Source organism: Zootoca vivipara, chromosome 12 (genome assembly GCF_963506605.1).
Source record: "Zootoca vivipara chromosome 12, rZooViv1.1, whole genome shotgun sequence".
NCBI classification, from domain to species: Eukaryota; Metazoa; Chordata; class Lepidosauria; order Squamata; family Lacertidae; genus Zootoca; species Zootoca vivipara.
The window spans coordinates 32521174-33091344 of NC_083287.1; the positions used below are offsets into that span (position 1 = coordinate 32521174).

Sequence of the window (570171 nt, forward strand, 5' to 3'; positions counted from 1 at the left end):
GGGTTCAACAACTGCTCCAGATGTCCAAGAACTTGCAAATGAAAACTCAGAAGGGCCACCCACCTACTTCAGCAATGCACAGTACATTTATTTTGAACTCAGAGGCAATGTCCAGAAGCTGCTTCAAAACATAGTTGCAAACACCATCCTTCCTTGACCTCTCTGTCTACATCTCAAGAGTTTGTGCAGATGGAACCACCTGTGTGTATTACATTTCGGTGCATCCACATCTTTGAATCAGAACCCCCCTTTCTATGATTTGACAACATGAATTTCATTTCTTGACTGTGCTGTTGCCCGTTAGTGCGCTGTTAACTCTTATGATGGTGGTCTTCATAATGAAGCCTTGATGGACATCATTAATAGGTAGAATATAATTACTGAATCACCCACCCAGATGGTTACAGGTGTTTATAGCATTCTATATATAATATGTAGGGACCCAGGTGGCGCTGTGGTTAAACCACTGAGCCTAGGGCTTGCTGACCAGAAGGTCGGCGGTTCGAATCCCTGTGACAGGGTGAGCTCCTGTTGCTTGGTCCCAGCTCCTGCCAACCTAGCAGTTCGAAAGCACGTCAAAATGCAAGTAGATAAATAGGAACCGCTACAGCGGGAAGGTAAACGGCGTTTCCATGTGCTGCTCTGGTTTGCCAGAAGCGGCTTTGTCATGCTGGCCACGTGACCTGGAAGCTATACGCCGGCTCCCTCGGCCAATAATGCGAGATGAGCGCGCAACCCCAGAGTCGGTCACGACTGGACCTAATGGTCAGGGGTTCCTTTACCTTTATATATAATATGCAATTTATTTTTGTACTTCGAATGCCTTTACAATTAGTTCCTGCATTCTCATTGCTTTTTCCATTGATTCAGTTTTCACATATCTGCATTGCATTTACTAGATGGATTAAAAGGTATTAAAGAAAAGCCTTAAGGGATGTATTATTATCTCCATGCAAGGGAAAGTCGGCTGGTGTTAATGGGAGTTAGATGTCTATTACCCCATACAGGATGACAGTATACTCGCTGGAATGCAGATGGAAGACTTTACACATGGAAAACACACCTTCCTGTGCTCACAATGAACCTCTTTTTGTTTGGCAACTTGGCCAAAAGATTCTTAACTACTATTATTAAATAGGATTTAAGTCACGGGGACTTCCGAGAGCATTGCCTGCTGTTGACATGCTGGTTTGATTTAGAAGCATAATGCTACAAAACAGTTTATAGTTAGAGTACAGTAACACACTATTTAAAAATAAATAAATTTAAGAGTATTCAGTAAATTACCCTTATAGACAAATATTAAATTGAGAAGTGGGGTGGGGGTTGATTGTGGGACATGGAAGGCTATAATAAAAGAGACACATGGCAGAAGATTCCTTGCTACCTAGTGAAGTGTAGTGTTGAGCTGTGAGGTTTATACAGAACAGTGCAGTGAAAATGAATTTTAAAAATTATGTGTGTGGTGCATACAGGACTGGAAATCATGTTTATGCAAGGAATGTGCTATGCATCTATGGTTGCGTTATGCAACAATTTGGGGATTAACTAAGGAAGCTACTATACTGAGTTAGATCACTGGTTTATGAAGCTCAGTACTGTTTGTAATGACTGGCAATAAACTTCCAGGATTTCAAACAGGAGTCTTACCCAACCCTTCCCAGTGATGCAGGGGGGTTGAAACAGGGATATTCTGTAGCAAAGCAGGTGCTCTACAACTTCGCCCAAACGATGCCCCTAGACCTATCTAGACCTTGCAAGAACATGAAAACGGTCATGCTGGATCCATTCTTTATCTTGTTTAGTATTTAAAAGATCCATCTAGTCTAAAATTTCAAAGCATTCCAGTGTTGTGGTTGTGTGCAAGGACCTCTCCCTCCCAGCTGCAGCAAGCACACACACACACCCCACACACACTCCAAAGCTGGACTTTCCCCAGAGCATCACCGAATGGAACATGTCAAGGGAAATATCCCTGCGCATGTATGGAAGAAGCGCTTTCTGCTTGAGCACAGAGGTGGATTCCAGCCTCTTGTTTCCTCTGCCACTAGCCAAAGATGCCTCCGGGAGCTTATAAGCAACAACTGAAGGTTATAGTTGGGGCATCTGTTATCCAGTTAATTGCCTCCTCAAGGTGATTTTCCATAAATGAATTGCAAACATCATTTACTGAGTTAGGAACCTAGGTAGCTGCCTTATCCATCAGTCAAGCATTGTCTACATGGAGAGGGGAAGCTGCCATGTATGCCATCTTGAACACCTTGGAGGAAATGCGAGACATAAAAGCAAAAATAAGTAAATAATAATAATAATATACTAATGATAATTTATTATTTATACCCCATCCATCTGACTGGGCTTCCCCAGCCACTCTGGGTGGCTTCCAACAAAATATTAAAATACAGTAATCCATCAAACATTAAAAGCTTCCCTAAAAAGGGCTGCCTTCAGATGTCTTCTAAAAGTCTGGTAGTTGTTTTCTTTGACATCAGGTGGGAGGGCGTCCCACAGGGTGGGCTTCACTACTGAGAAGGCCCTCTACCTGGTTCCCTGTAACTTGGCTTCTTGCCTTCTTACCTGGTTCCCTTGTAACTTGGCTTCTCAGTGTCCAGGCAGAATGATGGGGGTGGATTCGCTCCTTCAGATATACTGGACCAAGGCCGTTTAGGGCTTTAAAGGTCAGCACCAACACTTAGAACTGTGCTCGGAAACGTACTGGAAGCCAATGTAGGTCTTTCAAGAACGGTGTTATGTGGTCTCGGCGACCGCTCCCAATCACCAGTCTAGCTGCCTCATTCTGGATTAGTTGTAGTTTCCGGGTCACCTTCAATGGTAGCCCCACATAGAGCGCATTGCAGTAGTCTAAGCAAGAGATAACCAGAGCATGCATCACTCTGGTGAGACAGTCCGCGGGCAGATAGGGTCTCAGCCTGCATACCAGATGGAGCTAGTAAACAGCTGCCCTGGACACAGAATTGATCTGCGCCTCCATGGACAGCTGTGAGTCCAAAATGACCCCCAGGCTGCACACCTGGTCCTTCAGGGGCACATTTACCCCATTCAATACCAGGGAGTCCTCCACACCTGCCTACCTCCTGTCCCCCCAAAACAGTCAGGATTCAACCTCAATCTGTTAGCCGCCATCCATCCTCCAACCGCCTCCAGACACTCACACAGGGCCTTCACTGCCTTCACTGGTTCTGATTTGAAAGAGAGGTAGAGCTGGGTATAATCTGCATATTGATGGACACCCAGCCCAAATCCCACCACCACATGATCTCTCCCAGCGGCTGCATGTAGATATTGAAAAGCATGGGGGAGAGGACAGAACCCTGAGGCACCCCACAAGTGAGAGCCCAGGGGTCTGAACACTCATCCCCCCCCCACCACTTTCTGAACACGGCCCAGGAGGAAGGAGCGGAACCACTGTATGATAGTGCCCCCAGCTCCCAGCCCCTCTAGACAGTCCAGAAGGATGTTATGGTCGATGGTCTCAAAAGCCGCTGAGAAATCCAGCAGAACTAGGAAAAAGCTCTCACCTTTGTCCCTAGCCCGCCGGAGATCATTGAACCAAGGCAGTTTCAGTCCCATGATGAGGCCTGAATCCCAACTGGAAGGGATCCAAATGGTCCTCGTCTTCTAGGCTACCTGGTCCTTCTAACCAAAAATACCAAGGATTGAACTTGGGACCTTCCACATATAAAGTATATTCTCTTCCAATAAACCATGGTCGTTCTCAGGGGTCAGAACTGTAGTTTCAGAAATCTTTGGGGCATCAGTGTCGTTACACATTCAAAGCTCGCTTTATTATGCCTTAACAAGCAGCATAATTTTGCAAGAGCATCAGTCTATTTTTATGAGGTGTTTGTTTGTTTGTTTAAATAAAACTACTGAAGTAGTTTTTAATGTGTCACAGTTGGATATCTTGGATTATTATCCTATAAATATTCAGATATAATTTTTTTGCTGTACATTAATAACAACTTTAATATAATATCACCACCTCTGTCATTCAAAATGTTTATTTCTGGTTTTAAGAACTTGGCAAATTTCTTAAACCCTGGCAAACATTAGGGTTAGAGAAGGTGATGTTATTCAGATGTTGTTGGACTCAACCTCTCAGCAGCAGCAGCAGCAGCAGCAGCAGCAGCAGCAGCAGCAGCAGCAGCAGCAGCAGCAGCAGCAGCAACAACAACAACATAATAGTAGTAGTAGTATTTATATGCTCCCCATCTGACTGGGTTGCCCCAGCCAATTGTCAGGGGTGGTAGCAGTTGGAATCCAATAGCTTATGATGGCCAGAGTTTCCTCATCCTTGTCTTAGCTACTATTTTGTACTTGGCTCTGGATGATGGCCCTTCGGGTTCTACCACCACCAACATATATCCCACAATGCTTCAAAAATGATTTAAAAAACTTTAGCACATGATTGTTTATTTTTGACATAATTTTAGGACATGTATTATGTTTTAGTGTCCTTTATCTCTCTTCTAGCCTCTGCAATAAATAACTTCCGTGGCATTCTACAGCCACCTTAAGCCACACAGGACAATTTTCCTACATGGGGAAATACATTACGTATATATTGTAACATGAAAAAGTGCACATGACTCTATTTGTTCTCATGTTGCAGCACTAAAACATTGCACACTGGCACATGGTTTAAGTGCAGTTTTCCTGCATGGAACTTTATCTCTGTTTTTGCAACTCTCCAAAGAAGTTACATTAATTTCTTGGTTCCACAAAGTATTTTGGGAGAATCAGAAATGTTTGTATCGGCAGTCCAGAGCCTATTCTAATACCGAAATCCATGTTTATTCTTTTTTATTCTTGTTATTACGTGGTGAAAGACAGCAGGCAGAAGTATTTCATTTGCTTGCAAATTGTTGCTTCAAGAAACAAATTTCCTTCCTTTCCCCTTGCATGAACAAGCTGGCCATGAAAGAGTTCCTATTCCCCAGAATAGGAATATAAAGACTACCTACCTTGTCCATTATTCACTTGGGAAGAAAATATTTTCCAGATTGTAGCCACACAATATTGGGATTTACTCTTAAGTAAGTCTACAGGATTGCAACTATACAGCATGAGCCTATACGTGTTTACTCAGAAGAAAGTGCTACTGAGGTCATTAGGGCTTGTTCTTTCTTTCTATGTCCCCCCAAATGGTAATTGTTGTGGTTACTATCAATATCATTAGAATACACTGGAGGCTGATTTATGGGGTGGATTATGTGCATCCGCAATAAAGAAAAAAAATGAAATGCATTCATAGAGCTTCTACATACATTATTTCAGAAATCCTTACAACAGCCGTACATAGGTCAATATTAATTATCCCCATATTGCAGATTGGTGGAAACTGGGGCACGTAATGAGTTAATATCTGAGGTGAGATGTGAGTTGAGCCTGAAAGTCCCTGCTTCATAATAGCAAACTATTTTCACAGCAACCATGACCATCAAATTAATACTAAAGGTACCAAATTAATACTAGTGATGATTATAATATATGCTAACCATGATAGCAACAACATTCCCCCCTTTTTTCTTTGCATTTGTACCACACAGAGCACTCCGGAGCAGTAATGATAATAATTGTACAGCGCTGAGCACTTGGTAGCAATTATAATAAATGAATAGTAATATTTTCACATTTGCGCAGCATCAAGCTCCCACAAGCAATGATGATAATAAAAAAAATATGTTTGCATTTGTACAGCCCTGAGCACTGGGGACTAATAATACTAAAAGCATCAATATTTGCACTGAAGCAGCAACAGTAATATTGTTTGTGCTGTACAAGGTACTTTGAAATAATAATAATAATAATAATAATAATAAATATTTTGTCAGTTGTACAGCACTGAACACCCTGTAGTAGTATTATTAATAATATAGCAGTAATGGCATGATTGCGCCTGTACAGCACCGAGCACCAGGGAATAATAATGACAATAAATAACTTTTTTTGCATTTGCGCAGCCCCGAGCACAGCGAGCAGCGCAAGCGTGTCGGGCTAACGCCGCCCGCGCTCCTCCCCCCAGCGGAGGGCTGCCTGCCTCCTCCCCCCCCCCCCGGGCTGCCCCTGCCCCGGGGCGCCTGCTCCTGGCCGTTGCACTCGCTGCTGCGACCCTTGCGGTATGTGACTGCTTTTGGCAGCGAGCACATGAAGGATTTCATTGAGTGTGAAGACAGAGAGCAGAGACAGAAAGCAGAAGGAGGCGGCCGCTGCCTTTGTAGTCGGGGAGGAATGCGGAAATGTTGAAGCACTATGTCAAACTTTTTTGAAATGGGGTCAAGTCACATTCAGCCAGCGTGGGAAACGGAGGGGGAAAAAAAGTGGAGGCGAGGTGGGGGGAAACTCTTCTACTCCTGCTGCTGCTACTCCCAGACTGAGGACAGACTGAGCACAGGAGGAGAGAGAGAGAGAGAGAGAGAGAGAGAGAGAGAGAGAGAGAGAGAAGCGGCGGCAGGAAAAGAGTGGCAGCAGGCAGGCAGCGTGGAGAGCTGGTGTAAGAGCCCCGCACTCTCCGGAGACTGATCGCTGCAAGGCTTTGATCAGCCCCAGAATAGTTAGCACAAGCCTCTCTCTCTCTCTCTCCTTCTTCTTCTCCCCCCCCCCAAGGAGGGGGGAGGAGGCGAGATCCTCTGTGCATTAAGGTGCAGCCTGCCCTACCGCTTGCCGGAAGATGCGAACTCAGGGCAGAGGCAGAGCCCCAGAGGAGACGCTGCGACTACCTGTGTGGCCCCGCCACGGTGCCTGCTGAGACCTGAGCCTGCAACCTCAGCCACCATCACCATGTGAACGCTTCGAATCCGGTTCGGTGCTGCTGCTTGGACCCATCATTCTTATGAGATGCTGATTATTTAAGAAAAAAAACGAGGGGGGGAACCTCTCCCCCATCTTTTCTTGTTTTGTTTTCTTTTTCATTCTTTCACCCCCTACCTTTTTCATATTTTTTTAAACCCCAGCTCTCCTGGAGATCACTTTAGGTGGGAGTTTTCCTCTGAAGACCGAGGCAGTTCCAGAGCAATATCAGGTACTTTGGAAAGTGCCCATGTGCTCTCCTGTGTAGACCCTGTAACTGAATGCTCCACTAATTTCCTATTTGGGGGTGGGGGTGGAGAGAAAAGTGGGTGGGAACAGGAATCTTTTCCTTTCCCCCCCCCCGCCCCAAGACCTCGCTCTCCGCCTTTCAGACATGCCTTATTAATTTGTAGATTGTGCCGGATCGATCCCAACCCACCCATCCCGGAGGAAAACAACTTATTCTGCCTTTCTCCCATCGCGTGCATGCTGTAAAAGGGAGCTGCTTTGGGGTGGTCCTCGAGCACGTTTTCTATGAAATGCCACGAAGGACGGGTGTGTGTGCATGCATGCATGGATGTGGGTGGGTGAAAGAGGACTCATGCGGGCATTCTGGAGAGTCTTGACCCTGGTCTGAGTATTTTGGGGGTGGGGGCTGCCCGCCCGCCCGGGGAGGCGTTGTTCTTGTGGAAATCGCTTACCATGCATACTCGGCCACCCCCACCCTTCCCGACCCCCCCCCCCCGTTAGGGGAAATGCAATGCGAAATGTTTAGGGAAGGGGCTCGCCCGCCTTTGCCGAGCAGTTGCAAGGCGGCCGGGCGAGCACGCAGGGCACCAGGCTCGCGCATGCATTCTTCGTGTGACTTGGGAGGGGGGCAAGTTGCGATGTTAACAGAGCTCTAAAAGGAGCTCGGGGGGAGGAAATTAACAACAACACCCCCCCCCGCGCACCAGGATGTGCGTTTCTTATAAGAGACCGGTAACTTTCCACTGCCAACCGGCCAGTTTGCAGCCTCCGGTAGCGGCTCCTCGTGCAGCGAGTCTTCTCCGGGGCTGCGGGCTCTATCGCCTCAGGCAGGCAGGCAGGCAGGCGCGGCGGTGTAGCCGCAGGCCCCGCCCCTTGGCGACCCCCCACACGCAGTCGTCCCCCCCGCGCTCTCCCCGCGCGCCCCGCGTTCCCGACCTCACACAGACACGCAGGCAGAGGCCGCCTGGTCGGTTGGGGGCGACCTCCATCCCAGAGGCACCCAGCGGCCCCGCCTTCCCCCGGCCCGTTCTCTCTTTCTATTGGCTGACAATGCGCTTCCCTCAGAGGATCCTCTTCTTCGCTCGCTCGGGGGCACGTGGAGCTTTTTTCTTCCCCTCCCCACCGGCCGCCTCTGCAGTCGCCACTTTTCGCTTTGCTGAGCACGCGGCGCTTTTCGTTTTGTCCACCTCAGGTTTTTTGTTTTCTGTTTATAAATGGTATATATCTATATATCTATATGTGTGTGTGTCTGTACGTGTCAGAATGCCAGGACCTCAATTTCAAGCCCAGCAGGGCATGGTGTGAAGGTAAACGAGGCAGCAGCCAACCTTGCTTGGAAGCTAAAGGGGTGTCCTCGATTGGAGGCAGCATGGAAAGTTCCGTGGTGGGAGGAAAAGTGGGATATAAATATAAATAAATAACCTGGGAATAACAGAGAGAGAGATAGGGAGAGGCGTTTAACATGCACATGGGTACCTGTGCCTCACTATAAAATAGCCACAATAGGCCAAAGGTTTATGGGATGGTTTGTCAAAATGTTACTGCTCAACAGGCTTTTTTACTTTCTTTGGCCTTCCCATCTGAAAATGGCGCAGGTGGTCATAGCAGTTACTTCCATAACTTGGGGTGGGTGGGTGGGAATAATGTAAGCAGCCACTTTGCTAGATGGTACCTTGTTCACACGACTGGACTTATTTCTGTGGGCAGAAATAACTAACTAATAATTATTAATTAATTAATTAATTAATTGTAATTACTAACTGGTTAGCTGGCCGCTATAATGCTCGCTCAAGGAAGGCATAATGTGAAGTGTACACCTACCATTTCAAATTTAAGCTCTGCTGCTGACAGTACTCAGTTTTTCGTTGTTTCTGGCATATTTCCGGGTGCTTTAAAAATAATTTTCATATCTAAGTCTTGAGTTGGGGTTTTTTTGTTTTGTTTTTTGTTTCTTGCACGTGTGATGCAGATGTAAAGTGTACTTTGGCAAGAATGTGCATTCAGGTTGAAAAAGGCTTCTGTTTTGCATCCACCTTAGAAACATGGATGCATTTAGACAAATAGCAAAATATAGGCTCAAAGGTGCTTTTACACATGCCACATGTGAGATTGCGCTAAGGCTACCATAGAGCAGTTACTCTAGAATAACTTGTCATTGTTACTCAGATGTTTCCAAAGCTCGGGTAATAGAACTAAGCCAGAGGTCATACATATATGCGCACACACAGTTACATCATCTTCGAATGTCATATAATGGAATATGTTACTAAAAATGAAAATATTGTAAACCTCACACGTGAAATGCAAGAAAACTATTTTCACAGAGGACCATAGCCCAGTGGTAGTGCACATGCTATTTATGTGGAAAGTCCCAGATTCAACCTCTGGCATCTCAAGTTTTAAAAAGAGGTAGCAGGTGATGGGAAAGACTTCTGCTTGAGACTCTGGAATGCTGCTGCCTGCCAAAGTAGACAATATTGGGCTAGTTGTCATAAGGCAGCTTTGTATTCCCCAAATAGAAGTGATAATGTAGGGCTAAAATAATATGTCAAAATAAGAACTGTATCACATAATTGAAGGTTTTAAAAAATTATGTCAAATAATTGCATTTCAGAACAGAAATACAGTGTCTATAGTTACCACAGAAAAGTCTCAATTTTGTATTGATCTGTTGTGGTCACCTGTGAAGACTAAAATTAGCATGCCATCCTCTTTACCACTATTTAAGCATTCCAAAGACCAGTTTTCAGAATAATACAGTTTTGTTCCCAACACAATTTAAATCATCCTTGACTTCACTGCCAAGATGATGAGGAATACAATTTATTTAATGTATGAATTGCTTTGCAAAGCAATTTACAAAATAATGGAAATTTATATGAAACAGATACATATATAAAAAGTTAAAACAATTGCAAGTATGAAATCACATATACATTTTAAAACAACAGCAGAACAAACATAAAATCAATTCAGTACAGGTACCAACTAGGATAAAAATCTCAGTTATTTCAATAAATGCATTTATATTGTGTGCTGGTTCTCATCCATGTGTGAGAATTGGTGAGTAAATGTGAATATGATTTTTCTAATAAATGCGATTGTCTTAGTTTGGGGGGGAAAGTTGGTGAAAAGTGATTACGTAGTAATTTTCTACTAAGTGAGCTTTTGAAATATAGAGTATACCTTCTTATGCTGTCGCTAAAAGGTAAATAACATATAGATGAGGTATTAGCCATGCTCCAGACAGAACTATTACTACTCATCAATATTGTACTGGGAAGAGAGAAGGAAAATGTTGAGGCAAACACCTAAACATGCGGGTCTTTTATGGTAATCGTCCTGTCTTGCTTGTGTTTTTGTTCACATTGTGTTTTTGTTCACATTGATCTTTATGTTTATTACTAGACAGCAATTGGTAGTTGTTACTTATCTATTGTCTTTTTCATATGGCATCTTCCTTGCTGCTGAGTGGTCACAGCCATTTGGGTATAAGACTTTCAGACACTGACACCACTAACGTTATCACAAACATTCGTAAGCAAAATATGTGAGCACCAGAAAGAAACAATGTGGTTTCTCCGGAGATAATAGTTATCCCTACCACAAACCAATATGTGAACAAGTCTAAAATGTGGGCACTGATAAGTGGCAACTGCCGTGCTATTAGTGCAATGGGAGAACTACCCAATAATATGGTTCATTCAGTTGAGTTCTCTCATGAGAGTATATGTCCATTCTTCAACACGTTAAACCATTGTTACATACATTTTGTGCCTTACTGCAGTTGCATAAGGAGTCCTGAACAGCTGGTTACTTCAGGGCTCTATAACACACCATGATAAGATATAAATAAGATATCCATCTTGATATGTTCTCTACTCATTTCACAGTGTGTAGCATCTACCCAGTTCTTAGAACTGTTTGCACCTTCATCTAGCTTCATATCAGTTAACATTATTGTAGTTCTAGTAGGAGTCAACGGCTACTAGCCATGATGGCTATGTTCTGCATCCTCTGTCAGAGGCATCTTGCCTCTCAATACCAGTTGAGAATGGAAGGTGGGCTGAGTGCTGAGAATGGAAGATGGGCTGAGTGCTATTGCACTCATGTCTTATTTGCAGGCTTCCCACAGGCATCTGATTGGCCATTGTGAGAACAAAAAGCTGGACTAGATAAGCCTTTGTCTTTGTCTAGCTGGCTCTTATTATGTTCTTATTCTTAACCTTCCTTCACTTCACCAAGTTCCCTTTCATCTCATGGTACAGATGGATGTTTCATACAATTTGCAAAATGCTCTTAGCGTGGCTTTGTGAAAATTTAACATATGCCTCACCCTGTTCTGGAATATATTTTGAAAAAGCAGTTGAACTGGACATGGAAGAGTTCCTCTTCTATGTTTCTGTCCTTGCCCAGTTTGAAACACTTGCAGCCCAATTCTATGCATGTTTACCCAGAAGTATCCCACTATTTTCATTAGGGTTAATTCTTAGATAAGGATATGTAGAATCACAGTTCTAGTTTTTCTCTTCCCCTTCTAGCACACTGATGACATCTCTGTAGAACAAGGTATGACAAGGCATATCCACGTTATAAACTTGATCATTCTTATTTCCAAGAATTCTGGGAATTTTAGTTCAGTGAAGCCTAAAGAACTGTAATCAAGATCCTCAGAAGCTCATAAAATTTAAATTCCCAGAATTGTTTTTGGTGGAACATGTGGCATTTATACAGCAGTCGTCTACATATCAACAAATGGAGGGTGGCAGGAGCCCCATATCATCAAAATAGGAAGGAATAATTAAACATTCTCTTTTCTGTTGATTAAAATAGAAGTGCCATGAATTTACTTGAAGCTAAGTTCGGGACGCGGGTGGCGCTATGGGTTAAACCACAGAGCCTAGGGCTTGCCGATCAGAAGGTCGGCAGTTTGAATCCCCGCGACGGGGTGAGCTCCCGTTGCTCAGTCCCTGCTCCTGCCAACCTAGCAGTTCGAACGCACATCAAAATGCAAGTACAGTAGATAAATAGGTACCGCTACAGCGGGAAGGTAAACAGCATTTCCGTGCGCTGCTCTGGTTCACCAGAAGCGGCTTTGTCATGCTGGCCACATGACCTGGAAGCTGTACGCCGGCTCCCTCAGCCAATAACGCGAGATGAGCGCCGCAACCCCAGAGTCGGTCACAACTGGACCTAATGGTCAGGGGTCCCTTTACCTTTAAGTTCAGGACAGAGATATTTCTTTGAGATAAAATTGAGTGTTTTACCTAAAGTTCCAAAGAAGGCACACTTGATTTTAACTTGATACTGTACTCCTAATGAGCTAAAATGTGCCATTTAGCTATTGGATAAGCTGCTGTGATGTCATGGACTCTTCATAAACCTTTGAATTGTTCAAGAAGTTGTCGGCCACAAAGTGCTGTTAGTTGAGCTTAAAATATGGGAAATGAAAGCCTTCATTGGGGGGAAGGAAGACAGCATCCATTACATGGAGGCAGTATCTTTTGGCAACTCATGGGTGCTAGGAAGGGAAGGTGAAAGGTGGGAAGGAAACAAAGTGAGAAGAGAACCAATGATATAAGAAGGCAAAAAGTCAGAGAGCCCAGAAGTAGGGTAGACTAGATGGAGGATGCAGAAGGTTGAGGGAAGGAGAAACTTGTGTGAAATACAGACTTGCAAAGATGCACAATACTTAAAAAGAAAGCTGTGTATTTTAGCACAAATGACAAAGGCAAGCAGCTGTATGGAGAAAAGAGTGAAAACAAGATTAGAGGAAAAGTAGCTAAGGACAAGGGACACACCAGTTAGTAGATCCAGAAGCAGAGAATTCTGGTAGGGAGGTGAAAGGCAGGGCCAGTGTTGGGAAAAACCAGGGGGAAAGCTTAGCCAGAGTTTTAAACACTGGTGGGTTCTAAGAGCCCAGGAGCAAAAGGGGAGAGGCAGATATACCCTTGATGGAAAAACTCAGCTGCATAACCCAAGAATATTGGAAATATAGGCCTAATGCTAAAGTCTTGCTGTATATATTTTTCTAAGTTGTTGTTTTATTGCCATCATTAGCTTTGTCTAATTTGTCTTCCAAACCTGACTGCTTTGATTTCTGTTTTTTAATTTATTTTAAAATGTTGGCCATTTTAATTTGTTGCCAACACTCAGAATTGTTACATTAAAAATGAATGCTAATAATTGTTTTTCAAAATGGCTCCTTCATGCATAGCTGCCAAGTTTTCCCTTTTCTCACAAGGAAGCCTATTCAGCATAAGGGAAAATCCCTTTAAAAAAGGGATAACTTGGCAGCTATGCCTTCATGATAAGATTAAGATTGGCTATTATGAATAGTATTTGATACTTGGTTATGCTTTGGTTAATCATTAGTATTTGAAAATAAAGGAAAGTTGTGATCTGTATGTAAACAAATTTGTTGCTATTCATTACTTGAAAGATGGATTTGCTGTAGCCAGTCATAATTAAGCATTGATCTTGCACAACAACTCTTAAGTTAAGAGATAGGGACTTGGCCTGCTGTTGCCACAGCTTTGCTTGATTACTTTGGTCAAGCAAAGTGACCTCTAGGTTTTCATTTTTCCTTAATTCCTCAATCTTAATTTGGTTGTGGCACCAAAAAGAACAAAAATCTATCTATCTGTACTACTATCTGGATTCCATAAGTTTATCATATTTTTTTCATTTAGAAATGATCCAGTCCTCATCCAAATATGCATTAACAAGTTTTGAAATGTATTTGTATTTAAAAAAAATACCACTTACTATATAAAAAAATCTCTGAATGGTTTACATAAAAACAATTTTTTTTACATGAATCCAGAGGAGGATACAAAAAGGATTGCTGAATGTTTATCATAATAGGGCAAGATACAGCATTAAAAGTCTTGTAGGCTGCAGTGGGAATGTTAAACACTCTGCCATGATTAAATTTCTCCCACTTAAAGTAGTAAGATTTAACAGTGCTTAACGTTGCTTGGATTGTGCTCCATTTTTAGCCACAAATGATAAAATTAACACAATATTATATTCAGTTTTCAATCCAATAAATGGAACTACAGCAATTAGGTAAAGGTAAAGGGGCCTCTGACCATCAGGTCTAGTCGTGTCCGACTCTGGGGTTGCGGCGCTCATCTTGCTCTATAGGCCTAGGAGCCAGCGTTTGTCCGCAGACAACTTCCGGGTCATGTGGCCAGCATGACAAAGCTGCTTCTGGCGAACCAGAGCAGCGCATGGAAACGCTGTTTACCTTCCCGCCGGAGCGGTCCCTATTTATCTACTTGCACTTTGATGTGCTTTTGAACTGCTAGGTGGGCAGGAGCTGGGACCGAGCAACGGGAGCTCACCCCATTGCAGGGATTCGAACCACTGACCTTCTGATCAGCAAGCGCTAGGCTCAGTGGTTTAACCCACAGCGCCACCTGGGTATAACAGCAATTATATATTACCTAATCTGAAAGAGCATAATATTAATGTAAAATTCATGCTTTACTGGTACAGCTTTTTGTGAGTAGCTCACAAAATGGGATAAGGATTATATAATCAATGAAAAATCAATTGCATGATTCAGAAAATGAAACTTTATATCTGGCTAGCTAATAATGCATGTTCAGAATTTAAGTACTCATGGTCATTGTGAGCCATGTGTCCTAAAATTTTTGTCAAGTACTGCCAGTTGTACAAGCAGTTGCTGAAATGGTCTTAGACTAAATCCAAGCCCAACTCCTTTGTATTTGGTCTGAGTACATGTTGGTGGATCTGGACACTTGTCATGCATGTTATACTGACTTGCTGATTAGATTACATGGGTCTACCCTTGAGGATGTTTCAGAAACTTTAGCTGGCATGAGGCACTAGGCAGCTACCAATTTGTTTCTTAGCCCAATTTAAGGTGATGGTTTTGCCCTATAAAGCCCTAAAACACAGTATTCTGATTATCCCAGGAAGTGTCTTATTCCATGTATTGTCCCTTGAGAATTGAAACCTGCAGATGAAGCCATCCAGGTTCTGTCCATTCTGGATGGTAGGTTGTATTTCTCAAGAAACAGGTTTGTTTTCTTTTTTCTGTAGTGACCCTGGACCTGAATTCCAAGAGGTCTTTCTCTTTGTTTGTTAAAGGCTAGGTGGACTTTTTAAAAAAATTATTTCATCAAACCTTTGGGGTTTGGGGTTTTAAGGGTACAGCTTGTGCTGTTGTTTTTCCTAGTGTATTAAATATATTTTTGTATATTTATTGCTGATTTGTGTTTGTGACTTGGCTTAGATGTAGCAGGAAACCCACATTTTGGTTTCAACTTCCAGGCAAATACTAGGCAAACCATGGTTTAGTGGTGCTTGTCTGCTTAATTTTCTATCTGGTCGGGACTTGGGAGGTGTCCATTGGGAAAGACAGCAACACAGGTTGGTTGTTGCAGCACCACGGATAGCTCCAGTGAGCAACTCGCTCCAACAATGGTTGGAAGCAGCAGTTCACTCCATCTTAGCTAAGGGCGTATCAACACTTAAAATTTTGCCCCACACTTTCCAGGTACAGGCCCATGCTTTAAAGCTCTGTGTCTAAGTACCCCTTTTTTCACCCCAGAGCTTTCCCTGAAAAAATCTACTTGGACATGGAGAGTGTGGATAAAAGGTAATTATCCCCTTGTGGAAAACAGAGTCTCTTAAAGGGCCAACTCTAGCATGAAGACAGACACTTCTCCTGCTTTCTATGGCCTCCCACTTGACATGTTTCTAAATATAAGAATGTTTTTGAACCACCAAAAATATATTGCACCATTGTTCTGGTGTGATAGTGGGGGGCACTTGGTTCCTCAGACCAGGTGAAGATGCTTTTGGGAGCTCTTTCAATGGGCACCTGTTTGCTAGGTTTAATGATCTGATCACCAACATCTGGCTTAGTCCCAGGAACTTTGTCTGGCTCCTTAGCTGGTAACACTGTATCCCCTGACTTAGTGTTCTGGTCATTGCTGGACAGTCCCCTTGAGGCAGAGCAGTGACCCTAACTGTGCTTTGTTGGTTGTCTGTGAATTCAGTTATAACAGCAAACCTCAGTTAGCCTTGAACTTGTACATCATCACTCCCCATCTAGATTTAGCTGTGTGGAGGAGGTTAGAAACATTTGCTTCCATTTTCAGCTAACCATGGTTTATCTTTATGGAACCAGGAACTACTGCTTATCCAGTCAAGCATGTTTAATTGCCTCCTAGCCATGCAATACTTTCTGTGCCATTCAGCCAACCCACAGGTTTAGGGCAAGGATGGGAATTTCTCTCTAGCATAGCATTGTACAACATGGAAAAACTTTTTAAAAAACTTACTTGCAAGAGAACAATTTGTTAACAGGCAGTTGCATCTGCTGAAGCACAGAAATATGTCTAGGATTCTTTAGGTCTTCTATTACCAGTTGAAGACCTAATGAGACACACATACCTCCCCACACCTGCCTAACACTACCCGTTCTTTTAAATACCATGCCAGTTTCTTACTTGAGATCAGACAAGCAGGCATTCCTGACATGGTGTTTTAATTGGTGCACCGAGACTGTGGAATAAACTCCTATGGAGATCTGTCAGGCTAACTCTCTTTTCTTTTCTTTTTTTGCTATCTATGGAATACTTGTTTGTTTCAATGTGCCTTTGATTTGTGAGTTTTCTGCCATTTTGCTGTGCTTGTTTTTTAATCTGCTGCTGCTTTACCCGCCATGTTTTTAATGATGGTTGTTTATTTCTGGAACCAGACTAAATTATTCTGAATGAACTGCAGAATGCACATTTCTTAATTTTTATAAAAAGTCCAAGTGTAACATTTAACTTAATTCAGTTCACAGAACACAAATATTCTGTCCCCTTGATCTGCATCCCATTGCCTCTTGTAATTGCACTGCTTAAAGGGCTCATTTCACTTAAATGTGTGCAAGCCAGCTGTATTACATATGCCAACTAAATGTGCAGACGAAGTGTTTAACGGCAATATTCTATGATGGAAGCCGGTGGAGAGATACTCCTAATACTAATTATGTTCTCTTTGGTGGTTGTTTTTTTGTCCCTTAGATCTCATTAGCTTTACAAAGATAATGATTCCAAAGACTACCAGATAATTGCCACTGGCTAAGCAAGAAGGCTCACGTGGGCATTACTACAGTTCTGGAAGGGTGCAAGAACCATCCTGCAGGCTGGTCCATCTGTCAAAATATCTGGACACCCTGTTCCAATATCAACTAAGGGCTGATTTGCACATAGGGAACGAGGGCAACAGCCACAGCACCTGAAACACCACAGAAAGGAACTGGGGAAGAAGGAAAGCGGTGTCACCATGGAGAAGGACAGCATGACTCTAGCTGATCAACAATATGAATGTGTAGCTGAGATTGGTGAAGGAGCCTATGGGAAGGTGTTCAAGGCCCGGGACCTGAAGAATGGTGGACGTTTTGTAGCACTGAAGAGGGTGCGGGTGCAGACAAGTGAAGAGGGGATGCCACTTTCCACCATACGTGAGGTGGCTGTATTGAAGCATCTGGAAACATTTGAGCATCCCAACGTGGTCAGGTGAGGAAGGTGCGGGGGGCGGTGGCAAGGCATATGGCCAACTGTATCCCAGTTATACATTTTGGGTGTTCTGAGCATCATGTTTGGGGTATGTGGCTTGGTTGAGCACTAGAATAGCTGTCTGGAATGAATTTGAAGTTTGTTCAAGTGTATATATTGCCAACCTGCCTAACCCACCTTTTCTTGAGCTCTGCCTCCCACGCATTCAAACATCCATCTCCAGAGGCATAGGTGTGTGACTTAAGTATTTGAGTGGATGGGCATGGAGCCACATGTAAGCTGTGATCTTTTTGAGCACAAAAAAGGAAGAATAGAGAGAGAGAAGCTCTTTTGTCCTGGGTATTAGTTGTGCCTAGTAAAAGCTGGTGCTATTCTAGCGCTACTAAACACTGCCTATGTGGTAATAAGAATCTTTTATACTAGGCAGGACAATTCTGCAGTTATAGAAAACTCAGAATTTGTTCTTGGTTAAGTAGCTTTCTAATGCTTAAAATGTTAAAAGTAATATGTAAAATTCAAAATGAACATGTAAATAAAAATATTAAAGGTTGAAATCTTGCTCAGCTGCAACCTTAACTCAGGCCACCAAAATCTCTGCCTGATTTAAAAACAACATTTCCAAAAGATGCTCAGACTTGCCCTTCATGTCTCAGTGTGCCTAAGGATCGGTCTAAAGCATACCTTAAAATCATGGTTGGTCATGGGATAGGTGGTGGTCTGGCAAATGTGTTGGACACAAGCCATCTAGTGAAACAGAACCTCTATTGATTGGCAGATGGTATAGAATTCAGTTGTATGTGGCCTGGAAGTACATTACTTTTTAATTTTTAAAATAAATTCATACTCCGTCCTTCCTCCCAAAGGAGCCATTACTTGTTAGTCCACTATGGTAGACCCATTTCTGTCAGCAATTCTTGTCCTTCATCACTCTGAAGTTGGGTGATTGTGGGAGAAGTCAGAAAATAGAACTGACTTATTTTCATTATTGCTGCTCTGATATATGACAACTTTAGTTTTGTTTTGTTCAAAACAGTGCAAGGCTGCCTGTCAGCAACCAGACAGCCTTGTGTGTTCAAATCTACATTATTTTCATTGTGTTCTTGCTGGTAATTGTGATAGCTGGAGAAGAGGACTCGTTGACCACTTTCATGGGTGTAGTCTCAGTACGTTTAATCATACATTTCTTCAGATGAGTAACATGTTAGATATGTGATAATGTGAGGTTCAAGTTTGAATGGTGATTAATCATAGAAAATCATGCCCGTACATACCAAGAATCATGATAGAATTTGGAAAGAATCAGGCTTGGGAGTTTTTGTGACATCTAAGCAATTCTCAAGTATATAATTAATCCATAATAAATCTTCACATTGAGTGTGTTATTTTGGAATCCATTAAGATAAACAGTAACATTTGTGTTTACAAAGTAATTTTATATGTGCAAAGTCAAGTAGGTTTGAAAACCCTTTTTTTCTGCCTTTTTTAGATTCAGTGAAAGCTCTGTCTTGTCATTAGGAAGACTGGGTAAATGTACTTTGTTTAAGATGGTGGATGGGATTATTTTGTGCAAAAAATAATTTAATCCCACCCAGTACTGCTGCTGATCAAACTCCATTGATTTCAGTAGAGTACAAATCTATTTAAAACCTGTTAATTATTACTCTCTGAGTTCAGTTTTCAACTAACTGTTCATCTACCTTATACTCATATATATCAAGCTTTTGTAGGAAGTTAAAAGTCTTGCTGAAATCCAAATACGATTAGCATCTTTCTTTTCTACCAAGCCACTTCTTTAGAAGGCCCATCATCTTAAAACTAATTGATTATGTGAGGAAGTATCTCAGGGTTGTAGCATTAATCTTCAATAATAATAAAATAAAGAAGAGAAAACATATTGCAACAACTTATGTCATTCTCTATTACCCTCTTTCTTCCATATCTTTAGATCAGGGTTTCCCAAACTTGGGTCTCCAGTTGTTATTTTGTACTACAGGTCCCATCATTTATGGCCACTGGTCATGCTAGCTAGGCATGATGGGAGTTGTAGTAAAAAAAAAAAAATCTGCTGGAGACCCAAGTTTGGGCAACCCTGTTTGGATCATATAGCGTAGTATCCAACTAAGTTTTGGGTGTTCTCTTATTTTAGGTAACTTTATAATCCTCTTATTTTGTTATATATCTTTTAGATTTTAGCCATTTACTTAAATACCAGATTGCCCTTTCAAATAATCAAATGAGGCCTGAGTATCCATCTTGCCATAATCCTCAATCTGATGGCCCTGATGGGGTGAAAGTGCTGGATCCCCAGGTCCCTGTGCACATCATGGAGCTTTGGACTACAAATGTTAACTACATCAACAAGATCACTTCACCAAGATAAGGCACAGAACGAACTCCCACGTTTTAATTCCTGGAAGAACCTCAGGTAGCAGGACTAATAAAGCTCTCTGCATAGGATCTTGAAGAAATGTTCTCTGCAAGTGTGGCAGTAGTTGACTAGTAGTTGGCATCAGCTACCAACAGGCCTTTCACATTACCTACTACTTGATTTTCATAAATGGAAGTAACAGGGATTAAATATGGGACCTTCTGCATGTAAACCAAGTGTTCTTTCAGTGATCTATGGGGCTTTCATATAGCTTTCCCAAATACCAAACTCTATCGCCTAGGTACGTGCAGAACATAAGCAGCCTTATGTAATCAGTCTGACCCTAGAAACATTCGAAACAGAATCTGCAGTTTAGAGCATTATGAGCTCCCTTGGAAAGAATTGTCCGGGTGTAAATGTTCTGTGTTTCACCTTTCCTCTACATAGAAAACCAATCAGTCTTTTGTCTAAATGTCTGTTTGGCATACCATGGACATAAGCACATCTTACTGTGTTTTGTTTTTTAAGAATCTTGACATTTCAAATGTATTTAGTAAGATAAACTTAGTGTATCCAGCCCAGAGTTCAAATGAGAAGATGAAATGCTTAATTAGCCTTTATTGTGCACAGTAGATAAATCTGGCACAAATATGTCCACTAGTTATGTAAGTTACTGCTGCTCTGCTTGCGGAAAACATGGAAGTATACGTAGACAAAGGAGAGACTTTGCCAGGAATAAATGACATATTGGATTCAGGAAATTCCTGTGTGTAAAATTAAGAGTATTTCCTGCTGTAATGCATCTGTAAGAATTCTTCTGATTATACTTGTTGCATTCAGCTCCATTAGCTTGCATATACTAGAATCTGCATTTATAGAATATGACTCAGAACTGGGATATTTTCAGCTAAATTGCTACATTTTCAATAGAGAATTTACTTGTTTGGACCATAGGTCATAACAAAAATTGTACTGTAATTTGTATTTCAATTAAACGTAGTCACTGAAAGTTTAAAGCGTTCAGTGTCTTCAAGTTCTATAGGCAGAACCTACGCAAAAATGTTTGTAGTTCCCCCTCCACCTGATTCTTGGAACTTAGTTTTCTCCTAGAAATATCGTGTTAAATGTTTTGAGGAGTTATTCTCTCAGCTTTGGGTACACAAAAAAGCCATACTAGAATGTAGTAATATGAGCTCTGTGCTTGTTTCTTAGGAAGCAGCTCAAAACACTGGTATATGTAGCTATTTCCAGTAAAATTAGCTATGTGTGATGGAAGCAGTGATTTCTAAACTCACAAAACACTTGGTGCACAATTTCTTTTTTGGGAAAACAACCTATCTTTTTTCCCTTTTTTGTTAACTCCCAAGGCACCAACTTCGGAAAATCAGCTTCAGCTCCAAAATCATGAATCAGACTGCATGAGATATTGCACTACTAATGATGTCTCCTAAAACATGGGAGTACAACCTCTAGGGAGGCCAAAAAGTATTGCTCCTATTCTTTGTGTAACTTTCAAAAAAAATGCCACAGGAGCTGAAGAAAATGGTTTTATAGAGCTCTTGCGAACCATATTGTTTCCTGTCAAGTGTGCCAGCAATATGGTTGGACCTTTCCCATCCAGTGATGGCCTCTCACTATCATCACCAATCACTTCCCACGTGGTGTGATGACCATACAGAAGCTTTCACAACCTGAAGCTGAAGGGAGTTGCAATCTAAACCATTTGGAGGGTGCCAGGTTGACAAAGCTGCCTTGCGGTGTGGCTTTGTCTGAATGATGACACAACTTCTCTCACTGTTCCTGTCAAGCCACACCAGACTTCTGAAACAGGTGGGCAGTTCTTGGCATACATACTGGTTAAAGTTTTGCTTTGAGGTTGGGTGTTGCTGGTGCCTGATAGGTTAATGTGCCAAACCCCTCAGGACTCAATAAGTACCATTCGTTTCTGTTTTAGATACATGGAATGATAACACACACCAAAAAAATTACCCAAAAAAGGGACTGTTCAGAAGGGGCACTCAAAAGTGATGACCCTTGTGATGTAGATTGGCAGGGATTCTTGAAGACCCTCATTTGATCCTTAGAGGATGTTCTGTGAAGAATCAAAGAAAATTGCATAAAGCATAATCGAAAGAGCATGGAAGACATGAAGATAAGTGTTTTCTCTGCCTCCCAAATATGTGTGTTTGTTTGTGTGTGTTATTTATATATTTATGGAGAGCTAGAGAGAGATTTTCCTAAGTGCTCAAAGTATTTCACATATAATTTTCGCAACAACTCTGTACAGTCACCATAATTATTCCCTTACTGTATACCGTCTGAGGCTAAGTCTAAGAGACAGCAGCTGAGCTGACATTTGCACTAGGGACTTCCAAGCTCATCACTTACATTCCTAACCAATATTTGACATCCCTTTTTAGATGGTGGTTAGCACCCTTGCTGTATGGGGAAGAAGCTGACAGTATTTCTTCTTTCTGCCTGGAGCCTTGATCAGAATATCTTGAATGGCATATATAGCTGCTGTGGAAGTCTAGTTAGTCGAACAGTGTAAATAAAGAAACAGAATAACATTATTGACCTTTTAAAATTTGCCATGGTGGCTCCTTCTGGGATTGCCTTTTGTCTTTTAACATTAGGAGAAATACATTTGTTGTAAGCATCTTAAGTGGCATGGCTGTTTTTTGTCTGTCCCTTTAATTATCTTCTAACTAATGTCTGCATTTTGTGGTTTTCTCTTTTTTGAAGTTAATTGTTACTGTGGTAGGTTTTCCTACCCCTGCCTGCACAGCTGTTGAACTTTGAATTCCTTATGGTTGCTGTTGTAGCACACGTGGACTGATTTTTATGCCAATTCAGTGTTGTTCATAAGACCCCATAGCAAGGTTTCACTGTCATCTTGGATCCAAAGCAGTTCTTTCATGTGATCTTGTGCCTTTTGAAGACAACTGCTTTCATACAGTCAACCTTTCTTCCACATGTTAAATGGACAGCAATGAGCATGGGCATTTATATTATAATGATAATTCAATTGGGTTGTATCTAATGTAGCAGTAGGTAAATTGTTCCATTAGTGCAAGGATTTATGCTTGCGCAAATAAACTTTCTCCCCTCCCACAAGGATAGATGTTGTGTACTGCACACATGCAATTGCAGATGCCTGAAGACGTAGCTAGTTAACCATATACTCCCTAAATAAGTTGCAACAAGGCAACGAGCCTCTTGGGCTTTCCCAAGGCTGTGGTTCGAATCCACACGACGGGGTCGGGGTAAGCTCCCGTTGCTCTGTCCCAGCTTCTGTCAACTTAGCAGTTCAAAAGCATGCCAGTGGATAAATAGGTACCGCTGTGGCAGGAAGGTAAATGGCATTTCCGTGCTCTCAGGCTTCTGTCACTGTGTCCCGTTGCATAGCTGCCAAGTTATCCCTTTTTTAAAGGGATTTTCCCTTATGCTGAATAGGCTTCCTCGCGAGAAAAGGGAAAACTTGGCAGCTATGGTCCCGTTGGGACCAGAAGAGGTTTAGTCATGCTGGCCACAAGACCCAGAAAGCTGTCTGTGGACAAACGCCAGCTCCCTCGGCCTGAAAGCGAGATGAGCGCTGTACCCCATAGTTGCTTTTGACTGCACTTAACTGTCCAGGGGTCCTTTACCTTTACCTTTTGCCTGTTTGACATTCCCATAATATATACAGGCAGTCCAGGACAGTAAATTCCTTGACATAGTCCAAGAAAGAGTAGCAAATCAGAGCCTTTTATCTTTTTTGGTTTAAGGGTATTTAGGATTGTCATTTACAGTAAAAGAAATTTGACGCTGCTGAGTGCAGGAACATCTGTCTGTATCACTATAGGACGGTAGTGCCTCCCAAATGGCTAGCAAGCTTTCTTAGAATTAAGAAGAATCATTACTCTTGATGCATTTTTTAAAACTCCATTTGTCAGCAAAACATATGTGTGCTTTACTTTGTGTTCTCTACGTAAACTCCACACATTTTGATGCAATGATGAACAAGTGGTTTTAAAATATTATACATATGGGCTTAGAAAGGCACAGGAGTCATATGTAATTAATATATAGAGTTTTCCTGAACCGAAAGAAGACATTCCTTTGCTTAGATAAATTATTCAATAAATATGTTCCATATTATAATAGCAATAATGTTGTAATGAAATAAGCATTGGTAACATTTTGAAGTGCTATACATTTGAGCTGAAAAGTACTTGCTATTTATAGGGAGAAAATGTTTTGTCAGTTTCCATGGAGAATGGTGTAGTGTGGTTTTAAGTTTTCCTATGAGAAAAAGGTTTTAAAAGGAAATCTTCATATGGCCAAAACTCAAATTGCTTCTCAATTAACTGCCATAGTTCCTGACTTACAATAGGTTTTTCATAAAAGTGGTAGACTGACATATTAGCTGCATACAAATAAATATAAATAACTACATTGATATTAAGATCATTTCTGCTATACAGCTTTTAGCACTAAAGTGAATTAGTGCCAGTGACTTCAGGGGTCCAGTTTGCATGTCATGGTAAACCATAGCTAATTGTTATTTGCTGTTATTTGTTGTTAACACACCTTTTAAGGCTGCTTTGTCTTCTCTTTGCTAGTGTGCAGAGGAAACAAAATACAATCCCTTGCTTAGCATTACAACCGAACCAGAGATTGTGGTTTGTTTTGCTCTAACAAACCATGATTAGTAAGGCAAGAGCAAACCTTGGCTATAGATCCTGGTTCTTTGGGAGTAAAAGCAACCAGAAGCCTGGTTCAGACATAATGTTAAGCCCAAGGGTCATGGTTTATTTTCTCTGAGCATGAGCATAGTATAATAGAAATGTAGAGTTGGAAGGCATCCAAAGGTCATCTTGTCCAACTCCCCGAAATACAAGAATTTCAGCTAGACCATATATGAAAGATGGCCACCCAGCCTCTGTTTATAAACCTCAAAGCAAAGAGAGTCCACCACCTCTTGTGGGAGTCTGTTCCACAGTCGAGCAGTAGGATGCAACCAAGTGACCAAGAGCTAGCTATTAACTATGGTTTACCATTATATAAGAGCAAGGCCAGTGAGATTTTTACATATATTAGTGTACTTGGCAACACACACATATTTTCCTGATTTTAGAAGAGATAAATATATATTTTCCAAATTATCATACACCATCTTATGTTGGACTGCCAGATCTATGCCAAGTAACAGAAGGGCACAGAATCCCATTTTTATCATGCCACAGAAAGTATTATTTTCTGACAATTTCCAGGGACAGGATTTATCACGAGCCCTCTGCATGATAGTAAATGAACACAACCAGCTTGATATGGGCTGGGAGTTGGACTTTAGGGGATCGGTCCTAAACTGGAAGGGACCTAATCTCAGTAGCAGAGCAGAAGCTTTGCATGCAGAAGTTACCAGGATCAATACCTGGCTTACTCAGATGCAGTAATAAGGTAGCAGGTGATGGGGAAGAGATATCTGAGACCTCTGGGACCCCAAAGAGCTGCTCTGAGTGGACAGTGGATTGGGTTTTTTTTTTTTACAATGAAGTGGTATATAATTTTTAATAAATAAATAAACCTACACTTGTTGTGTCATTGTCAGTGAAGTTACCACAACAGAAGTCATTTCTAATAAAAGTTAAAGGGCACACGTAGACCTTTAATTCTTGTAAACTCTTTTTGTTGATCCTGGGGTTTCCACTGAAAAACTGAGTCAACTAATTTGGGAAGGAACCTGACTAATATAACCAAGTGTGCATGTAGGTTATGATCAGAAAGTCACACAGTTTTAAAAAGTCATTTTTAGCTTTATAATACAATTCTACAATTCCTATAGAAGGTGGGGCTGCTGAACAGAGAACAATAGGAAAAGAAAACAGATTTTGGTGTGCCCATGTTGTTGTAGGCATCCCCCATGTTTGTTTATGTAAGATATAAAATGAGTCGTCATCATTTCATTTGAATCTTGTTAATCTAACCTCAGCAGAATGAAAAGACTTGCTTTAAAATGGGGCATATTTTATTTATTGCCATGAAGCATTGGGTAGTCTTAACATATGTAGATGAAACTCTACAGATGAAACTTGCTTGGGTAATGACTCAGAGTATCTGTTGCTGTTTAATATTTCTGAGGAATTTCCCCTCTCAGAATTATCATGACATATACTGGCCGTGTCAGCTTTAATGTTTCCCAGACTAGCACATTTCTTCTCCCAAGTGTTGTGTGAATGCATTTCCCTGTGCATGGGTTTTGTTTCTCTCAATCTTTCAAGCTAGACTTATAGTGTAAATGGGAGTTGTGGAAAGAGGGGGGAGGATTTTGCATCTTTATTTCCCCCCCCTCCACATTTGATCTGGTAGTTTGCATACAGCTGCTGAGTAGACAGTTACCTTTGAAAGGAACATTTGGCTGGTTTAATTTGATTAGAGCAAGCCACCTCAATCATTTCTTAACTAATAGTGCTTTCATTTTTGCCTGGCAGTAGGAGTTGGGAAAGTACTTACTGGTAATAAGATATTGGGGGAAATTACAGAAAGTGACACAAATGAACTAAATGATATAACAGTTTAAGTGGAGTTTTTATTTTATTTTAAGTCTACACTAAACCCTGCTTAAAAAAAAACTTTCAGAAAGCAGATTAAGTTAACAAATGTACTTTCTCTAGGGCAGGAGGGGAACCCCAGCAAATTAAGATCAGTATGAAAAAGTTTCAACAAGAGCAGAGATATTTTGTAATGCTTCATTTCAAAATTTGAAATTAAAAATTGTGGGAAGATGTGTACACAACACACAGTAAATTCACACTCTTTCCTACCTTTTTGTTGGATAGCCCAGTTGTCAAAGCATCTCACTTCAAATTTTACTTTTAAAAAACAAGATTAAAAGGCAGTTTATTTTATTTTATCTCCATAAATATGATTAACTATCAGAGTTATCAGAGAGAAGTTCCCTGATTTTATTTCCAAATGAAATGAACTTAATGAACTGGAGGAGGAAGAGTTTGAGATTAAAGAAATGAATTATGGGAAATTAGGAAGCGCTATTAAAAAAACAGTCAACAAAAGATGGAGAGGGTGGACATACTGCACATATGTGATTAAAAAGGTTTATAATGTAGAAGTGATTTAAATACGTTTCAGAAAATGATCACAATAGTAAAAAAAAGTAATTCTGTATTTGATGGCAAGGTTACAAAGTTGGGAGGGCAGCATTATTTCTGCTGTAGCCTTGATAGAGACTTTGAGTTATTAATTTATTGGATCTTTGGTCCACCCAGGGCAGTATAAATATGCAATATTAAAATCAGTTAAAACAATTTACAATTTGGATAACAGGGTGTTTCCTAAAAATCTGCCAAGTGTTAAAGGACAGGGTAAAGGACAGAGTTGCTTCTTCAGCATATTCAGAACGACACATTCATCATTGGAAGTTTCCTTATTTGACTCTATTTTATAAATTAAGTACATGTATTATCCTTTCTGTAGATCACTGCTTTCATAAGAAAAACAAATTATTTCATCAGTTAACAATGGAAAATAAATTTTATTCCTTTCACATTCTTCCAAGCAATGCTAGTGATTCTGTGCAAAAGTTGTATTTTGATTACAGTACATAATCAAAAGCTGCCATAGAATTTAATTTTTCTTGTGCATTAATAATGCTTCTGCGACTGGATATTCACTCATTAGCAGCCATGGTTTTGCTCCTACCCTTTGAGTCAACATTTCATCACTTCACTAAGCCATGGCTTTTTGAAACAAGCTGCAAATTAAGCTCTCACTTAAGATACAATAAAACTTCCTTCCCACTGTCAATCTTAAATAGGATGTAATGTTTATTGATATCAATTGAAGTGCCCTCCAAGTATGGAGGCTTTGCCTAGCAGCCTTATGGATGGTTGTGCCAGCCATAACTCATCTGTGAGTATCAAAAGCCCTTCAGTGCATATCTTGCCCCATTTTCTTCATTCTTCCAACTCTACCCCCCTCAGTTACCTAAAGGTCTGCTGCCTCACAGTTCAGTGAGACATGTCTACTCAGAAGTACGTCCAGTTCCTGGTAAGTGTGTATAGGACCGTAGTCTTAAATGACCCCGCCCACTGTTCTTTGCAGGGGCTTATGCCTGGTTCTCAGAATTTCCCTGTAATACCAACTCTTTGTCCTCAAAACTCATCTTTCTTAAAGAAGGGGTGAGGAATCGCAGTCCGGGCAGGAGGGCTTCTCATTCTGCCCTTGAGACTCTCCCCAGTGAACTCAGCTGGACTTACTTTTGAGTTGACAAATACAGAATTGCGCTGTGAATTCATCTTATCCCAAGCTCATATTTAAATATGTATGTACTGTATACTTTCTCTCAAAATTAGTATTTAAATGTGTATTTTTATTAGTTTATAACTGCTGATAACATTTGGAGATGTATGAAATATTTAGGATTTCTGATCCATGCATTAACTGGGAAGCGTGGGTTGAGTCATTTCATATAAGAATTTGCAAAGAATGAATTCCTCAGACATCCCGCAATTCACAGTTTGTGCCCGGTCAATCAATTGAAGAAGACATCTGAGCAGAAAAGTAGATGCATGCTGTAATTATTATTGTTCATTGAATAGGTCCAGCTGCCTCCTAGGATAAAGTATTGGCTATAGTGACATCTCACTAGGCATGCTTCTCCTTAAACTATTAAAAAGAAAGAAAGAAATATACCTCCAGACAAAATATTGGGCGCTGTTTCCTTGATGCCTAACAATGAGACCTTTTACAGGGCTCTTGACATGGTGTGTTAATGAGGCACTGGCCTTTATAACTCTTGGGCACAAGCTGTGGAAGTGAAAATTAGTTTGGTGGTTTCAGCCTAGTCCCTACCAGACATTTGTCTCCATCCCCAAACCACGGTAGAATTTGGCAGTCAGGACAATGACACCTCAAAAAAAAGTCTAGGGCTAGAGGAATCAGTACTGTGGAGATGCCCAAAGGCAAAACTGTATACTGAAAGATTGCCCAGGCTGACCTTACTGAGTTGGCCTTGATCCTGAGCTGTTTACTTCATTTTCAAAATAACTCGCTTGTGTGCACGCTTGACATAGGAATAAAACAATCTGTCCAGACCTCATCCTATGAACTCTCTGCTGCCCAATAAGATGCAATATAACAACTTCCTCGCTGGTGCAGTGCCATAACCTGTATATTGCATTGTTCACACCTCCATGCGTAGGCTACCTATTGTGTTCTCATCATTTGATTACTCAGCAGTTGATGACTAGCAGTTGAATGTGTGAACGTGACACCACTGGGATATGTTGACACTGGATGGTCTGAAACTCCTGTGTGGTAAATAGACTGTGATGGGTTATTCATGGGTGCAAGTCATTTCTTGGTTCTGCAGGTAGGGTGATGAACATACATGTGAGAATTGGCTCAGAGCTGTTCTGCACATTACCAAGTTTCTGATACTGTTCTGTGTCAAGTGAGGTACTGCGTGTTTAAATGGTCCACTAAATCAACATCTTGCTGGCCATGCAAAATTAGCTCTACCCCATACTTCCTCCTGATTTGCTTATATTCCATATGCAGAAAGATTGGGGTTTTGTTTTTTTGTTTAAACATAGGGGGTATTTAGACAAGCAGTCCCTCATCTACAGTCTGAAGAAGTGCAGTCTCAAAACCACTGTATAATGTGACAGTACCCAGGATGTACAGATCAGTTTCCCCAGAATATTGTTTTAGCTCAGTGGCATGCAAATAGTTTTGTCTCAAAAACAGCCACCAGTGCCAAATGAAGTTTAGAAACAAGAAAGAGGAGGCCAGAAGCATGTGGTCAGATGGGATGAAGCTGGTATGCTAGTTTCCTGGCAGGTAGATTGCTACTGCTTAATGGGAGGAAGAGGGGCAAGAAAGGTCAGCCTAGTGCAGACACACTGGCAGGAGTGCCAGACTGACTCCGCCAATGCATTTGCACCGCACCAACGGGCCCCTACCTCTATCCCTCCCTGTAAGCAGCAGCTGCCCACCTGCTAGGAAGTTACCACAACTCTGCCTTACTGCCTGATGAATTGTTTCTAGAACAGACTGGGTGGATTTTTGCATAGAGCCTTTCTTTCCCTCCAGAGATCTTTAGACTCCGAAAAACCTGAGGCCACAGGTGATGCCTTATTGGTAATGCTGATAATTCCTTGCCACTGCCAAGGAAATGGCAAAGGGGCAGGTAGAAAGGGAGAGAGGAAGAGGGACTACAGCTGGGAACCCGATATTTCTCCTTGATGTTTTTTTTTGCCTTTCTTAATTTTAAATCATTGTAAAGAATGAAAACATACAATAGGTTGTATTTATGGCATTCAATAGGCAAATCTTGTATTAATTTGGATGCATTTCGCTTTCTTATACCTGCACATAATGTAGCCTTTTGAAATAAGTTTTTCACATGTTCTGGCTTGTTACAAAGTTATAACAAGCAGAAAATGGGTGGGTAGGAGGGGGAACCCAGAAGTACTTTTGAGTAACTCATTATTCTTAACATAGTAGGCAACTGTTATGGAAACACATCTGTATGATTTTCACAGTCATAGCTGCCAAGTTTTACCTTTTCTCGCGAGGAAGCCTATTCAGCATAAGGGAAAATCCCTTTAAAAAAGGGATAACTTGGCAGCTATGTTCACAGTGGATATAAAAAGGATACAGTTTGTAATAAAAAAATTCTTATCCCAAGCAAGAGGGTGTTTCTCATGGTGTTGTATGCTTCTTCCAGAAATATTTGGCAGAGACATTGCTAGAAATTGTTTTGTAGCATTAAGGCCTAATACATGTTCTACTTAAAGGTGCTTAGTTTAGATAGCATTTGTGGCTGCAGTTGTAGATAGTTATTTATGCTCAATTAGGGACAGAAGGGTAAAGGGTACTTGTTCAGTTTACTGTCTTCAAAATATTTCAAGATCTTCAGAATGTTCTTCCCACAATTGTTAATTTAGAGGTGCTGACACAGGGGTATACCTACTACAGTTTTAAACCAGTTTTAAACCTGGTGCCTCCCAGAGAATCCTAGCAAGTGTACTTTGGACAGAGTGTTGTGCTAAAAGATCTCTAGAACTATAGTTCCCTTGGGAGAGGGCATTCATGTTAATATAGCTAAATCCACAATATAGATAGAGTCTTAGAATTGTACACACATAGCTTCTTTGCACACAAATTGTATACAATGGCTGCACACACAGGTTGGCACTCCCATGGATAACCATATTGTGTGAACTGGTTAACCATGAATATTGGCATGTAACAACTCCCACTAATGCAGCTGCTAGAAGTGCTTCTATGTCTATGGAAACAGTTGCTGGCTATATTTGTGATTGGCTAATCCACACCATATATTTGTGCTAGTGAATTAATGCCTGGGAGAAAGACTGATGTGTTCCTAAAATGTGTTTTGTGAAGGAGCCAAACTTCAGAGTTCGTGTACACGTTGCCCTGTTGCTGTATGTAGAACCAACAACTCCATTTGTAATTAGGTAGCTACACACTTATTTCTAAGTAGAGGCTTGAAGTAACTGAGATAACTCCATTTTGCTGTGGACAGATGCCGATGGCTAGTACTCTGGAGTAAATGAGAACAAAGGCCTAATGTGTGTATAATTCCAAAATGACAACACCAAGCTTTAATTGTTTTACCTTCCAATCTACATCCTGGTTGGGATTAAGTACTTTGATTTAAATGAACTTGTTGAATTCTATGAGACTAACAACCTGATGCACATTGCTCTCCATTGACCCACAGTGTATTGCTGAGAAAGTGGGCATAGTGTTGCAGCTTAAACTGTATTAAAACAAATTATATAATTTTATCTTGGCTGTGGAACACTAGGTAGCCCTACTGAGAGTCTTTGAGCTCCACATAAACCCTTTGTCAGGAAAAAAGATATTCAGAAGATCTGCAGGTGTGCATTCCTTTGTCTTGAACAAAGGGAGTTAGGATTTTAAATATGTTACAATATCGTACACTGGTTGCATGCACTTGGGAAGTGGAGTCACACCTGCTACCCCTCCCCTCCCCTCCCCATTCAGCATCACTATTAAAAGAGCCTATTCATGTACAAACAAACTATACCTCCATAGGCTCTGTATATATGCAATTAGAAACCATGCTTTAGATATGTATATAAAGTCTTCTAGATGTTGTTCTGAATGTATGTAGAGAACACATGTAGGTACATATACAGAGGCATTATGACTCTGAATACCAGTTGGTGGGAATCACAGGTGGGCAGAGTGCTCTTACACTCATGTCTAGTTTGCAGACTTCCCACAGGCATCTGGTCAGCCACTGTGAGAACAGGATGCTGGCCTAAGTGGGCTGTTGACCTGATCAAGCAGAACCTTATGTTCTTTGGTTCTTAAAACATGTTTATTGGGCACCAGTGGAAATGATCCTGCTCTCTCTCCCCACCCCCAACACCTAGATTCAATGTACAGTCGTACCTCAGAAGTCGAACGGAATCCATTCCGGAAGTCCGTTTGACTACCAAAACATTCGAAAATCAAATTGTGGCTTCTGATTAGCTGCAGGAAGCTCGTGTAGCCAATCAGAAGCTGCAGAAGCCCTGTTGGGTGTTTGGGTTCCAAAAGAATGTTTGCAAACCAGAACAATCACTTCCATATTTGTGATGTTTGAGAGCCAAAATGTCCGAAGTTCCAGGAAGTTCAGGATCCAAGGTTCGACTGTTCACAATTATAACAGTCCTCCTGTACTCAGAACCTGACAGTTTGAATTGACAAACTTGTTCCAACAGATTCACATGTGGGTAGCTTTAAATGGCATTCCTGCCGGTAAGGCATGGCATTGAATTATTTGGATTTCAAAATATCAAGGCAGATACCCACATTTTGTTAAAAAAATATACAGTTCAGTTTAAAAAAAAAAAAGCAAATAGCTGTAATGGGAAGTTTTTATTGTTTGATGTTTTACTGTGGTTTTATACTTCGTTGGAAGCCACCCAGAGTGGCTGGGGCAACCCAGTCAGATGGGCTGCATATAAGTAGTAGTAGTAGTAGTAGTAGTCAGCTGGGCTGCATATAAATAGTAGTAGTAGTAGTAGTAGTAGTAGTAGTAGTTGTTGTTGTTGTTGTTGTTGTCAAAAATCCCTGGATACCAATTGCTTGATATAATGAAAGGCCCTTGCATAATTATTGATATGTATAATATTTGTGCTTTCAAAGTGTCTCATATGATTTATGAACAAATTGCGGTTGCCATCATTCCGCAACCTGGTAGCATGACCTGTCTGGTGGTGACTTTCTCCAGGACCAGGGCAGTTTTGGAATCCCAGTCATGAATTCCCTCCCCACTGAATTGTGGCTGCTGCCACCTGCCCCCAATCACATTCTTTCCATGGACAGTGAAAAACATTTATTTCTCTGAGACTTTGGGGAAAGTGGCCCATTATTTATTGATGAATTGTGTATAGCATGGATTTAAAATGTAACAAAACAAATAAATTAAAAGTCCCTCCTCACACTTTCCAGAAAGTAAAATAGATATTTGGATTTCAAGTAAGCTTTGGAACAACTCTTGAGTTCTGCTCCATATTTGTTTGCTATGTGATACAAATATACCGGGGAATTATGTAATGCAAATCTCATTGAAGTCCTTTCCCTAGCAGTGCTCTTCTGGTGGATTGTGCCCTTGGATTTTTAGCCTGTCCTACGCACTCAAATTCTGCAGTGAGTACTCAAAATACTCAGTTTGACAGGGAGGTTGATCAGTCACTAAAAGAACCCAGCCACAGAAACTTGGCCAGAACAAATCATCCTCCACTTGCTTGCCATGCACATGGGTAGAATAATAATATCAAGCCAAGTAACTTGGGCAAGATGTTAAAACATATTGTAGTTTAATGTTACTTATTAAACTTATACCACTTTTCCAGTTATGTATTTCCCAAGATAGTTCATCATGACAACATTATGTGATTAAACAGAATGCACAACAAAAATAAATGAATGAAAACAGTAACAATGCCACCAACCCCAAAATCACTAGCAATATACAGTCAGAAGCCAGAGGTGTAAAATCCTTTACAGCCAAGGGATCTGGCAGCCGTAAGCATTTGATTGACCTCTAGAAGAAATGTGCAGAATATTGATGGTGTTCACATTCTACACAGTGGAATCTTTTTAAAAATACTGCATTAGGTGAAAGTGTAGCTTTGCCAATGTATTAAATACTTGGCAAAAAAGGTGTTTAAAAATTAAGTAAATGTTGTTTAACAGAAACATACAGTTGGAAATATTTTCCAGTGTTTATGTTCGGATCTCATACCTGCCTGGCTCCTCTATGTTTGTTTACTGTGATAGATGATTTATATAAATATATTGCAAATTATTAACCCCTGTCAAATATCAGGAAATTTAAATTTAACTAGTGGCTTCAGCACACAGTGGTCCTGCTATGCAAAGGCACTCCATCCATGTTCCTTACCTAATTGAATCTAAGAAGATCTATGCAGGATCAGACAAAAGGCATGAGCACAGAGCCTCTTGCTCACGAACCCCAGCAAATAGTGTTCAGAGACATACTGCCTCTGATACCAGACATTGCACATAGCCATCATGACTCAAAGTCCTTTTTTTCCTCCATAATTTGCCTGTTCTTATTTTGATCCTTGAAAACGGGCGGTTTTACCTATGTAGGAAAACACCGCCACAAGGACACAACTGGAACCTGTCCTTGTGTCTGAGGAAGGTTTTTGTTGCATGAAAGACTGATAAAGAAATAACTTACATTGGCATATTTATACTACAGGCAAGGAACACAAGATTTTAAACTGTTTTAGGCCACTTAGAATTTGTATAGATGTACAGAGCCTAGGGCTTGCCGATCAGAAGGTCAGCGGTTTGAATCCCCATGTTGGGGTGAGCTCTCATTGCTCGGTCCCAGCTCCTGCCCACCTAGCAGTTCGAAAGCATGTCAAAGTGTAAATAGATAAATAGGTACTGCTCCGGTGGGAAGGTAAACGGCGTTTCCGTGCGCTGCTGTGGTTCGCCAGAAGCGGCTTAGTCATGCTGGTGGCCACATGGCCCGGAAGCTGTACGCCAACTCCCTCAGCCAATAAAGTGAGATGAGTGCCGCAACCCCAGAGTCGTCCATGACTGGACCTACCGGTCAGGGGTCCTTTTACCTTTAATGGTCACTGAGTCATATAAACAGTATCATGCTGGAAGGGAGAGTTCATGCATGGATTGTTTCTCCTCCATCATAATTCCACGAGTCCCCTCCTCCAAAACTACAGTGAATTCACTAGTAGGCATTTTGTGTGAGCAGCTACATTCACAGGTAATCTAGCTACTGCTACATCTAGACAGACACACGGACAAACCCAGCATAATTACAAACCATTATTCTATACCAGTTCTTTTTCTGTACTTTTTAAATATATGTAATGCAACTATGTTCCTGTCATTCATCAAGTTACCTGAGTTAGCTTCTCTGAAGACTAGTATCTCTCACTGGATTTGCTAATTTTCCTTTAACTTGAAAATGAATTTGGCTGAAGCTTGTAAGCTAGTGCAAGCCCCATTCAGCTCTGGGTTAATTGGGGCTTCTCTGCTTAGCCCAGGTAATCTCTGAAATGGCAGATCAGAATCTTAACTGAAAGATTACTGTGCTTCCACTTACAGGTTGGTTCTGCTCTTTGTTCTTTGGGATATTAATGCTTACCCAATTTGCAAACTTCCTTTGATATCTGAAGATGAAAAAAGTTCTAGACAAAGGCAAAGCATTTTTCTTAACTATATTTTTCTTAACTGCATTGTGACCTGTCTGGTATTATAGAATACACAACTTACTTAGAAGGGGCAGATGGTATCTTCAAGAGAGAAATTAAAGTTGGTAGGAAGCAGTTGAAAGTGGAGCCTAGAAAGAGTGCATGTCTAGGGCAGATTCAGCTGTGTAGTATGTACCGAGTTTGGAAAAGTAATTTACTACTTTCACTGGATCTTCCCTTTCTCCATAGTTTATGTTTCTTGGAAAGGGTGATGATGGGGGCAAACTGCTTGATACACCTCCCTTCCCCTTTGAACATACCAATAGCTGTACAGAGAAGAGCAAGCAAAGTGCAAGGACGTGGAACAACAAATCCCCTATGAGGAAAACCTACAATATTTGAATGGGAGGAGAAATTAGTAAAGTGGGACATGATGTGGATAAAGTGGATGGATATAAATTTTTCTCCTCTTATAATACTATTATGTGGGGTCATCCAATGAAACTGAATATTGGAAGATTCAGAACACACAAAAGTACTTCTTTACATAGCAGACAGTTAAACTGTGTACCGTAATTGTCTCCTACAATATGTAGTGATGGCTGTTGCCTTGGATGGGGTTAAAAGGGGATTAAACAAATTCAGGGAGGATAAGACTCAGTGGCTGCTAGTCGAAATGGCTGTATTCGTCCAACTCCATTATTTTCATTGCCATGATCCTACACTTTTCAAAGGGAAACTTCACACCAGAGTAGAAATCATATATCGAACAGATGGAAAGCTCTTTAATCTGAGTAGGCTGAGAGCAAAGAGTAAGGTTACCATAACTTCCATCATACAGCTTCAGTATGCTGATGACAATGTAGTGTGTGTGCACACTCAGAGGATGATCTCCAGGAGATGACCTGTGTAAGCTTTCACAGATGCTTACGAAAAGCTTGGCCTATCACTCAACATCCAAAACACCAAAATGCTGCACCAACAAACACAAAACAACCCCTCTGCAGCGCCACAAATCCAACTCAATGTAGTAACGTTGGAAAGTGGCAATCACTTCTCCTACCTGGGCAGTTATCTTTCCACAACGGCCAACATTGATGCTGAAATCCAGCATCGCCTGAGCTCTGCGAGTGCGGCTTTCTCCCAATTGAAGTGCAGAATGTTTGAGGACCAGAATATTCGCAGGGAAACTAAAATGCTTGTTTACAAAGTTTTGTACTACCAAGCTTACTGTATGCTTGTGAAACATAAACCACTTATAAACACCATCTTCAACTCCTTGAAAGAGTCCAGCAATGGTGTCTCCGAAAAAAATTACATATAACTTGGGAATACCGGGGAACTTGCCTGATTATCGTCTTCCAAAGCAACTACTCTATTCTGAACTTAAAAATGGAAAGCATAATGCAGGTGGTCAACAAAAGAGGTTTAAAGACTTTCAAGGCAAATCTAAAAAAATGGAACACCAACAATTGGGAAGCACTTATCCAAAAGTGCTCCAATTAAAGAACAGCCTTTACCAAAGGTATTGTGGACTTCAAAGATGCTCAAACTCAGGACGAAAGGAAGAAATGAGCTAAGAGGAAGGCACATTTGGCAAACCCTCACCATGATCAACTCCTGTCCGGAAACCTATGTCCCCACTGTGGAAGGACATGTAGATCCAGAATTGGCCTCCACAGTCACTTACAGACTCACTGTTAAGACCGTGTTGATGGAAGACAATCTTACTCGGCTACGAGTGACCACCAAAGAAGAAGATTCTGCTTCCAGAATCAGTGGCCGTATATCTCAGAATACCTCTTGCTAGATATCTGTGTGTTTGATTCCCACATTCAGCAGGATCTTTCTGCATGTCGTGTTTCATAATAAATGAAAGTTATTTCAAAGGACTCCTTTGCCGTGTTTGAAACTCCCATTGTTCTAGGCTCATTTTGTGACAGGGAATATCATTAGTGTGAGCAGCTTCAGAGCTCTGGGCGCAGTACTGTGGCTAATATTTCATATTAAAACTGCAGAGTTGAATGATGGGAGGACCTTTTTCTGCATTCCTACTTCCAGCTGCACCGAAGATTGGAGAAGAGACCCTCTTAAGAATATTAGGGGGTGGGCAGGGGAAGGACAAGACAATGTGAAAAATGAACATAATATTTTAGCTGCAGTTCTTTCATTTTCAGCTTTGTATTATAAAAAAAATGCTTAGTGTGCCCATAATCTAGGTTTAAGGTGCCATTTAGATCCTAGCTTTCATATCTCAGTTTCTAACACTGCTCTTTTGCTGGTTTCCACCCATTTAATTAGCATTTATGTGTTTTTCTCCTTTCTTAGGTTGTTCGATGTATGCACAGCATCCCGAACAGACAGAGAGACGAAACTAACACTGGTGTTTGAACATGTTGATCAAGACTTGACAACTTATTTGAATAAAGTTCCAGAGCCTGGTGTGCCTAGCGAAACTATAAAGGTATCAAAGAAGGGTAGGGGAGGTTTGTACATAATTTTATGGAATAATATGCTAAAGACAAACATACAGCGGAAGCGTTTTCAGGAAGACTTCTATCTGATTTAGAGGAGATTAAATTACCTCTGTCTCGGATTCAGAGGCATTGGTTGTTTTTAAAATAATTTATAATTAATTATAAAAAATGCTCTTCATCATAGTTTCAGCTCCTGGGTTGAGAACAAATGGTTTGAATAAACCATTTGCAGTGTTCAGCTAAAATAACAAACTACAGTTTGTTGTAAATCAGAATCAGAAGCTTCTAGTCATCCCCCTTGTATCTAAAGGCTGGGTACATATGGGGAAAGGGGAGAAAAGTGTTTATGAGCCTGAGGCTTCCCATTGCTTGTGCTTGTACCAACAAACCATGGTTCACATCTGAACTGGGCCTCTGTATTTATTTATTTTTTTAAAATATATTTATTGAAGATTTTCAAAAAATACATTTATAAAACATTCAATTATCCTATATAATAAAGTCCAAGTGTCTCTGCATCCAGTCCCTGTGTCCCTGGGTTTGCGCTACGGCGCATGTGCCCCACGGACACAGGGACTGGACACAGAGACTGGGCGCACACACATGCGCACTCCCTCCCCCGGCCTCCCGTTTCCCTGCGGTCGCCAACCGCCGCTCCCGGCCGGACAGCGCCTCACTGCGCTTGCGGTAAAGTGCGAGGAGGAGGAGGCTGCTTTCTTTTCCTCCCCCCTTACGCTCCTCCCGCTATTCGCCATTGGCTGGTTCTAAACGGGGTTTACCGCAGGGGCGGGAGCTCCACAAACAGGCGCACTCCATAAGCAGCGGCGCCACTACTACATGGGCCCCCGGCCGCGCTTCCATTCTACTCTGGCGCGCAGGTGCTTCTTCCCTTCCGCCGGCAGCACACGTGGGAAGGGAGGAGCGGCCTTGGCATTTGGGCTCCCGAGGCGGAGCTTCTGCACTGACGGGGAAGGGAGGGAGCCAATGCGTCGCAAAGAGGAAGAGGCTTTGGGTGGCGTGTGATGCGGGGATCGTGAGCACCAGAATCGGGGCAGCGGGGAAACCCCTAGCCTCCGGATCAGGCCCCAAAGATGCCTCTACGAATGTCCCCGAGGTTGCTAGAGCAACAGTTCTGCTCTAGCACCCGTTATTTTAACGGGCTTCAAGATACTAGTTATTATATAACTGCCCAAATCCATATAAAAAAGAAAAGCACTAACAAAATAAGAAAAATACAAAAAGCAAAACAAAAACATTTTTTATCAGCCTCTAGTCAAGTACCACAGCTCGGCAGTAGAGCTCATGTTTTGTAGCCAGAAGCCCAATGGCATCTCAGGTAGGTCCCGAAAGAGCAGGGAAAGAGCTGCCAGTTGATTGGGGTAGCCAAAGTGCTATCTTTCAACTGTTGTTGGTGTGCACATCTTTCGCCATACCAGATATTTGGTCATGGTTGCAGAGGATGATAGGAATTGTAGTTCAGCGATATCCAGAGAGTACAATGTTAGCTAATCCTATTGTACCCAGTAATCAACTATATGGAGCAATGGTCTGACTCCACGTCAAACAGCTTCATATATTTATATGATTTTGTTATTTATTTGCTATTCAGAATATTCCTATACTGTATTTTAGTGCATTCCACTATCATGTATCCTATGACTCGTGTTTATGTGTTTTTGATAGTCTATTAGATAGCTGGAAGGCAGAAAGAGCCTGTCCAGTTTTGTCCAGTATAAGAGGCAGATAGTAATAATACCTTAAATTTATTATATTATTTATACCCCACCCATCTGGCTGGGTATAAAGGCTTGATGCTATCACTTGGGCAGGCATGTTTTTAAAAATTGATTCATATATTTTAATTATTTTGATCTTTCCTTTCTGCAAAATGCTCATGGTAGCTTGCAGTTAATATAAGAAATACACTAAAACTATGAATATACAAGAGCTGCCAGCAACAAATTATCATTTCCTTAACCAAAAGCTTGAGAGAATAAACAGGCTTCACCCAATGTCTAAATGATAAAAAGTAGTCACTAGGCAAATATTTCTTCAGGGGGGCTCTCCAAAAGAGGGGGTGCCACTACTAAAAATGCCCTGCCCCAGGTACAACTCAGCCTCTGAAGATAGGAATGTCCAGGGTAGGACTTGAGATCTTAAAGAATTGGCATGTTCATATAGAAGAGGACATCCTTCAGACACTGATTATAGGTTACTTAGAACTTCATAAGTCAAAGCCCAGGACCTTGAATTGTATCTAGAAACAAATCCACTAGATATGGCCATTACATATACATCTTCTATAAAAAAGTAAAGCCAGCATGCCGTTTGAACAATAGGTGCTATCTTTAATGATACACTCAGTGGTGGATCCTGTGCTCCACTATAACTGTGCAATAGGGCATGGGGCCAGGCTGCTAGTTATTGCCAGCTCTAAAGAATGCTTGCCATATTTTACCCCATTTCGGCAGCTGTCCATTTTGAGGTTTGCACAGTCTAAGTGGAATGGACTGCGCGTCTGTTGCCCATTCTGTATGCTTTGCATTTTCCCTTCTGTCCATAAAACAGGCAACGCATGACATCATTGCATGACAAAGAATCAATTACTGTGAAGATCTGGCTTCTCTGAGAATGTCAGTTTTCAGTGTTGAGGCAAGAGCCATTTGCCATCTGTCACTGATGCTCATAATCAGTTGATCATATTTGAGTATTGGCACAACGCACAAGGTGAAAAACTCCAGGACATGTATATATAAATAACAGTGAAATAAACAAAAGCGGGGCAACCCCAGAATTTTAAAATCATGAGCCTACTTATAGGCTTAATTGGAAGTGAATTTTACTTAAGTTAATGAGATCAAATTGTCACCAACCTTCTCCAAGATAAGAGCCTGCACCAAACAGCCTTGCATAATTTAACCCACATAGTTGTAGCGATCATATGGTAATTTGAAAATACCTTTCACCTCCTGTCTGCAGGGGGTGCATGGGAAATCTCCACTTATTTTCCGTAGGTTTGTCAAATCAAAATTTCAGAATCAAGCACAATACATCATTAAGGACCTGTGATAGCTATTTGCAGATTAGTAAGGAGCTATAGGATTCTGAAATCAAGGATACCATATTATGTAACTCATTTTTTGTGTCTTCGCAAAAACCTTTAATGATCAGTCAGGAATAATGCGATTTCCATATGTGAGAAAAATGAAATCGTTGCACTTACAAAAAGAATAGCAATATCCTGGGACAGTTATTGTTTCTTTTCAAATCCATGCAAGCTCTTTTGGGGGCTATTGGGAAGAGACTAAGAAAACCCAAGCAAACATATTTTCCAGTTATGAATTTCATCATTGCCCCTCCCCTCAGTATATAAACAGTTAAGTAAAGAATATACTTTACTCCCCTATTGAAATCAGACAGATGTGGAGGTGCTTAACTTTGGTGCTCACTCTTTGAAGATGACAACACCAAAGAACCACATATACAGAACAGAGATTCTCCACTTTGTTTCTTCCTACATTTGTACACATTTACACAACTTTTCCCTCTCTCTTCATCACCGTTTCTGATAACCAGCGTGTCAGTTCAGTTTCTGGTTCCTCAGGTTTCAATCCAGTATACATAGAACTGCCTTTATTTTGAGAATTTTCCCCATTTTTAAAATAAACTCAAACAAAGCACACATTATGGGAAAGTTAGTGTTGTTGCCAGCAAACAGAAAATTATGAATGAAGACATGAGTGAAATAACAGAGATGCACTGTTTGGGTGCTTAATCCTTTAGATACTTACCTGATAAGATTATTTTCACTTCAGTAAAGTGGATCAGTAAAGAATCTAAGAGATACCCACACATTTGGACGAGGGGAGCATATAGTATAGCCCTCCTGGAATTGCATTACTCCAGAAGGCAGGAGGAAGGTCAGAGGTTAAATACCTGAATGCTTCCCCTATATATTTAAACTCCGTACCAGAGGCATCCAAAGGTTTTTTGCTCCCTATGTCAAAGGACAAGATAGAATCCCTCCCTAATTCCACATGCAGTGTACAGAAGGCAACCAGACTGGCTGACAGTTCTGACATTAACACTGGCAACACTGTCAATAGGACAATATTCATACTGCCTCTGAGGGCCGTGAGCCAATTTAGGGAAACCACACCGCTCTGCACACCTTACTGCCACTTCCCGTCCCAACACCTGTCATCTGAGATAGCTTCTTCATTCTGCCTAATGATAGGGCCAGCTCTCCAGACTACACACAGAGTCTTTCTTGTCATAATACTATTACATTGCAGGGGGTTGGACTAGATGTCTATGATTCTATGAATATTTCAGGGGCAGGGATTTTTAATCAAACGTGCACTTGTCACATCTACCCTCTAAAGTGCTTTACTCTCAGGACTGTAGAATCAAATGATTTTTCTGGAGATACAGTACTGATCTGCTGTTAGGGTTTTTTTTTTTTGGGGGGGGGGTAGTGACAATGGATCAAGATCATTGTGATTTAAAATAAACTCTGGTTTGTTAAGCATGCCAGCTTCATAACCCATGATTTGAAGTTGGGTTGTTTTGCAACTAAATGGAGTTTATTGTAAACTGCGATTCCTGATTTATACATGACGAAAGTGAAACTGAATATTGTGGAAGGAAGAGGCTTTGCTCAGTCTCATACAGGCTTCTGCACATAATGCTAAATCATTGTTTAGCATTAAAGGCATCTCCCTACTTACACAGACGTTACGTTCTCAGGCTCTGTGCATATATGGAAAATCGCATAAAGTGGGAAGGGCACTGTTGAGAGCGGCTAGGAAGCGTTTCTCTCTCGGCAGATCCCACCCATCCCACTTGCATTCCCCGGCTGGTGATGCATCCTTGCACATGTGCACCTGCCTGCCTCCAGTGATCAGAAAGTTGAATGGTGGGTCAGTGGCTCCCAGTGCCTATCACCACTGTGGAGCCTCTTGGTGCTCTCCCTGTTAGTCTTGGAAGTTTCTGGAGACAGTTCCCTTTATCTAGTTTCTCCCCCATCCCCAAGAAATAACGTGGCTGCGTGCTTGTGGGGTGGCAAGGAAGAGGAACAAAACGGCCACAAGTGAGGGAAGAATGGGCATGGAGCCCCCCTCCCCTGCTCTCCATATTGGCAAGAAGAAGAAAAGCCAAGGAGGATGAGTGAGTGGGGATGGCAAGACACTTGGAGCAGCCACGCAAGCTGTTTCCCTCCAGTTCTCTCTTGCTCTTTTCGTGGCTCTCTTGGCACCATTTCCTGGTTCAAAAAAAAATTATGCATTTGGCAGCAGCACACGTAAATGTTGTTGCACACAAGTGGAATGCACACAAGTGGAGTGTTTGTGTGCCTGTATGTGCAATCCAGGCCAACATGTATTGAGCTGAGATTTCAATACAGCCAAACGGCATGTCAACTTTGCCTTAGTTAAATTGCATCAGAAACGCAGTGCCCCCACTGTAAGCAGCACAAAAATGCTTAGCTTTGTTAGCACTGTAACACACACACCCAAAAAAGATATTGGATTGGTGTTAAATGGACATTTTGATATTATGCTTGCATAAATGCATAGAATCAAGAATATTGTTAATATGTTCCAAGTATTTTATTTCACTTACTCCTGAAAATTTGCTCTTATTCCTTTTCACCTGTAATGTGCCCTAGATTTACATTTTGACTAGCACTGAATGCCATTTTGACCAACATAGCTGATGCTATATGTAATCCATCTCAGCATACTTGGTGCAGTAAATTCGGCAGACAAAATACATACCATTTGTTTTGCAGTAGGACAGTTCTGCTGTGCAGCTGCAATTTAGAAATCTCAAAAGGCTTCAGAATGTTATGTTACAGCCATTAATGGAGATTTCGATGAGTTTTCCATCCATTTTTATTGCAGGAGGGAGGTATGTGGGGGTCAGAGAGCTGTTGGAATGAGAGGGTGTGTGGGCTGATGTATGAATCCACATAAAATATTATTTCGTTTGAAATTAACCCAATACATCCCTATTTGGATAAGCAAAGAATATATTGTGTTGTGTGTGTGTGTAAGAGAGAGATGGAGATCTATTCTAATAGCATTCCTCCTTCTGTGATACAAAGGAAATAGCTGCCGCCCAAGCCTGGACTTCACAGTTCAATAGAAAACATTCCAAAAGAATGCATAGGATGTTATAAATATAAAAAGGAGTTTAATGAAAGAGCATACAGATGTCTTTCATGTATTTTAAATTGGAAAGACTAATTCTGAAACTATAAGAAAAACAACAGTGAGCTACAAGGCATATGCTTCAGATTACTGAAGTATGACTTACACAGGCCTGTCATTCAATGAGAAGCAACACAGACTAAAACAGAGGAGATGTTGAAAGAAAAAAAAGACTTGTGGGAAGTCAAACCATCTCTAAATATGTGTTTTATTATCTTCGGGTGTTCTTTGCTGAGTTACCACCATGATTAAAACCAATGCCCTGGCACCAGGAGGATGGGATTCTTTTAAGTTCCTCTTCCTTCCCCACATATCAAGGAAGGTACATAGCAGACTTGACGGCATAGTGGTGCAGTTTCAGCCAAAGTGGAGCAGCAAATACAGAGGCAGCTTTGCAGCCAGCAATGCCACATCCACATTTGAACTCATACTTTTGCAAGGGTGTTAAAGATTGATTTGATACCAAGATTCTGCAAGGTGCTGTGCAAGGAACAGAAATCACATAGTTGTGGCCAAGGGGGCTTTCCGTCAGCACTGAAGGGAAGATATTTGCAAGGAAGATCGGAATTGTCAATGAGGAACAAGGGCAAGAACATCAAAAGCAGTACAAACACAGTAAGACCCTGTTCATATATTACCATCTGAGGCACGGCTGCTCTCATGCTGCCCTGGTAACACTGGGGCCTTCTGCACAGGTCTTCCATGGTGTAGGGCTAATGTGAAAACAACGTAGCAGGGCTGTAGTGTGAAAAGAGCTAGTGGAAGTGGGTCATGGTGATAGGGCTAGGCACATGAATAATCCCCACACCAGTTTTGCTGGCCTTCAGGGGCGTGGCCCCTGTCCACATGACACACTTTATACATTACTAAGGTGGTATAGGTGGAGTCACACTGCTTTGGCTCTCTACCAGTGATGTCAAGATATGAATTGGGTCATAGGTTATAGTTGATCAGGGAAATCTAAAGCACAACATTATTTGAGAATCTTTTGAACCTTGAAACTTAGTTAAAAGGTGGGTGTTCCTCCTCTGCTCTGTTTTTTACACACATCCAGCATTCCATGACCACTAAGCATGATCAGTCTCCATTGGCCTCTTTTGGGTTTGGTTTCTTTTCTTTTTTAAAAAGAGGATTCGTTGTACTTCTGCAAAACTTGGGGTTCCTGCAAGTCTGTACTGGGTTACCCCAACCACTCTGGGCAGCTTCCAGCAAATGAAAACATCTATCACAACAAAGCATCCAACATTAAAAACTCCCCTAGACAGGGCTGCCTTTAGATGTCTTCTAAAAGTCAGATAGTTGTTTATTTCCTTGACATCTGACAGTAGGGCGTTCCACAGGGCAGGCGCGACTACAGAGAAGGCCCTCTGCCTGGTTCCCTGTAACCTCACTTTTCACATTGAGGAAACCAGAAAGCCCTCAGAGCTGGATCTTCAGTGTCTGGTCATAGGTGGTGCCATTTTGGTTACATAAGTATCAGCACTCAGTACCTAACAATTGGAAAGAAAGAGAACAATGATTTACATGCAAGGTGCCCCAGGTCCAAGCTCAGCATCTCCATTAAAAGAAACCTCAAGGCATAGGACTGGAAAGGAGTTCAGGCCAGTTGAGCTAGAGGTCCCAAAGTTTGGATGCACAAATGTTCCAAACTTGACCTGTAAACGTGTAATCCTCCATCTCCGCCTGAGTCTCATGAGGCAGGTGGAGAGCAACTTGCTGTATGCCATCTTCTCAAATTTGTTAATCAGCCAGGGTGGACTTGCGCATCTTCCAGTTTATCTTGCAGCCTGAGAAAGCTTCAGGGAGCACAATGCCCTGAGAATTCCCTTGGGAAAGGCTATTCCTGAGTAGCTTAGTTATGCAGACAACCAGCTCCAAATCAGACATGTTATTGGATATAGTCCTCAACACACATATATAGTGCAGAGTATTAGCCTGGAGGAAGATGGTTTGGCTGGGCTGATTTCCAAAGCTCTGAAACTGCTGTGCAAGGCATTTATGCATTAATCCACAATGGCCAGTGCAGCTCAATTCATGTGTAAGTTCTGGTTCCAAAGTTCTCAAATCTGTTGGTATGAGCTTGCAAGGCAGCAGAGGAGATCAGGGGCAGAGGGCAGGGCCAAAAAGGCAAGACTCAGACCTCTCCTATCTCCAAAACCAGCCCACTCATATTGTCGCATTCACAGTGGGCTGGGTGATTACTACAGCTGTGTTGTAGTAATCCCTTCCAAAGCACACAAAGCAGTAAATTACATTTTTGGATTATGATCCAAAGTTCTCCAGGCGAAGCAGTGCCAATTTTGGCCTGCAGTGGTGAATTGCATGTATTTTGCAAACTGGACTCATTTTTTTCTGTACAATCATGGAACTTTTACTGATTTGAGGCCATAATGTACCTCTAGAAAAGCAAAGACGTCCTGTTGGCTGCAATAAACCAAAACTGCAAAGGGTAGCGTATTTCCTGGGAAGGTTGTAACAAAAGCAAACCCACAGTCACTTTCTGGGGGCATCCAAAAAATATCTGAACAGTCAGAAAGAAATTGTTAGTTCATGAGAACAGGTGGCAATTGTATTTTTAGTATTTCATCATTGGCTAACCCGCTTTCCTATCATGCGTTTGCTTTGTCCTTACCCACGTCAATACTTGTGCTTCTACTTTTAAGTTAATGGAAAGACTGTCGGTCAGTAGTAGAGCATCTGCTTTGCATTCAAAAGTTTCCAGGTTCAACCTCTGGCTGGGAAAGTCTGCTGCATGAAATCCTGGAGCGCCACTGCCAGTTATTGTAGGCAGTACTGAGCTAAGTGGACAATGAATATAATAACCCTGCTGGGTCAGACTAGTGGCCCATCTAGTCCAGCATCTTGTTCTCACAGTGGCCAGTCAGATGCCTGTAGGAAACCCACAAGCAGGACCTGAGCACAACAGCACATTTCCCCCTGCCCTGTGACTTCCAGCCACTGACATTCAGAAGCATCACTGTCTCAGATGCAGAGGCAGAGCACAGCCATCATGGCTAGTAGCTGTTGATAGACTTATCCTCCATGAATTTGTCCAAAGCCATCCAAGCTGGTAGCCATGACTGCTTCCTGTGGGAGCGAGTTCCAACGTTAGCTGAGCGCTGCCTGAATAAGTGCTTCCTTTCCTCTGTCCTAACTCTTCCAACTTCAAGATTCTTTGGGTGCCCAGGAGTTCTAGTCATATTGACTCTTCCTCGCCTTTTCTCTAAAATGAAAAGCCTCAGATGCAGAAACCTTTCCAAATAGGGAAGTTTCTCCATCCCCTTGATCATTTTGAGTACCTTTTTTATTTTCAGTTCTTGCATAATGATTCCTAGCATGGAATTTGCTTTATCCACTGCTGCTGCACAATGGGTTGGCATCTTCATTGAGCTATCCACTACAATCTAAGTCTTGGTCCCGGCCAGTCACTGCCAATTCAGACCCCATGAACAAGCAAGCCACCATTTCACGCAGGGGTTCTGTTTCCGGCCCCCACAGAGTGCGCATAAGCGTGCCCTGTTTCATCCCCATTCTGCATAGCTGCCAAGTCTCCTGCTGAAAAATGTGGGATCAGCAGCGGCACGGCACCGGAAGTCACTTCTATGCATGTCTGGACATGCGTAGAAGCAACTTCCGGTGCCGGCACCGCCCAATTTCCGGTGCCCAGACATGGGTAGCGTGGCACCAGAAGTCGCTTATACGCATGTCCGGACATGCGTAGACCCAACTTCCGGTGCCGCTCTGCCCGATTTCCGGTGCCCAGGCATGGGCGGAGCGGCACCGGATGTCACTTATACGCATGTCCGGAGCCTCCCTGGCAGGTAGGAAATCCAGGGGATTTACGGGATTTTTTCCAATCCGGGCTGCCAGCGGGAAACGGTTTAAAATACAGGGGTTTCCCACGAAAAACGGGAGACTTGGCAGCTATACCATTCTGTCGTCTTCCGGATCCAAAAGGACCCATGAATTCCGGATCAATTGGACTTACCTAAATGATTACCAACTATGTGTGAAATAAAGTTATTTTGCCCCTTCATGCATCAGTTTATACTTGTTCACATTTTCCTTCTTCAGAGCTAGCAAACTGCATTTTTATTTTTGTTTTAAAGGAGGAGAGATAAAATTATTCAGGATGGTGAATTTTACCACTTGTGAGGCAGTACAATTGCAAAAGCACAGGTCCACATAGTCCCTGAATATGAGCTGTGGTGAGGTTTCTCAGCACAGAGACAGCTTGAGAAAAACTTGAAGCCGCAAGCCTGCAGTCAAAATGAAGTAAGTGGACCCTCATGCAACAAACCGGAGGCCTTAAATTTTATGGGTCCTCCCCACACACGAAACTGATGAAGGTGACCCTGATGAGCTATTTAGTGAAGTCATTCTGCATTGTGAACAGCAAACCAAGAGCATTTCTCCAGCAAGAACAAGAAAGACCCACCCCACAGTGATTGATGAGAATGTTATAAAAGTGCAATGAGCTGGAAAGTCATCATCTTGTCTTTTCCTTTTGCCACCGGAACGGCATAGCAGAGAGATCTCTTTTCTTCTGGTCCTGCATAAGGAGAGGTTACATGGCATGGAAATGTGTTACACCCAGCTGCTCACTAGTTTGCAGGGCACACAGTAAATAATACTGTTTAGTATATCTAAGGCACAAAAGAGAGCAGCATTCATTTGATGTTGATTCATAGCCTCTCTCATTTGCTTTCCAGTTTGCTTCCAATTCATTGAGTGGCATTTTGTAACAGTGCATACTTTAGCGTGGTGGGTTCTCTGATTGGTGGGTTGTTGTTGGGTTCCCCCCCCCTTAATTGGCATGAGTAAATGAAAGGTTACTTAGGCCCTGGTATAGCAGAGGCACTTCAGTTTGTTTAAAGTTGTTTGCTGAACTGAGCAATATCTAAATTAACCCTCTGAATTCATTCTGCATGAGCTTCATTCATAGTGGGAGAAAGCCCCAATTGCTTGCCATCATCAAGATTTCTTTGGCACAGTGGTATTTTATTTTGAAAATAATATATAGTTTGGAAATTTGCTTTTTTCATCTTTTAAGGTTTCATTCTATTGATCAGTTCCTAGGCCAAGCTCAAATTATTTTGCGCTTTTTTCATCTGAATTTGAAAGTTGTGTTGAAAGTTGGTACAGTATAATGACCTTAACACTTACTCTATGTCTGGAAATGTATTATTTATTTAATAAATTTAATACATTTCTATACAGCCCTTCATCTGAAGATCACAGGGCAGTTTATATTTGCCACAACTTCCTCCTCACTCAAAGAAAACTTGCTAGTTGGATTCCTGTTCCTCTTACCAAGCTTACCCTTGATCAATTTAGCCTCTGTATTTCTTGGGGAGGTCTCACAGTTCAGTGGTGCGGCATGCAGAAGATCCCATATGCATTCCTAGTGAAATTGGCAGAGCTGTGAAAACTCTCTCAGATTTTTGATACAGTGAATATATCAACGTCATACAAAGTCAACTGCCTTATACCAAGTCAGACCATTGGTCCAGCTAGCTCAGTATTGTCAACTCTACACTGACTGGCAGTGGCTCTTCTGGATTTAAGACAGGTATGTTTAAGCCCTACCTAGAGATGCCGGATATTGAACCTGGAACCTTCTGCATGAAAAGCAAGTGTTCTCCACTGAGCTCCACAAAGTATTCCAATGTGGCAAACTCCCTCTTCCCCATTATGATGTTTCTGCCCCCATACTTTCCAAGGAGTGGATCCACAGAAAGAATTAGCTTTGCTCCTGCTTTCTGGCCCGCCTGTTTTCCTCTCGTAATGGGAAGGGCAGAGGAAGAACAGAGAATTCTTCCTCTGATCCATACATTGGAAGATATGTGTTGTGCCAAGGAGGAAAAAGTTTGCAGAACGCATCTGTGGACAAAGGTTAATCTTCACCCCTCCATCATGTGGCTTTAATATGGACTCATGGGAAGTAGGTGTGGTTTTGTAGAAACAGTGGTTACTTAACTTCTCCCAGTCAGCTCTATATTACTTTATTCAGGGACAGTGAAGAACAAGCTGTTTTATTGCATGACCTTTGTCAGTTTCCCAGGAACCTAATCCCTGAAAAAAATAAGTTCATCCCAAGCTCAAGGGACTGCCTCCCACCGTTATGGCCACAAATGTGTACTTACCCATAACAACCTATCTTGAATGTAACTGTCATAATAGTAGGGCAGCCCTAAGCAGATTCTTCTAGGTCTTAGATTGCAGAGTTTGAGAACCTCTGGTCTGAGCAAGTTAGACCAGGTGTTCCATATAAGAAGGTTGTAATGTTTGCACATGGGTAAGTATACTGCAACTATGATCAGTCCACAAGTCGATATTTTCATAATTCAAATGCCTTGTTGAATTTCTGCCGGAGTTGTCTTACGAAATTTGTGTCACCCTAGTCAACCTTAATATGCAGAGTAAGGAGGTGGTGAAACATTCATATGCTCTTATTTGAGTAAACTTGATCTCCTGATCTGAAGCTGCTTGCAAATGTTTTTTTCCCTCCCCCCTTGGTGCATTGTTTCAGCTTCCTAATCACTGACCAGCTGTCTTGTTAGTGAATAGAGATGTGGGCCCCTTGCCATGTTTCATGTGAGGTCTTGGCTGGGTGGCCAAGCAGGCAGCCTGCAGCCACTGTCAAAGCAATTCAAGAGGTATTGGCACAGCAGTGCCACCATTAATTTCTGCTTGTCACATGCTGTCATGCAAGTTACACCAGAGAGGAAATGACCGTTGAAAAAAGTGTGCTTGTGGCACTTTGTCCCCTCTAGACATTATCCCTGAGGTTAAACAAGTGGATACAATTAGCTGCTGTCCACAAACAGCTGTTAGGAAAGAGAAACCCAGATCTGGGCCCCATAGCCATGTGTCTTTCCTGTTGGTGAGGAGAGCCTGCTATCAACATCTGCCATACTTTAACCCTTCATTGAGGTGTTAATTTCGGCTGTATAGAGCCAAATCAATGACTGACGGCAATCCTATGTGTATGTGTTCTGAACTAGTCCCATTAGTTCAGTGTGACTTACTCCTAGGTAAGTGTACTTAGGAGTGCAGCCTGTGAGCTGTAGTTCTGAATCAGTAGACATATCAATGCAAGATACAGAATACTGAGTAGGTTAGCTCGAGATGCACGGCCAATAAAAGCACACTACTCTGTATTTCATCCCCTAGAAATGTGCCTGTTTGCAGTACTACTTAGTTCAGGAGCTTTAATAAATGTATAGTTCTCATGATCACATTTGCTGGTTTAAAACAAACATTTATTATTCAGAAGGACCTCTGGAAATGATAAGTAGATAGGAGATTCCTAAATTTCCTTTCAGCAGGCTTAAGAAAGATTCACTAAAATATTTTGGGGGATGGCCTGGTAGTCATCTGGCAGGATGAAGATAGTATGTCATATCATGCCCGATGCTCACATTCAATTTTGGCATGGTAAGATCGTCACCATGTTCTCCTTTTTTTATCTCATCAGTTTGGAGTGGCCAGTATATTTTCCTGGAAACAGCATCAAGGGTAAAGCTTGAGAACTAGCTCTTTAGCATACCCTGCCAACTGTCAAAAGTGCATTCATAAGAATTTTTCACTGTGTGAGATTGGTGAGCTTATATCACCATGCCCAGAACAATTCGTGTGGAAATAGAATATGTAGAAATTACTATTCAGAATGACCTTGGCATAGTTAACCTTTTGTCTCGTACAGCTAGCACTCCAAGCTCTCATCTGGGAGCTTTCCTTTCTTCTCCCAGTCTCCTATCCTGGGGTATCTTCCTTTCTCTGCCTCTCACACAGGGTCTTTCACCTGTCAACCATCACATTTTTAATGTTATGAAAAGAAACTAAAATGCAGAATTGTAGGTGGAGACTTGTGGAATGGTACAGGTGACAAAACAGGTGCACCCCCCCCATTTGTATGCATTGAACTTGCAAAAGACAGAAGCAGTAAGCATGATCACCAAATATCTGTGAATATTCTCTGTTGCTTTGGTTCAGATTTTAATATTTATTGGTCTTTATACTGATCTGATTCATTTTTTTAAAAAATGCTACAAAACTCAACCCTTCGATTGAGCAATTGAATGTCTCGTGTGTAAATTATCATGTTGGATTAAAGCAGATGTGGGAATCCTGTGACTCTCCAGATGCTGGACTCCAACTCCCATCAGCCCCAGCCGGCATGCTCAATGGCCAGGGATGATTGGAGTTCTACTGCAACAGCATCTGAAAGACCTCAGGTTCTACACTCTTGGATTAGATAATGCATTTTGAATGTGAAATTGATTAAGGAGGCTCAAAAGCCTTGAGAGCTTGCAGGTCAAAGCTCTTGTGACTGTGCCAAACACCCCTGTTACCCTTGCATTTAAGTCTTGTGAACTCTGCAGGTGTGAATACAGGAGATGGCACCTTTTCAAGGCACTGCTTTCAAGAAATTTGCATCAGGTTTTTAATAAATCTTTTTGGTTTTATGATTCCTCATGTTAAAAAAACTGTTCTGGGTGCTTTGTGAGTAGAACAATGGTGTATAAATAATATATTATTTACTAACTATATGCTTTTAATTGTCAAATGTTAATAGCCTATTTTTGTTGTGCAAATTCTAATAACATAGACACTTACGTTATCAGCTTGTACATAATCCACCCTATATGAAAAGTTAGTCTCACTAATGTAATTCCTATTGATTTAAATGCGACCTAAGTGCAGCTAGCTTAGGGTGGATCCAACCTAATATAAACACATCTCTTCATGATAGCTCAGATTTTCTACCTATTGACAGAAATCCTCTTCAGGCCCAAAGAGGGAACATAGGTAGAGTGGGACTGCAGGAGAGGAGGGGGAGCCCCTGGAGCTGCATGAGTCCTCTGGCCACTTCATGTGTTTACAGCAAATTTCTGCAGCAGGAAGCTTTGTGTATCTAGATGCTTCCCATATGAATGGGACTCTTGATCTTCCAAGGTCTTTATTCCCATGGAAAGCCTCTATGAATACACAAGGCTCCCCATTGCAGCATTTTCCTGTAAATATATAATAATAATAATTTAATAATAATAATTTATTATTTATACCCCACCCATCTGGCTGGGTTTCCCCAGCCACTCTGGGAGGCTCTCAACAGAATTGATGATGATGGTGATGATGATGATAATAATTTTTAAAAAAACATGCAAAAGGACCAGAGGAATCACATGGAGCAAGGCAAGAGGAACTCCAAATAACTGTACTGTATATGCCCTGCTTTACCCATGTTCCCTCTTCAGGCAAATGTGCATTAAGAGGGCTAAAGCGTGTGTATACCTGTTTGTGTATCTAGGTACACAGGCATAAGTACACTTATCAGAACCATGTGCATGTTTACTCGGAAGTAAGTCTCACTACCTTAAATGGGGCTTACTTCGTCCTAAGTGTATATAGGGTGCTCTGTCTATATATTTAAGCTGTGCAAAAATGACGTACTTTGTTTCTCATCAAAGCTCTCAATTGCTTACCCCTAGGACATGATGTTTCAACTCCTACGAGGGCTTGATTTTCTGCATTCGCACAGAGTGGTCCACCGTGATCTGAAACCGCAAAACATCCTAGTCACCAGCAATGGGCAGATAAAATTAGCCGACTTTGGCCTTGCAAGGATCTACAGTTTTCAAATGGCTCTTACATCTGTGGTAAGTTTCAACGTGTTCCTTCTTTAAATCTAATTTCAGGATTTGGTTTTGCATAGATGTTGTTTGGTTGTTATTTTAGAACAACTAAATAAAGCAAAAGATAGCTGTTACTATTTGAGAAGTGTTACAGTTGAACTTTATCTAAAGCAATTGCAATTACTGCAGAGGGTGGTAAATTATTCCTACAAATTGCTGAATCTGACTGCTCAGTCCTGTACTTGTTTCCGTGGAAGTAAGTTCATGAAAAGTCCAGTGTACAAAGAATCAAAGCCTGATTGACATTCCAAGACGATATACAAAGGTGCACTTCCCTGAATATTATGCTTTTGCATCTTTTCCTACTTCATTAAACTGTTTTAATATGCAGCGACTGCACATTACACAGGAGGTATAGTACAGTTGGCATTTTCCCTCCCCTTCTGAATCACATCTTGATACTGCTTAGAAGGAGGCCTGCAAGTTTCTTAAAAGATAATGTAGCAGTTACTGCTTTGCTCAGCAGGCGATGTGAGTAGAGTGCACAAGAGGGAGAAAAATAAAATATAGCGTCATGGGCTCGTTTACATGACTACATGTAACCTGGTTGTGCATCAATCAATTGCTATTTGTTTATGGCATTGGAGTAGGAAAAATGTGAGATTATCAGATATTATTTCCTTGGTCTTGTGGTGATATTTGGATCATCATATTAGTCAAACAAGAATTTAAAAATATAAACAGGGTCCACTATGTGTCCCACTTTCAGTTTTTTAAAAAAGATTGTGCTCTCTAAGCATGAGCAAAAACCCCCGCCTGCCTCTCAAGCAAACCTTACAGTTCTAAAATGTGGGAAGTGCAAGAGAATTTGTGGCAGATCTGAAGCTTAAGCTTCCTAGTAATCTTAAAGGGCAGCTCCTGAGACAGAAAGGAACATATGAAAGCTACCTTATACTGAGTCACACCATTAGCCCTTCTAACTCAGTGGCAGTGGCTGTCCTGGATTTCAGACAGGGGGTTTCTCCTCGCCTTACCTCATGCATGCAAAGGAGATGCTTCATCACGGAGCTGCATTCCTTCCTGGACATCCCATATGACAGCATCTTATTACAGAAGTGGCCTTAACACTATATGCAAATGATAAAGAATACCCCTAGCTTATAGCTACAGACTGCTTCTTAAATAAACAATGTCAGGTCCAGGTATATATGTTGGCATGTGGAGTTTGTCTGCTGCAGCAGAAGTTGACTTTAGTTAAATGAACCCTTGCTTGGAGCATACCTTTAGTTGAAAGGTATTCAGATTAAGGCTTTGGTATAAAATAAGAAAGCTTATGTTTATTAAAGGAAGTACATTCTTGATAGGAAAGCATTCTGTAGTCCTAGCTGACTATCTGGCTGGAGAAATGAAGAAAGCTATGCTTGTCCCATTATTCTCAGAAGACAAATCCAAACTGACCGCTTGCCTCAAGGTCCAGAGAAAGTGTGTGAGGAAGAGCAGGAAATTGTAAACAGGATGCAACCTAAGACTTACTGGTCATCAAAGAGCCAAAGTGCTCTGCATAGAGATAAAGGTACAGAGATAGGAAGCTGGGAATCTTATCTCTCTTAACCCATGCAAACCTCTCTCAGCCAGCTGACTTGCATCCAGACTTCCAACAGCATTTGGGAACAATGATATAGTTACACTGCTGACACTGCTCCGAACCTTACGAGGACTCCTGTGTGCCACATGGATCCTGTGGTTTAGTTGCACATTGACACATCTGATGCATACAATCTCCATTCGTAGTATAGTACAGTGTTTCCCAACCTTGGGCCTGCAGCTTTTGGGGGGGACTACAATCCCCATCATCCCTGACCACTTGCTAGCTAGGGATGATGGGAGTTGTAGTCCAAAAGCAGCTGGAGACCCAAGTTTGGGAAACACTGATATAATAAAACACTAGGCAGCACCTAATAGGTCATCTAGTCCAACCTCCTGCTCTAAATCATCATCATTTCCCAGCTAATGGTTCCCTTGCAGATATCTGTCCAAACTGTCCAAAGAAAGTGATTTCACATTGCTGAGCTTATCTAAATCATCAGGAAGCTCTTCCTAATGTTTAACCTAAACTCTTCTCCCCAGAGTTTAGAGTCTTCACTTCTGTTCTTCACCTTGAGAGTGAACAATTTGTGAGTCACTTAGCAGATGTTTCTATACAGGACTGAGTACCTCATGTTCTAGGAGCTGTGCACTTAATGAAGTTATAGGAAGTCCCCTGTCTGGGCTATCATTATGATCAGTCGACATGTGAACTCTCTGTCATTTCCTACAGCGGTGCAGTATGTTGAGGCCAGATAAAGAATTATTTCTTGAAGTATCAGTTCTTTCCCAAGATACATCCTCATTCTCTGACTACAAAGGAACTCCTCTAGTGGAACAGAAAGAGCCATGAAAGTAAGGCAGCATAAAGAACTGATCCAGCCTAGTTGACTGGGTGCTGCAAACTGATAACTTCAAAGTATTTTAGCTGCAATGGTTACTTCCCAAATAGTAAAGCATTCTTTTGGCAGGTAAACCTTCTGGGCATATTTCTGTCATTTGCAATCCCTTGATGCTTCCTCTGATAAATGAATGAAAGCCTCAGAATAAATCGACACATGTTTATGTAGAGAATACCAGTCCCGGAGCTAGGAAATCTGAGCAATTGATAGTCCTATGTTGAACATCTGGGCTTGTTCAGTACAATGGAGACAAGTATTCAGTGTCATGTGGAGTTAAACTGTTCTGCAAGTGTTGGTGCTGGCTCTTGGGAAAGCTTTGATTAGAAGAGACGGGAACTGTCCGAATCTTTGGAGAGTTTCTGCCAATTGGATTTGATTGTGCTACACAGGATAGACCGATGGTTTGACCTGATATGGTACAAATGGACATGATAGGTTGCTTCATTCGGGGGTTATACTAATAATGACACCAAAAATTGCAATGAATGCAGTGAAGTAAGTAATTTATTTATTGGGGGGGGGGTGGAGGATAAGGTACAGCCCAGTTTACCCAGTTTATCTAAAGCCACAATGTTGATATAATCAGACATTTGTTTCAATGACAGTTTGGTTTACATGCTATTTTACTCCAAGAATGGGGAGCCTTTGGCACTCCTGATATTGTTGGACTACAACTCACATCAGCACCAGTCAGCCTGTCATGGAACAAGTACCCTGCCAATAAAAGGGTCACCAACATAATTAAAGGGATATCCTTTTATTTATTCATTTTTATACATTCATATGATGCCTTTCGGTTGGGGTGTATGTGGTTCCTAGGTGCTTAACCTGACCGAGTACTGACCAGCCCTGTCTTGCATAGCTTCAACAAGGTGGTGGCCTCACGTGCCTTCAGGCCATATGCTGAACCATCTACAAATTTTGCAAGTTTACTCTTATTAGTAAATCAGAGAAGCTATGGCCCTCCAGATGTTGCTGGACTAAAACTATTTATCATCCCTGATCAACGGCCATGCTGGCTGGGACAGCTGGGTGTTGGAGTCTAGTTATATTGGAGGCTTCACAGATTCCTAAGATCAGCAGTATACAATCAGGGTCATATAATCAGCAGTATAGTTCATATATTAACATATATAGTTAATATATGTCTATTCAGCTGCATTTTTCATCTCATGTGTGATTTCACTCTCCTTTACTCAAGATATACCATTTGCTGTATTTGTATGGCACTGCTATGGTTAACGAATACCCAATCTGAAACTTCAATGCAACAAAGGCATGGATAGTTTTAAACAATTTGTTTCATTACAAGCTATCTTTACCTTATGTAATTCGAACGGTAGAAATTTTAAATAAGTAGAGTCCCATCCATCGTATCAGTTCTTGTGGGAAAATATGCTTCAGTGACTTACTGGCACTGGCTATGGAATGTGGCATTTAAAAGTACCTTTTTACAGTGGGAAAGAATTTGGTCGAGAATAAACAGTCTGACCTTGTTAAATGGACCAAAGTCTGTACAGATCCTAGTTCCAGAAAGCTAGTTTCTACTAGACTGTGAAAGAAAGCTCAGTTTGCAATTAATGCCATTAGGAATGGGAAGGCTTTGGAGAGTCCTGTGCACTGTGTAAAGCTAAATGTTTCACATCAAAACTGTGGAATTAAAAAGCCATATATAGCATTATTGTCTTGATGTAATCACATTTGAGAGATGTGATTTATATTTAAATTTGGAAATAGAAATAGAAAATTATTATTATTATTATTATTATTATTATTATTATTATTAATATCCACCCTCTTTTGTGGAATGCTCTCCCCAGGGAGGTTCAGCTGGCCTTCATTATACACCTTTAGGCGCCAGGCAAAAACGTTCCTCTTTAACCAGGTCTTCAGCTGATTGACATCCAATGCCCTTTTAAATGTGCTGTGGAAGGGGGATTATTGGTTTGTTTCTGTTCTTTTTTTTATTATGTATTTTGTGTTTTTTTATATTGTAATTTTATGTTGTGAACCGCCCTGAGGTCTATGTGTATAGGGCAGTATGAAAATGTAATAAATAAATAAAAATATGAGAATCCGGACCATAGGAAGCAGCCTTATTTCAAGTCAGACCACAGCTCTGTAGAGGTGATTCAGGCAGGAGTCTTCCCCAGCCCTAGCTAAAGATACAAGGGATTGAACCTGCAAAATGTATGCTCTCTCACTGAAGCTGTGGTATACAGAAGTTCTTAGAAAAATACAGATCTACTTAGTTTTGCAGCACTAGCAACAGAACTCTGAGACATCCCAAAGCTGTATAGATTAGGAGTCATATGATGCAAGAATCAGCAGAAATTAATTTGCTGTTTCAGACAATTATCCTGAAGGGATCTCCCTAAGTAAATATTCTGAATATCAAAACAGTGAGAAAATAAAATATATACTGAGTACTTTGATAAATAGTTATTTCCCCTAATGAATATGTTAATTCACATTAAACTTCCACCCTACACCTTCTACAGTGAAGACAGACACAAAGGACTCATTCAGTTTCTCTTCAGTCTCCTTTTCCTCCTTTTGGACACCTTTGACTCCCTTGTTGTCCAAAGGGCCAACTGCCTCCCTTAGCCGGTTTCCTGTTCCTAATATATTTAAAGTTTTTTTTTCATTGTTGGTCTTTTAGTTTTAGTCAAGAAAGCGAACTGTGGTATTTTAACATAGGATGGTTTCAGCTCGGTACAAGTCAAGAGTTAGGGTAGAGTTTACCTTTGGCCAAGTTTAAAGGCCATATTAAAAACAAAACAAAACAGAAACAGCAGCAAAGAATGCTTCTTTTGAATCTGTGCATTGTTTCCAGATTTTTATTACCAGTGTAAACATTACCTGAACTTTGTCTGAGCTTCCTGAATTGCCTTTCATTTTGTAACACCAGCATTTACCATACAAAGGTTGACATACCGGTAGTTGCCAAAAGCAAGCAAACCTGCCTCACTAAGCAAGCTTAGCATTGAACAGATTGTATATTTGCAACCATTCTCAATGCAGTATCTTTCTGGAAGCTACAAGCACAGTAGAAGACTTGCAAACCAATAGCTGTTCCTGCCATTCCCATGCTTTCTAAATGTGATTTGGGTTATAGTTGGACAACCATAGTCATTTGACTTAGACTGGATATGGGCATCTTACCTCAATTCCCCAATGCGTTCAGATCCCAGCGACTAGAGTGCTTTCCCCTACAAGGCCCTTTTCTATTTCTGATTTAAACTAATCAGATTGTAGAATCATCTTTCTACATAGGAATATCACCAGCTGGATTGAGACCTAGGAAAGGTCCCACTGATTTTTGTTGTTGAAATCACTACAAATGACATTTACATATGCATAGCCTGACTTCCATAACTGTGCCAGTGCTTAGGCATAGATTTGAATTTACAGAACATTGACCTCTCAGAAGTAGGGTTGCCAGACTCAATAGAGGACAGGACTTCTGTGCCTTTAATTGCCCTGCTCTCCTTTGAGTCTGGAAACCTTAAAGAGAAACCATCAGACCCTTTGTTTAATTTCCAAGCAAAGGGTCCTGGTTTCTCTTTAAGGTTCCCAGACTCAAAAGAGAGCAGGGCAATTAAAGGCACAGAAGTCCTGTCCTCTATTGAGTCTGGCAACCCTACTCAGAAGAGAGGAGGAAGTGGTGCAGTTTTAAAATGAAAACTTTAACAATCACAGGCACGAGAGGAGAAGGAATGGAGTATTGATTTGCCATGGTAGCCCTAAATTTAAATGTTTTGTCTCCTTAGATCTCTCTTTGGCATCCAGGTTCCTTTAGCCTAGGTGTGGAGTGTGTGTGTGTGTGTGTGTGTGTGTGTGTATTCAGTTTCCTAATTGATCATAAGGCATTCGATTTTCTTTTTATATCCCTGCTGCTTGGTTTACTGCATAGCTGAAATTCTTTCCCAGTGAATATGTGAAATATTATAGCCTGGATTAGCAATTAATGTCACAGATGACATACCTTTGTTCTACGCATTACTGAAGGTAGGTGTCCAACAAGGAACTTTTCCATTTCAATGATTTTTTTTAAGCCAACCACAAGACATTCCTAATAGGTAAAGACAAGTGGGAACCCGTGAAAAAATTTCCATTGTTTGTGCACTTTGCTCCTGTCTTTTACATTGATGTTGCTGCATTCCCATCCCCTTTCCGTGCATGTGTAAAATATGGGGTCTTCTTTTAGCTCTGGGATTTAGATTTCAAATTTCTGTTCATTGCATGAACAATTATGGTGCTTTTGATCCATCTGAAATATATAACTACATAAGCTGGCACAGACGGTGGGAAGGGCTGTAGCTCAGTGGTAGAGTGTTTGCCTTGCATGCAAAAGGTTTCAGGTTCAATCCCTGGCATCTCCAGGTAGGGCAGGGAGAGACAAAAGCAAAATAGGACTAATAAAATAATACTAATTACTCTGACCTGGTTTGCATGTCACATTAAAGCATAGTTAAAATAAACCATGGGTTAATGTGAGCAAGCAGTGGGCTGGTGGTGGATGTTACTGAAATATTGGACTACCACTGCTCCTTCTGTTACTGGGAAATGTGTAATGGTCTGGCTTGTCACGTTGCCTAAACCTAGGCTTGTGATTTGTTTCCCTCAAACTAACCACATTCAGTAAGCCAAGAACAAACCTTATACATATATTTTGTAGTAATACTACTAGTGTTATGCCCATATTGCATGGCCTTAACAGTTAAGTGGGGGATCTGGAAACTACGGCAATTGCTCAAGTGTCCAGAAAACGGCTTGGGATTGTCATACTAACTGGTTTTGCACATCGGTCATAGCTTAGTAGCAAGTGAAGTGAATTAAGAGTGAGCCTGGTTTGTTGTTGGATCCTGGGGGAGAGGGAATGGCTGTATGCATCAGTAGATTAGCCGGCTGATTAAGAAGAGGAAGTATATGTTGTAATTGCATGTTGATGAAAAGAGTTTTTAATCTCCCATTGCTATTATATCTGGAGCAAGGGGGGAAAACAATAGGGGGGAGGGGTGGGGAATCTATTAAAAATACCAGACTAATTAATACATTCAAGAGAATGTTACAGACATACTTATAAGCCCTGGAATTTCCCCTACTGTTTAACTCTGCTTACAACCATGCATAATGGTAATCTGTGGTCCATTCCATATCCCAAAGAGCAAGCGGATGGAGGTGCAGGGTGGGGAAGGGTGCAGAGAGAACCCCCTCAGTCCCCTCCCCTCTGGTCGTTTGCTGCTGGTGCTCCCCCCCCCCCCCCCCGTGGCTTTTCATGTCAAGACTTCCATAATTAAAGGGAGGAAAGTAAATTAATTACATGAATATTAAAAGGTTACTCATCCGTTTTAACATTTGGTCACTAGTTGGCTAATGAAAAGGAACTCGGGGGGCTGGAGGCCTGCCATGCTGCTTCTCCTCTTTCTTTAGTAGGCCACATGCTGAAGCAGTGATTGTGCGTGACAGATTCTGGAAACAAAGAGTCTGCGCGCAGCTCATCCAGACGGAGCATGCTTTGCTAAATTGCACCAATAGCAGGGTGGCCTACAGGCAAACAAAATGGTTAAACAATACATAATAAAAGTTTTTATTTGGTATTTCCTGTGAGGCTGTGCCAGTTGCCAAGGGGTGTTCCCTATTTCCACCTCTCTACACCCCCACACCCCCCACCCAAAAAAAAACTTTGGTTGTATTAATTGTTGACCACAGCTGGCAAAGAACCAAACTAGCAGGGACAGATAAGGAAGGAGGGGAGGGGTGGGGTAATGGCATCTGGACATTGAAGAGCAAGGGGGGAAGCACAAAAAATTACAGCATATATCTGGAATTTTCCAGCTAACGATGTGCGGATGTGGTAGTGCTAGAGAAAAAGAGCCAAACTGAGACTGCTTTGTTCGGTAAGAGAGAGGCCCCCTGTAACATTCCTTTTAGCTGTGTATATTTTGGCTTCAGTTGTACAGTGTTAACTATATGCTGTGTATGGAGCACATCAGTTGTTAGCTGCATGTATATATAGAGATAGATAGATTTTGTTGCAATTGATAAAAGACCGTCTATGGCACATGAAAAATTTGGTAAAGGGACACCTGGAGCTGCTTGGGGTGTTTTGATATTTGTATAATATTAAGGGTTGGGGGCAGATGCAGAAAATGCAAGACTTCACAGCAACAGCTGCCTTTAGGGGACACACAGATGCAATGAATGCTGCCTTTTAAAAACCCATCAATGAAGTGAAAGAATTTAGAGCTAGCTGATGTAATGAAAAGACCAGTGACTTAACATAGTTGCTTGGGATAAAAATAGGAAGTGAAGAAACTGATATAACCTTTTCTGTTCTGTTCTTTATTCCTAATCATTAAGCAATTGACTCTTTGTTAAATAGGGAAGTTTTACAGTATGCTGAGTGATTACTCACAATAGCCCCATCACCACCACCCCTGGCAGTAATCATAGCAAGAAAATCGGGAGCCAAAATGATCTGCTGTTGTTGTGGGGAAGACTCTGAAGGAAACCACAACAACTAATTTGAAATACGCTGTTAAACTGCAAAAACAACAACAGAGAAATTGAAAGAACAGAAACAAAAGGTTAAGAGACTTAAGGGTACCATATAAAATGCGTAGGCGTAAAGACGTCACCGACCTACGCCTCGGACTGCATGTTAAAGTTGCCAACTTTAGTAGCCTCCAGGAGTATCCGGCCCTCAGAAACCAGGCTAGGATCCAAGGAGCTGCTTTAGGCATTGCCAAGGAGCTTCAGCATCCCTGTATAATTGTTGTAAACTCCACCCTTTGAATGGGAGATTCCCATATTGTAACACATTCTGCTTGCCATGCTGCGTAGGGGGCTGCCTTTTGAGAACTACTGTTGGAGAATGTTCGTAGCTCAGTGGTGGAGCACCTGCCTTGCATTTAGAAAGTCCTAGGTTACAGCATCTACCAGGTAAAAGTGGGAGAGATTCCTGTCTGAAACCCTGGAGATTAGCTGCCGTTCCATGTAGATAATACTGAACAGGGATGGATCTAATGGTCTGACTCTTCTTACATTCCTACATTTCTTGAGTGCCTGTAGTTTTCTGTTTCCATCATAGTAGCAGTGAAAACCTACGCAGATTTGATCACAAGTAAGTCTTTCTATGGGACACGGGTGGCACTGTGGGTTAAACCACAGAGCCTAGGGCTTGCCGATCAGAAGGTCGGTGGTTCGAATCCCCGCGACGGGTTGAGCTCCCGTTGCTTGGTCCCTGCTCCTGCCAACCTAGCAGTTTGAAAGCACGTCAAAGTGCAAGTAGATAAATAGGTACCACTCCTGCGGAAAGGTAAACGGTGTTTCCGTGCTCTGCTCTGGTTCGCCAGAAGCGGCTTAGTCATGCTGGCCCCATGACCCGGAAGCTGTACGCCGGCTCCCTCGGCCAATAACGCGAGATGAGCGCTGCAACCCCAAAATCGGTCATGACTGGACCTAATGGTCAGGGGTCCCTTTATCTTTACCTTAAGTCTTTCTATATTGAGAGGGGCTTACTGCATAGGATTGCTCTGCCAGCCTTCTCTGGTCTACGGCACCCAGTTCAGACACCTTAGGTGATGGTTTGCCCAAATCAGAGCTGCCAGATCTTCTGATTATTTTCTCTCTCAGGATTGTAGGTATTTTCCTAAACCATAATTGTAACATGTTAAAAAAAATTCCTTCAGTAGCACCTTAAAGACCAACTAACGGCTACCTACCTGTAACTGTAAAATGTTAAAATGCTTAACATTGCAGCGTACATAAAATTTAGAGAAAAGTAAAGGAAAAAAAGATAGAATTACTTACAGTCCAAAAGACTTGTACAAAATAAAGCAGGGAGAAGGAAGAGAAAACAGGAACGTGATATGCAAAGATGAGGTCAGCTCATTGTCCTCTCTGTGAAACGCTTCCGATGCTCCTGAGTCATTTCTGGTTATTTTGTTTATTATTATATTAATAGTCCACATTTCCTCCAGGGAGCTTAAGGTGGAATGTAGGGTTCTCCTCCACCCCTCCATTTTATCCTCACAGCAACCCTTTGGGGTAGGTTAATCTGAGAGACTGTGACAGGCCCGGGACTACCCAGTGAGCTTCATGGTTGAGCGGAGATTTGAAGTCTGGTCTCCCAGGTCCTAGTCCACACTCTGACCTCTACACCTCACTGGCTCTCTTTCCATGTCTGCTCCCACTGAAGAAACATCAGCCACCTGAGCATTTAGCCAGCAACCTCCATAACAAAACTCTGGCTGTCACCAAGGAAAAGTAATGGGCAAAACATTTTGGAAAAGTAGGCTTCATGATTATGAGATGTTACTTACTGGGTGGTTGTAATCACAAAACAAGTATCACAAGGTGTTGGTCCTGTCCCGTCTAGATTGCTGCAAGGAACGGCTAGTTTTTTGCAAGTGCTTGACTGCTAAGCCTGACTGCCTTTCATTTCATTTCATTTCATTCATTTATTCCTTTCATACTCCTATGCTACCTTTGAGTGATGAAGCCCTGTTGGGAAAGTGTGCGGTAGAAGTTGGGAAGGGGGAAGAGCCAATCAGGGGTAAAGACTGCCAGTCTATTCCTTGCAGGGCTTCAAATATCTTTAAGAGCAGCCTGACAGGCAGGCATCTAACAGGTGAAGCTTTAGCTGGCTTGAAAGTTTAAATTATGGGGAAACTCACTGCAGCCAAACATTGGCAACCCTTGCAGCCATACATGCAGGGGGATTGTAGGGGCTGAGCAGGTGTGGGAGGAAGCCACAGCATGGAGGCTGTAGAAGTTAGATTGCTTTATAAATTAATGTGCCCATCAGGTTTTGTAGTTGGGAAAGGTTGCAGAACATGCAGCAAGTTTGGTTAGCAAGTAAAATTTTGTAAACGTTTGAGGAAAGCAATCAGCAGATGGTAAGACAAACTGGAAATAGAAGGGTGACTTGTTTGCTCTGCTTTGCTTATCCAAAAAAGGAGAAACTGAAATCTCTGAGGTGCACCTAACTCCTCTCTGCGTTGAATCCTCCCTTTTTGCTTCAGTCTGTCTTTAATTTCAAGACCAATTCCTTTAGTGAGAATATGCCAGGAGGAGGAATCACCACCACCAGTTCCAGCAGTGCTCATTGGCTAGGCAGGAAGAAAGCATTTCTTCCTAAATTGGATGCTTCCTTCTCTCCTGCAGACTCAATATGATGTTTCACAACCCTGTAATCTAAAGTCCATTGTTTGCTCTTGGGAGAACCTTCACGCTTTGTGGCAAACGGGGGGGGGGGGGGAGTGTGTTGCGTGTCTACCTCTGGCTCAAGTGACCTTTTGGGAGGAGAGAAAGGGAGCTCTCTCCTGTGACCCTGGGAGTCTGCTGTTATCCCAGCATTCCACGGCTGCCACAGCCTGAAAGGTTTATGCCCGGAAGGGGGCAACTGTGCTTCCACGGGAAGGCATTTCCTTCCTAAAGCTCTTGTGCCCACAGTCTCCAAAGGGTTAACAAGGGAGCTACTTTGAAAACAGAGGCAGAAGGTCATTGGCGGCAACAGCAAAGGCTTGTGGAGCCTGCCATCAAGAGCCTTTGACCCTGCATTTCCCACCCAGGGGATTGTAAACATTGGCTTGCAGCCAGGGCGCTCTAAAGAACTCCTCTGTCCTGCCAGCATACATGGTTACAGGTTTTAGTGGAAACTGCAACACACCAGAGTTATTTCTGCATGTCCAGAGAACACTTCTGTTCCAGGGGAAGAGATGGGGGTGTGGGGGAAAGGGAGAGAAATGTGCCATCGCTATGCTGGAATTTGAAAACACAGAGATAGGCTTGTTTCGTGGTGCTTCGCATGTAACATAGCTGCCTTTCTCGAAAACTTCCTTAACTTGGAGGAATGTGTAGAATGCTGTCACTTTATCAGTAGCCATAAGAGCCCTTTTTATCTGGTGTTTGTTAGTAACTAGCAATATCATTCTTATCTTGCTGCCCTTTAGCTGGATGTAATGCTCTCGGACATGAGAACTAGAAACATGAAAGCACTTATTACCTTGAACATTCTTTGGCATTGCCTTTTTGTCATTGAACCTTCAGCATGTGAAGAGAAGGTGCTTTTCCAAAATGCATAATAAACAACCCTGCTCCGGACGTAGCTAAACAGGTTTTAATTTCAAGTGCAATGGTTGCAACTTGAATTTTAGACATATCATAAGCTGTGGTGGGAAACTTCTTCAGGATTTTAATTAAAAGGGAGGCCAGATGTGGCTTGGCCCCTTACTTTTTGTGATGGCCCCTGTTACTGTTTCTACTTTTTTGCCAATTAATTTTTGTTCATTTTCCAAATGTATAGCACATCAATGCCAAATTAAATCTAATTTAATCCAATTTTTGTCTGTTACTGTTTTAAAAAACTAGAGGGAAGCTATGATTTGACTAAAATTTGGGGAGTCAGGAAGTAAAGCTTGTGGGTTTTTAAATTTTAGGAGTCCAACTTTTCCCTCATAATTTGTTCATTGTCTGTTGATCTGCTACTTTTAAAACTTTTGTTTGTTTGTAAATGAATAGTGTGATTTGATAGTTTATATGGCTGTGCATGACTCCTCAATTGTGCTTCTCAATCTTGGGAACCATTCTGCTAAATTTCGCAACTGTTGGTTCAGTTTGGAACTTTTAGGTCTATCATCTTGATTCAAAATGGTGTTAAACAGTATTCAAACATAGGCAAAAACCAACTCCTCCATCTTGGGAACTGTCATGCTACATGTGCTGATGATATCTCAAGAGGCATCTGGATGGTCCACAGACAGACAAACCACTTTCCAAAATACTTAGAAGATCAACCAATAAGGTCTCTAAGCCATGCTTGGAATTAGTATGTGGTATCTAACAGTTGGCTGTGGGTGTTACAGCTTCAGATAGGCTTGACAGCGGACCAGAAATAAATGTGTTGGCCTGCTTCTGTGGCTTTAGATAGAATGCATTATCATCTACCAATGTCTGTAGATCAGTCTACTGTTAAAGCACAAAGGTGTGGGTTTTTTAAAAAAGAAAAGAAGGAAATTCTAGCTGAAGATGCAGAAGGTGGTGATTAAATTTGATTAGATTTATATCCTGCCTTTCCTTCCAAAGGAACACATGGCATCAAACACACAAGCGATAAAACATCTAACAACAATTTCAATACAGATGCAGACTTGGAATATAGTGGTACCTCGGTTTGCCACCACAATCCGTTCTGCGGAGCCGGTCGCACCCCGAATCAGTCGCACCCCGATGCATGCTTCTACGCGTGCGCAAAGCACCGATAGAGCGCTTCTGCACGCACACAGGCTGCGCAGATCGCTTCTTCACATCTGAGCGCCGCGGAACCCAGATGTAAACACTTCCAGAAGCGGTCACATGGAGGCGGTCGCAAACCGAGGTTTGACTGTATGTCTATTTTAAAAGTCCTGTCTTCAGTATGTGCTGAAAAGGCAACAGAGATGGCATCCCTCACAAATGAAGCTTGTGTGGTCAAGAATAAACTCGAGGAAGTGAGGCCTAGCTGTGCTTTGGCCAACCAGTGTACTTGATCCTCTCTGCTTGCTCGCTCTTGGTTCTAGCAATAGAAATCTTTGGTGACCAGTGCCATGTGGGCTTTAGGGTGGCCAGATGCAAAAAAGAGCAGGGCACCTGCCCCTTGGCTTCTTGTGTAAAATAGGGGAATGCCATCTCCTGTTTTGCATCTGGCCACCCTAACTTCACTATATTGTGACCTGCCCCAGTCCACCATCTAGATGAAGTCAGTATTACTAACCTAATACTATCCATTGCACCGCATACCACTGATTGCAAGGACTGCCAAGGTAAATATACTTGCCTCATGCAGAGTAAACTGTGAAAGCTGTTTGAATGCATGCTTCTCCCATCAAATTTCCCGTAGGGTGACCTTTCTCATGAAGACCTCAATAAGTAACCTCTCTGCTAGGAAGAGTTATCATGGCAATTCCACACTACAGAAAAGAAAGAAATGTGAATGAACCCAGAAGCGGCTTTGTCATGCTGGCCACATGACCTGGAAGCTGTACACCGGCTCCCTCGGCCAATAACGCGAGATGAGCGCCTCAACCCCAGAGTCAGTCACGACTGGACCTAATGGTCAGGGGTCCCTTTACCTTTAATGGGCTTTCTTATTTTTTTATTTAAAAAATCCATTCCTATTAAAAAATTTTAGATTTTCTAGAAATGAGTGCAGTACAATCTTTGAAATATAGGGGTAGTCTTACTTATGTAATCAGGGCTTGGTTAGAAAACATTGAGAACGGATATACCTAGAAATACCGGTACTTTAAAACGGCACCAACATTCTAGGGATGTGGTTCTTCCTAGAAATATAGCATAAAGTTCTGATTAGTGTTTTGGTTAAACCATCAAAGGAAACAAATAGTTCTTCTATTTGAGTTAACTCTCATACAGTAGCTGTTCAATTTTTCTTTTCTTTTCAAGATTCAGGTGTTCTAATGCAACACATAAAGCTGTGCTTATTGAATTGGAAGTGCTGTGGAAGACAATAAGAAAAGACAGTTGAAAAAATAATTTTCACACACTGAACCTTAAAAGTAATTTATGCCCCATAGAATCAAAAGTAGTGTTGGGGGTGGGATTGCCTTCACAAACTAATAATTAGAAAATATGGTTTCCTTTCTGATAACATTGTTTGGAGTGAAAGATACCAAGTTCAGAAACAATTATTTTAGTTTTGTTAAAAAGTCCTAGAACTTAGTTGTTGTGGTGAAGATGGCGCAAGGAACAGTCAGGGAAATATAAAGGTTTTCCATATTCCAGAGAGGTGAGAAAAGCAAACTGTCAAGTATAGTAATCTTAGTCTCATTAGTGAAAATCTGAACATGGTTGTTCAGATAAATACTTCTGAGTTTAATGATACTTTCCGCCTAGTATTAGGATTGCTGTTTTACAAACCCTTGCAAATTATCTTTTCTTAAGTAGAAGTATAATTGAACTTGAGATTAGCAAGATGCCAGGTATCTATTGATGCTGATGTGCGCCCACCTGCAATTATCATTGACCATTGGGCATACTGACTAGGCTGATGAGACCTTTAATCCTACAACATCTGAAGAGCCACAGGTTCCCTGCAGGCACAGCATTGGACTAGAGTCTAGTTTATGTACAAGGCTATCTTTATGAATGAATTCATTTTTCAAAGAGCCCCGAACCATATAGACTAACTGCATGAATGCACTATCCTCCCTAAAGGTCAAGAGCAGCTGACAAGACACAAAATGTTCCTTTTGAGTGTACAAAGTCTTACAGTGCTGGCTATCTTCTCATAACATGAAAGCAGGTACAGCATTAACAAACACATCAGTAAAGGAAGAAGTGTAAACCAAGAAAGAATCCACGCCTCTGTTCTTTGTTTTGGTCTTATTCTTTGTATAGAGCCCTTTCATTTGTTTAAAAAAAACAGCAAGATAAATGCATCATAGAGGAATCATAGAGAATTATAGAATTGCAGAGTTGGAAGGGACACTGAGGATCATCTAGTCCAAACCTCTGCAAGGCAGGAATATGCAACTGTCCCGTACAGGATGAAACCTGCAACCTTGGTGTTATCAGCACCATGACCATGGTTTGGTAGATCAGTTGTCGATTAGCAGTTGTGGAACAACTGGATAAATGTATGTGGGAATCCTTTTGATTTGCTTATATTTTTTATGTATGTGATATATGAAATAGCTGTACATTAAATGGAGGTATTCCCCAAATACTCCTCTCAGTGCCAAATGCCTGGTGTCATACTTTTGCGTTGTTTTCTCTAATTTAACCATGAAGTTAAATGGAATCATGTGGTGAATTAAACATGCTAATGAGGTATGTCAACACTCTGTTTTGGGTAATGTTAAACCCTAAAGCTTTGGGTTTATGATGCAATGCAAATGCAAATTTGTACCACAGAGAGAAGGCACAGAAAAAGAATTGATTAACCAGCTGAGATCCTAAGAAGCTACTAAGAGAGTTTCCACTGACTCCAGCAGAACTAGATTGCAACTTTAGGCTTGCCGATCAGAAGGTCGGCGGTTCGAATCCCAGCGACGGGGTGAGCTCCCGTTGCTCGGTCCCAGCTCCTGCCAACCTAGCAGTTCGAAAGCACATCAAAGTGCAAGTAGATAAATACAGTAGGTACCGCTCCGGTGGGAAGGTAAACGGCGTTTCCGTGCGCTGCTCTGGTTCGCCAGAAGCGGCTTTGTCATGCTGGCCACATGACCTGGAAGCTGTATGCTGGCTCCCTCGGCCAATAACGCGAGATGAGCACTGCAACCCCAGAGTCGGTCACGACTGGACCTAATGGTCAGGGGTCCCTTTACCTTTACCTTACTAAACACCCATACTTAGGGAATAAGCTCTATTAAGCATCTAGGTATAGGATTGTGCTATTGTCACACTTGCCATTTGGCTCTGCCTTACCTATATAGTTAAATCTGTACAGTCATACCTTGGAAGTTGAACGAAATCCGTTCCGGAAGTCCGTTCCACTTCCAAAATGTTCAAAAACCAAAGTGCAGCTTTTGATTGGCTGCAGGAAGCTCCTGCAGCCAATTGGAAGCCACGGAAGCCACATCGGATGTTCGGCTTCCAAAAATCATTCGAAAATTGGAACACTCACTTCCGGGTTTTGATCGTTGGGGAGCCGATTTGTTCAGGAGCCAAGGCGTTTGAGATCCAAGGTACAACTGTAAAAGATCTTATTCTTAGGAGGGCATCTGGTTTGTCCTTCCTTCAGCGTGTCCTAGCACTCAGGGGCACTTCTACATACCCATAATGATGCAATGCCATTGTTTTCTTTTGGAGATGAAACATCCCCCTTTTCTGGCTTACCTAAGCAAACACTTTTGTAATTGAAAAATAGAAATAAAACCAATGCAGAAGAGGAAGTTCTGCTCTGGTGTTGAGCTCACCATATCCTGCCTTCAGAATAATTTCCATTTCTGCTTATCTGTTTCTGTGAATGGAATGTCCACAAATATTTATTTGGTTTCTCTGGTGAAAAAGGGATGAGGCAGAGGGAAATGGTCTTCATGAATCAGTCACTGCAGATTCATTGCACCACTCTGAGTTGTTTGGGGTTTGTGTTTTTTTAAGTGAGAAAAATATCCTGTGGTTATTCTTTGCATGCAAGTTCCTTGAAGGCAAGCGGAAACATTTTGCCATTCTTAACATACAGATTACACACCCTGAGAGACCCCTCCACACTGAAAAATTACACTGAAACACTGCAATCTGATGATTGAAATGCAACCTGCTCTTTCCCTGTAAAAATTGTGTGCAATTTCCAAATGAATAATTTTTGCCTCTCCACTTCTCTAATCCATTACCCACCTTATAACATGTATTTAAATATATAAAATACAAGGAAGAGCAAGCTTGCAATGCAAGGCCTTTCCAGGGTTTTATCTCTTTTGAGGTAATGCTTCTAAAAGAAAGGAAATTACATATCCTGACATTTAAATTACAGCACTGCTTTCTGGGAAATGCTCCCCCCCCCCAAAAAAGTTTCATGCTGGCAACAGGAATTTCTGTGTGGAATTTCTGTGTGGAATGTGCAAATGTCTTTGACATCTTAGGGCTGGTGCCCATGAGATCATTGGTGACAAACTCCACCAACTTCTCCGTTCATATCCCATTTTGTGAACTGTTTTAAAATTATCACAGTTCAAGGATGCATTTCATCCAGCCAGAACTGAGGATGTGAAACAGAACCAGTGAGTGGTGCATTCTGGGAATATGGCCTGAGGAGGTAGAGGGGAGGTGCCTAGGTAGAGCCTCTTTAGCTCTCAGGAATCTACCTAGTCTGCTAGAGAGCCACACTTAGCTTGTGGACCTGAGGGCCCCCAACCTTGCTTTTGAGTGTTTTTCTTCTTCAGTACAGTACAGTGGAACCTCGGTTTATGAACACCTCGGTTTACGAATTTTCGGTTTGCGAACGCCACGGACCCATCTGGAACGGATTAATTCACTTTCCATTACTTTCAATGGGAAAGTTCGCTTCAGTTTATGAACGCTTCAGTTTATGAACAGACTTCCGGAACCAATTGTGTTCATAAACCGAGGTACCACTGTACTGTGAACATTATAATGGCTGCTCTCTGCAGCAAGACACCCCCCCCCCTCCCATGGAACTGTTTGCATAGATGGAATACGATACAACTGCGACTTAATTGTAGCTCACATGGGTGTTGTGACAATAACGTGGGAAGATTGTAGAAACAGAAATCACAGCTGCACCTTTCCCCCTTTTCTTAAAAAAACACATTCAAAAATACATACAGTGATACCTTGGTTTTAGAACAGAATGCGCTCCAGAAGTCAGTTCGATTTCCAAAACGTTCAGAAACCAAGGTGCGGCTTCCAATGGGCTCCCAGTTGCGCAGGTGTGCCGGAAACAATAGCGGAAGCCGCATCAGACGTTCGGCTTTCCAAAGAATGTTCAAAAAACGGAACGCTCACTTCTGGGTTTCGATCGTTTAGGAGCCGAAACATATGAGTACCAAGGCATTCGACAACCAAGGTATGACTGTATGTGCTAACAAGAAGAAAGTAGTCAAAGTGTAGCTCCTTACTGTGGCTTTCCTCCCAAAGAAAAGGGGTGCAGCATGACTGTCACAAAAGTTTGTGATACATCAGCTAGGATAACATTCATTCATATTGTCCCGTTCGTGAAGAAAGGGACACAATTTTTTCTGCTTCTTCCCTGAAAACAATAAGGGGAATAAGCAAACCATAAGGGGATAAGCAAATCTGTCAGTTTTGGTTCCTCCCAGTTTCTTGTTTTTCCAGCCTGAAGTTCAATTCTCCAAATTTCCACATCAGTTTGTGATTTCTTTTAAGCAAAATTCCTCTTGGAACTTCAGCATTTCAGTGTTTTCTCCCCTAATACACATTTTAATGCAATTTTGCTAATATAATGTATTTTTGTATTTTGTATTTCATGAATATATGCATTTTTATGTACAATTTACATAAAAGCTGGAGAAGTGCATTGCAAAATTTGGAGAAGTGTGAATTTTGAAATGGCTGCCTTTTGGTTTGCATATTGTTTGAGGGAGGTAAATTGGGTAGGTGTGCATTTAAAAGTGAACTGTGCTGAATTTCTCTCCCATCCCTAGTGTGAACCAGTTATGGGCACAGGCACCGCTCCAGTGTGTAACACCACTTCAGTCATGTGACAAAAGCTGAATGCTGTGGATCAGTAGCAGTGTGCCTGCTCAGAGGGCTAACACATGTTTTCCAAGGAGCCTTGTGCATGAAAGCATAGCTGCCAAGTTTTCAGCATAAGGGAATTTCCCTTTTTTAAAGGGAAATTCCCTTATGCTGAATAGGCTTCCTCGCGAGAAAAGGGAAAACTTGGCAGCTATGCATGAAAGAGTCATTTGAATCATCCTAAAGAATCACTAATTTAACACCTTCCAAGCTCAGAAAGCGAATGGGATTATAGTTACACCATCCTGCTGTTGCAACACCAGTTTAGATGGTCATTTATGTCAAAAGTTCAACAGTCTCAGCTTTCTTTTGCCCTTAATTTATTGAATTGTTCCTAAAACAGATGTTGTAAGATCAAAGTGCTGAAAGGGCTTTTAACCAATTTGACCACTTGTGTAAATATCCATGAACTCCCCTCATTTATCCCTTTAACATGTCCATTTTATATATGTTCTTTATGCTTATTCTGATTTCAGGTGGGTCTGGCCAGCAAAGTAAGCTGATGTGGGTGAGAGAAGGAGTCTTCCAGGAAGCTCATGTCATTATTATAATAATAAGGCTGCTTTTAGCAATTCATTTCTAAATCTTAGCAGTACAATCTCTAAAGCTCCGATAATGGTTTTCTTTTCACCCTAGTAGCTTTAAGTGTTGGTATATCTCACAACTATAACACACTTTATTTCCAAGTTCTTCCATTTATAAATTTATAACAATGTTGTTTTAATTTTAACTGCCCAGAAAACTAAAAACATATCTGTTCACCCAAAGTCTGTCCTCACCAATACTGGTTACAGGTAGGTAGCCGTGTTGGTCTGGGTCGAAGTAAAAAATAAAAATAAAAATCCTTCAGTAGCACCTTAAAGACCAACTAAGTTTTTATTTTGGTATGAGCTTTCGTGTGCATGCACACTTCTTCAACTTGTCTGTCATGTGGCAGTATCGCTTGAGATGGTATTTTCATTTAAATTTTGTAATTACTGTTTAGTTTAGTTTTGCTGGTTTTGTATGTTTTTATCTTTGTAAATGGCTTTGGATACATGCAATATAAAGCAGTATATAAATGTTTTTTGAAATATATAAAATAAATAAACAGCACCTAGAACCCAGCACTTATAAAAATGAAAGAGCTACAAGCCACTGAAAGTCTCCAGTCCAGCAATGCATTTTTGTTTTAGCCAGTAGCCCAGCACTGTAAAGCAAAGGAGTCTTTTCCTTCTCCTAGTGATTATCACACATATTCTTTCAGATACATTCATTTTGCTGAATCCCACTCTGCTTTTTGTTTTGCAGGTTGTCACTCTATGGTACAGAGCTCCTGAAGTTTTGCTTCAATCCAGTTATGCAACGCCAGTCGATCTTTGGAGCGTTGGCTGTATATTTGCAGAAATGTTCCGTCGAAAGTAAGAAATGATTTAATTTTTTTAATGGTGGTGGGACAAATGCAAAGGATTTGTCACAGCTGTTGCTGGCATCCCCCCATTTAAAAATCTTTACATTTGTAAAGGCCCAGTGCTGTAAAGAGATGTGCTGGGTTAGGCTGCTACGGCCATGTCTGTCTTCCTCATATTCAATGCCTGTGGGCCCCAAACCTGACAAGCACATGTTGGGAATAAAGAAGATGGTGGTGAATGCAGCCATGACTGCAGCTATATAAAAGGTGGGCTCAGGGTTTCAGGCAGTGGACTAGCTTAACTCATGATGCTTGGCCAGTTCTCATTATTGCTGCTCTCCGCCCACCCGCTCATTGAGGCTCCATGCCTTGCTTTAGTGTCTATAAAGGAGGTCTAAATGGTGTTTTATCAGAGTGAGGCATTCTGGGTGAGGTGGTCAGGAGAGTGCCTGTGCCTCCGCAGTGGTTTGCCGCAGTGGCTAGAAAGGTTGTTAGAGCTAAGCTTTTTCTAATCTTAAACATTTCTAGCCTCGACAACAGCACAGAAACTCTGCAAGCTGCCTCACCCAGGATACCTGCAAGGCAGGGACGAGGGAGAGAAAACACCATTGCAGCTGACACAAATATGGCAGCAAAACAACGTGGGGAAGGTGAAGAGGGGGGGAGGAGGCAAGACGTGCGGTAGTGGCAGGGGGAATAGGTGGAACAGTGGGCAGTGGCAGCAGCAAAGCGGTGGGCCCATTGCCCTATCAAACCTGGTTCTAGCCTAGAGTTTTGAAGATCTGTTTTAAAGTTTTCGTTCTGTTATAGCATTGTTCCTACCCATTGTTTTGTTATTGGTATATGTAAATCTAGATTGCTGAGATGTACAGCTCTAGAAAGAATATTGAAGGTATCACAACTGGCTTTAGGAGATCGTTTTTCTCAGCATAGAACAATTTTTTTAATTCTGTATTTTGAAAAAAATGGCAGGGCTCTCTTTTGATTGGAAACACCAACTTTTGATTAGGCAATATTCCCTTTTTTAAAAAAAATATATAGTGGCTTTTTAATTACTTTGTAGTAGAAGAAATACACTCTACACCTGCTTGGGAAAACTTTCATCCGTTCTTACTACGAATCTACTAGGGTTAAGCCTACTGAAAACAACTGCCAGCCAAGTCTGAGCACAGTGCAATCTAGCACAAGTAAAGTCCTTTCCACAAATGCTACATTACACCTCACAGGTGATAGTGATCATTGACCATATATTGCATGTGAATAAAACTGTAATTTTTTGGGGAGGAATCCTCTTGTTATTGTTTGCTGCATCAGGTACCATCTTAAAGGGAGCATTCACTCATTTGAGTGAGAGGAGGATAAATGTTTCTTGGTTGTTGCTATCTGTACTTTTTAAAAGCTTTATATTAAAAATAATGATCATTTTTTTAAAAAAAATGTTATCTGATTAATCTTTAGTTGAACAAAATATTTTTGCTGAATCAATCTGATTAACTCAATACTGTAATTGATTCAACATTTGTAAGGTTAATTTAGGAATAGTCTGCTTTCCTTTTTAAAAAAGAAAGAAAGAAAAACTCTGATTTCTGATTTCAGAATAGGCTTGAGTGCAAATGTTTTTATGTGAAACAGAGTTAGATAAAAATAGGCTGTCTTCTGGAGCTTCTTGGAGTTTTATAATCCTGGTCTTAAAACCAAGGAGAAAATGGTTGAAATAAAGAGAAGTGCAGTTGACCGGGCAGCTACCAACCACGTTCATACCCTGGTAATCTACAACGTCATTGTTAACTATTTGATATACAGACATTGTCACAGTACTGCATTGAATATTTTCAACTCGGATTGTTGTATTTATATAGTTTTGCAATAGCTATGGCCTAAGATGCATTATTTCTCTAAAGGCACTGAAATATACTCTGAGTCCTGTAGTGACTTCATGCTCTTTATTGCAGCTTGTAAAACAGTGAATGAAATGCCCCCCAAACCTCAGCCTTTTATATACATTATTTACACAATGAGTCTCATCTGGTGGGCTGATTCTGCTTCTCTCCTGGGGCCTAATTGGTCTTTTCCTGCAGGCCAATCAGTTGTTGCATTCTACGATCCTACTTGCCTACCATATTGTTCTAGGATAGGCATCCCCAAACTGTGCCCCCCCAGATGTTTTGGCCTACATCTCCCATGATCCCTAGCTAACAGGACCAGTAGTCAGGGATGATGGGAATTGTAGTCCAAAACATCTGGAGGGCCGAAGTTTGGGGATGCCTGTTCTAGGATCTAAGCTTAGTACATAACAGGCACGTTGCAAGAAAACAAAAACGAAAAACTGGCAATATTATAGTCTTAGTACCAATAAACTGTGAAGTTTTGCAAACACCCATGGATTGTTTCTGAAGTGGCTATTTAAATGCAACTCTTACTTCTGTTAGCTTTACTGTGAACTGCTTTTGACTAGTTATTTTAGGATGGAAGTTTGACTGTTGGGTCAACATTGTAACAAACCGAATTTGTTTGTTTTATTATCATGGTGACTTATACTTCCTTTTTCTCGTCTCCTCATTGTTCACATTATTTAAAGGATTTCAGGCGTGGCTTTGTTCTTCTGTACTTTCCCACTGTTTGGTGTGCTGCTATTGAAGCCATTTTGGTGGGATAAGAATTTCTGTAGAACTGCCAACGCATGAGGGGCTTTGCTGTTTTGCCACCTTTTGCAAGCCATTTTAATGTTTCCTTAATGCTAAGTTGTCAAACTCCAGAACTGCATTGTGTCCATCTCAGGCAAAAAAAGATCACTTTTTTTTTAAAAAAAAAAAGGTCTAGGGGAGGTGTGGGGAACCTTTTACAGACCGGGGGCTGCATTTCCATCTGGGTAACCTTCTGGAGGTCACATGTCTGGTGGGCGGAGCCTGAGGCAAAAGTGGGTAAAGCAACAAATAACTCTAGCCAGACAGGCATAAACACACAAGGAAGGTGTGAAGTATACCTGGTGACTGGTGTATCTGAGGAGAGGGTGTGGCCTGGGACAGTCCTGAGGGCCACCAGGCCAGAGGCACCACACCCCTGGTTTTAGGGAATATAGGGCCAATAAGGAGAGAGAACTGGCAGAGCTGAAAAGCAGGTTGCCAAGAAGGCAATCCAGAAGCAGGAATGGGAACGAAGCAAAGAGAAGCTTGATATGAGAAGAGACAGAATGGGAGGAGAAGGCAAAGGTATGCAGGGAGAATTAGAAACTGGAGAAAGAAATACAGTCATACCTCATGTTGCGTCCACTTCAGGTTACGTCTTTTCAAGCTGCGCCCCACGGCAACCCGGAAGTACCGGAACAGGTTACTTCTGGGTTCGCCACACACGCAGGCACAGAAGCGCTAATCACACATGCACAGAAGCGCTAAATCGTGCCACGCACATGCTCAGACGCAGCACTTCTGGATGCGAACGCTTCAAGTTGCGGACGTGCCTCCGGGATGGATTACATCCACAACTCAAGGTTCCACTGTACTCCATTGACCAGGCATTTAACAAAAGGTCAGGGTCTTGGTATTTATGCCTTGCTCAGCCAATCAGGAAGGCCCATGCTGCTTTTCTTTACTGAGATGACTACCACGTGAACTGAAAGAATGCATAAGAAGGTGGTGTGGCCTCACCCCACAACTGGCACATGTTGCTGATGTGCCCCCCAACCTGTCAGCATATCTGTAGAGCTCCTCCAGGTGAAGCCTTACACATAGATGGGCTGCTGTGTATGTTACTTTCGGCATACACCACGACAGAAATACTCTAGCATAGCAATTTTGCGCTACCAATTTCTCAGAGCCTAATTTCCCAGAGTAGTTTATCTACCATAACTCTAAAAGTTTTGGGAATAGTAGGAGCTTGGTGACTGGCTGAGAGTAATCAATGTCATAGCAATAACAAAGGAACCTCATATATGCTTTTATATCAAGCCCACGCTATTTTGATATATTGGATGCTAACGGACAAATATAAGCTATCCAGAAAACATTAAATTTCTGCTGCATTCAAATTATATTTCTGAAGTGGAGACACCTTGCTTTTAGCTCTGTTTGTGTATCCTGGGGCAAAGACTTGGAATAAAAAATATTGCTTTTCAGCAGACCTGTATGCCTTGCTGCCCTTTTGTCTGGCAGGGAAGCATGATTCAAGCTGTCATTGTTATTCTGTTACATTGAGAGGTCACTGGGTTAAATTAGAGGCCTGTGTTCATTCAGCCTTGATGGTATGAGTCCAAGACTCCAGAAGAAAAGCTGAAATAAGCAATCTAATAGGCTGGCCACCTGTCCAATGATGAATTAAAATCCAGACCAGGACTAGCTTGAAAGTACTAGAAGCCTCCAGTGTATCTATATGCCCATGAAGGATAGAACAAAGGGTTGGGGGATGAGCTTAAATGGAGAAAAAATAGAATCTAGATGTTTCTCGGGAGAAGGGTTGCTCTTCTAGTGTAGATAATCTATACTGTAAGTGAACGTTTAGAAACATCTCTTGTTTATTTTTTTCTTTTATTAAAATAGTTTTGAAAATGGATAGCACCAGGTCCAACTCAGTTACAAGGGATTTGGGGTCAGTAGTAGCAAAATGAGATCTGAAGTCAGTATAGATACTGATTTAGAATATTAAAATGGCCACTTTTTCTCTGACTTAATAGGAAAATGGTGGGTCCCCTTGTATTTACATTTTTCTGCTATACATATTTTACAAAAACTGACCAGATAAATTGGGACATGATGTTTGTTTGTTTTTCTTAGCTCCAGGAATGATAATGATAATATTTTATTATTTATATGCCACACAACTGACTGGGTTGCCCCAGCCACTCTGGGCAGCTCCCAACAAAAAAGAGTAAAAACACAGTACAACTTTTGAGTTTCACTACAAAAATTACACCTCACACCTGAGTGCATTTAACTTACGGTAGGTTAAATTGATGCTTTCTTTGTGGGGCTACGCATAAGGTTGTCCCAGAAACTGCAGCTAGTACAAAATGCAGTGGCTCATCTACTCACTGGGGCAGAATGTCACCATCAGGCTGTGCCATTGCTGAAAAACTTGAAATGCCTGTCAATTAGCTACCAAGCTAAATTCACCCTTATGCAGCTTGGATCCAGGATACCTAAAATACTGTCCTATCCCTTCTATATCAAATCAATTCCTGTTACCATCTCATCATGAAGGCCATTCCATAAAATGTTGGAACTAGACTTTTAGTGTGGCAGCACCTATCCTTTAGACCAGGGGTCAGCAAACTTTTTCAGCAGGGGGCCAGTCCACTGTCCCTCAGACCTTGTGTGGGGCCGGACTATATTTTGAAAGAAAATATGAACAAATTCCTATGCCCCACAAATAACCCAGAGGTGCATTTTAAATAAAAGGACACATTCTACTCATGTAAAAACATGCTGATTCCCGGACCGTCCGCGGGCCGGATTTAGAAGGTGATTGGGCCGCATCTGGCCCCCCGGCCTTAGTTTGGGGACCCCTGCTTTAGACCTTCCTCACACCGTATACCAGAGGGACACTGTCTTTGTTTTTATTTTTTATTTTTTGGCTGCCTGTTGAAGACCATTCTCTTTCAATGGGGGATTGTCTTGTTTAAGTGAAGATCTTTTAGCCTGCTCTTTAATCTGCAGTTGCCTACAAACTGTATTTTCATATGTTTCACTGTTGATTATTTTATTGTTAAATTACTTCAGGTTGGTTTATGGGAAGTGCTTCATAAATGAAATAGATAAATACATAAACTTAAGTAAGCTGCAGTGAAATCATTGGGATGAAGGGGCAGCTTCAGCTGAAAGGTTTGGTGTTGGCTGAGGTGGTGAAGGCACCATGAGAGTTGTGTCTCAGTATCGGGTCAGGTTTACTTTTCATGTGAATACTCTGGCACAGCACATGGCTGAGCTTTAGTTCACCACCTCATAGAACGTGGGGTGGTGAACCAACAGGTGGCAAACTGCAGTCTTGTCATATGACTGTGATGGGTCAAACAGTCATCTTCCCAAATAAATCATCCCATGGGGCTTAATCTCTTCAACTGTTTGTTTGAATCTGTCCTATTTCCATTTGAGCATGTTTGGGAAAAGTGTGCCCTTTTGTCGTTTCGTTATTTTTGCTTCAACTCATTGGTCTACTCTTGTTCTTCCTTCAGAATTGCACATCTGATATGTCTGTAGGATATGCTTTTATTCATAGCAATAAACATTTAAATACAATCAGATTGTATTATGATTGTTGCTGTCTTGGTGTTAAACTGGTGCTTCCCTCAGCAAATCTGTGGACAATGTTACCTTCTAAACAGCTTAGTTCAACAAGGTTTCTTAGATGCAGGTGAAAGGGTGATTAAAGATACGTGTACACATATATATGTTGTCCACGTTTTATGCATTTGCAGGAAACACTAACACTTCCTATAGCTGAGGAACCAGATCCATTCGGTGAAACACTTAGGAGTTAGAAAAGAGTTCCATGAGGCTAATAATTCCATTTCATTGTATAAACAACTGAAAAATATTTCATATTCATTTCCTTCTTCCTTCTGTTTTTTGGCTTGTTATCTTCCCAAGGGCCTACAGTTGAGCTGATTGATAACCGTTAGTCAAATCCAGTAACTGTATCTGTCTGTGGTTGGAGAGGGGTGTTGAAGTGGATGCCAGGCTTATTCATTTGTGGTTTTTTCTTCAAGCTCCCGATCATGCCAGGCTTTGTCACAATAGTAGATATGATGGGCAAAGGAAACCGTTGATAAACCATAGAAACCGAAAACTGTTACTTGCCCTAACAAAAGCAAAGAGGGGAGGGGGAACGCCAGCTTGACAGACAGGATATATTTTTTTGATATATATATATATATATATATATATATATATATATATATATATAAAACAAACGCAAAGCAATGACAGAATTCAGTTGTGTTGCTAAGCACAAATGCAACATTTGCAAGAGATGATGCAGCATCAAAATATTTGTGAGAGCAGGAGAGCTGTAACATGCATACATACATACATGTGTTTGCTGGAAGTGGTGAGCAGAGCGGGGTTATTCATTTGTTTTGTTTTTGGTCTTGTTATTTTTATGTATTTTGTTAATTTTAGCTTGTATTTTTATGTTGTGAACTACCCTGAGATCTGTGGATGAAGGGCAGTATACAAACTTAATGAATAAACAAACAAACAAAATCCACAACTGATAGCCTTGATCTTTGTAAATAAGAGTTTTGTTTTCAAAGCTCCAATTGGTTGTTTGTTAAGTATAAATTTAACGCAATCCACTAGGAAGTTACTCTGCACAAATTCTGTTGGAATTAATGGCAGCTTCATGGGAGAATGGCCATTTCACCCATTGAGTTCAGTATGTGGCTGCAATCTTATACCCACTTACCTGGTAGTGCGTCCCAAGGAATTCAGTGGAACTTACATTTGGGTAAATGTGTGTAGGATTGCACTGTTAGATTCTATTAAGATCTTTTGAGAAAGCCTACCTCTCCAAAGATCAGTGGGAGATAAATTTGTTGTGTACATTAAGAGCTGTTGTTTAGTTGAAGGAACTTATATTGAAAATAGCAAATGAAAATAAGTCTGCAGTCTTAACTACACTTGCTCAGAATCTGTAAATTTCACTAAAATCAATGAGGCTTACTTCCATGTGAATGGGCTTAGGTTTGGAGTAAAATCTAACCCACTGACAAAGATAAAGCTTTGTATATTTTGGCACTTTGTATGTCATGCTGACATCTGAGACTGTTTGAAGATGAAATCTAAAAGGTCAGAGACCCAGCTCTTAGGGAAATAATTTCATTCACCATATCTATATCTATATAGATCTACATCTATATGCTAGTTTGAGCTGATTAAGAAACATCTTACTTTATCCAGTATTGTAATGAAAATTTGTATATGGTTCTCCAGTTTACAAGAAGCTGCCAACAAAATAGTTTCAAATTCCAGATAGGAGTGCAGAATATTGTTCCCACTTTGGGATCATTTAATTCAAACTGAAGATATTTGAAAATGCACCTTTGTGTTTAGTTTTTCTAAACAAAAAAGTTTACATAGGTTAAAGGAGGTAATTTTATATTTATATGTATAAATCTATTTACTAGTTTGCCCCCTTTGATCAGATTCATCGTAGCAACTCCCTCTGTGCTCATCAAGGCTTTTTGTTTTATTCATTTTTAAATTATTTTAAAGCATAAGGTTGATAGACATTCAGGCAAGTGGAAAATCAAATAGATATCTGAAAAAAGATAGGACAGCGGGACATTGACAGCTGAGGCAAAAACATAACACAACTCTGAAATATTTTGCCATCTTGTACCAAGTAATTACAATCCTGAGCCAGATTTGCTCAAAGGGAATGAGAGGGAGCACAGTGTGGGATCTGATGCTGTTTAGACATTTAAAGAATTATATATTTTTCCAGTTCATAAGCACATCACAGCTCCTTTGATACTGGCTACCTCTTTCAGCCAGAGGGACTGTGAGAACATTTTATAGCCCGTAGATCAGTATTATTGCGGACCCTTTTGCAGAATCTAGGAGTAACACACAATATTCCAAAGCAGCTGGGGGCAGGTGGTGAGGAAAAGAGGACTGAAATGAAATGTTTCAGAAGAGTGACATAGGAAGCTCCCTTTTACTGAGTCAAACTATTGATCCACCTATCACAGTACAGTGGTACCTCAGGTTACAGACACCTCGGGTTACAGACACTTCAGGTTACAGACTTCGCTAACCTGGAAGTAGTACCTCGGGTTAAGAACTTAACCTCAGGATGAGAACGAAAATTGTGCGGTGGCGGCAGCAGGAGGCCCCATTAGCTAAAGTGGTGACTAAGGTTAAGAACAGTTTCAGGTTAAGAACGGACCTCCAGAATGAATTAAGTTCTTAACCCGAGGTACCACTGTATTGTCTACACTTGCTGGCAGTGTTTCTCCACGGGATCAGGCATAGAGACTGTTCCAGGCCTACTTGGAAATGCGAGTTATTTACATGTGTTCTGCTATTGAGCTATAACCTTTCCCCATAGGGCATATGTTTTGTTCTCTGCTGATCCATAGTTCATGACCAGATCTGTGGACTTAAGTTCATCATTCTATGGGCTTAGGTTACTAGCCATTATTGCTGTGTTCTGCCTCTGAATGCCAGTGGCTGGCAATCGCAAGTTGGGAGCGTGCCGTTGCACTCACGTCCTGCTTCTGGGCTTCCGTAGACATTGGGTTGGCCACTATGAGAGCAGGACTAGATGGGCCATTGGCCTAATCCAGAGGACTCATTTATCCTTCTTAGAGGGTAGATTGGTTGAACCTTAGGAGAAATTTATTGATGGCAAGAGCAGTTCAAGAATGGAATTGGGGATTCTCTGGCTCATAATTTCTTGCATTGACCAATTATCTTAGCACGGTGTGCTTGAGCTCCATGATAATAGACTATTATGCAGACATAGTTGTCTGTAGCAGTTTTTTTCCTTTTCCCATGACAGCAAGCTGGTCATCATGACCAGGTCAGAATGTATGTTAATGCTCAGTGACGAGCTATTCTTATCTTGCTGTGCGTCTCTCAAATAAAACTGCCTATATATTGAGATCATCATTAAGCATTACTTTCAGAGTGCCTGACACATTAGTTAACACTCATAACAATGCCTTGTGCTCAGGCTTAAAAGAAAAGCAACAGCCAGCAGATCAAAGGCATATGGAAAAGAGAATGGGAAGGATGAAGTAGCATCTTGAAAACAGGTGACTCCTATTTAGCCCTTAGATGAAAATCACTTGGTTTTTCAAATACATACTGTATGTTGTTTAGTCATTTAGTCATGTCCATCATCCCATCATCCCTGACCACTGGTCCTCTTAGCTAGGGATCATGGGAGTTGTAGGCCAAAACATCTGGAGGGCCACAGTTTGGGGATGCCTGAGTTATTCCATCTCCAGTTCTAACTGTAGCTTCTTGTCCCACATGGAGATTTCTCAGGAGACAGATGATACATATAGAGGCATGTAAAAAACTTATCATTCTTTCCCCCCTTTAACTCATTATTTCTTGAGGCACTTCAGGTATAAAGGATATATATCTAAGGAGTATTTTTAAAAGCACGTACAGGCGACAGTGACCATTTTGCAAGGGGGTTCCATTCCTGCCCCCCCCTCTCGCCCCCGGTCGATGGAGCATGCACAAGCCTGCCCTGTTCTGCCCCCTTCTGGGTCCCACAGGATGTGTGCAAAATTGCCACTACCTATATGCATGTTTCAATATAAGACAAGATCAAAGTACTTCATAATTTTGATGTGAAATCAGACTCCATGTGATTTTGTCAAACAAACTGATTTAGTTAAATCAGAGCAGCCAAACTGGATGAACTCAACACATTTGCCTAGTCCTTCCTGCTGAATAATGTATGTTGTATTGTTTTGAGCTCAAATCACTATGGTATATACTATGAACAAAATATCAATTTTCTGTCTGCTGTCACAAGAGCTCTTAATTTCTTCTGCACGTGTTTAGTAAGCTTTGGTAAGGCAAAGCAGCTGCTCCAAATTATATATTTTACCTCATCTTGCTTTCATGGCTTTTATGCCAAAACCCAGGCAGCTGGTTTTAAAGTTGAAATTTCACCTTGTGCTGCATAATAGCATGGTATTTAGTGTTGTAACGGTTTCCGATGCCTTTATTGTTTTGAAAGTCTAACCTTCTTCTGAAGCACTTTGCTAATCGCCCATGTTCCATTACATATAATTTCAAACATTTGCTTTATCTGGTTTTTAACTATAAGTGCAGGCCACACTGTGAGCCATTAGTTCTCGCTTAATTTAAGCCACAGAGGTGGTACCAAGTATACCTTGATCAACAAGCTGGGCAAATTAAAAATGTACATCAGTGGAAAACCAAATGCTGCATTCATGCTGTTTACTCAAGCTATGCCTGTTTAAATTAGGTTACATTATTTTTGTTTCATAGCAAAATTCATATATTTTTTAAAGGAAGTGGTAGAGAATAAGGAAAGATCAGTGGTGTTGATCGAGGATGCTACCCCATTACCAGCATACATTTGAGATTCTGTGGCCAGACCAGTTGGATTCTGTGTGTTTCAGGCAGCAAAAGGGCATTCTCAACCCCCTTAATAAAAAAGTACAGTTGACAAACCCAAGAGACCATTTTGTTTTTCTTAAGGGTTACATGGGCAACATCTCCCTTTAAAGGGGAAGGACCATAGCTCAGTGGTAGAGCATCTGCTTTTCATGCAGAAGGTCCCAGGTTCAATCCCAGGCATCTCTGAGTAGGGCTGGGAATGCCCTGGGGAGTTTGAAACCTTTCCCCAAAGATTCTGTGTTGTATTGTCCCAGCATGCATGGCTTAACCCAGGCCTCCCCAAACTGCGGCCCTCCAGATGTTTTGGCCTACAACTCCCATGATCCCTAGCTAACAGGACCAGTGGTCGGGGAAGATGGGAATTGTAGTCCAAAACATCTGGAGGTCCGAAGTTTGGGGATGCCTGGCTTAATCCATGATTCATTGCTGCTTATAAAGCATTTAGCACAGTTTTTAATTCTATTTTTCAAACACCGGTGTTTTAGTGATAGAAACGGAAGATGGTGTTAATTGTTCTTCTACAAGGTACCTGTAACATTTGAGGTAACCAATAAGTTGACTGCTTTTTTTTCTTTTTTTTATATTTGCTTTTTGCTCTGGTGTTAGAAAGGCCTCAAGTAGGTAAGAGTTAACTTCCTTCATGCTTTCATTCATGTGTGCAAAGGCTTTCAGCTGATACAAGTAGGAGTATGTTTGGTTAAGCAAAGTTTATTCCATGAGAAACTGACCTACTGGCATTAAACATTTGCTGTTCAAAGGTTTCCCATCATAGCAGTCTGATTAGAAATATTTTCAGTTGGTGAGGCCCAAAGCAAATATGTCTCAAACTTGGAAAGTAGAACTACTGGTAGGTGTTTTTAAATAAAAAACATTCTAGCATGTTAGAAAGGAATGGCCTTAATATACAACTGGTGGGACTATACATCACTCCGACACCCTCCTATTCAACTACAACTCCATAGTAAGTTGGCAACCCCTCTTTTGCTGTTACAAGTATGTTTTGATCAGTGAACTGATCAGTGGTTGAAGACTTAAATTTATGAAATGGTCATTCCAGATCCCTGTCCACAAATGGCCATTCGGATAACCTGAATGCTGTCCCATTGCCAGTTTTGAAATAACATTGGCCTTTGCTCATGGAAGAGGGGGCACCTTCATGCCCTTTGCATTATGTAGCAAAATGTCTTGGACTTGCCCTGTTTTCAAAAGAAGCAGTTCACATGGTTATCTGAGAATCATTGGGTGATGTACAGCACATTTTCCAAGTGAAAGAGGAAAACAGCTGTCATCATATTCACTTAATGCTGAAGTTAAGTGGTCCTTACCCATGGTTTTCTCAGTAGTGATGTATGGAAGTGAGAGCTGGACCATAAAGAAGGCTGATCGCCGAAGAATTGATGCTTTTGAATTATGGTGCTGGAGGAGACTCTTGAGAGTCCAGTGGACTGCAAGAAGATCAAACCTATCCATCCCGAAGGAAATCAGCCCTGAGTGCTCACTGGAAGGACAGATCCTGAAATTGAGGCTCCAATACTTTGGCCACCTCATGAGAAGAGAAGACTCCCTGGAAAAGACCCTGATGTTGGGGAAAATTGAGGGCACAAGGAGAAGGGGACAACAGAGGATGAGATGGTTGGATAGTGTTCTCGAAGCCACCAACATGAGTCTGACCAAACTGTGGGAGGCAGTGGAAGACAGGAGTGCCTGGTGTGCTCTGGTCCATGGGGTCACAAAGAGTCGGACACGACTGAACGACTAAACAACAACACCCATGATCAGATTGCAAGTGAAATAGGAAAACCCAAATACTGTATAAGATAGTAGTTTCTTGGGCTAACACGAGTTATAGTCCACAACATCTGGTGAGTAGCCACATTGGCTAACATATTGAATTAGAATGGAGGTCATACTTTGATCATCTGTAGAATTTTACATTACGTTTCATTTCTGAATTGTTTCTGTTTTAATTCTGCTTCTTTTTCCTCTAACCATCCAAAAGGAACCTCTAATGTTGTTTTTGTTGTTGTTGTTGTTTCCAGCTAATTCTTAGAATTCTGGACTTCTCTGCCCAGCCAGGGTTTGTGGAGTGTCAGCTGGTAAAAGAAGCACTACATAGTAAAGTGAAGTGCTTCTTTGTGAAAAGTTCCAAACCTGTAAAATTTTGCTCATCTCTATAAGGCCAAAAGAACAAACAGTTCTAATGGCTGTAGGGATTAACACAGTTTGGCACAAATTGCTCATCAAGACTCTTAGATGCTTTGCTATGACAGAGTAGCACAGTTAAGCTCTCTGGAATTATTCACTCTGTGACTGGGATGGGGGACCTGCGGTCTTCCACATGTTGTTGGAGTCCAGCCAGTAGGCCCCATGGTCATGGATGATAGGAGCTGGGGTTCAACAACATCCAGAGAGCCACATGTTCCCCATCCCTTCCCAATGAGGTCGTAATGCAGCAGAGTCATTGCATACTTGTAAGGGAACCACAGGTGTAGCTAGAGCCTTCTTTTCCATATTACCTGGTGAAAAAGGCAAACAAGATTTGAAAACCGAATCACAGCTTTTTGCATCGGCCTCTAGGAGCTGCACCAGTAAAACTACAAAGCAAGTTTCAGCTTTACAAGATTTCTTATCGCGCATGTAAATAGCTCATTTGGATAATGGCCAAGGTGTGTAATCTCACTCTTTGATTATTATTATTTTTTAAGTTTTTCCCCCTTAGAAGGGAAGCGGAATCTAAGCAGACTTGACTATAATCTTCATGGATTCCTTATCTTGTTTCAAGGTTCATTACCTACTGAAAGGGTTGACATAAAAATACAGTGTCTGTATTCTTTGTCACCTCCCAGCTTCCCACACTGATCTCTCTAGAACAAATCATATGACCCTTTGCAAATGGCAGAATGAGGGCTAAGAACCCCAATGTTTCCTTATAAAATGGATGCCTGGTAAAGCCGCCGTTTGATTGCTGCATAAGCTTCTCCACTTAACAGTCAGCATGCAGTGAGGTTTGTACATTTTCTAGTACACCACAGTATAAATTGAACTAAGAACAAGCCCAACAAAACACTGGAGTGACCCAGTGAGACGGATTTGATTCACATCTGACCATGTGAATCAACCTTTCTGTCTGTCTTTTTTTATAAGCCACTTTTTTCAACAGCTCAGTGCTCAAGAAAGAATACAAACTATATGCATGAGAACAGTATAAATCAAAAAGCAAAACTAAAATTAAATAGAACACAGCTGAGCCAGAATAGCCACTAACAATCACAGTCAGTCGCTTGTCTGTTGACATAAAAATGTATTGCACCGTTTCCAAAATCTTGCTAAAAACGGGCTTTCTTACCTCAATGCATTCCAGGGTCTGACACTCCCCATAGAAAAAGCCTTTGTACAGTTGTAATGATCAGACAGTGCTCAGGGCTGCCACCCCCATCTTAATAGATGTCTGGCCTCATATGGAGCATGTGTGGCACGACAGTCCTTTGAGTATGTGGGTCTCATGAAGAGGTTTAATCTTGAAACCAGGGCCTTTGCAGATCTGCAGCTTTTTATGTAGTAAAATTAGATGTCCAGATGTAACTAGGGGCTCATCTACACCCACAATTGTCCCACCATTTTCCCCAGAAAAAAACTGTGGTTTAGTGCTGAATTGAAACAAACTATAATTGAGTTTTCAGCAGATTGCCGTTGGTTCCGATTTAGCCCTAAAGAGCATGTTTCTTGGGGGAAAGCAGTGGGGGAAGGGAACAACCACTTGGAACCATGCCTAGAAAGCACGGGACAAGTGGTTCTAGGCACAAGACAAGCAGAAGCATGGACAAGTTCTAACATGGTGCCCTCCAGAGGCTATGGAACTCCACCTCTCATCAGCTCCAGCCAGCATAGTTCATCCCTGATTTGGAATGTATCTTCCAACCACCTCCCATTATTAAATGGCTCCATTTTCTGTTTTTCTATGGAAATAACTCAGTAATAACTCCGCTTTGCACCCTAGTGAGTCTTGTATTTCTTGAGCTTGAAGCCATTCTGCAGGTGTCTCTTGAAGAAACTCACAGAGAAGAATCAATAATCCCATTGGATACAACCAGACGTATTTACATATGGCTGAGGTAGCTTTCTGGACTATGTGCTATGTTGTTACTATTTATAAATCATGCTTCTGAAAGAGATTGTGCATGTATGCATCATGTGTGTGTATCAACATTCACTTTATTCTGGATAATAGTATCTCAGACAACTCATTCCTGTTCCAGCAACAGCTCATCTGGCTATAAACTCTACTTCCGCTTATACATGTATATGTTGGGGGGAAAGGCAAACATAAAGTGTATATCTTAACAGTGAATTTTTTAAACGTTTGCAGTAACGTGGAGGCTGTAGCCAATCACAAAGGAAGGCTGACAATTGTTCATGCATCTGTTGAATGTCCAAAAATGCAGACCTACACTAGGCTATATTGAGTCCATAATTTCAGACATTCTCCAGATACAAATGGGATCATAGACAGTTTCTGCTGTTGGGACATTTATCTGTAACAGATATACAATACTTCATTTGTGGGTGATAACATAATGTTCCACAATCTATAAGAAGGGTCCTGGCATTGAGAAGGTTGTTTTGGCTGTTTACCTATACTTTTATGCCTTATAGCCAGGGTTGTGCCAATAGCCATATCTGCCAAGGAAATTTACCTACTGGGATTTGGTTAGTAGAGCTTGTTCATTTGACTTTTGGAATCACATCACTGAAAACATAACCACCACCAAAACCAAAAATCTTTAAAGACGTTAGAAGCAAGAAACCAGCTTGGGAGGTGTTGGAGTGGTGAAGTTCATTAGTGGTTTTTAAACAGAGGTTGAATGACCACCTGCCAGGGATTCTTCAGCTGTGGTTCCTGCATTGCAAGGGGTTGTATCCTTCTAACCGTAATTCTATTATTCTTTCCAGCTTTGTGCCCTACTTGATTGGACTTGGTTACATTGAGCTCAGGTGCGAACTTAACACTACCAGGTTGCTGTTGTGATTCCTGCCATTTCAGTGTGCTGAATGTTGTCGTAATTTTTTGTGCCATTTCAGATTAAACTCATATTGACACCTTCAAAATGGCAGGCCTGTTTCTAGAAGTAAGCACACATTCAGTAGAAGTTTTCCCCCATCTAGCTGTGGCCGAGTCATCCTTTTTTATTTTTGGTAAGGAAATAACGTTTGCTTGTAATCATGCTTAATAGCGACATTCAGATGAACTTCCTCCTGCACTGTGTCTCACATCCACTTGCACAGACATAGTAACTGAAAGGAAAGAAGAGGAAGAAGTATCTGACCACACTGAAAAGTTTCATGCTCGCAGAGGGAGAGCTAGGAGCCAAGCAGAGCTCATTGCAGGAGTTTGCATTTGACTAGAAGTAACTCAAAGTGGGTCCAAATCATGCAGTGCTGCCAGCTGTGGCTTGTGAAAATTTTTCCCATGGTTGGTTTAGACAGGAGGCTATATCTCAAGATGCTGAAAATATTGAGGATTTTATTTTCAAAACAGTCCCTCACATTTCAGCCAATTATTGTTTACAGATATTCTTCAGGGTGCTTTCCAATTTTTTCACTTTTTGCATTTTTGTGTACAGCACAAAAACAGAACTGAGGAGAGCCCAAGCAACATTAGAGAGGGATTTTGTGAGATTATCTCACTTTGGGGCTGTGACATCTGATAGTTCCTTGTCTGCCATTTGGACTCCCTGGAGTCATAACACAAATACCTTCTACTGGAAAGCAAACTAGGGTATTTGACATTGTGCTGTCATTATTTAATTTTGTGGAAGATCCAGACACCTCTTTCTCCTCCCCCCACAGTCAGTAAGCGTGTCTGTTCTAGGGAAATCGCATGTTCCCTGGATATAAGCTGTAGTTTGCTGGGGAAATATGATTTCCCCTTGTCTGGTACATCTGTTTCTGCTTGGTGGTTCCTCCCCATAATGGGAGGTTTCAGTTTTAAATATTCAATTTTAACACTGTTTTTATGGAGGCTAGCCGCTAGACGAATCCAGTAGAGAGGGGCCATAGCTCAATGGTAGAGCCCATGCTTTGCATGCAGAATGTCCCCGGTTCAATTCCCAGCATTACCAGGTTAAGGTCAGGTAGCAGCTGATCCCAAAGATGTCTTCCTCAGAGCTAGTTAAGAAAACTTTGTTTTGTTTTATTTCAGTTGTCATATTACCATCATTCCTCATTGTGTTGCTGTTGCTTTCCACAATTCAGGAAGGTTGAGCTTGGAGCTGTTGCTTCAGTAATAAACCTGTTCAGACTGAGAGCTTATCAGAGGAGCTGGAGGTTCCACCCCTTCCTGGTTCTCTGTCAGGACTTGACGTACACATGCTTCTCCCACCTCTCAAGTAGCTAGTTGAGCACTTTGCTGGTGGCATTGAAGCTCCTGCCTAGAGTGTCACCTGTGGCCCTGGGGAGTGATTGGCAGGGTGTCTGACGGTGGGGTGGGAACCAAGGCAAGCAGGATTGAGACCTCTGGTTCTGGGGTGAGAATGTCCAGATCAGACAGCTAGCTGTTCATTGAGGGAGGGGGAAATAAAAAAGAGAAAAGCCAACCCCACTGCTGCCTGTCTAATTCACCCTCTTAGTAACATGTTGTTGTTGTTTTCAGACCACAGAATAGAACCACACACATCTTGGCAAATAAAAGCAGCTGCTCCTCAATTTAAAATGTTGTTATAAATTCTTCCATCTTACAATTCTGTAGTGAGTTGCTTACATAGTCATTGGACTGTGGTGAGGTTTTTTTTAAAAAAAAATATTGCTGTTATGGAGTTTCTGTCATTTCCTTGAAGGTGACAAAAATATTGGAAGGTTGACGACCACAAGCAGACATTTTAATCGGGTGATAGTGGTATGAGTGAATTTGCAACGCTCTTTCGAAAACATTTGATGCTGGATTGTGGAGAAAGTAAGAACATCACGAGAGGCAGCTACCATCTTAGTTGGCTATACTGTACTAACAATGACAGAATCCAGATATTTGTGTTTGGAAGTTATTTCTCTTGGTTTTCATCTCTGGCTTCCAGCCCAGAATTTGAGGCTGCTGTATTGGCAGTTCTAGAGGGTCCCACGTGGCTCTCCGTAGTGTATTTGGATTAGAAATGGGAGGTCTTGTTTTTCTCCTAAACACTAGTTTCCCTTTCCTATTGTACATACTTGGTGGATTTTGTCATGCTGTGAGGTGGTTTCCAATGAGTTAATCTGTTGAAAATGCTTTGATACTCATGCCTGGCTCAGGATGAGTCATTCTTAAGGAACTAAGTATAATGCTTGCAAAAATAGGCTTTCTACCTTTAATGCATGTGGCTTCCTTGTTGCAGAAGACATAAATAGGTTCCTCATATTTACAATTAATTTTGTTTCTGTTGTTTGGATAAGGAATAGCCCTGACGTTGTCTTGTACATGGAATGTAGCTCTACTCATTTCAAATGCACAACTTATGGAGTTGCTGTCAATGGCACTATTAAACCCAAAGCATTTGTTTTAGTCTTAAGAGACAAGCATAGAGCTTCTTTTTAAAAAGACTTTTCAGCTCTCACTTGGGAGAAAAATATTATGTTGGAAACGGTTTGGGAAGAGTGGATTCTAACAACCAGCTTTTTCTCTCTCAGTGAGCATTGATTTTTACAGTCTCCAATGGTGGGAAGCAACTGAACTGTCTGAAGGTTCCAACAAACCCCGCAGCTAGCATATGTTGGATGGATTTCAAAATGTATTCTTTTGGTTGGTCAGACACTGAAGAAGCTAAAGCAGCCAAGACTGGGAAACACATAGGAAAGCTAGATGAAGGATGTTTTTAAAAATTACTTTAATTACAGAATGTGTTTGTGTTTTCCTTTTCAGGGCACTTTTTCGTGGAAACTCGGATGTTGATCAGCTAGGAAAAATCTTTGAGTAAGTAATAGCTTCCTGCATTTTTTCTTCACATAATTAATTTTTAGTGCAATAAGTGCACAAGAATCATTCATCTGTTACCGAGTCCAGATACTGCCCTTCTAAATAAAACTTCTGTCTTACTTTCCAAGCACTAGATATGCCATATTTTATAGGAGGGGCAAATCCCTTTCTTCAGATTGACTGCTCTACAGAGTGTCATTACAGGAATGTCACCTGCGTCTGTTGGCTATTGTTTTTAATGATGTTGGTGACAGCAATGCAAATCCCCCTCCCCACTTAGTGAAATTCTGTTATTTCATTATTATTATTATTTTAAGAACAAACATGTTAGCAGTCTCTTCCATGTCTGTGTTCCATGAGAACTACCACAGTTCTGGAATCAAGTGTTCATCCTACAATTGTATTGAGTCTTCCTGCTTTTTAAATTCAGAAAGTGGCAAGGCTTCCCCCTAGTGCCTTACAATTTCAGGAATTTTTGTACACTGTATTTCTTTTCTAGGTGTGCCCTAACCTGCTATGCAGAAGCAGCACTGGGTCACCCATCCAATCGCTTTGCTTTTGTTTCATACTATGACATAGCTGTGATGTGGGTCTCCTTTCTCTTCCTTTCCCATCCATTCTCCTGACCTTGTGTTCCTTGCCTTTTTAGATTGTAAACCTAAAGGCAATTCCCCCGTCTCCGCTCTTAAATTGATGTGAGCCAATTTGCCTGCAAAGATGGGTAGATGGGTGGCTACATACTGGCTAGTCCTTCATCCCTTGTAGCCAGGCCGTCTCCTGTGCATACATTATGTAAGGGATGAGAAACTTCTGGCCATCCAGAAGTTGCTGGACTCCAGTTCCTATCAGTCCTAGCCAGCCTGACTGGTAGTCAGGGGTTAGGAAAGTGAAGAGTCCGAGAACATCTGGAAGGCCACAGGTTCCCCATCACTGCTTTATGTGCAGATAATATTTTGTACCACTACAGCAGCTGGCACTGGAGTACCCGGTCTTGAGACGGTTTATGGAGGATTGCTCCTATTGAAGTATCTGAAGAAGTGTGCATGCACACGAAAGCTCATACCAAAATAAAAACTTAGTTGGTCTTTAAGGTGCTACTGGGCTCCTTTGGGAGAAAGGGCAGGATACAATTTTAATAATTAAATTAAATTAATCACTTTTGGCGCTGCAGTGGTCCGCTGCTTGATACCATTGTAATCGAAATGGGACTTTATTTTATGGTACATATTTTAAAATCCTAATTCTATTTGTTTCCCCTAGTTAAGTCAGTATAGTGTTTTAAAAATTGGGATTGAGTGGCAAGTAGCTTCTCTGCTCTAGTCCACTACTTAGAGTTCTGCGTTGTTTGGCACAACAACCTGCACAAATGAAAAGAAAGACTTCCCGATGCCTTTTTAACACACTTTTTAGGAAACCCTTTCTTCAGCTGTGGAAGAATGACCAAGCTATGGATAGCATAGGTCATCAGTCTGGAAGAGCGCCTGCATGCATGAACTGCAGACATGAATGGTAGAGAAGTGATGCTTGGCAAACTCAGGGTGGAGAATAAAAACAAATACTGTATTAGTAGGGAGCTTAAGCTGCTGCTAGGCATTAGTGTGCAAGCCTCTAAGCATTGACTTTTACTTCTTCTTTCTCTCCTTTCCGTTTCTTATGCTCATTTTTATGTAGTCTTTCTTACTAGAATGTGCCACCAGCCCAGGCAACATGACCAATGGTTGTTTTTGACCATCAAGCAAGGAAGCCTAGGTTGTTGGGGATTTGTTTGTTTGTTATTAAATTTATTTCCCACTTTTCCTCCCAAAAGAGCCCAGGGTGGCAATATATCACCGGAAATCTTTAAAAGTAAAAAGAGTGGCCCATACATAGGATATTTTAAAAGTTAAAACATAAATGCTCCAGATCCACACATGTAGCAGACTTCTACAGCATGCGTCAGATGGGTAGATGCCCACTGAATGCATTGAAGAAAGAGGGTGAAAGAGAGAAAAAGCTCCTGTTCTTACTGTGCTCATATTCTTCCCAACCTCAGTTTCACATTTTTATTTCTTACTGTTGACAGTTTAGGAACATTTTTATTTAAGCGACATTCTGTATATTCTGTCAGCAATATTCCAGTATGTTGAGAAGGCTACAGTATGTTGGGGCGCTTTAGTTTAGAGAAAGGTAAGTATAGGGGGACATAATAGGACATATCTGAATTTACTGATTATTTATTTAGCATAAAACAATGCATGGTGTTGAGGAATTGGATAGAGAGCTCATAATAGTAGAACCTGGGGTCTATTCAACGAAGCTGAACGTTAGAACATTCAAGACAGATAAAAGGACATTCCTTTCATCTAGTACATGGCTAAACTATGGAAAGCAGCTGCTGCAAGATATAGTGACAGTAACCGGTTTGAATGGCTTCAGATTTGCAGGGGGGTAAGGCTACCAATGGACGCAGGTGGTGTTGTGGTCTAAACCACAGAGCCTAGGGCTTGTTGATCGGAAGGTTGGCAGTTCACATCCCTACGATGGGGGTGAGCTCCCATTGTTCGGTCCCTGCTCCTGCCCACCTAGCAGTTCGAAAGCACGTCAAGTGCAAGTAGATAAATAGGTACCGCACCGGCGGAAGGGTAAACAGCGTTTCCATGCGCTGCTCTGGTTCTCCAGAAGCGGCTTAGTCATGCTGGCCACATGACCCAGAAGCTGTCTGCGGACGAACACCAGCTCCCTTGGCCTATAGAACGAGATGAGCACGCAACTCCAGAGTCGTCCACGACTGGACCTAACGGTCAGGGGTACCTTTACCTTTTAAGGCTGATGGCTAGCTTTTACCTCCAGCACCATAGGTAGCATGCTTCTGGATGCTTGTTCCTGGAGTATACAAATGGAAGGGTGCTAGGGCACTTATAGCCTTTTGTTGTTGGCTTTTTGGCTTCGCATGGGCATATGGTTGGGCAGCTGAACTACAACTCCCGTCAGCCCTAAGCAAGCATGGCCAATAGCCAGGGGTTCAGAAACATCTAGTGAGCCAAAAGTTCCCTACACCTTTGGAAGATCATGGCAAGGAAAGGAAATCTTATTTTCTTCAGACCAATTTATTCAGTTCTGAAAAGCCACTTTTTCAAATAGCTTTTTAGAAAAGAGTCAAACAGTGCTTTTGCCAAACTTATCACTGTCCAATTTTAAAACTGTATCATATCTGTTCCTGGAGATTTTTATTTTGGACATGATTTCAATAACTGCTTTTTGTCTTTACCAAGTTGGCTTCCATTTCCTGTGTGCTCTGCCCCACTGTATATGACTCATCAGCATGGTTAATTTGTCATGCCCCTGAATAGCTTTTCCTGCGCAGTCTAGAAAAAGTCAGCCCTCAGTGGTTTGGTCTTTTTGGCGCTGGGAATGATCCCTTCAGTTCATTTATATATGGCTTTACTAGATAAAGAATGCTTTGATATGTGCACTGTGCGTTTTTTCATGGCGTAAGAAGCATGGCTGCAATCTTTTTTAAAAAAATAAAAAAGAATACAAATTATTTATGACATTTCTGGTGGGGAAAATGAGCCAGGACATGGCTGAGCAGCCAGAAAACAGCCTTTTCTATTTGTTTCTAGTGGGTGCAATTACCTGTGTGGAAAAGAATTTCCCCATGAATCTGAAAGAGAAAATGCCAACTTGAGCAGCCACAAGACATTCATTATTGCAAGTCTTCTTGCAGCAGCAGGGAAATGGCCAAGTCTCTGTTCCAGCTGTACTTTACTATTTCTAGCATTTCTCTTGCTTCAAAATAAGCTTAGTAGCACTTTTCTGTTTCCACAACTGGCAGCCCCAAAAAACTAATTGCTAGCACAACGATGCTGCTTGCATCTCCGAGTAGGCACATATGTCACAATTTGTTTTCTGCAGACTGGAGTAGGACCAGGAATGGGTAGAAGATAGATCAGGCTCTAAGTGGTAGATCTCTGGGTGCTTTGAAGTATATTGACAAGGGTTCCTGAATCGGAACTGTTTAACAAATATTGATGTTGATGTTTTAATGTTATATTGATTTATATAACCTAGGTTTGATTATGCATTCCTTTTATATTGTACCTCACTCTGTGATCATTTTAATCAAGGGCAGAGCAGAAACCTTTTAAATAAATAAGTAAATAGTAATGGCGACAACAAAATTAGTTCTCCCCGCTTTCTAAAGAGAGGGGGCAGGAATAGAATTCTGTACAGAAGGACTGTGCCCTTGGTTCAGTTCTGGTGCTCAAAACAAATTTCTGGACTCCAAATAATTTAATTGTAAGTGCTTTTTGCACTCGAGTCTGGTTGGGATTCTAGGGTTGGGGGGGAGAGTAGATCCTGCAAGTCTAAAGCCTGTCCAGCCCTGGAGTATGTTATCCATGGGAATAGGTGCAATGCATAAAAAGAGATAAAGCAAAGCATAAGGTAAGAAGCAGCTCCTTTCTCTTTGCAATGGGATATGTGAGAGGAAACAGAGTTTCCACTTTGGTTGTATATGTCCACCCTCTCGAGACAAAATGTTGTGTAATGCTTTCTGTGCTGTTTCAACTCCTTGTCCTACAGTTTCCTGCAACGTTTTAAGCGAGAGCCATTTCTGCCTCGCCTCTCATTGCTCTTTTTGTGATGTTGCTTATAGAACCAAGGGAAGTGCACCAAGTAGTTAAAGAGGTAACAAGTAATTCCCAGGGTAATTGTAAAGTTCATTTGGGATTATAGAATCCTAGGGCTGGGCTGGACCAAAAGGCTATCTGACCCAACTTCCTGCTGTGATGAAGGACCGTCCCTCCATCCATCTGCTGCTCTCCCATACCTTTTGTTTATTTTTCTCATACATAGGCAGAAGGGCAGCTGAACAACCAAATGTGTTGAGCACCTAGGAAAAGTGTTGTAAAAAATACCCGGACTGCGGTCCTGAACACATTCGAGTGGAAGCAATTTCTATTGCAATCAGTGTTGCCATCATCAGTGATGTTGGTTTTCTGGGAAAATTTGAGTGGGAAATTAGAATGCACATTAGGATAATTTGTATAGGGAAATTTGCATCTGAAAATATTCAGTTTCCATCAGAAAAATTTATCAGATCCCCAAGAGAGTATTCTGATTTAGCATGTTGACGTTACTTGCATTTAGTAAGCATAGCAAAATAATTAGAATTGGCCAACCTCAGTTTAGACTGTATTTGCATTTGACAGCCATTCATTGTGACTAATGAACTTATGAAACATGGCATTTTTCTGTGGATAAATAAGCGCTGGAAAGGTGTCCTGCCCACATCACTGGTCATCACTATTTACTGCTATATTTTTTATTTGTTTGTAACTAGTTCTCAAAGTGTTGATTAATATATATTTACATGAATTGCAGTTAGGTCATGAGTTTTTGTATCTGTAAGAAACTTTACAGCATGCTATCTATATGTTGACTGCATATCTTGCATTGCACCACACCATTGCACTACATGCATGATGGCATGCATGTAGCTGCCATCATGTATGTCAGTCCTGGGAATTTGATAATGAAAAACAGCAGTTGTGGGAAGCTGAAGTAACTCACTGTCAGTCACCTAAAAAAATACATTATGTTATGATGAATAAATGCTAATAATAATAAGTATTCTTATTATTAGGCACTTACAGAGTGTCTATGTGTATGTGTGAGTGTGAGTGAGTGAGTGAGTGAATGAATGTGTGTGAATGAATGAAAAAAGATAGGACAGTCCCCATCCAAAAACTCAAATAGGAATGTGAAACATAATACAAAAGGAGAGAAGAATGGAGAGGGAAGAAGAAAACAAATAATAAATAATGAATCACTAGGCATCCACAGTTAATGTATATGCAAATACTTAAGCCTTTATATGCTAAACCTGCTCAACTTCTACTGAAAAATAAAATAATAAACTGATAAAGTATTAGGGTTGTATTCATCTAAGTTTTATTCAGAGAATAATTTTTTCCTGTAAACCGCCCTGAGACCTGCGGGTATAGGGTGGTATATAAATTCAATAAATAAAATAATGAAATAAAATTAATGATATACCTACTGGAATTAATGACCCTAAGTTAGCTGTGCCTATGGATTTTAAAGGATCTACTATGAGTAGGGCCATTGCAAACTATTTGTGACATTTCTAGTGGGGAAAAAGCATTGAATACAACCTTTCCTCTCTCATTAATTGTGGTTATAGTTTTGTTTCATTTCATATTGATTTCATTTTTAGTTATTTTCACTTATATCCTGTTCAAAACCTCCCAGCAGTTAACCTGGCCTCCCAGGCTGCCTCTCTCATCCGGGCTGGGCTTTAATAAGATACCAGCATCTAGTGTGTTTTGTATCCTCTGGTTTTTACCTATTCTTCTTTTGCCTCTCGTCTAATCCTGTTATAAGGCCATTCAGTTGATGTTATGTGCCATCCCAGGGTGTTTTTATATTACATTGTGGAGCAATTTTAAATATCACAGGGGAAATTCTGCATTAGTGTAGGTTTTGATTTTTTTAAAAACTGACATAAATAAAGCCGCTATGATAAAGACAGTTGCAACAAAGGAAGTTGAAAGCTATATTTATGTACAGTGGGACCTCGGCTTACGAATTTAATCCGTTCCGAATGCACACTCGTAGGTCGAAAACTTCGTAAGTCGAGTTTCCCATAGGAAAAGCGGTTTCCCATAGGAATGCATTGGAAACGGAAAAATACGTAAGTCGAGGAAACCGCATCTAAAAACTCGTAAGTCGAGGAAACCGCTTCTAGCCACGAACGGGTTTTCCGTTCGGATGTCGAAAAAAATTGTAAGTGCACGACCACTTTTCCCGCTCATTAATCAAAAACTTTGGATGTTGAGGAGCTCGTAAGTCGAGTTCCCACTGTACTTCTGACTGTACGTTTAATTTGCTAGTAAACCATGCATGCAAGACTCATGAGTTTGCACAATGGTCACAACAAAATCAACCTGCTTAAGGGTGGTCTTCAGCACTAGGAGGAATCTGCAAGGTTATCCTATGCCTTGTGGTTATTGGGTAGCCCAAATCAGCATTTCTGACACCTGCAGAATCCTCCACCTTGAGGTAAAGTCACAGCTTCACTAGACATGCTCACTAATAGTTCCTGGGAAACTGGAGCAGTGCTGCCGCCTTGTGGCGCAACACAAACATTTCCTTTTTGTTTCCCGGCCTTCCACGTGGCTTTGTGCCTCAAAGGAATACTAAATGCCAGTTTTGCTTATAATCTGGTATGAAATGATAGCTAAATATCTCAGTGAGGCATCCATCAGGGACCCCTGCTTCCCTTGCTTTCTACCCGCAGCCCTGTTTTTTAAACCTTCTGGCTTGTCCACTTAATTCCCAGCTGCAATCAAACTTTTAGGTACAGGCAGGGATCTCCCATTCTTCTCTCTCTCAATTGTTTTTCAACATGGTCTGTTTTAGATTCTAATCTCTTTGGGTACAGACACCTGTATGTTTCCCCTTATGTGGCCATAAGCTGCAATGCGAGGGAAAAATAAGAACTGTAATAATAAGTAAACTCTGATATATCCTGATACATTGAGGTTTTTCTGGCTGCAGTCCTAACCCACTAGGCTTGGAGTGATCCCCATTGAATTCTAATTGGCTTTTGCTTTTTTAACTTTGGGAATGGAGGGGTGGAGGATTTTGGGGAGCACAGCTGGCTCAGCTTCTAGGCAGACTGAATCAGCTGCTTCAGGCAGCAGAAGCCCCCAAGGCGACAGCCCTGCGGACACCCCACCTGTGCCAGAGCAGAAGCGGTGCCGGTGTCGGCTGAAATCGTGTGAGGTCTTGCTGAGTGTGCAAGATCACACACAATTGGCACTGGCGGTAGCAGGTATGGCAGTGGCAGGGCAAGGCAGCACTTTCCATTTCACCACAAGAGTTTTAGTAGACTAGAAACATCTGGAGGGCACCAGTTTGGGGGAAGTGTGCTTTAGAGGGATGGTGCCAGGGTGTGGAACAAAGTGCATTTTTCAAATGGGTGAGATATGTCATCAGATAGTGAAAAAGAAGTGCAGGGATGCGAATGAAGCAGTAAAGTAGTGGTGCTTTTCTTGGAGTTAAATGCCTGCTTCTTCCTTCCTTTCTTCCTTGCACAGTGCAATTGGGCTTCCCAAAGAAGAGGACTGGCCCAGTGACGTTGCCCTCCCAAGGAATGCTTTTCCTGCTAGAGATCCGCAGCCCATTGAGCTTTTCGTAACGGATATTGATGAACTAGGCAAAGACTTGCTGCTTGTAAGTGTCTGCTCCACTGAAGCTTTAGAAGCAAGCTGCTGCCAGTATCATGTGGCCCAAACAAAAAGCAATATGTTTTATATATAAGATTAATAAGACTAGTGATGATGGGTACAAATGTCAGAACCTCTGATTATATCTTTTAAAAAATATCTGTAAATGAAGTGTGTTAAAATCTTTTCTGCTCATTTTGGATATTAATAATTGTAGTGTTTTTTCTCTCTCTCATGGTGAATTGCGGCTGGGTTGGAAGCAAGGACACAAAACCGCAGTTTTCCCATTATTTTCCTTTAATAAATGAACTGCTGCCATTATTTGCTAAGCTTCTAAGGGACAGTATCATAAGATGAGCCGTCCTGTTGTCTCAGACTCCACAGTGCCTTCTAATTTGTAATTGTCTCATTTTCCCTACATACAGAAATGTTTGGCATTCAACCCCACAAAGAGAATATCAGCTTACGATGCCTTATCTCACCCTTATTTTCATGATCTGGAGAAATGCAAGGAGAATACGGACTCTGATTTGTCATCCCTTCAAAACTCCACTGAGATGACTACACCATAAGGCTGCTTGAGGTCCAACTTACAGATGAACAAAATGTAGATGATAAGGTCACTGTTGAGGGTAAAAGAACCCATAGCTGTCTGACTGAAGGTTATTCCCCAGAGGCTTTACGCGTTGTCTGAGTGCTTCTTCGGGATGATGGCCTGTTGCTCCTCGGAAAACGACCAAGTTGCCTTCATCAAAGCAAATGCAAGTTGCCTTCATCAAAGGCTTCCAATGACTCCCTCTGCAGCTTGACGTTTGTTTAGTTTACCTGAGGATCACCAGGTGAAGAGAAGCTGCTGACCAGTTTTGCTGCCGTTTTCTTCTTCCTAACATTGAATGGTGCCGCTGTGAATTATAGAAACCCAGTCGCGCAATCAAAACCTGACTTAACCTCAGTGTCTAGGTGCTGAAGTCTGATTCAGTACTCCTTTGGAGTTAACGGTGATAGTCTGTTTGCTTTGCTTAAAAAAAATGATTTCAGAAAATTACTTCCATAAAAGCAATATTTTTAAAAAATGACATTGAAAATACTAAACCTGTATACAGCCTGCAGTTAAGAGAAATGTGTACAAACACATCTGGCTATTGTAATCACACAGGAATGTCCTTCCCTGATAGGAAACAGGAGATTATAATTACAGCATTTTGTTGCTACTCATAATAACTTGTGTCTCTAGCTTAATGCACAAGGGTATTATTAACAAGATTGTGCACATATGGAAAAGGGGGGGGGGAGAATGTAAGGATCACTTCTCTAGTCTGCTGTTATTATGTCAGTCATCGCAAAGTTACCTTTTTTATTCATCCTTTCATGATACTGCTGTACATATTCAGCAGTGATACATTTCAGACATCTATCATGCCCAGCTAACGTGTTTAAATGGGTATGCAAAAAACCAAGTGTTCCTTTAGTATTACCTCCAGATTATTTTCAGTGAAACAATGAAAAGCACATGCTGAAATGTTTTTCCTGTCTTTGGAGAACAAATCTGACTTCACAATCCTATTGTCACTTACCTGGAAGTAAGATTCATTGAACTCAGTGGGACTTACTTTTGAACTGACAGGTATAGGGTTATAGTGCAAGGATGCAATCCTGTGTGCTTTTCCCTGGAAGTAAGCTACATTGAGCACAATGGGACTGACTTCCGAGGAAGCATGCATAGGATTGTGTTGTTAGGAGGCAAGTGCTCGCTACAGCATTGCTTAACATAGAAACACTGAACACCCCACCCACAATAAACCTCAGGCACTGGAGTGCACGAATTGTCCCTGCATATCAACCTCAGATCCTTGACATTTCATGTAATTTAGGATATTTTATTTTTCTACACAGTGAAGCAGGAGGAGCCCTTCTGAATCACTGTTTAGATTGATCGTTTTGCTCTGCTTTCTCTGTCAAACATGCCAGCCAGCTTTATTCAGTAATTCACCTAGCTGCCTTATCACAAATACTTTAAATGTTACATTAAATTTTGTATATATTTTAGTTTTAAGGGTTTTTGTTTAAATAGAATTTTAAAAAGAAAAATTTATTTTTGTAGTATGGTTTTGATGAAATATTTTTAATCCGCGAGAGAAAGATGTACTCCTAGCCTGGTTCTACTGTAGGGATCCAGATGTAACTCTAGGGAAATACTGCGCAAATATGTTACAGCTGTAACAACAGCAACAACCAGAGGGATAGGTGCTGTTGGAAATAACTGATGGCTAGTACTGTTAACACACACAATAATTATTGCTGTGCTAACCCATCCTTTGTTTTTGTTGTTTCAATTTACTAGGGCCTGAACTCTATGGGACAATTGGGTGGTTCTGCCTTTGGGTGCAATTTTATCCCAGGGGACAGGCTGACCAGTATTAGACCCCTAGCATGGGGACAGGTGGCTTTAACCCTTTGCATTACCAATCTGGATTGGGGCTCCCCCCCAAAAAATATCTGTTTAAATGGGACCTTTCTTTGCAATGCAAATTACAAGTGCTGGGAAGCCAGATCCAGATCAGAATGAGAGCACATAGGGTTAAAGCCCACTAGCCCCATGCTTGGTTGCCAATCAGAATAGGGAGGCCAGCAGTGGAAATGAGAACCTATACTCAAGGGCAGAACTATGCTGGTAAGGTCACTTGTAATTTGGCCCTGAACTGTATCAGCCATTCTCTTTTGTCCTTGCATGTCCACTGGTAGGAGATTCCTCCAACATTTTCTGGTGCATTCTCCATGCAGCAGCAGGGAAATGGAAGGATATTGGTGTGCAAAAGTTCTGCAACACAGTGGACTTTCCCCCAAGGTGCTGCTGCTCATCCTTTGCCCTAAAGCCTCAAATGAAGCGTAGAGAAAGCTTTCTTTTGGATGTGCCCTGAGCATCACATAGCACAAAAGGTTTGCTTTAGGTTCAGTGTGTTGCTTCACTTTGCATGCTTAATTTACTAACACCAACATCCCATGGTGTGATCCTGACTAAAATCCCCCCCCCCGGGCCCCGTTGCTTTTTCGGGCACAAGGGAAGGTGCTGTTGGCACAAACAGAAACTGTGTGGTTGGGTTTTGATTTGACTCAATGTCACATTCCAAGAGTAAAGGGGTTAAAAAAACTCCCCACTGTAGGCCTGATCACTCCCTGCCCCATACAGATGGCATTCAGAACGATAAAAAAATTAAGCTCACAGGACCAAACTATGCTTTAATATGCCCCACTGATGCAATTGGTGAAGTGTGACATTATTCTGAGTGCTGCCACTAGGTGGTGCACATTTCCAGAATTTTGAAGGAAGCATCCTTTTTTGTTGTTGTTCCTATATAAGCCAAAGGTCTATGATAAAAACACCTTTTACAAAAAATCAATCTATGCATGTAGCCATCAGTGCCACTATCTCTATGATACTGTTTTTCTTATCTCTGAAAAAAACGTTATCTGCATACAGCCCAAATTAGCACTTTCTAGGACCTGTAATTTTTCCATAATCAAAGTACACCTGCATCTGGGAAGGGCTATTGGGGGTGCACTGTAAAAAAAGAAAAATAATGCTATGCTATGGAAGTTTCCTGCCACTTAAAAACACATCTAAAAGTTAATTTCCAGAAGCTGAAATCACCCATTTTTCATAGTATCCATAACAGCATGTCACTAAAACTTAACCTGCTGATAGTTGATTTATGGTAGTCACAGGGCATAGCGATGTCATGACTTTAGGTCATGCCAAGTCCCATCATCTCATAGTTCATAGATGCAAAAGCACCTTGTGTGACCAGTCACCAACCTCAGTCTCCTTCAAGACTACCCAAATTGCTGCCATGTTTGAGGTGTAACCAAGCTGCCTGAGAGAGGATTGGGGAGACACCATAGCTCAGGGACAGAGTGTGAGCTTTCCGTGTGGAAAGTCTCTAGTTCAGTCTCTGGCAACTCTGGAGAGCCCTGCCAGCCAACGTAGATGGAATCCAGTTAAATAGACAAATAGCCTGACCTGGTTTAAAGCTGTTTCCTGGGTCCCTGATTAGAGAAGGAACCTTTCGTTTGACTACCCCCCTTAAAAGTGTGTGTGTTGCCCCCCCCCTCCGCACCAGGTGCCACAAAATATAAGTTATGGACCTCTGTAAGCTTTAGGATATGTAACTTTGTGCCTATCTGTTCATTCAGCACAGGAATGGAACTATAAATGCTTAGGGCACCTCTGCATAGGAAGCTCTCCTGCCTCCAGTTAAAACCTTTGGCCCCAATCCAGAGAGCCCCTCTAGAACGCACAAGGGCTTGGGGTGACCAATGAGGCCCCTTGCTTTTTCCACTTCTGGCAGCAGTTCCTTATGCTGCATTGGAAGGTTCCCCGGTGTCTAAGGATCAGTTTTTCAGGCAGTTGTGATGAGATAGATGGAAAGGAATCAGTCCTTGCTGTACACGCCAAGCCCACCAAACACAGCTCTCTGGATTGGGATCTAGAGCACCAAACTGGGTGTTCAGGAGGAGTCTTCTGTGGGAAAAGAAAAATACCTTGCAGGATAGGACATCCCTGTGGACCCAAACTGTTCAATGAATTTTGTGGGATATTGCATCAGCTACATGGCTCTTGCCATTTGCCATGCAGGTGGGATAGGTCAACACAGACTCCGACTACTTAAGCATGTGCAGTGTGCAGTCCGAGGCATAAAGCCCTAGGATATGTTGTACTGTACACCAACATCCTCTGCCCCACTGGAAGGTAATAACCCTGAAGCTCTCACATCATTTAGTTCAGCTGCTTGGGTTAGCAGAAGTCATAGACTGGCCCTTTGCTTTGTTTGGTATCATAGACCAGCCTTGTTTGGATTGTCCACCTGCATTTTCATTTGCCAAAATCTATTGTCATGTTGCCTAATGTATTGTGCTCCGTTTCTATATTTATATGAGATACTCATTTTAGAATAATGTTTTATTCGTACAAAGGACAAATCTCTTGGCTGCTAGAAACAATGCCTACGGTATTTTAAAAAGTAGAATAATTAGATATGCTGTGATAGTCTTCTAGTTAAAAGGTAACGTCTCCCTACAAACTTACAAACATTATCAGGACTTCTATATAGATAGTTATACCAGTCATAAAATGCACATTATGCTTTAAAGGGTCAGGCATTTTAACTGTGTTTTCTGTGTTAAATGAAAGTGAATACAGAAGCATGCAATGCTTTTGCAGTGTCTGCTATGTGAAATTTCTAATTAGTATTGTTCTGTTTGAACTGAAGTTTCGATGAGATTCGCTAGTACAATATGTGGATTAGAAATTCTCTACCAGTACTTTCTGTCAGATGTTCTCGCATATTCTGCTTTTGGACAGGGTGTTAACTAGTTCCATCCCACCCCACTATATTTAATTGACTGGTATTGGGACATAATTTCAGGTATTCTATATCTGTAGAGATACAATGCTGAGACCAGAGCTTTGGAAGGCAGTGGACATTGTCCACAGTATGTATACCTAGAGAATGGGTGGCTAGCTTGGACTTTGGTCACCATCAAGCCTGGCCATTGGACAGGGATGATGGGACTTGTAGCTGAGCAGCATATGGAAGGCTACAGGTTAGCCACGCTTGACCTAGAGAACCTACAAAATTAATAAGATTTTAGCACATAACTCTGTGCTTGTGCTGCTCGTTTCCTCTGCATTCTGCCCAATGTTGCCAACTTCCTTTGTTCATAATATTGTTCAGCATATTGCCACAAATGCTTGCAAATGTGTGGTTCAGTGAGAACCAGCAGTTCATTGAGGTTCAGCAGTTTCCTAGCATATAACATTCCAAACTCTCATTGTCAGCAAAAGGCTCTTCGCAAAATGGCTACTTCTGTCCAACCCATTTTTATCAAAATGTAGGGGAAAGACTATTCTTGGGGCACCCTCTGATTACAGGTTCTAGTCCATGAACGCTTAAGTTGCAAATTCCCAGCAATGTACCTTTTTTGTCATTTTTACTCATTTGCTCTGAACCGATGGTGTTAAGACAATTGCAAAGGTCCTCTTTTATGAATCAATGAAAACTGCTGGCTTTGTGACGACTTCAGGAGAGGTAAATCCTCACATTTTTTTGATATTTTGCTCTGTAGGGGTCACTTGCTGTTCCTGCTGCTGAATTTGGTCAAGCACTTTAATCCTAAGCACAACTACAACCCACTGAAACCCCTCCAAGTACTGTGCTTAGTATCAGGGTGTTTCAAAAAATGTTCCTCACACTAGCACGAAGCCACGCCTCTTAGTATTTATATTGTGAACAACGTAATGTAGAAAAGTGCATGGAGGTCGTGCAGGGAAATTAAATAACCTGTTTATGCAAAAACAGTATTGTGCATGTCCTGTTAGTACTGAGCTATGGGTAGGCAAGCATGTGGGCAAATGAAAGTAGAAGTCCCATCATGACCGAGGCTAGAGTTGTGATGGAGCACCGGGGCAAATCCCATAGGAGGGCCTAGGCAGAATGTAGAAAGCAAGAGCCCTAGAAATGTAGCACAGCAGAGGTATAGTTAAGCATAGATTGGGAAACAGTCCACCTGAAGAAGAGTGGGCAAGATTGGGTAGGAGCAACAAGTAAAAAGAAAGGCAGGCAGACGAGGAAGCTAGAAGACTGGCAGGCAGAGAGACCCAAGAATAGTGACAAAAATTGCCTTAGGAGAGCTACAAAGCCACATAGCAGAACCAAAATTGGGCTGCTGTCAAATCAAAGAGAGCCCTGACCAGGAAGCAACTGAAAGCAATGAGGATCAGACTCAGGAGGAACTGATGGGCTGCCTGCAAGGACCCATGCTGGAGCCTTGGAAGAGAAAAAATGGTTCACCACAAGAGCAAGCAAAGGAGGGTTGCTAGCATGGACAGCTGCCTTATACTGAGTCAGACCATTGGTGCATCCTGCTCTGTATTGCCTTCACTGACTCAGCAGTGGCTTTTCTGCATTTCAGACAACTGGTCTGTTCCAGCCATCCTTGGGAGATGCTGGGGATTGGAACAAAGCAGAGGCTCCACCACTGAGCTATAGCCCTTCCCCAAGTACAATAATGAGAAACACACAAGGTATTGTGCAGACAAGCTGCATTTATTACTTAATCACTTGTTCCCAATGCATTTGGGTTGCTTTTCCTTGAGGGGATTTATCCAGATGTTAGCTAGATACATACAGCATCTCTTGCATGCAGAGGGGTGTACTGTTGTGTCTCCAAACATGATTTCTATCACTTCCAATGGGTCGCCACAAGGGGCACCAATGCACACTTTGGGAAATTACATACCGTAGTTCAGTTAAAGGTAAAGGTAAAGGGACCCCTGAGTTCAGTTAATTCTTGACAATTAGCTGAAGAGGTAAAGTAGGAGAGAGGGGAGCCATGCATGCCCAAGCAAGCATACAAGAACTTCCGGATCATGGCCATTGACCTAGATGTAAATATAACTTCGGAGGAACTCATTTATAAAAACTTAAAAGTAGCCAAGTAAGCAAAAACCTTGGGTAAACCTTCTTGATGATTTATTAGGGTAGAGCAGGATTTTATTAAGTTTTGAAAGCTAATGATTAACGGGTGCTAAGGCTATGGGAAATTATGGTGCTAAGAAAAAAAGACTATATTTCTAAGGCAATAAATGCAAAAACCGTATGGTAAAAAGACTGAATCCATGGGCATGACTTGTTCAGACTATTTTATATATATATATAAGCTCTGGATTTAGTAACAAAAGCAATTCCATAGTAATTTACCTTTCTTGCGGGCTGTGACATGATAACTTTAAAAGTATTTCACAACATGGAATCAAAACCCAGGGACACTTCCATATTAATACAATTTGTGTGTTGGAACTTTCATACAGAGGGGTTTCGTTTTTCCTGGCTGTAAAAGCATAATAGCATCCTAGATTAAGGTTGCAGTCCTAACCCTCCCTCATCTGGGAGTAAGCCCCACAGAGTTCAGTAGGACTTACTTCTGAGTAGAAGTCTCACCTGTAGGTTATGTTTTTAAACCTACTTTTACTGTGTATAGCACAATGTATAAGTTAATGGAAGGTACCAATGAATAGTATTGACTGGTGCTGTTCAGCATTTCAAGCGTTTTCATAAGGCACTCTAGAATGAGCTTGTCCAAAGCCATTTCAGGTCCAACCTGAAACGCATAAGGTGTTCAGTTCTCTCATTAACCTGGTTTTTGCATTTGCAGGAGGAAATCCTGTTTTCCCTGGAGCAAGGGAAAGGAACTTGTCACCCTCCAGATGTTGCTTCCCTAACTATTAACCATGTTGGCTGGAACTGATAGGAGTTCAAGTGCAACAATATCTGGAGGGCCACAGGCTCCCACTCCTCCGCTCCTCATTCAGAGCCCAGATGCTAACAGTATATCCTGGTAGGTTCTGATATACAGCAAAATGAGTATTGGTGCAGCAGTAGAGGCAACACGTTGGATGCAGAAGGTCCCAAATTCAGTCTCGGGTATCTTCATTTGGAAGAATCATAGGTGGTTGAACAATGAAAGAGTCCGCCTAAGAACCTGCAGAGCAGCTGCCTGCCAGAGTAGACCATCCTGGGCTAGATGGGCTAATGGTCTGAAGCAGAATAAGGCACCTTTGTAAGTTCCTAACAAATTGTTCTCCTAGCTAAAAAGGAAAGCACTTAAAGCCCTGCCTAAGAAGCCTTGGAGGGCCACTTTAACGGTGGTGTCAGTAGCAGAAGCCAGGGCTCTGACTCGCCACCCTGCAAAATGGCCTCCTTACAAATCCTGTTGCCACTGACTAGTAATCCCATAGTACTATTCAGGAGGGCTGGATTTATACGGGGTGGGGCTTGAATTTTTAAATAATAATGATTTGTCCCATGCTCTTTAGATCCACTGGGACAGGGGTTGCTCTCCAGATGTTGTCAGGCTCCAACTCGCATTTGTCCAGCAACATGTGGAAGGTCACAGTTTCTCCACTTTTTATTCTTCTGATCCAGTACTGCTCTTCTATTTTTGAATGATGTGTTCACCTTAGCAAGATCAAATACCAACTGAGGTCCCCATTTTCTCCACATATTTGGTGTGTCCTTCCTGAAGAGCCATTGGTAATAATCTCTTCTCCTTGACTCTGCATCTCATGCTGTGTCCCTCAACGCCATATTGTAGTGGCCTACCTAAAATGCCTTCCCCTTCAGCCATTACACCTTTGCTTCTGCCACGTATTGATGACAGAATAGCGTATAAGGTGGGGAACACCTGCATTCCACCTCGGCCGCCTGCTGTTTAGACCCTGTTATAATATCCCCCTCCTGCTAAAGGGAGTTGTGTGAAAGGCTGTGTGACTGTGGGTTCGCTGAGTAAACACAGAAGGTTGGTGCCTGGGGCAGAATTTGCCCTCCCGAGAACTCGCTTCAAAGACCTGTTTTATAACTTGAAATCCAGAATGTGGGGAATATGGTGCATTCTCTTAGAATCAAAACATGTTTTCATTTGTACATGTGCCATTAAGTAGTTTGTTTGTTTTTAATTATATAGTCATGTATTTTTATTTCCTCACCAGTTAATATTCCTTCAGTCCTAGGGCCTGAACATGCAAATATACAAGAGCAGTATAATTTGTAGCCTGCAATTAAGCTAAATGCTTCAGTTGGTTTCAGCTGTGGTCCCAAATACAGCTCCATTGTAATCAGTGGGATTTAACTTCTATGCAGCAGCCTTAATCCAATGGTTCTAATGGAAGTCTGGAACTTCATGGTCATAGAGTTTCACATCTAAGCACAAGGAGATCACTCTGTACGGGACAAGAATCTCCTGTCCATGCATGGATCCCTTCATGGAAGAGAATGGGAAGGTTCTGCACACACAGGTCTTTAGATTATGGACCGTGTCCCCTGGTTCTAAACTCTGGGTGTTCAGATGTGTAAGCAGAGCTCCCATGTAAATGGGTCTCCCCATTCACTTGAATAGATGGGAGCAGCACCGGGCTATCCTATTAAGGCGAACGGATAAGAGTCTCTGTGTGCATGTAGAGTTCCCATGCTTCAGTTAGACCAATGGAGTGATCCTAAAACTTGCTGTCCCAAATAAACGTTGATTGAGCATCCCAAATACCATGATACAAAATGCAGCTGTATCCATTTTTGCAGACAGATATGCCAGTGCAAATATTGGTGACGGGGCTACAAATCATCCTACTAAAAGTCAATTCCTCTGGCTCAGCTGGCTTGGGCTGTTACAGGAATAGAATAAAATCTCAATCCTCAACCCATTTATCCCCGAGTAGTTTCATTTCCATTTCTTGAAGTCAACTGACTTTTCTACAGGATCATTGCAGTGCAAGTCATTTCAAGACGACGGTTTCAGGGTCTCGGTCCTAAGCATAGTTGCTCTTCAACATCTTCCACTGAAACCAATGAGATTTACTTGGGAATAAGTGTGTTTACAATTGCAAGAGAGTGTTTGCAGTCTCAGGTTCCTGGTTCATAACTGACTGATGCAGTGAGGACACATGGTTAGGAACAGCACTTGGACCCAATTGTTGGGGTCAACATTTGTTGAAAAGATGGACATTTATATCCAAGTTATTTTATCTGCAATGTAAATGATTTCTATTTTACTTGATGTGTGTTTTTCTTTACTAAAATGGATACTACTATTGGCTTCTCAGAGTTAAAAACAAGTGTAGTATATTACTAGCCTTTTTAGGGAACATGTCAGTAGCTGCAAGTGTAGAAGGTCTGTGCTTTTACAATATAGGTTGCCTTAAAATGTTTTAGATACCGGTATGCAAGCTGCTAATCTGATTGTAGGGACTAAATGTTAGACAGAATATAAAGTACATAATCTGAATGAGCCGCATATTATAATATTTGCATTTTGCAACTGAAGAGAGAAAGCTTATTGGACGTAGTATTTTTAGGTCTCATTTTGTTTGTTTTGTTTTTTAAAATGTATGTAAACTTGAAAGTTTTGGTAAAGTGAAATGTACATGTAGAACAGTAGAGTGGGAAAGGATCGTGCTGGAAATTAAAATTAGAAGAAAAGAGCTTGATTTATTTTCTGTATTTTGGTTTGACGTTGTCACTAGAAACTAGTCAGTGATGGATACCTAAAGCCGTTTCACTGATTTCTTGTCATTAGAGTAAGCCTTAGGTATCATTGTACATAAAGGTTTTTGTAACAGAAGGAGAGAGGGCTGTTGTGCTTGGATAATGCTTGCAGGCTTCCCACAGGCATCTGTGAGAAAAGGATGCTGTACTAAATGGGCCACTGGCCTGATCCATCAGGCTCTTGTTATGTTCTCTTAACTATGATTTACAAAGTAGTCTGTGTTTATTGATAAGATTTCCACAAAAGCTTTGACTAGCCTGCTCCCGTTTCTTTATTAGTGGCATGATTTGCTGAAATCAGCAAATGACCCCTTTCTCAGCACTGAGATGAACATTATCACTGGCTATTGCTTGTAGATCAAGCCGCTGATTAAAATGTTGGCAACGTAATTGTTGAACCATAAATGAAAGCCAGAGAGTTAGAAGTAAATATTGGCATCTGGATATAAAAGTCTGTATTTCAAAAGTACCATTTTTGAAATGGTTTAGGCCCAGTTGCAAGAGTTCATGCCTACCAAAATATTGATTCATTATGTGTATCCTTATATAGGCGAATGGTTGGGGCAACATATTATGGTGAGATTTGTTAAATGGTTTTATCTTTATTTTTGTGATAGTCTTTACCCAGATACTAATCATTATAAATGAAAGGCAGGGATGTTAAACTAGCAAGTGTCAAAATGGGAGTTTTGGGTCATTCTCAAACAAATATGAAGTGTACTTTGAACTTGATGCCCAGAATAATTTCCTGTAACTCTGCAATGCAGCAGAGTTTTTGTAAGGGATTGCTGTTTTAAAATCTGAAATACCTGTGAATTTATAAAAGCCTTGGTGTACAATGTTATGGTGTTAAAAAAAACAACAGATTAACATCACCTGGTTCCTGTGATTTATTATTATTGTTATTTTTCACTAGTAGATGCTCCCTATCAACTTTAGTGCAATCTGTCTAAACTAAAAGCAATGTTAATATAAATGTGGTCTTCAACATGGTTTCTCTTAAAATAAATCAGAGAAATTATCTGACAGCTGGAGAAAAAATACTAGAATCTAGATGCAAGTATGGTGAATTTGCTGGACTCCAACTCCCATCCGCCTCAGCCAGCATGTCAGGTGGTATGGGGTGATGGGAGCCATAGTCCAGTAACATAGAACCATAGAATTGTAGAGTTGGAAGTGCCCCAGAGGATCATCTAGTCCTTCTCCTGAAATGCAGGAATCTCAGCTGAAGCATCCATGACAGATGGCCATCCTACCTCTGCTTGAAAACATCTGGAGAAACACAGGTTCCCTGGCCCTCACCTAGATAATTTTAGAATATTATCTGAACATCGTTCTGCCCGGACACTGAGGTCCAGCACCGAGGGCTCCCTCACTGCGAGAAGCAAAACTACAGGGAACCAGGCAGAGGGCCTTCTTGGTAGTGGCACCCGCCCTGTGGAATGCCCTCCCATCAGATGTCAAAGAGATAAACTACCTGACATTTAGAAAACATCTGAAGGCAGCACTGTTTAGGGAAGTTTTTAATGTGTGACATTTTAATGTATTTTAATCTTTGTTGGAAGCCACCCAGAGTGGCTGGGGAGGCCCAGCCGGATGGGCGGGGTACAAATAATATATTATTATTATTATTATTATTATTATTATTATTATTATTATTATTATTATAGGAGAGCGCAAAATATGGTCTGAAGCTCAACATCAAAAAAACCAAGATCATGGCCACTGGTCCCATCACCTCCTGGCAAATAGAAGGGGAAGAAATGGAGGCAGTGAGAGATTTTACTTTCTTGGGCTCCTTGATCACTGCAGATGGTGACAGCAGTCACGAAATTAAAAGACGCCTGCTTCTTGGGAGAAAAGCAATGATAAACCTAGACAGCATCTTAAAAAGCAGAGACATCACCTTACCGACAAAGGTCCGAATAGTTAAAGCTATGGTTTTCCCAGTAGTGATGTATGGAAGTGAAAGCTGGACCATAAAGAAGGCTGATCGCCGAAGAATTGATGCTTTTGAATTATGGTGCTGGAGGAGACTCTTGAGAGTCCCATGGACTGCAAGAAGATCAAACCTATCCATTCTGAAGGAAATCAGCCCTGAGTGCTCACTGGAAGGACAGATTGTGAAGCTGAGGCTGCAATACTTTGGCCACCTCATGAGAAGAGAAGACTCCCTGGAAAAGACCCTGATGTTGGGAAAGATTGAGGGCACTAGGAGAAGGGGACGACAGAGGACGAGATGGTTGGACAGTGTTCTTGAAGCTACGAACATGAGTCTGACCAAACTGCGGGAGGCAGTGGAAGACAGGAGTGCCTGGCGTGGTCTGGTCCATGGCGTCATGAAGAGTCAGACACGACTAAACGACTAAACAACAACAACAAATTATTATTATTATTATAACAAGGGTGAGCACCAGTTTAAAAATTGTGAGCCTGGTGCTCATCTTGTGTAAACAAATGAAATGAGTGACCCTATGAGCCTCTGCACTAATTCAGTGCATGGGGTGCAATGGGGAGATCACAGAGCCGGCATGTGTCTCCTTGTGAGAGTTATTCACAGCCTCCTGAGAAAAATCTTAAAGATGGAAAGGTTAAACTTGAGATTGTCGGTGCAACCTGTGGAGAAATAATTGCCAACTAATGCTTTTCAATCGCAAGCAGGCAGAGCCTGACAGTTGTTTTCATGTGGCTTATTTCATGTGCAACACCTCACCTCTCTGTGCTGCTGCAGCTAATGCAAACCATTAGATATGAGTCAGTGGAATTGTAGCAATTGACACGAATAACTAGACTATCCTAGCCAAGGCACTGTATGTAAAACTCCCATGTACGATTTCATCCCACACAGTTAAATGTTTTAACTACTGGTAACTGAAAGCTGCGTGACTTGCACCAGGAGGGAGCCTTTTTCAGCCTGAGGCCTGCATCCCTCATAAGCAACTTTCTGGAGGCCGCATTCCAGTGGAAGGAAAGGCCAGAGACGAAAAATGGGTACAGCAGTGGATAAGGGTCTTTCCTTTGTACAGTAGACTGTACTGTTCCTTTGTACAGTTCCATCCCTGTAAAGGCTAGACTGAGGTTTGAGCACCCACACACACCCCTTCACCTTCCATTTAGGAAAGCAATATGTATTATCACATTTTAAGGACACGTTCCAGGCTGACAAAAGCATTCAAGGAGGGCCAGCAATGGACATGACCTGAAGAAAGGAGAGCCAGTTGGAAAGGTTTCCTTTGTGCTTGACATGCCCCACTCCTGACCTAGCAACATAATATGAGCTCACTGTTCATACTTAGTACTTCAGTAACATCTTTTTTTAAAATCAATTTCCCTAGACACTCTCAAGCCTACCTGGACTACAGTTTTCTTTTCAAAAATGTGTGAATTCCATGTGCTTACTCACTGCTGGTTAAAATGGTTTGTGCTTCTCACTGAGCTTGTTCTGATCTTCTTTGGGTCATTGCACATACACTGAAAAACATCATCATGATATATCTCATACTCTTTTTACCGTTATATGTTCTGGTTTTCCAATACCTAGTTACATCAAAGAGTTACAAACAGTAACACAGTGGGGTATACATAATACACTATGGACTCCTCCAGACCACCTGTTTGTTCAGCATACTCCCCAATTTGAGTGCAAAAAGCTTTCACAGTGTTTATACTACACCCAGTGTTTACTGAGCATTCATTCTGATTTGTTTATGGAAGGAATGCAGTGCTTTTTTCTGGGGGTACTCAAGGGTACACAGTACCAGCACTTTTTTCCCCCTAGAAGAAAAGCACTGGTTACATTGCAATGGGCATTCATACTGATTTGGACAGCCAATATAAAATGGTGGTGAGCAGGCACACACACCCCATACATTTTAAATCTATCTGACACCACTTTAAACAGCCATGGATTCCTCTCAAACATTTCTGGGAGCTGTAGTTTTTTAAGGGTATTGAGAGTTGTTAAGAGACAACTATTCCCCTCACAGATCCAATTCACAGGGAACTCAGAGAACTGTAGTCTGTGGGGGAACTGGGGACTCCCAACAACTCTCAGCACCCTTAAGAACATACAGAATTACTTGGGGGAAGCCCTGACTATTTAAAGTGGTATCACAGAGATTTAAATGTATGGTGTGAATGTGCCCAAGGGGATTGTGGCCTACTGTAGGTGCCATAAGCTAGCCTGCTGTCCTCAGAGAGGCAATGGAAAAACACTTCTGTTGTCAGTTTCGAAGTAAGATTCAAACTGCCAATCTGATCAGGGTTTTGTTTTTTTTCATATGGGGGGGGCGGAGGGGCATCATCTTTTCATTTGCCTTTGATGGGCCCTGCTTGTTTCACTCTTGTCTCTGCAGACATTCTTGTCCCCTGCCAATTTGCACTTTGCAGCTTCCAAATCATTCCTCTGGCTGTACTTTTTACTCCATGCATACAGTATTGCTAGGCTTTCCCAGCTTGCGGCCTCCAGAGCGGGGTACGACTGACAGAGCCTCTAGCCCATGTGTAGGCAAACTAAGGCCCAGGGGCCATATCCGGCCCAATCGCCTTCTAAATCCGGCCCGCGGGCGGTCCAGGAATCAGCGTGTTTTTACATGAGTAGAATGTGTGCTTTTATTTAAAATGCATCTCTGGGTTATTTGTGCGGCATATTTATTTCCCCCAAAAAAATATAGTCCAGCCCTCCACAAGGTCTGAGGGACAGTGGACCGGCCCCCTGCTGATAAAGTTTGCTGACCCCTGCAGTCTAGCCTAAAACATGGGGAGAGCAGCAGGTTGGGAGAAGGCTGGCCTATGTAGCCTGGGACCCTCTTAAGGGAAGACCCCGCTGGCTTGCTCTGCAGTCGCTGCAGGCCCTCTGAACCTCTTCTCCCCCAGACGCTGCAGCAAGGAGTTTGTTTTTCCAAGACCTGCGAGATGTACCCTGACGGCAGCACCCAGTTTTCCCCATATTGGGGCAATGGTGGACACAATCACGTGCATGAGGCGCAAGCGAGGGGGCTGCAATGTGGAAATACCTGAAGCGGATAGGGAGGAGAGTGTTTCCTCCTCTCCCTTTAAGCAGTTGCATTATTCCGTATTTCCCCCCTGCGTGCTCCCTTTCTCCCACGCCCGCCCCCCATCCCCTCCCTTGCAATTAGTCCTTCCTGACGAAAGGTAAATGCACCGCATAAAAGTGACGCGGCCTGACCCTGCCTAAATCTGAGGCTCTTTTTATGCACCTTTACAGACACCCCTTTTCAAACCAGACTTCTGCTTTCGCTTGCAGAATCAGTCTTTGCTCAAGTGCAAGCGGGCGAGCAATTCCTGCCGCGGCACGACCCGCAAGTCCTCCCAAGTCCCTCATTCAGATGCGCCGAACTCGTCCACCAATTCCCAGCAGCGCGCTTTTGCAACCCGACTCCCGAGTGTGGGCAAGGAAGGAAGGGCACGGGCGCTTCGAGGCCTGCCACTGAGCATGCTCGGGTGCCACTGGGCATGCTCGGTAGCGTTTCGATGGTTTGAAGAGAAAAAACTTGACGGGTAGCGGAGAAGGGGATCTCAGCTAGGCCGGTGCGGTTCTGACCGAGCGCCGGGCGCCTCAGGGTTTGCCGCACGCCATGGGCAAAAGGGATAACCGGGTGGTGAGTAAGCCGTGCCGCGCTCGAGGGGAGGCCTCTTGGGGGCGGCGAGGCTTTGGAAGGAGGCCCCACGGCGGCTCCTCCTGGACTGGGTGGGGATGCTGGACCCGGGAGTGAAAGACTGGGGGTGCAGGGCAGAGGGGGGGCCTTATGTTGGGATGGACTGTGCCTGACATGCACACGGCAGGTCTTTCTTTCTCCACCCCCGGTTGGGGAATCCGGGATGGTGAGGCGGTCATTAGATATACAGTATGTATATCTATATACCCCCCTAACCCTGATGGGGATCGTGAGACCTTTCTGCCCCCATTGGACTTGGAGTGTCTCTGAAGTACGTAGGTTAAAAAAACAAAACAAAAAACAACAACATACGATTTCCCCCGGCAAGTAGCAGGTGGCAGCAGCCAGGGGAATCTGTTGGGCGTGCAGATCTAATTGCAATGTGGCAGGAACTTCACCTTACGGGGCATTTTGCGACTTTGCGTAAGGATTGCGACCCCGTTTCTTATACTCCCTCTGGTGTTTTCACTTCCACTTTGGTGATCCTGTTTGAATACGTAATTCCGGTGCTTTCTTTGGTGTGCTTTTTCACCATATAGGTATGGGATTTTGATGTTTTGAGGCTGGCCACGTAAACCTAAAGGCAAAGCAGGAGTGACTAAATGATATCTGCAGCTGTCCCAGGCAAAAACATAATAATTGTATTACTTCAAGTTGTACCAAGGCCGTTCATTGCTATTAGCACAGATTGGAAATGTGAATGGTCACACTTTGTGCATTATCATAGAAATGTTCTGATGTGCCTGGGGGGGGGGGGAGGAAGTTTTAGTGATCTCTGCTGAATAGAATTCCTTTGTTGGGTAAAGGCAGATACCTGTAAGCAATCTCAGGTTTCTTTCAGAGATTTGATGCTGAAAGGCCCCCTCCAGGTTTTTTTTTTTTTTGGCAGGTGTACAGTATTCTGAAACCTGTCATTGACACAATCAGGTGTATTGGTGGGGGGGTTTATACAAGACCGTCAGCACATCATTCCACTTCATTAGCTGCTTGGAAATGCTTCCCCACTATTATTGCTTTATTGCCATCTGGAGAGGCACTCTTGCACTATAGTGCAACAAAAACAGGTAACAAACACACTGGAACACTTGTGGTATAAAAAAATTACAGGACTTCAACAGGAAGCTATGGGAGGTGCACTATTTGGAAATGAAGCATTATGTCCACCCCAAAGCTGTTGCATATGCAAACAATGTTGAAATAGGGTATCATCATGAGCACAAATAATAAAAAATGCACAGTAAAGAAGATGTCTGGAGGGGGCCTTACTTGTACAGACCTCTAGAAGTTGTTAGATACAAATAACTAAGGTCCCCTCCAGACATCCTCTTTACTGTGCATTTTTTATTATTTGTGCTCATGGTGATATTTTTTATTATTATTATTATTATTTTATCCCTTATGGGCTTGTGTTAAAGCTATATCTCCTGCCAACCTAGCAGTTCGAAAGCACGTCAAAATGTAAGTAGATAAATAGGAACCACTAAAGCGGGAAGTTAAACAGCGTTTCCGTGTGCTGCTCTGGTTCGCCAGAAGCGGCTTTGTCATGCTGGCCACATGACCTGGAAGCTGTACGCTGGCTCCCTCGGCCAATAATGCGAGATGAGCGCGCAACCCCAGAGTCGGTCACGACTGGACCTAATGGTAAGGGGTCCCTTTACCTTTACTAAAGCTATATATGTGATTTGGGGCATTAGTAAGAACATGGCAAGGGTGGTGCTGTGGTCTAAACCACAGAGCCTAGGGCTTGCCGATCAGAAGGTCGGCGGTTCAAATCCCTGTGACGGGGTGAGCTCCCGTTGTTTGGTCCCAGCTCCTGCCCACCTAGCAGTTCGAAAGCACGTCAAAGTGCAAGTAGAGAAATAGGAACCACTCCGGAAGGAAGATCAACGGCGTTTCTGTGCGCTGCTCTGGTTCGCCAGAAGTGGCTTAGTCATGCTGGCCACATGACCTGGAAGCTGTCTGCGGACAAACGTCAGCTCCCTCGGCCAGTAAAGCGAGATGCGCGCGCAACCCCAGAGTCATCCGTGACTGGACCAGGGGTACCTTTAAGAACATGGCAATCTCAATTGATTTCTAATTTTGTACAAGTTAGCCACTGTCCAAATGCAAAACCTCTGTTTGATTAAGGGCTTGTCCATGCAGTAGTCTGCCTTATGGTCATTTGAGGCTGTAAAACTTAAACCAGAAAATGGTGAAAAAGAAATACCTGCTGCTGAGGTAACTCAAAATTATATTGCTGAAATAAAGAAAGTTTCAGGGTTATTTTTGTTCTGATACTCAAGATCAATTCTTGGGCTGGCTCAGAATTCTTTAATTCTTAGTGTAAGGTCTTTTGCACCAGGATCCAGTTGGTGGCACTTGAGGGGCTAACAAAAAATGAGGTAGGAATCCTAGGAAGCTGTGTTATTCCAATTCAGACCTTTGGTCCATGTAGCTCAGTCTTGCCTACACTGATCGGCAGTGACTCTCCAGGTTTCAGACAGGCGTCTCTGCCCAGCCTGGAGATGCCAGGGATTAAACATGGGACCTTTTGCGTGCAGATGTTCTGTTGTTGAGGCATGATCCAGTAGATCCTGCAGGCTTGAAACCTGCCCATTCTTGTAGTAAACCAAACTCAGAATTAGCTTTGTGTCAGAACACTTCCTCATCCCTTCTCCTTCTCTTTTGCACCATAATTAAATACTTACAGGGTTCCTTCAATCACAGTTTTTTTGGTTTGGATGTAATGTGAAACTGTGGTTTTAAAAGTCCTTCTAGTATTGAATTATGGGGCAAGAGTGAAAGGAGAAGGGAAGGGAAGGGGAGAGGAGAATGGAACATTGCAGGGGGCAGAGAATAAAACTAGGTTATGTCTGAACCAAGCCACTCTGTCCTTCAGTAGCCTAAGCAAGTTAGAACCTTTCTATGATGAGAATAATAAAACCTATATTACAGCCTGTTGTGAGGATAAATAAGAGACTTCTGTGGGCCAAATGTTCAGTGCTACTGAGTTGGATGGTGCTTTCAAAATTTGCCCAGGCTATAAATATTATCACTAATTTCTACAGCCTTGGTTGTATGTCAGTGTTTCTTGAACAGAATGATTTCCAGAGGCTGAGTGTACACAGCTTGTGCCAGAAAATGATACTAGAGAGAGAAAAGGCAAAATGAATGACTATTTAGTGCTTGTTATGTGTTCCATTTAAAAATCAACACTCTGATAGTCAGAGAGCAACTGGCCTTGGAAAAATAAAGCAATGGTTCCCCCCCCCCCCCTCAGACGTTTGTCACATCCACAGCATATATTTAAAGTAAATTTAAAGCACATGTCTGCCCCCCACCCCAAGAATCCTGGGCACTGTAGTTTGTTAAGTAAATTGTAGCTCTGTGAGAGTAAATTACAGTTCCCAGGATTCTTTGGGGGAAGTTATGTGCTTTAAATATGCTTCAAATGTATGGTGCAGTTGTCACCTTTAAATAATTATTTATTTTATTTCCATAAAACTTATACACCGCTTGGTTGTAAAACAACAACAACAATCCTGTAAGTGGTTTACAAAAGATAAAACAGCAAAATCAACCCATAAGGAAGTCTGCACTTGTCTTCTAAGAATCTGCTAGGGGCCTGAAGAATAATAATTATAATAATATTTTATTATTTATACCCTGCCCATCTGGCTGCGTTTCCCCAGCCATTCTGGGTGGCTTCCAACAGAAGTATTAAAATGTACAATAATCTATTAAACATTAAAAGCTTCCCTAAACAGGGCTGCCTTCAGATGTCCTCTGGAAAGTCTGGTAGTTGAATAATAATAATAAGACTGTTGTTTGTTTTTTAATTTAAAAATGTTTTCATTTCTCTCTAGAAATAGGAGGTTGGGGTTGCTATTTTAATGTCAGCAAAGTGGAATGGCTTTGAATTTATCGCTTTGTAATCTTTTAGGCTTATATGAATCCCATAGCAATGGCTAGATCACGAGGTCCTGCTCCATCTTCAGGACCTACCATACAAGACTACTTGAACAGACCAAGACCAACATGGTATGTATGGCCATAAGGACTTCCCTCCTTTTCCAGAGTCCTTGTGTTATGAAGGAGAATGGGACTTCAGTTCCAAAGGCCATCACGTGGTTTGCATGCAACTCTTAACCATAGCCAAGTCTTATGTTGGTTTTAACTATGGTTTATCCAACAATTCAAGTATGTTAACTACAAAAGTGACTTTTTCAGACAGACTAAAGTTTACTCTAAACTTCACAGTTTGTTTTGGTTCAGACATAACAACAGACTACAGTTAGTTGAAGGTAGAAGCAATAACTAGGGTCCAAGCCTGTTGTATCAGACATGGTGAATTTACAACTGGCTGCCTTGAAGATTTTCATAAATCAAGGCTTTATATTGTTTTGTTTGCATTAAAGGGAAGAAGTAAAAGAACAACTAGAAAAGAAGAAGAAGGGTTCCAAAGCCTTAGCAGAATTTGAAGAAAGGATGAATGAGGTTTGTTATTGGTTTAACTTTATGTAGATAGATTCCCCCCCCCTCGTGCTCTACTCTCAGAAGCATAATGAAATTGTCTTGTTATTCCATCCCAGCCATCTGCCTGCCCTTTTACTGTATTACAAGTACTTTAAAACTGTAGCAGAGTGATAGAAACTGTTGCTTATCTCGCCCCTTGCCAATCCAATATTATTGCTAAATGCTGTTTCCCCCTCCCCAGGAAATGATAACATCTAATTTGTAAGGCCTCCATTTTGCAGGCTTCCACTGTGAAAACTGCAGATTGTTCTGCTCAGCAAGAGCTAAAATGAAAAGCTCTGTCAGACCTTGAAATACCTTTGAAATGTATTCAGATAACTCTGACAAAGCTATTAGGAGCCATTGTGCTATGGAAACATAGTGACCACGAAGGAGCGATCACTTCCAGCAAACATAAACTTCTTGCCAGAAGCCTTAAAAACTGAGGAGAAAGGGAAGAGCAAAGGAAGGTTAACAGACATAGCACTTATAGGTACGCATTCCCTTTTGGAGAATAATACTTATTAGTGACACCAAGGGATTTAGACGTTCAGCATTTCTTAGGGTCTGTGGAACGCTTTGTAACTTTCTCCAAGTTCTTAATAATATACAGTAGCTTTAAAAGTTTGTGAGAGCAACTTTTTAAGAAAAATGTTCAGGAGAGAGAAAGGCTGAATATGCTCCAGACTGCTATTTCTGCCCCAAACCCCTTATATAATGCTAGTATTGTTCTAGTTATAGGTAGGTAGCCATGTTGGTCTGCCATAGTCGAAACAAAATTTAAAAAAATCCTTCCAGTAGCACCTTGGAGACCAACTAAGTTTGTCATTGGTATGAGCTTTCGTGTACATGCACACTTCTTCAGATACCTCTAGTATTGTTGATATTGTTAGGAGAAAATGCTGGTTATTTTTGTTGCTTTATGGTTAGTTAGTTTTTCTTAAGGTTTTACTATTTTGTTGTGCTTCTTTTTTATCATATTTGTGGGTTTTTTAAAAAAAAAAATCAAGGCCTGACATACCATACCATTTTAAATGACAAAGACTCCTGTGGCATCTCAAAGACTTAAGAGTGCAATTCTGCGCACATCTACTCAAGCATAAGTCCTGTTGAGTTCATTAGGACTTCCACTCAGGTATGTAGCTACCCTATACCTGTAAGTCCCATTGAACTAAAGATGAGACTTACTCCTGAACAGATGTGTCTGAGATTGCACCTTACCAGATGTAATGTGGCCTATGCTTTCATGGACTCGAGACCACTTCATCTAACAGACCCTGCTCCATGAAAGCTTGAACCACAATAAATGTCCCAGAGGATTCTGTGCAGTTCTTCCAGCAACAGTCTTAACACAGCTTTCATTGGAAATTCTCCATCAATAGCCTTCGCGTATCCATGGCTTTGAGTAGACGCTTATTTGTTGAAGGGAGAAACTGACCGCTTGCTCTGTGTGAAATTACTTCCAACCTTTTCTTTCAGAACTGGAAAAAAGAACTCGAAAAACACCGGGAGAAATTGTTAAGTGGAAGTGAGAGCACTTCAAGGAAGAAAGAGGTAAAACATCCTTAGCATATTTATGCAAGGGCAATGGGGTCTGGATCTTTGGGTAGCCTTTGCTGTTTGGCAGTGCGGCAATGCAAGTCCTACCAAAGAACACACCACTGAATGTAGAACCCTAACTTCATCAGTGACACACACACATGGACATACTAATTCTAGATTCATTTATTTCCTTTTAGAAGAAGAAAAAGGAGAAGAAGAAATCCAGTAGGGTGAGCAAAGATTTCAGGGTGTTTTCCCCCAATGTACAAGTTGATACACATTTTAACTTAAGGGAGTTAAGTATATATGTGCAAGGCATTCTTCTCCAACCTGGGGTGCCCAGGTGTTTTTAGGTCATATACCTATCTCATCATCCCTGACAATTAGCTTCAATGGCTGGGGATTATGGGCATTTGTCCAACAGTATCTGGAGTCCCAGTGTACAGGAAAACTGGTTTAAGGAGAAAAAAATTGTTTTTGAAGGCTGTTTTATGTGTTGTTAATACCTAATCTTGGCTTTAAACCCAAATGACGCATGTTTAGTTAAAGAATGAATCCCACTATCAGTTTTCGGCAGTCAGGAGAGTAATTATAGGGGGCCATCTTCTTGGGCTGTTCATTTTTGCATTTATCTAACAAATTCTGCATCTCACAAATTTACGTTTTGTTGTCTTTGGTCAAGTTGTCTTCCTCTTCCTCATCAAGCTCTGATTCTTCCAGTAGTTCTTCTGATTTTGAAGACGAGGTAAGAATGCTGTCAACTGAAACTGTCCCTTTCTGTGAAATTGTGCCAGTTCTTCCTTTTCATCTCGATGTTTTGATATGTTTGCATTCGGATGTAGGGGAAATAAAAACTCCACTGTGTGTCATTTTGATCTGGAGGAAGGCATCCTTGTCAGGAACAGTTTTTTCAAGTCTTCTACACCCTCATCCTAAATACATTGGCTTGGATTGAGTTCTTGTGCATGGGATACTGCATATGAGATGCACAAGTGGCTGGGTGGTGGAAGGATTTCTGACCATTTCTCCTGCAGCCCCCAGACCATCTGGAACTGCATTGGAGGAATGGGGGTGGGGGCTGCAGTGGAAAGGAGAAAATCGATAATTTTGCCTCTTTTCCTTCCCCTCCCTCAAGCAGAAGCCTATGCTAGATTGCAGGTCCTTGCACATTTGAATAGAGGAAAGAAAATGTGGTCCAATCTGTTAATGAAAACCTACAGATAACCATATCCATAGGAAAGGAGTTAGTCAGGATACTTAACAGGCTTCTGAATTTCAGGGTGCATGAAAGGCTGCTGTTAGGAGGGAAAGGCTCAGTTGTTGCCATGCATAGGTTGTGGGCTCCCAGCCATTATTCAGAAGTAGATCTCATCTATTTCATCTATGTAAAGGCTCATATTTGGGGACAGTCTTCTATTGACTCTGCCAAGTCCTTCCATAGTCTTCTCCAAGCTCATCTCAACTAAATAACATGGTAGAGGCTTTGCAAATTCGCCCATCAGAGGTGAGGAGAGGGAGCTACAGCTCAATAAAGTCAGTAAAAAGCCTGTGGCGCTCCTTCAAAGGGAATGACTATTGTGTTTAGCATGTGGGTGTAAGAGACTTCTTGCTTTTTTTTCAGTTCAAAACTACTTAGTTATTTTTACATGGAAGAGCAGAAACAGGCTGTTAAATAAACAGCCAGCAAAAATGAACATTCTGTGTGTGGAAGAGATGAAAATGTTACCTCGAGGCAGTGCACTGATTAAGTTGTTGAGGGCCCTTAAAGTATTGGTGTGCCTAAATGTAATGAGCTCTGAGCATCATTGCAAGATTAAATGTTTAGCATGCATTGTTCTTCTGAAGATGGCAAGATGGAGTGCTGCAAAAGCTTAAAAGGCTATGTTCTTATTAACACTGTGCAGGCCAAAACTCTGTATTAGGCAGCTATCTCATGTATTAAAGCCCCAGTGACTGCTTCTTTTCAAAGTGGCATCAGGTGGGGTAATTTGCAGAAGAGAAGGCAATTACTGGAGTGGGTGTTTACCTTTCTGCACCTGCTGTTTGTCTCCTGCAACCTGCTTTTCCCCCTAACCTAGGTTCCAGTCCTGTATAAGATAGAAATGTGGGTATCGCTACCCAGCTGTATGAAAAGTAGGTTAGCTTCTTCGTTGCAGATCACTTCCTCATGCTCCCTGGCAGAAAATAACTGGTTGTTGAGCTCTTCAGTACACAAGATGGCCATGCAAAGTGTAGTTCTGGCCTCAGTTTGGCTTGTCACTGAGTAGAATTGTGATGTATAAAGTGAGCCCTTGGCCAAAACAATGCTTCCAGTGTTATTGTTCAACAAAGAGAAATGCAAAAAGGCATCAATGGAGTTTTAAAAGCTTAAGCACTCTGAATGGAAACTGAGACCAATCCACTCCATGGTTTCCAGACACAAGTGATCCAACAAAATATAAAAAAACAGCAGCCAGGACAACAATAAAATGATTAGCCATTAGTAGACAAAACATCAAATCACTGTGCTGGGGGAAAGTATCTGGTGAGGGTTCCAGCAAAAGGTTTTGCAAAGTAAGAAAAACAGGATCCAAACTAGCTTAGCTAGCAATAATTAGTACAGTAATGGTTCAAGTTAGTCTGAGCTGAATATGTATCTTTTTGTACTGATACTGTAGCTACAATATTATAGCCACTTATATGGGAGCAAATCCCCATTGAACTTAATGGTACTTTAGACATGTATGGACTTTTAAACAGGTGCTTATGCAGCTATCGGTGTACTTTTATGGGCTGCATCTGTCCTTTTAATCTTTCACTGAAAAATTATGCTGATGACCTTCTGGATGTTTAAACTTGATTCAACGAGGCAAGAACTATAGTGTTTGGTTGGACAAAGAAAACTGATGGATTTAATCTTGATGACTAAAAATCATGTTGCCTTGTGTCAGCCATCGTTGTGTAGCATTGTTGTATATGCCAAAATGTTCCAAGCTCAATGCTTAGATAATGATTTTCAGTGAACAAAACCAAACCATTTTCTTAAAACCTTTGTGGCTAGGATAAGAAACAAGGGAAAAGGAGAAGGAAGAAGAAGCACCGCTCCTCACGGAAATCATCTGAAAACTCTAGTTCAGATTCTGACTCGGACGGCAAGGTAACGTGTCCTACTGTATTAGTCATCTTGACATTTTCCTAAGATACCCAGTAGCGGTGTGAGGAGTGGAACAGAGCCGCCCACCCAACGCTTGGTGGTGTTGCTACTGTTAACCTGGATGGTGCTGGGGTGGAGTAGCAGTGAAGATGGTGCCACATGGTGGCACTGGCGAGAGAACCAGATTGGTGGGAGATCCTTCTGCCCCACCATACACATTGCTACTGAAGATACCGGTACCTTAAAACTTCGTAGAATCTCATGGCACCTTAAAGGCAAATAGTTCATAATGGCAAAATAATAATAATTGTGGAATTGAGTCCACTTCATCAGATGCAGTATCTTAACATCCCTGGTTTTTGTTTTCCATAGACTGAAATTTCCAAGATCAGTTAGAAGTGGGTGGGTGGCGCGTCGTGGGTGTGTGATAGCATGTCACAGGGAGTGTGCTGTTCTGTCCTTTTGTCTAGATTCACCTGTTGGCAAATGTAGTTGCTGACCAACTAAGAGCAGCCTTACCCTGTACTGTAAGAATAATACAGCAGCTGTTTCTGCATGACTGGAAGCTTTGTTATGAGCATCCATCTTCCAGAGTACCAATAAATTGTTAACTGTGCAATAGGCATATTTCTCATCATAGGAAATGTTTAGACAGGTAGCATTGATTTTATAATCACTGACAGCACAAGGGCTATCTTTTATACTGTAACTACTTTTCATTTCTTTATTTAGGACAGCTTAAAAAATAAAAGGGCAAAGGAAGACCATGAAAGAGAAAAGGTAAAACACTTTAATAAATTGTAAAACATCAACTACCTCAAGACTTAGGATTCATGTAGAAGCTCAGTGTCTTTATTCAGAGCACTTGTCAGCTGGAATTTGATTATCCAGATTTTCATAAATGCTTCTTTCACTGTTGGAAACAAGACTTTGAAAAACAGGGCAAACTTTTCTGAACTGTGAATGTCAATGAGCATCCTAATGGGCTGGGCTGTTTGTGAAAATTGTGATGCAATTCTCGCTTCTCATCAGTGAATTTCTGCCATTGCTTATCAAAATGGCTAGTTATTATGCACCTTTATTTGTATAAAGCAACTTTCAGGTTTCTTATACCGCCTAGCATCTATCTGTCTCAGGAGACAACAGAAGAATGTGCCAAGCTGTTGGAAGGTTGCAGCGCCTCCTGGGGCTGTAGACCGATATGGGAGAGACATGTTTTGTTGCAGCTGGGGCAGACAAAGGCGTCCAGTTGTGCTACTACAGATGCACCATGGCGCTTCTTCTCTCTGCGCTCCTCTTAGCAATCATTTCTCCTCTGCTCACTGCTATGAATACATGAATGCATTGTGTCCTCTCAGGTTTTAACTTTTAATTTTTAGCTTGAAGTCTCATTGCCCTTGAATAAATGTTCAAATGCAAACACTGGTGCAGAAATTTTAAGCCACTTGTTCGTGTAATATATTCCTCTGATAGTTCAGTACAAAAAATGTAGCTTTTATCTTTCATAGGATACCAAAAGCCTTGAAAGGAAAAGGAAAAAAGCAGATCGTGGGGATGGCATGTTATCGACAGAGTCCTCATCAGAATCAGAACACACAGAGGAGGTTTGTATGCCTATAAAGCCAAAAGCTAATGTAGAAACAAATGAATTCAGCAAATAAACGTCCTGTTCACTTGTACCTTCAGAGATATGGGAGCCATCTTGCCACATGTGCCATTCCAGGTGAATGTGAATGAATAAATCATGAGTAGGACAGTCACATTATTCCCACCTGGATGTTCCTGGTCTGTGCCTCCGTGGTTGCTTTTTAATTGCCACACACACCCCATACCTGAAAAAAAATGTAATAACTGTGAAGCTGTGTACAGGATAGCAGACTTTATAGTTGGGAAAATGAAGATATCTGCATATTTGAGAGAACAGGAAATGTTATTTCTCCACAGCAATACTAGACAATATAAGTATTTTGCTGTTGTATGTGTATTTCAGCATCTTTGAAAATACTGTTCTGCTCCTCTCCACATAGGTACCAGCAAAAAAGAAGAAAACCAGTGAAGAAAAAGAGAAAAATGTAAGCATTATCCTGCTTATCAAAGAACTTCCAACAAAAACTGATTTTAAATTTAAGACTGGCATAAATATGTGTGGGCACAAACTCCTTCCTCTTACCATTTCAAAGTCTCCTCAAGTTTCCCTGACTTCAGCATTTTGGCATAAATGAGAGCAGAATTTTATTTATTGATTTATCAAATTTATATCCTTCCCCTTTCTCCCAAAGGAGCTCAGGGTGGCAGTTGCCTGACTGGCTGCATTGCTTTATACCCTACTTATCCTGACTTTGTATATGGCACAGAAATAAGGACCTAAACAATGAATTTGCATTGAATCAGATCATTAAAGACGGTGGTGCCAACTGTGCTTGCTTGGCAAAGGGTTTCCAAACAACATCGCCTGTATTTTTAGCTAGATTTCTCTCAAACCTATTTGACATGCCTGGGTTTGACACTGGGGGTTCAAACACAGTTTTGCTTAGTAGGTGTTACTCTCTATTTGGATTAATTTAATTTCAGAATAGCTTTGGTTAATCCTTCCTTTGAAAACACATATGCTTAGTCATGGTGAATCGACTGCAATATCCTGAGATCGTTCATAATATTTTTCATTTTCTTAAAGGATAAAACAAAAAAACGGAAGAAGCACAAGAAACATGGCAAAAAGAAAAAAAAGAAGACGGCCAGCTCAAGCTCTTACTCAGAATAACTTCAGTCAAGACTCTCTTCCCCCCAACACCTTCTTATCAAAAGTGCAATGAGACTAGAGAGAACTGCAACTGTGAAAATTACGACAAAACTTTACCAAACTGCATGAGTTCTCCTGTGTATTAACAATATTCTAAACTTTCAGCTTGCCCAGTGCAGTTGGGCTGGAAATAGCCATTGTTGTTGCCTGATGCTTAAATATATGTAGTACTTCCCCCTCCCCTCGGCCCCGGTGACTGGCGTTCAATGTTTTGAAAGAAGCCCTGCACATGGTTTAATGATTTAACAGCAGTGCAAAATTGGGTTGGTACAAGAAAAGGTTTTGCCTATTCCAGGGTCTTTGTATGTGCACCCTGCACCCATGGGTCCCCCTGCATTTTAATGGAAGGCCCCAATTCACACACGTAAACAACTGTGCATGTAGATCAGCCGTTTACTATAATGACTGGGGCAGCCCTTATGGACAGACACCCTACCCTGCCTGTGCACCTATTCCCATAAAGCAAACAATGAATTTGGGCGTTTTTATTTTTGAACGTGTGATTAAATTTAAATTTTCATTATATTTTTTTTACAAATATGCAACTCCTGCGACATTTCATTACTACTGATGCCATTTTTTTGAAACAGGAATATGTCAGTAACCTGTACAAATGTCAGTTTGTGTGTATGTGTCATAATTTTGCTCTCTCTTTTTTTAAAGTGGGGGTGGGGTGGGGGCATGGATTTTTGTGTTCTCTTGGATCAGACGGCTTATTTTGAATCCTTGCAAGCAGCACCAGTCTTTGCTGATGCTGTTGCTGTGCTTCCAAGGGTACTTTAAGCAGCCATTTTTCTTTCTGAATACGGGGTAGATTCCACCGAGAAGACCTTTCCCCATGAAAAGTAAATAGGACCTGCAGAAGAGCGGTTGTGTTGATGACTGGTTACGGAAAAGCTAGATGCGATTGGGGACATGGCTACCCCATTCACGTGTAATGTTGTGGAGTGTCTAATTTTGATAACAAAAAGCACATGTGACTGAGGAGAGCTGAAATGTGGCAGCCTTCTCAGTTGTGCTTCATTGCTTCCCCCTAGTCTGGCTCACTTCTGGTATTGGAGCTGAGCCAGGGGAACCATGCATAGAGCAACAAAACCTGGAGAGGTGACACAGGGGGGGTGGGGCGGTGGGAAGAGAGGCTACCCCCAACTTTTGCTGTTTAAAAAAGACCCTACCCTCATCTCCCTGCCACTTTATGCATGAACAGGCACATGAACAACAAAAGTGATTTGTCTGTTCCCATCTAGTCTGGTCCTTGGTTTATTCGGAACCTGTAGCACATGCTGCTGGGATAAGCAAGAAAACGCCAGCCTAATGTGGCATAGCTGGCGCCCCCAAAATGAGGATTTTACCCCTGTTGAATCAAAATAATACTGAGTACTGGCTACTAATAAGCATTAACATTATTTGAGGTGGCATTGAGTTAATTGATTTCCTCCCCCCAACCCCCAGCAAACACTGTTGCATTTATTATTATTATTATTATTATTATTATTATTATTATTATTATTTGTGTTGTCATTAAGGTATTTAGAATTAATGTTCTGCATGATTTTGTCCCATTTTTAAATTAACCAATAGAGAAATACAATTGTAATCGGTGGGATTTTAAAAATTTTTTAATTATGTTTCACATGCAGCATTACTTATAGATTTTTATTGCATCCATGCCTATGTTTAAAATGCACACTTGCTGAAGATATTTAGCATGTAAAAAGCTGAGGGGGTGATATCAAACAGCTTCATATTGAAGCTGATTTTACTCTACACAAGTTCCGTGGCAGACCTGTTATGCAACTATGTCTTGGTATTTAAAATGACTGCCAGACACTTAGTAAAGATAATGTTTGAAAAAATTATTCATTTCTGCATTGTCTCTCTGTGTGTCAGACAGGTGGACCAGAAAGAGGGAGAGAAAGAGTGTGGCGAAACAACTGTATTTCCCCCCCAAAATAAAGTGTAGCACCATATGCCTGCTATGGAGGAATAGCCACAATGAGCTACAGTATATAAATTTACCGGTACCTCTCCATAGGGAGCAGCCCTGAGATTGAGTAATGCTTGCTTCTTCAGCTTCCTGTTAAGCAGATGAGCAGAACAATATTAATTTGGGTCACTGCAAAGGTAGAAAGTAAATTGTTACTATTGTTCTCAGCATAGCTGTCAAGTTCTCCCTTTTTTAAAGGGAAATTCCCTTATGCTGAATAGGCTTCCTTGCGAGAAAAGGGAAAACTTGACATCTATGGTTCTCAGAAAGCCTGTTTTGTTAGCATTTTCAAATTATTGTGGCAGAACACAGGGAGAAAAAGCAGTGGGTCTCAAGGTTGGATACGTCCTCCCACTAGCTTCTTGTGCAGAAGTTTTTTTTTAAGCAAATTGCTGTCAAGATGGCATCCAGTACTATGGTGGGATGTACTATCTTGTGGGCAATCCTATGTTCTTTTTGATGTAAAGTGATCTTGGGCTGTCTAAAACTGGTGTAGGCTATGCACAGATTACTTTTCAGATTACTACCGATATGTGGAGCATGAGGATTACTTGCAAGTTTATCAGTGAATTCTTTGAAGATAACTGTGATACTGCACAGCTTTCTTGAAAAACAGTGTTTGCTTACAATTTCAAGCCACAGGGCAGGATGAACAGAGATTCTAGACCATGCCCCACCTAAGCATCTCTAAAATCCTGATGCACCCCCCCCCACTTTATTCAAAAAGTGAACTCCTATTCACATAGAGGAAGCCTAAAAGGCAATTCACTCTTAATAATTCTCGCACTGCACCCCTTTAAAATCAAATTGCCGCCCTGTGGGGCGTGTGCCCCCCGTTGGGAACCACACGGCTCTAGACCCTATACTGTAAGGTGCATTTCGAGAACCTGCAAACTAAAAACAAGAGCCCAACACATCTGGCCAACGGAAAGCGAATTGTTCCAGGTGAGAATTTGGTCCTGGGGATCACTGCACGTGCCAGCATCATTGAAACATGCAGGTTTTTATCAGCAGCCGAGTAGAAAAAATGGTGGGAGGAGATGGCTCCAAGGACAAAGTTCTTTGCCCTCCCTTTAAATTACAGCTTAATCCTAGCCCCATGCAAATCAGTGGGTCTGGGGCGGGGATATCGGTCTGGCGTCGTCCCATATATTCTCCCTCCTCCAGTTTCTCTTATTATTATTATTATTATTATTATTATTATTATTATTATTATTATTATCCATGGCTCTCACGGTAACCAAACCAGCCAATGAGCCCGCCTTCCGCCCTGAGTTTCCTTCCCTCGGGCTGTTCCTCCTGGGTTCACTTCGGACCCTAAAAACGCCATAAACAAAGAGCAGAGTGACGGTGAGGGAAGGGGGAGCCCCAGGGCGGCAAACGTTGCCAGCCTAAAGAGAGCCTTCAAAGGGTCGGGGGCGCCCGCCGCCTTCCATTGCGCCTCCCGCGTCGGGAGCGGCCGGCCGGGCGGAGCCTCCGTTGCCACGGCCACCGCGTGGCGGCTTGTGGCGTCCGAGGAGCCCCGAGATGAACAGGAAGAAGCAGCAGAAGCTCGCCGAGTCGCTGTGCAGAACCGCGAGGCACTGTGAGTGGCAGGCTGGCGGGCCTTCCCTTTCCCACTCCCGCCAAAAAACTAAATGGCTGTACCCGCAATTATTTGCCCTTACGCTTTTTACGCGCGCGGTCAGTCGTTCAGGGCGTCGGAGCGAGGCCACCAAGGAGCCCCGGGTTGACACGCGTGTTCGTGGGTGCGCCCTGTGAGGTAGCTCGCTCGCATGACCTAACCTACCCCACAGGGGTGTTGTTGAGCGGATAAAGCAGGGAGGGGGAGCCATGTATAAGAGCCCCGCTGAGCTCCACAGAGGAAGGCAGCGTAGAAATGCAATAATGAAAGGTCCACACATAGTTTTAGCTGCGTAGAATATGGCCCTCAACTTTGGCTGGGAACCCAGTTTCAGCGGCTCCTAAGAAAGGCAGCAACCCCAAAATTTATTTTTCAGGTTGCAATCCTACCTTGGGTGTTTTCCCCATTGATGACTTCTGAGCAGACATGCACAGGATTCCACCATCGAGCTAGAAATCCAGTGTATTCCTTTGGTTGTTTTCCAATGCCCATTGTGTGCTGTTGTTTTTTAATTTGTCCCCATATCAACACGGGTCTCCTCCCAGGTGAATGTGCTCTCTTGCTTTTTGAGGTGCTGTTATGTACTGAGCTGAATCCTAGAACAATAGGATTCAGAATCAGCGGGAGCTACCCAATCCAACTCCAGGTGGAAGTGAATCCGCAACCTGAATTCACTTCCACCTGGAGTTGGATTGGGTAGCTCCCGCTGATTCTGAATCCTATTGTTCTAGGATTCAGCTCAGTACATAACAGGTGCGTTTGGAGACAACACAGTGCCCTGTAGGCAGAATGTCCTGTCTTGCAAGGTTAGATCCTATTTCTCTTTTAGCTCTATTCCACTGGTGTCTGGAGCCTCTTCTTTTAAAACAAGCTTTCGGTTTTATGGCTTTTTTAAATCTTTTGGCTCTGAGATCCCTATTTTTAACCCCTATTTGTAATGCTTTTCCCCCCTCTTGGATTGTGTTTGGTATATATTTAGTGTTTTGTGGGGGTTTGTGGGGGTTAGTTGGTGTATTGTGGGGTTTTTGTTATATTTTGTTAGCTGCTTTCAATATCTCCTTTGGGAGGGAAAGGGGGGTAGAGTTGTTTGTGTGTGTGTGTGTGTGTGTGTATAGAAAAGTGTTAGTCTGCCACATTGCAACTACCCAAGAGATGTAACTAAATTTCAAAACCATGCTAAAGACCAGGTTGTGACTGAACCCCTTACAATAAAGATACTATTGTTATGAAGATATACAGCACAATCCTAGACATGCCTACTCAGAAAGATCTGCAACGTCAAAGAGGCCTGAGCAAATAAAAAGGTCTATAACTGATGCCAAAAGGATTCCACCCTGGACAAGACTTCCTGGGGACATACCAGAACAGGCTATAAATATTGTGGATATTTTTTACCACTCTCTTATTGCCGTAACTTCTATTTTATTTCATAGTCAATAAATTTGAAGTGGAATGTCTCATAAAGCTTTTCAACAACTTGGGGGTTGAACCCAGTGACCGGCATGGTGCTGTTGGTTTGGATCGTAACTCATTTCGAAATATCCTGCATGTCACATTTGGTATGACAGATGACATGATTATGGACAGAGGTGAGATTACATAAATTCTTGCAAAACTGTGATATATGTAAAACATCTATTAAAATAGCATCTTGCATAGTTTTGGAAACATTTCTATTCCAGTACCCTCTAGTTATTCACAACAACGATAGGACACATGGTAATATATTGTTCTGGTATTGCATTAAATGCTTTACTGTTTGTTACTAATAACAGCCCATGAATATGCACGAGTACGTGGTAGGTACTGGGAGTACTGTTTGTGTTTGCCATTTATAATATGGTTTTTGATCAACTCAAAAATGGCACCAATACAAGTATTGCTATACAAGTTGCTATGTAGCTCGGGGTCCACCATCCTTTTTGGGACAGTGGGGGAACCTTTAGGAGTCTGAGAAGCTACTGCGGGCACAATGTACACATTCTCAGCATGTTCAGAGACATATATGCTGGCCTGGTCATGTCCACAGATTGGAAGATGGCAGGATCCCAAAGGACGTGCTCTACGGGGAGCTGGTTTCAGGCACCATGCCTGTTGACAGACCAACTGTATGTTACAAAGATGTCTGCAAATGTAACGTGAAGGCTGGCAGCGTCAACCCTGCTGTGTGGGAATCCTTTGCAGATGAACACAGTGCCTGGAGACAGAGAGTCACGTGATGCATCCCTAGCAATTACCAGATGAGGAATGGCCGCTGAGAGAAGAACAGAGAGAAGATACACCATGGTGCGTCTGCAGCAGCACAACCAGACACCTTCATCTGTCCCGGCTGCAACAAAACATGTCTCTCCCGTAATGGTCTCTACAGCCACAGCAGGCACTGTAACCTTCCAATAGTTTGACTTTACCTCCAAAGGCACACTCCTCCATTGTCTCCTGAGACAGATGGATGCCAACAGAATAAGGCATTTATACCCTGCCCTTTAGCCAACAAAACCATAAGAGCTATTTAAAAGAAATCGGTACTAAGCCAAGCCTCACAATTCAAAAAGATATGGCACACAAAGAAAAAAAAATGGGAGGAGGGAAATGCAAGCTCAAGATTAAGAACAATCGCTTCGAGTTATAGTTTTTAACTGTTCCTCCAAACATTAACTTGCAATAATTCAGCTTTTTCTAGTTTGCTAAAAATGTCTGTTCAAAGTAGCAGTCTTCCCCCAATATCAGTTTATTGGCATAGAATGGAGGAGACACCTGCATTAGACACATTATACTAACTCATTCTGAGCAGTAGTCAGTGTATGTCTAAGTCCTTGCACTGTGCTGCATTGTGTAGCATGACAAGTATATTTCTGTTGCTCTAATGAGTCAATTTAGATGAGTAGCAGTTAAAGTGTAAAGTACACTCGAGCTGTTAAAATGTCATCAGAAGCTATGGTTACTAAATTACATAACTGTGTTTTTAAAACTCCCACTTGGTGACACATAATTGTTCCAGCATTATGACTTGGATCCAAATGCTACTTTAGGTTTACAAAGAGGTCACAGGCCCTGCAGGATTTGTTTTTCTTTTGAACAAAAGACCTCCTCCCCTCCCCTCCTATGTATGCCACATCAGAAGCTGCTTTGAAAAACCCCTCCGTTTCAAATACAATTAGCTATATGAAAGGGGAAGCTGTTTTTTTGAGAGCTACAAATCTAAAGTTCCTCTGGGCTCCAATGAACTTGTGGATGAAGAATTGTTTTTAAATTTCTAAAGGAATTATTGTGTATTTGAACCATATAGTTTGTAAGCCATTGGGTGAGTGATTACTTTGCTGCAAATAATTAATTTTGAAATACACCATAACTTTTTTTCTCCTTTCAGTGTTCCGTGCTTTTGATAAAGACAATGACAGTTGTGTCAGTGTAACAGAATGGGTAGAAGGTTTATCAATATTTCTTCGGGGGACACTGGAAGAAAAAATAAAATGTAAGGTTTCTGTACCATTAGCAGGTTTTTGCGCTAGTCTTAAAATCTAAGACAATTTAAATGGCAAGTGTATCGCTAAAGTATGCGAGCGATTTACTTTTAAAAACAGGAATGTTTCATCACTCAGTTTACTTCATTTTGATCCCGCCTTTCTTTCAAAGTGCTCAGAGGTGGCAAACGTGGCTCATCAGTCTTCTGCTTTTATCCTGTTGAAAACCCTGTAAGATGTTGTTTAGTCATTTAGTCGTGACCAACTCTTTGTGACCCCATGGACCAGATGGGGGGAAATAATACATCAAGACATTTTGTTTTTGAATAGGGACTTGAACCCATATCTTCTCTTGTTTAATTCCAACACTACAAAATTCCCTGACTGTGAACCCAGATCTTATGAACCATCCTAGTTTGTAGTTTAGGTCCTTTAGATAAGAATGAGAAGGCCTCTCTTATAGCCACACCTTCTGTAGCTGTTTTTACCAAGTACTTGTTGTCATGTATTGTATCACAAACTATACTGCCTGCACTACTATAGAGTATATATCATTTTGGGAATGGCCAGTCTAATACTGAGTTTGTTTTCAAATAATTTGCTTTCCAACATCTGGTATTTGGTCTGAATATATAAGGCACATAGATAACATGTTTCCTGTTATTAGTCTTAGGATTCACTTCATATTCACACACACACACATACATATATTTCACAAAAGGTAGGTGGTCCTGCAGGAAATGCAAAAGAAAAGTAAATGTATGAATAAACAGGAAGTAAGTGTCTAGCTTGGGGATGTATACAGTTAGGTTGATTTAACGCCAATATATGATATTTGACTATAAATATGCAGCAGCTTATTTGGGGGACCGGGGAATTCCATAAAATGTCTAAAAATTGGCTTCAACAGAGCAGTTTTTGGTTTACTTACTTTAAATATAATTTAGTGTCAGCTAAGTTCTCTCATTATGCAAAAGTGCTATATTTTATATGTATGCCTGCTTTACATTAAATCATTTGTCCCTTCCAAAGATTGTTTTGAGGTCTATGACATGAACAGTGATGGATATATTTCACGGGAGGAAATGTTTCATATGCTGAAGAACAGCCTGCTAAAGCAGCCATCGGAAGAAGATCCTGATGAAGGGATTAAAGATTTAGTAGAAATAACTTTGAAGAAAATGGCAAGTATTGTAACGTAAATATATAGTTTCTCATGCTTTTGTAGCTTTTGTGCTCGTATCTATAATGTGGTCATATGAACTATTTGTTTATGGTAAGAGAAGATGTGCACCCACATTTTTACAGATGAAAAAGAAGCACAAATTGATTCAATCTCTCCAAGAATACCTAAAAAGATAATTCAGCAGACCATCTCCTGAGTATACTAATAGGCAATACCAGGTTAAAGTGCTTGCAAGAAGAGGAGCAAAATATTTTTAAAGGCATCAGCAAGGCAGAGAAATATATACGAAAGCAGCCAAAAGCATTTCATTCTACTCTGCTAGCAAGCTGACAGGGCATTTGTATCTCTACTCAAAGTAAGCCCATTGGGTTCAATGAGGCTTACTCACAGTTAAATGTGTGTGCATCCTAATTGCAACTGAAGTAACTAAAAAACACCTGCTTTTGCAGGACTATGACCATGATGGCAAACTCTCTTATGCGGATTTTGAAAAAGCTGTGAGAGATGAAAACCTCCTTTTAGAAGCATTTGGGCCATGCTTACCTGATATGAAGGTATTTATGAAATCTATAAATGCCATAGTTGATACAATCAGAGGCAGGTGAAGCTTGTGGGATGCCTAGTCATGTTGTTATGGATACCTTTCAGCTTGTGCAATATGTTGACACAATCTGCTTGCAGAAACAATGTTTACTAAGCACTTGCTTGATTGTTGCCTTTCCTGGTTATTGAGATCTGTCAGACCTGTGCTGGGTGTGTAGAGGTAGTGAATGTCTCCTTGAGATGTCCTGCTGCCCTTCAAGAGGCACTAGTAGGATCCCCTTTTAAATAGCCAATATTCTTGGGAGAACTAGCACCTTGTTTTAAATATTCTATTCTTGGGCAAGGTGGTGGTGCATGTGACAGCTGGACAACTTCAGGCAGTATTGGATAACGCTGATTATTTGGATCCATTCCAGGCAGTTTTTTCTTCCTGGTTTTGGGAAGAACAGCCTTCGTTCTTCTGGATATAGGAGGGGGGGGGGACACAGCTTTATCGGTTCTCTGCAACCTCAGAGGCTTGCAGTATCGTAAACCATAGTGTCATGGTGGGTGGTTTGGCTGACCAGGTTTGACATAGGTGGAATGCAGGCTGTGGTGACAAATGATTCTCAGAGGTGTTGAGGGTGGGACACTAACCACCATGGATGGAAGTTTGCACTCCCCCCAAAGAACCAAGTTTGCAGTTTGGGACTATTGCTGGCCTCTGGGCAAAATGATTCAAAAGAAACACAAATGCCTCCAATTCCCCCACCCCCCAAAAAACACCACACTGTACTTAGATAAAAACTTAATAAATGCTGTCCCAGAGGAAGTTGTATGGAGCCTGAAGAACATGTTCACATTTCTACAAACTGTTAAACAGTTTGCAAACACTGTTAACACCTTTCTGTTTAGGTGCCTTGGAGGCCATACTTGGCCATGGCATAGGGCTACATATCAAAATACAGTGTTTTTTAAAAAGTGAGAAAAATCAGGATAGAAAGAAGTTGCGTATGGGTGTTTTGAGAAACACAAGACCAGAAACTCCCAAGTAACATGAAAAAAATGTTTTTAAGGGAGCCTCAAGAACATGGGTAGGCAAACTAAGGTTTGGGGGCCGGATGCGGCCCAATCGCCTTCTCAATCCGGCCCGCGGATGGTCTGGGAATCAGCGTGTTTTTACATGAGCAGAATGTGTCCTTTTATTTAAAATGCATCTCTGGGTTATTTGTGGGGCCTGGCTGGTGTTTTTATGTGAGTAGAATGTGTGCTTTTATTTAAAATGCATCTCTGGGTTGTTTGTGGGGCATAGGAATTTGTTCTCCCCCCCCCCCAAAAAATAGTCCGTCCCCCCACAAGGTCTGAGGGACAGTGGACCAGCCCCCTGCTGAAAAAGTTTGGTCACCCTTGCTCAAGAACAAGTGATATGACATGGGGCATGCACAAGCCCTTGGACATGGGCCATAATAAGGATTCCTTGATATAGGAGGAAAGTATTGAAAATATCACACGCTAGCAAGGTTATGCTTAAAATTCTACAAGGCAGGCTTAGGCAGTATGTGGACCGAGAAATCCCAGAAGTGCAAGCTGGATTTCGAAGGGGCAGAGGAACCAGAGACCAAATAGCAAACATGCACTGGATTATGGAGAAAGCTAGAGTTCCAGAAAAACGTCTACTTCTGCTTCACTGACTATGCAAAAGCCTTTGACTGTGTCGACCACAGCAAACTATGGCAAGTTCTTAAAGAAATGGGAGTGCCTGATCACCTCATCTGTCTCCTGAGAAATCTTTATGTGGGACAAGAAGCTACAGTTAGAACTGGATATGGAACAACTGATTGGTTCAAAATTGGGAAAGGAGTACGACAAGTTGTATATTGTCTCCCTGCTTATTTAACTTATATGCAGAATTCATCATGCGAAAGGCTGGACTAGATGAATCCCAGGCCGGAATTAAGATTGCCGGAAGAAATATCAACAACCTCAGATATGCAGATGACACAACCTTGATGGCAGAAAGTGAGGAGGAATTAAAGAACCTTTTAATGAGGGTGAAAGAGGAGAGCGCAAAATATGGTCTGAAGTTCAACATCAAAAAAACCAAGATCATGGCCACTGGTCCCATCACCTCCTGGCAAATAGAAGGGGAAGAAATGGAGGCAGTGAGAGATTTTACTTTCTTGGGCTCCTTGATCACTGCAGATGGTGACAGCAGTCATGAAATTAAAAGACGCCTGCTTCTTGTCATCTTTCCGCAGGGCCTGCAAGACAGAGCTGTTCCGCCTGGCTTTTGGGTTAGACTCAGCCTGACCCCTGTGTTTTCCTCCCTCATGGCTTGGATTTATGGCCTACTTGAAATGAGGCTGCATTTTAAATTTTAATACTGTATTTTAATCTGTATTTTAATTAATTGTTTTTATGTTTTATTGTAATTCTGTTGGTGTCAGCCGCCCTGAGCCCGGTTTTTGACTGGGGAGGGCGGGGTATAAATAAAATTTTATTATTATTATTATTATTATTGGGAGAAAAGCAATGACAAACCTAGACAGCATCTTAAAAAGCAGAGACATCACCTTGCCTACAAAGGTCCGTATAGTTAAAGCTATGGTTTTCCCAGTAGTGATGTATGGAAGTGAGAGCTGGACCATAAAGAAGGCTGATCGCCGAAGAATTGATGCTTTTGAATTATGGTACTGGAGGAGACTCTTGAGAGTCCCATGGACTGCAAGAAGATCAAACCTATCCATTCTTCAGGAATCAGCCCTGAGTGCTCACTGGAAGGACAGATCGTGAAGCTGAGGCTCCAATACTTTGGCCACCTCATGAGAAGAATCCTTGGAAAAGACCCTGATGTTGGGAAAGATTGAGGGCACTAGGAGAAGGGGACGACAGAGGACGAGATGGTTGGACAGTGTTCTTGAAGCTACGAACATGAGTTTGACCAAACTGCGGGAGGCAGTGCAAGCAGGAGTGCCTGGCGTGCTATGGTCCATGGGGTCACGAAGAGTCGGAAATGACTTAACAACAACAATTGAAAATTTACTGTTAAAGTATGGTGTTAATGTTTTAAGCTTAAGATATATTTTATATTGTATAAGACTAATCATATATTAAACACTTATTCCTCATTTTACTTTACAGTGCAGAATGGCATTTGAATCACAAGCATTCCAAGATGGTCCCGATCTGTAGCTTTACAAATGACTTATTATACTATGTGAATGTCCTTGAAAAGGATACCATTAATCTTTTTAAGTAAAGGCAAGTCAGAAATATATTTCTCTATACCTTTTCCTCTATTTTCATATTGCCTTCATTTCAATATACTTGCTAGAAAAACCAGTAAGACATTAATGGAAAATTTTGATGTGTCTACACTCTTGTGAAGCAATACATTCAAAAGGACTACAAAAACAATGGAACAACATACATTTTAGTTTAATTTCAGCATAACTGCTGAAGTTTATTAAATAAAATATACAAAAAATACTTTAATTATGCCAGATCAAGCCATACTTTCTAGTAAGAACTATATTCGTCTTCTTTGCTTTAATGTTGGCTTTGCTTGACTTTTCACTGATATTCCACCAGGTAGATCTGGAATTTGAACTGGAGTCTGAACAGGAACAGCAACCTAATATGGAAAGAGGAAACTAAACTTAGTACATTTTAACTATTCATTAAGCAGTTACTCTAGCTAGATCTTTCAGACAGTTAACTGAACTAGCTGTACAGCAGGGAATCAAATAAGCAAATTTTCTAATGACTTGCAGCTATTTCTCGATTTACATTTCACCCTACAAATTGTGTCACTAATTGTTTTTAGAACCAAAATAAAGGATGAGGTCCCCTAGGATACAAAGAAACATTTTTTGCTAATAATTTTTAGAACAATATACAGCCATAAACAGGGAATGCTAGCAAGCTAGTAACACAAATAGTCAACTTTACAAACCTTCCATTAAGCTGCACAGTATTAACATTTAAATGAAAGTTATCTAATGCAAGAAGAATATGAGGCACCTTTGTCCTTCATTCCTCTCCCAAGTAGCTATGCTTAAGAAATCAACATAAGACATAGAAGGGCAGCGTTTCACCTTAAATAAACAACTGCTATCCCATTTCAGAACTACAGACCACATATTTTGAAAATACTTAACATGAGTTTACTATAGCATACCTCCTTTAGTTTATTACGAATCAAGTTTGCTGAGGTGTTCAATGACTCATCCTCCATGTCTATTTTAGGTGTTTCTGGTAACCTTGGACCAATAATTATTTCTTCACTATTAATGTCTTTTCCAAAAAGGGCAAGTTTGTTGTCTTCATCTCGTCTCCTCTTTCGTTCCTGCAGCTGAGTTGTTCGAGGCATAAATCTACCAAGTCTATTAGTACAAGGATCCTTTCTTTGCAGGTTGCAGTGGGTTAATGTATTGTGAACTCCTTGCTGCAAGCCCTGAGCCATTAGCATCCTCTGGCCTGAACACTCAGCTGCTTCAGCGCAGTCACTAACATTCCGAGGTGCTGTTAACATACTCTGACATTGCTGTCCTAAAGGAGATGTTACACTTCTCAGTGGCAATTCAGAGTAGGATGATTGCTGAGGATCGCAAAGATGTACAGGTTGATTCCAGTTACTAGTGGCTGCCTGAGATGTACAAGATCCAGAAGCATCTAGCTGCACAGCCTTCTGAAAACTTGTACTGGAATTCTTTACCTGCAGTTGATCTTAAACATAAAACACAAGCAGTTAACATTTTGACTACCTAATATTTTTACACAAAAATACTTTGAGTAAAACTGCGCTACAATTGAATAATTTGACTTTAATATTGGCATTTGTATTAGAATCATAGAATCATAGAGTTGGAAGGGTTCCCGAGGGTAATCTAGTCAAACCCTCTGCAATGCAGAAATCCTGCTCACAGTGACCCTGGATGGGCTCAAACCACCAACTTTCTGGTTGCACTGACCCTGGTTGCACAGCCAGATTCACTGACCCATTGTGCCACAGGAGGCACAATTCAATGTTCATATTTTAGAGCGGAGAAGTACTAGTTTTAACTACTATGCTAATTCTCCAACATTTTCATAGACAAAATGGAAATGTTCCTCCCAAAGTAAACAGCAGTGTTGGATGGTGGAGGTGTCGCCACAAACACTGCAGGGAGAAAAACTGTTTAAACTTTCTACCTGTTGTGGACTTAATCCTGCTTGTGGGGAGAAGAGGCATGTGGCACCTATTTACAGTTCAAAAAAAGCTCATGTTAAATGCAAAGGTGTGTTAAATATCACATTAGTTTGGCCATGAGTTTACCCTGGAACAAATCACAATGAAAGAGCCAGGTTTGTTTTATAAAGTTGGTGCTTGCCACCCCTACATTCTTTAGGAGGAAGAGTAGGATATAAATTACATCATAATTTTTCTACTAGACTAAGTAGTCAGTGGATAGGGTTTCCTTCATATTTTATATATTACAATTGAGCAATAGTTCTGTCAGACTGATGGCTGGTATGCTTGTAACCTAACAGCTTTATCATCTGTTAAAGGCATAGGATTGTTTTAATAAACTATTATTCAAATTGCATCTTGCAGATATCTTTGGCACTGGTTATGTTGTTTGCCTCTACTTTTTCCTTGTAGCACAGCATACTGTGGTGGAGTAATACAGAATGAATTCAAATTCAAAAATCCAAGTATGTTGGTACTTGGCAAATAAATTAATGATAATAATAATAATATAACTAAGCATACAAACCCAAGACATTTAATTTTCAGAGAAGTATACAGCCACAAACCTTTACTACTAGTTGCTTTTGCTATATACTTCCTCCTGTCTTGTAGTTTTCCTCTTGTCTCCTGTATAGTCTCAAATTCTGGAGCATAGCACACATGTAGCAAACTGCCAAAGAAACTCCGTTCATCCAGTTTTCTTTTGGCTATCCTAACAAAGATGAAAGTTAAGTCAGACATTAAACACTATCCAGTTACAGCAGCAAACATTTTAATGTCTGTTTGACCCTAAAATGAAGTTCAGTTATGGCATCACAAAAATCCATTTAACTTACACACAACTATTACTTAACAAAAAAGTCAACACTGAGTTACTATGGGTCATGGGGGAAAGGAAGATGGGCTATTTTTGAAAAATTACAAATACCTTGCATTCTGTATTTTTTGGAACTTGATCAGGTAAACTTCTGTAAACTCTTCTGCTGGATAGTCATCTAGTGGGTTATATTCTTCAATGGTTCCATACAATGCAAATTGCTCAACTAATTCCTTCATAACACCCAGGGCAGGCACACCTTGTATTAACAAATATCGAGATTCTAAGTTGATGGTATAAACCTGAAAAACCATAGCCACATTAATACTTTTTGTCTCAGTTACAATCTCAAGTACTTGCTTGTTAAAATATGCTTTTTAAGTGTTATACTATTCTGAACTCAATTGGCCATGGACAGCTCTACTGTAAAGCAATTCAATTAGTATGAGCACTATATAGGAGAAGCAGAGTATGATCATTTAATAATGGTTGCCAACTGCGGTCAAAATATTAAGAACAAGCCTCATTTTTTAGGTGATACTACCCTAAATTGGTTATATGACATTTGAACAAATGTTAGTTATTGGTCAGTATACAAATGATGTAAATGAATAGGTATTTTATAAATTAATTACTTGGTAAGTACCCTTAGAATAGCCCTTGTTCACCAGAAATTGAAAATACTTCACCAACTACAGAATTACAAAGGTAGCTAGTCATTATGGTTATATGTCACATTACAGATCATATGTGCTGCTTTTGGATTTCCCATAGGCATAATTGGTTGGCAACTGTGGGGAGCCAGGATGCTGGACTATTTAGGCTTTGGCTAATCCAGTAGGGCACTTACATTCTTCTAACTTTTGTGCATGTGTGGCATTTTTTTTGCAACACCCCCGAAGCAAGTTACAGTGGGGCAATGTCAATTAATATATGGTGCAGAGATTCTTGAAAAGAATGCTGTACCTTTTTCTGATCCAAGATAATACCTATTTTCTTAAGCAAGAATGCATAATCAGGATAATTTAGTTATGTCTCACAGTTGAGAGTTCCTAGAATACTAGGAAAATGTAACTGTGAAGTAAGCTTACATCCAACCCACAGCATAAAAGTACAATAAAACATCCTAAAATGCCCCTCAGTTTGGAGGATTGCATTTGCTACAGTTAATTCATCATATAGATATAGAATGATCTATGTAGGGAGAAACAGCATCACCTATACTTGAATTTAGAGTGACAATTTAAGAAAATAACACTATCAGCACACAATTGCTTCTAAAGAAAGACAGCCAAGCTGCAAGTAACAAATCACTCTTCTGGCAACGAAGTATTTTAATAAAGCAAAGTATTTGTTATACACTAACAATTCCAAAGTAGGGGCTACTACAGAAGATGGCCAACCACCAGATGCCTGTGAGAAACCCACACGCAGACTCGTCCCCTCCTGTAGCTTCCAGCAACTGGTATTCAGAAGCATTACTGCTTTCAACAAGATTCTGAAGGGAATTCGGTCTCATTCGGCAGGCCATTTCCTCCTGTCAACCGGGTTCGTTTACATTCTCAGGATCCACCCCTTGCTTTATTTGCGGTGTAGTTATGGGGCTTGCGTTTATTTCAACAAAGTCCAGTCATGTCAACTAGCACCCAACGCGCCACTAGAGTGCCTGCAGCCGTTTAGAGATCCCCCACTGTTTCCAACCGATTTTTGTCGGTCATTTGTGTTAGCATGCTGCCTTCCAGACGGAAGATGCTAGAAGACAAGGGGAAGGGAGCTGCGTAAACACACGCAGGCAGGCCAAAGTCCTCTCCGCCCCCGCTTTACCTTCACCGCGCGTGGCCTGCGCCCCTCGCGATATTTGGCGCGCGAGGCACAGATCGATTGCTGCGCGTGGTGCTGATAGACGCTGCCGACTTCGCCTCCGCCGCTCTTGTCACCAACCGCCGCCATCTTCCCGTCATGCGCCCCGCCCCCTCCCCTGTCGGCACATTCCAAACGCAACTCATCTTCCTCCCTCCCTCTCCCCCGCAAACCCCCAAACAAACAACCAATCAGGTAGAGAAAAACAGGTAACGCTCTCTCATTGGTTCTTCGCTCTGGGAAGGCTGAGGTAAGCGGGTGAAAGTTGAACCGAGCCAGGAAACAAAACAAGGGCCGAACCGCTTCAGCCAATCACAGCGAGTAGGCAAAGAGGGTGGGCCGCTCGAGAAGCCGGAAGGAACAGCGGCAGCAGCAGTAGCAGCAGCAAGTACATGTAGTCCGGCCCTTAGCGCGAGCCGCACGGGGCTCTGCGCGGTCACAGGGCCGGCACCTGCCATGTGGGGGGTGGGAGGCCCCGGGGCAGCTGCGGCGAGCGTCTCCTTGAGCGGCGCCCGGGACTGCTTCCTGCACCTGCCGCCTGGGTTGGCTTCCAGCCTCCGTCTGCAGCAGGTACAGGAACGCGGGGGAGGGCGGCTTTATCCGGGGCCCGGGCAGAGAGGATCACGGGAATTCGCCCTGGCTCGTTTCTCTGAGGATCTTTTCTATCTCCTCAGCCAGTCTCTCTCTCTCCCCCCCCCCCGTCTCGTTCACACGTTTGCTCGCCTCGTCTTCTTCTGGTGACGTTCAGTCGCCCTCTTTCTTTCTCGTCAGCCTTTCCATCGTCCTGGCGTCCCGTTGCTATGGCAGCAGTGGGGAATGGGGGGCTCGGGGGAATCCTCTTTGCCATCCAGCATCTTGGCGCTATGGGGTGTGGTTCTTAAGTGGCTGGGTTCATGATACAACGGGGCCTGTGAGAGACTTTATTCACAGGGCAAAAGGTAGAAGGATACAAAATTATAGGTTCTTGTTATGTCACGCTCATTATGTCGCCACTGCAGCTTTTAGGAATGAGAGAACCTGCCATCCTTTCTTTAGCTTCCCACAGTTCATAAAGGAACAGGTGTCCCATATCTGACACTGTCGCTCACTTTCACCGATTCCCCCCCCCCCGTTTACTTTATATAGGGTACAACAGCTACTGCATCAAATTAGGAGATGCTCTTCTGTAAGGGTCCTGATAACACTAGTGGAATGAAATCTTAACTTCAGTGCAAAGAAGAATTATGTGAAATGATTTTTCCATTCCATCTTGCAAATATTCTTGAAATGAACTACTGACATTGAAATTAATTAAAAACTCAATTTATTGAATTTCTCTGCTTCATAAAGCAACAAAAATAGGCTTTCTGTGTCTAAATAAATGCTCTCAATAAAAAACAGTTTTAAAGATTATTAAAATCAATAGTAGCCTAAAAAGATATAAAACATAGGTCACTAATGCACTTTCAGTGGTACACCCTTGAATCGTGGAGGATATTGGTCAGGCTTGTTAGGCTTCACTGTTTCCTGTTAGTGGTCTCTGTAGCATCTTTCTTCCCCATATATATTACCGTTGCCAGAAGGTCTGAACTGTTCACTTGCAGAGGGTTCCCTCACTCCATCCCTATGTCCGTTTTATCTCCCTCTCTTCCTGCCACCCCATCCACCCTTCTTTTCTCCAGTCACCTCCCACTTGCATAAAATTAGGCAAAGAGTCACATGTTCCCCACCCCTGAATTGAATTGAATTGAACTGTACAGTACAGCAGGTTAACAGGCATGTGTTAATGACAAAAGAACATTGTAGAACTGTGCCTTCATCTACAAAGATGTATATGCCTGTTAACCTGCTGCAACATTGTTAGGTGTTTCGCCATTGTACTATATTGGTGTTGGGAATCCTTGTATAAAACGTAAATGTGCGTATGAAATAAGGGCTGAAAAGCATTTGGAATTTCTACATGATGAGTATGACCAAATTGTGTACAAACTGCAAGACTCTTGGCCTGGTTCAGCAGTTGGGCACAAAGGCTTCAGAGTTTGTGGAACTCCACCAACCACAGCAATTCCTCCATTTGTTTCAGTAGAGGGATCTGACTGTCTGTGTGGACATCTCTTTGGACACATTGGTCGTTTTCTTAATTGAAGTAGATGAGGCAGACCATTCATAGAAAAGCTCTGCACATGCATCCAATCAAACACAGGACTGCACTAATTTCATTAGCATTCCCGCAAAATAATTTTTTTTATAGAATTGTACAGGTGGAAGGTACCCTGAGGGTCATCTAGTCCAACCCCCTGCAATGCAGGAATCTCAACTAAAGCATACATGACAGCCATACACCTCTTTAAAATCTCCAAGGAAGGAGAGTCTGCCAGCTGTCATGGAAGTCTGTTCCACTGTCGGAACAGCTCTTGCATTTACTGTACCGGTACTTATTTGCTCAAACGTAAAAGATACACTAATCACATTAGTGTTCCAAAATAATGTATGTTTTCTACAAGATTAATATCCTGTAGATAAGAAATGTGTCATATAATAATTCTTAATGCTATTTGCGCACTCTCATATAGATAGCTGGAAAAAGAATTATGGGTACTACAGGCTGCTATGCTATTTAACATCTATCTGTTTTCTGTGGTATTAACAGGATCAAGCTGTGAAAGCTTCTTGGGGCAATCAGCCTGTTTTCTTCGGCTGGACAGAAATCAGAAATTGTGGTCAGCATGCTGGAAATGTTGTAGAAATGAACAGACAACTGGCAGAGAAACTTGGCATCAAAGATGGGCAACAGGTTTGGAATGTCAACTTTTATTTTCTTGCCTGGACTAGAATATTAAACTAGGCAAATATATTTCATAATCATTGGTCTCCATCTGTCTACTGAGTAATGTCAAAATTCTTATTAGTATAGCTTTTGCAAATAAATAAGGGTTCAGCAAACCTGGAGCTGGTGTTTAACATTTAGGGTAACATTGAAAATGGGACAAAAATATAGACCAAGTAATTTTTGAATGAGTCTTTTTCTATGGCTTCTATTCATTTGTACATTTTTGTTTCCTTTGTATCTGCAAAATATGCAGGCCCCAGTTTTAGGTTCTTTGTATTCAGCTGTGCAAAGGCAGCTGTGTGCAAAGATATCAATGACAGACGGAGAGTACTGTTAGTTTTGCCAGTTATGATCTGTGATGAGAAACAGCAGTGACTGGAATCAGCCTTCCCCCTTCCCAAAAGTTTATCAGAACTGAAAGTACTTGTTTGAAAGCTTATGTACACAACCCCGGTTCTAAAAGCTGGGATTTCTCCTTCCTTGCCTGGCACAGCATGCACTTATTTCTACAGGACCTAATCAAGAAATATATAATGATGTTGAGAGCTGCTTCCATGCATGAAATACAGCTGTTCTGTATCAGGGTTATTTGTTCATATTTAGTGAGTTGATTGATACATGAACATGTAAAAGTGTCTTCTATCCAACCTCTTAGCATTTGACAATGTCCTGAACCAAGTCGCAAACTGCTTTTTAAAGGAAGGCTGGGAAATGGTTGTTGATTTTCCAAGGGGAACAAGCAACACTGCTGAACAATAAATGGTGAAAAACTTATAATGCAATTTGGTTACATGCAAGTGCTTGTGGTTCATCCCCATTGTCAGCAACTCCATGATTCACTTCATCTCCACTGCATTGTTTATGTAAATATATTGAGAGTATTTTTTCAAAAAGGTTTATTGTCTGGCAGATCTTCCTCGAGCCCTGTTCTCAAGTCTTGTCCTGTCAGCAAGTAGAAGTGGAACCCCTCTCAGCAGATGATTGGGAGATCCTGGTAATACAGAAATTTAAATTATTTAGCTCTCCTAATGCTTTTAAACAGGGTGGTGGTCTTCATTCCTGTCCTCTCTCACCCCACCCCCTTTCTAATGTTTTTTTCTGTGTGTTTGCTATTGTTGTTTTCCTTATGGTTCAGATCCAGTTTAGTATACAAATTTCATTATGAAACACAAATGAGTTCTAATACGAAATCTTTTCTAACATTCTGCAATGTATTGTAGGAGCTGCATGCTTTCTCACTTGAAAGCCATCTTCTTGACCAAATTCGAATAGTGTTTCCCAAAGCTGTCTTCCCAGTTTGGGTTGAACAACACACTTGTATTTATATCCAGATTGGTAAGTGTTCATGCAAGTCTTCCTACAACATTGCAGAAATAATTGTAAGGTGGCATATGTATTAACTTTCCCCTCTTTAATTCCAGTTACTCTAAAACCTGCTGCTCTTTATGGGAGACTGGAAGCTCGTACAGAGCTTTTCATACGCCCCAAAGTACGTCAGTATGAAGGAACTTCCACCACGCTGCCTTCCCCAAAAAGTGACATCTTACAGGACAATGTTCCTAAAACCATGTTGGATCCAAGAGCAACAACTAAGGAATTATGTGCTAAAGAAACTAATTTAAATATGGGAGTCCAAGGGCCTAAGCCAGATGTAAAGGCATCATTAACTGCAAGTGTCCTGCCAAACATATGGAATTTAATTGGGAACATTTTCTCTTCTGACAAAGAGCAGGAGGCTTCTCGTGACACAGGTGAACTGAATGCTGCCAAAGATGGGCTGTTAAACTTGATTCACATGGATTCTGTTTTCAGAGTATGCCAGATTCAGCCCCCCAGTGTGCAAAATACATTGGCAACATGTACGTTTCAGAAATGCAATGCCATTCATGTATTTCCATGGAATCTAGAATTCCCTGCTTTGGAAGCTAATATTAAAGTGTCTTACGGGAAAATCACTACACTGCTCTCTCCAAGACAGCAGCATCAAGAGTCAAAGCAGAATCCAATGTCAAAGAAAGAAAAACAGATGATCAATGGAGAAGACAAAGAGCAATCCGACCCTAGTAAAAGTCAAGAATCCAATGAGATATCTATTGTACAAATAATATGGAATGGATTTGAGGATCTAAAGAGTGCTATAATATGTAATAACAACATGGAACAACTGCATGTCGGAAGAGTTTGGGTTAGTCCAATTTCAGAAGCCTACAAAAGATTAAAGATTTTAAGTCAAGTGTTGAATCGTTTAATGCTGCATTTTTTAAAATGGTTACCTGGAAATAAGATCTACAGATTATAGTGGATTATTTATAAAGAAGTGTCCTCAGGATCACAGTGCTACCATCTCCAAGCCACAATAGTTGTCTTATAATAGTTCCATTAACTTCAATAGGGTCTATTCTGACAACAACAACAACAATTAATAATTTATTTGTACCTCGCCCATCTGACTGGGTTGCCCCAGCCACTCTGGGTGGGGCCCAACATACAGTTTCAAACCATTTCTTCTTTTTAAAAAATATACATGTCTGGTTTGTTTGATTTAATTGAAATCGTTATACTCCCTTACTAACTGAAACTGAGGAGGCTTAAATTACATTTGATGGACAGTCAGGGTATTTGAAATCTTTAAGAACATTTGAAATCTTAAATAATTAAGTTATTCTTAAGTTATACAAACTTCAAGTACAACACTGGTGGATATACTTTTGAAGGTGAAACAGCATTTATTTTTTCATATTTCTTGTTTTTCTTAACTTTATTTCAGATACCAGAAGGGTTGAGAGGGAGACTACACATAGAAATGCATTCAGCTGTCAGAATCACATCAGTGAACTTGGATCCTAAAATTCCATCATCTATTAAATTGTATCCCAAAAAATATTTAGTGAGTTTGCATTCTTTACCATAATTATTTGTTAAGCTGCTTCCATGTGTCTTTACAAGTTTGTGAAATTCATATTGCGTTATGCTATTATTTCAGACAATTTATTCCAAAGGCATTATCAACCTACAGTTACCAGTTCTTCATAAGAATATAAGGAGTTTATTTAGACCAGGGGTAGGCAACCTAAGGCCAGGGGGCCAGATGCGGCCCAATCGCCTTCTCAATCCGCCCCGTGGACGGTCCAGGAATCAGCATGTTTTTACATGAGTAGAATGTGTCCTTTTATTTAAAATGCACCTCTGGGTTATTTGTGGGGCCTGCCTGGAGTTTTTACATGAGTAGAATGTGTGTTTTTATTTAAAATGCACCTCTGGGTTATTTGTGGGGCATAGGAATTGGTTCATTATTTTTTTCCAAAATATAGTCCGGCCCACCACATGGTCTGAGGGATGGTGGACCGGCCCATGGCTGAAAAAGTTTTCTGACCCCCGATTTAGATTGTTGAGGAGCAATAATGTCACAAGTGAACTAAAATGGTTATTGTATATACAATTAAGGGCTTGAACACTATCAAATCAAATATTTAAACTTTTTTCCAGTATAGATTTTTCCTTAGGAAATAATAAAGATATCATATTTTGGATAAAATTGGGGCCACTAGTAAATCCTCAGATGACTTGCCTCAGTTCTTAGCATTTCTGACCCTTGTATACTTGAATGAGCAAATGTTTATTGTGTGAAATGTTAGGAATTTTTACTGAACTAACAATGCTTCTCATCCATTCTTCATTTTAGAATAAAGATATCGGTGACGATGAAATTAAAAATGCCTTTAATTTGTGGATAGAGGATTATAGCAAACTTCCCTTGCTAATAGCAGGCACAAATGATATACAATTAGCTCTTAAAGATGGTAAGCTGAACTGCCCTCAGCAGTGATTGTGAATATATTTCTACCCAATTATGAAAATATATTTGATTTTTTTAAAATCACTAATTAAAATCATTGTCTTTTCAATCTGTTACTTGGCTATTGTATTTAAATAAAGGTGTTCCCAATAAATAAAGACCCATACTCCCAGCTATGGTCAACCATTTAATGCGTCTTTGCCAGTGAATTAAAGTGTGATCAAAGCTTTTAGCCACAAAAATACTTACATACACATTGAAACACTTTTGCATGAGCTAGGGGTTGCCAGTGTATAATACAGGATCTACAAGGTATTAAAAATTACTATTTTGTATCAGAAGCAAATTGATGTGTCCATTATGTTTTGAAAGGTATGGAGGACTTTGTCCTCAGTGTCATTACTTCTGAAGAGGAGAAGGCAAAAAACACTTACATCCTGAGTCCCAGCTTGTTGCAGAAGACAAATATGCAAGTAAATATCACTTATTTCAGGTATCCAATAACTTAAATTATATCAACAGTGCAATTCTGTTTATTGGGGTAATTTTTGTATTCATTTTGGTATTTGACTCAATGTACATGAAGCATTGCAGGAGAGGAGAACCTTATGATAATCTGTATGTAAATTCAGTCACAATGAACATCATTGGATGATAAATTCAAGTTCCCTTAGAAGAGTAAAGAAAGGTTTTGCAGCAACCTGCCCCAATCTTCCAAAGCGAGCTTGTAGTTCTCTCACTTCCTGATTTTTGAAGTGTGTTTATTGTTTTCTTATTTTCAGTTTTCTATATTATAATGACAACTTTAATTTTCATTGTAGAATTGATGGAGTGAAAACTCTACAGCAGCTTTCCTACTTCTACTGCCAACCAGATGTTTTGGACTACAGGTCCCACTGCCCTTGACCATTGGCCATGCTGAATGGGACTGCTGGGAGTTTTAGTTCAAAACTTCTGGAGAGTATTGGGTTGGGGAAGGCTGCCACAGAGTGTGGATGGATTTGAAATACAAGGAAATCTGAAAATCACATAGTATTTTAAATGTAGTGTAATAATTAGATACCGTACTTTTTAAAAATTGTTTATAGCTATCTATCCAAAGGACAAACCCACTACAATCCTGAGCTTCTTGGGAGACAAGTTTCTTCTATGTGATTTCTTACAGTAAAATCCCATTCTGAATTTTATTGGAGTATGTATTCAGTATTTCTCTACACACACACACACAAAAACCACCATGTTCTAAAAAGTCACTTCTAAATAGTGACTGTCTTCTTTTGTGTAGGTTCTGGTACATCCTGTGACCTCAGTAGCCAATGGCAGTGGTGCACAATCTTCTTGTGAGCAGCAGCTTCCATGGTTTGGTCTGAACTGTTTAGGGTGAGACATTTTAATACTATCACAAATTAGATTTAAAAAATCAACAATTAAAAGCTGTGCAAAAATAAATATTAAATGTGTAATATAAATATGAAGCATTTTAGATGTCAATAACGTTGTAGCTAAAGAGAACATTAGATTTTATTAGCCCTAGAGTCCTGTCAAGATTCAAACACACATATTGTTCTAATCACATGACTCAGAAATTGGGCAAGTATTTGGCACACCTGTGCCCTCTAATACAGGTTTTGCTGGTGTGGTTGGTCTATCTGAACACACATACAATGGGGTGCAGCAAATAATGCAGTCGGATGCAGGATTATTTCTTCACATACATGGAAACCTTTTGCAAAATGAATGATTGACATACTTAATGGCAGACAGTATTCTGCACTTGCCACCAGTGTGTGCAGTACAGTAGCAAATATTGCAGCTGGGTCATTGGCTACAGTTCTATAAATAATCGAGACAGAGAGTACTCTAAAATAGCCAAGCTTTTCATTTTATACGATTTAATTTGACTACAGTACGTTGAGAGGGCACTCAATTCTGTTAACATTTCCTTTGCAGAGGAGTTGATAATTTAGCAGTATCGTCTTTGAAGCATGTATCTCACAGCCTTTTGAAACGACCACTGTCTCAAAAGCTTGCTCCCATATCTGCAGGACTATGTAGTGGAGGTATCCTGGTTACTGGAGCAAAGGTAAAACTTTTACATTTCTCTGTTTTAGCACCCAATAAATTTGGGGTTCTATCATTAGTCCAATTCAAGTGGTTGTCAATCTTTCTGGGCGTGTGAGTACATTTAGAATTTTGGGAGAGTGCCATGGAGATTCCTCTATCTGCATGCTTCTCTCCCTCCACCCTTGGATCACTTTCCCCTTACCCCCTAGATAGAGAGGAAGAAAGCAAAATGTGATTGTGCATGCACACATACACACTTTGTTTTTCCAAGGGCTATAAATCAACATTGGATCTGGTAGACGTGAACAAATTGCATTGAATCTGCATGATTTTACACCATCAGGTTAAATATTACAGAAATAGAAAACCATAGTAGCAAACTTTGATAGTTTTTCAATCTGGGTATTATTTTAGGAGTTTTTAGCCCTAATTTATTTTACAGGGAAGTGGCAAGACAACTTTAGCAAAAGCCATCTGCAAAGAAGCATTTGATAGACTGGATGCCCATGTGGAAGTAGTTAACTGCAAAGCTTTAAGAGGTATGAGTACAACTGTCTCCCTTCTTGTAGGATTTTCAGAATACAATTAAACTAAAAGGGTAAGTTACCAAGTTTTACCTTTTCAGTGGTGACTGCCAGCTTGTGGACTGCTCTACCCAGGGAGACATGCCTAGCGCCATCCTTATCTGTTTTTGGGCACCAGGTGAATACTTCTTTCTTAATGGTGGCATTGTGGCCTCTTTTAGTTGGGTGAGATCAGCAAGTCCTGATCTATTTTATCTGTTCAGCTTGGTTTTTAGATTTTTATTGGAAGTTCTTTATTTGGTTTTAATGTAAGTTGCTTTGGGTCATTTTGTGAGAAGAGCAACTAACAAATATACTAAATAAATACTATTCCTAGTATCTTTGTTTATCATAGCAACAACTGGTAAGAGTTGGGCCATATTGAAAATGTGTCTTGTCTGTAGCCACCCAGTAGGTTTGAACTAGGGTCTTATGCCCAAACCCTGTGTCCCACCCCACTGGTTTAATATTAACATTTTAGGCCTTGCTGTTATCAGATTGGTCACATAAACAGGTAGGAGCCAGAACCTTCCTGTTTTAAAAATCTCTTTCAAAAGCAGCATCAAGAATATTGTCTGGGCCTTCCTTCCCTCTCCCCACTTCCCCCCAGTTTGAAATATGTGATCTATTTATATTATTATGTGTTATGTCTCTGATGTTTGTACTACTTCATTTTGTGTCAGTTAAGATGCAGTCCTGTGCACACTTAACTGGGAAAAAGTTCCATTGAACTCAGTTTATTTTATTTATTTATGTAAAATAGGCTAGTGTATTCATCAAATATTGCTGATGGAGGACTGAGGCTGAGAGAATGGCTTGCCTGTGACCATTCTGTAAGCTTATGGCAGCAGAGTGACTCAGACTAGTGAATTATATTATTCTGCACCAGCTCTCCTTATATGTTCAGCAGATAGTAGATAGGAAATATCTTAAAGGAGATCCACAATAGGGTAATTTCAAGACCTCTTGGTATAATGAAAATGTCAAATACAAGCTAGTCTCTGACCCATAATCTTGCCAAATCATAGATTGTATTGGAAAATAGGACATTTTTCTTCTGTGTCGTTCTAATCACTATATTTGTTTTTCAGGAAAGAGATTAGAAAACATACGGAAAAAAATGGAAGAAGTTTTTCTAGAGGCAGGATGGAAACAACCATCTGTTGTTTTGCTAGATGACCTTGATCACATAGTTGGAGTACCCCTTGCTCCGGAGCATGAGAACAGTCCTGAAGCTGTCCAGAGTACTCGCCTTGCTCATGGTAATGGTTTACCAACTATTACTGAGTTGTTTTGGCTTTAACTGTCCTGTGTTTGGAAACATTTGCAAGGTCCTGAATAGATCACAATGTGTTGTTCATATCTTCATGAAAGCTAGCAATATTTTAAACTTTGAAATGAATTTTCCACGCAATGTGGAGAAAACCACATTCCCTGCTCCTCTTGATCTGTGAGGATCGACTGCGGAATGGGGAGCTCTGTTGCTTGTTTTTAGATGTGCTCTGATATGTGTGTGAAAGAGTATGCAATGGCCACGGCTGTACTTTTTGCTACACCCACTGCTGCCATGCAGTCCCCAGGCTAAAAAGAATAGCCACCTCTGGGAATGTGCCCTGGGCCAGGTAATACTGATCTTTAGCTTTTGAATGCTTCTGAAATAAACAGCATAATCCAGCACTTGCATAGTGTTAGTAATTAGCACAACTCTACATAGTATGTCTGTATTTGCGGGTTATAAACAATATATTCAGCTTTTGGTACAATGTTATGGTTATGATTTATTCTTGTATATTAAAGCTGTAATTCTTTATATGGAAGTAAGCCCACTGAATTCCAGGGGACTTACTTGTGAGTAGATAAGTATATGCTTGTGCTGTAATACTTCTGGATACAGTATGGGAATGTGCTTTGTTAGGTTATTAACAGCTGATACAAACAAAATTTCAAGCTTCTGGAACTTTATTGGAACAGAAAATGCACTGAAATAAAAGAAGATGCTGTTTTTGTAACACTAAAATTGAGAGGTAGCTGCTATTTTATATGGCCATCAATCCATAAAGTTTGAATTGATTTGTATTTCTGTTCCTAGTTTTGACAGATATGATAAAAGAAGTTATTTCTGTGCACAGTTTGATTGCACTCATTGCCACAAGCCTATCTGAACAGTCACTACACTCTTCCATGATTTCTGCTCAAGGAATTCACATATTTCAATGTTTCCAACATATCCAGGCTCCAAATCAGGTAAAAGCAATAAATTATGTTTTAATCAAAGCATCTTAAAACCATGCAATCTAATTCCAAGTAATTTTGTTTAACATCTTGGTATAAAAGTTATATTGTATGTTGAATGCACAGATCTGTATTTTTTTTATTTCTTCAGAATCTGTAACTTTTCATTCATTTGAAATTTGGCCAGTCTTCTTATTTTTCTTCAGTTCTTCAAAGTTAGGCTACTGATAAATTTGCTGTATTTTTTCCCCAGGGACAAAGGTGTGAAATACTTCGTTCCATAATAAAAAATAAACTTGACTCCAATATAGACAGGTTTTGTAATCTTGATCTCCATCTAATTGCAAAGGAAACAGAAGGATTTGTAGCTAGAGATCTGACAATGTTAGTTGAACGTGCTGTACACTCATCTGTTTCTAGCAAAGGAACGTGTAAAAAAGAAGGTATGTATAATTTATGAAGTATTCAGAAAAAAACGTGTATAATATAATGTAATATTTCGGTGTAAAAAATCGTAAAGTGAATGTGTTTATTCATTTTAACAGATTTGATTCTGTCAACATCAGACTTCCAAAAAGCTTTAGAAGGTTTTACCCCAACATCTTTGAGAAACGTTAACCTCCATAAGCCTCAGGAGTTTGGCTGGGAGAGAATTGGTGGCCTCAAGGAGATACAACAAGTGCTTATAGATACTATCCAATTACCTGCCAAGGTACTTTTCTCTTACAGTTGTGTCTGCCACTGGTAGGTGTTTGTAGGAACACAGACCTTTGACGGTTCTGGCTTAAGGGGTGACAGCTTCTTAAATCAAAATGGACAAATATGCACCCTTGGTACAGCCATTTCTCATTCATATGTAAGTTTGCAGAAGCTGGAAAGGAGAACGGTACAGCTTCAGCAATAGTATGTTAAAAGGCATAAACTAGAAGATCATCCCTGACGGTTAGCGCAGAGCTGAGGAAAGAATGAAGATACAACAGCTGAGGATTATTAAGACAGAAGGTTCATGAAGAAGCCTGTGTGGCTTATCTACCTCAGATCATTGAATGACTACCGGAGTGCACAGTGTGGGAGGCAGTTATCCAGAGTTGCCAGCAGGGAGCAGCATGTCAGCCAGGCCCAGGGACAGTGCGGGGCATCACCCTGCCTTGTCCCTCTACTTTCTGGTACATGGCAGTGGTGCTGCTCCCAGGAGGCCAGGTTAATAATGGCACCCCTCTTCATCAGTGGCTGTGAGGGGTGTCTTTTCCTTATCTTCAGTTGCCTTGCACCAGGCATACTTTTTATGTGTGCCAAATCCATTATATATATATATATATATATATATATATATATATATATATATATATTCATTCCAGTTTTATGGGGTGAATGTGGCATTCTTTGGACTCTATGAATGCAGACTCTATTTGTTGTCATAGCCAACATGTCAATATGAGGAAGGCAGGTATGCCACTAGATGTGTAGGGATCCGTACATACCACATTTGAAGTAGTTATGAACAGGACCAGAGAAATAAAACTTGTGTGTTTTGTTTTTGTCTATATCAATAGTATGTATCTGGCTCTTTGATCATTATTGGATTGTTTCATAATGCTCATGCCCCAGCAGATGAAACTGAAGCCTGGAAATGCAGGAAAACACCTGTTAAAAAACACCTGATAAAATACTCATGCAAATGTTAGTCTATATGCATTTAGTCGCATTTCAAAATAAGCATAGAGATGTGATGGTGACTCACTGGTTCCACCCCAGATATGGATTTTGCCAAAATTGATATTATGGAGCATATCATAATAGTAATTATGGAACTACATGAATAATAATAGGGTTAGGGTTATGAATTATTATTTGGTATTTATTTCATTTCTATACCACTTAATGTTTTTAAAGAAAAAAAAATCTCAAAGCCATTTACAGTCTGCATTGACACATCAAAGAAAACGATCCAGAATAAAACATTACTGATATAAAACATTACTGAAGAAAGTCAAGTATACACTCAAAGCAACATAATTAACAGGATATACTAAAATATTACCTTAAAGGTTTCAAACAAAACATTACAAAAGAAGTCAGTGACTGAGTGCACATTTAACACAGCAAAGTTAACAAAAAACAATAATATTAAACAATTCAAAAGAAAACAGTGCTAAAGAAAGCCAAATTTAAAATGCACATTTAAAGCAGCGTAATTAGCAAGATAATAAACATTATCAATAAGCATAGAGCATAACTGCTGTTGTTGCTGCCAGTCCTGCCAATGGTGGTTCATGGTGGGTGGTGGCAGTGCAAGCTCAGGATCCATGACCTCGGTCTGACCTCTTCAGCATACTGTAGACTGAATCCAATTTTTCACTTAGCTAGCCTGCACAGAGGTTCTTAAACAGGTGTTAAGTGATCATATACTTTTTAAAGCAGATGCAATTTCTAAAGACTTTGTATGTTTTCAGTATCCAGAATTATTTGCAAACCTGCCCATACGACAAAGAAGAGGAATCTTACTATATGGGGCTCCAGGAACAGGGAAAACTTTGTTAGCAGGTGTAGTTGCCCGAGAAAGTGGAATGAATTTTATCAGCATCAAGGTAAGAATTTGAGATTTTTCAGAATTTATTGCAATAACTGAAAATACTGAAATGTGTTCCGTAAGTCAGAATCCAATAAGGTGATAAAATTTATATGCTACAGTTTGGCTTTCAGGAGCTATCTGGATTATGACCCATGGTATTTAGCCTAAAGAAAATAGTCCAACTTTCTATACACAGTTCAACTCCAATTCCAAATCAACACAGTTCATACAGCAACCGTAAACCCTTGGGCAAAGTAGCTTCAATTTTGCCATAGATATTTTTTTGGGCACACTACTTAATGGGTTTCAATTCCTTTCTGTCCTTCTGTGTGTTTGTTCTCCCCCCTCCCTCTGCCTGCCCGCTCTTTAATAAGCAGTGTTAACGTGATCCCAGTAGAGTAGATCATAAGTAGAAACTACTGGACCAGTCTCATGTTCAAGGTATGTACCTTTGGAAACCTATATTTTGTAATGTTTTTAAACAGTTTGTAATTGCCATAGCACAAACAGTACTTTATTACATACAGTATGTTATGCCACAGTTTATACACTTTATAAGTATTAATTAAATAGCTCCGGTTCCAGAGAATACTCTTCTCTCTCTCTCTCTCTTTTTACAGGGACCAGAACTGCTCAGCAAATACATTGGAGCAAGTGAACAAGCAGTTCGAGATGTATTTAACAGGTTAGATCCAGATTTGTGGTGTTGCTGATAGATTCTGTTTTTGTAAGTAGTGCTGAAAATAGATGCTGGATTTGTAATGTGGAGAAGAAACAGGCTTAGTAAGTGTATGTTGGGGAGGTGTGAATTAACAAGACTTGCTGATATCACGTGTCCAATCTTGGCAGGGTCAGTTCATTCCTTTTGTCCTAGCTGTGTTGTATTTATTGCAGAGCACAGGCAGCCAAGCCTTGCATACTTTTCTTTGATGAATTTGATTCCCTTGCTCCTCGAAGAGGTCATGATAACACTGGTGTAACTGACCGCGTCGTTAATCAACTGCTGACTCAACTAGATGGAGTAGAAGGCTTAGAAGGTAATGATCAAATCATCTCTGTTTCTTCCAGGAAAAGGTTAACCTGGCATTTTATTAATAAATTCTCTTTCTTTTTCTAAGGAGTTTATGTACTAGCGGCCACTAGTCGCCCTGATTTGATTGACCCTGCTCTGTTGAGACCAGGCCGATTGGATAAGTGTCTGTATTGTCCACCTCCTGATCAGGTAAGAAACAAAACACTGTACCAAATATTGAAAGGAAGACAGACAAACTGAATCTTACTCACTTCTATGTGGATTCATGTCCATTCCATGCTATCGATGGCTGAGTTTCCATGAACATAAAATGAAGTTGTTTTGAAACAGATTCAAGTTTGATTTTATTTTACTTTTTCATTAGATTGGTGCAGAAATTATGATGGTGATGGTAAAATTCTATGTCAAGGCAATGATCTTGCATAGTCTAAGGATTTCTCTCAGGCCTTTCTCAACTTAGCTTTGATGCTGTCATCTGTAGGCATTGGTGTGTCTATTCTATGATCTACAGGTGTGTTAAAAAAAAAGATCAGAATGTGGTAGTGGGTACAGAATCTGGCTTCCAGAGAATCTCATTGTGCTATTATAAAAAGCAAGTTGCAAGCCCTTATGGTTGAGAAGAGAGGCTTGAAAATGTATGGAAAATTAATTCAAAATAATGTTTACATCACTGGGTCCTTCCACATGTTTTAGTTTCTCCAGTGCCCTTTTCCTTATTGGAAAAATACACAGAAGACTGAAAAACAAAACATTAAGTACTGTCTAAGGGCAAGAAATCAGTATTTTATTAACAGGATTACTTCTAATTTCCTTAGGCTTCCCGATTGGAAATTTTAAGAGCACTGAGTCATTCTCTCCCTCTGGCACATGATGTGGATTTTCAGCATTTGGCAGAAAAAACGGAACATTTCACAGGAGCAGACCTAAAAGCTTTACTGTATAATGCACAATTGGAGGCCGTGCATGCTAATTTTGGTTCAACTTTGCCCCAAGTAAGTGCACTGAAATTTAAAGGATTTCCTTAAAAATCCTTAGAAGTTTGCTACCCATAATAATTTTGAATGGTAAAATTATTTCTCACTAATAATTTTAGGCTGCTTTTTCCAGGCAAATAACAAATCCCAAATGACTTGCATTCCAAATATCCAAAGGAAATACAGTAATACCGTATAACATTTCAGACTTAAAACTAAAACTGATCAACATTCTTTTTTTTTTAACAGAGCCAAAAATAATGCTACTCAACCAAACCATCATGCCTGGAAGGCCAGTTGAGAAAGATAGTTCTTCATGGCCTTCTGGAAACCCTGAGACATAGAAATTTGATGTAGGTCCATGGGCAGATTCTTTCCCTTGTGGCCACTCAGCTTAGCAATCTAGGGGATAGGCATACCAGGGGAGATGCCAAAGCAGATCTTAAAGTGCAGGAAGTCCAGTAGCTTGGCCACAATCTGAAACTGGTAACCTGGGCACTAAAATACTTAATATTCCAAATAATTTGGCTTTTCAAGAGTGGTGCCTAGAAATGTTATGTGTAGCGATTTGATTGTGATATTGTTGTATGATGAGATCCAAAGATTTTAGCATGCCTAAGGATTTATGACTGCTTTTATTTGAACAGCAAATTTATAAACTGAGGATCACAGGGCAGTTTACAATAAAAAAACACATAATAAACAAAACAATAACCCCCACAGTTTAAAAGGCCATAGATTGTTTAATTAGCCAAAAACCTGGGAGAAGAAGAATGTTTCTGCCTGGTGCCTAAAGACATGTAATGAAAGCACCAGATGAGCCTCCCCAAGGAGAGCATTCCACAAATAGGGAGCCACCACAGAAGAGACCCATTCTTGTGTTGCCACCTTCCCTACGTCTTGTGGGGCAGGCACACGAAGAAGAGCCTCAGATGATGAGGGTCCTGGTTTGTTCATATGGCGAGACGTGATCCTTGATATATTGCATTCCTGAGCACACTGCTACCTTCAGCACAATGCTTCCCTGCCAGAAGATCAGAAGATAAAGAGCCACACAGGCATCCAGAATGAGGGGAGTGCTACAGAGTTGGAAATTCTAATTTTATTAATTTCCATCCGCAGGACATAGGTTCTAGCTCAGATAGCGATCTCAGTCTATCATCGATGGTTTTCTTAAATCAAAGCAGTGGATCAGATGATTCTGCTGGAGATGGAGAAGGAGGCTTGGAGCAATCTCTAGTTTCTCTTGAGATGTGTGAGCTGCTTCCAGAAGATCCAAGGTCCAACATCTATCGTCTTTACTTTGGCAGTTCCTATGAATCAGAGCTCGGCAATGGAACTGCTTCAGAAATGGTAGCTGGCTGCTTTTGCTTAATTTATGCTGTAAAGTCAGAGGAAACATTCTAGCATCTAAATGTAATTGGGGAAAAACAGTGCTAATTCAATCTATGGTATGTCAGTACTGGGTGACAGACATACATTCTGGGTGACAGACATACAGACATAAGTTTTATTATCTTACAGATTACTGATAGGCATTCGTCTAAAATGGCTGGAGATTTTCTATCAAATGCAAGATAAACTTAAAATATGAACTCATTCTTCCTTGACCAAAAGCAGCAACAAGTCCTTGTCTTTTTGGGAAAATAATGAGGACCTGTCCCATCCCCATGAGAATTGATCCAGGGAGAATCTCCTATGAATGCACACTATTTCAAAATGAAACATATTCATACTTAAACTTTCATATTACTAATAAGTTATCTGATCAACAAAATACTTCCTAAAGCTTATATTGTTTGATAATTAACTTTGGTAATGTAACTGTTGTTGTGAAAAACATTACTGAAACCACAAAATTGCTGACTGTAATAATAATGGTAAATGTTACCCCACCCACCCACTTGTCTCTACAGAGTTCTCAGTGTTTCTCAGGACCAAACTCCATAAATCATGATTTAGCTCTGAAGGATCTAGTATCCTATCAGCCCCCAATTCTAAGAACAGCCTTACAGGAAGGTTATCAAGAACTTAATCAAGAACAGATAGAGCAACTCAGGGCTGAAATCAATGCTATCAAGGCCAACTACAGAAGCAAAAATGGGGTATGGAAGTCATTTATTTATTAATTCTTTTGAGCTTTAGAAATGTTCTGTTGTAGAAGTAGTAATAGTAACTACTGCAAAGTTTTGCAGCTTCAAAAGAAGCATAGCCTCAGAGAATGTCCCAAAACAGTCAGGCAAACTCACTGGCTCAGTTAAGACATACATCAAACTATAGTTTACAGACCTTAACTATGGTTAGTCGGGACATCCAGATTGGTAGCCCATGGTTTCTGCAAACTGGTTTTGTGTTATTTTCTGATTGACAAACCATGATTACACTTATGCAACATGATTACATGTAATTATTATGTAATCATGTTGCGCTTCCTCTTCAAGTCACCATGCCATGGAGTTGGGATCTCCACATGACAGAATAATTGCATAATTGGCCTGTGGTCAGTTGTGCTGGAGGTTCCTTGACTTCACTATCTCCCCCCCGCCACACACACACACTGTGTAGGGTTGCCAAACGATAGTAACGAAACAACATGTGCCAATTTACCTGCAGAAAGGATAGCATATTGAGGAAGGCAGGGAAGAAAAAGCACAGCTTAAATCATGGTTTGCCTGTATACATAAGTGTATACACTGTGGTCTGGTCTCTAGTCTATGGTTACTGAAAATCAAATTTAGACCCAACTTATGAACTGAGCCATTGTCAATATCAGGGAGTGAAATACAGTATTTTATAGTACCTTCCCTTAATGTGATTTTTTTTTTCCCAGGAGGAAGTCACTCCTCCATCAACAGTACCCAGCAAGAACACTTTAAACATTACTCAGCTTCACCTGATGACTGCACTTGGAAACACAAAGCCATCTATTAGTCAAGACGACTGGAATAATTTTACTGAACTGTAAGTACGTTCTGTCAAGGAAATCACACAAGTTATTTATTAATATTAAAAAATGCTCACACATGTTCTGGAACAGTTGCTGTTATTAGTCTATTGCCACACAGATACCATTTTCTGTCTTAAGGTGTCTACACTTCCTGAAGACTTTACTGAAGTGTAGTGTGGTGAGAGGTTTCAGTGAAATTGTATGAGAAAGAAGCTGGTTTATACATGCAGCTCTAGAGGCTGCGCTACCAAAGCCTGAAACATAAGTTTTATTATCTTACAGATTACTGATAGGCTGGAGTTTTTCTATCAAATGCATATGAAATTTCTTTTACATTCCTTTTCGATGGTGGACCCTAAAGTTTGTATCCAGTGGTGTTCTGTCCATTGACAGAAGACTTCCATCAGTGGAAAGGGGAGGCTCCCCCCCCAAAAAAAAAATCTGCTTGGGGATGGTGGTGCTGGAGGAACCTCTGAAACAGATTTGTAGGGTGGAGCTGCAAGAGGGAGGGAAAATTGCTTGAAATTATCTTCTGTCAGTGTGGGCACCATTTGCTATCACTGTAAAATGTTTGAAATCCCTTTATAAGCAGGGATGATTGTTGAAGTCATGGTCATGTTGACCTGCCAGCAGCTGTGCTCCTTCATGATTCCAGCCTCACAGCTCCTGCTTCCAATTCCTCGTTGTGACATTCAGGAATATGCTTATCATCTCCCTCAGTTGCCCTTAGTAGTGGCAGCAATTTGTACTGTTGATTGATTGATTGATTGATTGATTGAATTAATATCACACCTTTTTCCTCTGAGGAGCTTAGGGTGGCATACATAGTTCTCCTCCTCATTTATCCCATAGCTGCCAAGTTATCCCTTTTTTAAAGGGAAATTCTCTTATGCTGAGTAGGCTTCCTCGCGAGAAAAGGGAAAACTTGGCAGCTATGATTTATCCCCCACAACAGGCATGTCAAACCTGCGGCCCTCCAGATGTTTTGGACTACAATTCCCATCTTCCCCAACCACTGGTCCTGCTAGCTAGGGATCATGGGAGTTGTAGGCCAAAACATCTGGAGGGCCACAGGTTTGACATGCCTGCCCCACAACAACCCAGAGAGGTAGGTTAGACTGAGAGACAGTGACTGGCCCAAGGTCACCCAGTAGGCTCCAGGGCCAAGTGGGAACTTGAACCCTGATCTCCCAGGTCCTAGTTCAGTACTCTAACCACTACCCCACATTGGCTTGCTAGCTGCTTCTGCTTCCAAGAGAAGTTTGCTGAAGCTTGCCAATGATTGTTAACAAATGTTGTAAAAAAGTTTTCTGTGGACATTAAACATTTTCTTAGTTATAGAAGGTTATTTGCTCTGATTGTTATAAGTTTAAAATTCTTATTTAACTATAATGGATTTGTTTATTGCTTGTTAGTTTTCCTGAATGGGGGAGAGGGAGTTGAAGAATGCTAATAAAATTGTTAACTGCTACTTTTAAATCTTTATGCCAAAGAAACTGCTTGGGAATTTCTGGTTTTACTTAAGAGTTTGGCCTTCTTTAGATTTCACCTGAATATTTTTCTTACAAAGCATATTTCTGGTGGTAATGCACTACTATTGTTGTTTTTTAGCTACGATAATTTTCGCAATCCAAAGAGGAAAGGGCCCAGTGGAGCAACTTTCAAACCAGGACAAAAAGTGACATTAGCTTAATTGCTGTTTAATGCGTTTATCCCAAAATAATTTTTAAAGTAAAGCATTTCCATTATTAAATCATATTAAAATATATACCTGCGGGTATGTTAATGCTGAGATGACAAATAATAGATTTCTTTGGAATTAATTGTTGCAAAATTGTTTTACATAATTTTAGTTTTCAGATTATGTCCTCCTAATAAAATATTTGAGATATTATTGGCTGCCTTGTGTTTTAAGTTGTTTTAATTTCCTATTTAGATTAAGCTATCATCTTGGACTGCCTACAGCTCTAGCTGGCTTCAATTCTGATTGCCACCACACCAAAACTAAATATAAAACTGTATGAAGTCATATTCACCCTTCCTGTTCATAAAAGGTAAAGGGGCCCCTGACCATCAGGTCCAGTCGTGTCCGACTCTGGGGTTGCGGCGCTCATCTCGCTCTATAGGCCGAGGGAGCCGGTGTTTGTCCGCAGACAGCTTCCGGGTCATGTGGCCAGCATGACAAAGCTGCTTCTGGCGAACCAGAGCAGCGCACGGAAACGCCGTTTACCTTCCCGCCGGAGCGGTCCCTATTTATCTACTTGCACTTTGATGTGCTTTCGAACTGCTAGGTGGGCAGGAGCTGGGACCAAGCAACGGGAGCTCACCCCGTTGCAGGGATTCGAACCGCTGACCTTCTGATCAGCAAGCCCTAGACTCTGTGATTTAACCCACAGCGCCACCTGGGTCCCTCTTCCTGTTCATAGTAGGCTTATAAAATCCATGTTGCCAGTATCAGAATTAAGTTACCATTATCTTCAAGAGGCATAGGAGGTGTACATCATATATTCTTGGGGTAGCACCCAGTGTAACCACCTTTCTACTCCTGGCTTTCTTTATGCAAGTAACATGCTAGGGAGAAGGTGTTTCGCAAGATGATGCTACCAATTCAGTTGGGTTGATCTATGCCTAGGCGTGTTGTACAGATGAAAGGATCCCATTATTTGTTTCCAGAATTTACAAAGAATTTTAAGCCGCCATCTAACACTGCTCTGCAACCTAGGTCAGCTTCAAGTGCTTAGAATATTTATCAAATTGTTCCCATTTTTCCCATGACACTGAAATATCTTCAATGTGGCCTGTGGGAGGTGCCCTGGTTTTCATTTCATACAATCTCTAAAGGATTAACAGTTTATATTTAGTCTTTTAGACATTCACAAAGAGTGGCTGTGGTGTCAGTGTCCCTTGGGACAGCAATAGTTGTTATAGCTCCACATGATGTAAATGGAGACAGTATCTTTTTGTAAATAGGGAGCCAATTACTTCTGTATATTACTGATCTTTGCCAACCTGGTGTCTTCCATATGTTTTTTTACTACAGCTCCCATCAGCCCCAGGTTGGCAAACACCACTAATCATAGAATCATAGAATATGGAAGTTCCCCAGGAATCATCTAGTCCAACCCCCTGCAATGCAGGAAACACAGCTAAAGAATCCCTAAGAGATGGCCATCCAACCTCCTGAGGGAATTGTATCATCAAACAGCTCTTACTGTCAAAAAGTTCTTCTTAATGTTTAGTAAGAATCTCCTTATCTTGAATCGGGTTCGGGTCCTAGTCTCCAGAGCAGGAAAATTAACAAGCTTGCTCCACCTTCCATGCGACAGCCCTTTAGATATTTGAAGATTGCTACCATATCTCCTCTCAGTCTCCTCTTTTCCAGGCTAAATATGCCCAACTCCCTCAAGCATTCCTCATAAGACTTGGTTTCCAGAGCCTTTATCATCTTGGCCGCCTCTGCAAATATCAGAATTCATCTGTATCTGAAGCAGCAGCAGATCAGCACTCCATTACTAACCCATCTCAGTATCATAGTATCACACTCTGCTCATGTGGTATGTTAAAACCTTAATTCAGTTTCTCAGTATTTATTTCAGACTGTACCTGCTGACAACGCAAGATATATTTCCTTTCACTGACCTAACAGCATATGAGTTGTCAGGTGGTCTTCTTCTCAGTTGACCTATCCAACTGACCTTGAGTAACCTTTCCATAATTATTTCAGAAAATAATGGTTTTAGAAGCATATAAACTCTCAAATTTGCACTTTGTGGATTAGTATCTAGAATTACCTTTTTAGCAATAAGCAGTTGTCAAACTATTCTGAATAGTAGTAGCATCAGGACCTCCCTTTGATGTAACTCAAACTGTTATATGAACCAGTATATATACCGTAACCATGTCTGGCAGGATCAGCAAGTGTTTAATTTACATAATGCTATATAACTGCTTATAAAATGTAGTAACCTGCTATGGTCTTAAATCTATCAAATTACAGTAACTTAGTTTTCTCTTCTTGTAGATGAAAACTGAGCATTCTGCAATGACCTCTGACTACAGGATCTTAACCTGGCTTGTTAAGATCAATTATAGCTGCCTTTGTTTGGCAAGGGGTAAGATGGGCTGTCCTGTGGTGGTTGGGGCAGTGGGCAGGATCCATCCCAGGGGTAGTCAGGGATGAGCTCTGTGTTCCCCACTTGGACATACACTTAAGGGATGTTGGGATGTTGCTTCAAGACCCAGTGCACCTTAGGGACTTGCATGCCTGTAACACACCCAGATGGCAGGACGGATCTTGCCTTCCCCCCCATCCCTTAAATTTTTTCCAGAGGGCAAGTTAGGTGAATGGATCAGCCAGCAGTGTAATGTTTTCGGGGGGAAACTAGACACATACTGCAGTCTCAGCTACATCAAATTATAGTACCTTAGTCACAATTGGCTGTAGCATGAGATGTTCCCATGAGAAGAAATATACCCTAGTCACATTTTATTCAGTCAATAATAAATCTGAAGAACAGTTGATGATGCAGTTTTGTCATTTTATTTTACACAACTGTCATTGACCAATTCCTAAATACTAGCTGAAGTATATTTCATTAGAAATATGTTACTTAGGAGGATTCAGGTTTGAAGGCTCTGGGTGCCATTCAAACAATTTTTACTCAAAGTAGACCTATTAAAATTAATGGACCTAACTTAAACACATTCATTACTTTAAATAGATCTACTCTGAATAAACCTTAGTTTATTGTCACCCACTATATGTTATGTTTAGTTATTCTCTGATTATGGGAACAACAATACTATAATAAAGCAAACAACAACAATAATATGTATTGTTGTTGTTATTTATTAAATTTCTATACCACCCTTCATCCTAGGATCACAGGGCTGTTTACAATATAAAATTACACAGCACGATTTTTTTGACTGCTTTTATCAAAATGCCAATAAGGAGGTACTTTATGTTGATATTTTGCTTTTAAAGGAAAATGTGACTGCATGCTTCTTCATTCAGAGAAACTTCCATGCAGTATTAGCATGCAAGTAACTAAAGTAACGGAAGCTGTTTTCTGCTTTGATTATATTGTTATCAGATCAAGTTCCTAATCCAAACTGAAGACAGAAGCAAACAAATCTAGAAAGCTGCTCAATGAATGTTTGAAGAAAAAGTGATTTGACACCTTTTTGTGTTAACAAGTGTTTATCTATATATATAAAAATGTAAAAAATCGTGAACCCCCCCCCCATCCCTTTTACAATTCCCTACCTTCCCCTTGCCACTTCCTGGGTTTTTTATGGAACTGAACAACTCGGGTGCTTCAGAACGCGCCTTCTGTTGCCAGGCCCTTACAGGGCCCGGGCCAGGTAGATAATATGGCCCTGTTTTTAACCCTTTTGTTATTTTTTTCATTTTAATGATTGTGAATATGCTGACCGAGGCCCCCTTTAGATTCGGAGGCCCATGCCAAGTGGCCCATATGACCCCCCTCCTTCTGTCTGGGCCTGTCTGTTGCTACGGGGCTTCACTATTTGACCCCCCCCCCCGGTTGGGATTCTTTAAGTAGTTCTCTGGGTCCCAGGGCGCATCATCACCCCCAATAGAAATGTTCACGATGCATGCGCAGGGGCCAATGTATGGAGATACAAGGGGGAGGGGACAACAGAGGGCTCAGACAAAAGTAAATACTGGGAAATGGAACCCAGAAACTGACAGCTCCTTCTCCAAGGCTGGGGGCCAATGTAGGAAGATACCGGGGGTAGGGGCCAACACTCCCCAGGGAAAACAGAGGGTTCAGACAAAAGTGCATGCTGGGAAATAGAACCCAGAACCTAACAGTTCCTTTTTGAAGGGTGGGGGCCAAGGTATGGAGATACAGGGGGGAGGGGCCAACAACAATAGAGGGAAGGGTATCCTACTGGAACACAGGGATGAGCCGGGGTGGAGGGAGGAGGGGCAGGATACGTCATAGATTGGGACAGGGTGGGGTGGGGGATCACAGGAAAGAACCACAGCAACGCGTGGCCGGGTCAGCTAGTGTACTGATAAGAATATGGTATCTTTTCTTTTCACAGGGTAGATTCTTTCCCAACTGACTTTTCCTAGCATAATCTTTCCTAGGCTATTATGCAAGCATTATATGGTATTAGCTTGCTATTAGATAACAGTCTGTGCGTAGGATGGATATCTGTTTACACATAGCAGTTATCCTTGACTGACCTCGCAAAACAAATCAGCGGCTTCCTCCAGCTGAAATAGATCTTAAGATTCCTTGAAAGAGAGTGAACACGGGTAGACACAGTCACACTGAGGGATAGATAAGCTGCCCATAAATTATGTCTGGGAAAATTTCAGTCACAGTTTTTTTTTCATTTACTGTAAAGTAATTATGTAACCAGAATATTGTGCTGGTTTTTGTTTACAGGCTATTCATTTTAACTTTGTGTACTTCTTCCATAAATAAATGTTCTCTATTTGATGTGTAGTAGTATGAAAAACACAAGAACAATCAGAATTGGTATAATTTCACAGTTTTAGATGCATGCATACAGTTATCTGAAAAGTAACCATTTTATTTTCTGTTAATCCAATTTTCTCAAGGTAGCAACAACCATCTTACATAGTTGCCCAGGAGTAAGTCCCAGTGGATCTTACTTCTGAGTAAGCACAGCAATTTTATGCACGTCAGTTATGAATATGATTTGAGAAGAGGAATTAGCAGTTGCAGCATTGTTGTCTGGGCCTAGCTTCTATTGTATAGTATTGTCTATTTCAATTTGCTTAACATAAAAGAAAAATGGCTCTGACCTGCCAACAGTTGTCTGTAAAACTCTTTCTGAGAAAGTGAAACAAGGCTCTTAGGCATGCATTCCTATGCCTGTTTAGTGTCCTATTTTTTAATAGGCACATCTCTCAAATGGGGAACCACCATGAAAAAGGAAAATATCAAGTGGGTACTCCCCACTAGTATACCACCAAGGCCTTACCTGCCACTTGTAGGATCTGAGATGGATTTATTTATTAAGTTTATATCCTGTCCCTCCACCTGGTTGATAATGGATTAGGCGGTTTGGTCCCAAGCCACCACCTAACTTCTTCCTCCAGTCTACCTAGTTGTAAAACACGTGTTCTAAGTTCCCTAGCATCTTGAGTGAAAATAAAATTCATCATTACCAATCCAAGGCAGTAGGCCAGGATCTTGAGATGTTCATTCTGCTGAGTGAAGCATGTAAAGAAAAGCCAGAGTGCTATACTTAGCCAGGAAGGTCACTGGTTGACCTTGGGCCAGTCACTGCCTCTCAGACTAACCTATCTCACAGGGTTATTGTGGAAATTAAATGAGAAGGAGGAGAACCACGTATGCCATCTTGAGTCCCCTGGAGAAAAAGGTGGTACTGTATATAAATGCAATTAATATTAACAACAAAGCAGGCAGCAGGAAAGAAACACACACACCGAAGTAGCCAACCCCAAAAATATTATTCTCTACACACCTTTTATATTGATCAGGAACTGAAGGCAGGTGGGATGGACTTTTGCATTAACTTAATTACTCATACTGGCAGACATACATAAAACATGGACTATGAATTACACTATTCCCATTCTCAGTTGTTGGCATTCGTTTTGTCTTGAGGGACAATGGAGGGTGCCTCCGGGGGTGAAGTCAAACCACTGCATTAGCAGCACTGAAGTGACCTCCCTGGAGTGCAAGCCTAGGCAGTGTGTATGGAGGCCCTAGGCTGCCCAGATGACAAGAACCCACTCTCAGCCTCGCTGGTGTGGTCCAAAGGAAAGCAGAACAATATGTTGGGCACCGCCTTAGGAACTCCACTCCGGATTTCTGTAGGATTTACACCTTAGCCCTTTTTTCTCCCCAAAATATCCCACAAAGTGGAGGTTTAGGTTCAGAGATTTCCTTGTCCTCGGTGGGCTACCTTCCCAGGTTGGCGAGCCCCATCTGCCCCTCACTTCCATCCACAGCACGTGCAGAAACCGCCTTCTATTAGTCCTGTCTGCTCAATCAGCCAGAGCCTGTCTTTGCATGCAGGGGAAGTCCCTAACTCTCACTGTGGTTTAAAGACTCATCAGCTGCCCTCTCCTGGTTTAGCCAGCCAGTTTACTGTTCTTGGGATGTGGCTGCTGTCACATGCTGACATCTTCTAGGAGCCACAGGTGGGAGCTGAGTGCAGGGTACTACCCCTCCCCTAAAACCACCTCGGCAGATTATGGTAACTGGATTGCTTTATTTCAGGGGGCTGGGCTAAAAATACATCCCCACTCCTTGTCTAGGTGATATTGCCTGAAGAGGGCAATATCTCCAAAAGAGAAATAAGACATCCCCATCTAATTAGCCCTCTGAGGGAAGAACTGCAGCTCTGGATCAGCTGAGCTTCTGGATCCCATGGAGAGATGGAGGTGAGTCACAGGAGGGGCAAATTATCGTTCTAGGGAAAGAAAGAAAAAACACAGTACAGTATAATGACAGGAGTTCAGAAATGAAAAACGTTGGCAGCATTAAGATAAATCCATCGGTGCAAATAAGTTTTGATGGATGTGATAATGGAATACTGAATGGTTCTAGTTTATTTAAAATATGCAGGGATTTATGATATGCAAAATGAACCATGGAAAGAGAAGAATGGAAATCATTGATATTTTAAGGACGTTTAAATGAGCATTCTAAATTGTAAAACGGAAAATGTAATAAAAATGATAAAAAAATGAGTTCATAAATGAGTAGGGCAAGTTGGGGTGAGCTCCTTGTTTTTTGGGGGGCACTTGTGTGTGTCCCGCCCTTCTGTGGCTCCGCCTGTGACTGACCAATCGATGAATTGGTGATCTGCATGGGCACATCCCTATATTACCGGCTCCCCAAAAGCGCATCCTTCAATTCAGCTCGCACCGGCTGAGGAGGATACACGTCGCCGCCGCCGCCGCCGCTGCCGCCGCCCTTTCCCGGCATTCGCTGCTCCTCCCTTCGCGTCTCGCTGCCTCCTTTCCTTCCGCTCCCTCAGCGCGAGGCGGCCGCGGGCGGACTCTGCAGCTTTCTCCACGCGCGGCGGCGCCATGGCGGACGGCGAAGCGGCGCCTGATACGCGGCTTTCCGCTCGGGGAGCCGGCATTGCCGGCAGCGCAGAGGGGCTGCTGCAGAAGGGCTTCGACATGTACGTGCGGGATCCCTTCGACGCCGCTCACAACCCTCAGGTAGGTGTGTGTGTGTGTGTGTGTGTGTGTGTGTGAGAGAGAGAGAGAGAGAGAGAGAGAGAGACACGTTGGTTTTTGCAAAGTGTGTGTGTAGAAGAAGCCGCTGGTGGGGCAGGACGTGGGGGGGGGGCGGACTTCTCTGCTAGTGTATTGAGGAAATAGGGCGCAGGATATAAAACATGGAGCCATGGGTGGGTTAAGTCAAGTGCCTGTAACAAGAGTGTGAGAACCGAGGCTTTTGTGGGTGGGTGGGTTTTTTAAATGGAAAGCTATTGTGGTAGGGCGACCTTTTCCAGCCCAACGCCAGCATTCACCGGAAATTGCCTTATATAGAGAGAGGCCGTTGAGTCTGTCAAGCTCAGTATTGTCATTCAGCACTGGCAGACAGCAGCTCCCTGGAGTTTGGGGTAGGAGTCTCTCCCAGCCCTACCCGGAGATGCTGGGGATTGAACCTGGCACCTTCCGCATGCAAAGCCCGTTATCTACCACTTATTATGGGAAATGCTGGTGGTGAATGAGGTCGGAGGCATAAGTGGGTGGGGCAACTGATGTAAATTTGAGCTTTAAACAGTAAATAACAACAACAATAGTAATAATAATTAATTTCCATGCACACTCATACACATTTCTTACACTAATGCAAGCAGCAGGCATTATCAGAGTTGAAGGAGATATTCTAGCCAGGCAAAAGGAATGAAGGAGGGTTTGAAGCAGAACTGCTGAGGGGTGTATGACTGGGGAGAGAGTGTGGAGGACCAGAAAGAGAAGCTTGGCTGGACTCATAAAAGCCAACTCTGAGAGGCCAAAGTCTCTTGCCGCTCCCCATAAAATATTTTTTTGGGGGGCAAAGTTGATGGGCATTGTCATTCAAATAAATGGTGTGTGCGTACGCTGGCCAGGGCTTACCTCCCCACCCCCAATATTATATTCAAGTTTGCATTTGGCACTCCTTTGGTAGGGGATAGTGGGAATACGAGGTGAAGTAGAAAGGAGATGGAGATGAGAAGTTCGGGGTCTGAGGAATGAAATGGGGTGGAGAAGAAGTGAAGAGATTGGGCTGTGACGGGGCAATGGTGAAGAAATGGCTTGGTTTATTTTATTAAACTTCTCTGTCACTTCACACAGCCAAAAGGGAGTCCCAAATCTAAGACTAAAAATACACTAAAAGTGTTAATCCAAAAAGTCAGCTAAGAATGTGAAATCTCCACCCCCATCCAACACAAGAATGAATACTGAAAGCTGAGCACCAACGGTTGTGCTGTGGAGGGGGGAGGGCATGGAAGAAAAGTTAAGGAGAGCAGAAACGCTTGGAAATGATGTGTGAGAGGATTGCAGAAAAAAAACAAGGTGTTGAGAAAGAGGTGTGGCAATAAAACTGTATTGAAGAAGGTGTGGAAATGAGGCAATCTTAAAGACCGCAGATACGAAGCTTCCGAACTGTAAGTCATAGTTTTGCAACAGCCTTCCGGAGCAAAGGATGCAGCTCATTGCATATGATGTAGCAGAGGGGATATTTTGGAGGAGAGGGGAGAAGTTGTGGCAGCAGAAATTGTACTGCTGCTTTTCAGTCTAGGATCCACTGGCAAAGTGCCAGCTGGGTCCAAGCCAAAGTAGTTCAATCTGGTTTGCTCCAGCATGGGGCAGTTACATTATCCCCTGACCTGAAATCTCCTTGCTAGAAATACATTGTTGGTGCTGCTGCTTCCAATTTCTGCAGTCTGTAGAACAGCTGAGTGTGAACATAGTTGTTGTCTGTGCTCTTATGTAAGAGAGTCTTGCCCTTTCCAGAGACCTATTATTTAAAACAAAGTGGTTGTACAGATTTTAAAATGTGGAGTTAAATATATTTGAAAATAATACCTGTTAACTTAATCTATGTCTAGAAGACTTCAGTCCTTAAGAAGCAGAAATGCTGGTTAAGTTGGGGACATAGGAAGGTGCCTTAAAGAGAGTATGAAGTTGTTGCTCCTTTGTTTATATATATAGTAGTGGAAAAAATATATAATGGTGGCAGTTTATTTTCATACTGTCCTTTAGACATTAGGTTTAGTTTTCTGACAAAGAGGGTTCATGCAAAAAGTATTGTTAGTGGTGGTAGCTATCTAAAATGTCATTTCTATTTTCAGGGCATTTTGAATTTTGGAACAAGTGAGAACAAACTTTGCTTTGATTTAATACAGGAAAGGGTAAGTTTGGTTTCCAACATGAATTGTGCAACTTAGTTTTGAAATTGTGATTAGAAGGTAGTACTAATTAGTGGCCATGATCATTTCTTATGAATAATCAAGCACTGTGTTTAACAACATTACCTATGTAGTGTGCAAGCAAAACAAGCCTAAACCCTGGACTGGGACAGCAGGTCAGAGTGGCAAATCGGCCCCTGCATCTTAAACCTTGTTGACTTACTTCAACCAGGACAGAAAGTGAGGAGGGATTGTGATATATTTTGCAGTTCTGTTTCCAGGCTAGTGCAGCTGAGGAGCCAAAATCAGGCCCAGCTCTGAGAAATGGATTGGTTTTTATCTAAGATCAGCTAAGACAGCTTAATTTGAATAATTTTGTTAACCTGTGGGAAATATAAATAGCAATGTGTGAATCTATTGAGAACTAACAACCTTTCATATAATTAAAAACTTTAATTGTCTCTTAAAAAATGACAGCTCGTAAAACCTGACATGGCTTATCTGGAACCTCACTTACTTCAGTATTCGGATACACAAGGCATTAAAAGGTAACAAAAATTGCTTAGCATTTCAATGTAATTTTTTAATAAAAGCTACCTGTTTTTCTAGTTCCAGTTAAACATTTCAAAAACTAATATTGACATTGGACAGGAGATTTAAGCTATTCTGTAGAGGGCCTCTTAAAATAAATGGTTGTGGCTTACAGACGTATTTTCTTTGGATGCAGTAGTGCTAGTGCTTGGAGACTACTTATAACATTGCATTAAATGCCTAGTTGTAATTTGAACACATTTAATAGAAGTAGGTTCAATTGTATGCAAATGAATGTTCTTTTGTACAATTGTTTGGTATTGCTGCCTTCAATTTACAGTGTTGTTTAATAGTTCTAGAAGTCAGATTTCTGGACTCAGTCCAAAATCAAGTTTCAGAAATGGGGCATTTTTAAAAATGTGATCCTCTACATATGTTTACTTTTAAAATAAGTTCTATGCAATCCTGCTTCTAAATAAATCAGAAGCAAACTTTCAATTGAATTTAATAAAAAGACTAATTCAAAGTTAAAGTTGTGCCAGAACTAACATTATATATGAATATGTTGATGCAAATTTTCTGACTGTGTTAATTTTAAACTTTAGTTTTAGAGAAGAAATTGCAAAGTTTCTTACTGAATATGGAAAAGCTCCGACACCACTAGATCCAGATCATGTAAGGAACCATGTTGCTTTCCTTTTCTTTAATTTTGTGACACATTTTTTTCTTTACTTTTTTGATACATTCAGATACAAAGGCAAATAGTTTGAAAATATTGGGCGATATCTAATATCCAGCAAATGAACCAAATTCTTACTTCCCCTACCACTTACATTTGACTACCCACCTGTCAATCACCTGACATCACACTCCCCTCAGATGATGATAGTCAGGACTTCAAAACACCACACATAGAGGCTCATTGCACAGCTTTCAGCAAGAAGCTAGAATAAGGACATTGTTCCTGTAGCTTTCCCAAGCGACTGAAGGCTTTTATCCCAGGGCCTGCTAAGTCCCACCCTAGGCACTGCTGTTGATCTCTCAGCTATTGAACTCTCAGTAGTGTTGGGTCTACTCATGAGGAAGCAGCTCCTCACAAGTAACTTATCATTCTCAAGGAGGCATTGGCTTTCAGGTGGACTGCTTGGTCCTGCCCTTTCATGTGTCAATGCTCTCTGAGGGTTGGAGGTGATTCAGCTTCTGCATCTCAACTCAGACCCACTATAGGAGATGGCAGCTGCTGGAATGTTGCATTGCCTGATAGTCCTGCTTCAGCCTTGGAGCTGTCTGACCCCACCTGAATGTCTGTGCGATACCCTCCAGGGAGTACCAGGTACTCCTCTGGTAAAAGCCAGCCCCCCTTGTCAATGCCAGGAGCGCATTTTAAGGGTTCCATTTTTGATTGGCTGCTGCACAGCTGATATCACATGGTAACAGGTGTGGTGCAGGTGAGCATGATTTGGGGAAAATGGCCTTATTGGCCAAATTGGGACCCATGCCAGGCCTAATAAGGCCAATGCACTAGAGCAGGCATCCCCAAATTTCGGCCCTCCAGATGTTTTGGACTACAATTCCCATCATCCCTGACCACTGGTCCTGTTAGCTAGGGATCATGGGAGTTGTAGGCCAAAACATCTGGAGGGCCGCAGTTTGGGGATGCCTGGGCTAGAGGTTCCCCACCTTTGAACTAAGTCATACAGCTGGTCTTTGACCATAATAAATTATTATTATTATTATTATTATTATTATTATTATTATTATTATTAACTAAGTCATACTCAGAATAGACCCACTGAAATCAATGGTACCTCTACTTACGAATGACTCTACTTACAAATTTTTCTACTTACGAACCGAAAAAAATGGCGGCGCGTTTACGAAATTTTCGACATCCGAACGACCTCGCTGCCCTGCGCTCGCCACCGGATTGAGCCCTCGCCGCCATCGCTGCGAGGCTGGCCTTCTGCCAGCGGTGGCGAGCGCAGGGCAGCGAGGGAGGTGAGGCTCTGGAACGAATTAATCCGTCCCCAATGCATTCGTATGGGAAACCGTGTTTCGACTTACAAATATTTCTACATACGAATGTGCATCCGGAACGGATTAAATTCGTAAGTAGAGGTTCCACTGTAATTTCCTTCTTACAGTTCTAAACTTACAGTTCTAAAAAGTGGCAGATTGCTAAATTTAGTACTTGGATTATCTCTATAAAACGAGGTCAGACATAGCACTCTTCTCAGACATTGACTCTGGAAACAACATATCCTACTCACTCCAGTGCCATCTTAGATGGTCATTGCCTGGGACATACACCTAGGCAACCACTTGGAAATCAGAGCTACTAAATGGTACATAATTAATGGATATTCTCTTGGACTGTGTTTATATCATATATAGACCATTGAACCCATAATTTCAATTACATTATAGCTCAACAAAACACTTCAATGACTGATTGGATACCAGCCAATAGAATTCCCATATACAGGAGGAATTAAGGGTTGATTGTTTTGAAGTTACAGTGGTTCAGGTTTTTAATTTGGTTTGAGTTGTTGACACTGGGATATGATATCCTTGCCTTAGACTTGTCTTTCATTTCTTAAAATAAATTTACCTGCTTTTGCAGTTTTGTTAATTGTATCTTGTTATTTTGTCTTCTGTTTATAGTTTATAGTTTTGAATGGCTGCTGTGCCGTCTTTGCTACACTTTCAACTGTGCTATGTGATCCTGGAGGTAAGAGGGCATGAATATGTATCACATATTGTGGCAGTTGTATATCACTCTGGTAATTAGTGCCTGAACATCTTGAAGAAGGTATAAAATCTTGTTCACTCTGCTGATAACTGCTAAATCATGTAGAAAATGAACTGCTTCATTGCTTTATTTTATGTGCCCTTTGAGTAAGCTAAGAATAGTTTAAATTATGTGAAGTACATGCTAGCAGAATGAAACTGTTGGTCTGCACACACCCCTTTCTAAGTAGCCATATATATTATAGTAGAGTTTTAACAATTGGTTAATGACAATAAAATTATATGTGGAATGGGATAAAACCTCCACTATGAAATCTGTGTCACTTTTTAGTATGCTAGTAAGAATATTCATTTAGGAATAGCACAGACCTGAAAGTGGTTCACATAATGTTTTTTTTTCCTATTCTGGCAGCACAATGATTATGTACGACGATTTTGAAAGTAGTAGTCTAAAGATGTGTGTAAGATAAAGGCAAAATAATATATCACTATTTCTTAACAAACTAGTAAAACACTTTGTTTAAAAAGAAAGTAAACCTCCATTATTTATTCTTTTTATAGATGGGTATCTCATTCCTACTCCGTATTATGGTGGAATAAACTCCAAAATGTGGCTGTATGGTGGAATGCAACCTATCCATGTGCCCTTGTTCAGTGAGGTAAATGTTTACTAAATATTCCCTTTCTTATGAATACTGATATGTTGTCTGTGAATGAACAAAATTGTATAAAGCCCAAGCAACAAAACAACTACTGACAATGGAAACCAAACTCTAGACATGTCCCTTCTTATATGATTGTGCTATATGTTTTGGCAAACAAGTTTACTATGGATGTTATACACAAGTGTGTGTATAGCAGAGGTGGCAACAAACTGTCCTACAGAAGTCTTGACTGTTTTCCTCAGTCTTTTTAGAATGTGTGTGTGTGTCTATCTCTTCATTAATCATCATTTTCAGAGCGTAACAGTTTCCTGGGATGACATAACGTCCCCACTGCCCTTGATCCAAGCATCCTCAAAGAACCGTAGAGTTTATAGAACTTCCTTTTACCTCCACCAGAACAAGTTGAAAAGGGAGTATCTACATTGATTTCATCCCAACAGACAGGAAAAAGAAAGCCACATCCACCACAACTTGCTTGTGCATTTTGCTGTTTCCTCCCTCAAATTAAATCACTCTTAAGTAATGAAAATAAATAGGTGTTCTGAGGAGATTGCATTGTTTTACTGAATTTCTGTCTTCGAACACCTTTTAAAATGTTTATGCAGGTGACTAATGAAGAAAGTCGACCATTTCAGTTAACCGTTGAAAAATTAGAAACTGCACATCAGAGAGCCGTAGAAAAGGTAGGAATATTTTGAACTGAACTCCAACTTTTGTGCTTTTGGTTAAATACCTCATCAACTTTGCAGTGAAATATATCCTATTAGAAATGTAAATTGATAAATCTGCTGTATATTTGTCATGTGCATAACTTGGCCAAAAGCAGGTTGTTGTCATTCAAATGCATCATTTTGAAGAATGAAGCTAGAATCCTAAATTATATATTTCCTGTTCTTATGTGAGCTCATTAAAATATTTGGAAGCAATAAATGGAGCAATTCATATTAAACTTAATACTTACTTTTTACAAACTGTTTTAGTAAAAGTAGTTCATCTTTTTTGCAGTTGTTTGTTGTTGCTTTTCTTAAGTAGCTTGAAGCTACTAAGTGACAGAATCTTTTCCACAGGAGAAAATGTACTGAAAATAGTCGATGGGATTCAACTGTCATGCTTGGAGTAGACCCATTAAAATCTCCAAGACTTTAGTTAGTCATGACTAATGTAAGTACTACTGATTTCAGTAGGTCTGCTCTAAGCATGACAGTCTAGACCAGGCACCCCCAAACTCAGTCCTCCAGATGTTTTGGGGCTACAACTCCCACCATCCCTAGCTAACAAGACCAGTGGCCAGGGATGATGGGAGTTGTAGTCCCAAAACATCTGGAGGGCAGAGTTTGGGGGTGCCTGGTCTAGACCTAACCGTGTATGTTTTAGTTACTCTGAAATTACAGAATTTACAGAATAATTTGGTCATAAGAAATGTTATTTCCTTCCCGAATATATTTCCTTTTCAACATATTTTGGTAACATTAGTTTAAAAAGAATCCTAGTTTTACAGTCTTTCTATACACTGGTGTTAGATATACATCTCTTCAAGAAAACAACCATTTAATATATTATATCAAATCTATAGTTTTGTAAATTAAGTCCTTTGAATTATAGCAGATGAAATTTAAATTAATAACTAAATACCAAAATGCCATGCTGTGATGAAAATGAAATGTGATGCCATGAAAATGTGATACTGGAATATGTTTTAGGGTTATAAAGGAATATGTATGCTCATATTCAGCCACGAAACTTCAATACTTCGCACTTTATGAAAGGATACCAATTTTGCAGACTCGTTACTCCTTTGTTTGATGTCATGGTAGGGTCCCCGACTATCAGTTTTTCTTTTTTCAGGGCATCAGAGTCAGAGCATTAATCCTGATCAACCCTCACAATCCATTAGGGGACATTTACCCAGCACAGTTACTGAAAGAATGTCTAGACTTTGCACACAGGTTTGAGTCCTAGCACTATTTGTTTGGGCTTTTAATTTTCTATGATGCAGTATGTTAGTTTTGAAAGTTATTTTGGTAATTTCCTTATTTCATTTGGCATATGGCCATAAGAATGTATGTTCAGAAAATTCATTTATAGTAATAGTCATGTATGGTTATTAGTAGTGTTGAGAAACATTAGTATTCTTAAATTGGCAAACTTAGTTTCTGAATGTATAATTATGGTGGAGATGGCTTTACGTGCCGCTAAAAATTTCTTCTAATGCTTACTCTGAAATCCCATGTACACTTACAGTACTTGGACATAAGTCTCACTATGTTCAGTGACACTTCCTCCTCCTTAGTTTATCCTTGAAAGGATGCCATCCTCCTTGCTTGTTCCATTTTCTAGCATAACTGCCCTTCCCACCAATCTACATGGAATTGATTAATTTTTAAAAATGTGCCTTATTTCCAGTGAAGGTAACAACTAGCTCAGTCGGTAGAGTATTAGACTATTAATCTTAGGGTCGTGGGCTTGAGCCCCATGTTGGACAAAAGATTCCTGCATAGCAGTGGGTTGGGCTACATGACCCTTGTGGTTCTTTCCAACTCTATGATTCTAACGAAAGTGGTTATTAGATATTTAAAGGTAAAGGGACCCCTGACCATTAGGTCCAGTCATGGACGACTCTGGGGTTGTGGTGCTCATCTTGCTTTATTGGCCGAGGGAGCCGGTGTACAGCTTCCAAGTCATGTGGCCAGCATGACTAAGCCGCTTCTGGCGAAACCAGAGCAGCGCACAGAAATGCTGTTTACATTCCCGCTGGAGCGGTACCTATTTATCTACTTGCACTTGGACATGCTTTCAAACTGCTAGGTTGGCAGGAGCAGGGACCAAACAACGGGAGCTCACCCTGTCGCAGGGATTCAAACCTCCAACCTTCTGATCGGCAAGCCGATTTAACCCACAGCGCCAGCCTCAAAACATAGCACAGTTCTTTTCTCTTCAGCATGACACTGCATGAGACTTGGATGCAGTCTGCATCTGAAGATGAAAACTAAGAATCTGATGCTTTAATTTTTTTAAAAAAAATTAAATAGACTTTCTTTGGTTACTTAGGCTTTTGTGATATTTTAGCCTCTTTCTGTCATTCACATACTGGTACTTCTGAATGCCTGGTAATATTGGGAATAAGAATTAAGTTTGATGTGTTTTCTGGCTTGTGTATGCAGATATAATAAGCTGTGTGGTGTGTGTTTTCTGGCTTTTATATCTTAATTGTGCAATATATTACATGTAGAGACATATGGATACTTGGTTCTTAACTTCTTGCTTTTATATATCTAATAAAATAGTGGATGGGGGAATATACATGCCTTGCTGAGGAGTCATCACTTTTCAGTTTTTGAAAACATTTTGCTTTATATTAAGTAGCAGTTCTTTGGGTGCCTCCTCCACAAGAGGGTTGGAGGGTGGCAACACTGAAACACTTTTCTGTGGTGGCTCCCTCATTGTGGACTGCTCTCCCCAAGGAGGCTCGCCTGGGACCTTCATTACATATCTTTAGGTGCCAGGCAAAAACGTTTCTCTTCAGCCAGGCGTTTGGCTGATTAACATTCTGTGGCCTTTTAAATGTGTCTGTTGGATGAGAGCTATTGGTTGTTTTTGTTTTATTATGTATGTTTTCATTTTGTATTTGTATTTCGTGAACTTCCCTTTGATCTTCGGATGAAGGGCAGTAAACATATTTAATTAATAATAATAACTTGACTGAATATAGAATACACAGCTTTTTAAGGGATTTGTTAAGCAGCAATTGTAGGAATGAATGCATATATATTTTTAAATAACTTTAATGACATGTGTGTCTTTCTTTACATAGACATAAATTACATGTAATAATGGATGAAATTTATATGCTGTCCATATATGGTGATACCACATTCACAAGCATTCTTAGCTTGGAGAGGTGAGTGTACCTTCCTGTTGCTTTTTTAAAATGTCAGCTTTATAGTTGAGTAACCTAGCAAATCTCTTCTGTTTGTTTATATATGCACACATAGTCTACCAGTTTCTGTATGCATAAATTATTCTTTCAAAGTAATTATTGGTGATGTGGTAGCATATGTATGATTTTCAAGGGTTGGTAGACTTTTTTTGTCTTGCCATTCTCTGACAAAATCCTACATGTCAATTGATTTAGGACTAAGCAGATTATTGCTCACATGTTAATTTAATGCTAACTACTATTGTAGCTATTCTGCTTCCTCCGCATGCCAGGGGGCTCCTCATACAGGTCTGTTGTAACTCTGCTCAGTGTGCATGCATGCTGTAACATGTTAGGTCACTTAGTGCAAGCCAAAATTCTTCCATGTCTCACTTGGAAGTATCTAGTGTCAAGTTCCTTTTTGGTTCTTTTACATATGTTGCATGCTTTGAGGAGAGTGGGGTGGAGCTGAGTAGCAACTAGTCATTGGTGAAGTAAGAGAGAGACTGCTTTGCAAGTAATGTGCCCAGCACAGCAGGGTTGCAGCCAGCACAAGGGTAGCAGGAAAGTATAAAATTATGGCGAAATACATATGCACCCTGTTGTCCACATGCTGAAGGAGCAGGACTATTGACTATCCTTCATGTGGCAAGTTATACCTTCCTTAGCGTGTGGATTTGTGGAGATTGCCATCCAATGCCCTCCATAAATGAAACCGCTTCTGATAAACTTTCCTGACATAACTCACAATAATAATTCAACTGAAGTAGTTATTGAACATTTTAAAAATATTTAGAATGTTTTTGGTAACTACTTCGGTATCAAAAACAGGCTGTTATTCTGAATCGCTGACATCTTGGGCTCCTTTGGAGGAAGGGTGGGGTGAAAACATAAATAATAAATAGAACATAATTAGAACTTCCTTGATCCATATTTCTGTATGTACTTCAATGCACATGCACAAAGGGATTTGCATTCATTTCTGTGGAGAGTACAGAACATGTGCTGTCTATGCCGTGGATTTCTATATCTCCAGCATTTTGCTGGGTCAGGGTAAATTGCCATTGTCCTTAGGACTGAAAAGTGTTGATTCCCCATCCCAAATAAACGTAAGACATTAATTATCTTGAAATATTTCTCTTTAGTTTACCAGATCCAGACCGGACACACTTTATGTGGGGATTTAGTAAGGTAGGTTAGAAATATTTGTTATCAATATTTATTCAAAATGTACTTAAATTATTGAAACTGTCAAATTCTTCCATCTACCCAGTGCATTGTTCCAAAGAAATCTTGTATGTGAGAACTTAAAACCTACAGTGTAATAATGGATTATAATGTTTGCCTCTGCCACAGTTGCACAGCAGGTCTAGCCATTAGTGGAAGATGGTATTCTGTTATAAACTCAATATCATTTGCAACTATCCCAAGAACTAGCAGGCAACTAGGTGGCTCACCAGAAGCTGGCCAGTAGAATGTGAACTACCTTCTGCTCTTCAATAGTTTAGGATATGACTTGCAGTGCAGTGCAAACCTTATTGATGTTTATTTAGATGTAAAATTCTACTCCAAAATAAATAGATTGCAGCCTTAGGGTGGCTTCTCATTGTTTAGGCTGCAGAATATCCATTTATAACCTCGCACCATGTGGGAGCTGCAACTGCATGTTGATTTAGTTAACTCTAGCAACCAGTGACAGGTGACAGTCCCTTGCTTGCTACAAAAATAGGGGGATAGAGAGGGCCAAGTAAGGTTGGTTATAAACAACCAGGACCCTGTGTGGATGCAATTGCCACATATTGTTTATAATTTCACTTGTTCTACCACACTGGAAATCTAAAACTAGACTTCAGGGATGGGTTTCAGGCAAAAATTCTAACCTAACGAAATACTTTATGCAAATCAAATCAATTATTCTCCTTTTGTTTCTTAATACGTAAATGGACTTTAAAACATTTTGTATAGAATGTTAAGTTCTTTGAATCTTGAAAAATTAATTTTATTACAGGAATCAGAAATTATTTAGTCCAGTGGATAATGCTATATTTGGATAGAAATGTGCTTTGTGTATGAATTAAAATTTTAGAGAGACTTTTTAATTACAAACTTTCCCCCCTTCCCTTTCAAGGATTTTGGCATGTGTGGCATCAGATGTGGAGTATTATACACCAGAAATCATGAGGTCAGGAAAGCAGTTAATCAGCTGGCTGTTTTCCACGGTTGTCCTGGACCAGTGCAATATGTTCTCAGCCAGTTCCTTCATGACAGAGGTTAGCAAACTTGAAAGTGCACAAACACATGTGGCCCTGAGTCTAAGTAATAAACACCAGTCCTCACACTATATAGTTACTACAGACCAGGAAAATCCAGCTCTGTTTTTTCACTGTGCCTGGCCAGACCATGATCTAGACAGCTTTATTCCTTAGTTTCAAATTAATTATGAACTACATTCATTTTTATGTATTAGATATATAGTTGGTGTAAAGTGGCTGAATTGGTGTTGGGTCCATCTGAGCAACCAGGGAACAAGTTCTGTACAGGACCTGTACATCTTGCTTTTCCTTGCCTGTAGTTACCTTGCCATCATTAACTATTGGGACTGATGGCAGCAAAACAGAATTTCCAGATTAGTTAACTAGTTTAGCTGGTGATGTGAAACACCTCTCTCCTTGAAAACCGCTGCCAGTTACAGTAGACAATGCTGGGTTGGATGAACAAATAGTCTGACCTGGAATAAGAATTTCATAATACTGCAAACAAAAATCCTCTCAATCACATAAGCTACTTTTCACACTTTACATTTGCCATGCAGGATCCCTTTAACAGAGTGCCTGCTGTTCGCAATGTTCCCCACCCCATAATTTATCAAAGTACTACTAAGACTGAATAATACAAAGAGGGGATAAACAGCGCTGTCTGATTTGTGTTTTTATTTTGGCAGAATGGCTGGATACTGTGTTTTTCCCAACCAATAAAAGAAAACTTAAGGAAGCACACAACATTCTTGTGGATGGTCTTGCAGAGATGGGAATACCTGTTTTAAAAAGCTCAGGAGGATTATATGTGTGGGCTGACTTCAGAAAAGTACGTGGAGGACCTGGAAGGGTGGATTAAAGGACATAAATACAGTTGGCTGTATATTGTGGCTGGTCTTGTGAGCTCCTTCCTTCCTGCCGGGTTTTGTATTCAAAATAGGACCTGCCCCTCCCAGCGAGACACTGAGAGGCCATAGGCTTACGAGCAAACCCAGTCAGAAGAATACACCATCACAATGCTATCTGACACTTCTGGTCTGCGACTGTGCCAGTCCCCTGCCCCTTGTACGTGCACAATCTCAAAGTGCACCAGGTTCTCATTATTATATAATAATAATAATAATAATAATTTATTATTTATACCCTGCCCATCTGCACCAATAAAAGAAATTTTATACCCTGCACCAATAAAAGAAAACTTAAGGAAGCACACAACATTCTTGTGGATGGTCTTGTGGATGGTCTTGCAGAGATGGGAATACCTGTTTTAAAAAGCTCAGGAGGATTATATGTGTGGGCTGACTTCAGAAAAGTACGTGGAGGACCTGGAAGGGTGGATTAAAGGACATAAATACAGTTGGCTGTATATTGTGGCTGGTCTTGTGAGCTCCTTCCTTCCTGCCGGGTTTTGTATTCAAAATAGGACCTGCCCCTCCCAGCGAGACACTGAGAGGCCATAGGCTTACGAGCAAACCCAGTCAGAAGAATACACCATCACAATGCTATCTGACACTTCTGGTCTGCGACTGTGCCAGTCCCCTGCCCCTTGTACGTGCACAATCTCAAAGTGCACCAGGTTCTCATTATTATATAATAATAATAATAATAATAATAATAATAATAATAATAATAATTTATTATTTATACCCTGCCCATCTGGCTGGGTTTCCCCAGTCACTCTGGGTGGCTTACAACAGAAAAATGAAATAAAATAATTAAACATTAGAAGCCTCCCTAAACAGGGCTGCCTTCAGATGTCTTCTAAAAATCTGGTAGCTGTTTTTCTCTTTGACATCTGATGGGAGGGCGTTCCACAGGGCAGGCGCCACCACCGAGAAGGCTCTCTGCCTGGTTCCCTGCAACTTGGCTTCTTGCAATGAGGGAACCGTCAGAAGGCCCTCGGTACTGGACCTCTGTGTCCGGGCAGAACGATGGGGGTAGAGACGCTCCTTCAGGTATACTGGACCGAGGCCATTTAGGGCTTTAAAGGTCAGCACCAACACTTTGATAGGATAAGGCCACCCTGCACCCTTAAAAAAGGCTTTAATAAAAAGTACTCTTCATTAATTTTGGACATAGTTAAGATCCTAAACCACCAATGGAAGGAGGGATGGAGGCAGGTGTTGCCCGCAGTACACCTGACCATCATTTAAGTGGTGAAAACCACTGAATTAAATCATAACATGCCAAAATATAAATAAATGGTGCAGCATCTGGTCCTAAATAATATTCCGAGCAATGTAATTGGCTAAGCAAGAAAAATAATAGAGCACCAAGGCTTCAATTGAACTCAAAAGATGCTTTGATAAACCTGATCTTTTGTTTCTTTAGTGGGTGGGGAGGTCAAGTGTTTTGTTTGCTAATGTGGGATTTAGCTAATGTGTATATTTGTTTTCTCTTAGTTCTTAAAGTCACAGACATTTGAAGCTGAAATGGATTTATGGTGGAAAATTCTTGGTGAAAAGCTGCTCATTAGTCCTGGGAAAGCCTTTTGCTGTTATGAACCTGGATGGTTTAGGCTGGTCTTCTCAGATTCTATAGACAGAATCTACCTGTGTAAGTTTCAATTCTATAAAAGGGTTATCTGATCTCTTTCTCCTTTCTCATCCTTCACTCATCTATATGCATTGTCATAGACTTTCAAGCCATCAAGGAATATACTGTATATTCCTGCGTATAAGGCTACTTTTTAACCCAGGAAAATCTTCTCAAAAGTCGGGGGTCGTCTTATACGCCGGGTCATATTTCTTATACGGCGAGTATATCCCAAACTCTATACTTTAACTGGAAAAGTTGGGGGCCGTCTTATACGCCCAGTCGTCTTATACACTGGAGTATACGGGTATACAGCCTTGCAATATGTTCTGTATTGCATACAAGCAGACACTTCCTATCTTATGTCTTTAAAATGTTTATGTTGCTTGCTTTTTGTAGGTATTCAGAGACTTCGCCAAATGCTACATGATAAAACAGATGAACTTGTAGCTTCATCTCCTGAAGAAAAGGAGCATATTGAGTTAGATGATGAAACTTCAGCCAACTACATAAATACATCAGTGGATGATGTCTCAGAAGGATTTTCACACTTGAAGAAAATAGCTGTCTTCTAAGAACCTGAATGCTAAAACAAAGCATGGCATATTTATATTTACTATAACTCTGACTCCACATCATTTTGTTTTGTTTAGTATGGCAGGCATGCATTTACATTTTGCTGTAACCTATGGTTACTAATTTGACTATGGAGATTCTACTTACTTGCAACCTGGCAGACTTTCTCTCCTATTCTCCTCATTGGAATACTTAGTTCTGTTCCTCAGAACACTATGGGCCAAATTAGATGCAACAGGGACTTCTACCTAGCTGTTTTTCCCCCCTAGAGGAATTTCAAGGCTAAAGGTAACCCGTTAGGACAAAAATAGGTGGGAAAGGTGCAAGGGAAGCATCACTGGAGGAGGGAGAGGTTCAGCACCTTCCATTTGTTCCCAGGATACTGTCATATTGACCGTGCTTTTATAAGAGTTTAACTAGGCCACTCTCCTCCTCTATAGAATTCATACTAGGTCATGCCACCATCTTATTTTCAAGTATTTGAATTTCAATCATATTCAGGTCAAGCATGTGACTGGTGCTTTGAACATGGACAATCTGCAGAATAGAGCTGAATCTTGCACATTATCTTGCATATATCTCTTGGTTCATACAGGGCAATGGATAGCTCAGTTGGTTAGAGTGTGGCACTGATAATACCAAGGTTGTATGTTTAGTCACTGTATGGAATAGTTGCATATTCCTGCATTGCAGGGAGTTGGACTTAGATGATCTTCAGGATCCAACTCTACAACTCTCTGATTCTAAACATTGGTCCACTGAGACAAAAGCTATATACTTTGTATATAAATATATTAGAAAATGTTGACTCAGTTGATAATTGGATGTTGATAACTAGTTGCCAACTTGCAGACTGTTTTTATAATGCACAGGAAGTAATCTAAAACACAGAAGCTTGGGCTTTCTCTATGTGTGTTATCACTGGAACTGCTTTCTAAGAAAGTGTATAAATCTTGTTTTCATTCTGTTGCTTAAAAGGGTTTATTTGTACATTTTGCTGTTGCATATCAGTTTTGCACTCTTAACATAAATATTTTTATAAACATATGGTTGGTTGTGCTAACTGGGAAAGGAGCAATGATATTTGTCTAATTTAAGATCCAATACAGTTTACACACATTGTCACCGATGAGGTGGGCTGCTTTCACAGCTACTAGCTTTTAAATCATTGTGATTATATGAAAGAACACCCTGGATTTTTTTATTGCTGCAGTTTAAAATTAATTTATAGGCCAGAATAGAACTAGGATTTTGGTTAGTACCTTGAAGCCACAACTGCTGTTGCCCAATGTTTGTTCCACTTCAGCTGTGCAAGGACAAGAGCAGACTTTACTTTGATTCCACTGTGGCTCTAGTGCAGTATAGCAATAAGCATTCCTTGCCTATTTTTTCTGTAGGTGTTACGTCTTGGATAGAGGAAAGGTAGATCCCAACTGCAGTTGGGAAATGAGCCTGAAATTTTGTTTGGATGGTGGTTCAGTTTATTATTAATCTTCCACATACATTCTAAAGTGATGTAATATGGATTTTAGACATGACATTGTCCACCATTTTATGTGGTATTGAAAGGGAAAGTAGAGCTAGGTGTCATCAGTACATTGCGTGCAGTAGCTTCATGGGTAGATGTTGAAAGGCCCCCCAAAGACAGAATTGTTAACCATGAAAGTGCAGGTATTATGGGGCAGTAGTCCCCTGCTCCAGAACTATGTTCTGAAATGGCATGCTCAGCTACATAGGAATGAACTCACTTGAAGCATGGTGCCACCAGTTCCTACACTAACTAGTGGGTGTAAAAAGGATACCATGGTTGATGGTATTACTGAGAAGCCAAGGAAGTCTGAAGGAAGTCTGAAGCTAGATTGATCCATGATGATAATAACAGATCCATGATGATAATTGTTTGAGAATATGCATAGCCTTGCAAACATACGCTTAAGCATCTTTTGAAGGAAAAGGATAACAGCAACTACTGGTGGTTAGAATATCCTCTCTCCAATGAAGATTTATTTAGAGGTGGACACCTGATCACGTATTTCAATGTGGCTGTACTTGTCCCCTCTCTTAACAGTGTTTACTCCATTTACATCTTACCTGGCACACAGTAAGACAATTCTTATGAACCTTTGGCAAGCAGCTATTTAAAAGTCTGCTCAGTTGAAACTTTTGTAGTTTCAGAAAATTAACAGCATAATAGTGAAATTTGTTTATTTGGGCAAAGAACAAGGATATGGATCTTGCGACAATCCAGATGGTGTTGAACTAAAACTCCCATTAGCCCTGACCACTGGCCATGCTGGCTGTGGCCGATAGGAGTAGGACTCCATGTACGTTGTACTATTACAACTGCAAGTTCCCCATCCCTGGCATATAGTAATTTGGAGCGGGGAGGAAATGAACACCTGCAATTATGCTCTATACTATACTATACTGAACTTAAGTTCTATTTACTAGATGCAATGGTTTTTGTAAATGAACACACAGATACATAAGTTTTTCAAAGTGATAGTAACAGAGGCTTTTTTGTGAAGAAAGGTAGTCAATAACTTTATTTTTGTATAAAGCAATACTAACAAATACAAAATGTACAGCTTCTCACTAGATTGAACAAGCATGTGAGAAGTTACTTTTGACAGAGAAGAAAAAGAAGTTTCAAATAACGTGAAGAAATTTTGATTTTGAAAAAGGCACCCAAATTTAAATAATAAATAAAAGCCACTCATAGGCCTAGCTGGATATACCGTACTAAAACATAAACATTTGTGAATATTAATATACATAAAAAGGAGTCTCTCAAGAGCAAGACACACTACAAGCTGCTGGCAACAGTTTCCTTGATGGAAATTGCTGGGGTAGGTCCAACGTGAGTCCAGATATAACCCTTTTCTGGTCTAGTAGGAATGGTAGGGAAAGGAGATGACTGAGATTTGAAATATTCTGAAGGCGCATGACAAACAAACTCTAAGTACTCAATTTTCCTTGGAAGGTCTTCTTCTGGCCCTTAAATAAAAAAATGAAAAAGTTAGTTATTCCCCCACTTGGAGCTTTATGGTACATCCAATTGACCATTGTCATATTTCTCCTTAAGTATCACTAGCAAGACAGGTACTTTCCCCAGCATGGATATACGGTAGCACTATGCAGTGACATTATGAGCCTGCAGTGACATTAGATGGGAGAATCTTCTATGAAGTCCTCCATCCTCCAAAGGGCAAAACACAGAATTGTATATAAAATGCAGAAACACACGGATACCTGGTATCTCAATCCTCCTAGGAAATAATTTCAACTGGTTTCAGATCAATACCAACACTTCTAACAAACAGCAGAGGAAAATAAGGACTTGCACAGCTTGAGGCTGTGTAACCATACTATTGATGATGATGGAAGAGGGGCATTCATTCAGCATGCTGCCTCTCTGTAGCAAGCATGTTGCCCTCCAGCCCAGTTTCTCTGGGCCTAAGAAGAGAAGGTTCACATGTGTAGAGGACCTTGTGTGTCCATAGCAACTTCTCCCCGCCGAAAGTAGCTAGGAGACAGTTTTATCTAGTGGTACTATTGATTCATACTGAGAACGACACTCCAACATCAGCACGTTTCCCAGGAGAATATGTTGCTGTTAGATATACAACTCTGAACTTCATTTCTAACACAAATCTACATCTGCCAGAACTGCAATTCATGAGCAAGTCTAAAGGCAACCCTGCGTAACTAGCTTGTACTACAGGATAAAAAGAAATCTAGGACTCTGGAGTTATATCACATATAGCACTTTCTGCTTTGTCAGGACAGGTAGAATTTAAACATTTTGGGCCTTGGAACTTACCTATTATGTAAGTTGCAGGGTCAAAACAGTCTTTGGGGCTAGCTGCAGTAGGAATGAGCCATGTTAAAGCTGCACTTTTTTCGCAGTATTGGTCTTGAATAAACCCTCTAATCTGAGCATAGTATATTTTACCATCCTGCTCATCAATCACTGAAACAACATCTCCAATCTGATAGTAAACTCCCTAGAAAAGATATAGATCATTAGAATTAATTTTTTAAAAAAGCTAAACTGATAATAGTTTCTGCTTCAGTGTCACAGAGTGAGCTGGCCGGTAGTCACACTGGAGATAACTCGTTATTAGCAAAAACAGTATCTTCACAGACTTGGTTGAGTGTCGGGCCTAACAAGTACAACAGCTCATCCCCAGTAGGTCTTACCCCATTAAATCAGTTGCCAAGACTGAAAGTCCCTGCCTCCCCACAACCATCCAAGTCCCCTCCTCTCCAGGGCTTTCCCCAAGCAATTGGAGTCTACACCTTCATGAAGTTGTGTCACCGGTCTGCCTGTTTCAATCCTCTTCTGGTTCTGGGAGATGGGAAGGGGAGCTTGTTGCAGCAGGATGGGGGCACACCCTGGTCTTGACCCTTCACCAGCCTGCCTCATCTCTATTGGCTTCCATCCTCCCAATTTGGCTTCAGCCTGACTCGGATTCTGAACTTCTCTCTGCCACAGGTTCTCCCAGCTCACAAAGCCCTGTTACCTCCTCAGCTTCCAACCCCCTCCTCTTCCCAGTCTTCTCCCTCATCGTTCTCCCACCACCGCTCCTCAGGCTCTTCTCCTTCTTCCCTTGTTGGTCCCCAGCTGGTCTATGTACATTATCCGTTTCCCCCATGCTGCAGTTACAGAAAGCCATATTTGCATTTTCCCTTCAGTGAGGCCACAGTACTAAGTTTAAGGGCCTTTTCAGTGTTCCCTGACAACAAACAGGATTGAAACAATGTGCCTGCAACATTTTTCTCCATCCCCTAAAATCTGGCTGTTCAGAGTTTTAGTCTGCACTTCTGCGCCAGTAATGCTGATTTAATGTGGTTTTAAAGCACATAAATATGTTAAAATAAATAAAAACAATATTTTCATAACTTTTTAGAGACAGATAAGGATATTGATAAAATGGCTGTCAAGCTGCTCCAAATAAGTAAGTTAAAGTGTCAATACAGTAACATAAATAAATAAATATATAATAGTTTCAAACTATGTCATAGCAAATGATCTGATAACACCTAATGGAGCTTTTCAATTTGAAAACTACTTTGCTCTTGAAGAGTATGAACTACATCAGAAAGTCTCAGTTCAGTCATGAACATGCTAGCATCCTTGGCAAGTTATTTGCTTAGGAAACTTCAGTAACAATTTACAGGAAAAATGCAAATTACAGTGCAGATTTATACTGCTGCTGCAAAAAACACTAAATACATACTGTATGTTTGAGTCACAGTCCAATAAATTTTCTTACCAAGTACTCATTTAAATATTTATTTACACTTTCATTGACTTCTGAAACACTTCTATTTTCATAAACTTCTAATAACATACCTTATGGAAGATAGATTCTGCTGTAATTATGGTAGCTACAGACTCTGGAGCTTTGATGGGCTGAAAAATGAAGGTTATAGTGATTAAACTGCACAAATAACATTAAGTGTCAAAATTAAAATATAATGCTTTTTTTGTAAATATTTGGATGAAAAATTGATAATCTTTGGACCACTATATATGAAAACATCAAGAAATTAATAGCTTCAGTATCAGTAAGCTTTGACAAAATGCATCTATATTTGTTACGTGTTTTAACCAGGAAGCATTTCACATTCAGAAATGCATAGAATATTGATATTCTACACAAATGGAAAAAAGTCTCTTAAGACATTGCTCAAGAGTCATTTCGCACATTATGCTCAACAAGTATGAGCTGAAGCATACTAAATACATCTATTTCAATGCAATAATGTGCATAATCTTATGTGATGAATACTCATGGTTCTTCTGGAAAGCAATACTAATGTGGCAATGTTGTATATAATTTGATAAGCATGTAGGAAAATACTTATATTTGGTGCAGCCTTTGGTAAACCTTACTATTTTTTAGTACAGCATCTGCCACACTGCTTTAATTTAGAAAGTTTTCAACTGTAGCTGGAGTCCATAATCACCTTACATTTTTTAACTTAAAAATATGCCTTCTCCCTTTTCCTTTAGTGGAAACTTTCTTTTCAGCAGCTGGAGCAGACTTGTATTTTGTGTTTCTTAATCGAGCAGATCTTCTGTGAATTTCTTGCTTACTCTAGTGTACAAAAGTAAGAAATAGTGGCAATTCATTAGTATATCAAATATACAACAAGACATAGATAGATAGATAGATACCGGTAGATAGATAGATAGATAGATAGATAGATAGATAGACAGACAGACAGACAGACAGACAGACAGACAGACAGACAGACAGACAGACAGACAGACATAGTAGGACCCACTTTCCCCGGGCCAGAAAGATGAAACACCTATTCTAAACACCTTTACTAAAAGTACAGGCCGCTAATTTCAGCAGAAAGATTTTGATTTCAAGTGCTTGCCTTAAACACTGTTGTTAAAAAAAATTCCGCAGGGCAGCCTTAAACAAACAAACAAACAAACAAACAAATACGTACATAAATTTTATTTGTACCCCGCCCTCCCCGGCCGGAGCCGGGATCAGGGCGGCTAACATCATAAAACTAACACAGTACAGTATACAATAAAATAATGGGTATCAATCTAGAGAGCTTCAGCAACTCAGAAATAATTTCAAATCATAGAATTTACAGCGCAGTCCTATGCATGTTTACTCAAAAATCCCACTATATTCAATGGGACTTATTCCCAGATAAGTGAGCCCGAGATCTCAGCCTAAGGCTGCAAACCAATATAGAATTATCTGAAAGTAGGCCAGTGTCATGCCACCCCCTGCCTAAGATATGTGGTGCTGTGGCACTCCCCTCAGCTCCCCTGTACCACCACACCATTCTTTGTAAGATGTATAGCCCTGAACTGGGTTTCTGATAGGTATTTCTGAATTTTCCTTCTTGTTTCCACACCAGACACAATATTCTGAATATCCTCATCTCTTACATAAGCAGTCAAGAGGCATGTGGTGCAATACAGTGCTTATTAAAAAAACAGAAAGAGTTTGATGATCATAGGGTTCAGAAGCAAAATGGTATCAGTTTGGTATCAATTGTTACTTTTTTCTCGTATAAAAACGTAGCTAATTAACAATATTGATCCTGCTCTAGTAAACCAACCCTGCTACCATCGAAACGCTCTATCTCCAACTCTCACTCCAATTACCACCCACTTCCCAAAACCCAACTCACTTCTCAACTGCCTCCCAACAGCATTCAAACTCCCTTTCAAACTCTTATCTAATCACCATTCACTTTCAACAACCCAAACACATTCCCACTCCCAACACATACCTTAGCTCATGTATTATACTCACCAAATATTAATAATCACGCACAATTCACAGAAACACCAGAATGCCACTCGTTACTAGTTTCTTCACACACACCTCTCTCTCTCTCTTCAAAGGTAGCATGTGCACTTTATTTATTTAAAACACTTTATTTAAACATTTAAGTATTACAAAACAAAATGGGGGGAACCAACAGTTCAAAACAGACACTATATATTCCATATATTCAAACAAACCTAAAGAAAAAATAACCTTTCCCCCTCCCCCCATCCGTGTCCGATCTTCTTTTACCTACTGTACTGTACTATTTATAATTGTTGCATTATTCACTATATCTATTTATTTATCCTATCATTCCTACTAAATTTCGTGTTACCTGTTGTGACTATTAAGTTATACCATATTAATTAATTAACACAGTTCCACTCTTTCTTAATTGCTTGATTGGAACATCCTCTGATTGATGCTGTTAATTGCACCACCCACTTTTGCCTGCACCTGCCACTGGCATGTAACCCCTTGCAAGGCTGCCCAATAAGGGAATCCCCACCCCTGAGTTAGAGGCACAACTCAGATCAGGTGAAGTTTGAACGTGCACCGTTAAGGTTGAAAGTTGTTGAGCTTTTATCCTTGCAATGCCTATTAACTTGAAGAGCTTGGCGGCGCCGGGGAGTACGGAAAACAGATCTGCTCGGTGTCACTGAAGCAGAACGAGAAGGGCGCGACGTGACCCACAGAGGTCCGATGTCACACCGCTGACCTAGACCTAGAATTGTAGCGCTGGGAGGGACCACGGGGGTCATCTAGTACAACCCCCTGCTGCAGTGGGGATGCTCTTTAGACTGAGCTATCCCTCCTTTTGTTCCATGACCTCTTCTGGGGAGGGTGGCTTGGCCGTGGGCGACCGAGGAGGCCCACTGGCTCCGGCGGCGGGCCCTGCTCCCCAAGAGCGCTCAAGGGACCCGCCGCTGCCCGAAAGCGGCAGCTTGTCAGGAAGCCGCCGCCGCCGCCTCCTCCTCACCTGCTTCCCGCCACCGCTCCCTCCGCCGCTGCCGCCGTTGCTGTGCTGCGCAGCCGCCGAGGTCGTGGCGTAGGCGGCTCCCGCGGACCCGGGAGGCCCCGGTCGGCCCGTGCAGTTGTTGCAAAGGATCTCGCCCTGGCCCCCTTTCTTCCACATGGACGAGGAGGTGGTGCGGCACATGCTGCACGTCGGCTTCAGGCCCAGCGGCATCTTGGCGCCGGGTCACCGCTCGCTCGGCCTCCGGCTGCAAGCCCGCTCGTCGCCACGACGGATGTTGTGCCTGGAAGCGGAGCAGCTGAGGAAGCTGGGGAGGGGGGAGAGAGAGAGAGCAGAGCGGCCGGGAAGGGAAGCGCCGCAAAAGAGGGGCCTCTGCCCTCTGCTGGCTGCCCACTAGGCTGCATGGCCTGAGGGGGGGGGAGACGAACGAGGAAAGCCGGGGCTTCCCGCCCTCAGGCCGACTGGCGACCCAGGGCGAGGTGGCCGGTTTTGCGGGGAAGACAGGGGCGGTATATCGTGGTCTTTCTCGGGAGCCCCAATGCCTTGAGTCGTCCTTGAGGTCGGCTGTAGACGTAGTCAAGTCAACCGAGCAGACACACTGACTAGACCTTTCTCTTTCTCGGGGCCCAAGGATAACCGGCTAACTTCGTCTAGCCTAGGGAAGTTATAAAGTAGTAGGAGGCAAATAAAATAGTATGCATACAGTTGGAGCAGTATTTAAAAAACGCTCAACAACGGTAGAGGGATGTGATAAAGGCCGGCCTCGAAAAGCAGCGGATGAAATTATACTAAGTTTATGGGCCAAGTTTCCATCTGAATCCTGGACTTGTTTTTCTCAGAAATGTATTGAGTGGTTGGTGGGTAGGATGGAAGACAAAGTGCTGCATAGAAGGCTATAGTTGTATTTCTGAAAATTTCTTGGGGAAACATGTACCTATCACAAGAATGCAGCTGAAGAAAGTTAAGGATAAGATTTTGCTGGGGTGTGTGTGTAAAACATGGGGATTTATGTTTGTAGGCTCCATTCCTCTTCTGTAATAAACAGCTGTGTACAATATAAAATTACACGGTACACAAAACTAAAACCAACATTACTAATCACTAAAACCAACAGCAACAAGTTAATTGCCTTCTAATAGTGTTCACTCTGAATTAGAGGTCTCCTGGAGCTCACGGGGACCCAAAGACTGCAGTGAAAATGTATAAAGCAACCTATAAAACTGAAATAAGGAAGACACCCTCACAACCAATAATACCCCTCCCTCTGGCACCTATCTGTTTTAAGGACAGAACTGAAAACTGGTACTGTTGTGTAGCTCAGTAATGACCTTCAGAATCCAAGGTTGTCAATCCAATATTTTTCATAAACTCTAAATTCACCCACAAAAAGAGTATGAATGGAAGTAATAAAGTACATGAAATGAAACAAAAAATAATAGTTACTTAAAATGAAGTAAGTTATATTGAATGTGTATCAATAATATACTTACTAAAAGGTGGCATTCCTTTACCACCTCTTTTCCTAACTTGGGCTGCAGCTCCCTCCTTGCATTGTTTATTCTGTTATCACCAGGTTGGGCACTGCTTTCCTTTTGGGTGAAGACAGAGACAAAGTAGGTGTTGAGCAGTTCTTCCTCTCTGTCACCCAACAGCATTTCTCTGTCTTCTCCATGCAGAAGACCTAGTACTTGCTTCTTCTGCCTCTTACTCAGCATAGCTGAAGAAACCATTTCTAAAAATTGCAAGCCTGAGCTCATTCTGAGCTTTAGCCTGCCTGCCTTTCCTCTTGCAGCTGTTGGCTACTCATGTATACTCTTCCTTCATGATTTTCCCTTTTCCCTTTTTCTTATACATGGCCTTCTTAAATCTCAGCTCATCTGTAAGCTCCTTATGCAGCCACACTGGTTTCTTTAGTTGCCTCCCACTTTTCTTTCCTGTTAGAATTGTCTGCATTTGTGCCTTCAATATTTTACCTTTAAGAAACTCCCATCCATTTTGGATTTCCTTCTCTTTTAGTATTTCTGACCATGGGATATCACCCAGTAGTTCCTTAAACTTTTTGAAATCAGCCTTCTTAAAGTCCTGAGTGCAAGTCTGACTACACTCAGCTTTCCATTGCCTCTGTATAATGAAACCTATGATTACTTCCTCTCAAGGTTCCCAGTACTTCTACTTCATCAATCACTGGTGGTAAGGACCTGTTACTTCTTCCACCTTCTGGGACATCAAATTATCAGTGAGACAGTTGAGGAACTTGTCGGACTGTACAACAGGTATCGGGGAAGTTGAAGTATCCCATGACCACTATATCTCTCCTTTTTTGAATGTTTGGTAATCTACTCTATCATCCAAGTCTTCAGTCGGGCCTGGAGTTCTATAGCAGACACACACAGTAAGGTCACTGGTGTTCTATCATTTTCCCCCCTTATACTCTCAATCTGCCTTCCATGTTCCAAGTTATGTTCCCTTTCCTTTTGGTCTATTCCTTTTGAATAGGTTATACCCTTCAATTTCTACATTCCAGTCATGAGTCTCATCCCACCAGCTTTCCATATTGCCTGCTAGATCCTGTATTAAGAGCTCAAATTTGCCTTGCTTGTTTCCCATACTCTTTACATTCATGTAGAGACAACTGAAAAAATAGAGACAGTTTCCCCACTTCAATGCCTACTGTAAACTGCCTTAGAGCTCATTTGGATGAGGGGGATGCTGGAAAATGTTTTGAATTTTTAAAAAATGAATTAACATTGGGTCACGGGTATGGCCATAGCAAGTGGTGAAAGGGGCCAGTCTTGTCCCCATCTCATTTATTCTTGTGCTACCCTCTTGAGCTCCCTTTTGCCAACTGTCACTTTTAGAATTCTGTTTCTTGAAACTTCTAGATGCCATGTTGCCATAGTTTCCTTACTGAGTTATCACAGAGTATTAGTTTATATATTTGGTAGGTAATGCTGCCCTACCTTTTAATAGTGGCAGTCCATTAAAACAGAGGTTTTCAACCTTTTTGAGTCCACGGCTTCCTTGACCAACTACATTATTTCTGCGGCACCCCTGTGGGGCTCAGGAGCCCAGTATGTCACCCCTTGCCTGCAGAGCTTTTTTCTTCCCTTTTGTTCATTGTTAGAAAGTAAACTACTTAACAGTAGTGGTACCTTTACCTCTAGTGACAAGTTGCCATATTTTGTATCAGTCTCTTCTCTAACTATTTGGATTCAGATTTAGATAAGTTTTAGATAACAAGGAAGGATATTCCCTGGAGAGCCATTTTAGATCAGTTTTAATGCAGGGGCTCCATAGGAAATGCTAAAAAACTAATAATAATAATAATAATAATAATAATAATAATAATAATTTATTATTTATACCCCGCTCATCTGGCCAGGTTCCCCCAGCCACTCTGGGGGAACTATAGAAATATAGTTCTATGGAACTATTTATATAAATAGAGAACATATTTTTAACTTGATAAAAAGTTTTATTCTTCATTACCTTAATCCCTTAGCTTCAGAAGTCCTCTGAACGAGAAGTGGTTACACCAGGCTATTGCGCAAGGGTGTTAGGATCCAAAGTGCAAAAATGGGTAAGTCTCCTAATAGTAGTGATAAGGGAAATATGCAAGAAAGTCTGGAGGAGATGACTGAGTCCCTCCCATTTAGCAATGTTTCTGGGAAATCTTCATAGATGTCATAGCCAGTCTCTGCGGACATGGGGGTTACAAGAGCATGAGCCCAAGATCTTGTGAGATCTGGATTTCCAGCCCTTACGAGATTTGACAGTGAGGTTTGTGGGACTGGGTGCCTATAGATGGCTTACCCCAAATCAGTTTGGCTGCATTTTGTGCAGGCAGGTGATGAAGCCTACCCTCCTTTGTTTCAGGATTATCTCAGTTTATAGAAAAGCCAGGAATGATTTTTTTCATGCTGTCCAGATTGACTTGGGGATGTTTCCCCCCCCCCCCATCTTCCTTGGAGTATCTCCTTTAGAACAAGATATAAGTAGTGCCTAGATTCTGTAGTCTTATTTTTTGTCACAACTTCTTTTATATATATATATATATATATATATATATATATATATATATATATATATACACACACACACACACACACACACACACACACATATATATATATATATATATATATATATATATATATATATATATATATATATACTGTATATTCCTGCGTATAAGACTTCTTTTTAACCCAGGAAAATCTTCTCAAAAGTTGGGGGTCGTCTTATACACCGGGTCGTATTTCTTATATGGCGAGTATATCCCAAACTCTATATTTTAACTGGAAAAGTTGGGGGTCGTCTTATACACCCAGTCGTCTTATACGCCGGAATATACGGTATATATATATATATTTGTGTGTAGAAGACTGTGACCCATTAAGAGAAAGGGAGGCTCTTTTAATAACTTGCTATACACCCTTGGGCTGTGGAAGCACCTATAAACAGGATCATATGGGCTGAGTTCCAGACTGCCCTACAGATTTTGAGCAGCTGTGGGAGCAGGATCTGACTTGGCTGAACCATGACATCCAATACAGCCTGAGGGCAAACACAGCATGGAAAGCTGGGTTAGTTCCTTGAGAGGTGAACAGCTTTGATAGCCGGCTATCTTCCCACTACTATCCCAATACCTGTCTGCAAAGTATTGTCATGAAAGGAGTAGGAGTCTTATATATAGTGTTATGGGCAGATGGGCTGACCTGGAATATTTGAGGCATATATCAGGAACTGAGGATAGACTCTAGGTCAGGCACCCCCAAATTCAGCCCTCCAGCTGTTTTGGGACTACAGTTCCCATCATCCCTGACTATTGGTCCTGTTAGCTAGGGATGATGGGAGTTGTAGTCCCAAAACAGCTAGAGGGTCAAGTTTGGGGGTGCCTGCTCTAGGTGACGAGCCCTATGGACCTAAATGCACACAGGGCTTGCTTGTAGACACTTTCAGGCTGCAGGGAGTGGTGTTTGTGGTTGAGCTTTTTGATAGGCAGGCACATTCAAATGGTCAGGTAAGAAATAAATATCAGGAACCTGGCCCTTTGTTCTTGCCTGATCAACAAGGAAGTACTTCTAGCCACTGTTCTCTAGGTTCATAGTTGGTTTATTCAACAAAGTCCTCTAGGTGGTCCACAAAAAATAAAAGAGTGCACTAAAAATGAAGGATATGATATGTTTTGTTCAACAGTATTTTCCTGTAGTTTCTTTTATGGTAGTCCTCTCAGTGGGGCTGGTATTTTAACAATAATATAAAGGAAAGTTGTCACCCCCTCCATCACCACTTCGTTCTAAAGCAGGTGAGGAATTTGTGACCCTCCGGACATTGTTGGACTCTAACACCCAGCCAAAATGGCCAATGGGAGTCAAACATCTGGAAGGCCACATATTTCCCGGTGCTTTTCTACAGGTTTCTTCTGTTTTTTAAGACTATCATCCTCAACACATTTATTAGAGAACAAGACCCATTGAATTAAAAGTCAATGAGCTTGGCATTGTGCTTCACCTGCAAAAACCACTGACTAAAAGGTTTCTTGATATTAATCTGAAGGTGTAACTCGAATATATTTACCCAAGATGGAGAATAATCTACCAGTTAGCATTTTGTGGAGACATATTATGCCTCAAATACCAACATTCTGGTGAAGATTCTCCACAAGGTACAAACTCAGTAATACTGCTTGCAGAGACAGAACCTCCACCTTCTAGTAATCAGGAAAGGACTGTTGAAGAACCTCCCCCTGTTCTCGAGGAGCATCCAACAAAAGTAAGAAGAGCAAAATCATCTCGGTCACAACACAGGCGTCCAAGAGGTACACGGTCATCACAAAGAAGACGGCGAGCCATGACATCCATTGATGAAGAAGGTCCATTTTCTGACAGAGCTGTCTGCACACGTAAGTGACAACAGTTTCTGTCCAAGGGCTTACGATGAGAGAGTACAGGAAGGAGCGCAAAGTAATTGCTTGCATTGTTGTTCAGGCACAGAATATATGTAGATCTAATAATAGATCCCTTTTGCTTTTCTCCCCTTTAGATTAGAATTGGCATTCTAAGGTAATAGACATTTCAATAATAGATTCTGGTAAACTTAACTGAACAATTAAAAATAAAATAAAATATATTCCTTCCAGTAGCACCTTAGAGAGTTTGTTATTGGTACAAGCTTTCATGTGCATGCACACTTCTTCAGATACACTGAAACAGAAGTCATCAGACCCTAATATATAGTGAGAGGTGGGGAGGGGTATTACTCAGAAGGGTGGTGGGAATGGGTGATTGGCTGATAGGTGTGGTAAACCGGTTGACGACTGTTATCGACTGCAATTGGTCTTGCAGGAAAAAGCAAGGGGTGAGATGGCTAAAAATAGCTTTATCATGTATAATGAGATAAGAATCCAATGTCTCTATTCAGACCAGGTCTCTCCACGGTTTTAAGTTTGGTAATAAGTTGCAATTTAGCAACTTCTCTTTCCAGAATATTTCTGAAATTCTTTTGTAATATGACAACTACTTTGAGATCTTGTATAGAATGTCCTGGGAGATTGAAGTGTTCTCCTACTGGTTTCTCTGTCTTGTGATTCCTGATGTCAGATTTATGTCCATTTATCCTTTGGCATAGGGTTTGGCCTGTTTGTCCAATATAGAGAGCTGAAGGGCACTGTTGGCATTTGATGACATATACAATGTTAGCAGAAGAGCAATTAAATAGTCCTGAGATGGTATGTTTGATGTTGTTGGGGCCAGTAATGGTGTTGTCCAGGTGTATGTGGCAGCAAAGTTGGCATCTGGGTTTATTGCAGGCTCCAGTACCAGTGTCCATGTTAAGTCTGGTTGTTGTATTATTGTGGGTGACAAGTTGTTTAAGATTGGGTGGCTGTCTGTAGGTAATGAAAGGTCTTCCTCCCAGAGCTTGAGAAAGAGAACTGTCATTGTCTAGGAGAGGTTGTAGGTCTCTGATGATGTGTTGAACTGTTTTAACTTGGGAGTTGTATGTGATTACTAGTGGTGTTCTGTTATTTTCTTTTTTGGGTCTGTCTTGCTGCAAGTTATCTCTGGGTATCAGTCTGGCTCTATTGATCTGTTGTTTAACTTCATCAGGCAGATATTTTCGTTCTAAAAAGGTTTGCTGTAGATCTCTTAGGTGAGAGTCTCTGTCTGTAGAGTTGGAACAGATGCGGCTGTAACGTAGGGCCTGGCTATATACAATGGATTGTTTGGGAAGTTTGGGATGGTAGCTAGAACCATGTAGATATGTTTGTCAGTCTGTTGGTTTACGGTATAAGGTTGTGTCTATAGGCCAACCTGTATTATTATAGTACTGTCCAAAAATGTATTTCTTGCATAGATTGGTTCATTGTTAGGTTGATGGTGGGGTGAAAGTCATTGAATGTCTGGTGGAAGGTGTCCAGGGTCTGTTGACCATGTGTCCAGATAATAAAAATATCGTCAATGTATTGCAGGTATAAGGGAGGTTTGAGTGGGTAGGAGTTTAGGAAACGTTGTTCTAAATCTGCCATGAAGATGTTGCCATACTGTGGGGCCCATTGCTGTGCTGCTGAACTGGAGGAACAGGTCATCACCAGATTTGAAGTTGTTGTGGGTAAGGACAAAATGGCAGAGTTTGGTAGCACAGTCCGCTGCAATTTTATCTGAAATGGTGTTCCTTATAGCTTGAAAACCAGGGGTAGGCAACCTAAGGCCCGTGGGCCGGGTGTGGCCCAGTCGCCTTCTCAATCCGGCCCACGGATGGTTTAGGAATCAGCTTCTTTTTACATGAGTGGAATGAGTGGAATAAATGCATCTCTGGGTTATTTGTGGGGCCTACCTGGTGTTTTTACATTAGTAGAATGTGTGCTTTTATTTAAAATGTGTCTCTGGGTTCTTTGTGGGGCATAGGAATTTGTTAATTCCCCTCCCCCCAGATATAGTCCAGCCCACCACAAGGTCTGAGGGACGGTGGACCGGCCCACGGCTGAAAAAGGTTGCTGACCCCTGTTGTAAACCATCATTGTGCGGGATGTTGGTATACAGAGATTCCACATCCATAGTGACTAGTATAGCATTGTTAGGAAGATTATTCAAAGATTGTATTTTCAATTTACAATTAAAAAACAATAAGGATGCTAAACTGCAGTAATATGTTAGAAATGGAAAGGATTAGGCCCATTAAAATACGTAGGAGATTCTTAAACAGATAACAGATCCGTGTAGTTTTTTATTGTACTGGAAAAATATTTTGAATTTTATTATTTCAATGCAATTTGCCTAATGGAAATTTTAGATGAAAATTTGACTTGAAGTGGTCAAGGCCAATGGCTGGTACAATATAGTTGATGCTGAGGAACCGATTCTTTTGGAATAGATTTTTTTAAAGGTAATAACAGTCGTGCTAACCCCTGATCTGCACTGGATTAGGATAAGGTAGAACTCTGCATCATTCTGCTTTAGTTGAGATTCCTGCATTGCATGGGGTTGGACTAGATGACCCACAGGATCCCTGCCAACTCTACAATTCTATGATAAGCCCCCCAAGACAGGGTGTTATAGGAACGGTTGGTTGAGCTACTGCATCTAAAGCCAGTCCAATTCCCAGAAAGGGGCCTTATTTGCATCCTGCAAAAGTAGGCAATCACTGCCCCCTCCCACCCTTTTCCATTCTAGCTGGCACAAGTGGCAATACTTTGGATGCAGCTGTTGATCTGTCATGATGCTCTGCCTTGCTGGTCCTGGCTGTGATTTTGGATTGCTCTCTTTAATACAATATATTTGTATGGGACAGCTGCATATTCCTGCATTGCAAGAGGTTGGGTTAGATTATCCTCAGGATCCCTGCCAACTCTACAATTCTATGATTCTATGATACTGGCAATATACAGTATATAATGTATTCTCCGTTTGGATGAGGTGAGGATGAAAGGTGGTGGCACAACAGGAAACATTTGATCCTCTCTGTTCAAGAGCACTACCACATATATGTAAAAGTGTCTTACATATGGAGAATTACAGATGCACTCTATCTGTTGCAATAGGTAGGAAGGGCTTGAGTCCATCTTCAGCACATTGGTAGTTAATCCTGGGTTTCACTGCTACTTTTAGTTGTAACTGTTGCCCATTCATAAATGATTAATACTGCATGTATAATTCCAGATGGATACAGACTCCTTAACTTAGTAAAATACACAGTATGTGTAGCTTTGGTCTCCTTGGAGTAGTGTTTTTAATATCTGGGATTTTAAAAAACCTCAATAAATACTTGTTTTGGAGTTTTGAAAATCCTTCAGATGCATATTGAGAAGCAATGGAAAAGCATGCAAATGTTAATAAAATATTTAACCCATTAAAATAGCTCCATTGTCTTCTGCCCCCCCCCCCCAAGATCAAGCAAAACACTACTCAAGTAAAACAATAGAAATACTTAACTAACTGACCAATCACGTAGGTTCTGCCCCCCCCCCCGCAAAAAAATCAAAGTCTAACAAAAATCCTGGCTACACCCATGGATTACCGTAATCTATTCTTCTCCTCACCCCATATAATCTGTACCATTTCCCTAGTTTTCTACAGGAAATTATATCTTATGTCTACACTTCAGCTGGGGTTGACCCTTGGTATAATTTGCACGTTCGTCTACTGGTAAGTATATCTTAGTAATCACACTTTCGATTAATTTCAGTCGAAACATGGTGAGCTGCATGTTTGTTCTATTGTGGCAAAACTTGGTATCGTAACCACTGCTTGGACTAGGGTGAGGGGGATGTATTCCATACCTTTTATGATGCCCCCACCTATTATGTTAAGAGGCTACATGGCAGCCATGATTTTACCCTCTACTTCTGTCCCATCTCACCTCACCCAGCATAGCTGTCAACCCCCATATTTGAAGATAAGGAATCCTATGGGGCTGTCAACTCCCGGATATGAAAGTAAGGGTGCTGAATAAGGGAATTTCCCGCAAAAAAGGGAAAGTTGACAGCACTGTCACCCAGCTGCCTGGATCTGTTTGTCATATCTTTCTGTGACTACAAGCCTGGCTGAGGAGGGCAGCCTGCTCTCTGGTTGTGTATTATTTTGTTTGGCTGGCTGTCTAGATCCATCCATGTTTAGTTCTTGACTTACAGGGGAGCTAGAGGGGTTTGGCTAATTTGGCTAAAGGGCTGAACTTGTGGATTTCATAAAGCCCCTCCCCCCCTTTGTTCTCTTGCACTGTGGTTAACCAATAAAGTGTTGTGGCAGGGTTTTTTTTTATTAACAGGGATATTTACAGGAATTACTGCTTTCTGTGAAGAAAACAGTGTATCAGTCTTCTAATAAAATATATTGTTATGAATTGTGGGTGCCAAAATTCCCAAGTCTAATAAGTGTTATGATATAATCAGTGCTTGGAGTGTTAAAGTTGCCAGACACTGGATTAATAAAATCTTTTTTTTAAAAAAGGCCAAACTACCTTCCCAAGTTCAGGAAATTGCCTGGGAGATGAGCAATTAACCAAAATCAAAGGGAAGGTAATGAGCCATTAAGAATGCCATTAGGAAGGCAAAGGCTGTGCCAGATGGTAAGGCCCTCCCTCTGCTCAGACTTCATTTTGAAATGCAATAGCGAGTAGAGTTTAGGATTGGAGTGGGCTGAAATTTGACCTAGGAGAGAAAAAATGCAGTCTGTTAAACACAGCAAGCTGCTCAGAGTTAGAGCCATGGCTGGGGTTTGTTTGAATACAAGGCTGCTGCACTTATGGGAAAAGCAAGAACCTTTTGCAGTGCTAATGCTGGGAACCCCTCTATCATAGGCTCAGACTGCATATGTGTGTAAATAAATCCTATATCATAAAGACACCATAGTCTCCGTTCTGCCTCATTTCCAAAAGGAAACATGGACCCTGGGTAAAGTGTGCTAAGAACCCCTAGAATCTCACACTACTGTGGAGATTGGGGTGGCACGTAACCCTATATTAGTGCTGAGTGTCTCTAGCCATAACATCCCACAAAAAGAAAATGTGTATCATTCAGCCTCCCCCTGATTTCCAGGGAAGCAGCTGCCTCAGCTGGTGGAAGCCCCCAAGGCTACATCCTCGCAGGCATTCCTCTCATCTCTGCCACCTCAGTCAGAGAAGCACTTCCTGCTTTGCCTCAAGCAGTCAAACGGGATGTGCCGTCCCTGAGCCCAGGTCAGGAGAGCTATGTATTGAAAACCTACAACCTTTCATAGGAATTAATGCCTATGGAATAGTCACATTGAAAGGACAACCATTTAGACCAGGCATAGGCAAACCTGGCCCTCCAGATGTTTTGGGACTACAACTCCCATCATCCCTGATCACTGGTCCTGTTAGCTAGGGACGATGGGAGTTGTAGTCCAAAAACATATGGAGAGCTGAGTTTGCCTATGCCTGATTTAGACTATAATATCATTGAATAAGGTTGCTTCTAATTTGATATATGTCTTTCTTCTGTTTTAGCTTTGTTTTAAATGCTGTTTTAAAGGCTGTTATGAAATATCATGAGTGTGGGAATTGTGTGTTAGAATAAATAATAAATAAACTACCAGTTCTCTGCATTGGGATCCTTTCTGTAACTGCTTTTTGCTTGGTTTTTTGGCCAGGAGCTACCTTAAAATATGGGTACGAAGACGTCCATGGTTTTGTTATACCATGTTGTAAGTATAGTACATGTAGCTGCCAATTAAATCAAATCTAATAGCTTAATAATTACAATAGAGTATATTATTTTTTTTACAGACATGTTTTATAAAATCAGTGTATGTAAACCAGGAAAAATGTTATTTGTAGTATCAATTATGTGTGCAAACAGATTGAACATCTATGTACATCAACATGGTTTCAAGAAAATATGCAGTTTTAAGTTAATTTATCTTGTAACTTAATCTAAGCTCTTCAGTAGCAATTAGAGCATTTTACCATGCAAAACTGCAACATTTGCTTTTGTTTTGTTTTTAGACCATTAATCATGTTGCTGGCTATTACAATAGCCTGCTGTGATCAAGCCCGCAGGCGATTCCCACTGGACGTCATTATGTTGTTAATATTTGTAAGTATTTTTTGAAGGCAGTGTTCTGTTTAGGGCAGTGTTCTTAAACCTTGGATTCCCATAAGTTAATAGACTACAGCTCCCATCACCCCCAGCCAGTTTAGTAAATGGCCAGGGATTATGGCAGTTGTAGTCTAACAATGTTTTGTTGTTTGAATTTGGTAAATGGGAAAATAATAGATATGGTAAATAATAAAAAGGAGAAATCCCTGGATGGGAAGATCCAGGTTTGGGGCAAGTACTTTTCGGTAAGAGCCCCAGCAGAGATTTAAAATCACAAAATATAAAGCAAAGTATAGTGTGGGAATATAGGCTTTTAGACCTTTAAAATATCCCCTTTCAAAGTTCAATCCTTCCCTTAGCACAGAAAGCAACCACACATTTGGTAAGTTAAAAATGGTTCACTTTCAAACTTTTCAAAAGTCGGAATCGTGTGCTTTTTCATGCACTGTTCAGAAAAGACAGGTAGTAAAACTTAGATTCTAAAGTGGTAAATATTTCTAAGTGATTTGTATAGAAACACGAAACATTGCTTGCTTAAGTTTTGCAGTCTAAGCTTGGAGCATTTAGCTTAGACATCCTTACTGGTAGCGTTCACACGGTTAAATGGGAAGAACAAAGGCATGATAGCTGTTCCTCCCAAGGTAAGGGAGAAGGACCTAGCTAAGCCTGGCAGGACAACTTACTCTATGGTCTCGACCCCTTCATTAATTAAGCCTGTTGGTTATATGAAAGTCCCACATACCTAGGGACTCAAGGTCAAAGAACTCTGGTTTATTGTACAAATTGTAACATTGTTGCCCCAGACAGGCTTTCTCTCAACCTGTTACATGTTGTGCAATCTAGAATCTGGTTTACCAAGAAGAAGGTAGGAAGTATGATGTAAGAGAGGAAGCACAAGTTTATTATGCACACTTTATATGCAGCTTTGTCCAGCTTTCTAGGACAAAGTTCATCAAAATGGTGCCCATGGGTGCCCAGGTGCCCACACGTGCCTCCTATGGCACCCTTGAAAAGTCTCTGCAAATGTTCCCTTAAAAAATCCACAAAGCATGAGGGAGCGTCTCTTCGTAAATGTGGTGGTGACTGATGTGTCTTTTCCCCATTGATAGGGGAGGACTTCTGGGTGAGGCTTGTCTGCACCATTTTGTCGGTCTATCTGTTTTTCTACTCTTTTCAGATATAATGGCTACCTTTTGCTATGCTATGCACTGCACCATAGCCATTTTGTGACTGGCACCCCCACATCATTTTCTCAAATTTCTAAACATGCCCATTGGCTCAAAAAGTTTGGAAAGCTCTGGGCTAGAGTCATATTGCAGCCCAGCTGTTCCACTGCAATGGGCTGTAAAACTGTGATTCTCTGTTGGGAATTAGGATGCATCCAAGTCAATTGTGTTCCTTCTAGTGCTCAAAGGCAGGAGTCATTGTTACTCCAAAGGAGAATGTCCAGACCTCCTCCCTTGAAGTATCAGTTTTGTTTTCTGCCGTCACTCAAAGCAGCCCATCCCAGCATTCCCTGTTCCCTTGGCTACTGCTTCTAATGCAGGGTGGTTCAACTTCTCAGACCAAGTGGGCTGCAAGAGTACTTCAACACAACCCATGGGCCACACACTGAATTAAATTTCCACATCGTAAATTAAAGTGCTTGCAATATAGTTAATATTATTTAATATACACAATTAATATATTTATTTGGACTATCCTGATCTGAAGTGGTTTTTGCCTTTCAACTTGTGTTATTTCCTCAGGGCCTGCCAGTTTAAACAGCATCTTCTATTGGTGCTCTCCCATTTGGTGTTCTTATTGTTAAGTTTGTTTTTATTAAAGGAAAATAAGAAAAAAAGGGGGAAAGTCTGTTTGTTTTTCAGCTGTTTGCTTACCTTTTCCATCTGTTTTTCTCTGTCTCTCATTTCTGCCTTCCATAGTAAGCATAATTAGGTAATAAGTCAAATGCCTTTTAAAAAAGGAAACACTGCCTTTTCTTCTAAAGCAGTGTGTCTCCCTCCCCGGCCTCCTGCTCTGTGAGCATGATAGTGTACAGTGCCAGAGTGAAAAACAGATGTTTTCAGTTGGCTGCCTCTCATCCACTTGGTGTGCATGATCATGGCTGTCAATTTTAGTCCAAAAGTAACATTGCCAGACACAGCCTAAATTGTCCTGCTGTAGCAAAAGAGGTGCAGGCAGGAGAAGGCAGAGGTTCCAGACTCCCAGAGGCCTGGTCACATCTCCACAGTGACTGTTGCAGTGCCAGCTTTGGATCTGGTGTGCAAAAGACCTGGGTAGATGGGCAAACCAGAGTCTGCAGCTGGACTCCACAGAACACTAGTTATTAGTTTCCACCAGACATTAGCAGGACAGAGGTATTAGGAGGGTTTATCGGAAGAGGAAGAGGGGCTTGAACCAGTTCTTGCATCTTCCTTGGGACAGATTTTTGGGGGTTTGATGAATCACTACCCCAAGACCAATGCATTGATACTGGGCACCACTGAGGCTCTTGGGCTTGGCGATTAGAAGGTTGGCAGTTCGAATCCCCATGATGGGGTGAGGTCCCGTTGCTCTATCCCAGCTCCTGCCAACCTAGCAGTTCGAAAGCATGCCAGTGCAAGTAGATAAATAGGTACCACTGTGCTAGGTGCTAGGAAGGTAAACAGTGTTTCCATGCACTCTGGTTTCCGTCATGGTGTTCCGTTGTGCCAGAAGCAGTTGAGTCATGTGGCCCCATGACCCAGAAAGCTGTCTGTGGACAAATGCCAGCTCCCTTGGCCTGAAAGTGAGATGAGCATCACAACCCCATCATCACCTTTGACTAGACTTAACCATCCCGGGGTCCTTTTACCTTTACTGGGCATCAACTTTCTACCTCTACTCTGTTAAGCTTGATGCACATATACTTAAACAGAAGAAGCTTTGCTTTCTAATCTGTCAGCTAAACTTGCTGTTTCATCAGCCTGCCATTCAGAATGCATCTGCATTAAAGCCAAAGTAGTCCCACATGGCAAAGTCAGTTGTTTCCCAAGGGAGCCCTGAATTTAAGTTGTACCGCAGTGGCTCATATGAATTCTTACCCTGTTGCTAAAGGTCAAACACAAATTTGGGCTTCCCCTTCCCAATTGAAACTAGCCAGACTTCATTATATACAATTTGCAGATTGACAACCTATTGTATCCATCAGGATATTGAGGATGGATAATGAAGGGTCAGATTTAGAGGAATTTATTTCAGCAATATTGTTTAATGAAGCTCATTTTTGCCCTTGCCTCTCCTATTTTTAATCAGGAGTTCATAGAATTGTAGAGTTGGAAGGGACCCTGAGGATTATCTAGTCCAATCCCCTGCCAGGAATGTGCAGCTGTCCCATACAGGGATCATACTTGCCACCTTGGTGTTATCAGCACCATGCTCTAACCAGCTGAGCCCAGTTCATGGGTTTAAGGAACATCCAGAATTTGGACCTTTAGTAGGGCTTAATTCTCTATTAAAAAAAAATAATGTAACGTGACTTAAGATTTGCACAGGATGATAGATACAAACTTAGATGCTATTCTGTTTTTCTGCCAACAGATTGGCAGTTCAGTAATAAATGTAATGTATACTTTAAATGTAATATAATTTTACTTTTATTCCTTTCTTTGACAGGTAGTCCTTTTGGAGAGTTTTTGAAGACTTTTTAAAAAATAGAATCCAGGACAGGAAGGTGCTTCTTTCTATGTATCCTAATTAAGGGGGAGAAGAATCCTCCCACTTTTTGCTAGTCCCTTCAGTCCCTTTACGCAGCAGTTTAAATGTTGAGATTGCTGGTGCTGCACAGATTCCTGCAGTGCACAAAAGTTTGAGAAGTTTTCTTTCACCTAGCTGGAGATGCTTCTTTCACAGATAACTTGACGATTTCATAGTATTCAGGCAGGTTGTTACCCAAATTAATTGGTGTAAATTATGAATGTTATCTCACCTCTGATTGCAGGATAGTGAGCACATAAATCTATTCCAGCAGTCAGATTTCAGGTACATAGCCAGGAAACTTTAGGGTGTTTACTTAATTTTCTTTGTTGTTTAAGTGAGCAAACACATGGAAAGCATCAAGACAGTAGTAGAAGCTCTCCTTAGCTTCTGTGGATCCTACGGAAGCATATAGTCTTTTCGCCAATGGCAGAAGCTTCACAGGGCTTCTGTAACGAAAAAAGGTCCTCCCTCTCTAATACTAAAAATGCGCCACAGGAATCCAGGGGTGAAACCACCACCCCCCACTTCTCCTGCCGCCTTAAAATAAACCCCTGTTACTTGGGTTCCTTAGTAAAGAGAGTCTTCCAGCTTACGTGGCCTGGTATCTTGATAAACTCTAGGCTGTTTGACGGAATAACCTCCTGCCTACAGTAAAGGGTCTCACTCAGTTTGATTCCCCACTGCAAAGGTTTGCCCTTTCCACTCTGGCAACTTTGTGGCACCCCAGGTTACCCTCCTAAGCCTCCTCAGTATAACTCTAGGACACAAACTGTCGCCTCTATCCCCGAGGTAAGTTTTGTCCTCTACTGAGCCACCACTTCTGTGAGTTTAGATACCCAGATGGAATAACTAAGCCAGGGGTCCCCAAACTACGGCCCCCGGGCCGGATGCGGCCCAATCGGCCGTCCAATCCGGCCCGCGACGACCCCCGCTGCCCGCTGCCGCCGCCCGCTCTCGCGGCGCGCGGCGCAGCAACGATCTAAAAAATCGGCAAAAAATCGCCGAAAATCCTTTGTGTGCATGCGTATGGGCCTCTCCCGACCCGGAAGAGGTCATTTCTGGTGCACTTCCGGGTCGGGGGAGGCCCATACGCATGCGCACAAGCGATTTTCGGCGATTTTTTCCCCGCCCGCGTGCGTGTGCGCATGCGCACGGGCGCGCACTCCCCCGCCCTCCGGCCCGCTGCGCGCGCACTCCCCTGCCCTCCGGCCCGCCGCACGGTAAGTCTGGGGACCCCTGAACTAAGCACATCCACTAACATTTAAGAAAGCTTTATTACTAGAGGTCTTTTAAACGCGTAATGGTTTCATGTGTACAGGCTCTTAGATCATATTCTTAGTTTCAATTAACAATGGCTAGATAATATAACTTAATTAAACTCTTCAGAACACTTTAAGATCTCCTACGCCTACCCACACTCTCCCTCGCTCCAACAACCCTCTCCTCCGAATTAACTGCCTCCCATTCCTTTTCAACTCCTGGCAGTCCCGCCCCTCAGGAATGGAATGTGTCATTTATCCAGGAGGTTGGGGTTTAACTCTCTGCACCCTGGAGTTCTTTTGCCCACCAGCCCAATCCGTCACAGCTTCCTTAGCCCTGGCTTCCAAAGGCAAATATAAGTAACACAAGTTCCTCCCATTTAAGCATTCAATTGCTCTTAAGGGTTTCTGCCAAAGCTGATTGCCTGCCTACTGTATTGATTAAGGTGCAGGTGAGTCACATTAACTTCTGTTTCTCTAACTATCGCAACAGGAACTCAACAGTATTTAGGTTACCCTGCACTGGGTTGCATCTAGGTTCTCTAACAAAGTATTGTGGTAAGATATTTGTCAGGTTCTATGCCCCTTTGACAGGGAAAAGTAAAAGCTGAGATGATGTTTTTGTCTTATTCACATTTAGCATTAGGCAGCACAGACAGATGCTTAGACAGATGCAAGTACAGATTCCAGGGGAGGAGAACTAGACAACTTCCTTTGGTGCGACATCATTTTCTGCTTTTGAGCAATAGGAGGAACGTAATCCCACTTGAGTGCATCCTAATTCCCAGTAAGAAACGCCTTTCAGAGAAGACGAACATTCCCTTCTAAAGATGTACTTAGAAGTAAATTACCTTTAAATCAGCTGGATTTAGTTCAAGGCTTCTGCAGATGGGATTGCCCTCTGGACTGGAAATTGCTCAGTCACTGTGCTACTGTATGAAGTTAACGGTAAGGTTAGTAGGAACCAAAGTAGTTTTATGAATTGGTGCATGGAATGAAGGGTTTCTCAGGAGCACCAATACAAAACTGAAACCTAAGATAACTTGGGATAAGTTATAGCAAAACCCGCACAGTTCCTTTGTATACTATTCAGTTTTGCGTGGCATCATTTTACAAAGTTGCTACAGCAACTATTACAATAACAACCTCATCCCCAGGTGGATCCCCCATTAAGTGTCTAGGTTTGTTGGTTGGGAAATAGCAAGGTAGGGGAATTCTGTACACTGAATTCTGTACACTATTGGAGAACCTCCTAGGCTGAATAAATGGAGAGGATGTTACGCAATAATAATAATAATAATGTGTTTCCACTTGCATATAATTATTTCTATTTTTTATTTTTAGACAATTTGTGAGGGTATGTTGCTTGGATCAATTGCAGCGTAAGTAGTTGATCAATAAATTGAATTGACTGTACTGGTGTAATAGGCATATCACATTTCACATTAACAATTATCTATCCTTGGCATTTAGTTTCTTTGATGCTGATGCAATTATGTGGTCAGTTGGTGCCTCTGCGACTGTGACACTTATACTTGCTGCTTTTACTCTTCAGAAAAAAGTAAGCAATCATTTCTTAACTGCCTTAACCTACTATTTGATAAATTAATCACTAATTCAGAATTAAAAATAGTTTTGCTCTGTCATTTGAAAAAAATACTGTTAGTGTGTGAATATATATTTTGGCATAATGAAAGATCAGTAACGCAAATTGACACTTAGGAACATATATCATTCTTGTCACTATGTATCAGTGGTCATTGAATTTATTTATTTTTTTGCCTACAGTCCAGATTAAAATAGTTGTGCTGGAATCAAGTAGAGGCTATGATGTTCCAAGAAATCCTAAAATAATTCTCCTTTTGATTCTTTATTCTGAAGTAAATTAATACCGATTTACAGCTGATTACTACACTACTAACAACAGCAAAACAGTGTATTGCACAAAAATTGAAAAATAGAAGCTCCCCTACTGTAACTGATTGGTTAAGGAAAACCTGAAAAACTATTTTAATAGTAAAACATAAATATGAGAGAAACGCTATACATAATAATAAAACAAATTTATTGGGAAGTGCTTTGTTTTTATATTTTTGGAACGGCACTGTAAATTATTTATTTTCTTTTAATCTGGTCACTGTACTTTAGTTTTTCTTTTCTTTTCCTTTGCTATACAGTACTGCTCCTTTTCTCCTTCATAAGCCATCTTGCATTCCTTTTTTAATTCTCTCACTATTTGTTTTATTTTTTCTTGACAAGCAAGCTTGTTTGATGCAAGCTTGGCTACATAGTGTGTGTGTGTGTGTGTGTGTGTGTGTGTGTGTGTGTATGTATGTATGTGTGGTGTGTGTGTGTGTGTGTGTGTGTGTGTAGTGCTTTTTAAAAAAATGTTTACGGTACTCTCATTTTCCTACTCATATTGAAATACTGCCCCTCAGTGTGGCCAAACTTAGATTCACAAAATGTTTAGGGGTATGCGTACCCCTGTATCCCCCCAGAAAATAGTGATGCTACTGTTGTACCTCCGCTTACTTATCCCTCCGGTTACGCAAACTTCGGGATACGTAAGCGGCAAACCCGGAAGTATATTTATGCGTTTTTGCCATGCATGTGTGCGCAGAAGTGCTCTACCACAGCGTGCACAGAAGCGGTCCCTCCAGTTGCAGAAACCTTGGGATCCGACAGGAGCTCTGGAACGGATCCCATCCGCAACTGGAGGTACCAGTGTAATTGTTTGTATGCCGCAGCATAGCTGCTTGTATGTGGTCTAAATGAGTTTATTACCATAATTGCTCCGTTAGTAAGATTTTGGATACATACATTCTTATCTTTATTAGAGTTATAGCTAATGCTCACATAGAATCATAACATTGTAGAGTTGGAAGGCTCTCTGAATATCATCTAGTCCAACCCCTCTGCAATGCAGAAATCTCAACAAAAGCATCCATGAGAGATGTCCTTCCAAACTCTGCTTAAAAACCTCCAATGAAGGAGAGTCTACCACCTCTCGTGGGAGCCTGTTCTACTGTTTAATTAGAAATATATTTGTGATGTTTAGTCGGAATCTCCTTTCTTGTAACTTGAATCCATTGGTTTGGGTCCTACCTCCAGAGCTGGACAAAACAAGTCGGAACCATCTTGCATATGACAGCCCTTTTAAGATATGTGAAGATGGCTATAATATCTCCTCTCAGTCTTCTCAACTACCCAACTCTCTTAAACGTTCCTCATACATTTAGGTTTCCAAACTCTTAGTCATCTTGGTCACCCTATTCTGCACATGTTCCAGCTTGCCAATATCCTTCTTAAATTGTGGAAAGGGAGTGTCAGAGGGTCGTCGCGGCTACTCTAGAGTAACTCTGCTTGAGTCCAGTTTGTCTTTAAAGACTTTTATTGTGCATAGTATTTACACTGCAGGGATAGCTTAACACATGACCTCTCAGCCTGAACCAGAATCCGGCAATGGCGTACATCTGTTCCTACGCCAGCAAAGTAGTCGGGGCACCCCAAAACGCCTCCCCCTTGACCTGCGTCACGGTGCTCTCCTTAACTCTTGCACCGGAAGGAGCAATGCCCTCTCAGCCTCCTCCTGGTCAAAGTGGTGTAATGGCTCTCCAGCATCCTGGAGCCCTTGCCTACATCTCTCCTCCCCTGAGCTTTCCCATCCTTCCGCATGCTGGCTGCTCTCTCCCTCCGAGTCTCTCCCTCCCCCCCTGGCTGCTTCAGACCCACTGCTGCTCCGTGCTTGGCGAGGTGGATGTTAGGATGATGGGGGCTGGCTCCCTGTAGGGAGTCACCCTTACATGGAGTAACACAGAAGGGGCCAGATTTCAGTTGTAAAAGAAAGATATAAAAAATTGCTTGGAGCTCATTTTTCTGTGGTTATCTGACCTTGTTGTGGTTCAGGAAATCAAATTTGACCAGATAATATGGTTCTCTGTATTTTGTATCTCATAACACTGAAAGGCTAGATGTAATTTTAAGTCGATTAGCTCTTAAAAGTAGTTTTCTGATTTACTGTATTATTATGTATGGCTACTTCATCTTATCTAAACACTGGCATATTAATAAATAGTAACCGTGTGTATGACATGTTAAAATTTGTTTTATTTCCCACAAGATTCTCCTCCTAAGTGGTAAAATTAAGATGTATTATTCAGATGATATATCCTTCTGGTAAAGCATCAACAGACTACTGAAACAGAGGGATTTTTCCGCTGTTGGAATGTTCTCCCTTATTTCATCCACTTTGTGTGTGTTTTTTCCATGCTGAAAGTTTTTTTTTTTTTACTGGGTTTTATAAACAAGAATAATGTTATACAGTATTGAGCTATACCTCTTGAGATACTTTGCAGGATAGCATAAGAAAATGTATTAACACCTGAAAATTCATTAGTGAATGTCTATTCTATGGGTTGGGTGGAGAACCTCCCCATTCACAAATTTCTGTTCTTATCATATCTGCATGGCAGGAAGTGCTCATACCTCTCTTCTTTTTCTTTAGTGTGACCTTACGATCACATCAGGAATACTGATAATTTTGTATTCCGTCATGATCCTTTATGGATGTCTTTGTGCTATCCTGCAATCAATGGTAAGTAAAACATTTTACTTTTTGAAGTAAATAACCCCTTTGCGTTTTATTGTCTGCATCCCCTCCAAGCTTGTTTCATTCCCCTCCTTCCTGGTATTGGTTCCCCTCTCACTGAAGTTTAAAGACGACTCAGGTACCTTAATTCTTGTGCGCTAGCCTTTCCCTCCGAATTATACTGCAACTGCTTTTGATTCCGCCCAATCAGGCTTTGTTTTTCCCTTGGAAGGGGGTCTCAGGTAGGATCTTGGTCCACATTGTGTCTGAATGTGAAAAATCGCAATCCTTTCTGGGGAAGTAGGCAGCTCTTCCCTCATTTATTTCCTACCTTCATCTGGAGGAATTCCCTTTCCGTCTCAGTTCTCCATTTCTGTGTTCATCACCCTCAGGCTGCTGCAGAGGGATAGCCTAACCTCTGCTGTCTATGCTCTGGTAACCTCTAGGTTAAGGTTACCAGATTTTTTTCAATGAATCGCGGGATACTTTTCAACTTCAATTGATTTTGTATGGGGACTGAGTTGTAAATCCGGAGACTGTCCACAGGAAACGGGGATGTCTGGTAACCTTACTCTAGGTTAGATTGCTGCAATGTGTTATACATAGGGCTGCCTCCAAAGACGGTTCAGAAACTTCAGCTACTGTAGTGTGTTAGCCAGGGAATTTGGGTGTCTCCTAGTTTGTATTTCTTGTGTTGGCTTGTCTTTGTTGAAGTTTTTTTGTAGAAGTCTTTTAGATGGTGTAGGCCTTTGGTTTGGAGGTTTTGTGCTGGAATAGTGGGTGATGAGCCCGGGGGGTGTGTGTGTTAGTGGGGCTGGGGACAGTTTGCCTACTTTTTTCTACCATGCACTGTATGAAACTGTATGCTGTTGTGGGGTATGCTGTTGTGGGGTGTTTTCAATGGTGTCTTTCTCCAAATGGACCCAATGTTTCGTCTTCTAAAATATATGGGATCATATTACTTCGTTGGCGATGTAATATGATTCTATGTTGGGGATTCCCCATCCAAAAACAGAAAGAGATGCTACCCAAATGACGCTGACATAAAAACCCCACATACACACTATGTATAAGAATGAAAGTTTACCACTTTTCTCTGCTCTTCCCTCCTTTTCTTCTTCCCCAGACTTATTATGAATAAAACGCTAATGTCTCACATCATATGTAACTGATATATAGAAAAGACCTTACAACCTGAGGAGAGACAATGTGCATACTTTTGTAAACCAAAAAATAAAATTAATTTTAAAAAAAATGGAAAAGAGAGGAAACGTTTAGCTGGTGCAGAGTTTGGCATCCTGGTTGTTCACTGAGGCAAGACAGTTTGAGCATATTACACCAATCCTGGCCTGACTGCACTGGCTGCTAATTAGCTATCAGCCCCAATTCAAAGTGCTGGTTTTGACCTTTAAAGTCTTAAATGGCTCTGGATTGCACTACCTCAAGGAATGCCTCTCCCCATATGAATGGACCCAGACCCTGTTATCATGTGAGGCCGTTCTTATGTGCCTTTTCCACAAGAGGTCCAGAGGATAGCAACATGAAAATGGGCCTTTTATGCAATGGTTCCTGTTTGTGGAATGCTCTCCCCAGCAAGGCTCACCTGGTGCCTTCATTATATATACAGTATTTAAGCACCAGGCAAAAACATTTATCTATAACCAAGCCTTTGGCTGATTAAGACTCTGTGGCCTTTTAAATGTGTTTGTGGGAGGGGGAGTTATTTGCTTGTTTTATTATGTACTTTGTGTTCACATTTTGTATTTTTATGTTGTGAACTACCCTGTGATCTTCAGTTGAAGGGTGGCATGTAGATGAATAAAGAACAACAACTTTTCTCACCTGTGTGCATTCCCCTCCCGCACTCCCTAATCTGGGTGGAGGTCAGGGCAGACTTAGTGCCATATTCAGCTTCTGATTTACATAGGGAAGATTGTGAAGCTCGATTGAATTACATTCAAGTGCGTGTGGCAGGTGTTGAACCGTGCCTCTGGAGTGGTGGAGGCAGTGGCTCGGCAGGGAGAACTGGCCTCTTAGCCCAGCTTGTCAGTGGAGTGGCTGCCTGAGTTGGTCTACAGCAGTGTCAGGCTATGCAACAGTCAGCTCAGTTGCTGGGGAAATCTACTTCAGCTATAAATGGGGCTGCTATTGTAGCTGGAATTGTGCAAAACACTGGGCGGCAGCAACAATGCCGTCGCCAGTTGGAAAGTGCAAGCCTACAGAGAATGCTTGCAACTCTCTCAGGGGACTGAAGACTGATCCCTGCGGGACTCCAAACAACAGAGGAGAGCAGAGGAAGGGCTTCTTCAGCGGAAAAGTTGAACGAGTGATTAGAGAGCTAGAAAGAGAGCCACTTGATGATAGAGCCACCGAGACCTAGGACATAAAGGGTGTTAAACAGAGGAAGGGGCTGGCTGTATCACAGGCACCAGAAATCAAGAAACGAGTAGGGAAAGTTGAATATGGCAATGAAATAACTACCTGCAATGTTTTGGTTTTGGTTCAGCTAAGGGCAGAGGATGGGGGGCTCTATTTCTGTGAAGGTCTGAGTTATTTCAGGGGCAATCTGTTAGGTGGTGAAAGCCTTGAGGGCAAAGACAAAAACTGCTAGGAGGGACCATATTTCTGCCATCCTTCCCCTCTTCACCCAGCAGTTTACAAGGTGAAGGATAGGTGGCTCCTGCCAAAGATCTGAACAGATTTCTTGCGGAATGCTGTTGAAATTAGCCCAAGGCCAAATGAAATTAGATGGAAGTTTCCTTCAGTCTCTAGTGAGGTTGAATGGCCCACTGGATAGGCCTGAAATGGTCTTTGCCCCAGGACAGAGAATCCATGCAGGAAACTATGTAGCAAGCACAGACACAGGGCCTGCCCAACCATGAGGAAAATCAAAAGCAGCCACTTTGTGCAGGAGTCCTATGGGGTGGTTCCCCTGCAGATGCGCTGCCCACCCCTGGCAGAGTTGCACAGCTGCTGCTGCAGATTCCTGTGAGATCTCACGAGAGTTCAGTAAAATCTCGCTGGAAGCTGCCGCAGCTGAATATCACCAGTAAGATTGTGTGTTTGCCTCAGGCAGCATATGCCTTCACTTGTTTGCCCTGATAGCCACCCACTTGCAAAATAATGGTGGCATCGGTACTCTTTGGAGTGCCCACTCTATACTTTGCTGTGTTCTGTGCCAGCCCTGACTTTCCAGAACCCTGGCATCTGCTGCTCCCAGCATTTTCCTATTTCACAGCAACAGTCTGAATACCAACGTGCTAATTGCTTTTCTTGGTTTTGCATACTGCTAACTGTAAACTCTGTATTTGCAGTGGTTACGAATAATACATGCTGCCGTTGGAACATTAATTTTTAGCATAGTAAGTCTTAAAGGAACTGAAGGCTGAATCGACTGAGATGCTCTGTATGTGAGAAACACAATCTTACTTTTAACTCATAGCATTAACTGACTGGGGTGGGGGTGGAGAAGCTATATTTGATTTTTCTATGAATCACTGAGTTGAAGACAAGACTCCGAGGACCATGGAGAAACTGGTCTGGTTCAGATTCTAAATCAGTTAAATTATAGGAAATGACCTGAGGTGGGCCTCATTCGTGTCTGCTCCTATTCTGTTCTCATTTGTTTATGAGAAGAGAGTGAAAGCTTTCACTTTAGACCAGAATGCAGTTCCCTATTATGTGTAAAAGCAGAGAACCAAAGTTTGTTCTATCCATGTTTGAAATTGAAGGCAAACTTTGGTCCTTGTTTAACTAGTGAGTAAAAGCCACAGTTCCAAATTCATATGTAACAAGGAAGCAGCGTTTGTTCTAAAGTGAAAACAGAATATTTCACTCTCTTCCCCCTCCTCTCATATGCAAAGTGGAGGGAAGGCAAAACATTCAAGCCTGATGCTTACTGAAGAATCTTTAATTGAAACCAGATCTTAAACACTTAATGCCAAAAGAAATTGTCTTGAGTTTCTAGAATGAAATGGATCCCTGTTTTGGAGGTACAATGATATCAGAGATATCCAAGATAAAAAGCCCAGTGAGCAAAAAGTTTCAGATTTTAAAACGTATGTATGGGTGGGATTTTACTTTCATGTTTATTGCAAACAGTATAATGGATACAAACTAAGTGAATCACATTTAGTTCCCATTAAAATCTTTACTAACTTGTCCTACTGGTTTCAACAGGACAGGTTCAATTAATTTATTCCAGGATCCAATCCTATATTATGAGCAAACACACTCTACATGCTAATTTCACTTTTAAAAAAATGCCAACAATGACTTCTGTAACTTGAAGTGGCTTCTGTTATTCCTAGATAAGACATTAATAAGGAGACCCATCTTTCCCATACAGGAAGATCAGAAACTGGCTAGAGGGATACATTGAGTAGTAGGTTAACAATGTGTATTATTCTGCTAGGTACAGTGGAACCTCGGTTTATGAACACCTCGGTTTATGAATTTTCGGTTTATGAACACCGCGGACCCATCTGGAACGGATTAATTCACTTTCCATTACTTTTAATGGGAAAGTTCGCTTCAGTTTATGAACACTTCAGTTTATGAACAGACTTCCGGAACCAATTACACCCATGTTTCAGTTTATGAACGCTTCAGTTTAAGTACTTCGCGGACCCGTCTGGAACGGATTAATCCACTTTCCATTACTTTCAATGGAAAAGTTCGCTTCAGTTTATGAACGGTTACTCCGTGGACCGTCTGGAACGGATTAATCCACTTTCCATTACTTTCAATGGGAAAGTTCGCTTCAGTTTATGAACACTTCAGTTTATGAACAGCCTTCCGGAACCAATTGTGTTCATAAACCGAGGTACCACTGTATTTGCTTTCAAAAGAGCCCTTATTTAGAATACAAAAATAAAAATGACAGCATACACTGACTTTTTTTTCTTTTTTAAAAAGTATCTGTTGGTGGACACACAACTAATGCTGGGAAAGAAGGACCAATACCGTCTGATGCCAAATGAGTATATTTTTGCAGTACTCAACATCTACATTGACATTTTTTCTTTCTTTTTATTTTTATTGCAATTTGTTGGTTGGAGAAAGTGAGCAGCACATGGTACACTGAATAAAGGGGATTGTGTAGAAGTAGCCTAAGAGTCTGAAGAGCATTGCTTGGGGGGGGGGTGTGCTCAAAATCCAGTCCCCCGATTCCCATCCTGAACAGCTGGTTGGTGATATTTTTGAACTTTTAACAGGTTGGAGAACTGTGCTTGTAGCAGCTATTTATGTATTTTTGCTATCCTGATTCCTAGCTAGCTCAGGGATGTGTCTACTTACTCTGACTCACATGAGCTCACCTTGTATCAACATAATCAAGCTAACCAGATTAGTGAGCTGAATATACCTACTGATATACTGGACTTTTGTCTTTACACACACACACACACACACACACCCTATAATTTTCCCTTCCCATAGCTTTAAAGTTAACTATATCAAATAACCCAATTATTTAAAACTCCATGCAGTTCAGCTACTTAGGTAGATACCTTGGTTCATTATTATATTTTAAAGTATCTCTGTACACAGTACTTACTTAATGTTACATGGCACTTTAAATACATAATAGTAAGTTGGAGCCAAAGGTACTTAAGTGAAACTAAATCAACAGATGCTCTTCGACAAGAGCTTGTGCAAGCATATAGATTGCTACTAAAGCAATCTAATAAAGCAATGTACAATGCTTGCAGAATAGGACCAGATGTAAGGTAAAGTAAAGGGACCCCTGACCATTAGGTCCAGTCGTGACCGACTCTGGGGTTGCGGCGCTCATCTCGCGTTATTGGCCAAGGGAGCCGGCGTACAGCTTCCAGGTCATGTGGCCAGCATGACAAAGCCGCTTCTGGCAAATCAGAGCAGCGCACGGAAATGCCATTTACCTTCCCACTTGGAGCAGTACCTATTTATCTACTTGCATTTTGACATGTTTTCGAACTGCTAGGTTGGCAGGAGCTGGGACCGAGCAACGGGAGCTCACTCCGTCGCAGGGATTTGAACCGCCGACCTTCTGATCGGCAAACCCTAGGCTCTGTGGTTTAACCCACAGCACCACCTGCGTCCTGCACCAGGTGTTATATTCCTTCTATTACCAGTTCTTTGGCTCCAATCCACTATTTGTTAAAGAGATTTAAAATTAAGGAGACAAAATGAAATTAGATTAAGTAATAAATGTTTAATCAAAGAATTTTACATATTATTAACAGCATTCATTTGGCCAAACATCTACATGGTTGTAATATCCTACTGTATATAAAGTGGGAATGTATCAAGTATAGACTATGAAAGTGCAAATAGCATTTTCAAGATTATTATTTTTACATTACAAAATTAATTGGTTTACAAAATAGGCTTGCCAAACTTTCTTTCTGAATTGCAAATTCAATTACTGGAGTGGTCTTAAATTTAAATAAGTACCAAGAAAATACAAATTTAAATGCTAAATTTCATGCGAAGAATAAAGTCAGCACAGGAACAATGGTTATACTGCACAATCTAAACCAAATTACAGTAAAACCAGAACCCACATACTTCACTATTCGTCACAGAGAGCACTTGTACATATCTTCTCTTAGCTTTGCAAGACATCTTAATGCAATACACAAAATCTGTGTGAGGATCGTCCTATTTGGAAATTATAACTCAAGGAAGCTGTATGTGTGTCTCAAATTAATTTCAGTTTAAAACCAATTAATGAGGATAGAATCTTCAAGTCCTATTTTTGGTTAAGAAGATTTTATACCAGACAGCTGTTTAAATAGTTTCCCAAGGCTGGAAACAGGGTTTCAACATCAATACCTTCAGGATAGGGCAGTTAGAAGCCAAGCTAGAAAATGTAATGAATCTACAGAATACAGTGAACAGAGCAGCAAACTATTCCTTCTAAATAAACTTCTAGAAGAAACAGATTTATTTATTTAATTTTGGAGTAAATAATTAATATGTAGTTATTTAGTATTAAGACCCACAGGGACTGCAAGATTCCAACAGTAATCTTTAAATGAAAGAGTTAAAATACTTTTTCTTGTAACTCACAGTAATCAATATACATACAACCTTATTTCCCATCACAATACTTTACTATACACAGTCAGTAGCGAGAAACCTTTATCAGACATCAGCAGATCTCTCATATCAAGTCAAACATAAAAATGGAACATTTCACCTATTTTCCTTGTGTTATCCTAGGATTCGATTATATGCAAGCAAAACAGTAATTTAAACAATTTCTTCTAGTTAAAATTACAAACTGCATCACTGTAACTTACAATGAGGTCTTGATGCTTTTAAGCCAATCTCAACAAGAATTTTCTTCACAGTAGGACACCACTAGGGAAGGTAATGTTTTTCTTCCTTTTACATTAAACAGCAACCACACACCAAACGAATATTGTGCAATTGAAAGAATACACAGTAGTGTTTTCATTATTTATATAAAAACTTTTGAGCATTTAGGGTATGATACTTCCCAATGTGGGCACAGTGTCTGCATAGAGGGATCTGCACACAAAGGGATTTTTCTAAAGAACCCCGTTTCTCCCCTCCCTTTCAGAACGTACGCCCTGGTGGCACACTTCCCCTATTCCACTCTCAGGCTCTCTCTGCTCAAGATGCAGAAGTTAGATTGCACAACTTGAACTGTATTGCGCAGGAGGGCTTGGCTGGAGATAAATGAAGCGCACACAGATCTCATGCATCCTGAAGTGCCATGGCATGCATGCTGGGAGGGGGAAATGGGGCTCAGCTGATTTGTATGGGGATCCACCTATGTGTTAGCACCACACCTGTATAGGGAAGAATTTTACACTATGTCATTATTTACCGGAAAGGCAAGGCCATGAGTGGTTTTTATGGAGGCTTTTGCACTTCATAGAACAGTAACTCCAGAACAGATAACTACTCATTCAACTGTGGCAACTATCTATTTGAGTTAGGCAAAGGCACGGTATGCATGTTGCATGTAATATGTATTATTAAATCTTTATTGTGGGACTGCCTCTAATGTCAAGAAATTTCAAACTTCTTTATTTTATAATTATCATTAAAAGCAACTGCACTGTGCATAAAATGTATTGTTAATTATGAAAACAAAAGGCATATGATTGCACTTCCATTAAAGTGTCTTTTCAATACAGCATAGATGCTGCTAAATCAACTATTTAAAATAACTGTTCTTAACAGTAGAATTAGGCTTAATTAACTTAAGGTACAGCTTATGTTAATGCAGTCACCATGGCAATAAATGCCAGTTAAATTTGGAAAAGCATTTCTTTCAAGTGGTCCTTCTATCACTAATAATTATAGGTGCACTTTAAAACAGCAATACTGCATATTTTTTGTGTTGAAGTTGTTTGCTATTTACAGTTTGGCACATTTGAACTGTAAATAGACATAAAAAAGCAATTTTAATTAGAAAAAAATATTCACTCCTTGGTTTGTGAAGCAGCACTGAAGAGAAGTATTGTATACCTCAATTCACACTGCAGGTTAAAGATTAGTTGGGGAAAGGCAATGAAAAAGCAAGGTATTAAAAATACTGCTAAACATTGGTTTGTTATTCAAATAAGGGGAAAAGAGGAGAGAATGGTTTTGTAGGATCAATAATTCAAATACTCAGTGAGCCTTTAATCCACACTTTCAAGTTAAGGATCACCAGCCTAAGGCTAAATAGATGCTGCATTGTATTAGGAATGTGGAGTACAAACTATTTCTCTCTCTTCAAAGTGAACAGAACACTGTCAAATGCAATGGAAATTCCCTGAAAGGTTCACATAACCATTGTAAAGAACTTAAAGGGAATTCCTATATATTCCATTTCTACACCACGGATAAACAACCAAGCTCTGCTTATGCGGGCCAAAGTCTCTAGAATGCTTACTCCACATAGTGTACCGCTGGCAACTGCCTAGCCATTTTGGCTCCATAATCAATTTCTGTGTTCAGACTTGTTTGTGTTCACACCAAATGTACATGTTCATTCCACTCAGTTGAGCTCTGAGATATTTGACTTGAAACATCTCCTGAAGCATCCACTTGGCTAGCTGCCTCCCCAGCTGAGTCCCCACTTGGTGGTACTGCTTCTCCTGTAAGAACATTCCCAACAGCACCACTCTCTTCTGTCTGGGTGCTTCTACCTTCATTTTTGAGTGAATCCTCAAAAAGTGCATGCTCCTCCAGAGGGTCCTGTCTTGCATCAGGAACATGTGGTTGCTCCAATGACCCCTCTTCAGTACTGGGTTGCTGTGAATCATCATCTGTTTCCGTACTTGCTGAAGGAATGAGTGCAATACTTTGAGGATTCATGTCATGGAACCAGGCCATAATGTTCCCAAGGAGATTTTCATTTATATTAGGATCTTGGCTACTTGAATCAGCTTCACTAGATGTTGAATACAGGCCACTTCTTGCATCACTGAAGGTGTGAGAACTAAGATGGTCAGTTGAAAATGGATCACTGTCTGCACTTAGTTTCATCAGACTATCACCAAGTTCTAGAAGTTCAGAGCTACTTAGAGCAGCTCGTGGATTATCTATACTTATGGGACCAGAGTCCAACCTTGTAGGCAATGAAGTACCTATTGCTCCTAAGGAAGCTTCATTGGTTAGAAAGTCTCTGGTTTCATCAATAACTAAACCAGATTCTTGCAATGATAACTGAATAGCAAGCAAAATGTTTGGGTCATCTTCATCCAAGGAGCTTAAAGCCTAAGAGAGAGATTAGAATAATTTTCAGAATAAATGCAATATATTTATATCTATATACACACATCTACAATCATATACAGTGGAACCTCTACTTACGAATTTAATCCGTTCCGAATGCACATTCGAAAGTAGAAACATTCGTAAGTCAAAACGATGTTTCCCATAGGAATGCATTGGGAATGGATTGATTCGTTCCGGGGCCTTTAAAAAAATGCACTTTAAAGGCCGGCGTGAGGCAGCGATGGGCCCGATCAGGCCCTATGGCCGGATTGGCAAGTGGGGAGGCCGGTGGCTGCGGCGGCAATGGGCCCGATCCGGCCCTATGGCCAGATCGGCAGCTGGAGGGGCCGCGGGAGGTAGCGCGAGTGGTGGGAGGCATGGGATCGGGCCCTCGCCGGCTCCGCTACTGTCGCCGCTGCGAGCCCCGAACTGCGGCGCAGCGGGGGCTTTTCACCGTTTGCCTTCCCCTCGTGAGGGGAAGGCAACAGGCGAAGAGTCCCCGTCGCACCGTACTTCGGCTTGGGGACTGGCTTGGCGGCGGGGGAATTCTCTCCCCCCCCCCGCCAAGCCAGTCCGCGGCGGGGGCTTTTCGCCATTGGGAGGCAAACGGCAAAAGCCCCCGCTGCTTGGCTCGGGGAAGCAGGTAGGGAGACGGCAACAGCCCAAGAAGCTGCGGGCTGTTGCCGTCTCCCTGCCTGCTTCCCTGAGCCGTAGTGCATCGGGGGACAGAGCCGAAGATCGGCGGGAGCCACTTGCCGGGCTTGACAAGCCCGGCAAACGGCGCCTGCCGATCTTCGGCTCTGTGCTGTGTGACAGGCGGGGTGGGGGGAAAGCAGAGCGTCGTTCCTCCGCTTTCCCCCCACCCCCGCCTGTCACACAAAGATCGGCGGGCATTGCTTGCTGGGCTTGACAAGCCCTGCAAACAGCGCCCGCCGATCTTCGGCTCTGTGCTGTGTGACAGGCGGGCTGGGGGGAAAGCGGAGGATCGTTCCTCCGCTTTCCCCCCACCCCGCCTGTCACACGAAGATCGGTACAGGAGCCGGCGAGGGCCCGATCCCACGCAAGGCCAGCAGGAGGCCGGCTTTGCAGCGGCGGTGGCAGCGGAGCCGGCGGGGTCCCATCCCGCGCGAGGCCAGCAGAAGGCTGGCTTCACAGCGGCAGTGGCAGGGGAGCCGGTGAGAGCCCGATCGTAAGTTGAATAAATTCGTAAGCCCGCCCCCATTTTTTCCCTTCGTAACTCGAAAAATTTGTATGTCGAGTCATTCGTATGTTGAGGTGCCACTGTACTCAGAGCAGTGTTTCCCTCCTAAATTGCTTCCAATTTCCAAGAAGAAATTAAATTTATGCATTTAAGAGAATACAATTTCATAATACTTAATTTAAGCTAATATTTTGGTGTGAAACTGATGTCCAAAAGATGCTAACTCAGACACAAGTCCCATATAAATTCATGGTACTTCCAATTAAATCTGTTTAGGAGCTTAGGTGTTCAAATTATTGACAACCAGAGTTAGCTGACAAATTAGCTAACTAAAAGCAGAGGCATGCTAGATACAGATACAGGAAAGAAAAGAAAAGAAAAGGGAAAGGCACAAAGGAATATACCTGCAGAGAATCTTGGTTTTCAGAGTGACTAACAGGAGTATAGTCATGAAGAGAAGAGCTGTGAAGAATACTCATGGAAGCTGAACTCACCATGGAATTACCATGTCTTCTGTTACTACCAGGTTCTTGAGTATCTGTTCAAGAAAAGAAAGTTTATCCCTTAATTTTACTGAGAAACCTCATAACCAGGTACTCCAAACCACATTCAGTTAGGCTACACATGGTTTATTTTGGCATTTAAGGGTTGGTAATCAAACACTAACAAATTGCTTTATTGGAAATAAACTATAATCTATAATTATACAGAATTCCTCTTTAAAAAGAAGGAATATTGCTGGCAAAAAAGTAAAGAGACCTTCTATACCAGTCTCACCTAATGTGCTTTCACTGGGGTCATCGGGATCTGGAGCATTACTAAGCAGGCTGTGCATGTCTCCACGTCGACGCTGTCTGTGCCTCCTCCGATACTGAAATTCAGCATATTCCTGCATAAACCAAACGTTACAAAATACAGGGGAGCATGCAATAATAGTTTTGGGCATAACAAACAGCACATTTAAAGAAAAAAAAAGAGTGCCTGTGATTTTATGCATTATAAAATCACTTGTTTTCATGAAAAGTAAATAGCAGCCTATACCATGCAAGCTTTTTCAAAAGAAAAATTGGACAGATTACACAAACTACTAAATTAAACTAACAAGACTATATAAAGCTGCTGCTGAACTGCTTGCAAATCTTACTGCAAGAATACCAGGGCATATTTATCTTATATAAAATATTTAATTGTGCATTTTATACTTACTGTTTAATTGCTTTTCCCCAAAAGTTTGTGTATTATATTGATAAATTTTACAATTGCCTAACATTATAATACCACATGGCTCATCCTCAGGCAAAAACACTGGCTTATCTGCATCCATTTCAGCATTGCTTAAAATGTTAAGGATGCACTTAGGGTGTTTTATAAAGTTAGGCGTGGGTATAAGAGACTAGTATAGAAAACAAGATTTCTGTAATGGAAAAGGGTGCTTATCAATAAAGTACAGCAAAAATCACGTGCTCATATTCTCTACGGGTTATCACTGCTTTGATATAGCAAGCTGGATAAATAAAAAATTGTTTCATGGGCAAAAAGGTTTGTGGCAATATCAGCGCTTTCAGATATCTATTACCACAACTTTGTAATGGGAAAAGAAAAAAGGTTTCTTGCAAGCTTCAGGAATGGAGCATTCAAGGCTAATTTAAAAGCCAAGTCTTGAACCTGATTTTTTTAAAATAAATAAATAAATAAATAAATAAATAACGGCATAACTAGGATTAATGCAGCAATGAACTTAAATATTAGTATATTTAGGCTGCAAGCTACTCCCCATTTACCTGAAAGCAAGCCCTTCTGAATTCAATAGGACTTACTTCTGTGGGGCTGAACTGTTAGGCTTTCAGTAATTCCTAGCCTGTTACGTTCTAAGATGATAAAGGTAAATAAAGGGACCCCTGACCATTAGGTGCAGTCGTGACCGACTCTGGGGTTGCACGCTCATCTCGCATTATTGGCCGAGGGAGCCGGCGTATAGCTTCCAGGTCATGTGGCCAGCATGACAAAGCCACTTCTGGCGAACCAGAGCAGCACACGGAAACACCGTTTACCTTCCCGCTGTATCTACTTGCATTTTTGACGTGCTTTTGAACTGCTAGGTTGGCAGGAGCTGGGACCAAGCAACAGGAGCTCACCCCGTCACAGGGATTCGAACCGCTGACCTTCTGATCAGCAAGCCCTAGGCTCAGTGGTTTAACCCACAGCGCCACCTGGGTCCCTTTCTAAGATGATAAGATAGTGTAAAACATTACTTCAAAGGTACTTTAATTTTGATGTCTGATTTCTTTGTAAACCACCTTGCAATCTTTTCTGATGAACACGTTGAATCAGGAAATATGATTTGTTAAACAAAGGCAAAGGATGTTTGGCTTTTTGTAATTCTGAAAAGCTATTTGCAAACAGTTTGAACACTGATGTTTTATACATCAGTCAAAACATTGCCTTAAAAAAAGAAGGCGGCCAAGTCTATTTACTTTAGCTAATTTTTGCACAGTAAAATAGTCTAATATGCAATAATCCTGTGCCTGGTGAATTTCTTTTCAAAAAGAATTCCAAGAGTATAGCCTTGCACCAATTCAAAGATTTACTTTTCTCTATCAACATGTAGCTTTCTCACAGCTGCTCAAAGTATCTGCAAAGCATCTATCAAGAATCACACTTTGCCAAATTATGCTTCATTAAATTATCCAAAATTTTTTATTGCTAAACAGTTTGTCTTGTGTGGCTTGCTGAACTAAGTTCCTCTGTGCAGAACTGGGAGATTCTTGTTGAAAACCAACAGGCATTAACAAAAACAGACTGAGTTTTATTTGCTGTAGGGCATAATTGTTTTGGATAAAATCATTGCTACATTTTTTGAATGAACAACAGAATGGCAGATGAGATTGAAACTAAGCACAACATGCTATTAATGCCAGATAAAGCAAGAGAGCACTTTTCTGTGTTCACTAGAAACCTCAGTAAGAATGTCACCTCAGTGTGCTGTTACTGTGGAAAAGACATGTAACGTTAAGATTTATTAAAGGTCTTACTAAAAATGGGGCCCAGGTGGCGCTGTGGTTAAACCACTGAGCCTAGGGCTTGCTGATCAGAAGGTCAGCGGTTCGAATCCCTGTGACGGGGTGAGCTCCCGTTGCTTGGTCCCAGCTCCTGCCAACCTAGCAGTTCGAAAGCACGTCAAAATGCAAGTAGATAAATAGGAACCGCTACAGCGGGAAGGTAAACAGCGTTTCCATGTGCTGCTCTGGTTTGCCAGAAGCGGCTTTGTCATGCTGGCCACATGACCTGGAAGCTATACGCCGGCTCCCTCGGCCAATAATGCGAGATGAGCGCGCAACCCCAGAGTCGGTCACAACTGGACCTAATGGTCAGGGGTCCCTTTACCTTTACCTTTACTAAAAATGCTAAGTCCTTTGTGTTTGTTACTCGATTAGAAGAGCTCCACTTTCACAGCTAGATTTCTGGAGACAGGACAGGACAGTGATTGCCCATGATTCTCATATAATACTTGTATGACATTTTACAATTTTAGTTTGCAGGTGTTTTCTCCAATAAGGTGTGTGGGTGCTAGGTATTTGTAGATCCACTGCATCATTTAATTTTCTCTTTTATTGTGTTATTCCTTTTATAATTTTTCTGGTTCTATTTCTCCTTTTTCAGGTTTGTATCTACTTTCTCTACTTATGTAACAAAATGAAATAAAGACATATTTGATAAAAGAAGAAGTCCTATTGAATTCAATGCGGCTAGGATTTTTAGCGATCGTTTTTATAATTATTATTCAGTTACTGGGAACCAAGTATTATAGGAAGAACTGGGAAAAGCAAGCAAGTTCATTTGCCTATAAGAAGCAAGCTATATTCTTGCAAGCACACTGCTGTTCAGCAACAATAGAAAAGGAAATATGCAGAAATGTGTGGATCTTACAAAAAAACCCAAACATCACACACTAGGTGTTGAAAACCTATCTAACTCAGGGATTTTCATACTTGAGGCAGGAACAGAGGCTGCAAAAGGAACAAAATGTAAAAGTAACCTATTCAGATCAATCTGGTGTGGTTTTAAGTAGTACACTTTATCTCTTCCCGGCGTGTTTTGCAGCTGACGACAAATTTTGTATAAAATTTAAACTAAAGAGATATACATCTCTGGTTAGATGCCTGTGTCTCACTACAAGTACAAGCCTGCACTCATGTACATTTGCATTTCCCTGAAATGGAAGATGCTTAAATACATATATAGCTGGGAGGAATGAAAAAAGGAGAGAAATTAGAAACAGTGTGCCAGCACAAGACTAATATAGATCGTTGTTGATCGCTGGCCTTGATCAAAGGGCCAGCTCCGAAAAAGGAACAGAAAGGTATTTTGTGTTACAGAACTAGCATGGATCCTCTGCCCATGAAAACTTTATTCATGGTTTAGTCCCTTGACAGTGAGGAGGAGTGCAGGACCTTCCCTTAGGAGGAATGGAGAAGATGCCTCTCCCACATCAAACAGGCATAGATAGAATGCTACTTTAGCTGAGACAGTTGTCACACTGTTTGCTGGGAGACAGCTGAAGCAGAGCTAGAGGGTTAGGGTGCCACGTTGTAAGCCACCTTGTATATCTACCATGAGATATAAAATTATATTTCCTTCTATTGTAAAGCAGCAAAAATAGAAAGCTCATCCAGACCTTGTAAACCTTTGTGCAGTTTGCAACAACATTAGGAAGCTAATCATGCAAAGTGAAATTCCATCTTAATTTCCATAATAATATACATTTTAATTAAAAGTGACAAAAAATTACCTCGGGGGATGCAAATCCTAAATATTCCCAATCCCATGTTCCACCAGCAAAGCTATAAATTAAACAGACTTTGTTAAAGAATAATAGAATAAATTGTGAACAGGCCCCCCTCCAACAGAGTACAAAAAATGAATGTGTTCATTTGATCAGCTTCAAGGGCTGTCCTGTGCAACCTTTCTGGAATTTTACTTCAAGGGCAATGGTGTAATATCAACCTTTCATTTACACTTGTGTCCTTCCCTCAAAACCACCTCCTTTTGGTGCAGTGCAGCTGGAGCAGCTAGCATTCCTTTCTATCTCAAACACCATGGGGAACCAGAACTTGCTAGTCCTTGTTACCGACAATGCTACTATATCCATGTAAAAAGATCTGTGGTGAAGAAAAAACTTTTGTCAGCCAGAAGCTTACAAGAGTAAGCCGAGGTGTTTTAAAAAAGTTACTCCTGCATTTTATTTCAGAGGAGCAGCACTGCACATACACACCTCAGTCCAGCTAGCAGATGTATAAATCTTTCCCTTGTTACAATTCTGGCCACAAGCACATGCCCCCCCCCTTAAAACTGTTAGGTGGGAAGGGGTGAAGCATCAATAATAGATTTTTAAAAATGAATTCTGCAAAGCAAACCTACCAGGACTACCTGCCCTACAACTTGAAGGCTAAGCAGAAGAGTTTTTAAGGCAGGCTTACCAAGCCGAGTGGCTGTCAGGTGAACCTCTTTGGCCGTACAGATCTTTGTTATTATTAGGTTACCTGCGCCTTGGAGCTTCTGGAGAATCTGCAGGAGCAACGCCTCGGGCCACAGAGGCCAAGAACTCTTGCCTCTTCTGCTGTACAAGGCAGGCTGCACGGATAATTTTATGACGTGGAGTACGAAGGTAAGGCCTGTTCACTTTCTGAGCAAGATCCTCAGTGACCATCTCAAGATCTGTCTATAGCAGAAAATAAAAGCTCATGTAAATTCTTTACAGGACAAGAAGCCATAACTCTGGATACTTGCTGTACATGTTATTTCCATGGGAACAAGAACGAACAAACCAGGAAAAAGTGGCTTAATGGCGCCTGGTACAGGGTGGATCACATTGCATAGTTTTGATTATTCTGATTCCTGAGGCTCTACCCTAGTTCTGCTCATAACCAAGCTGGACATGGAGCATAAAATGTTCAGCCTGAAAGAAAAAAGTCTGAAAAAAATACAACTCCCTCCTTAGGGAGCATGGCTGTAATACAAGGATGTAAGGACCGGTGAGTTTTAACTGAATGAAAGATGACCCACTCGCCTACCTGAGTCAGTGATGGAACTGGCTTCCTCCTGTATAACCCCCGGAAGGAACAATAATGGTAAATGCCAATGTTCTGTTCTCTGGCTGGCATGCAGGAGTAAGCCAGGAAACAGTGGGACTTGCCTAAGCTGAACCAATTTTGGAAGAGAATTGCATACAGGTGGGTAAGTCTAACAGGGTGGCAGAAAAGACCATTTGGGCTCTTGCCTGTAAAGAGGATTTCTATGCAAGCAGAGAGGTTTCCCCAAGTGGGACTTGAGCACCACCTAGTGGTCAAAGGCAGAAGTCTGCATGCACACGAAAGCTCATACCAATGACAAACTTAGTTGGTCTCTAAGGTGCTACTGGAAGGATTTTTTTATTTTGTTTCTCAAAATAGAATCTTCAAAACTCCTTCATTTTTCTATTATGACAAGCCAAGGAAGTAGAAACAGAATAGAGTGACAGTCAACACTAACAAGCAATAATACCGCCCTCTAAATAACAAATAACAGTAAAGACTAAAAAGCATGCATGCAGAAAGCAGACTCAGGCAACCCAAGCCATGACTGAAGGCTTCGACACATCATACTAGTTGGCAATGGCCACATGCCTTTTGTGTATCCAACTCAGTTACACAAGTTAATTAACATAGTTCATTTTACCACTCTGGTCTTGGGAAAGCTGCCCTGGAAGTTGAAGGGGTGGGCATCAGATCCAGAGCCACCACCAATTTACACAGGAGGAGCAGATAGTGAAAATACTGAAAGAGATGATAATAGTCAGGTTCCTCCACCTCACATTCCCCTCTACGTTCATCCTCATCCAGAATAAGATCAGAGGAGACAGGGTCCTGCTTGGGTAGCCTGGGATGCTTTGAGTAGTTCTGCCCTATCATGAGGGCAAGGAGAAAAAGTTTTTCCCTCTGGAGCTGAGGCTGGGAGAGTGTATGGGGGGGGGATGTAAAATTATTTTTGAACAGGAGGACAGGCACACAAAGAAATTATTAATAAGAGTTAAACTAAAAGCCTGAACCAAATACTGTACAGAGTGGCAAAGGGTAGAACCAGAACCAATTTGGTGAAGGCAAAATAAAAAACAGGATTCCAAAAGTGGGTGGCCCCTGTGAAGGGCCCTTCTCTTTTGAGCAGCAATTTTGCCTTCAACCACTAAGTGGACCTCAAGTCCCACCTAAAGTGACAGCTGCATTCACAGAGTACGCAATTGCAGTAATGTGTACTGCCCAAAGGGAGCCTCAATTTATTTTTAAGAGCTTTGTAAAGGAGAAGGCTGCCCTGGTCGCTATCCTGAAAATACACTAAAGTGGGTTGGTTTGGGGGGGAAAGATCACTGAAGTAGCTCTTTATCAAGTGGAGCAAACCTGAAAGTAAATTGAGAAGAAGCCTTTGAGATTTGCAGCATCTGCTATAGGTGCCCTAACAACAAGCCAGAATGGATCTCTAACTTTCTTCCCTGTGGTAAGATGACACACACACACACACAGAAGGGGGGTGGGGAGTTGGACTTCCAGAAGGGCTCCATAAAATTTTAATGCCTGCCAGACATCCTATCTATGCCATCTCTGCTCAGAAGAGAGGAGTTACAGCAGGACATTTTTAGCACACATTACACTAAGACCAAATATTTTGTTGTTCATTGGTACACAGTCTTACGACTTCTAAAATGGATAACAACAATATGACACTCTAAAGGCACTTTTAAGGTTCCTTGTTTTCCATGGGAGAATTGAACAGTTGCTTAATGGTACAATCCTATACACTCAAAAAGAAGCCCAAGTAAGTTCAATACAACTTACTCCCATGTAAGTATGCACAGTATTTCACCCTAACACTTCTAGAGGAAGTTACTGGGAAGCAAGTAAGAATTACCAGAAAATATCAAATTAATATATACAACTAGTAAGCTGTAAAAAATTAATCATAGAAGCCACTAACACAAGGACCTCCTTTACCTGCATAAGTTCAAATATTTCTTTTTTTGTGCTTTTTGGCTCTAGAAAGAATCCATATGGGTAAGAACACTTCAGGATGCGACGAGTTTTGAGGAGTTCTTGTACTGCATCTTCAATGAATGTGGTATCTGGATAACCTCCTTCAGCTGCAAGAGAAATCCAGGCATTGCAAAGAGTACAGTATTTTGTTTCCCACTTGCTGATGTGATTACTATTTCAGCAACAGCAGAACTTATTCTAAACAGAAAATATATCTTTATTTAGATTAGAAGACATAAAGCACATGTCATATACTGCAATATCTTGTTTGTTCACCCATTAATCAAAGTAAATCAAGCCACACAAATGCTCAGTTTGATAAGCACAAAAGCAGTGGCCAGAAATAAATTGGATTTTGAAAGGCTTTGATGTACACACATTATTCTGAGCACCCGAATGTATCACATAAACTCAGCACACTTACGTCCACTAAGAGCTCTACTCAGTTGTTCCATCTTTTCTTTGGCTGTTTTTAGAAGGCGCTGTTCTAACTAAAAGTAAGATAAAATTTTAAAAAGTGAAGAACACTGTTTTGAACCAATAAAGCTGGAAAATAATTTTATAGAACTATTTCCAACCGTACTTGGTAACTGAGCTCATGGTTCTTAAACCTTGTGTAATAGTGCATAAATCTATCAAGTTCTTGAAATCGTTTGTGTTTCTTTTCAGCCTAGAAAATAATTACGGGAAAGATAAAAAAAATTAACGATTTGCTAGTTTTATCTTAATGTAACATTTATGAGCAAAGGGAAATGGCAATCAACCATTTAAAATGTGAATAATAGAGCTTTATTCACAAGCAGCATAGTGATGAATACTGTATGAACAAATCAGCCAGCTGGAAATATACCTTAACACATCTCACAAGTCACAACTGCACTTTGGCGTTATTAAGTCAAACTCCTAAGCCAGTTTTTTTCTGCCTTACGTTGTATCCTTTGGTGGGTAACATTCCACCCAGCCACTTTCCGCTGCTTTTTCTTGTGCACCCCTCCTTCTGCCATTCTGAGGCTGCCCTCAGAAGTTTCACTGCAGGGGCATGCAAGGTATTGGTGAGGTGAAGATGCTGCTTTCTTGAAGTACATCAAGATCTTGGGAGCCTGTTGAGCTACCAGCAGCCTTGCAGCTAGGTTACACCTGTACAGGGGCATCAAGTACATACACTGGTGGCTCCACGTGGGAGTTGTATAAAGGACCGCTGGAATATGCATTATCACAGTGGCTCTAAAAGATGGTTCCCTAACCAGGGAAATTGCAGTGGCCATGTACGCAGCTCTGTAGCGAGGCAATGGTAGATACATTTGCTGGCTTTGCGTGTTGAACCACAAATCCTTATGCTACCAAGGCCACATGGGATGGGAGCAAGAAAGTGTGAAGCAGACCTAAACATTTTTTTAAAAAAACCCGCAGGGTTCCAAACATTAGGAAGCTTTTAAGGCATTTCCTAGTACAGTAGTACCTTGGTTCTCAAACTTAACCCGTTCCAGAAGTCCGTTCCAAAACCAAAGCGTTCCAAAACCAAAGTGTGCTTTCCCATAGAAAGTATTGCAAAATGGATTAATCCATTCCAGACTCTTAAAAACCCCTAAAACAGCAATTTAACATGAATTTTACTATCTAATGAGACCATTGATCCATAAAATGAAAGTAATAAACAATGTACTGCAATCACAAAATCAGTAGCTGAACTGGGTTCCACACAGTCATAAAAGCAAAGGAAAAAAAGCTACAAAAACGCAAAATAAATAGGAAAAACCGACAGACCTCAGCGTAACACTCAAAATGGAACTGTAGCACTAAAAAAGGAAGCAAAACGAAGCATGTTTGGCTTCTGAAAAAAGTTCACAAACCAGAACACTTACTTCCGTGTTTGCAGTTTTTGGGTTCCAATTTGAGTACCCAAGGCATTTGAGAACCAAGGTAGCACCATACTGGGCAACAAACAATAACAGCACTAGCAGCTGGAACGTGAGAGGCAGGGATAGAGGACTTAACATCACTGCCACACCTCAATACACTCCTTTGGAGCTCAGCTGGTCAAACCAATTGCTCAGTGCAAGATCTTGCTGCTGCTAGTCTCCTTTGAATAAGATATGAGAGAAGACCTTGCCTCAAGATCTCTGAACTGTATTTAAGCAGCTTACTATGATCCCTTTGAGTACAGCAACACCAGCACCAGTACTGAGGACTGCTAGCTTTTATTTTATTTTATTTTGCTTTGCACTTAATAGTTATCCCCCCACCCCATCCAAAAAACTGATGCTATATTTGATATTAAGTTGATACTTATTATGAGCTGGTTTGGGTGCAGACCAGTTTTTACTCATTCTGAACCAGTAAACTGAATTCCATTGTTGTCAGATCTTCTTATAGTTCAGATTCATTCAAGATTTTCAAATTAAGATTTAGTTTGGCTCCTTTGATCCAGCTTTCAGTTTAGGTGTGGTTTAACTCCCTGACTGTTGAATTAACACATGGTAGCAAGCCACTATTTATTTCCATTTCACTTTTAATTTGCATATTGTCTTTCTATAATGCTATACGCAAGGCGGTTTACAAGCTGAAGAAACAATAAAATATACAACAAAGATAACACATCTTATAAAAATCTGATCCAATGCAATTAAGTCATAATAATTTTTTTGACAAATTATATAAATAAACAACTTATGTAGTTTCCCCAATGCTTTCAGTCTACACAGAGGAGATAGGACCTTGTGCTGTACTTTAGGAAACAGGTACCAATCCTATGTACAGTGGAACCTTGGTTCTCAAACGCTTTGGTACTCAAACAACTTGGAACCCAAACACTGCAAACCCAGAAGTAAGTGTTCCGGTTTGCGAACTATTTTCGGAAGCCGAACGTGTTCCGGTTTGAGTGTTACTCTTCTGATTTGAGTGCCACACTCCCTTTTGAGTGTTATGCTGAGGTGACTGTGTGGAACCCCGTTCAGTTACTGATTGATTGTGTGACTGCAGTACATTGTTAATTGCTTTCATTTTATGGATCAATGGTCTCGTGTTAAATTGCTGTTTTAGGGATTGTTTTTAAAAGTCTGGAGCAGATTTTCTATGAAAAAGCGTACCTTAGTTTTGGAACAGACTTCCAGAATGGATTGTTTGATAACCAAGGTACCACTGTATATGTTTCTGGCAGCAAGCTCCAATGAACACAATGCGATTTACCATTTTCTAAATAAGCATGCACAGGATTGCATTGTCTCCAAAGCACAGAGAAAATGACACCCTTTGCCTCTTGTGCAAATTTCAGGCTCAGAGGAGAAGTGGAGATTATGTCCAACTTTATGCTGTGCTTCCAAGTCTTTCTGATGCAGAATGTGAAGTTGGAGATGAAAAATGAATGCTAGAAGAGGAGGTGTGACAGCCAAGGTGAACATATTTTTGGACCCTACTCTGGTTAGCAGTGAAATATCTGAAGTTTAAAAATCAAATGAAGTGCACAAATTAAAAATGCTTAAGAAGAAAGGCAAATATCATTACCCTTCTGTATCTCCTCAGTATTTGTTAGTTTCTTACCTCTGCTGTCATTTCCTTGGACTGTTCCTCTACATGTTGAATTACTTCATAGCGAGTACATCTGTAATAACCTCCAGTGGAAGAACTATGCTTCTTCCATTCTTCAAGGCAAATCCAACAGAAGTCATATTTACACTTGAAAAGGAAAAAGAGAGCTAATTTCTTAAACCAATTCTGTTAAAAGATTTGAAAGGAGAGCTAGAACATTAAAACAACAACAATTTGTGTTTTCATCACAGAGTTATTGAAAGGGTCTCTTGGCATTGGTTTCTCCATGTCTGCTATTTACATTAAAAAAAAAGTGTGTGTTAACTGCATTCACACAATTAAAAAACTCCATGTCTAGCTTGACCCTAATTGGAACATGATTCAGATTATCTAAACGCAACCCCCATACAGTAGTTCTATGGTTAAGTGGCTTGCATAAATTTCTGTTAGTGCAGAATGCTGTTGCCAAAATCTTGACCAGTGCCAAATATTGGGATTATGCAACTACTTATGCAACAGTATCAGAGGCAGTGGATGCTTGTTGGTTTCCAAGTGCAATTCTAGGTGCTAATCATTACAGGCATACCTGTATTTCATTTCACTTTACCATGCTTTGCAGATATTGTTCATTATGAGGATGCCGTTGCAGCTGCAGGGAGCCTGTCCGCTTCAAGGGCTGGAGCCGGATTTTCCCCCTACTGCCAGCGGGCCTGGCTTAAAAGACTACAGTATAGTGTAACATAACTTTTATGTGTACTGGGAAACCAAATAAATTATGTGACTCGACTCACTTTATTGTGATATTCAAACCTGCAGTATCTCTGAGGTATGCTTGCACTTTTAAAGCCCTACCTGAAGACATATCTTTTTCAACAGGTTTTCTGAATTTACAGCTGATTAGACTGCAATGCATTTTTTAAAAAATCATGGCAGCTCTGGTTTATATGCTGTTTTAATGCTGTATGCTATTTTGTTGTATTGTTGAATTTTAAATGATTATATAATTTTTAGATCTGTTTTTGTTAGCTGCTTGAAACATCTCTGTTTGGAGAGGAAAGTGGATAATAGGAATTTAATAATGAAGGTTCGTAGCCAACTAAGTTTTACTGAGAGTTGACCTACTTAAATTAACTTGGGTACATGAATTTCAGTGGGTCTACTCTGAGTATGACTAGCATGGGATACAACCCGAAATAAATTAATACATCAGATAATGCTTCTTGTCAAAAAGAACTTAGGGTGCTATGGATGTTACCTGTTAAAAAAGTGAAGACTGCAAGAAAAACTACATTCTCACATCGAGCAATCAACACAAAGGCAGTTCTTTTGATAAAGCAAAATACTGATCAGCAAAATACTGATCTGAAGTAGTGTGCATGCACACGAAAGCTCATACCAAAATATAAACTTAGTTGGTCTTTAAGGTGCTACTGAAGGAATTTTTTTATTTTACTGATCAGCAGGGAGGCTGGGAGAAGAAAGGGAAGCTCCCAGGTGAGAACTGGAAGGTGCACCCCTTTCTGTGCGAGACAAGGTTTAAGACCTACCTTTGAGAGAAGACTTTGCATTTTCTTTTTCTCTTTTTCTTTTCATTAGATTAGTTTGTTTTTTATTGTGTTGTTTTATGAAAAAGCTTCAATAAAATTTCATGAGAAAAACAAACAAAATACTGATCACCAGAGTGGATATCGTGGTCTTTTTAAGACATTACATGAAGTAAATTTATACTTATATTTATAAGAACTATAGCATTATTTTGACTCTTTGCTTACTTTTGCACACTGCATATGATTGCAGCCTTCGTTCTTCTGAATTGGGGATTTGCAATTGGCACATGGTTTAGAGTTTGTGAGTAACCATAAGCAGTTGGCAGCATCTTCATAAGCCTCACTAACTCCCACAACTGTGAAAAAGGAAAAAAAATAACGTTAAGGTTTTGTACATGTAATAGTGTGTTAATAGCAAGTTCATAATTGCATTTTCTAAATTTTCTGAGTATGTAATTAGGCTATTTTTAAATACACTGTAACTCATCCTGAGCACTTATTATAGGGTGAAAAAGATTTTCAAATTTCTTCATAAGCCAGTGTTATAGGACCAGTACTACAAATATCCACAACAAATGCTAAAAATAATGCACATTCCAAAGGTTAGATGCACACACATTTTCACTGCCAGCTTTTGCAGTATCTATTTATAAATTTGCCCACTAATTATAAACAAGCTGTAATTTCCATAAAACATCCCACAAAATTAAAGTGTACTAATCACTGCAACTCCCAGCAAGGAACAGTATACTTTGCAGATTAATAAGGAGTAGTTGAAATGTTGCATTCCCCTTACATTTTATTTTCACATGCCCTCAATTTCTTAGAAATTACTCGTACCCTAAACAATCAAGTCTACAACATGTTTATTTCATCATTCTTATTAAACACCTGTCCTTTACCCTAAGGTCCCAGGGCAGATCACAACAATTTAAAATACAACATTAGAAACAGTTTATAATAAATTACAACCACAGGAATAGGTCAAGTGTCATAGGTCAGAGTAAAGAGTGTTGTTTGGTGTGATTATGGAATTTAAGTCTACACTTCTCAAAAACATAAACTCAGTGCTCTCAGTTATGAAGCTCAGCTTCCCCAAAGATGGAAATGTACAACCATACTCCACAGGGAACTCTGCCCAACCTGTCAAAATTCAGTTCAAATTCTTTGCTGTTTACCTGTGCATTATTAATGCCATTTCATTTTAGACAGGTTTGAGGAACTACAGTTTCTCTGCATCACTTACATCATCTGACTTAGGAGACAGACTATGGGTCTATCTAGCTCACCATTTCCCATGCAAAGGAGCAATGACTGCCCAGGGTTTCAGGCTGGGTTTCTCCCAGTCCTACCTGGGGATAACAGGGATTGAACCTCAGACCTTCTGCACACAAAGCAGCTCTTGCTGCTCTTGTCCACACTCCCCTTAGGAGGCCAAGCTGCCCATTGTGCAAATCATAATTTAATATACTGTAATAAATAATAACACAGAATTTCTACAAATTAACAAAAATACCATAATGGCCATTCTTACGCTCTTCCGGTTTCATTTCTGTTATCTTCTGCAGCCAGTTCTTCCATGTTTCACAGTCACAGGGTTCATGTGCTTCACCTAAACACTCCCTGAAAAATTGATCCAAGGCTTTAATAAGCTGAAGATTAAACTTGCTCTATTTATTATTATTATTTACTGTGGATTCAAGAATACTAGTTCTTAATTCGGGAAGAAAAAAATCAGATAATATGTTTTGCTAACATGACTAGGTATTTCATAGCTGACAGCACTACGGAAGAACAAATCAGAAACAATACCCCAAGGCATAAATGGTGTAAAATATATAAACCTCAATAACTTGCAGTGGAATTTAGGTGCATAATTGCAAAGTGCACTTTGAAGTCTCCCTTATGTAATTTAAACTGTTGACTGTAGTTATGATTCAATTTAGCAATCCACTTAGTCTTGAGTTGAGTCTTGATTTATATTAACAGTACTGTACTCTCTTCTGTCTCTTTATCTCTCACACAGAGTTGCATTCTTTTATGAATACAGGCCAAACCACTATGAATCAGGATTCTCAAGTCCTGCTCAAGGCTTTCTGAGTCATGTGTAGAACACATTACTATATATGTTTACCTTTTCCTCAAACACTTCATAGTGGCAGAATGTGAGGATCTTTCTGCACTACACATGCAGCATTCTGTACCGGAAGATGTACTTAAAAGTAGGCTAGTAACTCAGATATTTTAGGGCTGCAAGTGCTGGGAGTAGAGGCATTGCAATGGCCAGAAATAGGCATTTTGACTCAATCTCACTTTGACACTAGGCCACACTATATCAGATGGGAGGCTGTCCCTAGAATATCACCATGTGTACTGCCTAACAGCAAATGTCAAGCTGGAGAAGAGTTGGAGGGTTTTTGAAAGGGCTCTGGCATTAATATTGCAATAACATTATAAATCGTTGAAGTGCTTTATAAAGATAACAGAATATCTGTCACAACCTTTAATAGCTTAAAAAGGAAGTGTCTTCTGTAACTAGGGTAAATGTCACTTATTGAAACACTATTTTCTGACTGATGAGAACATGCATTTGTCAAAAATAGGGACAGTCACTGAATTTATCATCTCTACTCCACCTGCCCTTTAATTGAATAGGGACTAACATCAGGAACTGAGATTTCCACGGAGGACAACCCCATGAGCTTATTTCATTATTATTCCTAGTTTTCAAAGAAGCAATCAAATTTCTGGAGCAGAAGATGCATCGTTTCCAGATGGCGCCTGGGTGTAGATGTGTCAATATGATTTCCAGATTGGTCACGACTCGCTCTTTTTTACGGGAAATACAGCAAAATAGCTTCAGACATCTGCCACACATCCAACATACAAAAAACAGAACAACTAAAAATAGCATCATTTCAGAATTATAGGTTTATGGAGGAACCTGCTGTATTGCAGGATGCAAGGAATTTTCTCTGGATCTAATAATGAAGAGTCTTCTAAAATGCTCTTTGTTAAGTGAAAGAATGGTCACAAATGCCAGAGCGAAAAAAGGGGGGGGGGAGTAGAAAGGAAAAATATAACATTCTGTCACATCAGAAGTAATAAAAATCAGCTATAGGTGCTCCTTCTTCACCTCTGAATTTATGTTAGAATAGAAGTCTATATATAAATATATATCTCATATACACACAGAAATTATCCATCCCCCCGCCCCGAAAAAGCAGGACTATGTGTACTTAGCTCACCCTGAGAGGATCAATTAGCTTATTTTCCATTACTGTATTATTATTGGACAACTATACTCTTTTTGCAAAAGATTTATACCCCCTTCAATGTAATCTTGAATTTTAAAAGACCAAAAAGTGCTTTTGAGCTAGTAAAATGCTTATTGGTTTGGGAGTCCGAATATAAAAAGAGAATTGAAAAACTGAGAATAGGATTTCACAATGTGAGCACAAAGATCTATATGAAACCAAAGACGAATTTCCCACAAATGGTAATTATTTTAAGGCTTGTACATGGACTGTACAGCACTGTTTCAATTTTTTAAAAGATCAGCAATCATGTTTAAATCATGTACAGTACAAGAAAGCATTACTAACCAGCAGAAGAGATGCCCTTTCCCACAGTCCACAGCGGGAGCTCTTAGCAATGGGAAACTAAGTGCTTCTGAACCTGTTGTATTTGACCCTTGTCTTGTTAGCCTGACTGCTCTCTCACAAGCTGGTGTAGGACACCATTTAATAGAAGGATTATTTTCAACAAAGGCCTGAAAACAAAAGGAGGGAGATAGAAATTAGTTGCCATTTTCAATCAGGACTTTTAAACTGATATAAAGCTCAATTTGATGGTGTAAAACTCTGCTGTTTAGAACAGGTGTAGGCCTTAAAATAGGTATAAAAGATAATCATTTTATCCATTATACAATTTCAGTTATTTGCTATAGCAACATGTAAAGCTCAGCCAAGAACTTTATTTGGAACATTCATGTATTTTTTAATGGAAAAGCTTACAAAACAAGCCAGATAAGGGAGGCACTGGTGCACTATGAGGGCCTAACTGTTCCTAGTAAGATTATAACATTTAGAATTGGGGAATAAATTTAGATATGGAGAGCAATATAACTATATCTCAATTGGGGCTGAATACTAATGGGAAAACGACTTGTAGTCCTTAGATGCAATGTTACTGAAGTGTCAGATGTGGTGGGTTGAAAAAATTGCAAACTGTTTAATCATATGAGGAGCCACAACTGGTACATACAGCAAGCATTTAAGAGGAGTGTTGACTTACGAAAAAAGGTTTGCAATAGTCCATACTTTTTAAACTTTTTTTTTTTACTGGAATAGGATCTTTTTTGCTTGAATAAAGATAGTGGCTAAGTGAAAATGTGACCTTTCTCCCAGTAAGCTACCATCACTTTGGGCAACAGCTATCAGGAAAACATTTGTTATAATTTGTATTTAACAAAACAAAAAACAAATAATATTCCTTAAAATAGTTGTCCATAATACTAGATGCATTTCTTTCTAAGAGTATTTTTAATAATGTCAGAATAATCAGCTCAGATGGATACTTTAGACACATGCCGCTGGCAGTTTACCTTAATGTCAAATTGTAGGTAACGTTTGTCCATCTCCTTGGAAACCACACCTTCAATGATCTCCACTGGAACAAGCTGGAAACAATCATATGCTGGGCAAAAAATATTGTGGGCTTCACCCTCTTGAATCTTCATATTCAAAAATCTGTTAAAATGTTCATCAGGTTTGAGCAAGAAATATTAACTCCACCAAAATTAGGGAGCAAAAATTAACCTATTAAGGCCTACACCTCGCAGGTAAGTAAAGAGAGATTATGACTACCTTACAAACTCTGCAAAATATTCGGGAAGGCTCTGTGTCAGCAACTCCACAGAGCATTCTACAATTTCAAACAGAACAGGGAAGCCTCTGAGCATGTGGGCACACAGTGGAGTATCAAAATGAATGATCTAAAATATATTGAAAGGGTTTACTTTTAGCAGCCCTTTACTGATTTGTGTGGGGTGCATAGCATGAGTCAAAAAGTACCATATCACATTAAGAAGTGGAACGTTTTGGTCAGGGAAAGCTGACAGATTGAACTGTGGGTCTGCCATTTTTGTCTCAAGGATAAACTAGAATAGAAACTGTGACTTAGTAGCTGTGACTTAATCTCGCCATGCTAAGGTGGATAGGGTTTCTGTCCAAAGAAACTCTCCCCACATGCATAACGGAACTGCATTAAGTTTAACTTTAATAATACAAGATAACAGCATCTCATGGCCAGATTATGTCCAGATTTTCTCTTTGGGCTTCTTTTCTCAGCTAAGTCAGACTTTATAAGGGACAGTCAACTCCTTAGCATCCTTTGGATTACAGAAACAGAACTGGTCCTGCAAGGGCTGCAAAATGTCCCAGAAAGTGGTTCTGAGGCACATTGCAAAATCATAGAATTGTTGGGTTGGAACAGACATCATCATAGTAAATACTGTGACTTCCACATTCCCCGTTTCATGCCCAGTAGCTTTAATATTTCATAGCTTCAAATCTACTTCAGGCTCATACCAGATCAAAGACAGAAGACACACAATCTTTGCTTAATTTTTAAAAATGTTTCCATTCTGGGGCATCTCTAATTTTTAACGACAGCCAGCATCTAAAATGGAAATTAAATTGTCTTTGGAATCGAATCCTAGGGACATGAACAAACCAACATTAAAAATAAATCAAGACATATTTATTACTAGTTTACTAAGTAGGATAATTCCCCCCCCCCCGGTAGAGACAATTTTTATATAAAAATGTCTAAATATATACTTACGCTTCCCAGCATGCTCTACAGAACTCATGTCCACAAGGCATATCCACTGGGTCTTCAAATACAGAAATGTTACACATGCAAATTTCACACTGTAGATAAAAGAATAAAATTATTTTAAAAAATATTTCGAATACTATATAATAGGGATGATTAACTTGTAGCCTGTACAGCCTTCTTTTTTACAAAATAAAACTTAAACAGTATGTATTAGAGAAGTGTTGTTGTTTTTTAAGTTAATTGATCACTTGAGTGGGCCCGTTGTAATGTCAAGATGCCAAGTTGGACAATTGTCAACATAACAAAAATATCCATTGGTTAGTCACTTACACCTCATATTTGTTCAGAAATAAAGGACTACTTCAGGCATTCCCAAACTTCGGCCCTCCAGATGTTTTGGACTACAATTTCCATCTTCCCCGACCACTGGTCCCGTTAGCTAGGGATCATGGGAGTTGTAGGCCAAAACATCTGGAGGGCCGCAGTTTGCGGATGCCTGCACTACTTGGAAATCATGTAATTAAGGCATATTAATCCAAACCAAGATGTCTGGGAGTAAAATTACACCTGCAGTGCATTTTTGTTGTTGCAGAACTTACTCAGAAAAAGACCTGCAACATGGTCTTTGAATCTATAATACTGTAACCCAAAAAGCAATAAACAATGTCCTTGAATTTCAATCACTTACCATTTTTATTTTTATTTCTGAGCACAGAAAGTGCCTGGAATGGAAAAAGAACCTCAGGACTACCAACTGAATTGTGCATGTGGAGTGTTTTTTTGTCGTCAGAGCCCATGTAATATACAGGGACAAACAAAAAAACAACAACAACCTTATCCTGTGATATAACTGTCCAGAGTTTTATTTTTGAAGCCAAGGAAACACTGGAATCTAAAATATCCCAAGAATCCCCCCCCCCAGATTTGAGAAAGGAGTGTAGGGGGCAATATCACAAAATTGCTTTTGTTACTACAGTGGTACCTCGCAAGACGAAATTAATTTGTTCCATGAGTCGTTTCGTGTTGCGATAATTTCGTCTTGCGAAGCGTGGTTTCTCATAGGAATGCATTGAAATTTAATTCATGCGTTCCTATGGGGGGAAAAAGAAGCGCAAAAAAAGGCAGCGACTCACCTGCCACGGCCAGAGGTCTTCAAGGCTCTGGGGAGGGGGAAGCAGGAGGAGGGCCAGGGCTCTGGAAGGAGTCCAGAAGCCATTTACAGAGATGGGAGAAAGCAAGGCCGGAGTTGCAGGGTCTCCTCCCGCTTCAGCCTCTGCTCCTTCAGGTGCCGCTGCTGTTCCTGCAAAGGGCCGCCTGGAGAGCCCCGCTGCTGCTCCTGCTGGAGCCGCGGAGGCTGCTGAGGAGGGCAAGGCTGGAGCTGCGGAGGCCGCCAAGGGCAAGGCCGGAGCCGCGGAGGCCGCCATGAGCGCCGCGCCGCCGCAGGAGGCAGAAGCGGCGGCCGTGGACGTCACCGGCGGAGTCCTAAAGGTAAGCGGCGGCGGCTTCCCTTCCCCTCGCAAAGCTGCTTCGTCTTGCAAAGCACAGCCTTAGATGGCTTCGTTTTGCAAGTTGCCCAAAAAAAATCACAAAACGCTTTCGTTTTGTGATTTTTTTTGTTGCGCGGGGCGTTCGTCTTGCGGGGTACCACTGTATAAGCAATAGAAGTATTCCATATTGCAAAAAGGTCACCTGACACCTTGTTTTCTTATAATGTTCAGCTGATGGCTGAGTTTCTCTGCTATGGCAATATCACAATTTACTGCACCATAGATCAGGAATGGGGACCCTCATGCCCAGGGGCCCCAAACAGTCCTCCAGGTCTCTCTATTTGCTCTCAAGTTTCTCACCACACACCCAATAGGTCACACACTCTCCCAATAGATAACTCTTCTCCACACGCCACATCTCTCACAAACATTGTTTTCTACCCTCATTGTGCGTTATTGCCTTGCTGGAATGTATCCTTGGACACAGATAATTCTTCTTGCTTGCGAAAGAGGGGTATATGAATAAATTAACATTTCCTGCTCCACCCACTTCTGCTTTTGGCCCTGCATGTTGGTCTCGAGTCCTGCCACAGAATGGTCCCATCATTTTCTCAATCAAACTGATTCAGAGAAGCAAACTTATTTGCCATTCTTCTGAAACAACCCAAATGGATATTATTACCCCAAAATACACTAGAATTTAGCACGCGGAAGGGGAATGTTCCCCAAATCATTTGTGTTATGTTACTGCTAATTTACCCCTGGCTGATGAGATACACACACACACAGTGGCATGAAAGGACAGCATATAAATGTCCCTATAAATAAAATAAATGCAAATGTGTTTAGCATTGCTCTCGTGAGCTGATTCATATATAGAGTTGCTATTTTTCACCTCCACAAATCAGACACCATTTGTGAAAATCGCATTAAGTGGGAAGCACCCTCTATATGCCCCTTTTACCTGTTCTCCAGCTCTCTCTCTTCAACTAGAGTCAAAGCTCTGAGGCTGGCTGGAAGCTGGAGGATACTGGCGTCAGCTGCTGGGAAGGGAGGCTAAACAGCCTAAACAAAGTTCCGCTTCACCTCTGGTTTCTTTGGGGCTTCTTTCGCCCTCACTGAAGTCTTTTTTGGGCTCTATGGAGGGTCTCCTCATGAGCCACAAGGGCTCTTCAGCTCTTTCCCACCATTTCTTGGTTTGAATCTATTTCCTGACGCCACACATATAAGCAGCTGGACACAAGTCAATCACAGGTTTTTTGGGGGCCCCCTGTATTAATATGCATATAATGATGTCTGATTGGTGAAGGCGAGAAATAGCAACTCTATATGAATTATTCTTTTACAAGTCAGCTCACACGAGCAATATTAAACACATCTTTTATTTATAGGAACATTTATAGGCTGCCCTTTTGTACGCCTGTAAATATATCTATATATAGCATCAGCTGGAGAAACTGATAATAACTGGAAACATAGTAGGTGTGGAGCGATAATTTAAGCCTTTCCTGCTGCTGCTGTACTGAGAAAAATCCCTATTGGGCGGGAAGGGGGGGTTGGTTCCTTCATTGACATCAATGGGTAATTTCCTCCAAAGCATACACCAGCTTCAGAGGGATTTCCCCCCTCAGGTCCACATCAGGGGAGAAAGGGTTAAATTATCCCTGCATGCCTGCTTTGTTCCTAGGAATTATCACCTCTCACCTATTTGCATTTTTAAAAACCTGTACATAAAATACAAGGACAAATATAATATCACATTTAGTTTGGCCCTCAGTTCAACACAAAGGATAACATTTGCCAACAACTTCTCCTAACTTTTCCTCCAATTTCCGTAGGGGTGGTACAAAACCTTCACTGTACATTAAAAATAGTGATACAGAAAGTATATGCTATAATACACACACATACAATAAAATCCCTGTGGTGCCACATTTAAATAATTAGGTTAAAATTAGATAAATAGCAACCTAACTATGACAACAAAGTAAATATTGAAACAACCTAGTCTACTCTTTTCTTTTTTAAAAAAGAAAGAACTATCTTGATCATTGCGCACAAATCTGTTCCAGCTACAGTTACTGCTGTAGAATCTTTTTTAAAAAGAGACTGTTTTTCAAAAGAGCTTTTCCAATAATTATAAAAGACCTTTCGTATATTAAAGCTATGTTGATCTTATAGACTGGTGCAAACAAACCTACATAGTGAGGTTCCGTATAATCTATCAGGGTATTAGTGGGTTGACCTTTAAAATGTAGACAAAGAGAATGTTGTTTCCTAAGTTGGGGAAAATGACAGGAAGCAGGGCAGAGAGAGTTTCAGTATGGTTAAGGAACAAAATATAACAGAAGTGAAAAATCTAGAAATTTCCACACAACACACTGTTAGCAATTTCAATTTTCCAACACACACTTTATATAATTTCATGCAATCTGAGCTACAGAATGCACAATAACTTAACAACCTCAATTTCTTACACAAACTGTCACCTCTCAACCATCTTACCAGAGATGGAACAAAATGCTTTACACTGTTGTTCACACAGATGTGGAGAGCACAAAGAGACAGTTAATCCAATGTCGTTTTAAAATTGCTAAATGACGATTTCCTATCTGGCACCTCTCTTTCCCTCTCTTGACAGTACAGGCTGGGATCCAAGGCACAACAATACTGCTTCTGCATGCCTAATAGAGGTTTGAGGAGCTTCTATTTCTCAAACAGCACTCATCATGCAATGTTGCAAGCCATATTTGAAACTAATGCATTTTTAAAAAGTTTCTGATATGGCAAGGAGATCTGCAGTTCAAAGAAAAGCTGTTTAAGAAAGACATATGTAAGCTCTTGGGGGTGCTTAATAGCTCTCTGGATCATAGCCATACTCTTATTGATGGCAATAATTGAGTACATTTTAAAATTGTTTTAAACTGAGTATGTTGAATGATACACTATACATAGCAAAAGTAGGTCTTCATAGGATACCTTTGTGCATATGTTTCCTTTTTGCCTAATATCATTATTATCTAATGGAAGTCCACACAATTATGGGAAGGAGAAGGGTTTGCCTCTACGATGGCATTAAGAACGGAGGGCCATAAAATCACTTGAAAAGGGATTGACTCCTTGGGCTTGCCAAGCTGCTGTAATGGTCATCGGGAAACTAATGCTGCCACCAAAGGAGAAGTTGGGACTTAATGCAAAAAAGGCAAACCGTACGTGGAGAAGGTTGATAGCAACCTAGTTCTGGACAAAGTGGAATAGAACCTTCTACCACCAATAAGGAGTCATCTTGCTTCACAGTGTGAGCACAATACCCTTCAAACTACCTGAAAACACTAATCAGTAGAAAAAACTTATTTCTCTTGTAGACAAGAGTGGCAAAATACCAAATTTAACAAAACATATTAAGGAAAATCAACATCTGATTCTTTTATAAGCTGGGAAAATCATATTGCTGAAAAATCAGTAATAGTTTTGCAGCCCAGAAATGTTGCAGGAGTGCAACTTTTATACTTTCAACCAATTTCTTTATAACAATTATTCACACAAAATATATTCTTGTTCCAGAAGCAGTAAGTTATCACTAGAATTAAACATTTTTGGGGATGCACACACACACTCCCACACCAGTATATATCACCCTTCATACCATAGCTGTCTCAATGTCCCCTGGCGAGAGGCTGATTTCATCTGGGGAGGTGATAGAAGAGCGAGTTGTCCGAGGAGTTCTTGGTGAAGGAAGTGTGTCCCAGGCATTATATCCACTTGGAGGTGGAGTTGGCATCTGAATACCTGAACGTTGGCAGCAGTTCTCAGGATTAGACATCCAAGCTTCAAGTAACTTCTCCCTGTCCCAGTCTTAAAATAAAACCAGAAAGTGTTAAAAAGGAACATGGAAATGATTTGGTGATGATGTGTCTGCTTATGATTATATTTATGAGTAAAATCACTGCAGAATAGAGGTAATCAACCTGTGGCCATCCAGATGCTGTTGATCCCATCATTCCTGGCCAAGGTTCCTGACAGCCTATCTGTTTGCATTTATAGTACACTATGTATTCTTTTTATTCCTATTCTTTTTATGTCCACTGGAAGGACAGATCATGAAGATGAGGCTCCAATACTTTGGCCACCTCATGAGAAGAGAAGACTCCCTGGAAAAGACCTTGATGTTGGGAAAGATGGAGGGCACTAGGAGAAGGGGACGACAGAGGATGGGATGGTTGGACAGTGTTCTCGAAGCTATGAACATGAGTTTGACCAAACTGCGGGAGGCAGTGCAAGACAGGAGTGCCTGGCGTGCTATGGTCCATGGAGTCACGAAGAGTCGGACACGACTAAATGACTAAACAACAACAAATTCTTTTTATTATGAAAGCACATATTTACATATAAGAAATGTTAATACATTTGGTCAAGATTTGTTATTAAAATTGGCTGAATGTTATATAGTTTCCTGATTACCATGGGCTCGCAGCAGAGCTTCTGCAGTAAACAATGGAGCCTGAAGCATGTCAGCAGATTCTACTATCAGCATATCTTTGAGCCTTCGCAGGTCCTGAGGTCTTAGTCCTTCATACGGCTGTGAAAGGAAACAGAAAAGCAAAGTAGCAGTAGAAATAAGTCTTTAATTTAGAAAGTGGCACCTTTCCTATTGACAGTGGTGGGCCCCTGGTTGTTCTTATAATATTCTAGTGTGTACTGGCTTCTTATAACTCTTGGGGCAATCTGAAGTGCCGATTTTGACAAAACCCTAAATCACTTCAGCCCATGTATATATTAGAGAACACTTTCCTTACACATTGTCTCAACAGTCAACCAAGAATTGCTTCACAGGATTGGATCAGAATGGCGGAGGGAAGGCTCTGTCACATTAGCATCTGCATGGACGACATTTAATGCTAACCAGGATCCCACTTAACTAGGGTATGTATTAGTCTTTTATAAACACACACACACACACACATATATATATAACCCAAGTTAGCTATGCAATTTGAATGAGACAGAGAGAGATGCATAACTTTGTCACTGAAGTAAATAGGATTGCACAGTGCTTCTATTGGGTTTAGTTATGTCTTAAATTTGATACAATGGTACCTCGGGTTACGAACGCGATCCGTTCCGGGTCGCAGTTCATAACCCGAAAAGTTCGTAACCTGAAAAGGGCCCAGACCGCCGTTTTGCGCATGTGCAAAGCGCTATTTTTGCTATTTTCGCGCTTTGTTCATGCGCAAAGGCGCACGGCGCTTCTGCGCACGCACGCGGGGCGAAAATACTTCCGGGTTTGCGAAGTTCGTAACCCGGGAAGTTCGTAACCCGGGTTGTTCGCAACCCGAGGTACGACTGTACTCATATATAAAAAAGCATAGGGTCTGTTTTTAAAAGTTATCCTCCCTGGATTTTCCTTGGGACAGAATGGAACTGAGTTTTGGATTTCTGTGCTCTTTTCCAATCATTATGTGATAAAGTAAACAACTGAACAGGGATCGTGCAGTTATTTGGATGAAAGACCTCCTCCAACTGTGAAAAATCAAATAATCTTCGAACTTCGAATACTGCAGGATCTCATGTTCAGCCATTCCTTTTTGTCATGATGAAGGAAACAGGATGGAGGAAGCTATCAGTTCAATCTCCAGGTAAGGCAAAAGCAGAATGGAGTTAGAAGTGAAAGCAAAAAGGTTTTCCAATCCTTTATACTAGGAATCCAGCCTGTCCAGAAAGCCATTACAGATGTCAGAAAGTACTGCCTGACCTGCTCCAACCTACTAGTATAAAGAGGCTTCTTTGCTGATATGATTGATTTGCATGAAGTTTCCTAAACTGCAAATAACCGAGTTGTGGCACACAGACTGATAAACCCTTCAGTTTGTTAGTTTAAGGCTGGAGATGAAGGTTTATAAGCCCTTAACTTCTGAAAGCCTATTATCTCCTCTAATTTTCTGGATCAAACAACAAACTTTCCAATAGCTTTTTTGCCTCAATGAAGCCGAGAAATTTTCAATAGTATCTCTTCCTACATATGTGTTCGAAACTGTGTGAACAATTTTAAAGGAGTAAAACACATGCTTGGTATACAGAAGGTATCAGGTTCAATCTCTGCATCTCCAGCTTAAAAATATATGATGTGGCAGGTGCTGTAAAAGAGCTCTGCTGTACAAATAAGCTATTGCTAATCAGAGCAGACAATACTAGCCCAAATGGATGAATAAAAAAGGAGCTGGTAAAAAGTAGCTCCCTATATTCTTGACAATACCCATCCCTATGAAAAGGAACAACTCAAGAGCTTTAGATAAAAACTATTCAGTATTTTGATATATTATTCCCCAAGTATGCACATCTCCAGTCACAGCAACCAATTACTAATTTTATTTTACCTCTCTTTTGTCCAAAGCAGCATATTCTGCTTCAATGCTTTCAGCTTCAGGATCTCGTGAGAACACCATCTGGGATTCTAGATTGAGTGCCAATTCTTTATGGTGTTGCTTCTCTGCACAGTCACATGGAGTATCTTTATTTTCATTTTCAGCAAACAAGTCTCCACCATGTTTTACCAGAAGCTGCAAGTTAATGCAGACCATTTTAAGAGCAAATTTTAATACAAATCCTTGGAAATTAATACAGATCCTTGGAAATTCTTTTTCAGTCGAAATTTGTAACCAACAATTTATGCAGAATGCTGAACAAAGAACTAAACCAGACATGTGAACCCTGGGAACCCAACAAAATACTACTCAGAGTAGATCCACTGAAATAACTGAAACTAGGTTTGTTATGTCCATTAATTTCAACGGGTCTACTCAGAGTATAACATTGGCTAAGTTCCTTTTCAGTAGAAATATACACACCCTGGGAGAGAGGGTACGTGGTGCGATTGTTATCCTTTAGCGAACACTTAAAGTTTAGAAATATTTGAAAAGATCAACAAGTAATACTAAAAATTCCACAATATAAATACTAGGTTAATGTTCCACCATTAGACATGTTTTTACTCATTCACAAAGACAAGCATATTGAAGCAACAACTGATTGCTGATACACACAAAAAAAAAACCCCTTTTGAATGGCAACTCTAAACATGGCATCAGAGTTTAGAATTAGATCACTGAGCCTACAAGATTTCATGCACATTATTTATTTTTTCTGTAATTTTCAGATATGGGGCATCTGTGTGTATTTTCCTGTCTTAGGCAAAAATGGTAATCTCCCCAAGTTCTGTTCCTATCACACACATGAACATTAGGCCCTTTCCTGCTCTCTTTTCAAGCTGTTCACTTTTGGGAGAGAACCACTGAGAATATTCTTTTTCTAGATGAAAAGCAACAGCACTGATATAAAGAAATCAACCCAGCTTGAGAATGTTGGCCAAACATTAGTAAAATGCAGGTCTGCTTTGAAAGGGCTGATCTGACTGCAATAGAAAGAAATTATGCATACAAAGAACTGTTTATCAATATGCTAATTCTAGAAGATTTCAAATATGTCTCATTTTTCACTTGACAATCAAACCTTCATGATTTTGAAAACATGCATTTATACTTCCCCTTCCTCTCCAATTAAAAACAGGCACATTACAATTAGTGGAGAAACAGCCAAGAGCTATTCAAGGATTAGAACACAGTAACATGCTGCCAATAGTCACTAGACTTTTCTTAGATAGTCTGGTAGTTATGTTCACCATGCCCCAGTTTCTTACATTCCTCAAGTCAAGTGCAGAGTTTTGTGGAGTGGATATGTATTACAATTCCTTTCCACCCAAAACACAGAAAACGTCTAATGTGAATTAGTGGGCTGGTTCACACATAATGCTAAACCATATTTTGTATTATGTGCATGAGCCTAAATGATGCCTTGTGCCTGAGTACTCTCTTGTCTTCCCACATAGTTAGGAGAAGGATGAAATCAGGATTCATATCTGCATTCCCAGATTTATGTCATGTCATTACAAACAAACGAGATATTTTGCTTTAAAATAAATTATAGTGTGTTAAGCAAGTCACCTTCACAACCCATGGTTTGAAGTTGGCTTGTCTGCAATTAGCTATAATATTTTAAACCACAAGTCAAGTTTCGGAAAGTGAGACTAAATTATAGGTTGTCAATTGTTATTCCTCCTAGCCATATGGGAGGAGAGGGGACCTATTGGAGACAGAGGTTCATGTACACATATATAAAAACATAGTAAAACCTTAAACCTTAAAACCTTTAAAAGCCCTATACAGGGCTGCCTACAAATGTCTCCTAAAATATATATAATTACTCATCTCTTTGACATCTGATGGGAGGGCATTCTACAGGAACTCTGCCTGGTTCCCTGTAGCTTTACTTCTCACAGTGTGGAAACTACCAGAAGGCCCTCGATGCTGGATCTCAGCTGTATCCTAGTTCAGCATTATAGGCAAACTAGGCCAGCCACTCCAGATGAATTTGGTGATTTTGTGCATGCGTGAGCGCCAAAACCCAGAAGTAACCCGTTCCAGTACTTCCGGGTTCAGCGCAGTGCACAACCTGAAAATGCACAACCTGAAGCTTCTGTAACCCGAGGTATGAGGTATACTTAAAACAGTTTTAAATGGTTTTATAAGTGCTAGAAGCTTATTTGGTGAAAGTTGTAAATAGGTATTAAGTTGATATGAACTAGTATTTCAAAGCCTGTGTTAAACTAATTTAACAGCCTGTTTCCATGATGGTAATTCTGACAAAAGATCAGGCAGATGGTCCCTCAAACTGAGCATACACTACAACTTCCAGTACAACAGCTTCTGACAGCAATTGCTCCTTTCCCAGCACTGTGAGGGAACAGGCCCTACAAGTCCTTTTGTGACAATACAAAGGTCTTTCTGATCTATCACTGACTGGCACAACATTGTATCTGGCTTTCCTGCAAATAAACACTGGCAAGAAAGTAAGGAAGAGTTTGCATCAACAGCGGCAGCTGGTTGTGTCACAGTACCTATACAACTTGACTGGTCACTCTGCAAGATTCCACTGACAAATTAAGGCAAGCCTGAAAAAAACAGATCAAGTGGGTGGTAGCACCTGGAAGGAATGTAACTTGAGCAATTCTTTTAAGCAGCTGTACTGCAAATAGCTCTGGTGAATATACCATGCTGAACCTTCTTTCAATACACAAATGGACTATTACATTTTCAAGTAGTGAGTGCTAAGTTATGTTTGAAGTTCAAGGGGCTCATGGAGATAACTTTCAGGTCACCAACAGGACAATAAGGGCAAATATGAAAAAAATGTTATTCACTTTAACAAAATATTTGCGATCTGCTGCTATGGAAGACTAAGCATTTTTTTTTTGCAACACTGTATTAAGAACAGTCAATTAACTGGAATATACAATAAATTTCAAAAATACTATAGTTTGTCTTATTGGGGATTTAACAGTTTGCACTTAAACACAACATTCAAAAGCAATACTCCCCAAAGCTAGTGATAAAAATAGCAGAATAAATAGGAGGTGGGGTTTTTTTTAGCATAATAACTGGTATTGGCACATGCACAGGATCTGGCCAGTGCATGAATGAAATACCATCAGGGAACACAATGTACACTGCCTTATGTTTCACCATGGAAGAAAGTAAGGATATAAATATAATAAATTTATTCAGTACATAAGATGTTGTCACTTGTTTAGGGAAGTTTTTAATCTGTGATATTTTAATGTATTTTGTTACTTGTTGGAAGCCGCCCAGAATGGCCAGGGAAACCCAGCCAGATGGGTGGTATAAATAAATAATAATAATAATCACTTCTTTTGCCATTTATATATTATTAGATACAATATTAAATGCCCTTAAAGTAGAGCTTCGGTTTTTTGAAACAATTGTATGCTCTGTCATTACTTTGATTACTATTTACTGGTATATGAATTTTACCTCTACACAGGTCTTCATTCCTGAGGCAGCAGCATAGTGCAAAGGTGTATTTCTTTTATTATCAACAGCGTCAATGGCTGCTCTTTCATATTCTCCTTGGTCAAGTTTTGCTCCTTTCCATTTCAGGATCATTTGCAGACAATCTGCTCTTCTGAAATCATCTTCAAAGGGCCGTGTCAATCGAGGCTGAAGAGCTCCATCCGATATCATAATCTGAGGCCCCATGCAAAGTAAGTGCATAGAGGTCTCATTGTGCACATTTCGTTTATTTGGGTTGCCATCTCTTACAAAAAGGAAAGTTCTATACAGAGAAAGTAAAGAAATAAAACAGTAAATAAGATGCAGATTTTTTTAATGACATGGGAAATAAAGATACAGTAAAGATTATGGAAAATCATATATATACTGGAAATCTCCTAGGAGGCTTAGTTTGGTCAGAATCGAATACAGTATACACTTTCAGAGTTAACGCTAAATAATTACTTCTGATAAGTGAACCACCATAGCTGGTAGAGGGCCATGGAAATTTGTGTCCTGGGCTTTTTAAACTCATTTGCCCATGTACATTGGTTGCCAGATGTGAATTTTTTTCCAGCTCCCCTGCTCCACTAAAAGTATTTATCATACTTCTAATTTATTTATAAATACTTTATTGACGTAAATATAAGCCACACCCGAATATAAGCCGCACCTTTAAAATTCATGGGGGGAGGGGGAGAAAAAAAGACAATACCTGAATATAAGCCGCTCCCTTAAAATTCCGCAGGCATTCACACCTGTTCTGTTTTACTGTATGTCTGTTTCAGCCGTGATATCGTAAAAGCCCATTTTTGTTAGGTCACGAATTTAAGCTGCACTTTAATTTTTCACGGAATTTGGAAAAAAAGTGTGGCTTATATTCAGGCCAAACTGGTACTTCTAATACATTTATCATACTTCTAATACAAATGCAAAAGAGAGGCATCTTTTCATCTGCAAACTTTTAGATGAATGTGCTATTCTGTAGCCGGAAGACTTTCCTTGTTTCCATACATCCTATTTGATGAAGCCTGGCAGAAATCCTACTCAATGTTGTTGGCATTATTATATTAGATTGTCTTATATTGTCATTTAAGAATGCAGTCCCTGTAATACTATTTGATAATATACTGCATAATCTAATATTGCTTTATGACTCACTGAATCAGGATGATGTGTATCTTTGTTTTAACTGCTCTATACCAGTGTTTATAAATACAGGAAGCTGTTTTCTTAAGATACTCCTGATAATATTAATAGTCTGTAGCTTCCTGGTAGCCACAAATAGAATTTATGTGTAAGGCATACACTGAAGAATTTATATTATTTAATAACCAGTCTGGTTTAATTAGATCTTGTTTGTTCCAGAAGCATCTGCCACAGGGAAGATCAACTGCAATTCCAGAAACACAGGATTGCTGCTTTAAAAAACTACCTTTCCTCTCTTTTCCAAATATTTGGCAGAGCAGATACATTGCAGCTCTTGAAGTGCTGCCCTCCATCACTTAAAGAAGAAAGCTTCATCCCTTTCTCAAAATTGCAAGTAGAGCAAGCATCATATCTCTGCATTCTTTATTTTACAAACACTTACACAATACAGTGTTCTTGTACTAACTCCGACTTTTCCATACAAAAGAAAGCAGAGTTATGTTCATTTCAACATTGGCCTATATAGAGCAACTGCTGAGCTGAAAGTATATACCACCAAGGTCTTCAGCAACCTTTTATGGCTATGAGGATAAGAAATTGAACATGCATGCCCTCATCTTAGAACTATTCTGGAGCATATGTGCACATTGGAACTGGAGCCAGTGTAAAGAGGTTATCTATGGCAAAATATTTAACTTGTACATCAAAAGGGAATACTACATTACATTATGACGATATTAAAACACTATGAACAAAGCAACAATACTTACCCCAATATTCGGTTCATCCCATGCCTGGCAGCATAATGTAATGGAGTGTTATGCTGGTAGGGTTCTCCATAAGAAATATTAGGGTCCAGAGATTCTTTTAGTTGAGGGTTGCTCTCATATATTTGGCAGGCCAAATTTTCATCTCCATTTATAAGTGCTTTGCGGAATTTAGTAGTTGTATTTCCCATGTTGTTATTAGTGGGGTGGTGCTTCTTCTGCCCCCCTTCAAACACTTGGTGTGGAGTTCAACAACATCTTTTAAATTCTGAAACAAGCAAATAGCATTGCAAATTGGGTTGCCTAAAATTAATCAACCCTTTAGGCAAATTACAATCTAAGAAGCATTTATACTGTCCTTACTTGAAAACACTAAGATTCCTTCAACTACCTAGTTCTACATACTGTAGTTTTAACTTGTGCTCTGCAAAACCATTAACATCTTTACTACATAAACTTGGTAAAACATTTCCAGATATACACTTTGGACCCAAATCAGTGGAAATTGCATAAGAATAACATTTCCTTCAACCTCATCCTGCAGTTGTACAAGACAAATCTCAAACAAATTTTTTGTTAGTAAATAAAAAACTCTAGTAAAGAATTGTGATTTGAAGAAAGCCTGGGGGTAGGAAAATTATTTAAACTCCATTATACACTAAGGTAAATCATGCATCTGTTCTACAAATTTTCCTTAATCCAATCACTTGGGAATATTTCCCAGTAACTTTTATATCATAGTTGTGTGGAACAGCAGATAAATATAGCATGCTGATGCACTCAGCTCAAGTCTTTACTGGGAATTTTCATGAACAACTATTCTCAGTGTTAAACAGGAGCTTTCATGGACCCGAAATATTCTTCAAAAGTGTGCCATTTTGCTCTTGTTCAATGAAGCGCTTCAACATATCCCACCCCCTTTCAGAACAGGGTTCCTCTTATTGGCTTTGTCTTCAAGGCAGTCAGAGATACAGGGCCAGCGTGACAATACAACAGCACCAGATAGCCAATCAACGAATGCTACACTACTGACCCTAGGTTCATTATGGTAATTTCAATGGGTTTACTCTGGGTAGGACAAGCATTGGATACAAGTCATAGACTATTGGCCTGGTAAAGGTGTGTGTGAGTAATGGAAAGTAATATTCCCAGCATAGCCACCAGTGACAATTGGTAGAGACATGGTGATGTTTATCAGACAAGTGTCTGCTAGCGAAGACCAATAGTAGTTGCTAGCTCGGCTGTGTGAACAACCAGCTGTGGAGATGAACATGCCAGTTCAATACTCTACAGCGCTGACATGCTCAGACTGCAAACTAGAACTGATACTTGAATGCATTACCCAAACATTTGCTGATTCTACTTTAATGTACTGTATAATTATTTAGATTCAGCTGTGTCACTTACCTATGAATTGTGCTAGAAATGTTTCTTTATTATTACAATACAATAAAAAATTATCTGGAATTTTCAATATATAATGTTGTAGAAGCAATCTAAATATATTTGGTTCGAAGAACTAGTCTTAAAGCAGATTTCATGCAGAAGTAAATAAAGACACAGGAAGGAGAAGATATGTCTATGGAATGGAATATGCAAACCAGTAAGAAGATTATCATAACATGCTGATTAGATTATGGAAAATAGGGGTAGTTAACCTATCACTCATAATAAACTTTGCAAAGGGAAGCAAAAGGCAGGCACGGGTAAAGGAAGAAATAGCTGAAGGAGAAAAAAATGACATGGATACCGTACTAAGGATCCACATCTTTAAGGGCATGTTTATACTGTATAAACACTTCTAAAATGAGGGACAGGGAGCTAGATCCAACCAATAGGCCAGATCCTGAATGTCCCCAACCCCAAATACCATTTTGACAGGAGGATAGACCACCCATGATGAATCATTTGCTTTTACCATGACATCAAATGAAGGGTTTTGTTTTGCCTGCATGCCTTTATTTAAAATAGTGTGAACAAAGGCCCATGATTTGCAGATGCCAACCAATCAGCAGCAGCAAACAACAAACTCTGCTTTAGTGGGGATTGGCTCCACTGGGGAACTCTGATTGGGAGCTCCCAAGTAGAACCAACCCAAGATTTGGCACCAAATTTAAAATATGCTGAATACAAGCCCCACTTGCCAAGGAACACCCGGGCACCTTACTGTTCCTCTGCAGCCACATAGCTACTTGCCCCACAGCTGATGTCATATAGGTATGAAGCAGGTAGGTTTGGGGGAAATATCATCAAAGACCAAATTGGGAACTCTGTCAGGTCTGGAGGTTTACAACCACTGTTTGTAAACTATGGGAAACCATGGGTACAAATATTTTAACTTTAGCTTGCAAAGTAAATTAGTAAATTATTTATTTTAATACATTTATATCAAACCTTTCTTCCATCATGAAATCTAATGTGGCATATGCCTAGTTCCCAGGCAGTCAACCATCTAGGCCCTGAGGAGGCTCAGTCCTGTTTAGCATTAGTAAAATGGTTTCTTATGGTCATACAATGGAATATAATAGACATAGTAGCTAAAGTATCCTAGCTGCAAAGCTTCTGGACAAATCACTGCCTTCTTTTCAAAATCTAACCTTACTTTAAAACCCAAACATTCTAATACAGGTGTTAAAAGATTTTATTAAAAAACAAACAAAAGGAAACTGTGCTGAACCATAAGAAAAAAACTCTAAAACTCAAAAGCTGGGTAATACCCCTAACAGGACAAACCAAAAATTAGTTTTCTAGAGCTCTTCACCAAGTAAGATCTTATACAAGGCAGGGGATGTCAAAATGAAGAGAGAAAAAGTACAAAAATTAGGCAGACTGTTGAAGCTTTAGATCCTGGGATAAGGAAGCAATGCTGGTCCCCATTTCTCAGAAAACCTGTCTTGTAACCTAAATGTACAGTATCCCGAAGTTGAAACAAAACACAAAGGTTCCTGACTAGGCAGAGAGCTAAAGTAAAGAGAAACATGCTAGTCTTTAATTTAACAAGGGCAGGGATTAATTTGGGATGGTGTTACTAGGTAGTAAGTGTCAATTTAAAGGTAAAGGGACCCGTGACCGTTAGGTCCAGTCGTGGACGACTCTGGGGTTGCGGCTCTCATCTCATTTTACTGTTACCTCCGAGAATGTGGACAGGCTGCTTGGATGAGTGAAACCGACCACCTGTCTCCTTGCCCATCCTGGCTAATAAAAGCGAGCTGGGAAGGGCTGGGCGATGGGCTCCACGGGGTGGTAAATGCTTCCCTCTATGAGGGAGTCTTCCCAGACCCGCTGAAAGAGGCGGTTATCAAACCGATTCTTAAAAAACCATCTTTAGATGCGGCCAATATGGCCAACTATCGCCCAGTCTCAAATCTTCCATTCTTGGGCAAGGTGATTGAGCGAGTGGTTGCGGAACAACTCCAAGCACGCCTGGAGGATGCGGACCATTTGGATCCCTTCCAATCGGGATTCAGACCTCATCATGGAACTGAAACTGCCTTGGTCGCGCTGGTTGATGATCTCCGGCGGGCTAGGGACAAAGGTGAGAGCTGTTTCCTAGTTCTGCTGGATCTCTCAGCGGCCTTTGATACAATCAACCATAACATCCTTCTGGACCGGCTAGAGGGGTTGGGAGCTGGGGGGGACTGTCATACAGTGGTTCCGCTCCTTCCTCCTAGGCCATGTTCAGAAAGTGGTGGGGGGGATGAGTGTTCAGACCCCTGGGCTCTCACTTGTGGGGTGCCTCAGGGTTCCGCCCTCTCCCCCATGCTTTTTAACATCTATATGAAGCCGCTGGGAGAGATCATCAGGGGGTTTGGGCTGGGTGTTCACCAGTATGCGGATGACACCCAACTCTATCTCTCTTTTAAATCAGAACCAGTGAAGGCAGTGAATGTCCTGTGTGAGTGTCTGGAGGCGGTTGGAGGATGGATGGCGGCTAACAGATTGAGGTTGAATCCTGACAAGACAGAAGTACTGTTTTTGGGGACAGGGGGCGGGCGGGTGTGTGGGACTCCCTGGTCCTGAATGGGATAAGTGTGCCCTTGAAGGACCAGGTGTGCAGCCTGGGAGTCATTTTGGACTCACAGCTGTCCATGGAGACAACAGGTCAATTCTGTGTCCAGGGCGGCTGTCTACCAGCTCCATCTGGTACGCAGGCTGAGACTCTACCTGCCCACAGACTGTCTCACCAGAGTGGTGCATGCTCTAGTTATCTCCCGCTTGGACTACTGCAATGCGCTCTACGTGGGGTGACTTTGAAGGTGACCCGGAAACTGCAATTAATCCAGAATGTGGCAGCTAGACTGGTGACTGGGAGCAGCCGCTGAGACCACATAACACCGGTCCTAAGAGACCTACATTGGCTCCCAGTACGTTTCCGAGCACAATTCAAAGTGTTGGTGCTGACCTTTAAAGCCCTAAACGGCCTCGGTCCTATATACCTGAAGGAGCGTCTCCACCCCCATTGCTCAGCCCGGACACTGAGATCCAGTGCCGAGGGCCTTCTGGCGGTTCCCTCACTGCGAGAAGCAAAGCTACAGGGAACCAGGCAGAGGGCCTTTTCGGTAGTGGCGCCCGCCCTGTGGAACGCCCTTCCATCGGAGGTCAGGGAGATGAACAACTACCTGACATTTAGAAAACACCTAAAGGCAGCCCTGTTTAGGGAAGTTTTTAATCTGTGATTTTAATGTATTTTGTATTTGTTGGAAGCCGTCCAGAGTGGCGGGGGAGACCCAGCCAGATGGGCGGGGTATAAATAATAAATAATAATAATAATAAATAATAATAATGTGGCCAGCATGACTAAGCCGCTTCTGGCAAACCAGAGCAACACACGGAAACGCCATTTACCTTCCTGCCAGAGCAGTACCTATTTATCTACTTGCGCTTTGACGTGCTTTCGAACTGCTAGGTTGACAGGAGCAGGGACCGAGCTCACCACGTCACGGGGATTCAAACCACCAACCTTCTGATCGGCAAGCCCTAGGCTCTGTGGTTTAGACCACAGTGCCACCCGCATCTCCTCAAGTGTCAATTTAAGTCAAGCCAAATCATATAGTATTACTGAATGGCTATTTAGTCCAGCATCCTGCTTCCCTCACTGGATAACCCGATGCCTACAAGAAGCTCATAGTCATCTCTCACTTTTATTCCCTGCAACTGGTGTTCAGTGACATGGTTCCACGGATCCTCTAAGTATCATGCCTAGTAGCCACTAATAGTCTTCCTTGCCCATGAATTTTTCTACTCTGCTTTAAAGCCATATAAGTTGCAAGCTATAAGCATATCCTGTTGCATTGTTTTCCATAGTTTTAACCACGTACTATGCAAATAAGTTTTCCCATTTGTCTTCCTTGTATTTCTCATCATTCAGCTCCAATGGATGACCCCAAGTTCCAGTGTCTTAACAATGGGAGAACAACTGAAATGAAGATCTGTTAGTACCATTGTGCTTGCAGATCTTTGGTTTTGACAACTGTGCATATCTTAGCCATGAATACTATTTTTTCTCAATAAAAAAGCCCAGGAGAAGGACAGAAATCCATTTATACTTTCCATGAAGGATCAAAAGCTATATCTAATTACAGCATGTGATTAGAAAAAAACCCTGGTTGTGTTATACTTTCCTAGAATTAGCATTATGATAATTCTATAAATGCTACTAGACAGACAGACATTATCTTCTCTAAAGGGGAAATGCTTGGAAGAAATCTGTCAGAAGTTGCTCTGAGCACATTATATATTTGTGCTATGTGTTACCTGAAGCAAATAATAAATAATAATAATTTTATTATTTATATGCTGCCCATCTGTACAGGGCTGCCTTCAGATATCTTCTAAAAGCCATATAGTTATTTATTTGTTTAATATCTGATGGGAGGGCATTCCAAAGGTTGGCCCCACTACTGAGAAGACCCTCTGCTTGGTTCCCTGTAACATCACTTCTTGTAGTGGGGGAATTGCCAGAAGGCCTTTGGAGCTGGATCTCAGTGTCTAGGCTAGACGATGAAGGTGGAGACGCTCCTTCACGTATACACTGAACAATCATCACCAGTGATCTTAAAAATGTAATCAATATCAACATGCTTTCTTAGTATTACAATATTAGAATCATACCAACATAACTCTATATAAACATTTCCCATACACATGTCCAGGACTGAAATAATGAATATTCCATATACCTGCGTTTATCACACACATTACAAGTTTTCAACTGAAGTACATGAATATTGCATGATCCAATGCAAATCACAACTGTTAGCATATAAATAGGATAAAGTCAACTGATAATTAGAAAATACTTGTCTTCAAACAACAAAGATGACTTAGCTACTTTGTTGGGCCCAGGAGGTGGAGGAAAGATTTGAGCTACTAAGCAACCACAATATACATTCCCCAGCAAGCATTAACATCAAGTTGTGTCTCTGTTGCAGTTGCCAAGCAGTGTCACTGGGGAAGTTAAGAATAGTGGTGAAACCGTGCTACTGGCTGCAGTATTCTCCCTTCAGAAGACAGCGTTCTGAACAATATATCATAGATTGTCTCACATATAGGGAAGCATTTCCAAGTAATTCTAAAGAGGATTTATTTTAAATAATTGAAAACCGCCTTCATACAGATACAACGTTCCTAATTGCTAAGCACCTGTAAAGCAACAGAGAGCAACTGGTGTTCCAGAGGTGGTAGCAGTAATGGCGGGGGTCTGCAAGGCCTCAAAGCAGTGACCGAGTAACAGTAGTGGACTGTGAGGCATCACAGCGGTAACAGGAGGTGGCAACAGGAACGGCATTGGCCTGCGAGGCCTTGCAGTGGCGACAGGATTTGGCAGCAGAAGTGGTGGCGGCTTGCGAGTCCTTGTGACAGAGGCCTGTGGGGACTTGCGGCAGTGACAGGAGGAGACAGCAGTAGCAGCGTCCTGCAAGGCTTTGTGGTAGCGATGGAAAATGGCGGCAATAGTAGTGGCAGCCTGCAAGGCCTCATGGTGACAAAAGCAGTGGGGCTTGCAGGGGCTTGCTATGGTGGCAAGAAGTAGTGGTGGCCTGCAAGTCCTCTGCTTCTGCCACCGTCTCCTGCGGCCACTGCAAGGCTTCACAGGCTACCATTACTTGCAGGCAATCACTGCTTTTGCCACTGCCGCAAGGCCTTGCAGGCTACTACTCCTGCCGCCACCACAACAAGGCCTTGCAGGCTGCCGCTGCTTCTGCCATGATGAGGCTTTGCAGACTGCTGATTATTGTACCACAACTGCCAGGTTGCTCTTGCTTCTGCCTCCCCCTGCTGTTGTTGATTCTGCTGGCAGTCCCAGATTATTTGTATTCACTATTACACAACACTGTACTTTGGTAGCCAAGCCCCAAACCAAAAGTCTCATTTAGATGCATTTGGGCTTGCCTGCTGCTGAAAGTGACTATGAGGTGATTGATAATATCATAATTTATCAGTTTTAGTCCCTTAAGTAGTAGCAGTTGCCAGGACATTGTCCTGTTCGCCTCTACATAATTCCTTCCTTATTTCAGAAATTGATATATCACGATGTTTAGCTGGTGATATATCGCTATATTTAAAACCAGTTATCACCCAGCCCTATCAGGTACCCAGGTGCCTGGGATTTCCCAGACAAGCATTCCAGATACCAAGGAGGAACAGAAGGTTCACAACAAGGATTTGTCCTGCCAGCAAATTTTGGAGGAAAGGAAGGGGACACTTACTGCAGTGGGAACTGATGCTATTGGAGTGAGCTCATTCTAAGTTAGTGGAAATGGATGCTTATGTTTATCTGTACAAGCCTCTTTAGTCAATGATTATACAACTAATGATGCTATTCAATGCTTTCATAGCATGGGGAAGATATTACTGTTATTTGTTTCCTTCCCATTATAGAACTCAGATACCCAAGAAATGAAGATTTAATAGCACTCATGGAATGGGGGGTATTAAAAGCAAATTCTGAATATGCTTTTTCACTCACCTCACTTATTTGGCTCATCACTAGGCAGGAAGCCTTATCAAGTGGTGTAAGTGAGGCAGGAGGTTCCTTCTAAATGCAAAGCTCCAAACAACTGAGTTGCCAAATATACAGGAGATTGAATGCTGGAAGCCAAATGGGAAGTAAGGACAGGAGTGTGGCTGAGTAGACCACTCTCAAAGATAGCAGGGAAGCAACTTTGTTTCCTTCTTTGAGCAATTCCACAACCAGTCATTCGCACACGGGAAAGTACTGTAGTAATCAGCATGGAAAAAAGGTATGGAGGAGAGGCATATTCTTTCTAGCCAACTAAAATTGTATATTGACATAGATGCCAACCCCATAATAAGGACAGTAATACCAGACATGTGGAAAGAGTTAAGACTATGAACTGCTGTTTCATTATTACACAAGAGATGCACAATCTAGGACAACTTAACTCCTCTGGGTCTACTTTCCTATTAAAAATAAGATACAGTACCTTAAAAGATATCTTTGGCAAAATGCCAAAGGAGCTAAGACAGGATACTGATCAATTGGTTGACTATTATCAATGATTCCATATAATCAAGAATGTTTTAGGCAAAAAGCAGCATGCACCCCTCTTGTAAGCAGACACTCCTTGCTCTACAACTTTCTCCAGAAAGTTTCTGCTCTCTCCCTGATTAAATCACACAGTCCAACTACGGTACTTTTACTGACCACATGCTGTTCAAGTACAGACATCTCTGAAAATAACATGGTTCAAGGAACATTATACAAGTATACATATGCAGTAATCAAATACATATGTCTATAGTTATGAGCTAGCCAATTGGATTCCTGAATTTTGCCGTAGCCAGAAATTCTAACTGAACAGTTTTCTTCTATGAGTACGGTATGTATGTGATGAACTATCATAGTGTACATATATACTTCAAGCACCACATGTAGTTAGTGACTTCATTTCTGGTGGTGGTTCACTATGAAAGCTTTGTCCTACAAATACAAATACACTGTTTGCCACTTGGAAATTATGAAAGTAGTTTGCACCACTAAATGCATGCTGCATTTAGAAAGACTGTACAGTGGTACCTCGGGTTACATTACCTTCAGGTAACGTAATTTCAGGTTGTGAACGCGGCAAACTCAGAAGTGTATACTTCAGAGTTTCGCTGTGAGCGCATGCGCAGAAGCGCTCTATCGTGCCATGTGTGCACACAGAAGTGGTGCCTCTGGATATGGGCTTTTCGGGTTAAGTACGGATCCCCGGGACAAATAAAGTTTGTATCCGGAGGGTCCACTGTATGTGTAGGCCTCCCAGTGTGTGCAAGAGAACTTGAGTGTGAATGTCTCCCTGCTCAGTCAAACCGATTGCTCAACCAGGTCACCTCTAAAGCAGCAAAATAAGTTGGAACCATCTGCATCTTAAGGAGGTATACTGAAGACAAGACATAGGGCAAGTTTCTCATTCCCCAATAAAAGCAAGGGAGCTTTCCCTTCCCAAAGGAAAGGTCCTCTGTATTTGTTGTGTGTTTCTTCAGAAGCACTTTGCCCTTAGGTTCTTTTTAAAGAAAGGGGGGTTCCCTGATACTGTATGCGCATTTTGCCCATGTCCCAGATGCAAATATATTTTTAAAAGATTGTTAGCGCAAGTATCCAGGAATCAGGACTACCACTGCCAATTGCATCTGCTGTGGGGAGGAACCATAGCTCAGTGGTAGAGCATCTGCCTTGCGTACAGAAAGTCTCAGGTTCAATCTCTGGCATTTCCAGGTAGGGTTGGGAGAGAATCCTGTCTGAAACCCTGGTGAGCTACTGCCAGTCATTGTAGCCAATACTGAGCTAGATGGATCAATGGTCTGACTCAATACAGTATAAGGCAGTTTCCTAGGTTCTTTTTTCTTTGGCTTGGTATCCTGTTAAACATGTGAGAAGTACAATCTTCTCTTGGACCTGGTTTCTATCATTAGCACAGTTCTGTTTTCTGTTACTATCAAATACTAGTTCTACAACTGGCAAGTCTACAAGACGTACAGACTTATGCCAGTCAAATAGTCACACCTTATTATATGTATTTATTACATGACCTGATAAGGTACGCAAATCATTTTTCAATTGAGTGATATTAGGTGGCTTCTAGAAACAAAAACAACCCTCAGTACACTAAGCACTACACAGAAAAAATAGCAATTCTATAAAGAAATTTATCTTCAGTATTAATGAAGGCTTAACTTATACTAATCCAGACTGCACCACAGAGAAAGCATTAAAGGCTTAAAATATCATCTTATAAATTGACCTTTAGTACAATCATATCAAATTTAGAGCAAATTAATAGTATAATTCAGCCTTCCCTCAACGTCATGCCCTCCAGATATTTTGGACTACAATTTCCATCAGCCTGGGTCTGCATGGCCAATGGCCAGAGAGTTGTACAACATTTGGAGGGCCATAGTCTCACCTGTCACACCGTTTATCCTTTTGGAAAGACACTTAACTTGAGCAAAAGCGGACAGTCAGAAGATCTGCTTGAATATGTCAGCATTCTAGAAGTACTGGAAATACAGTAAGTTTTAGGTCTTCAGTAGTTGTATTAAATCAGTTATTATTTTAAAAAAAATGCTATGTGCTGCATCTATATAGTTAGCACAAATGATCAGAGTTCAGTAGTTCAGCTTACAATTATAGAAAAAGAAAGTTATCAGCTTTCTCTATACTAGAATGTTCACAGCTGAGCTAAATACCACAAGTAAGCTATATTTGTCAGAAGTACTGCACTATACTCATGTGCTCCTACTCTAAACAATACCCTGTCTGAGAGCATGCTGTGTCATATGATTGACTTCTGTAATAGAGAAGATTCTCCCAAGTGTATGAAATGGGTAATTCAGACCCTCTGAATTCCAATTGCTTTACTAATTATCTATCCCAACAGACTATTGAAGGGGAAAGTTGTACCTATTAAGTACTAGTGTCTGTCAGTGTTTCTTAACAAAGATAAACAGAATGATGCAGATAGACAAGATTTTAATTGTTATAGATGAATATGTATCTTTATAGACCAAGGTGGTTTTTTTTTTAATAAAAAAGATGGTAATACATTAGAACCACTCACAATGGACTTTCAGGGATAGGATGAGTTAAAAATAACACATTACTAAGTGAAACTAGGTGGGGGGAAATAGACATACAGTGGTACCTCGGGTTGCGGACCCGATCCATTCCAGGATGCCGTTCGCACCCCGAAAAGTCTGCAACCTGAGTGGCGCTTTCACGCATGCGCAAAGTGCGCAGAATGCTGCTGCGCATGCGGCAGAACACTTCCGGGTCCGCAGCATTCGCAACCTGGAAAAACGCAACCTGCAATGGACGCAATCCCGAGGTATGACTTGTATGCTCTACACAAAATGGCTTGTTTCACTTTCTCCCAGGTAGTCAGGACAATATATTGGAATAAATGTTAATATGACAACTTCTTAATAAGCATTATTAGATCAAATTCCAGAGGGAAATTATATTAGTCTGCTATAGTAAAAACAATGAGTCTTGTTGTATCTTAAAGCCTAACAGATTAAGACATGGCTTTTGTGGGGCAAGCATAGAAAGTATTCACTATAGAATGACTTTTCACTTTCTGTACAATCTAATACTGTATCTTAAAACAGGCAATAATAATTAAGGATGAGATAATTTTCATTTTAAATATTTATTTATTTTACACATTTTACCATTCACAATTAAGCAAAAAATAGTATCTAAAAATGAATTCCTCTGTAAAAAAGTAAAGTAGACTAATATTCCACTTTGAAAAGAACAGCATGCAAGTAGTTGTTTATCTACTGGCAGACAGACATTACACAATTGACCTATATCAAATGGAAAGTTTCCAATAGCAAATTTAGCTTAAAGTTTCTGTGGCCTTCCAGATGCTGGAGTACAACACCCATTCCTGACTATTGGTGGTGTTGGCTGGGCCTGATAGGAGTTGGAATCAAGCAGCATATGGAATGCCACAGTTTTCCAGAGTCCTACTTTAATGTATTGAATGTTTAAATTCAAAGTCACTTGCTTTGAAGCCAAAGGAAACAAACAAGATGAATGCAAGTGATTTCTTCATATACTATATGGTGAAGCTACACCAGGGGTTCAACCATTCTGGAACCAGGAGCTACTGTGGAAATTAAGAAATTGTCACAGATACCCAAAAAATCCCATTTCACAGAAGATGAACTAACTGCTGATGAGAAGAACCTTGACCCAGCCAAAATGCCTACAACCCCCATCAAACAACACAGGCCAAAAAATCAGTCAACATCTCCCAAACAAAAAAACTCAAATTTACCAAAAAAAGGGGGCATGGGGGAGGGATTTAGTGGGCACCAAAGAGAATGTCCAAGGGTGCTAGGTTAGGGTTGTTGCGGGGGGCATGGTGGTTTAATCCTCAAGGGAATTGTATACATGCATTACAGTACTAGCATTGCACATTTTCTACCAGCTTAATTGACTGTGTACAAGCAGTGCAATGTCCAACATTTCCTCAAGTAAATACTGTACTACATTCCACCTCAAAAGAATGTGCATGCCTTCTAAAATCTCTACTTACACACCAGCTAGTTTTCTGCAGAATTATTGTTTGGCTTTCATTTTAAAATCAGACTGCAGCTTTTCCAGAAGTGGAACATCTTCCAAAAAATCTGTCCCAAGATCTAAGCAGTCCTGGTCCAATCAATTACCGTATATTCTCTTATAAATAAAAGTTAGCTAAGGTTTACTATGTACCTTGCTTCATAAAATCACCAATTATATTACAAAGTCCTTCTAATTGTTTCAAAAGCAAGGTCCTAACTACACATGACACAGATCACAGATCCGTAACAAAAACCAGGTGGCTGCTTGTTGTAAAGAAAAGCAGCTTTGGAAGAGGGATTTCAAACATAGAAGCAGTGGAAAGATGTTTCATCCTCCCCCCCCCCCAATCTACCGGTACTGCATCACTGGTCCGGACCCCCCTCCCAATGCTGTTTCTTTTTAGGAAAAGCAGCTGCTAGCCTTTTGTTACATATGCTAGTGTTACATATGACTATGCTCTAACACGTTAATTATAAGCCTTACATTGTCAAGTGATCCTGACTGCAAATTGTATTCTATTCTGCTTGTACTATCAACTGAATTAAACAAAGAAGATTTTTCTGGCCTGTACCACTTCCTGTTGTGGCTGTGTGTGTTTGTTTGAATACTGCCCCTCCCCTCCATGATGACTTTCTAGCGTGGGAGGGAAAACCCAGCAAATAGAAGACTAGTCAGAATCCATTTCCTACCAGTTTAATTTTCTAAAAGCAGGGATCTTTCTCTCCACGGGAAACATTCAAAAACGCAACCACACTAGCTACATGAAGTGGTACAGGCCAGAAAAAAACTTTGCCAATTGATCCTGGCTGATGACATTAAGTGGCCTTCACTGGTTATAAACTATCTGAATGCATAGTAGTAAGCCCGGATGTGTAATCTAATTTTGTGCATCTGTCTCTCCTCCTCTCTTTTTTATACACACACGGCCACACCCTTGTATTCAGCGCTATTTGCTCCAGAAATCTGTCTCCTGCCTATAATTTCAGAGTGCTGAAAAGGAGGGCCGGGCACCGCAGGACTTAACGGTGAATCTGAATGAAAAATGTAAAACAAAAACAACCAACAACAACCCGATCTTACCCATAAACATACACTAAGAGAGGGTTGGGGCAGGATGAGCGAAGAGGCAACAAACCCACCCAACCATTAACAACTCGGGATTTCCAAATATGGAGAGCTATTATGGTGGTATTAAAACGAAGGTCCGAAAGCCCCCGCCCCCTCTCCGCTCTCTTGTCAAAGCCAAACCGCCTGAACTGGGTTTGGCGCGGCCACCCCTTTCTCCCAAAACAGCCCCACACATCCCAAAAGGCACATTTCTGCGGATGCCCTCGACCCCCTTCCCGAAGGACGATGTCAAGTTACATGCAACTCCCTTTTATACACCCTCACCAAAGCAAGAGGGAAACCGAAGCCTACTGAAACCCTCTTTTTATTTTTATTTTTTGGGGTGCCATTGGACTGCTATATATGCCATTCGACTATATATAAGCACCCAGAGAGTCGCGAAAACATAAATACACACCCCCGACTCACCGGTTCCTCACAGGGTCACTCCTCGCCGGCTTGCCGGTGCCTCCATCCATCCGCCCGGCGACGGCTGGGAGTAGTTATCCGCTGCCCCTTTCCCTCTTAAGGCGCCGCTCCGCTTCCCCGCTCCTCTCCTCGTCCCCGTCCCACAAGGGGCAGCGGGGCGAGAAACGGCCGCTCAACCCCCTCTTCCCCCTCAGAGGTACGGAAAGGCGCCCCCCGCTCGAGACCTGAGCCGGGTGGCGTTGAGAGAGGGGAGCGCGTGCGCGTGCGCGAGCGAGGGCGAGCGCTGGCAAGCCTTTCTCTCGGCTCGCGCGCCGTTCTCAACCCCCTTTGTTCGGCTTCGGCGGCGGAACTCTCCCGAAAAGCTTCTCCGTCCGTCCGGCTGCTGCACCACGTCTCAGTCGCAGGCCCCTTCAGAGAAGCCTTTCGCGCTCCAAGACCTCGCGAGAGGCCCGCTCCCCTCACGGCCCCGGCTGCATCTCAAGACCAGGCATCTCGTGGCAGCTGCGGCATCTCCACCGCCGACACACGGAGGAGGAGGAGGAGGAGAAGGGAGAAAGCCAAGGCTGTTGCTGCTGCTAGTGGTGGTGGTGCTCCTCCTCCTCCGGCGGCCAACAACACAACGGCGGCAACAAGCGGTCTGGCCTCCGACCCGGAAACTCATGGGCGCTCGGAGCCGCACGGGAAGCGGATCTACTGCCGGCTCACGGGGGAGGGAAGCTGGGCGGAGCCCCGGAGGAGAGCGAGAGAGGAACCCCGGGGCGGGGCGGGGCGGGGCGGCGATGCGCATCTTCTCCCCGGAGGAAGAGACCCCCTTTCAAGGCTGCGTGGCGGTAAGGGAAAGCTAGTTTCCCCACCACCGCCACCACCCAAAATACGTCGACGTTCCACAATTCGGAGTTGGCGGCGTATCCTTCTCCCGCCGCTAAGTACTGTAATTCTCTGCCTCAGATTCGTCAGCTCTCAGAAAACGACAGCGCATCTACTTCGGGAGCAAGTCCTCTCGCCTCCGGGGGAATCTTGAGAGCTATCGGCTGCGTTCCGTGGTAAAGGGACCCCCGCACCGGGTTCAGGTTGCAGGTGAGGGGCTGCCTGTTGGAATGCTCTCCTGCGGGAGGAAACAGAATGACCCTTGCACATAGGAAAACTGCCCAGGATGAAAAGGTGGACTGGACCCTTCTTATAGTCAGGAAGTCTCAATTTTTTTTTCCTGAGGTTGAGCTATTTATGCAAATATGGGAACCCACACCCGCAGCAGCTTTAAGGTACCGTCGAGGCAAAGCTGATGTACTTGAGAGTCTAAAGGACAGGGAAATTAAGGTTTATTGGGCAATCTAACAGATTGGGAAATTTATTGCACTGTAAGTTTTTGTGGGTTAGAGCTATACTCTGTGGAAGCTTATGGCACAACAAATCTTTTAATGTACCACAATACCCATTTATTTATTTTGCTGCAACAGTTTAACAGGGGTGCCAGTCTGCACATCTTTTACCATTGGAGTCTGATGAATACAATAATGTCAATCACTTAAAAATAAACATGCACAGGTTGGTGGTACTTACTCAGCTGTTACCAGTCTGTCCAACTCATAATTGAGGAAGTTAAATGGTTCTTCTTGACAATGCGTGGCTTCCATTGGCATCAGAATTATTATTATTTTGGGAACTTTTTAATGTTTGATGTTTTACTATGTTTTTATATGTGCTGTAAGCTGCCCAGAGTATCTGGGGAAACCCAGCCAGATGGGGTGGGGTATAAATAATAAAATTAGTATTATTATTATTCCAAAGTAATGATTCTGAATATGGGACCAGGACTGTCATTATTTCACAGAGCAATTCTGAGTATCAGACATCATCATCATCATTTTTAATTTGTATACCATCTTTCTATCTTACAATACTCAAGGCGGTTTACAGACTGAAGAAACAAAAAATGTACATCTTATAACAATCTAATGCAATTCAAAAATGTGATATGTTGTATTTACTATTAAGGTGATAAAAGGATGAGATTTGGTTATATTTTCAGCGCATTCTTACCAATGGAGTGACATGAAATCATGGAATGGTAATTATCCCAGAATAATTAACATATAGAACAAGGGTATGGCCAGATGTGTATGTATGTTGGACCTATGCATTTGTTTTTCTCAGGGCCAGTCCTACCATTAGGCAGAACGAGGTGACTGCTTTAGGTGGCAGGTACTGGGACATAAGTGGGTGGGCACTCCTTTAGCTGTCTTCCGTTAGCCAGTCCACATTCCCTTCTGTTGGAGGACAGAGCTGTCCATGTTACACCGGCTATCCTAGCCTTCCTAAACTAGCCAGCTACTGAGTGCTGTAGAACAGGGGTAGGCAACCTAAGGTCTGGGGGCCAGATCCAGCTCAATTGCCTTCTAAATACGGCCCGTGGACGGTCCGGGAATCAGTGTGTTTTTACATGAGTAGAATGTGTCCTTTTATTTAAAATGCATCTCTGGGTTATTTGTGAGGCATAGGAATTCATTCATATTTTTCCCCAAAATATAGTCTGGCCCACCACATGGTCTGAGAGACAGTGGATCGGCCCATGGCTGAAAAAGGTTGCTGACCCCTGCTGTGGAAGATGCTATCCAATGTTGAAGCAACAATCAACTGGCAGTTCAGTCTGCTGCTGTATATGGCACAGGGAGGAGGCAGCATCTTGTCCTTTGCCCACAACTGCAGAATGTCATAGGCCAGCCCCAAGCAATAGATTTTCAGTGCTGCCTCTCCCATAAGATCCCCGCTCCCATTCCTGCGATAGGATTCATTTTGCTCACTTAATCTTCCTTTATTGCTAATCTCATAAAGACCCAGAAGGTGAATTAGGGATATGTATGGGCTCCAGGCAGCCGCTTGGTTTTGGCTAGTGGTCACTGTGCCCAAAGTTTCTCTGTGTAGGATTAATGCTCAGCTTAAATGGGCTATGGATTGAACTGCTTGTCACCATACAATCTTTACAAATTTCACACTTCTAATGTTGATGAAAAAATACCTGATGCTGTTTGACCTGCAGTTTTTGATTTTAATGTTTTCACGAAGTCTACATGAAATTTAAGGTAGTTTCTCAGCTTAAAGAGAAATCATCAGGAAGTTTATTCGGCTTTACGCCCATCATAAAACACAACACAACAAAATAAATCAAATAAAACAGCGGACTCGTTCAAGCCACAAATAATAAAACACAATTCACAGCTCACAAGGACAAATATTAACAATTAAAAAGAACAGTTTAAGATAATGATTAAAAATTTAGGCACTACGCTAAAATCAATATCAGATGTCATTATAAAAAAAATTATAACTATAAATAATCTGCTAACATTCCATTCCGTCTCTTGTACGAGAGGACGGCTGTTAGGAATTTAGCGACCTGTAGAGTAATATGAGGATCCACATCTTGAAGAACCCAGGCAAGCTGTAGGTCAACTGGTTTGTCAGCCATAGGCTGGATTATGGAATTTAGTATACTAGCACGAGCCGAACTGTACATAGGGCAGATAAACATAACATGATGTAGAGATTCAGATGTTTTAATTTCACAAGCACACATTGAAGAGACTTGGCCCTGAGTAAATCTATGTCTCAGCACGTTTGTTGGAAAAACATTAAACCTAGCTTTAATGAAGGCATATCGGTGAGACGCGGCCGTAAGTGATGTTAAATAGGACGGAGCACGGTAGATAGGGGTTATGCCGAAATTTAACGGCGAGCAAACTCCACCACCAGCTAAGAAATTTTGGTATAGCTCCGCATCATCCAGCCTTTGATTTATACACCTTTTTGCCGCATTTAGATCCAGTTTGAGCAATTCAGTGGGCGAGATCTCATAGGACAGCAATTTGGCATGAATTTTTCCTGACCACAAATTTGTGAAGTCATCCCGCCACATGCATTGAATGAGATAGTGGTTCGGGAGTTTATGCCATAGGGATATCCAATAAATCAAAACTTGCCTCCATAAAACTAACTCCACTGAGGGGATCTTCGCTTAAAGAGAAAGGTGAAGGCAGATTTAGAAATTAAGGTGTAGATACAGTTTTGCACTTGGACTGACAGTGTTTATTGTTGATTCGAGAAATGCTACATCCTGTATAAAAATGTTTAAATTTACCACTTTAGTTAGTCTCAAAATCTCAACAGTCTCAGCTTAGATCCTGATACCAAACACACATTACATGAAAGTTATTTGTTTGGATTTCAATGAAATTTTAAGTTTCATGACATGATCCCAATTTAAAATCTGCAAACAAAAACAATAGATTAACACAGTGCAGCACAGTGTTTCATGCCCCTGGCCTTCTAACAGATTGCCAATGTTATGAGCTTTGATAGCATACTACTTATTTGAAGTGGGATGTTTGAATCCAAGCTCTTCCTGTCCCATATATCCTGACAGAGAAAGAGGTCTTGGTTCAGTCCCTTCTCCCTGCACCCCAGCTGACTGACACTGTCAAAACTGAGAGCTATGTAATCTCTCAAGCTATGTGCACCCAGATCCTAATCAGTCATTGCAAACTACAAACCTTCAAAGCTGAATACAGATCTAGCCTCAGAAACCACACACAGAGGTGGTTATTGCATGTGTGGTTCCTGATCAGCCGGCCTGTGCTTATACTGTCCTTGTTGTACCGGTATTATTGAACATGTTTTTAGTGTCACACTGTTTGCCATTTCATGTAAGCTACTTAAAATTATACTTATTGTTTCCATTTCTACAAAGATATTTAAGCAATGGCTTCATTATAAATTATTTTGAATTTTCAGGACAGTCCTCAAAATGCTCAAAGCAAAATGAAGATTTCCTTTCTTTATTCAGGGAGGATAGAGAGGGAGAGAAAGAAAATTACTAGCATACAGTACTTTAAAGTGGGGAAAACATCTGTGGTGGTTGTTTCCTTTAAAAAAAACTTGTTTTCTCAGATATAATCTTTGGATTCTGTTTATTTTTTCACTAAAATAGATATATTAAAAAACCATGGGCAACCCGGAGGTAATAACTGAAGCATATGTAGCTGTAATCCGCCCAAAGAATGCTGCAAGCCTGAATTCTCGTGAATATCGTGCTAAATCATATGAGGTAAGATCATTCTTATTTGTTAGGAGGCATTGAAAATGCATTAAATGGGAGGGTTTTTTATTGTAGGAAGTTGTTGTTGTTGTTAAAATTTGTCTACTACATCCAAGGAACACAGGGTGGTTCACAACATAAAAATAAAAACACAAAATACATAGTTAAAACAAAACACTAACCCTTCTCCCATGAACACATTTAAAAGGACGTATAAATTAAGGTGTAGCATCAGTGAGAATAGCATCCTAGTCCTAGGTACAGACAGAAACTCAGGAAGTAGTCTGACGCTAGTGACATTTTTGTTGACCATTATCTACATTTCATTCCTGCCAACCTAGCAGTTCGAAAGCACGTGCAAGTAGATAAATTGGTACCGCTACAGTGGGAAGGTAAACGTCGTTTCCGTGTGCTGCTCTGGTTCGCCAGAAGTGGCTTTGTCATGCTGGCCACATGACCTGGAAGCTGTACACTGGCTCCCTCGGCCAATAAAGTGAGATGAGCGGCACAACCCCAGAGTCGGTCACAACTGGACCTAATGGTCAGGGGTCCCTTTACCTTATCTACATTTCATGCCAACATAGCATTGCCTGAAAAGTAAAGCTTGCACATTGGTATATCTCATCCTAAGTATATGAGTGCAAGGGCAGCCTCTGTTTTGACAGTGCTATTCTTCTTTCAAAATAAATACGGATCTTTGTATTAACTAATGTTTACCTTGATTTTTCATCAGATTTTGTTGCTTGAAGTTCCCATCGAAGGACACAAGAAAAAAAGAAGAAAAATGTTGCTGGAAACTAAAATTCAAGGAGGTGGCGATATATCCCAAAAGATCTTGGATTATATAATAGAAACCACCAAACCAATTTCACCAGGAAATCAAGGTGTTAAAGGTAAGGATCGCTGTTTCTGCTTTCTAAAATAACCAGGCCAGTCTCCCCAACCCCATTTATATTCTGCCTGATAACCAATGACAGTCAGTACAGCTAAAACAACAATCTTCATTATTCTCCATAATGCTTGTCAGAATATGAAGATTTTTTACTTCTTTTTTGAAGTTAAGAAAGTTCTCATCTGGCTAAAGGAGAGGTTCTGAAAGAAGAGCTGTGGTGCCAATCTATTCTCAGGAAGAAGAGAAAGTTGGAGCAATCACTCATTTGAAGTCTCCCCACTATGGGGAGACAGGTACAGAAAAGGGTGCTTACTCAGTCAACTGGAGCCTAGGTCATTTAAAAGTTAAAAAAAACTGTGCCTTGAAACTAACTGGGTGTCACTGCAGTTGTTATATTACAGGTATAATGAGATCCCTCCTATTAGGGCTCATCCATACTTACCTTTTGCCCAACTCTTTTCAGGCAGAGACCCACGTTTTAATGCTTGCTCCATGTCTGAGTGTGGTCCCCCCCCCTGCCTCAAAACCCACTCTTTTAAAGCTGAATTGGAACAAATGTCAGTTCGGGTTTTCCACAGATTGATGCTTGCTGCGATTCAGCTTTAAAGTGTGGGTTTTTGCAGGGCAAGTTCTGAAGCAAAAAAACCCCCCCCCCAAACAAACGGGTGCTCGAACATGGAGCTTTAAATCACACCTGGAAAGAGCAGAGGAAAACTTAATCAAATGGGTGGCTGCACTAATTGAAGCTTCCAAGCCATCTTCAAAGGCAGCCCCATATAGAGTGTGCTATTGTAGCCTAACAATTAACAAAGGGTTAAATACAATGTTAGTTGTACTCATAGTGCACCTATGGGGATAGAATTCAATGTATCACTCAGTGGAGTATGTGTGCAGGAAACTAAGTCATCTCAAGCAGTGGGACTTCCCCCCCCTCCCCCCAAGCCTTCTAAACCTGTTCTGGGGTTTTCTCCAACCCTCCAGAGCAGATTTAAGGACCATGAGGGGAGGGGCGAGAAAGTCCTATTATATATGTGGACCTTGTCCCACGCATGCAACAGTTTAGTTGAATCCTGCCCATTAAAATTAATTAACATGGGTAACTTAGGTCCATTGATTTCACTGGATCTTACACTGAGTATAATTAGTTGGATACAGCCCAAGCACTGGATCACAAACTCCTTGCTATTATGTCAGCAATGACAGGTCTTGATTGATAACAGCCAAAACTAGTGAACATTAATCTTGGCTGCAGCTTGAGAATTCAGGAGAATTGCCGGAGCTCACAGTACCCCAGAATGTATCTGGATGGATCAGCATGGCAGCTGGTGGTTCTACTGTTCTGGATTGAACTCCCATGTTGAGCCATCCAGTTTTCAATACATTGCGTGTTATCAGGAAAGACAGATGAGGAAACAGGAGGATAATTTCAGCCATTTAATTATCAAAGGATTATTATTGTATACAGGAAAACGAGTTCTGTTAATGAAGACTTTCCCTCTTGATGGCGAGAAGGCAGGCAAGGATGCATCCCTTTTTGTTGTACCAACAGTAGTCAAAGGTAAAAATAAAAATGTTAACATTAAAGCGGCATAATTAGCAAATGTTAATATCATTTTCTTTAAAACGTACATGAATCGCGCAATCCTACGATTTCACACCAACCAGTTCCACTCAGGGCTACACTTGAATGCTTTTAAGACATGGAACTTCTTTTTCAAAATGAAAGGGGGGAAACATTTTATTTATGAGGATGAGAGAGGATGGTCAGTTGCGCTGAAGGTGGCAAAGAGGTTGAGGATGTAGTAAGTGATAGGATCAGGAGGCATGTGAAAAGTTCAGTTGAAGACAAGTGTAACCATTTTACTTTGAGAGGAGCGGGAAAGGGAGAGAAAGGGTTCTGGCAAGCTGCATCAGGCACTGGTGTTTGTGAGGCCTCAGAGTAGGGTTGCTTACTGCTGATTAAATCACAAATTATATTCAGTCTGTGCCTATCAGTGCAATCCTATGCATGTATTCACAGATGCAAGTCTCATTGAATTCAGTGGGGATTACTCTCAGGTAAGTGGGAATAGAATTGAGGCCGTAATGCTCTTGGAACATCATTCAACAAGGTTACACTGCAACTAATATTGGGAGAAAACTGCATTTTTCCAGAAGCAAAATAATGTACTTTGACGAATGTAATAATGCAGTCTTGGGAATTTTTAATTTGTGGGGCATAGGAATATAAGAACAAAATGTAATGTTATCAGGCCAAAATTGCAAAATAGAATAAACAAGATTTGTTCAGCCTTTTTGTTTTAAAAAGTATCTTCTCCTTTGTAGATAATACAAAATATGCCTACAGTCCTGGATGTCCAGTTTTCTACTGCTTACAAGACATCATGAGAGTCTGCAGTGAATCCAGTACTCACTTTGCTACAGTAACAGCTAGAATGTTAATTTACTTGGATAAGTAAGACATTTTTAACAGAACTCCTTGAGTCTATAAAAAGAAAATGATGCTAAATAATTAAATATTTTAAAGTGTTCTTAGCATTTTGCATACCATAATATTTCAAGACAGATCATGTTTTACTTTTTTAAAAAAAGTTGCAGGTCCTAAGCATTTGTTCTTAAGTGTTTGTATCAGTGTATCTCTCTAAGGGCTTACTTATGTGTTTACGTTATGCTGTGCTAATTATTTGCTAATCTTCAATAAAAACAACAGTGCTCAAAAGTTTTTCCTGTTGTGTTCTGCAGGTGGTTAGAAGAACGGCATTCACAATCCCATTCAATCCCCGCTTTATTCAGACCATCTCCCTTGGAGCGGATTAAAACAAATGTCACAAACCCTGCATACTCTGTTGAACCTGGGCAGAAAGAGAGCTCACTTCATATGGGATACACAGCGTTGGAAATCAAGAGTAAAATGCTGGCACTTGAGAAGGCAGACATGTGCATCTACAACCCTTTATTTGGCTCAGATCTTCAGTATACCAATAGGGTAAGAGGAGATCATTATTAGTTTAAGAGGGCTTTGATGTCAGTGTTAGATTTTTAATGCTCATTAGGGTGAGCCTTTTTCTTCTTCACTTTTTATGGTATTTCCAGGTCGACAAAGTGGTTATAAATCCATACTTTGGACTCGGAGCCCCAGACTATTCAAAAATACAGATTCCAAAACGTGAAAAGTGGCAACGCAGCATGAGCAGTGTCATGGAAGACAAGTACTGTGTTATTTTTATTCATTTGCATTTCTTTCTTTTACAAAAGAATCACCCCCTGAAGTCCAAACCCCTATTTATTTATTTATTTATTTAAAAACTTTATAAGCATTATTCACTTCCAGAGTGGATCAGGGCAATCCTAAATATGTTTACTATTAGTAAGTCCCATTATGTTCAGTAGAATATACGCCCTCGTAAGTTTGCATGAGTTTGCATAATACTGTAATTTTTATTAAGCTTCCAATTTTACATTTCAAAATAAAATATTTTACAAACTTTAAAATATCCAGTGACTTCCCTTCTTTTCCTTCCATGGTTCATTTTACATATACATTCCTGCGTATTTTACGCAGTTTCTCACCCAACAAAAGTTAAGTACCCTGTTGAATTTATCTTAGTGCTGCCAGCATTTTCAGCTGTATAAAGTTATTTTCCATATATTCAATAAACACTGTCCACTTTTCATTAAATATATGTTCTTCTTGCTCTCCTATTCTATATGTTTAATCTGCAAGTTCTGCATATTCTGTCAACTTAAGTAGCCAGTCCTCTTTAATTGGACTTTCCATTTTTGGGCTAACAAAACATGGGCCACAGTTGTTGCATACATAAATAACCTTTTCTGACACCTAGGAATTTCTGTCTGGGTCAGTGGTTTTTTCTGGGGGTACGCAGGGGTACGCATACCCCTAAACATTTTGTGAATCTTTGTACTTTTGTTCATTTACTGTATTCATTTTCCCCAATTTGAACTATAAAATGGTGATTTTCTTGAGTTAAAATGAGAGTACCCCTAAACATTTTTTAAAGAAAAAAAGCACTGGTCTGGGTTATTTCCAACAAAGTAATTTTAAACATTCCCCCCCCCCAATTCATTATAAATAATTTCCGCATCTAGAAAGATTAGCGCAGCCTGTTTTTCATTTCTTACTTCCAAGTACAGTACTCTATTAAATTAATTACATTTCTTATATTGTCTTTCATTGGTCAGTCTGGTAAAAACCTGGGCTGGTATCTGTGGACTGACTCAGTCCTTTTCAGTTTATTAGCCAATATCGTAGCAAATACTTTATAGTCATAATTCAATAATGAAATAGGCCTGTAATTTTTGGTCTTTTTTAATTTGCTGTCTTGTTTGGGGATCCAAGTAATGAATGGATGTCTCCATGAAGCTGGAACTACTCCCATCACCAAAAATCTGTTAATGGTGCCCTTGAGTGGTTCTATAAGTGCATCCTGAAACTTTTTATAATAAATTGCAGTAAGTCCATCTGGCCCTGGTGCTTTCCCCATCTTCATTTGGTTTATTGCCATTTGCAGTTCCGATATCGAGGTGGGCGCATTCAGAATTTGCCAATTTTTCTTAGATATTTAGGGTATGTAACAGTCACTTAAAGTAAGTTTGCATAGGTTCTGTAATGATCTCAGGTCCCTTGCTGGAGAGGGTAGTGGCACCAACCACAGTCAAAGCTATGAGCAGCCTTTTAACTTCCCCTCAAAGTGTGTTGGCTCTTAAAAGTCAAATATCCCATCAGTGTAATAAGACTGTAAAGTAAAAATAGGTTTTAAATGCAGATGCATTGCATTAGTGGGAGGAAAACCAACTCCTTTACTGTCTCGTGCCTTTTCTCTTTAGATCAAAGCAACAGGATACTTTTGATGAAGCAGTTGCTTAACATGACTGAAATATCACATCTTCTTTCTCCCCCCCCCCAGGGAACGCCAGTGGGTTGATGATTTCCCTCTTCATCGCAGTGCTTGTGAAGGAGATTCTGAGTTATTGAGTCAACTTCTCAATGAAAACTTTTCAGTCAACCAGCTGGACAGTGATCATTGGGCGCCCATCCATTACGCATGCTGGTGAGCAGAGTACTCTTGCATTGAACTCCAAAACAGGGAATTGTTCATAATTAAAATCATCTGTTTGTGTCTTCATGCTTATGTGTGCGTGTGTGTGTTCAAGTTTTTGTCATGCTCAAATGTAGCTAAGAAATAGAACCCAGAAGGCAGCTCTGTGGGTGAAGGGTGTGGCTCCGCAGCTGAGGATTTGCTCACTTCTCTGTGTCTCTGAGCTTTAGAGGGCAAAGTAAACCAGGTGTAGTCTAGCACAGACTTGGGAAAGGGCAAAATGTGAAGCTCACTGCACATGCTAGGATCATAGGACCCCCACTGAAATGAATTTGTTATTCTTTTCACATTTAACTGAATGGCTGCCCTTTACCCCATGTAGATTAATCAGGCTGAACTTGAGCAAACTTTATGGTGGGAACAAAGCCACTCCATTTCCTATAGTGGAAGGCCTAGATTCCACTGAAACTCATGGATAAGCGCAGTTTGGTGTATTGGTGTCCCTCAGAAGTCTTCCCTGCATGCACATAGACTGCCCCCATCAAAAAGATGGACATTTTCCTAATTTCTGATAATTATTGCACATTAGTTGCCCAGCTTGCATGTAATGTTAAGCCAAACCACAGTTTAGCATGAACGAGTGAAGGCTGAGACTGTCACATTCTTCCCCCAGGCCTGTCATTGTCTGTACTACCCACAGCTAAGCTATTGTTTGGCTTAGTATTATGTCTGAACCCAGGGTTGTGGGTTGTCTCTCCTAGATGAACTATATGAACCTTGGTTATAACTTGTGGTTTATTAGGAGCAGGAGAAACCACAAGTCCAGATTCAGATATATGCCAAACCATAACTTAGTTGCAAGTAGTGCTACAGCAGCAAGACCAGGGAAGGAGCAAAGTGGCCCTGTTTCTCCTTCTGAGCACCCATGTTTGTTCATTTGTGCTAAGCTATGGCTTTTGGCTTAGTATTAGGTGCAAATTGGGTCAGTGTGAAAGTGGGTTCTGGCAACTCAAAGGTAACCCAGACTTTGTGGTAACTTTGCAAATGCTATAGAAACTGGCAATCCAGTTAAGTGGCTAGGGCAGGCATCCCCAAACTGTGGCCCTCCAGATGTTTTGGCGTACAACTCCCATGATCCCTAGCTAACAGGACCAGTGGTCGGGGAAGATGGGAATTGTAGTCCAAAACATCTGGAGGGCCGAAGTTTGGGGGTGCCTGGGCTAGGGCCAGCTTTAATGAAATGCACCACTGCTGTAAGAGAGGCTTTGTGCAAAAAATGTACTTAGAATTTAATTTAAAAATGTATGTAAAATGTTTTGGGAGAAACCCTCATATATTCTTAATTATTGGAAAAATTGAATTATTTCTTTTAGAATAGTAACTTCTCCCATAACTAAGTGAATTTCCTTAAATTGCAAATGCTAATTATTTTTGTGGGGCATGAATTTATTCCAGAATGCTGGTAGTGTTTCAGACACTTAGACTGAACTAAAATAATTAAGTGCAGCTTCTTACATGTGTCTTTGGAACCATTTCATAGACTATATGCAAGCTTACCTTTATTTGTATTTGTTCTCTGTGTAGGTATGGTAAAGTTGAAGCTACTCGAATGTTGTTAGAGAAAGGAAAATGCAATCCAAACTTGCTCAATGGACAGCTCAGCTCGCCTCTTCACTTTGCTGCTGGGGGTGGGCATGCCGAAATTGTACAGATTCTCCTAAACCACCCAGAAATTGATAGAGTAAGATATATTTGTAATTTCAATCATGGTTTCTTATACAATTAAATTCTGCTTTTGAACAGTGGCTCATACTTCCATTTGCAAAAGATTTTTTTAAAAAAATTAAGATGTTTCTTGAAGTCATTCCAAGGAATGACAGTATTGTGGAGCAGGAAACACAACAGTAAATACTTCAAAGAAGTAATTCCGATTGCAAAGAAGTAATTCCTATCATTGCAGTTTGCGCTAGGAAGAATTGGCACCATGGTCAGCACTTTGAACAGTACCATGAAAATGTTTAAGACAGGTGGTGCTCTCTAATTCAGAGCATTGAACACCCCACAGAACACTGCATCTGGAAGTGCTTTTAAACCTTAATTTCCTAATCATGGGCATGATTCTTTTCTTTGGTGGTAGGATTGGAAAACACAGTTCAGAAATGGAGTCATGCCAGTTGATAAGTGAAGGGTACTTTCCAAGAAGGGGGCAGTGGATGTTGCAGCCTTTACTTGAGGGGCTGTAGTTAATAGTGGAGCACATGATTTGCATGCAAAAGGTCCCAGGGTTTTTGAAAGCCTTTGAAAGAAAGGCTTCCTTCTGAAACACTGGGTGGCCCCGGCCAGTCATTGTGTAAGCAGTTCTGAGCCAGGTGGACCAGTGGCCTAACACAGCATAAGCCAGGTTTCTATGTTGCATTTAGAAAGCTGTGTTTTAAATCTCATATTGTTTCTGTTTGTATGTAGCACATCACTGATCAACAAGGAAGAACCCCACTGAATGTCTGTGAAGAGAACAAACAAAATGAGTGGGCAAAAACAGCCAACTTGCTGAAAGAGGCCGCAAACAAACAAGTATGCAATGACCTTTCAGATTTTAGAAAAAGGTCCTTAAAAGCAAAAGGAAGTGTTTAATGGTTATTGTATTTGTTAAAAACCAATACATATATTTTTAACAAAAAGCAAAAGGAAGCATTATCCAGGAGCAGTTGGTGTGGTGCGGCAGTGCCATAGATAGACGCATTACTGATAGATGCATTGCTGCCGTTTACCATGATGGGGCAGGGCAGTGGTGAGGTTGAGGCTGTATGGGTATCGTGGCAGGGGCAAGCTTTGCTAGTGAGTCTGTGCTGCCCCGACCTCGTCTCCAACCTGCACAGCACAATCCCTCTGCAACCTACAATTATCTCATGTGTAGTGACATGGTGTTATGGCAAGCCCATAAACATAAGATGCTGCTGTGTAGAATTTATCATTTCCATTTTAATCTAATTTGTTAACACCACAGACCTTCTCAAATATTTTCTCCTCAGAGTTATTTCAATGGACTTTCTATAATGAATAAATTCTTGCGCAGCAGAACAACCTGCAATAGTGCAAGTCTCAAAATTTCAGTTCAGCATACCATTTGAATGTGCTTCCCTATGTCATCTGTGCTGCAATGGGCCTCTGAAGCAGAGCTTGACACAGGGGACCTCTGACTCTTCTCCTGAGCTTGTACCTGGAGAAGTGTATCATCCTTGACCATGTGTCTCGTTTCAGGGATGCTTAGACACCCATATTGCCCCTTTTTCCACTTGGAGGGGGGCAGGGTACTGGCACCCACAAATTTTGGCTTGTTACCAGGGCCAGGCAAGGTTTCAGTATTTCCTGTTTTCATTTATTTCCTCTAGTATGAGAAGGTACGAATTTATCGAATGGATGGGTCATACCGCTCTGTGGAGTTGAAACATGGAAACAACACCACTGTGCAACAGATAATGGAAGGAATGCGTCTTTCTCAAGAGACACAACAGTATTTCACTATTTGGATCTGTTCTGAAAATCTTAGTAAGTAATTGGTATCTTGATGACATCTGGTGTGGGGTAGATGGGGAAGAACAGTCTTTCAGGCAAAAAATAGGGGCCCTTCCAGGCCTAATTTGGCCCGCCGGAGGTTGTCCATGCTCTCTCCCTAGGAGCCACCCTCCTCCTTTGGAGCAGTATCTCTGGAGAAGTTCTGAAGAAAGCAGTCTTTCACATGACCTGCTCCCAAGCCTTTAAGAGCTTCAAAGTTTACGAGTAGAACTTTAAATTGGACCCAGAAACTGAGAGCCTGTGAACTGAGAAAGCAGTGACGTAATATGATCAAAACTTTCAGTCTTAGGTAATAATCTTGCAGCCCAACTTTTGGACCAGCTGTAGTTTCAAAACTACTTTTAAAGACAGATCCAAGTATAATGCATTATAATAGTTTAAATGGTTCACCTGAACACCAGCAGCAAACTATGCCTCTAGCTACGATTGTAGCTGGTATATTAGCTGAAGCTGACAAAAGGACTGAGCTCTTAGTGTTTCTGCCTTTTCTGACAGAAAGCTGACTTTTGCACTTTTTGTTAAGTGTATCCATTTTTCTAGGACACTGGTAACTGGTGTAGACCACATTGCATTTGCATGGTTGGCAGAGATGCTGACAGTACCATGCATATTCAGTTGACTTGTTTTATGTGCCTCATAAATAACAAGAGACATCCTAAAGTAGTACAATACAATAAAAACACATGTGGAGCAATCACACGTATAAAAACATGTATGCGTGCCATTCAAGTCCAATACAGATATCAACTGCGGGGGGTAATCCATGTAAGATTGTTGAAAGAACTTCAACAGATGCCAAAGGACAATAGGAAATATGTAACATTGCTATTTATGACATTTTGCTTTTATAATCCTGCCTTCTTTCAAAACATACTCAGTACTGTATAGCATTCACACATACTTGATACACATACTGAGACATTGTCTTGTATGCATTTATTTAAATTAAAGAGCTTTTGTTGTGTAGATCTCCAGCTGAAACCATATCACAAGCCTCTGCAGCACGTTCGCGACTGGACAGAAATACTCACTGAACTGACAAACCTGGATCCTCAAAGGGAAACCCCACAGCTTTTCCTGAGGAGGGATGTAAGACTTCCTTTAGAGCTTGAAAAAAAGGTTGGCATTTTATGTTCTGCTATATCAAATTCAGGTCCAATGCCTGAATCTCTAGACAGAGTCCAGTATAATGATTTCACTTAGTTTGTTCTTCTGATTTCTCCAGATAATACAGCTTGGCCAAGGGAAGCCTACGTGATACTCTCCATATGTTGCTGGACTACAACTCCCATCATCCCCAACTGCTGACCATGCTGGCTGGGAGTGATGGGAGCTGTAGTCCAACAACATCTGAAGGCTATGATAAATAGAGTGGCAGGGGAAACCCAGCCAGGTGGACGGGGTATAAATAATAAGGTTGTTGTTGTTGTTGTTAAGTGGGCAGCTAGATCTAAGCTGTGATGTAGCATTTTTAATCAAGCTTTTAAACATTATTTTAAATTTATTTTGTTTTAAGTAACCGACTTGAGCTTAAAATTTAAATAACTACATGAATTGCTTTGCTACTGAGCAAATAAAATAAGAACTAATGATGTTTAAAATTTTAATATAGACACATTTTATTTTCTGTGCCCATAGACTGAGGATCCACTGGCTATTCTTATCCTATTTGATGAGGCCAGGTACAATTTATTAAAGGGTTTCTATACGTCACCTGATGCCAAGCTGATAACACTTGCAAGTCTGCTGCTGCAAATAGTCTATGGAAATTATGAAAGTAAAAAGCACAAGCAAGGCTTCCTAAAGTGAGTGGATTTTAAAATATTGATATGCTTTTTGTTTTAAATGAAGATATTCAGATAAGAGAGTCTAAAAGACTACTTCATGATTGGCGGTGTCGGCTGATTCTGGGCACCCTTGCTTCTACATAGGTGACCAATACAGTTAAAGGTGACTTAACCAATCACCTGAGCAGCAAGAATGCTATAATGTGCATTATAGCCTATTTGCATGCATGAACTGTTGATAAAGGCAAACAGATTTGGTTTTTTATCTGTTCAATCTTATAAAAGTGGTTAAACGTGTTTGGCTTTTATTTACAGTGAAGAAAACTTAAAATCTATAGTACCAATCACCAAATTAAAAAGCAAGGCACCTCACTGGACAAATCGAATACTTCATGAATACAAGGTACGATGCTGAGCAACATAATGCCAGAAAACCTGAAAACATTCTGATCGTAAATTTGAATGTTGTTAATTTCTTTTTATATTGTAAACTGTTACAGGCTACGTTGTGTGATTTTGGATGAAAGTTTTCCTTTAATTCTCTGTCATCCATTGTAAAGGCCTTTGGCTACATACAGTAAGATTGACTCTCACCATTAATAATTTAAAATGCCCTTTATTTTCTGGAAATGTTAGGGCAACAAAAATAAAATGCTGACAAAGAGGTCTAACTGCTAATTTTTGAGTCATTGCTATTGGTGACCAGCTTTGCATGCCACATTAAACTATTGTTAAAATAAGCTCTGGTGTAATATGAATGCATTGCTTCTTCTCCTCACTGCTGCTAGGTTAGGTGTCCTGGAATCAGAGGTATTGGTCGAGTCAACTGAACATATTCTTTTGATCTGCCCATTCTAGCTCCACTCCTAGGCCAACTTAGCCCTGTAGCTGAACTTGTTTCTGCTGAAGAAGTTTACTGGAACAACAGCCTCCTTGGTGGCCAAATTTCTTTTTCTGGCCCTTAAGCGTCGTAAAGTCAAAATTGACAGCATTGACATGAATCTAAATGTATAGCCTACTTCTTATTGTCGGTTTAAGTTTTAAGTTCCTTTAGATGTTTTAATTTTTGTATGGATAAATGTTTATTTCTGACTGATGGTCGACTAAAATCTGATTGATTGCTTCTTCTCCACTGGTCATATGCTGCTGGGGGACTAAGCTATGGTTTGGCATAGCACTATGTCTGAACCTGGGCTCAGGGTTTGTTTCTGTCCAAACAAACTAAGGGGTATTTACGGTTTCTCCTTGGCTTACTGTGTGTGGATTATTTTGGAGAATCAAAGCATGATCCCAGGTTTAGCAGAAATGCTAAATGCAATTTAACTTCCTGATCTCCCCCCCCTCCCCAAAATTTCTTATTGAAGTCAATGGCATGGTTTCTTTCCATCTTGTATGTATTCATATGAATTGCATAACAGAGTATCCTTAAGCAAAGTATTTCTGGCATTTCACCCTGTGCAAAGAATCTGGATCCAAATAGAAGTTAAAATCTCAACTTTTTGTGGGTATGTCAACTTGTATTTGCAGAATCTCAGTACTAGTGAAGGCGTGAGTAAAGAGATGCATCACCTGCAGCGCATGTTTTTGCAGACCTGCTGGGAGATTCCTACCTATGGGGCTGCTTTTTTCACAGGACAAGTATTCACAAAAGCAAGCTCAAGCAATCATAAAGTCATCAGAGTGTATGTAGGTGTAAATGTCAAAGGATTGCATCTTCTCAATATGGAAACAAAGGTACAGTCTTTGTTTTTCAGTTTTAAGTCTTACCACTATCTGTGAACATAATGCATAAAGTGTGCATATTCCATACAGCATATGTCAATAATATTGTTATTCCATTTAACATAGTAGTATTTCATTTTTATTTTTGTAATTCAGAACAAAATATGTCAGACAGTGAGCACGTGTGTAGCTTATTGAGGAAAGCACTTTTATTTTGTGTCAAATTTATAGATAATGCTGGCTTTTCAGCTTGTTTCCTTTATATTGACAGGCATTGCTCATATCTTTAAGATATGGTTGCTTTATGTGGCAGCTAGGAGATGGAGACAGCTGTTTTCAAATACATAGTCTGGAAAACAAAATGAGCTTTATAGTCCATACCAAGCAGGTAAGCAAACTACTGATTTCACACATTCCTCAACTCCCCACCCCAAATTTTTCCCTGGTGCTGTGCATGCCTAACAATTACATTTTAGGACAGATATAAATTGCTGTTAGTTTGGGAGAGGGGACGTGGTTGGCGCTGTGGTCTACAGCACTTGAACCTCTTGGGCAGTTGGCAGTTCAAATCCACACGGTGGGGTGAGCTCCTGTTGCTCTGTCCCAGCTTCTGCCAACCTAGCAGTTTGAAAGCATACCACCACAAGTAGATAAATAGGTATCGCTGCGGCAGGAAGATAAATGGCATTTCCATGCACTCTGGCACTCGTCATGTTCCTCTGTGTGCCAGTAGCAGTTTAATCATGCTGGCCACAAGTCCCAGAAATCTGTCTGTGGACAAACGTTGGCTCCCTCAGCCTGAAAAGCAAGATGAGTGCCACATCCCATAGTCACCTTTACTGGACTTAACTGTCCAGGGGTCCTTTATCTTTACCTAGTATTGGAGAATAATGCTGATGATGGGACTAGCATTGGTTTAAAGAAACACAGTAGTTCTGCACATTAGCTTGATTTAGGCAGATGAACAAGTAACACCACTCAGTTGTTAAAAAAATATTCAATGTCTTTATAGTCCACGGCGCATGCATTTTCAACACTTAACAAGCAGTATCTCTATTTGTAAATGTTATTTATCCTTGTCTCACAATATAGCTTGGGCCATCTTCCCGAACCTGGTGCCCTTCAGATGCCATGTGCTACAGTTTCCATGATCCCAGACCAGCAGGGGATGGTGGCAATTGTAGTCCAAAACATTGAGAGGGCACCAGGTTGGGGAAGGCTGATTTGACTAATATTTTATAAAAGCAGATTTCGAACTAAAGTTATTCTTTCCACCTGCACTGTGGACTCAGGTTAAGGTTTTTCATCATATTTAAATTAAGGTTATACTATATTAAATTAAGATGAGATTCTGGTGTCTCCTATAAAAAGGGTAAAGGTCAAAGAGACATGAATTTTTACACAAATACTGTAGTCAAAAGAATTCGCTCCTGATAGATAGAACAGGGAAGTATCCCAAATTAAGAAGGTGCATAGGTTGCACAAGCTGCTTCTGCCCAGTTTTTGGCAATTCCCCACTCCCATGATGTCCTAGGTTCCTCGACCTTCATGAGAGATTATAATAGTAATAATAATTTTCTTATTTATATGCTGTGCATCTGGCTGGGTTTCCCCAGCCACTCCCCAGGTTTCTCAAGAGGGTAAGTGGAGGGTGGAGATAGTGACAAGAAAGCCTCCTTATACAAGCAGACCTGCTCACAACATTGGATGCAGCCCAATAAAAAATAATTACTTCCAGCTCTAAAAAGTAACATAAAACATGAAGTTCTGACTTTGCACTGAGCATTTAAGGCTGTAATTCCAAAAACAATCCTTTGAGTTATTCTCACTGCAGCTCCCATGGAATTTCCCGAAAGTTTCCCAACCTCCAGTAGATGTTTTTTGGGATGCAGAGAACTGGAGTGGGGAAGAGGGGCAGGGATGCCCACTTGCACAAGTGGGCTTCCATTCACAAAATACTGGATAGAATATGTCATATGACTGCTGTTTGGGAAACCCTGATTTGTTTTTTTCTGTTTGCAGGCGGGACTTGTTGTAAAATTGCTGATGAAATTAAGCAGCCAGCTGGTTCCCAGTGAAAGAAGTAACTGAAATAAATGGAGAATGGTTATGCAATTAGCTACATTAAGCACATTTTTTGTTTCTGTAAATAAAAGCCTTGCATGTATATGAGTTGTACAGGATGAAATATGCTCTCTATTGGACTTCATACAGGAGTTTATTTGTTTATTTGTAAAATAGAAAACAGTATATCTGTTATTTTTATAATAATGTTGGGGGGTTTATTTTAAAAACCGTAACATGCATTGAGAAAAAATGTGCATATAACCAACAGCAGTTGAAAACGCAATAGGATGTAAGGCCCATTGGAAACAATAGGACTTACTTCTGAGTAAACTCGCATAGGATTACACTGTAAGTCTATACAGCCGTACCTTGGTTTTCGAACAGCTGAGTTCTTGAACGTTTTGGCTCCTGAACACCGCAAACCTGGAAGTGAGTGTTCCGGTTTGCGAACTATTTTTGGAAGCCAAATGTCTGATGGAGCTTCCGATTGGCTGTAGGAGCTTTGTGCAGCCAATCAGAAGCTGTGTTTTGGTTTTTGAACGTTTTGGAAGTCGAATGGACTTCCGGAACAGATTCTGTTCAACTCCCAAGGTACGACTGGATTCTTGTTTAAAATAGGCAATAAAGACGATTTTGCACCTCGGCTACCCAACAGAAGATTGCTTTGCAGGTTTTACTACATTCGTCTGTCATAGCATGTGTGAACTACCGTGTTTCTCATATTTTAAGACATGTCTTATATTCTTTTTTACTCAAGAAAATAAGCCTATGGCTTATTTTCGGGGGTGTCTTATTTTTTGCCGAGCCCCAACTGAGCGGGAACCAGCAAAGACAGCAGCCCGCCGCCGACTTGGAGCTCGAGCCGGCAAAGGCAGCAGTGCGTGCTTTGCCGAGTTCCAACGGAGCGGGAACCAGCAAAGGCAGCAGCCCGCCGCCGGCTTGGAGCTCGGCAAAGCGCGCGCTGCTGCCTTTGCCGGCTCGAGCTCCAAGCCGGCGGCGGGCTGCTGCCTTTGCTGGTTCCCGCTCCGTTGGAGCTCGGCAAAGCGTGCGGGAGCCGGCAAAGGTTCCTTGGCTGTAACCTGATCCCTTCTGCCCAGTGTGTCTCTTGGGCACACAAAGATCCCCTTCTCTTTCCCCTTTTTCTTTTTAAAATGCTCTTGCTGTGCTGTCGCGCAGACCCCGCCTGGCCGCCGAAGTGGGTGTGGAGATGGAGAGAAAGAGAGAGCTATTTGGGGGGGGGGGAGCCGACAGCAAAAAAAAAAAGCAGGAGCGGGGAAAATCCGGCGGGATGGAAAAGCCCCCAAGTCACACACCCCCGCGCGCGCGAAGAAGCCAGCAAAAAGCACAGTGAAGGGAGCGCCTGAGTCCCGGCAAGGAGCAGGACGAGTCGATCGCGGCAACAGCAGGAGAGGGGCGGAGGAAGAGCGAGAGAAGTCTCTTTTGTTTTAAATTCCCTGCCTGCAGCGTGAAACTGACACTCAGGAAGAGGGAAGCCCGGGGGCTGATGGGGATGTAGTTCCGCGCGACGGGGAAGGCGCATACACCCCCTTTTCTAGCTCTGGCGGCGGCCTGAGTTCGCTGCCGGGAGGGAAGGACGGGAGCGGGAAGAGGGGGAAAATCGAGAAGGAAACAAAGAGAAGTTAAAGAGACTGAGGTGGAAGGAAGATAGGGAGAGGGCCACTGCTCAGTGCATGGAGAGCAAACGGCTTTGCTGGTTCCCGCTCAGTCGGGGCTCGGCAAAGCGCGCGCTGCTGCCCTTGCCGGGTCCCGCTGGGTCGGGACTTGGCGCGGAGTGCCCTGCCATACCAGCATGTCTTATTTTGGGGGGATGCCTTATATTTTTTTGCCTTCTGAAAATCGTGCCATGGCTTATTTTATAGGGACGTCTTAAAATATGAGAAACACGGTATTGAAGTAGAGAATAATTGGAGGAATGTAGTGAAACTTGCAAAATAACCTTTAATAGTCAGCATAGTAACAAGTGGCTATACTGTAGTTAAATTCCCCAAAAGTAACAAGATCTGGGGACCTCTAGGGCAGCATTCAATTTAGTGCAAAGAGCTGTAGCCAGAAAAGAAAGCCAGCAACTTCCCTAGCCTGATTTACTTAAAAGAAACAACAACAACAAAACTTTGCTTTCTTTATTACCCCTTTGTTTAGAATTTAATTTGATTAAAAACAACACCTTCTTATATATTTAGAATATTGCATGGAAAGAGTCAGGGGTTAGATCTAGCTAGGTCAAACAGAGTCCATCCATTGAACTAAATGGACATGATTAACTCAAGTCCATTTATTTCAGTGTATCCTCTTTAAGCATAATTTTTTTAGCTGCAACGCAGGAAGAACTTCGTTGAAAGAAATCTAAAGTATTGTGTACTTTGTTGCCTTTTATACTTATGAAATAATTGTTTTGCTAATTTATTATGTTTATTAAGTACAGTTTTTTAAATAATATATTCTTTGTACAAAGACTTGTGAAAACGTGTGTGTGTGTTTTATTTAAAACAAAAACAAAAAGTCTGATTGACTAAACCATTACTAGTGACATTAGGCCTGTTCATTTCCATGCTTTGTTAGTAATCATCTGGGCAATTTCTGACAAAAGTAGCCTTTTATAAGAAACCTTCTGAGCCTGCCATTTTCATGCATGGCATTCCTATTTGTTTCATGCCTGAGTAAAATCTTTGGTTCTGATCCAAACAGAGTGGAGGGGCCATAGTTCTGTGGCACAGAACATATTTTCCATACAGAAGGTCCCAGGTTCAGTCCCTGGCATCTCTAGCTAAAAGGATTAGGTCACAGGTGAAGGTGAAGGATCCCTGCGTAAGACCTGGAAAGCCACTGCTAGTCAGAAAAGACAGTACTCCGGAAGATAAATATTCTGACCTCATATAAAGCATCTTCTTTTGTCCCAGATTTTTTTTAATGGAAGTTTCATTGATCAGCTGTTTGTGATAATGCTCTTACACTCAGATCTGGCATGTGGGCTTCCTATAGGCATCTTGGTAGGCCACTGTGAGAACAGGATGCCGGACTGGGTGGGCCACTGGCTTGATGCAGCAGTGTTCTTATGTGACAGCTGTGAAGAGTAGGGACGGGATAACAGAGGCTAACATGCTGAGTTGTGAGAATAGATCACGGCTTTATTGAATCACCATCTTTCAGCAGTGCAACATAAGGCTTGGACACGATAGTCCTAGTGACCAGCTCATATGATGGATAGCACAGTTACTTGTGCTTCTGAAGAAAAGACTTCCATTAAACCTTGCTGGAGAAAACCACAGGAAGGTGAATGACAAGACAGAGGATGAGGGGTTTCTGCACCTAGCCTTGTGATGTGCCTATCACACATCTAGCAAAACTGGCTGTAGCTCAAAAATCCTGAGCTATTCTGATGATTGGTGGAATCCTCAAACTGCTTACTCCTTCCAACCTTAAATTCCTGCCTGATACTAATGCACCCCTGGAAGGAACTTCAGGAGCAAAGACGTTTGCCAAGCTCCACCAAACTAAAGGAAGTCACAGATGTTCCAGCAACTCATTCCAAGAACATTAGGTCAAATTGCATTGGCCGCAGCCCTTGTAAGTTACAGTGTAGTTGCTGAGAACCACAGCCCAGAGAACATGTATTCCCTACTGGTTCATTCATCAGCTGAGTCACAAGTTCTTTAATCAAGCCTTGCCATTCAAGTCTGACCAATTTACTACCTGGGAATCATGCACGATACCACTCAGATTTGTGTTCTCTGCTATGAAAATTACAATACATTGATCAAGTGTCAATGGATAACCAGGTTATCTTTACAAGTGCCCATAGGTCCACTTTCCCATATCCTAGCTGTGTGAAAGCAACTTTGAGTGGGGCCCTCCCCCTGCACCCTTGAAGCACCTCCTGGCTGCTTTAACAGAATACCAGAATCACACTTACCTCCTAGTTTAACCCTTAGGGTCTGGGTAACAACATATACATTCAGGTAGGAAGCCGTGTTGGTCTGACGCAGTTGGGTGGGGGATTGTCTAGTAGCACCTTATAGACCTACTAAGTTTGTTCTGGTATAAGCTTTCATGTGCATGCACACTGTCAACTGAGAGCAAGCACGTCAAAGTGCAAGTAGATAAATAGGGACCGCTACAGCGGGAAGGTAAATGGCGTTTCTGTGTGCTGCTCTGGTTCGCCAGAAGTGGCTTTGTCATGCTGGCCACATGACCTGGAAGCTGTACGCCGGCTCCCTCGGCCAATAACGCAAGATGAGCGCCGCAACCCCAGAGTCGGCCACCACTGGACCTAATGGTCAGGGGTCCCTTTACCTTTAATTTAAGGTATCTAATGCATGTGATATAGAAAGTATTCTAAACTTGTGCTCCCTATATTTAGCATGCCTTGCTCTCTTCATATATGCAGTCAAACCATGAATCAGGATGATCTGGTATGTATTAGGCCTGGACATGCGAAACTTAAAATTTCTACCGAGCCATGAATTCACAGCAGCTTTTCATAAGATGCTCTGTCCCCCTTCAGACATTTTCTTACTCACTTTGGTTAAATATTGTATAATGTAAGAGTGGCTGCAGAAGAAATGAAACCACGGTGGCCACAATTAAGCACTGCACCTGCACTGAGCTGATCTCAGTTATGGCAGTTTGTGTCTACACTGACCAACAGACCTTGCTGATTATCTCAGAAGCAGGACTTCAAGTGTTAAAAGCATGATTTCAGGGAAGCTTTGAAATCTTAACCAAGGTTAATAGATCATAGTAGAGCTAATTGTGATTAAGCACAAGACTGGCCTACCTCACAAGGTTGTAAAACTAAAGCCAAAAATGCTAAAGCATCCTGGAGACAATGTGACCTACATTTCTGTTGCACAAATAAACATTTATTTCCATTTCTCTTAAACTCCAGATGTTTTGGACACCAGCTCCTATCATCCCTGAGCACTGGCCAAGCTGGTAGCGGCTGTTGAGACTAGCCCAAAACATATGGAGGCTGCATAAGGCTGAGTTAGTTATTCAGAATACTTGGATAATTACTGCATTGAAAATCTACAACACCTACCAAGGTAATTTTAGTGGGCTAGCAAAGCAGAAGAAATCTATGGAGCAGCGGTAGGGAGCCTGTAGCCCTCCAGAGATTGCTGGGCTGACTATAGCTTCCATCATTCCTGACAACTGGCCATACTGGCTGCAGCTTATGGGAGTTGAAGTCCAACAACATCTGAGTGCCCCTTCTCCTTATATCTGGCAAAATTGGTAATCCTCTCAATTATGCCCAGAAGTGGCGAAATTGCATTGTAAATATCTGCCACACTTAAGCATAACTGAACTTGCTGAATTGCTTTTCAGTGTGAGGAGAGAAATGGGCCAATCAGGATTATGCTGGAACGGAACATCCACTTGAAACACAGCGTCAGTTGGGAATTCTGAGAGGTGAGATAGGAAGGGAATGTTTTATAACTCATTTGTTTTGTAAACACTGCCGCTTTATATGACAATTTCATCAATCCTGCTTGACCTCAAATTTTTTTATATTTAAATTCACTGCACATTTTTCATGCTGTTGTCTGTTGTTTCTGTTTCCTTTTTCTATAGAAGGCTGGAATGAGCACATACTTTCCAGAATAAATCTTCAATCATGTCTGGGGGGGAAGAGGAGCAGCCCCCCAATATAAATCCAGAGGGAGCAAATGAGGAGGAGCAGCCCCCCAAGACAAATCCAGAGGGAGCAAATGAGGGGGAGCAGGCCCCCAATATAAGTCCAGAGGGAGAAAATGTGGAGCAGTCGGCCAATGTAAGTCCAGAGGGAGAAATTGTGGAGCAGTCAGCCAATATAAGTCCAGAGGGAGAAAATGTGGAGCAGTCGGCCAATGTAAGTCCAGAAAGAGCAAGTGATGAGCTACAGAGCTCTGTTTTAAGTCCAGAGGGAGCATTTGAAATCTCTCCAGCGATTTCTGAAAATGCCATAATGGAATTATTAGAAAATCTTGATGCAATTGAAGATTTACCAAGTCCAGTTGACGGAAATCAGAGTGAATCTAGTCCTGATGACACTATACCTAAAAAAACATCCCCAGAAGATCTGGAAGCAGATTTGAAACCAGATGCAGGTATTTCATCCACCAGCATTTCCGCTGATGAAAAGCCATGTGCATCCAAGGAGAGTCTCATGAAACAAATCATGGAAAGCTCTGTAGAGGTTTCTGAAAAGGTTATTTCATGTTCGACAGAGAAACTGCAAACGCTTAAAAAGCTAGAAGGAATTTTGACGCCTGACACGATTAATGCTGAACTTCTTGCTTATCTGTATGCTGAAGGATTAAGTGAAATCCCTTCATCTTTTTTTGAAGGGCGAGCTAGGAAAAGTTTATTACAATCTTTTGAGAATGCTGCGATACCTGAAATGGCATCAGCAGAGAAGCTGTCTGAAATGATTGATGAAGGCTCCGTTCAGCTAAATGCTAAAGGGATGCTTGAAATTCCTTCAGGGATTTTTGACATTCAAATATTAAAGTATTTGCATTTAAACAGTAATGAAATCAAAACCATACCAAGAGACATAAGATTGTTGACAAACCTGGAAATATTATCCATAGAAAGAAATCAGTTAACGTCTTTACCTACTGAAATTTCCCTACTTCAAAGTCTAAGAACTTTAAACCTCAGTCATAATCAAATATCAAACCTTCCCGATGGAATTTCGAAACTTTCAAAACTTAAGTGCCTTTTAATGAGATATAACAACATTGAAACGTTTCCTTCTGCTTTGGAAAAACTAGAAAAACTAGAAATTTTGGATCTTAGTGGAAATAAACTAACTATTCCAGACACCATGACTACCATGAAAAGCTTGCGTATGCTCTACTTAAATTCCAATAAAATGTCTATATTCCCAAAGGCTCTCTGTTACCTTCCAAATCTAAATAAACTCAGTTTGTCAGATAATCAGATCCAGAGTTTACCAAAAGAAATTAAAGAACTCAAAAATTTAGAAGAACTTTTGCTAAATAACAACAAGCTTATATTTTTACCTGTACAGCTCTTTCAACTTATAAATATAGAAAAACTGAGACTGGATGATAACCAGTTGGAAAGTCTATCTGATAAAGTAGAGAATTTACAAAAGCTTCGGGATCTCAGTCTTGCAAAAAATTTCTTCCAAAATATTACAGAAAATATTTGCAGGTGTACTATGCTGGAATATCTGAACCTAAGTGACAACCAGCTTAAAATCTTTCCTCCCAATCTGTACAAATTAAAATTTCTGAGAGAACTCTACATAAGCAGAAACAAACTGATCTCCTTAGACGAACAAATAGCATACTTTAAAGACCTTTCAGTTTTAGAGATATCAGGAAATGCTTTAATGTACATCCCTGTTGAAATAAAGGGTTGTACAGAACTTACTAGAATTGATTTGAGTTGCAACAAGCTGTCCTTGTTTCCAGTTGGACTGTGTGCACTAACTGCTCTGAAACACCTAAATATCAGCCAAAATTATATTTCAGAAATAACAACTGAAATTTCATTAATTAAAAACCTACAGCATTTAAATTTTAGTAAGAACAAACTGCCCTCATTTTACATATACTTGTGCACTCTTGCCAAATTAAGCTACTTGGACCTAAGTAACAATCAAATAAGTAGTGTTCCAATAAATGTTCAAAAAATGAGGTCTCTTCGGGTTCTGCTGTTACACCATAACAGATTCGTTTTGTTTCCCAGGGAGTTATGCGTGCTAAATTGGCTTAAGGTACTTGATCTTTCAGAAAATAAGATACAGCTCATTCCTTCAGATATTAATCAACTGCAAGAACTAAAAGACTTAAATCTGTCAAACAACCAGTTTGCATCATTTCCAAATGAAATTTGTCAGCTTTCATTGCTGCAGAAATTAACATTGTGCCAAAAAAGTGGATTGAAGGTAAGATGGCATCTAAAATATAAATTTGTGTTATACATAGCTTTGTACTGTATACCAGACCTTTGTAAGAAAGTTTACACTCATTAGGTGTCATTGCTTCAGTGTAATTCAGGAAAACGGTTGGGGTTTTTTTGGACATGGTTCCATGTTGGACCAAGGCAGAGCAACGAAGTCCTGAGGACTACTTCCCTTATTATTCAAACCATATGCCTAGAACCTTTAGTTTATGTTGCTGGTCTGGGTGGTTGTTCTACAGTTCCATCCTTTGACCAGAACTTAGTTTGCATATCTACCTCGGTGGTTAGAATGAGCAAGTTCAGTTTAACGAAGTTTACTTAATTAGTTTAAAATCTCTGAACTACCCCTGAAAAGGTAGCACCTCTAATTGCTTCCTTTCAACAAGTTCCAGTTCATCTTCAAGTTCATTATCTTACGTTTTCCTCTTTAGACTTTGCAGGGCTTTAAGATTAAGGACCATAATTGTTGGGCGAAATAAATTAAACAATTCACATTCCACTGTGTGTACATTGTGGCATTTTTTTAAAAGACTTTTCAAGTATATTTTATACTTCAGCAGAGAGATTGTAACATTCTGAATGCTGGGGCTTTTTTATGGGGATCGTTTTGATGAACTTGAATCAAGCTGTGAATCTAACGCAAACTGAACTAGTTCATTTTGTAAAGGGACAAATGAGAACTGGAATTACTTCCTCTTTGGACATGTTGAACTTGCACTAGAACTAAAATAAAAAAAATTCCTTCAGTAGCACCTTAAAGACCAACTAAGTTTTTATTTTGGTATGAGCTTTCGTGTGCATGCACACTTCTTCAGATACACTTGAAACAGAAGCAACCAGACCCTTGTATATATTCAGAGGGTGTGTGTGTGTGGGGGGGGTGATGGGAATGGGTGATGGGCTGTAAGAGTGGTAAACCTGTTGATGGCTGTTAACAACTGCTGATTACTGCAATAGGTCCTGCGGGGGAAAAAACAAGGGCTGAGGCTAAAGAAAGCTTGATCATGCATAATGAGATAAGAATCCTATATCTTTATCATTCCCATCACCCCCCCCCACACCCTCTGAATATATATAAGGGTCTGGTTGCTTCTGTTTCAAGTGTATCTGAAGAAGTGTGCATGCACACGAAAGCTCATACCAAAATAAAAACTTAGTTGGTCTTAAAGGTGCTACTGAATGAATTTTTTTTATTTTGCTTCGACTCAGACCAACACAGCTACCTACCTGTAACTTGCACTAGAACTAGTTTCTTTTTTAAAATGAACTTTCCCAGCACTGATCTACCTGACACACTAGACATGCAGTAACCACTGTGGGCTTGAGTCATAGGAACATAGGAAGTTGCCTTATAACAACTCAGACTCTTGTTCCATCCAGCTCAGTAACATCCACACTAATAGACAGCATCTCTCCAAGGTTTTAGGCAGCAGCCCCTCCCAGCCCTACCTGGAAATGCTATGCTGCATATTCTTGTGTTTTTATATTGTAAACTGCTCTCTGATCCTTGGATGAAGGGCAGCACAGTATAGAAATTTAATAAAATTAAAAATAAGTGCTAGGTGTGACCTTGGGACCTTTCTGCATGCAAAGATGTGTTCTGCCACTGAGCTATGGCCCTTCCCCAATAATGTAAACAGCCTCTCTGTATAAATGTGTGTTGCCTAACTCTTTTGTACTTTTTATCCCCAGTTAAAATCACTTTCAGAAGAACTATCAAAGCTGACCAACCTAAAGGTGCTTGATGTATCTCATAACGAATTAGAAGAAATGCCAGAAGGTTTAGGGGAAATAAAAAGTTTGGTTACTTTAATTGCGAATAACAACTGCTTAAAAAAGCTTCCACTGAACTTTTCAACACTCCATAACTTACAATGCCTGAATCTCAAAGGTAAGGATTTAAATGTTTAATGTCATAAGAAAATTCAGGCATAATATGCTATAGTCCCAGTCCAATGTCAGCAGTATCTGCGCAAAAATAAGTTCCCACTCTCAGATCAAGGTATAGTGAGTACACAAACGGCTTCTGCAACTGAAACACATGGCATCCAGCTGCATGTGTTATTCCAATCTCTATGTATCAACCTACATGCAGGAGTTGCAGGAGTACAACTGGAGGCCTCTAGAATTCTGCTCCTGTTATGGTCTTCCAGAGCAGATGAGAACAAAAATGAGAAGGAAAGTTATAAAATAATGACTTCCTTGAAGAGAAAACATGCACCTTGAAAACATGTTGTTGTTTTTTGTGGTAGCTGTGCTTGAAGTTTGTGTACATGTTGTCCTCCAGCTGCTTCCTGAAGTGACAACCCTTCTACATAAGTTGCTAATGGTACTATCTATAAAGGGGGACAGTTGTTTGTTTGTGTCCAGAAATGTTCCAGATTAACATAATGCAAACATTATCCATTTATTTTGCCAGAAAATAATATGCTACATTTGCCTAGCAATCTGCACCTTCTTCTGGAACTGAAGGATATAAATTTTGATGAAAATATTCTGATTAGACCTCCGCTGGAAGTCTGTAAAGCCAAGCAAATGCTCCCCATAACACGATACTTAGAAAGTGCTGATGAAAGAGATGGTAAGTTTAAAATAAGTTTCTCACAGCATCACTAGAGATCTCAGCTCAGGGATGGGGAACCTTTGGCCCTCCAGATATTGCTGAACTGCAGCTCCCACCAGCCTCAAGCAGCATGGCTGGCCCACCTTAAGGTAATTTGTCACCCTGAGCAAAATAAAGACAGATCTGTCTGGGCCTCCTGAGATCCTGGACTTCTTAGACTTCATTGCCCATCCTTGTTCTGTGGCATGTCTGTTCTAATAGGGTCCAGATCACCTTCCATTCTATTCTCATAAATGCACAAAACAGCCAGCTTCACTCTACAGCTCTCAGTAAGTCCCTCCCGAAGGTGGTCCATTAGCTCATCTTGTCAACTGCCTATCCAGGTCACTTAAGTGAAATCTAGCTTGTTGCCTGCCCTTTCCTTGCTTCTCCATATCATGAGGTCTCTAACTTTTCTTCACTCCTTCATATTCCAGAGTAGCAGAAGCATGCGAAGGGTGAATGCAGGGAAGTTAAATGTCAAGCATTAACAAAAAAGGTGGCCTCATCCAATTTCCCTACACATCAACCTAAAGTGTTGTCCGTTACAGTTAATAAACCAAGGGTACCGTAGGTGCCTGTGACCCTCTAGCTCAGGGGTTCCCAACAAAATTTTCTCGAGGACCCCTCATTGAGCCGCTATTGTGACAAGGACCCCCATTAATTCCTAATCCTAAAATTAAAAAGTGAGCGCGCGCCAGGGAGGAGGGAGGGGAATGGAGAAGACAGGGTACCTGTGCAGTAGCGCACAAATGAAGCCGACACGTGCAAAGCATCTTGGGGAGGTGAGCGTTTAGAATGCGTGCGCTGCCTCTTTGCAAAACAGTAGTGTTTGTAAAGCGCCACCTAACGGCATACAGCAGAACTACTGCCTCTATCTAATTCTAGTTTTGCGCTAGACTCTGCTCATGCAGGAAGCGGCCAAAACAAAAAAATCTGTTATCATACGAAATATATTTAATATATTTTTTATTCTAATAGCATCTTGCGGACCCCTCTGGCATAGCTCGCGGACCCCTGGGGGTCCTCGGACCACCTGTTGGGAACCACTGCTCTAGCTGTTTTGGAGTACAACTCCCATTAACCTTGAGCATGCTGGTGGGAGTGCAGGGCTAATAGCTGGAATCCAGCAACCTCTAGAATGTTACAGGTTTCCAACCTTTACAAACTGCTAGCTATCTCTACACATTTCCTGGTATGTTAAAAAACCAGCATTTTGGCTCTATCTTCCCTGCCCATCAAAGTATATAATTAACACTGCCACCAGTTGTTAAAAGAGTAAAGTTCATTGGATTCGTGCATAAAATCATATGAAACTGCTGTTCTGTGAAGGTTATGATTTGCTTATTTTAGAAAAAATCTTGGAGAAAGTTCTGAAGACCATTGCTAGCAATATCGCCTTTGAACATTTTGAATTTTTTTGTCAAAAACTCCAGCTTAACAGTATTGAAATCAAAACAATAGAAACTGACAGGTTAGTGATATGTAAAATTTATTTTCCCTCCTTGTAACAGGTACTGCTAATTTCATCCATCTGGTTTTTATGTTTTGTAGCTTAATTGATACATCTTCCTGTTTAAGGGAGCAATCCTAACCCCCAATTCATGCTCCTGGAAGGAGTTTGGTTTGGGTGGAAGACTGTCTTGTCACTTAAGGTCCTACTGTGCCCACTAAAGCTGCAGACTGTTTGGGAGTTAAGCATGAGGCCCCCCTCTGGTTTTTTTTTGGGTGAGGGCAGAGCACGGCCAGCCAATGATTTCCTGGATCCTAATCTGGCCCACTGACAAGCGAGGGGTCAAATTTGGTCCCCTCTGTTGCAGCCGTCTTGAGCTGGCACAGCACACCCTCTGAAAACTCTTGACTTCCCACCTTCCACCCTGACCAGCAGGAGCCAGCAGGGTTGTGGAAGTCACCATCATCCCCAGGGCCACGTGACCCGAAGTTAGGATTGCTGTGTAATTAATCTGAAGGAGTTTAAGCATCTTCTTGTATATTTTTTCTATTAGGACTCTTTTGTTGGAAGAAAAAGTTACTAAGGCATTGAACCACTGGAAAAATGCAAATCAAAACCTGACTGCGGCTGCTATGACAGACCAGTTGATCAGAATACTAACTATGGCTGGCCTGTATTACCTGACCAACAAAGTGAAATCTTTAAAACTCTGCTCAAGACTGGTAAAGTTCTAAAGAGCAAATAATATTGGTATTTTCAGTTCAGTTGGGCACGTGATAAGCTGAATAAAATTACCTTGTCAGGAGTCAGTAATTTGCTGTGTTCAATGAATTGCTATTGCTGCTTTAAGCATGGGCGTACCCAGGATCAAAACTAGGGGGGGGCAAGGGGAGGGGCCAAGGCACGGAAGGGGAGGGGCCACAAAGTGGGCAGGAACGGCGAACTCGCGCTCCGCCGGGCTGTGCCCCTCCCTAGAAGCAGGGCTGGTGGGCGGAGCCCAGCGGAGTGCGAGTTCAGCGTTCCCGCCCGCCGCGCCGCGCTCGCTGCTTCCCCGCCGCGCTTGGCCTTGCCTGAGGGCGCGCCGGGGAGCTGGAGGGAGGGCGCAGCGCGGCGGGTGGGAACGGCGAACTCGCGCTCCGCCGGGCTGTGCCCCTCCCTAGAAGCAGGGCTGGTGGGCGGAGGCGGAGCCCAGCCCAGCGGAGCGCAAGTTCGGCGTTCCCGCCCACCGCGCCGCGCTCCCTGGTTCCCTGCCGCGCTTGGCCTTGCCTGAGGGCACGCCGGGGAGCTGGAGGGAGGGTGCGGCGCGGCGCGGCGGGAATGGCGAACTCGTGCTCTGCCGGGCTGTGCATCGCCTCTGCCCACCAGCCCTGCTTCTAGAGTAGGGCAGTTGCCCTAACTTGCCCCGTGGTGGGTACGCCCTTGGCTTTAAGTTAACTCTGATTTCAACCAGGCTTTTAAAATTAAATTGCCTCTCATGTTCTTTATTATTTACACACACACACACAAACACACACAAAACAACACAAACAACAAATAATGGGTATCGGTCACCAAGTACAAAGCAAAATCTATTCATGACTTGTATAAAGCAGAAAATAATAGCAGCATGTTAAGTTAAATAACCAGGCTAAAAAGATGTATGAGTTACAGGGGGGTCTAGGTTCCTCTGGGTGAAAGTTAATGAATAAACATAAACTGATCAGTATCGAAAGCATTAACGTTGTGCAAGTAATACTGTTTGTGAAACGCAAGCTCTATAACTACATGAAGATCCTTACCCGTTAAGGTTATGTCTTTGTGTGGGGTTGATTTAGGGAAGTGGCGTGGCATACCCGCCAATCCTCTAGGATTAGGAAGAGTAATACTGGCAAGGCAGTACAGTGACAGGTCAGGAGGTGAAGGTATGGGTCAGCTGTACTGGGAGAGGCTTGATGAATCTGGAGAGAGTAGGATAGAACTGGTTAGTACAGGCTTGGCAGGGGAAGACCGGGATGGGTCAAATTAGGGTTAGGAAGAAACAATGGAAACAGGTAGAGTGCTTGGAGAGATCACAGGATTAAAAGGAGGGGGATGTTTGATGAGTGAGACATGTGACAGGTACATGATGTGAGGGATGTGCAGTCCACCACTTCCTCTATGGCGGAAAGTTTGGGGTGTTGGCAGGAAGTGACCTGTGCCTGTACATGTTTATGCATGAGGTTTGCTCTGTAATTGGCTGGAAGTTACATCGTGAGTTAATGTTTAGCTGTCAAAGCTGCTGCTAATAAATACAGACTCCCGAGCTCCGCCCAGGGTTGGCCTTTGGGGAACTCAGCCTTGTCTCATCTCGTTATTGGATCTAACCATTTACTACACTTTGTACCACAGACTGTATCAGAAGAATATCCTTGCCATTCTGGCTTTGAACTGTATACATGTCCATCATGTTCCCATTATTTCCTCCCACACATCCTAAGTCATGTTAGAGCAGGCATCCCCAAACTTCGGCCCTCCAGATGTTTTGGACTACAGTTCCCATCTTCCCTGACCACTGGTCCTGTTAGCTAGGGATCATGGGAGTTGTAGGCGGTGGTCTGGAGAAGAAGAAAAACCACAGCCTGGTCTGCTTCTGTCTACTTAACAGAGACTGGATATATACAGGTGAAACTCTGAAAATTAGAATATCGTTGAAAAGTGCATTTATTTCAGTAACACAATTTAACAGGTGAAACCAATATATAAGATAGATGCACGACATGCAAAGCAAGATATATCAAGCCTTTATTTGTCGTAATTGTAATTATTTGTCGTTAGGCGGGTCAATTATAAATGGAATGTAATTAATGAAATGTAATAGCGATATTTATTTTTGAATTATTGTAATTATTTGTTTTATTACTGTGGAATTTCCAAAAGAAAGCATATGTAAAAATTAAAAAATTAAAATTAAAATAAGTTGTATTATTGAAATAAATGCACTTTTTGACGACATTCTAATTTTCCGAGTTTCACCTGTATAAAGAAAGAATCAATAGAAGCTTTTCGCAGCATGGAGGTGGTTTATTATCAGGATTGCAGATGAAATAAGTCACCCGGCTGTGCCCTTTTATCTACTAAGCATGGCTCCTCCCCCTTTTCTCCACAGGTGTTTGTGCAGCACCCCGACCTCTTATCATGGGGTTGTGATTATTATGGGAGACGATTTTGGGAAGGCGCCCGCCTCTCCCTACCTCAGCGCGCCTCAGGGTCCGCCTCCTCCAACCGCTGCGCCGCCGCCGCGGTCACCCTGTGGCGGCGCGCTCGCCGATTGGCCGCCGTGCCGCGTTCGTCAGATGGGCAGAGATCGGCCCAGCAGCTCCCGCCGGCGGTGGATAGGCCACGCCCCTCCGCGCGGCTTCTCTCCGGGAGTTTCCCGGCGTCCGAGTCTGCGTCGGTCCTGGTCCTGAGACGGTCCTGAGCCGGGAGGATGATGGCGGCGCCGAGCTTGATGGAAGCGGGCTACTCCCTGCTTGAGAAGGCGGCTGCCGGCAGCCCGATCTCCCTCTTGCTGGCCGCCTCCGCTTTCGCCCTCGGCTTGGGATACCTGCTGCAGGTGGGCTCCCGGCGGCGGCAGCAGAAGCCCAGCGCCGGCCAGGTGGGTAGCGGCGAGGGCGGCAGGTGGGCAGAACTTGAATCCGTGCAGATAGTTTGGGGTCGCAGAAAACCGGGCAGCGGGAGGGGAAACGGCGGGTCCTTGCAGCATGTGCATCCAAGCCCAGGCAGCCGCCGCCTTGGAATGGGCAGCCAAAGAAGGGACAAGGGCACTCTAAGCGTGTGCAGAAATCCCCCTTCCTCAAACTCCTTTGTTTTGTTTCCAGAGAAGAAATCTATCGTCAGAGTAAAGAGCCCAGATGCTCGGTATCTCTTTTAATTTTTTTTAATGATGCGTGTAGGTGAAAAGGTAGAGATCATTCCTTGGGTGCGGTGCTGTTCTCTGATTCCCAACCAAAGCGAAGCAATGAATATGAAGCAATATTCTGGTTAGATCGCGGTGTTGAAAACAGTTTAGTAAGAGCTGCTTTTTGCTAAACTGTATAACAAAAGGCCGCCTTCTTCTTTATTCTTCAGAATTACCCACCTTACATTTCGTCGAACGTCCCCTTTTTGGGACATGCGATTGCATTTGGGAAGAATCCTATCGAATTCTTGGAAAACGCTTATGAAAAAGTGAGTCGATACGGTAATCATTTTGCGGTATAAGTGTTAGGGCTCCAAAGTAACACAGCTATTCAGAATCCTTGAGCTTAAATATTTAGCTGAATAAAATTCCAAGACTGAAGTCTCATAGGCTAGTAATGCATCACATGCAAATATGAGAACCTTGATGCTGCTTTAAAAAAATGAAAAGCTGTTTTAGAAGAGGGATTTTAGAATGCATAATTTCAGTTCGAGTGCTTTCTCTGTATCCACTTTTAAATCCTCCTCCAAGTGGCTTCTTCACCTCGCCTCATCTCATGTGAGGTTTCTGTGGCTCATTATGGATGTTCAAGATCTGAGTTCTTCTCGTGATTGATTATGCATTTGAGCCTATTGAGACTAATATTTGGTACAGAGTGATAATAATGGTGTGCCCAAAATCTTAACTAAAATAACAGTAAGTTAAATCAATATTCTCATTAGTAGTAAATGAGTGAACAGGGATGTGGTTAACAACAACACGCTTTTCAACACCAAAGCTCCCATAGGGTAGTATCCAACTAAGTCATGCTTGGGGTATTGATAGAAGGAATCTAAGTACTGATTTCATTGTGTTTACTCTATGAATAACATTGGATATTAAATGAAACGAACAGATGCAAATAATCTACGTGTGGTTAGTATAACTTTTTCTATGGGTAGAAGAGTGGGGTAGAATTATACAGTGGTACCTCTACTTACGAATTTAATGCGTTCTGAACACACATTTGTAAGTCGAAAAAAATTGTAAGTTGAATCCCATAGGAATGCATTGGGAGAAAAAATTCGTAAGTAGAAGCAACCCTATCTAAAAATTCGTAAGTAGAAAAAATCCTATCTAAACCGCATCCAAGATGGCGGACGGAGCTCCATATGTAAGTAGAAAAATTCGTAAGTAGAGTTATTTGTAAGTAGAGGTACCACTGTAATAGGGTGGGCCTGGTGAATCCCTGGCCATTGTCTACTTTGTCTGGCCATTGCCCATCTGTCTACTTGAACAAGTTTAAACGTTATGTGCAATTCAAGCCTAGGTATGTTTACTTGGAAGTATTTACAAATAAAATAAAATAAATTATATTCTGCCTTCCAAGAAGCTCAAAGCAGTGTGTAATCCTACCCTCATTTTATCCTCCCAACTACCTTGTGAAATAGTTATACAGTACTGTGCATAAGGTTGCAGCCTAGACATAGTAGATGTCTAGGCAGATGCATTTTTGTTTTCGTTTTTGCTTCTTGTATGCAGCTATTTATGTTTTTTAAAGCAGTTACTATACATTTTACGGATTTCAGTGAAAATTGTCATGGTCTTTGCTGTGTGATAATAGTCACATTCTTGTACGCTACTGTTCCTTGCTCCTTCATTTCCTACCTTCTCGGTTTGTCTCCACAGTACGGTCCTGTATTTAGCTTCACAATGGTGGGGAAGACGTTTACATATCTCCTGGGCAGTGATGCTGCTGCTCTTCTGTTCAACAGTAAAAATGAAGACTTGAATGCAGAAGATGTGTATTCACGGCTAACCACACCTGTCTTTGGCAAGGGAGTAGCGTATGATGTGCCCAACCCAGTATGTGTTATTTCCATTTCAGTTTATTTACTTTCATGATACGTATAGAACACAACAACTCGCTGCAATCACAAAACAACAGAGTTGGCTTCAATTACTCATAAGTATTGTTGCCATATTCAATCTAACACAATTAGCCAAACTAATGATAGAAGTTGAAATAGTAGACAGTACAATTTTATAGCTGAATACCCACTCCAGAACTGCTGATACACTCTATCAGGGTGCATTGTATTACTTTATAGTTTAACTTATGGTTCACTTCAGAAAGAAGTTATTAGCCTGAGGGCATTTTATATATTAAAAAAGGGTTGGATCAAGGCAGTTTTTTGTGTATATGTAAATGCTTCACAGCCTGTCTTATTATGTCCTAAAAAATTGCCATCTTTGCAATTAGTTCTATAATGTACGGTATTCTTGGCACAAGCCAGCCAAAGTGAAACTGATTCTGATGTGGGACTCTTACTTTCTCCTACTAAAATTAGTGGCAAACAAGTCCTGACCTTTTTGCTAGTTCATGCCTAAAACATACAAGTTGAATACTCTATTTTGTAAATATAGCATTGTTTGCTTTTTAAAGGTATTTCTGGAACAGAAGAAGATGCTTAAAACCGGGCTGAACATAAGCCAGTTTAAAAGCCATATACCAATAATTGAAAAAGAAACTACGGAATATTTTAAAACTTGGGGGGAAAGTGGAGAAAAAAGTAAGTATTATAGTTTGAAATGTTGCGCTTCTATTTGAACTGGGTCGTTCTGGAATGAGCGTTGGTGTATCAGGTTGCAATGAATTATTTGTAACTTCTTAGGTGTATAGAATCCTACATCAACAACTTCAGGGCAAATAAAATACCCAGTTGCTATCTTATGGGCAACAAATAATGAAATAAAAATGGCAGGAAAAATAACACTATGTGCTCAGTTCCAGACCTATTTTTGCATAAAGCTTTGGCGCTGGTATTGAAAAGGAGTTTTGAAAGTTTGCCTCCTACTTTTCCCTATACACGCTGCTTGAGTAAAAATTGTAGTGAATGGCTACTCATTGGCTCCATCGTGATGGATAACTGTTTTTGTTTTCTCCTCCTAGTTATAATGACCTGAGATGATTGTTTGAAGGGTATACTTTCATTTTTTTAAAAAGATTTTATTGAAATTTGAAAAAGAATACAAAGATTAATATAAAATATTTTTTATCAAGGCCAAAAACCGATCTAAATAAAGCACAAAGAAGAATGAAAGAAAAAGGAGTACTTTCAGAACCCATTCTAGGGTTAATGTGAGGCTTGTGAGATGTTTTTGTCCAATTTGAGCTATTTCATCCCTGTGTAGGACTGAAAAGGCACATGTAACCAGTTCTGTTCAAACAACCTGATGGCACATTTCATGAAAGCATGTGGTCAGGAATGGATTTAGTTCATGGGTCTGAGGTTTCTAGGTTGTAGGCTCTCAAGTTAGATGGGATTTTATAACCCTGTGGGATGGATAACTCTAAATCTGGTTTCAGCATATCTTGTCTGGCCCATTCCTTACCGTATATTTTTAAAAAAGAAATCCACAATAAATTATGTCACACAACCTCTCCCACGGACAACGGTAAGATACTCACAAGGTAACAGGGTTACAAGGTACTCTTAGGGCTGCCTTTACTTTTACTTTATTTTATTTTCCACATAAAAACCATTTGCAGCATCTAGAAACAGTAGCTTCTGCCACACACAGACTATTCATTTATTTTTTAGGTTCATTTTGATGGTAAACGTGAATTCTTAATCTGATTTACTGAATTCCCATTAATGTACTCTTTCCCTCTATGCACAGACTTGTTTACAGCACTTTCAGAACTAATAATTTTGACAGCAAGTCACTGTTTACATGGGAAGGAGATAAGAAGCATTCTCGATGAGAAGGTAGCACAGCTCTATGCCGATTTGGATGGGGGATTTTCTCATGCAGCTTGGCTTTTGCCAGGCTGGCTGCCTTTGCCCAGCTTCAGGTACTAAAAACTTGATTAGCAGAGAATATAGTTAATCAAATATGAATTATATACATTTTATCCTTCCCTCTATAAGGAGTTCTGGGCTTTCTATGCAGTTCTCTTTCCTTTGTTACATCATCACAGCAACCCTGTCAATTAAATTGTTCTTGGTGATGTTTGCCCAGTGAACTTCAGGGTGGAGCAGGGATTGCTGACAGACTTTGAAAGTCTTGCCAAAGCTATAAATTCGCAAGCCTCCTATTATTGTATTATGACATCCTCCCAATTAGCACGTACTATTAGTGAGATTCCTATTTAAGCCACTATCAAAGATGGATCTGCCCTTGTAATTCCAAATGTTGTATCACTGTTATCTTCTAGAAATCTACCTCCATTTTGTTAGGACACAGAACACAGGGGTGACTTACCCATAGAGGCTAGCGGCTCCACGTTTTGGAGGGCGCTAAGGAAGAGGCGGAGGCTAGATGCGGCGCCTCCCGGCATCAGCTCACCCACCTCTGCCAGGCTGCGCCAAAGCAGTGCCGCACCCAGAGCCTCTGCCTGCCGTGGCCACCACGGCACAAAGCGTCCAGCTGAGCTGGGAGCCGCTGCGTCCAGCCTCTGCCTCTCCCCCACCGGAGGAGCTGCCTGCCTCCTCCAGCCCCACAAAGCTGGGCACATTGCCGGCAGCGCCATCCTCCCTAAAAAAAGGTCGTCAACTCTGGGAAACGGGGTGGTGGTGCCACCAGAGGGATCTTTGCACCACAGCGCCGGATATGCTTAAGACGGCCCTGTAGGTCCTGCAAAATGTCTATATCATCAAATATCTTGTTAATCACAGTATCGTTTATGTCAAATCAGTGATTAATTGAATCCTGAAAGGCATCCAGAGCAAGCTTGTGTGAAGTGTTGCTTGACACTTTTTAAAAGGCAACTACTCTTTTAAGCGTCACAACAGATGAGGGTGGTTACACATGAGTAGATGGAAGAGAATACACTACCTTGCAACTAGCTCCCAGTCTCTTAGCACATCCACAAGAGACTGGGAACATTATATCTGCATTGGCTCTTCAGAATAATTTTAACATGAATTATGTTGTGCTGAGATGCTGAACTTCACTAATGTTTCAGTTCAATTCCAGTTTACGCTACTATACTTCTTGATGTTTTGTTTCTTTACTGAGTGCTACTAAAACAGAACACTTAGTATTTAGCTTAAATATTAATTTGCTTTCACAGCATTTATTTTCGAATCCATAGCCACAACATTCTACGTATGAGTCAGTCCTCCTTAAGGACCTTTTTGCTCTTTATGTGGTGTGGGAGCTGCTTCAGTGCAGCCCCTTGCCATCCCAAGGAGGACCGCCAAATTCCACTGTTATTTATGCCAGTGTTGCCCTGGTTTTCAAAAGGGGAAATAACCAGCATGAGAAGGGAGCAATCTCCCTTTAAACCAAAACAAAGCCTCCATTACTGTTGGTGCTAGAATGTGGATTGTTTCTCAGCATGCTAGTGTTTGTCAGATATTGAAAGAAAGCCCCACCTTTCAGGTACGAGTATCACATTAGCTCAGGGGTCAGCAAACTTTTTCAGCAGGAGGCCGGTCCACTGTCCCTCAGACCTTGTGGGGGGCCAGACTATATTTTTTTGGGGGGAAATGAACAAATTCCTATGTCCCACTAATAACCCAGAGATGCATTTTGAATAAAAGCACACATTCTACTTTTATAAGAAACACTGTTTTTGTAAAAAAACACTGATTCCCGGACTGCCCGCGGGCTGGATTTTGAAGGCGATTGGGCCGGATTCGGCCCCTGGGCCTTAGTTTGCCTACCCATGCATTAGCCTAGAGTGGAACCTCGGTTTATGAACACCTCGATTTACAAACGCCGCAGACCCATCTGGAACGGATTAATTCACTTTCCATTACTTTCAATGGGAAAGTTCGCTTCAGTTTATGAACGCTTCAGTTTATGAACAGACTTCCGGAACTAATCATGTTCATAAACCGAGGTACTACTGTATTAGTAAGTACGCTCTTGTATAGAATTGTAGAGTCATCTAGTCTTTTAAGTTTGTGTAAATTGATACAGCCTTTTAAGGAGCAATGCATGCAACATGCATGCATGTTGGAAATTGGAAACTGAAATGTAGAATTCAAACGCTGTAGATTATCATTTTTCTTCTTCGAAACACGCTGTTACTTACATGGATTGTTTTAATTTCAGGCGCAGAGATAGAGCCCACCATAAGATAAAGTCCATTTTTTACGAAGTAATTCAGAAACGACGGAAGTCTTTGGCAAGAGAGGACGACATGCTTCAAACACTGCTGGATGTTACCTACAAGTATGTGATGTAGCAAAAATGTTGCTGTTAGTTCCAGAAAGGTCTTTTCATCTCTGAGTTTCCAACAACTTTTTATTCAGGAAGATAAAATAGCAGCAGAGCAACTAGTAGCCTGACTTATACGAAGTAGAGCAGGCTTTTTTGCAGTGCCAACCCTGCCCCTCACTGCAAATGCAGTGGAAGGGCACAGTATAAATATTTATATTAAATTGTCCTAGCAATCCTGAAATGATTCTATGTATTTTGCTTGAATTAATTTGAATTTGTTTTAGCAGAAATGGAAAACAACAGCAGCCACCCAGAGGATTGTGTCCATGAAATCTGTTTTTTAACTTCCTTGTTCAAGTGGCACATATAACCAGTGTTGTCTGTTTTTATAATCTAGAGATGGCCATTACCTATCAGATGATGAAATCGCCGGGATGCTTATTGGGCTGCTGTTGGCAGGTCAGCACACATCTTCGACTACAAGCACTTGGCTTGGCTTCTTTTTGGCTAGAGATAAATCAATCCAGGAACGATGTTATGGGGAGCAAAAAGCAGTGTGTGGGGAAGACTTGCCTTCATTAAGCTATGACCAGGTTTGTAGGTTCTGTATTTCCTTTTAAACATTTCTACACGAATGCATGCAAGTTCCTTCAATGCTTAGGTGGAATTAGTTGAGAGAACAGGTTTTCAGAGGGCTTTTTAGTTATTGGTTTTTAATTATGAGTAAAGTCAAATCCCCTAAATTGGGAGGGCCCAAATTGGTGGGCCTTCCTATTTGGTGAAGCCATGTCCACCTGCCCTACATGTAATATATGATGCCAGGTGTGGGGCAGGTAAAGGTGAGTCTTGGCTGAAAGGGAGCTTGCTTGCAGGCAAGACTGATTGGCAATGTCTGCAAAGCCTTTTACAAAAGTGCTATTTTGCACAGTGCTTTGAATGGGGTTTCTGAACATCTGACAATCAGCTGCTTCTCAGATCTTCAGGAACCCCCTTGAAAGCCTTGTGTAAAATAGGCAGAAGAGCTCACTTGCCATCATTGTGACATCAGTTGATAGACAGGTGGTCAGAATAAGGATGAGTGAAGATAATTACAGTGGTGCCTCGCAAGACGAATTTAATTTGTTCCACCGGTCAATTCATTTTACGAAAAATTTGTCTTGCGAAGCACCGTTTCCCATAGGAACGCATTGAAATTTAATTAATGCGTTCCTATGGGCTCCAGGGGACTGGCAGCGGCGGAGCTTGCTCGTTTGCCTCGGGGAAGCCAGGCGGTGGCAGTGCTGAGGCGGCTGATTCCGGGCTGGCCCGAGGGCGAGCGCAGCGCGTGGGGCGAGCAGGAGAAAGTGTGCGGTGACTGCGGCGCTGAGAGGGCAGATCCGGGCCAGCCCAAGGGTGAGCGCCGCACGCTTTCTCCCGCTCGGTGGCTGCGCTGAAGTGGCTGATCCCAGGCCAGCCCGAGGGCGAGCGCAGCGCACGGAGCGAGCAAGAGAAAGCGTGCGGCGCTTGCTGTGCTGAGGTGGCTGATCCTGGGCCGGCCCGAGGGCGAGCACAGCGTGCTTTCTCCTACTCGCCTCGGCGGTGGCACTGAATCAACCAATCCCAGGCCGTCCCGATGGCGAGCGCAGCACACGGAGCAAGCAAGAGAAAGCATGCGCCGCTCGCCCTCCGGCCAGCCCGGATCGACCCCCTCAGTGCCACCGCCGTGCGCTTTCTCCTGCTTGCCCCCTGCGCGCTGCGCTCGCCCTCCGGCCGGCCCAGGATCGGCTGTGGTAGCACCGCTGCCGCCGAGGCGAGCGGGAGAAAGCAGGGCTGCTGCCTCCTGTCTTCCCCTTGGCTCGGGGAAGACAGGCGGGGCAGCCCCCGCACCGCCGCACTTTGGCTCTGTCCCCCTTGGCAAGCCCCGGGAAACCAGTTGTAGCGCGGGAAGAAGGCAAAGGAAGATCAGCTGTCAGCTTTCTGCGCTGACAGCTGATTTTCCTTTGCTGCCTTCCCGCGCTACATTCTATGGCTGTGTATCGCAAGACGAAGCGGTGGCCATAGAAAACCTCGTCTTGCAAATCCCTCGCACAACGCAAAACTCTTTCGTCTTGCGAGTCTTTCGTTGTGCGAGGCATTCGTCTTGCGAGGTACCACTGTATCTGGCCCACTGGGCTAGAGAGGTTCCTACCCTTGCCCTCAGTCAGTAAAAGCATGTGACTCTTAATCTCAGGGTCATGGGTTCGAGCTCTACTTTGGGCAAGAAGATTCCTGCATTGCGGGGGATTAGATGGGATGCCCCTTGTGGTCCCTTCCAACAATTCTATGATTCTAGGTGTAATGAGAGTTAGTTTGGACCAGCGTTAAGATTGAGCAGTATTATGGATGCTAATGTAAAATTACATGCAAACACGTTTCTTTTGTCCAATTACATAGAGGAAAAACTAAATTGCTTTAGTTCTGCTGGAAGATAATGATCTTTGCAGTACGTTATCCATATAGATATGCACAAAACTGAGGTTTGTTTTTACTCATTTGTAGCTCAAAGATATGACTTTACTGGAACTTTGCTTGAAAGAAACATTACGACTTCGACCTCCTATAATGACTATGATGAGGATGGCTAAAACTCCCCAAGTAAGAATCTTTCTTTGTTTCAGTGATATGTTAAAGCAGAAATAATACTTGGTGAGGCGGTAAGTGGAATGTGTGGTGGGGCAGAGTCACCTTCCTGTCATTGCTAGCGATACTCCTGCTGGAGAACTGTGACCCTGAGCTCACCCCTTCCAAATAGGGAGCAGGGATGTCAAGGGGGCAGCTCTGTCCCACCACAGGTGCCACTACTGACCAGAAGGGTAAGCTCCAAAAGCAATATGAAGTTGCAAACCTTACTTTTATTGACAAATACTGTACAAAAGGTGGAATAGTTCTAACCTCTTGATTTCCCCCCCTTCTAAATGATGCGATCAGTTAAAGCAGGGGTAAGCAACCTAAGGCCCATGGGCCGGATGCGGCCCAAAAGCCTTCTCAATCCAGCCCACGGATGGTCCAGGAATCAATGTGTTTTTACCTGAGTAGAATGTGTCCTTTTATTTAAAATGCATCTCTGGGTTATTTGTGGGGCCTGCTTGGTGTTTTCACATGAGTAGTATATGTGCTTTTATTTAAAATGCATTTCTGGGTTATTTGTGGGGCATAGGAATTTGTTCATTCCCCTCCCCCCCCAAAAAATAGTCCGGCCCACCACATGGTCTGAGGGACAGTGGACCAGCCCACAGCTGAAAAAGGTTGCTGACCCCTGAGTTAAAGTAAATGGGCCGACACAGTTATGTATGAGGTTGTTGTAGTACCTAGAACTTAATACAAGGGCAAAGTAGTCCTTGGAGGCAGGGTTGAAGGAGGGAGTTTATAGCAGACAAGTTAATGCTTACTTCCAAAGTCCTGCTGTGTTTACACTGGCCAGGGTGGAAGGTGCGGGTGGGAATAATCTCCCTCCCAAGAGAATAGACTACATCAGCTTGAGGGTAGGAGTAGGGTTTTGGCTGGTTTGAAGACTTCTAAGGAAAAGAGGAACTAAAGTTTTCCACAACATGCCCCCTTTCCATTCGCTACCATCCCTGGAGCACTAACAGCAGAGGAGTGGCGATGGGGGAGCCTTTAACTCCTACAAGGAGGACTCTAGTGCTGGACTTCCCTTTCTGACTGCAGAGAAGAAACCATGTGCTATCCTATAGCCGAGGCATCCCCAACCTTTGGCCCTCCAGAAGTTTTGGCCTACAGTTCCCATCATCCCTGACCACTGGTCCTGTTAGCTAGGGATCATGGGAGTTGTAGGCCAAAACATCTGGAGGGCTGCAGGTTGGGGGTGCCTGCTATAGCCTCTGTGCTGCTCTTCCAGGAGTCCAGGACTGCTTGCTTGCCTTAAATTATTTCCAGTAGTCAGCTCATTACTGATGTGTTAAGCAATATCTTAATGACATTTGAGCATCTTTGTCAACTACCCTGGTATAAAATATTGGCTCTGCATTTAGGCCCCAACATATTTGTGTTGGTTTTTGTTTTTGGTTAAATAATAAAAAATACTAGGTATATAAAAAGAATTCCCTGGATGCCAAGATCCAGTTTCAGGACAAGTACTTTTTGGTGAGAGAACCTCAGCAGAGATTTAAGATCACAAAACATGCAGCAAAGTGCTTTTGGATCTTTAAAATATTCCATTCTAAGTTGCTTCCAAAGTTCCCCACTTCCCTTAACAGAGAAAAAGACTAGACAGATTCATGTGCTTTTCCATACAGTAGTCAGAATAGGGGGTAGTAAAACTTAGGCTCTAAAGTAGTGCTTCTAAATTATTTGGTATAGACACACCAAGGCGGCTGGCTTAAGCCATGTGGTCTGAGCTTGGAGCATCTAACTTAGACTTTGTTATTGGAAGAGTTCCCATGGTGGAATGGAAAGAACAGAGGCTTGATCCCTTACTCCCAAGGTGAGAGGGGGAGTGACCTAGCTAAGCCAAGCAGGACAGCTTAATCTATGGTCTTAACCCCTTCATGCATTAATTAGACTTAAGCATATTGGTTATATGAGGCTGGATGTCCCACAACTTGAGCAAACATAGAGAAATGCCTTAGCTAGGATAGTAGTAATACCTTTCTGTTGATGACTGTTGATACATGAGTGGTACATGAATAGTATTAGTAAATATACTATCCAAACGTTTGATGGGTTGAATTTGAATGTATGTTTGATAAAAGTCTTTTCTTGCTTTTAGACAGTTGCTGGGTATACAATTCCACCTGGTCATCAAGTTTGTGTATCTCCCACTGTCAACCAGAGACTTAAGGATTGTTGGACAGAAAATGTAGATTTCAAACCAGAGCGTTATCTCCAAGATAACCCCGCGGCTAAAGAGAAGTTTGCGTATGTGCCGTTTGGTGCTGGTAAGTTGGTTGTAGATGTTCTCTAAATAAGGGATACAATCATTGCCACCTTCATTCATTTAAAAACAAACAAGCAAAATACCTGAATTCAAAAAAATAATTTGCGGCATGGACTGGACACCTGTCTGTCCTCATGTTTTGAAAAGTGGTGTCTAGCTAATCTCTGAAAATGCAGGCACTTGCCTAATAAACAGTAACTGAGGATCCAACAGGTTATTTTTGGTCCCATGAAGCAGACCTTGTTAAACCCACATGGGTGGGCTTTGTTTACAGGCATCCAGTTTTGTGGCATCCTGCGGCCTTTCAGCTGCCCCCCCCCCCCGAGTTTAGGATTGCTCCCTTATACAGATCTAATTTCTTGGTGGTACAAGAATGTTTGCAAACGTAAAATAAAGACACTTTTAATTTTCTTTTAGGTCGTCATCGTTGTATTGGAGAGAACTTTGCTTATATTCAAATTAAGACAATTTGGTCAACGCTTCTGCGTTTGTATGAATTTGATTTGGTGGACGGTTATTTCCCTACCATAAATTATACAACTATGATCCATACACCCACTAACCCTATCATTAGATACAAAAGGAGATCAAACAGCACAACATAGCTTCTTGCAGCTGAACTGCAGGGACATTTCTGTACAAGTTATGTGAAGACAGTTAAAAGAAGTGGCTGTTCCTAGCCTATAGTATTGTGAAGAAGTGTGGAAAGTTTGTGCTATTGGGAGTACGGTACTAAGTGGGGGGTGGGGAGGTTTGCTTTTTTTGTTTCTATCATTTCTTATCCTGTACTTCTGATTCTGTAATGTGAATGCTTTCTAATATATGTGTCTTTTAAAAGAAAACTATTAATCTTAGGTTTAGAAATACAAACCACAGTTTTTTTAAACTGTAAATGGATTAATGAGAATGTAATTTGGTTTCTTTAAAATGTTGGGATAAAAAAAAATCCTGCTTCATTGATTCCAGTAGTTTCACTTATCTAAACTTGTAAAAAAGCCTGGTCTAGTGGAATGCTGATTAAGCCAAAGATGACTAATCATGAGAGCTGTAGATCATAGAAGTTACTGTTTTCCAGAGGTGACTTTCTGCCTGTGGCAGAGTTCCACTTGCAAAGTACTGGATACAACCCTTTGTTTTTAAATTGGGCAGTGCCAAAATCACAACTTTTATGTAATTTACAGCTAGGCAATTGGGTTGAGATTAATGCTTTAGATCTTTATCATATGCTACTAGCACAACATTTTTACTTACACTGTGTCTTATCTATAAAACGTTGGTGTGCGATCAATTTTGGAAGAAAGCAGACTGCTGACATGGGTGTAGTGCCCTCAGTATGGACTGGGAGTAGAATATATTTTTTTTTAAATGATTTTTATTGGATTTTTATACAAACAAGACATACAGTAGATTTTCTGTCCCTTCAAATACCCCCCACCCACGAGTCCACCTCTGCCACCTGTGAAACCCGCTGGTGTTGAGAATCGAAGGGGTCCATTATAAGGCTGGGTTTGACCTCCCCCCTCCCCCCCCCGCCACTGAGAGGACAAGGACGGAGGGGTTCTGGGGGCAGGTTTGACTGGGAGTAGAATAGAGGAACAACCAGGTGACTTGTTCACACCTGAGAATCAGACATTCTCCCCCTTCCCCATTTCTCACAAATGCATAAGCAACTCCCCATTATGCAGATTCTATTTGTGCATGATCGTGCACACACAAGCTGGGCGGGCAGCTGATGTGTAGGGAAGACGCTTCCCCTCCAACTCATGAGGAGACCACTGGGGCAGGCCTCCTGAGCAAGGACGAGTCTCCAGAGTGCTCTTCATTTTGCACGTTTTCATGTATGCACGTGGGGGCCTGGAACCACCTGTAACAGTCTTATTGTAGCTAGTCAGAAGACTGGTTTTTTCCCAGCAGACCTAAAGTTTCAAAATAAATTTTGAACACAAGTCACACATTTAAAAGGATGAAATCATCTTTATTTCAGTACTTTGACAAAATACCCATAAAATTCAAAACTTCTACCTTTACAAAAATAGGTCTCTACGGGTGATATTTTTTCTCTGCAGTGCCAGTAGCAAATAGGATAAAATCATGAGAAGTCCTTCACTTATAACCTCATCAGAAAGTGTGGTGCACACTTGGGAGCTACACACTCGGCAATCTCAAGACATAAACGTTTCAACCTCTCAAACCGCCTGATAAATACACTTTAAATAATTTAATTGTTTAAATTAGCATTCCACAAATATACATGAAATTTAATGATCTGTTTCAAATGTCCACAAAAAGGGCCTATATACATAAGTTCCAGTCTTGGTGAAGGTGCCAGCAAGGTGAACTGCATACAATCATTGAGCTGTGTTCATGTTGGTCCCACAATATACACATACAAAAAGCACAGCAGCAGCAGCAGAGTTGCAAAAGGCATTTCATCTGATATCACTACCAGCGGTGAAAAAGGTCACAAGGATTATCTTCTGATACCAGAATGCAGTTGAGTGTATGAAGCAGGTGCTGTGGACCAAAATGAAACACATTAGTGGGTGGTGGTGGTGTGGCTTTGACAATTACAGACTTCCTGAAATTAACACAATGGTCTATGTGAACAGCAGTTGTTTTAAAGAAATACAAACTGGAGAGCAATAATTTCAAAAAAGAAACATTTACCTGACTGTACACTGCCAAGCCGCCTCTGTAGAGCCTCCAGACGGTTGATATAATCTGTTAAAGCCCTGTCAGGATCATAATTCTGCAGCTGAGAACATGCGAGGGAAACTGGGCTTAAATCAGTGTGGATGCCCTGGTACCTTAGAATGGAGAAAGAAGCAACAAAAGATGTTAGTTGGTATTGTAAAGTGCCTTCAGGTTGTAGAACGTGACAAATGCTGCAAAATAAGCAAAACTCTGTTCATGATTCCTGAATCATACAAAGATAAAAATACAGAAACTACACCAAACAAGTGCAACAGGTATGTCAATATACAATCCTCGGGCATTTATGCTGATCCTTCTGTAAAAGCCGTAATAACTTCCCTGTTGGCTTTGAAGCTCCAGGCACTCTGATGGTGCTATGTAAAACAGGGTCCCCAAACTAAGGCCCGGGGACCGGATGTGGCCCAATCGCCTTCTAAATCCGGCCTGCGGACAGTCCGGGAATCAACATGTTTTTACATGAGTAGAATGTGTCCTTTTATTTAAAATGCATCTCTGGGTTATTTGGGGGCCTGCCTGGTGTTTTTACATGAGTAGAATGTGTCATTTTATTCAAAATGCATCTCTGGGTTATTTGTGGGGCATAGGAATTCATTCATTTTTTCCCCCAATATATACTCTGGCCCCCCCCAAGGTCTGAGGGACAGTGGACCGGCCGCCTGCTGAAAAAGTTTGCTGACCCCTGATGTAAAATAACAAGAGTAGAAGAGGGCAAGAAGCTCCCTCCCCAAGGAGCTTCCAATCTAAAATTTGACACAGCGCATTAGGTTGATCAGGTCAAAGGTCCAACTAGCCAGCCATCCTGTTTCCAACTGTAGCCAATGACATGCCACCGGGAAGTCCAAAAGCAGGACACAAAGGTCAACGCTGCCTTCCTAGACCCAGCATCTGGTACTGAAAATGTGCACAGACTTTTATGGGGTGCATAGATTCCATTTATGAATTTGTCTGATCCCTTTTAAAAGCTATGAAAGTCACTGGGCCTTGCCACAGTATGTGGTAGGTAAATCCATTCATCAGTTATGTGGTGTAAGGGAGCATGTGTTCAATTGCCCCGATTCTACTACCAATACATTTTGTTGGTTGAAACTCCCCACCCAGTTCTAGTGTTTGAGAAAGGGACATGCATTTTCGGTATTTCTCCCACAGCCTCCTTGTAAGCCAGTATTCATGCCCAAGGAATGGCTTCCTTGATCAAGTCCGGGTCCAGCATTCAGTTTCCAGCAAAGTTCACAAAACATGGCATAAAGATGACAGCCTCTCTTAGCTTGTTTTGTCCCCAGTACCTCTGAAAATAGAAGCTACATGCTAATTTGCTTCAGCTCAGCCCATCACAGACATGCAAGTAAAGAACAAACACTGATATTTACCTATGCTGGTAGCTTAGAGGAGATCTAAGTGATTCCAGCTCTGATCTAGATCTGTAAGATGAATGCCTATGTTCTCCAAAGAGCTCCAGAACACCAGGGAAGGAATCAGGTCGCAGGTCATTACCTATGTAAACAAACAAATTAACTTTCTGCTAAAGAGAAGAAGCAAATTAAAGACTCCCATTTCTGCACACCAACAGCATTTAATGAACTTGTTTCTTGTAGCTTATGGGTGAAAATCATTGAAACGGGTGGCCTTAATTACAAATCATGCTGTCACCATTCAAGCCTATGCAACAGCCATGAGGGCTTAGAAGTATCCACTTAAACCCGCACAGCTTTGTTTAATTTACAACCCAGAAGCCGAGCCTTTCCAAAGAGGTCAAAGTATAATTTCTGGGCTTTGCTTGCTGGTTCTGAGCATTCAAATATTGTGTTCAAAACTTTTCTCAAATCAACACTATGGACTCTTCACAAAATGCAGAAATTTGAGTGTCGGGATAGTATCAGAAGTCTCCAATAACTCTTTGTATCATGCTACATGATTGCATTTTATTGCCTATATAAAGCCACAATGTCTGGTTTTGCAATTTAGAAGAAAAGCATAGGCCAGACATAGTGGCTTTAAATAGGCAATAAAATGCAATCATGTAGCATGATACAAAGAGTATCTACCGTAGTAGTGCAGAAGGCAAACCTCATGATGGTCACAGAATAGAAGCCGAAAGCAAATGCTATAGGCACTTGTTTAAGTTTGCTAAGCTCTGCTTACAATGGAATCTAAGTATGCGGCGCTTTGTGGAGATGACTGTCAGAGTGTTGAGGGCTCTGATACGTCTTCCCCATCCACTGTGTGAATGTGTGACTTGGCTTGGGTTTGTATTCTAGGTAAGAGCGACTTCATGAACTTCTGATTTTTGTTTTAGAGTGATGACTTTCCAGCCTTTCAAAGGGTCCATTTTAAACACCAATGTGCAGCACAGAATTTTAAAAATGTGCTACTTTGCAACTCTATTTATTTCCTCTCTCTCCAAATGATGGCCATGATAACACTGATGTGGTCACTTTAAGATCACCTGAGAACACCAACAAACAATTTCAAGAAAGCTATCCTTATATATGCATGACAGACACACACTCTTCTATGAATGGGGGAAAATGTCCCTCAAAAACCAAATCACTGGAAAAAGTTTATCTCATTGCTAACCTTAAAAAAATGAGACACTGGTCTCTAGGACTGCCAGATCTTAAAAGGGAATCTGTCAAAAATTATTTACCTGTATTCTGGCTAAAACCATCTCTGCTGATGCCTGTTAAACTATAACCAGTTACTCGGTGCCATCGACGGACTAGAAACTTCATTCTGCAATTTGAAAATGAACAAAGAAAGACTTGTCTATAAACATTTCCGATGGAAACAACAGGATTATAATTCTCCACAGACACATGAAACAGTTTACATAGCCAATCTCTAAATCAGCTAATGCAACTTGCTGGGCAGAGCAAACCAATGGCAGTGGGGAAAGAAGTGCCAAATCTGGAGTGCTGTCAATCTCATGCCATCCATCTCATGCCTCTCCTGCTTTCACTTATCAGGAGAGCTGAGTATTCAAAGCCTCCTCTTGGCCTGGCTCCCTGATCAGCTTTGGAGAAGAGACAGCCACAAAGGGTCCTGCAGCCACAATGAAGAGGCCTCCAGGAATGGAGTTCCTTCTCTGCTTTCAGAGAAAGATCATAAGTCCCTCAGGATGAAATTCCAGGGACCATAGCACTGCACCCCAACACTGCTTTTCTAATACATTTTAAAAATAATGTAGACTTTTTTTGTGTGTGAATATAAACATAGATAAACTAATAAGTTGTACAATTAGTGACATTCAGGAGAGAAAAATGAATCATGTTTCCTTAGGTACTGCAAGTAGAACACATGCCACAGAATCTCTTGATGCGTTTTCTGTCCATGATGTGTAACTTTGCAATGACACAGGGGCTCAGATTTAAATGGAGTGGACGCCTACTTTCATCATTTCTTTACACACGCAGGTCATTTATTTGGTTCACTTTATACAAAACAAATATCCTGTATCATACCTTGAAATTGCGATTAATACTCTAACTGCTGAGCGGAACCGAGTGAAACTCTTTGAACGGCGGGTGATCACCTCTAGGTCTGTGTAGGAAGGCTGCCCACCCATTCTGGCAAGGAGGGATAAGGTGGCGTCTTCACACTCCTGAAACCCGCCTAGTAAGAGCAGCAAATATTTCTTCTGGTATATGAGAGCCTTCCGAAAGCTCTCTGCTCTCAAATATCTGCCATAAATTCTCTAGAAAGGAAAGGAAATTAAATAATGTATTAAAAAATAACACACTCTGTCATGTCTAATGTCCGTATGGAGGTCATTATTTCCACCTATCCTAGGCCAGGAATGGGGGATTTTGTTGGACTACAACTCTCACCAGCCCCAGCCAGCATGGCCAATGGTTGGAGATGATAGGAGATGTGGTGCAGCAATCTCTGGAAGGCCACAAGTTCTCTGGAAGGCCACAAGTTCTCTAGCCCTGTCCACTACCCATGTAGCTCCTGAAGTTAGTATTGCAGTTTGAGGAGCTGCAACTGCAACCTTAACTGACAAAGGGAAAAGGCTCCACTTGCATGCAGAATGTTGGCCTTTTCCTTTCATTTATCCGAAGGAAAAGTCGGAAGAAAAATGAAAGAAGGGTAAGGTGTTAAGCAGACAAGGATGTGATAGGCCAGGGTTCAAATCTCCACTCAGCCTTGAATCGAGTTTGGGCCAATCACAGTCTGTCAGCCTAAGCTACCGCACAGAGTTGTTACAAGGATAAAATGGCGTGTGGGAGAATGATGAGGGCCACCTTGAGCTTCTCGGAGAAAAGGTGGGATATAAATGCAATAATAAGCATTTGCCCTCAGATTAATGAAAGAAGAAAAAAAACAAGTGATATTCTTAGCAATAGAACAAAATGTCCAAACAGCAGGCAATGAAAGGCCTCTTACCTTTAAAGCAGCATTTTCTGAATCTGACCCCAGTTCTCTCAGAAAAGCCTCGTTCCTTAATTCTGCCCTCAGCTTGGCCAGCTCTGCTTCGGCCTGCTTCAGGGACTGCTGCAGAGTCAATTTCTCTTTGCTCCAGAGCTCTCTTTCAGAAGCAAGGAGAGTATCGACACTCCCTCCATTGTTCAGCGACAGTCTGAAAGTCTTGTGAAATTTCAGAAGAAATGCAGAATTAAGTCCACCAGTACCAACAAGGCAAACACCAATTTCAGGGGAGGAATCTTCCTCAGGTCTAGCAGGGGAGTAAAAGTTTAAATCTCCCCTCCAGCAGAAGACAGCAGCTCAGGGGTACAGCATCTTGCTTTGTGTGCAAAAAAGTCTGAAGCTCAATTCCCCCAGCATCTCCAGGTAGGGCAGGGAAAGAACCCTGTCTGAAATCCTGAAGGTATTGCCAGTAGGTATAGACAAAACTCATGAGCTATACAGACCAACTGTCTGACTCAGTATAGGGCAAGCTTCCTAAACCTGCTAGGATCCTAACCATTGTTTACCATCCGGCTAATGAGTGCAGAAAGAACGCAAGAGAGCTCCACAGCTGGTCGCTGTCAGTTGGTACCCATGGAAACACAGCCAAGCAAGAGGCAGGTGCGGGAGAGAAAGCAGCCACTGTATATGTTTATCTGGTTCATATCCATGGACCTTGTTGCCCGAGACAAGGCAGAAGGGCTTCAAAATCTTGTAGGAGGCTCTTAATGATACAGTCTGAGAAGTATCAGCATGGCTAGCTGCTAGACAGCAGAATAAAGAGGACCCGGGAGAAGGTAAGGGCAGGGATGGTGAAGTTATTCAGTCCCAACCTGAGCAGCCATTGAGGGAACAAAGCTGGGTGTTATGCCCAGAGGTGAGGTAGCAACGGAAGGGAGTGACCTAGAACAGGGGTCCCCAGACTACCCTGGGGACCCCCGCCACCTGCTGCCGCCACCTGCTCTTACTGGCGCGGCGCGGCTGCCGACTTCTGACCCGGAAAAGCGACGGAAATAGCTTGTGCGCACGCGTCATTTCCGGTGTACTTCCGGGTCGGAGGAGGCTTCTGCACATGCGCACAAGCTATTTCCGGCACTTTCCAGGTCGGGAGTGTGCCAGAAATAGCGTTTGCGCACACAGCCGCGCGCCCCCGCATGCGCTCCACCACCCTCCGGCCCACCACGCAATTGGCGCGGTGGGCATCTGGCCCAAAGCCGAGTAAGTTTGGGGACCCCTGACCTAGAGGAAGAGCCAACAGGCATCCCTGTGATGAGATGGGTCTTGATTCCAGTAGGGCAGGGTTTCCCATATACTTGGGTCTCCATCTGTTGTTGGACCACAACTCCCATCATCCCTAGCTACCAGTGGTCAGGGATGATGGGAACTGTAGTCCAAAAACAGCTGGAGACCCAAATTTGGAAAACATGCATTTAAAAATGTGCAAGTTAACTGCAATGCACTCAGCTTAAGAGACGTATGACTCAGTCCATCTGGACAAACAAGGTGAATTGAAGGACTATTTATATTCAAATTAGGTAGAAACATACCGAGTCTCCACACGCCCCTCTCTGCTGGTATCGTCTAAGCTCCTCCTCCAGTTTCATGACTGCATTTCTCAAATTGTTCTTCTCCTCACTCAGTCTGCTGACAAACCCAGTCAATTCAGCATTCTGTTTTAGTAATCTTTCAGTCAATGAAGCAGAGGATGGCAAGTCTGAACTTATCTAGATAGAAAAACAAGAGTAGATCAGTATGGATCTCAGGAATTTTTTTAAAAAATGCTAGAAGATCAGGAAAAGAGTACCCACAATTGTTCTTTAAATCAACTTTGGAAAAACTTTCATGAAACAATGTAACAAAATAACACAGCTAAATATACCTATTTTATTATTTTGCTAAATTTTGATCTCTTGGGAGCCACCCTGACCTCCCCATATTGAGTCAGAAAGGAGGGAAGAAATACCGTATATTCCGGTGTATAAGAAGACGGGGCGTATAAGACGACCCCCAACTTTTCCAGTTAAAATATAGAGTTTGGGATATACTTGCTGTATACGACCCGGCGTATAAGACGACCCCCGACTTTTGAGAAGATTTTCCTGGGTTAAAAAGTCTTATACGCAGGAATATACAGTATTTTAAATAAATTAATAATAATTTTAATGGATAGAGTCCCATACTAGGGTAAACTAAGTTCCATCAGAATTCAATAGGACCTATGTCCACAGAACGATGTGTACAGAATTCACAGAAAATGTAGCATGTTTTGCATACATGCATTAATTTATCAGGCCTACATACTTACGACATTCTGTATCAGAAACGTCTTGAATAAGTGCTAATTTCTCTCACCTCTGCTTCCGTGTTGGGCAAGCCAGACAGCATTCGTAACTGCAAGATAACTTCTTCAATGTTATTCTGTATCCCAACAAAGCCTTCATCATCTGCTTTTTCAAATGGTAATCTGGAATAAATAAAAACAACTTTATTTAGGTAGAGTAACAGTATGCATATAGGCATAAACGTAGCATAACACAAGAACTGGTGCCTAGTTTTCATTTCTATAGTCTAGCTTTTAGGATTAACATAAAATTAATACAAAGTAAATGCGAATCTAAAATGTGGCTAAACGCTATGGCATCTTCCTGGTCTACATCACTGTCCTGCAGAGATTAAAACTTTTATTCAAGAACTTACGTCATTTTCTCCTGGAGAGCTTTTCTTTGACTTATACCATATTAAAAAAGGTAAAGGACCCTGGACAGTTAAGTCAAAAGCGACTATGGGGTTGCGGCGCTCATCTCACTTTCAGGCCAAGAGACCCGGTGTTTGTCTGCAGACAGCTTTCTGAGTCATGTGGCCAGCATGACTAAACTGCTTCTGACACAACAGAACATCATGACAGAAACCAGAGTGCACGGAAACACAGTTTACCTTCCTGCCACAGCAGTACCTATTTATCTACTTGCACTAGCATGCTTTCGAACTGCTAGGTTGGCAGGAGCTGAGACAGAGCTACGGGAGCTCACTCCGTTGCGGGGATTCGAACCGCCAACCTTCCAATCAGCAAGCCCAAGAGGCTCAGTGGTTTAGACCACAGCGCCACCCGCGTCCCATTCCTGGGCTTGATCCCCAGCATCTCCAGTTAAAGCATATCGGGCAGCAACACAGGATATGATTTCTGCATGAGATCCAGAGAGTCATTGCCTGCCATGGTAAACCATCCTGGGCTACAAGGACCCATAATGGTCTGACTCTGCACAAACCGCTTCAACTCAGGCAGTTTATTTCGGACATCATGAAAGGGAAGGAAACTGTTACATTTTACCCTGTTTCTCATATTTTAAGGCATCCCCATAAAATAAGCCATAGCAGGATTTTTAAGCATTCAAGGAATATAAGCCATACCCCGAAAATAAGACATAGTGATAGGAGCAGCAGCAATGCCGGCCGCGGCAGGAGGAGGAGGAAAAAAATAAGACATCCCTTGAAAATAAGCCATAGTGTGTTTTTTTGAGGAAAAAATAAATATAAGACGTGTCTTATAATATGAGAAACACGGTAAGTTATTGCCACTGGAATTTAGTGGCACAAATGCTCTGCCTCAAGTGTCAAAATACTCTGGGTTGTACGGTCATACCTTGGTTGTCGAAAGGAATCCGTTCCGGAAGTCCTTTCGACTTCTAAAAACATTAAAAAACCAAGGCATGGCTTCTGATTGGCTGCAGGAGCTTCCTGCACTCGGCCGGAAGTTGCGGAAGCCGCGTCGGACATTAGGGTTCCAAAGAACATTCGCAAACTGGAACACTCACTTCCGGGTTTGTGGTGTTCGGGAGCCAGAACATTTGACTCGCAAGGTGTTCGTGAACCAAGGTATGACTGTACTGTATTCAGCTAAGTTGTACTCAGAGGAGATCTATCAACGCTAATGGACCCAACTTAGTCATGTTTATTTATTTCAGTGGGTGTCCTGTGAATAAAACATATGACTCTGTGCATCTTTGGATGGGCTGCTCCACCTCAGTCAACAAAATATATTGAGCGTAGAACTTGATGGTATGGCTTCTACCACATAAATTTTACCTCCTCGTATTTAAGCAAGTGATTCATACATTTTGGCATTGGTAGGTAGCCAAAGTTTACATTCAGAATGACCTAACCCCAAAAGGATAGCACTTTTCTGATGTCAATTAGAAAAGCATGTTATCTCCTTCTGAACCAAGGGGAGGATCTTTGTCTCAAAGTGAACACAGTCAATTAAAGTCCACATCCTCCAAAGTGTGGCATGCTGCTAATAGAAAAGAGCCAACCACCTTAACAATAAAAGCGTAAGCTGAGTCATTGGTTTCTGAACATCCAGTTATTGTCATGAGCAAGATATCACTCTAACCTTTGGGCAGCTTTGTTAGCCAGATGTTTCAATGTGGAAGACACACTTGTAAGCTTCTGTCCAATCATTTGCAGATCTTGAGATTCCTTGGTAGCATCTCCCATGCCAGCTAGGGCAGAATAGGACAATTCTTTTGTTTCAACTTCTCCAATTTTCTGCTGGAAAACCCATTTTCTGGTTCGCTCGTTAGATGTATCCCAAGTAGTCTGTACATGCAAAGGTTTGGGGGCAGGGAAATTGAATTTCCATATTTAGTACAAAAATCCTATTCTTGAATTAAATGAAAGGACTGATAGGACTATTTTAGACATGTAACATTAAAAGATACCAATTTGCATAATTACAAAGAATAAATGGTGATTTCATTTGAATAAAGGCTGCATTAAAAAAACCCAACCCAACTATTAGTAGCTTCAAGCTGCATACTTCATGCCGCAAAGCTATTTAGAAAAGAATTTTCAAATAGGTATACAACATATACAAGGACATTAGCTACTTAACAATCTATGAAATATCCTTGACCACCGTATAACTGGCTTAGATGAAGTTAAGCACCTCACAAACTTTTAGGTGCTGTTTTTAAAAATGATCCTACTTATTTTTCAGCTATTGTTATCTGTAATTGTTGCTGGTTTTTATTGGTCTTTTCTTTTCCCCTTTTTAGTAGATTTAAACTTCTTGTAAGCTGCCCTGAACACAGTGGAAGGGCAGAGCATGAATTATCTTAATGAAATTTATTAGCATTCGCAATAGCAATTTTTGACAGATGCTAGGAGAGCTTAATGAAATACCTAAAATGTTGATTTCAAAATTACCCCCCAAAGTCCATTGCCCTTCATTCCCCCCACTTAAAAGCAATTTTGATTCATGCAGTTAAGACTCAATGACCTAGAAATTACCAATTTTTATCGGGCAATTAAAATCACTTGCAATTTTTAACTTTATGTTCTAAAAGCTACCATACCTCATTTAGATTCTGACATACTGCTTTTTCCACTTTTACTCCGGGCTCTTCTCTCTGTTCTCTTTGCTGCAATTCTTGGATTGTTTCTTGCAATTTCTTTTCCTCACATTGCAGCTGATGAACCTGTTGTCTCTTCTCCCCAAGCTGCCACTGAAGATCTTCTACCTTGGATTCCAATTCGTGTACTTTTTTCTGTGCCAGGATGTTAGCATCTTGCTCAGTCTGTAGAGCTTTTCTTTGCACCTGTCTCTCCTTTTCCACCTGTTGTTTCAATTGCACAACTTCCAATTTATATTTCTCAGTTTCGCTAACCAGGGCAACTATACAGTCATGTTTTTCGTCCAGTTGTTTTTGCAGATCCTGGAGTAACTCTTCAGCTGGTGTAAGAGTTCCATCCTGACTTTTCTGGTCAGCTGCCTGAAGCTGGGCACACAACTCTCTCTCCCTTTCTAGCGCACTGTTTATCTCAAGAACCCTGAATCTCTCAGATTCCAGGAGTACCTGAAGTTCAGAGTTACAGCTGCGCTCCTGGGACAACTGGGCTGCATTCAACGTTTCTTGGGACTGGATCTTCTTTTGCAAATCAGTTGACAGCTCTCTCTCCAGCTCCAAAAGATTACTCAGTTCTACAACTTTTTGTTTCTCATTTTCTAGGGAATATTTCAAATCCTTCCAAAAGGAAAAAAAAGAAAATCATACACAACTGTCTGCATGAATCTGAAAATAAAACTTGAATGTTGACACTACTTGGGCTGAAGAAGATCTTACTAGATGTGATTCTAATTCAGGGCTTAACCTAATGCTGGAGTCTCTTCATTAAATACTTTCCCCCTGACTCCATTAAAAAGGATTAAAGTACGTATTACATATGCAGACCTGCAAATATATCAACTTAAAAGGCTTGTTAAAAGAGGAAAGTCCTCTGCTGTCTTTTTGGTGCCTACTGAGAATGTGCTGAAATGTAAATTTATTTCTGACAACTTGAAGGGATTCAGACTCCCACCTACTGGCATATCAAAAAAACCTCAGGCATCATTTGACAGCTGAGTAGATTTAAACTTGGTAAAAAGGAAGAGGAGGAGGAATAGTTCACATACTTATTAGAAGTATACGGTCCATCATGGGAGAGACTAGCATGCTGGAACACATTCCTTGTATGCATACAAGGTTGCAGGCTTACTTCCAGGAATCACTAGCTAAATGGCTCAGATATAGTAATGTAAAAGACCTCTGCCTGACACTCTAAAAGAGATAATGCTAGTTAGAGTGGACAATACTGAACTAGATGGACAAATAAAAAGTCTGACTTTGCATAAGACTGCTTCTCATGTCCCTAAAAGGATGAACATATGACTTCAGGTACTGAAACACACACTGTCAGTCAGCGCACCGCTTCTACTTCCACACCTTGTTTGCGGCATCATTATTCAGTTAGATAAAATCTATAGCTCTGTATATCTACACTCTGCATGCTCAGAATGTTTTAAGGGTCAAGAACTGTTACCTCAAGCTCTTCTTTTCCTCTTTCTTCACTGCGTTCTATTTTAGCCCTTCCTTTCTCCAAAGCCCATTGAAGCTCTCTTGATTTCTTCTGTTCACTTGCCATGGTGTCTTTGAGCAAATCTAATTCAGCTGCTTTCCCCTTAAGTTCATTTCTGACAAAAGTCAAGACAAGGTTGCCTTTATAAACCTTTTCTAAGAAAGTAACTAGAACAGGATAAATTATTCACACATGTGTGGACACTGAGTGTGAAACTACATGTTAAAAGGGAAACATTAGGTTCTCAACTTCATCTTTGCCTCCTAATAGTAATGGGGGGTGGACGTGGACATTTGTTTAGGAAGTACTGAATCCTTCCTTGCACACTAATTCAACATCATCCCAACCCTCCGTGTTTGTGGAGTTAACATGTTCCTTATAGAATATTTTTTCTTAAGCATCAGCAAAATGAGGCAAGTCAATCTGAGGGATTATCCACCCTTACCTTACCTTTTGCCCCTCTTTCCAGGGTTTTTGTTTTTTGTTTTGCCCCAGATGTTTCCCCATGTAAACCTGCTCTTTAGTGGTTAATCGGGGCAAGCATTAATTTGGGTATCCGTGGATTGCTATTTGCTCTGATTGACCTTTAAAGAGTAGGTTTTCACAGGCAAAGCTCTGGAGCAGAAAAGAAAAGAAAGAAAGGATGCTAAGGCATGGAGCTTTAAAGCACAGGCTGTGCATGGAAAGAGTGGAAAGCTCAGTGTGAATAAGCCCTGATTTAAGTAATTAAACAGATTAAAATAACCAACCCCATATCACATTAGCTATTATAGCTATTACAGTTTGAGGCCGTTGGTTTTTTCTATAATTAAAAACCAGAGAAGTCATACTGACTTTGTATGAAAAATTATGGATATATAATTTATATTGACATTAAACTTCAGATTTACTATAGGACCCAGCCAATGAGAACCTCACCTGATGGCTTCCAGGTCTCTTAAGTGCTTATGCTGGGCTTTCAGTGTTGTTTCCAGTTCCAGTTTAGTTTGTCCAAGTTCATTCTTCAGTTCTGCAACCACCACCCTCTCAGAATTCAGCTGCTCCTGAACTTCAGCTGCTTTGTCCTTTATATTATTGAGCTCCATTTGCACCTCCATGTTGTACCCCAACAATTCTAGAGAATATGCAGTCAAACAATAAGTAACTGATTGTACACACTAATCCTTTATGATGAAAAAAACGCCCTGAGCAAATGGCTGTAGCAAGTCCAATATACCATTTACAAAACACGTTTGATTTCAGCAAATGGTAGCAAAGAAACAGGTACACACACACATATGTCAAGAAAGGCAGCACTAGCCTGAAGGAACAGGAAGAGACAGTTCTTCCATGTAACTTCACAGGAAGTTGTTGACTCTCCCTCCCTTGAAGCCAGTTCCTTTTGTGCCTTCACTCAGAACAGACCCTTGACATACCTCTCTCGTCTTCTGTCTTCTCCTTCCTCAAGCTTTTTGGCATACTGTATTGTGACTGTTTACCAGTATGTTAGATTTCTTTAGTTAGTGTGACTGTGCTTGCCTCAGAATTGCTCTTAGTCACAAACAAATATCAGCTTTATTTTGCCCTATTAAGTAAGCCACCCTCCCCTCAGTCTGTTGTCTATTCCCTGCTTTTCCCTATGCCTCCTTCATTTAGGCAAGCAGTTTTCAAAGATGGGAAAGGCTTTGGGAAAAAGCACCACCTCACCCACCTCCAAGGCATGTGTGCTTCAGAGTCTGTCATCCAGATTATCAAGTGTTGCAGAGGTCGAGACGTAGAATGAGGGAGAAGGTGCCTAAAGAGGTAGACCCAATGGCACCTGAAATACAGCGCCCCAACTACTATCTTGCAGGTGCAGTTCAGAGCGGTGGCAACTGTATGCATGGCCCAAACTTGCCCCACATTAGAAGTGATGACAGTGGGTGGCGGCTCTGGTTGAATAGAGGAGGAGGAAGGAATACAGCTCCTGGCCAATGGAGGGAATGGCAGCAGACAAGCAAGATACAGAAGGGAGGGAGCTGAAACTGCAAGACTTCTTCCCACTCTTTTCAGGCAGGCAAGCAAACGGAGGAGAAATTCTCAAAGGGAAACCTACATCAGCCCTAACTCCTGAAGTTGTTTTATAGTCTGCTTCTTCTGAAGAGACTTCTTGGATTGAGGAGTTCCCACCCAGTTATCTAATGTGGAATTTTCCCCAGTAAGTCACCCCCATTCTGCCTTAGTAAATATATGCACAAGCAAATAAAACCTGCTTTCTTGTCTCATATATCAGCAGAGCTAGCTAGAAACTACCAGGGTGCCAAGTAAAACCATGCCATCAGCCATGAAGTGTAATTATAGACAGCCCTTTTGTCACTGTCATCCATACCAGTCCTTTCAAAATAACCAGTTCAAGAGAAGAGACGATTTTTGGTTTAGCCATGTCTCCTGAAATAGGACAAGGTTCTAGGCAAAGAGACTGTGGAAATCTCTTTCAAAGTTCATTGCTGCCTACCAGTTCAGAGAAGAAAATTAATAGCACTTCTGATGCCAAACATCCACCAATGAGTGGGAAACTGGCACGTCCAACAAGGAGACTTGTAACTGTCTTTTTATTCATTTGTCTATGTCTAGTTTTCCTATCTCCCATTTCCCCTCCTCTAGGGTCCTCCTTAGCTTGGCCAGGAAAAGAACTGAGGTTTCAAGGGAGGGAGAGTCAACTTCCTTGGGAAGGCATTTCTTGCCTTCAACTGTAGGGGGAACCAAAGCCCACTTGACACCCTAACACCCAAGTAGAAACATCTTTCAGATAAGAACAACGGCTCCATCTATTAGCAGATGTTTATGGATATATAAGCATACACATCAACACAGAGTCATATAAATTACCATGACATTTTGGCTCCATTTCTAGTTCTCCCCTTAGATCAGTTCTTCTGTTGTTCAGCTGAGCATGCAATGAATTGATTTCCATTAATAGACTTCTTCTATCCGCATTCTGAATGCAGTCGACAGCAGTTCTCTGAAATATGTGCTGTTATCAATTAGAAACAAAAGAACGAACAATAATATCAAATGAGTGAGCAATAACCCAGATTATTATCTAAAATGTGTCTTCACAATTTAGCAAGTTATTGTCATCTCAAGCATTTTATATGGAACACTGTGTTTGCCACTGAAGAGCACATTATGCAAAATATGCAGGATTTCATCAAGGGATCAATAATAACTATTAATGTTTTTAGTTTTATCATTTCTGTGCGGAGATCTTCAGTAACAAGTCTTCCACTTTTCTTAAACTGTATTTCTATAAAATAAAAGCATTGTGGTATCGAAATAGCATGACACTACATCTTTATAGCATGCTTTTCAATTTACATTTTTAAGTAAAGGAAATATTCCTGTTGCAGTGCAATTCTATATATATCTACTCAGAAGTAAGTTTCAATGGAGCTTAGGGGGTACAAAGGTATAGGTTTACAGTCAAAGATGGAAAAAGTTCATAAACTACAATACTGAAGAAAGTTCAAAAGCTGACTCTCTGGGAACAACCTTAGCAACATGGAAGGCATTTTCAGATGAAACGGTGTATAAATTGTTCCCCCGATATGCTTTTGGACATGGGATTGACAGGAAAGACTGTGGGAGCAACAGGCAAGACCACTGCTAGGATTTAAAAAACACAACGTGAAGAGCTTCTGTAGTTTAATAATTTAAAAGTTTATCAAGAGAGAATCACAATTTTTGCCATACATGAGTAAGTCTTACCTGTTCTTGAAGTCTCTTTTCCAACTGATCCACTATCTCCATTACGTCTCTAATGCCCATTTCAGCCAATTCCATTTGAAATGCTGCTAGAAGAACATCCTTTTCTTTTTGAAACACTTGTTGAACAGCATACAGAAGTTCAGCTCGCCAATCTGAAACAGCTTCAGAAGATTCAGATCCTGCATAAAACTACAAAGGCATGAATGCAATTAAGTAGTCATATCATCACATCAAACTTTTTGGTTAACTTTCATTGATCTGGCTTCTAATTTATGCATATTATTTAAATATATTTAAATACTACTGGGAATGCAATACCTGTGCTTTTTTGAGGGATACCGAAGAGCGCTGTTTTTCTAAGAGGAAATAGCTTACCCTTTATTCAGCGCAAATTGCCTAAATGCAACTCATTGTTGCCTTCCTGCAGAGTTAATTTCAACATATTTTGTTGCCACTCATTTGTGCCAGGTACAAGATTTTCAATCTCCATTTCATCAGGATAAGAAATGTGGCCATCAGTAATACTCAAAGAAGCTACGTATATGTTTTGAGGTGGCCCAAATTGCTGGAACAGATTCTGGGTTAGCTGTGGTGGTGACTGGAGTAAAGCTTGTGGTAAATGTTGTAGCAGAACATTTGGAATCTGGAGACAACTCTTAGCGTGTTAAGTGTGACAACTGGGGCCTGACGCCTTCAATAATATGTGCGAGTGCTAGGTCCAGTTTTTGTAAACAACTGAAAAGCTGAATAAACTCTCAAAATAGTTGTTGTTGGGTTAAGTTTTGCTTAGAGGGCCAGGGAAGGTGAGCCGTATTGCAACCTCCCGTTCATTTTAGGAGCGCTATTGTGCTGGATTCTGCATTAAAAATTGTCATTCTTGACCCTTTTGCCCTTCGCTTAAGTAAAATAATAATTAAATCCAACTAAAACTGTAACAAATAATATGACCACATTCTCAGTTTGATTGCTTCTGTATATGACTGGTCAGGCTTTACTTTTTGTTATTTTGGCATTGGCCCTTCTGCCTTCGAAGTCTTCAAAGCCACTTTTGAATCAAATGTATTTGAAAAGCTGCTTGTGATTTTGGTATGTTACTGTTCAAAGCAGAAAATCAGAGGTCCTGCTGAGTGTGTAAAAGCTCTCTGGAGCTTGCATGACTTGGGTTGTAATTCTATATACACATTCCCAGGAGTAAGTCTAAGTTGAGCTGTATATGATTGATTTACATATGGCAACAATTAGATTAGTACTTTCTTATCTCTGCTTGCAATGGGCAAACTTAAAAATCACTTGCATACGATTTAGCAAGGATCTTAAATTTACTTGCAGTCAATTTTTAGCCCTTCATAGCCCTCTTCTATCAAAGAATGCACAACGAATATTTCACATTAGCTTATGTAAAGAAAAAGGCATCTAGTACAAACCATGAAGACTAAGTAGTTTTGCAGTTATAATTACCTCAGTGTCCCTGTGAATCTGCATTTTTGCAATTACATCCTTCAAAGATGAAACAGTGCCCAAGAAAGCCTTACGTTCTTCTAGCCAAAATTCTGGGCCTTGTTTAAGAGAATGTATGTTACTTTCCTTATAAGGAGATTCTGAGAGAGAGATAATCTGTTCACCTTCCCGATGAATAGCTCTTAGCAATCCCTGTTAAAAAAGAAGAAGCCAAAAGCTGTTTTAAAATCACGCTGTATGTTGCTTACCATTCTGAGCACATCATATCAAATCTGCCATGCAAAGATAAAGGGGCAGTCCAAAGACAAAGGGACTTTGTCCCCCTATGTGCTCAAACTTGCATGTGCCTTAGGCTTGAACACTCTCTCCCTACCTTTATGGCTGTAAAGAAGAGATTGGAAGCTATCACTTTTCAATAACCCAAAGATCCTCATTTTGCCCTACTCCTTGTGTTTACGACTTGCTTTGAAACCATAGTTATTTTTTAAAAAAACTCAAATTTGGAAGTAAGGGGGAGTTGTGATTTCTTTAAAAATTGAAGTGAAAGATTATACTTTTCTCATTGTGCTCAAACTGGCCCAGAGCAATGGCTATAACAAAGGGGAAATGATGGCTCCTCAAACAGTATGTATGTTTTTCTGTTTCTACACCTCTAATCTCTGTAATAGTTGTTGCAAGGATTCCAGATTATATTGGTATAAAAATCCCCTTATTTACCTTTATTCCCTTTGGAAGAATATCTGTTGATTCTTCACCTTCATCTCCTATTCCTTCTGATACAGCACCTGATCCTTGGCTTGGTGGTACAAGATAGGCTCCTTGGCTCCAGTCTGAACTAGAGTCTAAAAGAAGCAAATCATTGGGACAAATCAACATGGCTTCTGCAAAGGGAAGTACTGCCAAGCACAGCAAGAGACAGGGGACAGACTTAACTGTATTTGGAAATATTGGGGGAAACTGAATCTGCATGCAGGAAAAAAACATTGTTCTCTTACCACTGGAGCATCCATCTCTAGCATTAGAAGATGAGGGTTGTGCAATGCCAGGGATCTCCTAAAATTTGAATAAATAAATAAATAAATCTAAAGATCAAGATTGAGTTTACTGTAATAAATTGATGAACTGCCTTTTTTAAAGAAAACAACAACAAAAGCAACCAGTACAACTTCTTCTTCTTCTTCTTCTTCTTCTTCTTCTTCTTCTTCTTCTTCTTCTTCTTCTTCTTCTTCTTCTTCTTCTTCTTCTTCTTCTTCTTCTTCTTCTTCTTCTTCTTCTTGCTGTTGTTGTTGTTGTTTTTAAATACAACCACACTTCATTATCATCTACAAGGTCAGCACAAAAGCAACCAACTTTCACAGCTTAAATTCAGCTTGCTTTCAACAATTTATAACATCTCTGCATTTCAATTTACACCAGCCACTGAAAGTTAGAGGGAAAAGTATTTGAGGCCCACTTTAAAATGTTGATTCCATTAAATCCCTGACCAGCATTTCATTTTATGGGAATCCAATTCGTGTCCCAATAAGCTGCCCATAAGTTTCACTAAGTTTCAGCTAAGCCACCACATTTCACACACACAACCTTTTTATAAAAAGAAATTGGAGCACTAATCAGTATTCCTCAACAAGGGCAGATTCGTTCTCCAAGGGCCTCCAGACATTGAGTCCTACCCTAAACCTTTCAAAGCCCTCCCAGACCCCTTTCATTACACCCTCCCTCTCTTATCCCTATGAATCCCCAGAGAACCCTAAATAAGGCAGCTATTTCCTATGAAGAGTGCTAGTTTCAGAAGCATCATATGTGCTCACTTCTAATAGCCACGAGTGCCACAAAAAGAACATCATCATCTGCAACATCTATGGACACCCGCAAGAAAAACATTCATCCCACATATCACTGGATTCCCCCGGACTGATGAGAAACTATGTGGACATTTATCTGATAAGAGATAGAACTTCATGATGCTCTGACTGGTGCAACACCCTTGTACACACCCTGCAAACCCTCTTGTTCAAAATGAAGTGTTGTGAGGTTATTAATAATACACACCTCTTTATCTCTCAGGGCTTCTATGACATCCTTCAAGGTGTTACATTCCTCCGTTAATTCCTGCACTACAATAAACTGCTCTCTTTTTAGTGCATCCGATTCCGAGATATGCCTGGTCTCCATATCCATTATTTCAGCAGCATGTAGCTCCTGCATTTTGTCAATTTTTGAACTGAATTCTTTGATGATTTCTGCAACCTCCTCTGAAGAACACCCATTCTGTAAATCAATCTGAATTTCCTCATTTTTGACAAGGAGCTGTGAAGTTTGGTTGCAACTGTTGATGTGCAGGGCTTTGTCAGTCTGACATGATGCATCAGTTCTATTGATACAAACACCCGGCGACTTTTCAATGCACTTTTCCTTTCTCACATAATTTTCAATTTTCTCTTCTGCCTCAGCCAGCTTATCTTTGGTTTGCCTTAGATCTTCTTCGAGACGAAGTAAACTTGTTTCTTTTACCTAGAAATGGATCAGAATTACAGGTGTTTCAAATACCTTTTTTGAAGTATCGAGTCTAAAACATCTGAAGTGGTTCGGGCCTTGTTAAAAAGTCAAATTTTTATTGTTGGCAGTCAGTGGCCATTACAATGTAACTCACAAAAACAAACAAGGGAATCCAACTGTAAGTTAAACATGGACATTTTCAGAAATAGAAATTGTACAAACATAAAATGGTAAAGCTCCTTAAATCATTTAAATTAAAAAAAACCCATAGGTAGCTTTGGGCACATTTATGTGGAAAAACATCATGCAAATTGATATAAGAATAAGAATACCACCCTTCAACCAAGCAGTCTTTTATGAAAATATTATTAGCTCAAAATGAAATAATTATGGCAATGTTCAGTTCTTACCATTAACTGCTCATTAAGTTTTTCTGCCTTTTCTCTGTAACTATTGAGCTCTTCTTTAGCAGCAACAGACTCAGCTCTGATTCTCTCTAGTTCAGGATCATCAGACAGTATATTTCTTTCTTTCTTTTCACTCAATTCTTTAGCCACCTGCACAGCAATGTATAAAAAAACCCAATTTTGCGACTATGTTTTGCTTATTTGCTACTACAACCCTGATATCATGATTCCTCGTGACATAAGTTGTGTAACAAAGCTTTAAGTAGTTCATTAGGTTGCTAACCAATGAAATCAGTACCATGCATCTAAGATGCGGTGTCTCTGAAGCGCTCTGGGTCATTAAAGAAGTCCACTGAAGCATGTGAAAAGGCCACTGAGTACTACAATACAGATACAGTGGTCCCTCGACTTACAAATTTAATCCATTCCGAATGCACATTCGTAGGTCAAAAAGTTCGTAAGTCGAAAAAAGCGGTTTCCCATAGGAATGCATTGGAAACGGAAAAAATTGTAAGTCGAGTAATCTGCATCTAAAATTCGTAAGTTGAGAAAACCCCATCTAAACCGCAACGGTTTTCCTTTCGGATGTCGAAAAAAACATAAGCGTGCGGCCATTTTTTTTTCATTCGTAACTCGAAATTTCGTAAGTCGAGGGACCACTGTATTGGCCTAGTTAGGAGTGCGCATATTCAGCAGGTTGTGGCGAGTCATAGCTTACCACAGGCTTCCTCAACCTTGGCCCTCCAGATGTTTTGAGACTACAATTCCCATCATCCCTGACCACTAGTCCTGCTAGCTAGGGATCATGGGAGTTGTAGGCCAAAAAACATCTGGAGGGCCGAGGTTGAGGAAGCCTGACTTACCACATCATGCATACCAGGCCAGTATTACCTTTAGCACTTAGAGCACAACAGTATGGCATTAAATGGAATAACCTAAAGCTATGATTCCAAGAGTCCATGCCTAGCAAAGTGCTTCTTTGAGTGTGCTACAACTTGTCTGAAGCTACTTGCATTGAATCAGCAAGAGAAAATGTCTACTCATCTTCAGCAGAGGTTATTTGAAGGGCACAAGCAGTGGCACTTGGCTGAAAGAGCAGGGGTAGGGCTGCCCTGCTTATATTGCGTCCCAATGCTGGGGTTATGGCCAGTTACTGGCGTGCAGCGAGGAAGCTGGCATACAGCAGGAGATGCAGCAATGTCCATCTGGCACTCCCACCACTTGCCTGCAACGCACCACACCTCCCCACTGCCTTGCTCTCTACACCCTCTCAGAAACTAGCAAGAAACCCAGGTACTGGGAAGCCAGGTATGCAGCTCACCCCCCTCCAACCTGCAGACTGCTACTGGCTACAGAGGCTGGGCCACAAAAGGAAACCAAAGAATTCCCAGCAGGAGGGTAGAGGTTCACACATGGTCTTTGGAACCCATCCTCAGAAACAGTAATACTTAATTGGATGACCTTTTAGAATTTACTGAAGTATATTGATGGGAGGGTGCTTCTTTCTACCTTGCACAGTTATGGAGCTAGTATTATTATAATCTGCTAGAACTGGCAATAGTTCATGATAAGCAAAGCTAAAAGATACAAGTTTCCTTACAACAGAAAAATCTGTTCCTCATCGTGCAAGGAGACTTGATAAACTATTGCAGAAACATTTTTAGTCATGTATATGGTGTTTTCCAACATCACCTCACCCACACACACCTGAGCAATAAGCGTTTTTTCTTGCTTAGAGCTCTCTGCTTTCTCCTTTTTGTGCTTTTCTTCTACTTCTGCTAGTAGCTGGTGAAGTTCAGCAAGTCTCTCTTCCTTCTCCTTTGCTTCCTTCTGTGCAATTTCCACCTTTGCTTTTTCTAGCTCCAGGCTGCTCTGTGCACTTGCCAGTTGGCTCTCCAATTCCAAAAGTTTATTGGATAATGAAGATAATATAGAACCTGCATCTTCTCCAGGTGTGCTGTTTCCTTTCTCTGCTGAAATAGTTTTTATAGCTTCTAAGGCGTCTCCTGAAACCACCTGCATTTCTTTGAGAAGTTTACTTCGTTCCAGAACTGCTTTCAGTTGAGCTTGACTCACAAGGGCTGCAGCAACTTTCTGCTCAAGCGTTTCTTCCAGCTCTGTTATTTTCTGTTTAAGCACCGCTGACTCAGCCTGGGCTTGCTCTTTTAAATCCGTGAGCTGATTGCAATGTTGCTTTAGCTCTGAATCCTTTTCCTCCGAAGCCTCTTGAAGCTGCTGCAACTTTGTGCTGGAAGAATCTTTGGCATTTCCCTCCTCATAGCCAAGAGGGGTTTCATTTTCTAACATTTTAGTTTTCTTCTGACTTTCTGTTTTCAGTTGGCTTGATCCTCGTATTTCTGCCACACCACTGTCCATCTGCATGTTTCTGTGTATTCCTTCCTTTTTCTCATGTTCTTTCTTCAGTGCATCTACTTCCTTCTCCAACTTGCTCATCTTTAATCTTGTTTCCTCAAGTTCATTCTTCACGACAGTGACCTCTACATCTTTATTTTCCACTTGTTTCACCAAAGCTTCCTTTTCTGCCAACACAACATCAAGCTGGTATTTTAAGTTATCTGCATCTTCCTGAGTCAAAGAAAAGTCCAGAGGTACTTTGTGCTCAATATTTGCCAACTCCTGCTGGAGTTTTTCGATAACGTCATTTAGCTGCTCGAGTTCCTGTTCGCTGTTTTGCTTCACACGTTCCTGATCGCTCTTTAAATATTCTATTTGGGCCTCCAGTTCCCTTATGTGCTCATTTTTGCCCTCAATCACCTAGGTGGTCAAAGAAATAAAAATATTTAATTATCCAAAATAGGTAGACAGTTCTGGAATTCATTCCAACAACTTGCTTACATAAACAACTCCTCATATTATCAATATATGATTGATTGCATAGTGCCAATCAACCCACCTTCACATGGAAGTTTTAAGAACCAAATGTTTCTGACAGTTATTTAAGAATTTTGCTTTGTCCAAACATAAACTTCATAGTATTTTCCACTTAAATGTTTCAAGTTCTGGAAAATATAAAACTCACTGTGTTCAAAGGGATTATATGCAGGACAAGGTCACGCCATAGTGCTTTTTGATCAATTATGTCTGCACATATACAAGCAGCTTATAGAGTAATTTGTGTAACTCTAATTCAACTGATATTTTCTCTGCCAGAACGATTCCTATATCTCAGCTCATCAGCTTTGTTCTAGTTACTGAACTCCCATTTGCAAAAAAGTGCTCCAGAGTGCTTATTTCAACAAAACCACCGTTACATCCCTAGTTACTAGAACTTAACATTATTTTTCACAGTCCAAACATACAACAAAAAATGAGTAAGTAAGGATCCTGACGGTCTCCTAAGTTACAGAATAATAGGGTAATTTCCACATCTTCCTACACTGATGGAGTTGCTATATTATCTAAGTACAGTTGTACCTTGGAAGTCAAACGGAATCCGTTCCAGAAGTCCGTTCGACTTCCAAAACGTATGGAAACCAAAGCGCGGCTTCTGATTGGCCGCAGGAAGCTCCTGCAGCCAATCGGAAGCTGTGGAAGCCCCGTGTGACATTTGGCTTCCAAAAATAGTTCGCAAACTGGAACAGTCACTTCCGGGTTTGCGGCGTTCGGGAGCCGAAACGTTCGAGAACTAAGCTGTTCAAAAACCAAGGTACGACTATATATGGTTGGAAAAAACAGAAACTCATACAATCAACACCTCATATCTTCTTCTTCTTCTTTTAAGGTGGCATACATTTAACAACATAAGAAGAGCCAGGCTGGATTAGGTCAAAAGCCCACCTAGTCCAGCATCCTGTTCTCACAGTGGCCAACCAGATGCCTGTGGGAAGCACATAGCACTCTCTCCACTTATGATTCCTGGCATGCATTCAGATGCATACTGCCTCTAATAGTGAGAGAGAACATAGCCACTGTGGCTAGTAGCCATTTGACTGAGAAAAAGAAAAGAACTGGTGACTATTCAAAAGCTGTGAAATCATGACTTTACAAAACAATGGCAACTATACAGATGTAAGAGATTTTGTAGGGGGGGGGAGGACACTATGAAGTAGCAGAAGAAATAATAAAAATAATAAAGTATAAAAATAATAAAGTGTATTATTATGAAGAAGGCAAATTGATGCAAGAGATAAGTTGCCAACCATAAAAGGGAAGTTCCAGAATTTTAACTAAAAGAAGAGGGAAAGGTGTAAAGACCAAGTAAGAAGATTCAAATTATTCAGACAAATAATTTAGAGGAAGATAAAGGTAGCTAAATGGGGAAGGTGTGCTTTAGAAACCTCAGGAAGAGTTTCAATGCTAGGAATTCAAAGGCAGAAACAGAAAGAGGAGTATAAATAGAATGAATTCAAAAGACCAATGTAGAACAGCTGAAATATTGGCTTTGAATAGATGGCAGTGATTGGTTTATAACAACTTCAAGAATAGAGTTTTGGATGGAGTTTGGCCTCGCCTAGTAAAACTCTTTCTTTTTGCTTTCTCAGCAAAGGATGCAGAAAGCATTTATTAGCCACCACAAAAATCTTAAAATCGAAAGGAAAAACCACAAAACTAGATGGAACCAGAAAAATCAGAAGCTCTAGATATTTTACATCTTAATAATACAAAATAAAGTCACAGGATTTATGGGAAGCACTACAAATAATTGTTTTCCTCTTTCCAAAAGACAGAGCAATTCCTGAAAAGACATATAAATAAAGCTAATAAATTCTCTCTATTGCTAATGCAAAGGAGGCTCAGAAATATGGGATCCTGAAATTGAAAGGAGGAGGGGAGGGAAGATCCAGAATAAGTTTCACTTTTGAAAACCTGAAAATAGCAGGAATACTATTATAACTTGGAACAGAGAAATATTATGACTCACTGGATTTTGCTTTTTGAAGCACTTTGTTTCATAGTAACTAGCATCAGCACTCTGAAAACTATTAAAAACTGGTCTCCCTTTTGTGCTTTGCTGTAAAATAAACACTGACACTCTATCCCAAGTTTGCAAGAAGAATTCAGCAACTTTCTAGAATCACGATTTTGGTTATGAAATCTATTTTTTCTGCAAACCTCTGGCAGAAATTAGGCAAAATCCAGCAGATGGCATTAGAGTACAACCCATTTTATAAATACTTGTGCTGGAGATGATACATTTCATTAGCATCCTGATAATCACAACTCAGATTATCCACATTTATATTGCTCCAGTTATCCTACAGAGGAATTGTGACTAAAATTGCACAAATATCTACCACTACACAGAAATTAAGATTTCAATAAATATATCAAGAGAAAGCAGAATCCATGAGAACTGTATTTTGAAAATCAGGACATGGGTTTCTAAATGCAGTGTGGCCTAGCCCACGTTCTAACACCTTAAACTGTTTGGTTTATACGGAAATCTTGATTTTACATCTCACAATGAAAAGAAAGGTTCCCACAAAAGATTCCCAAAACCATGTACTTTGTTATCTGTTGTAATTTCAAGTTGCTGTTGCAGTTTTGAAATTTGTTCATGGAGTTCATTTATTTCCTGTTCCTTTTCCTGTATGATCTGCACACATTTTCCAGCAACTGCATGATGACCCTTTATAGAAGTATCTTCAGGTTTCTGGATAGCTAGTCCCATTTTTTCCATATCCTCCTACAGACAAAAAAACAGCGGCAAATAATGTAACTTTCTGTTTCTCTCATTCTTTTCCATTTACAAGATGAATATACAGATATATATTAATATATTCTTTTAAAAAAATAAGAAACAAGGATGTTATGTATTAAAAGTTTTTAAAACTCATGATTTGCAGATGTGTTCATTCAAGAGAAGAAGATGGGTGGAAAATACCAGATTTCCTTTCCACATAATTACCTTGAAAAATTTATTCTCTTGCTCAAGTTCTTGTTGTCTTGTAGTGGACTCTTTGTGCTGGATTTCTAATTGCATGTGCAACTGTTGTACTTCTTCATTTTTGTTTTCTAGTTCCTCGCGAAACTGCTCTAATTGTTCTTCAAGATTTATGATCTATATACCCAAAGTAAGTGGCAAAGGGATAATATCTTTTAAACAAGGGAAAACCATAAAAATAAAAACTGTTCTTCAATCTTATGACCATACTTATTTTCAGAAACAAATGTTTGTCTTTAATTTCTAATTTTAAAGACTTTAAAAAAATACTCAATTTTACAATGAACATGGAAAATTATGGATGGATGCTAGCTCTATTCCCTCATTCTCAATATACCGTGTTTCTCCGAAAATAAGAAACCGTCTTATATTTATTTTCCCTCAAAAACACACACACACTATGGCTTATTTTCAGGGGATGTCTTATTTTTTTCCTCCTGCTCCTGCCGTGGCCGGCACTGCTGCTGCACCTATCACTATGTCTTATTTTCGGGGTATGGCTTATATTCCTTGAATGCTTAAAAATCCTGCTACGGCTTACTTTATGACTACAGTGGCACCTTGCAAGATGAATGCCTCGCGCAACGAAAAACTCACAAGACGAAAGCGTTTTGCGATGTTTTCGGCGCTTTGCAAGACGAAGTTTTTCGGCTTTTTTTTTTTGCCGCAGCAAACCGCGCTTCGCAAGTCGAAAATATTGCAAGATGAAGCGACTTGCGGAACAAATTACTTTCGCCTTGCGAGGCACTGTATGCCTTAAAATAGGGGAAACAGGGTAGCACTAGTTATACAATGGGTACGCACATCCTGAAGATTATTCCAGAGATGCTGATCCTTCAGGAAGGTGACAAAGGACCTACAGGAGCTGGTGGGGCTATTAGTCTGTGGCTGAGGGCACAGTGACTCAGCACCCTGAGATTTTAAAAGGGCATCCACAATTATATCAGGGTGGTGCATTGCACCTTGTGGCTAGAGAACACTGCAGCGGGCTCAATAGTAATACTAAACACCCGTCAAGTCTGGTGGTGAAGCTGGATAACCCGTAGATGACTCAGGTTTTTTAAGAGGCAACTGTGATCTCCTAGGCTAAAAATATCCAACCTGACCAGGTGGCTGGGTAAGGGGAGACCAGAAGTTGTGTCACAGGGTCTGGAAAAGGGCATGTGCTGGCCTCGTCCAGACATCATTCCTCTCTGCAGTGAGCTAAGCAACATTTGAGCTGGCTTATATTTAAGCAGCAGCCATACCATACCATGGCCCTGCCTTTGCCTTGGGGCTCCCAAGCTATGTGGTCGCATATACATTTGCCATGAATGTGTGTTGCTTTCCTTCACTCCAGAGATTGGCATGTGGCTCTCTTTGATCCCCTTATCTGCACTCAGGGGGAATAGCTTCATCTAGGCCACATGTCTGCCCTGCAGAAGAAAGCAAAGCTCATACAATGAAGCCATGTGACTATTCTGACCTCTGCACACTCTGCATCCTGTGATGTTGGATTGAAATGAATTATATGAAATATTAACTTATCTGCATAATTGAAAGGGATACTCTACCTCTTTTTCTTTCCTGTCTACAGCTTCTTGCTCAGCCTGTAACTGTGCTTCAAGGGGTAATTCTCCCCTTATTGTTGTAGAGCCAAACTGCTTCCTTTCCTCCACCTTTAAAGTAAGGATATTAGCTATCACATCTCTTTAATTCACAATTAAATAATTGAATGTTCTTGTTGATAATAAATATATAAAAAACATTGTTCACAAAAAATACCTTTTGCAAACTGTCTGTACTGATCATTAAAGCTTGCTCCAGTTCTCTGATTCTGCACTCTAATTTCTCAATTTCTTCGTTCCGTTCTTGCACATCTCTCTGAAGTTGCTCCTTAGAGAGCAAAAGCTCACTGCATTTGTCTGTTTTTTCTTTGAGGTGATTTGTTAACTGCTCAACCTGGTGACAATAGGCAGGAACGATATTTCAAACCTCTTGAAATATTAAGGATGAAGAACTCTTTTGATGAAGGCTCCAGAAGATGTATGCTAATGTAGGTCGTAAGTTCAAACACAAATTTACTATAACGTTAACCGAGTTAAATTGCGTAGGAGAAAAAGAGGCAGGAAGTAAGAAGAAAGCTTTCAATCTCTGAAGTATTTAGGCACAAGGAGCTACTTAGTAACCAGAAGCCGAGAGAATAAAGGCAAGTAAGATGGTAGACTCAAGGGAAAGCACATTGAGAAGAGAGAGAGGATATTGGCCGCCACGCATACTGAAATGGAATGTTCAGTTATGAGGCAGCCAGAAAGATCTCATTGAGAAAGAAGTGCCATAGTAATTGGCCAAAGAAAGATAGCAAGACAAAACCAATTAACAAAACACTCCCCAGTGGATGGACAGCTACCAGTTCAAACTGTATGTACAACAAGGCAGAAATTACTGAGAGGCTCAAACCTGCCAAATTAAATAGGATATTGTTTCACAAAAACAAATTAAACAAAACCCAAGAGTGAGTTGTTGAACTCTTAAAAGATTTATTTCAGCTTTCACAGGTGGACTATTTCATCTGATGAATGAAGTGTTATCTGCAACTTCTTTGAGATTAGAGACTGATATATGGACAGACATATAGGAAGACAGACAGACAGACAGACAGACAGACAGACAGACAGACAGACAGACAGAGTTGCAGGGAGGAAAGAACACTGGAGTGCAAAACCACGATTACTTCACAATATGATTTGGTCACTGTGATTATTTTATACACATTTGAGATTTGCACAGAAACATCGTAGAACCACCTTTGCCAAGATACTGCTATAACTCTGCAGATTAGTCCCATTGCTGGGGCTAATGGCAGCTATAGTGCAAAACATCTGGCAGTCACCAGGATGTATGTGCTGCAGTTGTACCCATAGCCCTTTGGGTCCACTGTTTGCACTTCCCCCACTTTATCAGTCTCCCTGTGATGCTAGCTATGAACCTGACAAAGTGGGCTCTAGTTCACAAAAGCTTATGCTTCAATAAAAGTATTTAAACATGCTTCAGAATGTTTTGTTTTTACTGAAACAGGTGAACACGTTTCACCCCTGGAATGTGTCACAAATTAAAGTTATGGCAGCAATGCCTGCCACATGGAAAAAAACACTGCCCTAATTCAAGAAAGATAAGCAACCACAAAAGATGCATATCTTTCTGTATTAATGATAAAAAGCAAATTTACAAAATTCTAAGTATTCCCTTGCATGATCCCTGTTCTGTAAATACAAATAATCTATTCAATCTTCCCAGTGAATCCCACCATAGCTGCCAAGTTTTCCCTTTTCTCGCGAGGAAGCCTATTCAGCATAATGGAAAATCCCTTTAAAAAAGGGATAACTTGGCAGCTATAAATCCCACAGAGCCTCTGCTCCAACCCACTTTGCATACGGCCTTTGCAACTCACTTTGATTTTGTAAAGTGTGTTGACCGACTGCATTGGGACTATCATTAGGAAATAAATGAATTAAAAACCACACCTGAAAAAAATCTATGGTTTTGGCTATGAATTTTACAAATAAATGATTATAATAATGTGTAGTCCAATTGCATGCAATAGACCTTATTTGTTCCAAGTAAATATGTGAAGGATTGCAGCCTTTAGTTTAATTCAAATCTTATTTTTCTAGTTTGTTCACTGATATGAAGACAGAATTCCCCAGTTTGACTGTAAAGAAGTACTGTGGCTTACTGCGAGACCAGATCTTTGTGTCAAAGCTGGCAGGCAATTGGGAGGGAGGAAGGGTGACAAGAGGAGCATGCAGCCATGACACTTGTCCATGGTCATAAATAAAAGATTATGAAACCTTGGTGAATTGTCCAAACAAAGGACTTTATTTTTGTACATTTTCAACATTTCAGTTTATGTATTTATGCTCAAACAAACCAACAAACCTTACCTCTCTGTTTTGCTGTTCATTGATTGGCTGAAATCTCTGGGGAATCTTAAGCTGCTGCTCCAGTTTCACAATCTCTTGCTGGAAAACATCTCTCTCATGCTCCCTATCAATTGCCTGTTCCTGAAAATGTAACCATTATACTTCTTATGGCAAACATGTTCAAATGAACTTCAAAATTAACTCATGTTTTATCAAAGCAATGTAGTCAAGCTGGCTTATCTTATTTATGACTATGAAAATGTGACAAGCACCGGGCCCAAGAAAGCAGGTAGATATCTGGCACACACCTTATTGTCTATACATTTGTGGCAGGGCTAATAGCAATACATTTTTATATACAGTATAGTGCCATTGCAGACAGCCAAGGCAGAAACTAAATATTGTAGATGCTTGACAAAGCACTGGCAATTCTTTTTCTGGCACAGAACTTAATGTGCCTGTTTGTACTTTAGGCTACTCTAGAGATCAACTCAAATGGGCTACCTTAATAAATAAACAAACGCTTGGGACCATCTCTAGAATACTGTGACTAATGATTCTCTATTACTCATCATGTCTGGAAAAATACATCTCTAAAATATAACCATCTTATCTCACACATTGTTTCATAAGATGTCAGGGTGTGGCTATGTGCTCTCCTAAAGTATTTTTCAAGGTCCAAAATAAGTATTATCATTATTATCAAGTCTGAATTTAACACATTTTAAATTCTGAAATTGTGATCAATGTTGTTTTTCATTCCTTTTAAGAACACCTACATTTTTAATGTGCATTTTTTTAAAAAAGTAATCTGCATCAAAATGTAAAAACGCACAGAAAGCTTTTTTAATGTGCAGACAAGGTGAGCTCCTGTTTTGCGGTCTCAGCTCCTGCCCACCTAGCAGTTCGAAAGCATGTCAAATGCAAGCAGATAAATAGGTACTGCTTCGGCGGGAACATAAATGGCGTTTCCGTGCACTGCTCTGGTTCGCCAGAAGCGGCTTAGTCATGCTGGCCACATGACCCGGAAACTGTTTGCGGACAAACGCCGGCTCCCTCGGCCTATAGAGCAAGATGAGCGCCGCAACCCCAGAATCGTCCGTGACTGGACCTAATGGTCAGGGGTACCTTTACCTTTATTAACTACATTAGAGTATGGCCTTTTTGTCTCTCTCCCATTTTAAAAAAATCTGTCATATATGGCTAGCAGGATTTGCAACCCATCTCTTACTTACATCTAGAAATTTTTTTGTTTTCTCAAGCTGTTTCTCCAGAGCTTGGTTTTGTTGCCTTAGATCCATCAGTTCTGCATTTTTTTCTTGCTCCAATTCCAAATACCGGCTGACCTGCTCCTCTATATCAGTTTCCAGTGCCTTCACCTGCTTTTGAAGGTAGTCATATTCTTTTTCTGCTTGCCGCTGCACTTCTATTTTTTCCTTCATGAGCTTTTCTGTTTCCGCCAGCAACTCTGTTTTATAAAGGCATCAGTTGTTGTTTCGGATAGGAATAGTTAACTTAGCCTATCAGAACAAATTCACTCCCAAAACAATGTGTTCATGCTATAGTATAATAAAGGATGGAAATAGGTTTGGGTTTTACCAGAATTATGTGGTATCTCTCAATAAACAGAGGGAGGTATGGAAGGAAGATATCACAAAAAGTCATACAAAACCCCAGAATGAAAGCTGAAACACTCTCAGTTTACTTTAGGACACACCAATTTTAATGATTAATCATGTACATGGGTCACCATAACAAATCATAACTGTATATATTTCATTCAGTACTGGGGAAAATGTATGATGGCATTAAAACCCAACTGTCTTCTCATCCAGTAGGACTGATCCAAGTTAACAAAAAAAAAAGGTCCATGAAATGGCACATACAACGTTTAAATGTCAAAACACTTTAGACCTTCACCTGGTGAGTTATAGAAAGGACAGCGAAGGAAATGTCTTACCTGCAACGGAGATTTTCTGTCATTGGTGTTGTGTTTAAACACCTTACTTCCCCCGCCCTTCATTTTTTTAAAAAAATGCTTTTCATGATGTGGGGAAATGCTAGCATATTTAGGGCCTATAGTGGCATGGGGCTACTGTAACAGATTGCCTTCCAATGCCACTCCAATCACATGGGATGTTGGAGCCCATATCGGACTACCTGGTGACACTGATATTTTCTGTGTTGGCAACACTCCTTCTGGGATTTGGGCTACATTAACGTGAAAAGGAGGCGCGCTGTAATCTCCCCCCCCCCCAGCAGAGTTAAGGTTTCCAATACACAGAGTGGACATGCTTAGTCAACTCCCACTGAACTGGGCTCATCATGCACATATTTCCTAACATTTTGTATAGCCAGAAATAATGTCAGGATAAATGCTTTATGATGTGATTCACCAGTGTAACAGATACAGATACTGCAATCACAAAATGCTTGTTGATTTTTTAAATGAGGCATACTGCAAAGCAATGGATTTGTGGATAAGGATCTTTTATCATATACATGAAAGAAAAAAAAGGGGGGGGGAGTCACCAGATAGTGGCCATTTCGCATGACACAATACAGAATATTTGGGGACCATCATCTTACATCATGCTTGCTTGCTTAAACATCATCATATTTGGCAAAGGTATTATCAACCAATGTATTTGCAGTTTTAAAAGCAAAGTATTACTACTACCTGTGCTCGCAAACTAATTGACTAAGATGATGGTTATTAAATGAATCTGCTTCACTTTACTAATGTATTGCACTTAGAAATTGTGAGCAACTGTTAAAAAGAAAGCTGTGAGTATGAAACACAGTATCAAAGCTGCAGCCCATTAAAAGTTAATGTCAGTAAGCTGAAAGCCCAAAGAGAGACCATGATTAGCAAGTGTCAGTAGCTGTTAAATCTGCCACCCAATGAAAGATTGGCCATGCAATATACAAACACACCTGCTTGGGAAGCTGCATCGACTGCAGCATCTACTAGGCCTAGGAGAACAGAAAAAAAACAAAACAAGAAGCAAAGTAATTCACATGCCATCTATAGCTTTCTTAAGGTGTAATACTGTATAAGAAAAATGAAGCTGAAAACAGAATGTTGAGTTCAGTGAAAATGCCTGATGATGCAAGAAATGTGTCATTAATCTGTTAAGTACGATAGTTAAGTGTTTTCCTACTATTTTAATGTGGAATATCCATTTATTTTTCTACAAAGTTTCGTAAACACAGGATAGATGTTCCACTGAAAACCCCAGGTAATATACCTGCTATTAAATGTACTGATTACTAGATTATTGCAAAATAGAAACCCATGTCCTAATCTTAATCGTTTTACATGATACGTTTATTCAAACGTAATTAACTCACAACTATGTCTTTTGATCATTTTTGCTTCTTTGGCATTTTTTTTAAAAAAAATCTAAAACTTCACATGGTCCTTATAGAATAGAGACTATATTCTTAAGTAAACACCTTTAGCATGTCAATGTATTCTTTACAATAAAATGTCTCTTACTGGGGGGGGAAAGAGGATTAAAACATTAATTTGCTTTATGAAGACAAATATTAGTGGAATAAACACTTAAGCACATTAAACAAGCTTTGTGTCTTCTTTTTAGAAGCTAGCCAGCAAAAAGGTAGGCACAACAGAATATTTTTTTAAAAAAAAATTAGGGGTTTTGCTTCCTGAGCGGTTTCTTTGTGGGAAAAAAGAGACAATATGAGTATTTTTATATAAAAATCAACTTATACACAATCTTCCTACTCATCAGTTTCTAGCAATCATCTAGTGAATTGGAACACTCTTCAATGTCTATAGGTATTTCTCCATTTACATTTAAATATTCTATTTTTCGGACAAATGCATTAAGGCTCATAAACATTGTGGTGTTATAGTTACAATGTTGGGTTTAGGTAAAGGAAATCCCATCTCAGCTCACTAGGTGGCCTTGGGTAAATACAATCATTTAGGCTACCTTATTTCACAGAATTTAAAAGGTAAAATGTTGTTCTGAGCACCTTGAAGGAAGAGCCAGCTGAAAACGCAACTAATATATTTTAGCTGAAACAACATTTTGATTGGGTTGGACTAGATTACCCTTGGGGTTCTTTGCAACTCTACAATTATATGATCACTGCACCCATAGCTACCGTATATTCCTTATGTATGTTACCTATGGACCTAACCATAAACCCATGTGTTTTCATCTGGGGAGATTACAATTCAGCTTCCTTATCTGACTGTAAATGCCTTCATCCTTTTGGAAATGTTACTAAGAAAGGGTACATGAATCCTTTGGGGTGACAAGTTGGATTGTGCAGAGACTGAAAGCTGATATGATCTTTTAATGGAAGCATCCACTTGCGATAAGAAGAGTTTGGATTGTTCTCTCAATGGGAAGGTGGCATCTATTGATATGTGTGTGTGTTTCAAGATGGATTTAGTCCCACCAATACTATTTTTTAAAAAATTATTTCTATAGGCATCTTAGCATGGTGCCCTTGTTCTCTGCTTAAGGCAAGCTGGTGGATTTTTCATGTTGTTCAAAACCTTTTGCAAAGAAGGTAAGGTACTGTTGCACAGAGGTCGGCTGACCTGATAGGAAGACACACCCTCCCAACCAGTTTTACAAAAGTGAAGTGAAAAATCTACTAAATAGTAAGTGGTAAAACCAGATAAGATCTTTGGAAGGCCGAGGGGAATACATACGTTGTTCTACTGGTCCTGCATCAGCTTTCATAGCATCCTTTTGTCTGAAGAGTAACTCCTTCTCTTCTTGAAGCTGCTGTCTCTCAGCCTCTAGTTCCTGTAATTTGTTACCTGTACAGAGTAGCTCTTGCTCAAGATGGTCTATTACATCTGTTTTTTCCTGGATTTGCTCTTCCAGAAGTGATTTTTCATCTGCATAGCCATCAATAAGATCTTTAGGAACAAGAAAAATACTGAAATTAACCACAGTGATTTCAAAGCATATATTTCAAAGAAAAGTGTTTTAGAAAACATGTTGGCAACTCTGACCAGAATGACAACAGCTGTTGAAATGAGTGGAAGAGCTTTATCCTATGTGATTGAACCTGGAATATTTTTTGCCTTCAAATTCAGTTTCACATTCCCAAAGTGCCATATATTTAATTAATTTTGTGAGACAGCTTTTTCATGGGGTGACAACATGACTGTGTGTCTGCATGCATGTCTGAGTGAAATGTGTGCATTTGACTGTCATCTTCACACATCCATAGCTGATGATGGGATTCAACACACCATCCAAACAGGCCAAAAGATCTTAAATTCAATACATTCCAAAGAACCCTACCATGTTAGTGGGCATAATTAATAAAAGTTGCTTCAACGTGGTCATTTATCTGTAAAGTGTTTGGGGGTGATGAATTTTTTACTAATAATTTCTTTATGAAATTATGTATTAAAACTTCATAGACATAAAAAGGTAGATCTTAAATTGGTATGAATTCTACTAATCCACTTATTAACTGTTCAGAATTTTCTTTAAAAATACACGTTTAATTTTCCAGCTCTTTTAACAGAATTACAAAACTAGTAAACGCCTTTAATTAATTATTTCAAAGGTTTTGCATATTGTATACAACAAAATGGACTTTGTCTCAAACACCTTACAATGCCTATTGCAAACACAATGGATACATTCACACAAGAATGCACAGATGGCTCCTACCTCACATTCCCCCCTGGCGGGAGCAACAAATCACAATTCCTTGCTTAGAGTTTCACTGAACAGCGGTCACTGTTCCGTTCAAAACTACCATGTGAGGGCAAGGTTTGTTTAGTACAACGTGTGACTCGGGCCTGTGTAGTTATGATAAATGCAATGTTCTCAAAAGGGACAATAATTAACAAAATGCTTATACTGAATCTATTATTATTCTTAGGAAAATATAATTAAGCAGAAATTAGTCACCCACCACAGTTTAATGCATCACTACTGCAAATTAGGCCAATGTGGTTGTTGTTTTTTGAACCACTGAATTTTACCCAGCATAAGATTTGTTGATTTATGAGCTCCCAGATTAGATGCATCAATAAAAAGGTACTTCAACAAGTCTTCACAAGTTAACTTGGTTGTTTCATAGTTGAACAAACCTGAATTATGAGACTACAATGCCAGCAGTCCCTTAAAATGATAACGTGAAGATTTATAGACATGTAGATAATGTACCACACCAAAATGCAACTCAGATGAAAGCCCATTTAGCATGTTGTGCATAAAAGAAGCATGTTTGGCAAGCCTTGGTATTTTGAGGGAACACAAACCTAAAGAACTTTATTGCCTCTTCACCAACACAAGAGCTAAACATTCCAAGTACTTTGCAGCATTATTTGCCCTTTCCCACTCTAAGTAAAGGTAAAGGGACCCCTGACCATTAGGTCCAGTCGTGACCGACTCTGGGGTTGCGCGCTCATCTCGCATTATTGGCCGAGGGAGCCGGCGTATGGCTTCCAGGTCATGTGGCCAGCATGACAAAGCCGCTTCTGGCAAACCAGAGCAGCACATGGAAACGCCGTTTAGCTTCCCGCTGTAGCGGTTCCTATTTATCTACTTGCACTTTGACGTGCTTTCGAACTGCTAGGTTGGCAGGAGCTGGGACCAAGCAATGGGAGCTCACCCCGTCACAGGGATTCAAACCACCGACCTTCTGATCAGCAAGCCCTAGGCTCAGTGGTTTAACCCACAGCGCCACCTGGGTCCCCAGTCCCACTGAATTTTCTACTGTCCTAAGTTAGATTTCTTGTAAACATGAGAGACTTTGAATTCCTGTGCTTGGTTAGGATTCAAAGGAATAATTTAGTTATGTCCAAGGAGCTATGCTAGTCTGGTGGATATTTTCCTTTTAAAAAGTTGATCCCCAACTCAAATCAACCTTTGCTCCTCTCTCCCTCTCCCTCCCTCTTATTTTACAACAGATATGCTTTTTGATGGTAGTGGTGGGGTGGGAGTGTTGATGATGGGGTGGGGGTCCGCCTTTGAACCCAATCCTTTTCTTTACTATCTGAAAGCCTATAAACTTGCTCTTTAAATAACAGTGGCACCAGGATCTACCGGTCCATGTGTAAGCCAAACTGATAAACCAATGTATAACTTATGCATCTGGTCACTTGTCCTAGGATGATATTATCATATGAAAAGCAAACTAGACAAGTCATAGGACGTGTGTTGAAATGGGTGTTTTTTATTAACAAAACCATTCGATACTATGTGAAGCAGGATTGTGTACATGTGACATACTTTAGAGCTGTAGACACTACTTAACATGTAAAGAGGGTTTTAAATCTTTATGACAGGACAGAAGGCCATAATTTGGACGATTTTTTGTATGAGTGCACATTCATAATGCATGGAATTCTACCAAACGAGAAAGTTTGCAGTAGCTTAAATCTGCCTTTTTTTGAAAATCAAGGTGACAAAACCAGAATTTAAAGGAGTTGGCTGCTGTAATGTCAGAGACTGTAAATACTGCTCCCAAGAAGCAGTCATGAATCAGATCTTTTTTAAAAAAATATGGCACTCAATTTCATGAGAACTGCCCAAGGGCACATTAGTAAATCACTAACCCTCGTTAGAAAGTACTGTATTTTCCTGTGTATAAGACTACTTTTTAACCCAGGAAAATCTTCTCAAAAGTTGGGGGTTTTCTTATACGCAGCCACAGAAGCGATTTCTGGTGCTGCAGACATTTTGGAAATGGGCAGTGTGGTGCCGGAAATCGCTTCTGCGCATGTCCAGACGCGATTTTCCGCTTCCGGACATGTGCACAAGCGATTTCTGGCACTGCAGACATTTTTAATATGGGCAGCGCAGGTACGTCTGGCCCATGGACGATCGTAGGAAGAGGGGCAGTCTTATACGGCGAGTATATCCCAAACTCTATATTTTAACTGGAAAAGTTGGGGGTCGTCTTATACATCCAGTCATCTTATACGCCGGAAAATAGGTAGACTGCGAGATGTAGACTAGAAAAGGGAAAGCCTGGTGGTGGGATGGAGGGAAGTCAAAAGCTCGGCAGAGTGATGGGAAGAAGATGTGTGGATAACTGTTGGGATATATTGTTTTTTATTTAAAGTGGAAACAATAAAAATTATTTCAAAAAAGAAGTGTTTATCTTAAGGAAAAATGCAGCTCCATAGACTTCTTTTGACAAATTTTCCAAGCTTGATGAATACTGTTGGCCGTTTTGTTGTTAATAAATAGTCTGAAGTAAAGTTGTTTCTAGCACAATCCTATCAATGTTTACTCAGAAGCAAGTCCTATTGAGTTCAATTAATCTTATTTTCTAGTAAATATGTTTAGGATTGCAGCTTTAACATGCAGTTTGTTTGGTTTTTAGTGCTGCTGAAAGCAGCCAACAAGCAACACAAGAATACTTTTAAAGAACAATTTTAAACATCAATTTTTTTAAAGAAGCAAAGCACAATTATCCTAAATTAAAATAATTTATTTGGCTTTTAGTACAATGTAAGTAATCTATTTTTATATCAGTCAGAATTTATTTATTAAATGCCAATGTACAGCCTATTAAAGGACAGGTTCACATGATGATTTCTGTGAATGGTTCAGTGCTGCCAAATTCTGGCTCTTTGATTTATCAACTAACTCATTGACCCATGACTCAAACACCTGTTGATTAATTCAAGGGCTCATTCAAAATCTAGGATCATATACATTTCAAAGGAAATCTGGCTGAAAAGTTGAAGTGCTGTAAAACAGAGACCATCCACCAGCTATAACATGACTTTCCTTGTATTTAATTTTTTTATAATTAGTTAATGAAAAAGTTGTTTAGGTTGAGCCCTAGTTTTTGAATCTTGCCTTTATGCCTTGCTCAGTAAGCAGAACTTTTCACAAATAATTTGTGTCTTACCCTGCACTAATGTCTATTGAAAGAACGAGTACAATGGTGATAGGTTTCTATGGCAACGGACATCCTGTTATACAGGTTTAACAGATTCTGAATCATACACAAAATGTGATATTATGAGTAAAGAGCTCATTACTCCTACTGTTGGCACCCAAATTGAGAATATTCACAATGGTAAAAGCATCATCTACAAAATATGCCAGAGTTGAACCAACCATGAAAACCCTCATTTTGCAATTTTCTCATCAATAAATGCTCAAGAGACTGCTGCTGTCCATCACAGAACAAATGAATGATAATAATGGTCTTAGGAAATAACCTTTAATGTAGTTTAACTTGAAGCACAGGTTAAAAAGAAAGAAGATTCTGAAATTCCTCTCCCCCTTATTTCCCCCTAACCTTTGCACAAGATACTCATTTTTTTATTTTATTCTTCATTTCTGCTCTCTGTCTGTCTGTTTCGCATTGTGGTTGCTTTCCTTTCTCTCAGAGAGGTATGAATTAATTTTGTTTTCTATTTGCTTGCACCTTCATTTTCTCTATTGCTGAAAAAGAAGGATAGTTTATCCATAACTACCTGAAAATTTGATAGGATTCAAGAGATCACTGAATGAGTTGCTCTATGATTCTGGCATTTTTGGGGTGAAGAATGCAAATACAGCAAACACTGACACAATGAAGAGAAACGATTTTCTATGCTTTAAACATTTAAAGCCTTATACAGCAGATGAATCGATACTTACTCTCTGCTTTGCTAAGCTCCAAAGCCAACTGCTCTCTAGCCTTAACCTCTCCATCGAGTCGCTCTTGCAATTCCTCCTGGCATCTGATTAATTCAGTGGCTTCTTGTTCCTGTTTAAAGGACTCTCGCATCAATTCTGTCTGTGTAACTTTAGCATGTTCAAGCTGTAAGATAAGAGAATTTAAAAGGTTAAAATGTGATGGTTTAAACAAATAAATGTTTACCCAGGTCTTATACTGGAAACTAGAACTTGTTGTGGAAGGATAAATAATATGGAAAGGATGATTGGGCCCTTTCATTCATTTCTACAGACTTTTAAATTAGAGGTTTATTGGCCTTACACAATATGGTCAGTAAGATAAGTAAATACCTGCACACTGCAGTATAATGAATCACAGTGTCACATGACCATATCCGTGTCCAAGTGCCGGAACTTGACACTTCCTAGCTTACATCAACTTATGAGAGGCTCATTTTAATGTTCATTATGAACTTTCCAAAACGTAATGGAATCCGCAGCACATACTACACATATTATCTTTTGCTACAAATTTTATATGAAAGTTCCTAATTAGGACGGTTGAAAAGGAATGTGGAACAACGGATTTCATGTTGCAAATAAAAATTCTACTTCATAAGAAACTTTGCTGCTTTCCACCATGCTCAATTAATACAACAAGACATACTACAAGGTGATATTTACTGTGCAACTCCCTCAGATCAAAGGTTGGAGAACCACAATGAAGCAGAAACAACCCTATAGGCAAGGTTCAATAGGCTCTAAAGCTCTTTAACACATATGAATTAGTACTTGAAGGGATATGTTGTTTCCCATGGTATATTTTCCATCCATTGTTTAATTTGTGGAAATGTCACCTAATTAACTGACATAATTTTTTTAAAAAATTGAAGTTCATCTGCCCCCCCCCAAAAAAAACAATTCATCTCAAAAACCAATAACTCTGAGCCAAAAATCCTGCCTCTTTTGAAAAAATCTTTGAGAAATGATCAAGAACCACCTGCTGTAATTATCAGACCAGAATCAGAGTAGAGACTTGGGGGAAACAATATTTTTCAAGCCATGTGCTTAAGGTAAGTAAAGTCATGTAGTATTCATGACTTTACATAGAATTTGTTAAAAAAAATTCTTAGCTCAGTTGAACAAGTGAAAAAAGTTCAGAGTTTAGCTGTTAAGGGCAGGTAAGGCTGCTGACATTTCGCGTGCTACTCAAATTACAAAATGACAAAACACATATTTGTTTAACTGCAGGGAAGGAAAGAACCCGCACCCATGTTTTTATAAGTATGTTGAATGTGTTCACATATTATGTGTCTTGTAATACTATATTCCTCATAGTGCATGGCTTTATCAGAAAAAAAAGCTCTTCTATTTTTATCAACTGTTTTAGCGTTAACAAAGCTAAGGTGGTTGTTGCTGGTTAACAATGAAGACATGGGCCAGCAAGCAAAATGTCAAGAAATCCATGCAAACAGATCTAAAACCTCCTGCAGCAGTGTATACTTGGGGTTAGTTTTTTTCCCCTCATCCAGCAACGTGGCTCGGCTGTGTGGAAGGGCTCTCAAAATCCAAATAACAGCTGCACTCATGGAGAACTTCTAGTTTCCTCCACCACCATCCCAGGGAAGGAGAGAAATGTTATCTAGGTATCCCAGCCCCATCGCTAAATCTAAAGACAGCAAAACTATACCGAGAGAGAGAGAGAGAGAGAGAGAGAGAGAGAGAGAGAGAGAGAGAGAGAGAGAGAAGTGCATCTCACAGTACAGGTCTCAAGTCACCTAAGTCTGTGTATATATCGTACATTTAAAGCACAGGAGTTCCTGTTTAGTTGATTTTTGGGGGGAGACGTTTGAAACGTGCTTCAAATGCATATTATGCACAAAGCCTCAGTCAGCACATTGTGTCAAAACACAAAATAATATTCCTAAAGGTTATTTAAATTGTACTAAAGATTTCTCTATGCTTTGATTACATGGCAGATCACTATACTTAGCATTATTGAAAATTCACAGGTGCATTTTACAGAATATACTACTGCATCTTAGTTTAAGTATGCATTTGAAATATCTTATTAGAAAGTGACATTAGTATTTCCATTACTTTCTGTTTCTTCACTCTACACTGAAGCAGGGCCAAATTAAACTATTCACTACTAAAGCAGCACATGCAACACATTGTCCAATGTAGGCATTTGATCCTCATTTTGTCATGTGCCTCCTAATATCTATTATAACAATGTTGCATTCAGCTTTGGGTGCAAACAGAATCATACATTCATTGGAAATGGTCCTTATATTAAAGTATGCTTTTTGCTACTTTGCAAAGATATTTTACTGAAAGGCATTTGGGGGGAATCAAATAAATAAAATCAAATAGACAAAGAGAATAAATGTGATTGTTAAATGATAGCTAGATATGCTACATGGCTCAGATACACTGCTGTCATATTTTAGATTTAAGTGGCAAACACTAAAATAACAGATACCTACAAATATATTACATCTGCGCCTGCTTTATGATGTCAATACTGGCACTGTATGCTGAATTCAATTCTACTGTAATGTCAATAATTTAAGAAAAAAGTTTCATTAGCTTTGTTTATAAAATAAAAAACTGCTTTAGATACAATTTTTTTTATCAAGTACAGTACATAGTTTAAAACTTTCCCTGGTTACCATTTCTGCCAGCATGTAAGACACACACACACTCTCTCTCTCTCTTTCACACACACATGTACAGCAAGATTGAAATTCCTTCAGGTTCTTTCATACTTACTGAATAAGGGGGTGTAGGCAAAGAAATTTTTGAAACAACTCTTACTCTATGCTCATTTTTCCTGTGGCTAAAATGAAAAATTGAAGTATTGACAACTACAGAGTTATTTTCATCCAACTCTTTGGTGAAAGGAAAAGGATATGGCAAAGGCACACGAGATTCAACTTCATATGTATCTTCTTCCTGGCGTTTTTCTGACTTCAAGCCACTGAACAGATTTGATGCCCAATATGTGCGGTAGGAATCCATCCGAGAATAACGTTGCTGCCCTCGCTCATCAGATAGGGCTATTCGCCTTAGCTATGAAAGGTTTCAATATACTGAGAAAAAATTGCAGAGAAGTTCACCAGTTGTCTGACTGCTGCAGAGAGCCAGGAACTATCAGTTCACATCCGGATAAGTAACCCGCAAGTAAGGAGAAGCCCAAGTAAATATCAACTTGGGAAGAAAAGAAAGTGTCAACATTTGCAGACTTCACTGAACTACGACTTTCCCCCTCAGAACCAAACTCAAAAAGGTATTTTAAACAAAAAGAAATAGTAATGTGAGGCAGGCATTCATCGAGGGAACAAGGTATCTTCATTATTATTAGACAATGTAATGACAAGCAACAGGCAGCTAATCAATCCATTACAGCAAAAAAATTGCAGCAGTTATCAATGGAAAAAAACAAAACAAAAGCACCTGCTACAGTGAGGTAAAAAATACAAAAAGTGGCACACTATTTGGCTTTGATTACTTCCTTGAAAGAATTCTCCTGAAGTTAGATAAAACTTCACGGTGCAAAGTGAAAGGCTCTGTCTCTCTCTCTCTCTCTCTCTCTCTCTCTCTCTCTCTCTCTCTCTCTCTCTCTCTCTCTCTCTCTCTGTTGAGGAAGAGGTCAGGACAGTGGGAGTGGCTTAATTTCTTTACTGCAGGTACACAAGCCGATGGAATTTGAATTAGCACACCCACAGTAAACCTTGCCCGACAAGATTCAAAATCCAACTCAGAGCAGAGAAGCTGTATTTGTAAGGGAACAATAGCTTCAAGACTAAGAGACTATTTTCAATGCTTTTTTTTTAAAAAAAGAACATTTCTAAAATACAATTGCATCTCCAGATCTTTAATGTTGACAGCCTGAAAAACACTCCTAGCAAGGTTTCTCTTTCTATTAGGATCAATGTGCAAGTCCATGAATTAGATGATAGGCCAAATTCAGACTGTTTCTAGATTTTTCAGGCACAAAGATCACCTTATCATCATAACATAGTTCCTTTGGAAGTTTGAGGGGGATGAGGGGAGATAGAAAGGAGCAGTAACGTGTTAAAGGTATCCAGCGCTGTGGTGCAAAAATCCTCCAGCGCCCCCCCCCCACGGCGGCAGTAGCATGCGGCTATTGAGCTTCCTCTCCTCCTCTTCTTGCCCATGAAGCAGAAACAGCGAGACTCCTGCCTAGAGCAGCAGAAGGTGCATGGTGCCACTCTAGGCAGGAGTCTCGCTGATTCTGCTTCATCAGCAAGAAGAGGAGGAGACACCAGCCCATGAAGCAGAATCATGAAGCAGATTGGCGCCCCTTCCGCACCCCTGGTGGCCAGGCGCCCTGGCGCCTTGCACCACCCAGCCTAGAGACGGCCCTGGAAAGGAGAGTAAGATTTTGATTACATCCTGTGAAGAAACAAGTTGTAAAATGATGCACTTAATGCCCATTAGAAAATAAGTCTTTGATTTAACTTGCTGGGCATTTCCTGCTTGTTCTCTTGCAAGAGAGTCTTGAGAAACTAAGTTGATAAAATTAAACTTGATAGACAGATATGAAATAGAATAGTACATTTCAAATTCAAAGATGGGTCTGATCCATTCACCTGTTTCTAAGAGGGATGGAAGAGCTCTCCTTTGAGCACTGAGTTTCATTTCAAATGCATTTGACAGACTGAGGCTACAATACTATGATGCAAGTTCCAAGATCAAATGTGGGACCATTTTGAGGCATGCAAGAAATGTGATTTCTTCTTTGAACACTAAAACTATGCACGCTACAATTTATTGCTTTTTCCAAAAGTCGTTCTAGGTTTCCGGTTAAAAACTGACCTTTTTGATAGGGACTATTTTTTAAAAGGGAAATATTCAGCACTGAAAAATTTGGTTCAAACTTGGTGTGCACATTCATGGCACCATTCTAAAAGTTCCAAGTATTTGAGGAGGGAGAAGAGATGGGTAAACACCAAGGTGTGATGACTCAAAATATTGCAGAAAAATATTGAGATGGAAAGATAAAAGGCTTCCAGTAGGATAAGCAGGTTGAAACAATTCCAATGAAACAACATTAGGATGCAAGACTTATTCAATCCTACGATTCACTAGTTTTTAAAATCAAGTATTTCTTTTCTAGGAAAGCCAACACTGAAAAAACTGCATTGCAAATGAAATCCTATTGCAAGTTACACTGGCATACACATATCTTTCTGGAAATAATAAGAACTGTATGAACACTAGTTGAAACTGGGAACAACTACACATTCCACACTTTGAGGGCACCAATGGTATATAGGTCTGAAGGAATCCAATTTACCGTACTTCCTCACGTTGAGGTACTAGACAATGTTTGTGTGCAGCTTCCCTGTACCCAAAGAATTGGCCCTTCAACCAACTGATACACACAGCAGCCTATAAGAGTTTGAATCCACAGCACGATAAATATCTGCACTCCCAAAGAAGGAATGATCAAAGTCATGGCAACCAAAGAAACAACTTTCAAACAATTTGATTTAGCTTATTCACAACTTTGAACTGTTTACGTTACTGTCTTAAATACATTTAAACATTTAAATGAAAGAAACCTCTGAAAACATAACAAAGACACTTCAAAAGATCTGAAAAACCTACCATAATCCACCAAAAAATCATATACTATTGTAGCTGTACCACCACCAGAAGGGGAGATGGAGGTGGAAAATAAATACACCTGGCTCAACAAATAAACAGGTATCAGGGCTATACAGTAGCTACCTTTTTAGAGATGCTAATGCTTACTTTTCTAAAAACTATCCTACAGTACTATATAATATATAAGGATGTCATCATGCTGTGGTTTGCATGGCCAGCAACAGATGGCTCTGTGAACTACAACGTGAAAAAGGAAAAGTAGTGTTGGTGGATGATAGAGATGGGGGCAGCCCATGCAGGTGAGTGAACAGTCAAGTGACAGTGCAGGTGAGCAGGTAGCCCAGATGATCAACACAGGTATCAGGTAGCCTAGGCAAGCCTCAGAGGAAAAGCCAGGGCAGCTCCCCAGCAACCATTCAGTTTTGCGGCACTGCCCACCAATATTAATGTTTTGGCCTCAGCAGCATTGGAGTAGAGAAGGAAGTAAGCAGAGGCAGGTGGGAACTCCAGGCAGGCCACTGAGGAGCAGTCGGGACAGCACAGGGGAGCTGTCAAACAACCATCTTACCACTTCCCTGCTCCTCAACTTCTGCAGCTAAGGCCAAGGCAACTGTGTCAGTGCGAGGCAGGGAGTATAAGCAGAGGGTGGGAGGAGATCTAAGGGAGAAGGTGTGGTTGGGACAAATTGTAAGGAGAAGGGGGAGTGGAGACTGGGATGAGATGCAAAGGGAGAAGATTTTCAAAACCTATACTGTCTCCAATAGTGTTTTGCAACCCGCTCCTCAATAATCTACTAAGGATATACCGTAATTAAGGAGTGCTACCTGATTGGTGGTTTCGTTTATTGTTTCCAGAAGTTTTTCAACGGCTGCCTGAAGTCGAGAACTGATATTTAAAACCAGCTCTTCATTTTTGGGGTCTACTTCCACTCCAGCAAAGCCATGCTCCGTGAGGTACTGTGAGAGTTCAAGGCCTTCATCTGTGACTTCTGACCACATGCTAGGGCCATCACCTTCTACATCGCTGCCATGATACGAAGACGATGCCTTTTCTACACAAAAATAATAATAATGATAATAATAATATGAATAATGGTGTCTTGTAAAGCTTTTTGGTATTAAAAATGGTAAAACGGGTTCATATATATACAGAATGAATTATGATCAAATAAATAGTACAAATACACATATATAATAATATATGGCCATACTTACACTGTAAAAGCAGGACATCACAGCAACAACAAAAAATACATTTTGCACTAAAAGTTACACAAATAAGGTAGAGAGAATGTTAGCAAGCAGAAACAGGCAATAGAAAAGGAGATACTAACAGAAGAAAAATATTTTTGTAGCATGCTATAGTCTATTCCTCTTATAGCGGGTACATATCTGCAAACAAATCTTATTGGCTTCTGTTAGTGTGTCCCAGTTTGGAATAAGCAGCTGCACATTGGAAGCATAGAGAATGTAAGCATAACATTCAGATTATGCCCTTAATAAATTACTATTGGACAATTAAATCAGGGAACTATTCATGTCGACATCAGGGTTTGTTTTTGTGTTTGTTTGTTTGTTTAAAAAGATATACTACCAAGCGGGCTGCAATTCTATGGACGGATATATGAGTTGGGGGGAAATGATTCCTGCTCTCAACTGGCCTGCTTGGGGCCAACTTTATCTCTCTTTAAGTCTCCTCCTGGGAAGTCTACTCCCTTAGATTTCCCAGCAAACTAAATATATTGTCTGTTGCCTTTTACTCAGATTTCAGTTTTGATCAGTATTTTCCAGTTTAAAAGTAAAATCCACTGTCAGTAATGAAGCCAGCAGTAGCAGTTTTGCAAAAGCTTTCATGTCCAAAACAGCAAAAAGGAAGTCCTGGTTCAGATGTAAGAGCCATCTTAAATTAATAAACAGTGATTTCATGTCATCAATAATAGTCAAGGACTAAAGCACAATTTCTCTATTAGGTTGCAATGTGAACCTGTCATTAAAAGAAGAGCTGGAGGCTGCTGGGTAGGAAGGGACAAGAAGGGAACGCACAGGCACACTCTCTCAGGCCTTTAGGACTGCAGTTTTCTCAGCTCTGTCTGAACCAGGACCATGGCAAGAGGTCTTTCTAGGAATAATTTTATAGTGCCCTTTCCTCTTTGGTGAACTAGTCAGTACAAATTGCAGTAGGCACCACCAACACATCTTGCTTAGGCTTTCAGAGCCTTGGTGTACAGTACCACCTTTATAATATCCATGAAATATTTTCCTTAATATGAATTACTGTTACATATCTCCTTTTATAGTTTTCGTAAGGCCAACACAAAATTCCATAAAACTGCAACACTCCATGAACAAAAATAAAACAGCATAGTTTTTATATGAATGGAATGAATAGCTGGATGAGTGTCAAGTTTACATTCACATGGCACCTTTCATCTGCACAGGATGTCAAAGCACTTTACATGCCCTGCAGGATTCAAACTGAGAGCCGTCAGCGTGCAGTTCCCTTAGGGATTTGCTGGCAAATGTTTTAGGCCAACATTTAGGATGGATTTGGAGAAAGGAAGAGTTTAAAAACTTTCCAAACCCTTCTTAAAAAAACAAAAACAAAAACTTTCTACAGACTTAACCGCTCACCCTTTTTACAATACGCAAAGTGCTACTATTCCATCAGGAGGTGAAGGGCCTCCTGGTGTCAAAGCATATTTACTGCAGGAGCTTTAATATCCTCAGAGTAGAAAGGACCTTTGAGATGCACATCCAGGATACTGTTTGGTCAATGTTAATACATTGGTTAAGGCTGAGTCGAGGGGAAGCATAACCCCGTACTGAGCCACCGACACCACTTACTGACGCAACGGATGCTCTTTGAAGTTCAACCATCTTTAAGTACTGACCAGGTAAGAGACCCTGCTTAGCTTCTGACAAATAAGAACCTGGAGTACAGTAAGCAGAGCTACAGAAAAGATACAGTCAATTACAAAGATGTATTAGTTACTGCGTATTCTAAACTATGTGCAAAGTCCAATGGGTATATATTACTCAGGCCCAATCCACAACTTCATTACTCTGCGCGCCATTGCCCAATGCCCCCTTTGACCCAGGAAATAGGGCACCCAAGCTTGTAGCTTTGGCCATGCGTCCTCACTATTAGCCCTTCTGGGTAGGGCATTAACTTCAGAAGGTGCATCACAGCGTGCCTCAGGTATCCGTAGACCTGAGGAACGGCTGTGGGTTAAGAGCCTAGCAGTGCCATGCAGTTCAGCAAAGCTGACTCAGTTGCCAGTTTAACTCTCGTATTCCATGCTTTTCATGGAAACAGAAATGCACCCTTTTCATTTAGGTTGCAGACTGTAGGTTTGCTTGCTTTTCTAACCCCCCTTAAGTAACATGAAATTTTAAAACTGTTGCTAACTAAAAACCTTTAAACATATCCTTGCAGAGAAAATGCACGTCGTTCACATTAATCTACCATACCCTATAATCTAAGTCCTTACAGGAAATTTTTGCTGAGGTTGTATGGCTGGATGTATTGTGCTTCAGTAAGCTACTTTGGAATACAGGATGCTATTTTCATAGAATTACACAGATGTGCAAGAACATTTAAACTTCTTAAGGTATATGAGGTTTTCAAATCAGCAGGTTTTGTGCTGACTTAGCCTTTGTTTTCAGCAGCTCATGTTTTTTCAAGTGTTTATATGTATAATTATGAAGTAAATCTCCCTTATGTATTCCAGTGGATGAGGGGCTGTGAAAGGATTGCAAATATTTTGAAGTTACGTTTCTAAAGCCTTGTGTTGGCTCTAGCTATTAACCAAAAGCTCTAGGATTGTGACACTTGGTATGGGCAGCTCCTGTGATTAGATGGGACCTGTTTATGCCCTGTCTTAATGGAAGCTGAGCCAATGATGGGATGCTCATCTCTGGCCAAGAGCTCATACAATCCTGCTTGTTCCTCCATCTGGTACCACACAGTAGTGCCAGCACATAGGGAAGAATTATTTCCTTTGGTTCACCTCAGGCTATACTTATGGGGCTGAGATTGGGGACTTTGCCTCAGTTTCTGGCAGGCCTACGCAAGTGGAGTCTGAATAGCAACAGTGGAGTGAACGCCTTGGTGTGAATAGGGAAAGTGTCAGTATGACAACAGACCTAAAACAACTTCCCACTCCTCCACACATTTGCAGTTTGATTTTGGCTGTTAGTTCACAGGGGCTGTGAGTCAAGGGTACCATTTTAGGTGGTTCAACACCAGAAGCTGAACAGGGACACTGTAAAATAACTGAATCATTGAATGCATCGTGAAGGCTTCAGCAATCCATGACATGAGCTCTCTATAAATAAGCATGAGTTGCTGGACGTCTTACATTAATGCCACTTCTATTTACATAGATTATATATGGGGACTATACCTTATAAAAAATGATCCTTTCTGTGTTGTGTTTGGTGCTCAGACATAGCCAAATCCACAACTTTCCCTCACCATTCCATCTATCCTGTTCTTAAGCTCTCTAAACTTTCCAATTTATTTAACTCTCATGAGTTCAGAATAGTTTTGCAACATATACGTTCTGTCTACTTTCCTCTGGCTTACACATACAGCTTCACCCTAGACCAGTGATGAAGACAGCTGTTTTTTCTTTGCCCATCTATAATTGCTGACCATACCCAAAAGCAAGCCTTCCTTGAAGAGCCCAAAAGAAGTCCTTCATTCACACACCCTCTCAAAGAAGCATCTCAATGAGTTACATAAAACCAAAACAAAGCATGAAGTGACAGATCATGCTAAATATATGATTGCATCTTAAGATCAAATTTTAAGATTAAAGATTTATGTTTTAAATCCGCAACTCCTAACAACTAATGTTTTATATGAGAGGGCGTTTCTTTGTATTTCGATGCAGATTTAATTAATCACAGAATTTTTGTAAAAGCCTGAAATTTATTTCTTCCTGTGCAGTAACTTTTATGCTGTTGCCATCTTAACAACACTCCTCTTTTCCTCTTATTCATCCGTGCCTCTAGAAAGCAATGTCATGGCACATTAACCTGGCTTGGACGTATTCCAAAGTTATTGTATTGCTACATGCATAAACACCAGGGCTTATGTACATACCACAGCTGCAAAGAAGAGATCAGAAGCTTTTTGCTTCAAATTGCAACAAACTATGGTTACTTATTCTGTCCAAACCTAGACAAACTGTGGTTAATCTTAACAAACCAACCAACTGCAAACCATGGTTTATGATCCTGACTTCTTTCTTAAACCTAAACCACTAAGCACAGGTCTCAAGTTGAGAAAAATTAGTTGAAAACAGAAGCAAAAGTTTCCAATCTCCTCCCTGAGAGTTGAGATAAGCTTACAGACCCATTTCTGTAGCACTAAATAGTGGCCTAGCATTATGTCAACATACAGCCATTGTCTCCGGATACCTTTTTATGCTTAGTCATTCCTAATAAGTGATGTTTCAGACGTGATATCATTCACACATGCAAAGCATTTCCATCTATGAAGCAGCGCGTAATCCGTGTGCACAATTGTATACGCCTGAATTTTTCAACATGAGTATCACATGGTTTCCAAAACAACAGAATTGGAGGGAGGAACTGAAGTCAGAAAATATGCAACAAGGAGAAACTAGTTCCCCAAAGTGCCAAATACCAAGGCTTATCACGTTTCAGAACCAACATTTTATCTTCAGGAACTCTGGTTTTCCTTACGTCAACAGATAGGCAGTGAAGTGTAGGTGGGTTCCCACAAGGCAACATACAGTGATAACAGCAAGAACCTCTATTGAACTAAAAGAACTTGACAACAGGGGCAAGGCAACTGCTTATATACATTTCTGAAGGCTTGGACCACTCCCACTCCCAACATGATTGGCTGTCTAAACTTCCAAGCTGCGAATCATAACTCAGAGTTTAAGGGCCAATGGCAGAGGCCCAAATCCTGAATTGTTCTGTGATTGGATATCACGTATCCAATCAGAACACAGGGGCTCAGAATCCTTAGTCCAGGCAAACACAGACCACTGAATACATAACAGGCAGCAACACCGGTGTAAGCTGCTTCAGAAAGTCTAAGATTGCTCCTGAACAAAGAATTTTGCATTAATCTGCAATAAATCTCAATAGTTAAGAATAAATACAATATGGTTACATAGCAAATGTTTGTGCAGGTGCACCAACACATTTGTAGCCTGCATATGGCTTATATGCTATGTTTTACTAGTATTTGACCCAATTTTGGGTCTTCCTAAAAAAACAACCCTCAACTTTCGGGGTGTCCTAGTTTTACATGGAGACACTTTCTGCATTGGAATTTTGTCTTATCTGAAAAAGTATTCTGTTCCAGACCAGATAGCATTCTTGTATAATACCACATGGAGTTCTGTACTACTGAGCAAGCACAGTGGTAGATAATTATTTGCAGGCACAGCAAGTCCTTGATTATATAACCATCTCTGACATTAAACCCCCAAATCTACTGGGATTTATTTTTTTAGCTTGGTTGACATACTACACCAAAAGAATGAACGACTTAGATATATTCCTTATATAGAGTTGCTTACTAAATTCCAGTCAGCTGTGCTATCTCAATTTATCACCAAATGTGTATTTTGGCCCTATGTACCATTTAAAATTGAGAGGGTATTTTATAGGAACCGATGTTTTTAACTATGTGAGTTCAGCTGACATAGTTGGCCAATTTAAGGAAACAGCATTCAACTTAATATTCCAAACAATTTCTTGTAACATATACTGGCTGTGTTTGTCCATCACAATAAACCATGGTTTAGTGCAGGCATCCCCAAACTTCGGCCCTAGAATTCCCATGATCCCTGACCACTGGTCCTGTTAGCTAGGGATCATGGGAGTTGTAGGCCAAAACATCTGGAGGGCCGCAGTTTGGGGATGCCTGGTTTAGTGTAATAAGCACCAATCACAATTGTCATGGTCAAGTCATAAGACTCTTTTACTCCCACATGGTCATGAGGAATTGGAAGCTTTAACTTGCCTTTTGCTTTTCCTTAACCAAGTTTTGTAATCTGGTGAGACCAACTATGGCTAACACGATTTTTCTAATAAAAAACAACATTAAATCAGAGTGCATTCATAATTCACACATTAGAGAAACTTAAGGTACACCTAAAACAGCTTTAAATATATATCTACTAGTTTAGCATAATTATTGTTTAAAGGTGTCATGGCACCTACCCTTTGGAATCTGCCCCCCTCCTTGGTCACATATTAGACAGCCTATCTCTGTTGTCCTTTTGGTGCCTCCAGAATACCATACTCTTTCAACAGCCTTTTAAGTGGAGATCCCAGTCTGCATCTGTACTGGAACTATTTTAACTGTTTGCATACATGGAATTGTTTTTAAAAGTTTGTATTGTTTCATGCAGAATCATAGTATCAAAGAATTGTAGAGTTGGGAGGCACCACGAGGATCATCTAGTCCAACTGGTCGATCGCGAACTACTGGTCGATCAACTTTGGCTTCCTGAGAAAAGCTCAACAACTTTGAGTAGATCCCTGCCAGTTTTTTTAATACTGTGAATAGATCACAGTGTATTGGAAGTGCCTGGTCCAGAGCCTCAGGCTCTACTGAGTGATCCATGTGATGAGGGCATATATGAAATTGTTTTAAATTGTCCCCCTCCTTTTTTGTTTTATTGCTGTAACAGATTTAGTTGTTTTTATAATTGTATATTTTATTGTTGTAACTTACCCTAGGATCTTGTGACAACAACGACAACAACAACAATACAAACAAACAGTAAGCAGGGCTCGTAATTGGAGCCAAGGATAAAGGAAGTTCCCCTCTCATATTGAGAATGGAAGGTGCAGATTTCTTTATATTTCACTATGATGCACTCTTACTCTTTCTGCTCACAGAATGAACAATTCATTTTTATAATAAAAATTAGAAGCCTTCGTGCTGAAACCGGTAGTGAACAAAATGTCATGTCATTAAATTCTATACTCCATAAATCAGTATGACAAGGTTCATCAGTGTTTATTTTTAAATACTGAGACAAGTTAGTACAAGTTGGAGAAGGCAAGTATAGTCTTGTATTTCACTGCACACATTACCTATGCTCCAAAGAGCAGAATTACAACAAATGACTGACTGAGGGCCAACATAGATGAGACATGGGGAATCCAGGGCTGGAAGTTGTTGTACTACAACTCCCATCAACCACAGCAAGCACGGCCAGTAGTTAAGGTACAACCAACAACTAGAAGGGGTACCAGGTTGCCTATCCCTGCTCTATGGTAATGTCAAACAACAATCACAAAACAGTTTCAAAACAATTTGATAAAACAATATACCGTATTGGCCAGAATATAAGCCACACTCCCCCCCCCCCCCAAATCTGACCATGAAAAGTTAAATGCGGCTTATATTTGCAACCTTACGTAAAGTATCCAGTATGCAGCCAGGAACGTGGGGCAAATAGCGCCAGGTGCGCAGCGAAGGGGCGCCCACCCCATGCGTAATTCCCCATCCTCTTCCCCAAGGCAGCAGCTTATATTCAGGTATTGTGTCCCCCCCCCCAAAACTTTTAAATGTGCGGCTTAAATTCGGGTGCGGCTTATCTTCAGGCCAATATGGTATTCACTACATAATACTGCCTAAGTAGAGTGATCCTAAACTAGCTTTTTCTCCTGCATAGACACAATTCTTTTTTTATTTCTCATAAGATTTGATTAAGGCTTTTTTCATAATACAGTACAATACAATAAAAAAACTAACATAAATAAGAGCAAAAACAGGGAGGGAAATAAAGAGAAAGAGAAAAGAAAATGCAGATTTTGTTTCTCAAAGGTAGATCTGCGTCCTACACCTGGGAGCTTCCCTTTCTTTTCCCTGTCTCCTACCCTGGGAGGTCTTCCCTTCCCTGCCTCTCACTCTGGGTCATTCACCAACCAACCATCACCTTCATGTGTGTATAATTCCAATAATGTCCCAGATTAGAGGACACCAAGGAAAACAAGAGAGGAAAAAAGAGAGAAGGAAAATATAAAAAATAATAGGCAATACTTCCCCAATCTTCAGACCCAAATGTCTCAGGTTCATTCATTTTGTCTTCCACGCAAAAAGTAATTATTATTAACAAATGCCAGCATTATTTTTTCTCCAGTAACTTCAACAACCATTCATCCGTATTAAGCAATACTAAATATTTTCTTCTTTATTCACACAAGAGTCTCCCCACTGTAGTCAGACTACAGAGATACAATTCAAGCACTAATTTATTTTTGAAAATCCAGATAATGTTCCATTCATTCCTCTGTTGTCACAAGCATCTGTTTGCAGTGATTTCTGGTTGGAGACAAGCATGCAACCTCAGCATTACTTACACTGTACTCTTTGAGTTTTAGCTTCCAGTGTTACCAACAAGGTGAACTGAAAAGTCTTTGTGGTTTCACAAACATTGCCATTAGAGTAGTAGTCATGAAAAGCAGCGGAGGAAGGGGGTGGGTAGAAACTATCTAACCCTTATTCTATTCCTCAGTCCAGACAAAGAAATCTGCTGGGGAGTCCTGCCAGGTTAATTAAGCAAAACAACAGTTGAAACAAATGCAACACACTTAAGAGGGTTTGGAGGTGGCTAGAAGCCATCACTGACCTGCTATGGGGTTAGGAAAAGGGGAGGGAGAGACACAGGTAGGTAAATTAGACAATGGAGAGATTCCTACTCTTCCCCCCAACCCCACCCTACAAAAAACAAAAAACAACTTGCAGATCTAAATCTGCCTAAATCTACCTACTCAAAATGAGTTTGTAACCTCTCATACCAAACATATACAGTTCTTCTCAATGCAACACAAATCATAATAAAAATACACAGTCACTCCATCTCCAAGCACTTTGTACAAGGAAATCTGGTCAGCCAAGTGTCCTTTGTCTTGAGGAAAATGAAAACTGAATCCTCACAAACGTGTTAGAACCTTCTCTGAAAAACTTTCCATGTCACCCTCTCCCAATGTCCTAGTATCCTTCTCTCTCTCTCTCTCTCTCTCTCTCTCTCTCTCTCTCTCTCTCTCTCTCTCTCTCTCTCTCTCTCTCTCTCTCTCTCTTTAAAAAACGGCTTTTGACTTTTTCTTCTTGATTATACAATCTCTTCCCACACCTCCTTTCTTGGTCTCTTTCAAGTGGCTTATTGATATATCCCCAGAGGCACTAGGTCAGTCTGCCACTAGGAAACCAGGCACAATGTTCAAATCTCCAATCACCATTCTGCCACATGAGCAGGCAGACCACACTGAGTGGAGAGAAGAAGAAAAAACAACAGAGCAAAAGACAGCATGATCTTTCTTGTTAGCACAGGAAGACTAGATAATGTAAAAATGCCATAGAACAGAGATAGTGTTAACAACAAGAGAACACCAAAGCAATCTGCAAACACCTAAACTTCCAAGAGGACTGCTGCGTACCTCAGGAGTAAGATTCACATGTTTAGCTGGCAACCTCCAGTCTACCTATTCCACAGCAGCCCCAGGGCTTTTTAAAAAGGATATTAAGTAGGAAAAAACCTCTGGGAATTGCTTCATTGGCATTTTTCATAAGTCCTATTTCACTGTACTGTAATTTGTAAATCTCATAGGCATGAGTTACATAGAAAACATTCAATTAAAATTGTAAGACGTTTTAGCTTCAATATTCGGCAGCCAAGCATGCAAGTTCATTTCCAGAAGCATTTTTTCAACACACTTCACTTTATTTCGGTAATAATGTAGGTAGGAACATTTCCTTAGTGGCCCTGTAAAAACACTCATAATGTAAAACTAAGAATGAGGTCAGACCGCTGGTCAATATATTACAGTGTTCCATCTCTGACAATGCTCACACAAGAAATTTTAATGCTGAAGAATAACAAAGGATACCTTATTGCTTAACATTAATGCCAAATCTCTGTATGTTTACAGCACCATAGTAAATATAAACAAGGATTCATGTTCTAAAGTCCTAAGACCTACTGATGCTCCTTTCTTCTGGTAATGTGTGTGCTTGTTTTATTTTGACTGGTGATTAGCCATTACTAAGGTTACATTTGGTTGCAGTATTGTTAATTATGGTTAAGAGACTGTGAGTGTGCTATGACCTGGAACACTCCCTCTTCTGCACAAATTATTCCCTTTCTTCCAAGGTCTTGTTAACTAGCATTTAGTGTTATGTCTAAAATTAGCCATGGTTAGCATCAATGCAGCCAGATTTCTTTAACCAAGGTCTGGAAATCTACTTCAGCAACTAGTTTCAAGCACTGGTAATCAGGAATGAATAATCATCTGACGCCCAAATATACATTCAGTTTTCTATTTTACTTATTTATTTATTGCTAATTCAACACAGAAGTATGGGGAGATCCTCACTGATGCAGAAATATCATCTGTACAATGGAATGGAATGGGTCAAGAAACTGTGATAAGCCAGGCTGCAATATTAATGGCTGAACATAATGTCCTGACTACTTGAAACTAAGCTGAGCAAATGAAGCTCTGCGCACAAACTTTGAGATTGCTGCTGCTTATAGAAGAGAGACATTGGAGTTGTCATCAAGCTTGTACTAAGATGTAGTTGTTGCCTGATACCAGTCAAAATGTTGAGCATCAATCAACATATTGATTAAGCACACTACTTTAAGCGCACTACTTCAAGCGTGTATACACACACACACACACACACACACACACACACACAAAATATTTCTGCCAAATATCAATATTCTCACAGCGGGGTAGTGGGATTTGTTTATCCAGCTTCCTGTCTTTGTCTGGGACCTACAAAAGCACATCCTTCAACATGGAGCTGTGTTCTACATTCCCAGTTGGTGGCAGTGATGCTTCTGAATACCAGCTGCTGGAAACCACAGAAGGGGAGAGCGCTCTTGTGTTTGGATCCTGTTGTGGATTTCCCACAGGCTTCTAGTTGGCCACTGTGAGCACAAGATACTGGAAGAGATGGACCACTGGCCTGAACCAGCAAGATACTATTATGTTCTTAGATATTTACATCCCATGGAGCCAATGGCATCATGGAGCCCACTCCATTCCATGGAAAAGAGCCAATTACAAATTAAAACCCTAAACTATATAAATCCAAACTCAGTTTTAGGTTTCTTATTACAGAATTAGTTTTAGAGCCAAATTTTAGAGTTCCCTTAACACACCTGTTGTCGGCAGTACAGATTCCGAATAGCTTCCATATAAAAAGCAACAGAGAGCATGGCCTCATTGCAAGTACCTGCTTCGTAAGCCACACAGATGCCTGGTTTTGTGGAATCCTCAGCTCTGGTCTCCCATGCAAGACTTTTAAAAGGCAACTGACATTTAGACGAGCGATCCAGAAGTCCTACAACATGGCGGCCAATTGTTTCTTCTACAGCTACAGTAGTCTTCACGACTTCCAACAGAATCTTCAGCAGTCTGTTATTGGCTTTCTGCAAGGCACATCTGGAAACAGAAAACGGAAAGTGAACTCAATCAAAATTTGTGCACTGAGAATTACACGTTACACAATGGTAACAGAAATATTAGATGATGCAGGGCATAAAGCTGCAGACAAAACTTAACGAAATCCAAATAAGCAACCAACGGTAGAAAGTTGAGTGATTGGCATATTAACTCAAACTCAACCAAAGACCACTTACTTCCAGATGAATAAAGTTCATGACTCAAAGCCATGGATAAGGGAACATCAGAACTAAATGAGTCCCCCAGGTGGTGCAATAAGCAAAAGGGTTTACTAGCATACTAAATGCTTCCAACTCCCAATGAGAACAGGATGCCGGAAGAGATGAAACTTTGATCTGATCCAGAAGGGCTCTTACAGTTTTATGAGTGGGGCGGGTGGAGACATGCTTGAAGACAAACTGAATATATACAAATAACTTTTCTGTGTTGCTTGATTCTGTGTATATTAAGTTCCACTATGTTAAATGGAGCCTACCCCCAAATAATCCTGCATAGAACTGATCTTTTGAGCACCAGCCTATGCATGTTTAAGAGACTTTTGGGGCTCCTTTGGCACTATACATTTAAAGCAACATTACACCACTTTAAATAGTCCCAGCTTCCCTTAAAGAACCATGAAAACTGTATAGTTTAAGGGTTCTGGGAGTTCCTTGGGAAGAGAGATTGACTTTTAAACCACTTTCAGAAACGTGCAGAGAAAACCACAAGCAGCATTACATTATTGTAATCACACAGCTTGTATCCGTCAACCAGCAAAATCACTGTTACGAAAAACCAAACTGTAAATGTAAGTTGGAATACAGCTATAATAATATCACGGAGCTTAATGCATATGGACAAATCACATATAGTACACAGATGTGGCACAAGGCACTAACTACCACTACTAATCCATGTGATAATATGGCTACTTATTTAATTCAGTAATTAAATTTTAACACCCCACCCCAAGTTTTTAATGTGTAAACATTCAAAGTAAAAAGTGACAAGGATCCAATCCTGGCTCATTTTAGTCAAGCAATGCCCTGAGATGAAAACATCTACAGATCTGTAGTCACATTACATAGCTAACATATCATTGACATTGACCTATCAGCCTCAAAGTTATGCAATTTCTTCCAGCTGTAAGCATAAAGTTTCTCAGTCTTCTTAACAGCCTACCTTTCTTTGGAAAGGATATCCGGAGAAGTTTCTTCATGCTTTCCTTCACTTTCACCTTCACAGGTTTCCTCTTTGGATTCATTTTGACTTACATTTTCACCCTGGGTAAGTTTTGGCAATGGCAGAGAGGAAAAAAGATACAAAAATCCTGTCATATTGGAATCAGCATGAATTTCTGCTTCACAGTCATGTTATAAAAACGGGAGGGGGGAAAACCCCACACCATGATTCACAAGCTTTATATAGATTTAAGTAATAGTTAACTATCCTGTTATCAGATACCTCAAGCTACAGATTGAAATAGTTTAGTCACAGCCTATAAGAATCAAGTTTGTTGTGCTAAGTAAACAGTTTCTCAGTTCCTTGTTGGGTGTTACTACAGCAACATTAAAATTAGAGTTTGCTTTCAATATCATGTCAGCTGCCTATGCCCCACCTTCTTGTTTGATCAAACCCCATTTAAGTAAATCTGACACCTAACAGGAAAATGTCCTGTGCTGAAAAGAGCAACAATAGCAAGGCTACTTCATTTACATTCCGCAGCTTCTAAAGACAGCCAAAGTCTACACTACCTGTGTCTGAGTACCACTGTTTTTTAGCTCACAGGGTAGCTTCTCTCTCCCTGGCACGAGCTGCTCCTTCAGTGATTCTAGTTCCTCTAAAAGAATTTGTTCTCTTTCTGTGATGATGCTTTCACTATCCAGTGTGTCACTCTGAAAAAAGAAGAAGAGCACACCACTAACATATTAGAAATACCACAAAAGGAATCAGATATATACTGTATCTGACAATCGTAAGGCTGGGTCCCAGATATGACACCATTAAAAATTCTGTTCACTTTGGACACAGGATTAAAGAGAAAACCCAGTCTAAAATTAGGACACTAAGATAAACAGTTCAGTAGTTAGTTAGTGTATAGTTTATATGTGTATATGGGTTGGGTCTGGACTTGCATTCACGGAAGGAACGTAGACCCAGCAGATGCTCTCAGCCGCAGGAGGACCACGGTGATTTTTGCCCATTACTCCTTTCCCTTGCATCTTCTATGCTGTTCTTGAGGGTTCTGTAGGGGGGGGGGGACCCAGCTCCCCCTCCTCTATGCAAATAAAACTCCACTGAACGCAAATCTGGATAGAATCTCTCTCTCTCTCTCTCTCTCTCTCTCTCTCTCTCTCTCTCTCTCTCTCTCTCTCTCTCTCTCTCTGTACATACACAGAGTTTTTAACATACATTGGCAGACAAAATGTAATCATACTGCTTAATCAATTCCGCCATAAGATTATGACACAAACCCCCTTTTATTTGCATTCTTTATGGGGTGGTATTATTTAATCTCTGGCAAAATGTAGCACCTTTTCATTCTCATATCAAAGATATCTATTGAATTTCTGTTCACGGGTTGCCTAGAGAGAGCTAAACCATGAGCCTGGATTTGAACGACACACTAAGCCAAATCATGACTTGGGTTCAGTACAGTGCAGCAGCAGCAGCAGAACTGATGCTTGTAAAAGGCAAGGACCACTGTTCAATTCATGAAATATCCCCAAGACTCTTTGAGTTGATGAGAATTGCCAATACTGTATTGGTAGTGACAAGAAAGCTGCTCAATTTATCTGTTTTGTGTTGTTGTTGTTGTTGTTGTTGTTGTTGTTTTTAAAGTAATACAGGAAATTTCAAGCCAAACAAGTGAAAAATGTATCCTTCACACAATATGCATCTAGATTCAGGTAGGTAGCTGTGTTGGTCTGATGCAGTCAAAATAAATTAAAAAATTGTCCAGGAGCATATTCTTTAGATACCATCTGAAAAAGTGTGCATGCACACGAAAGCTTATACCCAGTACAAACTTAGTTGGTCTCTAAGGTGCTACTGGACATTTAAAAAAATATTTTTATTTATTTTGACCATATGCATCTGTTTGTGCATGTCATAAGTCTTACAGAAAACCATGGGCAGGGGAGGGTGATTTTTTTGGGGGGGGGGTTGCCCATATTTTCAGATCTTTCCTGTCTCAGGGCTCACATTACCTCTGCTAATTGTACTTTAAGCCTATCAAGCTCTGCTAGGAGGCTCTCTTGGTTTTCCTTCTGTAGCTCCAGCTGCTGCATGTGACCCTGTTTCAGTATTTCTGTTGCCTGCTGATGTTCCTGATGCTGACGGACAAGCTCTTGACGCATATCTTCCAAACGCTCTTCATACAATGATCTCTGACTTGAAGATACTATGCTGGAGGTTGAAACTTCATTTTGAATCTGTAATTTTTGTTGGCAAGTATTAAAAATGGCATAAGTTCTGTGAAGTAAAATTTCTACCTTACATAGATACAGCTTTAAATGTATACCACCAAATACACGAGCCTATTAAGTCAGAAACATCCGATTTTAAAACTCAAGAAGTTTAAAGCCATGCTTCGCTAATAAGAACATTTATGGCAATAAAATGTTATTTACAGTACAGTCCTATAGATATATACTCAAAGTAAGCACCATCAAGTTACTCCAAAATAAGTGTACAGGATTGCAACCTTTGTGAACTTTTAGTCTTTTATGTCCTTTTTTGCATTATTGTGTTTAAACCAGACTTCCTCAACCTCGGCCCTCCAGATGTTTTGAGACTACAATTCCCAGCATCCCTGACCACTGGTCCTGCTAGCTATGGATCACGGGAGTTGTAGGCCAAAAACATCTGGAGGGCCAAGGTTGAGGAAGCCTGTTTTGAACTATACAAGCTGAATATCAACCCCCACAATTACAGGGTACCCACCCTACCCCCATTCTCAAGCATTATTGTGTACTGCACAACAGAACCATGCACCAGGAACAAAGAAAATTCACCAAGTTATGATTTTCAAAGTAAATATATTTGACTGTATTTACCAGAGATGTATTCTGCATAAGCTCTCTATCATTTAAGGAAGAGATTGTTGAATCAAAGTTGTGTAACCCAAATGTTTTAGCAGGCTTAACATCTGGTTGAAATTGTCCTTCAAGTGATGAAATTTCACCATATTCTTCACTGATCTCTCTGCTAAGGGATTTGGATTCTTCATACTTAGGCATCGAAATAAGAAGAGAAGCACTATCGAATTTTTCAAGACATTCCTTTCTAGTGAAATTATTTTCTTGCTGCGTTTCTATTGGTACTACCGATAGCATTTCTTCTTCCTTTAGATTAGCAATCCTTGCTAGTTCATTTTTCTGTGCAAACTCAACGCTCATGGTTACCACCACCTTAATAAATAACAAATTGAGAGTGAGAGAAAGAGAGGAGCTACTTTAGATTTTCATATAGCTCAATGAATGATACATTCTCTCCATTAGTGACAGTGTAAAATTAAGCTTGCATTATGCATATTAAAACAAGTATTCAACAAAACAAATGATTTTTTATTTTTAATTGTTTGTGACATTTGATAAATGGAATAAATATGCATGGGTTAATAGGAATTAGCTAAAGGTATGTTGTAGTAGTACAACAGGCAATATCTATATGAGGATTGCTTATTATAAGGCAAGGCGTACTCCTCAAAAGTATTCCACAATGCATACAGCACTGACAGTTCAGTTTATACCAAACCATGGTTTGTGCTAACCATAGTTTAGAAGCCAAACTACAGTCTGAATCAGGTCTGGATAAAGTTTTCCAGACCATGAGCTGCATTTCCTCACAGACAACTTGTGGGGCACACAGGGAATCACATGCCAGTGGTCAGCTGACACAGAGACAAATCTGGGTAAATTAATGGAGGTACAGTTGGCTACATTTCAGCCACCCAAAAACCAGAGGTTTCTACACTCCATCACCCACCACCACCAGTCCTTCCTTCATTGAGGCATCACAGTTCAAGGAGACATTCAAGCTAGGCAAAAGGCTGTGATGAGAGTGTGCAGGGCTGATGAGGGGTATGGCCCTGGGAGACACTCAAGTGTGGAATAGAAAGGCTTGAAGGGATTCATTTGACAACCCGCCCCCCCAGCCTTAGGTTCTCCAATGCTGTTTTAAACTACCACACAAATGATGCTTTACACTGTTTGCCAGTCTTGTATCTGCTCAGCACTCCTGTATTTACAGGAAGTTGGCTCTCTGGTTGTCTCATAGAGATAGAGATGATAGAGATATATATGGTCTGCCAGTTTCGACGTAATGCCAAACTATAGTAAACCTTCCTTAACCATGTTTTGGCATGATTCTGAATTAAACCCCAACATATTGCCCTAGAAAGATGGTACCTTTGCTACTTCTTGTAGTAATTTTTCTTGGTACCGTTCCTCCAGAAATTCAGTAACAGCAACGTCATTAGTGAGCTATATATATTTACAAAAAACAAAACAGGAAATGTATTCATTTTTAAATATTTTTTTGCAAAAAAAGAAAATCACTTCTGACTACCGTATTCTAAAAGGTTAACTGTACATATTATAAACTATGCCTTGAGATGAGAAGGTTAAGGGGTGATATGATAGCCATGTTCAAATATATAAAAGGATGTCATATAGAGGAGGGTGAAAGGTTGTTTTCTGCTGCTCCAGAGAAGCAGACACGGAGCAATGGATTCAAACTACAAGAAAGAAGCTTCCACCTAAACATTAGGAAGAACTTCCTGACAGTAAGAGCTGTTCGACAGTGGAATTTGTTGCCAAGAAGTGTGGTGGAGTCTCCTTCTTTGGAGGTCTTTAAGGAGAGGCTTGACAGCCATGTGTCAATAATGCTTTGATAGTGTTTCCTGGATGGCCCTTGTGGTCTCTTCCAACTCTATGATTCTATGATTCTATGATTCAGCGTGAAGCAAGGTGATGGCCAGGCATAGACTTTCAATGTTGTATACAACACTGATTTCTAACAGCAACTCTTTTACTGGCTAAAGCATAGATTTTTTGAGGAAAGAGCTCAGCAGTGGCTCATCCTGCATCTCATTCAGTGGGTAATAACAGCCCATACCACAAAGCCCTGTTCTTTTGCTGCAGCAGAATTAACACAGCAAATTACCCTTTTGAAACACATGTTGAGTGTTCTATCTCGGAATCAAATAGAAGTTGTTAAGAGTGAGGAGAATCTCCTGACCAAGTATGAAATCACTTTACACTATTATCATTTGCTCAAGAGGCCCAAATCTACTTAAATAAAGCTAAAGGTAGTTCGATCACTGCAAATAAGTTAATCCCAAATGAAATCTGTTTACAAGTTTTGTGTGTGCTTGTTATACTAATAAGGATCTCTTATTTGTAAATACTAAAAAGTATGCTGGGGGGAAAAGTAAAAATCTAGAGTAATCTACAGTACCTCTTCTGTGTTTTCTGTACCCTGTTGATGAGCACTTTTGGCGCTCTTCCCATTCTGCTTAACTTCATTTTCCTGTGATTCCACAGAAATACTAAAAAGAAAATTTAAAAGGTGAAGCACTAGAAGACATTTCTTCTCCTAAGATGTGTCCATTGTTAAAAGAAAACACCCATCAGAGTCACAGATATAATGAAACTTTCCAAAGCAATCCAGTATTAATAGATAACATAATCACCATTGTTTCTCAAAAGTGGCAAGTACAGTTGTACCTTCGTTTTCAAACAGCTGAGTTCTCGAACGTTTTGGCTCCCGAACGCCGCAAACCCAGGAGTGACTGTTGCAGTTTACAAACTATTTCTGGAAGCCGAATGTCTGACGGGGCTTCCGCAGCTTCTGATTGGCCGCAGGAGCCAAACTAATTCCCCCTTTCTTACTGGGAGAACAGGCAGTACCGGTAGTATATTTGCCTGTACTCCTCCCTTCATGCTAAAATAGTACATGGTACCCTCATCCTTGTCTCATACTGCAGCACCAATAGAAGACCAGGGGTTTGAAGGTTTTCCCTGCTATCCCAACTGCTGCATAATAATATAATAATAATAAGAATAATTTATTATTTATACTCCGCTCATCTGGCTGGGTTTCCCCAGCCACTCTGGGCGGCTTCCAACAGAAATATTAAAATACACTAATTTCTTAAAGATTAAAAGCTTCCCTAAACAGGGCTGCTTTGCAGATGATCTCTCACATCTACACTCTCTGCTGCAGCTCTTTAACACTCAAGCGGCGAAGACACATGAGGGAGGGACTGGTGTTTGTTGTTGATATTCAGCCCCATCCCTTGTGCTTTTATGTTCTTGCTGTTTGTCTAGATCCTGCGGAAGCTGGAAACCAGGTGTTTTCAATTTCCCCAGGGCCAGGACTCACCCTGCAGCAGATTATCTCTCTCATGCCCCATTCATTATCACTCTGCAGTTGTTAAAAGCTCAGAGTTTGGGTTGGAATGATATTCAATCTTTCCCCCCGGTGCTCCTGTTCTCTATGATCAACATGCAACAATGATAATAACAGCATTGTACTTGTTTTGGTTATCAGCTGTTTTGTGGAGCAGGGAAGCCATGATTATCTCCCTCATGCTCTTGTTCCATCTTGATTCTCTGGCTAAGCAATACCACTGCTGAGGATTTGAAAACAAGTGGAGTCAGAGAAACCCAGACTTTCAATATCATATCATATCATATCATCATCATCATCATTTTAAATTTCTTACCCATCCTTCACCATGAGGTCCCACAGGGCAGGTTACAACAATTTTTGTTCAATTTACATTGCACCCAACATTGAATTCAATGGACTAATGTTCTGCCTAGGTGTTCAACATGTTCTATGTCCCTGTAGTTTCCCTGAATAGGATGTTCCTGGACCCCTGGGGATTCTATTCCTAATCTGTTAGAAACTGATTTAATATCATAGTTTTAAATTGTAACCTGGCCTGTAGAACCTTATGATGAAGGATGGGCAAGAAATTTAAAATAATAATAATAATAATAATAATAATAATAATAATAATAATAATATGATATTGACTGCATCTTAGACTGGAAAGATTTACATGGTCTGAAGTGGTGAGGGCAACCTGCACCATCATTCTTCCAACAGCAGTCTCTGTTCACTGTTCCTATACAGATGAAGAAACCATCACATTTTCTTTTGCTTATACAACAATATGGTTGCAAATGGGAAAATCCTTGAGGAGAAAGTAAAATGCCCCCTTTATATAGCAAAATGGTGGTGGGGAGCAAACTCATTTTTAACTATGGAACAAAATTGCTTGTGTGGTCTCTGTTGTAGCTTGTGTTGTTGAGAAAAGGGGAAAGCCAAAATCATAGGTACCTGAAGCAATCGGAAGCCACACTGGCATCTTGGAGTCTGCTTTGTAAGTGGACTATCTCTGCAGTGTATCTTTCCTCAGTTTCTTTCAACTGCTGATGGAAATATGATCTGAGGCGCTCAACTTCCTGAGCATGTTGTTCCTCAAGTCGGGTTTTAAAGTTATCCATGTCTTCCCAACAGGGTGACCTCACTTTAAGATCTATGGATGAACAAATCATAGACAATAAATCTAAACATACCGTATGCATCAACAAGGGGTGGGAGGGAGGGGAAGCAAGGATATCAGAGCAAGATTTTCTTTTACAATGAATACTGTTCGTTTGGGGTGGTACTAGCAATCACTCCAAAGGGTTTAGGAATTCATGTGAGCTTCTCAGTCGCACCCGACTTTCAGGGTTCTCAGCCTGAGAATGATAACTGAGTGGAGCCCTCATCAAGATGGGCCAGCACTACCAGCGGTGTCGGGGCATGTTCTAAAATCTAAAGGTAGAAAGATACCGAATCAAGCCCAGATTCAGGTCAGCTCAAGCTGTGTACAGAGGTACCTTCAGAAGAGAGTGACTCCTGGTCTTCAGTTGTGGGGAGAGCTTTCTTTCCTCCCCATTCTTGCTCCTCAACTAGCATACATGCAGCAGCCAGATCAAAACGGTTACCTCCATATTTCACATGAGCTGTCAGCAAAAAAAAATTTCTTCCACACCCTCAAAGCACTGGCCAAGTTTATTCACTCTACAGTTTCTTCAGTGCTCCCCACCCCCCACCCCATGTACATTTTGAGACTTGCCCAATACGGGAAGGGTCTGTGGCTTTGTAACCGATTTAAATGGATTCATTTGCTTATATTACACTGATCTTCTAATGTGACTTTAAATGTATATCTTTACCAGCAAGATCCTGTGACGGAGTAGGTAAACATTCTACGCTCTGTTGAAGACACTCGCTTTCTTTTCCATTGTATTCTGCAAATGATGCCTCTTGCTCTTCAAGCTGGAGAAAATTAAATAGAACCAAATGGGTGACATGGAACATGAACGGTAGCCTTTCTAAAATTGCTTTTTTTATTTTACTTTTTCTATATCCTGCTGAATTCTGCATAAATGTGGACAGTTTCAAAGTTGTAATAAAACTATATTGCCATTGAAATGTATGTATATGTAACTCATAGCTCTTTGGTTGTGCTTAAGTTATCATGTCAACAGTCTTCGGTGCCTTCACTTCTATGCATGTATACTCAGAGGTAAGCCCCACTGAGTTTCCAAATATATATATTCTATCCTTAAATAACATAAGAGAAGATGCATGTAGTTCAGCATCCTGTTGTCAGTTGTCAACCAGATTCCTGTGGGAATCCCGCAAGCAGCATCTGTGTACAACAGCACATTCCCCACTTGTGGTTCACAGCACCTGGTATACAGAGGCATACTACCTCCCATAAATGGAAATATAATGTAGCATTCATCAGCATTAGCCATTAATTGCCTTCTTTCATTCTCCTTAAAGCCATCCAAGCTGGTGACCATCACTATTGCCTCGGGAAACAAGTGTCATAGTTTAACTATGCACTATGGGAATAAGTACTTCCCTTGCCATCAGTGATATTTACAATGCAGTGTTAGGCATGTGTAACTCAGAAAAGCAGCCCACTCCTTAATTCTGTCTAGGATACAAGCAAAAAGCAACCTACCTTTTTTCTGTCTTGCACAAACTTTGAATGATAGTCCAGTAATCTGTGATACTCTTCCATTATCTTGCTCAGAAGAATTTGCAGGGTTCCTTGCAAAGCTAACGGCAGAGAATGAATTAAACACAATCATTGCGCTGTATTCCTTTTCCTTCTACAAACATTACATCAAACAGCATTTTACTGCTATATTCTTAGAAAATGTAGTATATCCTTTTTACCTTACCACGGATGACAATTTTTCTCCTCGTTAATCATGGCACATTTTCTACAAGCAACTTATTGCAAAGGGGAAATAATCCTAGCACACCATAGCCATTAAACTGTTTCCTAAATGTCTTTTTTTTTTTACTGTCCCTGTTAGGTTTTAAAGTATTATGGAGCAAAATCTTGGACTTGGTTTCAGTTACTTGCTAAATGTTAAAGAGATTTTTTTAAAAAATACCCCAGTGACCATGCTGTTGGTCCTGCAGCTCAGACTTCTGTCCCTCCAGTTCCAGTATCTCCTCTTTTCCAGAAAGCTTGATTCAGTTTCATCTCTCTTTTTTATTCTCCCAAGCAGCCCTGATGATTCACCCAAAGTATTTTACCATGGAGTCATGCTGCTTACTTTTCCCATTGGACCATAACAATTTTTAACTTGCTGTAGAATTCTCATGGTCACGGAACCCTTTCCCAAGTCCACTGTCTTGAGTCTCCCTTTAGACCAGGCATCCCCAAACGTCAGCCCTCCAGATGTTTTGGACTACAATTCCCATCATCCCTGACCACTGGTCCTCTTAGCTAGGGATCATGGGAGTTGTAGGCCAAAACATCTGGAGGGCCGCAGTTTGGGGATGCCTGCTTTAGACTTTCCAAGCATCTTTCTAGCCCCTTTGCCCACAGCTATGGCCTCCAAGGCTTCCTGAATCCCATTTAGAAAGCTAACATTCTGCCAGAACATCACAGCTCCAATTGCTCCTGTGCCATCTACTGCCATGCTGAACTCTGGTAAAGAGATTTCTCTAGCTGTTTACATAGCAAACTCCCAGCCTTGCTGTTCCAGCCAGTGCTAGCTTTAGCTCCAAGTTGATGCTCAGATAAAAGCAGCATTCTATGTTTACAATAAGCCCGCTACCAAGGAGATAAAAGACAGGGCTATAAAATTAAGATTTGTGCTTTTTGTTACCTTGAGCTTCCGCTCTTGATATCAACATTGAGTTTGATTGTTCTCTCTCCCCAACACCAGATTCAACAGCAGGTGAAACATTTTCAGGTTGAACGCTGCAAAGGGACTATAAACAAAGGAAGAAAATTAAACATATTCATATTGCATCTGATTGTATCAAGCAAACAGAATGAGGTCAATAAAACCATTATAACATCTTGATTCTTCTTCCTTAAATGGGCATGAAGAGAATTTAGCAAGAGGTAGATCCACAATTCAACAATCCCAAGAGATTCACCAATATTGGTCTCATATGAGATGTAGGGATCCACAAGTGCACACAATAAATGAACTTTTGGTTAAATTCTAATAGATGAAAGAACCAAGGATTTGCAAGTATCCTGTGGTAAAATGCTTCTCACCTGAGTAAGCTTAGAACATTCTTCAGCTACTGTTTTGCTAAGCCTTTCTAGATGCGCCCATGGAGACTGGCCTTCATCACCTGTGAAGATAAACCACCATTGAAAATTATTTATTTTAGAATGCTTTCCAACATTTTGAGAAAGGGGGACAATAAAGACAGAGATTTGGGTCTGTTTTATTTGTACGCTATAATAAAATTCAAAATACAAAGTAGAGCAATCAGTTGAATGAATGATTTGTTACAGTCACGGACTAGTGAAATTAGATAACCTTTCATGAGAGGAAGCAGAAAGAATAAACCAACCACTTTGCACAAAGTAAAATCTTGAGATAATCTGCTGGTTGGAATTTGCTAAACCAAATGCCTGCCTCAGATACGGAGTCAAGAGTTCTGCATTTGTATACCTTAGCATCATATGTAAAAAAACAAACTATAGCATTGCTTTTTAAGGTCCAATCTGTTTAAACCGGATACAAATGTTAAATCAGAAATCACAAAATTAAAATTAAAATAAGAAGACACCATAAACCTGCTTTACACTCTACATCATGGGCACCATAAAAATGAATGCAATGGTCTACTGCTGCCAAACTAAAACCAACTATTAATACAAAAATACTGCCTCATATTTAAAACTCCAAAAAGAATTTTCCTCCGCTTCACCACTTTACCTAAGTTTTGATTTTTAATGCTCTGAAGATCTAGTTGGTTTTTCTTAAGTTCATTCAGTTCTTGTGCATGATGGGACTGGAGCTCTTCTTTAAGAGCAGAAAGCGCATTCTCCTTTTCATTTTCCATGCATTCGCGCACTTGGTCCACGTGAGCCGAGTAAACCAAAGACAGGCAAATGCGCTGGGCTTCCATCTGCAGTTTTAAATCGCTCTAAGTAGAGATGGGCATGGTATGAGGGTATTAATAAACTTTTTTCTATTCAGTAAATCAATGGCTTTAAATGTAGCATCAAAATGCTACATGTAGCGTCGGCAAATTAGCATTTGAGCTTATTTTACAAGACTTCAATCGATCATGCAAAACAAAAAAACCTGAATACCAAAGTTCTCACTAAACATTGCCACATCTCTCCCCCCCCCCACTCCTCTGCCCCAGTTATTCACTATGTACAATACATAGAAACCATGTTTCCTTTGCAAAAATTCAAATCATAGTTATCTGCAAGGCTGTAACGTTTGCCAGAAAATGCCGACTCTTTACTAGTCCTCATAGTGACTAGATTGATTTAAAGGGAATGTTCTCAATTTAAAAGCACAACCACTCTTTTTAATGACTTCAGTAGGACTTTTTTATGGGTAAATATGCATAGGATTACATTGCGACGCCTTAGCTGCTGAGATGCAAGCATAGCGAAAATGTTAATTGTGTGGGTTACCATAAATACCTGTTCAGATTTCAGCATATCCAACTGCTCCTGAAGCTCGCTTTCACTTTGCAAATGGTTCAAACATGAAGAGCCTCCTGCTAGCCCATCATTCATTTGGTGAAAGTTATCCAACAGTGATTCTGACTCTGATATTGAATGTTCAATTGTCTCTTCCACTGGAACATGATGAACCACACTCTGGCTTGCTATCAATTTCTCTTCCCTTATAGCTTTGTCATAGTCTTTGTATGAATCAGGAACAAAGCCTGTGTGTTCACAAACTCTGGGGTTGCCTGCCTGTAGCCCCCCATTGGGGTATTTTGTCTCATGTTCACATGAGTTCATATTCTCTTCCAGTCTGTGGCTAACTAGCACTTCTAGTTCTTTACATTTCACTGACATGTGCTCTTTATCTTGTTTTAGAGATCTAACTTCTTCATTTAATTGGCATATCTGACTACTCTTTAATTTCAATTGTTCAGAAAGATCAGAAAGTCTCAGTGAAAGTTCTAGCTTCTCACGCTGAGTGACTTCAAGCTTTTCCATAAGCTCTGTTGTGTCTTTTTCAACAATCTCCTCAACATCAAATGTTTCTGATCTTAAGATCTTCTCTCTCTTACCACAAACAATTGTACTTTGACTTTTCAGTACAACTGATGTATCTCCTTGTAAATGTTGGATCTCTTCTGTCAAAGCCCGGAACTTGGCTTCATATTCCGCTTCTCGCTTGTCCCTGCTCTCTTCTAAATCCAATTTTACCTTTAGTAGAGAAGCATGGGTTTTTTGGAGTTCCTGGAAATTATGCTCAGCAAACGAAAAGGAATTCTGCAGCCTCTCAATCTCTTCTTTAAGTTCAATATCTTGTTTTACAAGTTTCTCATTTTCTGCTATCAGATTGTCTATTCTGTTTTGCAAATCAAATTCTTCTGACTCGGAACTAATGCCATCAGTGAAACTTTCTTCTGTATTCTTAATAGCATACTTCTTTAGCTTCTCTTTCAGAGCATTACTTTTATCTTCAAGAAAATTGTTTTGTGTTTCAAGTAAGGTACATTTTTCTTGAAGACTATCCTCTCGTTCTTTCAGTTGCTTTTCTAATAATTCTGTTTTCAGCTGTAACACCTGGACTTCCTGCTCAAGTGTACCCTTTTCTTTTCCTTCTAGTCTAAGCACTTCGATCTCTTTTTGGAGGTCTTGGATCTGAAGCATCATTTCTTCAGATTTAGAATTTACAATAGACTCCTGCAAATCTTTTAGCCTTGATATTTCTAATGTGAGCTCATTCTGCTTTGCTATTAAGTTTTCATTTTCAAATTGCATAGTTTCTATCTTTTTGCTCATTTCATTTTGTAAGTCATCCAACTGCTGTTTAGATTGCATAATCATATTATCTTTAAGATTTTCAGTGTTTATTCTGTGCTCTTGCTGTAAATCATCTCTAAGTTTTGATAGCTCTTCTTCATGACTGAACAAAAGATGAGTCCTCAGTCTCTCTAGTTCAGCTTCTTGAGATTCAGCCATCCTGCCCAAAACTGCATCCTTTTCTCTTTCTAGCATTTCAAGTTTTATTTTGTAATTTGTAACTTCTGCCTCATGTTTCTCTTCTAATTCTTCCCTGATCTCAGATGCAGCAGCAAGTTGTGCTTTTAGTTCTGTGGTGGTGATTTGTAACTGGTCTACTTCATGTAACTTTGATTCTCTCTCATTTATGGTCTGCTTGGCTTTTTGAATTTGCTCTCTTGCAAAGCCCAGCTCTTGGCAAAGATCTTCAACTTGATTTTGCAGAGCAGACTTTTCTGAGGATAATATTTCAAGCTGCTGTGATAAATCTTGCCTCACCTTTTCTTTTTGGTAAGTAGCTTCCTGAAGCATGAGATTCAACTCGTTAATTGCAATATTCATTAAATGCATCTGGTCTTCATTAGTATTACCAGAGTGTAAACTCAACGTTCTCTCCATATCTGCTTTTTGTTGGGCAAGAAGCTTTTCAATCTCCATTGTATGTTCCCTAACCAACTCTTGCTTCATTTGCACAATCTGCTGCCCATGAACTTCCTCCAATTCTGCTCTGAGGTCTGCAAGTCTCCTTTGTGCTTCAAGTTCCATTCTTTCTACAATATCATTGTCATGCTGGCTATCTTTGTGATATCGCTTTTGTAGCTCTTCCACAGTTCCCATTAATTGCTTTATTTCATCAGAACATTGTCTTTCCTTTTGTTTAGAACTGCTTAATTCTACTCTCACATTCTGTATCTCTTGATTCTTTTGCAATATCTCTTCTTTTACTTCTTCAAGTGATTTCTCAGCAGCTGACAGTTTTTTCTGAAGAATAAATATATTTTCTTCCTCTTCTAAAATTTTTGCCTCCAGTTCTTCAATAGCTGTTTCCTTTTCCCGTAGTTTCCTCTTAGTAAAATCTTCTTCTGTTTTGCATTTTTCCTGTAATAGAAACAAGTTGCTTTGATTCATTGAATTACCATATTATATTTGACTTACTGCTTTATTAAACAAACAAACAAACAAACAAACAAGCTTTCAAGTGGTATGGCCCATTTTCTGCATGTTCTGAAGACAGCATATAGAGTGATTTCCAAAGCATATACACACTATTTTAAATAGATGCCTACCATATGTACAATGTGCTTCTTTATACTTTTCGTTATCAAATTTAACTTAAAGTCATTAAGTGTTCGTGTGCCTGTCCCAGTGTGTGTGTGTGGTGGGGAGATAATCTAATATTTACTTCAGGAAGAGGGAAGTGAGAGAAATGAGCAGAATCCTTTCTCTGCATCATCTCCCAACTTGTTTTGATAACTCACTCTGGGTCACTTTTGTGAGGAAAATGACCAATAACTATTAAGAATAAGCATACAGTACTGGAAATGACCCAGGTTAGGAATCTTACGGTGAACAGATTGGGAGTGGGAGCAGAAGGAGGAGGAGAAACAGAGGTCCAAATTCATTTCAGTATTTTGAGGTTGCATATATTTATGTAATTTGTTTATTTAGTTGTCATCATATTTATATACCACAGTACCATAGAAATATATCACAGCGGTTTAGAACAATATTTTCAATAATTCTAAAATAAAAGGAAGCACTTTTTCATAACACTCACACGAATATGCAGTGTGTTCCCGTGTTTGCATGCTGTAATAATTAGATAAGCCTATACACTTGAGGCATAGAGATTATATCGCTTTACAACCATCACCACATGCCTCTAAAAAAACACAAGCTTAATGAAATATACCGTTTCGAAGGCAGCGACTCTCTGTTGCAGAAGGGAAACTTGCAGTTCAAAGTTTTCATTTTTCACTTGATAATTCTTCAGTAGCTGCTCTTGTTCTTCTAGCTGTTGCTGATATGCAAGGATCTGCTGTTTTGCTTGCAGTAAGTCAGCAGCTGTGCTGCTATGACTAGTGTTCCTTAAAGCTTCACTTGCCTGCAACTTATACACAGAATTACTTATTAAAGATCAACTGTTTGAATAACAATTATCAAATTATTTGGTGGTTGGAGCCAATTAGCATTCTTCATTTCTTTTTCGTTAAAGCAGCACATGCGTTGTATTCTAGAGAATGTTGTTACTCTCTGCAAGCTTGGAGTACAATATGTGCCTGCTCAGCCTTTCTGCCACTGTATTTTTATGAGTCGTTATTGTGAAGCAAACTGTCTTGGATGCAATGAGACAAAATTATTGTCCCAAGAAAGGCTGCATTATGTCAGATATACATTCTCTTTCCATAGTGACTAAATTACAAGCAACAAAAAGTATAAGCCAGGCTGTAGCAGTTAACCTGTAGTGTGATGAGGCAAAACAATTTATTGGCTACACCTTCAGAACAGCCTCGTAAATAAGCCCACAAAATGTATTAGCTTTCTTATGAAAAGAACAGAATTGCAAACACTTTGCACTGAAGTCAGTCCATAGCTGCCAAGTTTTCCCTTTTCTCGCGAGGAAGCCTATTCAGCATAAGGGAAAATCCCTTTAAAAAAGGGATAACTTGGCAGCTATGAGTCAGTCCCACTTTATTCACTGGGACTAATCCCTCCAGTGTGGGGGGTGGGCAGTGTATGTATTTTGGCGCTGCCTTCAAGGCTAATAAATATTGTTACCAATAACTTACATGTTGAAACTGAATTTGCAGTTTTTGACTCTGTTCTGTCAATTCCAAAAATTCCTTCATTGTTTCATCCTTTTCTTTCCTTGCTTGTTGCAGATTTGCAGTGAGCTGTGTGATAATGTCATCTCTTTTTTTGATAGCAGCCTCAAATTCTTGTAACTAAAGGAGGTGAAATTATAATATTAACACAGTTCATATCAGCAGCAGCTATTCTGGAGAAACACTAAAACATACATTCTGCTCATGGTGTTTCCAGCATAGCTTTCCAAGTACAATTGTGTAAAAGAAAACATATTTATTCACTAGGAATATCGTTTCCCCAATTAACACTTTAAAAGGCGAATATATGATTCTGTACCAATATTTGATGGCCTTTTAAAAGTTCTATTCTTAAAGAGGCTTAAACCGAACTCTCCCATCTCCCATTCTAAAGCTTTTCCCCAGAGGAAGATTTTGGAACTATCTGTTTAATAAAAACTGGACATCCATCAGAATCGCAATAGCAGACTGGTATATCCAATACAAAGTGGCACTTCTTAGCTTCATATATATATATATATATATATATATATATATATATATATATATATGGAAAAGCAGACTGCAGAATTCAGAGACAATACTTGAAATATGGCAGAAATAAAGCAGACCTTGTTGCAACCCTTTGCTCTGCCAGTTCCAATGGCCTCAGTAATGAAGAAACAAAACAAAACAAAATCCTTCCAGTAGCACCCAAGTTTGACCAGTTTGTCATAGGTATGAGCTTTCATGTGCATGCACACTTCTTCAGATACTGCATGCACACGAAAGCTCATACCTATGACAAACTTAGTTGGTCTCTAAGGTGCTACTGGAAGGAATTTTTTTTTGTTTCGACTACGTCAGACCAACACGGCTACCTACCTGTAACTCAGTGATGAAGGTAATGGTAACTGAACAGTAATGGATTTGGGAAAGGACTGGAACCTTCTCCCAGAGAGATCCAAACCCTCTCTCCTCCTGTCAAACATGATGGCCCTTACACTTCAATACAGTGGTACCTCAGTTCATGAACACAATTGGTTCCGGAAGTCTGTTCATAAACTGAAGCGTTCATAAACTGAAGCGAACTTTCCCATTGAAAGTAATGGAAAGTGAATTCATTCCGTTCCAGATGGGTCCGCGGTGTTCGTAAACAGAAAATTCGTAAACCGAGGTGTTTGTAAAACGAGGTTCCACTGTATAAGATTTAGAGTCCATAAACAATTAAATACTGCCATATCTTTAAAAAAAAAACACCTAGCAAGCTTCACCTAGTTAAAAATTCTGAACAAAGGAGTGCTGACAGTTGCCACTTTGTACAAAATAGCTGCCACTATTAAAATCCATATTCAAGTCATTTTTAAAAGCTTCTACCCACATCCAAAGCATAGCAAATGCTCTTCCAAGTCTGTAATCTGTTCCTACCAGTTGCAAAAGATGCAATGCCTGGCATTTATAAATACCTGACCCTTGCACATGCACTCAGGTATATTCTGGTACACAATACCACTTTAATCAAACCACAGCACAATTTTAAGGGTGTTTTTTTTTTTGCAATATTGCATACAAATAAACATGGAATACTAAATGGGCATACATGTGGGCAAATCATCTGAAAAAGTAATACATGACAAAAGTGAACAAAAAGAAAGCAAAGGAATCCATGTGCCACACATCTCATGTAAATGTTCTCTTCTGAGATTATTCAACCAATCCAAAGGATTGAGTTTTAGTATTAAAATGGAAGCTTTTTAAATTCTAGACAAACAAAAATTGTTTCAACATAGAGCAAAAAACATGTACCAGTTAGCTCTCATTGAAAAACGAACATGCTAAGAGTAGAATTAAAACAATCAAGAAAGTCAAACTGGTACAAGGTTGTATAGTCTAAAGGAGCGTCTAAAATAAGCTTACCTTCCAAGTTCCGGACTGCAGAATCCGGGACCGGCAGCCATTTGACACCGGAAGTTGCGTCAATGTAACTTCCAGTGTCGCTTTGCCCTTCTATGGGCACCCAAAATGGCTGCCGCCGGCTTCGAAAATCGCTTGTGCACATGTCAGGAAGTGCTCCGACGCAACTTCCGGTGACACTCCGCCCATCTATGGGCACCAAAATGGCCGCCGCCAACACCGGAAGTGACGTCTATGCACTTCCGGACATGCGTACATGCGGCTTTTGAAGCTGGCGGCGGCCAGTTTGGGTGCCCATAGAAGGGCAAATGGGAAAGAAAAAAAATGGCTGCCGGCAGGAGAAAATAACGGAGAAAAACGGGAGACGAAGTGATACGGGGGACCACCGGGAAAAGGTAAGTAAAAATGGGGTTTTCCCGGGGAAAACGGGAGACTTGGCAGCTATGAAGATAAGTAATTAGCAAAGCAGTATAAAGTGTTTTGAAAATCTAGATCTTTTTTCATTCATTAAAAACTATTCTTTTTTGGGGGGGGGGGAATCTGCAAGTGTGAAACCCTTTCAGAGATTTCCTATAACTCAAGATTGCAGAACCAAGCAAAAAGCTCACAACCTATCCAAATAATCTCCATGTAGAGTGACAATGTACAATGCAAAGCACAAATGAATGCTCATGCATACAATCTAAACAGCAAAGTATCAAAGGAAAAACAAGAAAAGCTAACATGAAAAGCTGACAGTTTTGCCCAAGGTACAATACTAAGCTAAACGAATTTGGTCCAAAAGCAGCTTCAATTAAATGCAGGAAACAACTATAGCTGTTCATTCATTAATTTTTATTTAATCAAATATTTATCTCACCTTTTGGCTCCAATGGAGCCAAGGCAGCATATACCGTTTCATTGATTTAAGGTATTTTTTTAAAAAAACAAACAAACAGATGCTTGGTAAGAATAAGAATTATCTGGCCTATCAGAACAAACAATGGCCAAGAACCAAAGAATCATGTGCCACCTCCCAAGTGCTTGAATACACTCCCCATTTCCTGGTTCCTCTTCCACTGCTCCTTCCTGCATCAGGTTGTCTCTATACTTTCTGCAATAGTTTTTTTGGATGGGATTATGGGGGATACAAAGGGAAAGGGGTTACACAGAAAGCTTGGGCTGTAAAGCACTCTCCCTAATATAAAGAAGCCCCTCACTCAGGAAACAAGTAGTGACTACTGCCACTGACAAAGACTCGTCATACTCAAAACACATTATGAAAACTACCGGTATTTTTAGGAATGGAGTGGGTTTGCAAATAGACACAATAATTTTCTTCAACATATTTCAAGCTTCACCTCCGGATTTTGTTTGGTTTGCATTTGGCACTGTCCTCTTCAGCTGATGCACAGAAGCACCATGCCAAAGGCCAAATCATAATTTATAATAATTTATTTTTTGTACACCGCCCGTACGACTGGGTTGCCCCAGCCACTCTATACATCTACATCTATACATCAGATGCACATGTGCACATTGCCCATTGACACACACATACGTTATCTAAATGTACATGGCGTGCCTGCAAATTACCCAGCAGTGAATCTCCATGGCTGGCTCAAATTGTGTTCCAGCATGGTTGCACAAAAATTCCATGACTGGGCAGATTGCTCAGCCATGCTGTTCCCATGGTCACCTCCATCTTTACCGTGGACAGGGATGGATGAGAAACCGATGTGGACTATAGTCACATATATACATCACATACAGAGAACCTGTAATAATATGGTGCAGACACAATTTTAGCAGTCATTTTGCTTACATAAGAACTAGGCAGGTGATTTCATTCTGTTTGTAATACAACTCGGGTAACAAGGTTCTTCTTGTTTAATAGGAGGAACAAGTACTATTTTGGCATTGTCCTTTAAAAACAAACAAACCAGAAATAGGCTGCATGATTTGGGGGTGGGTGGGACACATGACCCCATGTCTTTTCAATAGAGGGCCAATGTTTCTACTGCTATAACTCACAGAGCCAAGAGCAAAACTCATGAGCACAAAACCAAAAAAGGTAGCAAGCGTTACGACATATGGTATTCTTTCATAAAGCAAAATGATAATGAACATGGACACCACTGACATTCTTCTCTCTCACATTCAATGCCTTTGCATTATGACAGGCAATGCTGAAGGACTATGTGTATGGCCACAAAGCATGCAGAAAGCAACGTAAGGTAATTATACCTGTTGCAATGCTTCTGTACCATATGCTGCCCTCATTTCTTCTAGCTCTCTGTTTAGCTCTTCAATCTCTTGCTGTTTTCCAGCCAATTCATTCTCCATCATCTCCAGTCGTGCTATAGAATGCTGTATCCCAAGCTCAGAATAATTCTCTCCAAATCCAAATTCTTCTTCCTAAACCAATCCAAGTTCCTTAGCGTCTCAGCATTTTATAAAATTTGTTCAAGGTGAGGATACTTAAAACATTTCCTTCTCATCAGATAGCACTTTAGCACATTGCTATGGAAACCTATTTTGTTAGTATAATTTGCTCCAGAAGAGCAGTAACAATACAGTACTGCTGTGACATCAGTTATAAACTGAATTTTGTCTTCCAAAGATCATTGAAGAAGCAATAGCATACATGTATAAACTACATACGGTAGTAAACTTTTATGGCATGCAAGCAAATGAATTTCTGTTAGCAACCCTGATACATTTCCCAAAGCAAAGCATCAAGTATGTTTAGTATTGAGTGCCATGATTTAATTTTAAATACTATACCCTAATAAAGTCTGCAGGTACCTCTGCTCTTGTCAAAAAACTGCAACCATTTACCTGTATAAAAAGAATTTCTAGATGCATTATAAATTTAAATTGTAACTTACAATGAAACCCTGCACATATTTACTCACAATTAAGTCCCATGGAATTCAAAGGGGCTTACCGGTATTCCTCAGCAAACATACACAGGATTACAGCCCCAGATTCTAGCTTTGCCTGATTTTATTCCTCCCTCAAATTATGCAAATACAGCCAGTAAGTCCATAGCTTTTGGGACAGTAAGATATAACAAAGAACACTGCCATTTTCCATAGCATGTTTTCCATAAAAAAAAATCTGAACCAGTTCAGATAAACACTTTGTATATTTATAGGGTTCCAAATCCAGTGTTCAGATTTACATACCAATTTGCCATGTAGCAGCTTTTTCTTATTTAGACAAACCTACACAGATGTTTAGAAAGTTGATGAGTTTCAATTTGTTACAGTCTTTTGTTGTTTTAACTTTTTGCTGTAAAAATTTAAGTGATAATTTCATTGTTTTACCTTTCTAGTAAACTGCTTTGAGTTTTTTTCTGCAATCAAGCAGTGTACAAATGTTACAAAATAAATAAAAGCTAAGTAAATAAACAAATAATTCGCTCCCAGAAAGGCAGACTCTGGGCTGAGGAAAGAACGCTATTAAACTATAGGAACCTGCAATCTAACTTCTATGTTTACAGCACTGAACAGCAAAACACAGAAGTCAATAACATCAATAAAAAGAGCTGCAGAATTTGTCTGAACTAGTCCATTATTATTCCAGGTCATCTAGTTCCAACTTAAAACTTTGTTTTACTTAACAATTTTGTACTGGAGATTTTCGCCGCGGTGTAAAGGCACACATAAAGCATGTGAATTATTAAGCACTACTGAAAATAAACTGGTGGTTTGAATATAGCAGAGCATTAAACCTCTTGCAGCATGTGAGATACCGGTACCAATTCTAAAAAACTCTCCAAGGTACAATATATAAAAGAGTTCCCTATCAGGACAGAGCATACTACATTCCCCATCCTTTTCATCTCATATGCGAATTCCATCCTCCCATATTACCCTAAGTCCATCTTATATTATTATTATTGAATTTATATACCGCCCTATACCCGCAGGTCTCAGGGCGGTTGGGATCCAGACCAGTGCAAGTAGATGCTACATTCCCATCCAGAAACTTGTCCCAATATTGAGGTTATCCAGAGTGGGCTACCATGTGCTGCAAAGTGATGCCTTTGGGAGGCATTTTTGCCTCTTCCTCTCCTCAAGAATTCAAAAAACACTTTCCGACTGTGCAGGAGGGTGCTTGAAACTTGCCCTATGTGCTAACTCTGGAATTGTAGCTCAGTGAAAGGAAACAGGAGGTCTCCTAATAACTCTCAGCACCCCTAACAAACTATGGTTCCCAGGATTATTTGGGGCTGGGGAGCCTGAAAGCTTAAAGTGGTATAATGCTGCTTTAAATGTATGGTTCAAATGGGGCCTCTGGATACAAAGTGCTCCTAAACTGCAATGTGGATGCCTAGGCTCCCATAGCCCACCTAAACTATCACTACCTTTCCCATGAGGAAGCCTGCTGTGTGATTCTCAGTACGGTTTTGCATGTTTCTTATAGATGCACAACAGAAAGTTAAAAGTTTAAGGCAAATGTGCTTGAAACGTATTTCCTTTATATAGGGTTGCCATATTTCAAAAAATGAAAACCCAATACAAAATTTGTTAAGCTTTTTTGGGGGGGGCAAAGTTGTTGTGCTTTTTTGGCAAAATCACAAAAAATGATGTTTTTGAGCTATTTTTAAGGAAGTTGACAAAAAAGACACTGCCAACATTGGTTGCCATACGTCTGGATTTTTTTGGACTCCCCCCTTTCCATCAGGATGCTGCTTCTTCCGACAACAGTATTCTGGATATGTCCAGGAAATTCCGGACGTATGGCAACCATATCATCCAGCATACAATAAGATATATGCTCAAGACTTAAAAGCAACAAAACAATTCAACGTATGAAATATAGTACAGTCGTACCTTAGTTGACAAACGCCTTGCGAGTCAAACATTTTGGCTCCCGAACGCTGCAAACTCGGAAGTGAGTGTTCTGGTTTGCGAACGTTATTTGGAACCCAAAAGTCTGGCACAGCTTCCAATTTGCTGCCGGAACTTCCTGCAGCCAATCGGAAGCCGCCTCTTAGTTTCCGAAGATTCCGTTCAGCTTCCAAGGTACAACTGTAACACCTTCTACCACAAGAGGTCAGTATCTCATTTTTACTTTAAATTAAGTAAATAACTGGCCCCCAAAATGTATCAATCTCCTAAAATTCTGAAAGCATACCACAATTTTAAACAGCAACTAGTCCCATGTCAACACAGTAAAAGTCTTACTTGAAGCTGTAAATTCTCCAAATGATTCTCTCTAGGAAACTCACAAAACGCGCTCTTGCTGGGTTATTTGGTAGCAAGCATGGGCTCCAATAATTATTTTACATTTGTCATGACTCCAGTAATTAAGCAGATAATATTTTTCTTTTTAAAAAATTCAACTTCTGTCATTCTAGATTCTCCCAGGTAGGATCCATTTAAACCATGTAGAAGTAATAATTTATCAGGGGGGGAATCACCTGTTTTGTTACAATGGCTATATGAAATCAGTACAAAAATATATTCACTTTTGTGTTTTTCAATTGCAGAAACAAAACTGCTCAAGGCATGCAACTGTCAAACAGTGCAATTCTATACATGTCTACTCATAAATAATCCTCACTGAGTTCAGTAGGACTTAATCCAGGTTAAGCAGGTATAGAATTACAGCCTAAATCAAGCTTTATGAGTAGCTGATATTGGAATAAAGCTGTTTTTTTTTCCTTTTTGTGAGCTTTGGGATGGCTTGTGTTCTGGAGGCTTCCTGCCGACAGCCAACAAATGAACATGAATTCTGTAACAGTTCACTGGCTTAGGGTTCACAACACAAGGAAAATGGGAAGATAAACTTTATATATATATATATATAAACATTATCCTATTTTATAGTTCTACAGCAGAGATGGGAAACCTGTAGTCTTTCAGATCTGGCTAGACTACAGCTTTCATAACCGACTATTGGTTAAGCAGCCTGGGACTGATGAAAATTAAAGAGTTCAGCAACAACTGCAAGGCCATAGGTTTTCCACCCCCTTTTTATAGGATGGTAGCACATTCTGTAAACGAATACTAGTATAGGGGGATAGGTTTAATATAATGTGAAATCCTGCAAACTTTATTGACACATGCACATGCATGGCTTATCTTAAATCTCTGCCATTTACAAAAAAAATATTCAGGTTCTGGGAATTGTAAAAACACAAATATATAGTCTTCAAGCACACCTTGTATTGGAGATAGATCTGGGAGTAGAGGAAGCAGATCTAGGGAGTTGGAGTTGGGATGTAGTTGTTGTTATTATTAAGATTAGAAACTTTGAAGCAAGTATCCTCTGAAAACCTTAGCTGTGTTTGAACTACACGTGTTTGAACTACACATTTGTGATCATCATCAAATTGCAATAATTACTAGGAGTTTTCTACTCCTGCTAAGTGTTCTGTGAGAATATCTGGATTTTTTACTCCACTTGATTTAGTTGTTTGGGAGCAATCTTCCATAGTCTGCACTTGCCTGGGGCTTCTTCCAAGCAATGATGTACTGGCACCAAGCCAGTACAGGCGCTAGACTACTGCCACGACAGAGACAAAATAAAGCCTCTTTGACAATGGGACAGCCACTGCTATTCTCTGCTGGTGCTTGCCACAGACAGACACACAGCCTGTATATTTCTCACTTAATATGCACAGTATGTACATGAAACAAGACAGAATAGCTGTTAAGTGAAAATGGTTCATTTGGTAGTCATAACTAAATATATTTAACTTAAATAAATCAGAAGCTCATTATACATAAAACACCTAAGATATATACAAAACTAGAAGCATCATTGCAGCCGTAACACTACATCATGGTTAGCAAGAGATGATGGGAGGAAATGTGCAAGCCCACAACCCATTCTAATCTCTTAACTATAGTTATAGAGATCGGAAACATTACATTTCTCTGTATATATGCACTGAACACAGACAGACTTTTCCATGGGCAACTGAACAGAGTTGCTGACCAAGTATGCAAATAAATATTGGCACTATAGTCTTGCTCATGCTGAGTGTTTCCTTCATAGACATTTTCTCACCAAAAAACTTTGCTGTTATTAATTTCAGCTTACTCACCTTGCCATTTAATCTGCTATAGAAAAGAAATAATGAGATATCCAGAACACTAAAAAGTATAATGAAATAACAGGGTGCAACAGTAACCAACAAGCTGTCATACAAACATTTCCTTTTCAAATTTCAGCATGGTTCTAATTTCTTATTTTTACATACCCACCATACTTGCAGAACAGAGAACTTAAAAAGCACAACCGTTACATTTCAATTATAAAGATTTTAGATGACTCACTTTCTCTCATATAGTCTGGGACCAGTAAGTATTCAACCACACAGCAAACATTAATGTATCATTTACAACATTAAAAAAACACAAAATGTTACTAAATATTTTACTGTTGTCTTTAAACACAAAAAACAGTCAAGTATAAAAACCCACTCCAGCACATGAAGCATCAATTTTGCTCTTACCTCAGAGCTATAATCATCCGCTGTAGTGGAAATCTCACTTTCCAGCTAAAAGAAGATAAAAAAAAATAAAAGGACAAAAATAAACACACCCATTTCAAACAACCGAATCCTTTTATTTATATGATTCCAGAAAGTATTTCAAACGGAGTGAAAAGCATAACAAACACCACTACGTCTCAAGAGAAATCCCCCCCCCCCCCGCCGCAGGCACCAAATCTTTATCCTCCCTTTTCACTCTGTAGTACTCAAAACACACGAGAAGGAACTGCAACAGTCATTACTTCAAGAGGCATCAACAAGCACCATTTATTATTGCTAAGAGCACCTAGAATTAACAATGTGCTGTACAAAAATTAAGGTCCTTTACAGTAGGGATACCAAATCTAAAGAAAACTGGGTACACAGACCTTTGTTGCTCTCTGTGGAAAATATGTTATGTAGGCTCTAATTAAATGGTGATTATAGCAATTAGTTCTTTTGTTCCACTGATTCTTCCAAATCCACACACCATTTGGAACTGGCACGTGTGTGTGTGTGTCTACACACACACACACACACACACACACCTCTCTAAGTGCAGGGTTAAGTGCAAGGCAATCCCCACAAAGTCAGTCCCCAATGCCTAAATTGTTGTGGTCAAGCTCTCCCAGTCCAGGAACTGGGAGAAGCTGGTAGAAGGTGCTTCTAGCCATCTGGGCCTCCAATAACAAAGCTGAATCCGAAACACATCCCAAACTCTTTATCTGCTCCTGCTACTTCAAAGCAAAAGCATCCCTGTCCAGAATAAGCAATTGACAAATTCTTACCATTCACCCACGACGCCTCTATCTTGCCAGGATTCAATCTCAACTTATTTCCCCTCATCCACCCCACTACTGTGGCCCAGGGCCTGCACATCTCCCGATTCAGATGCGACAGAAACAGAGATGAGTGTCATCTGTGTATTGACGGTACTTTGTTCCCAAACTCCTAATGACCACTCCCAACGTTATTGTCATTGGGGATGAATGTGCTCTGCAACATGCCACAGCATAACTTCTAGGTAGTTGAAAAGCACTCTCCCAATGCTACTTCCTCGACTCACAGTCCCTTAGGTGTGAATCCTCGACTCAGTCCCAGTTCCCAGTCCATGGAACCAGTCCAGGACTGAAAGCCGTAGAGAGCACAAGAAGTAGGAGCAAGGTCACATCGCCCATCCTTCTTTCTGTAAAGGGCCACTGCTTTAGGGCAACCATCAGGGTGACCATGGGTCATCTCAGTCCTATGGCAAGGCCTGAACCCAGTTTGGAAATGGATCTAAATAATCTGTGTCACCCAAGAATGCTTGTAGCTAGCTGCCCCACCACAATTCTCTGGCCCACCTTCTCCAAAAGGGGAATATTTGCAGTTATTCCAATGCAAGGCGCCCAGGATCAATTTCTTGAGGAGTGGTTCATCCCATCATGCAGTGAAGCATTGCCCATGCTCTGGACCCAGCCAGTCAAACCTCATCTGCTAGACAGCCACAAGGAACAGGTCCTTGTCCAGCTCCAGTGGCTCCTCCCATGCATTAAAACTGCAGAAAGAACCAATTTCTGTGCAGTGTCCTTATTCTCTTTGATGATCAGTTCTGTTTGGTTACTGAAATTAACACTGGCACTACAGCTTCCCTCTGCTGCCATTTATTTTAATGCTGCATTTGTACTGTTTTCAGGTTTTATTTTACTTTAATTTTTGCTGGGAGGAAACCCAACTTAGAAACGCCAAAAAGTAAATTATGGATAAGTGTGCAGGAGTCATAATGAGCAGAAGCTGGTCTTAAAGCCTCAGAAGAAGTTTCATTCCACTCACTCACTAAGGCTATTACAGAGACAACTTCTAAAGTTCATTCCTAGATAATTAGAGATCTACCCGGTATGTTCTTTGTGTAGGCCATCTTAGTTTGGTTTTTTTTAAGTGCATAGCCAGGTGGAAAGAGTGAAATAACTTTGAGAAAATAGACAACAGATACACTACACAACCTAGAAAGTTATGAAAAGGTCTCCCTGACTAAAAGGAATGCTGGCAAGGTAGGAATTTGAAGAACCCCAAAAAGAAAACTCTTGAAGAAAGTTCCCAGCAATGTTGGTTGTAAGACAGTCAGAAAATAAGTGAGCAAAAAGGCACTTACCCCATCTCTTGGGGCATGTATACAGTATAACTCATCTTCTCTACATGAGAGTGCCAGCTCCCTAAGCAAAACATTATAACTTTCTGAGGACATTCTGTAAAAGCATAGAACCTAATTGCAAGACTCACGGAGAACCACATTATTGGTTTTAAATGTTCTAAAAAAATAAAATAGGTCAACTTTCAGGCATAATGCTTGGCTACAACTGACTATTTGCTCTGCCAAGAAATATAACTGAACATTAAAACCCTAGCCAAACAGGTCAAATTAGATTTATTCCATTAGATAAACACAGAGATTGAGATCCAAATAACTGTGTGACCAAGTGTGCTAACTCAAGAGGAAATTGCAATGTACTGTGGTGCTCTAACCCTTCCTTCTTCAATGTGTGCTTCTCTAACTCTAGCCCGGCTTCATGACAAACTTTTTTTTAAACAAAAGTGGTATATGGGAATCTGCTTTCAATGTAAAATTACCTCCTGACATTTGAACTCCTCCTATTATTATTTTCTTATCTTTCCTATGTTTTGGGGTAGCTGATGGTGTCCAGTGCTAAAAGGAAAGGCAGAACTTTCGGGAGGCAAGAAACAACTGGATATTTAAAAGAAGAAAACAATATAATCACTTTTTGTGCCAGTCCTCTTGATTTGAGCTTTACATAATACTGTGCTTAAAAAGTAATAAAGGGTGAAAGGACAGGCAAAACCCAAAGACTGCCTTACAAATCTTCATTTTACAGATTTACTAAAATCGAAGTGAAGCAACTTTTTGCTGTATCATTTATCCTTTTAAAAAGATGTTCACTTTGTCCTACCTCTGTAGCCTTACGGTAAGTAAGAACAATTACTCAGAGATAGGTAATTTCTCTCAAAAAGCCTGTGCTAAAGAAAATGTAAAAGTATATTTTTAAAGGATGTTATTATGCTGTCATCTAATACATGCATGGTTAGGTATGTACTGTACATATAAGGTGCCAGTCCACTACATTACTCAGGGAAATCTAGCTACCTGAGGCTTTCTTCCTATTCTGTTTTACTGTGATAAAATACACACTGCATGGGCCTAATATATCAGTGCTTTTCATTACTTCTGTTCTTTTGTTTTATCCTGCCCCTTGAGTTCCATGAAGCTATAACCAAGCTTCCTAGGTTGAAAAAAGAATTAGAAATTTCACTGATTATCATCATTATTTTTGCCTGGGTGCCTAAAGATACGTAAAAAAAGCACCAGGCAAGCCTCCCTGGGAAGAAGCCTCCCTGAGCGGGGAGCCACCACAGAAAAGGCCTGTTCTTGTGTTCCCACCCTCCAGACCTCTCGTGGAGGCACACAAAGGACCTCGATGATGACTGCAGGGTCCATTGGTTCATATGGGAAGATATGGTACTTGACCATTCCCAAACTCTTGGTACAGTCGGTATTTGAATCCCAATCACTGAGTTGTCTGCATATTTGGGTTAGGATGAGACAGTCCAAAAGAACACAAGCTGTGCTACATTATTCCTTTCTTTTAAGAGGCCTAGTTTCATATCCATTCACAAACCCAAACATCAGCCCAGAACATCCATTGCATGTCTCTCATTTTCCCAGACTGTGACATTGGAACTGGCTTCATCTCAAGAAGATTATACAGAAGAGCTCTTTGAGGTCAACTCATATCACTCTACTGATAGATAGATGAGAACACTGATAATACTCTCAAACTCTTTCCTGAAGAGGTACTAAATTTCCCTATACATAGCATCTCAAAGGATGTTAAGTGTATGATTACAATATCTGACAGTAGAGACAAGTTCTAAAGTGAAAGTCAGAAAATAAAAATGAGTGAGTGCAAATTACACTTTATAGTAGCAACACTTCTTGAAGAATTAGCACAAGCATTCTTAGCTTGCACAATAATAATGAATAATCTGAACGCTCCATATTTGAAATATTCTAAAATTCATAATTCATGTGATATAAGTGGCAGTCTGCTCCAGGAATTCTATCATTAGACTGGGCAAAGCATAAATGAAAATTAATAGATGTGTTACCCGATTGGCAACATAGACAGCAGCAGATCTTCACACAGAGCCTATGTTTCATGAGAATTGGAAATTTCATAATGAGAATCTGCATATCTCAATGTCATCCTCCTCAAAGACTACTATGAAAAACCTGAATATGAGAACAACATGATGAAGCTTTATCATCTAAAGTTTATATTTAATTATATTCCTGGTAACTAGTTACTTGGCTGACTCCTTGACTTTCCATGTATATAGGCAGCCTTCTTTGCCTCTTAGACAAGTACATTGGTGGAGGAGTGTTTGCATAAGCCTTGATGATCTATAGAGGCCTTCTGAGAGATATTTTATACAGCAAGGAGATTGCCTGTCTACCAGCATCATTTCAAATGAATAACAGTGCATACCCTGGAATTGCCCAGGACAAAACAGGACATCCAATTTCTTCACGCAAGAGTACGGTGGCCATCTTGGGTGTCATGATCTCACGTGACTTTGTACAGATATCTCACTATGGAAAAAGTATGTCTTTTGGGTTCAGTAATATCACATTGGAAGACACAAGTCCCAGTTTGGGGACTCAAGATGTTGGAGGATATGACCATGTAGAACACTGCATGATGAAACGCTACAAATGGAACCCCAAATACCAAACTAGTCTATGATCAATGATTCTTTTGCATAGGTCATGGAATAATCTTCAAACAGTTACATGCTTTTATGCTCTAAAGTTATTTTCCGTCTAATGGAATGCAGATTATTTATCAGCACTTCATAAACCATTCAGTTTCCCTCCTTTACAAATTAATTAGAAATTTATTTATAGTTGTAAGTACAGAAAAATGTAAGTGTCACAAATAGTGCTTAGTTTTTTAAATGTGCATGGGAAACTACATTAATGAACACATTCAAATGCAAAGTTTCACCACTGAGCATTATTGTGGAACAAAGAGGGGGCCTCCTCATTCTGACTTTAAAATGCATGGTAATAAAAATAAGTTTTTCTAATCTCAGAAACACTTACTTCTGTGGTATACATTTGATCATGCTTGATCAATTCATCACTGTGCAAAGTCCTCACAATGGCAAAGTCAGACGCAGCAGCTGCTCCTCTTTGACAGCTGTGTGTGGATGCATCTTCTCCTTGAGACTGGTCAATATCCAGACCTTCTTGTACCAATTCTTCATCTTTGGTGCTTGATACCTTTTTCTTTTTCTTCTGCTTCTTGGGTGCATGCTGTCCATCAGAGTGTGCTTTCCTTTGTCTAAACTGTGCAAGCTGAACACAAAAGAAAATCCTGTTAAGAGTGAAAGTTGTCTTCTTTATTGCAAATGACATTGATTGGTAGTGCTCTACATAAACCTTCAGAATCATTGCAGGTGAAAACAAAGCTTAATGTTAGAACGCTCTACATACTACAGTATCTCTGGAGAGAAAATATGAAATCATCATCACAACTCCAACGTGTAATATGATCAGCACATCAACATGAAGCACGATCAGATGAATATATATATCTTGCAGACTTCACACTAGCCAGTGATGCACCTACTTAGAAAAAACTAAAAACCAGTAAACTTGCATTTAAAGGCATATTATTTTGAGCCCTAAAACCATGTGATGTTCTTTTGCTTTGTTCTCCCTTTCCACAAACTCACACTTTTTAAAATCAACTTAGTAACATCCTATGAAGTCATTTTGTTAGTTTAAAATGCAACTTTTAAAAATAGGTCATAATGTTAAAATAATAAAATCCCTCTTAATTCACAGCATCAAAGGGAATCCCATAATTGTGTCACAGAAGGCAGCAAGCAAATGACCAGACTCCCTACCTTGTAGCAAAACATGCCTATGAACATAAAGTCGCAGGTGAGTCAGACAAAGAACAGCTGAAAACCAATTAGTACGTAAGCTATTCAAATACTGTAAGTCAATACCTTTTGCACAGCTTAACACTTTTAATGAGATAGAAATGGATTTTCACAACTAAACCAATACAATACATTTTTCTTAGCAGGAACCAAATATAGGCTCCAGTAGGAGAATAACAAATTTCCTACTTTGCATTAAATATTAAAAACCCCATAAACTATTCAACATCAATTTTTTCCTTAAGAAGCCTTTTTTGTGACAAACCATGTTATTTTGTACGTAATAAAATTACACAGAGAAGCAAACACCTATTTCGTATATTAACAAATGCAAACGTATTGCTCCTTTTGGAAAACAGATATCAAGAAACAATATTAGCAGATTATACAATACAAGAATGCTGTACTCATTATATTCACCAGTCCAGAAAGCCAGGTGTCCATTCAAGCTCTTCGCAACACCCAACTGGATGAAAAAAAGGATTCAGACTTTTGACAAAAAAAGATCCCAGTTGCTGTATGCTGGAACATGAGCTGTTTCTTCCAAATATCAGCCAACCTCAAACTAGCAGAAAATACCACTAGCAAAAGAGAAACAGTACTTGCAAATCAGCCACAGCATGTAGCTACTTTTGTCCTTCCAAGTACAGATATTTCATTTCCCCAGCAGGACTTTGCAGTCTCTGGTTCTCGATGAGACTGCTGACAACCCAGCGTATGGCTCCTGCTCCTGGCTCCACTCACAGAAAGACCTTGAGATTTGCTGAGCCAAAAATGTTCACCCACGTATTTAGCACTTGCCTCCCTCCTGCTCTCCTTTGCCTGCTTAATTAGCTTACCCAATTAACATAGCCTTTCCTACTTTTAAATTAACAAACTTTTTTTATAAAAAAAAAGCTCAGGAAAGTAAATATTTAATTAGTATCCCAACAAAACAAAAAAATGCAACACCTCACATTGACTAGAGATTCTCCAACTATCCAATTAATTTGTTGCTATCCCCATCAAGTTCGGGTAAACAATAGAAAGCGCAAGAGCCTGATCTTCTTAGCAGAGGAAAGAATGGCTTTCAGTTCCATTAGCCTTTTACACAGCCCATATTGACATACAACACTTACTTAAAGCTGCAAATCTGCCCACTTACATGCATTAAAAAATCCTATGGATTACAGTGTGATTTTTTTTTTGTCCATACAGAAATATATTCCGTAACTGCAATCAATGAACAGAAACAAAGGAGGGAGGAGGAGTTGCTTCTTACTCACTGAATACTTTGATGAGTGACCATAATGGGGTTTTTTTGGTAAGAAACTATAAAATTTTGAATGTGTGGCATTTGTTTTACACATCACATCTAAATAGATATTGTTTTTTAAAAAAATCAGTTTATCATTAAATTATGTATGAGCATGGCGATCTGCATGTCAAAAAAGGACAGGGAAATGTATCATGTTGATGAAATATTCGGTGCTTGTCAACAAAGGAGATCCTGTAAAAGACCCTTCTGAAAGACGTTTCTGAAACGTTTACAGTGGCTGGGAGCCAGTGAACTGCACAACTAGTTCCATGTGCCCAAACGAGCAACAGGATTATGTTTCACAAACAGCAGTTCTTCATGCCACATGATAAAGCATTTCTAAAACTGAGGGGATATGCAAGAGCAGTTTGCCATATGATGCAAATGCCTGTGGCTTAAAGGGGGAGAGAGTGAAAAATCTGACTGGGCATGCCTAAAAAGCAAGCTTTTTGAACCCAAGACTACATGAATATCAATTTAACTACATCTTAACCATTTAACTGAAAGAACTTATTGGAACAGTAATATATTCCATTATGGAATAATATCAGAATCAAAAGACACTGTGTATTTGATTCTAATTACACAACACTATTCAGACACTAAAGCAATAGTCAAATCTCCTATGAATCTTCATATATTTAGATTGCGTTCTGCTTTCTCAAGTCTTACCAACTGAGTTTTAGTCAGAAGAAAAAAGTATGAACAACTAAAAATGCATGTATTACAATTTGTAAAGGAGTTGCGTCTTTGGTACGAATTTCTAATATGTCAAGTACAGGCAACTCTCCACTTCCATGGTCAACATGTGTGTCAGTGGAGTGTGCATAAGCCTGCTCCACCCCATTCCACCTCACCCTCGGCTCATTCCTCCCTCTTCTGGGTTCAAAAGGACCCGCCTGCCAGTGGTCATGCATCAACTGGACGTGCCTAAAATGGTATTTCTTTTATTGATATTTTTTCTATATTACAGCACTATTCAGGTGTTCTTAAATAGTTTCTCAGGAGGGGCTGCAGGATTTGCATACGCTGGCCTCATCCCTTCCACCCAAACCATCCCACACTGAGCAGGAAGATCTAGGAGGGTATTGTCAGTATGTTTAGCTGAATGCAGAGTCCTTGACTATCTGAAGCATCAATCATGAAGCGTTCCTGATTGCAGGGAGGCCAGTAACAGTGTTCAGTCAAATGCAGTTACAATCCCCCTTCAGAGCTTTCTACTCAACAGAGGAAAGTCCAGGTTGGAGGGATGGTGTGTGTGACCTCACTGCCTTTCCACATATACTATTCAAGAGCATCTGAGTAGGAATTAAAATTTAAACGAATTCAGTGAAGCTAAATAGTATCCCAAAGAATGCCGTTGCTTGGGCAATCAATTTAATTCAGCCTTGTGAATCGATTATTAATAATATTCCACAATACATAAAGAGCAAATATCACCAAGACGTTATAATGTTTTTAGACTAAATATGAAAGATGTTTGCAATGTGCTTGAATCAATACAAATAGTGATATATTGAATATAACATGTCACAATTTATAACGTGGCACACACCAGGTTAATCAGAAATGTCACTAAGTATGCCAGCGTCTTGTCACAAGAAAAATTACCGACAGTCCTAGCACTGCTTGGGCAATTATTTCACTTCATGTCTGCTGTGAGGAACAGGTGCAAGTCCAGTTGGCACAACTCATCTGCTGGACATTTAACCACTTTAAGCCCCTGCCTGAGCAGCGTTCAGTTTCCATTCAGCATGGGGTTGATAATTTGCTTCAACAGCAACACAAACTATGTCTGTGTATACATTACTGGCTAGACCCGTTCATTTTCTCAATTCAGATCAAAGCAGGTTCGCGGAAAAACACATCAAAACGCAATATTTTATAGGAAACCACAGGACAGATACTGGATAGATATGGATTGTGGCTAATGTCGTGTGGACCCTGCTTCACTGGCAGCAGGTTAAATAGGAGTGTACACAGCCTTATTCCTCAAATGCAAATGAACAGGAGTAAATTGTTAGCATAATAGCATGTTGTATCTTTAAGCCAATGACAATAGAATTATTTATCTGCATCAGTGCTCATATAACCAAGTATCAATGATTTATTCAAGCACTGGACAATTGCCTTTGGAATCTAATGGGCAGAACAGGAAAAGGTCCTTCAGCTGTGTCCTCTCCCCTTCTCCAGCCTCTTCCCCTTCCTCTGTTAGACATATTTATACTGGTGTCGCCAACACTCCCATCGGTAGGGTAATATTTCTAGAGCATTACAAAAAAATTAAAAAGCTGTAAATTAGCTATTTTAAAGTCAAATGGCATTTTAAAAAAGTTTGGGCCCAATCTAATTAGATTACTACATTACCCATTATGCACCTGCAGTTGTACTCCACTGCTGACAGGGAGAGTGAGGCCACATTTGCACATAATGCTGAACCATGGTTTGGTGCTATGTGGATGAGCCTGAACAAGCCTATGCAAAGCACCAGGCTCACACACTCCATCCACTGCTCCTTCCACAGAGTTTGGAGGTGACCAGCAAGTTTACTTCCACTTTCACAAAATCCCAGCCTAGCATTACTGTACATTCAAACCAGGGATTGTGTTTTAAAATGAACTGTGATAGATAAGCTTTGTAACATGCTTACTTCAAACCATGAATTATAATGCTGGCTTGTTAAGCTAACCAGCACTTATTTTTAGCTATGTTCTCTGGTTCATATTGCTAGACTGGAATTCTATGAAAGTGAAACTAAACTCTGCCAAAGTCCTTCTTCTACTCTGCCAAAGTCCTTCTCCTTGTCTGTGTGCGAGGTGGGAGAAGTGCTGATCCACAGTTTAGTGTCACATGCCACAATGGCCAGAAACTCAACAGTAGGAAATGCCCACACACAGAACAGAGAAGAAGATGCAAAAGAGAAGTGTATTGGTTTAATTTCAACAGAGCTAAAAAAAATCAAAATCATGTTGCAACTAAAATGCCAGTATATTAAAAAAAACCTCTATTGCAACCTATAAATCTACAATTATGGACTTGAAAGGGGAACTATAATTGAATTCTATAATGCAGGTACCACAAAATAAAAGTGAGCATCCCTAGCAATGCCCTAGCTAGCTAGACATAAAGCAAAGCCTTTCCAGAAGATCACAAGAAGCTGGGTATACCTGGGAGAAGATGGTCCTGAATGCATTATCATTTTATTAGCAGTTCAGTTCAGGCTCTCATGCAAGGTGAGTCTCCACTTCCTATTCCAGCATAAGTAAACAGAGATGTTGGAAGTGGTGAATCTTCATGGGTATTAGGCAATGCTTGACTGGAAAACAGACTAGTGTAGGGTTGCCATGTTTCAAGGGGTAAAAATCCGGAGGCAAAACACTGTTGAGCTTTTTTAGAGCCACTGAGCCCAAGCCGCCCACGCCAGAGCCTGAACCAGAACCGCCCGTCCGTGCACACACACAAAAAATTTAAACCCAAAATCTATGATATTCACTTTAAAAGGTGGGCATGTAGGACCCCCAAAAGAGGACATGTCCGGGAGTTCCTAGACGTATGGCAACTCTAGGCTAATGCTGTCCTGAGCTGCAATTAAAACTGCAATTAAAACACTGCTCCTGGAGCAGTCTTTTTCTGCTAATAATAGATAAAATGTTTTAACGTGAGCACTCCCCCCCACCTAGCATTTTGAGAAATTATAAAATAAGGATTCAGCAGATATCATAGAACTGTGTTGCTAGAAACAAATGATTTGATTAATCCTTCGGTTATATAAAATGTTTCTCCCCCTTCCCAGGCAGTCTTATGATGTTTTGGCTTGGTACACCATGCCAAATCTGGAATTTAAACTCGTATACTGTAATCTTGAACTACAAAGGGCTACGATAAAGTGTGTACAGCATATTTTGGAAGGAGTTTATAAGAGGGTGACTTGGGTTCAGAAGGGGAGGAAAAATTAAATTGCTGAAATCCTCTTAATCCTGTTTTGTAGCATCTGAATACACTATGCCATGCATCTCTGCCACAGGTTTTCTGTTCTCTTGTAGACTAATCCAAATCCTTGAGAATCAGCAAAATATTCACTGGAGTAAATCCTTTTATTGTGAGGATAGAAGAGAATCCTAAGTGACTTAGTGTGCTTATCTGTCTAATTTATTATGTATTTCAGATTAAGGAGAAAGATGTACCACTTCATCACAGATGGGTAATGATACAATTGATGCATTTCTGATTGCTCCGAATATTCCCGCAATTTCTAACTAATTGGTTAATTAACCATGATTATTATTAATGCTGCTTTTTATGTGCTCAGTTCTCACAACTTCAAATAAATAAATAAATAAATAAATACATAAATACATAAATACATAAATAAATACATAAATAAAAACATCATATACTGTACAAAACTATGGTTTGGATATACAGAAGTTCCATCTGTTGAAAGCTCCTTCAGAACAGGGTTGGGGAGCATATGATCCTCCAGATGTTGCTAAACAACAACTCCCACCATTGGTCATGTAGGCTAGTGCTGAAGTGAGTTGGAGTACAACATCTGGGTGGCCAGACATTCCCTACCCCTGCAAAATATGGATGGTATGGTTAGTATAGTAGCAAGTTATAAAAAGGCAGCTCACAAATTATTAGATTTATTCAACTGAGACCAAAGAAAATAGTCAATAATCATAATCAAAGACAGTTCGCCTTCTAAATAGTACCATTGCACGCATATGTTGTTTTTTTAAAGAAATGACACAAAGCGTAGACATCTCTATGGATTGATGAATATCAAAATGACAAGGCCACAGGGCTTCCAGATTAACCAATCATCCTGCTTTCTAATTCCAGTTCCGCTCCGCAACTATAACTAAAAGCTGGGTGAGAGGGAGAATAGAAGTGGCTGGAAATGGAGAATGCAGGAACCGAGGCAAAAGGGCACCTGCCAGTTCATTCACCAGTCAGCACCATTCTGCTCACTTGCTCCAGGCAGTCTCTTGGCTTTGAAAGCTCTGCCCCCGTCAACATACATATCTGAAGCATTTTGTTGCAGTGTCCCATGTGAATAGACTAATAGTGAATTCAATTCTCCAACTTGGGGCAACACCGAGATTTCAAAAGCCCCTTTTTAATATAGAAAAACTGCTAACTCCACAAAAACACCCAATAAAAACTGAGCATGCCCGGTTGGCAAGGAATGCTGACTATTGTGGGTGGGGTGGAGAATGGAAAATGAAGAATGAAAATTGAATTTTCTCAACAATAGCAATCCATGCTACTGTTTCGTTCAGGGCCGGCTCTAGGTAGACGCCCGGTGGCGCAGGGCACCATGGCGCTGGCCCGCCAGGAGGGCGCCGCGAGCTGCGCCCACCCGCTGGCCTGCCGGTCCGCTGGTTCAACGCACAGCTGCACCCGCCCGCCCTCCCACCACGCTGGGAAACGGGGCAGGGGGCGCGCCGGAGGGATCCATCGCTCCACGGCGCCAGGGGCGCAAGACGGCCCTGGTTTCGTTGTTCTACTTGTTGCAAAATACTGTTTCACAAAACAGAAGAATGAAACAACCCAGGAAGAACTGAGCAGCAGAACCAGCCCCAAGCTGCTGAAGTGGATCTTATCACCCCCTTCGTTCTAGAGAGGACTCTCTCTTTGCAAGCCAAAATAGTTAGAACCTATATAAGTATCAGACTTAGGCCGATACTTTGTTCTCGTGGAAGATCTACATGTGGAAGCCAGCCTCATGCTGAGATGGTAAACTTTATTCAACTACAGTATGTGTGTGAGCCACCTTAAAGACCTAAATAGTGGAAATGCAAGCTATAAATCTATTAAATACACACAAAAAGCCCAAAACCCTGGACACCTATTACAAAAATAGTTCCAGTTCACATAATTAAATAAGAATTTAAAATTACTAGTTAAACACAATTTGCTCTAACCGAAAACATATGGAAAGCCAGAGTCTACACCATCTGTGTTTTCCATATAGGAGCCAATTATAAACAAGCAAACGTATGCAAGAACTGCAACAGTTGCTGCAATCTCCAAGCAGTACATACCAATCACTCCATACATATTAGATGACTGAAAAAGTCCAGACTTGATTTAAGACCTTGATTTAAATCTATTCTTGATCAAATATTAACTACTGCAAGAGACCAACAGTCTCAAAGGAACAGTTTTCGAAGACGAATAACGGCCTTATCTTAGGGGGAAATGAAGAACATTCAAGAAAATTGAAAAGGAACATTGCCCTGATATATTTTAATGCTTTCAAAATAATTCAAAAGATTACTTTACTGACATTTTAACAGATCACGCACATGTCTTATTGGAATCCAAGCGCTGTCACAAATTATCTAGACTGCTTTCTACATTTCTATTTAAAACATTTTTAGGTTATATTTTACAATTCCCAGGAATACTTTTAAAGTTTAGAGAATTGTTTGATATCATCAATAAATTGATATGGATTGCTTTATTAGTAGGCAGAACATAACTTCATTTCACCCCATCATGGCTCTTCCTTTGAAGAAATGTAATGAAAATGCCTTTGCGACCTTTAAAGCCAATGGTGATGTCACAGTGGATATATCCTGAGGCTAATAGAGCTCAGTATCCAAGGGAAAACAAACCTTATCAATGACAGGTGCTGTCATTCGCTCCAGGTCACAGAGCCTGCCACCCATCATTACCTCAAATCTTGTCTGCAGTCTATTTTAGTGGCTCCTCCACATCCATTCCCTAAGACCAGACACATTTAAGAACAGAAGTGGCAGAAATGGGTTTGGATGTGGGGGGAAAGGCAACAGCTACAGATAGCAACATGGGGATTCTGGGGCCCTTTTCACCAAACTCCTGCTGCTCTTAGTGCCTCAGTTGTTTCTTGATTTTTTTAAAAAAAGATCATTACTGCTGGTCAAGAGCCTGAAAATGCCAACGGCCTTCTTCGTCTTCTAGACATTTCAAGCTTCTTTGGTTTCTCTGAGGGTTTACTCCTATAAAACCGGAAACGTCTGTTTATCCTTACTGCACAGTGTATAGCACATTCCTAAAATGGAGTTTTTGCCTTTTGAAAAGGAGACCAATAGTGTCAAAACTGGCCCAACCTTTGGAATCAGCCAGTAAACTAGTGATGGCTATCCTGTGGCCTTCCAGTTGTTGCTGGGTTGCAATCCCCATCATCCCCAAGCTTGACAACAGCAGATGGGAAATGGATTCCAACAACATCTGGTGAGCCACAGGTTAGCCAATTCTGCAGTAAGAGTTACATGAACAGTCAATTCCTACTTTTAACAAAGATGTGCTATAAGAACTCTTTGCATTATAATTTAAGAATTTCTTAATTTCATGTCATAGAATATGACATTATGACATTAAGCGTTAGAATATGACATTATGACATAGAATATGACATTATGACATTAAGCGTTTATTATGGAATTTAAGAAAGCTGCTCTAGGAGCCCTTTGGGGTCAATACTAGGTAAAAATTGCTGAAACAAATAAATAAGGACTTTAGTTTTATGATTTAATATACTGATAATACATCAATGCTATGCATGCACATTTGACACGTAAGTAATTTCTGCTGCTTTTAATCTTGCTTAACCCATAGTAAATGAAGTATTGCAACCGGTCTTGTTACAGGAGAAATCATTATTCTTTCTTTGGGTTTGTTTTTGAAAAGGGGGAAAGCAAATGGTGCAACATGCACAAATGAAATCCAAATATTCCAGCTGATAATGCCATAATAGGGTGTGTAGAATATGTCTTTCAATAGATGGTGTGTAGATGTCTTTTTAATAGATGTCTATTAGGGAGATACAGTGGTACCTCCGGTTGCGAACAGGATTTGTTCCAGAGGTCCAGCAGTATCCCGAAGTTTTTGCAACCGGAGGATCGCTTCTGCGCACAGCGCGGTTTAGCACTTCTGCGCATGTGCATGCGGCAAAAACCCGGAAATATACTTCCTGGTTTGCTGCTTACATATCCTGAAGTTTACGTTAACTGGAGGGATACGTAAGCGGAGGTACGACTGTACTTTTATCAGGTCAACCAAAGCAGAACAAAATTTTGGTTGACAGCTGATGTTGAAGCTATGAAGTTTGCACCTGGTTACAGTCTTGAGATGGAATGGAAGAGGAGGTTCTTTAGGTGTTCAGCAAATATCAGACTGCGTGGAGGTTTCCTGGGAATGAGAAGCATAACAATGGCCAACTTCCCATCTCTGAAAGCATGTGTGTTGGCCTAATAAAGGTATTGTCCTAGTACAGATTTTGATTCTTTTCTTGTAACACAGCTCCCTTTATCTTTTGTGTAGATGTCCTATTCTCCTACATTTTCACCCAACTTAAGAATGAAATTGTTAATACTGACACTATGTGATACAGATTTAACCTTAAACATTATGATGACAAAGTCTAAGTTCTCCTAAATTCATTAAATGATCCCAGTGTTTTAATTTGAACAGACAAAAACATTTATTTACAGGCATAATTAGTAGAAAGAGTATCTTGGTGATAACACCTAAATTAGAATTTACATTGTACTGTTTTGTTTTATATTAGTACTAACATATTTTAATACTGTATACTTTGTTGTTGCTCCTATGCATAAGATTAGTTCAAGACATTTAACTATTTTTGATGTTGTTACTAGGACAAAAATTATGAAGAAAAAAGCAAGGTTAATTTTGTTTAAACAGTAATATGAAATAAAATCAGAAAGATAAGAATAATTTATTTGGCTGACCTGTGCACACTAACCCATTTATTTAAAGCATTTATATCCCGTATTAGTATAAAATATTGAAGACAGCAGGATTTGACAAAACAGCTCTCACTGAAGCAGAAATCTCTGTGTCTAAATGTGGGTTTTACTTATAAACCAGCACAGGATTACTAGTCTCTTCCAATCCATGAGCACTAAAAAGAAATTACTGTAGAAGAGGATAGCTTAAGTGATTGGAAATAGGATATAGAGCTTTTCAGCTCTAGGTCACAGGTTTGGTAAGCCACTGAAGATATGTCTTCAGACACATTCTTCATTCCTGGGAGTCATCCACTGGGGATGTGTGTAAGGTACAATTTCTATGATCCAAAAATACTTTTTCCACTACCGCATTTGCTGTGGCAGAAGAAGGAAGCTAGAAGTGTGTAGAACTGCTCAACTACAATGTAATTCTATGACCTCTTACTTGGACCTTACTGAACACACCATGGGGCTCGTCTTAATCTGCAAACGCTTGCACCTTCACTAATACTGACCTTCATGTATAGAACAAACCATGACTGCAAACCCCTCTCTTTTTTTAGCATTATGAGAAAAAGCCTAGATTCCATTCAGACTCTCACAGTTATCGCTCCCCTTTCCTTCTCCAGCAGGGGCGCAATGAAGTCAGAAGTTAACACTCCCATTTTAAATTTACTGCAGTTAATCATGTAATCTAAGGCCCAAGAGGATTAATATTAACTACAGTTAGTGGAAACAATGCAGCCTTTGACTATGGTTTGGAGTTGGCCTCTTTCCACTAACCATAGTTAAGATTACCCACAGTTTGTCCAGGTTCAGACAGCATGGCAAGTTCAGGTTAATCAAAAACTGAAGCAAAATAATCTGAACTCATCCTTGCAGCTGTACTGGTGGGAAGGAAGACTCACACAAGCGGGGATGGGGGGCGAGGGCGGGGGAGAGCAGGCTCATTCTCACCAAACTAGGATTTAGTCCAAACCAACTCATGGTTTATTACAAAAAATATGATATTTCTTTTTCCTGCACCTACCATAAATATGCTTTCTAAGAAAATAGGAAGTTTACAACCAAGAAATTCTTTTATTTCTTTAGCGCACCAAACAACAGAGCAAGTGCTGTGATTTCAGCTATTACATTGGCTGTAGTTATTCACTACTACCATTCAGAGACATGCAAGCCCCTTTCTTTGTTCTACAAACAAGATTACTATTCACCACCCCCTGCCCATTGGTATTGTTTGGAGATGTAGACATCCCTATATGCCATATGCATAATAAGTCCAAACACTTAATTAAAGCCTATTCATTTTTTGGATTGTCACTGCTTCTGCAGAAGACATGGCAGGGCTTGAATAATAAAGGTAACTGCTGGTGATGGTTTGCCCAGTCAGCAGCTGGTTGTGCTAGACTCTTAACGCAGTTAGAGCGATCAGTGAAAGGGAGACACACCTATGCATGGGAATGAGGATTAGTACAGGAACAAAGGGGAGGAAGAAGACAGATGATCACTGCAGCCTTGCACTTGCCTTTACAGATGACAAGGAACAGAAAATAAGAAAAATACATTGATTTGGGAAATGAAAACCAGCTTAATAAATAGTCCATGAAATAAATAATCAACCTGTAAGGAGCAACTGCTGAATTCTAAGGTAGTAAAACTACTAGTGTGTGAATATATATTGGGGGTGGGGGTGGATTCTGACCATTCTAGAAGTTAGCTCACAGAAGAACAACAATAAAAATAACTGATGAGGTCTCTTAATTTACTGCACTAAGGCAATAATATACATGAGGCTCTGCCATCAAGTTCATTCTTGCAAATATTCTATGGTTCTCTATTTCTTTGTAACCAAATAGAAAGGGGAAGGACCCACAGACAGCGTTACACAGACAAAAGATTGTAGAAATTCTCATGTTCTGCTTAGTTCTGCACAGTGATCACTTAGATCATGGGTGTCAAACACAAGGCCGGGGGCCAAATCCGGCCCGCCAGACCTTGTCATGTGGCCCGCCCTCTAGAAGCAGGGCCGGCGCATCCACTATGGCCAGGACCCCGGCGGAGCGCGCAGCCGTGGGCAAGAGGGCGAGAGCGGCGCCCACCACTTGCTCCGGGGCTTTCAGTTCAGCATGTTTGGGAGCGATCCTCTGGCGGCCCGAGCCCGCGCCGCCTCCCCACAGCCCCGACATCAGGCGCTGGGCAGCCAATGGCAAGCCGAGGCACCCGCGGCCGCTCCTCCAGAAATCAGAAGAGGAGCTCAACAGAGTGCAAAAGGGCCAGAGCCGCCCAGGGTCCAGGCGGAGGGGAAGTCGTGAGCTGGGCAGGCGGTCAGGCGCCGCGCTCCCAGCCTCATGCCCTGCCGAGCTTGTGGGGATTCCCCTCGGCAGGGAAGGCGCTGGAGCCCGCAGAGCTCGCCAACCGAACAGCAGCAGCCGCCGCCACCGCTGCCAAAGCTGAGGCAGGAGCAGCAGCTGCGCGAGGTCTCGCGTTCTCTCAGAGGCTTGCACTGCTTCTCGCGTTCTCCCTCCCCCTGGGTGTGGGGGTGGCTCCCTCTCTCTGGATGGATGGAGTGTGCAGCTGCCTCTCGTGTGTGTGTTTTTAGAAAGATTCAGATTTTTTTTTGAGGGAAAAAATGTGTGTGCACGCCCCCCCCCCCCGTTTTGGGTGGAGTGGGGTGGCAACGGCTCTTTAGGTTGTGTTCCTAAAGTTGTGTTCCTCTAAGCCAGGGAGGGGCTGCGAGTTTCTTCCCACCGCCACCAGTACTCTTCCCCCCCACCAAAAAAGTGTGGCGGGGTCAATCTAGCAACGTTCCCTCGTCCCCGATGCTGCAGCCTCCCCGCTTGCCAGCCTTCTCCCGAACAAGGAGTCCTGCTCGCGGAGCAGGATATTATTAGGATTTGCAGTGAAGCATCCGCCTTGATGTCAGGTCTTTGCTCTCCTCTCTCGCTCTCTTTCTCTCCCCCCACCTCCACCCTCGCGCCACAACCAGTCTAGCAAACGGGAGAGGTGAAAACAAAAGCGTCATGTCAAATTGGTTGCGCCACAGCAGCTTTTCGGCTAGTACTCCAAAAGGAGCGCGTGGGGGGGGGGCTTCTCAGAAGGAGGACAGGAAGGACTGCAAGAGCCCTTTAAAAAGGTGCTTTGAAGCGTTAGCACGGGGGGAGGGAGGGGTATGTGTGCAAATCTCAGACTTGGGCCGTGGTTTTAAGAGTTTGGTCAAAGTGTGCGCGTTTCAGACTCCCTCTCCTCCTCTCTCTCCCTGCGCCTCTCCCTCTCCGGAGGTTTAGTATGCTGGCTGACAGCTACGCTCCGATCTTTCCCCCTTCTGTTTGTAGGTCCGATCTTTGCCCCTTCTGTTTTACCGTCTCCTCCCCCCTGCTTTGATGTCTGTTACCAAAAATCATTTTTCAATAAATTGTACAATAATTGTACATTTGAATATCTACTTGCCATTATTCTGACTATGTTTCTGCTTTCAGAGCTAGTTATTACTTACATTATTACAAAAACCAGTAATAATTGAATGCAGTGACAATAATTTATGATAATAAAGAGTGGACACATAGTCCTACAGATACAACCGGCCCTTTGAGGGTGACCAAACTGCTGATGTGGCCCCCGATGAATTTGAGTTTGACACCCCTGACTTAGATCATTGTATCCTCAACACAGCTGAACTGTCCCAAAGTTCCTCATAATGCATGGCTCTTTATCAAGTACAGTGGTACCTCAACTTCTGTTGGAAGCCACCCAGAGTGGCTGGGGAAACCTAGCCAGATGGGCGGGGTATCAATAATAATAAATTATTATTATTATTATTATTATTATTATTACTTACGAAGGCGATCCGTTCCGCAGCACTCATCGTAAGTCGAAACCTTCAGGTGTTGTAGCGTCCATTTTGCACATGTGCAAAGCGCGATTTTGCGCTTCTGTGCATGCACAAACCATGAACGCCGCTTCTGCGCAGGCACAGAACGCGCGGGCGGCGAAAATACTTCCGGGTTTGCCAACTTCGTAAGTCGAAACCTTTGGAAGTTGAGGCATTCGGATGTCGAGGTACCACTGTACAAGGTTGCAGTCTGTCACACACAGCAACAAAATTTACCGCAAACAGATCTGTCAGGGCAGAAGGAAGTCCTCCAGCTCACCTATGTATAATCTCTATCAAGAGTCCACATCACTCCCCAGAAAGGCGAAAGAACATGTGACATTGAGTAATCCTGCTAGATTGACCTTACAATTCTGTTTCCTACCGGAAGAATTTGGAAATCTTGTCTAACCTTGTCTACTTGTGATCCTACATAAGACACACAAGGCAAATATGGTTCAACTAAAGTCTTTAATGCTGCACACTCACTCACCTAAGGCAGTGGGGCTTACTTCAGAGCAGGCATATATAGGACTGTGTTGTAAGGGAATGTGTTTTTACACATTTCTTATACAGCAATCATCTGTGATCACAATACATGCTGTCAGGATACTTTATGAAGACAGATCTGCTGCTTCATTAGGCCAGTCAAGAAATAAAATCTGCTCGAATTGGACATTAGTAATAGCTAATTTGATGGAAGAGTGGTATTTCCAGATTTAGTTGGTGGCCCTTATGGAAAAACTTGTCAATTGGGGGGCGGGGTGGAAAATCCAAGAAGAAAAAGATGCATTTCATGTGAAATGCTTTTGTTGTTTTAGTCAAAGAGTATGATTGGCTTCCTCCAGCAACTCATGGGGCTTTATGGAGATATATTGTAGGTTAATTCCCCCCCCTTCTCTCTATGCTTGGCTAGCTGATTACTTCTTATGATGGTTCCCCAATTGCTCCGTGTTGTGTTTATATGTTCATGTGTTATGGCTTGTAAATTTGTGGGAGATCTTTTGCGGTCTACTTGTTTTGTTCTAAACATGCATAGCCACTTTAAGGAGCTTTGTATGCATTCATTCAGCTGAGTGGCAAGATGCGTTGAAGCCCCTATGATGACTTCTTTTAAGAAGCTAGTAAATTATCACAAGAATGTGCTGCTTGCCACATTATATATGACAGATGTGGGTAGGAGACTGAGAAGCAAGCTTATATCTTTGCTGTACTTTTGGGAAACAAGGTGGAGCAGAAGGAGAAACTGGGTGCTTGCTATCTATCTCTCCTCCAGTGTTGATGCCAAGAAATGAAGAATCTAGGAGGGACAAAGGATGAATCAAGACAGGCTTTATCTAAGCCTCCCTGCCAGACCTGGAAGAGCTCTGAAGCAGCCTTCCTCAACCTGGTGTCCTCCAGATATAGTTGGGAGTCAGCCCCAGTCAATGGCTAATGATCAGGGATGATGGGAGTTGTAGTCCAAAACAACTGGAGGGCATTAGGGCTATCACAATCTTCTCCCCCATTTGCCTCTCTATTCTCCTCCAGAAAATGAAAATATACATATAAAATATACAATAAAATATTCTGTACAGAATACAGAAAATAATTATTTTGGAGAACTTCTCTATCAACCTCTTCCTCCAACCCAAATTTAAATAAAAAGCTTGCCTGACTTTCGAAACAGTACAGTATAGGAATTTGATGTGTAAGTTAAACACAAGTACTGTAAGAGATCAGGCGAGGAGAGGAATCCTGATCAATAGTTCCAAGGAGGTTTGCTTGTTGCAGACCCTATCCCTTTGTATCTATTGATTTGTGGAGGGGGGAGTATTTTAAATTAATTGATTTAAATGATTTTATTGCTGCTTAATCTGTTGGTTTAGTGCATTTTACCTAGATATTTATTATTTGTTTTCAACTTTTCGTAGTCCATTTTGAAAGTTTTGGCTGAAGAGCAACTAATTCATTTCTTAGATTAATAAACAAATCTGTTCTTTATACTCAGAGGTGTCAAATGGAGTGTCGTGTTCACCATTGATGGGGTCTCTAGATTATGTACTCTATATCAAAACTACTGCAAATGTTAACATTATCCAAATCTATTTTCTCTCCAAATTCTGTTATTTGGGATAAACTGTTCACTTTGGCCTTTCACAGATTAAGAGCTGACCTTTCACGGATTAATTGGTAGTATGATTTACAGCGTGACAGACTACCTCTATTGTGTTACATTATTTATAAGCATGGTGTGAAGGCAATTTGAGTTGCATATCTGTTTAATGCAAATTTGTTACCCATTAGCACCAAAAAATCCTATCTATCATGGTGCTAAGGATACAATGAAAATGACACTTATTCCACTTTTTAATGCACATCTCCAGATTTTAAGAAGAGGTGAGGTTTAAGATTCAAATTCTTGCAGCCCAAGAACTCATTAACGGAACTTTGGCAAGTCATGATGTTTCTAACCCTAACACAAGCGGTCAGAATAAACAAACGTGTCTCCTCCTTTTTACGTATTTTTACATCATGATAAATAGTGATGTACTTATTGCAAGGATTTAAAAAATCTTGCAAGTTCAACTATGCAAGTTGAAAATATTATAAAGATCAAACTTTCAAGCACTTTACACATAGAAACATCCTTTTCAGCTATAACTAACAAAAGCTGCAGAAAAAAACCCTAAGGGTTGATTATTATTTCGAATGTCATTCATTAGTTGAGTTTATTTATCCCACCATCAAACATGAGACAGGCTAGATTCCAACCATCTACTGCAGCTGAACCACTAGAGAAATCAGGTGTACAAATGTTAGCTCCACACTTCTTTACAAACATGCATGAGGGGTAGAGGTGCACAAATGACCAATAGCTGGTTACACATGTGGGGAACATGCATGAAGTCTTAGTTTATCTTCTTAGATTTTGGACTCTACTGCTTTTAATCTACAGCGTTTTCAAGTATGTGTGCCCGCGTTTTTCTTTCTTTACTGTACTGTACTTCTGACTTAATATCACGAGGCTTCCGGGATATGCATTCGAAAAGCGAGATCTAAACACCTGCAGCAATTAATTCAAGCCAAGCCAAGCCAAGCCTGGGACGTCCCTTCCTCCCCTTGGACCAGCGGATCCGGCACGAGAAGAGCCACACACAGCCCTTCCTCGTTGGCACCTGTGGCATTTGCCAGGCATGTGTCCGTTTCTGTCCAGCAACAGCTGTCACGAGCCAATCACATTACTACACATACAAATAGGAAGGAGGCTCCTCCGAGCTGGGTCCTACATTTTAAAGCGGGGTGGGGGTGGGGGTGTTTAAAATTTTTTTTTAAAGCAAGAGCAAACCCGCGGCGATCGACGCCGCGCAGCGCGCGCGCACATACACAAAGAGAAGCGGCAAACAAAGAAAAACGCAGCTCGGGAAGGATGCTAGGGCCCGCCTCGGAGGCGCACGATTCTCCCCCGGAGGAGCTTTAATATTCCGCTCAGTCTCCAAGGCATGACAGCGAGCAGAGGGGCGGACCCGGCAAGCTTAACCTCTTCTCACCCGTTAAATCCAGCCCGGAGACGGCCACGCATTTCCCTCGACGGCAGCCCCCCCGGGGTCCTACTTGGCCCGCTCCTACCCAGCGCCTTCCCGCCCCTTCTCACCTTCGCTTTGCCGGCCTCCAGCTTCTTCTGCCTCTCCTCGTCCTCCATGGCCCCTGCGCGAAGAGACAACAGCGTTACTGCGCGCCAGGCGGAAAGGCGAAGGGGGCGCCCCAAGGGGACGGCTCCCCTCTCCGACTCCTCCGCCCCGGCTCCTCTGTCACCCCGGACGCGCTCAGTGCGCTACGGGGACTGGGGACTCCGTGGCGGATCCACCGGCGCCGCCATCTTCATCTCCACGTAAACATGCGGCCGGGGAAAGTGACGTCCGCGCCGCCGCCGCCGCCTCCTTCTCCGCCTCCTCCTTCCCACCGATCTGCCAGCAGCGACCACCTCCAGGGAGTTGCTTCTCCCGCGGCGTTGCGCGTCTCAGGGCCGGAGGTGGTTGCCATAGTGCAGGCGTCCCGACTCCTGGCCCTTTCGCAAGCCGTTAGGGTTTTAAGGCGGGCTTTCTTTCTGAGTTAAAGAGCTCAGTTCCGCGGAAGCGACTGGTTGAAAGCTGCCTAGGACGCCTGTTGGATCTTGTAGATGTGGGCGCCTCTGGACATGCACAGAGTGCTTTGAATGCCCCCAACACCGCCACACTGATCCACAGCTGTGGCGCAGCACGTCCAGGCTAAAGGGCGTGACTTGCAAGCCAGACTGAAACGAGCAGGGTATTAATAATAATAATAATAATAATAATAATAATAATAATAATACTATTATTACTACTACTAATGAATGAGCAGCAGAACCTTGAGACAAAATGGCTGGCTTCGCACATTTTTAAATAAGACCATTATCCAACTATATGACAGTTCATTCTGTGGCTGTAGGCCACTTGCTGACCAGATTTGCACATGGTTTGGCATAGTTTGCTAAGCTATGGTTTGGCAAGAACAACAAGCATGTGGGCATCCAGAGCAAAAATTGACCTTCCCCTGATACTGATGTAGAGCTGCCCAGCAGAACTGTAAACTAAGCCATCATTTTCTTAGCACAACATGAACCAAGGCTTAAGTGGGAAAGAGGAAAAGATACATATAAAGGCCCCTGTTTGTTCATTCATTCAGTGAGTGCTCACCTGTTCATTTGCTCTCTGTAGCTGGTGCCTGCTGTTCACTCATTCACTCGCCATCATGCCTCATGTGAGTGACCCCGTTCATGAGTACAGTTAGCATACCCCTGACCAGGCATCCCCAAACTGTGGCCCTCCAGATGTTTTGGCCTACAACTCCCATGATCCCTAACTAACAGGACCAGTGGTCGGGGAAGATGGGCACTGTAGTCCAAAACATCTGGAGGGCCGATGTTTGGGGATGCCTGCCCCTGACTATTAGGTCCAGTCGTGACCGAGGGAGCCGGCGTACAGCTTCCAGGTCATGTGGCCAGCATGACAAAGCTGTTTCTGGCAAACCAGAGCAGCACACAGAAATGTCATTTACCTTCCCACTGTAGAGGTACCTATTTATCTACTTGCACTTTGACGTGCTTTCGAACTGCTAGGTTGGCAGGAGCTGGGACAGAGCAACGGGAGCTCACCCCGTCGCGCGGGGATTCGAACTGCCGACCTTCTGAGTGGCAAGCCCTAGGCTCTGTGGTTTAACCCACAGCGCCACCCGCGTCCCTTTACAGTTAGCATACTATTAACCAATTGCCTAGGTAGGTGGGCTAATAATAATAATAATAATAATTTATTATTTATACCCCGCCCATCTGGGCGGCTTCCAACAGACATTAAAATACAATAATCTATTAAACATTAAAAGCTTCCCTAAACAGGGCTGCCTTCAGATGTCTCCTAAAAGTATGGTAGTTTATCTCTTTGACATCTGGTGGGAGGGCATTCCACAGGGCGGGTGCCACTACCGAGAAGGCCCTCTGCCTGGTTCCCTGTAGCTTGTAGTTCCCTGTAGTTCTCGTAGCGAGGGAACCGCCAGAAGGCCCTCGGCGCTGGACCTCAGTGTCGGGGCAGAACCATGGGGGTGGAGACGCTCCTTCAGGTATTACTGGACCGAGGCCGTTTAGGGCTTTAAAGGTCAGCACCAACACTTTGAATTGTGCTTGGAAACGTACTGGCATACAAATGAGTTGGTTCATTCAATACATGGATTTATATATGATGGGGCTCACGTGCAGCACTTAACCCATGGCTGCCATCAACCCTATTCTGAAGCAAGTCCTCTTAAACCACCTGATTACTAATATTAAGTTATTGTTGCTTGGCGCACTTTTAGCTTGTTTTAAAGAGTAATGTTGGGTTTCCAAAGGTACAACATGAAATGCCTTCTCTCAAAATGTTTTCATTTGATTTCCTATGATTGGTTAGAAAGGACATAGGCATTTTAAAAACTGGATTGTTTCATAATATATTTACTTAATCATACTGACTTTGAAAATAGTTAGCTCCTAATATCACATAAGAAGTGTGATCCTTCTAGAGAGCACAGGAGGATAGCTAGGGAATTAAGTCTGAGTCAATTACATCTACAGATCAGGAAATACCTTCAAGGATAATGCTGTTGTCCGCAGATTTTTTTGTGAGAAAGGAGTTAGTGATACTGCAAATGAGGCCACGTGCATTTTCACATGTCATGTATATCTAAGGCTATGAGAGCTATGGATTGCATAGCAATGATAGATGTGGAATGAGACAACAAGAAACACCTCATAACACCAGACTCCATTAAGGAGTAGCAAATTTCCCTGCCTTCTGATCATCCTGATACCGTGGCTTCATTGGCCATCTGTTCTGACAAATGAATTTCCATTGATGTTAATTTCCTCCATGTGAAAAATCTAAAGGCCTCTTTCATATATTTATTTTCTTGCTGAAATTGCATCACACAGTTGTGCCCACAAGGACAACAGAGAAATCCATTTCTGTTTCATATTGGTGGCATGCATCTGGGCCAGTTACATACACACACACACACACACACACACACATTAGAATATCACATTGTCACTTGATCTCATAAACGGCAAAACCAAAACAAACTGTAAGTGATAATATCAAATACAAGAATGAAAATGTGCAGGTGTCTTGCAGGCATCTACAATTCTATGATTTTAAATATTGTTCCTCAGCCTTAAGTGTGTTGGACAGAAAGAAACAAGACTTTTATCTCCAGGATGTGCATCTTTACCCTTGTGACCTGTCGATGGGATTAAAGACTGTCAGGAAGAAAAATTGCAAAGAGATCCGTGAATAAAATATTTGAAGCAATGTGAAAATGAAAGAGACACCTACATTTGCGGAGTGTCTGTGCCTGAGGCGTTATTTGATCAGGGTCTACTCCTATTTCCATTAAAGGCAGTAGGCGTTTTTCATCTTGCCTTTGTAAGGATAGGATAGTGATTTCAATGTCCAGCTGTTAGATAATATATTAAAGGTAAGTATAAAGTATTGTCACTAACATTGTGGGGGGAGGAATAGTTTATTCTTATGCGCTCACCACAATTTATTACATGAGTTATTTCCCTGTTTTGCTGAACTACCCTCCGTAATTCATCCCGCAACAGAGCTGAGCATAGCTTTGCATCTGATTTTGCAGTATGCCGTGGTCTTATCTGTTGCCATGGGAGCAACAAGGAATGCCTTTAGGTAGTATACACTATGTGTGGCGAAGAAGAATTATGCTCCAAAATGGGGTTAATAGGGCAAAAAGACTCTGGTGGGGGAGCATATGCCTCTGCTGAAATACGGAGTGCGTTTGGCTTACTGACCTTAAATATTCTGCTTAAGCGAACAGACAGACAGTCTCATCCTTAAGCTATACCAGGTGTCGACTCAGCAGCACGGAACCTGCGGAATGCATGCAGCCTTTGACGAACTTTTATAAGCCTTTCATCTGGACTTGTGATTAAAATCCAGAGACTTGGGGGCTCTAATTAAACAAGCAAACAAATAACTGCCTTCCTGTTTGTCATAGTTGTATGGGTTATCTTGAAAATGCAACAGCAGTGTTATGTTCTCTGTTAGAAGAACCAAAAAAGATGGCCCAAAGCACTTCTTCTTTCAGAAGGTGCAACACAGGGTATTATTAGGACATTATTAGGACAGGGCATTGCAAGCCAAAATTCCCTCTCCCACACAACTATTAAAGAGACAGGAGCCCTTTCCTCTTTTGTATTGGCCACCCTTCATAATCATTCACTGATTGGTCTTTCACTGATCAAGGCATATACGTTCCAGTTTTGTTCATGCAAATCATGGAAGGTGCATTCAGCTACAACGCTGTTACTAGCTTTGACTCTTTAGTTTGTACCAAATTTCCAGTGTTGCCTTCAGTTACCCTTCAGTTTCCAATATATCCTTCAGTTCCGTTCTTCAGCACTATTTATTCCTATGCTTGACGGGAGTATTGTATTGCAGATTCTGCTGCAAGAGGAACAAAAAGACCTTATAGATTGGGAACAAGAACTAAATGGCTAGGAGGGGAGACTGAGATTTTAATGAAATGAGACAAAATTGTTCACGTTTAATCTCAGAAAAGGGTGCTTTGAAGAAAGAAAGTAGAAAATGGAGAAGAAAGTACGAAAAATAATCAAGACTGAGGTCTTGAATAGTTAGTACTTGGTTTTATCTGTGTATTCTGATTCTACTATCTTTCTTGGTTTTATCTGTGTATTCTGATTCCACTATCTTTCTGAATGCACTATTCAGATTAAAAACATAACATGATTGTTTGGGGAAGGCCCTTTAAAACATTATTACACCTCTGAATATTAGGCAGCTCATGTGATACAAGGGAAACTGTGCTCTTGTCTTCTGGTTATTTGATTGTCATTGAACATTTTATATTGCTCTGTAAATCAAAACTAGTATTATTCTAAGGAACCTTTTATTTACAAGATGCTCCAATATGTATCAGATGACAAGTAAATGAGAAACTCACTGAAAAATTCATACAAATAAATGTACACTCACATGTATGCTACATGCACTGATAACCACATATAAACATTTATAATGCCTTCTATATACATGCATGCACAATTCACACACTGTCTTGTTTCCCAAGCAACCAACATATCATCACATCACTCTCCTGTTGTAAAGAGATCAAGATAATCACTTATAAATAAAGCATGAAGCATAGGTGTCTTGTAATATTGCAATAATACATACCCCCTGAAGAAAAGTCCCTTTGTGCCCTGGATCCTAGAGTCGTGCAGCTTATAGTTTGACAGATCGTAAGCTCTACATATCTTTTTTTGGACATATTTGATTATGCCTTATCTTTTAATTAAACATTCAATAATGCTGTAGTTTTGCTGTTCAGCTGGTACCAGCACTTTAACTGGAAAGAAGATTAAGGCTTCCTACAACTGAGAAAGTTTGTGAGATGAATTATTTATTTTGCAAGTGTAATATATCAAAGACGATATACACTTGAAGAAAGGCTGCAGTTGGTAATTAATTAGCTGACCCTGCTTCCCTAGCTGATATATTTCCAATCATGTACAAAACATTAAACATAAGATATTCAGTAATATATATGGCTCTGTTATCAAGGGTAGTTTGGAATTTTGGCCTGGATCAACAGAGAAGCTTAGGCTCATGCAAGGGCTATGCATTAGCTCAGTCACATTTTTTACTTTTTCCCTTTGACCCCCATGCCATATCACAAACACTTTTGAAACTAAACCCCGGCTTTCAAAGCTGTTTATCTTGCAGCATGTGAATGATGACCAAGAAAAACAAATCTAAGGGTCCAATTGCCCAAGTCTATCTCTTGCCCCTCTGGTTACTCCTCATCTTTGAATATTCTCTGAAGGCCTGAAAAAGCAGTCTGAATATCTTATACAAAGAAAACAGAAGCAGGTGATATTTATGTCTGAGTAAGGATTATTTGCCTAGGGATGACTGTGGTTATTTAGTGCTGGCTTTTTATTGATTAAAATGCTAACAGTTGCATTATTAGCTGCTTCTAGTTGTTAGCCATGCTGAGGCTTCAGGGATGGGTGAGTAGGGGAAAGGGCTAAAATCCGAAAATTAGTCTGGATCATCTTGCTGTTGAATGTATTTCTTGCAGGAACAACTAAAGCCTCATATGGAGTCAATGCTTCATGCAACAGGAAAAAAATAAACAAAAATACTAAACACTATTGATTGTCTTGACAAGACAGCAATGCTTCATTACATCCTGTAGCATTTTAAGGATGTTTATTTGACACCTCCCGTGCAATTATTGCTTCAAAATTGAATATGCTATTGTGAATATGTGCCTGTAACCCTTATGAATAATCCATGCATAGAAACTGATATGGAGCACAGTATGCTATTCATCCTATCAGATCTTTTATCTATATTTGATATTGTGGACTATCACATGTTGGCGAATTGACAGCAGGAATTGCAGGGTAACAGCCAGGCGATGTGGTTCTGCTTCTTCCTTTCAGTAATGTTCCCGAGAGCAACTGATTGCTAATCAAATCCTTTCCCCATTCTCTGTTGGATTCCACAATATTCTGTCTTGTTCAAAACTTGCCACATAAATTTCTGAAAAAAAGATCTGGTGGATAGCCAGGATGACAATACCAAACTTCCTTATCTGCTTAATTATCCAGTCTTGGACCTTGCAGTGGTAAACTTGTGACCTAACCAAGTCCCAACTGACTGTATGCTGTTGTGTACAAAAACTTCCTCTACATACAGCAGACAACTAAAGAGCTGGACTTGAGTTCTGTCCAATCAAATTTTCCCACAATGATAATTCTGCCTCTGAGCTCAAACATACACACATCATAATGGAACTGACTCACTGAATTTTAAAACTCACTGAATTGAGGCAGTAGTGATGCCAGCATGCCCACCTCTCCAAATTCATACATAACCTGCTGAGTTTCCCTGCAATAGCCAAACATCTCATATTTTAAAACAAGCTGCTGTGTGGGCCTGGGGAGACCAATATACATTCCATTGCATAGAACAGATTAATCAATCAATCAATCGACAAATTTAAAGAGCAGCAGCAGCTCCTTTGCCCCAAAAGGCAAAGGCCGAGATTATCAACAGATTCTAATGACAAATTAGAAAGGAACGTGTTGATTTGTCACTACTTTTTCCTGCGGCAACGTGAGAACACCGTGAAACAAAGAACGCGGGGATCTGATCTAATACCGCCATCTCCTGGTAGTTCGCTTTTTCGGCAAAAGGAAGGCAGGCCTAGGCCTCTCTGCTAGGTGGCAGCACTAAAAAAAGTCATGTAAAACACCCATCGCGCTTTTCCCCTCTTGCACGCGCGTGCTCTTTGGCGCTTTCTGCTTATTCCGTTTGCAAATTTCCACGCCTCCCCAAGGAAGGAAGCGCACAAATGCTGACGGTGAGCAACATTAATTCTGCCACCCACTCTTGCGCGTTGTCTGCAACGCCTTTAAAAGTTTCTCAGACATAGAACACGAAGCTTAAATTTGTGGAAGCAAGATTTTAGCGGCTCAAGGCTAGTAAAGCTGAGGCTAGTAAATAGGGAAGGCGGTGGCAGAGGGGAAGAAGAGAAAAGGAGGGGCAATGTGTATTTCAGTGGTGTGGATCTATGCTAGATTTCTGAAGGAAGTTAAAACTCCCATCCGTGCCGTATCTTCTCTAGGAATTAAAATGCTGTTGATTTCGAGGGAGCTGATATTTCATTAAGCAATGCAAACCTAGGGCTCAGGCTTGTTTTCCTGTTTCCGATTTCGCCGCGACAGCGCAGTCCTGCACATTCATGTCTACTCAGAAGTGAAACCCCCCATTTTTCCGTTTGTATGTGGAAAAAATGCCTTTCTTACAGGTCACCCCAGGGTCTCAGCAATGGGGTGAGAGGCAAGCTTTTTTTTTTGGAGGGAAGATATCTGTGCACGCCCGCGGCATCACCCGCGCCGCCCCAAATCTGCGGTTGCCTCTTTGTAAATTGTAACCGAATACAGTAAACCCGGGTCTTATTTCGGAGTTAACGTATACAGATCCATGGGCGTAGCCAGGATTTATTGTAGGGGAGGGCAGGTATTATGTTGGGGTGGGGAGAAACTGAGTTAACTGCTATGCAGTCGGTCAGTTAAATGTTATTATTTACTTGATTGACGGGGCTGCCTCCCCTGTCCCTCACCCCCCCCCCCAATCCCCGGCCACGCTCATGTACAGAACCTGGCTCATACCAAAATAAAAACTTAGTTGGTCTTTAAGGTGCTACTGAAGGAATTTTTTTATTTGGCTGTAAATGAGGTGAAGATCCAGTGTTTGGGAATGATGCATTCCCTCAGTGGAAACGGTTTAGGAACGTAGGAAGCTGTCATACAGAGTCAGACCTTTGGTCATTTACCAGTAGCTCAGTACAGTATTCAGCAGAGCGTCTCCAGAGTCACGGCCAATCTTTCGTAGCCCTGTTTCCACATGCAGGGAGTCATGACCTTTTGTGCCAAAGCACCACTAAGCCCCAATTTAATGAATTTATTTCAGTGTATCTGAATATTGTTTGTCTTGCACTTAAAGTGCCAATTATTATTAGTAGTAGTATTAATTAAACTTATTCATTACTGGTAACATAGTCCATTTACGGTATAATGTGGTATCATAATATAAAAACATGCAATGCCAACAATTTAGAACACAACAATTTAGAACACAACAAAACATTCCTTTCTGGTAGCCACTTTTTGTAAAGTGCATAACATTTTTACAAAAAAACCACTCTATTGATATGGCCACCACAGAATTAATACTGTAGGGTGAGGATCAGGGCTATGCACTTAGTCTCACCCACAACATCATTTATTTTACCCTCCTTCCAGCAAGCAAGTTTTATGTGAAAACAAAGCCCAACATGTGAGCTCCTGGTTATGAACAGAGAGTGCTATGTACACTCTATGTAATTGGGACAAGCAGTCAGGACACCGTGCAGTTGGTTGGCTAGAGCCTTTCCCAGCATCCAAATGTGTGGGTACGTACACATGTATTATTCTGTGGCTCCTCTTTGCTGGTGTGAATTGTGCATCTGCAGTGAACTACAGCAGAGCATTTTGGGAGGATGCAAAAGAAAGGGGGAACTGCTTGTCTTTTTAACTTCTCTTTAAAAGTATCTCATATGCTAACGGAATCATACTCAGAGAGTAGGCCCTTTGTTACTTAAGTCCATTGTTTTCAGTGGGTTTACTCTTAACACAACTAATGTTTATTACAGTATTCTATGGCTGAAATTTTATATACACTTAAATCTGAACCATTTTACTGAGAATTCCCATTAGTAATGGGGTTAGAACTGCACCCTTAGTCTGGTTCCTGTGCATTAAGAATACAATTCTCTGTTTGTAATTCTCTGAATGCAATTTGCTGTTTATTTCACCTCCAGAACCTTTGCACAAATACTAGAAGGCTAGTAAGAAAAAAATGGTGTGGCTAGTATTTATCTCCAAGACAGGTATAATTATTCTGAAGTTGTTGTTATTTCATAAATTTATATAATGCTTAATACGAGACCAGGCTCTAAGCGGTTTACAGAAAGGATAAAATATATATGCACACAAATATACAAATAATGAAACTGAAAAAGTTACAACACTGGATAAAAGTCCTTCAAAAGCAAAAACAGAGTAGCATAGTTTGAAAACGTCTTAAGAGTCAGAGAACTTACTCAGTAGCCAGGACACTAAATTGCTTTAAGGTGGATGGAAGGTTGGAAAGAGGTACAGTGCGCAGCCATCTGGACCTCACCCAATTCCAACCACATCCACTTCCCCATAACTACCTTGATAGGAGTACCATTCCCTTCCGTCTTCCCTCAGCCTCTTGCTAAAGCACATCCTCACTTACAATATTCAGCATTCACATATTATTCACACCCAACTATATTCACACCCAACTACAGTGGTCCCTCGACTTATGAATTTAATCTGTTCTGAACGGACCTTCATAAGTCGAAAAAATCGTAAGTAGAAGCCAATGGGGGAAAATAAAAATCGTAAGTTGAAAAAATCCTATCTAAACCGCATCCAAAATGGCGGACGGAGCTCCGTTCGTAACTCGAAACATTCGTACGTTGAGTTATTCGTAAGTCGAGGTACCACTGTACTCCCAACTAATTTCCCAAATCACTCAAACTACATAAACACAAATCATACAACACCCAGTACTCATCCCTTTCTAATTCCCACACCTTCAACCCATCCACCAATATGCATGTATACATGCTCCACCCACCCATTCTTTTCAGTTTTTCCCTCTCCATCATCAAACCGCTAAGACTTTATTCACTCTACTAAAATGTACTGCAAAATTACCAGGAGACACAGGCTGAACTGTGTAGCATCTATCTATCCGGAGATGTACTCTCCTAGATAGCAATCTGGCTCTCGCTCAGGTTGCTATCTCCCACCTACGACTCCCCCAAGCTTCTTCCACTGGGGAGGAAAAAAGAATGCTTTGATGGTGTTTCCTGCTTGGCAGGGGGTTGGACTGGATGGCCCTTGTGGTCTCTTCCAACTCTATGATTCTATAAACACGTAGCAGCGATTCCAAAAAATAGACCACAGGCAATTATACTTCATCCAGCAGAGCTTTACCTGCTACTGAAGGCAAATGAGCATAATGGTCACAAATCCAATACATACTCAGGATTGGCACAGTCCATTAAAAAATCCAGTTGCAGCACTCACAATAAAACTTACAAACTTATAATAAGACTAAACCTTAACACTATAGCATACACCAGAACAAAGGGAAAGAAAGAGAAAGTGAGTGAGACCCAGGCTCCTCCTGGTATTACTAATATAGTCAGCATGACATTGTCAGAAAGATAACAGAACCAGTTTAAACCAGCTGTACTCAGCTTCCCAGAAGGAATATAACCCAAACAAAAACCTTCCTGTTTCTTTCACATAGAAAGAAAACCACCTAGAACCCTCTTGAATTGATCAGAATAGGAGAGATCTCTACACATCAGATCAATACTATTTGTACTAAGAAATGCAAACTGATGGGTGGAATTTCCCACACAAAAAATAATAACCCAACTAGAAGGGGGTTGCTAACATTTAATTCATTCTCACAATGAATATGAATATTTAAAAATGTGTTAAACAAATAAGTTATGAATAGCTTGTTCATGAATGCTTCCTTACAGTTTATTATAATTCTCTCTCCTTGTCTCTTACTTGAAGATCCTGGACTGACTGGAAGTACAATTTTTATTCAGAGATTTGTAGTGCCTGGTTAGCATCGCAATGAGAGGGCTGGTGAACATGAAAAATAAACTGCTTTTCAACATGAATTTACCTTGGCTTATCAAGTTGTCTACAGACATTATATTCAGAGGGGATTCCGCTAGGTTTCTTTGCCTTAAGATTGATAGCTCCAGTGATGAATTGGACAAGGAGAACAACATTTTAGTGAAAAATCTGGCTGGTATGGGCGTGGATGTCAAAATGGTAAGAAAACGACAGCCTGGTGTTCTCAAGAGGCAGATCACCAATGAAGATGGCCTGAAGATTTTTTTGCAAGGAAAAGGGGCTAACAGAGAAGCCATTGCCAGTATAATCTCACGTTATCCACGTGCCATCACTCGCTCACACCAGTCTCTCAAAGAACGCTGGGAAATCTGGCGAAGCATTTTGATGACCGACATGGAAATTGTAACAATCCTGAAACGTTCCCCTGAATCCTTTTTCCGTTCTGGGAATAATGAAAACATGCAGAAGAACATTACCTTATTTCGTTCTATTGGACTGACTTCTAAGGATCTTTGCAACATGCTGACCAGAGTTCCAAGGGTGTTTTCTAACAGTATAGAGCTCAATAAACAAATGATAAGCCTCTTGAATGACATCTATTCAGATCTAGGTGGAGAAAAGCCAGATGACTTTGTAAAACAGATAATTTCTAAAAATGTCTTTATCCTCTTACGGAGCAGCAAGCAAGTGAAAGCAAACGTTCAGTTTTTGCAGTCATCTTTAAGTCTGAGCAATGAGGAATTTCTAACGCTGTTGCATGGGCAAGGAGGTGATGTTCTGGATCTCTCTAATGAATACCTAAAAAAGACACTTGCAAACGTGAAAGAGAAACTGTTGTCTCATGGGTGCTCTGAAATAGAGGCAGATATGTTTGTCCTTAAGCACATTCGCATTCTATACCTTTCTCCACAGAACCTGAATGATAAAATAGATTGCCTCTTGCAGGCAAATATTAACATTAATCTAATACTGAAAAGTCCTCTAGTTCTGGACAAAAGCATCAAAACTATAAGTAATCGTATTGATGAGCTGGGAAAGCTAGGCTATAACTTTCAAATCCATGGGATTGGAATTCTTGCGTTAAGTAAACAACGATTTGAAGCAAAATTGGAAAAGTTACAGGCAGCAACAAGTTTGCACGGCTCTAATTGATGTGCGACCACCAATGCATGGGTCTTTTTTGACCCAGAAGAGGGCAAACGGGCGTGGGGAGGGGTGGTAATGGAGGCGAATGGGCTTATGCATGCTCCACCATCCCGTGGGGGGGGGGAGAAATTGCACCCGGTGCACCCGGGTGCAAAATGGTTGCTGCCTGTACAAAGTACATAATAAATATTTTTTATTTTTTAATTGCCTGATGTGACCAAAGAAACGGAAAGGAAAACTTACGGAAGAAATAAATAAATGGCACTGAGGTTAAAAATCATTTAGCCTTGCTGTACTTTTTTTGAATTAATAACTATTCGTGGCTATTCTAAAATTTCAAAAGTGTTGGTTTTAATAGGATCTGGTGAATGGATGTGCTTCAAATCTAGGAATATCTTTACATATCCTCCCTGATATGCTACATTTCTACATTGATTTATTTAAAGATGGAGCCTTCTAACCTGATAGCTGAAATGATGCAGTAGCAATGAAGCATTACTTCTTGTATTTGCTGAATGTATGTTTTCCTATTTCTTGTGCCTCTTTCCTGCTCTTTTAAACGGAGCATTGTATTAAGTTGCCTATGTATTTCTTGGCTCAGGTTAAACTTAAAATGAATGTTGCTTTTCTGTGTAATTCCACCCCCCCACCCCCCTTGCCTTTGATGGCCACTTAAGGAACTGTAATTTTTTATACATAACAAAACTGAAACTGAAACATGGTAGGCAGAATAGCAGCTATTTTCTTTTTGGTATTTAGAGTGAATTAAAATAATAAATCAATGGGACAATAAAAAGAGTCTTTGGAGGGAACGTAATTTATAAGGGAGGAGCATGATTTAATTAAATATTTTTTTTTAAAAAAACAACTTTACATTCAGCCCACCCATTAACTGAAATTTCCATGAAGAATTTTATCAGTTGAACCCAGAACTTCTTTTGACAGTTACTATGGACGTTAAAATGAAGATGATATATGGTGGCAATAGCAGTCAAGTGGAAAAATATATACGACTAATTGACAGCTAGAAAGGGCAAGCTCTCTTGTGGTTAAAACATCCACAAGATGAAAGGATAGAAGTCTTTGGGGAATAATTCACCCTACAATTTACTGCTACTAATTACGGGTATGTATGAAGTATGCACCATGCTGTAAAAACAGTCAGGAATAATTTGTGTTGGCCATTAGTGGTAAAAATAATCTATTAAGCTTTTTTAAAACAACCCTTTTGACTATAAATTCTAAGCAATTATGTTCCTGTGGATGATTAGAACTCATATTGTATCCTTGAAGAAACAGAAGTTTGTTTGAAACAGGATGCATCAGACAAATCACAGTGAGCTAATCTTAGATACTCTTCTCCCCTGGAATCCTTAGAGAGGTCCTCATACTGTTTTTTCCTTAGAAAAAAATGTACATAGTTTTCTTTCTCTGCAGGGGAGTTGCCTGCTTATGAGAAATTTGTCATGTGAAGTTGTTTTTTTTAACTTAATCTGTAAAACATGGATTCTACATTTAGAGGACTTCAAAGGAGATGGCAAGTCAAATTCTTGAGTGACGTAAATGTTGACTTAGTGATTGTTGTGTGATAATTATGGGATCTGCAAAGTAATGTGTATTAGTATTTTAAATACATTTATGTATTCACAATAGTATTTTTTTATAAAAAAAGACAACAACTTGTAATTCAGTTTCTTAGAAGACAATTTATGTGTAGAAAGTTCCTTGGATGGGTTGAGCTGTACCCTAAACCCATGGTTTGTACTAATATAAGTTATAGACATACAACAGGAAAACTATGGTTTGGAGTCGTATATCTTTTGTTTTCTATCTGTCCAGCACTTTGCTTCGTAAGTTGACTCCCACCTCCATGGTACAAAGGACCTATCTTGGATTTGCAGTGGCCTGTGAGTTCAGACAAAATGGCAAACCTCATTTGGTACAGTGTTATGTAAAACAGCTTCAAGCTGTCGAAACAAAATTTTAAAATATCCTTCCAGTACCACCTTAGAGAGCAACTAAGTTTGGTATGAGCTTTCGTGTGCATGCACACTTCTTCAGATACAAGACACTTGTATCTGATACAAGACACTTGTATCTGATACAAGACACTTGTATCTTCAGACACTTCTTCAAGCTGTGGTTTCTGTTCCTATTTTGTCCCCATCAAACCACAATTTCTGTGCTGGCTCGGGGGGTGGGGTGGAGGGGCGGGTCAGACATTAAAACAAAGTGTGGTTAGCTAAACAAATGGTTTTGTGTTATAGCTGAACCCAGCACAAATCTATTGATTCTTAATTCAGAAGTGAGCAAGTGTTCAGTAGGGCTTACTCCCAGGTCATTGCAACCTTTTATGTTGAGCTGTTAGGGAGCACATGACTGCCCACTTTTCCTGCCCTCTGCATGGAAGTGCAACCACAGGACTATTGTACGCATTGGATAGTTCTAGACTAATACTACTTTGTTACAGCTCTTAGACTGCTGCTCTTGGACCATTTCAAACATCAGGCAAACCTGAATGTGCCACCAAGGGCACACTAAACAGGGAAGTACAAACAGACCTGTGTTTAAGTGTTTTATGGCATGCCATTTTGAAAGAGTTTCTTTTCAAAAGCAGCATATAAGGCTTCCTGTAATTTTGAGGAAAGACCATAGTTCACTGGTAGGGCATCTGCTTTCCATGCGGATGTTCCCAGGACTGGCAGTTTCTTCTTTTCCTCTGTTCCTAAATAAGGACTGCAGAGCTACAGAAGCAATAAATGTGAGCCGCTTTTGCCAGAAGGAAATGAACTGTGAAGGTTCTATAGGGAGCGGAGATATTGGCGGCAACAAGGAACACACAGAAGGGGATTATATCCAATTGCTAGTGCCTCAGAGGACTGAACAACGTTAAGAACTGGAGCTATGAAGCTGAAAGCCAAGAGCAGGAATCCTGGGCATATGGTGTCTCTTTTAAGTATGCTAATTATTCATGTTTGTTTCTGAGGTGATGGAAGGAGACAGCACAAAACACAGCTTAGAGCCTAACAAAGGTTCGAGGGTGTGTTGTTTGCACAGGGTTGCCCCCCTCTAACAAAGGTAAAACTTTTTTTTTTGTAGTCTTTGTAATAAGCAAACAACTGGAGGCTTTCACCTCCCCCTAGGAAAAAAAAACCCACACACATTTATTTTGTGGTGTGCACCATATGTTCCTTAAAAATAATGTTGGGTTTTTTTGAAAAAAAATCACTTGGAAGAGTCATGAGACAAGGACATTTGCCACCAGCTGGAATTGCCGTAGCTGTATAAAGAGCCCTCTAACTATTTTGTTTTTGACATCATGGAATTCACTGCTGACACATTTCATAAAGTTTGCATTTCTAGAGCTTCCAGCAGATAGAAGTATATTTGTTAGCTGAAAGGGCTTGATGTGCAGGCGCTTTGGTCAACTCCTGGCTGAGAAGAGTTGGAAGAAGTGATGCCTAAGTGGTGGCAGTTTTCTTGAAAATTTTAAATTGCTATTTTTTTCTGGAAACTTGTCCTATGCTAATTAGAGTTATTTATATCTGAAAATGGAATGTTTTCCACAGAAATTTTTCTACCCCATCTTTCCTCCGAATCACAGCAGAGCAGGAAAAAAAAAATACTTCGCTATCACTCCTCTATTTCTGAACCAAATTGCATTTCAAAAATCTCTGCATACTTAGTTTGGCTGCAAGCAAATATTCTCTTGACCATTCTGGACATCCAGTCTCCATAACTAGGAAACTTTCCTAATAATAATAATAATAATAATAATAATAATAATAATATAATTTCCTGGCTGGGGCTGATGGGAGTTGTAGTCTTAATTCTCAAAGATAACATTTACAGCCACTTTGACAGCTCTGAATACTTACACACACCTGTGTCTAGGCAGGTATTCCCAGGTATTCAACTATGGAGCAGTTGCAGCAACAGGGGACCACTTCCCCTCCACCAGTTCATGTACCTTCCCCCAACGGGCTGCATGCACTCGGCCTGAGACATTGCCCTTGTGGAAACTGCCTCTGCTCCACCCTCTTCTATTCTCTCCTGGTTCTGGGAGATAGTGGTTCAGGAGAGGGTGAGGAAGCACTCGGCCCTTCATTTGCCTGGTGTGCCTCTTCCACCAGCTCTGAAGCTTCCCATACTTCTGATTCTTGCCTCCTGGCTGGTACAGGTCCCCACAAACCACTGCCCCCCTCTCCTGAGTCAGACTCCAGTCCCCTTCCCCCCCTCATTGTACCCTCTTCAACATCTTGCCAGTCCCCGACATGTCCTTTGTCAGTGCTGCAATTTTTAGGGCCCCGGGGAAATTAGACTGGCCTTGACTAGAGCCAGGGCCTTTTCAGCCATGGCCCCGGCCTGGTGGAACGCTCTCCCACAAGAGACCAGGGCCCTGAGGGATTTGACATCTTTCCACAGGGCCTGCAAGACGGAGCTGTTCCGCCAGGCCTTTGGGCAGGATGCAGTTTGACTTACTTTCCTTTGTATAAAACAAGCCCGAAGGAGGCCCCCAACCTGTTCACAGGTCCTTGTATGATCAGTGGAAAGAGTTGATTCTGGCAAGAATTAACCACTCTCAATTCCAACCTGATAATTGCCACCTGCCCAGATTTGAACTTGTCTGAATTAATTTTAAGATGTATTTTAATTAATTGAAGTCTGTTTTTATGCATATTGTGTTGTTTTTATGCATATTGTGTTGTGTTTATGATGTTAGCCGCTCAGAGCTCGACCTCGGCCGGGAAGGTAAAGGTAAAGGGACCCCTGACCATTAGGTCCAGTCGTGACCGACTCTGGGGTTGCGCGCTCATCTCGCATTATTGGCCAAGGGAGCCGGCGTATAGCTTCCAGGTCATGTGGCCAGCATGACAAAGCCGCTTCTGGCAAACCAGAGCAGCACATGGAAACGCCGTTTACCTTCCCGCTGTAGCGGTTCCTATTTATCTACTTGCATTTTGACGTGCTTTCGAACTGCTAGGTTGGCAGGAGCTGGGAAGGTCGGCCGGGAAGGGCGGGATACAAATACAATGTTGTTGCTGTTGCTGTTGTTTTGTTATTATTATTATAAAGTAAAAACAACCGTAACTGTAAAATTAACTTATTTTGTAAAAGGAAATATACAACAGGGAAAGGTAATTGTTAAAACTTGGACTGCACAGCTGATTGATGCTGTTTGTTCCAATGTACAGGCTCAATGTGTTCTGTGAGGGAGATCCACGCAGAGAAATTTCTCGTGCCAGTAAGTCTCCAAAGTGAAAACAGGTATGTAAAGAAAATTTGTGGAGATTCAGTAAAGGAACAGGGAGCAGTTGGAAGATCAAAGGAACTGGAACGTAAACAAATCCCAAGCTACACACACTGAATCTATGAAAAATGCCCTGCTGCCGTCTTTGCTGAAGAGATAAAGTTAGTGTGGAATCCATGCAGAATCCATGCTGGATGATTGAAGACAAGCCAGTCTTGGGCGATTAAGAACACATCTGCACTTGTTGTTTTGTCAGAGTCAATTTGCCATGGTTTTGATGAATTGAAAGCACATCTGGTATCTGGAGATTAGGCAGCATGCCTTTTGCACAGACCGTTAGTTTTTCGGACTTCTGCATTGTCTCTGCGAGATGGTTTTGCAGATTTCCAGCAAGATAGACCAAGTGAAGATTCAAAGAAGGCTGACTGTTTATTCCCTCCTCTTCTGACTCAGTGATGCTCCTGAACTTGAAAAGGAACTTGAAAATACATAATTTGCTTTCATAGAGAATCCTGTTGGCATTTGTCTTAGAGTATATCATTCATCACTATTCTGGCTCGCTATAATCTGCCAGACTTCTAGATAATAAATTTTAGTTGCATTTAAGTATTATTTATTTGTAGTATTTTTTTTTTCCCACCTTTCACCACAAGATTCCAGGGCAGGTTACAGAAATAAAATATAAAAGTATAAAAACAAGCAAAACTATTTCAATTATGAAACACACAAAACCATTCCAAATGGAACAGACAGCATACATTCAGCAAAAGTGATGGATTTTGCAAAGCAATAGGTGCCATTGCCCCAGGCCTCATGCTTTGAGGGGTTATATCAGCATTGGCAAACTTGCACTTTTAACTAAGAACAGAAAGCAAGGGGGCCCTTTCAGCATCTTTAAAAGGTCTCATGAAAGGTAAAGGTAAAGGGACCTCTGACAGTTAAGTCCAGTCGCAGACGACTCTGGCGTTGCGGCGCTCATCTCGCTTTACTGGCTGAGGGAGCCGGCATTTGTTCACAGACAGCTTCCGGGTCATGTGGCCAGCATGACTAAGCAGCTTCTGGCGAACCAGAATAGCGCACGGAAACACCGTTTACCTTCCTGCCGGACTGGTACCTATTTATCTACTTGCACTTTGACGTGCTTTCGAACTGCTAGGTTGGCAGGAGCAGGGACCTAGCAACGGGAGCTCATCCCGTCACGGGGATTCGAACCGCTGACCTGAGTGGCAAGCCCTAGGCTCTGTGGTTTAGACCACAGCGCCACCCATGTCCCTATAAAAGGTCTCACACTGGCCTTTTAATAATAAATCCTGACCATATCAGGATCTCCTTCACAGTGATTATGTAGCTTCCTGCAAACACTTTATCACAAAATAATTTGCCCTAAAATTCAGGAAAAATTGTGCTGTTGAAATGCAGCTTGGCAAAAAGTTCATTTATCTGCACTAAATTAAATGCAGAATGTCAGAGGGAACACTGGAGCGATAAAAGATTCCCTTGCCCTCAAAAGCAAGCTTATTTTCAGGTTTAACAGTTCTCTGGAACTTCTTAATTTAAAGCTGATATGATTGATACTAGAAGCTAAGGATTTACACAATAAAATATCACATATACTATTGCAGCTCCTTTATCTTATCCTCATTGAAATGTATTGTGGAAACAAATCCCCTTCACCATGCATAAGCCCCAGTCAGAAATAAAAAGTGCAGTCAGGTATGAATATTAATAAATATTTACTGGTAGCCAGGTCATAAGAGTGCTAAGTACAGGAAATAGCAACCAGATTTATTGCGGTTATGGTGGGGTGTCTGGTAGCGTATAGCCATGCTGGCAGTGAGGTGGGGGCTGTGTGGATGCGCCAGCAAATGGATCAGATTGCCTGGCAACACTCCTCTTGGTGAACCCATGTGGTGCTAACTTTGCTGTTGCCTTGCCCTGTCCCAGGCCCATCCAAGTATTGGTGGCACCAGTGTCAGGGGGACAGCTCCAGCAAAACACACAGCGTATGATTCATGCCCCACTGTTCTAGCACAAGTACACCAACAGAGTGTGCGCGCGCCAATGTTCAGTTTCTACCCCTGTGCCCCACAGGACCAGCCCAAGGCATTTTGCAGCCTGAGGCAAAGATGGTAGTTCCTTCTACAGTCCATGTAGAAAAGCCCCTAAGGGGGTCCCTGCACCAGGACAATCTAGATGGATTTTATTTATATCTATAAGATTTTGCAGACTTTGGCTGTGAACTGGGGCCCTCCCCCCCCCCAAATTCAAGTTGCACCCTACTGCTTCAAATTGGGCCCCACTGGCTAGCCCTGAGTCTCATAGTTGCTGGGCGTGAGTTGCCCTGTCCTTGCATAGAGCCTTGCATTTACAATTTGGGGAGAGGGGAGACTGCGGCACTGGGAAGCGGGCAGGCTGGCAAGGTCCTCCTATCCTACCCCATTTTAAATTCTCATTCCTGTAATTTTGTCTATGGCACTGTGAACATTACAACTGTGTTGTAATTGGACAGTAAATAACTTGCCTTGAAATATCACTTCCATTTAAAGGCATTCATAGGTTACTAAAGAGGGTCTTACAAGGGTGTGGTGTGTGTGTGTGTGTGTGTGTGTGTGTGTGTGTGTGTGTGAGAGAGAGAGAGAGAGAGAGAGAGAGAGAGAGAGAGAGAGATGGTGTTATTGTTGAAACGTTAAGGATCCTACCAGGAATCATACTCAGAATAAAAGACAAAGAATGGTTTGTACAGTAGTTGAACTCGGTGACCTGACCTGAATCCCCAAGTCCCTTTGCTCATGGTACTTTGACATACTGTGTATTTTTCAACCCTCTTGTTCCTTCATAGTCGTGAGAGAATCATTTGATTCCCAGAGTAACAGTTTATTTGCAGATCTTTCCAGTTTATGTGTTCCATTAATAATTTAAATGTGCAGATTCCATGAATCACGGCTTCTCCTAACATCTTGGCTGGTATTCAACGTATGCTATAACTTTGAGGGCACTGTAGGGCAAACTTTAAAGATAAAATTGATTGTCATTTTGTGTCAAGAAGCATTGAAACAAAACAATAATCCAATGTTCAGAGATGCAATAAACATGTCTTTCCAGAGCTCATATGTTTGGTGCTAGCTGTAAAATTAAATAATTGCCTTCCCTGAAAGTTCAGTCCAAAGAAACGGCCCTAGGAACATTGAAAACATGAACATTATCCTATGCTTTTCTCCTCTAAGCATTTTGTTCATCACCTACCTTGGGGAAAAGCTATAACTCAATGGGAGAACATCTCCTTAGGATGCAGACAGATTCCCCCCACCTTGGGAGGAAGGATTAACAATTTGTTCTCCCATTCCACCTTTTGAACCCTACCAGTAAGGAGGCCTAAGCTGGATGCTCCAAGCTTAGACTGCATGGCTTAAGCGAGCCATCTTTATGTTTCTATACAAATAATTTAGAAACATTTACCATTTTGGAACCTAAGTTATACTGCCTGTTTTTTTCTTGCTGCTATGTGGAAAAAGCACATGAATCTGTCCTTTGAAGAGCTTGTAAGTAAACCATTTTAAAGTTAGCAAATACATTATTTTTCTATGCTAAGGGAAGTGTGGAACTTTGGAAGAAACTTAGAAGGGGGTATGAAGGGGGTATTTTAAAGGTCAAACAGCCTATACAGTCATACCTAGGTTTAAGTACGCTTCGGTTTGAGTACTTTCAGTTTACTCCGCGGACCCGTCTGGAACGGATTTATCCACTTTCCATTACTTTCAATGGGAAAGTACGTTTCAGGTTAAGTACACTTCAGGTTAAGTACGGACTTCCAGAACCAATTGCACTCATACTTCAGGTTAAGTACACTTCAGGTTGAGTACTCCACGGACCTGTCTGGAACGGATTAATCCACTTTCCATTACTTCCAATGAGAAAATTCACTTCAGGTTAAGTACGCTTCAGTTTAAGTACTCCGTGGACCGTCTGGAACGGATTAATCCACTTTCCATTACTTTCAATGGGAAAGTTCGCTTCAGGTTAAGTACGCTTCAGGTTAAGTACAGACTTCCGGAACCAATTGTGTACTTAAACCGAGGTACCACTGTAGTTCCATGCTCTGCTTTGCTGCATATTTTGTATGGTAATTTTAAATCTCTGCTGGGGTTCCCTTGCCAAAGAACACTTGCTCCAAACCTGAATCTAAGAATCCAGGATTATCCCTTTTATTTTAACCACATACAGTGGTACCTCGCTAGACGAATGCCCTGCTAGACGAATTTTTCGCTAGACGAATGGGTTTTGTGATCAGAGGTTGCCTCATAAGATGAATTCGTTTTGTGAAAAATTTGTCTAGCGAATCTCAGTTTCCTATAGGAATGCATTGAAATTCAATTAATGTGTTCCTATGGGCAAAATTTTTTAAACAAAATTTCAATGCATTCCTATGGGATTCGCAAGACGAATTTTTTGCAAAACGAATTGACTCACAGAACGAATTAAATTCGTATTGCGAGGCACCACTGTATCTTTTTTTCCTTTTACCAGATTAAACCTACAGATAGGTTAGAAAAAAGAGAATGAGGCAAAGAAGGAGGGAGAGAAGGCAGCTGTATCAGGGCAATGGCATGGTGAAAGGGTGTTGCCGTGTTGCCCCAAAGAAAATCACACCCACCCTGAAGCTGTTTTTTGCCCTGACATGAAAAAAACCCCACATCAATAGTCTTGTGTCCCATTGAAAACAACAGATTGGGCCTTAGTCGTGTCTAGCTGACATGGATTTCTAAAGTAGTTGGGCCCTTGCTAGATTTTCTGGATTGAAGTCATTTATTTCAGCTGGTTTAAAACCCTGCCCAGGTCTATGAGGGCATAGGGCTTGAAGGGGAAGCAGCAGCAAGTCCAGCAAATATTGTAGGGGTCCTTGGGCAGCTCCAAGAGGCAGGCAGACAAAAGATACAAGTGAAACCTTATATAGGCAGACCAGGCCTGAAGTGTGCAAGGAGCTGGCTGGCTGGCTAGGACCCTCACCTTAGATATCACATTTCCCTTTTTCTCTGTGTTCATATTGACTGAGGACTAGATTATTTTCCATATGACCACCCATTCCAGTTTTCCTTTAATCGTTCTTTTCAACTAAAAAATGTGTAATGGCTTTTTCAAGGAATAGCCTATATACACACATCTTTGCTGGGACCCCACCCACCCCCGTTGAGCAAAACATAAATGAATAGTCTTATTGTGTCTGATGTTATCTGTGTTACATATTGAAGAACTGGAAAGGATGACTGGAGAAAAATTCAGGATAACTGGTTGGGGAAAATGAATCGGCCAGTGGTTGGCCTGCCTTGTGCTTGCTGTCATAGCATATTATAGAAAATAGCATATTTAGGATGTAATCCTGCATAGGGTTGCCAGACTCAATAGAGGACAGGACTTCTGTGCCTTTAATTGTCTTGCTCTCTTTTGAGTCTGGAAACCTTAAAGAGAAACCAGCAGAACCTTTGCTTGGAAATTAAACAAAGGATCTGCTGGTTTCTCTTTAAGGTTTCCAGACTCAAAAGAGAGCAGGGCAATTAAAGGCACAGAAGTCCTGTCCTCTATTGAGTCTGGCAACCCTAATCCTGCACCGTAGTCCCCCAAACTCCCACCCCACCCCAAACAAAGCACTTAAAAGGGTTTTGATGAACCGCTTAATTATGTTTCTGCCAGTTGTAGCAATGATGTCCTAGATGCTATATGATTTTTTAAGTGCATTTTTACAGACACACCACAGAGCACCCGAATGAAGCTCGCAAACTGATTTGGGAACTCCTGCTATACAGCCCCACTGAATGAATGGAATTTACTTAAATCTAAGCAGACATAACTAAGATTAGAATGTTAATAAAAAATAATAATAAAATTTATTTATTGATGGATTCCGTTCCACCAGTGGGAGAGATGGAAAGCACAGCTTATTCTATCCAGAAGAAGCTCCACCAGGCCTCCTCTCCCTACAACTGTGACCTGGGAGCAGCCATTTTGTCACACTGTGTCAGTGGGAGAAATAGAAAGCAGTGTTCATCCTATCTTATTTTTGCTAAAACCCCGGCTCTATCAGGCACCTCTTACTCCTGAATCACACTAGCTGGTCATTATAAGAACAACTGTTTAACAATTGGAGCCTGAGTTTGATACCACCCCCCTTTCCTCTCTGTCCCATTTCCATTGTGTCATGTTTTTTTTAAATTGTGGGCAGGCTGTTCTGGGAGCCTTTTTAGCTGAAGCTAAATGCTTTAAATAAATAATACTTCAACAAGTTTAACACAGGGGAAGCAAAGAGGAAGTATTGTTATGTATTGAAGTTCTCACCCTGGCCAGCAAGGGTATAGTGTATATAGTTTTCACTCAGGTCCACATCAGTTAATTTAGGCGGGAAAGCCTGGGCTGCTGTTGTTTACAATGTTGTCAGCCGGCTGCCTATAAAAGCAGGCAGGCCGGCTGAGCTGTTCAGTTAGTTCTGTTCCAGCTTACTACCGTAATAAAGAGCTGGTTGGAGAAATTGCCATGTCTACCCACAACTTAACAAGTATAAACTACAGGCCAGCTGAAGTTTAAAAGTTCTGCAAGTACTGTAGAATAAACCCTAGCTTTATTGAGGACAGACTGGTGGATTCATATGGCTGTTCCCTCATTTGAGGTACTGTATTTTATTCCCAATTCCTTCAGATAGTTGCATGAAAGTAAACCATGAAATGCTGTTCTGTGTTCAGAAGGCAAGCGGAGTTGGCCAGGGGTTAATGCAGAGGAGCTGTAACACTAGTGGCATATATTTACACATCTGGCTGAGTTTCCTTTCATTTCTGAAACAAATTCAGGGAACAGTTGCAGGCGTAACAAGCTAAACAATCCCTCACACTAGGAACGTATGTCTTGCACTCGCAGCTGCCAAGCTTTTAGTCATGAAAAATGAAAGGAAATAAAAATATCAGTTGCAATGGAGTTTCAAGCAATATCTGTGTGATGGCCATATCATGAGAAGGGGTCATCAGTTTAAAAATTAGTCCCCCTAACATAAGAGCTCAATATAACACAATGCATGTTCTTTTCTTCAGACTGCTACAGGCCCATAAAAGTACATGAAGAAGCATGGAAGGTCTACAACATTCCTTGTGATAATAATTCAGTATGGCAGGCTTGGAATAAAGGTAAAAACAAAATCAGCCAAGTATTCCCTTACATAATGTTGCTTTGACTGGAACTATATAATAAATCTGTACACAATTTAAAAATATTATCATAATCTTAGCTTTACTCCCTCTTTTATTTGAGTTTTTGTAGATTCCTGAGGCGAAACACTTGTGCCCCCCCCCCAATTTTACACAGGGCTATGGCCAGCTACATGGAGAGAATATAGCAGCATAATCTTGAATTCCCCATAAACATTCCACTGTTTTACTGGCATGAATAGCCTTGATGTGTTTAGTGTTATACTGATGGATTGAACCGCAACATCAGGTAATTGAAACCATTCCCAGCCTATCTGGAAAACTAAATGGCCATGCTTTCTTCAGCTGAGCTGAACTATGATTCTGTGGCAGTGAATGAGCATAGCAAACCCCATGTACGGTAACTTTATGATACTTTAGCAAAAGCACTTTTTACAAACTATAGAATCTACAGCATGTGATTATGCCATCTCAAAAAAACAAATTCCAAATCAAAGGAATCCCCAGCAGGAATAGTTTCCAGAGGGGAAGCTGTGTTAAGATTATTGGGGTAAAAGCAACAAAGCGACTTTGTGGGTTTTTAGTGTTTATAATAGAATTTTTATACAGAATAACATATAATAGTAAAAATCAATGGTGGGTTACCAGATAAAAAGCTGAGTTTGGTCAAATCATAGACAGAGTCAGAAATATGGACTTCAGGTTCAATAACCACTCAAGACTAACTACTTTAAAGACTAACAAATTTATTATGCCGTATGCTTCTGTGGGCTGCAGCAGTCCATGTCATCAGATGTAGGAAGTGTTGTCCTGAGTTGCAGATACATGTTTGGGGGTGGGATTGTAAACAATGAGGTCAGAAGGAAATGAATACAGAAAGTATAGACAATGAAAATTACAGTATGTTATTAACAGTGGCCACTGAGGAGGGGGGGGGAGTTGTTGATCACATAGACATCCTGCCATTTGTAATCCAATCCACGCATGTAGTGTGATATTCTTTTTTAAATCTATCATTCTGATTCATTGTAGTTTGCTTGATAGTTTTTGCAGGGCAAAGTAAAGCAAGCTTTGATCTTGAATCTAGTGCATAGCTGCCAAGTTTTCCCTTTTCTCACGAGGAAGCCTATTCAGCATAAGGGAAAATCCCTTAAAAAAAGGGATAACTTGGTAGCTATGATCTAGTGATTCTGTCCAGAAAACCTTATCAGTTGGGAAATCTGAGTGTTTAGAAGTTAGTTAATCAAGGAAGAATGGGTCCTGTCCCTTAAAGCTACAAATGGCCAGTTCTTCTGGGTCTATGTTCTTCCACGGAAATTGTACGTTCTCCTAATCTTCTTGCAATGCAGATGATATAAGGGGCAGGTCTTCTCAATTTGCATTGGAAGGTGCTCCACATGGCAGTCACACAGCACGTATGTGGTATGTTGGTGCTGGCTGCATTAAATACACATGTATGCCCCCCCAAAAAACCCCACACATGCCCTTCTACTCTAGCACATTTTGAGAGAGAATTCAGAAGAAAGTTATATTTTATGTTGTCTAAGTAGAAATGTGGAACTGATACTCAGTAATCACTCTGGAATTTATAGGAATTATTGTTAAGGCTTTGAAACAGGAAAAAAAAGTTTATGAAGAACGTATTTTGCTATATCATTTAATTAAAAGATCATAGCTAGCAATAATGCAGTCTATTAAAAAACCTAGTATTATCATAATTACACTTTTTGTATGCATGTCCACATTAACAAATCTATCAAAATACTATTTTAAATGACAAGAGGCAAAATTTCACATATTTATCTGGCTAAATCTAGATTCCAGGTTTAAAATCAGATGATGATGCAGGGGGGAAATCAGTTTTTCCTTCTCATTTCATCCAGAAGGTGGCATCATATCATGCCTTTTCTTCCATCGAAAATGAAGAGGATATATAACAAAGTATAGAATCTCTCATGCTGAAATTAATACCAATACAGTAGTTCCATATGAATAATAGTTGATTTTAAAATATATTTCTTAATATATATAATCTTTGAAAGTCTGTGATAGCAGTTACATGGTTACAAATATTAGTCCTTATCTCCTGTGGTCAAAATAATGACGGTAACTTTAGCTGCATTTGGACCTAATCACCATAATTAGGATGCACAATCTGCAAATTCCTCCTTTGCTCCTTCCTTCCTACTGAGTGGCGAAACTAGTGACTGTCTAAGTACAGTGGTACCTTGGTTTGCAACCGTTTTGGATTACAACCATGTCAAACCCTGAAGTGTGTTTCCCTTTCTTGGATTACAACCCATTTTTTTATTATTACAACCCCCCCCTTTTTTTGAGGCCTTGGGTTACAATCTGTTTTGGTTTACAACCGGACCTCCGGAATGGATTATGGTTGTAAACCAAGGTATCACTGTATTAAAACTGAAGCAGCACTCATGGTTTGTTTCTCTCAAACAAACCATGTTTAGGAATCAAAGTATTGCTCCTCCCCTTTTCCCAGCAGAAAAATAAACCATGTTCAGATGTAACACAAGCCAGCCAGCCACTTCATGGTTTGTTTCCTGGCTGGGAGGAAGGGAAGAACAAATCGGGAGTGCTTGGGTTGTGTGCACTAGCACAGAGGTTGTGCAATAACCATTGATAACAGCCAGTGTTTTGTCTGAATGTGCCCAGTGTCTGTCATAAACACATTGCTTTATGCTCATTATTAAATCTGTTGAGTGGATTTTTATTGAACTGCATTCTAAGGCTACACGTTGCTTAATAAGCCACATTCATAGATTTCTCATTCTCTGAACATGGCATGCAAAAGCCAGCTTGAGCTACAAACAGTGCCGTGTTAAAATTATGTAAGTTAAAATTTATTGATATGACGATTAGAATATTATTTATTTGTTTGTTTGTTTTGTATGCTCCGTAGATCTTAGGGCGGTTCACAAATACAAGATAAAAAACACAAAATTTGTAATGAAAACGAGAACGAAAGCAAACAAATAATCCCTGCTTCCCCCAACAACACATTTAAATGATTCTAAACAATGTTTTTATTGCAGTACAGTCAAACCTCGGTTTGCGACCGCCTCCGTTTGCGACTGCTTTGGTTTCCGACCACCGTGGACCTGGAAGTGTTTACATCCGGGTTCCGCGGCACTCGGATGCGCAGAAGCGACCTGCGCAGCGTGCACAAGCGATCTGCGCAGCGTGCGTGTGCGCAGAAGTGCTCTATCGACGCTTCGTGCATGTGCAGAAGTGTGCATTGGGGAGCGACCGATTCGTGGAGCGACCAGCTCCGCGAAATGGATTGCGGTCGCAAACCGAGGTATGACTGTAGTATTGCAAATATCCCTTAGTGTATATCTATAGGGCAGCTTCCTACACTATGCTAGAATCGCTAGTAGTTAAAAGAGAAATGGGTCTCCCTGCCTGGATAGGACAATAATATTTGTAAATAAATAAATAAATAAATAATCTACATCTCACTGTGACTGGGGCGGTTTGATGCAACACATGGATGCACCAACAGCACCACAAGTTTGGTCCTCAGAGATCATTACACTTCCATTTAGAGCAGACAAAATAAAGTACTTCTTCACACTGCATATAATTAAGCTATGGAGTTTTCTCCCACTAGATGTGTAGTGTTGGCCAAAAGAGGATGAGGCAAATTGAGGGAGAACAAGGCTATCAGTGGCTACCCACCATGATGGCTAAGTTCTACCTCTGTTGTCAGAGGCAATATGCCTCTGAATACCAGTTGTTAGGGAATCACAAGTGGGAAGAATGCTGTAGGCATCTAGTTTGCCATTATGAGAAAAGGATGTTGGATTAGATGGGTCTTTGACCTGATCCTGCAAGGCTCTATTTATGTCTTTAGATGGATATTTTTACTAGATGGTATCAAATGTGGACATACACAAAAGTTGATTAAGAAAATTACTTCTTGTCTCTCTGTGGGCATGCTTGATTTTGAACAGCTCACACAAACTCCATATTGTCAATTACGATGCAGTGGTTTGCACAAATGAGAAAATTAAGAATGGGACTTATCTCTAGCCCACCATAGTTTGGAGGATAAATAATTTGAAATCTGGCTTCCGTCCTGTTTCCTGTGATGTGGGCCTCCATATCCATACGTTCATTCTAATTACAAGCTGCATAAAAGGTCAGTGAACTACATGAAAACACTATTGAACCATTTCCCACCACACCATCAGTTTTTTCTGAAGATTGTTTCCATGACTGGTAGTATATGGAGACAAGCTGGTTACCAGAAGTGCCAGGCTGTAAATTTATTGACTGGGTATTTTGCTTCACTGAGCACAGAGGACATCTGTGCAATCTTAATTTTTTTTCCTAAGGTGTCCTCACAAGAAAGCTTCTCACACAAAGGAAAGCCAATCTGCAAACGGTTCCTTGAAACCTGGCCTTTCCTGTCCTGTTACTGAGTGAAATCGATAGGCAGCTGTGGATTTGTTGACCTGGACACAATAGTGGAACAGTAATAAGAAATAAAAAAAAATGAATCCCCCCCCGGTAATAGATCCTCCCCCCCACTTCAGATGCAGCAAGTAGAAAACTATAAAGATTGGAGGACCCTACAGTCTTCTGTATAATGCTAGAGAATGTCATGTTGAGAAAGGGCATGTGTTCCCCACATCACCACTCCTTAATCGCCTCATATTTTCACATACACACACAGACAAATCATATTAATCAAATCTGCTTTCAGCTGTATGAAAAGGGCAGCTTGAATGGATCACAGCTTAGGAGGATCACAGCTTAGGAAGAAATTCAATACGGGAGAGAACCTTGGCTACATATAAGCCTAAAACTTTGGGGGGGGGGAATCCCTTATATTGCTTATGATCTTCAATAGCTATATCAATTATGTATCAAAGAGCTGCCAGTGTCTTCTGTGTGGGTTTTAGATAGCCAATGAGGGCACCATAGGAATCGATGATTAGTTAAAGACACTGCTTCTTCTAATTTGATTTTGTGCAACTGACTATAGAAAATAATAATACAAATAAAGAAATTGTGTCATGGATGCTAACAAGTCCCATAAAAGCCCCTTTGACTACTCTGTGTAGTCAAAGGGATGGGATGTTGTATTTCTCTGCCACTGCCATGTACCCACTGTTTAATATTGCAGCCTTTACTGTACCTTGGTAAAGAGAATAATAAGTAGAAAGCTGTGAAAATTCACTGAAAGTTGTATTCTTAACTCAGCTTTTCTCATCTTTCACAGCAGTAAGAAGTATGCTTTCCTATAACAATGCAGTCACCAGAAATTGATGCATAAAACACTCCTAAGAAATGATAGCTCACCTTTGAAATTCAACACACCCAGACATTCTTACCTTCCTGTCCATAGAACATAATACCTTTTATTCCTAGGCCCTTTGTGTTGATAGCTTATTGATGACACCAAGCATTAGAATGTTTATGAACGTTCCAAAACATCACAGCAGCTCAGTGGCAGAGGTGGAGCTCATTTCAGCAAATTAAAGCCACTGGCATACAGAGGACCATTATGCGTGCCAGAGTGCACTGAAACACTGTTTACTTCCCTGCTGCAGCGGTACCTTTTTATCTACTTTCATTGGTATGCTTTCAAATTGCTAGGTTGGTAGAAGCTGGGACACACCGTTGTGCGGATTTGAACCGCCGACCTTCACTCGGGAAGCCCAAGAGGCTCAGTGGTTTATACGACTTCTACCTGCAAGATTTGTTTCAGAGGACGGGATTGGGAGACTATACCATAGCATCTTGGCTGCTTCTGTTGGCTGGAGATCTGAGTTGCAATAGTTGGAGAAGTGTGAATTTTGAACGATAGTTGTGTGTCAGTTGGCTTCTTGTTTCAGAACATGCAAATTAGGTAGGTTCGCCTTTAAATGTGAACCAAATCAAATTTATTTCCCATTCCTACTTCATGCATAGGACTGTCCAAAAAAAGCCATAAAATCCCACAGGTACTTGTCAGGTCTCTGGAGACATTCCTTTGGGGTTCAATGTAAGCATGAAATTGCAAGGTGTTGCAGCTGTTGTTCAGATCTACGGTATATGGAATGCTGGTGAAAACTGTCAATGATCTCTGCTGTGCCAAGCCAGGAGAAGTGTGTTGTACTTGTGCAATAGAAGTGATCTGTTCAGTGCGGGATCACACGCCAGGATTCTTTGTGTAACCGCTTTATATCTGGTCCACTTGACAAGATGTAGTCAGTGTATAAATATGTGTAAAAAGCACTCATATTTGAAGATGCCTCTACCAAATATTGTCTTTGTCCATAGAGTTTTCTTGGCAGGGATACTGGAGTGGCTTGCCAATTCCTTCTCCAGGTGGATCACGTTTGGTCAAAACATAACTTCTCTAAGTTATTTAAGCCCCTTCGCCACGACAAGGCAGTGATCCATGAAGGGACTAGATGAATCCCAAGCCGGAATTAAGATTGCCGGAAGAAATATCAACAACCTCAGATATGCAGATGACACAACCTTGATGGCAGAAAGTGAGGAGGAATTAAAGAACCTTTTAATGAGGGTGAAAGAGGAGAGCGCAAAATATGGTCTGAAGCTCAACGTAAAAAAAAACCAAGATCATGGCCACTGGTCCCATCACCTCCTGGCAAATAGAAGGGGAAGAAATGGAGGCAGTGAGAGATTTTACTTTCTTGGGCTCCTTGATCACTGCAGATGGTGACAGCAGTCACAAAATTAAAAGACGCCTGCTTCTTGGGAGAAAAGCAATGACAAACCTAGACAGCATCTTAAAAAGCAGAGACATCACCTTGCCTACAAAGGTCCGTATAGTTAAAGCTATGGTTTTCCCAGTAGTGATGTATGGAAGTGAGAGCTGGACCATAAAGAAGGCTGATCGACGAAGAATTGATGCTTTTGAATTATGGTGCTGGAGGAGACTCTTGGAAGGACAGATCGTGAAGCTGAGGCTCCAATACTTTGGCCACCTCATGAGAAGAGAAGAATCCTTGGAAAAGACCTTGATGTTGGGAAAGATGGAGGGCACTAGGAGAAGGGGACGACAGAGGACGAGATGGTTGGACAGTGTTCTCGAAGCTACGAACATGAGTTTGACCAAACTGCGGGAGGCAGTGGAAGACAGGAGTGCCTGGCGTGCTATGGTCCATGGGGGTCACGGAGAGTCGGACACGACTAAACGACTAAACAACAACAACTACCAAATATTGAGTAGGATATTGAATTGCTTGCACTGGATCAAGGGCTCTGGGCAAGCAGTCTGTCTCCAACCATTCCATTCAGCCCTATAACTCACTTAACTGATCTAACACAGATTGTTTGACAGGTCTTGTTTAAAAGACATTCAAAGGCCAGTCACTCAAAAGAGCAGGCTTCTAAAAATTGCTACCAGAAATACGGGACATTCCTGAAGCCTCTTTGAAACACATCCACTTCTATCCAGTCTGCAAAGGAAATCTGCTAATAGTCAATGCATGGCATTAGGAGCAGAATACAACCACGAAATTGCAGCCTTCAGACTGGAATGAAAGATGGGTTATGTCTGCTCCATTTCCTACTCTCAGATAATTATTGTCTTTATTGCAGCCCTTTACTAAAACGTCTGAAAGGGAAATTATCTGGATGGTTCTTGTGATGTCACTTTAGATTTGATTGTGCTCTTGTTTTATTTGTAAGGGAAGCTGAAGTTGCCACTGGCATCCTCTCTGTTTCCTAAGGGGTTTGGTGCCTGCCATTAAAAATGACAATAACTAAAGAAGTTGGAGCACACACAGAAGACTGGAGCACACACAGAAAATTTGTAGGAGGGCAAGAACTCTGGCCGCAGAGGTAAAATAGTGCTGGATTAATGGTTCAAATGATTCAAATTTTTCAAAAAGTCTCTTTGGATAGATTTATTTCTTGAGGTTTATACACCAGGTGAAGTTTATAAGCCAGGACACAGAAGAAGACTTTGTTATTTGTAATTTGGAAGCTATCTCCAGATCGCTTTCATCGCAAGAACACTGACAAACTTCTGCTACAACAAGAAACTAGATTCATCCATCTTTTCAATACTGTCCCCCCCCCCCAGGTCTAAATAACTATCAGGATTTTACTCCCTTTTTGTCATTTGCTATAGTCCTTACTGTAACCTTAAAATAGAATCTGTACCACTGTCTCTTTAAATCTTTATTAGAACACACCCAATCTCTGCTTTAAATATTACATACTAACTCTCCGTCATTTAACGTGAAACTACCAGTACACGTTGACTCTAAGACTATCCGGTAAGATTGTATTGTACATTCTTGTATATATGCTTGTAAATCTTTAGATTGCTTTTTAATATATTATTTTCATGTTAATTAATGACGGTCCCTGATGAATATATATTCAATTTATTTCAGCTGAAGAAGAATTTTCAAAACGGCCCTGTCCTGGCTTGTAGTTCCTTGAGAGTGCCTTTGTAAAAAATATCATAGTTTTTGGAATGTCTGAATACATTAGGATGTTTCTGGGCTGTGAAGATAGGTGTTATAGGTTATTTGCCCCTGTACAGTGCAATCCTAAGCATAGGATGCAGACATAGGTCCCATCAAAATCAATGGGGCTTACTATCTATGAGTGTGTTTATTATTGATTTATTTCTCATGGGCCATTTTTGTGGGGAAGGTTACCGCTCTATAATTCTGCATTCCTGCTCTATACAAACTCATTAGGATTTTAAAATGTAAAGAAGTGAAGGTAAATGAGACAACAAACTCATTTGCAGGGTTTAGCATGATTGTTTCCAGTTTGTTCTGGGAGATTACTTCCATCCCACTTAAGATACTAAGGTAAGAATTCACCAAATTAATCTCTCGTTCCTTATGATCCAAAAATGTTGCTCCATGTGTCAACTATCTGAGAACCAAAATTGGTTTCCATTTGGAGCAGGGCCTTTTCAGCGGTGGCTCTTAAAGCTGTAAACTGCATTCCCTTCAGAGGTTTGCTTATGTTTATCTTTGTTCTCTTTAAAACATAAAATAGATGCATAAAATGGTTTCTTACTTCTGTACTTTGAGAATTGGAATCAAATGGAAATATGTTTTTGATTTGTTCCCACTTGAGACTGGCCCTGTGCTCTACTTTACAGAGCCCAGTCCTCTATTTGAAGGGCTATCTGTTTGAAGAACACTCTAGTCCCAACTCCAACAGAATGAGTACAGCTCAGGTCACCCAGGTTAGACATCCCCACTATGGTGAGGGGTATGATATTTATATTTAAATTACAACAATTATGTCTAAATTTGCATTTATATAAATTAACACATGCAGATTTTATGTAAATCTGTTTTCTGTTTTTCTTGGTGATGCATTTCTTTCTCTTGGGTTGAGTCATAATTGGCTACCTGATTGGAATTTGTTTCAAATTATTTTGCTCATTCATTTTGAAATTTTTGTTTTAGTATCTGCGAAGAGTCCTGGGGACACTTTTTTCTTCAAAGGTAGCATAAACAAGTATTAAAAAACAGCAAATTAGTAATTTTGAGGGCACAAAGCCTTTATAACCTTGCCTCTGTCCTCAGACACCATGGCTTTCTTCCACTCCTCTTGTTTCTTCATGTCTTTCTATTTAAAATATTTTCTACTGCCCAGGCCACCTACCTTGATTAACTTGGCAGCTTTCTTTCAGATACTTTCTGGCTTCATTAGAGCCAATGCAGAGTTTTTCTGGCTTCCTCACCCCATGAGATGACTGCTAAACCACACAGCATCCGTACTGCATGCTTTTCCTGGGATCAGAAGGTCATAAATAAAACTCACATGCTGCATTGCTTTTAAATGTATTGTGTTTTGAACTGCTGCCCTTCTTCCTTTTTGCCACACTCTGCCAGGATTGTAAAAGGCCTGTGAGCCAATAAAATCCTGATTAGGTTGGATAGTCAGTGTGTTTATTTCACTGTAAACTTTTCAACATCCCTAAAGCAATCACCGCTAGTGCTTTGAGGATCTGCAGAAAACACTGAAAATGCATGAAGGAGGGAACACGCACACACAGAAAAACACACTTTCATTTCAGGGACAAGCTAGACAATACATTATCATATTTGCATACCTTTAAGCTGGTCAAAAACTTATAGCAAAACCAAAGGAAAGAAAAGAAGGACTGTGAGCTGAGAGTGGGGCATAGTTTGAAAATCTGCCCAGCCCTTTAATTCCCCCCAATACATCCAGAATGCTTATAAAAGCCTTTGTCCAGAGTTCTAATTACCTTATGTGAGAATCCTATTAATGTTTTCTGCCTCTAATTCCAACCAAAAGAAGGAGATGCAAATGAGAGTACAGCTTTTCCAAATGTGTGGAGATACACATATGACATAGTGAGAATGGCCGCTTATCTCTCTCCACGGTGATTGGCGGTTGCGACCCACCACAGCGCCTCCTCTCCCTGCAGAGCCATTTAACAAGTGGCCATTGCCGCTCCTCCCTGGTCACTACGGAGGCCTCCGCCAAGCCCACCATTCAAATCAGCCTATCTGTGGTGGTGGTGGGGGGTTGGGGAGTCTCCCCTCAGGCATTGCTGTTTTTCTTTTAACCCCCTTTTTCTTTCCAGCTTAGTGGGCTTTGCTATAGTCTTCGGATGGTTGCTATATTCGGAACCGGGAAGGAATTTTCCTTGTGCTGCAGGTTTTGTCTTCACTGTAGCACTAGTTTTGGCAGGTTAGGCCTTGGGCAGAATCCTTATTCTATCTCTTAACCTCTGAGGGTGAAGTGGTGACTCACCCCCCCCCCCCTTCCAGCGGTGGCGTTTACAGGGTACCTCGTTAGAGGTGTCTTGAAATCTCTGTCCATAGAGCAAGAAGCAGGTGGCTACAAGGCCATAGAGCAGGGGTCCCCAAACTTAACTGGCTTTGGGCTGTTGCCCGCTGCACCGATTGCGTGGCGGGCCGGAGAGTGGGGGAACGCACACCCATACGCATGTGCACACGCTATCCTCCGGGTTGGACGAGCTCCGAAAATAGCTTGTGCGCATGCACACGGGCCTTCTCCGACCTGGAAGTGCGCTGGAAATGACGCATGCTCGCAAGCTATTTCCTGTGCTCATCCAACCTGTAATTGCCCCAGAAATGACACTTGCGCATGCGCACAAGCTATTTCCAATGCTCCTAGTGACCTGGATGTGGGCAGCCGCGCTGCGTCAGTAAGAGCGGGCGGCAGCAGCAGGTGGCGGGGGTTGGCGGGGGCTGCATAAATAAGCATGCGGCCCGCAGGCCTTAGTTTGGGGAAGCCTACCATAGAGCGCTGAGGGTCAGGCCATCTGTGTAAACCTGTGTTTTGCAATGGCCCCTTCTTCCCCCAAACAGACCCTGGCACGCCTAAGACCCCCCACTAGGAGGCTGAGGGGGATACATGCCCAGTGCCTATGCCAAAGATTTACCTACCTCTGAAATCAATAAAGTTGTGGCCTTTTAATCCCAGACCGTTGTGGTGTCCATTTATTCATATACCCTAGACAGCCAGGCTTTGCAGGGACGGGGACTCCACGGCTGCTCGCACAATGCAAGGCAAAGGCATATGTATTTAAATGAGATCACTTGCATTGGAGACAGCAGACTTCACAACTCCATATCATTCATATATATATATGGGAGAGGATGATTGAAAGAGAGATTTCTCTGTCCAAAAAACCCCACACACCTGGTAAAATAACTATTTTATGGTATGCATTTGACTCTTTCAAAGGAACTTTCTTGAAAGTGGCCATACTGTTAGGATTTCATATAGCAGATATCTCTGCGTATTTTTCTTTTCTTTTCAAAAGCTAAGTTGTGTTTCTATAGGAACACAATCAAGTTGCCAGTTTAAAATTCAGTATGGCATTCAGAGAGTCTGGTCTCTGGTGCTGACCTCCTGTCATTTTCATCTGTAACATGAAGGTGGCACCATGATAAAGGAGCGGCTAAGAGACAAGATAGGGAGATTAAATTGAAGGATCCAGAGAGTTGTAGCAGTGTGCAGCATATAAGCAGGTATGCATAACAGATCTGAAGGATAAAGACATAAGATAACAAATAGTAGGTGATATGGTGCTGAACTGGGGCAGGAGGAGAGAAAGGAGTTTAAACTTAATGCAAATAAAATGGCCGGATTCTTGGGAGGGATTAGGGTGAAATGATGACAGCTGCATGGTTGGATGGTGACTGCGGATTCAATAACCATATCAAACAGTCTCTCCAGATGCTTAGAAAGTTGGGGCAATCTTAATCTCTTTTAGTATTTTAACCTTTGAATCTTTTAAAGTAGGGTTGTAATTTTTTTCTTGATTTTCCTTGTATCTTTTGTCAATTGCTTTGAGGTTGTTGTTTTACAGTTTCTCCAGCCACTCTGGGCAGCTTCCAACAAAGATTAAAATACATTAAAATGTCACACTTTAAAAACTTCCCTAAACAGGGCTGCCTTCAGATGTTTTTCTAAATGTCAGGTAGTTGTTTATCTCTTTGACATTTGATGGGAGGGCATTCCACAGGGCGGGCACCACTACCGAGAAGGCCCTCTGCCTGGTTCCCTGTAGCTTTGCTTCTCTCAGTGAGGGAACCGCCAGAAGGCCCTCGGCGCTGGACCTCAGTGTCCAGGCAGAACGATGGGGTGGAAACGCTCCTTCAGGTATACTGGACCGTTTAGGGCTTTAAAGGTCAGCACCAACACTTTGAATTGTGCTCGGAAACATACTGGGAGCCAATGTAGGTCTTTCAGGACCGGTATTATATGCCAAGCAGTGTATACCATACATTTTATGAAATAAATCAATAAAATTTCTTCGATGAATTGCATTTATTAGGCTAATGCTCTCTGTCTATTCTAGCTTTGCCCAACTTGGTTCCCTTCAGATGTTTTGGACTATAATTCCCATCAACTGCAGTCTTCACAAGCATACTGTTGGAGCCTGATGGAGTTGCATCTAAAATAAAATGGAGGATGGAAGGCTGGTCTAATCAGTCTGCAACCATTCAAGCATAGGCAGCATTTGCAAATCTGCTTGGGATTGTCACTGAAGAAGGGCAAATAATTGCTTCCTTCACTTTGGATAAAAATGCAGTCTTGATTACTACACCTCTTAAAATTTGGATGTGATTGGGAACACATGAACAACCCTTAGCCAAGACCACATAGTGTGTAGTGTGTTATCTGTATTTTGAAAGCTGAATTTTGCAAGAATTCTGGAATTAAAAGTAATCCTCCACAGTGATGTAATCTATTGCCATTTCCTGTTTATATAACTGGTACATCATGATGAGTTAATCAAAATACATGGCTCCTGCTGATTAGCTGTGCAACTAATGAATTGTGCAGTGATAGAACTAGTGAAAAATTGTCATACAGTTTAAAAAGGATTTCCTTTTGAGGCTTGCCTTCATATTTTACAGGATTTTGAGTCCCCCGCCCTTATAATTACATAGAACTGCAGTTTGAACATGATAATATTATTCATTGCAGATACCAAGTATCTTTTCCACCTCTAATTCTGCGTAAACAAAAGTTTTGGCATGTGATTTTGTGGGGCCAGATAAGTTGTTATGGTTTCTAATCTTTGGATGTTCTGAGTGTGTTTTGACTGTCACATCTGGAGAAGAATGAAAAGACTTGGGAATACAAAGTGAGCCTGCTTGGCTTCAAATGATGACCCAGAAGTGTTAAGGAGGCAGCAAACCAGCATGGGTATGGAAGGTAGATACATAGGGGATTTTTTTGTTTATTGGGTTGCAGGCTTAATAAAGGACTTACTTTTGGAATAAGCACCCATAGAGTAGGATACTGAGGAAGCTTCCAGACTATTGCTATAGAGTGGGTGGAATTTACTTGCATATCAGCAAAGTGGATTTGACTTTGGCACATAAAAAAGACATGGACTTTTTGCAGTAAGGAAAGTGATGGGGAAATGCATTGTAAAGGGATAACAAGTGATTGTCACAACGTTGTATAACTTCCCCTAAAACACAAACAAATGCTAAATAAATTGCCAATCTTGTATATCCTCCCTGTAAACAGTGTTGCAGAAAATCAGGACGAATACTCAGTAAACATAATCTTGAAGCAACCTTTGTTTCACTGAGTTAACCTGAGTTATGTCTTAGATTAGTCTACATAAAACATTCCTCGTATAGCAAATCATTTAATGCATGAAGATACAATATAAAGAAAAAAGCTTTTAAAGCAAAAATTGGAGATTAATTGAAAGTTGTCAAGTATTGAAATTGACCCCAAAGTTTGACAATAATATAAAACATCCAAAAGGACAAAGGAAGAATGAAAGAAAAAGTGGAACCACTAGGTAACAATATCAATGAACTTTGCTGAGTCTATGAAATACTAAGTGACTATGTTAAATTTTTTACTATGTTAGATTTGTAGAACATTAACTAGATTATCATTCGACCAGTGTTAAGCATACTTAAGTTCCATTGATTTCTGTGGGAAACTGAAGCACATGCTAACTTCCTCCAAAAGGAATTGAATGGGATTCGGGAATCCTGCCTTTTTTAAAAAAGAAAAAAATGGGGGGTGGGTGGGGTATTTCCGTAAACGAATTATTCTTTATCCTAAAGTTTCAAAGATGAGTGAGATAGTGGTGAAGAAGATAGAATTATTGCTTAAGATATGAGCCTGTAAATAGGCTATTATAAACTGGAGTGTTCTGACATGTTAGAAGCAGCTTGGCATTTCCATACAACTCAAAGAAGGTGATTATTTTAAAACTAGTGTCATTCAGCCCGTTAAGTAAACAGGCGCTAGCCAGGCGGGAACGGAGGGGAAACCCTTGGACCGCGCAGGTGTCGCCTCCGTCGCCGCCTCCACTGGCGGGGATGTGCGTCGAGGGCCCCAGGCCCCCCCTGGGTGGTTTGCTGTGGCGGCGGGCGGTTTGTGTGTGTGTGTGTGTGTGTGTGTGTGTGTGAGAGAGAGAGAGAGAGAGAGAGAGAGAGAGAGAGAGAGAGAGAGAAGCGAGCGGGGCTTCTCTGGGATGCGCTGCTTGCGGGAGCTAAGGGGAAAAGAAGCAGCCGTGAGAGGGGAAAGTTGCGGCTGCGCTTCCCTCCAGTCGAGTGGGGAGTTGCGGCCAGAGCTTGAAGGGTGGGAGGGTGAGGGAGGGAAGGAGGCAGGTAGGAGGTCTGACATGGGGCAACTTCCCCTTCCCCTCAGAGTCGGACTCTTCCCCCCCCCAAACCATTGCCAACCTCCCTCACAATTTTGTCTCCTTTCCTCTTCGGACACTACTCCCCCTTCTCATAACTCCACCTTTCTTTACTTTTTCTTGAGGGGGGAATCCCCAATGGTGCCTTCCATTATGTCCTCTCAACACCGTTCAGGGGGGTGGGGGTGGGGAGAGTGTGTGTGTGTGTGTGTGCGTCTGCGTCCAGTCTCTGTGTCCAATCCCTGTGTCCGTGGGGCACATATGTGGTGTAAAATTTGTAAAAGAATCAGTGCATCACAGACAATAAAGGAAAAAGGGAACTGAACAACTGTGGCACATCCAAGAGAACCAATGCCATTTCTAATAGAACAGGGAAGTTTTAGGCCAGTATTTTAGGCCAATCCTATTCATTTTAAGTTTTATTCTATGTTGTTTACTGCTCTTCCTCTAAAAAGCTATGGTCATGCAATGCCATGTGTATGTTTTCCAAAGAGGAAAATTTCCTCTCAGAAATATTCCTAAACTGCTTCTCTCCCACCCCACCCCACCCCACCCCCATTTAAAGGCTAGCCTAACATTAGTTTTGAAATCTGCAAATACTGGATAGAATCCAGGGCAAAGCAGCATTGTATGCAAAGTGTAACAAATACAGCTCCAAAAGAGCCAATTGAAAAATACAGGCAACAAATGGTGAAGATTTTTCCCCCCTTCAATTTTGCATGCTGCTTTGTGATGGTTCCAATACCTAACTTTCCTGAAATGCATAGTACAGCCAGGGCAGTTTCTCCTTCAGTAACATACATAATCTAACAAATTCTGCTACATGGCAAATATCCAATCAGCAATTTTAATATCTACTTTAAAAAACAAAACACATCATGTCCTGAGGTGTTAAAATAATGTTGCTTGTGATTTCAGAAAGCCTTATTTGCTTGACAGTTTCGCTACAGGTGTCTTATAATCATTATATGGTGGGTATGTTTAGATAAAAGCTATGTGGTGCAGAAGTAGGTCCTCTCTGCGAGTGGGCGGACGGCACCAAGTGGGGACCCCGAGATACCGCCGAGCTTCCTGCTCTCGCTGCGGAGCTGCCCCAAAGCTTCCAGCCACCGCCAGCTGAAGTGATCCAGAGCTCCCTGCCACAGCCAGATCGAGCCCAAAGCTTTTGCACGAACACGCACACCCCGCACCGCTTCTTTCTCTTTTTCTCCCCAGCCCACCTCCCCCCACCATCCCTCATCCTCTCCTCCCCAAAGCCGTACAGTTGCAAGGAGACAGAAGAAGCAGGGTGGTGGTGAAGAGGAGAAAGAGGTGGAGGGTGGAGGTAGCTCCAGTTCATAGTCAGTGGAGAGTCCGTGCCAGGACTTCACAATCCCCAGTCAAACACTGGACGAAAGGGAGCTGGCAATACAATTCACTGGGGTTTTCCTTTTTTTCTTTTAAGGGCGATTTCACTCGCGCGGCCCACCCCTCCTTTCCCCCTGTCTCTCTTCCTTTCTCTCCCCATTGCTTTCAGCGCGACCAGCTTTGCTCTTGATCGCCATTCATGGGGCAGCAGCAGCAGCAGCGTCAAGGAGATAAGAAAAGCAGGGGGGTGAAGAGAAGAATATATATGTCCCCGTCCCCCCCAAGCTGCTGCCGCTTCGATACATGATAATATGTTTATATGATTAGCTGAGCCCAGGGGTGGGTAGAAGACAGAGAAAGAGAAAGAGAGGGGGTGGAGATTGGAGGAAGAGGTGAAGGCTGGAGGTAGCTCCAGTTCATAGTCAGTGGAGAGTCCATGCCAGGACTTTGCAATCCCCAGTCAAATACTGGACGAAAGGGAGCTGGCAAAACAATTCACTGCGATTTTACTTTTTTTTTTTAAGGGCGATTTCACTCGCCCCCGCCCCCGCCCTCCTTTCCCCTTGTCTCTCTTCCTTTCTCTCCCCATTGTTTTCAGCGAGACCTTCGAAAAAGGAAAAGTAAACAGCCTCCTCCTCCACCTCCTCGCGCTTTAGCCGGGAGGGCGGTTGGCAGCTGCAGGGGGGGGGGGGAGAGCGTGCGCGTGTCTCTGCCTCCAATCCCTGTGTCGCTGGGGCACATGCGCAGTGACCCAGGGACACACGGGACAGCTTGGACGCAGGGACAACTTGCAAATTATTATATAGGATGACAGATACAAATATAGTGTTCTAAGCTTTATAACTACATTACCTATTATAGGATTTTAAAAAGGCAAACTACTAAAAACATACAGAAGCAACAAAACACATGTTAGAAAACCAATGGTATAAAAATGCTGGCTTTTGCAGACTTATGGAATTTCATTTGGGTGGGAAAACATTTTTCCCGGGCCAGGAAATTTCTTTCTCAAATGCAGCATTGGTTTCCTCAAAACTTTCTGTAGAAAGCAGTTGCAGGGTTCTTAAAATATGTTAATTTTTTAAACAACAACAACAACAACAAATTTATTTTTGCACACCCCTACAAAAATCAACACAATATAACTGTTGGCATTGGGTTGGAGCCAGAGAAAGTTACTACAATGGAACATCCTCTATTGGAGGAAAGTATGTCATCTCCTTGGGATGGCTGCTGCTTCCACTGGGAAAAGACCCTCAGATTGGAAAAGCTTCTCTGGATCCAGACTGCTGACATTAACATGAAAGTTACAACTCACAATTAAAATACACTTTTTCCTTGACGCCTGTATAAAAAAAACTAAGTGTCATAAACAAAAGCTAAATGTTCTGTTGTATTTATACCATTGCTTTTTTTCGTCCAAAGGCTCCCAAAAATATTAGTACAATTGAAAATACTATAAAAGTTCAATCAGTACAATCAATCTGTCACAGTGGCCGGAGCAGGCTACTTCAGAGAAACGACGCTACGCAGCTCTGCATTTTATTACTTTATTGGTGCTGCGTATTTACAGTGCTGAAGTCATTGCTATTTACACGGAACGATGGGGTCATTATGTTGCAGAACCTCCGAATGGCTTTTGGCGCGTCTTTCCCCAACACAAAAGCCTTGGAAGACCCATCCTCTTTCCCCTCCTCTTTCTGCGTAATTCCGGAGTTGGGGGGATGGGTCTCCCCCCCTTATTTGCCCCTTCCTGTCCCACCTGGGACCCTGGCTCCGCTACCTTGCCTGAGCCTCGGACACGACTTCCTGCTTCCTCACTGGAATCGGAGCTCCCTCTGCTTTCCCCTGTGCTCGGGGATGGGCTTGAACTCAGGAGGGGAGGGACTTCGCGATATCCCCTGTCCCTCACATCCACCCCCCTCCCAAGCTCTCCTTCTCCCCTCCCCAAGTCCCCTCCAGGTGTCGGTGACAACTCGAAGCCTAAGAACTCAGTACTTTCCGAACCCGTTGGTGTGAACACCTCCCCCCAGTCCTGCGAGCCCCCCCCTTCCGCCTGGGAGGACTGGAATCCCAAAAAGTCCGTGGCGTCCGAGCTAGTGGGGGTAAAAATGTGCTGCCAATCGGCTTCTTCCTCTGACTGGGTGGATCTCGGTGACACCCATACCTCGTCTTCTGGTTCCTCAAACTCCGCTTCCCAGCGCCATGGTGAACTGCTCTCCCGTGCTCCCCCCTCCTCCCCCTCCCTTTCCATGTGCCAGGGCTTGGGTCTGTGGGGAAAGAGGGCGTGAAATTCTTCCACCAAGAATTCCTCCTGTATCTGAGTGGCTGGGACCCATTCATTCTGAGACGGTGGAGCGTCCTCCCATGCCATGAGGTACTCCAGGCCCCCCACCCCTCTCCGTGAATCAAGGATGGCCGTGGCCTCATTGAGTTGCTCCCTGCCTCCCCTCTCCCCCCCTCCCTCGGGGGTTTGTTCGCTGCCTCTGAGCCTGCTGCTTTCCCTGTACGGCGACAGCAGCGATCTATGAAACACTGGGTGCACCCTCATTTCCTCTGGCAGTGCCAGTCTGAAGGCCACTGGGTTGACCTGTTGCGTGACCGTGAAGGGGCCCAACCGTCTGGGCGCCAGCTTTTTGCACCTCCCTCTGATGGGAAGGCCCTCCGAGGACAACCAAACCTTGTCCCCCACCCTGATGACCTCCCCTTGTCGCCTGTGGCGATCTGCCCCCTTCTTGTACGCTTCCTTGGCTCTCTCCAAGTGTTCTCTGAGCTGCTGGTGCACCGTCTCCAGTTCCTCTGCCCAATCCTCAGCCTGCGGCCCCCCTCCTCCTCCTCCCCCTCCCTCTCTGGGAAAGATCGGAGGTCCCGCCCATAATTGGCCTTAAAGGGCGACACCCCTGTGGAGACGTGCACTGCATTATTGTAGGCAAATTCTGCCAGTGGCAGGCGATCCACCCAGTCTGTTTGCCTCTGGCTGACGTAGCATCTCAGGTACTGCTGCAGAATGGCGTTGACCCTCTCCGCCTGTCCATTGGTCTGCGGGTGTCTAGCCGTCGACAAGCTGACCTCCACCTGCAGGAGGTTCATGAGCCGCCGCCAGAACCTGGAAACAAATTGGCGGCCTCTATCCGAAATAACTCGTAAAGGTAATCCATGCAGTCTGAAGACGTGGTCAACAAACAGTTTGGCTGTCTCTTCTGCAGAGACCGCTCTGGCACACGGTATAAAGTGGCACATTTTGGACATAAGGTCCACCACCACCAACACTGCGGTCTTGCCTCTGGAAGAAGGCAGATCTGTGATGAAGTCCATGGACACCACTTCCCACGGCCTGTGTGGTGTGGCTAAGGGCTCCAGCAATCCTGCTGGCGCTGCTCTGACCACCTTTGCCCGCTGGCAGGTGTCACAGCCCCGTACATAGTCTCGAACATCTTCCCGCACCCCTGGCCACCAGAAGTGTCTCATGACCAGGTGAGCGGTTTTGTCCCTTCCAAAATGACCCGCCGTTGGGTTGTCGTGCAGCTGCTGGAGGACCTTACGTCTAAGCTGGGTGGTGGGCAGGTACAGTGCACCCTTGTAGAAAAGCAGCCCCCTGCGTTCTGCAAAGTCTTTTGCCTGCTCCCTCCCCCCTCTCAGTTCTCTGAAGATGCGGTTGGCAAATTCATCCGCTGCCGTTAGTGCTGTGAGTTCTGCCTCGCTCACCACTGCTGCTCCGCAGGACCATGCTGACGGGGGGAAAATGTGCCTGGGTGCCGGTGGCGCCTCCTCCTCCATGTACTCCGGTTTGCGGGAGAGGGCATCCGCCCTGACATTCTGCTCCCCCGGGATGTAGTGGATGGAGAAGTTGAAGTTCGAGAAGAACTCTGCCCACCGTATCTGCCGCTGGTTGAGCACCCTGGCAGTTCTCCAGAACTCCAGGTTCTTGTGGTCTGTGCACACCTGGATGGGGTGCTTGGCGCCCACCAGGAAGTGTCTCCAATGCTGGAACGCAGCGTGGATCGCGAGAAGTTCCCTATCAAACACCGTGTAGTTGCGCTCTGGCTGGGTCAGCTTCCTGGAGAAGAAGGCACAGGGTCTCCACTCTCTGTTGGCGTCCAGTTGCAACAAAATGGCGCCCACAGCTCTATCTGAAGCATCTGTCTCAACGCGTAGGGGCGCATCCTGTACCACGTGGAACAGGTTCTGGTCTGAGGCGAACACCCTCTTGAGGCTTTCAAACGCTGCTTGCGCCTCAGGTGTCCACCTGAACTTCTGCTTGCCTCTCAGGCAGTCAGTGATGGGAGCCATAACGCGAGAGAAGTTCTTGATGAACTTCCTGTAGAAGTTGGCGAAGCCTAGTAGGCATTGGGCATCTTTGCGCGTCCTGGGGCTGTGCCAGTCCAGGATGGCCTGCACCTTGTCCTTGTCCATCGCCAGTCCCTTGTCTGACAGTTTGTAGCCCAGGAAGTCCACCTCTTTGGTGTGAAACTTGCACTTCTCCAGCTTCACATACAGGTGGTTCTCCTTCAGGCGCTGCAACACCTCCCTGACATCTTTCACATGCTGCACTGGGTCATTGGAATAGATAAGGATGTCATCTAGGAAGACCAAGCAGTTCTTGAAGAGGAGGGACCCCAGGACGTGGTGCATGAAGGCCTGGAAGCATGCTGAGCCCCCTTGCAACCCGAAGGGCATCACCAGATATTCAAAAGAGCCCAGAGGCGTGAACATCGTGGTTTTCCATTCATCGCCTTCCCGGATCCTGATCAAGTTGTACGCCCCCCTCAGGTCTAGCTTGGTGAAAACCTTGCCCCTGCGCGCCACTGTCAGGAGATCATCCACTCTGGGCATGGGGAAAGCCACTGGCTCTGTTACTGAATTCAGCCGTCTAAAATCCACCACAAGACGGCGCTGTTGCGTGTCTTTCTTGTCCACCCAGAAGACCGGGCTGCCCCCTGCTGCCTTGCTTTCTCTGATGAACCCCCGCTTGAGGTTCTTGTTGATGAAAGCGCGCAGATCCTCCAGTTCCTGATCTGACATGGCGTACAGCTTGGCTGGGGGTATAGTTGCCCCTGGAACCAGGTTGATCTGGCAGTCAAAAGGCCTGTGTGGGGGTAGGTGGTCGGACTCCGCTTCGCTGAAGACTTCCTGCAGGTCCCAGTACGGCTTGGGGATCGCCTCACCCCCTTTGACGTGCATGGTGGCCACCGTGGCTATCGGAGGCCCCTCTCCTGGTTGGTGCTGCATGCAGTGTTCTAGACAAAAGTCCGATCCAAACGTGATGCATCTCTGGTGCCAACTGATGGAGGGGTCGTGGCGCGCCAGCCAGCTCATGCCCAAGACGATGGGGGGGTCTGAGATGGTGGTGACGTTGAATGCCAGTGTCTCTGAGTGCCTTCCCACCGTCATTCTCATGGGGGGGGTTTGATGAGTGATGGCCCCTCCCAGCAACTCTCTGCCGTCAATGGTGGCTACGTGCAGGGGAAAATCCAGCTGCAGAAGCTGGATCTGGTGCTCTTCTGCAAAGTTTCTCGAGAAGAAGTTGGCTGAGGCACCACTGTCAATTAGGGCGAGGACCGTCAGGGGATAGCCATTTGGGAGCGTTAGCGTCACTTCTAGAACCACTCCTGCTCTGGGAGGGGTGGGCTGGCTCTGCTCCTCGCTGCGCGGGTGGGTGGGCTGGGGCTGTTGTCTGCTGACTGCGCCTGGCTGCTGCCCCTTGTCTCCTGCAGCCAGGCTTTCTCGTTTCCCTGTTGTGGTGCTGCGTCAGTGGGGGAGGGCACTACCGTTCCCGCCTTTCCTTGCCACTCCCTGCGATGTGGGCAGTCTCTGACGAGATGCTGGGGGGAGTTGCAGAGAAAGCAATTCCCGCCCCTTCCCTCCTTGCGTCTTGGCGCCGCTGGGGTTTGAAAAGCCCGCGCGCGCGCGCTATCAATCTGCATGGGTTCCTGGTCCTGGCTGGCCCCAGGCGTGGCTTGAAAGGGTTGTTGGGGGAGTGGCTTCTCCTGCGACCGTGGGAACCAAGCCCGCTTTGCGCGCGTTGCTTGCTTGTCGCTCCACCGGGATTCCTGTCTCACCCCCACCGCCAGAGCCGCTTTGCTCAGCTGATCCATATTACTGGGCTTTGGACCTCTCGAGAGCTCATCCTTCACCTCCTCATGCAAGCCCAAGTAGAACGCCGCTTGCATTGGGGCTGACTCAAGTTCCCACCCCAGTCTGTGCACCAGCATGGTGAATTTCGCCCAATATTCGCGAACTGTCATTTTTCCTTGGCGTAAATTATGAAGTTCCTCCTTAGTCTGGTCCATATGACTATCGGACGAATACATAGTTTGCAAAGCTTCTAGAAATAGTTTGACATTTTTCATGCAAGGATTCTTTGTTGCGATTAACGGTCTTAGCCACTCCCTGGCTGCCCCGGTAAGGTGCTCCACAATAAACGCTACCCTGTGCTCATCATCAGGGAAGTCAGCATGGTGCAGCTCAAGAGCATACACAATCTCAGTCTCAAAGCCCTGATATTCCCTCGGGTCTCCATTGAACTTGCTTACTAGGGTCCCGGCTCTCCTTCCTGGCAGCACTTGGACTTGGGGGGCCCCTCCCGCCTTGTTTTTCTCTGCATCCAGCTTGTTTTGGAGGTCTACCGCCACCGCCCTTAATTGCTGCTCTCTTTCCTGAAGCGCTCTCACCTGTTCCGCAAGTTGTAGCCGGTCGTCCTGGACCTTCTTGGTTTCTTCTTTAGCTGCCTTTAGTTCCCCCTGCGCCTGCTGCGCCAGCTGCTGCAGGTCTTGCTGGGCTTTCTCCGCGATCTGCCGCCATTTCTCCGCCTCTGACACACTCATCCCGGCAACTCCAAAGTAGCCCAAAAAAAAGGATTCGGAGGTTGCTGTCACAGTGGCCGGAGCAGGCTACTTCAGAGAAACGACGCTACGCAGCTCTGCATTTTATTACTTTATTGGTGCTGCGTATTTACAGTGCTGAAGTCATTGCTATTTACACGGAACGATGGGGTCATTATGTTGCAGAACCTCCGAATGGCTTTTGGCGCGTCTTTCCCCAACACAAAAGCCTTGGAAGACCCATCCTCTTTCCCCTCCTCTTTCTGCGTAATTCCGGAGTTGGGGGGATGGGTCTCCCCCCCTTATTTGCCCCTTCCTGTCCCACCTGGGACCCTGGCTCCGCTACCTTGCCTGAGCCTCGGACACGACTTCCTGCTTCCTCACTGGAATCGGAGCTCCCTCTGCTTTCCCCTGTGCTCGGGGATGGGCTTGAACTCAGGAGGGGAGGGACTTCGCGATATCCCCTGTCCCTCACACAATCAAAATGACATAAAATAGAAAAATCAACAAATACAGTAGTCACCAATCGCACTGGATATGCTTTCGCTATATACACAGTATTCCACCTGTTTCACAACCTCTACCCTCCCAGTGCTGCTCCAGTCTCTCACCTGGGAATAAGCTCATCCCGTAACCAGCAGCTCAGGTGGAATGCCCATGCCCACATCACACTCCAAAGGGTCACACCCCCTTTAGCATCACTTGTCTTGGGGCTGGCTTGCTGGCAGTGACCCAATGTCATTCTGGATAAATAGGCGTCATTCCTGGAAACCAGCTATAGCCATGGCAAGTTCTTGTGCTTCATAGATAGGTCTAGTTGGCCAAACCTTTTGGCTCTTCTAGTAGGCTGTTGTTCTGCAGGTGCAGCAGAAAAGGACTGGGGAGGCTAAACTGAATACCCATCTCCCAGCCAGCAGTAGTCCTGTTACTGCTTCCTGCCTCCTGGGTTTGTAAAACAGTGAGCTGTGAAAAGACTACCACCCCGCACTCCAATAAAACAGCATGTCTCTTGTATTAGTGAAACTGGTAGCTCAGTCTGCAGAGCATGAGATTCTTAATCCCAGGGTTGTGGGTTTGAGCCCCATGTTGGGGAAAAGTTTCCTGCATTGCAGCGGGTCGGATGAGATGATCCTTGTGTCCCCTTTCATCCCTACAATTCTATTGTTCTATGACTAAAAGAAAAAAGTCTGTGGAGGATAAGAGCTTTTGCTGGTGGCATATTACAGCAGTTGCCAGATGGAACATAATGGATCTCCTCCATTCAGTGTACGGTACAGGTAGAATTTTGTTATTCATGTGGCTGGGGAATCTGGTCAGTTCTTCAGTACAAATACCTGTTGAACTGTGTTAATCTCAGAATATCCTTCTGCAGGGGAGTGGAACGTGCACCATATAACATTTCCACCCTGTAGATCTTTTACAGTGATTTCTTGTTAATTAGGAATTCAGGAATAAATACACATAGGAGAGGTGTTCCCCCCCCCTCCAAAAAGTATGTTCTGTGCTCTGCACAATACATGGCAATAGAAGATAACTTGAGGGTGGAGAGAGCGTTAAAGTTGAATGAGCTTTGGGAATCCCTAACATTTCCCAGAGGAAAGTATTTGAACATACTTTTGACAGTGCCTTAATGTGCTTCTTGTATTGGCAAGGAACCACATTTTACAATGCAGGGTAGGTATTATTTAATTACAGGTTGAGACCAAAAAAGAGAGGAGGTGTTGAGGACTGTTTAATCTCCTTATGTTATTATCTAACAAGTAGTCTTGAGAGAATATCCAACATGTTGAATTGATTCTCTCGTGCTATGCTAGCTATTTGTGTATACATAATGACAACAAGCACAATGGTGACTCTGTTATTTGGACTTCTGCCAGCTCATTGCCACTTCCTTCACTTTGAGCTTGACGGAGGGAACCGATGATCTTATTTCATTGGCTGTAGAGGAACTGGTGGGGACATGAGAAGAACTGACATGGATCACTTCCAGACAGTTGTGATTTCCTGGTGGGATTTAATCACATACCAGCAAAAGCAGGTTGTGCCATTTGAGTTTATTCAGTGCTCCCCCCCCAAATGGACTTCTTGCAATTTAGAAATTGACAGGAAAATGGCTTGGAAAGTATGGAATAGCAATTGCTATTAGACACAAAGTTGTCTAATGTTTTCCACTGGGCTCCTTTGGGAAGGGGGATGAAATAAAACACACACACACACCATCCGTGCACACACACAAAATAAGAAAAAAACTCAAAAATAGCGGACATCTGAACTCCCCACATACTGTGTAAACTGTTATGTACTAAGCTTGGATCCTAGAACAATAGGCAAGTAGGAGCCTAGAATGCAACAACTGATTGGCTTGCAGGAGAAGACCAATCAGGCTCCAGGAGGAAGTTAATCAGCCTAATCAAGATGAATGTGTATTTAAACAGGTTATCTGGAAGCAACCTTTTATTCTTTCCTTTTCTCTTTAAGAAGGTTTGGCATGAAAGAGGACAAGGGTCTAAATGGCAGTGCTAGTCTCTCCTCATTCACATTCATAACCCATCTACAGTGTCTGAAACTGCTCTAATCCATGTCAGGGTGGACATCACAACTCCTGGTGTTTAATTTCCTCAGATGTCTCTTGGGAACTTGTCAAAGATTTTATGCAAGGCAATATAATAACATTATTTGCTTTGCTTCTTCCCTTACTTCTTTCCCCTTTCAGGCCAAGTCCTTAAGTCTTCTTATAGGGTTAGACCAGGCATCCCTAAACTGCGGCCCTCCAGATGTTTTGGCCTACAACTCCCATGATCCCTAGCTTACAGGACCAGTGGTCAGGGATGATGGGGATTGTAGTCCAAAATATCTGGAGGGCCAAAGTTTGGGGGTGCCTGGGTTAGACTAAGCAGGGGTAGGCAACCTAAGGCCCGTGGGCCGGATGCGGCCCAGTCGCCTTCTCAATCCGGCTTGTGGATGGTCCGTGTTTTTACATGAGTAGAATGTGTCCTTATATTCAAAATGAGATGAATTTGTGGGGCCTGCCTGGTTTTTTTACATGAGTAGAATGTGTACTTTTATTTAAAATGCATCTCTGGGTTATTTATGGGGCATAGGAAGTGGTTCATTATTATTTTCAAAATATAGTCTGGTCTGCCACATGGTCTGAGGGATGGTGGACCGGCCCAGGCTGAAAAAGGTTGCTGACCCCTGGACTAAAGCAACAGACTGAAGCTCACATCAGCAAGCACTGCACTTTAATTCTGTGTACTTATAGTAGCATCTGTATTTCTTAACAGCAGAGGGTTTTTTGTCATGTAGACAGAAGAGAAATGGTTTTCTTTGGGAAAAGGAAAGCCAAGGCAAATATGATTTACTTTATTGGAATGCAAGATGGACAGGAAATAAAATCAAAGGTCAACAGTAATTGTGGCTTTGTCTAGTAAAGTGATATCTTTACTGCACATTAATTTTCTTCCTGCCATTCCTTTGTCTCTCATTTTTGGCAGCTGAGCTCAGAGGCCCAAAATGGGGAAACGATAATGGGTTACGATCAATGCTCGTAGACCAGACAGCTAATCTGAACTTAACCAAAAAGTCAATATTTAGCTCTACCTTATCAGCGAAGAAATGTCAAGCATAAAGGTAGACATGAACAAATTTCCAACCAATTTCTTTCTTGCGTGCTTCTGCGGTCAAAGCTGCATGGAAGAGTTTCAGCATCAGATAAGACAAAACTGCCTTTGAAGGAAAAAGGAATGTAACAAACAGCCAACTTGCAAATGCAAGAGACTGTCGTTTATGAGGCAAAACCAACGTCAACAATTCATTCTAATCTCTCCTCACACATTCTATTGGTTACCTCCCAGTCCCTGTGATGCTAGCAGCTGATAGTTACATGCTGCAGGCCAGCCTTTAGCAGATAAGGGGAACTGTTTTCTTCCTGTGAAGCCATCATTTATTGTGGCTGAAAAACAATAGGCACCAATGGTTTGCATTCCAAAGTTGGAAAGCTATAGTAGAGCATAGTATGGTTCTTTGTAAATGGGCAATTATAATTAACACTTTTGCCTTGAAATGCATGGTTCATTTATGAAACTCCCAATGGTCATTCCTCTCCAGGGCTGGATTCATCGCTACCAAAAACAATAATAACAACAACTACCAGATATATAGATGCCTTTGCAATGGCATAATTGCCTGAAAGTTTTCTAATATGATGTTTCTGGTTTTCCTTGACATTCTCTGCTGTGCAGAACATAGCAATCCTTCTGTTATCACAGCAAGGCAGAAGCAGTGGGCAAGTTCATTCAGATTCAGGAAAACTGAATATGTTATATATTTATTTGAAAAATATATAAACCACCCTCTATCCCCTTCATCCACAAATTCCAAGATGGTGTACAAATACAATAAAAACCATGACCTTCGTATTGAACAACAAATTGAGAGGCAAAAACTATTGACGAAAAAACTGCAAAGCAGGGCTAAATTTTAAATATCTGGGCAAATAAAAATGCCTTGGCCTGGTGCAGCAGTGAGCATGAACCTTATTTGGGGACAGCATCCCAAAGTTGGTATGTTGATAATACTAACATCTTAGCTAGGCGAGAGGCATTAAATAGTCTCTGAACTGGTTATACAGGGAAGGAAGAAAATGATACACTGTAGGCAGCTGCATCATGTGAGGCTAAGTTTATTGTGGTTTGGGTCACTTCCATTAAGTCTTTTGGCTTAGGCCTATTCTGCACAAATTCCAGTCCCTCGATCATACCACTTCAGTCAGCAGGCAGGGTGGGGGTACATGTTGGAATTTTGCTCCCCAAATTAAAACAAATATTTGCTGTGTGGGAACAACTTCATGCTGAGTACTGGCATCTCTCTCTCTCTCTCTCTCTTGGTTAAAAAGTGTGACACTATAACAACTTTATGGTGAGTACCGGCGCCTACTTTTCTAGAAAAATAAGCACGGCATATGGTACAAAATAAACACTGTACCCATGAAATAGATATTAAAACCAATAGTGTTGAAAGGAATCATATCATTTAACATACTCTTAAAAATTTCACAAACCCAAACAATGCTGATGATTATAATATGGGGACTTGTTTGCTGAGTCTATTTTTGGTCTGCACTGGTTATGTTGAGAATGAATGGTTGTTCCTCAAGTTATAATAAGCAAAAATATTTAAGAGTGACAAAGTGAACAATGCAACCTGCAGATTAGTGTGAAATTGTAGTGTTATCTCATTGGGCTTATAATTAGTCACAGCGGAAGATAAAGGGCTATCAATCGATCTGTACTTACACTGAAAAGCTTTCCTGCTATAGTAAAATAAAAAAATTCCTTCAGTAGCACCTTAAAGACCAACTAAGTTTTTATTTTGGTATGAGCTTTCGTGTGCATGCACACTTCTTCAGATACAGTGAAATGGAAGTTTCCAGGCACTTATGTAGAGAAGGGGTGGGGATGGGGAGGGGAGGGGGGATCACTCAGAAGGGTGGTGGAAATGGGTGATTGACTGACTGATAGCTGTTGATGACCGCAAACGACTGCAAATGGTTTTGCATGAAAAAGCAAGGGTTGAGATGGCTGAAGATCGCTTATCATGTATAATGAGATAAGAACCCGATATCTCTGTTCAAACCAGGTCCCTCCATGGTTTTGAGCTTGGTGATAAGTTGCAATTCAGCAACTTCTCTTTCCAGTCTATTTCTGAAATTCTTTTGTAGTAAGACAGCTACTTTGAGATCTTGTATAGAATGTCCTGGGAGATTGAAGTGTTCTCCTACTGGTTTTTCTGTCTTCTGGTTCCTGATGTCAGATTTATGTCCATTTATCCTTTGGCGTAGGGTTTGGCCTGTTTGTCCAATATAGAGAGCTGAAGGGCACTGTTGGCATTTGATGGCATACACAATGTTAGAGGATGAGCAATTAAATAGTCCTGAGATGGTATGTTGGATGTTGTTGGGGCCAGTAATGGTGTTGTCTGGGTGTATGTGGCAGCAAAGTTGGCATCTGGGTTTATTGCAGGCTCTGGTACCAGTGTCCATGTTAAGTCTGGTGGTTGTATTATTGTGGGTGAGGAGTTGTTTAAGATTGGGTGGCTGTCTGTAGGCAATGAAAGGTCTTCCTCCCAGAGCTTGAGAAAGGGAGCGGTCATTGTCCAGGAGAGGCTGTAGATCTCTGATGATGCGTTGTACTGTTTTAGCTTGGGAGCTGTATGTGATGACTAGTGGTGTTCTGTTATTTTCTTTTTTGGGTCTGTCTTGCAGCAGGTTCTCTCTAGGTATCTGTCTGGCTCTGTTGATCTGTTGTTTAACTTCATCAGGTGGATATTTTAGTTCTAAAAAGGTTTGCTGTAGATCTCTTAGGTGAGATTCTCTGTCTGTAGAGTTGGAACAGATGCGGTTGTAACGTAAGGCCTGGCTGTATACGATGGATTGTTTGGTATGTTTGGGATGGTAGCTAGAAGCATGTAGATATGTTTGTCGGTCAGTTGGTTTTCTGTATAAGGTGGTGTCTATACGTCCATCCTGTATTTTTATAGTAGTGTCCAAAAAATGTATTTCTTGCATAGATTGGTTCATTGTTAGGTTGATGGTGGGGTGAAAGTCATTGAATGTCTGGTGGAAGGTTTCCAGGGTCTGTTGTCCATGTGTCCAGATAATAAAAATATCGTCAATGTATCGCAGGTACAGGAGAGGTTTGAGTGGGTAGGAGTTAAGGAAACGTTGTTCTAAATCTGCCATGAAGATGTTGGCATACTGTGGGGCCATGCGGGTGCCCATGGCTGTGCCGCTGATCTGGAGGAACAGGTCATCACCAAATTTGAAGTGGTTGTGGGTAAGGACAAAGTGGCAGAGTTTGGTAGCAAAGTCCGCTGTGGTTTTATCTGAAATGGTGTTCCTTATGGCTTGTAAACCATCATTGTGTGGGATGTTGGTATATAGAGATTCCACATCCATAGTGGCTAGTATAGTGTTGTTAGGAAGATTGTTCAAATATTGTATTTTCCTCAGAAAATCTGTGGTGTCACGTACGTAGCTGGGAGCACTGATAGCATATGGTTTCAGAACAGAGTCCATATAGCCGGAAACACCCACTGTAATGGTGCCAATACCTGAGATGATGGGGCGTCCTGGGTTTCCTGGTTTGTGTATTTTGGGTAGAAGATAGAAAGTTCCTGGCCGAGGTTCCGCTGGTGTGTTTGTGAGGATCTGTTCTTGGATGTGTAGGGGTAGCTCCTTAATAATCTTGTTCAGTTCTTTTTTGTATGCTTGTGTGGGGTCTGAGTCCAATTTCATGTAAAAGGCAGTATTGGAAAGTTGTCTGTGGGCCTCTTGGATGTAATCAGTTTTATTCATGATGACGACAGCTCCACCCTTGTCTGCCTCTTTAATTATAATGTCTGGGTTGTTCCTGAGATTTTCTATGGCTCTCCTTTCAGCATGGTTTAGATTTTGTTGTAAGCGATGGTGTTTTCTGGTCACATCCGTTTGGATTCTGTGGCGGAAGCATTCGATGTACAGATCTAGTGTGGTATTGCGTCCATCAGGAGGGGTCCATGTGGAGTCCCTTTTTGTGTAACTTCTTTTCGGTGGTAGTTGGTGGTCAATGTTCTGTTCATTGATGCGTTTGGAGGGTGATGGTTGTTCCCCAGTAAGTTGAGAGGTGTTGTGTTGTGGGGATGTAGTTTGTTCTACTTTGTCTTGTTCTTGTGTGTGATGAAAATACTCCTTCAGGCGTAAACGGCGGAAAAATGCTTCCAGGTCCCCGCAGAACTGAATCATGTGTTGGGATTTGGCAGGGCAGAATGATAGTCCCCGTGAAAGGACGGATTCCTCAGCTGGGCTGAGTGTTTGCTGTGAAAGATTGACAATGTTGTTGATCTTGTTTTGATTGGTGGCCTGTAGGTTGGAAAGGTTGCGGAGTTTTTTATTTTTCTGGTTCTTCAGTAACTCCAGTTGAGAGTGGTAAATGGTTTGTTTTTCCTTGTGGAACTTCTGCCAGGCCGGGTGATTCCTGATGGAGTTCTCCAGTGCAGAGAGTTCCTCCTTTATTAACTTCTGTTTGGAATACAGAACGCCGATAAGATGTTTCAGCAGTTTCTTAGATAAAGTGTGGCATAGTTTTCTGGCATATTCTGTGGGATAAGTTGATTGAAGAGGGTTCTTAATTCTAAGACCCTTAGGTACAATGTCCAGGTTTTTCTAGCTACCATCCCAAACATACCAAACAATCCATCGTATACAGCCAGGCCTTACGTTACAACCGCATCTGTTCCAACTCTACAGACAGAGAATCTCACCTAAGAGATCTACAGCAAACCTTTTTAGAACTAAAATATCCACCTGATGAAGTTAAACAACAGATCAACAGAGCCAGACAGATACCTAGAGAGAACCTGCTGCAAGACAGACCCAAAAAAGAAAATAACAGAACACCACTAGTCATCACATACAGCTCCCAAGCTAAAACAGTACAACGCATCATCAGAGATCTACAGCCTCTCCTGGACAATGACCGCTCCCTTTCTCAAGCTCTGGGAGGAAGACCTTTCATTGCCTACAGACAGCCACCCAATCTTAAACAACTCCTCACCCACAATAATACAACCACCAGACTTAACATGGACACTGGTACCAGAGCCTGCAATAAACCCAGATGCCAACTTTGCTGCCACATACACCCAGACAACACCATTACTGGCCCCAACAACATCCAACATACCATCTCAGGACTATTTAATTGCTCATCCTCTAACATTGTGTATGCCATCAAATGCCAACAGTGCCCTTCAGCTCTCTATATTGGACAAACAGGCCAAACCCTACGCCAAAGGATAAATGGACATAAATCTGACATCAGGAACCAGAAGACAGAAAAACCAGTAGGAGAACACTTCAATCTCCCAGGACATTCTATACAAGATCTCAAAGTAGCTGTCTTACTACAAAAGAATTTCAGAAATAGACTGGAAAGAGAAGTTGCTGAATTGCAACTTATCACCAAGCTCAAAACCATGGAGGGACCTGGTTTGAACAGAGATATCGGGTTCTTATCTCATTATACATGATAAGCGATCTTCAGCCATCTCAACCCTTGCTTTTTCATGCAAAACCATTTGCAGTCGTTTGCGGTCATCAACAGCTATCAGTCAGTCAATCACCCATTTCCACCACCCTTCTGAGTGATCCCCCCTCCCCTCCCCATCCCCACCCCTTCTCTACATAAGTGCCTGGAAACTTCCATTTCACTGTATCTGAAGAAGTGTGCATGCACACGAAAGCTCATACCAAAATAAAAACTTAGTTGGTCTTTAAGGTGCTACTGAAGGAATTTTTTTATTTTACTTCGATCCAGACCAACACGGCTACCTACCTGTTTCCTGCTATAGGTTTCAGATTTCAAGCTCACAGCATGGATTGCACATGTTTTACATGTTGAATAAAAGCCAGTTATGAACTATGGAGGGGATTTGAAATCTGAATATGTGCCCTATATATGTGTGTACTCATTCTTAATTCATTGTTTTTGAATATTGAGAGAGTTGGCCCAATCTGAAATCTTATTTTGCTTGCCCTGTTTCTCAGTTTGCAGACGTGGTTCATGCCCATCTCTCTGATCTGATGTGCTCAACTTCTCTTGCTGGTCCGACCTCCAGTGCCATATTCAGCTCAACTCTTCATATATGAACAATAGCCCTACATATGACACTCTGTAGTCTTTGTCCATGGAGTTTTCTTGGCAGGGATACTGGAGTGGCTTGCCAGTTCCTTCTCCAGGTGAATCACGTTTAGTCAAAACTCTCCACTATGACCTGTCCATCTTGGGTGGCCCTGCACGGCATAGCTCATAGCTTCTCTGAGTTATTCAAGCCCTTTTGCCACGACAAGGCATTGATCCATTCTGAAGGAAATCAGCCCTGAGTGCTCACTGGAAGGACAGATCCTGAAGCTGAGGATCCAATACTTTGGCCACCATATGAGAAGAAAAGACTCCCTGGAAAAGACCCTGATGTTGGGAAAGATTGAGGGCACAAGGAGAAGGGGACGACAGAGGATGAAATGGTTGGACAGTGTTCTTGAAGCTACCAACATGAGTCTGACCAAACTGAGGGAGGCAGTGGAAGACAGGAGTGCCTGGCGTGCTCTGGTCCATGGGGTCACGAAGAGTCGGACACGACTAAACGACTAAACAACAACAACAACATGACACTCTGTAGCAGCAAGTAAACATTATAACTGCAGTTACATATTGGAAGCTAAATATTCAGAAATGATTTCCAAAAGCCATGTAGGACCTACAAACTGAGCTGCATGCTATCTTGCTTTAAGGAGGCGTATAAAATTTACTGACTAATCCCAAGTATGTTAATTCAGGCACAAAACCTACCTAGTTCAATGTGGCTTCCTAATAAGGGTATTCAGGACTGTAGTTTATTTGCACAAGAAGCATATTCAAAATAAGTGAATTCCACATCTACCATTTCACATCCTTGTGATTCCATTCCTGGATGAAGTATGCTGTTCATTGACCTGGGAAAGGACTTTCTCATTGATAGCTCCATGCTTCTGAAAAGCCCCACCCTCAAATGTGATTTGCACAAATTCTGTGCACTTTTAGGCACCAGGTAAAAATGCTTTTGGCAGGGACAGGACATGGGGAGGTGAGGTTATGAGTTTATGGTTTACTATTGGAAGAACAGCTGTTGGTAATGTCTACTGTGAATTTTAATGTTTAGGGTTTAAAATGTTATTATTTAGTGGTTCTTAAATAATTAATTTTAATCCACCTGGGATCATTACGCGAGAAAGGACAGGATATAGATTTAACAACAACAACAACAACAATCCTATGGAGTTGACTATACTGCCCAGCTGATGGATTTATGGAAGTAGTGACTGATGCAATGCTCATAATTACTGATGGAATGCACTATTTCTATTTTACATCAGATGAAAACCTTAATATTTTTTTTGGGGGGGGGAACCCTAACGATAAGAGAATATAGTACCAGATGGAAAGCACCAACGCACATCTGAATCTGATATATACATTGGAAAGTTGTTTGTTTGACTCTTGAGTCAACTAACTTTTCTTCAGAGCAAACACATTGAAATTAATGGAGCTGTGTTAGTCTACTCTTGAGTAGAAGTTAGTTGAATACTACCCTATGGATCTGGATATGTCTTATTCTCTGGTCTTTGACCGTAATAAAGACTGTTGTTGTTGTTGTTGTTGTTGTTGTTGTTGTTGTTGTTGTTGTTGTTGTTGTTGTGTCTTATGTTTTTGTAATCAAATATTGCATGGTGATTTTTGAGATCAAGAAGCACGGTTTTGTCTACATTTGGATACAATTAGATGAAGCAAGATGACAGGCGGAACCTTTCAAAACTGCACGATTTTTTGGTTTCTTAGAATTCCTGAGCAACGCTGGGAACAAGGCTGCTAGTATAGAAATAAATTCCAGTTAGTATTCTCATTTGGGTTTTTCCTGTGTTTTTTTTTCCAACTCTCATCCCCCACTCACCCATCTAATCAGTTTTATGAGAATTCATGCCAGCACCCCTTCCCCAATATCACAAACCCATCAAGTATCATTGTAGGAAAAAAGGAATGCAAGAAATGGCATTCCCTTTATTTTAAAAGAAAAGCCGTCCAGGGGTATGCACATTTGCGCCAGACTCCCATCCTACAGACAACCAAAGATAAACTGATTATTAGATTTGTTCATCCAAATTACAGGAGAGTATATTTGCATTGGCAGAGTGGTGGGTAAAAGAATATAAGGTTTTCTATGACAATGTAAACCCCCAGTTGAGAGGAAATGCTGAATGAATGTAAACCATCTGAATGTAAACCATCTGTAAGCTACCCACAGCAGCTTGGTAATTTAGCACAATCACACTGCTCTGAGACTGCTACAGGGCAACATTCCCAATCGTCAAACACACACTGTCATTTTAAACTCTATTGAAACCAGTGGCGTTCATCTCCCAGTCTTAGAATTGTGGAGCAACAGTTCCAGATCTAGGCTCTCCTGTTATTTGAGTAGATGTTTAATATCTTTATGCCCTATTGAATTTCTTTAATACTAGCATTTGGGGTGAAAAGTTTAAAAAAGCGATATGAAAATCCTTGATGCCTGTGTGTGTGTGTGTGTGTGTGTGTGTGTGTGAAAGAGAGAGAGACAAAAATGCTCATTTAGATTAACCATTTGTGAGCCAGTTTTCTGTCTGAATTGTTTGACATATACTTCTTATGTTGGCCATGAATCATTGTTGTCTGTTGTTGTAATGTGTAATTTCAGTAACAAACATTTTGTTAATTAATGTGATTTTAATATGCAGTTTAAAAAACAAACGTATATTCCTTTCTCATGGGTTTTACTGCAATCTAATCTGTAAAGTGGTATTGAGGAACCCTAGGCCAAAGTACTATTTTGGTTTGACACCTAATCTTTTGCAGGAACCATTGCATAGCTCTTTTGAAAACAGGCATAACAAACCACATGTCCGATACTGTGTTGTATAAACATTCTCAAACAGCAAATTATAATACAGAAATGTTCTTGGGTTTATATATTGCTAATAACCCCTCCGCCGACACATATTCCACTTTCTTATATATGGCTTTAGGACAGTGCTTCTTATGATTTTTGTGGAATGAAGCCATGGATTCAAAGGAGATTAATTGCTCTCAGAACCAGTCTCCACTATTTCAGAACCACTGGCACATGATGAGCCTATTTTTCCCTCACCTCTCTAGTCCATAGAGGTTGCATTGCCGGATTCCAAGGCTGCCACCCCAGAGGACTTGAGCGGCTGTTGGAGTCAATGCCTGTTATATTATTATTATTCATTTCATTTCTATACCACTTTATATTAAGAATAAATCTCAGAGTGGTTTACAACACATTAAAACCTCAAATAAAGCAATCAATCCAGCAAACATTACTGAAAAAAGTCAAATATAAAGTATACGTTCAAAGAAACAAAGTTAACAAGAAAATAAAAAATGTTATCTTAAATATTTCAAAATAAAACATTGCAAAAGTCAACTACAGAATGCACATTTAACTTAGCAAAGTTAACAAAAAAATTGTAAACATTTTTTTAAAAAATATTATTAAAGAAGTAAAAATAAAATGCACATTTAAAACATCATAATTAGCAAAAGAATAAAATATGATCATAAGCCTAGAATGTATCTGCTGCTGTTGTTTCCAGTCCTGCCAATGGTGGTTTGTGGCAGGTGGTGGCTCAGGCTCGATGACCTGTGTGTACACTAATAGACAGCCAAGTTAGTCTCTGGCCTCATATGTAGCATCAGCTTTTGTAGTCAATCAAGGCTCTGCCCTCCCAGCCCAGGTGAAAAAATACCTGCAAGGCAGGGAGCAGGGTTTTTTCCTATATTAGACAGCAGGTTAAAAAAGGTTCCAGGACTCACAGCCAAGATAGTGTTTAATGGAAGAAGCCTCTATCATTGAAGGTGGAATTAGCCACCCAGCTGGAGCTCTGTTGAAGGCTCAGGGTGGAGTTGTCTGCTGCTGAAGCAACATTTGAGCCTTGCTCCTATGAGGCTGCAGCTACATTCTCCATGGAGCTGTCCAGGGTGCTGCCTGTATCCTCAATTCCTACCCTGCCCGAACCTTAACTTGGCTTCACCTTGCCTTGCTTGAGCTTGCTTTGCTCTGCTGAAACAGGGACTATTTGCCTATTTGCCTCATCTGACTATACTTTGTCAGAGCTGAATCTTCGGCTATGAACATCCTGCTTGGGGTGTTCTTGCATTGCTGTTGCCATGACTTGGGAAAGAACACTAGCTTTTTATTGAAAGTGTCTTGCTCCATGAAATATCACTCTGCCTTTCATTTCTTTTCCTTGCATACCCCCCTGACATTTATTTTCCTTCCTCTCTCTGCAGTGGATTCTTGTCTCCCTCCTACTCTTCAATCCTTGATCTTTCTGCCAAATGAGGCAGCTGAGTCCAGCCCACCAGGTGGTTGCTGGCACCATTCAGCTACATTCTGTTCTACCTCCTGCTGTTCTTAGTCAGGATTGTGGAGGCATCCACAAATCCTGGCCCTCGAGGGTATTGGCTTAAACCACTGCTGCTGATGATTTTTGTCAGAGGCAAAGTCAGAGCTTGCTCTTCTGATTTTAGGAAAAAATATGTTCCAATGACAGTTGTAAAGGTCATTTTTAATATATATATATATTTGTCTTTTACAAATCTCTGAAACCGTTCCATGATGATTTTGGACTTATTTCACCCATTCCTAATGGGAAACTACAAACTTAGTTTAGTATCATGGCAGCACACACACCAAGTAAAAAAGTCCATTCTAATTAAATCCATATTTTAAAGTGTATATAATGTTTCCACTGGGTAAGATACTCATTGAAGCTACGGTACCTTCTTCCATCTAGTTCAGTGCTGTGTAGACAGAGCAGCAGCTCTCTATAGTTTTAGACATGGGACATTCTTGCCCTATCTGGAAATATTGATAATTGAACCCAGGAACTCCTGTGCTCAAAGCAGATACTGTACCACTGTTAAATCTCCCCCTGAATCCAATCACAAACTTGAGGAGGTGTGTGGCCATTAAGAGAAAGATAGACAGCAGACTGGCAAAGCTGTAAAGGCCACTTTTTGGAGGTAGCCAATAAGAGATTCTTCTGAGCTATAACATGTCTACACTGCAGAACTAAAGCACATTTGTTGGATGAGGTAGTAATCCACATATCACACACACAGACCATCGATCCTTTTTTGCACAGTGAAGGAGTGATACTTCAGCATATATATAAAGCAGGGGTGGGAAACCTTTGACCTTCCAGATGTTGCTGAACTACAACTCCTAAAAGAAGCAGAACAGACAATCACGGGAAATGTTAGTGTTTTGGCATCGTACTACAACTCCTAGCAGTTCCAACAAGCCTTGATTATAGCAGTTGTAGTTTAGCAGTATCTGGAAGGTCAAAGGTTCTCCATACCTGATATAAAGTAAAATGCTACCATATGTACATAGGCCTGATCTTACTCCCCTTTGTTGAGAGGGGAACAGTCACACAAATTGCACATTAAGTCCTTATTTCATGTGTTGTTTTTGTGTGTGTGGTGAAGCAGAGACCAGACCTTTGGTTGGGTAGAGATGTGAATCAGCCCTGTGTGATTTGCTCAGAGTAGTGAGCAGAGCTGGACAAATTCATTTCAAATAAGGGCAACATTACCACCACTATTAATTTATTAATGCCTTCAAAACCACCACCTCAAGGCAGTTTACGCATTTTGTTGACCTATGTAAAGTTGCCTTCTGAATGTACTTCATGGTTTTAAAAATCAAGTTTAATTCTACATTGGTTCTGACAATTTCCTACTGAAACAAGACTTATGTGTACACCTTAAAATTCAGTTTGGAAAAGTATTTAGTTATAAGTGCAACTGTTATGAAGTAGTATTTTCTTTTCTGCAATGGGGCGACACAATTCTGAAATGTTGAGGATTGAATTAGATAATATATGTGTCTGGCTTGTGATACACTCACTGTGTAATAAGCCCACCGAATACTAAATTTTTACTAGTGTGACATTATACATAAAGCCAAATTCATCATACAGTTTTAATGCTGACCTCCTACTGTGTTTTGCACAGAGAACTGAGCCAGGATGTTACTCTTGGCTTAGAGTTATGGCATGATACAGGAGACTGAATACTGAGGTGTGGGTTATAAATGCCTTGACACAAGAGAGTCAGTCAATATTCTGACTGCAACCTGGAGATACTGCAGGCTGCAATTTCTTAGCTCAAATCTTAGTTATTTTGCCAATCAATGTTAATAATAAATACTTGGCAAAATGTCTTTCAGGTCATTTGATTTTCATCTGTGCCTCATTAAAAGCTATTTTATTAGCACTGAGATTCTCTGCATATATAAGCCAACCTTGGCTCTAGGTTGGTCAAAGTGAATTTAATAAAATTCAGATGGTGTACAAACTATCAAATTCTTCAGACGTGCAATAACAGCTTCTGTTCCTGGCACACTGTAATATCAGCAAACTCCAGTTCGGTTTTCTCTTTGACTGTACTGTAGATGGTTTGGTTCACAGATACATTGAAATTGAACAGGAAATCAAAATATCGAAACCCAAATATTTATATTTTGCACTTTTTATAAACCTTTGTGGCCATTCTGTGGAATGATAGAGTTCTGAAAGAGCAATGCACTTTAAACATTACTAAGGAAGGAAGGGGTTTTTTTATTAAAAAAGACAAAATCTCATTGATGATTAATATTCAGGAAAAGAAGTGTTCTCTGCAGAAAACATTATTCTGCATGTTCAATTGACTATAGCAGTAAACTGAAGATTGGATTTTTTTTTGAAACTAATCAGAATTACAATCAAAATGATTGAGACACAGGGTATTTTAAATAACTGAACATTATTTGCTATGCAATGATTTCAGTATATGATATTTGGCTGTTAATATTTGACTGTATTTAGTAGTTTTTATATTTAGTATTTCATAATATTTGACACCTGACATTCAGATGAATTTAACATCTGAGGCCCTGCTTTGGACCAAGGTTTGAATATAAATTTAAACAAGCAAGCAAAAATATAGGAGGCTGCCAAGGTAAAGACCTAGAATGTTACCTTTAAACCACGGCACCCCAGAAACAGTAGAAAAACTAAAAGATTTAAAGGGTTTTTGTGAATTTCAATATGAGAAAAGAAATGGAAAGCAGACTCATTATGAGTTGAAATGCCTCCTATTGCAACATGACTTCTGATCAGCCCTATAACAGGGAACATTTCATTTCACTTTTAATTTGTATACAGTACCGCCTTTCTCTATTACTATACACAAGGCAGTTTACAAGCTGAAGATACAACAAAGTATGCAACAAAGATCAAACACACCTTATAACAATCTGATTGAATACAAAAATTTCACAATAAAAACATAACTTTAAAAGAAGCAACATAGGTATAACAATTCAGTAATCCATTAGAATATAATAGTACACAATAAAACTAACTCTCAAAGTAAGAGCAAATGATAATTAAACAGAAACTCACTCTTAACAATTACAATAAATAATTACTATACTGTAATAAATTAAAACAACAGCAAGTCACAATGCATAAAATACCACAACACATACAAAACCATGTAAAAGGATCAAACTGAAAAACAAAGACACACAATCATACTTTAAAATTAATAAAACCCTGGACTCCTTCTTTTCCCTTTCCAGCTGCTGCTTCTGCTGTTCTTAAAGTCAAGGCTTGGGAGAGACTGCGGGATGGTTTAAGACAACAGAACAGATGAGGCACTTGCATCTTACTGATTATAACAGTGGCTAATTGCTATTAAATGTTCATAAAATTAATAAATACAAATAGCTAACTATGCATACATTTGGGGGAGAGGAAGGATCTTTAAAGTAAATAATAAAATAGATACTCAACTTAAGGAAATACATGGGAAGGTGTCTTGAATACTTCTCCTGAACTTTAAAAGGTCTTACACATTCCAATGTCAGGGACAGGGCAGACAAAGAGGAATGGTGGAGGTTACCTCCCCAGGAGCCTTCCAGATAGAAGAAAGGGGAAGATAGTATAGATCTAGAGGAGGGGCTTGCCACAGGTCACACCCCAGAAGAAGAAGAGGGGAGAAGTTGGGAAATAATGGAAGATGAGGACCAGGAACCAGGTAGCATTGAACAGACAGCACCCGAGCAGCAGCTCATTGACACACTGTTGCTGGAGAGTTTCCCCGTTCCCTTGTTGCGAATAGCAGAGAAGAGGGCTCAAAGGTTGGTGGCACTTAGTAGCCGCCGTCAGAGGGAGGAGGACTCTGATGAATAGGGAAGTACAGAGAAGGGGAGGTGGAACTTCATTTGAGGTAACGTCTGATAATGAATATAGTGGATGGACTTTTGTCCTGGAAATTCTAATAATAAAAAGGAACTGGAAAGCTCGCTTTTTCTTTGTCTCTCTGCTTTACTGGGCAGGCAGTCAGTAGGCGCCAACAGCACCCTGGCATCCCCAATCTCGTCCCTACAACTCCCATCATCCCTAGATAACAGGACCAGTGGTCAAGGATGGTGGGAATTGTAGTTCCAAAACATCTGGAGGGTCGAGTTTGGGAATGCCTGGAGGGAAGACTGGGTGTTTTGTCCTCCCTTTGCAAAGAGCTGACTGTTGCTTATAATTGCTGTTTTAGATGTCTGCTTCTGTGTGACAAAGGGAAGACAACCCACACAGGTGAAGGCAACACCCCTTCAAACTCAGGCTTAGTATACATAGCTGCCAAGTCTCCCGTATTCCCCGGGAAACCCCCGTTTTTCCAGCTGTCCCCAGCCGAAAAAACGGATTTTTTTGTTTTTCCCCGGTTTATTCTGGCGCGGCGGCCACTTTGGAACTCGGCGGAGCATGCTCAGAAGCGACTTTTGAAGCTGCTTTGCCCAGTTCCAAAATGGCTACAGCGTGACTTCCGGTGCGGTGGCCATTTTGGAACAGGGCAGAGCAGCATCAAAAGTAGCTTCTGAGCATGCTCCGCCCAGTTCCAAAATGGCGGCAGCGCTACTTCCAGCCTGCTACTTCCAGTCCAGTTCCTTATTTCTCAGGCCCGAACTTGGCAGCTATGTTAGCATATATCAAGAAGTAATCCTTGAAATAGTTTCTATTTTATGCAGCATAAGTCTACATTTTTGTCTTAAATATGTGCCACGTCAGCAATCCATTTACTACCCAGGGACCTGCCAACTTCGCCATCTCTTTCTTATCTTTTATTTTGCTTGCTTGCTTGCTTGATATTATTGGCAAGTTGTTCCAGCATAGTACCAATTCCTTCAAAGATATTTGAAACAAACAAAAAGATATCTAATGTATTCTGTGTGAAATTTAGATAGCCAGAAGGATCAAAGCTCCAACAAAAACAAAAAGGAAGGAAGGAAAGCTGGCAGAAATTAAGAGTCTCCCCAACTATATTTTTTGGCTCAGCAGGATTAGAAGGAATTCTTTGTTGGTGAACCTGTGTATGCTGTAACTGAGTTATTTTCACATGCAGACCATGCTCAAAGGGAACATTCACATGATGAAAAGAAGTGCATGGTCACAGTACACAAGCTGGTCTGGACCAATATGTATTCCCTGAGCACAATCATGACTATTGGGTGAAGCATGCAGGACAGGAAATTCTTCTGTATAGCCGCCAAGCTTCTAAACATGGCCTTTACTTCACCTCACCAAGTCAAGAGATAGGGCATAGCTCAGTGGCAGAGTACATACTTTGTTTGCAGAAGAGCTCTAAATTCAGTCCCTGACATTTCCACTTAAAATAGCCTGATAGTAGCTGATGGAAGAAACCTCTGCCTGTGCCTCTGGAGATTTTCTGTTAGTCGTATTAAACAAAAGGGGCCAATAGTTCAGATGTGCACAAATGGCTGTTTACCCAGTATGGGGTAGATGGCTGTTGCGGCGCCTCACGGTAGGCTCAGATCCCATGGGAGCCACGCTGAGTCTATGTGGCCAGCAGTTGGGGAATCCCCAGGACAGCTGCTTGGATCCATGGGTTTTCTCACCACCTAACTATTTGAATATTGGGCCAAGTAAGGCATAGTGGGTGGGCGTAGCTGTGGAGGGGAGCAGATCAGGTTTCACTCTGGTCCTCCCTGCCCCCCAGTACATAAAAGTGTAAACCTGTGTCTTGTGAATGACCCATTAATACTATGCTTGATTCTGTCATGCATCATCCCTCCACCAGGGGGCTGAAAGGGATATACACCCAATGCCTGATCCAAAGCCAACCTCGAATCAACAAGGTTGTGGTCAATTTAATCCTTGTGCAGTTTGTTCACCTTTGGTTAGGCTTTGCTCCTGAGGGAAGGGTCATTGCGAGTGAGCCCACAATGTGATTCCCTTTTCTGGGCTCCGAGCTGGCTCTCTGCTTCCCACATTCATCCTTGCACTGATTCCCTCCATTTTTAACAACAGCTGTTGCCACTTCTAAGCTGCATTATCGAAAATATCTGGCCCATGGTTTCAGTGGTGGTGGTATGTTCAGGAGCTGTAGCAGCAAAGACCAGAGCCTGGAAAGTTCTTGCTCAGCATCTCCTACAGCAAGGATGTGACCCTCCAGATGTTAATTGATTCTATCTTCCAACCAACCCCAGCCAGCATACTGGCTAGTCATGAAAGATCAAAGTTCTAGTCCCACATCTGCATGGCCATAGGATCCTCATCCTTGATTTATAAGATTAGCATTCATAGTACATATTCCATGCTTCCACATATTCTGCTAGCTAGCTAACTGATTGTTGAGTTTTTAAGGAATGCAATAGAGCATAGAAATAGTTTACATTAGCTCTATGTTTAGTTTCTCGGGAGCTGCTTTTGGCCATGTGCACATAGCCAGGTATTTTGTCTACTGCATCAAAGCTTCATTGCAAAAACTAAACAAAACTCATTAAGCCTAAAATTCAGGAATTACGACTATGCCCCCCACTTTTTTTTTAGCATTAGAATTGTTCTAAATTCCAACAAACTTGTATTTTACCCTCCCCCTTCAAGTATTGCCAAGCTGTTGAACAAGCACAATCTCACTCTTATCTTCCAGGAACTCAGTCTGCCTCAAAAAGCGAGCAGCTAAGCTGAGTGATTTACTTCATCTTGTTCATTAAAATTCAAACAATAATTAAGCCACAGATGTTAACTTTTCAATGACTGCATTACCGATGGTGAAGGAGGTTTGCTGTAAATACTGCGGCTGCTATAACATTGTATTTGGCGGTCAATCCTTGTGCATGTGTTTACCAAGGGTTTAACAAGGGTTTAGAATCTCTGCTGCTGATACTTTTTAAAAAATAAAATAAAATAATCATTACGAGGAACTTATAGTGTTCCTAAAGCTTTGGAAAGCTTAACTTGATTACACAGTACATGCACACACAGATTTTCGGTATGGCTGTTTGCGGATTTTCTTAAGTTACTTTAAACTAGGCAGAATACAATGTCCATAAAACAAATACTTATGCAGTGCTTAAAATAATGAGTTAGCAGCACTTACAAACAGAAAACAGTCTCAGAGCTGGTATCTACATCATAATATGCAGGCCCCCACCAAAAGCATTTAGCTTTTTAGGAGTTCCTAACATTGTGAACCAGTGATGTGAAAAGTCTGATTCATTTGCAAATAGTGAACCCAATGTAGGGTTTAACACCTACATTCACTGAACTACTACTCTATGTGGCTCATACACATTGTTCAGCAGCAGCAGCAGCAGCAGCAGCAGCAGCAGCAGCAGCAGCAGCAGCAGGTGTAGTGAGGCATACTGCCATTGTTGCAGTTTACCTGAATAGGACAGAGCTGCAGGAAGGTCATACACGCATGGAGGCACTAATGTAACCAATCTGCTTGCTGGTACATCCATACAAATACCACATCACATCCCTGCCCCACCCCAGCACCATCTAGGTAAGCTGCAGCTAGGTTCTCTCTTTCCCAAGTCTTAAATTCACATCTCCACACTTCTGCAGCAATTTGTGTTTGTGTGTGTGTGTTTTAATCCTCATGGAAATTCAGCAGCATTTTAGTGCAAATTTCTCTTTCAAAACACATTTTTGTGTGCAGTTGTGAGTAATGTACATATTTTTTTTACAAGCAATTCCATCCAAAATAATGCATTTTTGTATTCAGTTTTCACTGATATATTCACTTTTATGCACGCTTTCCGTAATATATGAATTTTTGTACATACAGGTTGTAGAACTCCATCACCAAATTTGGATAAGTGCGAATTTAGAGGGACGGCTTTTGTTTCCGTTCTGATGCTGCTTTGGAAAATGTGAACTTGATAGAAATGTCTAGAAATGTAATTGATGGGGAGAGAAAGTCTTAAAAATAAAAACTCATAGAAAAAGAAAGAGAAACTGAAAGAGAAGCTCCTGCATCCTCACTTTTGCTTTGTTGCCGTAAGCCAAGCAGGGCACTGGATGAGGCAGCTTCACTGCCTTTGGATCCCCAATGCCTTGGTGTTTCAGCCAGAGCTGGATTACCCAATAGGCAGATTAAGGATGTTCTTAGGCCACCAGCAAAGCAGGGGTACAAAGAAAGTGTGTGTGTGTGTGTGTGTGTGTGTGTGTGTGTGTGTGTGTTGCTGTTGTTGTTGTTTTTAGTCGTGTCTCACTCTTTGTGACCCCATGGACCAGAGCACACCAGGCACTCCTGTCTTCCACTGCCTCCCTCAGTTTGGTCAGACTCATGTTGGTAGCTTCAAGAACACTGTCCAACCATCTCGTCCTCTGTCGTCCCCTTCTCCTTGTGCCCTCCATCTTTCCCAACATCAGGGTCTTTTCCAGGGAGTCTTCTCTTCTCATGAGGTGGCCAAAGTATTGGAGCCTCAGCTTCACGACCTGTCCTTCCAGTGAGCACTCAGGGCTGATTTCCTTAAGAATGGATAGGTTTGATCTTCTTGCAGTCCATGGGACTCTCAAGAGTCTCCTCCAGCACCATAATTCAAAAGCATCAATTCTTTGGCGATCAGCCTTCTTTATGGTCCAGCTCTCACTTCCATACATCACTACTGGGAAAACCATAGCTTTAACTACGGTATACAGATTTTTGTCGGCAAGGTGATGTTTCTGCTTTTTAAGATAGAGATAAAAAGATAGATGATATATATATACACCATTGAAACTTAGTATTGTCTACACTGATTGGTAGCAAGTTTTCAGACCCAGGACATTCCCAGTTGTACCTGGAGATGCCAGGGATTGAACATGGGACCTTCTGAATTTAGGGAAGATGCTCTGCCACTGAGCGGTGGGCCTTCCCTATTGAGGCAAATGGTGTTGCATGAATCTCGCCCAAAGAAGTCTCCCCCAAAACCTGGAGGCTCCACTGATGATCAGAGCCCATGTCCCAAGTCACTCCTGGAAAATCTATCCTGTTATTTCCATGGACAGCTCTTACAGACTAGTTGCATGAATCATTGGGAGCAAGGACATTTATTATGAAAAGGTCATTCGGAAAAAAGAGCTTGGGCGGTTTGGCAGTGTTAATTGCTCTCCTCTTTGATCAGAAATACTAGCGTGGTCTGTGGAAAGCAATAGCATACATCTGGCTCCATCTAGTTAACAGCTGAAGAGACCAATTCTCGAAGTATGATATAATCCTCATTAAAATGAACCAGAGCATCACACAGAGAATCTGTTGGCAATGAGATGGGGAAATTCATATTGCTGCTTTTATATCCTTAATAAACAAATAGCTGTCTATCAGCCCTTTATATAAAATGATTGGAAAGGGTTAAATGAGAATGATTGCCATGGAAATTTCTTCAGCCTTAATGTTTTCTACTTACGTTCCTTTGCTGTATTGAATGCCCTTGTGATAGAAAAGAAAGAACAAACATCAAAAGTACCTTTTAACTCCACAATTCTTTCTAAATGTCTTTAAACTTATAGGCTATACCACTGGCTTTCTATCTTCAAAGCATGCAGGAGGATGAGGGTCAGATACATATAAAAAAAAATTGTGTGCAATTTAATAAAATATGCATGTGAATTGTATGACCTGCAGAGGAATTATTGTGTGTTAATGAAACATTGTAATGTTAATTACATACTTTTGATTTCTCTTCCCTCCATAGGCTTTATGCTGGTAATTACTGTACAAATGCTTTTATTGGAACCTAGACTGTGTCACCAAAACTGGCTTCATGACTCAATTGTCCCTAAAGAAAGGGAGAGTAAAATCTCCCAAGAACAATGCAATAAAACTACTCGACAACTGCAGCAGCACTAAACACAACTGCAACAGCATTGAAATCTTAGATCTCTGCAGATCTTCTCAACTGCCTAGCAGAACAGGTGAGTTTTAATTAAACTTCTAAAGGTCAACAAACACAACACATGGTGGGCCTCGCTAGGGAAGGTATCCCATAATTTTTGTGCCCTTTAAACTCAGTCTTCTTCCCAGCGCTTCCACACAGCATGTTCACAGGGTTCATTTGACTTGGCTCTGTTCCTGGATCAAACAATTTTCAACTGATCAATGGACCCACCTCCACTGAGATCACTAGAAGTTATATGAAGTGATGGGATTAAGAACCTGTCATGTCAACCTTCCAGTATTTCTAGCACAGTCTCTCTAAATCATTGACATTTGCCCTGAAGACGCTCCTGTCTTGAAAGTGAATTTGATAACCATTTATGGTGGCAAAAGAGGGTTATGCAAGGGAATGAGCCTTGAAGCATCATATGTTCTATTTTGTGAGACATATTTCATTTTATATAGGAGACAAAGCCGTTAGACATTTGCAAGAGGTTTTGAGTATTGGGTTTTTGAAAAATGGAACAAGATGTCTTTGCATGGGTTGGTGTGCCTAGTATATGACAAGTTCATTGTAATTTTAAAATGTGGCAGAACTAAGTGAATGTTTCTTGGTTCCCACTTTTTCACTATCGTTGCACGCCATCCAAATATCTAAGTAATGTGAGATTCCAGGGGTTCTAGGCACTTACACGGGGTTCATGCTTCCTTCGGAATGGGGTACAGTGGACACAATTCTATATGGTTTATTTACACACACACACCCTACCATGGAGGGGTTCACAGCATTACTCCCCAAGAGGGTCTTGCTTCTTCCATAGCCTCAGCCTTGGATTCTAACAGAAATCAGGCGTTGCGCTGTCTCTCTGGATTCTCAGCCTGCTTCCAGCTTTTAGCTTCTACCTCAAACAACTCTCAACTTTGGCCCTTGTCTTTCTAAGTACCAGCCAGTTGAGGGATTGGGACCCACAAGTTTGTTTTCTGGCACAGAGCTACTTGCTTTGTTATTCCAACAACCCATATTTAGGCCATTATTTCACCAAGAACCTAGCCAGGCTATTCCAGGAATTTGAATCCTTGCTTAGATTTTAACATTTGCTGGATCCAGGAATTTGAAGAGTCTCAGCATTCAGCCCATGCCCCCAAACTTATAACACAATGACAGCTAATATTTCCCCACATTTAGGTGTGTTTTTTTAAAAAAAAAACTTTTCAAAATGTATGTTTGATTCTCTGTTAAATACTGAAGTCCGGATAATTTGCTCAGTTTCATAGCTGGGGGTGTGGTTCCCCCTCTTCCTCTGTGATGTCCAACAACAAAGGGTTGGAAACTCCTTGCTTGAGTTCTCCTCACTTCTGACCTATGAATCCCTTTCCTTCTGTGACAGATCTTGCTATAGGTCCTAGATGGTTGTACAGGAGCCATGACATTGCTTCTGAAACCAGTTAATGGGATTCACAATTGGGGATGGAGCTGTTACATTCAGGTCCTGCTTATGGGCTTCATGGAGGCACCTGGTTGGTCACTGTGAGAAGAGAATGCTGGACTTTGGCGTGATCAAGTAAGGTTCTTCTTATGTTCCTGTTCCATGGAACCAAAGAACAACTTCACAGGCAATTCTCATTGGGAACGTGAGATTGGGGTATGTGCTCAACCCTGTTTCCCATGTGCCCCTACATACTTGGGGTGCATATCTAAGTTATGAAACAGGGCGCCTTCAATTTATTTCACAGAAATCATATTAACATAATGTGTGGTTTGATCCCGAGTGCAGAGTGGAAGATCTGCCAATAGTTGTTTGAAAAAAACACAAATTGGATTTATCCAGGAACATGAAAGCATCTTTGTGGATAGTGTTTGTCTGAAATTAGAAGTAGATAATTTATTGTTAAAGGGGGGGGGGGATAGTATTTTGTTAACAGGCTGGCGCTTTGGGGATGGACAGGTTACAACTAACAAGTTTGTCTTGATACAAGATGATGAAATGATGTATGGAGAGGGGGACATTTTTCTAGTTGTTATGTTTCCAGATACCCATTAATCACAAATCTTGGACTGATAGTGCCAGGAAAAAGTCAGAAGGTAACTGGAAGAGTCAGCTACACAAGCTGCCTCAGGCAAGACTTGCTGTGAAACTGAAGGAAGGAAGGGAGTAAATTCCAACAGCTGATAAAAACAAGTATTTCAGCCTTGAGAAATACATGTTCAAAAAGTGAACCATGGAACAAGGATTTCCTAGACAGAAATAAGCAACTAAGTTTCAGGTAATGCCAGCTTATGCTATCCCAGTACAGTGTAGTGGCTGGTCTGCAGTGTAGCATAGCCATGAGTGTTGGATTATAACTAGGAAGATTCTAGCATGGAAAGATTCTAACTTGGAAACCTAGCACTGTGAGTTAAGTACATGGAAGCTTTCTGCAAAAAAGTGTCCTGTTTACCAATTTTCTGAGACTGATCTTACATGGAACATGTCTTTTGTTTCAGTTGCCATCTTGCTTCCAATATGTGCTGAATGTTTTTGAAGCATGAAATCGTGTAAACTAAATCTCTGGGGTAAAGGCCACATCTTAGAAGTCTTCTGCAGTTCAGGAACCACTTCATCCTCTTTCCTCCCTTAGTTAGTAATATGGGGATAGCTGGACCTGTCATGGGGAGGGCCCAAAAATCAGTGGCAAAGAACATGATGTGCATGCAGAAGGTCCTAAGTTCAATCACTAACTTTTCCAGTTACAATAACATGTGATGGGGACATATTTTTGGATAATATCAATTCATCTAGCTCAGTATTGTTTATACCAGAAATGGGGAGCCTCTGGACTACAACTTTGAGCTTCCCTGACCAAGATGGCTAGGACTGATGGGAGCCAAGGTCCACCAACATCTGGAGGGCTACAGTTTTCTCATTCCGGGTCTACAGTGACTGATAGTGTCCCCCCCATTTCAAACAGGTGTCTTTCCCCACACTGTCTGGAGATGCCCAGGATTGTTCCTATGGCCTTCTGCATGTAAAGCAGGTGTTTCATATGGAAGACCATTACTGGACAGGTGAGCAATCAATGTTAGACTAGATGCATGGTAGACTGACCTCGTATAAGGCAGCCCCCCATGCTATACGACTCCTTTGACCTGTATATTTCAAGGTGGCAGCACCAGCAACTCAACTGGTGGCCTCTTGTCTAAATCTGAATAGTCAGGCCTTTGCTTTTGCATGAGGTCACATCTGTATGTAGTTTCTGAGTATCAGCTTTATATTAAAAGGGGAAAGGGGGTTTGGCTAATTGCTAGATGTTAGACCACCTGGTAAGAGTGACATCTGCTAGCTGTTTACTTTGCTGAGTAAGAGGCTGAGCACTTAAAATGCATTTCCTATCAAGTTCTGAAAATTCAACACCTCCGTTTTGCCCTTCAAGCCCAGATATTTATGTTTCCCATTTTTAAAAGAGACTGCTCAGGGCACCACTATGATTGACAATCCTCATCTGTGAGCTAGCAAACTTGTGCAACTGAACCTCAGTTTAGCCTTTTCACTGCACCCACATTATACTTCAGCTTTACAAAAGTCTCATCATAACCTGCTGTAGGACTTGATACTGTGAGATACTGGACATTTTGAATAGATGCAACCAATGCTTGAAAGTTTTGTTTAATTGAATGAATTAGATGGTGAAGTTACAATGCTATCTAGTCAAATTGCTATTGGATGGTGTGTGTTTGTGAGTTCACTAATCACCCACTGAAACTTTGGGGAGATGGATAATGTTTAAAATGGAATAACAATTCCAACAGAATCATTTTTAAATGCATGGACTCCACACAACAAACCTCTTAACCATAGGCAAAAGCATTCTTCAGACAACCAGTGAGTGGATAGGAAGGGGGTCAGAATTGAACCTGCTATCATGACTCACAACCTTCACATGCTCATCTGTACTGACCCATCACTTAAAAAAATTGCACATGTGTGCACATGTATATCTTGGAACATGTACGTGTATATGTTGTGTACAGAAGATGAATGTGCATTGGCTAGGATCAGGGACAGTGGGAGTTTGCACTTTGAACAGATTCTTAGCTAGCTACAGCACATATTGGCCATGTTTGGGCATCTTGCTATAGTTTAGTATGACATCTGAAGGAAGCTACTGAGTTTACATCACCATAACACAGAACCAGGATTCTTCCTGCTTACAAATACAGTAAAGATCCAAATTATAGTGAATGGTTCCATATACCACATTTTCCCCACCACAAGGTAATAACATTTTGTAACTTCTTGTAGATCCTGGTCTTGTAAATGATTCAACATATGATCTATGGACTAATACAAGTTAAAGCTACAGTTGTAAATGCTGTACATGGGGTTAGTTATTTTGTCAGCCTGCATTGTATTCTGCACATCAGTGGTTCATCTGACCTGTCTGTCATCATGAGTGCAAAACATGATTTTGCACACTGTTGTTCCATGTAAAAAATATTCTTTATGCCATGCTGCATTCACCCTTGTCTTATACATGAACAAAAAAAAAGCAGTTGGCCACATGTACAGTTGACATGTGAACTCTACTCATAAGAACATAAGAACTTGTGGGATCATGCCAATGGATCGTGTAGTCCAGCATCTGTAGGAAGTCCGAAAGCAGGACTTGAACACAACAGCATTCTCCCTGCTTATGATTTCCAGCACCTGGCATACAGGGATGAAAGGAACGGGCAGCACTGTGGTCTAAACCACTGAGCCTCTTGGACATGCCGATCGCAAGGTCTGCAGTTCAAATCCAGAGTGACAGGGTGAGCTCCCGTAGCTCTATCCCAGCTTCTGCCAACTTAGCAGTTCAAAAGTATACCAGCACAAGTAGATAAGTAGGTACTGCCGCAGCGGAAAGGTAAACGGCATTTCCGTGCACACTGGCACTTGCCACGGTGTTCTATTGCACCAGTAGCGATTTAGTCATGCTGGCCACATCACCCGGAAAGCTGTCTGAGGACAACCACCGGCTCCCTTGGCCTGAAACGAGATGAGCATTGCACCCCATAGTCTAGTTTGACTGGACTTAACCTTTACCTTTTACCTGTTCAGAGACATACTGCCTCCGACAGTGGAGGTAGAACATCCTTATGTATCTGGCTAGTCCTTACATTACACTCATCAATGGTAAGTCTGCAGTTGGGATTCAAGTACCATAAAACTGACTACAGCAAACATTTACCTCATCTGCAGTAGACATATAAATATATTCCATTATAATATTCAGACATTCTGTAGTGACTCAAACCTTTATTCAGTGCAATGCCCTGCAAATGGCCAATAGGATATTCAAACATTGGGGAAAGCCTTGGAATATTACCACACGAAACAGCATAATTGTTTCCAAATGTACAGACAATTGAAGTCTTGTTACAGGAATAATAATAAAAAGCTATTCCTCAGACCTACATGTGCAGCTTTAAAACAGAAAGGGAAATTATGGTGTGTGTGTTTAAAATACATCTAAATAAATACTCATTATGGATGCTTTTCAAGTGCATTCCTTCTGGATACATTAGAGTTGTTCAGGGAAAAAAGATTGGGGGGGTGTAACCTGGCTGTCTCACAGCTCCTAAATCCTTTTCTAAAAATCACTGTGCCCCCCCCCCATATATTGCTGCAAAACAGTAATGAACTGCTCTGCATGTTGCCACAAGTAAGTATGTCATGAATCATACAAGGCAGTAGAATATAGTCTTGTTTGAATCACATGTATGCTGTGACACTAATGGGTTTTAATCCAAGGTATGTTCGGAAACCTATGCTGTTACCTTCTATGCCTTTAAAGTACAAATGTCATGAAATTTTCAATAGCTCCTCAAGTCCTGCATAACAATTTCCAAGGCAGAAACAGTGAAGCCTAAATCAAGAAAGGAAAGTTTTTTTGTGTGTGTGTTTGTTTTTAAACAAGGAAAACCCAAACATGACTGCCCTTGAGGACACTTGATAATTGCTTACATTCACTATCAACCCTCTGCTTGCTGGTTTGAATATGAAATGCTTACAGTGTCTTGCATAAAATGGTGGGCATTTATGCAAATTAGTATCTTGTTTCTATGTATTTGCTATATCTTACCACATCTTGGGCTGGGAAGATATGCTATCAGGCAATTTTCCATGAGATCTTTTAGATAACAATTTGAGAGGAAGGCCTGATTCAACTTTCATGTTAGGCAGGTGTAAGTCAGCAGAAAATCTATTGTAGCCAGAGGCTTCTTGCTACTTGGCAGGACGTTTTAAGGGAATCTGATCTATATTTAAGCTGATTCATACAGAACTATGTCTAGGTGATGTGTTTCAACCCTTCCTGCTACAGCATTGTGATTTAGAGTAGCTCACAAATGGTTAAAGTGCTGCTAGAAAACATGGAGCCTTCGTCTTGCAGGCTCATGCTGTTTGCCTGATGTGCTTCCTATGCCCTGGTAGAAACACACACCATTTCTCATAGCAGTGCCACACAATGTGAATTGTGTGTTTCATTCTGATGGTTTCCAACCCAGTAATCATGGTAAGCACAACTGAAATAATAATCCTTTGGATGCATCCATTTTCTACTCTGGGTTTTGCAACTGTGGTTTGTAAATAGGCAAAGGTGGGGGGAGATTAGTATTTTTAAATTTGTTGTTGTTTATTGTTGTTTAGTCGTTTAGTCGTATCCGACTCTTCGTGACCCCATGGACCATAGCACGCCAGGTCCAGGTCCACGCCAGGTTAAATTGGGGGGGAATTAATGCAAATGAATGAGATTCAAAAATAAATTTACACTGGAAAAGGTCTTTGATTATGAGTTTCGTATCCTGGTCATAGCTGCCAAGTACCCCGTTTTCCCCGGGAAACCCCCGTTTTTTCTTACCTTTTCCCGGCGCTCCCCCGTATCACGTCGTCTCCCATTATTCTCCCTTATATTCTCCTGCTGACGGCCATTTTTCCCCTGATTTGCCCATCTATGGGCACCGAAAATGGCCGGCGCCGGCTTCAAAAGTCACGCCTACGCATGTCCGGAAGTGTGTAGACGCGACTTCCGGTGTCGGCGGCAGCCATTTTTGGTTCCCATAGATGGGCACAGCGACACCGGAAGTTGCGTCTACGCACTTCCGGACATGCGTAGACGCGACTTTCGATGCCGGCGCCGGCCATTTTCGGTGCCCATAGATGGGCAAAGCGACACCGGAAGTTGCGTCTATGCATGTCCGGAAGTGCGTAGGCTGCCGGTCCCGGATTTTGCAGTCCAGGACTTGGCAGGTATGATCCTGGTTGTATTTGGGGTAAATTAAAATGGAATGTGGCCACTGTGGATGAGAGCTGAGTCAAAAGCTATCAGTCAAAAGCAGAGACTTACTGGGGAGTTGCATTTCTTCCACTGCAGTGGCGACTGAAGATTTGGGGGCGGGGAAATGCATGGTTGCATTGGGAGTGTGTGTGGGTGTATGCATGTGTATCTTTGCATATGTATTGGGGACCAATTAGCAGTAATGTGCCCCCTGAAGTCAGACACTGGCCCTGCTGAATTAAGCAATTAAAGACAGAAATTGCAAGAAGGCAGCTTCAAATTAAAGATAGCATAATAAGAGCACTGTTGCTTCAGATTCGAGGCCCATCTAGTCCAGCATCCTATTCTTACAGTGGCCACTGGAAGTAACATTAACCATCTTGGCTTGGCTAACCTTTGCTGAACAGGCATTATTTCTGAATAAATATTATAGAAGGTTCTTTGCCAATAAGTCTCTCATGCTACTGGATAATATACAGCTATATTAAATGCTGGGACATTTCCATTCTCCTTCCGATTATAGGGAAGCATGCCTCAGCAGTGGTTAAGGGCCCTAATGGGGAAGCAGCCCTACCATACTTCCAGGAATGAAGAAAGTCCATGTTTTGAACAGCACAAATCACTGTTGTGTTTTAATTTCCAGTACTAGGACTGGGCTGGATGAGCCCGATACTCCCTGAAGGCCTCCTGTTGCAAAGAGACTGAGCAGCAATGGTAACATTTGGGTGAGAGCTAAGCATTTATTTTATAAAAGGCTTAATAAACTACAGTGCACAGGCTTTATTACCATCAACAAGGTGTGTTAGAGTAACTCCTAATGGTAGGGATTAACCTTGTCATGGTCTGTTGCTTTCATTACTGTGCTAACAACGAAGTCGGCTTATCATGCTGCTCACTGTACAATCTACTTAATGCAGTGAATAGATTATTTGGTCTCAGAGTGGTGAAGTGACATTTCAGGATTTTGACTTTTAGAATATTATACATTTCTCCTGCTTAGCGTGAACCTGAGCCGTCAGATACTGTAGCTAATCAATTCTATTAATTTCGTATGAGAGCCTACGTGCAAAACAGTTCAAGCCACACCAGGACCATTTGCTAAATAAACTCAGCAAGCTGCCTTGAGCCAATGGCCCTACATAGGTCCATCAGAATGCAGTCCCCATCTACCGCAGAGCAAGGAAGGTAGGTGAAGAGTCTGCTTTGTGGGTGAGCCCGAGCCCGTTATTTAAATTTGTTTGCTTAAACAAGTTATATACCACTTGAGTTCAATCATCCCTAGGTGGTGTACACGAAATAAAACACATAAAAAGGTAAAAATTGGTTAACATGATAAAATCGAACTTCGGCTAAAAGGCTTGCAGGAATAAATCAAAATCTTCCTTGTGTACCAAAAGCTGAACAGCCTGTCTGATCTCAACTGGAAGAGAGTGCCATAAAATTGGACCCGCAACATTGAACACACAACAACTGTTGGATACTAGCTTTGTATCTGAGCCATTGGGGGGGGGGCACTAACAGTGACTCCCCAAAAGACCTCAGTGATCAGGCAGGGATATACAAGATTAGGCAGTCCATGAGGTATCCTGGACCCAAGTTGTTAAGTGCCAGGTTCAATCCCTGGCATCTCCAGCTATGGACCATCCTAATACAATAGATACATAATATATCATATTAAGACTGCAGAAGTAGCTGCAATAGGACAGGGACCAAAAGCTCGCTTCACATTTTTAATACTCTCTCTCTACTAAGATAATATTTATATTTTCTAAAAATACATTTTGTCATAAGCTCCAGTCCTGGAACAACTATGCATGTCAAAAGGTCTTGCTTGCACTCATTCTGAAGTAAATGGCAAATATCTACACCTCTGGAGAATAGGTTAGGAAGCAAAAATCTGTCTGAATATTTAAAGAACAAAACCTTCCATAGGGAAAAAGTTGTGAAAAATCCCATTGTATCTTTCTTTTTTATGGAGAAAGCAGGGACTCTTTCATAGTTAGTGGTTCTGACAAAAGACATAGTCTTAAAGGATTCTCAGCAGGTTTATATCAAAGCGGTACAAAATCTACATCTGGGAAGACGTATTGTCATTGTCAAGAGTATTCCTGGAGTGAGCGTTTATAAACCCACCATAACAGGCAGGGAAACCACCAAAGAAAGATCGATGCCATGCCTGAAACTAACCTGAACTGATACACTTGAATTTATGCAGTAATAAGCACAATATTTCTAGGAGCCAGTTAAACAAACCAAGTTACAAAAAATTTAAACAAATAAAAATTGCAAAACAAGGCAAGTGTTAACAGTGCTTAGCTGAGGACAATTACTATTTTAGGAGATGATACTTGTAATATGCATCATTTAAACAACTAATACAGTATTGACATTTTACAGCAGAGCTCCAGTATGATAGATACTTATGACTAATACAGCACATGTTTTTCAGAGGACTATTATTGTTGTTGAAACCTTTAGCAAAAGTACAGAAACCCTTAATTCTTTCAATGCATTGCCCTAGCACAAACATGGGGAACCTCTGGCCCTTCAGATGTTGCTGAACTACAACTCTCATCATCCCTTGCAATTGGCAGTGATTGCTGGGGCTGATGGTAACTAAGTCATCCTATCTACCTTGTTTTTCTTCTTTCTTCGTAGTGTCTTAACAAATGAAACTGATTTGCAAAAATGATGCATGTTAAAATATGAGTGACACTACACAGACCTTTGTAATTCAAGAAATCTTTAATAAAAAATATTAAAACAAAACAAAACAAAGTCATCTACAAATACCCTTAATTTATATTTCTGATGCCCTATTTGAACACCGGCGCCATTGCCATTCTAAGAGAATAAGGGAGGTGTTCACAGTGAGTGCTGGCACTGCTTTTTCCAGGAAAAAAAAGCACTGCTCCCAGCTAAGTAGTGTTAGGATTGCCCCCTAATTCTTTTATATGTACATTTTAGGTGTACACCTTAAAGATGCAACAAGCCAGCAAAAATTAGCTGTTATGAGAAAACCTACTGTGTTGTGGTTTGCATAAAAAACAGTAAGTGGTAAAAGGTAATGCGATAGGACTCATTTATGAGTAGACATGGTTGTGGTTGCACTGTAAAACAGGAAACTGACAAAAATATTATTTGGGTACTTTAAAGGAATGTAGTGTTACAAAGGAGAAAACCAATGGTGAGCATTCTTTCCCTGAGTTTCTTTATGAATAGTTTTCCCCAACAGAAAAAAAAAAAACCTGATACAGTTTAGCACAGAAAGCTATGAACTGTCTAATTTGCATTGGAATGCTAATATTTCTGTGCCTTTTCTTAAAAATGCCATTCAAGTGAGGGGGGAAGAGAGAGAGAGAGAGGAGAGAATCCTTATTCCCTAGTTTGGCAGAATCGCTTTTGACGTCTTCGTTCCTCTCCTGTCATGCTCCTGCCTGTGTGAGGATAAATGCGCTGCAACTGGAAAAGCGAGATAAATAGCATAAGGAGAAATCATTATAAAGTGTAGTGCTTGAACGCTGCATTCTCCAAAATGCACCAGTCATAAAGCCTGACCAGGCCTGAAAGTAAAAAAAAAGGAAATATTTCAATTGCGAATATAGGATCCCCACAGACCATTTTCTTATGCCTCTTCCACAACTATGAAGCATTAAAAGATTGCAAACACTTTACATTTAATTGCAGGCATGCTGAAAAACCATATGACATACTTCCTGTGCAGTTATAGTGCACAATAAAGGAATTTTACATATTAGAACTACGCTCAGGACACAATTGTTCCCCCCCCCATAAAATGATACATGAATGTATGGAAATTGTCACAGAAGGGGCCTGGGATGCAAGTCTCTGTGACTCATAAGAAGCAAAAGCCTTTCCCTAGCCTCTAATTCTATTCTGAAATCATCTGCAATACAGAGAACAGGACTTTTTAAATATATGCTGCATAGGCTAATGGTATTTTAATTTTGCAACAACCATTAAAGTAGAAACATTTTCTGAACTATGAAGGTTTCAAAAGGTCCATTATATGGGCAGCACAGACATTCTCTCTACACACAGTGTTACCTTGAAGCTAGACTACTGTAAAGTGCACAGTATGAGGCTGCCCTAGATAGCTAGTAGAAACTTCAGTTGCTCTGGCTTGTGATTGGTGTGTTTTCCAAGAATGTATTACTGTTTCCCTCCAGCATTTGCTGTGACTTGCTTCCTGTTGTCTTCCAGTTGCAATTTAACACGCTGCCTTTGGATTTTTTAAAAAGATTGAGAAATGGGACCACTGAGTCAAGGAACAGTGGTGTAATAGGTAGGTAGGAGTTAAGAGACAGCAAGCTGTCTGCCATCCTTTGCTACATACCATGGGCGTTCTAGATCATATGAACAGGGAAAGGACTACAGATCAGTAAAGCAGATGTTTTCCATGTAAATGTTTCCTGGTTCAGTTTTGGGCCTCTCCATTTAAAAGGACAATGTAGCAGGTGATATGAAAATCCATTACCTGGAGAGCCATTACAGTTCAGATTAGGTAGTACAGTACTGATCTAAATGGAAAAATATTCTGACCTGGCATACGGGAGCTTGCTGTGAATTACATTTGTGGGCACAGGGGTGGACTTTGGTCTTTCAAATTCCGTAGCATCCTTAGTGAGGACACATTTTGTGTCCCCCTTCCCTCCGACTTCCATTCTTATCAATTTACTACATCATACTTTTGGCGCCCTGTGGCACCCCCTAGGATTGATGCTCAGTGCAGTGGAAGCAATCATGCCGCCCTGAATCCCCTTCTGGCCTACATGCTCCAGCCATTCTTACTGGGAATATAATTTTGCATTTGAGCCCCAGAGTTAATTGTGGTGCTAAACTAAAAATTGATCCATAGAACTGAGCTGTTCATGTAACTGCCTCTTGCACTGCCAAGGCAAGGAATATATATATTTAGTAATGTGTCTTAAAATACAGTCATGCTCAGAATTTCACTTTTCAGCAAGCAACACTGGGGTCAGATGCTGCTGAATATGATTTCAACATACCACTGAGCAATATTTTTAAATCTCTAGAATATTTTTAGTTTTCCTTTTTTGTTGTTGTCAAGAAGATAACAGCATGTTCAGTCCTGAGGTTCCTATTTATTATGTCAACAGAAACATGCTTTTCACCAAACAGAATCTGTGGTCCTTTCAGATGTGGAAATACAGATATTTTAATGTTATGCATCATTAGCTGTTATGCGCAGGAGTACGGGGCTCAATATCTTTCTCAAAGGCTTAACATTATCCATTCTGAATGATGACTTTTTGGTTTAACAGTGAGCCAAGGTTTATTGGCATTTAGGCACCTGTGGTGTTACACCGACATCATTAAAACAAGTCACGCTTATGTGAACAATGCAACATGGTGGTAGGTGTAAACAAGACAGACACTGCTGGGTTGTAGGTTTAAGCTCATTGTAAAAAGGATGAACTCATTCTATTCGACATTTCCAGCTGCGCAAACAGCAGTGCCGAGTGAACGGCAGTTAACTTTACTAATACACAGGGATTAGAACAGAGGTTGTGCTACATATAAATGGTGCCTGCTTAAAGTCTACTTAAAGTAGATGAATGTTACACAGATGAAATAAAGGAAACTCACTGGTGCATTTTCTCGGCTGTCATGCAATGGGATGCAGCTCCTTATACATTCCTGGTATTAATTCTTTGGCTTGATAGCAGCTTTACCTCTCTCAGGAGCACTGCTACACAATGTGACAAATTTCAGCATGTCGATCTAGACATAGAATAGGCACAAGGGGACCCAAACTTGCTTGCAGTTGCTTAAACTTCCTTCTCATATTCTGTAATCCTCCTATGTACTTCTATAGAGCTTGCCACACACCCCTTTTTCACACACCCATTTATGGTCATCCACCTTGCTGATGGCTTTGTTAGTGAAGAAAGGCCACAGTGAACATCTGCTTTGCGTGCGGCAGGTCTCAGGTTCAATCCCTGGCATCTCCAGGCAGGGCTGGGAAAGACTCCTGCCTGAAACCCTGGAGAACTGCTGCCAGTCATTGAAGACAGTATTGAATTAGGTGCTCAGATTAAGTATAAGGCAGTTTTCTTAAACGTTCTCATGTCTTAAAGACCAGCTTAAATGGTTGAAATTTAGTAGGTGCAGTGTTTTTTCCCCTAATATGGAGATAGTGGTGGGGAAAGCTTTGTTTGTCTACTTCTGGCTGTTACGGCAGTCATAGGCTACATAGCTGCCAAGTTTTCCCTTTTCTCGCGAGGAAGCCTATTCAGCATGAGGGAAAATCCCTTTAAAAAAGGGATAACTTGGCAGCTATGACTCATAGGAGCAGCAGCAACAACAATAACAAAGTGACTAGGCACTAGGATCCTTTACTTCCTCTCTCTAAATTGTCACCACATGATTCTTCCACTCTATTTTAGCCATATTGATAAAACTGCAGGGGTGTTATTAAGCTGCCATCTCCCCCAACTTATTTCTGTCCCTCATCCCTCTCTCAATATAGTTTTTCCTTTCAGAGTGCAGCTGAAATTTTTACTTTGTTATGTTTTCTCTCATTGAATGCTGGAATACACACACACACACATTTCCAGTTCTAGATTTCCAAAAGCATTTCCTGACTTTTGTCAGTGCTGGCTCCAGTATATTGCTACCAGCAGGAAATAAATGTATAACCAATATATGTTTGTGAGCGGTTTCTTCCTTAACATCTCAACTCTCTTAGTCCTAATTAACAAACAAACCAATGCATTTCTGAATACAAAGTCTGTGTCACATCAAAAAATGGAGCTCCCATTTCTGGCTGCCATAGATGGAGCTCAGTCCACATATTTGGCTTGAGGTGGGGTGGAGGACTGCCATTCAATTTGCAGCCCAATTCTATGCCTGTTGGGTGAGAAGTGAACTCAACAGACTGCAATGAGATTAACTCCAAAGGAAGAATGGGGAAGATTCAGTTTGCATTCAAAGGCAAGCTTAACGATTTTGTATTTTCCAGAACAATATGTGAGCTGAAACACAGTTATCCTTCAAATTAGCACTGATCCAAAATTTGCAAGGCCATGTAATGTGTACAAAAATGCATTTATTATGGGAAAGTGTTCAAATAAATGCATATATTAGTGAAAATAAAATACAGAAATGAATTATATTAGCAGGAATTGCTCTGTGAAAATTAGGCAAAAAATGCACATAAAAATGTGCATAGAAAGAGAAATTCACATGAAAAATGCCGATGAGGACTTTTTCTTGTAAATGAACAAACTGGTGTAAAAATGCAGAGAACTGAACTGGGAAAAATAAAAATGGGAGAGAAACTGAAATTGACATATTCACATATGCAATGCATAGGATTGGGTATCTAATCAGTTTTAAGGAAAAGATGTTGATGAAGGCAAAGACCAGGTTATAAAAATGGTCGCTACATCTTGAATGAAAAGAGACTTGTTCTTTGTTTTGAATTGAACACCCTCGTCTCCTGTCTCTCTTCCGTCATGGGGGCATATGTGAATTTCCCAGGCAGTGCCTCATCCTGGCACGAGTTATACATGTCAGTTAGATAACAGAGAGAAATCCCAGTGTCTTGTATGGTTGGGTAAGAAGATACGCAAGTTTCCCCTGATCTGCAGAACCACATAAATCGCCCAACCGTAACTTTTTATTGAACCAATGTGTATAGCTAATGTTCGTGCATCAAAAGAGTCACCCTGTGCCAATATCATCTTGTCCTCATTTCCCCCCCGTGTTGCTGCCTTCCCCTTACACATCACCACTTTTTTTTCTTCTAGCCAGAGAGGTGGGAAACCATTTCCCTTTGGAGCTTATTTCTCTGTGAGCAGCAGGGGAAATGCTATAAATATGGCATGGCCTGTCCTCTTTTCCCTCAGTAGCTGAATGCTTTGTGTCCACTCTGACAAAATTTCAGCTACCCTCTATGACCTTATCTGGACCCAGATACAGCTCTTGCAACCAACCACTGGTTATCACATCTCTTATTTTTATCATTGTTGTTGTTCAGGAATTAGAATTGCACATAGTTTTGTGAACATCTTGCTTAAACTATTTTGCCTCTTTGTTTTAGGTGAATTTGTTCTAAAGAATTGCTTTTAACTTATTAAGTAGATAATTCTTTCTTAAAAAAACAAACAAGATTTTCCTCAGTCTCTTTCCTCACCCTTAAGTGCAGAACTAGACCAATATTTCTTAAAGTTGGAAGGTTTCTGTATTTGAAAACAGGCTCCTGGGGAAATGGTTAACTGAGTATACAGTAATAGAAATAAGCCAGTCCTTTGAAGCCTTTTATCTTGATGGCAAACAGATTTTGCCAGTCTTTTTGTGCTTTGGAAATCTAGAAAGTTTGTTGTGGATAAGGGTCTCTCATGCAGAGCCGTCTTAAGCATGTCGGGTGCCCTGGCGCCGTGGTGCGGAAATCGCTCCAGCGCCCCCACCCCGTTTCTTGCCACAGCTGGTGGGCGGGCACAGCGCGCCACGCGACACCCCCCTGGCGGCACGGCGCCCTGCCGCCCCGCGCCACCCAGCCTTCCCCAAGAGCTGGCCCTGCTCTCATGTAAACAAAGACTTGCGAGCCAAGGCTTCACACCCCCACCACCCCTCAACTGGATAAGAGGAACTAAACACAACACAGCTTATTGGGTCAAATAAGACCCAAACTTTATTGGTTACATCTGTAAAAGGTTTGGCAAAGGCATTGGGCATAACTATTGACTTCTGACCTGCCTGGCAGAAGTGAATATGGATCAACCCTACAGTGAGGGAGTCCTATGACTTAAATCAATTAGGGGGACCCACGAGGGATCGCTACCTTGACGAGTGCTGTGGCCCAAGCTCCCACCTGGGCATATGGACAGAAGCAGCTCCTCTCAGATGTCTTTAGTGGAATACCCTCATTTGGAGGCAGAGACTACAACCTCACCTCCTTCCAAGGATTTACCTAATGCCCAAACTGCCAATCTAACCCAAATGGGCTCGCCGTCAAACCCCTCACACCTGCAACCAAGACTTCAGGCCCTCCACTGGGTCTGTCTGCCAGATTTTGTTTCCTAATACTGAAAGGTGCACACCGTCCGCCCTGAACAAAGTCTCTTTGTCGAAAGTAATGCATACCTTCCAACATGTCAAAGACGAAAACCAGGACATGCATCTTCCAGGATGTGTTCCTGTGCAAGAGCATGGAGCCAAAAAAATGCACGTTTTGGGGCACCGTGCTCTCTCACAAGATCAGTCTCACATGTTTTGGGGTGCCGTGCTCTTGCGTGAGATCACAGCCCCCCAAAACAGGATGCTCCAAATTAATTTGGACAGTTGAGAGGTATGGTAATGCCTGGATGCCAAATCACCCAGCTATTCATCAGCAGGAGCTTTCGCCTTACTGCATGGATGGCCTTCCTTGCGTGGTTAATTCCCAGCACTACAAACTAAACAGGAAGGAAAAACTGAGGGTGGTTATTAAAAATATATATTTTCCATAAACATGAGTATATTACATTTAGTGAAACTTGCCCATGTATATTATAGGGAGCAAAATGAGAGTGGATGTTTCCTTTTACAAGTAGGTGCTACAAGCCAGGAAGCTGGAAGACATATGTGGGGAATGAAAATGTGCTGAAGGTCAGAGGAAATAAATGCATTTGAATTTGTCTCCTGAACATTATTGTAGAGGCTATGCAAATCTCCATGGGTAGGAAGTTCCTCGGCTGACATAATGTCACTGAGAAGGCCCTGCCGTATGACGCAGCCCCACAGTCCAAGCCCCATTGAGGAAAATTGACTGTACCTTAGATGTTTTTCTCATCTTGTTGCTGCATTGGAGTCTTCCCTACTTTTCTCCTTCATATCTGAAACCACTCTAGGATTTTTATTTTACTGCATAAAAAGAGAGGTATGTGATGAACAAGCAGAAGCCCCACTGCTGCCGCCTCCATTATTGTTGTTCTATGGGTAAATTATTTCAGTATGTAGTTCTGCCTATAAGTAGTCCATGCATTTTTTAATGCTTTGAAGTAAATGGCATTGCCCACTTATTTCCATTTTGGCTCCAAACACAAATCCCTGCTGAATGGGTTGTTGAATTACCACATCCTCTTGGATCAAATCGCAGTGTGCTAATCATTTTGAAGATCTGTATACCTTGATACAGAAGAATATGATTTTCTCAGTCAAAACTCCCTCAGGATATGATTCCCTCAGTTAAAATTCTCCAAACAGGGAATTTTTTATCACCATTTAAACACATCTATTAGCCTGGCAAAGATCCAACCTAGAGGCCAAGGAAAGACATTTTCCCTCCTGAGGGAAGAGTAAACAGTTCAACTGCCAGAAGAGGAAATTTGTTTCAAGACAGATTTATACAGAATAACAGCATGAACTATGTTCTACTAAGCCCCAGCACCGCCCCACTGATTTCAATTATGTCTTTGCCAATGGCTACAAAAATCAAGCCATAATACTTATATAGGGATAAGAATTGTTTCCTTATTCTTTCAGTTATAAAATAAACATGATTAAAGCAAACTTAATTGAAATAAAATGAGTATGAAATGCCACTAATTGCATTGATTGATGAAGATTGTCCAGTTGGGTCACTGGTGAAAGAATGGTGAGTATTACATATTTTTGTGCTGGAGTCTTTTATTTGCAGTGTCCTTCCCTTCAAAACCTATAGTATTTCTTAAATGTTAAGAATATAATCAGGTCAGTGTTCAAGCACCCGCACTGTGCTGGAGGGGTTGTGGGTGTATTGCGATGTTGCAGCATATGTACTTTTGTTAATACATTTTGGACTGCAGTCTTTCAAGGAAGAGACTTGATTACAAAACACTCTGTATACCACAACTGACCTCATTAACCATTTTGAAGGGTGAACAGCAGAAGGCCCTTATGCACATCTCTACTGGTTGCAGTTCATCTATTGACTACTCGAAATTGGAAGGGTTTGGATAATTTGCAGTCGTCTGCTTGGAGGCAAATGGTTTATTACGGAATCAAAGCACAGAATGGGTGGGAAATAGGAAATGGTTTTGTGGAAATATGATGTGCTTTTATAACATATATATCAGAATCTGCTTCTGACACGCCACCCTCCCAACAATGCATGTCCTGTTATGGCAAGGCATATTTTGGCTCATGTCTGTACTTTATTCTCATGAGGGGAGGGGGTTATGTTTAATGTATGGAATGTATGGAGGCTTCTTGTGGAAAAAATAAACACATACCCGAACACAGCTCTCAAAATATGAAGAAGCTGCCGTGTAATTCTGTAGGTATTGTATCATAAGGCGGAGAAAACCTGAAAAAGATTCCTCAATGAGATATTTTAAGTAAACAATACAGTATAGTAGGACTGCACACATGTTAAGGGAATCATCATTGTCCCAATCAGGAGGCACTAAACATTAAAGGTGTCATTTGAGGAGTGGCAGAAATTGGCTCCATGTGGGGCTTCCTTCACACTTGATTCGGAAGCTGCAGCTAGTGTAGAATGCTGCAGCATGATTGCTGACAGGAGTGAGGCCTTGTCAAAATGCAACACCTGTGCCCAGATATCTGCACTAGTTTCCGATTTGCTACTGGGCCGGGTTCAAGGTGTTACTATTAGTATATAAAACCCTTAACAATGTGGGACCAGTTTACCTATGATTTTGCTTAAGCCCACACATGCCCAGTCGACCGCTTCAGTCAGTGTAATTGGCACTACTACAAGTGTCACATAATACTTGTTTTTCATTTGTAAGCGCTTGATTGTTAAGTGTGGTAGCGCCTACCTCCTTGCCTATTGAGATCAAGCAGGGCAACTTCACTGTACTCTTTTTGGCGCCTGCTAAAAACATTCCCATTTAGATAAGCCGTTAAGACAGATGCTTAGAAAGATGAGGTAATTTTGATCTGTGTTACTATTTTAATTTTTTTGTATGTTTTAAAGTTAGGTTGTAAATTCTTCTTGCTTCTACCGTTTTATCTTCTGAATAAAACCACTGTGAGATTGTTGTTGTTGTTTTTACCATCAAGCGGTGTATAAATTTTATGAAATAATAAATAAATATTGAATCCCCTAACAGATTATTGTATCCTAAACAAGGGAATTTCTAGGTGCACATCTCTTGACGCTATGAATGCAGACTAGTATAAGCTTTTAAGGGCTTTTAAGGGCTCTGTCTACTTTGAGACTAGAAGAAAGGCAGGAATGAATTAGGAATACTGTATATAAAAAGTGCTTCAACTGACGTTAATAAACAAGTCCTCCAAGGACTCTTTAAACTGTGAAAGAGTTAGAGCCCTAGTAAAGAGCCCTAGTAGTGCTCTGTAAAAAGCAATGAAACTTGGGTCTGAGGATATGGGCTTTCTCTGTCCAAATTTTCCATGCACAGCAGGGAGAACAAAGTGATCACACATTACCCACCCCACACTACGTTATTTAGGTTCAATGCCAGATACGCATGTTTTTCCTACTCACTTAGCCTTGAACAGTCAGTACAGAGCAATTGCACGACAGCATGAGGGCTGCTAAGGTTCAGGGTTAGATAAGCTGCTCATCTAGCTCAGGAGCTCGGCAGTCTTGCAACATGTTATTTCTCTCTCTGCCCCCCAGGAATTCCTAAAAACTCCCCAACTTGTTTCTTCTGATACCAAATGTGACCACCCATAGACAAGGCCACCCATAGACAAAGCAGTGATTTCTGTATACTCGGGGAGTCCCCAAGTGTGCAGAAAAAGATTTGTTCAGAAATTTTAAAGGTCAGGGGGATAGTTTGGTGAGGACTGAGCATATTTATTGCCCTCCAGGAGCCACAGAAGGCCATCTGAGGGTGGGGACCTGTGTGTGTGTGTAAATCAACCTGCTTAAACTCCCTAGCAGATTCTAGTATCCTGGAGTCTGGATAGGAATTTATCCTTCCAAGGAGTTGCTTAGTTGCAAAGAAGGGAGAACCAGCATCCTGTATATAGAATGGGGTAAAAAAACGAGCAGCTTCCTGCTCATTTAACCCTGAACCACAACAATCATAGCTATAAGGCAAATGTGCTCCAATGCTAAGCTGCTGAACTTCAGGTCTGGGTGAGCAAAGCACTACCCACCTAGACCTGGAGATTAGCAATTACAGCTGTTAATGCTATAGGAGAGATTTCCCAGTTGTTAACCTCCTCCCTCATTTCTTGTGTGTCCCCAACTTATAATTTCATATTTTCAAACATATGCCAGCAGAGGGCCCATTGATTAAAAAAACAACCTGCTCCTTTTGTTCACCACTGCAACTGACTCTTTATTCACCCGTTTCTCATTCTTGCCCAGACAATGGTGGCTTTGAGAAGGAGGAGCAGTAGGTGCCAAAGCTGCTGGTTCATCACCTGGCTAGCAAGCTAGGAGGTGGAAGAAAAGAGGAAGAGGAACTGTAGCAGCTGGTGATAATGACAGTAAAGATGTAGACTGACTGTGGGATGGGATTTTGCCCATGGGTCCAGTAATTTACTATGTGTGTTTGTTGTGTTCAATGAACACACTGTGCTCTCTCACACACAAGGTGTTCAACATTTGTTTTAATAGGACTTGCAGTTTAAAGATCCCTCTCATTCTGAACTTCCCCATTCTAAAAAGATGGGATGTCTTGGACATGCACTAACACCAGCTATTCATTGGCATGTTCGTGGAAGTCTAGGTCAGGGTAAATCAAGTGCTAGTGATCAATAGACTTTTTCTCAGATGCTACAGGCAACAAATCTGCCTTTCTCTGCGCTTAAAGATCTTGAAGGCTCTCTTCACTGCTACTCAAGATTTGAAATTTCATCCCAGATGTGTTCATTATCAAAGACGGTAAAGTTCAAATACAAATTATACTTGAATAATGTTCCAAATCTGCTGGAAGACTTGTTAGAAATAAAAATGTTAGAAATAAAAATGAGAGCCCCCTTCTAAGCACAGTGGGTCTGTAGGCTCTCTGGTTGCTAAATCATGGGAAAGAAGAAGGCATGAGTGACTCTTTTGGAAGATAAACCTGTTTTAAGAAGGATTAAAATATATAAACTGATCTACTCAGTTGGGCATATCTCCTTGCTCTGCGTGTGCTCACTCTATGCCTGTTAACTATTTTTAACTGGCAAGAATGTATGCTCTGCGTGCAGACAGTGGTACTTTAATAGGGATTTTGCGTGTTTAATAAGTTGCCTTCTCAAAGCTCCCACCCAATACGTATATTTCTTTCCCTGTTTCTCCCCTGCCATATATCAGGAGGGTAGCCAACTCGTTCTGGCAGGATTTCAGTGCCGTCAAACAGCTACGTGATGGGCAGCAAGTCAAGTGGCACAACTCTTCCCAGCATGGAGGTGCACCGATGGGGGAAACAAATATCTGTCTGTCATCATGAAGCTGTTAAAACTGACAGGAAGTGTTCTGGGAGGAGGTGGCAGGCTGCTTGTCCACTCAGTGTATCGAGCCAGCAGCGCAACCACCTTTTATGTGAAATAATGATCCTTTGAATGCATCTATTTTCTCCTTTGTGTTTTGAAAACTGTGTTCTGTAAATAGAACTCATACCCTCCAATATTTTGGTAGGGCAAAGTCTGACCCCCCAGAATCATCCTATCTCCCCCTTTGAGCCCACTCGCTCCCTTGCCACAACTGCCCGTCCACCGCTGCTCGCTTGCCGCTGCCTTCGCCCACCACACAACTTACCTTAGCTGCCCTCTTCTGAGGGCTGATGGGAGCTGTAGTCCCAGAAGGGTGCCATGTTGGTGGGCAACAGAATGCTGCCAACGCCCCAGGAGCTGCTTCCATGGTTGCCACCCTCAGGCCATGTGAAATTGGGGCAACCTGGTATGAAGGAAGAGCCTGTGCTGCCTTCTGAGAATGTGGGGCCATCCCACTTAAAATGGGCCACTTGGCAGGTATGAGAAGTGTGTGTGTGTCAGGGGAAAGGTTAGCATTTTAAACTCGGGGAAAATAATTTCCAATGAATGAGATTCAAAATGAAGTTTATACTGGAAACTAGATCTATGTTTATGCGTTGAGCAACCCTGGTTGAGGAATTGCATTTGGAGGAAATTAAAATGGCAGATGGGTACTATGACTGGGAGCTGAGACTGGCTCACGTTCAAGAGTTGCACTACCACTTGGCCCCCTCTAAAATGCCATCTGTGGGGTTTGTGGGGAGTTGCATTCCTTCCACTACTCTGGCATTGGCATGATTTTTTAAAATACTGCATGGTTGCATTAGGAGCGTGGGTAAGTTTTGGGGGCCAGTAAGCAGCATTGTGCCAAGGGCCTCCTGAAGTCTGACACTGGCCCTGCTGAATAGGAAACAATTAAGCAACAAAGCCAGAAATTGCAGCTTCTGATTAAACTTGAAGAGAATGTAAGGAGAGCCCTGCTAGATTGGACCCAAGGTCTATCTAGTCCAGAATGCTATTCTCAAACGTCCGAACAGATGCCTACAGGAAGCCCACAAGCAGAACCGGGTGCAACAGCACTCCATCCACTTATGATTCCCAGCAACTTTTATTCAGAGGAATATTGCTTCTGATAATGGAAGTACCTTGGTTTCCGAACAGCTTAGTTCTCGAACGTTTTGGCTCCCGAACACTGCAAACCCGTAAGTGACTGTTCCAGTTTGTGAACTATTTTTGTAAGCCGAACATCCGACGGGGCTTCCGCGGCTTCCGGCAGCCAATTGCACTTTGGTTTCTGAATGTTTTGGAAGTTGAACGGAATTCCGGAACGGATTCCGGTCTACTTCAAACGTACAACTGTAATACGGAAATATCATGGTTTTGCTAATCCTAGTTTTCTCCCCTATCCCTACCAAGCTGCCTTACAATTAAGCATGAGTGAGGCAAGCAGCTGATTTGGGGTATAATGAAACTGAAAAAAACAAACAAACAGTTAGCTATCTAATTTTACTATTGTGTGTGGGTTTTTTTTCTTTACTTCCAGGAAGAGGTGCTTCTGAACTTTTATGCCTTCAGTGCCAAAATAACTTGACCTGTTTTGGGTATTATGTACAATCACTTTGGGGTAGATGGGTGGCTTTTATTCTGGCTCAGGCAGCATTTTGAGGGGGGCGGGCAATCTTGGAATATGTTCTTGATGGAGTATAGCCCCATCAAATACACATTTCTGAATATTGCAGAATAGCCCCAGGACCAAATGAATTATAATGCATTATTCCACCCAAAACAGGCATAGAACACACATTGCCTACAGGGATGTTGGTATTTGATGCACTGGCAAGTCAGTTGATACATGGAATCTGATACATGGATCCTTCCATCCCTTTCTCCCCCCTCCCATGTCTTCCCTCCCTCCATCCACTGCCTGTTTTCCCCCCAAATAATATTTATTCATTTATTCATTTTCAAACACTACAAAATACAAAAAATCGCAAAAACAAAAAGACAAAAAACAAAAAGAAAACATAAAAAAGAAAAACATATCAATTCTAACATTTTTACTTGACATTGTAGATTTCCTCAATCTCCCCCCCCCCCCTCACTGGGTCCATTTTTAAATCCAAGTTAAGCAATTTTCATATTATATCTTAAATCATTCTAATACATTTTTTCATTATCTCTCAACTATTTCTATTCTAAAAACATCAACTTTCCTAAACCTATAATTCATCAATTAATCCAAATCTAAATTTATTTTCCCATCCATCTATCTTCTCTTTCCCCCCTTAGCCTAAAATTTATTCCCAAACATTTTCCATAAATTCAAATATTACTTCTTCTATCCTAATAACATTTAAACACTTAAATCTAATTCAGCCCCACCTCCCCTGGACTCAGGGTCTCCCAGATGATTCAGCCAGTTCCATAAGTCGTTGCAGTTTTGGACCATCTTAATCAATCAGAAAATAACATCCATTATTACTCCTCACCCCACTCCCACTCTGTCACAACCTATCCACCACTCTTCCTTCTTCGTCCCCTGCTGCCTCCCCAGTTCTCTAGCTGTTACACAATACCATCCAACTACATTTCCACTTTTCAGCCCTTTCACAATTTTTATTCCCCTTAGATTCTGACCCCAGTATGGATCCTGCCCTCCCTCTCTCACTGGGAGGGCATTATTCCATACTGGTTCTTCTGTGAAAAACCTTTGAATCAAGCATGGGTCTTGTTCCCCCGCTCTCACTGAGGGCACAATGTTCCATGCACCTTCCTCTTATTCTTTAGATTCAATTGCATTGTCCAGGACTGGTGGTTGTTCGTCTTTCTTCTCTACAATCTGTTAAGATTAGTCCTTTTTCGATTTCCACACAGTTCTGATTTATTTTTCCAATCTGTATTGTATTCTGATGTACTTCGCTTCTTAAATCCCAAAGCAATTTCAGGAATTCCTCTTAAAAGTCTGAGAAGTCAGATGATATTATGTCTACTGACATCTTGCTCATCTCAGATTTCATGGGAACAGCACAGATTACAAAGCAGGAAATGGCGCAGTTCGTATTTCCAAACTTCAAAAACAGAAATTGTGTCCGAACTGGTTGCAAACTCGAATTTTTAGTTCTTCATACCTTAAAACTCTTATGTCCATTTATGAAAAGAGCATTATCAAACTTGTTTTTCACAGCCTTATATTTTGCGCTCTCTTCAATGCTGACAGTTCCCAACCTCAAAGAGGTAAACAAATTCCTTCCTATTATGATGTCATAATGGCGGCTTGCTGATCCCTCCAGGGACCCGACTCCAGCTTCCAGGGGGACTTTCCCCAGTCCAAAATAAAAATTTTTACAGGGATTTTACTGAGTTCAGCCCTTCTCCCCTTTACCCTGCCTTAGGGGGAAGGTTTTAAATCCAATTTTTGGAAATTGAAAGCTTCCTGTCAATCTTTCCGGCTTCGGGCAAATTAACTGCGTCTCAATTCACTCAATGGGGGAGATCGACTTCCATTTTTAAATCTCCTCCCATGGCCAATTCTTTCCAATTGAAAATTTTTTTAAGTCCTTTTTCTTTACTCACGGTGTCCGATGTCTTCAAATCCTTTAAGTCTGGAAGAATCCACCGTTCCACAGGCTGCCGGCACAGAGCTTCCTGCTGCGAGGGTAGCAGTTTAACTCAAGGCACCACGTCTCCACTCTGCTCACTCTTGGCTCCCTTAATAGGGCTTACTGGGGAGCAGAGGAGACAAAAAATGGTGCAGCGGAGTCCCCACGTCCCCAGAACGCTCGATCTGGGGCTCTTTTGGGGGTCTGCGGCGCTCTCGCAGCTCCCCCCTCCCTCACAGCACCAGGGAATCTCGGAGCTCAAGATTCTCTCACCGGACAGCAATGGCGGTAGACCAGACGTCCATCCACTGCCTGTTGTGTCAGTTTTGCTAGTTCCTCACTTTTGTAAATTAAAAAGGTGGAAGACAACAGTAAACCATCACTAGAGGGGAGATGTAGGAGAAGGTATAGTGCAGGCCAAAATATGTCTACTCAAAAGTCTTATTGAATTAATTGAAGTTTACTTCCAAGTTAGTGGGACTAGGATTGCAGCATTAAATTAGTTAAATTTATCCATTGTTTCCCACAGCTGCAGAAAGTCCCAAAGAAAATTAGAGAAAATATTTTAAAGAAACCTGAGACATAATTCATAACAAACGCATGTCTGTATTTCTGGTCTGTGACCATAATAAATTGATTGCTACTTTAAGAATGAATGAATCAAAACAAGTTTTTACTATGAGTAGCCCCATTGAAATTAAAGATTTTACATTAATTATGTCTGTGAATTTTAATGGTTAACTCTAAGGATGACTAACATTGGATACAACCCAAGATATCCATTAAGCCAATATCAAAATACTAAAAGTAATAATCACTTAAAAACAAGATTATCCACTCACATTCAAGAGAAAAATGAATGAAGTGATAACTCTATTTTCCTATGCCTTTGTGTGTCTGTTGCTCTGCTCAGCTGACACCACAACAGAGCATGGGATCAGACTATGAGGCTGGCAGTATTCTGGAATATTTCCACTGAAGTGAGAATACAAGAATATAGCAGACTGTGTATAAGAGTGGCTGTAACAAACTGGCAACTATATTAAACAAAAAGGGGGGGATGTTAATGCATTTAAGATGACTGCTATATAAACATCTTTCTTTTACAGTGAGATAAGAGTCTCCCACAGATGTGTTGAACCAAATAAGTTCAATGTAATGTCATTCTAAGCTAAGAGCCATATGTTTTCACTATTTTTATTGGTCAACACACTTGCTGGTTTAATTAGATTATGCTGGAAATGAAATACAGTTCTCCGACTATGGCGAATCTGATTCCTATAAGAGTCATATGGCCAGGAAGTAGTAACAATGAATCTCAAACTGTTATCTCTGGGAAAAATCTTGAAATTACCCTGAGGGTGGCTGAGGAGTATGATACAACATGGCTAGGACAGAATAAGCAGAGGGATTTCCGGACCAGAATAATGTGCTGATTGTGGGAAATGTTCATGGTTGCCTCTCCTCTGTTGGTTAGATCACAATCAAATTGGGAGGAAAATCCACAGAATACAATTCATAATATGATTTCTTTAAAGTACTGTACTCTGAAAATCAGTGTTTCTAACATAAACGTCTCCAATCACTGAGGTTGCTCTAAGCGTGTTTGTGGAGAATGGTGGTGTTATATACATAAGCAAACAGCCCCACTGAGCAATTATAAAAGGCTGGTTCTAATTAGAGCCAATAATAAATTTCAGCAGCTGGAAATCTATGCATGCTGCAAAGATCAATCATGAAACAAGAACTGCAGAGAATTCTGATCTCATACGTGAATAGAAATGAATACTGTTAATACATGAGGTTAAAACACCTTAATGTTCCCACAACACAACACACCCATGTTTTATGTGCATAGCATATAATTTTAGGGATCTATTAGTGATGATATATTGTAATTAATCATTGCATAACATGATCTATACCTTATTAACAGGCAAAAGGACTTTTCTGTCTGAATTTAATTTCCTTTTTAAAAAAACAAAATATAGTATATAGTTTCTATTTTCACAAAATAAACAGCAATAAAATATTTAGTAGCTTTCATCAGAAACAAAGCTGCATTATGCTTTAACAAGATTATATAATGTTTACTTTTTCCCTATGTAGTCTTCCGTATGCTTTAATTTGCTTCCATTTCCTCTACATATATTAGAAAGGTCTTCAGTCATTTGGCCCCCTAAGCAATAGTTCATAGCATTCTTGCCTATCGAAAGGTTCTACCTTGCAGGGCTGGCTCAAGACATTTTGATGCCTGTGGTGCAGTACAAGATGGTGCCTCTTCCCATTCCACGTACAGAAGCCAATCAGAGTAGCAGCTTAATCTTGCTTCAGCACTAAATGGCATAACATTGTCACTGCACCTGAGGCAGGCCTAGGATAGGCTGTGTGGCATACGCAGTTCTGGAATGCCTGGAGAGCTATGGAGGAACAGCCAGGGGCTGTCATTGTTTTCCTCCCACCACCTGCTGCTTAAGGCAGTCACCTCATTCTCAGTCCATAAGTGTGGAAGTAGTTTTACCTCTTTTGAGAATGTATACTCTTACTTCATGATTTCCCTTTTCCATTTCTTACACATGTCCTTAAATCTTAGCTCATCTGTAAGCTCCTTATGCAGTCACACTGGTTTCTTTAGATGCCTCCCACTTTTTCTTTCTCATTTGAATTGTCTGCCTTTGTGCCTTCAATATTTCACCTTTAAGAAACTCCCATCCATATTGGACTCCCTTCTCTTTGAATTTGTTTGACTATGGGATCTTACCCAGTAGTTCCTTAAGCTTTTTGAAATCAGCCTTCTTAAAGTCCAGATTGCATGTCCGACTACATTCAACTTTCCCTTGCCTCTGTATAATAAAGAAGAAGAGTTTGGATTTGATATCCCGCTTTATATCCCTGAAGGAGTCTCAAAGTGGCTAACATTCTCCTTTCCCTTCCTCCCCCACGACAAACACTCTGTGAGGTGAGTGGGGCTGAGAGACTTCAGAGAAGTGTGACTAGCCCAAGGTCACCCAGCAGCTGCATGTGGAGGAGCAGAGACACGAACCTGGTCCCCCAGATTACGAGTCTACCGCTCTTAACCACTACACCACACTGAAACCAAAAAGACATCATCACTTCCTCCCAAGAATCCCAGCACTTCCTGGGATAACTCAAGTTGGTAGAGCAGGAGCGAAAGATCCCTGCATTGCATTGGATTGAACTAGATGACCTTCCTGGTCCCTTCCATCTCTACAGATGGTGTGTTGGAGATGTCCCTACTTTCATGATTTATTGCCATGCATTTCCAGATGCAGAAACTTCTATTTCATTTCATGCACAACAAGTCCTTTCCCTACAGGGCTTTGGTATGGGTTTTTTTTCTTGCCTTCTCTGCATCAGATATACTATCGCTGTCTCCTTAGCACTGCTATCTGTTCACATGGGGACCTGATTGAGTCCCAAGTGCATATATTCCAATGTACGTAGTTCAAACTGTTTAATCTCACTGATTTGTATGCACTTCGTGAAAGGAAAGCAGCACCAAGATAATGAAATCTCATTGCTTCAGTTACAAAATAAGAAGAAAATGTTTATCCTGATCTGTTCTCAAAATTGGCTTTTATCTGTCCATTTGAAGATACTCTTTCTCCTGCAGCAGTGACTATTCTTTTTGCCCAACCTTTTAATGATGAGTTTGTTTTTGTAATTTTATTTCCAAAACTAAAATAATTTCAATTGGGGGTAACATCATACTATTTAATGTTTAATGGCTTCCCACTGGAATGAAAGGATGGGAGTCTACCAACCACATTTATTGCTATACCCTAGAGGAGCCAGAATAATTTAAAGTAATGAATTAAGCAAATTCCCTAGGAATCTTATCCTTCAATAAGGAGGATTAATTTAGGTATTAACATGTAACAGTATCTACAATCTTTGCTTGTGGTGTAGATTAGAGCATGTTGTGCCCAACACGATTAGTGCAGATCAAGCAGGTTTCATTACTCCTGGAATTATTTAATTATCTCAGTACTTTCATTATGAAAATAAATGAGTTTTATTTATTTATAATTTCTTTACTCCTGCCAAAAACACATGGGGCACGATTCAGGCAGATTAAGCATATTTAAACCTGTTGATTACAATGGGAATGGTGTAAGCACATGAATTAGCTTCCTACTGAAATCATGGGAATTAAAGTGCTTAATTTTGGCTGGATGGGCAATTGTGTTCTACCTCAGAGGGGCCAGCCCCAAAATGCAGATTTGTTTTGCCTAAGCACATGAAGGAATTCTACAAATGGAATAACCCCATGAATCACATTTATTTCAGATTGCTGTAGTGGCAAAACTGCACACAGCGTTCCAGGGACATTATTCAGGTCTGCATGTTATTCCAGTCATCTAGTGGTAGAATAATATGGTAATAGTTTGTTTATCACTCAAGATATGCCTGTAAGCAGTGGAGGCTGGTCTATTAGGGCAAACAGGGAACTGCTCCACTGATCTCATAGGACTGTCAGCCAGCCCTCACCTGCCTGCCGTCATACTTACGATTGGTCCAGGGGTGGCATCCTCGGGCTGTTTAAAGCAAATGTCCCTCCAGAGAATCCTGGGAACTGTAGCATATTAAGGGTGCTGGGAGTTGTATCCCTGTAATGAGTAAGCTACAGTTCTCTGGATTTCGTATAGAAAGCATAACAATGTCCATAAAAAGGCAGGCCTGTTGAACATATAATACAAAGTGCAGAATATAAAATAATATGAATGCAGAAATATAGGACATCCTCTTATCCCACTACTTCTAAGAATACAGTAAGACCTATTTCTTGAGCTGTGTTTTTAAGCTTTTTCATGGGAAATGTTTGACATCTTGTAGTCCCCTTGTGCAGCCTTTCTGGACTACTGCAGTGTACTCTGTGTGAGGCTACGCTTGAAGATGGTCTGGAAGCTGCAGTTTGTGGTGAATTAATGCTGCTAGGTTGGTGAATCAAACAGGACTGTGCATCACTGGTCCTGAAAGTGTTGCACTGGCTCCCAATGAGCTACTGGGCCCTATTTAAGGTGGTAGGACTAGTATACAGTTATATAATGGTTTTGGACATAAGTACCTAAAAGGATGGGACGCGGGTGGCGCTGTGGGTTAAACCACAGAGCCTAGGGCTTGCCGATCAGAAGGTTGGCAGTTCGAATCCCCGTGACGGGGTGAGCTCCTGTTGCTCGGTCCCAGCTCCTGCCAACCTAGCAGTTTGAAAGCATGTCAGAGTGTAAGTAGATACAGTGGTACCTCTACTTACGAATTTAATGCGTTCCGAACGCACATTCGTAAGTTGAAAAAAAATGTAAGTCGAATCCCAGAGGAATGCATTGGGAGAAAAAATTCGTAAGTCGAAGCAACCCTATCTAAAAATTTGTAAGTAGAAAAAATCCTATCTAAACCGCATCCAAGATGGCGGACGGAGCTCCGTTCGTAAGTAGAAACATTCGTAAGTAGAGGTACCACTGTAAATAGGAAGGTAAATGGTGTTTCCGTGTGCTGCTCTGGTTCGCCAGAAGTGGCTTTGTCATGCTGGCCACATGACTTGGAAGCTGTATGCCGGCTGCCTTGGCCAATAACGCGAGATGAGTGCCACAACCCCAGAGTCGGTCAATACTGGACCTAATGCTCAGGGGTCCCTTTACCTTTTTACCTAAAGGTAAAAAGAATATAGAATATATCAACCACCTCAGATCTTTTGATTGGCAGGGAATGCCTTGGTGGCCCCATTGGGTGCTGCTTGGTTGGTCCTGACTCACAACAGAACCTTATTGATAACATGCTCTCTCTGGTGAGGTGGATCTGTCACTCTCATGATTAATATTCAGCAGACTTTAAAATATTTCTGTTCAGCCAGACATTTGATGGCTGAAATACAATGTTCCTGGCAACCTAGGAATTAATAGATGTGAGGATATTTTATTGTTTTAAAATGTGTGTATGTTTTAAAGTGTTGTTTCACTTATTTGTTTTTTTGTAGCCCTGAGCTACTTTGGGAGCAAGTTTGTGTGTGTGTGTGTGTGTGTGTGATTTAATAAGTACAATTTGAACAAATACAATACATAAGATGCTACAAACCACTTCTACCTGGTGCTGCCATAACATTTATTAGCTTCCCAACATGTGTGACCATAAAATTATGCGAAGTACCTTCATGCTAGTTCTAATGTCATTTGACTGACACATGCCATAATAAAGTTTAGGTGTATCTACTACATAAATGAAATAAGGATTGAATAGAGATGGACAAATCTTCCAGTTACGGTTTCTCTGAGTTTCTAATTTTCCCAACCTAAGTTTATTTCATTCCATTTTCACATCATTTTTCTCCCTGTTAAAAACAAAGTTTGCATGAACATTTGTATGCAGTTTAGTGCACATTTCTCCAAATATATTTATATTTGTATGTGTTTGCCTAATATATCCAACTTGCAAGCAAATTCCCACTAATATAATGTAGTTTTATACATTGATTTTTATTAAGTTATTCACTCTTGTTCACACTTTGTGGTAGGAAAACTACATCAAAAAAAATTCAGAGAATTGCCATTTTTGAAAGATGGATCTGTTCTCGTTTGAGAAGTTTGGCATAGGTAGGCGTGCAAAGTTCATTTATTTGGTTTGAAAAGTTTGGCATAGGTAGGCGTGCATAGTTGAATAGTTTTCTGGACCATGGTGTAAAAGTAGGGGGGAGAATGTCCCAAGCTTCAAACGTCCTTTGATACTATATAAAATGCAATGGAGTTCTGACTTTTTCCATCTATTGATTGCAATGGGGTACTTCAAGAATAAAATTTTATTCATTTGGCCTAGATAATATAATTTGAAAAATCTGAAGACAGATTTACATAATGGATGAAAAGGGAAATACTCGCATAGGCACATGCACACTCAAAGAAGCATAAAGGAGTGTTGGGCTAACATACGTTATTGTAAAATTTCACTTGTAAGGTAACTTTTAACTTAAGAGTTCTTTGTTAACAGTTTCCCACAGTGTATCAGTCTCCGTCCCTGCTGTGCTGATCTGCAACTGTCTTCTCTCTCTCTCTTTATAAATCTTTTTTCCTCTGTCTGCTTCCAAAATGTTATCTTAGCTAGGATTAATAAAGATATACTGGAGAGAGTCTTATCTTTTATAAGAATTATGTTTATAATAGAAAGCTTTAATCTTAGGAGAGAGATGAAGGCAAAGGGAGGCAAGAAAGACAAATTAAAAGTCTCTGACAATGGCAAAAGAGACTGTCCCCTTTAATCAAAAGTCTACCAAAAAGGTTTGGGGGTGATTCAAATATGACCCCCAAACATTTTACTAGTGCATATGTCTGCTGAAAAATAAAGAGGAAGATTGTGGAGAGACCATAATTTTGTGAGGTAAAGTTATAATGTAACCATGTTTTAAAGTTAAATTATTGTTACCAAACAAATTTACCTTACACTAATTGGGATGTAACTGTAAATAGAAGAAACGGCTATCTGTTACAGGTACCTAATATAGTGCCCTCCAGATGGTATCGACCACAACTTCCATAATTGTTGTCCATTGGCTATGGCGGTGCTTCTATTTTGTACTTCTTTGTAAGAATCTCTGGTCAATTTTGTCCCAGCTCCCATATTTGTAAACGGATAAGAGGTAAACAAAAGTGTTTGAAATAATTAGTGCCTGTAGCAGTATAAAAGAATGCTTTTTTGTGTATTCAGACAGTCCCGGGTATTGCATACATCCATGTGAACAAATGCAATGCCTGAACTGGTGAGGAATACAGTATTTGCAGTGTTTTCTATAAATGTGGTAGGTAGAAAAACAGTGGCATCCCAGGTATTGCTGTGAACTTCATACAACGTTTTCTTGTTCACACATTAGATTTGCCAACATGCCTGAGAACAATAAAGACACTCACTTGTACAAAGGGAAGCTATTGTATTCATTTTTTCAGCTTTTTGAAACATTCCCATTTCCCACATTCACTATTAGATGATGATGAGAAATTATAAAAAGTATGAAATCTCAAATGAGAATATATCAGAAATTTAATGATAAAACTGCATTCATCCCTTACATTATTAAAAATAAACTTTTAAGTTGCAGGTGACTCAGCTTCCTGTGACAAAGCATGGACTCATATTGGCTGTCCTTTTGCTCTGAATGCATATTACTCACTTTCCAGTTCCTTCTTGGATGAGGTTCAAGTCTTTCCCTAAGTTAATGGCTAATCTCCAGTTGTGGACTCCCATCAGGCCCAGCCAGCATGGTCAATGGCTGTGGATGATGCCACTGCAGTCCAGCAACATTTGGAGAACCACAAGTTCCCCATCCCTGCATTAGAGTCCCTTTATAGGCCAGGTGTTGCTGATCTCATTAGTAAGGTGTAAGGTGCAGGAACTGGAACAAGGAGCATTGGCAAGATCCATCTTAGTCCTAGCTTAGTCCATCTTAGTCCGGCGAGATGAGCGCCGCAACCCCAGAGTCGGTCACAACTGGACCTAATGGTCAGGGATCCCTTTACCTTTAAGTGACCAGAACTCTGCAGTGCAAATAGGTCTCAATGCTTCCAATAAAGCTTATTCCCAGGTAAACTTGTAGAGGGTGATAGCCTAAGAGATATATAAGATCTTTGTACAAAAACCCCCAAAAAACTTGGCAAAACTTTAAAGACACCCATTTTGTAAGACCATATTTGTAGAGCATTAAAATGATGGCACTGTGCACATTGGTAGCAGACAGTATGAATGATCCAGTATCTCAGCAATGATATTTTGTAGAAGAGTTGAGGCCTAACTGAGGTTCCAGGGCTGTCAAGGCTTGGCAATAGCCTGGAGTTGGATAGAAGGCTGGCAGCGTCAAGGGTGTTTCAGTTGGTGATGCATTATACTCCCATTGGCAGAACCACAGAATTACATTAGACAGTACTTGGTGCGGAAAATCTGGCTGCAAGTGTGCAGTTTAAATTCAAAGCAGAAATTGGGCCAGAGAAGAAAGGATGGAAGAAAACCAAATGGACAGGAGGCGGTAGCGGGAACACCCAACCTGTGTTCCTGATAGGCTCACAAAAACACTTTCTCAAATCCCACATTGCAGCATATGTGTGTGTGCTCTAGGTGGGGGTTGGAGAGAAAGAAGCAAGAAGGATGAATACGTGTTTTTTGTTGCTCACTTGAAAAATGCAGCAGGCCATCTCAGAACAAGTTGACAGGGGATAAATTATGCTGCACATCATTTTGATGATAAACACTGGAGATATATTCATATGAACAATTCCATGTTTTTAAGCATCCAGTTCAAAGGTTTTTAGAAACTTATAATTAGAATATACATGATTTTAGATACGGTATTAGCTTCATCACTCCATTATTTTTACATTTATGGAATTAATATAACATATAACTAAAAAAAAAGTCTGGGTCCTTTACAAGAAAAGAAATGTAGCTATAAAATCACAGCTAACACTTGAGAGATATAGTAAAATACTAAATCCAGTGCTTTTTTGGGGGGGGATTGGGATTTTTTGAATCTTTGTACTTTTGTCTATTTACTGTATTCATTTCCCCCGATTTGAACTATAAAATGGTGATTTTCTTGAGTCAAGATGAGAGTACCCCTAAACATTTTTTGAGAAAAAAAGCACTGACTAAATCACAGCATCGAGCAATACAATATGAAAAAAAAAAAAACTTTTCAACTACCAGGGAAAGCCTGAATAGGATGACTTTAAAAAAATAACTTCATTAAGCTTTACCTTGTGCTTTACACTTGTGGAAATCTAGTGGAATTTTAGTGCTCATTTATGTGTTAATTGCTTCCAGAAGAAAAAACAACAACACATTTATTTGCAACCCTGAAATCACAGGAGTTTTCTGCTGTCATTTCTCTAGAGTTTTAATGCATCATGTCATGTGACGAAATTTAAGGCAGTATTCCAGCATATGCAGTTCTTTCCTGCCATTTTCATGGGTGAATCAAGGGGGAACAGAAGCATGCATGTACATAAACAGTGGCAATATGTCCAATGGCATCTACTGTTGTGTCACACCACGTCCATTGTTAGGAATTAATTTTAGCATGACATGGCAGTATATTGATTAAAGAGCCACAGTTCCATAATGCAGTATAACATAAATGTTAGAAACCAGGACAAGAAGCACTAGCATTATAACCAAGAAAACCAATGCAACAATTCTCATGTCTGAATGCACCCTTAATGTCTCGGCTTAGTTCCAATACTCATGATATTCATGTGACACTTCCTTATTTTCTTCTTTGGGTCAGCTGGAAACTCTAATAGTCAAATGGTGTGATCCTGTAGAGTCTCGTTAACAAAGACAGCCCTTATCACGAAGTGAAACAACTGATTTATAAACAAGTATTTAAGTAATACTGGCTTGGGAAGAGCCTCATATTCTTTCTTAAATCGAAATGACATGACCGCAGGAACTAAATTAAGAATAAAAAGGACTTGTATTCATTTTCCATCACTGGGAAACTTGGCCTGAAAAGCATGTGACAAAATAGTGTGGCACAGAGACAAAGAGCCTCCAGCCAAGCCCTAAAAATGGAAGTCATCATGTCCCAGTTTCACCCAGTGGCTTTACTCCACCTTAAATTTTATTATATATTAAAGCATGACCAAGAAATGGAGCTTTTGGTCTCAGGGCTCAAATGGAAATAACATCGTACGGCAGTTCCATTACTTATTGAATGGTAACTCAACAAAATCAGCTCATTGTCCTTTATGATCTATGTACTTTTAGCTGGAGTCTTGCAACCTCTAAGAGATGTACAACTGAGCAGTTTTTCAACCATATTCTATGCAGGTTAAAGTTCCATTATGTCATTTGTAGGTGTGAAAAATAATAAAATAAAACCATTTCTAAAACTGGAAGTGCACTGGAAGTGTCTGTGATTAAAATCAGATGCTACAGATGTAATGGAAGTGGGGGAGGCTGGAAGAGTTAGACAGGCTATTCCTGGTTTTTAGAACAGGAACTCAGAGCAGAAAATGTAAAGAGTTGTGGAAAATGCAGGGCTGGTGATAAAGAATGAACCATAGATTTGTCCTTGCCTTGGACCTGATTGGAATTGTCCCCACTTATCTCAGAGCTTTCATCCCATTGTAAATAGCAAGGCCAGGGTGGCCAGTCCGATCAGGACTGCAAGAGTGACAAAAGGGTTGAAGTCCCCTGCCCAGTGACTCTCTATTCCATGTCCCTCCCCCACACTTGCTATTGAATGAAAAAAGCAGGTATGCACTGCCAAGTAGGTGACAAACTTCCTATCTAGTTTGGTCCTTATATACCGGTATTCTCTTTTCAGCATTACTATAGATCAAATGCATTGCAACTTAAACACACAATATCTTGATTTTTTTTCCTATACAGAAAGTATGTTAATGACCTATGTCAGAGGGATAATACAAGAAGCATTTTTTTCACTGCAAAATACTTTGCAGACTGAAAAAGATTTACTTACTTACTTACTTACTTACTTACTTACTTACTTACTGTTGGTGCATGTGATTATTGTTGTTTAGTCGTGTCCGACTCTTCGTGACCCCATGGAACATAGCACGTCAGGCATGTGATAGTGTGCTCTCATTGTTTAGTCCTGATAGTTTGAAAAAAATGACACTCATTTTATTTTTGGAAATGGTCTCATTGTGGAAACTTGCATCTGAAAAATGATATAGACTACTGTACTCTTTGCATCCCACCTGAGAAATTTCAGCACTGAGCTCATGAGGAGGCCATTTCTGTATGAATTTTGCTTTCAGTGACCAGGAGTGGAGACATAAAAAGGCTATTCACCATCTCTGGTTAAAGAGATAAGTGAAAGAGTCATTGGCATTAACTCTGTAGTAATAGCAGCAATAAGTACTAGGTCTGATTTAAATCTCTTGATAGTGATACTCGGAGGCTGGAATATTTATCACACCATTAGGAGAGGCTGTGCTCAGCTGATAAGATGTCTACATCCGATGAAGTCCACCTGAGGACACCTGAGGACTGATGATGCTGGGAGAGATTTATTGCCATCCATGGCAGATAGGCGAGTGCACTGCCCTTAAGAGCAGTTGGTGCCATTCATCTGACAAATTATACAATCAGCCGCCTGGGGCAAGCTTGTGGGATCTTTAATAGCTACAGAAGGTGAATACACACAAGTGTGTGTGTGTGTGTATGTTTCTGGTTGGATAACCAGTCAGGAAAGCAACAATTTTGCTGAGTATCAGGCAGAGAAGAGTGAGGAAGAGCAAAATGGGAGAACAAATTAATTCCATGAGTTATTTATCTGTGTATTTCCTTCCTAGGCCAGACTTGTGCTAAAGAAATGAAGTCATCCAATTCTCCTTACTGCTATCAAATGACAGAAAGTCCAGGCGTTCTGACTGCTGGAAGGGAGGCAATATATTGTATGACAATCAGATTTAAGAAAATTAGTTTTCCCTGACCTCACCCTTTCCTCCCTTTCACCTGAAGCTTTTTTTCACTTTATGGGTCAGGTCTAGTGTGTTTCCTTTGTTGTTAGAAAAGAAACCTGAAACCTGTTCTCTTTAAAAAACCCTGGATAGTTATGAGATTGTTTAAAAAACCATTAGATATCAAGTTCTAGGCACCATCCTTCCCACGTTTTAGGCGCCAGGTCAAAACATTTTTATTTCAGAAACCCTTTGGACCATGAATGCTGTTTGAATGCTCTTTTCTCTTATATTTTAATTTGTGCATTTAATTCTGTAATTTTTATTTTTATTGTTTCTGTAAGCCACTTTGGAGGACGCGGGTGGCACTGTAGTCTAAACCATTGAGCCTCTTGGGCTTGCCGATCAGAAGGTTGGCAGTTCGAATCCCCACGACAGGTTGAGCTCCCATTGTTTGGTCCCAGCTCCTGCCAACCTAGCAGTTCAAAAGCATGTCAAGTGCAAGTAGATAAATAGGTACCGCTCCAGTGGGAAGGTAAACATTTCTGTGCGCTGCTCTGGTTCGCCAGAAGTGGCTTAGTTATGCTGGCCACATGACCTGGAAGTTGTCTGTGGACAAATGCTGGCTCCCTTGGCCTATAGAGTGAGATGAGCGCTCAACCCCAGAGTCGTTCACAACTGGACCTAATGGTCAGGGGTACCTTTACCTTTAAGTTTTTAAAACATATAAATGTGTATTTATTCTACCCCCATATATTGTCTGAAATTCACCTGGCATAGATCATAGGAATGAAAAGATCTGAAGGGGCTGCATTGAGAACTGTGTGCTATTATCTGGTGCCATAACTGGAAAGCAGTTTTTGAACCACTGGGATACAAAAATGAATATGAGTGGTCTAGAAGAGGAGACAATAAAGAATCTGGAGAGTTGCATTAATAGTACAGTGAAATAATTCAGCACCGCCTAGATTGGCTACTTACCCCTAGGCGATGTTTGCCTGGCCATTTTCCCAGTGCTGGCCCAGCTGATTATTATTTTTTCCTTGTCCTCCTTATAGAAAACCAGCTTCAGTTCAGGTATCACATTCTAGGATGGAACTCCCACAGCTCATGTAGTTCAGCCACTTGCCCTGCAGCAGGCTGCTTAACAACACCAAACACAATTTTATCTGCATCTTTTAAAAAACAAAGTGGCCCACATAAACAGATTCTTGGAGTAGCTGCATTCAAAAGGGCCTTCTGTACATTAGAAAGAGGAATAGATCAAAATGATTCAAGAGCATAAAGATTTGGGGACGTATATTTTTTTTTATCGTCCAAAAGGAAAGAAGCAGCCCCAACAAAGGAAACCATAGAAGGTAGAAGAAGAGATGTTAACATTTTGTTTTAGTGTACCATCACGTTAACAGCTATTTTGTTTATGGGCATTACTTTTTAACATTACTCTGGGTGCTTCCAGGCAGGAGCTTAACATTCCCAATGCACATCCAGATATTGAAAATGTGTCATTGGCAACAGGTCTTTTATGATTCATCAGATTTTCCCTAAATCTGGATTAAATGAGGGCGGGGGGAATACAGGCTGGCATTTTGAAGCAGACAATGTGTAGATGTTTTGCATGCATGATCAACACTCATTGGAGGCAGAGCATGTGGGACAAGTGCACATGGCAGTGTTGGGGTAAAGGCAGTATGCACGACCAGTGTGCCTCCTATTCCTTCTCTCCCCCCTCCACTTTTGGACATAATGTTCAACTTTAATGTAATTTATAAGGGTCTTTCATTAATGGAGCTTTCTGTTCTTCTCCTTGACTATGCTGCTTTTACCATATTTTCCGGCATATAAGAGGACGGGGCGTATAAGATGACCCCCAATGTTTCCAGTTAAAATATAGTGTTTGGGATATACTTGCCGTATAAATAAGACAACCCGGTGTATAAGACGACCCCTGACTTTTGAGAAGATTTCCCTGGGTTAAAAAGTAGTCTTATAGGCTACGCAGGAAAATACACATATATTTATTGTGTGAAATGCTTTGAGTTTTGTTTTCAGTATAGTTTTCATACCGTGAGGTGCTGTGAAAGTCTGAAAGGATATTCCAGGCTCTGCTCTGTGTTCTGGTGCCAAAGGTGCAACAGGGGCATAAAACAGGGCCTTCTCAGTGGTAGTATCCTCTCAAGAGGTAACAGTCAGGACTATTTTTTTTTTTTGCCAAGCTTTTAATGGTCCTTAACTGTATGTCAACATTGCTGGCTTTTGTTTGTTGCTTTTTAAGTGGTTTTATGGTTCTCAGTTTTCACCGCATGAGGGTTGAATTTTTATTGTTGTGAACCACAGTGTCCAAAAGGTGGTTTTGAATTGTTTCTATAAATCCATAAAATCTCTGTAGTACAGGATAGGGAAACTTGTGACCCTTACATTAAAGTTGAACATTATGCCCAAACCCGTGTTGGTCTCCAACTCATACTGGCTGGGCCTAGTGGAAAGTGGAAGTCAAACAAAATCTATCTAATGACCAAATGTGACCTGGAACACAGGAGTCTCAAGCCAGGTCTGTCTGAGGCCTGGTGTCAAAACACAGTATTCTTGAGTGGCTGTTGGGGTCCCAATGCCCTGGAAGGGCACACTAAACTTTACATCTGCCCTGGGTCTCTATGCCAAGAGCTGCTATTTACGTCTCAGAATCTCTTTGAGCAACAATACATTGGGCACTCTGAGGCATTGTGGGAAATTTAACAAGATTGTTAATAATTTCCTGCTGTTGTTACTGCTAGTTAAGCTTTCAACTAGGGACTCACCAGAAACAGGAAGTGGCTCTCTTAAAATTCCTCACTCTGGAGAAGTGATGCTGAAGCCTAGCATAAGCTTTTAAAGCTGCAGCCTTAATTAAAAATGGTTTTTTTTAATTAAAAACAAGGCAGAATAGATGATACCCTTCAACCTTCATTTGACTCAGGTAACAGAACAAAGGCCCAGGCCTTGCCAAATCAATAAGCCTTTCCTATATAAGTAGCATTTGTTTATCTCAGCACAGACAAAAATCATTTGCTTTGTGCTTCTCAAAGATGGGAAAGGGCAGCTGTAAATTTTAACCTCCAGAACTCAAGTCTTGTGTATCAGTTATCACAAAAGGTCAGAGCACGAAAATATGAGTTTCCATGGAGTTCCTAATTCCTTTGTTCTTTGGATGCAAAATATTGGAAGTTTGATGGGAAAATGCCACATTTTCTCTGGGGCTTGCAAAGAGAACTGCAGTAGCTGGAGATAAAATATTAAGCAGCACACGTTTGCTAGGACATTAACAACGAATCCACAGGTAATGAATTTTGCTGTAGGCTGTTTTCCTACTGTTGTTTTCTTTTTCCATTCAGATCACGGTTCTCAGTAATTAAGTTTCCCTGTTTGGGATTACGGCACATATAGAGTGGTCCAAAAGCTTTGGAGCACGCTTAACTGAGCCAGTAACACAGACCTTGAGGCAACAAACTCTCAGTTGCAAGCAGAGGGGGGAAAAACAACAAACACACAGCTGTCTAGACTCACTGACTGCTTCAGTGAGAAAATTTCATTCTGCAGTTTCCCTGCACAGATATAATCATTCGCCTTGCATTACTTATTAGCTCCAGACAAAGAAAATAAGGGATATATTTGGAAATTTGTAATATTTTGAAAATCAATAACTTTTCGGCACCACTACAAAGCTTGGCATTTGGTGGAGTGCTTTTAATATAGGGCGAACATTGAGCACTTGATGGTTGCATACTAAATATAAAGTGAGATTTTAGCTGGGTAGGGGGGGAAATCGCACAAATGCTTCAGCATATGGAACAGCTAAACTCTCATCTCGTCACATTAGTTTGGGTATGTGCAATGAGCCATAGTAAATAATAGGTTTCTGTAGTCACTTACCATATGGTAAGTGAAGTTTTCTTTCTGCATCTGAGCCTACCAATATGCTTATTGTCTTCCTGTGCCACCGTTTGGACACTCCTCTGCCTTGTTCCTTCCTGCACATAACCACTTCCTGCACAAAGTCTGTCCGATTGTCTGTGTTGTAATTCCTAGTCTTGGACAAGTTTGGCTTCTGTTTCCAACAGAAACAGCACTGTGGATCTGCGCCAGCTACATGCATGGGTCTCCCTGCTTACTGTAAGGCAACACTTATTGTTTCAAAATGACTGCAAGAAAGTAGACTTCTCGGAGTTAAAAACAAAAAGATGTTAAATTGGTTTCCTGTCATGTCTCACAATTTGAAGTGGGATTCTGAATTTGATTTTGAGACAAACTGGGGCTTAGTACAAACTATATTTTGCTCAATCTGAACAAAACAAAGCAATAGGAAGTGACCGTCAGTAGCAACTTGGGATCTGTATGTAGCTGTTGCATGTGCTGAACAGAAACTGCAGATGGCAGTTTCTCAGTGAAGTAACCGTGGGCTGACTCTGTCCATTCAATTCTCCCTGGCAGTAATGAGTATAAGAGGGCTTTCCTTTCCTGTTGGGTCTTGCTTGCATAACATAGTCTTCCTGACTTCTGATGTGTTGTTGTACCCTTGGTTATGCTGGAAATGCAATAGCCAAGATTATCCCATGTGCAATTTAAGGGTTAAATTTGTTAGTGTTAATTCATCTAGCCAAGAGGACAATGGGCGGAGGTGTTATTTAGGAACCAGGCAGAGTGGTGTGGTGTTTGATGAGGCAGTTGCCCTGATTGGCTGCGTAGTTCTAAAGGAGTTTTCCTCTGTAGGTTTGGTGACTGTCTCCCTGCTAAGAAAGACAAAACCTCATTACAGTATTCCTTTCTCCTCAAAGTATACACTCTTCAGTTTCCTCAATAAAGTGCTATTAGGATTTCTTTTCTCTCTGAACTCTGTGTTATTTAAATGAATTTGCTAACAGGCTATTCTTCAGGCTTGACTTCTAGCTTGTTCCCCAGTCTCACTTTCTGGTTTGTCCAGCCCGTGGCCAAGTCCTGACAATGACAGAGGGAATTTAAACACATGAGAGGAGGAGGAAGAGAAGGAAGGAATACATGAGCCTGAGAAATGGTGCCATTTATATAGTCCTCTTTATAATGTTTCCTTCTTTACATGTTTACTACTGCATGTTTCATTGGTCTATATATGTTTCTTTTGAATATTCAGTTTTTTCTTTGATTAGTAACGATTGATATCTAGAATTTCCTGATCTCAAAACTCTACTTACAGTTTTACAATCTCTGGACTAGTAGCAGCATCTATTGACCCAGACATCTCTTTTTCCTTTCGCGGTTTTAGATACGGTAGGACTCTAGTTACAGATCAGTAGAAAAGAAAGAAACCTTGGGTGAATGGATTATATGAAGATTAGAGACACTGGTGTAGTGGTAAATTTTGAAAACCAGGAACTCGCTGTTACGTAGCCATCATAGTATTGCTCCGAAGGAGAATTTTAAGAAATGGATTCTCATACTGGCTTTGAAACTCATTATCACTTTATTCGCTTGCCAGAATAAGGAGGGACCATAAATTTCACAGGCACTCTAGTGAATTATGTCATCACTTCTGCTGTGAAAAATGTCACACTGCATGTTCCCCCAAATTCCCCTTCCACTACACCACTGATTGGAGGTGCTGTTGTATACTGCCTTGCAGTATGTACCACTGCACTGCTGTATGCTGTCCAGAACTCATAATACTACTAAAACATATCTGGAGTTGTATGTTGCCCCACTGTTCATATGCTGTTTCTATTGATAACAGTTTATATACATGCTTCTTGTACAGTTTGCTTCAGTAAAAAGGTTTATAATTCTGCAAATATAGATATGTTGCTAGCTATCGCTGGGAGTGCCTATTTCCTCTAATTTGATTACTGTTAAAATGTATCAAGGGGCAGCACTTGCATTCCCGTGTGTTTGCAATCCCATTTCAAGACCTGGCTGCCTGCAATGGCAAATCTCCACTCTCATATATGTGTCCAGTTTTGTCCTGTTTTGGCTATGGTCTGCTGAAGGACTGGCTGAAATGGCATGAATGAGAGAGTTTACACAATATTGTTCAGATGTGAGGAAAAGACTTCAAATTTTTTAGCTTTTTTTTGGAAGCCAGGATGTTTTGGACTATGAATATTTTGCTTTTCAGCTTCCTCTCTATTGTAGAACTAATTTAATCATTTGGACACCCTTTGTGAGCGAATCAGTGAAGGCCAGGCATGTCTCTATACATAATACTTATACACTGTGAGTGTCTTTAAGACTTTGTTTAGTGTGCCATTTCTTTCTGTCTAAGGAGCTATCTAGTTGGTGCATGACAGCTGTCTAATCTGCTTATGTAGTGAGGCTCAACCAGGTGAGGTAGACATGACAGTTCCTGTTGGGTGGATTAGAATGTCTGACATCAGGTCACTGTCTAAATTGAAAGTCTCTGCTAATACAGACAAGTACAGGGCAACAGAAAGCCCAGTAATCCCATGCCCCAGGCTGATGAAGGCTGAGCTAGTAGCTCAGCAGCTGGTTTAACTCCTTCAGGCTCTTTGAAACAATGTTTTTTTTTTGCAGTTGGGGGAAGGAGACCATTTGCTGCATTTGGTGTTGCAAACTGCACTCACTGAAGGGTGGCTGTTGTGTGGTTTGTCTGATTAAAGCTGATTGTGCAAAACAGGATTTTCATCCCTTGGGAAGTTTCAACCTTTCCTTATAAGTATTCAGCACTGTTGAAATGAAAATGTTAACCCCTTACAAAAGAAGGAAAAATCTACTCTGGTTCAGTTTGGAAACACTGAGCAGAGGTACAATTAAAAGACAAACAATACACTTTGATCTCTGGCCTGCCCCTGCCCCTCTGTTTGCAATTTGTTGGCAAATTGTATCCCTGATTGCAGCTGCCTCTAAGAACAAAATCCATAATGTAAATTCTAAGCTTCAGGTGCACAGTTAGGCATGTTTAATGGACAATTATATGGAATCGGTGACAGTTGTGAAAATACCACAATATTCTTTTGAGATTAACCTCAGTGAAATGTTGCTCACTCAGCATTGCAACAACGGTGTCTAAGTGTGTGTGTGTGTGTCTTTGGGCAAAGGATTCCTGGGGGTTGGACTTGATGACCTTCGCAGTCTCTTCCAACGCTACAATTCTGTGATTCTCTCACAGCACAAACTTCAGCTCTTTGATCTGCCAAAGTCCAGGAGTACATATGAAATTTCAAATAACAATATGTAATGCTTTGCACAATATTTCTCAAATGGAGCAGTTGTGATTCGATTTAACCATCAAAAGTTACAATATGGACAATAGAGAATTGTGCACACAAAAATGCTATGGCACCTTGAAGAAATGAGCAATTATACTATATGATATTAACTTTCATACTCTATTAAATGTTGTCTTGCCATCAAGGCCATGGCAATCTTTAAAATTAAAGGAATGGGGACAGGCTCTCTTGGATGAAGCCAATTTTCTAGATCATCTTAGGTACAATTTTGATATGGAAACTGCCTTTGCTACCCTGTATGATAACCTTTGTCAGAAGAGAGAGCTGGGCATTATTTCCTTGTGTCATCCTCTTTGATCTTTCAGTGGCTTTCAATACCATCAGCCATGGTATTCTTCTGGAGCAGCTGTCTGAGTAGATGCCCCTGAATTGCGATAATTCCAGTTCTACATGACCATGTTCAGAAAGCTTTGTTTGGCTCTGTGGAACCTTTGGTGTGGGGTGCCACAGGGTTCAATTTTATCCCCATGAGACCACTGACTGAGGTCATTCAGTATTTTGAAGTGTGCTGTCAGCAATATACTGATGATACACAGCTCTGTTTTTCTTTCACATCTGTAGGTGTGGCAGTGGATGTTCTAACTAGTCCAGCGTTTCCCAAACTTAGGTATCCAGCTGTTGTTGGACTACAACTCCCATCATACCTAACTAGCAGGACCAGCGGTCAGGGATGATGGGAATTGTAGTCCAAAAACAGCTAGAGACCCAAGTTTGGGAAACCCTGAAGTAGACCAATGTCTGGCCTCAATAATGGACTTGATGAGAACCGATAAACTGGGACATGACCTGTCCTGGATGGGATTGCGCTCCCCCTGAAGCAACAAGTGCATAGCTTTGGAGGGGGTCCACTTACTTCTGGGCCCGTTTACGTTCAATTGAGGAGCTTTTTACTTCATTAGTGCAAAGTGCCTTCCATAAGCTTTGACTGGGGGCCCAGATAAGCTGCCGCCTGGACAGGAATAGCCTAATTTCTGTGGTCTAAGCAAGATGAGCGCCACAACCCCAGAGTCGTCCGCGACTCGACCTAATGGTCAGGGGTCCCTTTACCTTTAACCTATGCTCTGGTAACCTCTAGGTTAGATTATGGCAGTGTGTTACACATGGGACTGCCTTTGAAAACTGTTTGCTCACTACGGCAAGATGGCCTTAGGCTAGACTTAGACTTAGCACATAACACCAATTCTGGCACAACTGGCTTGGCTATCAGTTAGTTTGTGGATCCAATTCAAAGTGCTGCTTTCTGCCTATAAAGCCTTAGGCAGCTCAGAACATCAAGACCTCAAGGACCTTCTCTCCCCACATGAACCCACCCAGACCCTGCGTTCTGCATCTATGGTCCTTCTCCATATGCCCCATTTGAGGGAGGTGTGGGTAATAGAAGACATAAAATTGCTGCTGTATAACATTAACAGTTCATTTAAAATGCATCAAAAAGCGAGCATCAGTCTTACCAAAAGACAAGTTAATATTCAGCATCTTTACATCTCATAGTAGCCCCACAGCCTGTGGAACTAGTGCCTAGCAATCCCCTCCAGAAAACTTTGTCTAGCTCCAATAGGCCATCCAACAAGGTCCCTTGGAGTTTCTAAGCCACAGAGTGGGGCAAGGCAGCCCTCCTTTTCGTTCTATAAAGAATTATCATGGTAGAACCATTTGCAGTGCTTCTTTAGCACAGATTCTATGGAAAGAATTAAGATATTTTTGCAGAGTAATTAGGGTTGCCAGACTCAATAGTGGACAGGACTTCTGTGCCTTTAATTGCTGTGCTCTCTTTTGAGTCTGGAAACCATAAAGAGAAACCAGCAGACCCTTTGCTTGGAAATTAAACAAAGGCTCTGCTGGTTTCTCTTTAAGGTTTCCAGACTCAAAAGAGAGCACAGCAATTAAAGGCACAAAAGTCCTGCCCACTATTGAGTCTGGCAACCCTAAGAGTAATTCAGAATACAGCAACTCCTTCCTGTACATTGAGACCTTTCTAGCCAATATCATGAGTGTTTTTTTCTATAATATATGACAAAGAAAAGTATTACATACTACATCTAAATGTTTACATCTGTATCTAAGTCTCACGAGCTGCATAAAAACATCTGTCTGAGAATGCAAGTGCCAATGAAGATTGAATGTGGAGACTCTAATTAATTCTTGCCTCTTTTATCTTCTAACCTTCTGTATGCACAGTGGGACATCCCAATAGTTTCCATATTATTGCATACTCTACCCCGGTGCATAGTGAGTGAGGAAGAGGGTTATTTCAGCAACAGTTTCAATAGAACCAGTTTAAACTAAATCTAATTTATCTACCTATCCATTTAAATAGAAATTTCAACACAGCCTTCTCCACTAACCTAAAATTTCACACCTTGAATTTTACTCTCCTTGGACTCAGAATGTCACATTAGCGACAGATGGCACTATCCCCACCCCCCAGCTACAAACAAATATAAATAGTTTGAATCTCGAGGCTCAGCACTGTACATGAGGTGCTGTACAGCTGTGAAAATCCTGGAGGAGAACTAAGTGGATAGTAACTGTGACTCATTCAGGGTTCCAAACATCATACTTGATTCTCAAGGAGAAATAAATTACTGCACATTGATGCTTGTGTCCTTTTATTGACACATTTTATTGAAGCATGGCATAGCCCAGACTCTGTACTGAGTCAAACGCTTCCCTATTTCAGTTCCAAATTTGCTCATGTATTTGATTTGCATCTCTGAATTTAGAGCTGATTCACAGGTTATAGTCACCGTGCATATATCTTAAGTCCCCCTCCTGTTCAGTAGCCAGTTCACCTAGCTTTACAGTAAGCAGCAGAGAGGCTTTGCTTTCTCCAATAAAAACTGCTCTTCCCTAGGAGGAAAATCATCTCCTCCTAGAAAAAGCAACCTGTCTGTTCACAACAATAAGCCATAGTTTATCATATACAAATGACGCCAATATATCTATTTTCCAGGACTGTCTAGCCCTACCATAAGATAGAGCTGAGGCAGCTGCCTCAGATATCAGGTACTGGGAGTGAGGCAGACAGAGGCAGCGGTATGTTGAAGAACAGAGTTCTGCATGCCACACAGCCTGAACTGTGCCCTCTGATCCAGGCATGGCCAAACTTGGCCCTCCAGATGTTTTGGGACTACAATTCCCATCACCCCTGACCACTGGTCCTGTTAGCTAGGGATGATGGGAGTTGCAGTCCCAAAACATCTGGAGGGCCAAGTTTGGTAATGCCTGCTCTAAGCTGTCCTGCTGTTCTGTGGTTCTGTGGCCTGTGTTGAAGTTAGGGATGGGTGATTCCATCAGCTTATCTCATTTCTCCTCTCTTAAGTTATCCACGTTTCCTTATTAGTTTATATTTTTAAAAAAGAAGTATTGGTGAAATTTAATCTGCATTTTGGTGTGAATTTTTGCAGGACCAGGTGCAGTGAGAAATGGTGTGTCAATGAGAAATAATGGCAAAACAAATAGCATGGGATCTAACGGCCACAACTTTGTTGATTACAGATATCAGTAGGTTTTGGCATAGGCATTGGGTGCATGTCCTGAATCACCGAGCATGTCTGCTGGGTGATGATTCCTTCAGGGTTGATAACTGGGTTTTGGGGTTGCCCTATGATGCAAATCAATTTTGTGGCAGGTGCAGAGGCTGGGCACCCACAGCAAAATAATTGCAGATGCCTGGGTCCCCTGGAGATGGAGCCAGTGATCCCAGGTTCAATCACACTGACACCTCCAGTTTAAAAGACCAGGTAGCAGGAGCACCAGAAGCTGCCTGATAATAATCAGACCATCAGTCCATCTGGCTCAGTATTGTCTGCATTGACATGATTAACATCACTACCAAGTCTCTGCCTATACCTGAGAGTGAGCACAAGTTCTGAAGCATTATTGCTCATGGATGTAGAAGGGTGAAACAACATTCAGAGCCCAAGGGCAAACTGTGCAGGTTCTCTTTGCCAGGACAGAACAGTCTTCACCAATTGGGAGTACAAATGTTTTGGACTACAGTTCCTATCAGCCCTGCCCGGCGCATGGTTAATTATCAGGGATAACGGGAGTTGTAGTCCAAAACATCTGGAGGGCTCCAGGTTGGTGAAGGCTGCCATAGAATATTTCCAGACATAGCAATCAAGTAGTTGATAGCAGATGTGATTTGCTTTTGCACCGTGTCAAGAATATTTCATGTTGTTTCTCCTATTTCTTCAAAATGGACAATAACTAAAGCTTAGTAAACAGAGAGAATCTAATTAAAACCTGATATATTCTTAATTGATGGCAGCAAATGCAACCTCATAAGCACTCCTCCCTCTTTTTTTGTAGGCATAGGCAGTTTCCTTCTCTGAAACCTGTACCCTGTAGTGAGAAGTATTGCTTGTTCACTCACAATTGGCTTCAGATAATAGTGTACTTCAAAGTGAATTCTTTATTCACCTGCGTATTTAATGATGTCAATGAGCTCTCATTATCACATTTAATTGAATAATTCAACAAGGTAATGTGCCAGCCACAGACACTGTAGGGCTGAATTTGTCAATGCATCTTTCTATGGTAGTAGTTATGGCAACCATCTCTAGCGCACAAAGCTCTTGCAGGATAGATATTCTCTATGCATGCAACAGAGCATACAAAATTCCTTCAGCAGCACACAAAAACAATGTATGCAACAGCATAGTTCATTGGATTGTGATAGGTTTTTTATGTAAAAAAAACCACAGCCCTGGCTTCTTGGTGATAATAGATCTAGAGTGCATGCCCTACTCTTTTGTAGACACAAGGGGAACATTTTTTTTTGAAGTGTTTGACCTTCAAGGCACTCTAATTGAGGAGCACCACTCACAGCTTGTTCCATACCCTTTTCATACCATCTCCAACTGTGATCATATGTACTGTCGTTGGCTAAACCGGGTCAGGTGAACTCTTGTAGTACAGACCACCAGGGATCACAAAGATGTACTGGCAGGGGTGCGGAGAGCACTTTTACTACTGAATGTGCTGTGAACTCACACAAGGAATTTCTGAAATGGCTGAGCTGCCTTAGCACGTGATTTATGCTTATGATCATAACCTTATTCAATTAAGCACAAAGTAAATGCCTTGAGATGACTCTTAGGTTGCAATCAGATACCCGTTTCCCTGGAATAAGTCCCATTCAAGTCAATGGGACTTTCTTATGAGTAGACATGTATAAGATTGCAGAGGCTACAATCCAATGCACACCTACAGGAGAGTAAATTGTTTTTAATTTAGTGGGATTTGCTTCTGTGTAAACTTGCTTAAGGTTGTGCTCCTAGTCATTTAATTGGATGGTTGGAAGATGAGAGTTGTCAGGGCAAATGATTATTATCCCATCTTTTTTGCCTCTTAATGCCATGTCAGTTCTAATCTGACCTTCAGTATAAAAAAACACTTCAAAATCCTAATTTGCTCTGTCCCTGATGTATTAACTGTACATTAATTGCATTCCCATGTATGTGCAATAGTTTGGATAGTTTTAGACTGCTATCCTGTATCCTGGAGTAAAGTCCCATTGGGAGGGCAATTGCAATTATTATTTTTATTATTTGGGGTAGGGGGTTATGTGTAGTGTTTCTATGCTATTAGTTATGAAAGATCAGTAAAACATTGCACGTGTTTTTGGAGAAGAGAAGTAAAAGGAAGGAAGGAAGAAGATTCTGAAGTCATGGGGATATTAGTCCATCTCTGCTAGCAAATGGTTTAATGAAATCACATTCCATAAGATGAGCTCAAATCACTAAAAATGGTTTGTAATATCCACTGTGGAGAATAGACTGAACAGGGCAGGCACCTGAAAAAATGTAATATTTTCCACATTTCCCATATGGCACAATGGTGAATTATTGAACACAAAAGCTCTTTCTCCCTAAGGTAATTTGTCACCTGGTACAGATCTTTTAACGGTTGGGTTTACTTTCCATCTGGTAGAGCCCACTAGTCAGTGGTCACATCAGGCTGAAACCTAAACAGTAGCTGTAATCATCAATTAAAAGGTTCATAGAGAGTCTTGAGGGTTTTTTTAGAATTATTTCTATGGTACCTTTTTAAAAAGGGGGGGGGATTATAGTCAAAGTGGCTGGGTGTTATCTTTAGTTGATGCAGTTTAGTTATCTTCATAAATTCATTGAAACTATTCTAATTTGCATAAAGTAGAGGGTTGAATACTTTGCCCTTCCTACTTTGAGGTTGGGGAAAGGAGCTATTATCTGTCAGAAGCTAGATATGAACAATAGAACTGTATTTATTTGAAATTGGTGTGGGATTCTTCCAACTTCTTTGGCAAATCAGAAGTATGATTTATTATTATTATTATTATTATTATTATTATTATTATTATTAAGGGTTACATTGATTGGAGTTGTTTTGGGGAAAATGTAGCCAACAGGGCACTCTCCAGATGTTGCTGGAATCCAGCTCCCAATTGCCCCAGCAAGCATGACTGATGGCCAGGGATGATGGGAGTTGTAGTAAAAAAAAAACCCATCTGGAGGGCACCACATTGTGTATCTCTTCTTTCTGCTTTAGATGTAGGGATTGAATTTACTGATGACCGGAATTCTCCTTTTTTCAATATTCTGTACTGCGCAGGATTCCGTCCCCCACTTTCACCTACATTATTCTAGGTCAATTCTAGCAAAATAAATATTTTTTTTTCAGAGGGAACACAAAGGAAAACTAGCCCCTAGTTATGGAAGATAAAAGACAACAGCATAGCTCTCACAAACAATAAATGAAATGGGAGACCTGTTTCCAGACTGTATAGCCTCAGATGGTAAGTTTTGGTTAGTGTGATCAAATGTTTACTCCATCCATTTTTTTATGTTAATTTTCGAAAAGAAAATCTGTCTTGAGTAATCATTTTTACTAACATAATGCAGGAAGGAATAAGCCCTACACAATTTCCAGAATCTTTTTTTTTACTTAAGTGACACCTTCTTTTAGATGGGTAAGAAATGCGAGTGATCTCCCTTGAACATATTTCATTGGTCTGCTAATATGTAATGGAAAATAGCTTAGCTGGAGACTCGCCCGACATGCCTGAGACTGTAAGGTGTGCTTCTTCTTCCTTTTAAAATATAGCTTCCCAAGATAATCCCAGAAAAATCTTTTCTTTTCAAGCGTCTTCCTTGACTTAAAGACAATAAAGGATATAGTTTCAAGAAGCTGTTCCCTATCTGTCTCTTTATAGCATTCAGTGGTATCTTATAGGGTGAAGGTGAACCAGTAAGTGTGCAGCTAATGATCCTTGCAGGTTTTGAATAATAATGAAAGGAACTGACTGGCGAGTTGATGCAAAAGACGGGCGCATCTTGAAAGGCTTCATAAGCTTCCTCCAACGTAGCAACTTGAATTTATTCTATAGAACTGTTAACAGCACTGGGGAGTTTCCTCTGGCATGTCTGAACAGTTCTTTTTTCACAGCTTGTGTGAATACATTTTCGAACAGCGATGCCCAACTGGGTATATTTAGACAGCTCTCACACCTGCAACATATTTCAAATATGACTCTAAATGTCAGGGAAAGTATCCCCTAAAGCAGATGCTGTTGGACTCCAGTTCCCATCAAGTACCATCCAGCTGGGCCAGTAGTCAGGTCATGCTTAGAGTTGGAGTACAGCAACATCTGGAGAGCAATAGGTTCCCCCACCTCTGCTCCAGTGCAGGCATAGGCAAACTCGGCCCTCCAGATGTTTTGAGACTACAGTTCCAATCATCCCTGACCACTGGTCCTGTTAGCCAGGGACGATGGGAGTTGTAGTCCAAAAACAGCTGGAGAGCCGTGTTTGCCTATGCCTGCTCTAGTGCATGACTCTATCCACTTCTCTGCGCTTACTTAGGCCCCATCTGCAGTATACATTTAAATCAGTATCATGCCACTTTAAGCAGTCTTGGCTTCTCCAAAAGAATCCTGGCAACTTTAGCTTGTTAAGGATGCTGATAACACCCTTTAGACAGTGGCAGAGGAATGGCACCCCACCAGGAATGGCCCCCAGGACGCGTGCCACACCCCTGTGGGCGGCGCCAGCCCTGCCCCCACCTGCTCTCTGCCCCCCCCCCCGGTGTTGGGACATGAAGCTCCGCCACTGCCTTTAGGTATTTGGAGACTCCATTCTCTTCATAGAGTTACAATTCCCAAAGTTCCTCAGAAAGAGGGAATGACTCCACATTTTTTGGTGTTATCTGCCATTCTCTCCTACCTTGCCTCCCAAGTTCCCTAGAATGATGTTGGGTCTGGGGCATTCAAAATGGTGGGCTAGACTGCCAACACAGCTACTGTTGCTGCTGAAACACAGGGGGCGGGGGCAGGAGAGAAAATGAGTTCAGCTGCTAATGGTGAGTCCATTCTCTCTGAACGTGGGGAATTTCTCTGCCCCTCACTCCTGGAGAAATTCAATGAAATTGTTCCTCCAGTTACTCTGCCCAGAAATTGGGTGGAAAATTTCTAGAGCCCATTTGTACAATAAAACACTACTCTGAATATTGTTGAAGGCTCCTCAGTTCTGCATTTCTGGTCAACAAAAGTCCCTGCAAGAGTGTGCACAGAGTAAGCAAGTACGTGCAGGTAACAATAAAGGTAGTATTTTGCCCAAAGACCACAGTCATCATAATTATAGTCATACAAATCACCATGTTGAAAGAAAAATCACACATTTTTCAGATGCCACTGGTAAACCTTCCCACTGTGAATTAGACTAACTCTTAAGTATGTGGAAAACTTCTGTAATTTGGACCACAGCTGCAAAAGAAAGATCGGAATTAGTGCAACTTCGTTTTCATCACAAAATTTTCTTAAATCTTCGTTGCTTTATCAAAAGAATGTTGGGCAGTGGCAATGTTCTGCCTTACAACAGTCCTATTATTCAGTTGGGGGGAATAAGGAGGAGGGGGGAACCCTAAATGAATAGAATGATTACCTTTAATTACCACTTGCTAACTCAGCAATGTAAAATAAGTATTTCTTTATGAAACGAATGCTTTTGAAAAGCACATCAAGTGCATCAATGTGAATTGTCCTGCCAATGGACTCCAATATTAATCTTAGAACAGCAGCACTGCTGAGAACAGAGGTCTCTCCAGAATTTTAATAGAAGTCCCTTGCCGGATCTAAATTATGAGTCTGGCATGAAAAAAGATAGTTGCAGCATCTGTTGTCTTTTGCTGAACAATAGTAATAAAAGCTCGTTCAGCTTTTGAGACTGGCTCCTTTCCATTAAAGGAATGAATAGTGCCCCCCACCTTTTCTTTTCCCTTATAATTATATAAGAAAAGCATGAAAACGATTTACGGAAATATTAACAGATTATTTTCCCCCACGAGTTTTGCACTTCTAAAGCCAATCCTTTATTTTGCTAGCAAATTCAAATAAGGAAACTATATCCTTTTGTACTGACAGTATGCAAATGTTGCAAATTAATTACATGCTGCCCATATCCAATTATAAAAACTGACTGAAATACAGAGAAAAATATTCTCCATTCATGTGTGTGTGTGTGTGTACACACACGTATTATTTTTATTTTATTGATTTATTAAATTTGTATTCTGCCCTACATCCGTAGATCTCAAGGCAGTTCACAACAAAAAATTACAATATAAAAACACAAAATACCTAATAAAAATAAGAACAAACCAAACAAAAAATCCTCCCTCACACAACCCATTTAAAAGGGCACCGGATGTTAATCAGCCAAAGGCTTGGTTGAAGACAAACATTTTCGCCAGGTGTATAAAGGTGTATAGTGAAGAGACCAGCCGAACCTCCCTGGGGAGAGCATTCCACAAACAGGGAGCCATTGCAGGAAAAGCCTGTTCTAATGGTGCTACCCTCTGGATGAAGCCCACAAAGAAGGGCCTCAGAGGATGATCTCAGGGTCTGGATAAGTTCATAGGGAGAGCAGCCATTTTTCGTGCAAGCCATTTTGCTAGCACATCTAGTACACTGCTAAAGGGACTTTAGTGCTATACTGAATTCTTCCCTAAAGGTTTTTAGCAGTGGCTGGCTGGGTTTCAAGCATCAGCAGTGGTTTGGACTAGTTGACCTTGGAGACACCTTCCAGCTCTGATTCTATAAATAAAAATTCCTGGCTTCTTCCATGCACAGATGAATGCAAAATCTTGCCAGTTCCAGGGTGCCGTATTGCAGCTGCACCAGTTTCCTTTAATTCTGAATGATTGTAAAACATGTGGTGCCTTCAACTTTGCCCATCTTTTTTTTTCTTTGTTTGGTGCAGAAGGGCTCTGGTAGCCTGGTGTCTCAGAGGGCAGCTGTGACGCACTGCATAGCTTGAGGGAAGTTTAGACACAGGTCCTCTGAAGTCAATTCCCAGCTTTCCATGTTCACCCATAAAATTTTCATGAGTCCCAGCTTGTAGTTAATAATACAGAACCTTCTCACATGGTGATGAATTAGATAAAGATCAAAATGCACTTTCCAAATTTAAACTGCTATATAAACACTAATAGTAGTAGTAGTAGTAGTGAGTTAATATCAAGAAAATAGTTGCAGGTAATGCAGTAAATATCCAGGACAATGATATACTGGATAAGCACTATAGCTCAGTGGCAGAGCTCATGCTTCACATGCAGAAAGTCCCACTTTCAACACTGGCATCTGCAGTTAAAAGAATCAGGGAGCAGGTGATGGGAAAGACCCCTGCATGGGACCCCCATAAAGCAGATATGGGAACCTTTGGCCCTCCAGATGTTTCTGAACTACAACTCCCCTCTTCCCAGGCTGTTGGCCATGCTTGCTGGATCAAAAGTTCCCAACTCCTACCGCAAAGCCCTAGACAGTAAGAGTGAAATCATAATGAAATTTACATACCACTTGATTATAAGAAAACCTCTAAGCGGTTTACAAAAGACTGAAATGATAAATTTTAAAAAAACAACAACAAAAACAGGTATTTTAAAACATCATAGTAGTACTGAACCAAAGCATGTAAAATAAATAGTTTAGTTTTAGGGATCTTCTGATTCTATTAGTGACTAAAGCTTGGAACTCTTAGATGAGGATATCCTGCAGTATGATTCTAAGCAAATATTAAGATATCTTCTTAAAGTTTTCAACAATTCATTGAGAATACTTAAATATCACCTATTAGCAAACCTGATACCAACACACTGAGGAAATGGCAGCATAAAATCACACAGACCTGATACCATGCAGTTAACTTGTCTCTAAAGTTCCCATTTATCTTCCTCGTGCTGCTTCTTTACTCTAGAAAACAAAAGGTGAGACATGTAAGCTTTACAATTACCCCTGTTCTCTCACCAGATTGAACTCCCACAAATGTACCCTGGCTACAGTTTTCTGTTTTGCAGACTAAACAAAAAGGGGTGCACTCGTACAATAAACTTCTAATTGGGTTTATCAGTGATTTTCAGGAGCCTTACGCTGTAAGCAGTATGTGTTGGGCATCCTGGCAAGAGATCACAATGGCTAAAGCAGGATCAGATAGCTCATTGATTAGTGATCACCATATTGGAGATGACTGACAACTTGCCTGTTTGGTCTGCACAATATTTGCATGAAGGTAATCAATGTCACAATTTGCCTTCAGTTTAGGTGAAACATGGAAAGGGCTGCCTTTTAGGCTTTCACTGTTCGTGACATATCAAGCCAAATAGAGGACACCAGCTATTTGTGGTAGCCTGTCCTCCAGAACAGCCATACTGGATCAGACCACAACCATTTGCATCAGTTTCTCTTTTCCTGAGAAAGTTAGTGCCAGTACAGAGGTCTTCCCTGCATTTTCCTCTGTGAAGACATCTGTAAAAAATACATTCACTTTCTCTGCAACCTCCCATTTCTCCTTCAGCAAAGTCAGGACTACTTTGTTGTCCAAAAGGTCCAACCACTGCAGGGCTGCTACAAGACATTCTGCTACCTGAGATTGACCCAGCCACCTCCATCCCTTCTCTGCTGCCTCCACCCCACCTTTTCCTCCTTCCTTCATCTCCCTCTGTTGCCTCCTTTCAACCTGCTTGCCTCCTCAATGTTCTTCTCTTCCTTTGCCTGCTCTCCACTTCTCTGTTTGCTTAGCTGGCTGCAGAGACATGTTAATGAAGCTCACTTCTGGTCTCAGTCTGAGGAAGAGCTCATTGAATGAGGCAAAGAGTGCCTGTGCTGCCACAGCTTTTTCATACTTTAAAAATGCAGCTTAAATATATAATTTAAAATTTCTATAAGCTTCAAAATGCAAGGAGATGCTAAACTATTTTAAAGCTGTGCATTTTAACGCTCTGCAAATCAGTGGTGGAATAAGCACTTGATGGATAACCCCACCCACAATGCCTTGCTCTGAGAAAAAACCTCTTCCTCAGAGCAAGGCCAGGAGCCCCTGCACAGTGACAGTCTGTGGAAGCGGTTGGATGGGTAGGTAGGCATGGAGGTGCAAGAAGCAAGGAAAGAGTGGCAGGCGGTAGTGGCAGCCACTGGCTAGTAGTGGCAGTGGGTGGGTGACCAGCTAATTATGATGGGGGATGGCCAGGCCTATAGGCAATGAGTTGGTGGGAGAGGTGCACAATCCGTCATTTCCTCCCTATATCCATTGCCTGAGGATCACCTCATTAGAAGGACCAACCCTGTCCAACCGCCTGCCCAGCTGTTTTTCTGCATCTCACATATTTAAATATTGTTACCCGACTTGTTATTTTTTAAAAACAAAATGCTCCTCCTTCAGCATGGAAAACCACGATGTTCACGCCTCTGGGCTCTTTTGAATATCTGGTGATGCCCTTCGGGTTGCAAGGGGGCTCAGCATGCTTCCAGGCCTTCATGCACCACGTCCTGGGGTCCCTCCTTTTCAGGAAATGCTTGGTCTTCCTGGATGACATCCTTATCTACTCCGATGACCCAGTGCAGCATGTGAAGGATGTCAGGGAGGTGTTGCAGCGCCTGAAGGAGAACCACCTGTATGTGAAGCTGGAGAAGTGCAAGTTTCACACCAAGGAGGTGGACTTCCTAGGCTACAAGCTGTCAGACAAGGGGCTGGCGATGGACAAGGACAAGGTGCAGGCCATCCTGGACTGGCACAGCCCCAGGACGCGCAAAGATGCCCAACGCCTACTAGGCTTCGCCAACTTCTACAGGAAGTTCATCAAGAACTTCTCTCGCGTTACGGCTCCCATCACTGACTGCCTGAGAGGCAAGCAGAAGTTCAGGTGGACACCAGAGGCGCAAGCAGCGTTTGAAAGCCTCAAGAGGGTGTTCGCCTCAGACCAGAACCTGTTCCACGTGGTTCAGGACGCGCCCCTACGCGTGGAGACAGATGCTTCTGATAAAGCTATGGGCGCCATTTTGTTGCAACTGGACGCCAACAGAGAGTGGAGACCCTGTGCCTTCTTCTCCAGGAAGTTGACCCAGCCAGAGCGAAACTACACGGTGTTTGATCGGGAACTTCTTGCGATCCACGCTGCGTTCCAGCACTGGAGACACTTCCTGGTGGGCGCCAAGCACCCCATCCAGGTGTGCACAGACCACAAGAACCTGGAGTTCTGGAGAACTGCCAGGGTGCTCAACCAGCGGCAGATACGGTGGGCAGAGTTCTTCTCGAACTTCAACTTCTCCATACACTACATCCCGGGAGAGCAGAATGTCAGGGCGGATGCCCTCTCCCGCAAGCCAGAGTACATGGAGGAGGAGGCGCCACCGGCACCCAGGCACATCTTCCCCCCGTCAGCTTGGTCCTGCGGAGCAGCAGTGGTAAGCGAGGCAGAACTCACAGCACTGACGGCAGCGGATGAATTTGCCAACCGCATCTTCAGAGAACTGAGAGGGGGGGGGAGCAGGCAAACAACTTTGCAGAACGCAGGGGGCTGCTTTTCTACAAGGGTGCACTGTACCTGCCCACCACCCAGCTTAGACGTACGGTCCTCAAGCAGATGCACGACAACCCAACGGCGGGTCATTTTGGGAGGGACAAAACCGCTCACCTAGTCATGAGACACTTCTGGTGGCCAGGGGTGCGGGAGGATGTGAGGGATTATGTAAGGGGCTGTGGCCGCCAATTTGTTTCCAGGTTCTGGCGGCGGCTCATGAACCTCCTGCAGGTGGAGGTCAGCTTGTCGACGGCTAGACACCCACAGACCAATGGACAGGCGGAGAGGGTCAACGCCATTCTGCAGCAGTACCTGAGATGCTACGTCAGCCAGCGGCAAACGGACTGGGTGGATCGCCTGCCACTGGCAGAATTTGCCTACAACAATGCGGTGCACGTCTCCACAGGGGTGTCGCCCTTTAAGGCCAATTACGGGCGTGACCTCAGATCTTTCCCAGAGAGGGAGGGGGAGGAGGAGGAGGAGGGCCCACAGGCTGAGGATTGGGCAGAGGAACTGGAGACGGTGCACCAGCAGCTCAGAGAACACTTGGAGAGAGCCAAGGAAGCGTACAAGAAGGGGGCAGATCGCCACAGGCGACCGGGGGAGGTCATTAGGGTGGGGGACAAAGTGTGGTTGTCCTCGGAGGGCCTTCCCATCAGAGGGCGATGCAAAAAGCTGGCGCCCAGAAGGTTGGGCCCCTTCACGGTCACGCAACAGGTCAACCCGGTGGCATACAGGCTGGCACTGCCAGAGGACATGAGGGTGCACCCTGTGTTTCATAGATCGCTGCTGTCGCCGTACAGGGAAAGCAGCAGGCTCCGAGACAGCGAACAAACCCCTGAGGGAGGGGGGGAGAGGGAAGGCAGGGAGCAACTCAATGAGGCCACGGCCATCCTGGATTCAAGGTGGGGGGTGGGGGGACTGGAGTACCTCATGGCATGGGAGGATGCTCCACCGTCCCAGAATGAATGGGTCCCAGCCACTCAGATACAGGAGGAATTCCTGGTAGAAGAATTTCACGCCCTCTTTCCCCATAGACCCAAGCCCTGGCACATGGAAAGGGAGGGGGAGGGGGAGGAAGCACGGGAGAGCAGTTCACCATGGCGCTGGGAAGCGGAGTTTGAGGAACCAGAGGATGAGGTATGGGTGTCACCGAGATCCACCCAGTCAGAGGAAGGAGCAGATTGGCAGAACATTTTTACCCCCACCAGCTCTGACGCCACGGACTTTTTGGGATTCCCATCCTCCCAGGCGGAAGGGGGGGGCTTGCAGGACTGGGGGGAGGTGTTCACACCAACGGGCTCGGAAAGCACTGAGTTCTTAGGCTTCCAGTCGTCACCGACACCTGGGGGGGACCTGGGGAGGGGTGAAGGAGAGCTTGGGAGGGGGGTGGATGTGAGGGACAGGGGATATCGCGAAGTCCCTCCCCTCCTGAGTTCAAGCCAATCACCGAGCACAGGGGAAAGCAGAGAGAGTTCCGATTCCAGTAGGGAAGCAGGAAGTCGGGTCCGAGGCTCAGGCAAGGTAGAGGAGCCAGGGTCCCAGGCGGGACAGGAAGGGGCGAATAAGGGAGGGAGACCCATCCCCCCAACGCCAGAACTACGCAGAAAGAGGAGGGGAAAGAGGATGGGTCTGCCAAAGCTTTTGTGTTGGAGAAAGACGCGCCAAAAGCCATTAGGAGGTTCTGAAACCGACTGATCACATCACTCCGTGTAAATAGCATGACTTCAGCACTGTAAATACGCAGCACCAATAAAAGAATAAAATGCAGAGCTGCGTAGCGTCGTTACTCTGAAGTAGTCCACTCCGGCCACTGTGACAGGTACCCTTCCCTTGCTGGTCAGTCTTAGATTGACGAATGCAGACTACCAATTCAGTGCTGGATAAAGACAAGTCTGATAGCAGAATGCCCCTTCTGAATTTTTTGGACGGGCCCTCACACACCACTTCGCCGACCCTAAGGGCACCGAAGAAGGCGATTGAAAAGGCTGCGGAGAAAAGTCTAGCCTCATATTTGGACCAGCAAAGGTCCCTGAGGAGTTTGTGAATTTTTGTCAAAATATCAAAGGTTATTGGCTTGCGACAATCCTTGCGCGGAGGCTGAAGTCTGCGCCAACCCTCTAGAGCCTTCCGGACTAGGAAGTCCGCACAAGGGTCAATAGAATAGCCGGCCTTACTAAAGAAGGAAATTGCAGCAGTTTGAATTTGAAGCGTCCTTGCGGCCCTGCCTAATCGCCTTAAGTTTGTTAGATACATCAGGACCTCATATTTATTGGGAGGGAAATTAGGACCCGAACCCAATCTTTTAATCCTAAAATCACTAAAGTCAGACCAAGCTCTCTTGTAGGTGTTAAGAGTGGAGGGGGCCACCGACGCCAATACTCCCTCTAAGACATCTCGTTCCCAAGATTCCAAAGGTGTTCCGGGAAAGCCTCCGGCAACTCCTGAGCCTCTGGCGCTAGAGAGCGGAAACGGTCCATCTGGAAACGAGATAAAGCGTCCGCAATATCGTTATTAACACCTGGCACGAATTTGGATGAGAAATAAATGTTTAGTTTTAAGCACAGAAGGACGAAGGCACGTAGCAAGGCAGTAACCCTAGATGATCGGGAGGATTGCCTGGAAAGGACGCCAACGACAGCCTGGTTATCAGTCCAAAAGCATACACGGTGGTTCTTGAACTCCTCTGCCCATAAGTGCACAGCTACAACAATGGGAAAGAATTCCAAGAAGGTTAGATCGCGGGTAATAGGCTTATTTTTCCAGGCGTGTGGCCACCGTTGCGCACACCACCGGCCACGAAAGTAAACACCAAACCCGAGGGAGCCAGCAGCGTCCGACTGCACCTGGAAATCCACCTGGAGCCTCAGATTATCTTGCCAAAGGGACACCCCATTAAAATTCTCAAGGAATTCTAACCATACTTCCATGTCAGACTTTACCCCCTTGTTAAGGCGCACCCTGTGATGAGGTTTGTTGAGACCTGCAGATAATCTGGCCAATCTGGCGCAGAAGGGGCGCCCGGGAGATACCACCCGACAAGCAAAGTTAAGATGGCCCAGGAGGGACTGGATCTGTTTAAGGGTCACTTTTTTCAGGGGTAGCAACTCTGAGATAGTCTGCTTTAAAGCCGCCAACTTTTCTCTTGGAAGCCGTGAAGTCTGCGCAACTGTGTCCAATTCGATTCCCAGGTATGTTAAGGTAGACACGGGTCCCTCTGTCTTTTCAGCGGCCAGAGGTACCCCCAAATAAGCAGTTAAGGAGGCAAAGGCTTCTAGGAGGTAAGCACAATCTTGGTTATTAGCTCCCCCACAAAAAAGAAAGTCATCCAGGTAGTGTGTGACACCCTCCAAACCTGTTCTAAAACGTAGGGCCCAATCCAGGAAGGTGCTAAAGGTCTCGAATGCGGAACACGCCACGGAGCAGCCCATAGGCATGGCCTTGTCCACAAAGTAGGCCCCCTCAAATTTGAAGCCCAGCCACCTGAAATCTTGAGGATGCACCGGTAGAAGGCGGAAGGCCGATTCAATATCGCATTTGGCCAGAAGGGCGCCCTTGCCAAACCGCCTGATAAGTTTAATAGCCTGATCAAAAGAGGCATACTTGACAGTGCACAGTTCCTGGGGGATGCCATCATTAACTGAAAAACCCTTAGGATGAGAAAGATTATGAATGAGTCTAAATTCCCCGGGATTCTTTTTTGGAACTATACCCAATGGTGAAATATGTAACTTTGACGTAGGGGGTGCTTTGAATGGGCCAGCGACCCTTCCCGCAGTAACCTCCTTAGATATCTTTTTCCTAGCAACCTCGGGCATCTCTCTGACAGATTTCTGATTAGGTGGTTCGCCTGACAAGGGGGGGATAGCCACTGGAA

General features: G+C 41.2%; 13 protein-coding genes, 1 non-coding gene and 1 pseudogene across 38 annotated transcripts; 11 read left to right on the forward strand and 4 right to left on the reverse strand.

Moving 5' to 3' along the window:
* Positions 1–6347: 6347 nt before the first annotated feature.
* On the forward strand, positions 6348–103056 carry CDK6 (cyclin dependent kinase 6). 2 transcript variants are annotated; one of them, XM_035128715.2, is made up of 8 exons: positions 6348–7042; positions 17112–17606; positions 38040–38175; positions 53898–54065; positions 75041–75150; positions 94128–94178; positions 102287–102422; positions 102841–103056. In XM_035128715.2, exons 2-8 carry the CDS (start codon positions 17374–17376, stop codon positions 102985–102987), a joined length of 981 nt encoding a protein of 326 aa, XP_034984606.1. In that variant the 5' UTR covers positions 6348–7042; positions 17112–17373; the 3' UTR covers positions 102988–103056. The 2 variants fall into 2 exon arrangements, with proteins under 2 accessions (XP_034984606.1, XP_034984607.1); XM_035128716.2 differs by lacking the exon at positions 6348–7042 and adding an exon at positions 7994–8276.
* Positions 60844–60912, forward strand: TRNAA-UGC (transfer RNA alanine (anticodon UGC)). The gene has a single exon. It is a non-coding gene; the product is annotated as a tRNA-Ala (tRNA).
* A 15291-nt stretch (positions 103057–118347) lies between the features above and the next one.
* On the forward strand, positions 118348–134314 carry FAM133B (family with sequence similarity 133 member B). Its single transcript, XM_035129033.2, has 11 exons — positions 118348–119129; positions 123109–123206; positions 123584–123662; positions 125160–125234; positions 125420–125452; positions 125905–125967; positions 128263–128358; positions 129088–129135; positions 129864–129959; positions 130383–130427; positions 131030–134314. Exons 1-11 carry the CDS (start codon positions 119106–119108, stop codon positions 131114–131116), a joined length of 744 nt encoding a protein of 247 aa, XP_034984924.1. The 5' UTR covers positions 118348–119105; the 3' UTR covers positions 131117–134314.
* A 54-nt stretch (positions 134315–134368) lies between these two features.
* Positions 134369–145523, forward strand: CLXN (calaxin). 2 transcript variants are annotated; one of them, XM_035129034.2, is made up of 6 exons: positions 134369–134727; positions 136200–136355; positions 138134–138238; positions 139260–139411; positions 139863–139967; positions 143077–145523. In XM_035129034.2, the coding sequence occupies exons 1-6, from the start codon at positions 134670–134672 to the stop codon at positions 143125–143127; spliced, it is 627 nt and encodes a 208-aa protein (XP_034984925.1). In that variant the 5' UTR covers positions 134369–134669; the 3' UTR covers positions 143128–145523. The 2 variants fall into 2 exon arrangements, with proteins under 2 accessions (XP_034984925.1, XP_060136749.1); XM_060280766.1 differs by lacking the exon at positions 136200–136355.
* Positions 143435–147945, reverse strand: RBM48 (RNA binding motif protein 48). Its single transcript, XM_035129028.2, has 5 exons — positions 147810–147945; positions 146097–146287; positions 145735–145880; positions 144116–144663; positions 143435–143569 (listed from the first exon to the last, which is right to left on the reverse strand). Exons 1-5 carry the CDS (start codon positions 147933–147935, stop codon positions 143465–143467), a joined length of 1116 nt encoding a protein of 371 aa, XP_034984919.2. The 5' UTR covers positions 147936–147945; the 3' UTR covers positions 143435–143464.
* A 240-nt stretch (positions 147946–148185) lies between these two features.
* Positions 148186–168734, forward strand: PEX1 (peroxisomal biogenesis factor 1). The gene is made up of 24 exons (XM_035129027.2): positions 148186–148415; positions 150475–150618; positions 151565–151648; positions 151875–151989; positions 152076–152839; positions 153422–153541; positions 154337–154454; positions 154823–154923; positions 155736–155830; positions 156401–156533; positions 156957–157053; positions 158169–158339; positions 159167–159321; positions 159563–159752; positions 159855–160021; positions 161763–161897; positions 162502–162566; positions 162776–162918; positions 163000–163103; positions 163730–163906; positions 165011–165241; positions 165805–165993; positions 166719–166849; positions 168447–168734. Exons 1-24 carry the CDS (start codon positions 148302–148304, stop codon positions 168526–168528), a joined length of 3825 nt encoding a protein of 1274 aa, XP_034984918.1. The 5' UTR covers positions 148186–148301; the 3' UTR covers positions 168529–168734.
* Positions 168735–175745: 7011 nt separating this feature from the next.
* Positions 175746–192320, forward strand: LOC118091836 (1-aminocyclopropane-1-carboxylate synthase-like protein 1). The gene is made up of 14 exons (XM_035129312.2): positions 175746–176043; positions 178170–178229; positions 178704–178774; positions 179363–179432; positions 181422–181488; positions 182070–182167; positions 182779–182856; positions 184019–184119; positions 185985–186071; positions 187235–187280; positions 188218–188359; positions 189031–189173; positions 190747–190900; positions 191279–192320. The coding sequence occupies exons 1-14, from the start codon at positions 175906–175908 to the stop codon at positions 191452–191454; spliced, it is 1431 nt and encodes a 476-aa protein (XP_034985203.2). The 5' UTR covers positions 175746–175905; the 3' UTR covers positions 191455–192320.
* A 620-nt stretch (positions 192321–192940) lies between these two features.
* GATAD1 (GATA zinc finger domain containing 1) lies at positions 192941–200071 on the reverse strand. The gene is made up of 5 exons (XM_035129313.2): positions 199754–200071; positions 197437–197562; positions 196815–196874; positions 195279–195462; positions 192941–194452 (listed from the first exon to the last, which is right to left on the reverse strand). The coding sequence occupies exons 1-5, from the start codon at positions 199961–199963 to the stop codon at positions 194262–194264; spliced, it is 771 nt and encodes a 256-aa protein (XP_034985204.1). The 5' UTR covers positions 199964–200071; the 3' UTR covers positions 192941–194261.
* Positions 200072–203326: 3255 nt separating this feature from the next.
* On the forward strand, positions 203327–226526 carry LOC118091838 (protein lifeguard 1-like; annotated as a pseudogene).
* A 310-nt stretch (positions 226527–226836) lies between these two features.
* On the reverse strand, positions 226837–279348 carry ANKIB1 (ankyrin repeat and IBR domain containing 1). Of its 8 annotated transcripts, XM_035128972.2 has the most exons (21): positions 278688–279347; positions 274984–275077; positions 264581–264845; positions 262644–262944; positions 259134–259316; positions 257221–257338; positions 256406–256614; positions 251276–251364; positions 250035–250179; positions 249034–249200; positions 246945–247051; positions 245654–245784; positions 243894–244028; positions 240940–241026; positions 240781–240847; positions 240318–240463; positions 237837–238015; positions 237086–237137; positions 233074–233185; positions 232701–232834; positions 226837–231095 (listed from the first exon to the last, which is right to left on the reverse strand). In XM_035128972.2, the coding sequence occupies exons 3-21, from the start codon at positions 264766–264768 to the stop codon at positions 230346–230348; spliced, it is 3300 nt and encodes a 1099-aa protein (XP_034984863.2). In that variant the 5' UTR covers positions 264769–264845; positions 274984–275077; positions 278688–279347; the 3' UTR covers positions 226837–230345. The 8 variants fall into 8 exon arrangements, with proteins under 8 accessions (XP_034984863.2, XP_034984868.2, XP_034984866.2 ...); XM_035128977.2 differs by lacking the exon at positions 274984–275077 and having other exon boundaries at positions 233074–233167; positions 246963–247051; XM_035128975.2 differs by lacking the exon at positions 274984–275077 and having other exon boundaries at positions 246963–247051.
* A 69-nt stretch (positions 279349–279417) lies between these two features.
* KRIT1 (KRIT1 ankyrin repeat containing) lies at positions 279418–299747 on the forward strand. 4 transcript variants are annotated; one of them, XM_060280770.1, is made up of 17 exons: positions 279418–279517; positions 279636–283788; positions 284513–284672; positions 286137–286229; positions 286997–287126; positions 287414–287657; positions 287765–287880; positions 289597–289740; positions 291313–291469; positions 292192–292299; positions 293118–293274; positions 294269–294420; positions 294940–295106; positions 295404–295491; positions 296616–296822; positions 297082–297198; positions 298833–299747. In XM_060280770.1, exons 2-17 carry the CDS (start codon positions 283687–283689, stop codon positions 298899–298901), a joined length of 2211 nt encoding a protein of 736 aa, XP_060136753.1. In that variant the 5' UTR covers positions 279418–279517; positions 279636–283686; the 3' UTR covers positions 298902–299747. The 4 variants fall into 4 exon arrangements, with proteins under 4 accessions (XP_060136753.1, XP_060136751.1, XP_060136752.1 ...); XM_060280768.1 differs by having other exon boundaries at positions 279448–279949; positions 283672–283788; XM_060280769.1 differs by having other exon boundaries at positions 279448–279764; positions 280683–283788.
* Positions 299748–304478: 4731 nt separating this feature from the next.
* LRRD1 (leucine rich repeats and death domain containing 1) lies at positions 304479–311604 on the forward strand. The gene is made up of 5 exons (XM_060281061.1): positions 304479–306798; positions 308508–308706; positions 309235–309396; positions 310771–310891; positions 311424–311604. Exons 1-5 carry the CDS (start codon positions 304513–304515, stop codon positions 311602–311604), a joined length of 2949 nt encoding a protein of 982 aa, XP_060137044.1. The 5' UTR covers positions 304479–304512.
* Positions 311605–314240: 2636 nt separating this feature from the next.
* LOC118092023 (lanosterol 14-alpha demethylase) lies at positions 314241–326814 on the forward strand. The gene is made up of 10 exons (XM_035129728.2): positions 314241–314483; positions 314957–315055; positions 316455–316631; positions 317212–317338; positions 318450–318624; positions 320835–320954; positions 321340–321535; positions 323460–323555; positions 325687–325855; positions 326272–326814. The coding sequence occupies exons 1-10, from the start codon at positions 314316–314318 to the stop codon at positions 326457–326459; spliced, it is 1515 nt and encodes a 504-aa protein (XP_034985619.1). The 5' UTR covers positions 314241–314315; the 3' UTR covers positions 326460–326814.
* Positions 326815–327808: 994 nt separating this feature from the next.
* AKAP9 (A-kinase anchoring protein 9) lies at positions 327809–435829 on the reverse strand. 11 transcript variants are annotated; one of them, XM_035129716.2, is made up of 51 exons: positions 435565–435829; positions 417174–417428; positions 411998–412042; positions 407329–407361; positions 406768–406938; positions 402613–402768; positions 401736–401933; positions 398501–400921; positions 397776–397986; positions 397103–397182; positions 396702–396807; positions 395537–395634; positions 394737–394839; positions 393853–394051; positions 391960–392050; positions 390909–390983; positions 389556–389909; positions 388707–388931; positions 387252–387392; positions 386680–386780; positions 385289–385497; positions 373864–374090; positions 367382–367544; positions 362458–362670; positions 360699–360737; positions 358997–359229; positions 357783–357902; positions 355624–355800; positions 355413–355517; positions 353824–353976; positions 353422–353601; positions 349662–350729; positions 347958–348104; positions 347101–347562; positions 346047–346104; positions 345769–345893; positions 345052–345243; positions 343594–343782; positions 342715–342859; positions 340786–340981; positions 339832–339982; positions 338328–338996; positions 337364–337569; positions 335326–335437; positions 334521–334697; positions 332953–333153; positions 332028–332260; positions 331214–331299; positions 329937–330060; positions 328522–328661; positions 327809–328368 (listed from the first exon to the last, which is right to left on the reverse strand). In XM_035129716.2, exons 1-51 carry the CDS (start codon positions 435610–435612, stop codon positions 328325–328327), a joined length of 11655 nt encoding a protein of 3884 aa, XP_034985607.2. In that variant the 5' UTR covers positions 435613–435829; the 3' UTR covers positions 327809–328324. The 11 variants fall into 11 exon arrangements, with proteins under 11 accessions (XP_034985607.2, XP_034985606.2, XP_034985608.2 ...); XM_035129715.2 differs by having other exon boundaries at positions 407308–407361; XM_035129717.2 differs by lacking the exon at positions 435565–435829 and adding an exon at positions 418442–419379 and having other exon boundaries at positions 407308–407361.
* Positions 435830–442826: 6997 nt separating this feature from the next.
* On the forward strand, positions 442827–448028 carry MTERF1 (mitochondrial transcription termination factor 1). Of its 3 annotated transcripts, none has more exons than XM_035130295.2 (2): positions 442827–443346; positions 446683–448028. In XM_035130295.2, exon 2 carries the CDS (start codon positions 446746–446748, stop codon positions 447901–447903), a length of 1158 nt encoding a protein of 385 aa, XP_034986186.2. In that variant the 5' UTR covers positions 442827–443346; positions 446683–446745; the 3' UTR covers positions 447904–448028. The 3 variants fall into 3 exon arrangements, with proteins under 3 accessions (XP_034986186.2, XP_034986184.2, XP_034986185.2); XM_035130293.2 differs by having other exon boundaries at positions 442832–442874; XM_035130294.2 differs by lacking the exon at positions 442827–443346 and adding an exon at positions 443559–444467.
* Positions 448029–570171: the final 122143 nt, after the last annotated feature.

Coding starts and splice junctions, on each gene's coding strand:
- CDK6 (XM_035128715.2), top strand. CDS start 17,374: ATGGAGAAGGACAGCATGACTCTAGCTGATCAACAATATGAATGTGTA. Junction 75,151..94,127: donor GCAGAAATGTTCCGTCGAAA/GTAAGAAATGAT, acceptor TTTCCTTTTCAG/GGCACTTTTTCGTGGAAACT. Junction 102,423..102,840: donor TAGGCAAAGACTTGCTGCTT/GTAAGTGTCTGC, acceptor CCCTACATACAG/AAATGTTTGGCATTCAACCC.
- FAM133B (XM_035129033.2), top strand. CDS start 119,106: ATGGGCAAAAGGGATAACCGGGTG. Junction 125,453..125,904: donor AGAAGAAGAAATCCAGTAGG/GTGAGCAAAGAT, acceptor TCTTTGGTCAAG/TTGTCTTCCTCTTCCTCATC. Junction 125,968..128,262: donor CTTCTGATTTTGAAGACGAG/GTAAGAATGCTG, acceptor CTTTGTGGCTAG/GATAAGAAACAAGGGAAAAG.
- CLXN (XM_035129034.2), top strand. CDS start 134,670: ATGAACAGGAAGAAGCAGCAGAAGCTCGCCGAGTCGCTGTGCAGAACC. Junction 134,728..136,199: donor GTGCAGAACCGCGAGGCACT/GTGAGTGGCAGG, acceptor TTTATTTCATAG/TCAATAAATTTGAAGTGGAA. Junction 139,412..139,862: donor AAATAACTTTGAAGAAAATG/GCAAGTATTGTA, acceptor CTGCTTTTGCAG/GACTATGACCATGATGGCAA.
- RBM48 (XM_035129028.2), bottom strand. CDS start 147,935: ATGGCGGCGGTTGGTGACAAGAGCGGCGGAGGCGAAGTCGGCAGCGTC. Junction 144,664..145,734: donor AAAAGCAACTAGTAGTAAAG/GTTTGTGGCTGT, acceptor TTTATGTTTAAG/ATCAACTGCAGGTAAAGAAT. Junction 143,570..144,115: donor TTCGTAATAAACTAAAGGAG/GTATGCTATAGT, acceptor TTTCCATATTAG/GTTGCTGTTCCTGTTCAGAC.
- PEX1 (XM_035129027.2), top strand. CDS start 148,302: ATGTGGGGGGTGGGAGGCCCCGGGGCAGCTGCGGCGAGCGTCTCCTTG. Junction 163,104..163,729: donor ATTGTCCACCTCCTGATCAG/GTAAGAAACAAA, acceptor TAATTTCCTTAG/GCTTCCCGATTGGAAATTTT. Junction 165,994..166,718: donor ACTACAGAAGCAAAAATGGG/GTATGGAAGTCA, acceptor TTTTTTTCCCAG/GAGGAAGTCACTCCTCCATC.
- LOC118091836 (XM_035129312.2), top strand. CDS start 175,906: ATGGCGGACGGCGAAGCGGCGCCTGATACGCGGCTTTCCGCTCGGGGA. Junction 182,168..182,778: donor ATGTGCCCTTGTTCAGTGAG/GTAAATGTTTAC, acceptor ATGTTTATGCAG/GTGACTAATGAAGAAAGTCG. Junction 190,901..191,278: donor TATAGACAGAATCTACCTGT/GTAAGTTTCAAT, acceptor TGCTTTTTGTAG/GTATTCAGAGACTTCGCCAA.
- GATAD1 (XM_035129313.2), bottom strand. CDS start 199,963: ATGCCGCTGGGCCTGAAGCCGACGTGCAGCATGTGCCGCACCACCTCC. Junction 197,563..199,753: donor GGAGCGGTGGCGGGAAGCAG/GTGAGGAGGAGG, acceptor TTTGTACACTAG/AGTAAGCAAGAAATTCACAG. Junction 194,453..195,278: donor CCCTGCAACTTACATAATAG/GTAAGTTCCAAG, acceptor TTTTTATTTAAG/GGCCAGAAGAAGACCTTCCA.
- ANKIB1 (XM_035128970.2), bottom strand. CDS start 264,768: ATGGGAAATACAACTACTAAATTCCGCAAAGCACTTATAAATGGAGAT. Junction 259,317..262,643: donor GAATGAAGACCTGTGTAGAG/GTAAAATTCATA, acceptor ATTAACTTGCAG/CTTCTGGTAAAACATGGTGG. Junction 247,052..249,033: donor AAAGGGCATCTCTTCTGCTG/GTTAGTAATGCT, acceptor TCAATTTTTCAG/GGAGTGTTTAGGTGAAGCAC.
- KRIT1 (XM_060280770.1), top strand. CDS start 283,687: ATGGGCAACCCGGAGGTAATAACTGAAGCATATGTAGCTGTAATCCGC. Junction 295,107..295,403: donor CACAAGCAAGGCTTCCTAAA/GTGAGTGGATTT, acceptor TTTTATTTACAG/TGAAGAAAACTTAAAATCTA. Junction 297,199..298,832: donor TTATAGTCCATACCAAGCAG/GTAAGCAAACTA, acceptor TTCTGTTTGCAG/GCGGGACTTGTTGTAAAATT.
- LRRD1 (XM_060281061.1), top strand. CDS start 304,513: ATGTCTGGGGGGGAAGAGGAGCAGCCCCCCAATATAAATCCAGAGGGA. Junction 306,799..308,507: donor GCCAAAAAAGTGGATTGAAG/GTAAGATGGCAT, acceptor TTTTATCCCCAG/TTAAAATCACTTTCAGAAGA. Junction 309,397..310,770: donor AAGTGCTGATGAAAGAGATG/GTAAGTTTAAAA, acceptor TGCTTATTTTAG/AAAAAATCTTGGAGAAAGTT.
- LOC118092023 (XM_035129728.2), top strand. CDS start 314,316: ATGATGGCGGCGCCGAGCTTGATGGAAGCGGGCTACTCCCTGCTTGAG. Junction 318,625..320,834: donor CTGCCTTTGCCCAGCTTCAG/GTACTAAAAACT, acceptor TTTTAATTTCAG/GCGCAGAGATAGAGCCCACC. Junction 320,955..321,339: donor CTGCTGGATGTTACCTACAA/GTATGTGATGTA, acceptor TTTATAATCTAG/AGATGGCCATTACCTATCAG.
- AKAP9 (XM_035129715.2), bottom strand. CDS start 435,612: ATGGAGGACGAGGAGAGGCAGAAGAAGCTGGAGGCCGGCAAAGCGAAG. Junction 387,393..388,706: donor TTAAAGTACAATTAGCAGAG/GTAATGTGAGCC, acceptor TTCTTTTTTCAG/AGTGACACACTGGATAGTGA. Junction 345,244..345,768: donor TTCTTCCAAAGGGAATAAAG/GTAAATAAGGGG, acceptor CTTTTTTAACAG/GGATTGCTAAGAGCTATTCA.
- MTERF1 (XM_035130295.2), top strand. CDS start 446,746: ATGAGAGGGCTGGTGAACATGAAAAATAAACTGCTTTTCAACATGAAT.